This window comes from Brassica napus, chromosome A2 (genome assembly GCF_020379485.1).
Source record: "Brassica napus cultivar Da-Ae chromosome A2, Da-Ae, whole genome shotgun sequence".
Taxonomy (NCBI): domain Eukaryota; kingdom Viridiplantae; phylum Streptophyta; class Magnoliopsida; order Brassicales; family Brassicaceae; genus Brassica; species Brassica napus.
This window is the reverse complement of record NC_063435.1, coordinates 4,104,613-4,627,537: the sequence shown is the minus strand read 5'-3', so window position 1 is coordinate 4,627,537 and position 522,925 is coordinate 4,104,613. Positions and strand designations below refer to the sequence as shown.

The 522,925-nt window shown below is 35.5% G+C and overlaps 96 protein-coding genes, 6 long non-coding RNA genes, 4 other non-coding genes and 6 pseudogenes across 150 annotated transcripts; 51 read left to right on the top strand and 61 right to left on the bottom strand.

The window, feature by feature from the left end:
• Positions 1-9,735: 9,735 nt before the first annotated feature.
• On the bottom strand, positions 9,736-10,718 carry LOC106417587 (protein GLUTAMINE DUMPER 3-like). Its single transcript, XM_013858371.3, has one exon. It carries the CDS (start codon positions 10,574-10,576, stop codon positions 10,130-10,132), a length of 447 nt encoding a protein of 148 aa, XP_013713825.1. The 5' UTR covers positions 10,577-10,718; the 3' UTR covers positions 9,736-10,129.
• Positions 10,719-27,750: 17,032 nt separating this feature from the next.
• LOC106387936 lies at positions 27,751-30,132 on the bottom strand. Of its 3 annotated transcripts, none has more exons than XR_001277755.3 (4): positions 29,622-30,132; positions 29,340-29,462; positions 28,166-29,259; positions 27,751-28,101 (listed from the first exon to the last, which is right to left on the bottom strand). It is a non-coding gene; the product is annotated as an uncharacterized LOC106387936 (long non-coding RNA). The 3 variants fall into 3 exon arrangements; XR_007320602.1 differs by lacking the exon at positions 29,622-30,132 and having other exon boundaries at positions 28,166-28,328; positions 29,154-29,259; positions 29,340-29,583; XR_007320601.1 differs by lacking the exon at positions 29,622-30,132 and having other exon boundaries at positions 29,340-29,589.
• A 17,765-nt stretch (positions 30,133-47,897) lies between these two features.
• LOC106413410 lies at positions 47,898-50,169 on the bottom strand. The gene is made up of 4 exons (XM_022695629.2): positions 49,594-50,169; positions 49,324-49,518; positions 48,559-49,071; positions 47,898-48,305 (listed from the first exon to the last, which is right to left on the bottom strand). The coding sequence occupies exons 1-4, from the start codon at positions 50,167-50,169 to the stop codon at positions 47,898-47,900; spliced, it is 1,692 nt and encodes a 563-aa protein (XP_022551350.2).
• A 7,690-nt stretch (positions 50,170-57,859) lies between these two features.
• Positions 57,860-61,469, top strand: LOC106387926 (protein SUPPRESSOR OF MAX2 1-like). Its single transcript, XM_013827869.3, has 3 exons — positions 57,860-59,250; positions 59,324-59,528; positions 59,628-61,469. The coding sequence occupies exons 1-3, from the start codon at positions 58,169-58,171 to the stop codon at positions 61,194-61,196; spliced, it is 2,856 nt and encodes a 951-aa protein (XP_013683323.2). The 5' UTR covers positions 57,860-58,168; the 3' UTR covers positions 61,197-61,469.
• Positions 61,470-61,717: 248 nt separating this feature from the next.
• LOC106407812 (B3 domain-containing protein At5g57720-like) lies at positions 61,718-63,609 on the bottom strand. The gene is made up of 2 exons (XM_048750761.1): positions 62,757-63,609; positions 61,718-62,665 (listed from the first exon to the last, which is right to left on the bottom strand). The coding sequence occupies exons 1-2, from the start codon at positions 62,820-62,822 to the stop codon at positions 62,426-62,428; spliced, it is 306 nt and encodes a 101-aa protein (XP_048606718.1). The 5' UTR covers positions 62,823-63,609; the 3' UTR covers positions 61,718-62,425.
• A 1,525-nt stretch (positions 63,610-65,134) lies between these two features.
• On the bottom strand, positions 65,135-66,895 carry LOC106417578 (B3 domain-containing protein At5g57720). The gene is made up of 4 exons (XM_013858362.3): positions 66,722-66,895; positions 65,850-66,297; positions 65,657-65,769; positions 65,135-65,567 (listed from the first exon to the last, which is right to left on the bottom strand). Exons 1-4 carry the CDS (start codon positions 66,791-66,793, stop codon positions 65,328-65,330), a joined length of 873 nt encoding a protein of 290 aa, XP_013713816.2. The 5' UTR covers positions 66,794-66,895; the 3' UTR covers positions 65,135-65,327.
• Positions 66,896-75,936: 9,041 nt separating this feature from the next.
• On the bottom strand, positions 75,937-79,067 carry LOC106387892 (E3 ubiquitin-protein ligase XBAT32-like). Of its 3 annotated transcripts, none has more exons than XM_048750748.1 (9): positions 78,165-79,067; positions 77,932-77,991; positions 77,788-77,859; positions 77,542-77,708; positions 77,239-77,458; positions 77,126-77,172; positions 76,882-77,031; positions 76,707-76,798; positions 75,937-76,621 (listed from the first exon to the last, which is right to left on the bottom strand). In XM_048750748.1, the coding sequence occupies exons 1-9, from the start codon at positions 78,357-78,359 to the stop codon at positions 76,107-76,109; spliced, it is 1,518 nt and encodes a 505-aa protein (XP_048606705.1). In that variant the 5' UTR covers positions 78,360-79,067; the 3' UTR covers positions 75,937-76,106. The 3 variants fall into 3 exon arrangements, with proteins under 3 accessions (XP_048606705.1, XP_048606708.1, XP_048606711.1); XM_048750751.1 differs by having other exon boundaries at positions 77,932-77,987; XM_048750754.1 differs by lacking the exon at positions 77,932-77,991 and having other exon boundaries at positions 77,788-77,931.
• A 2,247-nt stretch (positions 79,068-81,314) lies between these two features.
• On the bottom strand, positions 81,315-84,017 carry LOC106417572 (VAN3-binding protein-like). Its single transcript, XM_013858356.3, has 8 exons — positions 83,218-84,017; positions 83,045-83,122; positions 82,692-82,760; positions 82,248-82,605; positions 81,992-82,162; positions 81,856-81,905; positions 81,731-81,779; positions 81,315-81,640 (listed from the first exon to the last, which is right to left on the bottom strand). The coding sequence occupies exons 1-8, from the start codon at positions 83,443-83,445 to the stop codon at positions 81,402-81,404; spliced, it is 1,242 nt and encodes a 413-aa protein (XP_013713810.3). The 5' UTR covers positions 83,446-84,017; the 3' UTR covers positions 81,315-81,401.
• An 8,397-nt stretch (positions 84,018-92,414) lies between these two features.
• LOC106387813 (very-long-chain aldehyde decarbonylase CER3) lies at positions 92,415-96,338 on the top strand. Its single transcript, XM_013827739.3, has 11 exons — positions 92,415-92,702; positions 92,819-93,042; positions 93,151-93,395; positions 93,487-93,706; positions 94,061-94,188; positions 94,634-94,890; positions 94,972-95,079; positions 95,164-95,370; positions 95,446-95,556; positions 95,644-95,817; positions 95,906-96,338. Exons 1-11 carry the CDS (start codon positions 92,655-92,657, stop codon positions 96,074-96,076), a joined length of 1,893 nt encoding a protein of 630 aa, XP_013683193.3. The 5' UTR covers positions 92,415-92,654; the 3' UTR covers positions 96,077-96,338.
• LOC125583572 (tetraspanin-15-like) lies at positions 96,100-99,300 on the bottom strand. The gene is made up of 2 exons (XM_048750731.1): positions 97,911-99,300; positions 96,100-97,373 (listed from the first exon to the last, which is right to left on the bottom strand). Exons 1-2 carry the CDS (start codon positions 98,523-98,525, stop codon positions 97,047-97,049), a joined length of 942 nt encoding a protein of 313 aa, XP_048606688.1. The 5' UTR covers positions 98,526-99,300; the 3' UTR covers positions 96,100-97,046.
• Positions 99,301-102,513: 3,213 nt separating this feature from the next.
• Positions 102,514-104,442, bottom strand: LOC106387851. 4 transcript variants are annotated; one of them, XM_048750727.1, is made up of 5 exons: positions 103,910-104,442; positions 103,512-103,846; positions 103,033-103,443; positions 102,746-102,967; positions 102,514-102,664 (listed from the first exon to the last, which is right to left on the bottom strand). In XM_048750727.1, exons 1-5 carry the CDS (start codon positions 103,965-103,967, stop codon positions 102,641-102,643), a joined length of 1,050 nt encoding a protein of 349 aa, XP_048606684.1. In that variant the 5' UTR covers positions 103,968-104,442; the 3' UTR covers positions 102,514-102,640. The 4 variants fall into 4 exon arrangements, with proteins under 4 accessions (XP_048606684.1, XP_048606677.1, XP_048606680.1 ...); XM_048750720.1 differs by having other exon boundaries at positions 103,512-104,442; XM_048750723.1 differs by having other exon boundaries at positions 102,746-102,964; positions 103,512-104,442.
• LOC125589658 lies at positions 104,249-104,443 on the bottom strand. The gene has a single exon (XR_007325827.1). It is a non-coding gene; the product is annotated as a U2 spliceosomal RNA (small nuclear RNA).
• Positions 104,444-104,516: 73 nt separating this feature from the next.
• LOC106417560 lies at positions 104,517-105,958 on the top strand. Of its 2 annotated transcripts, none has more exons than XM_013858351.3 (4): positions 104,517-104,645; positions 104,867-105,052; positions 105,224-105,263; positions 105,609-105,958. In XM_013858351.3, the coding sequence occupies exons 2-4, from the start codon at positions 104,870-104,872 to the stop codon at positions 105,665-105,667; spliced, it is 282 nt and encodes a 93-aa protein (XP_013713805.1). In that variant the 5' UTR covers positions 104,517-104,645; positions 104,867-104,869; the 3' UTR covers positions 105,668-105,958. The 2 variants fall into 2 exon arrangements, with proteins under 2 accessions (XP_013713805.1, XP_013713800.1); XM_013858346.3 differs by having other exon boundaries at positions 104,549-104,695.
• A 161-nt stretch (positions 105,959-106,119) lies between these two features.
• Positions 106,120-110,189, top strand: LOC106387752 (eukaryotic translation initiation factor). Its single transcript, XM_013827666.2, has 9 exons — positions 106,120-106,551; positions 107,109-107,180; positions 107,287-107,394; positions 107,484-107,681; positions 107,768-107,865; positions 107,951-108,038; positions 108,118-108,468; positions 108,557-108,799; positions 108,876-110,189. The coding sequence occupies exons 1-9, from the start codon at positions 106,378-106,380 to the stop codon at positions 109,857-109,859; spliced, it is 2,316 nt and encodes a 771-aa protein (XP_013683120.2). The 5' UTR covers positions 106,120-106,377; the 3' UTR covers positions 109,860-110,189.
• On the top strand, positions 106,861-106,966 carry LOC125589634. Its single transcript, XR_007325809.1, has one exon. It is a non-coding gene; the product is annotated as a small nucleolar RNA snoR103 (small nucleolar RNA).
• Positions 110,190-112,011: 1,822 nt separating the features above from the next.
• On the top strand, positions 112,012-115,235 carry LOC106387804 (protein MULTIPOLAR SPINDLE 1). The gene is made up of 11 exons (XM_048750717.1): positions 112,012-112,341; positions 112,465-112,522; positions 112,647-112,781; positions 112,863-112,919; positions 113,107-113,186; positions 113,277-113,325; positions 113,449-113,562; positions 113,661-113,853; positions 113,939-114,009; positions 114,247-114,451; positions 114,913-115,235. The coding sequence occupies exons 1-10, from the start codon at positions 112,207-112,209 to the stop codon at positions 114,438-114,440; spliced, it is 1,086 nt and encodes a 361-aa protein (XP_048606674.1). The 5' UTR covers positions 112,012-112,206; the 3' UTR covers positions 114,441-114,451; positions 114,913-115,235.
• A 593-nt stretch (positions 115,236-115,828) lies between these two features.
• LOC106387793 lies at positions 115,829-117,553 on the bottom strand. Its single transcript, XM_013827720.3, has 4 exons — positions 117,028-117,553; positions 116,556-116,626; positions 116,213-116,474; positions 115,829-116,119 (listed from the first exon to the last, which is right to left on the bottom strand). The coding sequence occupies exons 1-4, from the start codon at positions 117,136-117,138 to the stop codon at positions 115,949-115,951; spliced, it is 615 nt and encodes a 204-aa protein (XP_013683174.2). The 5' UTR covers positions 117,139-117,553; the 3' UTR covers positions 115,829-115,948.
• Positions 117,554-118,475: 922 nt separating this feature from the next.
• On the top strand, positions 118,476-120,363 carry LOC106387786 (APO protein 2, chloroplastic). The gene is made up of 4 exons (XM_013827707.3): positions 118,476-118,639; positions 118,730-118,854; positions 119,013-119,356; positions 119,452-120,363. Exons 1-4 carry the CDS (start codon positions 118,612-118,614, stop codon positions 120,281-120,283), a joined length of 1,329 nt encoding a protein of 442 aa, XP_013683161.2. The 5' UTR covers positions 118,476-118,611; the 3' UTR covers positions 120,284-120,363.
• A 316-nt stretch (positions 120,364-120,679) lies between these two features.
• LOC106387763 (probable cyclic nucleotide-gated ion channel 5) lies at positions 120,680-124,144 on the top strand. 2 transcript variants are annotated; one of them, XM_048750703.1, is made up of 8 exons: positions 120,680-120,844; positions 121,149-121,278; positions 121,366-121,951; positions 122,045-122,257; positions 122,343-122,659; positions 122,754-122,865; positions 122,951-123,187; positions 123,281-124,144. In XM_048750703.1, exons 2-8 carry the CDS (start codon positions 121,250-121,252, stop codon positions 123,950-123,952), a joined length of 2,166 nt encoding a protein of 721 aa, XP_048606660.1. In that variant the 5' UTR covers positions 120,680-120,844; positions 121,149-121,249; the 3' UTR covers positions 123,953-124,144. The 2 variants fall into 2 exon arrangements, with proteins under 2 accessions (XP_048606660.1, XP_048606658.1); XM_048750701.1 differs by having other exon boundaries at positions 120,681-120,844; positions 121,201-121,278.
• Positions 124,145-124,263: 119 nt separating this feature from the next.
• On the bottom strand, positions 124,264-127,897 carry LOC106387777 (GTPase HflX). Its single transcript, XM_048750709.1, has 13 exons — positions 127,522-127,897; positions 127,296-127,438; positions 127,078-127,194; positions 126,721-126,835; positions 126,491-126,628; positions 126,204-126,299; positions 126,003-126,116; positions 125,621-125,689; positions 125,366-125,436; positions 125,176-125,269; positions 124,952-125,080; positions 124,768-124,857; positions 124,264-124,672 (listed from the first exon to the last, which is right to left on the bottom strand). Exons 1-13 carry the CDS (start codon positions 127,855-127,857, stop codon positions 124,547-124,549), a joined length of 1,638 nt encoding a protein of 545 aa, XP_048606666.1. The 5' UTR covers positions 127,858-127,897; the 3' UTR covers positions 124,264-124,546.
• A 132-nt stretch (positions 127,898-128,029) lies between these two features.
• Positions 128,030-131,677, bottom strand: LOC106407782 (ubiquitin carboxyl-terminal hydrolase 23-like; the record flags this gene model as incomplete). Its single annotated transcript, XM_048750708.1, has 9 exons — positions 128,030-128,447; positions 128,531-128,615; positions 128,809-130,072; positions 130,160-130,285; positions 130,381-130,704; positions 130,785-130,957; positions 131,052-131,162; positions 131,232-131,346; positions 131,432-131,677. Coding segments are annotated over 9 exons (2,613 nt in total), but the record flags the coding sequence as incomplete, so codon positions are not given.
• A 4,415-nt stretch (positions 131,678-136,092) lies between these two features.
• On the bottom strand, positions 136,093-139,289 carry LOC111199239. The gene is made up of 10 exons (XM_048750700.1): positions 139,009-139,289; positions 138,564-138,799; positions 137,977-138,250; positions 137,708-137,822; positions 137,515-137,639; positions 137,211-137,292; positions 137,028-137,139; positions 136,795-136,952; positions 136,607-136,727; positions 136,093-136,515 (listed from the first exon to the last, which is right to left on the bottom strand). Exons 1-10 carry the CDS (start codon positions 139,247-139,249, stop codon positions 136,225-136,227), a joined length of 1,755 nt encoding a protein of 584 aa, XP_048606657.1. The 5' UTR covers positions 139,250-139,289; the 3' UTR covers positions 136,093-136,224.
• Positions 139,290-142,403: 3,114 nt separating this feature from the next.
• LOC106387728 (reticulon-like protein B21) lies at positions 142,404-145,125 on the top strand. The gene is made up of 8 exons (XM_013827655.3): positions 142,404-143,459; positions 143,540-143,599; positions 143,692-143,794; positions 143,881-143,955; positions 144,041-144,194; positions 144,270-144,339; positions 144,448-144,513; positions 144,590-145,125. Exons 1-8 carry the CDS (start codon positions 142,613-142,615, stop codon positions 144,904-144,906), a joined length of 1,692 nt encoding a protein of 563 aa, XP_013683109.2. The 5' UTR covers positions 142,404-142,612; the 3' UTR covers positions 144,907-145,125.
• Positions 145,126-145,426: 301 nt separating this feature from the next.
• On the bottom strand, positions 145,427-146,988 carry LOC106387713 (transcription factor LRL3-like). The gene is made up of 5 exons (XM_022700651.2): positions 146,712-146,988; positions 146,479-146,625; positions 146,339-146,404; positions 146,134-146,268; positions 145,427-145,866 (listed from the first exon to the last, which is right to left on the bottom strand). The coding sequence occupies exons 1-5, from the start codon at positions 146,901-146,903 to the stop codon at positions 145,525-145,527; spliced, it is 882 nt and encodes a 293-aa protein (XP_022556372.2). The 5' UTR covers positions 146,904-146,988; the 3' UTR covers positions 145,427-145,524.
• A 752-nt stretch (positions 146,989-147,740) lies between these two features.
• LOC125583563 lies at positions 147,741-148,628 on the top strand. Of its 2 annotated transcripts, none has more exons than XR_007320575.1 (2): positions 147,741-147,910; positions 148,424-148,628. It is a non-coding gene; the product is annotated as an uncharacterized LOC125583563 (long non-coding RNA). The 2 variants fall into 2 exon arrangements; XR_007320576.1 differs by having other exon boundaries at positions 147,741-147,965.
• Positions 148,629-150,392: 1,764 nt separating this feature from the next.
• On the top strand, positions 150,393-153,200 carry LOC125589084. Its single transcript, XM_048761317.1, has 9 exons — positions 150,393-150,734; positions 150,820-151,087; positions 151,204-151,294; positions 151,393-151,517; positions 152,039-152,120; positions 152,220-152,331; positions 152,410-152,573; positions 152,642-152,762; positions 152,892-153,200. Exons 1-9 carry the CDS (start codon positions 150,393-150,395, stop codon positions 153,198-153,200), a joined length of 1,614 nt encoding a protein of 537 aa, XP_048617274.1.
• A 5,256-nt stretch (positions 153,201-158,456) lies between these two features.
• On the top strand, positions 158,457-162,671 carry LOC125589083. The gene has a single exon (XM_048761313.1). It carries the CDS (start codon positions 158,457-158,459, stop codon positions 162,669-162,671), a length of 4,215 nt encoding a protein of 1,404 aa, XP_048617270.1.
• A 725-nt stretch (positions 162,672-163,396) lies between these two features.
• Positions 163,397-164,685, top strand: LOC106387695 (replication termination factor 2-like). Its single transcript, XM_048750690.1, has one exon. The coding sequence runs from the start codon at positions 163,491-163,493 to the stop codon at positions 164,544-164,546; it is 1,056 nt and encodes a 351-aa protein (XP_048606647.1). The 5' UTR covers positions 163,397-163,490; the 3' UTR covers positions 164,547-164,685.
• A 652-nt stretch (positions 164,686-165,337) lies between these two features.
• On the bottom strand, positions 165,338-166,983 carry LOC106387703 (trafficking protein particle complex subunit 5-like). The gene is made up of 8 exons (XM_013827616.3): positions 166,795-166,983; positions 166,549-166,637; positions 166,405-166,468; positions 166,184-166,261; positions 166,036-166,112; positions 165,886-165,952; positions 165,687-165,794; positions 165,338-165,587 (listed from the first exon to the last, which is right to left on the bottom strand). Exons 1-8 carry the CDS (start codon positions 166,864-166,866, stop codon positions 165,555-165,557), a joined length of 588 nt encoding a protein of 195 aa, XP_013683070.1. The 5' UTR covers positions 166,867-166,983; the 3' UTR covers positions 165,338-165,554.
• Positions 166,984-168,740: 1,757 nt separating this feature from the next.
• On the bottom strand, positions 168,741-170,286 carry LOC106361654. The gene is made up of 3 exons (XR_007320571.1): positions 169,841-170,286; positions 169,128-169,218; positions 168,741-169,033 (listed from the first exon to the last, which is right to left on the bottom strand). It is a non-coding gene; the product is annotated as an uncharacterized LOC106361654 (long non-coding RNA).
• A 148-nt stretch (positions 170,287-170,434) lies between these two features.
• On the bottom strand, positions 170,435-173,687 carry LOC106387686 (glycerophosphodiester phosphodiesterase GDPDL7). Its single transcript, XM_013827592.3, has 9 exons — positions 173,547-173,687; positions 173,341-173,466; positions 172,943-173,239; positions 172,749-172,858; positions 172,155-172,653; positions 171,743-172,063; positions 171,530-171,672; positions 170,983-171,466; positions 170,435-170,897 (listed from the first exon to the last, which is right to left on the bottom strand). Exons 2-9 carry the CDS (start codon positions 173,441-173,443, stop codon positions 170,599-170,601), a joined length of 2,256 nt encoding a protein of 751 aa, XP_013683046.3. The 5' UTR covers positions 173,444-173,466; positions 173,547-173,687; the 3' UTR covers positions 170,435-170,598.
• A 639-nt stretch (positions 173,688-174,326) lies between these two features.
• Positions 174,327-176,270, top strand: LOC106388409 (VAMP-like protein YKT61). The gene is made up of 6 exons (XM_048750668.1): positions 174,327-174,704; positions 174,910-175,007; positions 175,093-175,197; positions 175,426-175,491; positions 175,671-175,757; positions 175,973-176,270. Exons 1-6 carry the CDS (start codon positions 174,512-174,514, stop codon positions 176,021-176,023), a joined length of 600 nt encoding a protein of 199 aa, XP_048606625.1. The 5' UTR covers positions 174,327-174,511; the 3' UTR covers positions 176,024-176,270.
• Positions 176,258-183,348, bottom strand: LOC106388416 (temperature-induced lipocalin-1-like). 2 transcript variants are annotated; one of them, XM_048750664.1, is made up of 4 exons: positions 183,119-183,348; positions 182,609-183,006; positions 182,377-182,522; positions 176,258-176,443 (listed from the first exon to the last, which is right to left on the bottom strand). In XM_048750664.1, exons 1-4 carry the CDS (start codon positions 183,321-183,323, stop codon positions 176,404-176,406), a joined length of 789 nt encoding a protein of 262 aa, XP_048606621.1. In that variant the 5' UTR covers positions 183,324-183,348; the 3' UTR covers positions 176,258-176,403. The 2 variants fall into 2 exon arrangements, with proteins under 2 accessions (XP_048606621.1, XP_013683945.2); XM_013828491.3 differs by lacking the exons at positions 182,377-182,522; positions 182,609-183,006; positions 183,119-183,348 and adding an exon at positions 176,673-177,124 and having other exon boundaries at positions 176,258-176,589.
• Positions 183,349-186,832: 3,484 nt separating this feature from the next.
• On the bottom strand, positions 186,833-190,243 carry LOC106407774 (two-component response regulator ARR18). The gene is made up of 6 exons (XM_048750654.1): positions 189,483-190,243; positions 189,243-189,392; positions 188,774-189,160; positions 188,603-188,679; positions 187,202-188,281; positions 186,833-187,103 (listed from the first exon to the last, which is right to left on the bottom strand). Exons 1-6 carry the CDS (start codon positions 189,610-189,612, stop codon positions 187,056-187,058), a joined length of 1,872 nt encoding a protein of 623 aa, XP_048606611.1. The 5' UTR covers positions 189,613-190,243; the 3' UTR covers positions 186,833-187,055.
• Positions 190,244-191,196: 953 nt separating this feature from the next.
• On the bottom strand, positions 191,197-193,676 carry LOC125575046 (glucan endo-1,3-beta-glucosidase 6-like). 2 transcript variants are annotated; one of them, XM_048750658.1, is made up of 3 exons: positions 193,564-193,676; positions 193,125-193,473; positions 191,197-192,374 (listed from the first exon to the last, which is right to left on the bottom strand). In XM_048750658.1, exons 2-3 carry the CDS (start codon positions 193,451-193,453, stop codon positions 191,267-191,269), a joined length of 1,437 nt encoding a protein of 478 aa, XP_048606615.1. In that variant the 5' UTR covers positions 193,454-193,473; positions 193,564-193,676; the 3' UTR covers positions 191,197-191,266. The 2 variants fall into 2 exon arrangements, with proteins under 2 accessions (XP_048606615.1, XP_048606618.1); XM_048750661.1 differs by having other exon boundaries at positions 193,125-193,470; positions 193,564-193,609.
• Positions 193,677-196,209: 2,533 nt separating this feature from the next.
• Positions 196,210-201,819, top strand: LOC106387647 (phototropin-2-like). Of its 4 annotated transcripts, none has more exons than XM_013827556.3 (22): positions 196,684-196,846; positions 197,018-197,562; positions 197,643-197,825; positions 197,915-198,006; positions 198,105-198,306; positions 198,478-198,700; positions 198,779-198,849; positions 198,967-199,073; positions 199,148-199,197; positions 199,280-199,384; positions 199,472-199,531; positions 199,607-199,696; positions 199,779-199,855; positions 199,964-200,048; positions 200,123-200,203; positions 200,282-200,385; positions 200,500-200,549; positions 200,641-200,870; positions 200,952-201,003; positions 201,088-201,200; positions 201,294-201,434; positions 201,514-201,819. In XM_013827556.3, the coding sequence occupies exons 2-22, from the start codon at positions 197,066-197,068 to the stop codon at positions 201,634-201,636; spliced, it is 2,736 nt and encodes a 911-aa protein (XP_013683010.2). In that variant the 5' UTR covers positions 196,684-196,846; positions 197,018-197,065; the 3' UTR covers positions 201,637-201,819. The 4 variants fall into 4 exon arrangements, with proteins under 4 accessions (XP_048606603.1, XP_013683010.2, XP_013683015.2 ...); XM_013827561.3 differs by having other exon boundaries at positions 201,294-201,429; positions 201,514-201,590; XM_048750646.1 differs by lacking the exon at positions 196,684-196,846 and adding an exon at positions 196,210-196,433 and having other exon boundaries at positions 199,280-199,531.
• Positions 201,820-202,534: 715 nt separating this feature from the next.
• Positions 202,535-204,926, top strand: LOC106417533 (F-box/kelch-repeat protein At4g38940-like). Its single transcript, XM_022708038.2, has one exon. The coding sequence runs from the start codon at positions 203,176-203,178 to the stop codon at positions 204,280-204,282; it is 1,107 nt and encodes a 368-aa protein (XP_022563759.2). The 5' UTR covers positions 202,535-203,175; the 3' UTR covers positions 204,283-204,926.
• A 1,363-nt stretch (positions 204,927-206,289) lies between these two features.
• LOC106407750 (formin-like protein 13) lies at positions 206,290-209,137 on the top strand. The gene is made up of 4 exons (XM_013848622.3): positions 206,290-207,131; positions 207,298-208,025; positions 208,169-208,381; positions 208,467-209,137. Exons 1-4 carry the CDS (start codon positions 207,059-207,061, stop codon positions 208,965-208,967), a joined length of 1,515 nt encoding a protein of 504 aa, XP_013704076.1. The 5' UTR covers positions 206,290-207,058; the 3' UTR covers positions 208,968-209,137.
• Positions 209,138-210,980: 1,843 nt separating this feature from the next.
• On the top strand, positions 210,981-217,148 carry LOC106387637 (formin-like protein 13). 3 transcript variants are annotated; one of them, XM_048750626.1, is made up of 18 exons: positions 210,981-211,215; positions 211,438-212,138; positions 212,272-212,493; positions 212,577-214,147; positions 214,238-214,355; positions 214,463-214,534; positions 214,624-214,722; positions 214,821-214,862; positions 214,952-215,032; positions 215,117-215,167; positions 215,257-215,338; positions 215,415-215,509; positions 215,596-215,667; positions 215,756-215,872; positions 216,171-216,239; positions 216,327-216,393; positions 216,510-216,730; positions 216,762-217,148. In XM_048750626.1, the coding sequence occupies exons 1-18, from the start codon at positions 211,143-211,145 to the stop codon at positions 216,987-216,989; spliced, it is 3,981 nt and encodes a 1,326-aa protein (XP_048606583.1). In that variant the 5' UTR covers positions 210,981-211,142; the 3' UTR covers positions 216,990-217,148. The 3 variants fall into 3 exon arrangements, with proteins under 3 accessions (XP_048606583.1, XP_048606576.1, XP_048606578.1); XM_048750619.1 differs by having other exon boundaries at positions 210,982-211,215; positions 216,510-217,148; XM_048750621.1 differs by lacking the exon at positions 215,117-215,167 and having other exon boundaries at positions 210,982-211,215; positions 216,510-217,148.
• Positions 217,149-217,210: 62 nt separating this feature from the next.
• Positions 217,211-220,321, bottom strand: LOC106417524 (glycerophosphodiester phosphodiesterase GDPDL6-like). The gene is made up of 8 exons (XM_013858317.3): positions 220,208-220,321; positions 219,798-220,094; positions 219,602-219,711; positions 219,022-219,520; positions 218,615-218,935; positions 218,407-218,549; positions 217,851-218,322; positions 217,211-217,770 (listed from the first exon to the last, which is right to left on the bottom strand). The coding sequence occupies exons 1-8, from the start codon at positions 220,317-220,319 to the stop codon at positions 217,466-217,468; spliced, it is 2,259 nt and encodes a 752-aa protein (XP_013713771.1). The 5' UTR covers positions 220,320-220,321; the 3' UTR covers positions 217,211-217,465.
• Positions 220,322-220,960: 639 nt separating this feature from the next.
• LOC106417511 (VAMP-like protein YKT61) lies at positions 220,961-223,010 on the top strand. Of its 2 annotated transcripts, XM_013858309.3 has the most exons (7): positions 220,961-221,003; positions 221,132-221,343; positions 221,428-221,525; positions 221,624-221,728; positions 221,841-221,906; positions 222,055-222,141; positions 222,293-223,010. In XM_013858309.3, the coding sequence occupies exons 2-7, from the start codon at positions 221,151-221,153 to the stop codon at positions 222,341-222,343; spliced, it is 600 nt and encodes a 199-aa protein (XP_013713763.2). In that variant the 5' UTR covers positions 220,961-221,003; positions 221,132-221,150; the 3' UTR covers positions 222,344-223,010. The 2 variants fall into 2 exon arrangements, with proteins under 2 accessions (XP_013713763.2, XP_048606592.1); XM_048750635.1 differs by lacking the exon at positions 222,293-223,010 and having other exon boundaries at positions 222,055-222,267.
• A 1,134-nt stretch (positions 223,011-224,144) lies between these two features.
• On the top strand, positions 224,145-227,151 carry LOC106387623 (YTH domain-containing protein ECT1). Of its 2 annotated transcripts, none has more exons than XM_013827533.3 (8): positions 224,145-224,265; positions 224,407-224,456; positions 224,529-224,646; positions 224,722-224,807; positions 224,886-225,212; positions 225,490-225,987; positions 226,108-226,320; positions 226,716-227,151. In XM_013827533.3, exons 1-8 carry the CDS (start codon positions 224,217-224,219, stop codon positions 226,962-226,964), a joined length of 1,590 nt encoding a protein of 529 aa, XP_013682987.2. In that variant the 5' UTR covers positions 224,145-224,216; the 3' UTR covers positions 226,965-227,151. The 2 variants fall into 2 exon arrangements, with proteins under 2 accessions (XP_013682987.2, XP_013682979.2); XM_013827525.3 differs by having other exon boundaries at positions 224,526-224,646.
• A 1,824-nt stretch (positions 227,152-228,975) lies between these two features.
• Positions 228,976-231,187, top strand: LOC106387613. Of its 3 annotated transcripts, none has more exons than XM_013827514.3 (9): positions 228,976-229,115; positions 229,215-229,265; positions 229,352-229,373; positions 229,435-229,546; positions 229,631-229,663; positions 230,032-230,157; positions 230,403-230,509; positions 230,604-230,675; positions 230,753-231,187. In XM_013827514.3, exons 1-9 carry the CDS (start codon positions 229,071-229,073, stop codon positions 231,106-231,108), a joined length of 924 nt encoding a protein of 307 aa, XP_013682968.2. In that variant the 5' UTR covers positions 228,976-229,070; the 3' UTR covers positions 231,109-231,187. The 3 variants fall into 3 exon arrangements, with proteins under 3 accessions (XP_013682968.2, XP_048606566.1, XP_022556344.2); XM_022700623.2 differs by having other exon boundaries at positions 229,037-229,120; XM_048750609.1 differs by lacking the exon at positions 229,631-229,663.
• Positions 231,188-231,610: 423 nt separating this feature from the next.
• On the bottom strand, positions 231,611-233,395 carry LOC106387591 (uric acid degradation bifunctional protein TTL-like). 3 transcript variants are annotated; one of them, XM_013827487.3, is made up of 4 exons: positions 233,039-233,395; positions 232,857-232,958; positions 232,289-232,427; positions 231,611-232,179 (listed from the first exon to the last, which is right to left on the bottom strand). In XM_013827487.3, the coding sequence occupies exons 1-4, from the start codon at positions 233,330-233,332 to the stop codon at positions 231,752-231,754; spliced, it is 963 nt and encodes a 320-aa protein (XP_013682941.2). In that variant the 5' UTR covers positions 233,333-233,395; the 3' UTR covers positions 231,611-231,751. The 3 variants fall into 3 exon arrangements, with proteins under 3 accessions (XP_013682941.2, XP_013682950.2, XP_013682957.2); XM_013827496.3 differs by having other exon boundaries at positions 231,611-232,176; positions 233,039-233,394; XM_013827503.3 differs by having other exon boundaries at positions 231,611-232,137; positions 233,039-233,394.
• An 868-nt stretch (positions 233,396-234,263) lies between these two features.
• Positions 234,264-237,033, top strand: LOC106417501 (histone-binding protein MSI1-like). The gene is made up of 6 exons (XM_013858295.3): positions 234,264-234,981; positions 235,519-235,845; positions 235,925-236,077; positions 236,241-236,365; positions 236,458-236,553; positions 236,649-237,033. Exons 1-6 carry the CDS (start codon positions 234,661-234,663, stop codon positions 236,875-236,877), a joined length of 1,251 nt encoding a protein of 416 aa, XP_013713749.2. The 5' UTR covers positions 234,264-234,660; the 3' UTR covers positions 236,878-237,033.
• A 2,136-nt stretch (positions 237,034-239,169) lies between these two features.
• LOC106387585 (26S proteasome regulatory subunit 6B homolog) lies at positions 239,170-241,474 on the top strand. The gene is made up of 6 exons (XM_013827474.3): positions 239,170-239,718; positions 239,790-240,020; positions 240,091-240,249; positions 240,429-240,581; positions 240,748-240,831; positions 241,165-241,474. The coding sequence occupies exons 1-6, from the start codon at positions 239,266-239,268 to the stop codon at positions 241,297-241,299; spliced, it is 1,215 nt and encodes a 404-aa protein (XP_013682928.1). The 5' UTR covers positions 239,170-239,265; the 3' UTR covers positions 241,300-241,474.
• A 312-nt stretch (positions 241,475-241,786) lies between these two features.
• Positions 241,787-245,229, top strand: LOC106387560 (probable inactive receptor kinase At5g58300). 2 transcript variants are annotated; one of them, XM_013827443.3, is made up of 3 exons: positions 241,787-242,228; positions 242,803-244,135; positions 244,459-245,229. In XM_013827443.3, exons 2-3 carry the CDS (start codon positions 242,818-242,820, stop codon positions 245,094-245,096), a joined length of 1,956 nt encoding a protein of 651 aa, XP_013682897.2. In that variant the 5' UTR covers positions 241,787-242,228; positions 242,803-242,817; the 3' UTR covers positions 245,097-245,229. The 2 variants fall into 2 exon arrangements, with proteins under 2 accessions (XP_013682897.2, XP_048606546.1); XM_048750589.1 differs by lacking the exon at positions 241,787-242,228 and having other exon boundaries at positions 242,275-244,135.
• Positions 245,154-246,389, bottom strand: LOC106387575 (methylesterase 18-like). Its single transcript, XM_013827462.3, has 2 exons — positions 245,798-246,389; positions 245,154-245,589 (listed from the first exon to the last, which is right to left on the bottom strand). The coding sequence occupies exons 1-2, from the start codon at positions 246,308-246,310 to the stop codon at positions 245,308-245,310; spliced, it is 795 nt and encodes a 264-aa protein (XP_013682916.2). The 5' UTR covers positions 246,311-246,389; the 3' UTR covers positions 245,154-245,307.
• Positions 246,390-248,169: 1,780 nt separating this feature from the next.
• On the top strand, positions 248,170-250,085 carry LOC106387533 (protein NETWORKED 4A-like). The gene is made up of 3 exons (XM_013827424.3): positions 248,170-248,208; positions 248,283-248,337; positions 248,451-250,085. Exons 1-3 carry the CDS (start codon positions 248,194-248,196, stop codon positions 249,914-249,916), a joined length of 1,536 nt encoding a protein of 511 aa, XP_013682878.2. The 5' UTR covers positions 248,170-248,193; the 3' UTR covers positions 249,917-250,085.
• Positions 250,042-252,493, bottom strand: LOC106387550 (annotated as a pseudogene).
• A 101-nt stretch (positions 252,494-252,594) lies between these two features.
• Positions 252,595-254,406, top strand: LOC106387524 (annotated as a pseudogene).
• Positions 254,407-255,211: 805 nt separating this feature from the next.
• Positions 255,212-257,373, top strand: LOC106387499 (probable serine/threonine-protein kinase WNK4; the record flags this gene model as incomplete). The annotated part of the gene is given in 7 exon segments (NM_001315729.1): positions 255,212-255,268; positions 255,364-255,629; positions 255,708-255,931; positions 256,000-256,157; positions 256,237-256,549; positions 256,625-256,888; positions 256,976-257,373. Coding segments are annotated over 7 exon segments (1,680 nt in total), but the record flags the coding sequence as incomplete, so codon positions are not given.
• An 8-nt stretch (positions 257,374-257,381) lies between these two features.
• On the bottom strand, positions 257,382-258,968 carry LOC106407740 (transcription repressor OFP3-like). The gene has a single exon (XM_048750585.1). The coding sequence runs from the start codon at positions 258,453-258,455 to the stop codon at positions 257,529-257,531; it is 927 nt and encodes a 308-aa protein (XP_048606542.1). The 5' UTR covers positions 258,456-258,968; the 3' UTR covers positions 257,382-257,528.
• A 306-nt stretch (positions 258,969-259,274) lies between these two features.
• On the bottom strand, positions 259,275-261,368 carry LOC106417492 (CBL-interacting serine/threonine-protein kinase 10-like). The gene is made up of 2 exons (XM_048750563.1): positions 259,598-261,368; positions 259,275-259,506 (listed from the first exon to the last, which is right to left on the bottom strand). Exon 1 carries the CDS (start codon positions 260,936-260,938, stop codon positions 259,607-259,609), a length of 1,332 nt encoding a protein of 443 aa, XP_048606520.1. The 5' UTR covers positions 260,939-261,368; the 3' UTR covers positions 259,275-259,506; positions 259,598-259,606.
• A 2,816-nt stretch (positions 261,369-264,184) lies between these two features.
• Positions 264,185-266,280, top strand: LOC125583520. 2 transcript variants are annotated; one of them, XM_048750552.1, is made up of 8 exons: positions 264,185-264,404; positions 264,504-264,613; positions 264,905-264,985; positions 265,071-265,166; positions 265,253-265,381; positions 265,454-265,624; positions 265,729-265,857; positions 265,934-266,280. In XM_048750552.1, exons 2-8 carry the CDS (start codon positions 264,586-264,588, stop codon positions 266,053-266,055), a joined length of 756 nt encoding a protein of 251 aa, XP_048606509.1. In that variant the 5' UTR covers positions 264,185-264,404; positions 264,504-264,585; the 3' UTR covers positions 266,056-266,280. The 2 variants fall into 2 exon arrangements, with proteins under 2 accessions (XP_048606509.1, XP_048606512.1); XM_048750555.1 differs by having other exon boundaries at positions 264,189-264,404; positions 264,511-264,613.
• Positions 266,281-266,708: 428 nt separating this feature from the next.
• Positions 266,709-268,464, top strand: LOC125589080 (annotated as a pseudogene).
• Positions 268,465-273,708: 5,244 nt separating this feature from the next.
• LOC125575045 (pre-mRNA-splicing factor ATP-dependent RNA helicase DEAH10-like) lies at positions 273,709-276,896 on the bottom strand. Of its 2 annotated transcripts, XM_048750547.1 has the most exons (12): positions 276,712-276,896; positions 276,578-276,630; positions 276,429-276,491; positions 276,137-276,353; positions 275,677-276,052; positions 275,396-275,590; positions 275,157-275,317; positions 274,874-275,059; positions 274,554-274,788; positions 274,286-274,476; positions 274,066-274,200; positions 273,709-273,987 (listed from the first exon to the last, which is right to left on the bottom strand). In XM_048750547.1, the coding sequence occupies exons 1-12, from the start codon at positions 276,774-276,776 to the stop codon at positions 273,813-273,815; spliced, it is 2,052 nt and encodes a 683-aa protein (XP_048606504.1). In that variant the 5' UTR covers positions 276,777-276,896; the 3' UTR covers positions 273,709-273,812. The 2 variants fall into 2 exon arrangements, with proteins under 2 accessions (XP_048606504.1, XP_048606503.1); XM_048750546.1 differs by having other exon boundaries at positions 276,137-276,491.
• A 2,517-nt stretch (positions 276,897-279,413) lies between these two features.
• LOC106417473 (peroxidase 67-like) lies at positions 279,414-281,179 on the bottom strand. The gene is made up of 3 exons (XM_013858275.3): positions 280,889-281,179; positions 280,577-280,768; positions 279,414-280,144 (listed from the first exon to the last, which is right to left on the bottom strand). Exons 1-3 carry the CDS (start codon positions 281,114-281,116, stop codon positions 279,584-279,586), a joined length of 981 nt encoding a protein of 326 aa, XP_013713729.2. The 5' UTR covers positions 281,117-281,179; the 3' UTR covers positions 279,414-279,583.
• A 3,660-nt stretch (positions 281,180-284,839) lies between these two features.
• LOC106387488 (40S ribosomal protein S4-1-like) lies at positions 284,840-286,258 on the top strand. The gene is made up of 4 exons (XM_013827354.3): positions 284,840-284,983; positions 285,171-285,248; positions 285,336-285,614; positions 285,689-286,258. The coding sequence occupies exons 1-4, from the start codon at positions 284,981-284,983 to the stop codon at positions 286,106-286,108; spliced, it is 780 nt and encodes a 259-aa protein (XP_013682808.2). The 5' UTR covers positions 284,840-284,980; the 3' UTR covers positions 286,109-286,258.
• A 510-nt stretch (positions 286,259-286,768) lies between these two features.
• On the bottom strand, positions 286,769-289,018 carry LOC106387478 (exocyst complex component EXO70B1-like). Its single transcript, XM_013827344.3, has one exon. It carries the CDS (start codon positions 288,818-288,820, stop codon positions 286,964-286,966), a length of 1,857 nt encoding a protein of 618 aa, XP_013682798.2. The 5' UTR covers positions 288,821-289,018; the 3' UTR covers positions 286,769-286,963.
• Positions 289,019-290,595: 1,577 nt separating this feature from the next.
• LOC106417717 (cation/H(+) antiporter 24-like) lies at positions 290,596-294,486 on the bottom strand. The gene is made up of 2 exons (XM_013858493.3): positions 293,141-294,486; positions 290,596-292,851 (listed from the first exon to the last, which is right to left on the bottom strand). The coding sequence occupies exons 1-2, from the start codon at positions 293,438-293,440 to the stop codon at positions 290,596-290,598; spliced, it is 2,556 nt and encodes an 851-aa protein (XP_013713947.2). The 5' UTR covers positions 293,441-294,486.
• A 1,420-nt stretch (positions 294,487-295,906) lies between these two features.
• Positions 295,907-297,999, bottom strand: LOC106387469 (transcription initiation factor TFIID subunit 15b). Of its 2 annotated transcripts, XR_007320533.1 has the most exons (7): positions 297,743-297,999; positions 297,572-297,656; positions 296,903-297,434; positions 296,616-296,766; positions 296,461-296,539; positions 295,996-296,311; positions 295,907-295,962 (listed from the first exon to the last, which is right to left on the bottom strand). XR_007320533.1 is itself a non-coding variant. In XM_048750522.1 (6 exons), the coding sequence occupies exons 1-6, from the start codon at positions 297,879-297,881 to the stop codon at positions 296,197-296,199; spliced, it is 1,101 nt and encodes a 366-aa protein (XP_048606479.1). In that variant the 5' UTR covers positions 297,882-297,999; the 3' UTR covers positions 295,907-296,196. The 2 variants fall into 2 exon arrangements, 1 of the variants encoding a protein (XP_048606479.1); XM_048750522.1 differs by having other exon boundaries at positions 295,907-296,311.
• A 624-nt stretch (positions 298,000-298,623) lies between these two features.
• Positions 298,624-298,705, top strand: TRNAS-CGA. The gene has a single exon. It is a non-coding gene; the product is annotated as a tRNA-Ser (tRNA).
• Positions 298,706-299,729: 1,024 nt separating this feature from the next.
• On the bottom strand, positions 299,730-300,719 carry LOC106417463 (protein LIGHT-DEPENDENT SHORT HYPOCOTYLS 5). Its single transcript, XM_013858266.3, has one exon. It carries the CDS (start codon positions 300,478-300,480, stop codon positions 299,935-299,937), a length of 546 nt encoding a protein of 181 aa, XP_013713720.2. The 5' UTR covers positions 300,481-300,719; the 3' UTR covers positions 299,730-299,934.
• Positions 300,720-305,919: 5,200 nt separating this feature from the next.
• LOC106417455 (uncharacterized protein At5g39865-like) lies at positions 305,920-308,601 on the top strand. The gene has a single exon (XM_013858258.3). The coding sequence runs from the start codon at positions 307,589-307,591 to the stop codon at positions 308,354-308,356; it is 768 nt and encodes a 255-aa protein (XP_013713712.2). The 5' UTR covers positions 305,920-307,588; the 3' UTR covers positions 308,357-308,601.
• Positions 308,602-316,204: 7,603 nt separating this feature from the next.
• LOC106417445 lies at positions 316,205-317,086 on the bottom strand (annotated as a pseudogene).
• Positions 317,087-318,459: 1,373 nt separating this feature from the next.
• On the top strand, positions 318,460-321,236 carry LOC106387458 (gibberellin 2-beta-dioxygenase 8). The gene is made up of 3 exons (XM_013827324.3): positions 318,460-319,109; positions 320,397-320,727; positions 320,829-321,236. Exons 1-3 carry the CDS (start codon positions 318,634-318,636, stop codon positions 321,066-321,068), a joined length of 1,047 nt encoding a protein of 348 aa, XP_013682778.1. The 5' UTR covers positions 318,460-318,633; the 3' UTR covers positions 321,069-321,236.
• Positions 321,237-321,630: 394 nt separating this feature from the next.
• Positions 321,631-331,913, bottom strand: LOC106387427 (phosphoinositide phospholipase C 1). Of its 3 annotated transcripts, none has more exons than XM_048750474.1 (12): positions 331,792-331,913; positions 331,646-331,699; positions 326,778-326,785; positions 326,514-326,634; positions 324,948-325,264; positions 324,679-324,875; positions 324,471-324,606; positions 324,223-324,399; positions 323,660-323,986; positions 323,427-323,582; positions 323,236-323,322; positions 321,631-323,110 (listed from the first exon to the last, which is right to left on the bottom strand). In XM_048750474.1, exons 4-12 carry the CDS (start codon positions 326,587-326,589, stop codon positions 322,811-322,813), a joined length of 1,773 nt encoding a protein of 590 aa, XP_048606431.1. In that variant the 5' UTR covers positions 326,590-326,634; positions 326,778-326,785; positions 331,646-331,699; positions 331,792-331,913; the 3' UTR covers positions 321,631-322,810. The 3 variants fall into 3 exon arrangements, with proteins under 3 accessions (XP_048606431.1, XP_048606436.1, XP_048606440.1); XM_048750479.1 differs by having other exon boundaries at positions 324,948-325,212; XM_048750483.1 differs by lacking the exon at positions 331,792-331,913 and having other exon boundaries at positions 324,948-325,215.
• LOC125589075 (peptidyl-prolyl cis-trans isomerase-like 1) lies at positions 330,857-331,899 on the bottom strand. Its single transcript, XM_048761292.1, has 3 exons — positions 331,792-331,899; positions 331,614-331,699; positions 330,857-331,151 (listed from the first exon to the last, which is right to left on the bottom strand). Exons 1-3 carry the CDS (start codon positions 331,897-331,899, stop codon positions 330,857-330,859), a joined length of 489 nt encoding a protein of 162 aa, XP_048617249.1.
• On the bottom strand, positions 331,312-334,108 carry LOC106388084 (U-box domain-containing protein 4-like). The gene is made up of 2 exons (XM_048750505.1): positions 331,792-334,108; positions 331,312-331,699 (listed from the first exon to the last, which is right to left on the bottom strand). The coding sequence occupies exon 1, from the start codon at positions 333,802-333,804 to the stop codon at positions 332,743-332,745; it is 1,062 nt and encodes a 353-aa protein (XP_048606462.1). The 5' UTR covers positions 333,805-334,108; the 3' UTR covers positions 331,312-331,699; positions 331,792-332,742.
• A 1,227-nt stretch (positions 334,109-335,335) lies between these two features.
• LOC106387397 (phosphoinositide phospholipase C 4) lies at positions 335,336-338,573 on the bottom strand. Its single transcript, XM_013827248.3, has 9 exons — positions 338,213-338,573; positions 337,531-337,724; positions 337,313-337,448; positions 336,996-337,235; positions 336,679-336,917; positions 336,471-336,588; positions 336,090-336,242; positions 335,923-336,009; positions 335,336-335,842 (listed from the first exon to the last, which is right to left on the bottom strand). The coding sequence occupies exons 1-9, from the start codon at positions 338,534-338,536 to the stop codon at positions 335,549-335,551; spliced, it is 1,785 nt and encodes a 594-aa protein (XP_013682702.1). The 5' UTR covers positions 338,537-338,573; the 3' UTR covers positions 335,336-335,548.
• A 110-nt stretch (positions 338,574-338,683) lies between these two features.
• LOC106387420 lies at positions 338,684-341,988 on the top strand. 3 transcript variants are annotated; one of them, XR_002657573.2, is made up of 4 exons: positions 338,687-341,124; positions 341,323-341,506; positions 341,592-341,667; positions 341,763-341,988. It is a non-coding gene; the product is annotated as an uncharacterized LOC106387420 (long non-coding RNA). The 3 variants fall into 3 exon arrangements; XR_007320530.1 differs by having other exon boundaries at positions 338,684-341,124; positions 341,331-341,506; positions 341,592-341,988; XR_007320529.1 differs by having other exon boundaries at positions 338,686-341,124; positions 341,592-341,988.
• Positions 341,989-342,103: 115 nt separating this feature from the next.
• LOC106387406 (SMR domain-containing protein At5g58720-like) lies at positions 342,104-345,599 on the bottom strand. 6 transcript variants are annotated; one of them, XM_048750491.1, is made up of 12 exons: positions 344,567-345,599; positions 344,427-344,452; positions 344,225-344,311; positions 344,069-344,142; positions 343,762-343,793; positions 343,492-343,728; positions 343,161-343,237; positions 343,021-343,077; positions 342,867-342,934; positions 342,664-342,770; positions 342,511-342,581; positions 342,104-342,373 (listed from the first exon to the last, which is right to left on the bottom strand). In XM_048750491.1, the coding sequence occupies exons 1-12, from the start codon at positions 345,186-345,188 to the stop codon at positions 342,248-342,250; spliced, it is 1,584 nt and encodes a 527-aa protein (XP_048606448.1). In that variant the 5' UTR covers positions 345,189-345,599; the 3' UTR covers positions 342,104-342,247. The 6 variants fall into 6 exon arrangements, with proteins under 6 accessions (XP_048606448.1, XP_048606449.1, XP_048606452.1 ...); XM_048750492.1 differs by having other exon boundaries at positions 343,492-343,736; positions 343,770-343,793; XM_048750495.1 differs by having other exon boundaries at positions 344,069-344,139.
• An 11,396-nt stretch (positions 345,600-356,995) lies between these two features.
• On the bottom strand, positions 356,996-360,083 carry LOC106387387 (protein DAMAGED DNA-BINDING 2). Its single transcript, XM_013827237.3, has 11 exons — positions 359,827-360,083; positions 359,541-359,631; positions 359,318-359,445; positions 359,115-359,237; positions 358,944-359,032; positions 358,746-358,866; positions 358,573-358,664; positions 358,148-358,277; positions 357,822-358,070; positions 357,557-357,753; positions 356,996-357,482 (listed from the first exon to the last, which is right to left on the bottom strand). Exons 1-11 carry the CDS (start codon positions 360,037-360,039, stop codon positions 357,254-357,256), a joined length of 1,662 nt encoding a protein of 553 aa, XP_013682691.2. The 5' UTR covers positions 360,040-360,083; the 3' UTR covers positions 356,996-357,253.
• A 1,189-nt stretch (positions 360,084-361,272) lies between these two features.
• On the top strand, positions 361,273-363,173 carry LOC106387370 (dehydrodolichyl diphosphate synthase 2-like). The gene is made up of 3 exons (XM_048750462.1): positions 361,273-361,882; positions 361,979-362,046; positions 362,653-363,173. Exons 1-3 carry the CDS (start codon positions 361,478-361,480, stop codon positions 363,098-363,100), a joined length of 921 nt encoding a protein of 306 aa, XP_048606419.1. The 5' UTR covers positions 361,273-361,477; the 3' UTR covers positions 363,101-363,173.
• Positions 363,174-363,228: 55 nt separating this feature from the next.
• Positions 363,229-364,765, bottom strand: LOC106387377 (dehydrodolichyl diphosphate synthase 4-like). The gene is made up of 4 exons (XM_048750465.1): positions 364,644-364,765; positions 364,303-364,555; positions 364,150-364,217; positions 363,229-363,858 (listed from the first exon to the last, which is right to left on the bottom strand). Exons 1-4 carry the CDS (start codon positions 364,748-364,750, stop codon positions 363,414-363,416), a joined length of 873 nt encoding a protein of 290 aa, XP_048606422.1. The 5' UTR covers positions 364,751-364,765; the 3' UTR covers positions 363,229-363,413.
• A 387-nt stretch (positions 364,766-365,152) lies between these two features.
• Positions 365,153-367,665, bottom strand: LOC106417439 (dehydrodolichyl diphosphate synthase 5-like). The gene is made up of 4 exons (XM_013858249.3): positions 367,193-367,665; positions 366,176-366,398; positions 366,018-366,085; positions 365,153-365,771 (listed from the first exon to the last, which is right to left on the bottom strand). Exons 1-4 carry the CDS (start codon positions 367,366-367,368, stop codon positions 365,327-365,329), a joined length of 912 nt encoding a protein of 303 aa, XP_013713703.2. The 5' UTR covers positions 367,369-367,665; the 3' UTR covers positions 365,153-365,326.
• Positions 367,666-368,087: 422 nt separating this feature from the next.
• LOC111205150 lies at positions 368,088-369,086 on the top strand. The gene is made up of 3 exons (XR_002657563.2): positions 368,088-368,618; positions 368,788-368,869; positions 368,947-369,086. It is a non-coding gene; the product is annotated as an uncharacterized LOC111205150 (long non-coding RNA).
• Positions 369,081-370,611, bottom strand: LOC106387361 (probable NAD(P)H dehydrogenase (quinone) FQR1-like 3). Its single transcript, XM_013827206.3, has 4 exons — positions 370,451-370,611; positions 370,311-370,395; positions 369,859-370,218; positions 369,081-369,539 (listed from the first exon to the last, which is right to left on the bottom strand). The coding sequence occupies exons 2-4, from the start codon at positions 370,334-370,336 to the stop codon at positions 369,302-369,304; spliced, it is 624 nt and encodes a 207-aa protein (XP_013682660.2). The 5' UTR covers positions 370,337-370,395; positions 370,451-370,611; the 3' UTR covers positions 369,081-369,301.
• Positions 370,612-372,316: 1,705 nt separating this feature from the next.
• On the top strand, positions 372,317-375,695 carry LOC106359911 (subtilisin-like protease SBT4.8). Its single transcript, XM_048750451.1, has 9 exons — positions 372,317-372,858; positions 372,956-373,050; positions 373,157-373,248; positions 373,340-373,592; positions 373,676-374,162; positions 374,243-374,478; positions 374,571-374,682; positions 374,760-374,967; positions 375,060-375,695. The coding sequence occupies exons 1-9, from the start codon at positions 372,760-372,762 to the stop codon at positions 375,596-375,598; spliced, it is 2,121 nt and encodes a 706-aa protein (XP_048606408.1). The 5' UTR covers positions 372,317-372,759; the 3' UTR covers positions 375,599-375,695.
• Positions 375,696-375,866: 171 nt separating this feature from the next.
• LOC106387351 lies at positions 375,867-380,690 on the top strand (annotated as a pseudogene).
• Positions 380,691-380,818: 128 nt separating this feature from the next.
• LOC125583467 lies at positions 380,819-383,637 on the top strand. 2 transcript variants are annotated; one of them, XR_007320504.1, is made up of 5 exons: positions 380,820-381,259; positions 381,397-382,090; positions 382,177-382,333; positions 382,414-382,851; positions 382,994-383,637. It is a non-coding gene; the product is annotated as an uncharacterized LOC125583467 (long non-coding RNA). The 2 variants fall into 2 exon arrangements; XR_007320502.1 differs by having other exon boundaries at positions 380,819-381,259; positions 382,177-382,851.
• A 6,135-nt stretch (positions 383,638-389,772) lies between these two features.
• LOC106387306 lies at positions 389,773-392,702 on the top strand (annotated as a pseudogene).
• A 1,447-nt stretch (positions 392,703-394,149) lies between these two features.
• LOC106387315 (subtilisin-like protease SBT4.8) lies at positions 394,150-397,106 on the top strand. Its single transcript, XM_048750429.1, has 9 exons — positions 394,150-394,296; positions 394,391-394,485; positions 394,599-394,690; positions 394,774-395,026; positions 395,105-395,597; positions 395,678-395,919; positions 396,014-396,125; positions 396,208-396,415; positions 396,511-397,106. Exons 1-9 carry the CDS (start codon positions 394,195-394,197, stop codon positions 397,059-397,061), a joined length of 2,148 nt encoding a protein of 715 aa, XP_048606386.1. The 5' UTR covers positions 394,150-394,194; the 3' UTR covers positions 397,062-397,106.
• Positions 397,107-398,962: 1,856 nt separating this feature from the next.
• On the top strand, positions 398,963-402,997 carry LOC106417432 (subtilisin-like protease SBT4.8). Of its 2 annotated transcripts, XM_013858242.3 has the most exons (9): positions 398,965-399,371; positions 399,473-399,567; positions 399,672-399,763; positions 400,470-400,722; positions 400,809-401,295; positions 401,567-401,796; positions 401,879-401,990; positions 402,069-402,279; positions 402,384-402,997. In XM_013858242.3, the coding sequence occupies exons 1-9, from the start codon at positions 399,150-399,152 to the stop codon at positions 402,935-402,937; spliced, it is 2,256 nt and encodes a 751-aa protein (XP_013713696.2). In that variant the 5' UTR covers positions 398,965-399,149; the 3' UTR covers positions 402,938-402,997. The 2 variants fall into 2 exon arrangements, with proteins under 2 accessions (XP_022556278.2, XP_013713696.2); XM_022700557.2 differs by having other exon boundaries at positions 398,963-399,371; positions 401,879-402,279.
• A 205-nt stretch (positions 402,998-403,202) lies between these two features.
• Positions 403,203-406,012, top strand: LOC106417425 (transcription factor MYB119-like). The gene is made up of 3 exons (XM_013858236.2): positions 403,203-404,561; positions 404,689-404,815; positions 404,965-406,012. The coding sequence occupies exons 1-3, from the start codon at positions 404,221-404,223 to the stop codon at positions 405,766-405,768; spliced, it is 1,272 nt and encodes a 423-aa protein (XP_013713690.2). The 5' UTR covers positions 403,203-404,220; the 3' UTR covers positions 405,769-406,012.
• Positions 406,013-406,212: 200 nt separating this feature from the next.
• On the bottom strand, positions 406,213-410,231 carry LOC106417417 (cytochrome P450 86A1). The gene is made up of 2 exons (XM_013858228.3): positions 408,720-410,231; positions 406,213-406,818 (listed from the first exon to the last, which is right to left on the bottom strand). The coding sequence occupies exons 1-2, from the start codon at positions 409,857-409,859 to the stop codon at positions 406,417-406,419; spliced, it is 1,542 nt and encodes a 513-aa protein (XP_013713682.3). The 5' UTR covers positions 409,860-410,231; the 3' UTR covers positions 406,213-406,416.
• An 8,656-nt stretch (positions 410,232-418,887) lies between these two features.
• Positions 418,888-419,965, top strand: LOC111207136. Its single transcript, XM_022704829.2, has 2 exons — positions 418,888-419,118; positions 419,376-419,965. The coding sequence occupies exons 1-2, from the start codon at positions 419,085-419,087 to the stop codon at positions 419,828-419,830; spliced, it is 489 nt and encodes a 162-aa protein (XP_022560550.1). The 5' UTR covers positions 418,888-419,084; the 3' UTR covers positions 419,831-419,965.
• A 487-nt stretch (positions 419,966-420,452) lies between these two features.
• LOC111207148 (serine/threonine/tyrosine-protein kinase HT1-like) lies at positions 420,453-422,706 on the bottom strand. The gene is made up of 4 exons (XM_022704857.2): positions 422,472-422,706; positions 421,556-422,391; positions 421,034-421,489; positions 420,453-420,952 (listed from the first exon to the last, which is right to left on the bottom strand). Exons 2-4 carry the CDS (start codon positions 422,309-422,311, stop codon positions 420,632-420,634), a joined length of 1,533 nt encoding a protein of 510 aa, XP_022560578.2. The 5' UTR covers positions 422,312-422,391; positions 422,472-422,706; the 3' UTR covers positions 420,453-420,631.
• A 658-nt stretch (positions 422,707-423,364) lies between these two features.
• LOC111207158 (mitochondrial uncoupling protein 2-like) lies at positions 423,365-425,739 on the bottom strand. Its single transcript, XM_022704882.2, has 8 exons — positions 425,428-425,739; positions 424,894-425,112; positions 424,605-424,817; positions 424,408-424,506; positions 424,185-424,289; positions 423,918-423,992; positions 423,743-423,829; positions 423,365-423,624 (listed from the first exon to the last, which is right to left on the bottom strand). Exons 1-8 carry the CDS (start codon positions 425,497-425,499, stop codon positions 423,586-423,588), a joined length of 909 nt encoding a protein of 302 aa, XP_022560603.2. The 5' UTR covers positions 425,500-425,739; the 3' UTR covers positions 423,365-423,585.
• Positions 425,740-426,386: 647 nt separating this feature from the next.
• Positions 426,387-427,427, top strand: LOC111207195. Its single transcript, XM_022704986.2, has 3 exons — positions 426,387-426,755; positions 426,830-426,872; positions 427,113-427,427. The coding sequence occupies exons 1-3, from the start codon at positions 426,477-426,479 to the stop codon at positions 427,244-427,246; spliced, it is 456 nt and encodes a 151-aa protein (XP_022560707.2). The 5' UTR covers positions 426,387-426,476; the 3' UTR covers positions 427,247-427,427.
• A 307-nt stretch (positions 427,428-427,734) lies between these two features.
• Positions 427,735-430,373, bottom strand: LOC106387267 (serine/threonine-protein kinase BSK5). The gene is made up of 10 exons (XM_013827095.3): positions 430,085-430,373; positions 429,783-429,991; positions 429,557-429,692; positions 429,279-429,412; positions 429,100-429,205; positions 428,942-429,027; positions 428,678-428,866; positions 428,425-428,589; positions 428,237-428,350; positions 427,735-428,162 (listed from the first exon to the last, which is right to left on the bottom strand). The coding sequence occupies exons 1-10, from the start codon at positions 430,164-430,166 to the stop codon at positions 427,914-427,916; spliced, it is 1,470 nt and encodes a 489-aa protein (XP_013682549.1). The 5' UTR covers positions 430,167-430,373; the 3' UTR covers positions 427,735-427,913.
• Positions 430,374-433,947: 3,574 nt separating this feature from the next.
• Positions 433,948-436,708, bottom strand: LOC106387247. Of its 4 annotated transcripts, XM_048750410.1 has the most exons (5): positions 436,510-436,707; positions 435,570-436,046; positions 435,459-435,518; positions 434,577-435,392; positions 433,948-434,491 (listed from the first exon to the last, which is right to left on the bottom strand). In XM_048750410.1, the coding sequence occupies exons 2-5, from the start codon at positions 436,005-436,007 to the stop codon at positions 434,261-434,263; spliced, it is 1,545 nt and encodes a 514-aa protein (XP_048606367.1). In that variant the 5' UTR covers positions 436,008-436,046; positions 436,510-436,707; the 3' UTR covers positions 433,948-434,260. The 4 variants fall into 4 exon arrangements, with proteins under 4 accessions (XP_048606367.1, XP_048606365.1, XP_048606364.1 ...); XM_048750408.1 differs by having other exon boundaries at positions 435,459-436,046; positions 436,510-436,708; XM_048750407.1 differs by having other exon boundaries at positions 434,577-435,518; positions 436,510-436,708.
• A 14,055-nt stretch (positions 436,709-450,763) lies between these two features.
• LOC106373256 (putative L-type lectin-domain containing receptor kinase II.2) lies at positions 450,764-453,901 on the top strand. Its single transcript, XM_048750401.1, has 2 exons — positions 450,764-452,042; positions 452,249-453,901. Exons 1-2 carry the CDS (start codon positions 451,118-451,120, stop codon positions 453,430-453,432), a joined length of 2,109 nt encoding a protein of 702 aa, XP_048606358.1. The 5' UTR covers positions 450,764-451,117; the 3' UTR covers positions 453,433-453,901.
• A 2,311-nt stretch (positions 453,902-456,212) lies between these two features.
• On the bottom strand, positions 456,213-457,056 carry LOC106407694 (transcription initiation factor IIA subunit 1). Its single transcript, XM_048761291.1, has 5 exons — positions 456,889-457,056; positions 456,700-456,796; positions 456,584-456,618; positions 456,344-456,433; positions 456,213-456,236 (listed from the first exon to the last, which is right to left on the bottom strand). The coding sequence occupies exons 1-5, from the start codon at positions 457,054-457,056 to the stop codon at positions 456,213-456,215; spliced, it is 414 nt and encodes a 137-aa protein (XP_048617248.1).
• A 2,581-nt stretch (positions 457,057-459,637) lies between these two features.
• Positions 459,638-461,221, bottom strand: LOC106387236 (DNA-directed RNA polymerase II subunit 7). The gene is made up of 6 exons (XM_013827059.3): positions 460,983-461,221; positions 460,461-460,626; positions 460,340-460,390; positions 460,192-460,257; positions 460,057-460,125; positions 459,638-459,965 (listed from the first exon to the last, which is right to left on the bottom strand). The coding sequence occupies exons 1-6, from the start codon at positions 461,096-461,098 to the stop codon at positions 459,900-459,902; spliced, it is 534 nt and encodes a 177-aa protein (XP_013682513.2). The 5' UTR covers positions 461,099-461,221; the 3' UTR covers positions 459,638-459,899.
• Positions 461,222-462,073: 852 nt separating this feature from the next.
• Positions 462,074-464,630, bottom strand: LOC106387225 (serine/threonine-protein phosphatase PP1 isozyme 2). 2 transcript variants are annotated; one of them, XM_013827049.3, is made up of 4 exons: positions 464,172-464,630; positions 462,797-463,356; positions 462,541-462,715; positions 462,074-462,278 (listed from the first exon to the last, which is right to left on the bottom strand). In XM_013827049.3, the coding sequence occupies exons 1-3, from the start codon at positions 464,374-464,376 to the stop codon at positions 462,542-462,544; spliced, it is 939 nt and encodes a 312-aa protein (XP_013682503.1). In that variant the 5' UTR covers positions 464,377-464,630; the 3' UTR covers positions 462,074-462,278; position 462,541. The 2 variants fall into 2 exon arrangements, with proteins under 2 accessions (XP_013682503.1, XP_048606352.1); XM_048750395.1 differs by having other exon boundaries at positions 462,074-462,392; positions 464,172-464,604.
• Positions 464,631-466,021: 1,391 nt separating this feature from the next.
• On the bottom strand, positions 466,022-468,062 carry LOC106417391 (ras-related protein RABA2d-like). The gene is made up of 3 exons (XM_013858205.3): positions 467,856-468,062; positions 467,564-467,761; positions 466,022-466,688 (listed from the first exon to the last, which is right to left on the bottom strand). Exons 2-3 carry the CDS (start codon positions 467,726-467,728, stop codon positions 466,200-466,202), a joined length of 654 nt encoding a protein of 217 aa, XP_013713659.2. The 5' UTR covers positions 467,729-467,761; positions 467,856-468,062; the 3' UTR covers positions 466,022-466,199.
• A 4,752-nt stretch (positions 468,063-472,814) lies between these two features.
• LOC106417383 (subtilisin-like protease SBT4.12) lies at positions 472,815-476,796 on the top strand. Its single transcript, XM_013858197.3, has 10 exons — positions 472,815-473,158; positions 473,268-473,362; positions 473,463-473,554; positions 473,690-473,942; positions 474,041-474,527; positions 474,609-474,709; positions 474,915-475,127; positions 475,222-475,333; positions 475,416-475,629; positions 475,733-476,796. Exons 1-10 carry the CDS (start codon positions 473,060-473,062, stop codon positions 476,269-476,271), a joined length of 2,205 nt encoding a protein of 734 aa, XP_013713651.2. The 5' UTR covers positions 472,815-473,059; the 3' UTR covers positions 476,272-476,796.
• A 4,337-nt stretch (positions 476,797-481,133) lies between these two features.
• On the top strand, positions 481,134-482,571 carry BNAA02G07210D. The gene is made up of 4 exons (XM_013827037.2): positions 481,134-481,782; positions 481,870-481,912; positions 482,021-482,145; positions 482,242-482,571. The coding sequence occupies exons 1-4, from the start codon at positions 481,651-481,653 to the stop codon at positions 482,341-482,343; spliced, it is 402 nt and encodes a 133-aa protein (XP_013682491.1). The 5' UTR covers positions 481,134-481,650; the 3' UTR covers positions 482,344-482,571.
• Positions 482,572-482,592: 21 nt separating this feature from the next.
• On the bottom strand, positions 482,593-485,180 carry LOC106387207 (D-inositol 3-phosphate glycosyltransferase-like). The gene is made up of 2 exons (XM_013827025.3): positions 484,545-485,180; positions 482,593-483,788 (listed from the first exon to the last, which is right to left on the bottom strand). The coding sequence occupies exons 1-2, from the start codon at positions 485,034-485,036 to the stop codon at positions 482,766-482,768; spliced, it is 1,515 nt and encodes a 504-aa protein (XP_013682479.2). The 5' UTR covers positions 485,037-485,180; the 3' UTR covers positions 482,593-482,765.
• Positions 485,181-485,425: 245 nt separating this feature from the next.
• On the bottom strand, positions 485,426-485,497 carry TRNAD-GUC. The gene has a single exon. It is a non-coding gene; the product is annotated as a tRNA-Asp (tRNA).
• A 1,152-nt stretch (positions 485,498-486,649) lies between these two features.
• Positions 486,650-490,564, top strand: LOC106387186. 3 transcript variants are annotated; one of them, XM_048750366.1, is made up of 6 exons: positions 486,650-486,705; positions 486,837-487,072; positions 487,150-487,347; positions 487,492-487,699; positions 489,366-489,473; positions 490,053-490,564. In XM_048750366.1, exons 2-6 carry the CDS (start codon positions 486,851-486,853, stop codon positions 490,205-490,207), a joined length of 891 nt encoding a protein of 296 aa, XP_048606323.1. In that variant the 5' UTR covers positions 486,650-486,705; positions 486,837-486,850; the 3' UTR covers positions 490,208-490,564. The 3 variants fall into 3 exon arrangements, with proteins under 3 accessions (XP_048606323.1, XP_048606318.1, XP_013682459.1); XM_048750361.1 differs by lacking the exon at positions 486,650-486,705 and adding an exon at positions 486,722-486,744; XM_013827005.3 differs by lacking the exons at positions 486,650-486,705; positions 489,366-489,473 and having other exon boundaries at positions 486,759-487,072.
• Positions 490,565-494,156: 3,592 nt separating this feature from the next.
• Positions 494,157-496,780, bottom strand: LOC106360101 (copper transporter 3-like). Its single transcript, XM_048750375.1, has one exon. It carries the CDS (start codon positions 494,854-494,856, stop codon positions 494,275-494,277), a length of 582 nt encoding a protein of 193 aa, XP_048606332.1. The 5' UTR covers positions 494,857-496,780; the 3' UTR covers positions 494,157-494,274.
• A 229-nt stretch (positions 496,781-497,009) lies between these two features.
• On the top strand, positions 497,010-497,961 carry LOC106416458 (copper transporter 1-like). The gene has a single exon (XM_013857344.3). It carries the CDS (start codon positions 497,258-497,260, stop codon positions 497,750-497,752), a length of 495 nt encoding a protein of 164 aa, XP_013712798.2. The 5' UTR covers positions 497,010-497,257; the 3' UTR covers positions 497,753-497,961.
• A 2,888-nt stretch (positions 497,962-500,849) lies between these two features.
• On the bottom strand, positions 500,850-501,521 carry LOC125589071 (NAC domain-containing protein 96-like). The gene has a single exon (XM_048761289.1). The coding sequence runs from the start codon at positions 501,519-501,521 to the stop codon at positions 500,850-500,852; it is 672 nt and encodes a 223-aa protein (XP_048617246.1).
• A 1,724-nt stretch (positions 501,522-503,245) lies between these two features.
• On the bottom strand, positions 503,246-504,046 carry LOC125589070 (NAC domain-containing protein 6-like). Its single transcript, XM_048761284.1, has one exon. It carries the CDS (start codon positions 504,044-504,046, stop codon positions 503,246-503,248), a length of 801 nt encoding a protein of 266 aa, XP_048617241.1.
• Positions 504,047-505,461: 1,415 nt separating this feature from the next.
• LOC125583439 (NAC domain-containing protein 6-like) lies at positions 505,462-506,489 on the bottom strand. Its single transcript, XM_048750371.1, has one exon. The coding sequence runs from the start codon at positions 506,381-506,383 to the stop codon at positions 505,772-505,774; it is 612 nt and encodes a 203-aa protein (XP_048606328.1). The 5' UTR covers positions 506,384-506,489; the 3' UTR covers positions 505,462-505,771.
• Positions 506,490-506,613: 124 nt separating this feature from the next.
• Positions 506,614-507,054, top strand: LOC106442943. The gene has a single exon (XM_048761281.1). It carries the CDS (start codon positions 506,614-506,616, stop codon positions 507,052-507,054), a length of 441 nt encoding a protein of 146 aa, XP_048617238.1.
• A 2,645-nt stretch (positions 507,055-509,699) lies between these two features.
• LOC106361841 (UDP-glucuronic acid decarboxylase 3) lies at positions 509,700-512,060 on the bottom strand. The gene is made up of 9 exons (XM_013801649.2): positions 511,780-512,060; positions 511,351-511,525; positions 511,172-511,263; positions 510,978-511,042; positions 510,813-510,901; positions 510,650-510,727; positions 510,348-510,572; positions 510,228-510,268; positions 509,700-510,155 (listed from the first exon to the last, which is right to left on the bottom strand). Exons 1-9 carry the CDS (start codon positions 511,858-511,860, stop codon positions 509,973-509,975), a joined length of 1,029 nt encoding a protein of 342 aa, XP_013657103.1. The 5' UTR covers positions 511,861-512,060; the 3' UTR covers positions 509,700-509,972.
• A 1,486-nt stretch (positions 512,061-513,546) lies between these two features.
• LOC106361840 (ubiquitin-conjugating enzyme E2 7) lies at positions 513,547-519,705 on the bottom strand. The gene is made up of 6 exons (XM_048750350.1): positions 519,483-519,705; positions 519,299-519,401; positions 514,267-514,364; positions 514,075-514,175; positions 513,891-513,968; positions 513,547-513,811 (listed from the first exon to the last, which is right to left on the bottom strand). Exons 1-6 carry the CDS (start codon positions 519,523-519,525, stop codon positions 513,734-513,736), a joined length of 501 nt encoding a protein of 166 aa, XP_048606307.1. The 5' UTR covers positions 519,526-519,705; the 3' UTR covers positions 513,547-513,733.
• Positions 519,706-520,332: 627 nt separating this feature from the next.
• On the bottom strand, positions 520,333-521,139 carry LOC106361839 (non-specific lipid-transfer protein 4). Its single transcript, XM_013801647.3, has 2 exons — positions 520,697-521,139; positions 520,333-520,553 (listed from the first exon to the last, which is right to left on the bottom strand). The coding sequence occupies exons 1-2, from the start codon at positions 521,026-521,028 to the stop codon at positions 520,544-520,546; spliced, it is 342 nt and encodes a 113-aa protein (XP_013657101.1). The 5' UTR covers positions 521,029-521,139; the 3' UTR covers positions 520,333-520,543.
• Between the last annotated feature and the right edge of the window lie 1,786 nt (positions 521,140-522,925).

Sequence of the window (522,925 nt, the reverse complement as noted above, 5' to 3'; positions counted from 1 at the left end):
TACGTATGGTGATTTTCCCTCAATTAACCTTGGATTAAGCTCGTTAGGTAAACTCTACCAGACTCATCTATCTTATTAAAACTCAAGTACAAAATTGGAGTGTTTGGAGATTTGAATATGACTATTAAAAACATTTGGAGTGTTTGGAAACATAAATTGTAGTCTTTTAAAAAAAAAAATTTTTTGTTTGGAAACAAGGATAGTAGTATTAAGAAAAAAAAAGTAATGGGCTTATGTTTTTAAGAAAAATTAAAAGTCCATCATATTATAAAAAACTATCTATCTGGGCGAGATTTAAAATATACGAAAACGGGTCAATCTAATCGCCTAAAACTTTTTCTTTTCTAAACTAACCATAAAACAAAATTTAAACTTTATACACATATTTCAAATCAAAATAATAATTTAAAGTTGATTAAAAACTAATACATATATTCAAAAATAGATTTTTACTAAACTATTTTTCAATAACCATTATACAAAAATGTTGTCAATATATATAATAAAAATACAATACAAAGCCCAATTTGAAATACCAACTCAAATTATCGTTTTTATATTTCCTATTAAGTTTTATAAATATAATATATGTAATTATTTATATGATGGTACGTATAAAATACTATTAATTATATGATTACTTATATGATGGTACGTATAAAATACAATTAATTATATGATGACAGTATACGATATATAATAATGAATAGGGATGAGATTTCGGGCACCCATACGGGTTTGGTTCTGATCGGTTTGTGTTTCGGGTTTTCGGAGTCAAAGATTTAAACCCTGTTAGGATGTTTCTAAATTTTAGTTTGAGTTTGATTCGGATCTTTGCGGGTTTGGTTCGCGTTTGGATAACTCATTTAAATTATTTTTAAAGTTTTAAATCATTATCTATTTTAAATTTCTCAAAATCTATAAATAAAATAATATATTACCTATAAATTTGAATAACATATGTCAGAATACCTAAGCTTAACATATCAATTGGTTTGATTTAAAGTTCTGGATACGGAATCAATAATTATTTTAAGTATTTTTGGTGATTTGAGTATACTTTAACTATTGCAGATATTTACTTTTGACTATCTATATATATATTTTCAAGTATTTAAACCAATTTAAAAGTATCATTCTTAATGTTTTATATACGTTAAATCTAAAAATAATTAATATATATATAAGTATATAAATCTATTTTTAGATAAATTCGGGTACCCGAATACTTCGGTTCGGATCAGATTTGGTTCTCTAAATAACAAAATTTTGAATAATTCGAATATTTAATCAATTTATGTTCGGATTTGGTACTATATTTTCGGATCGGTATTGGTTCTGTTCTTTGGATTCATTTTGTAAAACCTTAATAATTACATGAAAAACAAATATCAATATATTTTTCAAAATGTACACCTGCGCGCCTGCGCGGGTCAAAATCTAGTCTATCTTATTAAAACTGAATTACAAAATGAGATTGTTTGGAAACATGTATATGAGTTTAAAAAATAAGAGTGTTTGGTAACATGGATTGTAGTCTCTTAAAAAAATATTACTTTTGTTTGGAAATAAAGATAGTAGTATTAAGCAAAAAAGTAATGGGCTTATGTTATTAAGAAAAATTAAAAGTTCATCATATTATAAGAAACTATCTATTTGGGTCAGTTTTAAAATGTGTCAAATCATTTAAATTTTTTTTTCAAAACTAACCATAAAACAAAATTTAAACCTTATATACATATTTCAAATTAAAATAATAATTCAAAATTGATTTATATCATAAATTAATTGAAAAATATATATATATTCAAAAATAATTTTTTACTAAACAATTTTTCAATAACCATTATTTTTGTTTGAAAACAAGGATAGTATTATTAAGCAAAAATGTAATGGGCTTATGTTATTAAGAAAAATTGAAATTCCATCATATTATAAGAAACTATCTATTTGAGCCAGTTTTAAAATGAGTCAATCTAATTGCCTAAAACTTTTTTTTCTAAACTAACCATAAAACAAAATTTAAACTTTATATACATATTTCAAATCAAAATAATAATTCAAAATTGATTTATATCATAAATTGATTGAAAAATATACATATATTCAAAAATGTATTTTTACTAAACTATTTTTCAATAACCATTATAAAAATGTTGTCAACATATATATATGAAAAATACAATACAAAGCCCAATTTGAAATACCAACTCAAATTATGGTTTTTTATATTTCATATTAAGTTTTAAAAATATAATATATGTAATTATTTATATGATGGTACATATAAATACGATTAATTATATGATGACAATATACGATACATAATAATGACTAGGGATGGGCTTTCGGTTACCCATACGAGTTTGGTTTTGATCGATTTGCGTTTCGGATTTCTGGGGTCAAAGATTTCAGTCCTATTAGGATGTTTCTAAATTTTGGTTTGAGTGTGATTCAGACCTTTGCGGGTTTGGTTCGAGTTTGGATCCATTTAAATTATTTTTAAAGTTTTAAATCATTATATATTTTAAATTTCTAAAAATCTATAAATAAAATAATATATTTCCTATAAATTTAAACTAGAGCTTGACCCGCGCGCCCGCGCAGGTATTAGTTTTTATGTATTTATACTTTGATATTTGTTTTTCATGATTAGTGCAATATATTTTAGATATGTCTACATATAACTAATTATATTCAAAAGATCCAGATCGAACCGGATAATATGATTATTTTTGGTTCAAATATCTAAATCATTTTCAAATACATTCGTTATTTGAATATTTTTACTTTTCTGTATATCAGAACCAAATTCATACAGATCCGGGAGATCCAACTTGAATCTCACACTTATATCCAACTATGGCCTAATTTCAAAACCCAAAAAATCTATACTCGAAAAACGATCCGTACCTAAATGGGTACCCGAATATCTATGCCTAACAGATTTCGTAAAAAAATAAATATATGTATAGATATATATTTATGTGTTTGGCTAAATTAAATGAAATAGAAAATTTTTTATTTAGTAATATTTTTACAATATTAATAATAATCAATATATGAATATCGATTTGTTTAGATAAGTTTTGGAATTGTAATTAGTTAATTTAAATTAAATTTAAAATGCAGTGGTAGAATCCGTAAATAAAAAGAAATACAAAAGGAAGTACCTAAAAAGATATTTCAAAACCCAAAAAATCTTTACCCGAAAGAAACAACCCGTACTTAAATGGGTACCCGAATGTCTATGCCTAACTGATTCCGTAAACAAATAAAAATTTTATTTTAATGTGTTTGGCTAAATTAAATGAAATAGAAATTTTTTTTTAGTAATATTTGTACAATATTAATAATGATCAATATATGAATATCGATTTGTTTAGATAAGTTTTGGAATTATAATTAATTAATTTAAATTAATTTTAAATGTAGTGGTAGAATCTCTAAATAAAAGAAATACAAAAATAAATACCTAATTTATTATAAATGCAATGACTAAATGTGTAAATAAAAGAAAATACATATACTGCTATCCAAGTTTCCAAACAATTCTTATATAACATTGTCATCCATGTTTCCAAACAAACCATCTTTTTAAACTGCAAGTCATGTTTCCAAACAAACCTAATTTGTACTTCAGTTTTAATAATATAGATAACATATGTCAGAATACCTAAGCTTAACATATCAATTGGCTTGATTTAAAATTTTTGGATACAAAATCAATAATTATTTTAAGTATTTTTGGTGATTTGAGTATACCTTAACTATTTCAGATATTTACTTTTGACTATCTATATATATTTTTAAGTATTTAAACCAATTTAAAAGTATCATTCTTGATGTTTTATATACGTTAAATCTAAATATAATTAATATATATAAGTATATAAATATATTTTTAGATAAATTCGGGTATCCGAATACTTCGGTTCGGATTAGATTTGGATCTCTAAATAACAAAACTTTGAATAATTTGAATATTTAATCAATTTATGTTCGGGTTTGGTACTATATTTTCGGATCGGTATCGGTTATGTTCTTCGGATTCATTTTGCCAAATCCTAATAATTACATGAAAAACAAATATCAACATATTTTTCAAAATATACATCCGCGCAGGCGCGCAGATTAAATATTAACATATTTTCAAAATATTTTGCTATCAATTTTGGTTCGGGTTTGGTATTATACTTTCAGATCAAGATCGGTTTCGTTCTTCAGATTTTGATTTTTTTCAAGCACTAATATTAACATAAAAAACAAGTAGCAAAATATTTTTAAAAAATACACCCGCGCGGGTGCGCGGGTCAAAATCTAGTTGTCTATTATATACTAGTCATATAGTTATCAGCTTGGTCTTATTAATTGCAGTTCAGTTTCAATATGATTTCGTTAAGTACACTTCTCTAAGTTTGCATGATAACGCGTGTAATCCTGTGTGAATGCACATGTCTTTGTAGTTATCTTAGATTGTCCATTTTTGTATAACTTTTTGAACTTATATTAATATTCAGATAAATGAAAAAAAATCAAATAAAAGCATGAATAATTTTTTTTGTCGGTTGTCCATCTAAATTAGATCAAGTCAGACGAACTGATTCTTCGAAAAGCACTTTCATATAAAAAAAATATAGCATCTCGTCCTGGCATGAATAAATATTAGATAGGTTGATACACTTAATATTTATATGTCTAACTATATATTAGTTGTTTAAAGGTTATATCATAGCTTCATTGCAATAGTTTTGTAGCCACACAGATCAAACTACACATCTATGGAAACAATCAATGTCGAACTATATGACCATTGTTGATATTATATATAAATGAACATCATATTCAGCTAAAGTCTCTTTCTCTGAAAACTTTGGATGGTTAGTCATTTTTGAAAATGCTATCTTAAATCTCAGTATCTAGAACGAGTTTTACATCTAAATCAAGACGTTCACAGTTTTTCGTATTCGTTATCTTGAAATGCTTATATATAACACTCGTGTATAGAAAATATTGAAATCGATCGTCAATAAGTAATCATAACTTTACGGTCATGACTCGCGAGTTTTGGAAACCTTTTCTTATGTAAACTACCACCAATGTTATAAAGAAGAGGTAATAAAGACACAGTGTCACATTTAGATGGAAATAAACTTGTTATACCAGTTGAATCAATAAACTGGGAGTAAAAAAGATAACTATCTGTCGGCTTCTTGAAAGTGAGACCTGCGTGGCCCAAAGGGGGTCCGACATGGACTTGGGTCGAAGAGGGGACAAGTGGAGGGTCCGACCACACCCCAACCACGTGAATCGCCGGCCCAAGGATTGTCTCGTGGTCCTCTTCTGCACCTTAATCCCTATCCTGACAGTTCCCATCTTCCACTAGATGAACATTGTGAATAGCAACAAAATAAATAAAGCTAACAAAAAGAAGTAACATACGATGGCATAATTGGATGTACATTGCCTAGCTAATTTGGTTAACAATTTACTTGATCACAAAATTTAGTACAAGAAAAAGAAAAATTGTTCTTTTGGCTTCAACGCCGAAGTATTTATATATAATCTCAACTGGTGTATCAAATTTTGTTATTAGATATCTTATTACAAATTCCAGCATTTATATCCATACTATTGCTTTTTTTCTCTCATTGAATTTAATGTTATTACAAATTCCACCTTTGAAAAATCTGTCTCTGTCTAGATACTATTGCTTTCTTTTCTTATTGGATTGAAGTGCCACTGCTTTTTTTTTTCTTTTATCAAATTACTTGTTTTCGATAACGACAAATTCATGTATCTTATTCTATACATACATAAGTCATATGTAATGCGGTTTTTATTATCATAAATAAAAAAAGTTGGGGTTCGTTTTGGCTGACTTTTCATTGATTTTATAGTACTCTCAACTCTTTTAATTTTGGAACCATAACAGCATCTCCAACTCAATTTTAAATCCTCAAATTTTGAGGTTTTTGTCATTCCAACCCAATTTCAAATGTTCAAATTTTGAGGTTTTAAATAGTGACATCTCAAATTTGAGATTTCACTATTAAAAACATAAAAACTACTATTCATTTCCTTTTTAGTCCTTACAATTATTTTTTAAACAAATATATAATAACTTTATTTAGCATAATTTAAATACATCAAAATAAAATAAAATAAAATAAATATTAGATAACATGAAAATAAAGTTCACACAATAGAAATATACAATAAATAAAGCTCACACAAAATAAAAATACATTTAACACAAATTAAAGAAAATTATATAAACACTTACATATCTTATGAAAATAAGGCTTAAGTAATTTGGCATGTTATATGAAACTTTCTAAAATTTGTGTATATGGGGTTATTTTATTATATATGTATTTTATATTATTTATATTATATAATATTGTAATATTGTGTGTTGTATAATATATTAAAATTATATTTATATGTATTTTTGAAGCTTTATCACTATTAATATATTTTGTTAATGTCAAAGACTATAATGTAAATAAATAAACTTTTAAATATTTTTTTGAGAATTTATGGTTTGAGTAATCAATTTTCAAATCTTCGTTTTGAGGTTTTTCTTTTTTTTAAATAAAGTTTTTGGTTGGAGATGCTCTAACAGTAAGATAAAGAATACGTATGTTTTGGCTCTGTATCAAAATTGTAAAAAGAAGAGGGTAATATATATTTTAGTTTTGTGTATAAATTATGTTTTTCATTTAATTAAATAGTGAATAAACGAAAACGGTACATATTTAGTTGTGAAACTTGATACCTACCTACCTACCTATGGGATGAATCCCTCAATTCTCATGAAGATTAAAAGGAATTAAAAGAACAAAAATCTATGAAAAAGTAGATATTAGATTAAAAAAAAAAACAAATTTTAAAAGGAAGTATCCAAAGGAACATCATATCCGAAAAACATAGAATAGTCATCCCATGCATCATTATCCTCACCGTCATTATCCTTAGGCATTCTCCAGCTCTTCGCAATCTTAGCCTCGTTCCCATTTGCGAGCAATTCCAATACCTTAATCACATGATATAAAGTCACAAAACCCTTGTAATTCATTTTTTTTGTTGGTTCTAATATGTTACGATCGATATCTAATGCAACCTAAGTCACGCTTGGTCGTAATATTGGTCATTGTTGGACACAATGTGAAGCAGTAAGAAAAAGCCTGTTGATCTGTTGATCGACGTACTTATACTACAATATCTGATCAACCAACTCTCTTCTGTTACCTGTCTCCAACACCGGCCCGTCTCAACAGAAAACCGGGCCTGAGCTGAAATATTTTTTTTGAAACACTTTTAAATAAAAGAAACAAAAATTGGGGATCTTTTCTTTAAATTTTTTTTTCTTTTAAATAATTTTAGGTTTTAATCTGGGCTAAAATTTCTTAAATGCTGTAATGGATCCTATGCAAATGCATTCTGAGCACATGCACAGGGTCGGACCTGCTCCAACACTAGTTTCGACTGTACATAAGGTATATGAGTTTAGCTAAATGATTAGTTATAAAAAGTCACGAGGATAGAGATGTCAATCTAAAACAATAATAGTTTTATTTTATTGTAATGGGAAATTATTATTTAATTTGAAATAATATATGGAGTTTAGCATACCTACCTGATCCAACTTAAATATTATATATGAAATCACATACCAAATTAATATGAGACTATAATGATACTTAATATGATATTTTATTTATTTTTCATAATATAAATAAAAAATGGCTTATAAATTATAAACAAATGTGTAAATATTTATATCTGTTCACAAAATTTAATCATGCTTAATGAAATTTTATTTATTTATCTTAAATAGAAATTATGAAATTACATAAAAATCATAAACAACAAAAACAAGCATTTAACGATTCTTATTATTTAATTATTTAAAACTATTTATATGTGCATGAGAATGAGAGAATCACCTAATTAAATTTTAATTATTATATATTAATATTAACTATTATATATTTAAATTAATAAAAATTCAATAAATTTAATCTTTCCATATTTACATTTATCATTATTGTATATAATAAAATGCGTACAAAATGCAAAAAATATGGTTTTTGAAACAAATATTTCTAAAAAACTGTATGGAGTGAGTATTTGTTCGAATCCGCTAAACAAATCTTAGTATCAAACGTAAACGGCATATTATTATGCTTTAGCCTCGTGAAATTGTGGAGTAACAATCTATATGCGGTCATCTTTGATTCCCAAACTAAAAGAGAGCAAGTAGATGGAGCAAAGGTTGAGACATAGCTTCTGATCTCATCCCATATCCTAGCAAAACACAAAATGAGTTATTACAATGATTCTGAATTGGATCGTGGTTCTCTAGACTGAACCGGACCTTTAGCTGAATGTTTGAGTGGTTGGTCAGGAAAGAACAAGATAGTGAGCAAAAATTGACTTTTTTTACCAAAAAAAAATTGACTTGACTTCATCGATTAGTCATCTTCCAATGTTTGAGTTAAACCCTACCTTGGCATCCAAATTTTCCAATTTATACGAAACGTTTTGTCTCATTAACGCTCCCTAGTTTCCGGTTTAGTACAGTTCAAAAATCCTCGTACGCCAAACTAGGAAACTTTTTTTTTTAATCATACTTGATTCTGGTAGCAAGTGTAAGCAAACTCTCCAAGCATGGAGACACATGAGCTTTTGCCTGGTGAATGTCAGTTATCTTCTTCTTCATTGGAATCTTTTTTTTTTTTTGAACTGGCTTTCATTAAACATTAAAATAAAGGAACAAAAGAGTTTACAACCCAATGGGTTTAGTAGTAACTATATGGCATAGCCTAGTAGAAACCCAATACAGACCCATTAGTAAAGAGTTCTTCATTGGAATCTTCTTTTGTTCTTTTTGACTCTTCACCAACTGCAACAACAATAGTTGAATTCCTAATTAGTCAAATAATCCTTTTAAGCGGACAAAAACATAGGAAATTAGGTATTAGACGTATAAAGCGCAATAAGCTCAATGATCATTGCATGAGATGGTCTCCTTTCGGCCTGATCGTTATTTGGCGTATGAAATTTTATTCAACGGTTGGTCCAATGTTGGCCCAAAATTATTGTTAAACAACAAAGTGAATACAACTAAACTAGCCCAAATTAGACCCACGGTGTATAGGGTTTTAAGCCGAATGCCAGAAGATAGCTTGTGAAGTGAGCCTTAATGTTTGAATTTAATAAAATATATCTGTTTCAATTAAGACAATTTAAAACTATGTAACAAAGATGATACAGCTTCTATTTTGAAACAAAAGTTTGACGGTTATTTATAAAAGACTTAAAAGTTAATTTATAAATTTAATTTATGAACATAAATGATCATTCGCCACTATAGTCTTGTAACCCATTTAAAGAAGGCATGCTTTAAAGCAATAAAAAGTAGAAACTTAGCCAGGGTTACAAGATTAGATGGCCCATGAAAAAAAAAAGAAACATAGGGACGTTAACGTCTTTTCAAAAAACCTACAAACATTCGTTGTCATTTTCATGTAGAAACTATGATAAAATGAGATAAATTACACACTAAGGCCATTGATTGAATGCCAACTACTACACCTCGCCGCATCAGAGAAGACACATACGAGTGTACAGTTCAGAAGACTATCTTCTGCATGTGCCTTTAGACGTGTCAAATTAATTCTACGTAAAACATGAACTGGTCCTGACTCTTGACCATCACAAATACAATTTTAATCATAGTCACATTTTTATTCAAATTTCAAAAATCACAAATATGTTCACATTTTTTCCAGGATATATCCATCAAAATTCGAAATGGAACAAAACTGATGAATTACAAACTTACAAATCTGAAAACGAAAAAGCCTAAACAACTTAATAAATCAAAAGCTGAGATTAAATAACATTGTCAAGCAGAACACTTTCCTAATGATCCAAACTCATTTCCTAATTGTTTTTTTTTTAATAATAGTTATCCGCCATAGTAAGAGTCAGACTATATTTAAGGCTCATCATGTAGAGCTCTGACCCAACCCAATATCCAGAAACAACCGGGTCAGATACAAACAGTAGTCTAAAGAACTGTTGATCCTCTGTTTCTTCTCTTCATGTACTCTGTTTCTCAACGTGCCGCACCGTTGCTTTGAGTACTCCGCCGCACCACCTGATCATTACCCTTCACGTCATCACCACCCTCCTCGTCTTCATCATCGTCACAAGTACAGCTTTTCTCCGCCGGCGTCGCCAAGTACGTGGGGTTCACATCTCCGGCCATTATCACCAAGAACTTCTCCGGCAAAGCTACAGCCTTCACAGCTGTATCAGGTTTCATATCTCCGGCTTCAAGATCGCTGTCTCTGCTCTGGTTTTCCTCACCGTCGAAGTAACCAGAGAGACGCCAATAAGAGCAACCGAGGATTAGAAGAGCAAAGGCGATGAGACCAAGCATCGCCGCTAAACCACCGAAAAGATAAGGAACCGGTGAATGCCACGGCGAGTGCGGTCCTCCCATGGTGGTTCTGTTTCCGTCGACGGTTTCTCTTGGAGGGTAGTATTGTCTTCCTTCCATTTTTGTAGACTGTGAAACAATGAAAGAAAGTAAGCGAAAAATAAAATTTGATGTTATGTTTTTTTTAATAAGAAAATGTTTTGGTGAGAGGAGGAGAAGTGTGACGGATGAATTTATAGAAAGAGAGCAAACGAATTAACGTCGTGGATTGTGTGTGACGCATATTTCATTTTATAATTTTGCGTATGAGATTCTTTTTTTCGTCCACTTTTTATTATTATTTTCTGTATTTTGTAAGAAGTAATTTAGAGGAAAACAACAACGAATTCTGTTGATGTTTATCAATTATCACTAATGATGATTGTGTGGAGTCATGGCGTGATTACTTAACTACGCTTTGTATTTTTGCACCGTTTGCTAAAGCAGTTGAGGTGATGTATAAGTACTATTTCTGTGAATTCCAAAAGTGTAGGGTAAAATAAGCTTTTTTTTTTTTGTTAAGTGGGTAAAATAAGCTTGCTATAGAAGGAAATTAACTTTGATGTATCAGCAAACACTCTTAATCAAATAGTTATTTTCTGCGGTTAGAGAGCTTTCAAATCATTTGCAGTTTCTAGTTTCTACAACCTGCATGCTATTTCTACAGTTTCTAAATTCACTACATGCCTACAATAACTCAAATGTCAATATTTTTTTTTCTAGAGTTATGATAAAGATTTTTTAGTTCCTTAATTAATAAATAAATATTACGGTCAAAATATGTACTTGCAATTTTACATCAGCCATATTTATATCTATATTTGTCACCAATTACAAAAAACATCTATGTGAGATAAATTATGCCAAGATTCTTAGTTGATGCGTATAGACAAGGTTACTTATGCATGTGTACTGATATATATATACATAGACGTCTACTTATGAGTTTGCGTTGGTTAGATGATCAGTTGGGATCCAAACTAAGGTGGTATGTTTCTTAATTAGTATTCCTTTATATATACTTTTAATCTTATTCATTCAAAAAAATACTTTTAAACTTAATCAGTGGAGTGTTTCGAAAAATATCTTAGATTCAATCATTCTTTGAAGATAAACAATGGAATTGTAATATAAATAATCACTAATTATAAGATACAAAAAAAAAAAAAAATAATCACTAATTATAACACTTAACTACTGTTTTAGATAATTAATAACCATTTAGAAAGTGTCGAATCCACTCAAAAAAACTTTGAAATAAAATATTGCATGACTTTATGGGATTATCTTCTTAGTATTTTATGTTTTATAGTCGTTAACCAGCTTATGATCAACATATACTCGATTAGTAACTTTTTTCTTTCAAAATTACAGAGAAGTAAAACGTTAGCACGTTACGAAGTTGATGAATTTTTGTTTGGACTTGAAGAAATAAAAAGAAACCCATTGATTCTTTTTTTTGTCACGAAGAAACCCATTGATTCATAATAGATATTTAGTAAAGAACCCTCTGAGAAAGGAGAGGGTTTCAGAGGCATATATGGTAATTAGATAAGGACAAGAGACTAACCCAAAACGGTTCCTTTAAAGCAGCTAAAATTAGGTGTGCGATGCAAACGTGAAGGGATGGCCGCAACGTTGTAAACGTTAACGCCAAACAAATAAAGCGAACGTTACCTAAAACAACTAAAAACACTATGTTTGTTTAAGTTTTTTTTACTTAGAGAGTATAGATATTAATAAAACATTATTGCAGTTTGAAGATACTGGTTTTAATCTATGACTTTTATGCGTAACATTGCATGATTCTAAAGAAACAGAAAAGAAACAATCAGACAAACGAATGAGACCTTGAAATATCGGAAGGCAAGGGTTTACTGACTAAATATATTAATAAATAGCAACATACCAAAAAGTATTCAATTTTTTTTTTCTTCAATTAGTATGATAACGATCCGAAAATTTTCATGGTATATGTTTATTATCATAAATCACGTGAAAACAAAATTCTTTCAAAAATTTAAAACAGAAGAAAAATCATTGTTAATGAAACAGAACGGAAGTAGACCACCCACCACCATAATATGCTTTAACAAACGATCACTATCGTTTTACCATTTTAAAAAAAAAATCCACTATGCAGCAAAATCACTAGCGTTGGCTTTGATTTGAGGGTCAACCCGGCCGGCTCCCGCTGATCGAATCATTTTTTCGATTCTATGTAAACAAAAAAAATTATCTATCCGCATCCGCCCGCCGGATCAGTGAGAAACATTATTTATATTAAAACTAATTATATTAATTATATTAATAATTTTAAATAACATTAAATATTTTTACGAAAATATTTTTTTTTTAAAAAATCTTATAAAATAAAAATAAATTTGCGGTTTGACAAGCACCTCGATTACGTCTTTAATACTATTTTAATGTAAATATTTGATGATACAAGATATATATATTTATATATATATACACTTCAACAAAAAAATGAAAAAGTGAAAAACCCTTATGAAAAAGCTGGAATGGAAACAACATACCAAACCATATATATCCATGAAACCTCAATTATCTCATCAATGCTAGAGATATAACTTGAAAATTATAAATGAGATAACTAAAAGGGTCCCCCACATTTTTGCACAGTGTATTTGGATCAAAGTGTATGTGGTCAAGTTCCTATCATTTGCTTTTTCCTGTTTAGTCAAACACATTGAGAAAATGATTAGAACAACTGAAAACATCACACTTCACTAGTTATGATGTTCATATTTTTTTTTTTTTTGTTTCAGTTGTTAAAAAGCTAGCGTTCAATTTTCACGCAACTCGTTTTGAGACACTAGATAGTATATTTTCAACTAATAATTGCTGAAATTTCTTCTTTGACTGTGAATTTAAGTGAAAACAACAAGCTATATTTGCGGGTATTCCTATTCTTTTGAGGTTATTTCACAGCGAGTTCACTCCCATTCCCACATATAACAGAAACCATGTGAACACCACGCTAAACATGTGATCACACAAACTCGATCAGTAACTATTAGCTTTATTTGCAATATATTTGTTTATCTCAAAAATATGGATTACCAAAAAATGTGTTAATAGGTGTTATTGTATTTGGTATACTGTATTAAAATCGTTTTTATTTTTTTGTTTAATGAAAGAATCTCTGTGGAATATTTGTTTTGTTTATTCTTGTCGTGGAACGAAATTTTGTACAATTGGTATGAATTAAGATGAAACTGAATAGTGATTAAAAACATATTTGAATAAATAATTGACAATAAGGGGTCCATTTCTCATTGTCAGCTTCCACTCAGAGGTACACGCCAAGTACAAACGATAAATCCATTATTTCCAATCACTTTGCTTCTTTTTTGGTCTTTTTGTCTATTCCGATCACTGACGCTAGTACGTCCTCACTTCCACACTATTATTCTTTTTTTTTGTCAATATTATTCCTTTTATTTTATTATATCATTAATGACACATATAATACTTATTTATTGAGTCCACATATTGTTAATGTAATTTATTTAATTTCTCTATTTCATAATGATACTTGGTTTTAGAAAAAAAATTATTTATAAAAATACATGTTTCACATTTTCAATATATTTTATTAAGAAATATGATAAAGTACTGTGTTTATTGAGTTTTAGTTGACTAACAACTTGGGTAATAGTTAATCACAAAATATTTTTCCCTTCTTTTTTGATATTTGAAGTTCTAGAGAATTTTTTTGTTCCAGATTAATTGATGTTTTCAAATTTCTATGTAATTTTATCAACAATGCTATATGGCCAGTTATATTATACATTCTATCATGTTGTGGATTAAATTGTGGTTAGGTAAAAAACTAATGATGTTTTTGTTTAGATAATATAATTTTTTTTTTAAAATTATGTACACAATTCTAAATCATCTATTAAAAAAGGAGAGAATAAATTTTTAATCAAAGCTTAATATGTGTGAAAACTAATATACATCATTTTGAAACAAAAATAGTATAATGTAAACTTAGTATTAATTACAAACACATTGAATTTATATATAATTTAGTTTATTTCAATCATTATTTGTTAAATAAATGTAACTGTTAAAAACATAAATACATTTTAATTATTTTTAATTTATGTGAAAAATGTGAAAATGACATTTATTTATAAAAAAAATCATAGAAGAAGGAAACATCTCTATAATAGTATTTGTAAAATCAGTTTTATACTTGTCTTGTTCACGTTAATTTTTATAATGGTCAATTAGAAAATTAACCTTATTGATTTATAAATTATACATAATTTCCATTAGTAAAATCGTTTTTATTTTCTTGCTTAATAGATATTTAACTGGGTTTTTAATTTTAATTTACTTTTCTTTTAAGTTTTTTTAAAACTCACATAAATAATAGAGAATTTGTATTCCCTGCACACTCAATATCCCATATTTGCACTCCATACACAATATCCCTCCAATTTTCTTCCCCCTATCATTACTATTTTCCCCCCATTCTATGATATCTCAGCCTTTTTAGTATATTCAGCAAATTAGCTCTAAATAATAAAAATGAAATATCTATATAATATATCTATATCACGAATTTGTGGACAAAAAATATCACAAATATAATTTAATATATTTTCATAAAAAAAATAAAAAATAAGGAAATATCTATAAGTTTTATATATATATACATATATATATATATGCATACATAAAACATAGGTTTACAAACAAAATTAATATATCCAAAACTTAAAACTATGTTTTATGTACAAAAAAATAATCAATGCTTAACCTAATTAGAAAAAAAATTGTATGGTTCATTTTAGACGAATATATACAACTTAATATACTCATATAAATCAATCATGATTTTATACTGAAAATGAGAGGTCTAATTAAGTCAGTGATATAATATTACTTAGAATACATATTTTTGTTTATTTTTTGTGCATGTAAATTCACTAGCGACTCAAAACTAACAAACACGTAAAAAAAAATATATTAGCAAACTATTATGATTTAGTCTGGTCAAAAATATTTATATCCATGCATAATTTACAATTATATTCACTTATAACATTTTCCCCTTTGTTTTCCAAAATAACATGTAACAAGTTATACATAATTTTAGAAAAATATATTATGAATCCAACACAATGAACCAAATTAAAGGAGAACAACAAAGTTAACTGATTTTATCCTATTTAAAATCAGTAATTTCATATACGTAAGAACTAATTGAATTGATCAAAATCATTGTCTGTTTAAAAAATATTATATTTATTTTACATACATATAAATTACAAACTTTTTACAATAAAATAAAATATTATTTAACTATTATAAATTATATATTTTGTAAATATTTATATGCATGTATAAACACCGAATAAATCACCTAGTTAATATATTAAAAGCTAAAGCAACAACGTTCTGACAAAGATTCCAACCAAATCCCACTCTTTCATTAATCTATTGCAGTTAAGTTAGCTCTCATTTTCATTACAATTTTATATAAGTGAATTCTATAAAGTAAGACGTATGGATTAGGATCCGATGGGAGTATTATTCCAAATCCCATTAACAATAATTATAAGCATCCTTAAGTATAACAATAGTTAAAACTGGATATAACTATGGAGAAGTATAAATACAATAAAGAATTATGTGGTGTCGTGGTCTTTATCTATTCCCTAACATGCACTTTTTTTTTTTGAACTTCCCTAACATGAATTTGGTAACTAAAAACATTTCCGATGTCACTATATAATTTTATTTTAAAATATAATAATTTTAATATAAAATAATTTTTGCTCCGATAGTATTACCAGGAACGAGCAAAGGATTTAGACCACAAATTTTTATTAGTTTTTAAGGACGACATCTCAAATCTTTTTAGTTAAGCTGGCTATATACGTTTTAATTTCTTAGCTATCTTAAATTCCGTTCTCTTAATTTCCATCATTTTCAGAAAAAAATCATTTGTTTTGGTAACCCTTTTTGCATTTTGTTATCGTGAGTTGAACACAATTTTTTTATTGAAATATATGTTTCTCGTTAAGATATTATGATAATTTAGATAAAAATGTTTTTGTTTTAGGCTACTAAAATTATTGGAACGACACTGAATATTTTATAATTGTGGAATATAGAGAAATGTCACAAATTTGTACTCTATTAAGTGTTCGCTTATTAATTGTGTTTATGCATGAATAATATAGAAGTTTCTAAATCAGTTTAAAGCTACTTATTGTACGAAAAATATATATTTGGGATAAAAAGAAGGTTTCCGGTATTTTATTTTTTGGGTGGATATATGCTTTGGCGCAGAGATTTGTAACTAATGAATTTTTTTTTTTTTGATATTCATGGAGGATTCTAATCGGTAAGTCCAGACTAATTCTCACGAGGCCTTCCATCCGGACACACATAGTTATAGACGGAAAGGTGGCCAAGGCGACTCAAACCCAAAACGGGCATTTCCATTACCACTAGACCAAGAGTTCTTGGTTAACTAATGAAATTACATAACAAAAAATAGGGAGCTCCTCGCAAGGAAAAAAGAAGGGAAGATGTGTAATATAATACTATATGGTTTATTAATAGAAAACAAAAAGATGAAAAAGCATGTTCTTCTTTTGAGAGATGGAAGTACAATTATTATCGAAGACATGAATAATTGGATATTTTCTTACAAGAAAGGTAGTCCCACGTCTTAATAATTTGATTTCAATCTTTTTGAAACAACATAATTTTGACACCCCCTCCCCCACATGTTATATATATAGTACTATTTTCATTATAATACTTTTTCATCTTTTTCATTTTTTCATTTTCATTATAACACTACTTCCAAATTTTTTTGCTAAATACTACTTCCAAAGTATCATTTTCCAATCTTTATATATATATATATATGTACAATACAGAAGTACTGTGTTTTTTTTAGTCAGAATTATCGCTGCTACAAGCAAATAGTATTTGAGAATAATTTTAAAGCTTCCGTTTTGTAAAGAAAAAAATATTCATTTTGTTTCAGTTTAAGTTTCATTGTAGAGTAAAATTTTTGTTTTAATAAACATTGTTTAAGAATTTTAATGACAAATTTATTAACAATATTTTCTATTTTATTTTTATTAGTTGAAATATGCTTAGGTTTATAAAAAATGATGTTTTTGTTTTGAAAATATACAAAATTAAATATTTTCTTAATCTATGTGTATAAACCTAAAACGATAATTAAAAATGAAATAAATGAAATATGAAAAAGAAGATAAAAAGATTAAAGAGAAAATAATTAAAGATCTTTTTCAAAAAAGAAAATAATTAAAGATAGGTAGTAAGATGATAAAAGCAAAGCCGATGGCCTTATGTTTCGTTTTTATTTTTTGCTTTTTAATTAGTAATCATTTTAATTTATCAATATATCTTTTTGGCAAAGGATTTAGTGTATTAATATATTTTGTCACTTTCTCTATACGAAAATTGTTTTGATTTAGTTAGCGTAAAGAAATCGAAAGCGTTAGCTGACAATTTCTGTGATTGAAACCTTACTTTCTCTTTTTTTTTTATAGCTTAGGTCCCATCAAAGCTAATTAAAGGTCTGACAGGTAACCATTCTGGAAACAAGAGAAATCAATAGAAAATGAATGTAGAGGAATAAAATAGCAGGAAAAAATGGGAGAGAGGAAAAAATTATTCCTTGTGAATGGTAATTTTTTGTAAGAACGTTAGGGAATGCATTGTTCCTCGTTCCTTGATCACCATTCATACCTTTAATATTCTCATTCCATAGTTTGTAACGATTTTGATAGGCCAATATAGAGAAAAAAGTTAAGGGAAAAAACATGTTTTGAGGGGTCGAAGTTACCGAAACTCATAAGGTTTGTTGACCATATTTCAATTTATGTTTTTAACAGTCGACTGCAAATGTTATTATATTATATGGTTTGTATCTAACTTGTAACAAAGTCTATGATCTTAAAACCATATTATTTATATTCAGTTTAGTAATTCATGATCAAATTCACAGAGAATTAGAGACATATTGATATTAAGAATACACAAACTTCTTTAGTCTCAACAAATAAATAAAATGTTTTTACACAAAACTAAAAAATGGAAAAGTCAATAAAATCACTTCAAGTCAAACCGACGACAATGAAAGAAGAAAAAATATTTTGGGTCAAGGTTATTGATTAAGACGATCAAATACTAATTTACCATGCTTAATTAATCAACAATTGTTAATCTTTAGGCCAAATATCAATAGTTTAAGCTAATTCACTCTTGTGATATTAATTCATATGATAAATCAAGTTTTTAACATCAATGGTCATTGCTTAATTACCATCACTCATGCATGAATTTCAAGTCCTAATAGCCACTAAACATCTCTAACATCAACTCCCATTCACTAAACAAGTAAAACACATTGATTGGTTCATTCAACTATTTCATCAAACATCTCATGGATATGAAACAACTTATGATCGTATTTAAATATACCAATCAATTAAAGATCGTATAGACTAAGCACATAGCATCATATAACAAGCACTACACCCTAATCTACCAAACTCAAAGCTAAAAAGGTTATACTCACTAATCTTTATGAAACCACTTAAATCATGATCGATTAATGGATAATCAAGAGATTAGAAAGAGAAAAACAAGATTAACAAAATAAATCCTTAAACATAATAAAGTTTCACAAACGTCCAAGTTTTTATACATAAGAAATCAAAAAAACTAAGATAAATTTATGCTTAGGTAGCTTCGAGTTTTCATTTCTCTAAAATGCTTTCTATAGGTCTTAAAACAAGATTTGGATCAACCCATATAAATATGAGTAAACTGGCCAAGTGCTGATTTGCAATATAGCAGCATGTGTATTGGTCGCTACAGCTTCCTTTTGTAGTTTCATGTGTATAGGCCGCTATGCCCCGTGTCTAATTTGGTCTTCACTTTTGAGTCGCCATAGAGGTTGGGCTTTGGCCGCTAGGTGTAGGATACTATTCCCCCTAATTTTTACGAGCATTTTGTATTTATGTAGCCGCCTGTGTATAGGCCGCTAGGCACACCACTACAACCCACATTCATGATGGCTTGTGTATAGGCCGCTAGTCATGGCCGATACGAGATTCCAGACTCCAAAATCTCTGTTTTGTTTGTTTTCCTTTTTAAATGCCTCCAGTCACCTAAGTACCTGTTTCAAAGGATCCACAATGAAAATGTACATGCAAGGACACTAAATACACCTAGATGTATGCTAAATGAAGGAAAAATATGAGAAATGAGGAAGCAAAAACCATGAAAATATCAATACATCAAATCGCTTGTCTGTGTGTTGGGATCATGATCGGAGTCTCTCCATTTCAGGCCTCCACAATACCTCCTGAACCCTGCAACTCTAAGGTTCAGTATCTCAGAGGCTTAAAAGCTATATAGCTTTGTTTGGCCTTCAATTGGTGAAGCTACTTTCAATGGTCAGAAACAAAAGAACGAGCAGATGATGCTTCTGAGAAAGTTATTCTGCATCTTCCGGTGGAGAATTTCCACCTTTGACTCTCAAAGCAGGTGGTCTTTGGTTTTGGTGGGAAGCTCGCATGAACCAAGCTACGGAAAAAATTTCCGGACTGCTGAATGGAATTACCGACTCGAGGGTACGCCGTAGGTGAAAATTTCATCTAAGATTCTTAAACTAGGCTCTAAGAGTAACTCGAGGGTACGCCGTAGGTGAAAAATCCATCTAAGATTCTTAGACTAGGCTCTAAGAGTAAGGAAGACTACATTTTGCCGATCCCGCCTGGATGACTCATTCATATTTTATTGAATAAGTTACAGGGTCAGTAATATAAGAAAAATTGTCTTAAGCTAAGTGACTCTTTCTTCTTGTTCCATATTCCTCATAAACACTCGCAAATAAGTTATTCAGTGGGGAGTGTGGTATATTGATGATTGTCTCCCTTTGGCCCCCCTTAAAGCTCTATAAAATCTTTCAAAATTTATGAGATTTCTACCTTACCAATGTGGATTAATCTTAAGAACATCCTATATCCATGTGTTCTCAAGATTATGCATTAGCCATATAACATCCGGGTTAGGAGAGCCAATGCTTACACATAAGCCTCTCTTAGATTCAACAAATATGAAAAAATCTAAAATATTAGTTGAAGCTGAGCTAGATAAACCCTTTTCTGAAACTAATTGCTCTTCATTACAAGCAAGACAATATCGGTTGGGTGGATGTCGAATATTCCTGAATCCCAAATGCTTGTGAAAGATGTGGAGCCTTTGGTTATAATGCAAGAAGGTGTTTCCTCCCTACTATTACGTCACAAGATTCGGTTCTGACATCAAAGTAAACCCATGTACCAAATGAACAAATCTCATTGGTGTACACCGTTTAATTGTTGCAAAATTTATGAGATTTTTAAATTATAAGATTTTTTAGAAAAATATAACATATCATTGTTGACAATAAAAATTTCAAAGATATTACCAATGATGATGATGGTTTTTTACATAATCATTAACAATGATGGTTTTGTTTTCATATCTCCAATAATAATTTCCGACATTATCGTTGAAAATGACCAAAAAAAAAATTTTTTTGAATCAATTTTCAATTTTTTTTTGAAATTTATGATTTTTTAGTTTTTCTGTATTTTAATTTGATCTTATTTATTTTTTAAACTTTTAGTTAATTTTTTGTTTTTATTTAATTTTCTAAATCTTTATTTAATTTTCTAATTTAAAAAAAAACTGATTTATTTTTATTTTTTGAGATTTAAATAAATTTTCTGATTTTTTAATTTATTGTTTATTTATTAATTAAATAATTTTTTTTTGAAAACAAAACTGATAAATCTTTTTTTTTACATGTTCAGCCGGTCAACTTTAAAGGTTAAAAGTTTCAAAGTTTAAAGTGTTAAGTAAGTGACACTTTCAAAAAAATTTATGCGATTTGGAGTCTCTCAAATAATATTTTTTTATTTAGAAAAAAAGGCTAAAATACAAGTGTAATTTGGGTATCTCAAATTTTCTTAGAAAATATTTTAAAGAATAGCTGCTCTTGAGTTTTTCTCTTACTTTACAAAATTTATCTTAAATTTAATTATAAGAAACTCACTTAGAACGTATCAATGTGGATGCTCTTATTCATGCAGTGCCGCCTCTAATGAGGGAACCATGGGTGTGATCGCCTCGGTTTAATCTATTTGCTCACTAATGTAATAGTAACTAAGGGCATGTATACACATATATATATATATATATATACATTTTTTTTTATAAAATATTTTTTTAACAAAACAAAAGCCCCCAGAAACTCTTATATTTTAATTATAAATATATAAAATACTACTTATAAAATTTATAAGGTAAAATTTCGTAAAAAGTGTATTATAACTTATTAATTTTTTTCGTTTTGCCGTTAAATTGTTTTAAGGACTAAAACAATTTGTCCTAGGGGCCACCAATACGTTGAGCAGGCCCTATCTTCGTTTGTAGTTTCTTTTTAGAGTCAATTAGCTAAATAACCACAAAGAAGTTAGAAATTAGGTGAATACACATGATGTGACAAGTTGTGTCTCTAACAACTAAGGTATGATGTTGTGGGATTTAGGGTATTTAGTTAATTAAGGGAAAAATTACGTATATGGGATGCAATTTCACTTCTTTTTATATTTTGTCTTCATGCTTACTTTTTCAAACTTACGGGTCCTTAGGGCATCCCTATTGAGAGTTCAATGGGGGAGTTCACACGGTTTTCGAAAAAAAAAATATTAAAATAAGTAAAAGAGGTGAACATGTCTCTTGCAAGTTCACTGCACTGAACCCGGGTCAACACTGTAACGCGGCTCCCACGGCGTGTGGCGATCCGCGATTGGTCCGATTAATTTTTTTTTTTTTTTTTTAACAAAATTCAAACAGAAAAAAAGAATAATAAAAAAATACTTTGTGAACCCCTTCCATGGGGTTCATTGATGTACATGGCTTTAGTTAAGTTGTGGCGACGAACCGATCATAGACTCATATTTTATATTATTTGTGCATTTAATATGAAAGTACACTGTTGAAAAACAACGTGGTAATATGAAGCATCAAAACAGGACTCATACAATCTTATATTGGTTTCTAAAAGTCTTTTGACAGTTATATAAGTTATCAAATTTGTTTTTATTGTAGTTTCTTTTGTAGTGGAAATGTATTTTCTTGCCCTATATTAGTTTGGTGTAAGTATCTTTTTTTATTCATTACATTTCATTTGTATATAAATGAATTTGTTATTGTTTAATTGGTTTAGAGGCAGTTTACCCCTTATATATAGTGGATTTGGTACTAAAAGACACTACTGAAAATTGCAAGTGGTTCGTACATACAAATGGCAATTAGTACTTTATGAAAGTTACAAGTCATATTGGTCCACTCCAATTATATATGTTCTTCAACGAGTGTCCGTCTACTCATCCTCCACTCCAAAATCTTAGTTGCTTCCTGTCTGAAACCAACCTTGCCAGTTTGGTCGTCTTTAAATATACCGTAAATAAGTATATACTTTTTCATATGTTCTTCGTGTGGAAGTGAAAGTGGTTATCCACAACTACAATCTTGACATAATATGATTAGAAGAGATTATAGGCCAATTAATCAAATATCCTTTGCGACCACAGACCGGTGAGGGACGCTCTTGATGTATTTGCATAAACGCATCTCTCCATTCTACTCCTCTTATATCTAGCCGTATCGCCGCCGGCCTGTCAGTAATAAACACGTTCTTGTGTTTTTCTTAGCAACTGAAATAAAAAAGGATACAACACGAGAAATTTCCGAGCGGTCATCCATCTTATTACTACTTTCGTTCAAAAACGCTTTAACTACAGAGTTCTGATGGAATATGGTGCATTAGTGCTGGTATAATCGCACCTCGTTCTTGTTCTTTTTAGCTACCGCATTTTGCGTGTATATAAATATTATATATATATATATATATATATAGTTAGAAATTAGATTTTGATCCGCACAGAATATTCTTCGTTAAAAAATCTATTAATCCATCTATTTGTTCACTAATATTTTTAGGCACGTGCTTTCAACTTTCAGTTCGACTGTAATTTGTTATTTTTTATGGTTTTCGGTTTCGGTTGTGATTTTGTTTTTTACGAATTAAAAAATATAGGGGCCGTTCGATTATTTGTAAATTTAGATTTGGTTTCGGATTAATTAGTTTAGCTCTCAGTTTGATTGTGATAAAATATTAAAAACTCGATAAAGTTTCGAGTTTAATTTGGTGCTGATACGGTACCTGTTTTTGGATAATACAGTTAAAAATCACATTTTTTGTATTTTTAGAAAAAAATCGGCTAAATTTAAATATTAACATATAATATTCTTGTGGTTTCGTTGTACTGAGAAATCAGTATCTTACATAGTAATATTTCTTATCTTTTATAAATCTATTTATATTGAAGTTGATTTTAATAATGAAAATAAATTATATTTAAACTCTTACAATATATAATAACTTCCTGAAAACTATCAAGATTGTTTATTTTGAAATTAACATTTATAATACAAAATAAGAACCATTTTAAAATTAATTCATAAAATAACCATTTTTAATAAGAACAAAAATTATCCATGTTTATGTTAACGAATATAAAAAAAAGTAAAAACTGAGGTTTAAAGCCTATAGGATCAATAATTACATGAAACTGGTAAGTTGGACTTACAAATCAACGACCAACTTTTGTTTTCTATAAATCAACCCAAAACATGTTTAAGTATCCTAAAACCGACAAAAGAGAATGCTTAGGTTTTAGGAGAAAGTTGGAGGATCTTCTCTTTATTATCGAATATCTCTATCTTTTAAGATTAGCATTCAGATAATTCAGTTACCATGTCAAACATAATATATTCTCTTCATGTTCATCAAGTTAATTTAGTTAAATCAGAAAATCTTGTTTCTATATATTATCTGTTTTCTATAAATCAACCCAAAACATGTTTAAGTATCCTAAAACCGACAAAAGAGAATGCTTAGGTTTTAGGAGAAAGTTGAGGAGAAAGTTGGGGGATCTTCTCTTTATTATCGAATATCTCTATCTTTTAAGATTAATATTCGGATAATTCAGTTACCATGTCAAACAAAATATATTTTCTGCATGTTCATCAAGTTAATTTAGTTAAATCAGAAAATCTTGTTTCTATATATTATCTTTTGAATTTATTGTATGCAGCAATTAAAAACGATGGATACATTGGCTTAAAAATACATGAAATGGACTTAAACACGATGGATAAATTGTTTAAATTATTGGATTGTTTTGTTTAGTTGGGCAGAAACATAACTTCTTTCTAATTTGTTGGTTTTTTAATTTCCGAAAACCATTAAAACCAATTGAAAAAAGTAATGGAAAATTTTGTAATTAATTGAAAAAGTGAGAGGCATAATCCGAAGAAGGATTCTGCTTTAATAGTATATATATATATATATATATAGATGTTATGATAATAGATGGACAAATGGGGGAAATTCGAAACATGATTTCATGTAAAGGGACAAATGATTTAGTGCTTTGCAAAAAAATTCCCCATTTCACTGTTGTTTGAAGAACGGGGTGAAATGGGAAAAAAGTGAAAGACATGATAAAAGTTTGAAGTCATTTTTAGAGCATCTCTGATGGTTAACTTTTTTTTTTCAAAATTTGAAATTTTTCAAAAAACAAAGCAGCATGCTCTCCAATGGTTTGCTTCATATTTTTCTTCAAAATAGAATATTCTAAGTATATTCTACCACAACTTTATAATTAATTATTAGTAACACTTTATACTTTTCCAAATTTACTAATTTTACCCATCTGTTTTGTTTTAACGTTAATTCGATCCAATTACTATTTATTATAAATTAATAATCATTATATAATACAATTATTACACTTAACATAAATAAATAAATAAAATATTTTATAAAAAGCACTGAATACATATATCTCTTAAGTGATTAAAAATATATTTTAAAACAAAAATAAACTTATTTTATTCTAAATTATTCTAAATCGAACATAAAATTCTTAGAAACCAAAAATTTCATTTTCTTCGTTATTAACATTCAGTTAGATAAAAGTAATGATGTAGAATTTAAAATTAATTGGATGACATTAACACTTTTAATTTGTTTAAGTAAAAAATAACAATAAATCAAGTTAAGGATTAGTTTAAAGAAGTACTGTTCAATTCTTCAAAATTTGAAAAAAATGAAAAAAAAAAAAAAGTACCAATGGAGTAAAAAATGAAGCAAAAAATGGAAAATGAAGCACCATTGGAGATGCTCTTAGTATGAGACATTTTTGTATGATTTGTAAAATATTCTACTATTAAAAGTAGTATTAATTTACAAGTAACATTTAACTTTCATAAATTTCTTCCAAACTATTAAAAATATTTTTTTTCGGTCTTGTTCAATTCCGTTTATATACAAGTTTTAAGACTTAGCCTTAGTTAAAAATGCTTAGCCTTAGTTAAAAATGCATACCTAACCTATATGAAAAGTAAAATCATATATTTGAGTATAAAATCAAAACGCAGATTGAGATATGGTCTATCCCTAGTTATGATGGCTATGAGGTCGGTATATATGGACCGTCTGGTGTAGGCAGGTTCGATAAATCCCTTATCATAAGGGCTAGTTCAATATAGGCTAATATTTTTAGACTTGAAGTCTAGACTTCAGATGTGAGAGCCAAGTCAACTGTCCTACTACTATTAAGTATTAACTGTTAACTACAAATAAAAAATAGCATGTTTGATTGATCCAATCTGTCTCGGTTATGGCAGGATTGGTATCACATATATGTTGGGAACCGTGCACGTGTTGGTCTTGGCCATATATTTCTTAACCTTAAATTTCTTCCGGTTCTGATAAACCGGGTTTGGTCTACAAAAAGAAGCAGATGTGCAATGTGTTTGGCAGAGATGAGGTTAACCATAACGAAAGAAGCATGCCATCCTTGTTTCAACCAAAAACCTCAAGAAGCCCATCGCTGGTTTATGAATAAGAAATGTGTTTGTTTTACCTTTTCAAGACAATCTTATTTGAGAATTCGCCCCAAGGGTTTCTTCCGCTTCCATAACTATGTAGAACAGCTCTTACACTACCCCAAGGGTGGTGGTGATGCTTGAGGACGGTGGTTGCGCTCCCTGGTCTTCGGAAACGGTTTGCTTTAGGGTTCTTTTTCCCGGAGTTTGGCCAATCTTCTGTGAGAGTGGAGTTGCGTGTAACGCCAAGAAGCTTGGCTGGTCTCTGTGTAGCTTTCCGGCATCGTCTCGAGTCGGTGGTGTGGGCATCGGCGGCTTGGTTTAGATCTGAGATTTTGCGAGTTAAAGATTTATCTCTTGAAGCTCTTCTGGTGGTCTCTAGAGGTGGCGCGTGGGTTCGTCGGTTGTCGGGTTGTGTCTCGATTTCCCGGCTCTCCCAGTAGCGGCGCATGGTGTCGGTGGCGGCGCGTGGTGGCAGCGCATGGTATAAACGGTGGCGCATGGTATAAACGGTGGCGCGTGATGGTGGCACGTGCTGCCGGAGGCGCTTATTTTTCTCTCTTTCGGGAGCAATTCCAGTGTTCCAGTGGTATTTCCTTGCCCCCTCCTTGGAGTTTTTGGCGGTATGGCCTTGCGCATTGCTCTCTCATCCCACTTAGTGTGCGGCTTTGTCTTGTTTTTCTATGTGGTGGCTGCTGTGTTTAGTCTCCCTGCGGCAGTAGATCACTCAGTATGCCACTTCTCTTGTAGGCGTATTCCCGGAAGGTGAGTTCTGTGCGATCCGCTCCTTCTATATGAGGGTTCGGTTCAATAGGTGTAGACGTTACGAAAGGTCGGATTGGAGATGGCATTCTCCAGATCTGCCTTTCAAACGACGGCATCGTGGAGACTTATTCTCGTGCCGTCGGGGGTGCATCTGTCTAGTGTTATTGGTAAGGTTCGTGCTTCGATTCTTTGAGCCAGTTTATGTTGGGTCGGGTTACAGAAGCTGCAGGACACATAACTTCTATGTTTGAGGGCGCCTATCTCTCGGTAGCTCGCGGCAACCATCTCCTCTTCTTCGACTTTTCCAGCTCGCTTTGGTCTTTGCCCGATCTGCTGCTTAGCTGGTTGTTAGTATAGCTTTCCCATTTTGGTTTCTTGTCAAAGTCGTTTTCGTTGTGTTCTGTAGTTAATTTTCGCATTCCGCTACTCGTTAATCATTGTAATCGCTGTCAAAAACTTAAAACTTGGTATAAAATTTAACATTTTACCAAAAAAAAAACATGTATAATTAGAATCCCAAGTTAAAAATGTATCACATGTGTGTTCTTGTTTCTATGCTGTAGATGTCTTTTGGGAACTGGTACCTTCTCCCACTCAGATAAGTCTAGGGTTTTAATATGCAATGTCATTATGTTCTTGAGACCCCTAAACCCCCAAAAATACAAATCGGTTTATATCACATTTTATGGTTGTAACATATGTTTTGTTGGTGTTTATAAAGACCTTGAACCAGGGTCGTTTGTGCAATGCACCATGAACTAGCCCTGGGACCAACCGTAGCCAGAATATATAATCTGCAACAACAAAAGGTTAGATTTCTTGTTTAATCATCAAACACTAAAGAAATTTGGTATTTACTTTATTGGCGATAGGGCCGGCCATTCGCAAGGTATGGCTTTTCATTGCGCAAATTGTGAAACCCGTAAACCACTTGAGCATCCATACCTATACTAAGTAAATGTAGAAAACTCCTTCATAGCCATTCGTGGATGGAGGCAGCTCTCCCTCCATAATCCAAAGACTAATAAACACAAAAAATCACACCTGGTCAATGGGACATTCTTGTGTGGTCCTCAATTTCATCAGAAGGCATTCAATCAAAATATTCTAACTGCATCAATGTTCCGTCAGAGCTTAAGGAAGCGTCTTTACGGAGAATGCAGTGGCGGATTGCGACTCGGAGGTATTTGGGAAGCTGCATAAGTCTTTGACGAAGCTCTGCTTGAGAGACCCTTATGCTTGCCAGATTTACCAGTTGATATACTTTCATCGCTCCGAACCAAGAATAGTGTGGAATCATCGTCGCCGTCAATGAGTCTTCAATGGACTTTTTAATCTTCTTGAAGACTATTTGAGGGACCAATCAGGGTTCTTGTGTGTGTTTGCAGACGACGAATCTTTGATCTTTATTTTGGTGTTTTTTTTTTAATCAAGGAGGAAGAGAGGACTGGCTTGCTCTGTCTTTGTGTTCGACCGTTGCATTCCCACCCACCAGTTTGTCGACAGTTCGTTGGAATTGTTTTAATGGGCCCATTATTTTGGGAAACAGATACTATTGTGCTTAGATTAAGGCCCATCTAAGAAGCATATCCAGGAACGGAGTTTTTGTTCCCGGCGGTTATACAAGCCGGTGACGAGAATGTCAACGTCACTTATAAAGTTACTAGTGTTACTCCCGTGCTAAAGCACGAAACAAATTTGTATTTTAAATTTAAAAAATGTGTGATCTCTTTATACTTTATCTTATTTAAATTATATTAGTAATTGCAATAATTTATATATAGGGGGATAAAATCAGATAATTTTACTTCTAGTGTTTCCAAGTACTCTATATTTTTCTCATTACCATTTTTTGTTGTGGCTGTTAATTTTCATCCAATCCAAAAGTTTTGAAATTTTTATCTGCTTCTTTCTCCCAAACATTATCAAAATCATCACTCATATACAATTTCCTATGAATATAGAGAAAAATTGAATGGATTAGTAAAAATCGACAATACGTTTATAATAGAATAAAAGTGCTTATTGTTACCTCATGTTTTGACGTAAATTGCTCAATAATATTCAAGATGCTTACTGAATTCTTTCTTTACATTTTCTTATTTGTTAGCAATGTCTTCTCTAGCTTCAAATTTTGTTGATGATTTTTGAAATCCTTTAAGAAGCAAGCATAATAACAATTTCTTGTCAATTGCTTTCAAATACGTTTTCTGCTTTGGTAGCAAATGGATAAAAAAAAATTCCTAAAGATAAGTCACAAAGCAGATATGAAAATCAGTTTATAGATAAAAGAAGTAGAAAAATAATTTGTCACTTTCATTACTGATAAACGGTGAGAAACTAGCGTTCCTGTTAATTAAAAGATTTCAAAAATCATCGTGAGAATGTAACAACTGTCACAAAAAGATGTTAGAAGCAATGGAAAAGTACAGTAGTAATTCAATCATTTCTAAAAAGATTATTTCAGAAAAGATAAGCAGAAAAACCGTGAGAATATAGACAAAAAGGAATATCAATAAGAAGATTGAGAAGTTCTTGTCTATTTTGGTCGTCTAAAAAGTTGCAGAGCCACCATATGTGAACCTATGAGAACATAAAGAAAAAGGAAGAGCAATCTGGTGGAGTTTGAGAATAACTTAGCCGATTGCTATATTTATTTTTCGACATCAGAGATTGTTGTTTATACAGAGAAAAAAAACAGTTTGATAATGAAGAAGAAAATTGAAACGTGGGATGAAAATCCCGAAAGAATTGAAATTTAAGTAGTTAGAGTTGCAGAAAAATAGGGAATGAAATAAAAGAATTTAATCGACTAATTTTTGTTAACCAATGCCATGTGTCAGAATTTTAGTGGTGAACTGACTTGTGTTTTAGTATATAAGGGATACATTACACAGATTAAAGTAAAATTCTTAAAACAATTAATGCTTTTTTAACAATTAATGCTATTGTATGAGTTTTGTTTCTTTTGGATTTTTTTAATTCAATCACTTTTGAGTGGGTCTCTACATGCAGCATGTCGTGGTCAAGACTGCGACAGGTATCGATACGAGGCCATACCGGAAACACGGTGAAGCATGAGGAGGATACGTGGACTTGTACGAACCAACTTAATCTAGTCAGTTACGAGTTTGTGTCTGAACCATTGATGTAGAATGTGACATTATTCTAGCGGAAGAACAAAGATTGTTCTCTCTTTTTTTTTGTCTTCTAAGTTATGGATTGATTGATTATTGAGTTTGTAAAGTTGCTACTAGTTGTCTAGTCGATGAATATTATTGTTTATTTTTCAAATCATATAAGTCAGAGATTTACTTTACGTATATATCATTTATGGATTTATGCAAGATTCATTTAAATATTTGTAGACTGGTCTAAAAATCATAATGTAAGGAAACACTTCAAACATTAGATTCGAAAACTTCTCTCTCTTGTTTTCTCCGATCTCTTTCTAAAAAGTTACAGATTTAAGATCTTTGTTCCGGTGGCCGGTGGCCTTCCGCCACCGGTCGCCTAACCTTTTGTTTTTTTTGTTTTCGTTGGGTTGTATTATACTCTCGTTTTCGCGTAGGCGACTCTCGTTTTCGCGTAGGCGACTCTTTGTTCGCATAGGCGATTTTGTTGTGTAGCTTCATCCAAATCGGAGTGTTTGTCATTCCTATCTTCTCCGATAAGGTTGAAGATGAATAAAGTTCTTGAAAGTTCTTTCCTTTCGCAGTTTCTTCGTGTTTAATTCCATCAATTATTTGATTGGATGCTTTGTTCTTTGTTTCAACTGAACATCCTTTTATAAGAGTCAGTAGCCATAAATAGGCGTTCAAGGTAAAGCTTCTTTGTCAAGGGATGATTGAGTTTTATTGGGTTTCTTTGGTCCTTTTGAAGAAGATTTAGCAGAGTTGGTGTTTTGATAACAGTCCAACAAAAAATCTATCTTCATCGGATTGTAGTCTCTCCTGATTAAATCAACGAAGAATAAAGAATTTTCAGTCAAGTAGTTGAGGTTTGAGCGAAAGGTTTTGTGGCATCAGAGTTTTAATGAAGATATGAGACAGAGAAGGTCCCCAGCTAAATCTCCAGCAGTTTTGTGATGCTTGGATGGAGCAAAGGCCATGATTGCCTTATTTGCTCTGTTCATATTTTAGAGAGAAACTCCGGCGGGAGCAGGAATACGAGTTGCGGTGTAGAGAGATTTCCGGCAGTGGAGCTCTGAAGCGGTGACTGTGTCAGGCGTTAAATCCGTGTCAGACACGTGTCCAAGAAGTCTTCCACCTTGCAAAGGAAAAGAGCACGTGGAGAGTTTGAAGCTTCTCGAGTTTCCTTTTTAAATGGGCTGTATTTTACTATTATTTCTCTGTTTAGGCTTTTAACTTGTAAAAACTTGATGCCATCTTGTAAAACAATGCCTTACGGCACGTTAATGAAAACTCAAAGTTGACAAAAAAAAAAAAGGAAACACTTCAATGTCGGTATAGTTGAGTTGTATGAGCTGTATCCCTTACTTATTAATAAAGAATTTGTAAGTTATTTACAAACATGTCACTTTAAAATCTAACCTTTAATTTGTAAGTTATTTACAAACATGTCATTTTACTTAGGTGTCACCACCATAGATTGTAAGGTACTTAACTATCAAACCATCAATCACTAGACTAATTACAAGAAATACCATTAGTCATACCAATTATTAACAATAACTATATGAATAATTTATTTTCATAAAAAGACTATAACTATACGCATAATTCATTTTTGTTTATAGTCATATGCTTGATATTTAACAATACGATATATATGAATAACAAAACATGTTTCATCCATTATTTGTATCTTATATACTATTATAATCCATATTAATATTTCTAAAAAACAATATTTTTAGTGTTACTATAACGTATTTATTCATAAACTTCATTTAGAAAAAATTATGTGCAGTATATGAAATGATTATATAGATTAAGTTTAAGAGATCAAATGAAGTGCGTATGAGGAGACCCACATGATTGTATGAAAATGTCATGTAAATTGACAGATTTACATGATCAATTTGAATACTTTACATGAAAAAAATTCAAAATGCCTACGGTTCATCTTATTTACTTGACCGTAATCAATATCCATTAGCGAGAGTGTACATTACAAACATGATTTGGAAGGACAAATTACAATCATTCTTAGATATGGAAATTTCTAATAAATTACAATTATTAGTAATTGGGATGTTAGTAACATTCCAAAATAGAAATGATACATTACTTTCATTTAGATCTATAAGATTATACAAGACCTTAATTGTTGGTCAAAATTTGATTGTTTATATAGTTTTACCCATATTTGGTAATAATAATATAATAGTTATCATGTTTCAAAGGATACGTGAATTTAGGATGAAAAATCATATGGAGAACTGATTTACAAAATATCCATAGTCTAATTAAGGTGATATATAAACTCTTAGTCACTCACACTGTATATTAGCTTATTTGTACTGCAAGAATACCAACCTAATAACACTAGATGAGATTATAAATACAGGTGTGAGTGCAGGTTTCGTTTATTGATAAAACTAATGATAATGAACTATTTTTTGTAGATAATATGAGTTTCGTTTAAGTTTTTTTTTTAATTTTGCGCAGGTCTCCACCTAGTTAACTAAATAAACAACATATCATATAGATCTCCAACTTCCAAATCCAGAAAGTATCATTAACTATCATTTGAGTCTCATCTGTAGCGTTCACATTATGTATCTATTTGTGGACAGAGGATTGACAACGTCATTAGAAAATGTGTAATCCTTCTTTTCCAGGGAATCGGTTACCCTAATTGATCAATAGTACAAGACTCTGTGGTACAAGTTTATCGTCTACCTAAGACATTATACTAACAAAACGAATGCAATCTTATTAGTATATTGATTTCTTTTATTATATATATGTTGAAGTGAGTTGTTAGGACATAATTAACGGGAGTTTTTAGTAGATTTCTTAGGTGGTGAATCCACTTTTCTTGATAAAACTCGATCTCAAAAGTCATAAATTAAGAAACGATTGTGGAAAGTTTTTTGCACTGTTCGCGGGCCCTACCGACATGTGACGGTCCGCGATTGATTCGCTTTTTAATATAAAAAAACAAAATTGCCTAAAAAACCGTAAACAGTTTTTAGCGATAATGATGGTCTTAGATGTTAAGTATACGTTCGGATATAATAAATCAATTTGTCTATATTTATGTAGAATTATGATATAATAAATCAATTTGTCTATGTTTATGTAGAATTATGATGACCACATTTATTTTGGAAACTCGATAATAACGTACATTTTGTCACAATTGTCCGACAAATTAAATTGTGTAGACCTGTCATAGATTTAAAGTATTAAACTACTTGGTGTTCAAAAAAAAGAAGTATCAAACTACTTAAAACCTTCAAAGAGAACTAACCCAATCAAATTCTTTGCTCACAGTATAACAAACGGTAAACGTGGGAGATTCAAGTGTTACCATTTTTTCACAGTTAGTAAAATGAAATCTTTTAATAACTTATCGTACTATAAACATTTGAGATTTGCATTGTTTTCACAGTATCAAGATTCAGAAAACCGCCTTACCCGCATATAGAATTAGAAAAATACCTTGGCTTGTGTATAATAATACGAGAACCCATAATTAATAGTTTAATACGTATGTGTCTAGACAAAATAAAAGTTATATGTCTAGGTTCGCTGCAGTCTGCAGATTATAACGGCAAACCTTTTTGTTCTTATATGTGATGTGTGTGTGTGTTTTTTTTAGCAACCTATGCGATGTGTGTTAGTGTTCGAGATAAGTGTGTATTTTCATATATTATATAGTGCATGTGCCGCGCTGGGAGTCAGGGATACTAGCAAAAATTCATATATATATATATTATTCATAAATAAAAATAACGACCGAATAATAATAATAAAATATGTAAAAATGATTTGAAAAAAATAATAATATATGTCATAATGTAATATAATAGGCAATACTTTTAGAGAAATTAAATAGATGAATCAATTGTGTTACATGCCCGGTCGGGAATTTCGGGAGGTGCATCTTTGGTCGATGATCGAAGCAAAACTTTTCTTTTTCTTCTTTCTACGGATACATTCAATGTTATTGCATTGCACCAAAGCTGAGCCCACATGTATTGATGACCAAAAGAACATAAAAGAAACTACTCTCTTTTTATTATTTGTGTATTCAACAAGTACAAACAAGTTCATTTGCTTACCGCGTACAAACAAGTTCGATTAGATATAAGAATAATCTATAGATTGCCAGACATGTCCCAACTCGATAGAAAGGGAAATAAGCAAGTGTGCAAAAGCCATGATGGGACCAATTATTTCTTAAAGTATTGGATCATTTTTGGATAAATCTTCGTTTGCTGATGAATTGCTGATATTTTATTCTGTATGATTCGACATTGGTCCATAAATACATACACAAATGTCTCAAACTGTATAGAAGAATTGTGATAAAGTTAACGTTACATACACAATTGTCTCAAACTGTATTGAAGAATTGTGCTAATGTTAATATTGAACAGTCAAATATAGATTATGCATATAAAAATTATCAATGGAAAAACAGTATAAATGTAAGAATTACGGGCTTTCAAAGACAAAGGTATTATATATAGTGTGTGAGAGAGATCTTACAGATGAATTTATTTTTGCAAAGGTATTTTATTAATTGAAAAAAGAAAAGGACATATTTTTTTGTGTGGTTGCGATGGTCCCTTGTCACTGAATAAATTATCACCTAAGTTTTTGTTTCATGTAATGAATGTGCCTAAAGATAAACATGAAGGAAGGCCATATGATCCAAAAAAAAATCAAACATGTACAGATTCAGCATTTATTTGTTTATCTGCAATATTATATATTCTTTGACATTAATTCTTTAACCGGATACCCAATCTATCATATTACTGCATGAAAGGCACCACTCATATTAAAATTTATATCAAAAGTTTATACATTAATGCATATGAAACTATACTTACTTTAAATAAACCATAAGGCAGTGGGGAAAAAACCTTGGTCATATGGGTATTTCAATTGCATTCCGACGCCATTAATTTTTATTAGTCTTTTTTTAATAAGTAACTTTTTATTAGTCTTCATCAATGAAATTAAACATGAGAACTACCAATTAATGGTCCATTAAAAACTACATATTAATGGTAATATCCATGCAACACTAGTGAGAAATTAAATAATTAATAAGTTATTCAATTCTTAATCTGTTTTTGACTAAAAATTCATTAATACTTATATTTGTTTAGGTTTTGAGCACCAGAAAACGTGGAACTATGCGAATTAATAAAGAAAAAAATTTACAAGAGATCTGCATCATGCCGCAAGGAGTACCGTCAAACTTGGATCTCATTGGATGACTTGGTGATGTAGTAAGGAGTGAATCCTCATAAGTCGGGTAGAAAAAAATCGTTGACTGTAAAATCGTCTTTGATGTTTCTCACAGTTTGTAATAAAATAATTATCCAGCATTAAAAAATATTCCACTTCATAAATATCAAAGAAAAACATAATATTATTATAAAAATAACAATAATAATAATAATAATAATAATAATATTTTTTAGTTAAAAAATATATAATAATATTTTTTAAGGTTGGTTCCTCTATTTTTTTCTTATTCCGCGTCAGTGATGACCACATAAAAGAATCGCCACTCTATAATGTATTTTTAAATTTATAGACATATCAATATAATCATTTTTTTAGACATCATTTGAGAATTGATTTGCTACATGTGTTTTTTACAATCATTTTCACACAAAATTGGCTACTAAAATTGATGACATGACTTATGACTAAATATAAAATGGACAATTACATTTAATGTTGATTTATATTTTGGTAAATTTTTAGAATATGGTAATAAGTCATGCATTGCATTTTTAATGTTGATTTATATTTTTGGTAAACTTATTAGAATATGATAATAACTCATATATCATCATTAAAATAATATGTTCAAATATGACATTAAAAATGTTGAAATATTATTTAATTCAATTTTTATAGTTATAAATTTTTATTACTAAATTTTCAAAAAATTACAATTTTTTAAAAAATATAAATTTTAATCGTAAATCATTATTTTCTGTTATATATCTAATTCTTTTTATAAATACTGTTTATTTTAGTTTTTGTTAATATTCAATTTTTATATGAAATTTGTATTAATTTTAAACAAGTTTATTTAATATATATTAACCAAAAAATAGGCAAAAATTTATCTTAGATTATAATTTTAAATATATACATATAAATTCTTAATAATTTAAAATAAACAAAATATTTTTATCTGAATTTTTGTTTAATTAAAACAAATTTATATTAAAATATTTATAAAAATAAGAAAATCTGCAATATTAATAAAATTTAATTTTTTTAATTATAATTTAATTTTTTAAGAAATTATTACTGTACATAGTACAAGAAAAGACCTGGTATACATTATTTGAAAAATGATTTGTCACATGTCATCACTACAATCACTTTCTCAAAAAATAATATGGGCTACTAAAATTGATAACATAGCTTATGACATGGACAATTATGTTAATGTTAATTTATATTTTTGGTAAATTTTATAGAGTATTGTAATAACTCATAAATTACATTTAGTGTTGATTTTTAATGTTAGTATTTTCTTCAGAATATGGTAATAACACATTCCTCATCATTAAAATAAATATATTCAAATATGACATTACAAATTTCAAAATATTATTAATTCTATTTTTTATAGTTATAAAAAAAATATTACCAAAATTTTAAAATTTTGTTTTTTAAAATTATAAAGTTTAAATCATAATATCATTAGTTTCTTTTATATATCTACAAGTTTTATAAAAATACTGTTTAGTTTTAGTTTTTGATAATTACAATATTTTATATCAATTCTTTTATTTATTTTATACAAGTTGATTTAATATATTCAACCAAAATGAATAGACAAAAAATCTATCTAAGATTATAATTATAAATATATACATATATTTTCTTAAATGTAATTTAAAATAAAAAATATTTTTTATCTTAATTTTATGTTTCATTAAATCAATTTATTTTATTATATTGGTAAGAAAATAATGAAATATACAATATTAATAAAATATAATTTAAATTAAAAAAATTATTCTGCACAACACCACCTAATTCCATTAGAACAAGTAGTGAAAAGTCAAAAACAAAACCAAACGATACGTACGAGTCGTCTTTCGGTGATATGCACATATATTACATTTCTAAGTTTCTATCCCCGTTACTATATAATTTGAAGCGTATGAAATTTAATGTTTAAAAAGATGGTTATTTCAAAAGGTGGTGAGGTCTAATAAATCCAAGAAGGGTTTACTGGTGAACAAAAGACAAGTAAGACTTCTCCACTACTTCCATGATGCGAACTTGCGAAGAACGTTGCCTCCTTTGATTCTGATTTTCTAATTTCGAACAATCCATCGACTAAAACAGAAAGACTAGTAGAAAGTTCTTAGACGTGTATATAGCTATCATAGTTTGACACTCCATCTAACCAATCTTTATATAGCGATTTATGATTTATAAGCAAACAATGCATGCTTTGTTTAATCAGTTAGATGAAAACGTTTCCGATCAATCCAAATTCCAAAAGATGTTAGGAATGGACACTATTTTATGATTGAGCATTTTTTTTGTTTCTATTGTAAACATATAAACATATACAAAAAAATATAGATATAGTGTTTTTTTTTTTGTTAAAGGATATAGATATAGATATAGTGTTAGAATTGGTTTTACCACAGCTAACCAATAAATGACATGAGGAGAAACAACACACACGATTAAGCTTTGTGAAACAGAAGTAGCCGCAAAGAGCAGTTGGCCTGTAGGCGAGAGTTCGCCTAACTCGGCCACAAAAAGAACCTTACCTATTTCGAATATTCTTACAAAGACGCCGGAAAGCACAAATGACAAAAATGTAAAGAAATCCCTTACATATTAGAAGAGAAGCATTGTAATAAATGCATTCATATTATAATAGATACGTGGCAGCTTCACAATGATTTGATAATAAATATGCTAACGCGTTCACACTATATTCATAAATATGTTCACACTACGTATTTTGCGTTTTTTAATATAAAACTCACATAATGGTTCCAATAAAACTCTTGATTTTTCGGTTCAAATAAAAATAGATAAAGAATCAAAAACCAAACTATATATATATTATTTTTATTGTTTACGGATAAAGTTGAGCACAAAATATTCATAAATTTTGATTTGATTCGTTATCCGTTTTGATTTGAACCAAAAAATCTGGATATCCGAAACTCTACGAAACAAATCAAATACTAAAATACAATATAAAAAAAAAGCAATTCACAAATACCAATATTTTTAGGAACATATATCTAACTCGATCTGTTATATGCATATACATACATATATGTAAAGAATTATATATATACATTATATATATTATACTTTATATCAGTTTTACAATATTTTTTTATGAATTAAATTTATTATATTAGGTACTAGAATTTAAAAAGTTAAATAATGTTTTATTTTTGTAATAAAATGTTATTATTAAAATTTTCAATTATTTTTAAAATTTTATTTTATTTACGGATCAAATCGGATATTCTTTAAAATTCTAAAACATTTCAGATATCCGAGTCACCGAATATCTAGGTGGCTAAAGATCGAATCGACATGAATGCTTCCAAATACCCAGATATTCGATCTGTGTCTACCCCTACTTAAAGATACAATTTTATTTTATTTATATGAAAAAGTTGACTAATGTCAAGGCCTTTTTTATTTTAAACTAATTTTAATTTTATCTTTCATGTATTATTCTGAACAAAAATGTTATTTAATATTAATTAACTATATCTTTATATATTTGTCAATTATTTTTATATACTTTTTACATACACATACATGTGCACCTTGATGTGAGCATATTGTAACTAAGTATTCACCGCAACTGAAATATCTAATTTTTTTGAAAGTTGAAATATTTTTTTAGTGCTTCTTTCAGTACCGACCAAATTGTAGTGAAATGATTTGTCTTAATAATTTTTTTTTTCAAACTATTTATCTTTTTAGAAACTATAATATGAAACTATTGGTTCGACATGACGACTGTTTAAAATTCATAACATGAAAATAAACCAATAATATTAATTTTTAGTTTTACCGGAAAAAACCAAAAAATCAAACATTTTAACCGAATAAACTAAAATAAATATTAATTTAAAATAATGGTTATATTTTAGAACATTAAACATCAAAAAAAAAACTTAAAACCAAACTAATATCCAGATAAAACAGATTTAATGTCTTTTTATTAAAAATAACGAAACTAATAATCACATTCCGCGCAAGGCGCGGGTTATTACCTAGTCAATCAGTATAGAACACACGATTTCTTTCTACAAATAGAGAGAAGTCATCAGAGAGGATGTAAGCAATAAAATTTAGAAAACAAGAGAGATAAAGAACATTAAATCTTCGATAAACACATCCAGAAACAATCAGTTTCATCTTCACTACTTTCGATTTTTTTTAGGAATGTGAAACATTTTTCGACAGAAAGAGTTTTGGTTATATGAACGAAGCTCGTGCCTTCTACATCACTCCTAACGGCATTTTCAACTTATGTAAATACATGACGATTGAGACCATTTCCAAGGAAACTCTATTTTTTCCTCTATAATTTACACTAAAATAAAGTAAATCTATTATAGAGTTGAATTTGCTCCAATGGTTCACTCTATAATAGAGTTACTCTATAATAGAGTGAAATATAGAGAAAATTATAGTGTAGCATTGGAGATGGTGACGAATACCATGGAGTCTGTATGCGGACTCACAAAAAAAAATCACTCTTCATCGCTTTTAATGGATAGATTTATATCCTCTTTTCATCTGTTATTCCACCCAAAAAACAACATCCCTAATTAACACATAAATTACACAAGATAAATTTCCTGACAAAATGTTCAGACAAAATCGTTCCAAACAGTTCCCGAAAAATAAAAATCGTTCCAAACACTTGACTTATTTTCTTGTCTGCGTTTGGTATGCTCCCTTTATTTATACACGCTGTTCTTGTATAATCAATTAGAGTTTTTTTTTTGTAAACTATAATCAATTAGAGTTATCACTTGTGTGTCACTTGCATAACTGACGGATTATCAACGCAAGTTACTTTTTACTAGTGGAGAACCACTGATGACATATATTATAAGCTTGACAAAAGCAAAATGACATATATATATATATATATATATATATATTATATATATATATTGGGAATAACGGTTACCGCGCTTAGTTCAATAAATAATTTTGTTCAAAAGTCAAATTACTAATTTCATATAACACACCAAAATCTCCGGCTTATTGTGATCGAACTAGGATGAGATCAATCATTTAGGAAGAGTATGTGTATATATTATGAACATATTATTCGCAGTTGTTTTGATGGAATGTGATGGTTTGAAAAATATTATATAGCTAAAGTGCATTAAAAAACAAAATAAAATAGGTCAATGTAAGACACGTTAATTAGTATAATGTGAAAGGAAATGAGCCAATATTTATCTTTTCTAGCTTGATTTAGTTTCGTTTTTGGAATACTTTCTTGGGCTTTTTGCAAAATTGACCTACAACTTAAAGTCAAACACAAAACTAACCTCCTTTTTTTTTGAAAATTGGTTTTGCCCTATTCACCCCACAAGTTCATATAATTTACGAAAATGCCATCAATTTTTTTTTTTTTTTTTTTTTTTCGAAAATGACATTTTTACTCTCTCACCCTCATCATCTTCAAGTAATTACAGGATTGCCATTGTCATCAATACCACAACCACCATGAACAACCAAATTGAAGCTCTTAATGCTCCCAAAATCGATTTACCCTTCTTCTTTTTCCATTTTTGTGAACTAAACACAACATATCTCTCACTTTCTCTCCACAATGAGCTAAAAAACCCAAGATTTTGATTCTAAAATTTTTATGGTTCATAAAGTCATAGAAGCTAACGATTATGGGTGGGTGACTTTCGTTTGTGATTATGTGTGCTTGGAGAAGCCTTATGTATGCTAAGGAACTTATCTCACCAATTTAAGGTATGAAATCGAGTTTTTTTCCAGATCTGTTCGTCAGACGACTTACTTGGGAAGTCGTCTCGCTGTAGACGACTTACCTTTCAGTCGTCTGGCTGTAGACGACTTACCTGGAAGTCGTCTGGTCAACGCAGAGGTTATTTTTGCAATTGACTTTGAAATCTGTAACCTGAGACGACTGAAAGTTAAGTCGTCTACTATTGTTTGGTTTCAAAAAAAATTCCAAAGAACCTAGACGACTTACATTTCAGTCGTCATAGGTTAGTTTTGCATTTGACTGGATAATTTCAGAAGTTTGACTTCCCCAGACGACTTACATTTCAGTCGTCTGGCGAAAATTAAAATAATAATATTTTTTTTAAAGTAAACGACTTACAATTAAGTAGTCATAGGTTAGTTTTGCAATTGAAAAAAAAAACTTCAAGATTTAATTATACACAGACGACTTATAATTCAGTCGTCCACCAGACGACTTAATTGTAAGTCGTCCAGGACTTTTTTTCCGAGATTCTGGTCAAACCTCGTAAATCCTGGACGACTTACATTTCAGTCGTCTCGTGGACGACTGAATTATAAGTCGTCTGTATATAATTAAATCTTGAAGTTTTTTTTTTCAATTGCAAAACTAACCTATGACGACTTAACTGTAAGTCGTCTACTTTTAAAAAAATATTATTATTTTAATTTTCACTAGAAGACTGAAATGTAAGTCGTCCAAAAAGTCAAACTTCTGAAATAATCCAGTCAAATGCAAAACTAACCTCTGACGACTGAAATGTAAGTCGTCTAGCTTTTTTGGAGTTTTTTTTTAACCAAACAATAGTAGACGACTTAACTTTCAGTCGTCCGAAATAACAGATTTCAAAGTCAATTGCAAAAATAACCTCTGCGTTGACCAGACGACATATAGTTTAGTCGTCTAGACAACTTAGATTGAAGTCGTCCGCGTCAGTCTTTAATAAACTTTCGTTTTCTTTGTTCTAAGTTTGCTAATGTGTTATATTTTGACTTTTTCAGATGATGCGTCAGTTACATGCAGTGTATGGAGAATGGTTGTTGAAAGATGGATGTTGGAATTTTGTGGTTGATCATTTCAAAGGAGCGAGAATGTTATTTTTGAATGAAAGTTCGACACATGCTGATCTTGTTGCAATGGCTCAAGAAGATTATAACCTGGACATGAACACAGAGTCTGTGGAGCTAACCTACTCATTACAACATATGGCTCCAGACCTTCCTCCTATTCATGTTACAAGTGATAGACAAGTTCGGAACTTGCTCGAGATAACTAAAACGCATGAAGTACGTCTTTGTATATCAAGCTTTAGCAAGATGAGAACGGTTTCAGAGGAAAGGGATGAAGATCATGTGGGGGATGAAGCTGAGGAGGGGGATGAAGCTGAGGAGGGGGATGAAGCTGATGTGAGCGATGAAGATGAAGAGGGGGATGAAGCTGAGGAGGGGGATGAAGCTGAGGATCATGATGGAGAGGAGGATGCTGACATCCCTGTTGTTGCTGATGCTGAGGATTATAGTGAGTATGGAAAGGTTAAAGATGAGGATGAGGAAGAAGATGATAAAATCTGTTTTGATGATTACAAAGGGGCATATGGTTGTGAAGGAGAAGGATCATCTGCAGACAGAATCTATGTCAACCAGAGTTTTGCTAGTAAGGATGCACTGCTTTCAGAGTTGCGGTTGACAGCGGTGAGGCGTAGGTTCTCCTTCAGAATATTCAAGTCAACGAAAACTCTGTTTGTGGCAACATGTCGTGTTAGTGGTTGTCAATGGAAGGTCCGAGCAAGTGTGAAACATGGGACTAAAACGTTTTGGGTAACCAAGTATTTGGCAACTCATACATGTTCCATCCCAGACAGAATCGCTCAGCGGAAACGTTGTACTCCGAAGTACATTGGTCGACTTTTCATAGATCGAGTTGGAATCATTGATGGGTTGAATCCGCAGCATATCAAAGATGCAATGAAGAACATGTTTGGCATGACACTTGATTACACCACTTCATACAGAGCATTGTTATATGCGCAAGAAATGGTGAGAGGATCAGCGGAAGACGGGTATGAGCGACTGCCTTCATATTTGGAGCAAATCAAGGCAGCAAATCCGGGTTCTATCACAGCTATAGAACTTGATTCTCTGAATAGATTTAAGTATCTATTTCTTGCTTTTGGAGCTTCAATCAGAGGATTTAAGTATCAGAGAAGGGTCATTGTGGTAGATGGGACTCACCTAAGTGGGAAGTATGGGGGTACTATGTTGGTTGCAGCCGCACAAGACGGTAATTTTCAGATATATCCATTGGCTTTTGGGATCGTAGATGGTGAGAATGATGAATCTTGGGAATGGTTTTTCACAAAATTGGCGAGCTGTGTATCTGATGAGTATCCTCTGGTGATAGTCTCCGACAGGCACGCCTCCATTATAAATGCGTGTGAAAAGGTGTTTCCTTGGGCAACCCGAGGAATATGTTATTATCACCTTCAAGAGAATATTGTCAAAAAGTATAAAGGGAAGCATCTCTTGTACTTGGTGAAAGGTGCTGCTTATGCTCGTACACTTTACGATTTTGATCGGTACATGGATGAGATACGGAGTGCAAATCCGGATCTTGCTGAGTATCTGGAGGAAGCCGATGTGACCCTATGGTCTAGGGTTCATTGTCAGGGAGACAGGTACAACTTAAAAACGAGCAATATCGCTGAATCAATTAACTCCGCACTGAAGCGAGCAAGAGGATTTCCTATTCAGTTCCTGCTGGAGTTCATAAGGGAGAAGCTAGGAAGGTGGTACTGGAAAAGGAGAGGAGATGCTTTGAGTCTTACAACTCAACATAGTCGGGGTGTTGAACACTTGCTTGCTGTCCGAGAGGAGAACGCGTATACTCTGAGAGTCCAACAAATTGATGGATGGAAGTTCTTTGTGAAAGGTGGCAATAGGGACTGTAATGTTGATCTGGAACTTCAAAAGTGTGATTGTGGTGTCTATCAAGTCGAGAAAATACCTTGCTCTCATGCTATAGCAGCTGGAACAGCAGCTGGTGTGCATATCTCCACACTTGTGTGGCCGGTCTACTCAAATGATACTTTGTTTGCAGGATACTCAGAGAATATATATCCTTGTGTTGGACAACTTGTTGAGGCACGCACATGCTTTCCTCCGGAAGTAAAGCGTGGTCCGGGGAGACAGAAGAAATCAAGATGGCAATCTTGGTTGGAGCTATCCAGGATGAGAGGACGCAAACCCCGGAAGCAACACAGGGTTTATAGGTGCTCAGTCTGCAAAGAAACTGGCCATAAGCGTCCACAATGTAAGAACTGACGTGGAAGACCTTTAAGTAAGTCGTCCAGAAGACCTTTAAGTAAGTCGTCCAACGTCTTAACTAGAATTTTCTTCTGGTAAGTCGTCCAGAAGACCTTCTGGTTAGTCGTCCAACGTCTTAATTAGAATTTTCTTCTGGTAAGTCGTCCAGAAGACCTTCTGGTTAGTCGTCCAATGATTTTCTATGTTTTATGAACTTCTCTGTAGTCGTCCAGAAGACCTTTAAGTAAGTCGTCCAATGATTTTCTATGTTTTATGAACTTCTCTGTAGTCGTCCAGAAGACCTTTAAGTAAGTCGTCCAATGATTTTCTATGTTTTATGAACTTCTCTGTAGTCGTCCAGAAGACCTTTAAGTAAGTCGTCCAATGATTTTCTATGTTTTATGAACTTCTCTGTAGACTCTATGTTATGAATTTATATGTTTTATGAACTTTTCTTTGTAGACCTTCTATGTTAAGCATTACATATTCCGAAACTAATTCCAACAGTGCAATTTAAAAAATACAAGTTAAACATTACATATTCCGAAAGGTTACTGCACTACCAAACTAATTTCCTACGGAATTCTAGTTTGGTGTGAGGATAGGTTACAAAAAACATCATCCTATCCTGACCCTGTTAACATCCCCTAATCTACCTAACAACAGTACACAAAAGCATCAAGTTCAAATACAATCGCAATAACACATCCAATATCTAATCATACGTTGCCAGGTTCTCATCATTGTCTTGGTTTTCCCATTCATGGCACTTAGGAAGCTCTCGAAATATATCCAGCGCCATCTTCTCCCTGATGGTCTTCCCGTGTTTTTTGTCAAACGCGGTGGGAAATTCTATCCCAAGAGCATGACATTCGATGTACTTCAGAGTGAAGGGGCCACAATCACCAGCTCGGCACTGAGGTACTCCAACGGTTTGTCTCGCATATGTGTATGGCTCCAATGTGTATTGAACCTTTTGTTCGTCAGAGAGCGCGCACTCAACAAGCAGATAAGGGACCATTGTGACAAAAGGCTCCATTACCTCATCGAGTTCTTCAGGGCTAATATGAGAGACAATGCTGTCCCAGACGACGATGTGCCTCTTAGGGATCGATATCCATATAGCAATCCAATGCTGGTTCTTGAAGTTCACAGGTGCATAGATATCATCCACATCCACCCCCCAAACCTTCTTAGATTGGCAAAAAGAAGGTATCAAGCCTGCATGATAATTCCACGCCCCACCAGGGAGTCTTCTTCCTAAACCGTTGGCATCAGGAGCGTCGCTCTTAAAATCAGGGTAGGAGGCCCTCCACTGCCGAGAAAAGACATGATCAAGAAAGCACATTCTGTCGCTCCTGAAATGTTCTGGATGGTTTTGGTACCGTTGCCTCAGTATATTAATAAAAGCATCCATTTGCTGCATATAAAACAATACAAGTCAAAAAAACTTACAGACGACCTACAGACGACTTAGAGACGACTTAGAGACGACATACAGACGACTTACGTAAGATAACTACCAGACGACTCACAGACGACTTAGAGATGACTTAGAGACGACTTAGAGACGACTTAGAGACGACTTACGTAAGATAACTACCAGACGACTCACAGACGACTTAGAGATGACTTAGAGACAACTAGGGATGTCAAACAGGTTTACCCATCCTGTTCCGTCCCATACCGCAGCGGGTTAGTCGTCGAGCGGGTTACAGCGGGCCTGTCCCGCGCGGGCTGCGGTCTTCAAAATGCCGGCCCAAACCCGTACCGCAAAATATATAGGCCTTCGCGGGCCGTCCCGCGGGACGCCTCCTTATCAAACCGCCTACTACAGTTTTTTTTCATGAATGCTCAAGTATAAGAGTTGTGTAAGAGAATTGAAGAGAGCTCATTTAGCTTCACTAAAGACTTATCAAAATCAATGCCACAAAGCTCCGTTTGTGCTTGCGTTCTTGAGTTAAAAGCCTTCTTTTGTTATCAGCATAAGCTTTTGTTGAGTTTGAATATGATTGAGTTATTATCTTTGTAATAAATTGGCTCAAGTGTTTTATGTCTTCATCAAACCATCACTCTTTTTAATTATTTGGATTGCAAAGAAAATCGTGAATCACTTTACCAAATTATACAAGTGAACGTTTAATATAACTAACTTTTCTCCTAAACAACACCACTGTAACCAAATTTAATTTAAGAAAAACACCACTTCACAATACTGAAAACAAAACCAATCAACTTAAACAAGAAATATCACATTGTAATAAAGCAATTCATAGTTGTGTGAAATAAAAAGAGAAAACCAAATCAAAACAACACCAGAGCTCGAATCGTCATCGCTGGAGCTGGAATCGTCATCGCCGGAGCTCGAACCATCATCACCGGAGCTCGAATCATGCATCATCGCCGGAACTCCTTATGTTTTATGGGAGAAAAGTCACAAGAATCATTTCTCTCTCTCTCTCTCTCTCTCTCTCTCTCTCTCTCTCTCTCAATGTTTTAGGCGAAAGCAGAAATGGGGACTTAGGGTTGCGGGTCTTCAAAATCCCGCGGGTTAAGCTCATCCCGTTTTCGACCCGTCCCGCTTTTGACCCGTCCCGCTTTTGACCCGTCCTGCTTTGAACCCGTCCCGCGAGGCCCGCAATTTTGCGGGCTATCCAAATGGAGGCCCAATCCCGCCCCGCAGCAAGCCTTTACGGGCCAGGCCCGCGGTCCAGGTCCTTAATTGCCATCCCTAGAGACGACTTAGAGACGACTTACAGACGACTTACGTAAGATAACTACCAGACGACTTATAGACGACTCATAGACGACTGACAGACAACTCACAGACGACTCACAGACGACTTATACAAATCAGAAAAGTACCAGATAACTACCAGACGACTTATATAAGAGTAAGAAAATAGCAGAAGACTTACATGGTCGGTTAGCCATTCTAAGGGGGTTCGGAGGACCTGATAGAATCGACTTCGACATCTACGTGGTTTTTTTTTCAGAGGCAGTTTATAAGAACTGCAAACACAAAATGTAAATAATCAAATGGAAGCTTTTTTTAATCAAATATAAGTAAGCATATTTTTAACAGCAACTTACGGATCTTTTTGCACCCATGCAGTGAGCTCCTTCGACTTCATCTTGTCAATGGGTGCAAAAGGATCATAGCCTCCGCCAACCTGTTTGTTTGGAATGATCTGTTTGGCAGTGCTGTTTCCCTTAAAAGGAGTTTGCTGTGTGGGAGCAAGCTTCCTTTCTCGCACACTTTTTTTACGGAGATTCACCAAAGCAGTCTCCTTGTTTGTCTGCCTTCTAGCTTCTTCAACGAGTAAATCTGAAGCGGTCGAAACTTGTTTGTCCAATATAAGAAGGCTAGGATCTTCTCTCGGTAAGTCGTCTGCAGGACTCACAAGACAGAGCTCTCTCGAGGAACTCGGTTCTGTAGTAAGACTCGGTTCTTTGGCTTCCTTCTGTCCTGCTTTCGCCCCATTCACACTTTCACTCTGCAATTTCGAGTTCACAGTGTGTTTAAAAACTATTAACAAAAGCCCTTACAGCAAAGATCAAATTCACACTAGAAACAAAGCACACATGTTCAGAATCAAGGCATACAGTGGTTCATCAAAGCACACTAGAAACAAAGCACACATGTTCATCAAAGCACACAAGAAACAAATCACATCAGTCCTGACTCTTCCTAACACATTGCCTAGTGACTCTCTTCTCTGCAATTTTGGGAGAGGTTTTGGTACTAACCCCTGGTTCGTCAACAGGTTTTGGTGGATTTGAAGTGGTTGTAAGTTGACGATCATCAGATGAACCCCCTCTGTTGGTGATTCCCACCTTCTTCTCCACAGCTTCAATCCTATCCGCCAGTAATTTGAGCTCCTTAAGACACGTCCCAAAGCCAAGATTAATGGCATCAGATATGTCCTTCAAGGTCTTTTCAATCTGCTGACCTTCACTACCCGCCGCAGGTTTCTCAGCAGAAACAGAAGACCCTTTACGAGCTTTCTTCCGAGGTCTGATACTTTCTTCCTTCACAACACTCTCTGACTTCACGGGACTCACTTCATTCTTCACTGGAATCACTTCCATCTTCACAACCTTGCGAGTACCGGTGACTGGCCAGCATTCCATGGTCCACTCCCATCCAGGATCATTAAACATGACTTTAATTATGTTATCCGCGGCAGGGTCATCTACGTCTCCGTCCCATTTTGGAAACATTTCATCAAAATCCTTCTGAACGAAGTTCTTCACGATAGTCTGCAATAAATAAAAGATATAAACTTAGTTAAGTCGTCTGAGAAGTATTTTGTTCACAGACGACTTAAAGTTAAGTCGTCTGAGAAGTATTTTGATCACAGACGACTTAAAGTTAAGTCGTCTGAAAGTCTTCCAACAAAAAGACCACTCAGACGACTTATAAGTAAGTCGTCTGAGTGGTCTTTTGTTGGATGACTTCCACACGACTTAACTTTAGGTCGTATGAGAAGTCTTAGGAGTGAAGTTAAGTACCTGTTTATTGATAGCAGCCTTAAAAAATTTGCGTTGTCTTTTGCCACCCTTGTAAGCCAGCAACAGTGGAGACGGTCTGTTTGGTACGGGAGACCCATAATTAGCACCCAATTCTGGTAGAGCATAGTACGCCCACACTTGGAGCACTTGTATGAACCCATCAACAGTGTAACCAGTTTGCGTCAAGTCTTTTGCCTTCAGAGAATCCATCAGCACCTTAAACGCCACTCTCCCCCATGGATAATTCTCAAATTTTTCTAAATCCATCACTAGCCTTGCAAGACTAGCTGATGTAGCGGATGAGAACTTTTTCCCTTCGATGTACCCTGCGTAGATGGCAAGGTATCCCAGCCGCATGCGATCATCCCGAGACCACTCGTCGCTGTTGTAAAATGCTTCTGTTATCTGATCAATACTTGGCCCAGTATCGATATCAACACGCATCTTCTCCCAGAAAGCAGCCATCTCCGTCGTAACCTCACACCTTGGATTTTCCAGGTCCTTGATGTAATCGCAGTTCAGCCCAGTGAGGTATTCAAACTCTATCAGTGAAAACCTCACAAGTTGTGAAACGACAAGACTCCAGAGCTCAAACTTCTTCTTGATGTCTAGCTGGAAAGAGAGCATAAAATGTACCAGCCTTGAAGTCCAACCAAAGTCAATCTCCTTGAATTTGATGAACACTCCTAACTTCGACGCCTTCAGATCCTCATATTCGTCAGCTGTGAGACAATCACATAGAGCTTTAAACAACTTCGTGTCATCAGAATGATACGAAATGCTCCTGATTGCATCAGGCTCTTCTCCTAATGTAAACATCCTCGGCGGGAATTCTGGTAAATCCATTTAAAGGCCTGCAAATAATCACAAACAACCATCTCAAACAACCATCTCAAACACATAGGTTGCGCACTATGCTAAATGCTATAGAAGACTTCCAGACGACTTCCAGGAAGTCGTCTGGGTAATCTTTCAGTAAAAGACTACAACAATCTCAAAATCTTTTAAACAAAAGACGAATGACTTACAGTTGGAGAATATATTGTCCGAGAAGATATGGTCGGAGAAGATGTGGCCCCAAGCCGTTACAGATCTGCAAATCGAAGGGAAAAGAAGAATCAATACTAAAATATTTAGGGTTTTTCCGGCGGCTAAACGCCTTAATACATGAGAAATAACATACCGGCGGCGGAGTTTGGCAAACGAGATTTCAGATCTGAAAAAAAGAAGCAGACGGTCAGTTTAAACTACGAAAATACTCTACGGCATGAAGGAGAAACGAGATTCGTCGTAATCGGAGAGATTACCGGCGAAGATAACGGCGGAACACGACCACGGTAGGGTTTTCGTCTTATCGCCTTCGAAATCGCCGTTGGAGAGAAACGGCGCTAGGGTTTCGTAAAATTGTGAAATAGTGAAAAAAATAGCTTTTATATGTCCGGTAAATGATCCGGTTAGGTTAAAACGTACATTGGTAAAATTAAAGGTTCGGTACGATGTGGACGACTGAAATATACGTCGTCCGTGTAAATTATTCAACAGACGACTGAAATATAAGTCGTCCACACCCTAAACATAACCCCTAAACTTATTTATCTAATTAAACACTTCATAAAATCAAATCAAACTTGAAAAGTGTTTACTATACACAGAAATAAACACATATTGGTGAAAACTAATTTTTGAAAAAAACATTTTAGTTTTCCAAGATCTAACCCTAACAATACATACAATACTACAACATATGTTTGCCAAACTCCTAAACCAAAGAATATAATGATACACTACTTCCACTCATCTATCTTCAAAACAAATCAATTTTATCATATCTTAATTTATATCACTTAAAACTGTTTATAATTACTTGATTTTTATTTTTCACGCATCAAAATATTTTTTACAAGATTTATAAATTATTTTTAAAATAAGCTGGTACCAGACGACTGAAACTTCAGTCGTCTAGACGATTTCCAACAATTCAGACGACTCAGACGATTTACTGGGGCTATATTCGTAAAAATAGCTTCTGTTTTTTTGTTTGGTCACAAGGGGCTGAGCTGTAATTTCACTAGGCTTTTAGGTTAGTTTTGCATTTGATTCAAGTTTGGGTATAAGTTTGGGATTAAATTCAAGTTGTGGGTTAGTTTTGGCAAAAACCCCTACTCTCTTTTCCCAAAATTTTCTAAGCGAAGAAAAATGAATCAAAAGAAAACTTGACCTTTCAAAACGTAAAGTATAATTCATTGTTTTCCTCCAACTATATCTGTCTTTGAACCTACAATACGCTAGATACGCATTAGCATCTAACATCAAGACTTAGCTACCCAATCCGAACGTTACAAATCGACCGTTTTATATATATTTTTTATTTTTTTGCCAAAAAATCGACCGTTTTATTTTATCATGACCTATATATTTCAGTTGATTTTCTCGAGTTAGGTCACTTGAAAAATTGTCTGGCGTAAAGAACTTTTTACATATATGACTGTATTTTTTTCTTATTCTTTTTTTATACGCTATAGAGTATTGTTTATAATCATTTAAGGTTCACTCAACTCAGTTACAAAAAAAAAAAGAAGCTCAACTTTGTATCTTCAAAAAACATGCATATGGATCAAGCAGAGAAGTACGTAACGTCACATATAAAGTAGTGAATTTGAATGTACTGAACATGACAATATATATAATATATATATATATATATATATATATATATATATATATATATATATATATATATATATATATATATATATATATATATATATATATATATATATTGGTCGCACGAGAGAATGGACATGAATTGGTTAAAATCTTTATTATTATAGACTCGAACTATAAGATAGCGAATGATAAATAAGAAATCTTGAGAAAAGAAGAATCGTTTAAACTCTTATAGCCTTTTTATTATTTTCAATGTCCGATGTAATACCAATTCAAAATTGTTTATTTATATTAATCGTTGTGAACAATGTTTGGAATATATAACGTCCGGATATTGACTTGCTTGATAAACTAGAATAATTAGCGAGAGGAAGAAATGAAAATATGGTGGATGTGAGAAATGAAAAGAATACTTTTGTTTTGAGTGATTTGGTTGTGTTGGGTAAAAGCTTGACCTAAAAGAGATGACACCATGGTGCTCAAAATGTTCAAACACATTACACAAGTGCATGTGTAAGTAAAGTTTATAGATAATCAAAATGATATTTTTATTTTACTTTTGTTTTCTTCCTCGTGAAATCATTCTTCTATTCATCTATCATTAGTCTTTGTGAGAAAGTCTTTAAAAGCAAAGTAGTTCTCATCTTTTGATAATCCATTTCCTCTATCTTCTCAGTGCGCACCGACAACGTTTTTGACTTCAAAAACAAAAGTAGAACTCGTGTGTGAAAAGCAAGATTCTTTTTTTTTCATTTTCTTTCTGGTATGGTGTTTATAATGTATTCCGTAATCATAACATCCAAATATTTTTCTTTTGAAAAAGAATTACATCCAAATATTGCTTCCAAAAGGATCATACATATATCTTTTACAGATCTATTATTCTAAAACGTGATTTTATTATATTCAAAGAAATTATAAAAAATTAATCCAAAGATTTCTCGATCTTAAAGTAACCTATGCAACTTAACTCGAAGTTACATGTTTCATGCAATAAAATATATGCACACGCATGGGACTATATATGTATAAAAATACAAACCTATTTTCAAAGTTTTTTCTTTTTTTGAAAAAGAACCTATTTTCAAAGTTGTAGCGTGCATAAAGGGTTTGTTTTACTTTTTCATGTTTAGAAAAATAAGAATGGAGATGAACCGAGAACGATGATGGTCGAAGAAGCAATATCATGCGTTGGCCTTTTTCACCCGCCAAAATCTCATCTCTGATCACTTTTTTAGAATTTAAAACCTAAAATACTTTGAAACACTCTGGTTTACAAAATAAGAATCACTAGATACACACATTTTATTAAACTCACTGAAGCTATTAACGGGGACGGCGCTTACCGTAATTCGTTCTCGGCATGAACATAATCATGTAAACATTCACATTAACAAATCCTACTTCTGATACCTATGCTGCATGAATGCTAATGAGGTCTAATTTTTGCTCTAGCTACTGCTACAACATGTTAAATTCTGTAGTTTTAATTTACTTATGAAAATAGATATATCGAGGAGAAGGGAATGCGTAAAGAGAAAGGGAATAGAGAGAGCATGCGTTACCAATAGGGGCATCATGATTTTTGTGACCTTTAAGGTATTCTATTAATTAATTCAAGTGTTTATCGATTAATTTATTAGCTTACTAAAACGTAGTTTTTTCAACAACTCTTACTAAAAAGTAGATATCCTGATATCCATCACTAATAATAAGTTAACAGTTGATACTGTAAGATTTGTTTCTGGTTAAAGTAACTAATATTGTAAGATATATCAAATATAATGATTTATTTTGAATGTTGTGAAAGTGAATATTGTGTATACTTAAATTGTTACAAATTTTTTGGATTTGTATATTATAGTATAATGTTAGATTTTATGAAAATATATACTTCTTTTGAATAACTTGTTGTATTTTAATATGTTTGAGTTTTTTTTTTTTGAGAAAGGGGTTTTTAATCTGTTTGAGTTCACTAATTGTTAACTAAGATTTTCATTTGAATTTAATAGTCATTGATTATACATATATTATTAAATCATGTAACTAAACAAAATCTTAATATTCTAATTATTATTCATCATACTATTAATCTCTTAATAGAAGTTATCTTTATACTTTATGATCAATATATTTATAATATAGTTGGAGTACAAATGTGTCCAATATTTTTTTTTTTTGAATTTTTTCTTTGTGTCCAATATTTTGGACTAGTATTTTTATGGTATTTCCATATATACACGTACGCGTTATTTTTAACAATGCATACCTGTGTCATCTTTGTGTTATCGTTCATCTTAAGAGCATCTCCAAGAGAACTCTATTTTTTTCTTCTATAATTTACACTAAAATAGAGTAAATCTATTATAGAGTTGAATTTGCTCCAATGGTTCACTCTATAATAGAGTTACTCTATAATAGAGTGAAATATAGAGTATTCTTATTTTTTCACTCTATATTTGAAGTAAAAAAATAAGATTACTCTATATTTCACTCTATTATAGAGTAACTCTATTATAGAGTGAACCATTGGAGCAAATCCAGCTTTATAATTGAGTTACTCTATCTATCTTATTAAAACTCAAGTACAAAATTGGAGTGTTTGGAGATTTGAATAGGACTTTTAAAAATTTGGAGTGTTTGGAAACATGGATTGCAGTCTTTTAAAAAAAAATATTTTTGTTTGAAAACAAGGATAATAGTATTATGAAAAAAAGTAATGGGCTTATGTTTTTTTAAAAAAATTGAAAGTTATCTAGGCCACTTTTAAAATATACCAAAATGGATCAATCTAATTCCCTAAAAATTTTTTTTCTAAACTAACCATAAAACAAAATTTAAACTTTATATACATATTTCAAATCAAAATAATAATTCAAATTTGATTTATATCAAAAATTGATTCAAAAATATACATATATTCAAAAATGGATTTTTACTAAACTATTTTTCAATAACCATTATAAGAAAATATTGTCAATATATATAAGAAAAATATAATACAAAGCCCAATTTGAAATACCAACTCAAATTATGGTTTTCATATTCCATATTAAGTTTTAAAAATATAATATATGTAATTATTTATATGATGGTATGTATAAAATACTATTAATTATATGATTATTTATATGATGGTACATATAAAATACGATTAATTATATGATGATAAAATACGATATATAATAATGACTAGGGATGGGCTTTTGGATACCCATACGGGTTTAGTTCTGATCGGTTTGTATTTTGGGTTTTCGGGGTCAAAGATTTCAGCCTTATTAGAATGTTTCTAAATTTTGGTTTGAGTTCGATTTGGATCTTTGCGGGTTTGGTTTGGGTTTGGATAACTAATTTAAATTATTTTTAAAGTCTTAAATCATTATATATTTTAAATTTCTCAAAATGTATAAATAAAATAATATATTACGTATAAATTTGAATAACATATGTCATAATACTTAAGCTTAACATATCAATTGGCTTGATTTAAAATTTTGGATACGAAATCAATAATTATTTTAAGTATTTTTGGTGATTTGAGTATACTTTAACTATTTCAGATTTTTACTTTTGACTATCTATATATATTTTCAAGTATTTAAACCAATTTAAAAGTATCATTTTTGATGTTTTATATACGTTAAATCTAAAAATAATTAATATATGTAAGTATATAAATCTATTTTTAGATAAATTCGGATACCCAAATACTTCGGTTCGGATCAGATTCGGTTCTCTAAATAACAAAATTTTGAATAATTAGAATATTTAATCAATTTATGTTTGGGTTTGGTACTATATCTTTGGATCGGTATCGGTTATGTTCCTCGGATTCATTTTTCCAAATCCTAATAATTACGTGAAAAACAAATATCAACATATTTTTCAAAATACACACCCGCGCGCCTGCGCGGGTCAAAATCTAGTTTTAGAGTTAAATATAGAGAAAATTATAGTGTACCATTGAAGAATACGTTACTTATATTTAAGTTAACGAATCATTTACATGATTTGCTAAAATGATATTTATTCCAACAAAAAGAAAAATGTTCAGTTGTATTTCAGTTACTGAGTCGGTTAATCACGTTTTAAATTCAGTTATACTTTTTAACACAAATTCAATTATTCTTTAAAATACTTTTCAGTAAAGTAAAGGTAGTCAACGTTGAATTATAAATGTGAGAGATAACCACTGAAAGTAAGCTCAAATTTTATTCAAATCGAGTAAACGCATATAACATCACGTCTACTTTAAAAACGCGTATTGACTTTGTTTCATACCTTGCACATTTGTATAACTGACTTTCCAGTAAAGATTCATACTAGAATCTAGCAACTGTTCACCTTTTGAAATGGAAAAATGGTAGTTATGTGAATCATGCAGTCTTTTGTTGTTTTCTTATCATCGCAAGATTTTTACACCACTAGATATTTTCCCATTTAAAATGTTTCTACCACCGCTAACATTTTTGTTTTGTGATAAATATTATTATCATCTTTTTCCATAACTGTTAAGTTTTAAATTAAAGGGTTTATTTGCTAAATAACCAAAAAAATAAGGGAAATTAGTTATTTAGAAAGAGAGTAGAGAGAGATAGGAAGAGAAAGTAGGAGAGAGAGGGTGTTTTTAGTTAGTTAATGAATTTTGGTTTTTATTGTGTATAGTGAATGCAATTTCCCTAAATTAAAAGGTGTAAGTATATGTAATTTTTTTTGTGTCTAAGTATATGATATATCACGTGAATTTGCCATGGACATCTCATGAACAAAGTTACCTGTTTTAGACCCATGCAAATTACATGTTTTCTGTTGTTTGTTTTATTATTTTTGTTTCTAACATATATACACGGGAAAATGTTGAATTCTGAAAAGTTAATAGTATGTGAAGAAATGTTGGATAAAGCCATGCCTTCTAGATACAACTTTACTTTTAGAATCACAAAAAGTTTATTAATTAATCTTTTGTCATCTATATGGTGGAATCAATTAAAAATGTTTGTAAAAGTAAGTCAATAATCGACACTAATTTAATAGGAATGAAAAAAACGTTTTTATTAAAAGAAAAAGAAACTAAAACTTAAACCGTTTTTCTTCACAAAGAAACAAAAATATGTTAGACTCAGATTTGCTCTTACGAATCTTCGGGTTATCTCCAACCAAACTGTAAAACATTATTTTAATGTAATTTTTTACATTAAAATTTTTTCAATTTAACTGCAAAAAAATCACACAATTTTAGTGACACACTATAATTTTATATCAAATTTGGTGTGATACTATTCACCACAATAAAATACTATTCACTCTCTTAAAATACTATTTATTTATTTTATTAATAAACTGTACAATTAAATAATGACAAATAAAAAATTAAATATATATAATATTATAAAATAACTTTTAGTGTGAAGTCTAATGTTGTGATTTTGACATTAAAATAGTGTTATAAGTTAGAGATGTTTTCAGCCTTATAAACTTAGGCATTATATCAATATGGAATTAACCAACAGAAAAAAATCAGTAGAGTAATAAACATTCACAACTATTATTCATTTAAGCAAATACAAGTTTAGTAATTAAAAGTGAAGTAAAAAAAATAAAAGTGAAGTAAGTATTACTACTATTCACTGTCTTCTATTCCCTTTCCTCTTTAATTTTGAGTTTAATTTGTCTTCACTCTCCCTCCCACTTTCCATATTTACCTTTTTATCTTCAATTTGTTGTATCCAAAAGTTCCTTATTTTATATTTTATTTTTATGATCCATTCAAAATTCCAAATTGTTTCTCCCAATAATTAATTCTTTTCAGATATTTTTTTCTCTCACATTTAAATCAGAAAACGACTACATTTTTCCTCCTTGACTTATAAAACCTATCAAAGGCCTTTTCATTTTTTCTGGCCGGTGGATGAGTTCAGGCAAATCTTATATATTTTCATTATCATTATCCCTTCTTCCCTTTTTTTCTTCCTGATCAAGAAATTGAGGAACCACAGTTCACAAAACCTGTCTGAATAATTAACAACCCAACTCAAAAGGATTCCATCTTTATTTCATTCTTTGCCTTAAAAAAATAATAAAGATTCGATCTTTCCACATTTTTTTCCCAATTTTTTAATTCCCACATATAATTGAAGAAAGAGAGACCAAGACAGAGTGGGGAAGTTAACAAGAAACGATGAGAGCTGGTTCAAGTACGATCCAACAGACTCTGACGCCGGAAGCCGCCACCGTCTTAAACCAATCAATCTCAGAGGCGGCGCGTCGCAACCACGGCCAAACCACACCCCTCCACGTCGCAGCCACTCTCCTCGCTTCTCCCTCTGGCTTTCTCCGGCGAGCTTGCATCCGATCCCACCCCAACTCTTCTCACCCTCTCCAGTGCCGAGCCCTCGAGCTCTGCTTCAGCGTGGCCCTCGAGCGTCTCCCCACCGTCACAGCGACTCCGGTAAACGACCCGCCGATCTCCAACGCGCTTATGGCGGCGCTGAAGCGAGCGCAAGCTCACCAGCGCCGCGGGTACCCGGAGCAGCAGCACCAGCCGCTGCTGGCGGTTAAGGTGGAGCTGGAGCAGCTCGTTATATCGATACTGGATGATCCGAGCGTGAGCCGGGTTATGCGGGAGGCTAGCTTCTCAAGTCCCGCGGTTAAAGCGACGATAGAGAAGTCGTTGAGTAACAACAATACGACGCCGAGTCCAAGCGTTTTGATGACTCGGAACACGTATCAGCAGAACTCCTCGGCGCAACCAGGGGTGAGTAAAAACGACGACGTTGAGCGTGTGATGGATATATTGAGCCGGGGGAAGAAGAAGAACCCGGTTTTAGTCGGTGATTCGGAGCCGGGTCGGGTCGTTCGCGAGGTCCTTAAGAGAATTGAGAGCGGTGAAGCAGCAGCGAAGAAGGTTGTTCATTTGGAGGAGATTGGTACGGACAAGGCGGTGAGGATCAGGGAGCTAGACGGGTTGCTGGAGACCCGGATAACGAACTCGGATCCTGGAGGAGGCTGTGGAGGTGTGATTCTCAATCTTGGAGACTTGAAGTGGCTCGTGGAGCAACCGAGCTCGACGGTAGGGGGGACGGCGGTGGCGGAGCTGCGGAGGCTTCTGGAGAAACACGTAGGAAGACTATGGTTTGTCGGAACCGCGACGTGCGAGACTTATCTAAGATGTCAAGTTTATCATCCATCGATGGAGAACGATTGGGATCTCCAAGCTGTGTCCGTGGCTGCTAAAGCTCCGGCCACCGGAGTTTTTCCCAGGTGAGTGATGCTAAAAAAAAGATCTCAGCTTTATGTTTAAATTCATATTTTGATTATAATTTATTCTCATTAGGCTTGGGAACAGTTTGGGATCATCGGCTCAATCATTCACGCCGTTGAAGAGCTTCGTGCCTCCGAACAGGACATTGAAGTGTTGTCCGGAGTGTTCACAGAGTTACGAACGAGAGCTTTCCGAAATTGATTCATTGTCTCAAGAGGTTAAAACGGAAGTAACTCAGCCCAAACAGTTGCCACAATGGCTATTGAGTGCTAAACCGGTAAGTTTTACGGTTTTGTAATATTATTACAGAGAATTGTATGAATGAAATCTATAATAAACTTATCAGTTCCTGTATTTTATTTTTTTAATTTAATAGAAGGCAAAGATTGAAGAAGTGCAGAAGAAATGGAACGAAGCGTGTTTGCGTCTTCATCCTAGCTTTCACAATAAGACCGAGAGGATCGTTCCGATTCCTATACCGTTGACAACAAGCTCCTACGGTTCCAACATGCTTCTACGTCAGCCGTGTCAGCCTAAGTTCCAACCCAACAGAGAGTTGCGTGAGAGGGTACCCTTGAAACCTATGAGCTCTTTGCTGCCAGAACAAGCCAAGAAGAAGATCAGTCCTCCAGGGAGCCCGGTTCAGACCGATCTTGTTCTTGGACGGACAGAGGCTTCGGAGAAGGAAGGGGAAGTGCAAGTAAGAGACTTCCTCGGCTGCATAACCTCCGAATCAGTCCCCAACAACGACAAGATCAGTGTGTCTAATCTCGAAAACTCTCTAGACATTGATTTGTTCAAGAAGCTTCTGAAAGGAATGACAGAGAAAGTCTGGTGGCAGCACGACGCCGCCTCCGCGGTGGCTGCCACCGTTAGTCAATGCAAGCTAGGGAACGGGAAACGACGCGGTGTTCTATCGAAAGGAGACGTGTGGTTACTCTTCTCAGGACCAGACAGAGTTGGTAAAAGAAAAATGGTCTCTGCTCTCTCTTCTCTCGTATACAGGACCAGTCCTATAACAATCCAGCTCGGTTCGAGGCAGGACGGTGGAGATGTGAGTCATCATCATAACAACCTCCGTGGTAAAACCGTGCTGGATAGGATCGCGGAAACGGTTAAGAGGAGTCCGTTCTCTGTTATCTTGCTTGAAGATATCGACGAAGCTGATATGTTGCTGCGCGGAAGCATCAGAAGGGCGATGGATAGAGGGAGGATAGCTGATTCTCACGGCCGTGAGATCAGTTTAGGTAACGTGATCTTCGTTATGACAGCCAGCTGGCATCTTTCTACGAAAACGTGTTTCCTTGATAGTGAAGCGAAGCTTCGAGACTTGGCGAGTGAAAGCTGGAGTTTGAGGTTGTCTATGCGGGGGAAACGTAGAGCTAGCTGGCTGTTTGGTAGCGAGGACGAGAGGGTGACGAGTAAACCGAAGAGAGAACACGGTTCCGGTTTATCATTTGATCTAAACCAAGCTGCTGATACAATTACAACGGATAATACTAGCGATCTAACAACGGATAACGATCAAGAAGAGCAAGGTTTTAGCGGGAAGCTGTCTCTACAATGCGTGCCGTTTGCGTTTCACGAGCTGGTGAGCCGCGTAGACGATGCGGTGGCGTTCAGGGCGGTTGATTTCGGAGCGGTGAGACGGAGGATATCGGATACGTTGTCGGAGAGGTTCGCGGCGGTGGTAGGCGAGTCTTTGTCGATGGAAGTGGAGGACGAGGCGCTTCAGAGAATCTTGAGCGGTGTGTGGTTAGGGAGGATGGAGTTAGAGGAGTGGATTGAGAAGGTGATTGTTCCGGTTTTGAGTCAGCTTAAGGCTCGAGTGTCGTCTTCTGGTAGTTATGGTGATCGTACGGTTGCTCGGCTCGAGCTTGATGATGGTTCCGGTGAACGGTGCGGCGGTGATATACTGCCGATGAGTGTTACGTTGGCAGTTTGAATGAGTAAGAGACAGAGTTGGAGTTTTGTTATGGGACTGTGGAAGGGTAGAGATGTAAATATGTCTCAACTGGTTTTGGCGGGTGGAAAGGGAAACAGTTAAACATGTTTATAGTTTTTTAGGGGTAAAAACAGTTAAACATGTTTATAGTTTTTTTGGTTCCACAGTCTAGTTTTTGTGTTGATGTAAGGAGGGGGTGATAGCAATTATATATATTTATTTGATAGATAAATAATGAATTATTAATAAAGTTGAATTATTTTTTGTAGTCGATTAAAAGAAAATCTTAATAAGTTTAGATGCGTGAAACAATTACTTTGCCTTTAGTCTGCATTCATACCCTTAAGTCTAGCCCAGGGGACCATTGATTCTCGAGTTAAGCAGGATCTAAAAATATTTTTGATTGCAAAAAAGTCTGCAATTTATTAAGGTTTCTTGTATTTTTCTGAACAAAATGAAAAGAATGTTTAGGAAAGAGACAAAAACGGAAAAGATATAACAAAAGTTTCCAGAAAAAAAGAAAGATGAACCACATTGCATGTGTTCCGTCGTTTAATTATGTATTTATATTCTTATTCCATTAATGTTTGCATTTTGACCTTTTCCTCATCATCTTTTTTCCTTTCATTTCTCCAGTTAAGATTATTACTTTATCTTTAGAGCTAACTAACCTGTTACAACTACAAAAAGGTATGACGCAGAGCAGAAGTCTCACAGATTCAATACTTCTTGATTAAATAAGTCTGAATATACGATCTAACGTATCAATGGTTAATTCTTAATTGTTTGTTTGCGTTGAGATAAGATGAGGTCAGAATGTTTAGTACCTTAATATATTAAATAAATAACATAGTAATAGTACTGAACATGACATTTTCCTTATTGTATCTTCCTTGATTTAAATAAGCAGAGAGATTAACTTGCCTAACTGCCGTTTTACGTTTTTTAGTACTTTCAAGTTTAAACCGATTGACACCGATCTGGTTAGATTAGATTAATAGATGTGTAATTTTACTAAAATGTAGAAGAGGCACACTCCATCATTTATAGTACACATGCCACACACAAGATTTAAATATCACAACTAAAATCCTAAAGCAAACACCAAGTTTCAACAAGATCCTGAGAAAACAAAGGATAACAGCCTAAATATTACATAAACGACGAAGGTCAACATTACATAAACACGAATTCTTAACTTAAAAGTCTTCAGACGCATAAATAAAACATTAGTTCTTAACGAAATGAGGCTTGATGGATCGAACAACATCTCCTTCACGTAGAATCTCACATATGATCACATCTCCTGGCTTTGCATCGTTTCTGTGATAGATTTCCTGCCACGGTTTAACGACAACACGATCTTTCCAGTTTCCAATCTTTCCATCTACTTCCCCAAACCCATCGATGAACTTGATCGTGCCATCAAACTTCAAGCCATATTCTTTTATTACTTGCTTAGCAATCACCTGCATGCAACAAATACAAAAAAAAAACATATTTAATACTAAAATGATAAGAATAAAAATATAAAGCTGATCAAGATGGAAGATCATTTACCAACATACTCCTACACGGCGACGACGTTGCAATAAAGCAAGGGTTCTTGGGATCATCAAGATACATTTCCGGATCATCAATAGATTGAGCACATATCCTTTGCGAAGAGCTTCCTGATAAAAGAATAATACTCAGTTCAATATTTTAGAATTAAATACGTTTTTTAAAACGTTAACAAAGATAGGCTGTGTTACCTTTCTCTAAAGTTCTATGAGCTTTGTTAACTTCACCGACCGTTTTATCAGCATCGTACTCTTCGTCGCTGCTTCCCAAAGAAAGAGAAATGATCATGTTCTGATCATAATCATCATCACCAGCTGGTTCATCATCATCATCATCATCATCATCTGATACGTCTTGTACTGTGACAGGAGCTTTTGGCTTCACAGAGAGTGAGACTTGACAATTACCAAAATGCCCTTAACCGATCAAGTAGTCATGGTCAGCTTAAGTGGTCATAGTCGTAAAGCATTTATTTTGTAACGTCATCTCTGAATAAGAGCGGATATATTTGCAGAGAGTTGTACCACCAGGGAATCCCATAATGTATGTACAAAATATAAAAGAACTCGAATTGTTGAAATAGACCATTCGAGTCTATTAATTATTCAAGAATTAATTGGAAGTTGGAACAGAGCCCAGCCAATATGGGCCCATAAGGCCTAAACAAACCCCTAAAGCCTTGATATTCCAGTCCTCGGGTCAGGTTTGGACTGGTTTCTTTCTGTTCCGGATCATCCGGTTCCTAAACATTTAAATCCAGGCTATGAATAGTGACCAAATAATTAGGAGGAATAATGGATTTTTAAAAATTATTTTTGGGTTCACCAATAAGATTTAGTTATTTTAAATCTGATATCTTTTAAAACAGAAAACAAAATATTGTCAAATTATATTACGTTTTTAAAATTAAAAAAAGTATAAATAAATAAAAATAATAGTAGTTACAAAAAAAAAAATAATACCATAAACAAAACACTAAACTCTAAATCTAAACCCTAAACCCTTTGGTAAACCTTAAACCCTTTCATAAATTTTAAATTCTCGAATTTAAAAAAAAATATTTTTAACACAATCAACAAAACACTAAACCCTAAATCCTAATCCTAAACCCTAAACCCTTGGGTAAACCCTAAACCCTTGGGTAAACTCTAAACCCTTGGATAAATCCGAAATTCTTGGATCAAATCTTAAACTTTAAGATTTATGATTTATCAAGAGTTTAGGGTTTACCTAAAGGTTTAGGGTTTAGGGTTTAAGGTTTAGGGTTTAATATTTGTTAGCAGCGTTAAAAATACTTTTGAAAAACAAATTCTTTTTTTTTGCGATTAAAAAATCTTCTTTTTGTGATTAATATAATTTTTATTTTAAAAATATAATATAATTCAATAATATTTTGTTTCTTTTTTTAAAAGATAATGAATCTAAAATGACACAATCCTATTGGTTGGTTCACCTAGGGGGTGAACCCAAGAATAAGTCATTTTTTTAATATTCTAATTTTCTTACCATTTATAAAGCATAATTTTTCTTTTTATTTCTCTTCATTCTTTTTATTGTAGAAAAATTAATAACAAATTTGTTCCTCACTAAATATGATGAAAGAATAATAATTCCCTTTCATTTTTTATAAATTTATTTATGTTCGTTCTTTTACAATCAGTTACCAATATTCTTGTGATGGTTACAAGTTTGAGCCTAGGTATTTGGAAATCTTTTTGGTTAGGGTCGATTCATTTTAGGTCTAAATCTATAACTAAAATACTTATAAAATACATATAATTTTCAGGTACATAGCAGATCCAAATAGATTCAGGTATTTGAGACCAAACAAATCAAAGTGCTCGAACCTCATCAAAATTTAGCCAAAATTCTTCATATTTATCTACAATTTTACAAAATAACCAAAACAAACTATTAATAATTGAAACTAAACATTTCAAAACTCTAAATTTGACATTTAAAATTCTATATTACTTGAAAATGTTAGAAAAATAATAATGAAGATTGCACAAAAAAAATACAACAACTATATCATAAATTAAAATAAATAAAATATAGCCATTAAGTTGTAGTTTTGGATATTCATGTTTTAAAGTCCGGTATAAATCAGTTTTCATTGGTCGGGTCTATTTTGATCTGGGTTTTTGGGGTCAGTATCTTAAATAAATAACATAGTAATAGTACTAAACATGACATTTTCCTTATTTTATCTTCCTTGATAATAGTAAGAGATTAACTTGCCTAATTGTTTTACCTTTTTAAGTACTTTCCAGTTTAAACCAAATCTAACCGATCTGGTTAGAATAGATTAATAGATGTGTGATTTTACTGAAATGTAATATTGAGGCACACTCCAGCATTTCTAATAACACATGCGACACCAAACATTTAAAACTTAAATCCAAAAGCAAACACCAAGTTAACAAAACGTTCAAAAAAAAAGCAAACACCAACTTTCAACAAGATCCTGAGAGAACAAAGGATAACACAACAGCCTAAAAGAGACGATGAATGTTAACATTACATAAACACCAATTCTTTGAAGTCTTGAGACGCATAAATAAAACATCATTTCTTAACGAAGTGAGCCTTGATGGATCGAACAACACCTCCTTCACGTAGAATCTCACATATGATCACATCTCCGGGCTTTGCATGGTTTCTGTTATAGATTTCTTGCCACGAGTAAACGACAACACGATCTTTCCAGTTTCCAATCTTTCCCTCTAATTCACCAAAACCATCGATGAACTTGATCGTGCCATCAAACTTCAAGTCATAGTCTTTTATTACTTGCATAGCAATCACCTGAAAGCAACAAATACAAAAAAAAAACATATTTAATACTAAAATGATAAATAATAAAAAATACAAAACTCAAGATGGAGATCATTTACCAACATACGCCTACACGACGACGACGTTGCAATAAAGCAAGGGTTCTTGGGATCATCAAGATACATTTCCGGATCACCAATGGATTGAGCACGTATCCTTTGCGAAGAACTTCCTGATAAAATAATGATACTATGTTCAATATTTTTATGATATTTCGATGAAAACATAAACAGATATAGGTTGTGTTGTTACCTCTCTTTAAAGTTCCATCAGCTTTGTTAACTTCACTGACCGTTTTATCAGCATCGTAGTCTTCGTCGCTACTTCCCAAAGAAAGAGAAATGATCATGTTCTGATCATAATCTTCTTCTTCTTTCTTCTCATCACCATCACCAGCTGTTTTATCCTCATCATCATCTGAAATGTCTTGTATTGTGACAGGAGCTGTTGGCTTCACAGGGAGCCCATTCCTGAAAATGCTAACCAAGAAGCTTCGGGAACCATCGTAAGAGAATTGCAGAAAGTCTCCGTCGATGGGATCATTCTCTGCGATAAACTTAGACCAGCCATCTCCGAAGCTAATCTCCTCCTCTTGACTTATTGCCCATTTGACGGTCCAGAAGTTTCCTTCTGGCTTCCTGAGAACCGCTGTCTGAGGGAGAGGCGTTGGGTAGTACTGTCTGTAATCACTTGGGAGTACCTAGCAAACAAAAAAAAAATCAAATGCTCCAGTTAATTAGTGACAAAAGAGGTATCAAGAACAGAGGAATCGTAATATCTACGGTGTCATGTTTCACCACATCCTAAAAGATCAGAAACATAACAAAAACCTAGAAAATCAGGAACAAAACCAAATCCTAAGAGATCAGTAAAAAGAACCGAACTTTAAGAGACCAGACACAAGATGACTTAAACCCTAAGAGAGCAGAAACAGAACCGACCACTGCAAAACCAGGAACAGAACCAAACCCTAAGCAGAAGAAGTGAGTCAGGTTAAGAGCTAAACAGAACACTAAAATCAAAAGTGTAAACAATATTCTACATTCTAGCAACAAACGCAATTTTGGAGAAAAAAGTTGAAATCTTTTTTTTTTAAGAAAACAAAAGAGAGAAAGATTACTTACCAAACGTTGAGAAAGAGAAACATCTTTGGAGTTGAAGATAATGAGGAAATCTGGGTAGGGAGTAAAAACCATCTTCTTTCTTCTTCTTCACTCTCTTGTTTTTGCGTCTTGGTTAGTTTGGAATCTTTAAGCTTTCCTTTTGGACAAGTGCATACAACAAAGAGAAAATGTGTTAGCGTGAGTTTGTGTATAAAGAGTGATACAACATTACCAAAATGGCCCTGACTACAAGTCGTCATAGTCGTAAAGCATGTGCTATGTAACCTCATTTCTGAATAAGAACGGACATTTTGCAGAGAGTGGAAAAGTCATGATATATAAACGTCACTTGTTTTGTACATAAAATTTTCAAATTCTTTAAGTGGACTACTCGAGTTATCCAATAATTATTTGGAAACAAAGCCCAACCGAATATGGACCTATAGAAACCCAATAAATAGAACAAGAAACTACTGTAAATGAAAGGTTGAAAACAATTCTTATAGAAGCATGCATAATTTACCTGACCAATATCCAAGATTAGACATTGTAATAGTACTAATATACAACATTTATTAATAGGCTTAAAACTTTAATCCCAGGTATCTAACTACTCTCTAATCAACTAGAGAAAGTTGTAAATGAATAACAAAAATCAGAGATCTAGAGTAGCAATTCAGGTCTCTTCCACAATAAAGAAAATGGTTGTTACTTGAATAACTACTTGCATGTGTGATAATAATTTGTTCTTCCAAATTGACAAAAAGTAAATATTTTTTGCGATTAAATAAACCAGACGATTAAATCGTCCTGTCCCACTTTCTATATTGGTATAAGAGATTCTCTGTCTTAGACATTCTGAACGTTGAAGAATAGGTAATAAGCATGCATGGCATGGCTACTACTTATTTTTTTTTTTCCCTCAATAATTTTATTTAGAATATGGGGCAAGCCCAACTATTACAAGACCCAACCAGAAAAAGGCAACCCTACTCCACACAAACATGGGTCCATAAGCCCAAAAAAAAACGGAAACCTTAGCAAAGAAAACGGAGGCGCCGCTCTCACGCACAACCGCTTCGCTCAACGACGGAATCCCGCACCAATCGAAACCCCGGTGCCATCTTCATCGATCAATCCACCGGAACCACCCAAGCTCAACAGCTCCACAACATCTTCACCGCTAACGCCCTCACGACGGAGTTTCTAAAATCGGAAAGCATCAATCGCAGAAGGAGAGCTAATCCGTAACTATTAAAACACCACCACCGACGAGAAAGCTTAGCGCAAACCATCACCCAGTTACCGCCGGGAAGCGTCAATCATCCTCCAACGAGAGCTCCTCCGGCCAAACCAACCCGCCATCGCTCGAAACTAAAATAGAAACCTAAAACCGGAAATAGAAGACCACTAGCCGGCGACGCAAGGCACAGAACAACCTTCACACCCCGGAGACAAGAGCCGGCGAAAGCGGAGCAGAGGAAGCCTCCGCCTCCCGGTAACAAGGCCGGCGTCGATGGAGCTCTAGAAGCCTCCACCTCCCGGAAAACTAAGACTACTCGAAACTACCGGCTTCACCACCCCCATCCTCCACCCGCTCGCGTCGTTACTCCAAACACAGCGCCTCCACTGGTGACGGGTCACCCCCGGAGGTGACGACGACGGCCAAGGCCCGGACCAGAGCTCCGACAATGCAATAGGGAGAGGACAAGTGTGAGAAGCCGTAGAAAATCACTCGGCGGAAGATCGAGGGACTCCGGTGCCGGCACGCGCGCTCACGCACCGTCCGGACGTCGGAGCCCTCAACCCGATCTGCTTTTCTCTCTCTAACTTTCTCTCTGGGGTTGTTCCCTTGCTACTACTTATTTACTTCTTCCTTTTTTTTTGTCAATATTTACTTCTTCTTTTTTGGTCAAGGCCTACTTCTTCCATTTTGAAAACTTACTTTTCTTTATATGTTTCTGAAAAAATCAAGATATAATGACAGCATTAAAAGCCCATCAGAGAGAAGAACAGAGAAAGAGACAGAAGGTTGATAATGTATTTGTATTGTCACATCCTAAAGCTTGTAATAATCAATTTATACCTACTCTTACATAAAACACCATTATTGACCACAAAAAAAAAATTAAAACACCATTATATACAATAAAAAATTGAATTACAGACTTACAGTAGTTTCTCGCCCGTCTCTCATATAGCCATTGGATGTAACTTTTCTTTTGTTTTCATCATCTTCCTTGTGAAGCAGATGTCTCTTTTTTAGCAACCTTTGTGAAGCAGACAAAATAGTTAAACCAGCATTCATATTTTAGAACATTTCTATTCATTTCCCTATATTTTTTAAAAAATAAGGAAACTCTATTATAAAAATAGATTGTCTTTAATGTATCCTTCCTTCTATAATAGAATTCATCTATATTTTATTTAGCAAAAATTTATTTTAGTAAAAATATAAGAGACCTTTTCTATCATTAAATATGGAAACAAAATAATGTTACATTATAACATTATAATCTTTTCTAAAAATATAAGATCTCTATTATAAAACATACATTAGAGAAAAACCACTTTGGTACAAAAGTTTAATTTAGAGAAAGTTATAGAGATAGATATGTTCCATATATAAAAAATATATGCAAGCAAAGAAACTAAATTCTCTAATATTTTTTATATGTTTTAAATGGTCAGCTGTATATTAGTAATCTTATTTATATTATACTCGGATTCTTTTTATATGATGTTTTATTATAATCACACATATTAAAAAAAATCATTTTTTATCAAAAATACTTGACTACTATAAAAAGTAGCTAAAAACAATTAATCCTTGCTATTTATAAAAAATAAGACAAGAAACTAAACATTAATTTTTAATAATTTAATTAATTATTTTAATAGTTTAATTCTCTAATATCTTAGATTAGCTTGTTCTGTGTGTATCGATTTACACGAGAAAATGTATCAAAGGACATAACAAAAAGCCAATGAATCTCTTGTATAAAAAAGCTTTATGAAAACATAAGTATTATAAAGAAGTATTCAGTATTAAAAAAAAAAGCTTTATGAAAACAGAAGTATTGATTATTGTTGAAAAGCCTTTTTTCAAAAAAAATATATTGATTATTGCTTGGCGGTTTCAGTATTATATTTTAGACTTGTGCCATTAATTATTTTTCTGAAAATGGGAAATCTTAATTATTTTATTGAAAATTTCCATTAATAGGGATTTTGACATGTATTAAGAAATTTAATCCTATTTTATTTATTGAAATTCTATGTGTATCGATTATCTCTCGCTTCCATTGTTTTATTTTTTTTCCATTGTTTTATTTTAAAAGGTCTAGCTTCTATTAATATATTAGTACTTCCTCCGTTTCATACTAAGTGTCGTTTTAGAAAATATTTTTTGTTACAAAATAAGTGTCGTTTTCGATTTTCAATGCAAAATTTATTAATTTTATTCTGTTATTTGTTTTTTATTGGTTGAAATATGGTTAGGTGTATAGGTAATTGTGTTTTTATATAAAAAACATGCAAAATTAATTGTTTCCTTAGTCCGTATACACAAATTTAAAACGACACTTAATATAAAACAGATGAAGTATTATATTAATTATAGAGGTATAGCTTTCCGTTAATTTCATCCTCCTATTTCCCTATATAAACCCAACTTAACTTGCCCCCTCACCTCACATCATCACTTCAGAGCAAAAGCACTATATCATTCCTCTTCTTTCTTTATCATGAGATGATCATCATTATCATAATTATCATGACATCATATCATTCTTCTTCTTTCTAAATCATAAGATGATCATCATTATCATAATTATCATGATATTTATGGTCATCACGATGATCATTTCTCTCTTTCAACTTCATTTTCTTTCTCCATTAGACAATAGATGTAATTTGGAACGCATAAGCATCTTACGGAGAAGAAAACCCATTCTTTGTTATTGATCTATTGGCATTATCCTTGCTGAGCTCTTTTTTTCTTCACTTAAGAAAAACAAAATTAATGTTTTTGAAGGTTTTTTCTTTTTTTTTTTTGAATGAATTTGAAGGTTTTTTCTTGACCTTGCAAGCCTCGTTAATGTTGCATTGTTCTATTGTTTTCTTTGATCTTTTATTTTTCTGTAACATTTTCTGTGTTAGTTTATTCTATCTATTCCTCCTGAGCTTTATGTAAATTTTATACAGTCCCATCATTTCTCGATTACTTGCGTTGCTCTCATAAGACTATCTAAACATCCCTAAATGTATGTACTATTTTAATCTGTAAGCCTCTGTTTAGTACAAGCATGAATGTATGATACTAACGACGTTAGAGCATCCGCAATGGGAATCCTTAAGAAGGAGTCCTTAGAAAAAAAAATTAAATAATCGATGGACTCCACTAAAAGTTAAGGATTCATTCCTTAAAATTCTTAGATAAAGACTCTTTCTTAGTGAATTCTTGCACTATTTGCGGATCCCGACAACATGTGGCGACCCGCGATTGGTTGATATTTATTTATTTTTTATCTAATAAAGAAAAAAAAATAATACTAAAAAAATCAAAATACACTTTTTCTAAGGACTCCCTTTGAATAACACTATTGCAGGTGCTCTTATATACACACACTCACAAAAAATATTTATATACACCATTTCAATGTAAATGGCAAACCCAAATTAATTATATTTGTTACATTTCCAATTATTACAAAATGAATAATCACCACACCATTCACAGAACCAATTAGCACATTTTCTTCTCCCAAAAAAATGGGAACAAAAATTAGAAAGGAGAAAGAAAGACCAAAAAGTGTTAGCAAGGACTTCCACCGGTTGCAACACAATGGTTAAGAGCACAAAATCAATAACGTTTTCCTTCAACCTCCGACGTGGATCTCCTGGACCCTAGACCGGATCTTGAATATGATCCATTCATTAACCGGCTTTGCGTTTCATCAACATCCGAGCCACCGAGGCAAAGACTCGGAGGAAACCGGCAGCTAAGCGACCGAAAGGATGATGATGACCCAACGGATTGTGAACCGGTTCTTGAAACAACCGGTTTACAGCTGTAGTGAGGGTCGGTGAGGAGAGCTCCTGTGTTAAAGACATCAGAGGAGGAGCAAGTGCAGAAGGACAAGCTTGTTCTTGACGATGTTGCTGTTGTTGTTGGTATCGTATGGGGAAGTTTGGTGAAAGAGACAATGCCGTAGCGACAGAGAGGACATGGGACTGAGCCTGGTGTGGCTTGTGATGTCTTTGATGATGTTCTGTTTGTGGTGCTTAGGTATAACGCACAGTTAGTGCAGAACTCATGACCACATCCTGTTATACCACACACACAATCAGTTGATGTTCTAATTAAGCAGATTAGATTTTGGTAGTGAAAAATGGATACATTACCATCTGCGGCTACGGTGCACTTTCTTTCCAAACAAACAGCGCAAGGGTCATGGCATGGAGTGAGACAGTCACCTCTTCGCCAGCCACATTCTCTGAAACCCAACTTACTGAGCAATCTTGACAATGCTCAAAAGAGGAAAGCAGAGGAAGTTCTATTTTATCATTTGATGGTGATCGTAGTTAATTGCCTTTATACATACAACTTTCAAATTTCTTTTAAAATGACACAAAGTGAAAGAGTGAACCTTAGGTTTCTTCAATACCGACAAACTAACCGTCTGGATTCGCTCGTTTCGTTTTAACTTTATATTGAGTAAATATCATCTCACAATGAACAAGTATGTAACTATCTAGTTTGTAATAGTTTGATTTTGGAAATTTTGTTCAAAACCATTTTGTAACCGGATCCGAATCCCCGATTTCGGGTAGAATTAATATATAATATATAATTAAAAAAAAAGTATGTAACTATCCAAAAGTAACACGAGCTTAATATGTAAAGATTTATTCTTGGGTTCACCCCCTAAGTGAACATGTAGGTTCACCAACCAATAGGATTGTGTCATTTTAGATTCAGTATCTTTTAAAAAAGAAAACAAAATATTATAGAATTACATTATATTTTTTAAATAAAAATTGTATTAATCACAAAAGAAGATTTTTTAATCGCAAAAAAAAAAAATTTGTTTTTCAAAAGTCTTTTTAACGCTGCCAACAATTATTAAACCCTAAACCCTAAACTTTTAGGTAAACTCTAAACTCTTGAATAAATCTTAAATCTTAAAGTTTAAGATTTGATCCAAGAGTTTCGGATTTATCCAAGGATTTAGGGTTTATCCAAGGGTTTAGGATTTACCCAAGGGTTTAGGATTAGGATTTAGGGTTTAGTGTTTTGTTGATTGTGTTAAAAATATTTTTTTTTTTAAATTCAAGAATTTAAAATTTATCAAAGGGTTTAGAGTTTACCAAAGGGTTTAGGGTTTAGATTTAGAGTTTCGTGTTTTGTTTATCGTATTAATTTTTTTTTTGAAAACTTTCTTTTTTTGTAACTATTATTATTTTTTATTTATACTTTTTTAATTTTAAAAACGTAATATAATTTGACATTATTTTGTTTTCTTTTTTAAAAAATATCGGATTTGAAATAACTAAATCTTATCGGTTGGTGAACCTATAGGTTCACCTAAGCGGTGAACCCGAGAATAACTCATATGTAAATAATGAAATGTTGGGGACCATGTGGGTGGAGTCACGGTATGTGTATAATTGCATTTTTTTTCTTTTTTGCATAATGCATTGCAATAATAGACTTCATATTTTAACGAATCAAAAAGTCCAACACTTGATAAGTTGTTGTTTTTACTCAATCTCTTATTCCCTTGTATTAATGTAGTAAATGAACAATATCTCTCTTTCTGGTTTCTACTCCACTGTTACATTGGAGTTTTATTTTTAGTGGTTGGATCTTTTAATGTATTTCTAAAATTGGAAAAGTCAATTTTATTCAATCAATTTTTAATTTTAAAATATTAAAACTTAAAAAAAATTCACAGTCAAAAACACTTTCGGCCTTATTTTATTTTAATCTTAAAATCACAATTCTTGGCTTTAACTGTTTTTAAAATTACAACTATTTTTAACAGCCAAATATTTGAATTGATGACTAAAGTCTTCTAAGTCTCAAACAGTATAACAGTAAAAATCTTCATTGTCACAAACACTTGGGGCCTAAGTTTATTTTCTTTATAAAATTATTGATGAAATAGTTCGATATAAAATTTTATGTCTAAAGCAATGAATCAATCTATTTTACTATAGTAATTCGATATACTATAACTACAAAGATAAAGTCATATTGATTATTTAAACAATTATTTTCGCGACCAAAACAAAGTTAATGTAACATTGGATCATAATGATCAAATATTATTTCAATACATGTCTAGTCACAAATATTAATAATAGTTTAAATTTCATCAATAAAATTCCTATATTGCAAATATGTAAATAATTTTTAGTATATATTAACTTGATAAATTATATGGAAATATTGACATGAAATCCAAATAAATTATAAAATCTCTAGAGACACAATATCTTGAATCGAAACCCAAAAGGTGGAACATACATTTACGAATTAGGACCAACTCTTGCCTAACTGAGAAATGGTGACATAGTGTCAGAATTAGTGCAAACTAGCTAGTTTTTGAAAAGATTATGCATTTTTCAAAGTCAGTAAACAAAAAAAAATTTGCGAGATAATGAAAGATAGTAGTATTCAAATAAACGCATTTCCTTTACATGTAGAATTCAAGAATTTAACTTGGGAAATTGATTGTATGATAATTTTCATATAAGCTGAAATAATTTTCAAAACCGCGAAACTAGTGTTTACACAAGTTGAATGATTTGACATCTCGGTCCACTTGGAAAAATTATAGAAATGTATTACTTCAAAGAGTCGGAACATTGATATTTTATGAGAGTGATATATCTAAACATATAGTTGATGCTAGAAATGGTTGAGGAGACCACCTCTGCTGCTCCTGAAGATAAAATAGACATCCAAGATAAGTTTGCAGATGACATGAGATTTGATCATGATCTTACAGAAAAAAATGAAATTGGGATTCAAAATCAAAACTCTTATACTAGAATCATATAATTGTCGGGTTTTGAAAATTTAGTTATGTTAATCATGCAACTTTTTGTTGCTTTCTTATAATCGAAAACAAAGGAAAACACAGACCATAAATGACTTTCTAACCCGTCAAAAACTAAGATTTCCCTCATTTAAAACGTCTCTGTCACCGCTAACATTTTGAGAGTATTATATTTAAAGGCTAACATTTTGAGAGTATTATATTTAAAGACATTTTTACAGTTTTCAATTTCATGATGAGTTACTCATGGCTGGTGACACTTTTAGCATGTAAAATAACTCATTTGTCCTCTAAATAAATCAACTAAGCACATGTTCTCTTTCTATTGTTCTTTTTCCTGTTTTCAATAAAAACTTTTTTTCTTCTTATTTTCAAACTTTTGTTTCTTTATCTTTATATCTTCCACTGTTTAAAAACTTTTATCTTAACAATTTTGTACTCAGCTTCGACCACCAATTATTTTCTCCATTTGAATTTAATGACAACTATTTAGGACCAGATCTCCACCTTTCTTACATGTTGATTGCCACTGACCGTTTAACCTCGGATGAATCCATAAATTAGGAAAAAAACTTAAGGTAATGTAAATTCATTTCCTCCAACCTATTCTAATTACACTCTTAACACAGGCATCAGGCATGCTTCCTCACTCTTTCTTTTTTATGGATTGATAGGTCGCAGACATTGGGGACTTTCCTGTTGTTCTAACCCATCCTCCATATCCTTTCTATTATCCTCCTTGTTTCTTGCCTGATTTCAGAATCAATAGGATTGCTTTTACTACATCTGGAGAGGCACTCATGGTCAGATTATACGATATCGACATATCCTCCCGTAGCTTCTACGTCCACAAGAAGAACCATGCCACCAACAAATGGGATGAAATGACTTCTTTGGGTGACCAGGCTTTGATCTTCGGCCTTGGAATCACTGTGTCTGCCAAAATTGTTCAAGGACTCAAGTCAAACTCTATCTATTTTAGCGGTCTGGTTTTGGCACTAATCATATGAGTATTTATCTACAGTCTTGCTACTCGCAAGGTAGAACCATTTATGTCTTCAACTAGCAAGTTCTTTGATGCTCGGTGGTTCATCCCGAATGTGTGATGTAACAAGTGTCTTTTTTAAGTATGAATGTACGTTAATGCTCATTAGACTCGGCAAGAAGTTCACACTCAAATAATATTATATACACACAATTTCAATGCCAAATCAATTATATTTGTGGCAATTTCAGTTATTACAAAATGAATAATCACACAACCAATTAGCAGATTTTTTTTTCTCCCAAAAAAATGGGAACAAAAATTAGAAAAGAGAAAGAAAAACCAAAAAGTGTTAGCAAGGACTTCCACCGGTTGTAACACAATGGTTAAGAGCACAAAACCAAGAACGTTTTCCTTCAACCTCCGACGTGGATCTCCTGGACCCTAGACCGGATCTTGAATATGATCCATTCATTAACCGGCTTTGGGGTTCGTCAACATCCGAGCCACCGAGGCAGAGACTTGGAGGAAACCGGCAGCTAAGAGACCGAAAGGACGATGACCCAACGGATTGTGAACCGGTTCTTGAAACAACCGGTTTACAGCTGTAGTGAGGGTCGGTGAGGAGAGCTCCTGTATCCAAGACATCAGAGGAGGAGCAAGTGCAGAAGGACAAGGAGATGCTTGTTCTTGATGATGTTGCTGTTGTTGTTGGTATCGTATGGGGGAGTTTGGTGAAAGAGACAATGCCGTAGCGACAGAGAGGACATGGGACTGAGCCTGGTGTGGCTTGTGATGTCTTTGAGGATGTTATGTTTGTGGTGCTTAGGTATAACGCACAGTTAGTGCAGAACTCATGACCACATCCTGTTATGCCACACACACACACATACACAATCAGTTCAATGTTCTAGTTAAGCAGATTGGACTTAGTGAAAGTTGGATACATTACCATCTGCTGCTACGGTGCACTTTCTTTCCAGACAAACAGCACAAGGGTCACGGCATGGAGTGAGACAGTCATCTCCTCGCCAGCCACATTCTCTGAAACCCACAAACATAATCAAAATCCCAGAGACTCTTTGATCACATTGAGTGTTTCAGTTAGGTTTAAGATGTTTACTTACTGAGCAATCTTGACAATGCTCATTAGAGGAAGGCAGAGGAAAGGAGAAGGGACTTTTGGCAGTTGGCTTAGTGGCTGCTCTGTGGTTGGGTTCAGGACTTCTTCAAGACAGTTCCGGTGCCATGAGCGAGCAACCATCAATGGCGTCCATCTAAAACCAAGAAACACCAAACGGATAAAGACACTGCGGTTTATATCTAATTGGATTAGGTTTTGCAGGCAGAGAAACAAAGAGAACATCTAACCCGTTAGAGTTAATGGCAGCTAAAGAGGCACCCTTATCGATCAAAACCTGAGAAAAACAAATGCCATACGTATTCATGCTGGTCTGGTTAAGCAAGTATATATGAATATGTACCTGGCAACACTGGGTGTTTCCGCCACATGAAGCATAATGGAGAGGAGTACTCCCAGCTCCTATGAGATCTATTGTGGTTCCATCTTCCACAGTAACCTGAGTAAGTGAAGCTCCCAAATCCAAGAGTAACTGCACCGTCTCTACGTGTCCGTTCAGAGCCGCTACATGAAGAGGTGTGATTCCTCCATCTGCTGCTCTGTTTATCACTTCTTGAATACCACTGCACACATTCCAAAAAAAACACTAATGATCACGTCACTGAAGCCATTTGAGGTAATTAAACTCTTTAAAACACTTTATAACCTTGGATCAAATCCAGAAACAGAGGATTTACTATTCTTCAAGAGGCTCCAGCAGTTAGGGACACTTGGTATATACTCGGAAAGCAAGATCCTGATACACCGAGGGTGACCATTTAGAGCCGCGAGATGCAGAGCAGTACCACCGTTAAGGTAGTCTGATCTATGAATCTAAAACCCAAAATACAATCATCATCTTAATCCTTCCATTGAAAAGTCTCGCACATAAGAGTTGGATACAAGTCCTTACATTAGCACCAAAGAGGATGAGAATCAAGACAACCTCCCAATGACCATGTTGACAAGCTTGCATCAAAGCCGTCTGTTTCAAACATTCTTGTACTCAGCTAACTTTGATGGTCGATAAAGACAATGTAAAGGAGACAGCTGTTACCTGTCCACGATAGTTCCGGAGATTGATATCAACTCCTGACTCCACCAACAAAGAAACTATCTAAAACATAACAATAATAAACAAAACCAAATCATCATCACCATCACCATAAAGGTCACACCTTTTTGGAATATCGGAGACCTTACAACATCAGAGAAACTATCTAAGACAAAACCCAGATCAGGATCATCATCATTCACCATAAAGGTTGCAACTTTTTTCCGGTGGGTTACCTCGTGGTGGCCTTGAGCGGCGGAGTAATGGAGAGGAGAGTTACGAACGCCGAAAGTGGAATAGCGAGCGAGTCTCGGGTTGTAATCAAGGAGGGCTTTGGCCTCTTGTAGATCGCCGTCTCTGGCGGCTGATACTAATCGCTCGCCGGACGCGGAGCAACCGAATGAGTTTCCGACGAGGCTCAGAAACCTCATCGTTTTACTATACAAAGCTGAAATTTTTGATCCCTACCCGATCATCACCACTTCACCTAAATGATTACAACGAAACGAATTGGATCCTCAAATTTGAAGATTGTAAGAATTTGAGAGAAACCCAATTCGAAAGTTTCAATATTTCCAAAAGGAATTTTTTTTTTTTTTTGGTTTGTTATGAACAGATCACCATCATCATCATCATCCTAGTTTTAGAAAGAAGTTACCCTTTAAAAAACTCAAAGATCATCTAAGAAAACTTATCTTAAAATGGTGATCCAAGACGAAGATTAAAGAAAAGGAGCAATTAGTTGAAAATATTGATTTTTCTTGTTTTTTTGAGAAAAAAAAACAACAAATTGGCGATTAATATTTCAAACCAAAAATGGAAAAGAATGAATCTTTCGTACTTTTTATTTTATTTTAGTGTGTGGAGACAGTTCTAATTATCATTTGATGATGGTCATAGTAGTTCATTGACTTTATACCACTTTCAAATTTCTTTTAAAACCTTGTGGCAATAGGTGTCTTCAATACCTACAAACTAAACGGCTGGATTCGCTCGTTTCATCTCATCTCACGATGAACAAGTATGTAACTCTCCAAAAGTAACATGAGCTTAATATGTAAATAATGAAATGCTGGGGACCATGTGGGTCGAGTCACGTTATGTATATAATTGCATTTTTTTGCAATAATCCATTGCAATTGACTTCATATTTTACCTAATCAAGAAGTCCAACCTCATGATGAGTTGGTGTTTATCCTCAATCCCTTGTATGTATGGATATTAAATGTAGCAAATGAATGATCTCTCCCTTACTAGTTTCTACTCCACTGTATCATTGGAGCTTTATTTTTAATAGTTTTGGATCTTTTAATGTATTCTGACATTGGAAAAGTTAATTTTATTCTAATCAAGTTTTAAATTGAAATCTATAATGATCAGTATTGTTTCAATACATGTCTAGAAATATTAATGATTGTTTAAATTTCATCAATAAATTAAATTTCCTATATCGCAAATATGTAAATATTTTTTAAAATATATATATTAGCTTGTCCAGCCCAATCGATCGGATTGAAAAACACGCAAGTAAGTCATGCTGAATTCGGTAGCTTAATTTTATCAATCCGAGTTTTGAAATAACGTATCTTTATTGGTCGTTGTAATAATCACTCGGATCGTTATAACTTATAAATTCAGAGATTTCTCCTTACCTCCTTACCTCAAATTTGAAATTAGAAATTATCTTTTCTTGCATCTCAATTTCAATTTCAAAATGGCAGGAAATCAAAAGTATAGTGCTAATATTGACATGAAATCCAAAAGAAATTAGAAAATTTGCAAACATATTAATATTTTGAAATGAAGGCCATAAGGTGAAAACACACACATATACTAATTAGGACCAACTCTTACCCTCGTTGAGAATTCATATGGTGACATATGTAATTTCAAAATTAGTGCAAACTATATAGTTTTTGAAAAGATTATGGTTTTTTCAAGTTAGTAAACAAAAGGAATTTGACGAGATATGAATATATGATGGAGATATAGCTACCTTTGATGTATGAGTTTGTAAAACAAAGTAACATGATGTTTTAGCTGTCGACTTCCTTGATGACAAAAAGAGTTAAAGACAAGATTTGCTGCTTGTAACTTTTCTGAAGATGACATTCTGATCTCCACAATAATATCTCAAGGAGTTAGAACACTGCTCCTTTCAGCACCTCCTAAGTTGTTTAGGCTCCATGCATTTTTTATTCAACATAATGTGGAAGCTGAAAGTTTTCCACACACTGTTACTATAACCTCTTCTGATCTAGCTTCAGAGATTTTCAAGGTGAGGATGTGGGATAGACGAAGTTAAAACAAAACCGTTGAAAGCTTTTTTTCATCATTGGCAAGTCTAGTGGTAGTGGAGCTAGTGACATGACTCTTGTCAGCTTTAATAACCAGTCGGTTATTCTTGTCGCATGTTGAATCCTGCCGAGAGAGGTTTGGTTTACAAAAGTCGAAACCTGAGTGTGGAGAATTCACACAGAGTCGGTGTATTGCCACTTGTGGAAGATGTATCCTTATGTTGGGATTAATGGATTAAGGGACTTTGTATGCCAAGCCCTCATGCTCTACATGTATACTAGGCTTTCTTTCATTGAGATCTATGACTTCTCAGGGGACTCTCATGTTGTTTTAACCCATCCTCCATATCCCTTCTACTATCCTCCTCGTTTCTTGTCCCCTTTCATAATCAATAGGCTTGTTGTTACTACATCTGGCGAGGCTCTGATGGTCAGAATATACAATATCCACAAAACCTCTTGCACCTTCTATGTCTTCAAGAAGAACCATGCCACCAACAAATGGGATGAAATGGCTTCTTTGGCGACCAGGCTTTGATCTTCTACCTTGGAATCACCGTCTCTGCCAACGATGTTCAAGGATTCAAATCAAACTCTATCTATTTTAGTGGTGTCGGTTTGGCACTAATCATATATTTATCTACAGTCTTGCTACTCGCAAGGTAGAACCATTTATGGCTTCAACTAACAAGTTCATTGATGCTAGGTGGTTCATCCCGAATGTGTGATGTAACAAGTGTATATTTCTTCTTGTTCTTGCTTTTTGGTTTCATTGTTGCAACTTTATGAGAATCTGATTACAAGGTCCAGTGTTGTGTTATTTGATAATGTAGCAGATATGTTGTATCCTAGAGAGAAAATTTTAAATACCCACTTTCCACTTTATCTTCATTACATGTTGCCTTTGAAATATTAGAATAAAGGACTCACTACTTTTCTAACTTGATCCTCAAGGCAATTGAGCATTTTATGCCTAAAATCTCAGGTTATACTTTACTTAGAACGTTACTGATGTCTGTGGAGTATAAGAAACGTAAGTTCTCAAGTTGTTATGCATTATTATAAAATCAAAACGAGAGAAAAAAAGTTGAAGTAGAGGAGGATATAAAATAAAAACATGCAAATTAAAGTAAAATACATAGAGAAACTGAAGAACAATGACAAGTAAAAGAAAATTCAGTTTTTGTTGTAGAAAGTGAGATCGTAATTTGTATGGAATGAAGAAGAACAAGAAAGAGCGAGCATGTGTTGAACCGTTGTGACCCATGTCTTATAACGAGCGTAATCATCCGCCATGTCTATTTTGATAGCTCCTATGTTCGTCTTCAGGACAATGAGATAACAAGTGTCCTCCATGTTGTTCTCTTCAGTCTCCGAATCTTTATAAAGCTCCACGTGAACATTCGTCACAATACCTAATTAGCACACAAAACAAACAAAACACTCAATGTTTTGAAATCTTATCTTGAAGGTTAAGTTAAGGTATAAAGAAGCTAAACTCATACATTCTTTCTTAGTCCTGAGTAGGTTATGTTTCTTCATTTTGAGTATCACCTAAAAATAAACCCAAGAACATTGATAGGTAAACATGATTGGTTAAGAGTAATGAGGATTAGTGCAAGATTCAGACCTTTGCATCCTTGTTTAAGATCATAGACACTGTCCTAACCTTGAAATCACCTGCTCAAGTCCAAAGATAGCCATATATCTTTAGCTTATCAACAAAACAAAGGATTTAAGAGAAGAAAAACAGAGGATTTGTATACCATCTGGTGTCTCAACGAAGAGATCGGTTCCTTGAGCAAGAAGGGACGTGTTCTTGTCAAATTCAGGAGGCAGATCAGAGGAGTCTTCAATAGGTAACACAGGCGCAGAGCCGTTCAATCTATTGATCTTGCAACTTCTTCTTGCTTTCAACGTCGCAGCACCTCTCAAGGCTTATACACCAAACACCAATGACTCACAAACAGAGTATGCTTATAGAAAAACACACAAGGAAATAAACTTAAATCTTATTCTTACAAGTTGTAGCTGAGGCAGTGAGAGTGAGTATCTCACTAACACTTGTCCCAGTCATAGCGGAACCAATCATTGTGCTGAGCTGGTCTCTGTTTGCTCCCATTGTCTCTGCCATCTCAGCACACTGTGCCGCCACCACAGCGGCTGCAGAAGCCACGGCTGTCACTTTAGTTGTTGGTCGACCATTTCCACCGTCTTTTCCTGCGTTCTCTGAAGCTATCGCGGCGAGGGCGGCGGCCAGACCGGCTAATGAAACGGCGGCGTGGACTTCAGCTCTCTGTAGCCTCACTTCTTCCTTTCGTTTGGCCTTAATCTCTTTCCACCATTTCTTTATCGATGGTGTAATCTTCCAAGGAAGTTTCTACAGTCCCATTATTGTTTCGATTTAGAAAACCAATATGATTATCTAAAAGTTAAATGAAACGAAATAGCAAAATAGGATTTTACAAGTTTCTTGCGGAAGAAGCCATCGTAGCTCAATTCCGGATGCATTGCTTGTTGCATCCATATCCATGACTGTTCACATGATTCAACAAAAATGTGTCAATATAAGATGTTCGGTTTCTATATGTCAGTGCCAGCAATCAAATTAAACATTAACCAAATATCCATCACTTATCGTATGTGCATTAAAAAAAAAAACTTAACAAAAGATGTACACATTTTTAAAAATAATTTTATATTGAAAATTATGAAAACCCATACAACAAACAAATCATATTAGAGAAGAAGATGTATTTTCCTGATTGTTATTATGAATTTTCTAGAAATAAATTAAAAGTTCAACATAATATGGTTACCTTGACATCATTGGTTTTCCATGAAGGCATCGAGGGCTTAAAATCTGGATCGTCCATCTTCATACTCTTATCCATCGTCTATTTTCACAATCTTCATTAATTAAAAAGACTAACCAAAGCAACTTGAAGAAATAATCAGGAATAAACAAAAACAATCTCTGGTTACTACTTACACCACAAGGAACAAGACTTAAGTCCCCTTGAAACCTGGCGATTGATGTCCCTACGGGGACAATGGAACGGTCGTAGATAATATGGTCGGGCTGAAGCGACTGAACAGCAAAATTACACCATTCTCGAGATAGAAAGTCCATAGTGTCTGGATGTGCTTCTGAAGGTGATGGATTATTGTTAACCTGATGATGATGATCTGTTGATGTTAATGCTAGAGATAGTTCCATAGTGTTTATTTTTGTATACAAAGATTTTGGCTCTGAGGATTTGCAGGCTGAGGATTTGTTGATTGATCAAATATTTATGTTATTGGTTTGAAAGAAGAAAATGGTTGATTTCTTTAATTTTTTAGTTTGATGTGGGTTCTAACCTTTATTTATTTTTTGAAAAAAAGGTTTGATGGCATGATCATCTTTTCCATGGGTGGGAATGATTTGGGCCATGATCAAAGTAATTATCCTTGGAACAGATTTTCTTTTTATAATATCAAAATGATATGGATGGGTAGTCTCAACTTTCTGTCATGTATATGTAATAATGTCGTTTTATCATTAGTAATAATAACTTTCATTTTGATTGGCAAGTACTCGTTTAATCGTGTTAATCCACTACTCTATTAGTGTTTAAAAAAAATCCACTACTCTAAAATTGTATATGATACTTTTTTACTGTTTTAATAACAAAAAAATAATACATTGGATTCTATTATATCGAATCAAAGCATGAAATCCGAACATTGGATTTGTGTTTTATTAGTTTTTTGTTTTCCGATTTAAAGTAGCACTAAAAACATGGATAAGTTAGACGCAATTGCTTTGGTTTATTATGCTTACTTGAAAATACTGTGTAGTCAGAGCATTTCCAATGGAACACTATTTTTTTTTTTTTACATTAAAATAGAGTAACCCTTTTATAGAGTTGGATTTGCTCTAATGGTTCATTCTATAATAGAGTTATACTATAATATAGTAAGAAGAATGTTGTTTTTTTACTCCAAATAGTGTTAATCTATTTTAGTGTAAAATATAGAAAAAAAAATAGTGTTCTATTGGAAATGTTCTTAGTTGGAAAAAAAAGAGTAAAAATTGCATTTAGTATGACTTAAAGACTAAAAGTTAACATAGTTGCATTTATAAGGAAAGCTTTCGCGGACAGAGAACGACTAATTCTCTCTTGCTATTATATACCAAAAAGTTAATGTTAATGAAAGTAAATTGTGTTCCAAAAGAATACTAATTGAATTTATCTGAGAGGAAATGCATATACAAAAATATATGCTAACTTGTTAACCATTGTGAAACAAAATTATTGACAACAATGGATTGGACCCTCTTGCATCTCTTTTTCATATATCTTTAAATTGAAACCATAGGTTCAAGCTAAGCACTCAACAACGAGAACATATTTTTATATAAAAATATCTGGACCTCCTTTCCACTTCTCACTCAATACATAAGTGATATATAGCTGGATTTATGTATTATAATTAACATGATGCAGAAACTGAAAATATAGCCTTGAACTAACTTAACATATTTTAGAAAATGTGAAACGAGGCTATAATTTCTATATAAAATTTACTAAATAGTAGAAGAATAAAGTTGATATATGAAAGTTGAAAGGTAAGTGATTTAAACAAGTTCAATTGGGACATTGGTTATTTCGGTATGAATTATAGGGCATGCCCGGGCCGAGAAGGATAGTGAAACTTCCTGGAAGAGAAAAAGAAAGAAATGATCAATAGATCTAAAAGTGAAAATATACTTATTAATAAAGAAACGGCATTGTGTAGAATAGATAGATAAGAGGCATGAATCATACACAAGCATGCAATGGGTCTTAGGCTCTTAGTATTACAAACAAGGAAAAGTCTCAAAGGACAATTTATGTAAAATAATTATATTACTTGTTATCAATGAGTATATTTTTAACACTAATTAATCAGTTTTCAGTAAGGGTTTACTAATTAATAATCAAATAGCGTGTTTTTCGAATCGAAAGTCGTTTTAGTTAAAGATGTTATCATTTGACCATGTGAATCTTACTTTAAGTGCCAACTGCCAAGAGGTTTGTGTGTGTGTATGTACCGACAGAGAGAGAATATAGCTTATAAACTAATTTTAACAATCATATTAAAGGTTAGACAATTAGTACAAACTAAGCATAGCAAGATGTCGTCAATTTGTTTTATAGTAATTTGTTTAGAGTGTGTGAATCTAAGTGGCCGATCCGAACCCACTTGAGTTCACACTTGTGCCAGCCTGAACTGAAATTTTCTTCCCAATACTAAAAACATCATAACTCAACTCAATAGTAGTCTTTGATCGAGTATGATAGAAATGTATAAACCAATAAATTTGTTACATCTCAATCGCTTGGGCTTCACATTTAGGCCCATGTTTAAGTTTGAAATTTTATAAGGAAAGCAGCAACTTATATATGCCCAACATAACCCTTAATTCAATTATAAGCCTAATTATCAGGAATCACAACAAAATGTCGACCTTTGAACGCTTCCCTTACAGTTACAGTTAGGTTAAAGAGAATGAAGTGAGGCATATAAATTTCACATCATTAGTATATTGCTTTTTCATAGTACCATACCATAATTATTACCATAATTTTCACATCATCAGTTTTGAACAAAATAAAGTTGGATGTTTGATATGCGAGTTTGTTAGTTTAAAAACTAGAAGTACTAGTAAAAAATAAAAGTAAATTTATTATAAATATCAATTTAAAAAAAATAAATGCAATTTTTTCTATTAACCAAAATAGCATGCAACAAGCAAAAGCTGGTAGGCAATTGGACAAAGGGAGAGTGCATGTTGGATTGTTGTCGTTGGGTCCAAGGACAAACGATTTAAAAAGACCAATTCATCTAATGTGTACTTGCAACCCTTCAACATATCTCCTCTCGATTTGTATAATTATGTATTACACACGCACATATGTTTACTCTCTAGATTTACGGCATGACTCCCTATATTTTACGCAACCAAAATAGTTTCACATCGTTAAAATAATTAATCATTTGGTTAGAAGTATTGGTATTATACTTTTTGTTGTCAATATTGGTATTATACTATTATATATAATGTTTAGGGTACAAAATCTCCGGAGGCATACATGCACCCATGCTAACATGAATATTTCATATTTGTAATATAAATCGACGTGGGATATCTAGGCGATCACGTTTTTCAACAACAAGGACCGATGTGACTTTGTAAAATTGTAAATCAATCTCCATCGAATCATGACGGCAGATAGTAGTTGCTAGTTGGGGAGCTCGAAACTCATAGGCTCCACTCGTTTTCTCCTAACTCTTTCGTTGAACGGATTATTTTTATTTTTCTTTTTCTTTATTTTGTTTACGATATACTCCGTAAGTAGTTTTCAAAGCTCAAGGCTAGCGCGTATGCCAACGCAGTCTCAATGGTCTTCTCCTCTCTTTTAACTGCTTTCGTATCATGCTTCCTTTGCATGTACCATGCAAACATTTAATGGTTTTATAAGTAACATAAAATTTATAAACAAAATTTCACCAGTATTCGTTTATAAATATCTCGGACCTATATATTACAATTAATATTGGACTACAAGTAAAAGTCATTTACTTAGCATTTCAGCTTAATTGAAACGTTTATCTAGCCGGCTAATTAAACAAATTGATTTAAATATAATCGATATCTAGTTCTGAAAAGTAAATAAGAGAAAAAAGCGATGGGGAGGCACCATTCTTTTCGTGCCAATCAGAAACAGGTTATAAATTCAATGTGTGTGGGGGACAAAATGTTGAGATATAAACTGTTCCCGATTTTGTTAAGCGTCAATTTAAACATACATATAAGGAAACAAAGCCCATAAATACTCCTCTAACGTGTGATTTCAGTATTATCAAAATATGTAGGATAAGAAAAATTAGCACTAATCCATTGACACAATGATGACTTTTGTAGTTAAAATTAACTATTTTCGATCTGGTTAAGTGCATGCCAATGTAAACATATATATGAGGAAACCAAGTACTCGCTGACATATCAACTAGTAACCTAAAGGATGAGAGTATTTGACACTAATCACTGATATTACATAACCATGTTCGTCTTTACAAATTTAAACAACAACGACTGTTGATAACAACGTTAACAAAATGATTGATGTATTATAAGGATAATCAATTTTTTTTGTCACGAAAAAAGGATAATCAACTAATGTTCTGAAAATAGTTGAGACTTTTTTTCTGGTAAGAAAATAGTCGAGACTTCGTTATATATGGAGCGTTTTGTCAATTTGATAAATTTTGAGATGGATTAGTAATGCATAGAAGAAAATAATTGACGTCAATCGTTGATGTTAGATGACGATGCTATTTCACATTTAAGGCATGACTGGTTTCTCCGCTACCACCCGCAAACGCAGCTTTTGCGGTTGCTAGCGGTTGACAGCATTTCGAAACAATCATACAAACCGCTACAAATCGTTTCAAACCGCTTCGGACCTCTTAAAATCAAAAGCTGATTTCAGCTAGCGTTTGCGGTTACGGGAGAATAAATTTTTTTTTTTTCAAAAACCATATAAATACAAAAATAAAAATATTCAATACAAATTTTAAATTGGAATTATAAAAATGCCAAAATATATATATTATATTTTAATATTTATTATAAATTTAAAATAAAAATATTTTCTATAATATTAAAAATTTAAAACTATAACTTTCTAATATAACCTTCATATTTATTATAATATTATGATTTTTGATATTTTATAATTATATAAAATGTAAATATTGTTAATTTATTATTTAACCGTTGTTGTATTTGGTAGTTAACCAGTCATAAGTATCCCGCAAACGCATTAATTTCTAACCGCAGAACCAGTTGTACAAATCTTTTAAAACCGCTAGAAACTGCAATCACCCGCATCCGCAAACTCCTGCAACCGCAACCGTAACCGATGCGTTTGAACCAGTCATGCCCTTAAAGAGAAATGACTAGCGACTCAACATGGGCGTCATTAGTCAATATGTTAAATGCGTCGTATAAAACAATAAACCAATTAGTGGGAATGGAAAAAGGGCCTTCTTATCTCTTATAGGCTATGTACATAAGAATATGGGCGTTGGGTGGTGATTTTGCAAACGACTCCAGCCGACTAATTAATCAATGTGATTTATATTATAATCAAGAAAAATACTTTCGTTTTATATAGTTTTTTAATTGAAAAATAATAATTCAAATTATATAGCTATAGATGAAATGTTAAAATGATTAAACTGAAATTATATTAAAATTTTCAGTTTATCAGTTATTGAAAAATAGATTATTCACCCTTTAATAATTTTATAGATTTTTTGGGGCGTTTTTAATTAAAAATAATACTTCAAATCATATAGTTATAGAAGATATTTTAAATCATTTACCTAAAAACATATTAATTTTTTTTGAATTTACCTATAATGATTCTGAATACACTCTAGTAGTATATGATCTGGCGTGTAAACTCCTTAGCATATGATCTGGCGTGTAAACTCCTCACCGACTAAATAAAAGTCGCATAAATCAAGAACTTGGCTGGCTAACCTATGTATTGATTACAACTGTGTCGACCCCATCTTCTCTTTAATTTGGCTTTTAAATTTGTAATATATACTATATGTATATGACCACGGTGGACACTGGAGAACCACATATGGCTCAGCGCATAAACTCAGACCATGCTTAATCCAACTCGCAATACATGTACACAGGGTAGCTCAACATGCATTAGTGAAACCTATAATAATATGCAGATGTCTTGTAACCGGATTAATAAAGTAAGTTAATATATATATTCCATATAGTACCATCTATAGTTTTCAAGTATGCCAATTTTGTATACTTATCATTGTTATCAACTTATCTGTCTAATCATTTATAGGTTTTTAAGAACATAAATTTATATTTATGTGTGATAACAATTTTGTAAAATGTTTTTCCATTTTTCTTATAAACATTCATTTTATCAAGTGGTTTCCTTTTCAGAGTCAGTTGGAGTTTCGTTGTGAATCTTGTGATACAAGATCAATAAAGAGACATCCAAAATATTTTTGACGACCACAAAATGAAGATCAACAATATGCTCCGTATCTTTTGTTACTTTCATCTATATTTTCAGTTTGAACAAATGCAGTTTCCTATTATGGGGGTTCTACACTTTTTGGATGGTTTAAATAGTAACCTAAACTTACAAAACGATAAATCTAAACCCCTTCTTTCGATATTCCACCTTCCTGTCTATCCTATAAGAAGAAGGACACACATCTGTGTGTATATCAGTGTTTAAGGGACTTATTTCAACACATTCATATAATTTGTTAATATATTATGTATAGGCCTAATTATGTATCATAAATAAACCAATGACCACTACGTACAAAATGATTACTTATATTTTTTTATGAATTTTTAATTTAAAACTAATCACACATAGCAATGATTTTTATTCAATTGTTTACTGCAAAATATATGATGTTTTGCATGGAGTGAGCTAATAGTAATAGCTTATGTTTTTACCTTATTGATACTCAGTTTCGCTAACTACCATTATTTCTAACACCGACATAATTAATTCTCTAATTCATGATTTTACAAATTTTAAACGGAAATAATTGTATAATTAAAAATTATTAATATTAATTGTATAATTTAGGATCACTATATCCAGTTCGATTGCTTGGACCGTATTGATCCATACAATCATGCATAAGCTTGGCCAGTCCAATATGTGACTCCATTTCGAAGATACTGCAAATGAATTGGCAGTAATGTTCCTATTATCATGGTAACCACAATCGAGTCGGTGTGTTTTAGACTATTCTTTTTGTAGTATAGTTTTCAAGTCTGAACATGCTTTTAGGGTGTTTAATGTGTTATACGCATTAATTAGTTGTTAAAATTAACTTCCAACTAGATATGAGAACATCAAAACATGGAAATTAGCAACTGCATACAAACATGATTTTTCTTGCCAAGGCATTAAATGGCTGACATTATATAGCTTATGATTTATTTTTTTACTAGTCTTTCGATTTGAATCATTTGATTCTTTTACTCATGGCATTTATATGAATCTTAAATCCTGACCCCTATTAACATTTTTATAGTACCACTATTGTACGCACCCTATAGTAAATGTTGTCCAAAGCAAAATTGGTTCTTTCTTTTTTTTTCGGTTTAGTTTTTGTTGTAGATAAAATTGATGTTTCAAAATAAGTATCATTTATTGATTTTTTATTCCAATTTATCTTTTTATTAATGATGTTTTTATTTAGTAAATATACAAAATTAGAAATTTTTATAATTTGTATGTTCAAATCTAAAATGATAATTAAGTAATGCTTTTATACACGTGATATATTTTAGGCGCTTAAAACTTTTGTTGCTAAGCTTTAGGGGATGATTGGTTGGGGCTGTAGATGCTCTGGACAGCTAAAATTTAGTGTACAGCTATATATGTCAACCAATCGAGCTTTGCTTTCCTTAAAAAACTCACAGCAAAAAAATCTCTGAAAAATTAAAATATGGCTGTAGAGAGCTTTATTTACAGAGTAAAAAATTAGTGCTTTAGAAATCTACAGCAAGGAAAGCTACAGCAAATAAATTTACAGATTAAATTCTACAGCAAAAAATATAAAGCTACAGCACTTACCAATCATCCCCTTAGTGTACGTGACATAAACGCGGATTAATTTGTGGTTTGAAAAACCATAAAAAGTTTAAGTAAATGTTAGAAAAGTAGAAGAAGAGGACAAGTTGAATACAAATTTGAGTATACGAAGAAGCCACCGAGGGCAAGATCTGTAACCATCGCCGCTTCAACCGTAAACCGAAAATTAAATGCGTGTGAGATAGTTATAATCCAGCTGTGAAGCTATGCCATTGTATCAATTGGTTATACTTCTATGTCGTTAAGTATTAAAAAAAGATATTCAAACAAATCACTAAAATAGTTACAAGACTGTTCAACATTTTTAATTACAAAAAATCTATATTATACTAATATTTATTATGATTATGTCCATAATGATATACTAGCTCGAAGAATAAGCTTTCTACAACAACATTTACTTTTATCAAACGTAATGGAAATCAAGCCGCCCATGAAATTGTTCGCCATGGTCCAGCAAATTCTATTTTTGAAAATTGTAAAGTTTATCCACCTAAATAGTTAACTCCAACTTTGTATTCAGATATTATACTTTCATATTAATAAAATTTAAATTCGTCGAAAAAAAAAGATTATGTCCATAATGATATACACAAACCTATAGGCTATAGTTATCTGTTTGGTTTGCATGTATGATTGTTTTTGCGGCCATTTACATTAGGAAAACAATGCAAACATTTCTGATTTACATTGGTTCCGATATAAAATTAGATATTTGTACATAAATTTTGGTAAAATATATTAGTTTTATATATACTATACAAAATTTATTAGGTATTTATATAATTTCAGTTAAAATAGTTACATTTATTTTATATTACAACATAGTTATTTCTCATTTTCTCTATTAATTTGTTGAATTAAAGTTTATTAAATTGTAAATTTACTTTTATAAATTATTTAAAAAACTGTTAACATTCCTTTTCACGCTAATAATGACTATTATAAATTGTAAGTAGTCATTATCAAAAAGATATTTTAAATTTTGGCTTTTTGTTTCAATGGATGTGGAATTTTCGTTTCTCCATTGTATTGATATTGTTGTTTATTGGCCTCAAAATTCCTTTGTGACATTTTACGGGTTGTTATATATATTTTTAAGATTTTGTAAGTTTTAATAAAATGAAAAGATTGAATTATTTCTCCGGTTCTTTTGGTTGGAGCAAAACTAAATAACTCCTAAACTCCAAATTATACTCGAAATAAAAACATCAACTGTTCATCAAAGTAAAAATGTTGATACCAAAACTGCACTAGCATGTGAATGTTGTACGATTGAGCAGAGTTAAAAGTAATTATCACTGAATACTGATTGCTGTAAGAGTTTTATTTTCAGGTGAAAACTATTTTCTTCACAATATTGATTTAAAAATTACTACTGTATTTAAAATTCATTAGAGAGAGGGATAAAAAGAACAAATGTTGGGGTCTAGTTGGCCCTCCTAGTTTCAATGCTTATATAAGTAAACAAAGCTCGAGGCTCTCACTAATGTCACACAACTAGGCTTTGGTTAAATCTTTCAACGAACTTAAAAACCTCAACTAAAAATCTCCATCTCTTTTCTTGAGATTAGAGAGAACCCCATCAGTTTCTCTCTCTTTCTCTCACTTCCACAAACAGAGCAACATCTTTTTCTCAGGATTGCTTGAAACCTGGAGAAATCTTTAAGGTTATAGACCAATAAGAGAGAGAGAGAGATCTTAGAGTACAAGAAGCCCAAGAATGGTTACTTTATCAGTCTGGCCTTGGGAAAGCTATGGCAATCTTAAGGTTTGTTTTTCTTTTTCTTACAGAGATAAAATTTGATCAGTTTCTTTTCTAAAATTTGGTTTCATCTTCTAAAACTCATATTGTTTTTGTGTTTATTTTTCTCTATATCTATGAAGTATCTTCTATACGCTCCTCTAGCAGCACAAGTAGTGTACTCATGGACATACGAACAAGACTACTCGAGGGCTCTATGGTGTCTTCATATCCTCATCATCTGTGGACTCAAAGGACTCGTTCATGTCCTTTGGAGTGTTTACAACAACATGCTTTGGGTGACTCGCACTCTAAGGATTAACCCTAATGGTGTTGACTCTAAACAGATTGATCACGAATGGCACTGGTACAGAACCACTTTTTTACTTTTGTTTCTCTGTTCTTGGTATATGGTCTTAAACACTCTCAAAACCACCGAAAGTTATCGTTTTGATATGTGGGGTTTTTATTACAGGGACAATTATATACTTCTGCAAGCAATAATAGCGAGCATGATCTGTTACATGTCTCCTTCATTGATGATGATGAACAGTATACCTCTCTGGAACACCAAAGGACTAATCGCATTAATTGTGATACATGTGACTTTCTCAGAGCCTTTATACTATTATCTTCATAGATCTTTTCATCGCAACAACTACTTCTTCACGCATTTCCACTCTTTCCACCACTCATCTCCTGTTCCACATCCCATGACTGGTAAAAAAAAATTCACTAGTAACTAGTAATAAAAAGGAATGTTTCTTTGGTTTTTATGTAATAGTAACAATCTTTGTTCTGTTGGGTGCAGCTGGAAATGCGACGTTATTGGAAAACCTTATCCTATGTGTCGTAGCTGGAGTTCCTTTGATTGGTTCTTGCTTGTTAGGTGTTGGATCAATAAGCTTGATCTACGGATACGCTATCATGTTTGATTTCCTAAGATGTTTAGGACATTGCAACGTTGAAATCTTCTCTCACAAGTTATTCGTGACTCTACCAATCCTACGTTATCTCATCTACACTCCAACGTATGTTGTTAACGTGTATCTTATTACCCTTTCTGAAAAGTACTTCACATGTTAACTTTTTTTTGTGGATTTGGTTAGATGAGATCTATTGGCTCCACACACCATAAGTTTTCCAATAAAGGCTCTCTAACTTATTCATTGAATTAGGGATCCTATGCTTTTTTTTTTGAGCAACCGGGGATCCTATGCTTAAGGACCCAACTTAAGGCACACACGAACGTGACTTTGTCATATTTTCACTCTAAGAAGCAAAGATTTCTATAGTTTCTAGTTGTATATATAATATGATTTTTACTTGCGATGAATTTAAAAAAAATGTTTAAAAGTTTGATTTAATTGGTGGGGATCATGCAGGTACCATACTCTGCATCATCAAGAAATGGGGACCAACTTCTGTCTGTTTATGCCTCTCTTTGATGTTTTGGGCAACACACTTAACTCAAACTCATGGGAACTCCAAAAGAAGATTCGTTTGGCTTCAGGTAATAATATACAGAAACTATTACTCCTTCCGTTTGCAAAAGTGTCACATTGACGAAAATTGCAAAATATACAATTATATATATATATTTTTAGTATAGAATTAATTAAATGAAAATAATTTAAATATAAATTTATTGATTATTTAAAAGGTTAAAAGTAAATAAATACTTAAAATAATATTGGAAATATAGAATGTTACCTTTTTTGAAACGAAAAAAAATCTTAGAATAAATACTTTTTTGAAACAAAGTGAGTCTAGACAGAGAGTACTAGACTAGTTGAATAAATTTGGCTGCAATACCAAACAGGTTAAGCCAATTTATGAGTGGTCAGAGTCAAGGATGTAAAGCCAAAGACTTGAAAAGACAATAGTACCCCTTCCTTGACCACAAAGTTACCGTTTTTTTTTTTTTTTTGAAAAACTGAATTGATCTTTGTGTGCAGGGGAACGGAAGAGAGTGCCGGAGTTTGTGTTCTTGGCTCATGGGGTAGATGTGATGTCGGCGATGCACGCACCGTTTGTGTTCAGATCGTTCGCTTCGATGCCATACACGACGAGGCTCTTCTTGCTTCCCATGTGGCCGTTCACTTTCATGGTGATGTTAGGCATGTGGGTTTGGTCAAAGGCTTTTCTTTTCAGCTTCTACACCCTTAGAAACAATCTTTGCCAGACTTGGGGAGTTCCCAGATTCGGATTCCAAGTAATATCTCTGTTTCTTTCTACTCCCCTTGAAAACAGAGAGAACAGAGTGTTTTACAGAGCATTTTCCTCTGTTTTGCAGTACTTCTTACCGTTTGCTACACAAGGGATTAATGATCAGATCGAGGCTGCGATTCTGAGAGCTGATAAGATTGGTGTTAAAGTCATAAGCTTGGCTGCTCTGAACAAGGTTTAAATCTCTAAAAGATCTGAAACTTGTGAGTCAAGTCACTTAAAAGGGTTCCATATTTATGTTATGTTTGTTTGTTCGCAGAACGAAGCTCTGAATGGTGGTGGGACGTTGTTTGTGAACAAGCATCCTGACCTTAGAGTTCGTGTGGTTCATGGGAACACCTTAACCGCAGCAGTGATTCTCAATGAAATTCCAAAAGATGTGAAAGAAGTGTTCTTGACAGGAGCCACTTCTAAGCTGGGAAGAGCCATCGCTCTTTACCTCTGTCGTCGTAGAGTGAGAGTTCTCGTAAGTTTTCTTACTAATCCTTAACGAACTAATAACATTGTCTCAGAGTCTAACAGATGTTAAAACAATTTACAGATGTTGACTATGTCGATAGAGAGATTCCAAAAGATTCAGAAAGAAGCTCCTGCTGAGTTCCAAAACTACCTCGTACAAGTGACCAAATACAACGCTGCTCAAAACTGCAAGGTAGCGTACTGAGTTCTAACTGTTTTTCATTTGGTGTGTTAACGTAAATGTATTGACTTTGGGGGTGTTTGAACTATGTATATGCAGACTTGGATCGTTGGGAAATGGTTAACACCAAGGGAACAGAGCTGGGCTCCTGCAGGAACTCATTTCCACCAGTTTGTAGTGCCACCAATCCTCAAATTTAGAAGGAACTGCACTTATGGTGATCTAGCAGCTATGAGGCTCCCTAAAGATGTTCAAGGACTTGGAACCTGTGAGGTATAAAGAACCTTTTGTATCTTTTATTCTTTTAGTCCACTAAGCTAAACTCTTAAGCATGTATGTGTGTGTGTTGTGTTTGTGGCAGTACACAATGGAGAGAGGAGTGGTGCATGCATGCCATGCAGGAGGAGTGGTTCATATGCTGGAGGGTTGGAAGCATCATGAGGTTGGAGCCATTGACGTTGACCGTATTGATCTGGTGTGGGAAGCAGCCATGAGACACGGCCTTAGCTCTGTGTCTTCACTCACTAATTGAGTGCGAAGAGACTCTTTTGTTTGTTGTCTATGACTCCCCCCAAGATTGGCTATTCTTTGTACAGATGAAGGATGCAAGCAGGGAAACAAAATGTAGAATTTCACCTTTTTATTAAAGCAGTCCTTTTTATTAAAGATGTATTCCACTTTTTCTATCTCCCTAATAGTATTTATATGTGCACCTAATTTCCAAGAAGCTTAAATAATCCAGCTTGATCACTCCTCTGTTGGTAGTTTAGGACAATAAAAGAACAAAGTATCTTTATTGTGGCTCTCCTTTGTTACATTTTATTTCGTTTCTTGCTCCATTTCCCTTTTATTAGATGTCGTTTTAAAATTAAGCACATATATTATATGTTAACAAAATATTTAATTTTTTTATATTTTCTAAGCAAAAACATCATTAATTATTTTTCTAAATATAATTTAACTAATAATAAATTAGACTGCAAATTACAATAGTCATATAATATAAAAAGTTTATAAATTTTACATTGAAAAACTAAAATGTTATCTAATTTAGAATAAAAAATTTATACTAAAATGTCATCTATTAAAAACGGAAGAAGTACAAAGAATGGGAGAAAATTGTGCGGAAACATATGAATAAATGCAAAACAACACAGAAATTTAACATGGTTTACCACATTTGCTGCATTCACATGCACATGCAAAATATTAGACCTTCTCATCCGTGTTATATACGACCAATGACGCTTTTAAGTTCTAACCTTCAAGTCCCGTGCTTCAAAGATTCAGCAATGGACTCAAGAACTTCTTTTTGAGTTCTGAATCAAACCAATTGTTTGTACTTTATTTTAAACACGTTCTTTACACTAAACCAAACAAAGAGACAGAGAGAAAGGATGAAGAGCTAAAGATCTGCTTGAAGGAACACCTGCTTGAGTACTAAAATGAATACAGAACAAATGAATTATTTTACCACATAGAAATCTCCACCTCCATGATGATTATTGACCCTTGAATCTTTCCCAAAAGGTGGCCAAGAAGATCAAGAGGTGAGAGATAAGAAGAAGAATAGAGATGACAACCAAAAAGACACCAAGCTGCCACCATTTCCTTCTTAGAGATCTAATGAATCCAAACTTGCAAGATCTACAATCATAGCACATTATGCTCCAATCGTTCCTCCATAACTCACAGTCGCTTAGTATTCCGCCCATCCCACCATACAGCACCTCCGTCTCCAATGGTGGGCCCTCGTCTTTTCTTCTATACCAAAACGTCGCATTTAAAGCATCCATGTTACATGTCTCCGGCGGCATACAACATCCATTCTGCAACAACAACAAAAATCAAAACAGCTTTTGTAAACTAATATATATGCTTAAAGATGGAAAATGGTCGTCTCCAACTATATGAAAATCTTGGACAAATGTTTCACAAAACGTCATGTTCATATGTAACGTTTTCATGTTCGGTTTAGCCTCAATTTGCCGAATTAGCACGGTTTGGTTGGTATTTGGTTATATCAGTTTTTAATTTTTTTTATCAAACTTAACTGAAGTTTTTTATTTCAGTTATATTCGGTTACTTCAGTTAGTTTGGTTAGGATTCTTGGTTATACTTAATATGGTTTGGTTGTATTTTTTTGTGAAAAAATGAAAAATCAAAGTAACCCATTGCCAAACCAAACCAATAACCATTTTTTAATCTACCAAACTGAATCAAAATCCTAACCAAAACTGAATCGAAAACCGAAATTTTCTGTTTGGTTCGACTAGAAAAAGAATTCCCAGGCCTAGGTATCATGTTAGAATGAACCAGTTGCACTTTATGAGATCAAAGTATGTATATATCTATCATGAACAAACCTTTATTGGTGGCATTTTTCTTCTATTGTAAGGTTTCTCTTTAGGATATTGGTAAAAAAGCTCGTTGCAAGCTCCTTTATCGTAGACACACGATTTGATATTGTTCCAGTTCACATCGTCCATCACTTTGAGCTTAAACCACCTCGCAGTAGCCGGAAACCGCCTGCTCTGCATCTCATTGACTCCTGCGTACGCCAAACCCATGAACATCATCAGCAAAAGAATCACCACCATCACCACGAGTGCGGGCATAGGAAACTTCCTTCGGAGAAAGAGAGCCGCGTTGCTGATGACGAACACGGCAAGGAGGCCGACGCTAGCGAGCGTCTGGACACGTGGGAGACCGAGGATGTCTTCGCATTCGTAGCTGCGCATGTAGAGGAGCCACACAGCGTAGCCAAGGAGTGTTAGAGAAAGAAAGAAGGTGAAGATGGGAAGAACACCGATGGCGCAAAGGTTTACGATTGTGACCAACATTCCAACGGGTGGCTTGTCGCTTTGTGACTCCATTTGATCGGAGCTTTTGGTTTCTGGCTCATTGGTTGTTGAGGTGGCTGTGGCGGTTGCGGTCGAGGCTGGTTCCTCAATGGGTACTACTTGGACATTATCAGCCATGAAGAGAGTTATAAAAAAGGTCTCTATGGAGGTGTTAAGTTTGATATGAGGAATGCATATATGGAAAGGAGGAAGATTATAAAGTATAGGTGTGTAAGTGAGTGAGTGAATGTGTGGTGGGTTTTACAGTCAAATGTAAGTTGGAGATAATTAAGGATACTTTGATTAAGTACAACAGCTGATCCTGTCCGAGAATTTTATTATTTTTGGTCATTAAGTTCTCAATTATCCAAAAGTCTAGTCTTTTGTTTGTGTGTGTGTGTGTGAATTATTAGAATAGAAGGTAATAGAACCCTTTATATTCACGGAGGTTATTAACCCAAAAATGCGGAATATTACAAGATCGAGTTTGATGATATTTGTAGTAAATCACAAAATCCAAAAAACAAATACTTTTAATTATAACCTACAAAATAGGAGGAAAACATATTTGTTACTATTTTAGGACAGCCGAACCAGTCGTCCATAAACATTAGTTTAAAAAAAATTGTCTGTCTATGTTTGTGTGAAGTTTGATTAGATTTTTCAACCTGGTTAAACCAATTAGTTAAAAATAAAACATAGTTAACTGAAATTCTGGGGCTCATGAAAAGCCCAATAAAGTGCATATAAAATGGGATAAGTCGGTTCTCGCAATCACCGGCCGAACCGGAGAGACGTAAGACTTGATATCAAAATTTGGGTTCTATGTTTTGGTTGTTTGAAATGTTTTCAATTTTTGTACTCTTTGAACCCGGCTGATTCAATCTTGATAAAGATGCAGTTCAAGCTTGTATGTCTGTGTTTTGACTCCATTTTCTTTTTAGCACTAGTCAAAGTTGCTTTCTTTGTTTAATGTACATTAGGAAGGTTGATCAAGTAAATAATATTCCCTTTGATTGGTGAGAACCAAAACAAACTACTCTTTTTTTTTTTTTTGAAACACTGATTAAATTAATAAGGAGTAAAGTTAGCTGAGGGCATTAACAACACCATCAACTACAAACTGTCCTGGTGCATTCAAAGCACTTTTAGCTAGCAAATCTGCATCGGTGTTCCTCTCACGAGGGATCCACACAAAGCAAACAGAAACAAAAGCAGGGATACAAGATATAATATCAGAAGCAACGCCATGAAGATCCAACGCACCCGAGCCCGAGTTAACAATCTTGATCAGTTGAGCAGAATCCGACTCAAAACACACCCTCTTCATCTTCAATCTTCGGCAGGTAAGGACTGCAATTCGCAAGGCTAGCGCTTCCGCCATCAGAGGTGATGACACAAACTCCACACGCTCCTTGTAGGTCTTGTTTTGAGAGTTGGACTGCAGAAACCATCCCAGGCCTGCTGCTTGTCGAAGGGCGTCCCAAGCCGCATCAGTCTTCACCACTATCGTGTTAAAGGGTCTTTGCTGGTCCAGCCTTATTCTTCCTTTGGTCGAAACTTTCTCTTGCTTCCGCTCTGTACTCCATTCCCTTGCCACAACAATCGCAGCCGTCAAGACATCTTCCGGGGAGGAGTAGAAACCTTCAAACACAAACCGGTTTCGGGATTTCCACAAATTCCAAATGATCCAAAGGAACAGAGGGCCTGTTGTTATTCCTGACGGAGGCAGACACCTGTTTGCACACATGTCTTTCCAGGAAGCCACTAAATCTATCATTCCACTACACTCCACTTCGTTGACAAGAGGAGCTAATCTCCAGACTTTACGGGCGAAAGGACAGTGAAATAAAAGGTGAGTGATAGATTCAGTACATCCACATCGCTTACACTGTGGGTCAACAGGAACATGCCTCTCTACCAGCCTTTCTCCAACCGGTAAGGCACCCTTTAACACTTTCCAAGCGAAGAGTTTGACTTTTGGGGCACAGTCCAAGTTCCACACCTCTCTTGTCCAATTAAAATTTGGATCCATGAACGCCTCAGCGCCGAAAGCATCGTCCTCGACGGCAGTATAGTAACCAGACTTCACAGAATACTCCCCTGTTTTTGTTCCCAGCCACATCAATCTATCCGGAGCCCCGGTTACACTCTGTTTTATGCTGAGGATACGATCCTCATAGAATGGCAGGATGAGTTGGATTCTCTCTCTGTTCCATTGGAGCCCTCCTGAACACATAAGGTCTGCGACCGTTAAGTCAAGTGTCTGCTCTGTTGGAGGTCCCATCGGCCTTTCCTGCCTGTTTGTTGAGAGCCAAGGGTCTCGCCAAATATTAATGCTCAATACCGATATTTCTAGACAAATCCAACGACCTTTGCAGTCCTCGTAACATTTTTTAAGACTACTTCATTGTACGGAAATCTAATCAACATTATAGTGAGAATAACAAGTTCAATAATAAGAATGAATGATTATTTTATATTCAATTATAAATTGTAATCATGAGTGGAATTAATGAAATAAAAATGGATGAAATTAGCTTAAAAGGTATATTTATTTCATTAATTCATAATCAAAATTATAGAAAAATATTTTGAAACGTTTTTCTTTGTAATTTTTTTTTTGAATAGTTGTGAAACTGATAGAATGAATTTTCCTTTTCGTTCAAGTTAATGGTAAATATGAAATTAATGAAAAAAATAATAGAATAAAATCATTTCACAGCGTTCAATTCCACTATGCAAATTCTTAAGCTCGTATTAACTCAAAATTCCAAAATTTAGACTATTTTAATTAATCTTTCATAAGAAAACACCATGGTCGTATTAACATTTTATTTTCCGTCCATAAAAGTAATGTAACTTTGGGAAGTTTCGATGAAAACCAATGTTCTAAAAATCGGCGAAAGTGACACGCAGGCAGGCATTCATCTAATCGACAAATCAAATAAAAATGAAACAATTTTATTTTAAAAAATCGGTTTAGACATCCACCTAATTAATAATCTCATATAAAGTTACTAAGAGGTTCTTAACGATTGAACATTGATGAAAACTGCTCTTAATCCTGTTTTTCTGGTAATCCCTTAATCACTTAATTTGAAAAAAAAAATCTTAGTTATCTGCAGATACATAGATACGATTTGGTGATTATAGCTTGTTTAAATATATATTTCACTCCAAAGCAGCAGCAGCATAATCCCTCCCTTTTCAACACTGTTCGTTGATACACACACACCACAGGTTCTTCGATTTCTCTCGTCCAACTCTTTCCTTCTCTTTTTTTTTTCGATTTTGATTTCTGATAAACATCGCTTGATTGATTTCTTCATTGCGATCCGTAAAGTTTCGATTTTGCTTTGAGGATTCTAATGGTAGACGCTTTGGGTTCCTTGGTTTGGACCCTAATTGTAATTTTGCTTCGTAAACGTAATGTCTTGTTACACAAGTTTCAACCAAATAGCGCCTTCTCGCATTATACAAGTCAACCAAGATTTGACTTTGTTTTTTTCTTTTTAATTGTTTGCTTGACTGTCTTCGATTACAGAAGTTCCGTCGACTTGTGCGTGCGAAACATGGATTCAAAAGGAGACGATGGAAGTAGAGAGATGCTCCTGAAGCTTCAAGAGAAGATTGAGAAAGCCACTTCTGAGCTCAAAGCGTCAGGATCATATCATCTGCTTCCACTTCATCTCATCATCTTCAAAAGCTCTCTAAAGAGGTCCAACTTCTCGACAAGACTGTGAATGCTCAGGTTCCGAGTAAACCGCAGATTCGCGATGGTAATATATAATTTATTCAATACTTGAGTGAGAGCTATATGCTTTTTTCTTATGTTTGATATTTTTTGGGGGCTTTTTAAGCAGAGCTTGACAAGGTGTTTGATGCTGAGGAAGTTGGACACGTATGCGATTTATGCGACAGAGATCTAGCCTCTGATCCAGAACGACCTAATGCTTCTTTGCGGAGCTTGCAAGAAGCCTGCGTGCTGGCTTGTGGTCATGTCTACCACTTCAAGTGTTTGAGAGGCACTACTCTTGATCTCGATAACCCTTCCTGCATTTTGTGTATCCGCTAACTAACATGACATCCTAACCTTTGTGGACCAACTTTAGATACTTTCATGAGAGATTTAAAGATTTTGTTTTCACAATGCCAGTGCAGTTACATATCAGTTTCTTTTTACATCCCTTAAGTAACATACAAATGGTCTGTATATGGGAAACTAGAACCACTCCCAGGCATTATAGCTTCTAAAGCCAGAAGTGAATCATAGCCTGTTTCAAGAAACAACACAAAATGTTTAGTTCTGAATATTATTTAGACATCTCTCACCAAGTAGAAAGAGAAGTGATTACCTCTTGAATTGAGTTAAGGGCTGGATCCTCCTCCAGATGAGACACATGTTGAGTTTGATGCAGTTCTGATCTTAAGCTTCTCATCTCAGACTGCATTGCATTGAGCTGTTCTCTAATCTCCTTTAACAAACTCATATGTTCTTCCTTGATGCTTGGCGGCGGCTTACTCAATTCCCTTTCGTAATTACTACTCTCCATGTTCCCTCTAACCTGTGACTCCTTCTACACATTATCAGCACTTTGACCAAATTTGTTTTTATCAAAAGACTAGTTCACTCAATACTTACATTTCTTTCTTCGACTTCCTCTTCTTCTTCGATGATTGTAAGGCTTTCCTTTGTCCTCGGAATCTTGAAGATGTCCTGGAGATTTGGAGACAAAGCATCTTTGGCGGCAGACAATCTATCAGGGTTCTTCATCCTCTCCATTATCGAACTGACATCACTCTTGGCTGACTTGAGTATAGTATTGCTGACCTGTGAAACCAACGCATGTGACATAGACTTGCGCCTAAGCAAAGGCCATTTAGACTCCTTGGGAGAATCTCTCGTGTCTGAAATCTCTCGAACATGGTCGTCTATTCTCCTCATCTCTTCCCAATAAGCACTCAAGTCTTCACCAAGAGATAAAGAACTGTCACCGTTACCATCAGACAGAAGCAGGCTCCTTCTCTCAATGCTCATACCATCGAAAGGACTCTGCAACAGACAAGATATTAAACTTTGTCTCATCTTCTCTCAAAACATGAAAACATAAAAGCTTTTACCGATAGATTACGCTTCATCTTCCTCACACCACAAGAGGTATCACCAAAGAAGACAAGATTTTGCGGGAACTTGTTCTCCACGACAGCTGGATCAGAGACCCCAACGCTGAGCAGCTTGCATCTGTAAGCCTGAACCTGAAACTCAAGAGACGCGATCTCCATCTCCTTATTGTAAATCAGATCCTCGAAGAGCGTCAGAGAAGTCTCCGCGTGGCACATCTTCTCCTCCGCCATCCTCTTGTACTGACTAGTCTCCATCTCCAGCGCTGCTTTCTCCCCCTGTAGGCGTAGGATCATCGACAAGGCTTCCGAAGCAGCCGATGACGAGGCTTCTCGCTCATCGTCAAGCTCCTGACTGATCTTCTGAAGAAGCTCTTGCTGCGCCCACATTGTTTCTCTAACCCCTGAGGTTCCTCCGTTGGCTCCGAACCCTAGACTCATCGTTCTCTCCACCATCTTCGCTCTCTCTCCCGATGAACCTACGAGATCAGAAAACAAGAGACGACGAGATCGAGGATGATTCGAAATTTAACGCGGTTTAGGACAACAACTGTAAGCAAAGCTAAAGTAGTTTAGTTTTGTCCACTTTCATCACTTAAATATAGTCACGTAGGCCCATTAGCCCATTTAGAATATTAATCACTTGAATGGGGTCAAAAGTACAATTCCGATTAATTAGAGATAATACGTTTAAAATCTTATAAGCTGAGGGACCAAAAATTAAACTGTTAAAATTGGCGGGTTGAGCCAGCCCGTGCAGTAGTGCAACGCATGGGCGACTCTTGAAAGCCCAGATAGCAAGCTATCTTAACGGGCCTTCTCTCTCAAAAAATAAAGTTAATATCGTGTGACCCAATGGGCCACATATCAGATATTAAACTGATAAGAACAGATACTACACTTGATCTTAGCCAAAAGGCCGAGAAAGGTATGAGTTGTTACGTTGCTTGGCATCTCCCTTTATACTGCTTCTCGTCCCTTAAATGTTTGTTTGGTTACCGATGTGGGACTTTTAGAGAGTTAGATAAAACAAACACTCTGTCTCTTTTAGCGGGTTTGTAACCGACAATAGTCTTAGACCTAAAAGTCAAACAAGCCACCAATAGTTCTTTCTTCCTTTTACCTTATACAGAGGTGAGCTTAACATTGATAGTCGAAATAAAAGAAGCCAGATTCTTGCCATGGTATTACATATATCTTTCTACTTGCTTGGTTTCATTCTTTGTTTATTTAACTGGGAAAGTTATGAGCTTTTGTTCTACCAATTTCACTGTTCATTCTGGAGTTTGTTTTTGATCTAATGAAGAATTTGGATCTGGCAATGTTGATTAGTGTGCATTGATCTTGTTTTGCAGGCAATGTATATTCGTGTGAAGCGCATGAAAGCCACTTACTTTATCCAATGCGATCCGACAGAGACTGTTTTGGATGTGAAGGAGAAACTGTTCACCCTCATTGAGCAACCAGTTAGTAACCAGCGTCTGGTCTTATTGTCTACTGAAAAAGTATTAGAGGATTCGAAATCTCTAGCTGAGCAGAAGGTATCAAACGTTTGACTGTTGTCTCCTCATACATGTCAGTGTTGGAGACTGAATAACCATTGTTCAGTTCTAAGGAAGAGCTATCTTAATCATATAGACACTGCTTCCGATTGCATATTTTAAGAGTTGTGGTTGTGACTTGTTTGCTATATTCATTGTTTTGTTGTTCAGGTTGAGAACGATGCAGTCGTGGCTCTGACTTTGAGAAAAGGTTATCCCTCATTTTGTTTCTATGCTCCTTTTAGTAACTATGTGAAATTCAGCAACTTAGTGGCATATAGGTAACACGGACCACTCGTAATTGAATATACATTTTGGTTAACTAGTAACCACAAATATTTTATATGTTTGTGAACCAATGCTTCAAACTCTAGTGATTTGTATGGAGAGTTGCAGTCTCTCTCTAAACCCTTTTGTGGCTGGATGCTGAATCTGATTCCTGTTTGTATCCCATCAGTCTTATATTTAGCCTAACATTGATTACAGACAACTGTTTTAGGATGCGGTAGTGCATTACGTTGAAGCTACTAATTGCATCTCATTCTTTCTTGTGCAGATGACAACGAGTTTGAGGATGTCGACATTCCACAGCCCGCCGACTTCTCAATCTCATGAAGATTTTAAACTCAGGAGAACATTTGCATCAACAGGAGAAGAGTGTATTATTCAAAACGCAAAGGAGGAGCCTATAAACCGCTTTCAAGTTGTTCCATTCTCTCTTGCTTGTGTCAACAAATGCCCTCTTTAGTTTGTTACAGACAGTTGGTTGTAATTAAAGATATTGAGATGTGGAACTGCAACTTGCAAGATTACTAGTTGTCGGTGAAGTCTTTCATGATTAGAAGAACAAAGTGTACTTGTTGACTTGCTGGTGGTGTACACGAGCCAAGGCAGCTCCATTCACCTTTTCACATTGTGCTAAAGGTTGAACTAGAAAAGGTTAGAAGTGCATAATGACGGAAAAACCATTGTGTATGACGGAACAAATAAACAAAAGCTAAGGACATAATGGTAATTTAACAGTCAAAAACAAAAAGGGTATATGGTTCGGTAAGGAGAAAAAAAAAGGAATAAGACGGTAATAAAGAGAAGGGATTGTGTCTCCTTCTCGACTTCTTCTTCTTCTTCTTCTCATCTCAATCTCTTCTTCGACAAGGAGAGAAAGAGAGACAACGCACACAAAAGCCGATCTCTTTCCGTTGATTCTCTTTGAATCTCGGATTCATCGTCGCTGAGAAGAGCTTCTTCTTCTTCTATCGTTTCGTTGTTCTCGTTTTTGGTTGTTGGAGATTTTCGATCCGATCTCAGGTGATTTAGATCTCGGTATGCAGCAGGGAGATAAATCGGTTTTGAGCTTGAGACCTGGTGGCGGTAGAGGAAACAGAATCTTTGGTTCCTCATCCTCTTCTTCGTCCATCTCCTTTGGATCTCTTTCCTCTTCCGATCTACCTCTCCTTCGTCCTCATGGCGGTGCTCCTCCTTCCTCTTTCCCCTTCAAGGTTTCTTCCTTTTTTTTAGCTTCCCCTCTTGATTCTGGATCTAGGGTCTCCTTTTATTTTTTTTGCTGAGCTTGTGTTGGATATTGGATGAGTCCCGACCACATAGAATCACGTGTCTGAAGCATACATAATTAGCTTAGAGCTTTTTGATTTTGCGAGTTTCAGTGCCTTGTGTTTTAAAATTACTACTGAAGCTCATGTTGGATATTGGATGCTTTCCGACCACATTAGAATCATGTCTCTGAAACATGATGTGTAATTAAACTTCATAAGTAAGCAATTTGTGTTGTCCTGATTCTTAGCGGCGCACGCAAGTATGTGTAGCTGCTGTAAATATGGACGTAAAATGATATGTAGGCTTTTAGGTGGGCGTTATGTTAGCTGCTATTTGCTCATAAAGGACCTACTGACATCTCTTGCACTTTTTGTTTAGTTCATCAGTCATCCTACCCTAATGATTCACCAATACTGTATCTCTTAGTATTGTTGGTTCTTGTCTTCTGTGTATTGAGTGTCATTTAGTGAAGATTTATACTCCGTTATGTTTTTGGTTTCAGGGTGGAGACTCGAGGTTCGATGGCCGTGAACGTGTGAAATACACCCGTGAACAGCTTCTGGAACTTAAAGAGGTGATTATCTTATTTTTTTTTTTTTAAACTGTAGAGCACGACTGGTCTAGTTTGTTTTGTTTCGTTTTGTTTATTTGTGGTGACTAACGTCTCTGTATATTCACAGACCGCTCAACTCTCTGATGAAATTCTGAAAGTCAAACGGGAAACTGAACTAGAACTGTTCGGGGAGGAACAGACTTGGGCACGTGGAGAAACTGTCGTAAGCAATGTGGTATGTTTTCTGTTGGAACATTATTTTTCTATTTTTTCCTCCAGTAGTATCATGAGCTCTAACACAGATCTGGTATCTTCATGCTCCAGGCTCCAGTTCAATCCGCAAGTCGGTTCTCTGAACCAGACACTCGCAATTGGCGCAGCCGTTCTACTGCTCAACCACCACCCTCTGGGGAAGAAAGGTCGTGGGAGAATCTCCGTGAAGCTAGAGATTCCAGGTATGTTGAAGCAAACCAATACAATCGTCAAGGCCAACCTAGGGGGCAAACATCATCCAACCAAGGGGTAATTGTTTAATAAATTAATGTGTTTTTTTCCTCTCCTATGTCCTTTTCATTTTACTTTCTTACATGTATGTCGTGTGGAAGCAGGGTGGACCAGCTCCTGTCCTCGTCAAAGCTGAAGTACCTTGGTCAGCTAGAAGAGGAAACCTTTCTGAAAATGACCGTGTCCTGAAGACTGTCAAAGGGTATTGCCTGGTCTAGACTTTATAGTCGACATGGAATCATTATATCGTGCTTGCACACTGACAAACAAATCCTTTTCTTGTCTAGGATACTGAACAAGCTTACCCCTGAGAAGTATGATCTTCTCAAGGGCCAACTCATTGACGCTGGCATCACATCTGCTGATATCCTAAAGGTGAGTATAAGTAAAGTCTTGTTTAAATCATCCAGGCTCTTCGCGTAGCTAACGAGTGTTATTCTCTTTTCATTTGCAGGGTGTGATAACTCTTATCTTTGACAAAGCTGTCCTTGAGCCAACGTTCTGCCCAATGTACGCTGAGTTGTGCTCTGACATCAACGACAAGCTACCCACCTTCCCACCTGAAGAGCCTGGGGGTAAAGAGATCACATTCAAGAGGGTTCTGCTGAACATCTGCCAAGAGGCCTTTGAAGGCGCTTCCAATCTGAGGGAGGAGCTTAAACAGATGAGTGCTCCAGATCAGGAGGCTGAGCGTAGCGACAAAGAGAAGTTGCTGAAGCTCAAGACTCTAGGAAACATTCGTCTGATTGGTGAGCTTCTCAAGCAGAAGATGGTTCCAGAAAAGATTGTTCATCACATCGTTCAGGTTGACTCCCACACATTTTCTTAAAACATTTTTTTGTTTGCTTTGGTAGTATCTGTGTTAACCTTTTATTATTTTGTTCTGAGCATAGGAGCTTCTGGGGGCTGATGAGAAAGCGTGTCCAGCAGAGGAGAATGTTGAAGCTATTTGCCATTTCTTCAAAACCATTGGGAAACAGCTTGACGGAAACATGAAGTCAAAACGTATCAATGATGCATACTTCAAACGCCTGCAGGATCTGTCAAAGAATCCTCATCTGGAACTGCGTCTGAGATTCATGGTTCAGAATATCATCGATCTGCGCTCTAATGGATGGGTTCCAAGGCGTGAAGAGGTATCTCTAGCCTTCAAACTCTCAAGATTCATTAAAAGTTACGTCATTGTTTAACCGTTCTAATGTTCTTGTGCAGATGAAAGCAAAGACTATAACAGAAATCCATTCTGACGCTGAGAAGAATATGGGTCTCCGACCAGGCGCCACCGCAAACATGAGAAAGGGCATGGCTTCTAGTAGCGGGCCTCTGAGTCCTGGCCCTATCTACCCTGGAGGACGACCTGGTGCAGGTGGCTTGATGCCTGGTATGCCTGGGACGCGAAGGATGCCAGGAGCGCCTGTGGGGGACAATGATAACTGGGAGGTTCCCAGGACAAGGTCAATGTCTAGACGCGACGGGCCTGGGCCTCTGCATTCTCCAGCAATGGGCAAGTCCACCTCAATGAACACGAGGCTCTTGCCTCAAGGAAGCAGCGGGTTCATGAGTGGTAAGACAAGCGCCCTGTTACAGGGCAGCAGCTCACGCCCAGCAGAACAACCGGTTCAGCGAGCTGCACCTGTGGCTGTACCGGCTCCGGTAGAGAAACCACAGGCTAGTGCTGCTCCAAAGTTGAGCGAGGAAGTTCTCAAGAGCAAAACAAAGTCGCTTCTCGAGGAATACTTCAATGTCCGACTTCTTGATGAAGCTATGCAGTGTTTGGTGGACCTTGCGTCGCCTTCATACCACGCAGAGTTTGTGAATGAAGCAATTACTCTAGCCCTTGAGAAAAGCCCACCTGTTGTTGAGCCCATCGCTAGTCTCTTGGTGTATTTGCTATCAAAGAAGGTGGTCACACCCAAGGATCTTGAAACTGGTTGCTTGATGTTCGGTGCTATGCTGGACGACGTTGGAATCGATCTCCCCAAGGCACCAAACAACTTTGGTGAGATTGTAGGGAAGCTGATTGTTGCTGGTGGTGTGGATTTCAAATTTGTTAGAGAGGTCCTTGGAAAGATGGAGGATGATAGGTTCCAGAAGGCGGTGATTGATGCAGCTGTGCGCATTGTGGAATCTAGCGAGCAGGGGAAGTCCCTGTTGGCCTCACAGGCTGCAGACGTCGAGGCTTGTCGGAATCTGTAAAGGAACCAAGGCTTTTGTGCGATGAATGTTGTGTTGTAAGGTTGGAGGACAGAACTCAAAGATAGTTTCCAACAAGAAAACTTGTGGGAGTTTTGGTCTTCTTTATTAAGCTCTTTTATTATGACATTATTCTCACTTCTTCTTTGTGTTGTTGATGTGGGAATGTGTTCATTTCCTTTTTTTGTATTCTTCTGCCACTCCTATTATTACTTTTTTGACCTTTTGCATTTTTGTTTTACGGTCTCAGATACTGTTCAGTTGATTGTTGTTCAGACCTGAGACCCTTATAGACTGGTTGCTTCAGATATTTACATTGGAAATGTTTGATCATGCGTCTTTCTGTTAGCTGAGGAGCCCAGAATAATTGAATCGCCCGAGTATTCGTCAATCTGAATCTCCAGACAATTTTTTTTTTAGAAATATGATATTTTGGATTTTGGAAATTATTGGAATCCAACCAAATACAAAGAGAGACTTACATAAAAAGACACTTTATGAGTTATCTTTGCACTAAGAGACACAATGTTGTTTTGACACACTTTACTGTGACAGCTGTTTTATTCATGACGAAAATAACCTTGCTTTTAGTTTAGGAAAATAATGTTTTTAAAGAGGCAACCGTAATGAAATTTAGTTGGTGTCTGGTTGAATTTAATAATAAAGTTATAAACCAGAAAGTAGGTATATAGGTTTATGTGAATGGTTTGTGGGCGTTGGATCAATTTAAAGACATGAGATCTAACGGTTACAAAGAAGCATGCCTTTAAAGTGTAATTAATGGGTTTCAAAAGTTGAGAAAGTAGGTGAGTCGTGCTCAGAAGAGATATGGTCAGACGAAGTTTGGTTAGCAGATATATGATCAGACGCTGGTTAGACGGGAGTATTGTGGTCAGGTGATGAGTGGATGGGAGGTGTGTGGTCACTCGATATGTGGATGGGTGTTGTGTGGTTGGGCGATAAGATGTGGCCAGACGAGTTGTGAAGTGGTGGTGGAGAGATGTAGGGGTTCCAGAGTGGGCACCGTCACTCGATGTGTGGACGGGTGTTGTGTGGTTAGGCGATGAGATGTGGTCAGACGAGTTGTGAAGTGGCGTTGGAGAGATGTAAGGGGGTTCCAGAGTGGGGTGTGGTCACTCGATGTGTGGACGGGTGTTATGTGGTTGGGCGATGAGATGTGGTCAGACGAGTTGCGAAGTGGTGGTGGAGAGATGCAAGGGGGGTTTTGGAGTGGGGAATCGAGAATGGGTGTAGCAGGCGTTTTGTTCTTATGGTGGTATTTTTTTGTTCTTTGCAAATCGTATAAACAAAAGACAGAGAATTGTCGTTAAGGTGGAGAACACAAACGAGAAGAATGTAGTTGCTTTCCAATAAAAAAACGAAAGAGTTTCAGTAGATAGAAAATCTAGTGGCAGAAGCTTTTCTGTAGACAGAAAATCCAGCGGCGGAAGAGTCTCGATTATGAAAGTTTGCAGATTTAGAGATTTAGCTTTTTGTCAAATTGAAATAAAGAAAAGGAATATTCCTTTTTTCATATTCTTTTTTTCAATCAGTTTTGTCTAGTTCTAAAAATCCAACAACGACATACGGTTAGTTACTATTCAGTTTGGTGTAATTGCAAATTGTCTCTTTACATAAAATACACTTGCTAAAGTTGAGGGGTAGATATGTCAATTTAACAGGGGAAAGTGTTCTCAAAGTCCAAAGTGTCTTATTGGGTAATTGAAAACATGAAATGTGTCTTTGAAGGTAAATATTTCAAATACAAACTTGTTATCTGAAAACCCAAATAAATTAGTATCAGAAATAAACACATATTTGTTTGCATATTGATGAACAACTCCACATATTCTACAATGAAGAAGATCTTCCCGAAACATTTGGATAACGGTTCCGCATGTACGACATCTTCGATAAACATGTTTTCTCCAGTGTAGACGAACGGTTCTGCCTACAAAGCTGTAAAACTTCCAATAAGCTTTGATCATAAAATGATGCAAGAAATTGCATAGTTTGAGAATCGAACTAAAGACTTGAATGTAGAAGTTTTTAAACTTTAAATACAAAACATATAAATAATTAAAAAAAATGTTTATTTTGGTATTTTCGTAAAGATATTTGGATCTCAAATATTATTAATCAAATTTTGAGGAGTATCTCCAAACGTCCACCCCACTATTAATTTCCATGATTGAGCTAGAAGCCTAAAAGAGACAGCCGCTTGAATTTATGGGCCCTATTATATGTAGTAATGGGCCATATTGGGCCCCCGTATAGAGTCCAGAAAAGCTCTCCCGCGCAAGGTTAGCATCCCGAGAATTAAAACATATCTTTTTTATTATTTGAACGAATGAGTTCGAGCTTCGCTGAAGCAAATCAGATGGAGAAGGAAGAGTCGCTGAAACTGGCGATCGCTGTTTCTCTGATTCAATCGAAGATCCAGAACCGTAGATCTTCTTCTGATGCTCTTCGCTGGAAGCACAAGGTTTTCTTTCCTACTTGGGTTTATTATAGTGCGACTATCTAAATTTCCTCTTGGGTCAATTTTGTTCTCTTGGGTATCGCGGAAGCTTATATGATTTGTGTGGGTTTTGATTTTTGAAATTAGGCTAAAGAGAGGAAGAAAGAGATAATGAGACTCCAGGAAGATCTCAAGCATGCTGAAAGTAATGTTTCTGTCTCTCTGAACTTCTTTAGCAACTCGTTTATTTATATGTATTTAATTATTCCCAAAAATAGAAAGGCATCAGTTTCTGGAGCTGAATAATTTTTTGTTAATTGCATCTTTAGGTGGTTCACATTGTTATTTATTCCCAGAGAATGCTTCTTGCAAGTGTTATTTCTTTGATAACTTGGGAGAGTTCAGCGGCAGGCGGTCTCAAACAAGATTCAGTGATGTTCTTCGTCGTAGATTTATCAGATTAGGTCTCTACCTATGCACAGATTTGGATCCTTTGTGTTTCTGGAATTGACTTATCAGCTTGTGTTGTCATTTTTGATCCATAGCAAGGACAAGGGGGAGAAGGAAATCAACTCGACCATCTCAAAGATTGCGGCTCTCAGGTTTTTGTTTAACGGTCTTCCTTGGGCTTGGTTCATGGTTTATTATCTCTCACTTCCTATACAACACCATACCATAATATTGCTATTTGAGAGGAGGAAGTGAACAATAGAATGTTATGTAAGCAAGCACCACCTGTTCATCCTCTAGGATTCTTTTTTTATTTTGTGTTGAAACTTTTGACTGCAGAACCGGGATATGTAGAGGAAGCAGAGCATCTAAAGATTTCTATTGATTTTCTACTGGAACTTGCTGAAGCAGACTCCAATGTTAGGCTTTGTTTCTTAAGATTTTTCTTTTCTTAATGTGCACTTTTTACATGCTTTCTAACATTGGAATCTCTTCTTATATATCCGCAGTCCTCTAATTTCAGCAATTGGTCACATGAGGTTGTAGATTTCATATTAGGTAATATTATAATCTATATCCTGGGCTGCCATTCCTTTTATTGGGAGGCGGCTTTGCACTTATGAAACAAATGTGTGCTATTGTTTCTCCTCTTACTAATATGCTCTTTTTGACATGTTCAAGCTTCACTGAGGAAGCTTATATCGATGGGGAGAAACTTGGAAGCTGTTGAAGAATCTGTTAGTTACATGATTACACAGTTGATCAAAAGAATGTGCACTCCCTTTATAGGAAATGGTAACTCTAGCAGCTTGCTTCTGATTCCAACTATGTTTTACTTTCTGGTTATCATTTCTAATACTTGTTTTTGTGTGTGTGTGTTTAATCTGTTGTAGAGGTTAAGCAACTAGAAACAAGTGCCGGGCTTTATGTTCAACATCTGATCCGTAAACTGGGAAGTGATCCATACATTGGACAGCGTGCAATATTTGCTGTCTCTCAGAGACTATCCATTCTAGCCGAAAACTTACTGGTCATGGACCCATTTGATGAATCATTCCCAGAGATGGATGAGTGCATGTTTATATTGTAAGTATTTAAAATTCTAATGAGAATGTGTTTTTATGATACATGGACTGCTGAGATTGATTACGTTTGTCTTATGAATCTGTAGGATACAGCTTATTGAGTTCCTGATATGTGACTATCTGCTACCTTGGGCTGAGAGTGAAGCATTTGAAACTGGTAAACTAAACTATATGTAGTTTTTATGATAATTAAACATCAAATCAGAGTGGCGCAGCGGAAGCGTGGTGGGCCCATAACCCACAGGTCCCAGGATCGAAACCTGGCTCTGATAAATTTTCTCTTTTTATTTCGTGTGCCGTTTTCTATTTTGTTTCCATTTCTGATACATATACAATTAATGATTATAGAAATAATCACAAATGATGCTGATATTTGGTTGTGTCTAACCTGTAGTTGTGTTTGAGGAGTGGATAGCATCAGTAATCCATGCGAGGAAAGCAGTAGCAGCTTTGGACGAAAGAAACGGATTGTATCTTCTTTACATGGACCGAGTCACAGGGGAACTAGCTAAACGAGTTGGTCAAGTCACATCTTTCCCGGAGGTGGAGCCATCCATTTTGGACAAAATCTTAGCCTACCCAGAATGATTACCTTTCAGGTTAGTAGCATCTCGACCCAATAAAACCCATTTTACCCATAGTTCAGCAAAGAATAGTGTCTGGAAAGCAAGTTACTTCACTTTGGGATTAACGTATAGTTGAATCGGTAATTATATATATCGTGGTCGGCTTTGACCTTTGATTGATGATTGCTTTGTGATATTGGACACTTAGCTTTCCAGCGAGTCAAAATCTTTGAATTATGACCGCGTTAGGCTCCACATGACACTATGACATTTATCTTATCATTTCATGTCTCAATCATCACACCAAATGCTATTAAATTATATACAGCTGACAAAACGTATCTTCTTCAACTATTCCCTTTTTCTTTATAATCACGGCAGATGTTCAAAACCTTCTCTTATCTTTAGAGCAGAGATGGCTGACGTCAAACGCTTACTCATCCTATCAATCATCTTGCTCCTGTTCTTGTCTCAGTCCTTTCTTCTGTGTTCAGGTCATGACGACGACCAAGCTGGTCAAACGAGGAAGCTTGGAGTTTTCATAAGGAAAAGAGGAGGAGGAGGATACAGAAGGGCTCGCACCACCACATCAGCTTCTGCAACGCTTTTGTCAGGCTCCTTCCATATGACTGCTTGCCTTGTCTCCTCGTTCCTGCTCTCTCTTATTTTCTAGGTTTTTCTACTGTCAAAAGTGGTCTCTTTTTTTTTTTTTTAATTTCTTTACAAGAATTGTAGTGGTCGATAGTAGTTAATGTCAACATGAATCTGTATTCTCTATATTGTACACAAGTGGGTACAACATGAAGATTGTGAGCTCTATGGTTTTGTCTTTTCCAAGTTTGTGAAACCAAAATAGATGCTTAGATCAGTTTCCTTCTGCACAGACAACTTTTAACACATAACAGAACCGGTTAGGTTGTTATAAAATATAACACAAGTAAAAACCTAACTGTTTTAGTGCATAACACAAGTGTGTGAAAATCAGATCCTCATGGCTTGTATATCAAATCTCTCGTCATAGAGTCTTCATTGTCCATACCTCTCCATCTGAGCCACCACATCTCCTAACCTTGGCACACACACATATCAGGCTTCTTCTCCTGACCTTGGCACGAACATGGGTCCGTCCATCGTTGTTGAATCGTAAAGCCTTGAGATGATGCTGGTGAGTATCTCTGGAGCCAACACGTCTTCGTCCATAAAGGTTCTTGCGTTTTTTTTCCCTTTTCTTGTTACGTTTCAGACAAGAAGAAGATCATCATGTCTTTGGCGTCCGGTAATGAATTTAAAGTTTACACGAAACGTTCTCTGTTTATACACGTGTGAACACATCCTGACCGTTGATCTTGTTCCTGGGGTTTTGGATCACTTCCCTAGATTTTGTTTACTCGTGTAAGAACGACACATGTCTAGTATACAAATGTCACTTGTATAAGTGGCCACATCAAGAATGGACAAGGATATGTTTTCAACGGAGAAGATAAGCTAAATTGATGTGCGAGCTATGTTACAACATGACTTTGATGTCTTTTAAACTCTAAGAGCTGCAACAGGATCTTGCCATGAGCTTTTCCTCTTATGTGAACCGTCTCCACCGTTCCTGCAAGACAGCATCTCTATGCTGCTCATTCTCTTACACGAATGGCTTTCTTCTACTCTCATTCTCTCTTCGCTATTGTTCATCTCTTCCTCTTCTTCTCCCTATAATCAATTTAAGAGGTGTTTAAATGGGGTTTGCAATGAGTAGTAAAGACATGTTTGGTTTCTTTTGTAAGCTACTGTAAGAGTGCTTACAGATATCTGGTTTAGATCGAACAATGGAACTTTTTTGGTTTTGGTTTCGTCATGATGAGCCTCTCCTGAATGGTTTAAGTCAGGAAGTGAAACATGCTTCGTTTCTGCTTCACTTGTCTTATCAGGAGACACTTCCACTTGGATTAACTGCCTCTTACTCTTCTTCCCACCATTTGATCTTCCTCTGCCCTTATTAACATCCGGTGGATGCATAACAGGCTGGGACACTTGTCTCAAATGTCTGTACCTCCGCCGCAGAAACCTGATAAAACAGACAAACACTTGAAACACAAAACATCAAGGACTTCATGATATATTGTCAAGGAATTGTAAGTACAAGTACCTGACTTCGGCCATTAGTGTTGCCTTTCTCTCTTGCATAGTCTCCAACCTTTTTCTCATTGCTTCAGTATCCTTTGTGTAATCCAACAAAACAGCAATACACGTTACAAAAAATAATACAGAGAACCAAAGTGATCTTAAAAAGAGATAAACACTCTTCTGATCATTTTAAGGCTCAAGAAAACAGTCTTTGATCTGTTTTAAGACTACACAATAAAAAAAAAAGTGAAGAGGCTTTATATTTGCTAAGGAAACAACTAAGCTCAAAGTTCAATCTTTTTATTTAAATCAAGGGACAAGTTAACTATTTTTCAGGTCTTTTGAGTTGTGAGAACAGATCAGGGTGAGAACAACAAGAAAAATCCTGAGTGATTCCCTTAGATCCAGTCTTCCAGAAACAAGTAGAGCAGATGAATAAACTAAATCTTGTTTTTTATAAACTCAAGAAAAGAAAAGAAAAGAGTTGGGCATACCATATGAAGTTCTTGATAGTCTTGGAAAAGGCTATGGTGCCTAAATCTGATTTTTGGATCCTCAAAAGGATTAGAGTTGGAAGGAGTGAAGTCTCCATGAGCTCGCTTCATCAGATGAACACACAAGATGTAGTAGTAGTACTTACAGAAGGGGGAGCTCTTGAAAGAAGGAATGGTAAGAGATAGAGAGAGAGAGAGAGAGAGGAGGGAGGCTACAATGGGTTTCGTGTAGTATTCTAATAGCAAGATGAGAAGAAGAAGTCAGAGAAAGACAAAGAAGCAGAAAGGAAGGACACATCATGTTGCTGTTTTTGCTCTGACTGTGAGGAAGAAAAAAAGAGAAAAGGAAATAAAATAAAAGCAAAACTGCTTTTTTAAATGGGTTGAGACAGCAGTGATAGTGATGAAGATGGAAGCAGAGAGACTTGTGCAGTGTTTGGAAATGACTTCTGCACTAAATTGTGGTGTTGGGTCAAGTGAAAAGCAACTTGCTTTTTTAAAAAAATTATCAACAGTAGCACCCTTTTTTTAGTTGGTGAAGTCTTGAAGAAACCTCTTTTATCTCTCTTTGTTTCTTTTGTTCCATTGTCGTCTGTAACATATATAAAACTATAAAAGTAAATTCCTAAAAGTAAAACCATTCAAACTAGGTCCATTGAAAAAAGACAGATGAGAATGGAGGTTGAAATATAAATAGTATTCAAGAAATGTCAGGAGAGAAACCAAACATATTACCTTTTCAGTTAATATTAAAATATATACAGATCGTGTAGAAACTCTGCCTTGATTTCTGGACATTGGTGCTGGACTTCTGGGTTTTAGAGTTTTTTCTTCTCCAAGTTTATTTACTTGGATGGTTATAAAATCCATATTAAATACGCAATCCCCTCGTCTCGTCACATGCAAACCACTTCCTCTGCTTTAAATATCACCCCAAAAAAAAAACTTTATAAATATGGATGATTCTCCTGTATTTAACTTTTTGGCGTTTACAAATTGACATGGATGATCCTCGTGTGTTTAATGCATCAATGACTCATCAGCTGAAGGAGGAGCGGTAAAAACGTAAAAGCAATAGTGATGTGAAAGTGTTGGTTTTGGTCACAATTAACACACAGCTTAGCTTCGTTTTTGTTGTTTTAATGGTCACCGGTCACGTGCTGGTTGATGGAAGGGATATGTCTCTCAATGTCTGGTTCCAATAAGCCAGAGACCTTCATTTGCCAAATTTGGTTCGGTATTTTCCTGTTTCTTATTTTTGGCTCATATCAGCAAAATTGTATTCAAAATCTACAGCTATGTAATCCGGTTAACTCAAACAAAATTAGAAAGAAAAAAGAAGATGAGAAAAGGTTGAATACTTGAAAGGTTTTTTTTAATCCCGGTTCCATTACACACACCTCTAGTTGTAAAACAGATGTTAATCTACGTGGGCTTAAAGAGACTACAATGCAGCCCATTAAGAGCCCATTAGTTTAGGCTTACGTTCGTCCAAATTAGCCATCTTCTTCGTCTCCAGAGACTGAAACCACTCTCGTCTTATCCTCCATCTTCCCGATGCTTTAATCCATCAAGTCGTCGACGATGTCGATTACGTACTCCACCCTCTCCTGTAAGTTTCTCGAACTGTCCTCCATGCTCAATATCATCGTTTCACTGTCAAAGACTGTAATTGAATTTGGTTTCTGTATGTTGTTCCCAGGGTCAGATGCTGGTTCCCTTTCGGCTTTTTCGCCCAAAATTGTACCTTTTGGCATACCCATGAATCAGTTTCTCAATCCCAGCTCCTCCTCGTCTTCTTGTTTCGGATTCTCAGCTTCTCTTCAGGTCAGTATCAATCCAATTCACTTCACTCTGCTTCTTGTTTCGTTATAGTGTTTGGTTGTTAGAACAAGACTATACTTTTGTTTCTCGTGTAGTAATGATTGTAATGTGTAGGGTTCAGTTTCAAGTACTTAAGTAAGTACTGTTGTGTATTGATGCAGGGAAGTATCAGACTTCATTTAGATTCTAGACTTGTGCTTAGTAAAAGGAGTAAAGCTCTTCCTTTTGTTGTGAGAAGTGATCATCCTCAGAACGCAGACGCACCTAAGCAGTACTCAAAGAGAGAGAAGAAGCCCTTCCCGGTTCCCATTGTGGACCTTAGACGAGCAGCTAGGGAGAGAGTCAAGAACAACAAAGACAAACCTAAGAGACCTCTCCCTCCTCCTAAAAACGGCATGGTCGTCAAGAGCCTCGTCCCTCTTGCTTACAAAGTGTACAACGCGAGAATCAGACTGATCAACAATCTCCACCGCCTCATGAAAGTTGTTCGTGTTAACGCTTGTGGGTAATAATAAATTAATAACTCCCTCTTCTTCTTCTTCCTCTTCTTGTTATGTGTTGTTCTGTTTGGTTATGTGTTGTTCTTGTTTTGTCTCTTAGGTGGTGTAATGAGATCCACGTTGGACCTTACGGTCATCCGTTTAAGTCGTGTAAAGGTCCTAGTGCTTCTCAAAGAAAAGGTCATCATGAATGGACAAACTCCGTCCTCGAAGACGTGATTGTCCCTCTCGAATCTTACCACCTCTACGACCGCCTCGGCAAGCGTATCCGTCACGATGAGAGATTCACCATCCCTCGAGTCCCCGCCGTAGTCGAGCTCTGCATCCAAGGAGGCGTTGAGATCCCTGAGTTTCCAGCAAAAAGGAGAAGAAAACCGATAATCCGCATCGGCAAAAGCGAGTTCGTAGACGCAGATGAAACCGAGTTGCCTGATCCAGAGCCTCACATTCCTCCAGAGCCGTTGCTAACCGAGCTACCTCCCTCAGAGATCACTCCACCTTCCAGCGAAGAAGAAACGGTCTCCCTAGCGGAAGAGACTCTACAAGCGTGGGAAGAGATGAGAGCGGGAGCCAAGAAGCTGATGAGGATGTACAGGGTCAGAGTCTGCGGGTACTGCCCCGAGGTCCACGTGGGCCCGACGGGACACAAGGCGCAGAACTGCGGCGCGTTCAAGCACCAGCAGAGGAATGGTCAGCACGGTTGGCAGTCTGCGGTGCTTGATGACTTGATACCGCCGAGATACGTTTGGCATGTTCCTGATGTGAATGGGCCGCCGATGCAGAGGGAGCTGAGAAGCTTCTACGGGCAAGCGCCTGCTGTTGTGGAGATATGTGCGCAGGCTGGTGCGGAAGTGCCTGAACAGTATAGGGCTACTATGAGACTGGAGGTTGGGATACCTTCGAGTGTTCAAGAAGCTGAAATGGTCGTTTGATTTGATGTTATAGCATCACTGCTTGTCTATTACCACAATCTAACTTAAGAACCATTGAATGACATCTTTGCAGTAGATAATATGCACCTAGGTACATGTGGCATAAGTATAGACTTAAATACTTGGTAGATAATATAAGTAGGACAAACACATCCAACACAATTGTTCAGTTTCAGCTTCAGACATAGTATAATTATTTAATTAAAAATTACATTATTTTAAGTTCCAACCAGTTGACTAGTGACGGTGTCTCATCTTGTGTTTGAAACATCACTTTTGAGACTTTTTAAAAAGAACAAATCTACTTTTTGAAATAATCAAGGGTACAAACGTCATTTACGAGATTCCCTTTCTTCTTCATTGCTTTAGTTTTATTTATCTTTGGTTCTTTTTTTTTCTTTGGTAAAGGCAAGATACCACTTGTCTGGTCTGCTCGCTTTCACATTCACACCCACTTTCGTGTCTTCTTCCTCTTACTTTTTTTCTCAAACTGCAAAGCGTTATCCCTCATCATCATCGTCACGTTTGAAATCAGTCTAAAGCCATGGATTAGCTTTTTAAGTAAGTAACTGTCTTCTCCTTCTTCTTCTTTTAGCAAGTTCACTTCTGTTCTGTTCCTATAACTATTCTTATCAGGCTCATGTCTCTTCTCTGCTCGTGTCGGACTTATGTTTCTTAATTTGTCTCTCTACTTTATACCGTTTTGAATTATATTAATTCATCAAGATGACTTGTGCTTCACTAGCTTACCATTTCTGGTGAGAGAGAGTAAGGAATCTTGAAAAATATATCAAAACTGAAACTTGGAATGTTGTATCTATTGAAAAAGAATAATAATACTTGTTCTTATGTCTGGATGATGTAGCTTGCTATCGTGAGTATTGTACAACTAAGCTGTGTTCTCTCTTTATCAATAGAGCTAGTGATCAAGGACTTAGTCGTTCAAGCGTTATAGAGTTAGCAATCATGGCAGGCAAACCACAAACTTTTGTGAGGTTAGTTCATCCTTTTGGTTTATTAGATGACTCCTTGTTGGTTGTTGCTTAGTAATCTGAAAGCTCTTTGTTGATCATACATAATAGCGTGGATGATCTGGACTTTAAGCTACCATCATCATCATCTCTAACCCGCCAACACAACTACTCCTCAAGTATCAGTGGACCACTCCACCCCATTCAAGGAAGCCACAACACATCTGGATCCTTCAAGAAACGTTTCCAAAAAGGTTCCAAAGGACTTAAATCCATAGGCCGTTCGCTTGGTTTCGGTGTTTATAGAGCTGTCTTCCCTGAAGACCTCAAAGTATCTGAGAAGAAGATATTTGATCCTCAGGACAAAACTCTCTTGTTCTGCAATAAGCTGTTTGTTATCTCGTGTATTCTCTCGGTGTTCGTGGACCCTTTCTTCTTCTACCTTCCTGTGATCGATGGTGAGTCCAAGTGCCTCGGTATTGACCGGAAGCTTGCTATCACGGCGACTACGTTTAGGACTTTCATCGATGTGTTTTATCTCGCTCACATGGCTCTCCAGCTTAGGACTGCTTATATTGCACCATCCTCCAGGGTCTTTGGGCGTGGTGAGCTTGTGATAGATCCTGCGCAGATAGCAAAGAGATATTTGCAGCGGTGGTTTATCATTGATTTCCTCTCTGTACTTCCTGTCCCTCAGGTTGGTTACACAACTTTAGATCCTTTAAGTAGTTGGTTTTGAGATTTACTTTATTCACTGTGTGTGTGTGTGTGCGTGTGTGTGTGTGTGCAGATTGTAGTGTGGAGGTTCTTGCAAAGCTCAAGGGGATCAGATGTATTGGCTACAAAGCAGGCCTTGCTTTTCATTGTTTTGGTTCAGTATATACCGCGGTTTCTTCGTGTCTTACCCTTGACATCAGAACTGAAAAGAACAGCAGGTGTCTTTGCAGAGACTGCTTGGGCTGGTGCTGCTTATTATCTGATGTTATATATGCTTGCAAGTCATGTAAGTGCCTACCTTTTTTTTTCTCTTTACAAATTACATTTGTTTGAATTATATATTGATTCAACCATTGTTGCTTTTGTTGCAGATAGTTGGAGCGTTTTGGTACCTTTTAGCGTTAGAACGCAACGACGCATGTTGGCAGGAGGCCTGTAATGACGCAGGGAAGAAAATTTGCACAACAGGTTTCTTGTACTGTGGGAATCAAAACATGGACGGCTATGACGTTTGGAACAAGACCAAAGAATCTGTTCTTCAGTCCAAGTGCCGCGCTGACCTCGACGATCCTAATCCTCCGTTTGACTTTGGGATTTATACACAGGCTTTATCATCTGGCATTGTCTCATCTCAGAAGTTCATCACAAAGTATTGTTATTGTTTGTGGTGGGGCCTTCAGAACTTGAGGTAAACTTTTGTTAACTCCTATAACAGATCTTTGAGTTTCTATATATATTTTCATAATACATTCTTTATTTTCTTTCATTGGTTGCACACACAGTACACTTGGACAAGGGCTTGAGACGAGTACATACCCATTGGAGATTATGTTCTCCATCTCTCTGGCCATCTCCGGGTTGATTCTCTTTGCTCTCCTCATCGGAAACATGCAGGTGACTTTAGCTACCCATCATGATCCGAGTTTTTGTTCCTGCGAATTTAAAGACCGTCTAACAACATATGAAATTTTTGTGACAGACATATCTCCAATCTCTTACCATCCGGCTGGAAGAAATGAGAGTGAAGAGGCGTGATTCAGAGCAATGGATGCATCATCGGATGTTACCGCAAGATCTTAGGCAGCGTGTGAGACGCTATGACCAGTACAAATGGCTGGAGACACGTGGCGTAGATGAAGAGTATCTCGTTCAGAATCTCCCCAAGGATCTCAGGAGAGACATCAAGCGCCACCTTTGTCTGGCTTTAGTGCGCAGGGTAAGGCACACTAAAACACTTAACTAGGTTCATGATACTGTTGGTACTGAACCTGCTAACAATTTATTAATGGCATTTTCATCATAATATAAGGTTCCATTGTTTGAGAGCATGGATGATAAGCTTCTTGATGCGATCTGCATGCGGCTAAAACCATGCTTGTTCACAGAGAGCACCTACTTAGTCCGAGAAGGAGACCCTGTAGACGAGATGCTATTCATCATACGTGGCCGCCTCGAGAGTGTGACCACTGATGGAGGCAGGAGCGGTTTCTTCAACTACAGTCTCCTCAAAGAAGGAGAGTTCTGCGGTGAGGAGCTTCTGACATGGGCACTGGATCCAAAATCAGGTGTGAACCTCCCGTCTTCCACCAGAACCGTGAAGGCTCTGACAGAGGTAGAGGCCTTTGCGCTGGCCTCAGAGGAGCTGAAGTTTGTAGCGAGCCAGTTCAGGCGTTTACATAGCAGGCAAGTGCAGCACACGTTCAGGTTTTACTCTCACCAGTGGAGGACTTGGGCTGCTTGCTTTATCCAAGCTGCGTGGCGGAGATACTGCAAGAGGAAGAAGATGGAAGAGGCTGAGGCCGAGGCCGTGCCCATGTCAACCACTGGAAGTTCATCCTCCATGGGGGCTGCGTTTCTTGTCACGAAGTTTGCGGCTAGTGCGCTGCGCACCATACACAGGAACCGGAACACAAGGATTAGGGAGTTGGTAAAGCTGCAGAAGCCTCCTGAGCCTGATTTCACTGCGGAAGATGCTGATTGATTGAGCAGCTTGTAGACCTGCTTGTTTATAATTATAGGTAGAAGTGTGCTCATTACAAATACTGCATGGCTTAACAGCTGCTTTGTGCTGTTCTGTAAAATGTATTCTTGTGGGAAATGTAGCTAGAAACCAAGCTGGCAGCATAGCCATTGGATGGAATAAAAGGAGAGGCTAAAAATCTTACTTCGATTATATCACTGAACATAACAAATTCTTAACCATTGAGATCATATTTTTTCCAGTCAATGGAAGTATTGATATGTTAGCTTTGGTACTATAATAAGTAAATCATGTATCGAGCAAGCTGCCCATTTTGGTTAACTGAAATAGTTATTATATGACACCCAATGTTCCAACAGGATGCTCTACTCTGTACAAAAAGGGTGTTGCCAGTACACAATGTCAAATAGGGAGGGTTTCAAGCTTATATTTCTTGTGTATATCCACATTTTTTTGATTGACGAATATTCCTTACAGTCATTCATTCTGGTTTATGTTCACGATGTTGTTAGAACTTCTTGTCCTTTTGGGTGCTTCTCGCCAACCACATGTGGTCTAACAATTCCGAGGAAAAGACAGGCCTTCAGGTTGTTTCTATGATTCTATTTCACCCTTCTTTGCATAAGACGCTTCTTTGACCAAGTGTCTCATAGGTTTAAGCAGCTGTGCAAACCGAAGCGGAACGTGTGCCCTAACAAGCGTGCCGTTCTCTGTGTACTCCTATATATGCAACAAACACAAGACATGAGAATCATTCTGAGTTATCTATATCAATAAATAAAGAAACTAAGCAAGATGGTCGGTCATCTACTCACAGTTTCTTTCACCATTCCAACCTTGTGTATGGTGCTTAGAAGGTCCCCTTTATCAAATGGCAAAAGGGCTTCAACCCAAACCATTGAATCCTGTAACATATTTTTTCAAGAACTAAATTTCCAATGTGGCACAATCATAAAACCAGAGTTCAAAACATTTTGATGAAACACAAACCACACAAACCTTAAGCTTCTCATGAACAGCATTGCAGAATTTGTCTAGTCCTTCTCCAGTCAGAGCAGATATACAAATTACATCCCCATGTTCCTCTGCTTCCAGCCTAATCTTGTGAGGATCATCCACTCTATCAACCTAACCAAGGCGAAAAGAGAATTATAGTTGTTACAACGTTATTTTGCACATCAAGCAAGAGACTAAAAAATACAATCATATTTGTCTTACATTACCTTATTCCACACAACCAATTTTGGGATTGATGAAACATCGAGTTCAGACATGACCTTTTCTACAGCTTCTATTTGTTGATTTGCCAGTGGGTGGCTAAACATTTAACAAGCATATTATCATTAGGAGGGGAAAATAAGTTGTCTTGTGAATGATTGGCCCAATATAAACCAGGATATGAAGATACCAAACCTGATGTCAACAACATGAACCAAAAGGGACGACTCTGATATCTCTTCGAGTGTTGCTCTGAAAGCAGCAACCTACAAGAAACACTTTCCAGCTGAGTTACACACCCATTGATACAACGTAGCAGACCCAAAAAAAAACTTTTTCAATTTAATTCTAAGAGACACTTATGGGAATGTTAACAGAAACAAATAGATGCAAGAACATGCTGAGATATCCAGGTACGAGCTAGTTGAATAATAGCCATTAGGACCTTACCAAGGTGGTTGGTAACTTTTGAATAAAACCAACAGTATCTGTGAGAAGAAACTCCTTCCCGTTGTGCATCTGACGAACAAGGACACAAAAAAGAAATCTCAAGTCAAAACTCAATGCCACATTAAGTGCCAGTTCTCATGCTATCGCAAGTCAACAACTTTATGGACATAAAAATTAGTTGAAAGAAAAGTCAAGATAAGCATTGGGCAGTGCAGATTGTGCAGTATATTTACATTAAACACGTTAGGGAATAACCATCATCTGCTATAGAATTTGACTATTTGGAACATATGAATTATGTAGTAGCATAAATAAGAGAAACAGTTGTTTACTAAAGAAGGGACTGCAGATCGGATCTGCTCCTCTAACAAAATTCACTGACCTGAACCCTTCTGGTAGTTGGATCAAGGGTCGCAAACAAACGATTTTCAGCGAGTACATTAGCACCAGTCAATTGGTTCAAAAGTGTACTCTTTCCAGCGTTTGTGTAACCAACCTAAAACACAATCGGTATAAAACATTCACATATGAAATGAAATGTTGATCAATTCCTACGAGTTTAAAAATACTGTCCTGAACTTACCAAAGATACAACAGGAACAGGTATAGCAACACGCCTGCTTCTATACTGCTTCCGATGCTTTCTAACAGATTCCAACTCTTTTTTGAGAACTCCAATCTAGAATCAAAACATTTACAATATAATTCCATCTTAATGAACCTATACAGTAAAACATAAACAAAGACACAGAGCCTAAGAAACTGCTCATCACAAATATAATAACAAACGGTGTCATACACCATCCCTTGAAAATCAAGCAGAAGCAAAAGAGGCTAAAAACTGCAGAAATATATACACATTTTACTTACTTGAGTACGCAAGATACGCTTATCAACTTCAATTTGTTTTTCTCCCATACCCTTAACTTGACCACCTGATTGACGCTCAAGATGAGTCCACATTCTAGTTAATCGTGGTAATTGGTACTCCATCTGTGCTAGAGCAACCTGTAAACCATTCCATACTGAGCACACGGTTCCAGAAAAAGCATAACTAAAAGTCTTCACAACGGTCACTCTATTGACAAGCTTTATCTTACCTGCAAGGCTGCTTCATGAGTAGCGGCCCTTTGGTTGAAAATATCCAAGATAAGGGCGGTGCGGTCACAAACTCGAACATCCCCACCAAAGGCCTTTTCCAAATTACGCAATTGCCTGAAATTAAAAATATGAAGTAATAGATAACGAAACACACACACATTGAAACAAACAAGAGTATGAAACTCCAACGTACGACACAATCCAGTGACCACTTTAGTAACTATTAATCAGCTGAATGACAGACAAACAACAGTTTTGCGAAAGAAGAAACAGAGTTTACAATAAAAGAAACTTATAACTTAAGGAAACTTCAGCTAAAACGGTATGCAAGAGGCATTGGTGGTAAGAAACGTTACCCTGGTGAAAGCTCATCGTCAAAGATCACAGTCTCAACGTCGAGTGCATTAATAGCGCTTTTGATCTCAGAGACCTTTCCGGATCCAATGTAAGTTCTAGGATTTGGGGAAGCTAGCCTGTGGTATACCATCATCAACATTAGCATCACAGAGGACCTAGAATCCATTTCTAACACATAGCAATCAATAATACATAACAGAACTAAAAAGCAACTAACTTTTGGTAGGTAGAACCAACGACCATAAGGCCAGCAGTATCCGCAAGCTGTTCCAGCTCCTCAAGAGACTCCTCTATATCAAACAAACACTCTCCGTCACCCTTTCTTTCAACTCCCACTAGATACGCCTTCTCCTCAAACACCTGCAAAAATTCACAAAAATGATTTTATGCTTCTTTTAACACTAAAACCATAACAAAAGAAGAAGGGGATTGCAATTTGCAACCTCTTTTCCATTTCTGAGCTTGAATCTATCTTCTAAGCTCTCTTCATCTCCTTTCTTCTTCTTCCTCTGCATCAGCGTCGTAGTTGGAGCAGAAACCGTTTCCTTCTCCAAACTAGGCTCCTCCTCCTCCTCGGCAGAGAAGTCGAGAAACTGAGGGATTTCATCTTCCTCCACGCTTTCCTCGAAATCGAGACTGAGTTTACAAGATAACCTCCACGAATAGGAGTTTCCGTGAAGAAGAGAGAGTGTAATCGGGCGATTAGGTCTAGGGATGGAGTTCGCGCGCCAGTGAGATTTGGGAATCGGAGAAGAAGAAGGAAACAAAAACGAGCTCATGATTGGATAATATTATGAAGTGACTCGAGAAGATTGTATTTGTGGTGGAGGGAGGAGTTAGTTTTTATACCCCCACCTCTTCAACTACGTGACGTTTTCTGATTCCTTGAATAAACTGCTTTCCGTTTTTTATTCTTTTTTTTTTTGCTTTATGTTTTTGTTACACTGTGAATGAACAAGCGTATTATTATTGGTGGAGCAAAAAGAGAGAATACAAGGCAAGAGATTAATGAGGAGGAGGATGTGTGATTCTTTGTTTATCACAGAGAACAAAACTGAGAGGAGAAGAGATGAAAACAACGTCTAGTGGTCTCTCTTTACCTCTCTTGTTAACATTACTACTACTCTCAAGGCAAATACAGCAGCAACATGTGGATTACAATTTTTTTTTAAATAGATTATGGATGGTCTCACTTATTCATCATATCCGGAAGCCTGTCTTTGCAGTGTTCATGCGTTTTGTCCATTTCTTCTTTGTATCTGTTTGTTGTTTCTTCGGTGCAAACAACTGGAACGGGTTCGGCACTGCATACATCTCCTCCTCTTTCGTCCTTATCTTCTTTTTCTTCCCTTTATCATATTCTTCATCCCTGCCACAGTCCAATACCATTTGTCTGTAAACCAACTGCCTAATAATAATATAACCAGACAACCAGAAAATAATAAAGCTTACCATTCATCTGCTACATATCCAATTCTAGTGCTTTCACTCTTTCCCATCTTCCTAGAAGCTGAAACTTCCTCATCCCGTTTGGCAACTGCAACAGTTATAAGACTTAATCCCATCAAACACAATCACATATTGCTCAGGTCAACTGCTTGATTGATGCCAGTTCTTTTAAAAAATCAGAGTCGGAGAATGATAGTGCTATCTCCTAACTGGATAAAGTTCGTTATAGCAATGATTACTAAATTTCTAAACGTCTACAGTTGAGAAGAGGGAAAGCTTACCCACTGTCTCTGGCAAACCACGTGTGAGAATGGTCACCTGTTCTTTCTGTGAAGAGTTTTGTTCTTCTTTTGCGCTCTCTCTCTTTCTTTTGGCGTTTTGGCTTGCTTCAGACATGTCAGAGCTCTTCCACGTTTGCTCTTGGTCTGACGCAAGAACGGCACCATTTTGATTACTTCTCTCCTTGAGCTCTACGGCTGGAGATCCAAGCAACATATTCCCATTACGACTCCTTATCTTTTCATCATGGAGATTGACACTGTTATCCTTCCCATGCAAGCAACCCGAGCCAGAAGAAGCAACATCGCTAGTTATCTGTGGAGTGGAACGCTCTTGATCTGTAGCTCTTTTACTGGATAAGACCTCCGAATCAACCTTAACAGCACTTGGTCTTCTCTTTTTCTGTTTCTTCTTTTTGCGTACGCCCAAGGTCAGCTTAAAAGATTTGAATCCCACCTTCAGGGTTTTCATGCTACCCTTGCGAGTTTTTCTTGGTGTGGTGAGAGTCCCCTCATCAGAACTTGCTTTCACTGACTTAATGGAAGTGGCAGACTCCTCCAACTGATGTCCCAAGGTCTGATTAACATCAACAGCTTCTTTAATAGGTGAATCCTTCCCTAGTAATATTGCACATGCAGCCCTGGAACTCTCCTTTACCAAAGATACATCTCCATTAGCCTGTGGAAGTGGCGCTTCCTTCTGAAGGGTCTCTTTGGTATTTAAATCTTTCTGAGTTAAGAGAGAAGGAGCAAGTAGATCACATGGTTTCAAGGGTGCTGAACCATTTTCCCTCTTAGGGATCTCTTTCACCTCCGCACTGCTCGGAAGTTCTTTATTTAAATCTTTTTGGGCCAAGACAGCAGGAGCACCTTTAGCACATGGTTCTAATGGTTCTGTACCATTTTCCCTCTTTAGTATCTCTTTCGCCTCTACAATGCTTGGGGCATCGTTCTGAGTCTCTTTAGCATTCAAATCTTTCTGGGTCAAGACAGTAGGAGCACCTTTCTCACATGATCTCAAGGGTGATATACCATTGGCAACAGGAGCCTTTAAACTACATGGTTTCATGGCTGCTGAGCTATTCACTTGATCATTTCTGCTAGAAAATATATTCAAAGAAGCTCTGTTTGTGGCAAGGCTCTCTCTGGGAGTCTCTTTATTAACCACGGCAACCGTGTTCTTTGGGGCTGGGTTTTGTCTATCACGGACATAGAATAGCATATACGCCTTCTGATTGAACACAGTCTTCTCACTAACTTTGGAAACCTACACCAACAATGTAAAGAGGAACTTACTACAAGGAACCTATGTACAATTTGCCACCCAAAAGAACGAAGAAACATCGCTGCTTACCCTGTTGTCATCAAGGGAATACCACATGCCACTTGAAGTGCGAACAAAGCAGGCGTAGTGACCAGAATGGCTACTTCGACCATAATGAACCAAAACACCATATAGAGTGTACTTCAAATTGCCTGCCTGTTCAACACAAGTACATGAACCAGATTATCTAAACAACTCCAAGAACATGTCAAAATCTTAGAAAATAGAGCACAAGACGGAAGTCTACTTACATAGGGACCACTGACAAAAGGTTTCATGTCAACTGCAGAGGCAAACTGGACTTTCTTGTCGATTTTTTCGGATCTATGCGCTTCGAACCGTTTGAGATGTACAGTTAGGACATAAGGTGCTTTAGAAACAGTCATCTGTTTCTCAGCCCTAACCTTCTGCTTGCATCTTTCACACTGGTAAATCTTCGCACCATCATCTAAGAGCTCAACAGCGGTGAAGCGTGAAAGCGCTCTCTGCAGTGAATCTGCCTTCGAAATGTCTAGACTAAGGTCAAGAAACGGATCAAACTTGTCCGAGCAATGTGAACATTGAGCGCATTTCACCTGAAAAAAATAAAATAAAAAATGTTGCAGAGGTCTTCTAATCATAGGTAAAATAAATGCTCCAAAGGATGCAACTTTACCCGACTACGGAGGCTACCACCGAATATTTTGTGAACCAAGCTGCTCCTGTAAGCATCAGAGGATTCACTTGGTACACCAGAAGGCAGACAACACCTGTGCATGCACTCCAGCAAGTTGATCATGTATTCATGTGCATCTTCCTGCCGACAGTTTCTGAAGTTTCGTGATACGCCTAATCAACCAGATGAGAATCATTCCTCATTAGTCTCTGATTAGTAATTGGCACACTAATAGTACAAGCAGACAAGGTCTGAGAGAAGCATTACATCGCAAGTTCGAGACCAAATATTTAGGTGCTACTATTTTGCCACTAGCTTGAAGAGCAAGCCTGACATGCTTCTGCATTGCACATAAAGCACAGAACCCAGCCATATGACCTACAACAAACGTTTTGACAATGGTATAAGATTTAACCAAACCAGCAAAGCATCTTAAAAGCAACTTACATCGTCTCCCATGGCCAACATCTTGCAGGTAAGCAGCTAAAGGCTCGGTGTAAGTCAAACACTGCACTACCGAATTGAGAAAACATGTATTCCCGAGATTCTCCAGACCCGCACCCTACAAAATCAACCGACACCGACTCCAGATATTATCAACAAAAGTTCAGAAAGGAAGTATCTTTAGAAAGGACGAAGCAACTTACGATTTTGCGGATGGTTCTGTTAAAAGTAAGCTCCCGATCCAACCCATGTTCCAACGGATCAGACCCATCAGACCTTTTAGATGAGGGAGAGGAGAAGGCTCGCTTGTTAGCAGAGGAGGGATTCAAAGTCTCCATCTTGAAATCGGAGCCCTTGTTAGAGAAGCCGTTGAAGGGTTTCCTAGCGGAAGACGGTTGAAGCGGCGAAAGATCAGTTACTCGGCGGATCCCGATCCGTCTTGGATCATTTACGAATCAAAAGGAATCAACAACCTCGCGTTAAGGAAAAAAAACACGGTTTTGCGATTTGTCGGGAGCAAAAGTTGTGTGAAGAGAGAAAGGAAGAAGAAAGAGAGCTTTTTTACGGCTATCTTCTGAAAGAGAAAGAGAGTGGCAGCTGCAAACGCACTATTAAACCCTAGCAAGTACCCATCCCGACATTACTCGACCACTTGTTTTTTTTTTTTTAATTTTTTGGTTTAATCTGACTCATCATTACAAGAACAAGAGTTCGTGTTTCGGTTAAGGTGGTCTTGACCGCGCCGGATTATTACCCGGGAAACAAACAGTATTTAAAAGCCCATTTATATGAAATTTGGCATTTGCTTTGAATATTGGGCCTTCTAGTGAGTAAGCCCAATTTCCTTTTTTTCTTGCTAAATACTTCAGAAACTAAGAATATATTATACCACAAGACACAAGTTGTGAGCATTGATAAACTAACAATAAAGAAGTATATTTTCTGTAGAAATCTGAAAACTTTGCTTTGTTTGTTGTAGAAATCTGAAAGCTTTTAAAAATATATTATTAAACTAAGCTTAAAAGCTGAAATGAAATAAAGGTAAAGAGAGGAGGATTTGCATGGGAAAGAGATAAACTACAAAAGTTATATAATAGTATCAGACACCGTTGATAATGGTAAAACAAGTGCAAGGATCCCGAGTAGGTGAAGACTCCAAAGTACGTTTGTATTTGTAGTATATTTTAAGATGGATTGTGTGAATTGGGAGGAATTCAATATCTAATCCCCATAAGATATGCGCAATATTGGGAACGGAGCATCTATCTATCTTATTAAAACTCAAGTACAAATTTGGAGTGTTTGGAGACTTGAATAGGACTATTAAAAAATTTGGAGTGTTTGGAAATATGGATTGCAGTCTTTTAAAAAAAAATATTTTTGTTTGAAAACAATGATAGTAATATTAAGAAAAAAAATAATGGGCTTATGTTTTTTAAAAAAAATTGAAAGTTATCTAGGCCACTTTTAAAATATACCAAAATGGGTCAATTTAATTGCCTAAATTTTTTTTTCTAAACTAACCATAAAACAAAATTTAAACTTTATATACATATTTCAAATCAAAATAATAATTCAAATTTGATTTATATCAAAAATTGATTCAAATATATATATATATATATATATATATATATATATTCAAAAATGGATTTTTACTAAACTATTTTTCAATAACCATTATAAAAAAATATTGTCAATATATATAATAAAAATATAATACAAAGCCCAATTTGAAATACCAACTCAAATTATGGTTTTTATATTTCATATTAAGTTTTAAAAGTATAATCTATGTAATTATTTATATGATGGTATGTATAAAATACTATTAATTATATGATTACTTATATGATGGTACATATAAAATACGATTAATTATATGATGATAAAATACGATATATAATAATGACTAGGGATGTGCTTTTGGGTACCCATACGGGTTTGGTTCTGATCGGTTTGTATTTCGGGTTTTCGGGGTCAAAGATTTCAGCCTTATTAGAATGTTTCTAAATTTTGGTTTGAGTTCGATTTGGATCTTTACGGGTTTGGTTTGGGTTTGGATAACTAATTTAAATTATTTTTAAAGTCTTAAATCATTATATATTTTAAATTTCTCAAAATGTATAAATAAAATAATATATTATGTATAAATTTGAATAACATATGTCATAATACTTAAGCTTAACATATCAATTGGCTTGATTTAAAATTTTGGATACGGAATCAATAATTATTTTAAGTATTTTTGGTGATTTGAGTATACTTTAACTATTTCAGATATTTACTTTTGACTATCTATATATATTTTCAAGTATTTAAACCAATTTAAAAGTATCATTTTGATGTTTTATATACGTTAAATCTATCTTATTAAAACTCAAGTACAAAATTGGAGTGTTTGGAGACTTGAATAGGACTATTAAAAAATTTGGAGTGTTTGGAAATATGGATTGCAGTCTTTTAAAAAAAATTATTTTTGTTTGAAAACAATGATAGTAATATTAAGAAAAAAAATAATGGGCTTATGTTTTTAAAAAAAATTGAAAGTTATCTAGGCCACTTTTAAAATATACCAAAATGGGTCAATCTAATTGCCTAAATTTTTTTTTCTAAACTAACCATAAAACAAAATTTAAACTTTATATACATATTTCAAATCAAAATAATAATTCAAATTTGATTTATATCAAAAATTGATTCAAAAAAAAAATATATATATATATATATATATTCAAAAATGGATTTTTACTAAACTATTTTTCAATAACCATTATAAAAAAATATTGTCAATATATATAATAAAAATATAATACAAAGCCCAATTTGAAATACCAACTCAAATTATGGTTTTTATATTTCATATTAAGTTTTAAAAGTATAATCTATGTAATTATTTATATGATGGTATGTATAAAATACTATTAATTATATGATTACTTATATGATGGTACATATAAAATACGATTAATTATATGATGATAAAATACGATATATAATAATGACTAGGGATGTGCTTTTGGGTACCCATACGGGTTTGGTTCTGATCGGTTTGTATTTCGGGTTTTCGGGGTCAAAGATTTCAGCCTTATTAGAATGTTTCTAAATTTTGGTTTGAGTTCGATTTGGATCTTTGCGGGTTTGGTTTGGGTTTGGATAACTAATTTAAATTATTTTTAAAGTCTTAAATCATTATATATTTTAAATGTCTCAAAATGTATAAATAAAATAATATATTATGTATAAATTTGAATAACATATGTCATAATACTTAAGCTTAACATATCAATTGGCTTGATTTAAAATTTTGGATACGGAATCAATAATTATTTTAAGTATTTTTGGTGATTTGAGTATACTTTAACTATTTCAGATATTTACTTTTGACTATCTATATATATTTTCAAGTATTTAAACCAATTTAAAAGTATCATTTTGATGTTTTATATACGTTAAATCTTAAAATAATTAATATATATAAGTATATAAATCTATTTTTAGATAAATTCAGATACTCAAATACTTCGGTTCGGATCAGATTCGGTTCTCTAAATAACAAAATTTTGAATAATTAGAATATTTAATCAATTTATGTTCGGGTTTGGTACTATATTTTTGGATCGATATCGGTTATGTTTCTCGAATTCATTTTTCCAAATCCTAATAATTACATGAAAAACAAATATCAACATATTTTTCAAAATATACATCCGCGCGCCTGCGCGGATCAAAATCTAGTATTTCGTTATCCCTCGCTCACTTGTTTCATTTTAAAAAATTAGTCAATGATAAATTAAGACTATGTGTGTATGTTGGGGGTTTTAGGTAAACTAGATCTTTTATCCGCGCTACGCGCGGATTATTTGGGTATAATTAAGTTTTTATTTAATTAATTAATTTATATTTATTTTAATAATTTATATTGTAATTTGTAAAGTGATTTTTTACCTCTGAACTCTCATACTTAAATTTAAATCAGCTTAAAGATTTATTATCCTTAATAAATAAATAGATCTGTTAGTATATAATTAACAATTAATTAAAAAGAAATTTTATTGATTTGAGAATTATCATTGTCTTAAAATAATTTATATTTTGTTATAAAATATTCATATCTTAAATAAATAATTAGGTTTGTTATTATACTATCGTAATTTATAATGAATTGTTATTTGGTAATCATCATTATATAAAAATAATTTATATTGTGTTGTCCAAAATAATAGTTTACATCATAATTTTTAAAAACAAAAGAGATATATCTCCTTATATATATTGTATATAATTGTATATATACATAAGTGTTTTTAATATTCTTACACAATAAAAGTATAATTTTATTATAATAAATATTTTTGTGATATGTAAAAAATTGATATAATTTCATTTTTTTACTAAATATTTCAAATGCATGAGTATTTTTAAATTGTTTTTATGTGATAAAATATTTTTTCTTTGATAAAAAACCCTATATGTTTGATTTAATATTAAATATTCTGAACATATGTAAATAATTTATTCTAGTGATATTTGAATTGATAATATATTTATTTATATGCAATTATTGTGTTTACAATCAGTGTACCATTGCAACCAAACTCTTTCTTGAGGTCCTTAAGTATCTTGCTGTAAAAAAAATATGAACCTAATAATGGAATCAGTTGAACCTCCTAGACCAACAGTCTAAGCCATGTTAAATTTGCATGATGCTACGTGGTTGCTCAAAACCAAAACCTTTAATGATTAGAACACAATTTTTTCTTAAAAAATCTATTCGTGAATGCATTTGTAAATGTAAACTGCAAGACTTAAAACAACCAAATTCGTAAAAGCTTCAAATCCAACAAAACTAAGATACTCAAACATCAAACTTAAGGTAAAAACATTATGCAGAGACAATAAGAAAGATAGTTCAATGTTGCAAACACAAAGTCTGAGATTAAAAAAAAACAAAGCATAGAGTCTTAGTAATCATAAAACCACGATTCAACACATCCTAGCCACATCTGGCTCGCTTGGGGTCTTCTGCCTCGACCTTATCAGCAGCCCTCTTCACAATCCCAACGCATGTGGAAGGTTCACCATCAGCAACTCCATTCTGCAGAGTTCCTTGGGCTTCAGCTTCTTGATCTTCTGGGGTGAGAACCTTTGTCACAGTCAAAGCTTGGGTCTTGCCTGTCAAATTGTGATCTGATACTTTCACAATGAATTTTCGAGTCTGTCCAATGGTATCGATAAGAGCCTGAGGTACCGGAACCAAGTGGTCATCTCCTACATTCTCATTAGCCTAATATACATTAAACAACTGTCACTATATATATCTAGCTATCTTGGAGAATATAGATTCAAATAACATAAGCACACAGGGTTGTAATTACCTCGAAATAACTTGCAACCAACTCTGAAGCTTTTCTTCCGGATAACTCATGTCCAGCATCACCGAGGAGCACAAAAGACGCCTGATCCTCATTATCATACACAGAGATCTTGGCCAGGTACCTGTGTCATGTGCAGAGTTATAATGAGTGCATTAAAGTATAAGAATAAGTACAGCTGAGTCACTTACTGTGGAACACCAACAATGTCGGGTTTCCCACATTTTTTACACATAAGGGTGGTAGGCCCTTTGGTTGCCTTAGTGTGGCACACACCACATCCTATGTAATACCAGGATGAACCGTGCACCACATCAGCAACAGTTGCTATGCACTCAAACCAAGCAACCTGCAAGATGCGAAACAATTAATTAAGAGATTAAGACTATCATATTGAAGGCGTTAATCATTGATATTGTATAACCTTGGCATCTTCCTGCTGAATATAGAATAAGAGCTCGCCTATGGTCATTGTCTCAGTCTTAGTGACAACGTCTGCGTTAACTCTGTTGGCAACAGATAAGTTCGCGTTCATCCTGAAGCCAACACCCAAACATCAAATACAATGTGGAATACAACGGCCAAAATTTAAATATAGAATGCTTACCAAGTGAGATACTCTTCGGTTATTTGAACATCTTTGTCCAAGAAAACACGTGATGGCGTCATAGAAGAGAGAGCGAGGGTACCTATAACAGATCCATTGTTATAATACATATGCAAAGTTATAATGTAAATGAGATGTATAAATATATATATGTCTAATATTTGCTATCTCGGAACCTAGCGGTTACTCATATGTATATGTATATGTCCAAAAGCAGCTCTACTACCAAAGCTAACCTAACCAGATAAGGCTTCTTGACCCTCTTGTGTCCTGCTTAAAAATTAAAAAGGTTGATAATACGGACCTCCAAATCGTTTCGGGTTTAAAGTAGTGACCAAAACAACACGTGCGGTTCCTCCAGATGCTTTAAATTTCTCACTAAAATCCGAGGCAGCCTTGTCCCATAGGTATAACTTCATCACCGGACCACTATAACATACAAAACACATGTGTTAAGAGAGACAACATATGAATATGAAAAAAATAGATTAGCTTACTCATGTGTTTGAACATGGAGCAAGACGCGGCGAGATGAAGCTATCTCGGCATCATCTAGCATGAGACTATCACTTAGAACCTGTCCATTCACAAGCTTGATGTGGCCAACATAATCTGCAAGATAAAATAAACAAACTCAATGCTTTATATATCATAAACCCAAAAATGTAGCCTAGAATTGTAAGTGTTGATCAAAACATTATCCTAGACAAAGAATGCTGAACATACTTGATCGATTTAAACACATTATATAACATGGGGAGCTTACCATAAAGATCCCCTCTCAAGTCGCAGGCAGCATCGAACTCCTCATATCCATGGATCCGGAACCGGTCCTCAAGGAAACAAACCGGACTGTCCGTTAGATCAGAGAGGACAGAAGTCGATGAGAATGTGATGGTGAAACTTGGTTCCGCAACACGATACAAATTCTTGTTGTGAGAACCGAAAAAACTGTTGAGTCTGTAAAGGCCACCAGCTCTCATGTGTGGCAAATAAGTGTCTATCCTCCCAGCTGGGATGAAACCCTGGATGACAGTCTCCTGTTATCATCAGTAAAGAAATTAAATCAGAAATGCTAGACAGGAAATCATAGAAACGCATCAACAACAAAGTTATAGTTACTGTACTATCAATAAAAGCAAACACTTGCTGTAAATTATCTAAAATGTTCATCAGTCAAAGTTTTAATGGAATATGTTCTCTTTTTTTATTAGCAAAACTAAACTGCCAAAGTGAGACCAAGAAACCAAAATCATAAATTATTTTCTAATCATAAAGTCTCTGCCAAAGTAAAGTCTAGAACGATAAGTTTCAATTTCTAAACTAAACTGTAATCAAGATTTTGGGTTATACCTCTTGGTCGATGAGAAGCATCTCGAGACCGATAAGCACCTTTGACACAACATTTCGAGCTTCCCAAAAATGGATCAACCGGAACCTCAACTCGCCGTCATGAGGTCCGTATTTCACATCTTTGAAAGCCACCACTTCGGCCGAGACAATAGCTTTTCCCTTAACGCGGGAAGAGACAGCAGATTTGCCTCTAACACCTGAGGAGACACCAGCCTTCGTGCTGTGAATGATCGCACCTGCATAGGAATACGAACGTTACCATCATCAAAAAAGGGAACTAAAAATCCACAATTTCACATGCGTTTCTATTTACCCTTATCTACTAAAAACAATTATTTTGCTCATCTCATTGTTTTAAACCTCATAGCTTCAGATTCTCTATTTTTTTTATACTGGTAATCAGACGGACATTATAATCTCATAATGAAACGATAAGGGTTCTTACCATTGGGGTTCTTCGACATAGGTACGCCGATCAAGACGCCGGAAGAGACAGCAGTTTTGCCGCTGAGTTTGGTCAGACCGGAAGTGACCGACGCTTCGCCTTTGTCTCGCTTCGAGTGGAGATCGCCTATTGAGTGGTTGGATGAGACATGGGGTGTTCCGATGGGTTTGATCGGTCCGGGAGAGGAGTCAGACTCGACGCCTTTTGGTTTCTCGGAGATGGAACTTCCGTTGGAACTCATTGCAACTAAGCTTAATCGGAATAAGACTCGTATCAAGAGTTGTATAAACAAAAGAAGGAGAAAATGCGGATTAAGAGTTATATAAACAAAATCTGAAGGAGAAAAGCAAAACGAATCCATAAATGAGAGTAAAGAGAGAACGAAGTGGAGTTGTATTGATTGTTTAGGGTCAGATCGTGAAACGGATCAAAGAAGAAGAAGAGGAAAAGCAAAAGGGATTAGGAATCGACAAAGGAGATGAAGAATCGACAAAGGGACGAAGATTCGATTTAGGTTAATAGGATTTGAGAGACGCGTAAGGGAGAGGTCGAAATGGTTTGGTCGCTGGCTGGGTCTGTCTATGGTCTAATGGGCTAGGTTCGAATGTTTTAAAAATCACGGTAAGTCGAAGCCCAAGAAAATCAACACATATTTGACATAGTCGAAGCCCAAGAAAATCAACACATATTTGACATGGCAAAAACACCCTCTCTAATTGGTTGATTAAAATTGCCTACGTGGACAGCTTGGTTGAGGAGGATATCTCCCTTTTATTACTTATCTGATGTCAATCGCAACTACACAATTTTTAATTGAAATATTTATATGTTCGCTTGCCACAACCAATCGTTGCCGCGGTAGTTGGGCTAACAACAAATTTAAAAACGTATAATGTATTTGCCATGAAGAGGGAAAACAAATTGTATTTTATCATATACAGAAAGAAGAAAATGTAAGGGTCGGTTTTTAGGGTTTATTGAAGGGCTCAAGTTTTCACCTTTTGGGTCCTTCGTCGACGAGTTGATGGCGCGTGTGGAGGTTACGGCGGCTCCTTCTCCAGATCCGGTGTCGATTCTTCTAGATCGGCCTTGTCGTGGTCTGTTCCAAGGAGTGGTGTCAGGTATTAGAATGGTGGCTCCCCTCGGCGTCTTGGTGAGTCGCTCTCTTCTGTCCAACGTTGTGTGTGCTCCGGAGGTTGCTTTACTCGGAGGCGCATCTCAAGCCGGGGGTTTGTCTAGTGTGTGCTAGTGCTTCCGGCAAAGGCGTGTGGAGGTTCAAAGGGTTGCGTCGCGTTTCTAGTCGTCTATGGCCGGTTCGTTGCAACTCCGCCGACTTCCTTCTCATTCGCAGTTCCTCTGCCCGGTCTCGTGTTCCGGTTCGTCTTTGAAGCTGCCGGCAAGTTTCTTAGGTGTCTTGCTCTTGTTTCTCCTTTGCAGTTGAACGTCCCTTAGCCACGGGTGCGTCTGTTGACGATTTGAAGTTATCCTTATTCCGGTTCTCGGAACGGCAGGTAGCGAGGTGAATATTAACTCGGGTGGTCGCCGGGTTGGTGTCCTCTCTCGGTGGTTCTTCTTGTAGAATCAGCTCATCCCAGTGCCGATGTTAGTCTGCGGATTCATCGGCAGGGTTGATTCTTATAGCTTCTTCAGGTCTTTAAGAGCGTCATCGGTCCCCGTTTCAGCTGTGTTCTCGGACCCGTCTTCTTGCTTCTCTGGTTGAGGAGTTTTTTTCTTTCTGCTCGGAGCGTCATTATGTACAGGTCGTTTTCGGGCCTAATAAATGCTCGGTTTCGGTTGCTGTGGGTGTGCTAGACCTCTGCTGTTGCTGTCTGTTCCTGTGGCTTGTGCTATAAAGCCTCGAAGCGAGCTGTTCTAGGATGGACCATTATCTTTAAGAGCGGATCACCGGGGAGGCCAAAATTACTGGGGTCCCGACTCTCGGTTGAACTTGGCTTATTCTTTTGCGGCAAGCTGTTGTTGCGGACTTGGTCGAACCTCGGGTTTAGCGGTTTTGGTTGTTGTGTCTGTCTGTCCCGCCTTGACTAGACTGAGTTTCTGTTTAGATTTTCATTTTCGTTTTTCTGTTTCTTGTTAATCTCTGTAACTTCTGTCAAAAACGAAAAAAATTTGGTAATAATATCTTTACATTTTTACCGAAAAAAAAAAAAAAAAAAAAAAAAAAAAAATGTAAAAAGGGATAAAGAAGGTGCATGCAGATACAAAAGAGAGGCAAAAAACAATGAGGGCAGGTGTATAGGGAAACGTGACACGAGTCACGTGCTCTCCCACTCGACCACGTGCCGTCTAAGCAATCCCACCAATCCATCTGCCGATTCGATTCTTTACATATATTTGTTAACTTTGATTAATACTCTATAGTTAGTTAAATTGAATAATTTAATTAGTGTGATTAGAGGCATTAGACACATGCGCACGCACGCAGTTGCTACTTTGCACTTGTATGTATTACGGAGATCGAGTTTTGTAAATTTTAGGAAGACAGTAGGAGTTAGTTTTTTACTCATTAGGTAGAGTAGTTTATCCAACATACCTAAAGCCTTGAATGTAACGGTAGTTCAGTGCTTAATAAAAACGTACTATATATTTATTTATTATTATGTCTTGAAATTTACATTTGGATGCTTGTAAATCTACATGTCTATATAATTACATACCGGTTGTGTTTTATGATCTCTTTCGTCACGGAAAAGTTGTCGGTGGTACTCATTTTTCACCGATCCGGTTACAGTGTTTCGTGCTTTTATAAGAAAGGAACTATAAAATAAATAAATAAAACGTTAAATTGGATTTATTTGTTCATTCTCATCCCAAACACTCAACCTTTCGTAAAAAGAAAATGATTTAATTTGACTTGTCTTCAACTCAGTGAACTCCTTTCTTGAATCCAAGCTCATTTACACTGGGTCTACCCTATAGCCATCTGTATTTAATCGAAACGTGAGTACTTTCATGATGAATGTGAATATGGAGAGAAGCTTTTTCACTTTGATCTCGTGAGTTAACAAAAAAAAAAAAGAGGAAGGGGAAGCAATTCAATTATTTTTTTCCTTTATAATTAGTTTTCTTGTACATCTAACATTCCAAATTAACTAAACCGCTAGTATTTTTCATGAAGATGAATACATAGAGAACATCTGATTTGAAGCCATTCATTTGTCTACACGGGACATGTTGATAACGTAAAACTTTTATGATAAGGAAGTGAAAGACAGAACGCAAAAGAAAAAATGTTAAAAAAGTTAAGGTGGAAAAAAGAAAAGAAGAAAAAGTAGGGATTGTGATCATAAACCTTAATGATTGTGTTTAAGCAAGCATCTTACCACATGCAATGGCTTTTAGGGGGTTAGTTAAAAGCAGTAGCCAACACCATATTTGGTGATCCATAGTCTCATGAGACAATGACATGTCCCCCTCCTCTATCTAACAACATCTACTCTCTCTCTACACACACATCAGTAGATGAAATTCAATTATCTGACTTTGGTGTCCACTAACCTTCCTTCAGCTTCAAGGCTCATTATCATTACCACCCCTCAAATTTATTTCAATTACCAGTAGAGACAGTGACATAACGAGACATAGTATGGACCCAAGCATCAGTAGAAGAAGAAGGATTGGCGTTGGAGGAGCCGTTATTGCTGTAACGAGAATGCAGAGCGACGATGAGAAAGTTGTTAGTAATAACTCTATCGTCAAGACCATTCATCTCCATGCTGCCGACGAAGACAAGACTCCTAACAAGCAGATGAGCTTAAAGGAAGCTACTTTGGTGGGCGTTAACGGGAAGAGACGGCCTCTGAAGCTCACGAGGCCGAGATCGATCGGTTCTACTCCTCCGATGACGCCGAGGAGATCGATCTCTAGTGACGTAAATGACAAGGCTTTGACTGTGTCTGTGGCGGCGAAGAAGAAGGTGAGATCTGATTCGGTAGAAGGGGTTGAGAAGAAGACTCCGGGTCGGGTTAGGAAGACCCGATCGGAGCTTTGCACGGCCGTCGTCAACTCCGGTGAATTTGATTCAGTTCCCCTGAGGAAGGTGAGCTCATTGCCAGCTCACAGTTCCGAGAAAGCTAATGAGAAAACAGAGGATGTACATGTAAAAACAGAGGAGACCGTAGACGAGAAGCCACAGATCACAGAGGAAGTCAAGGAGTTCGATGTCTGTCAGGAGATAGTCGTCGATCACGAGGAGGAAGAAGAAGAAGAAGATGATGAAGAGGAGAAGGAGGAGGATAAAGAAGTGGAAAAGCAGAGTATTGATGTAAAAGAGATGAACTTTGCGAAGGAGAGTAGCGAAAACAGAGATGAGAGTAAACAGTACCGTCAATTTCACAACGGAACCGTTACATCGCCGTCAGCCGTCCGTAAAGTTCCGCCGCCGGCGGTGATCAAAAGGGCAACTTCGGTTTACTCGGTCCCACCAAGCAAAGGTTTTCGATCCTGAATCTCAGTGCTCTGTTTCATCATCGGTCATTTTCATACTCAACTCTGTTTTCACAACTGTGTCCAGATACGTATGCAGAGGAAGAAGATAACTTTACTCATCCACACAGCAAACTACAGAGCCTGGGTGAGATTCTCGATGGTGTTCAGTGAAAACACTCAGTTTTTTTTTTTTTAAATTTCAATATATATATAACTGATGTAAATGAAATGAAACAGAGGATCTTGTGATGTGGAGAGATGCATCAAGGTCGACGCTTGTGTTCGGCTTCGGAACATTCCTCATCATCTCTTCTTCATACGCCAATGATCTCAACTTCAGGTTCTTTCTTCCTCATTGGATTGAGGAAAATACAAAAGTGACCGTTAAGTAGCAAGAAGAATAATGTGAATAGATGATATATGCAGCTTCATATCAGTGGTAGCGTATATGGGACTCATCTATCTCGGCGTCACGTTCGTATTCCACTCTCTGATGCGCAGGTAAATGATACATAGATACTTTGCATGTTCGGTTTTGAAACTCTTAAGAGTCTTAGAGAGAATATATATATATGAATGGGCGCAGGGGAGTAGTGGAGGAGGAGGAGGAGATGCATAAAGGGGTTGGAGTGAGAGAGGAAGATGTAAAGAGGATACTCAGGTTCATAATGCCTTACCTCAACGAGTCCCTGTTTCAACTCAGATCCCTTTTCTCCGGCGACCCCTCCACCACCCTTAAGGTTAGTCTTCTTCTTCTTCTCCTCTCTTTCCTTCACTCTATTGAGCTTACCAAAGATGATGATGATCATGTTCAGATGGGAGTGGTGCTGTTCATTTTGGCCAGATGGGGCCCTTCTATCACTCTTTGGAACCTTGCCAAATTTGGTAACTTTGCTTCTACCATTTTCTAACATTGCACTGCAAGGTTTCTTGTATTAGAAAGTGTAGTTGCTTAGATTCTGAGCTGTGAGTGTTTTGATTGTCTGAGCACAGGCTTTCTGGGAGCATTTACAGTGCCTAAAATCTTCATCTCCTACTCAACCCACTTCTCTGCTTACGGTAATCAACAACACCTTTTATGTTACATCTTGGTTGAGACAGTTAATCAACACAGGTGTTGTGTTCATATTTTCAGGTATATTTTGGCTGAGGAGATTCAGGGACGCATGGGAAACGTGCAACCACAAAAAGGCTGTGGCTTTGGCACTCTTCACCGTCGTCTGGAACCTCTCATCCGTCGTTGCTCGTGTCTGGGCAGCATTCATGTTATTCGTTGCCTTTAGATATTATCAGCAAAAGATGATTTGGACCACTGACCAAGATGATGATGAAGATGAAGAAGAAGATGTAGTAGACAACGAAGAAGAAGAAGAAGAAGAAGAAGAAGTACTTAAACTTAAAAGAGATTCTTATATGATGATGATGCCGAATAAACTAAAGAAAATTTCTTAAATTTCCTCCTGCCCATTTGTAAACATAATGTAATAATCTCTTTAGTTTTTAGTTAGGGATCATCTGTTACTTCACTACACAGCTTCTATACATATTAGAATGTGAATATGATGTCCTCTCTTATTCATCATTAGGATGAGTTACTGAAACGTGAGTTATATAGACTTGGTTTGTCTATCACTGTTATTCAAACTTAAGGAAATTAGGAATGTGTGTATATGTCTTCCTCTGCTTCTAACGGATAAGTCTTATTCTTAGTTATCCAATAGCCGGGGCGGTTCATGAACTGGGCACTACCTAGATATATAATATAATTTATAGAAAATGTCACGCTTTAACGTGTTTCAATATTATACTGGTTCCACTTACATTCGGTTGAACAAACGATAGCAACGTTGACACAACGCGAATTGGGAAAGACGTGGAACGCACGTCTCTTATATTCCTGTCCCACCACCTCTGTTCTGTATCTACAACCAGACACGTATATGTATACGACTACAAGTGTTTCTGTCTTGTCTGTGTTGTAAATTTATTTAATCCAACAGTTAAAATAGTAAATAGATAACGGTTGACTTGAGACAGGAAAAATGAAACACATGATGAGAGATCCTATGGTTAGCCCTTGGAGGCAGATACATCATCCATAGGAGAGGAGTCTTCAGGTGCAGCTGCTGCTGCTACATTTGCCTCCTCTGCTGCTAAGACATTGGATTTGTGGTTAAAGAGAGCTCCACGAGAGTGATTAGATGTAGATGACATTGCAGTTGCGAGAGAGATGGGCATTAAGCAAAGCCCTTTCCCTTGAAGGTACTGCATTGCAGATCCCATGTCTTCTTCCATCAGTTTTGCCACCCTATTTTCTGTGGACCTTAGGCTCTCGTTGGAAGATCCTGTTGCGTTTCCTTTCCCGTTTAAGCCATTGCACGGTCCAGAGAGGGCGTTGAGCCGTCCTCCCACCTACATTACCCAAAAACCATGATGGTTGGTAATATAAAAAGCCATAAAGACAGGCCGGTTCTGGTAACATCCGAATAATACATTTGCTTATCTCCATATTAAAAAGACTTGTTATTTTGTTTCATAACAATTTAAAGAGGTATTATGTATAGGGCGTATGACCTCAATTTTTAAAAAAATTAAAATTAAGGTAAAAATGTTTTTACTGTAGTTTCCTAAATGGCTAAATCTCAGATCTAACCCTGAATGAGAGACTAAGAAACTGACCTCGGAAGTGAGACCGTTGAGGCGTGGACCAACTGCACCTGCACCTCCCAATCTGCTCATGCTTAGTACCTTGACTTGCAGCTGAAGGAATCTTACATACTCGATGATCTCGTCCAGCATCGATGCCTTGTCCGTCTGCATCAACCAATACAGTAATTATGTAGATACAGACAAGATTTATATAAATCAGGAAAGTGTTGAGTACCTTGTTGGTATTGGGAACCAGTTCTTGAAGAGACTTCATACGCTCTGCAATACGTTCTCTTCTCAACTAGTCAAAACAATACAATCAGAAAACACATAATAATAGAGGAGATGGAAGAAGTGAACAATGAAGATATATACCCGCTCAGCGATGCTGTGAGGATCGGTGGCTTGACCTCTCCTAGCTCGCACCCTTGGCTTTTGACGAGCCACAGGTGCACTCGTGGTCGAGACTGTCCCTTGTCCCTGCAACCCATCTTGGCTGCCTATTGTTGGACCACCTGACTCCTGCATTGACAAACAATAACACAAGAAGATGTGATGCAAGGAATCAAAAATATTCTTGATCATGATGTAATGTGATAGTTTAGTGCCTGAGGTTGATGGAACTGGTCGGGGAAAGAGGCGTCGACGGTGAGAGCGTGCGGAGGAGGAGGATGAGGAGGGGGAAGAGAAGAGTCCCAGCAAGGAGGGAGAGAGGAGAGCATTGACATTGAATCAAGGAAGAAGTCATTGTTGTTTTGGTTTATGAACTCTCCCTTTCTTTCTACATTCTCATTTCCCATCTCTTCTGTCTTCTATCTTCTTCCTTTGCTTCCTCCAGCATTTTTATCAGCATTTTGCTATTGTTTAAAATTTTGATTTAATATTTTTTTTTTTACAAAAGTCGTACGAGGCCGGCCTCTTTGTATATTTGTTTTTGTTGTCAATAATGTTATAATCCAATTCTTAGATTTATTCGAATATGTACCAGCTAATATTTGTGTGTTGATCTATTGGTTTCACTAAGAGACCGAGTTTTGAATTCTATAAAATAATTTATTAACAATTATATAGATTAAATATTTTTTCTTATAAAATCTTTACAAGCTGTAAATAAAACCGCATATAAAACCACATATAAATTACCGATTGAAAAGGCGTCAATGTAATAATGTTATAATTTTTTTTTTTTCAAACAACTGAAAAAATTATTTATTATTTAGATTGTAACAAAATTACATAAATACTTATAAAACAATAAGAAACAACAAAGAAATAACTAAAATGATGAGAAAACTTCCAGCGAAATTGAAATCTTTGTCGAAGTATCAAATCTCTTTGTTGTATCACATTGGTTAATGTAATAGTTTTCTATTAGAACAATAATAAATAGAATCAATCTACAATATGTTTTAAACTTTTAAATTGTCATGTTAGGTTAACTCAGGGGTAAACTATTATACTTTTTTGGGAAAATTGTTTTTTTAGAGCAAAAAAATAGGGACATTGTCCCATTAGACTAATCCCAAAGTATAATTGTCTCATTAGGTTAATATTTTCGTAATTGCCTATTATAACCTTAAATTAACTTAACTAAAGGTAACAAATTAATTTAATTTATTATTTATTATACGTTACAAAAAATAGAAAAGGGGAAAATTCCCAAATCATCAAAACCTAATTCCTCTTCTTCTCGATGGCGTCGTCTCCTCCGTATCACCTTCGCATCTCCTTTGTCTCGTCGTGCTCGGAGCCATCCAACACCGCCTCCTCCGTCGGTCGGAATCTACATCCACATCCTTCTTCTCCGGTTTATATCCTTGATAAGTCAAAAGCTTTGTTTTATATGAAATTTTGTTTTCATGGTATGAAATTTTGTTTTTATTCTTCTTTGCATGTGTTTTGATTGTGGTTAGTCTCTGTAAAAAGCATATAGATTAGTGTTTATGTATATGTTCTTGTGTTCTTGTGAATCGATTTAAGAATGTAGGTGTTTTTTTTTATGTGTTTGTGTTCTTGTTTTGTCTCTGTTAGCTTTGTTGTGTCTTGTTTCTTGATTATTATGTATGTGTTGTTGTTACCTTTCGGGATTGTTTAAAGATTAGATTTTTTCACAACGTTGTGTCTTCTTTTTATGTTGTTGAACCGTGTTTGATCTCTGTTAATCCCACCTTCTATAGCTTAGGACAGTTTCTTAACTCGTTTACACTCATGCCCCTTCATGTTTATCCCAAAATGTTTCTTAACTCGTTTACACCAAAGCATCCCTCTAGGCATGTGATTATTGCAATGTTCAAATGATTTGGTGATGGTTTTGATGCAGGAGGAAGATCTGAACATGGAGAATGTCTACTATTCAGAGATGAAGGATGCTGGATTCTTTGACCCCGATTGGGAATAATAAGAACCTGTATATACAATGTGAAAAGGATTGTTTACAAATTGTCATCTTAGGGCCTACTCTTTCACTTATGTATGTATTAATACAAGACTCCCTATACATGAGTGATATAAGTAACTTCTATCTCTCTCTCTCTTGCACGCATTTTGCCTAATCTCGCATTTGGCATTTCGATTTAAGAAATGAAAAGAACAAGGCTTCATGTGTAACCAAAAGTTTCAGTCGACAAATAGAGAGATCTATGGCATACAGTACTAGCAAAGAGTCGCTTGACTTGACATATTAAAAGAAAATGACAGAAAGATTATGAAAACAACAGACAGAAAGATTATGAAAACAACAGACAGAAAGCCTCAGATAGTCGGATCTCTTATACTAAATTACTTCTTGGCTTGCACGAGCTCATCAATGAGCTCAGCAGCTTCTTCCACTGAATCTTCTGTGATTTTTCTTCAGCCATTTCGATGTGAAACTCTTCCTCTAAGCCCATCACTATCTAAACCTGCAAAAAAAAAAACACTCAATTAATCAGTATTTAAAAAAAACTCAACAAGTTATGTATTCACATAAGAGAATGTTCGATGAATTGCCGTGTCAATAGAATCAGCTCCAAGATCGGTGAATTTGGTTTCTGCAACGACCCTTTGATCGTCTTTGAGTGATAGCTGCTTCTTGACGATCTTAGACAGTTTCTCAACTGTCTCTTGTATGGCCTAATAAAACCAAATAGACAAAACCAATTCCCATACCCCATGCATAGATATGAATCATGGAAGACACTTTGAGAATTCTTTGTGAAATGTCAAGGGGTTATTGAAGGGGCAAATACGTGTTTGAAGAAGACCTAGCCAGGTTTTTTTTGTGCAAAAAATCGATTTTTTAAAAAATGGAAACAAAATATTTTCAAATATTTTCAAAAATCTACTTCCCATATTTTCGGAATTGTTCAAACTTATCCATAGAATCTGCATTCTACTATTTGTAGAATATAGTTAACCTTTAGAAATCGATTTCTACGGCTTTTAGATTTTATGTAATGTGTAGATTGTAGCTTCTACATATTTTAGAATTGCACGCTAAGCGCGGAATGTGTATTCTAAATATTTTTAGATTACTGTTATTTCCGTAGATTATGTATTCTAACTTTAGTAGATTTATTGAAAAACGTGGAAGACATATTCTAACCATTGTAGATCTAATGAAAAATGTAGATTTCATTTTCTACTTTGTAGAATGTACATTCTACAGTCCGTAGAACAAAATTTGAAATTTTTATTTAAACATTTTTAGAACAAAAAAAAACACCTCTAGATTGGTATAGTTATTTACAATGCAATTCTTATTTTTCCTAATTTTTTTGGTTTGTAAAACTATTTATTTGGTTTATTTTTATAAATAAAAAGGGCATTATAGGAAAAAATGGACCAAATTTGAAATCAAAACTATACTAAAAGGCAAATACTAAGCCTCCTTAGATGGTCCACGTAGGACTGGAAAATTAGCCACTCATGGAGCAGCGTTTGTCCACGTCAGTTAACTTTATATTGGTTTGGGCTTTCGACGTTTTGGCCCGTTAGTTCTGTGCGAATATTGGTTGGACCCATTTGTTCTTTACTTTCACGTTGAGAGACGACCATCGTAGACGTAAACCTAATTTTACTCTTCTCTTCTCTTTCGACTTCCACATCTTCCATTATTCTTCTCAGCAAATCGGTTTCGAAGATTAACTTCATCACTTATATCCTCACAATAACTACTGTAATCAAATCTTCGCTTGAACTGATCCAATGAAACCCTTTCGCTTTCCTCTCCATTTTTTATTTATAACCCTCTTCTCCTCTTACCAAATTCTTCCATCACAACTAAGAATATTCTCTCAAATCTCATTCCGATGGAACTCAGCGGCAAATCCCCAGCTTCCAGCGACCACAACACCAGCAAGAAGACTCTCGCCTCCTCTGCGACTGCGAAATCAACCGGGAAGTCCACTGCTTCCTCTGCGATTGTGGTGAAACCTAACGGAAAGGCTGTTGCTTCATCTGCCAATCCGATGGAACCAAACGCTGCTACCGATCTCTCCTCTCTGCCTAGCGAGCAAGTGATGTTCTTCAGAGAGGTTTCTCTCGGCCCACGCGAAGCCGAGTTGATGTTCCGTATCATTCATTTCTGGGATGCGCGCAATCCAAACACGAAGACTCTCATTGGACGAGAGATGCTCCTAATCGACGAAGAGGTTTGTCTACTTTTACTCTCTGATTTGGTATTTCTCGATTGGGATGATATTTCTATTAATCTATGTTTTTAAATGATATATACAGGGAACTGTTATTCAAGGTTTTATTCCAGCGAGTCGAGTTGAGAGATATGAGCTGATAGCAGGTTCTGTCTATAAGCTGATCAATTTTTTTGGATCCAGAAGCAAAGATCAGTTTCGCGTTGCTGATCATAGTGCCACCGTCTCATTCAGCTGGAATTCCTCTTTGTCTGTTCTTGAGAATCCTCCGGTTCAAATACCAGAAGATAGGTTCAGGTTCCACACCTATGAGGAGTTTAAGGCCAATTGTGACTCCAGAGCTGATCTCTATGGTAAGTGAAGCTGAGCTTTTTAGAGTACATACTGTGTGTGAACAACAACTGAACATCTTATAGACATTTTTGATATATTTGTTTGATGTCTGCGGATCGTACTGGTTTTGTCACAGATTATGTTGGTCATATGAAGCTGGTGAATGGGCAGACTTTGACTGACCATATTGTTCTCGACGAAGCTGACATAGCAGAGAAGCGGCATCTGTGTGTTCATATACAGACACATGAGTAAGTTTTTCTTTTTGTTACTCGCTTTCATTGTTTGTGTGTTGTTTTTAACACATGATTTGTGCCCTGTGTAGTGGACCAGTGATGAAGATGTATCTATGGGACAAGGCTGCTTCCGATTTTTGCCAGAAATTCAAATCATATGGAGGCATTCCAAGCGTTCTTTTGGTCACTACAGTGAACCCTAAACATATTGGAGGTCAGCATCAAAACTATAAAAACATCATTCACATATTCAGAACTTAGCTGTGACATATTCATTCACATCATTCGCATCATTCCAAGCGTTCTTTTGTTTATATTTTAACACGTAAGGACTCTTATGAGTCAACGGTTAGGTTTTGAGATGAGATCTTGCGTAAGGGCTCATATTGGGTTCGTTTTTTTTTTTTTCCTTCAGTAGCATTAGATGATCAGCTCATGTCCTTTTAGAGGAAAGTTATGCCTTTGATTTAACGTGAAGACTGTTATTTTAGTTATTAATGAATATTTGTGTTAACATTGTTACAAGGATAATTTGATTGTCCTTTCAATTGTTTATTATTATCCTAAAATATTTTAGTTGTTTATTGAACTGTGACTTTTGTTTATATTCCTGCAACTTTCCTGCAACTTTTGTTTATTTAACTGCATAGGTCATAGTGTATTGTTAAGAAACCGTGATAAGGCATTGACAAATCATGTACCTGATAATCACATCTTTCTATTTGTTATTAACAGGGACCCTTGCTCTCACTTCGATGTCATCATCCCGAGTGTTTATGGATGCCGATGTTCAGCCAAGCAAGGATTATCTCGAATGGTATGTATTTATGTATTCAAATACTTTTTTCTACAACTTTTGTATATATTTTAACTCTGTATTATTCCTATAATATCTGGGCTTTTGTCTTTGGTTCAGGTTGGTCTCAAACTCAGAAATTGCTAATAGAGTTTCAGCTGAGGTTGTCACTAAACCTGAGCCAGTGACTCTTGAGGAACTATTCTCTTACATCAAGAATGAAACTTCTAAGGTGCAATAATTGTCCTGTTCATATATTATTTCTATGTACTTGGGTGTTTATGAATTCTATTTGTTTTCCACGATGAAGGTTGCTTGGTTCGAATGCACTGCAACTATAGATGATGTTATCCAAGGTTCTGCTTGGTACTACATTTCCTGTGGTGGCTGCAATAGTAAGGCAGTGAAAGGGCCTACTTCTCTGGTTTGCAACAATAAGAAGTGTGATAAAAGAGAAGTCACAGGCGTACCTCAGTGAGTGTTGTACTCTTAGATTTGTATTTGTTTTTTCATCTCTCATAACTAATATTTTCTCATTGTAGGTACCTGACAAAGATTTCTGTTTATGATAAGAGTGAGCAAGCAGTTTTTGTCATCCTTGGTGATGCTGGAAAGGAGTTAACTGGCAAGCATGCAGCAGAATTAGTTGCAAATTACTTTGAGGTACTTCTACACCTGTTTATACATATATAATAACTTTCTGTAATATCGAATTAGTTAGGACATCATTGATTTGAGAATTCTGAGAAGGCAGCATCAGATGAACTCACGTATATTGTGCTTTTATGTCAGTCTAATGCTGGAGTTGGGGTTGACCATTGCGTGCCTGTTCCGGATGCTTTGCTTGAGACAATCGGGCAGACACGCAAGTTCATCGTGAAGGTCTCGGATCATAACTTGACAGGCAAGACTCAGACCATAACTGTCACAAAGATTATCCCAGCAGGTGCTCCTCTTCCATCAGTGTCTGATGGTATCTCAAAGACTGCTGGTGATGACTCTGGACCTTCCGGAGGGGTTGGAGGTGATGCAAGTGATAGGGCTAGAAAAGCAGCTGAGTATCTTGAGTCGGATGAGGCGAAGCGTTCGAAGAGTGGCTAATATAGCTTGAGCTCTTCCTTCTACGCAGTAAACGTGTTTGCTGCGGTTTATGTGTGCTTTTATTTTCCCTAATAATTTTGCGTTCTTGACATTTGCATTTTCAGATTTTTATCCTTTCATGTTTAAGTTTTTGTTGAATACAATTTTCGTTATATGGGTTTTACTTATCCCTTTGAGCAATTTACTTATCCTGTTATGATCTTTTTATTTGTTCAGTGTGAAGATTATCTTAGTTTACTTTATACTATGATTATATAAGTGCTGAATTATCTTCCGATTAGTTACTTAATGGTACCAGCTTTTCCTACGTTAATATGTAACTCCGATTCTTTCTTCACGTAACCTTCTTGCATGAGGTTATACGAGCTTTGGACCATTTTTTTAACAATTGATTTCCACTACTAGACGATAAACCTACGTAAGCATTCACATATATATACATATATTTTTTAATGTGCGTTTACAACAATTACGTTTTTGGTTTACAGCAAGAATGTTAGAACATTCTAATTCTTCATATATATAGTTTCTATGAAAAAATTGTTTCACCTAACAACCAAAAATACATGATATCATACAGACATATAATAAATAAATATATTTTAAATGTTAACACTATCAAAATTCAGTCAAATAATTCCCAGTACTTTTAACAAATTCAAATCAATAAAACATTTTTTCTCCAAGGTCCCGACCCGGCAACTTTCTCAGCTATAACTTGGCACAGGAAAAATGGGTCGGGTCATTTTTAAAACTGATAAAATATTAACTTCACTATTATAAAAACGAATCTCTTATTGCGACAATGGATGACATTAAAAATATGATTGTGGGACACTTCGAACCCAGGTCCAAGATAATATACGAGGGCTGCTCTACCACTAGATTAAAGACACACTTTGGAAGCTTTATGGCAAACATATTACATATAATCTACATAACGTCAATTCAGAAAGTTTGGGTTCAATTTTATGTTAATCGCGGATAACATATTTAGTATTGTATATTAATTATTTTCTATTTATATGAAAACTTTCACATTTATAATTTTATTTAACTAATATTTGAAATTTAAAATATTTTTTCTGTGTTACCAGTTTGAAGTGAATATTTTTATTATTTCAAATATAAGCCATTGGTATTTTCGGATAGTTTTAGTTTACAATTTTCATCATTATATGATGAAAATAATATTATTGTCAAATATGTTTCTATTATAACTAACAAAAAGAGTAACACAATTAAGTAATAAAATACTTTTTAACATAACTGAATACTATAAATTATATAAATTAAATTAAGAATGAATTTTGCTAAGTCTTGCTTTATGTGTATATTTTTTTTGGAACAAACTTTTAGAAAATTCTATTATGAACGTATATTACTAAGTCTTGCTATGTGTGCATATACTTTGTTTCACTTTGCATTGTTTTTTTTCCTTATTCTTTAATTGAACAGAATTGGAATTTCCAATTTTTCTATCATCATTCTATCTTTTGAAAATTCTATGGTCAACATGTTACATATTAGTCGACATGCGGAAGCTACTGCAAATACCAAAAAAAAACTTATTTCCAAATCCACTTATGATACTTGATTACAAATTTTATACGTTACCTTTATGAATTACCATATCTACAAAAATCCTACATCATAAAAGGAAACAAATCTTATACGTTACCTTTATGAATTACCATATCTACGAAGATCCTACATCATAAAAGGAAATTAAAATAATTCTGAAAATCAGCCCTATCAATCTACGAGTATATGCTTTCAAAGGGGTAAAGAAAAAAATCAACTCTCACCAAAACTCATCCTTATCTTACATAAGCTGAAGAAACATTATATGCCATCTTTGCAATACTAGACGCCCAAACTGTGTAAGTCTAACGCATTCGTATGATCGTATCTCGACATTTATAAAAGCTAATGTGTTTACCAAAGTGATAATAGATTGTGTCTAACCTTCAGCGTACTGCCGGAATGGATGCACCGCCCTCTGATCAACCACAAGAAAACACAGGTAAATACGTAATCTCTTGCTTCTATCCCCTGAACAAGTAGAACATATTTTGATGCGTCTAAATTTTAAAAAAAATTTAAGATGGGTTTCCGATTCTTTTTGGCTAAGTTATTTCAATATGCAATCAATCAATATGCAATCATATAGTCTACTCTGCACCACGTCAACGGTAAGAGAGAGAACCAACCGAGAGAATCAAAATAGACTCATTATCTATTGTGTATGAAGCTACGAACCGTAGGCATGAAGTTGGTCAACCACAAAAAATAAATAATGTTTTTAGATATTTGTGACCCATCATACTATTAGAAACAAAAAAAAACTGTTTTATTTTATAAGACTAACAAAATTTTGGAATAAAAAAATAAGATACAAAATTCCGGTATGCATTATTGAATATATATCGAAATTTCATATACCTATACTACTATATTTGGAATGATCTGCTTATTAGTAATAATTTTAATTGATAAGAATGATAAATATTAGTAATCCATAATACAATGAATAGGTAATCAAATTATCTATTTTCAAACAAGTTACCTATTTATATATACATATATTAATTAGATATTTTTTTAAAAAAAAAATCAAAACCAATCTTATTTATTTATATATACACTTGAAACATATGTAAGATTTTATACAGCGATTGTGTATAATCAAATAATAATAACCATTCAAATTGCTATATCAGTTTTACCAAAAGTATCTTAAGTATAACAGTATAAACGAAGCCCATTAAGAAGAGTAGACGGAGAATAAACATTGTTGCTGGTCAAAACGTTGTCTTTCAAAACAGATACCTTCGTTTTTCCGCAACGGTTAAGTTATTATTTAAGATTTTAAATAGTTAAATCAAACATCAAATTATTTATACATATAAAAAAATGTTCATCAAACTATGTACTTATTTTTGTGTTGAAAGTTTTAAAACACTCATATATTAGCAATAGTTTAGAAAATATCTTTATATAAATATTTTTGTATGACTAATATTTAATTATAAACTATTTTATATCTTAGTTTTTTAACCTTATAATAAAAAAATATTGTTTACAGGTAGGAACACAATATATATAATAATTCTCTTACTTTTTAAATATATTTTCACAATTTTATTATATTAGTTTGTAATTAGTTATTTAATATAACATATATAAATTTAATATTATTAAAATAAAATACGTTTTCTATTATATATAAAATTCATTACATTTTTTTTTTGAATTAATAAATACCTAGCTACAAACTAATAATAAGTCAATGACCTATATAAAATCTTAAAACCTAATAAAATATGACAAATAAGAAAATACGAATTTTAATATAACATATAGATTTAAATATTATTAAATCAAAATTCGTTTTTAGTTATATATAAAATTAATTACGGATATTTTTTAGATTAATAAATTAGTGATTCAGCATAAAATTATTAATAAATCAATGACGTAAAAAACCTAATAAAAACATGACAAATAAGCAAAATTGACTAAAATCATGGAAAACATGACAAATAAGCAGAATCAAAATAATTATAAATCTAATTACATATTTTATAGTTATATTATTTAAATTAATAAATTATGGACTCAACTAAAAACTATTAATAAATTAATGACCCAATTTAAACATAATCAAAACATGATAAATATGCAAAATTACCTAAAATCATGAAAATCATGACAGGTAAGCTAAATCACTTCATAAATAATAGTATAGATTATTAGTAGCAAATATTTGCGTCACCCAAAACATTGATCGAAAACGTAGTAGGCAAGCCATTATTACAGGGAATTCGTCTCCTTTTTCAATCAATAGTTTGCTATGAACTATTTCTAAAATAAATAGCATGGTTGAAACCAGATAAAACCTCATATTTAAATCAGACATATTTTAGTAAGCACATGAATAATCATAACCATATTCCAACTAATTGTTACTATATATTAAAAAATCATGCATTATTTACATTCATAAAAATCTATACAAAAATACATATATTTACATGTGTATATAAATACATGTTTAAAATGACTATAAAAATATCAAATACAATTAATACTATACATCAGATCACAAATAACATTAAAGTATCAGTGTAAGTTAATTATTAGACATTTTTGCTAATTTAGGATAAACAGCTAATTGGTTTTACTATGCAAATAATTCAGGTGGACACCCGCAAAAAAGGAAACGAGGTCGTCCCCGTGGATCACGTACAAAACCAAAAGGTGCGTCGATATTCTCAAAAATAATTGTAAAAATAAAATCAACATTTTCTCATCATAATCCTAAAATTATGTATATTTTCAGTTCATATGATTAATGATCGACCAACATTCAAACCAAGATATTATGACTGTAAGTTTGTATGAACTCTGATATTATATTTATACAATACTATTCATCAAACAAACTGACTTTACGCATTTAATCAATTAGGTGGATGCGATGACTGTGACTCTTACAGTAAGATAGCAGCCTATAATGTGTATCTCCTACTTGATTTCCTTTAAAACTAACATTTTTTCTCTTAATAGTCAAGCAAAAAAATGCACGCAATATGAGAAAGGCTATCTTGATGTCAAAACGATACTCAATACGATCTCAAGGTAAGCATTATAACTAAAAAAATCCCCCAAAGATTTAGTACATTTATTCTAATATGCAGTGTTTATGCATAAATGCAGATTCTCCACAACAACCCCGTGTAATACGTCACACTCGAGCAAAAAAGAAAGGTGCATATTTTAAACCCTATAATTCCGAAATTTCTAATAACATTGGGGGTGATTGGTCAGGCTATAACTGTAGAAAATTTACTTTAGAATTTAGTCTGTAGAATTTTTTGATTTGGCTTTAAGTGATGTAGCTTTAAAATTTCCTACGGCTAAAAAGATGGGGCTTTAAAAAATAAGATTTTTGCAACCATTTTTTGTATGTTTTTGCTGTAGCTTTAGTTTTTTTGCTGTAACTTTGAAAACTAAGATAAAGCATGATTGATAGTATTTAATGTTGTAGAAAAAAATTAAAGCTAAAATCACTTCCTACAACCCAACCAATCACTCCCAATATAGGTTATCAACTTTAGAACTCTGGCAAATTTTTATAATATTAAAAAACTTAGGATTTAATAATTCTTAACAAAAATTTACTCAGATAAAGGTTCGACATCTCAAACCGAAGAAAACCCAATCGTAGCATGCTCGAAATGTAATGCTCTTATGTGGACTTCGGAGAGCACTGGTACAGACTCCAAAACAGGAGAACCGACGTTCACTATTTGCTGTAACCATGGCCAAATCAGACTTCCGCCTATCAAGCAACCCCCAGCTCTATTAGAAGAACTTCTCCAGCTTAGGTGGTTTCGAGATACTATCAGAGTCTATAATTCCGTACTGGCTTTTACATCGGTTGGAATGAAAATGGATCATAGTGTGGTTCATACACCTGGTCCTTACACCATACGGATACAGGGTCAAACTCACCACAAGATTGGTTCCCTTATACCCCAACAAGGTCGTCTCCCAGAGTATCTCCAACTCTACATTTTTGATACGGGAAATGAAGTCAGAAACAGACTAAATGCAATGGGGCAATCCTCAACAGATGGTAATCTTGATGAAGCAACCCTAGAGCGCCTCATCAGGATGATTGACGAGAATAATTGCTTAGCCAAGATTTTCCGACGGGCACGAGACTATTACGAAAGTGTTGGGAAGGAGTTTAAAATCAGATTGCTCCCAGATAAGGGGAAAGGGAAAGAGTACGATCTTCCGAGTACAGACGAGGTCGCAGGTCTTATTGTAGGGGATATGTCATCAACAATTGGAGAACGAGATATAGTGGTCCAATTTCAATCTGACACTTTGCAGCAGATACGTGATGATCACCCTTTGTACATGACCCTACAATATCCTCTTTTGTTTCCCTATGGAGAGTACGGTTTTCATCCAGAGATCCCATTACATCTTGAGACAGGCACTTCAAGAACAAGGCAATTCCTGACTATCCGCCAGTTCTATGCCGCTCAGATCCAGACCCGTCTTAACCAAGGGCTGACCTTGATTATAGGCGGACGTCTACTCCATCAGTATATTATTGACATATATACAGCGATTGAAGAAGATCGACTAAGGTGGGCAAGGAATAATCAAGATATTCTGAGAGCCGAGCTCTACAATAATGTACTCGACGCTGTCAGCAAGGGTGATACTAATGCTAAAATTATTGGACAGAGGTTCATACTGCCTCCAAGTTTCACCGGTGGGCCCCGATACTTAGTTGAAAAATATCATGATGCGATGGCTATTTGTAGAGAATATGGGAATCCAGATTTGTTTATCACAATGACGGCCAATCCCAACTGGAGAGAGATTAAAGAGCATCTTATGAAGTACGGTGGAGACTCTCCCAATGATAGACCAGACATTGAGTGTCGAGTCTTTAAGATGAAGTTAGACCAGCTCCTCAAGGATTTCAAAAAAGGAACTTACTTCAAGCCATACACGGCTGCTCTCCACAGGATAGAGTTTCAGAAAAGAGGACTCCCTCATGCACATATACTATTGTGGTTTGGAAACTCTTCCAGAACACCAAGTGCAGAGGAAGTAGATGAGATTATTTCAGCTGAGCTTCCAAACAAGGAAGAAGATCCTGAAGGTTACAATTTAGTAACAAAACACATGATTCATGGTCCATGTGGTGTTACTAATCCGAAGTCACCATGTATGGATAATAATGTGTGCACAAAAAAGTTTCCTCGACCGTATAATGACAATACTTCAATTGATAAATCAGGGTATGTATTGTATCGTCGGCGGCAGAACGAGAATGCGTTTGTACTGAAGGATGGAAAAATCTTAAACAACAATTTTGTTGTACCTCATAACTTGAAGCTCTTGAAGAAGTACGAAGCTCATATTAATGTTGAATGGTGTAATCGAACAAGTGCTGTGAAGTACTTATTCAAGTACATAACCAAAGGTGTTGACAGAGCTTCCGCAGTTATTGAGCATGGGAATACGGGATCTACATCTAGCTTAGCATCCTCTAGCGAGCCAAAAGAGAGAGTAATCAAGCAACGGAATGAGATCCAAGAGTTTATTGATGCGCGGTACTTATCAGCTTGTGAGGGTATGTGGCGGACGTTTGCATTCCACATACACAAAAGAAAGCCATCAGTTGAGAAGCTTATCATTCACTTAGAAGGTGAACATAACATCACTATTAAGGATACTGATAACCTCGGGCGTGTAGTCCGCAAGCCAGGTATTGAGAAGACAATGTTCACTGAGTGGATGGTCTTATGCAGAAGATCAGCTTTTGCACGGACATTAACTTACGTGCAAATTCCGGAATATTTTGTATGGAACAACAATACCAAAGTCTGGTCTGAACGTAAAAAAGGAAAAGCCATTGGGAGAATCGTAGCTGTTCACCCATCGGCAGGTGATCGTTACTACTTAAGGATTCTCATAAATAAGATCAAGGGTCCTCGAAGTTATGATGAGCTCAAAACGTTTAACGATGTTAAATACCCTGATTTCAAATCGGTTTGCTACGCACGAGGCTATTTGGACAACGATGTCGAGTGGATCGAGAGTATGATAGAGGCTTCTAGAACGGCTACCCCATTCCAAATCCGTGATATGTTTGTTACATTCTTGAACCATTGCTTTGTTGCGAGCCCTAAAATATTATGGGAACAATCATGGAAATCAATGAGTGATGACATACTCCGCAAGAGACAAAGATTTTTAGGTCACTCAAATCTAGAACTGGATGATGAGACCCTTGAGCAATACACTTTAATCGAAGTGGAAAAGTTGATGCGGATGCATGACCGCTCGATAAGTGATATTAAAGGTATGCCTAAGATCCAACCTGTTTTGCTAAAAGAATTAGGGAACAGTTTGTGGACCCAAGAAATGGATTATGATGTTGCAGAGGAAACTTTGAGACATGACACACAGTACACCCTTCTTAATGCTGATCAGCGTGCGATTTACAAATCAGTCTTAGACTCCGTTGAGAAAAAGGACGGAAAATTATTCTTCGTTTATGGCGCAGGGGGCACGGGAAAAACATTCCTATACCAAACCATTATATCCAGACTTCGCTCTAGAAAACAAATCGTTCTACCGGTTGCGTCTTCAGGGATAGCCGCATTGCTCCTACCTAACGGAAGAACAGCTCATTCCCGCTTTAATATTCCTTTGAAGCTTTCTGAAGACAAGCTATGCAACATCAAACCAGGTACAATGCTGGCTGAACTAATCGAGAAAACGGATCTCATAATTTGGGATGAGGCACCTATGACTCATAAGCATGCTTTTGAAGCATTAGACAAGACGTTGAAGGATATAATGTCTAAGAAAAATCCTCCTGCAAAGGATATGACTTTTGGTGGAAAAACAGTTTTGTTGGGTGGTGATTTCAGACAGATTTTACCAGTAATTCCACAAGGAAGTAGGGCTGATACTGTCTTAGCTTCAATAAGTCATTCCTATCTATGGGATAGCTGCCACAAGTTCTCTTTAAAAATAAATATGCGAGTCAATCAGGACGAGAAGGAGTTCTCAGAGTGGCTTCTTAAAGTCGGGGAAGGTCAACCACAATCATCAGCAGAAGATGAAGATGATGGTTACCATGAGCAAATGATAACTGTCGACGACTCATTGGTTCAACAGACGATAGATGACCCTTTAAAACAAGTTGTTGAGGCCGCATATGGAGACATCGACAAAATAAAGATCTCTCAAAGCTCTTACACCGATAGAGCTATCCTCACTCCCCGCAATGAAACAGTTGATGAAATCAATGCATACACAATCTCTAACACAGACGGAGAATCAAGAGATTACTTCAGCTGCGATAGCTTTGAGATTTCAGATACTCAATCTGATCAAAATGATGCCTTATATGCGATTGAGTATCTCAATTCTCTGGAATACTCAGGATTGCCTTCTCATAAACTCACTCTAAAAGTTGGGGCCCCAGTTATGCTTCTGCGAAACATAAATCAGAAAAAAGGATTATGCAACGGTACCCGAATGATCCTAACCTACGTAGGCGAACGAGTGCTTAAGGCAGACATAGTCACTGGCTCACACGTTGGTCACGAAGTCTTGATCCCAAAGATTGTTCTCCTGCATGAGGAAACAAAGTTACCGTTCACCTTACGTCGTAGGCAATTTCCTATCAGATTGTGTTACGCAATGACAATCAACAAAAGTCAAGGACAAAGTTTAAAGGAGGTTCTCTTATATCTGCCTAAACCAGTGTTCGCACATGGGCAACTTTATGTGGCTCTCTCACGTGTAACAAGCAAATCAGGGCTAAAAATCATTAAAGCGAGAGATCAGCATCCACAAAAAGTGAAGAACATAGTCTACAAGGAGATCTTTAACCGTCTTCGTTCCCATGAAAGTAAGTAAAATTTCAACTTTAAGACCTCAATCCATATATTTTACGTGACTACTTATCTAAAAGTTCATTTTTATCTGCTATTCAGCGTTATAGCGATCAACAGTGATAAATGAGAGGTAGACTTTCACCTGGTGATTGTTATATAACTACTTCAAGGTACGTCTTATTATACTATAAATAATATAAAGACTCATTTTACTAGGTTTGGATTTCTTATTTACTTTACAAAATTTCCAGGCCCCCATTCAAGAAAACCATCACATCTACAGGGCCGCTTCTTCAAAAGTCCACCACATCGTCTATGATTTATATTTTTCTTTTTAAGACCTTAGTATCTGCTTTTGATAACAATAATAATAACTTCTGCTTCTAGACATGATTTACAAAGAAGCTCTCAACTCAAACGCATTCAAACTAAAACATTTTCCGCGCGTAGCGCGGACATACCATCTAGTTAGTCTAATGGGACAATGTCCATATTTTTTTGGTCTAAAAAAACAATTTTCCCTACTTTTTTTTACCAAAAAAAAAAAAACTCAGGGGTAAACTCTTTGCCGCTTGGAATAATTAAACGGTTCCTTGTGTTGCAAGTAATCATGTTATAAAAGTTAATTCACGCAAATCCAAAGGCTCGAGCCCGCACAGAGAAACTATTTAAGCGCTTTGTACTTCTATAGTACGTCAGGCCCAAAGCCCAAGCTAAAAGTGGTCCAATTATTATTACACAACACAACCGTCTTGTGTTCCTGTTTCGCATCTTTCTCTCTCTCTTCGATCTCAAAACTGAAACACCAACCAAATTGATCGGAAAACCTAAGTCCGCCACAATGCACTTCCGGCGACAGATCATCGTCAAATCTCCTTACTCTCAACAAACCGTCGCACTGCAATTAGACCCTTCGCAATCTGTGTTAACTCTCTCAGCTCTCACTTCCTTACTCGAATCATCGCAGCGTCAATCGTTATCAGACTTCTCCGTCGCTCTAAATGAGAAGCCTCTGAACGCCTCTACACGGATCAAAGCATCTAACCTCCCTCCCGTCTCCATGCTCGCTGTTTACCCTCGCCTCCTTGGAGGTGGAGGAGATGGCGGTGCGACGGGAGCAGAGTCTCGTGATTGCTACCTCAACATGTACGCTGAGAAGAAACCAGACAAGGTTGATCCTAACGAGCAGAGGCTCTCTAAATGGCTTAACTGCGCCTTGTCTAACGAGCCTCTGGCTGAGCCTTGCGTGATTGATCTCCTCGGGAATCTCTTCAACAAAGAAGCTTTGGTGAACGCTCTGTTGTTGAAGAGGTTGCCTAAGCAGTTCTCTTACATTAAGGGTCTGAAGGATATGGTGAATATCAAGCTCGCGGATGTGGCTGGTTTCGATGGGGATACGACCAGTGCTAAGTTTCAGTGTCCGGTCTCAGGGCTTGGATTTAATGGAAAGTACAAGTTTTTCGCTCTGAGGGGATGTGGGCATGTGATGAGTGCGAAGGCGTTGAAGGAAGTGAAGTCTTGTTCGTGTTTGGTGTGTCACTCGGATGTTAAAGATTCTGATAAGATTGTGGTAAACGGTACGGAGGAGGAGGTGGGTTTGTTGAGGGAGAGGATGGAGGAGGAGAAGGCTAAGCTGAGAGAGAAGAAAGGTGCTTCAAAGAAGAGCAAGAACGGTGTTGCTGTGGTGGTTGATGCAGGTGTGAAGGTGGGAAAAAGACAGATGGATGATGGGAATGTGAATGGGAATTGCGTTACTGTGAAGAAGTTCAAGGCGGGGGATGCAGTGCCGGTTAATGCTACAAAGGAAGTCTATGCTTCTCTGTTTACTTCCTCCAAGAAGAAGTCTGATTTCAGGGAGACTTACTCTTGCAGGTCACTTCCTCTCGGCAGGAACTGATTTGTTTGGACCGAACCATGTTCTAATTATCTTCTTTGCTCTGTGATTTGCTCTTATTATAGTGATATGTCTATTTGCTTTTTGTAATCTAGCTACTGGATATGTATCAAGGAACTAGGCTTGGACGTTTTTACCTCAATCCAAAGTACCTACCTAAACCCGAACCAGAATAACCAAAACCGAATTTGAACTGTTATACAAAAATATCCGAACATGAGTTATGAGTTTAGTACTTTGGTGTTTGGTTATATATGTTATCCAAAATTAGTTAAATATGTTAACGGTTCTATATATTTTAAGATGATTTAGATATTTTAGAGTATTCAAAATATTTTTTAAGTTTGTTAAAACAGTTATTTTGAATACTTTTTGGTTAATATAGCTAGTTTAACTAAATTTTAATTAGATTTGTAAACAGTTTATATATTTTGAACAAAAATATCAATTTTTGAGGTTTAAAAAATAGATTTTTGGAAGATTTTAAATATTGGTTACATCCTATCCGAACCGAACCCGGAAGGAACCGAACTGAACCCGATCCGATAATTAGTAAAACCCGAATGGTACTTTTGAATATAACACCGAAAATCCGAATCACCCGGATCGAAACCAAACGATCCACCGAACACCCAGGCTTACAAGGAACCAAGTCTAAGAAGAGATGTTCTTAGCTTTTGTATGATAACAGATACTCAATTGCTGAAGATAGAAATGAAATTATGAGAGTAATCTCTCATTTACTTAACCAAGCTAGGTTTCATGATGATGTGTATTTTTGACTGGTAATCAAATGAAGTTAAATAGAAACCTTGAAACAAAAAGATATCGGCTAAGAAGTGCTGCAACTATAACAGGAAGGTACGTATATGTAGTTTACATCAATGCATCGACAGGGCTTTGAAGCTCATTTCAAAAGCTTTTATAAATCATCCGAAAACAGACCAGTAGATTTGCACAAGCAGTTCACATAAAGACAACATAGTCCCCAGATCGTGGCAGAATGTGCTCTCATTGGCTTAGCCGTGCCTCTCTTTTAAGCACCTGTGCAGGCATTATGGAACATGTGTCAATGTTAAGTCATTTCCCGAAAGCTTAGTTGAGGAGAAGATAATGAAATAGAGGAGATAGGCATGCATTAACCTCATCAGCAAACTTGATCAAGATGGTAGTCCGAGGGCGTTGTTGTCCTTCAATGGGCACAAAATGAGCCGTTACCACAGCAGGAAACCCTGCGTTATCCAGAACTCCCTGCATACAGGAAACGTTGGTGGCTGCCTCAATCTTCTCCTCTTCTTAAACCACTTTAATATCTAAACCGTTATCATGAATATGCACTCACCTTCACAATGCCGGCCACAAACGCCCCGCAGTTGAATGTTCCCATGTCTTTTGGAATCGATATGAACCTACACGTTTTACAATTTATTCCATCACTTGTCTTTTAATATCGAGTGTTAACGGGAAGAGCTAGAGAGAGAGCAATCTAAACCTGTTGACGAGAAGCTCCTTCTCACTGATCATGTACTCATCTTCATGTTCAGTTCCTTTCTCAAGTGAATCAGCAACCTATTGGTTAAAGAGGGCAAGTCAGGATCATGACTCTTAGCAACTAATTCAATTCAAAGATCATGACTCACCTTTCCAAACAAGACCTTCCACACGGTGCTGTGGACAAACGACAAGATTCCTAGTAACCGTGTCTCTCTTCGGTTTCCCTGATACAATGAACAACGAAAGACTCATGACTGAACTCTGCATTGCTTTCCATGAACAAAACTTATAAGAAAGGAAACTTTGTGTCTTTCAGGCAACCACATATTACAAAGTTGTCTTTTTTTTTGGTAAAACGAAAAGGTACCTTCTCTCGGTTGCAAAGAAGCTCCAAGACTCGAGCTCCAACTGCATACCCAGCATCCTCTAGTCTGAGAGTCATGGCCACAATGTAAGAATGAGAATGATTCAGACTAAAAAAAATCATATCTTGGAAACGAAAAGAGGTAACCTTCTTTCAAGCTCAGCAATGTTGTCAACCTGGGTTTGATTGTACTGAACGAGCTCCGAGAACAAGAAGGCAAATGCGCTCAAGCTCACCTGCACCAATACACAGTACAATTAGATTGAACACCGTAAACGAGATCATCAAACCCTCGATCCAGATCCGGATCCGGATCCGGATCCGAGATTTTTATGAGAAAATGGTTCCGAAATGAAACAGAGAAGTGGATCTAAGGGGGAGGTAGAGAAGTACCTCTTGTTTGCCTTTGCTGAGTGGCTTGTCGAGTACGTTTGAGTACAGTTTCATCTTCCCCACTCCGATCATCTTCTTCCTTTTTCAGCTACTTGAACCCTCAACACAGAACTTTTGTTGATTTCCGGGAAAATAAACTGGAGATGCTGCTTGTTGCTGGTTATTTTAACCCGGTTTGGTTTTTGGTTCGATGATGGTTAGCAAAAAGATAATTTTTAATTGTAATTGTTCAGTTATAAACCGCTTGTATAATTATTATTAATTTTAATTCTATTTATCCTAATTTGTTTTGGTGGGCTAGCGATGATGTAAATGGGCCGATATTTGAGAGAAAAGCCTTTTTACTTCACTGTCTCTCTCTCTCTCTATCTCTCGTGCTTCATCCAAACCGGCTCTTCTTCCTCCGGAGATCTCTATTCCGACGTTTTCTAACCTCCTACACTGTTCTTCCGCCTCGGCCTCCGATCCCATGATCAAGATGTGGCAGAAGCTTATTCAGCTTCAGTCTCTAGGGTTTCCGACGCCAAAATTATCCACAGCTCCTAGTATGTTCGTGTCTGCTTCTGAAGCTGGAGCGCTCTCTGGTTTGGCAACAGATCGAGGCGTTACTCAAACGAAGGTAATTGAGCAGGTTGGCGATGGAGGATACAGGGGACAAGGAGATGATTGGGATAGCTACAGTGAACACAATTTTCAGATAGTGGTGAATCACAACTTCATGATCGGAGCTGATAGAAGATCAAGGATGGGAGTTAACAACGAAGATGATGAAGAACCACTTGTTACAGTGGCTGATACGGATCCAAATCAACCTTTGGAGGAGCAGCAGCTCTGGGGAGAAGATGGTCTTCAAGCGGTGGACGGAGATGGTAAATACGGTGGAGAAGCTGGGATGGGGGAGTGCCGTTATAGATTCTCAGTTTAAGGTCAGTTTCAGTGCAACAATGTTTTGTCCCTTGTTAGATTACTTAATGGCCGAGTTTATTGTCGTTTCTGTGTGCGTATCTTTTTTGTACTTGTACCTGAAACTAAATGCAAATGCAGAAGTATGTTGATCAGAGAAAATCGGAAGTCTGAGTATCTTCTTTACATAGCTGCTTCTGTTCTCTTAACCAAACTCTGGAGTGTTTGGTCATTAATTTAAGAACTTGAAAGTGGATTAAGAACCTAATCGATTTCCTCTCTTCGTATATATACGCAATCCTATGCCACTACCAATCACGCTGTGCATGAGTTGCTGTAAAATGTAAGCTTAGCCATTGAAGAAGAGGACTATAAAAAGAATAACCAACTTTATGAAGCAAAGATTTCGTATTTTGTATAAGAATAGGGAGGAGGGAATACTAATAAGGATGACTCTGAGAGAATACTATTTTGTAGTAATTAATGTCACTTTTCTCAAAGATTATTGGTGTTTTAGTTTTGTTCTTATACTAAGCCCCTCGAGAGAGAGCGAAAATATTATAAAATTACTTAACAGCACTGTATTACAATGTAGTAATTTTGTTACTGTAGTGCTATTGGCCCTGTTCGTTTCGTGGTCGCCAGCGTCAGCGACCAGAGTCAGCGACCAGCGACTGCGATATAGTGTCGCTGATAGTTGTTCGTTTGAAGGTCGCGCGATTGATCGCAGCGGTTGTCGCTGAGTTGTTCGTTTCGGTATCGCTGGCGACCAAATATTTATTTGATATCATTTTTAAAATTCATTTATTTTTTCAATTATTTTCATAAATATTTTAAGTTTATGATAAAAAAAAAATTAAACTAATTCTCATAAATATTAAACTCTAAACAATAATTATTTTCAATTGACTAGGAGTACTTAAAATTCGAAAACCAAAACTTATTTCTTTTTAAATAATCCGAAAGTGTAATGATGGGAAGAACACCCCACGAGCCATTCACACATCAACTTTATCATTCCCCTAGAAGAAAAAAACTGTAGCTTATTATAAGAGCTTCCTTATTAAGAAAATCCCATCATTTTGGTCTAAATCATAAACTCTCACACAATTGTTACAAAGATTTCGATTTAAACAATAGGGAAAGTGGTCATACGAGTAACTAATAATAAAAATCAGTACAAACTCAAATCAAATAAATTAGTAAGGTGCATAAGCTGCTGAACATGATGCCATCCAGCACTTCGATCTGTTCTTTGAAGTAATCTCTCTGGCTTAAGCAGATCGTCCTCATATTCGTCCTCATCATCATCATCATCCAAGTACCACCTAACCATCTGCAAATCATTCATTGGCTTAACAATTACTGCAATCTAAGTCGCAAAAGAAAACAAAAACATCTAAGAAACAAGAGCTGTATTAGAATCTTACATCATTAGCCATTTTTTCTGTTTAGTTGTGATTTATGTCCAAATCTGAAAAGATAGTATCAAGATCTCGGAGAACCAAGTAGAACACACACCTACAACAACAACAACAAAAAAAGAAAGGCACATGTATATATTGATTGCAATGTGAAGGAAGCAATAAATGGTAATAACCAATGTATAAACGAAATTTTAAAGACAACAGGTTCAAGCTGACACAAGCAGGCTGTAATCCGACAAACCCAAGTTAAAGCAATCTGCAGAACTAAGTGAAACACAAACTCTAAACATATAATCCCCACAAAGATACATTTAATGTCACTGATTCTAAATAATAATAATAAACTATTATATAACCCCACATCTACGAATGTAAGTTCAGATATTTAGATTCCTTCACAAATGCCAATAACACACATGTATTGGTTTCTGAGATAGAGATCAAAGGAACGTACAGAGTTGCAAGGTCTGGTACCCATGTATTACTTACAAAACAGAGATTTGATAATCAAAATCTTAAATCTAAAAGCAACCCATATCAAGAATCAAAAAACCCAACATCCAACTTAATTAATCTAAAGGTTCCATTATCCTAACACGAAACGCTAAGAGAGATGGAGAGAGAGAGAGAGAGAGAGAGAGAGAGAGAGAGAGAGAGAGAGAGAGAGAGAGAGAGAGAGAGAGAGAGAGAGAGAGAGAGAGAGAGAGAGAACTGACCTTTGAGAGAGCTGAGGCGTGAGAGATGGTGAAGAGAGGTGTGAGAGATGGAGATGAGAGATCGTGAGAGATGGTGAAGAGAGGTGTGAGAGAGATCGTGAAGAGAGGCATGAGAGATGGTGAAGGGAGAGAGAGAGAGAGAGATGCTGAAGAGAGGCGTGAGAGATGGTGGAGAGAGAGAGAGAGAGCTGAGGCGTGAGAAAGTTTTACGTTATGGGTATTGTTTTGTAATTTTGAAGATAGATTGAGGGTGTTTTTGTATTTTGAATTTTTTTTTTTTGATCGCAGGTTTTTGGTCGCAAACGCTGAATTTTTCGGCGATCAAAATTTTTAATCGCGGGTCGCTAGCGTCTGGTCGCTGCGATCAGTCGCTGAGCCTGCGACCGGTAAACGAACAACGTTTAGTCGCTGAAGTTGGTCGCTGACGCTAGCGACTTCCAAACGAACAGGGCCATTGTACCTTTAAATAATTGATCATTGGTTTTTTACTTTTTTGCAGGTTTACTATGTCGAGAAGGCGACAACTATGCAAGTAGAGACTGCTTGTTGGAGAAGGTTCGCAAACAGATTATGAGCGATTATCAAGATTCAAAATCTCTACTGAAATTAAACATTCCCATGACCACAATACACAAAGATTCTTTTTGATCTATTTTCGTTAACGTGAGTAAAACATAAATAGCTCAAATTGTGTCAGTATGGAATACGCTGCAGGATAACATGTTCAACATTTGGAGTTATATTGTCTGATCAATCTTTTATTCAACAGCAAAAAGGACTCCCAAGGCCAGTATTGCCAGCAAAGAAAGGCCAAGATTAGCAGATGTGGCAATGGTGCCTGAATGAGGAGGGGCATGTGGCGGAGCTTCTCCATCAGAGGAACCAATGTTTGCAACAGGAGGTAGAGGCGGATCAATCACGTCCTTAGCGTCAAGAGGCGGGCTTGGGGCAATAGCTGGTGGCTGTGCTTCCTTGGCTGCCACGGAGAGTAGAGCTCCAGCCTCTGCAGGTAAGATGGCGTAGGGCTGGTCTTTGTTCAAATCTGAGCAAGGGCTCCCTGCATTTGCATCAAATATATATATATATTACCAGCCTTGTCTTGATTGTTGTTTCATGATCTTTGTAGAGGTTTAGAAACTTACTCAAGTATCTGGTGGCGGTGGCAGGGAACTCCGTGATGACTCCATCAACGCCATTGCCTGCAATGAACGTGGCAAGCTCTACCGTAGGATCAGAGAAGTAGTCGAACGCTATGGAGATGTACTCGTTTCTCAGCACAGAGACGTACACAGAGATATTCCCCTTGTGCATTTCCTCCACTACGTTAGTCTTCCCTGTGGCAAAGCTTTCGGAGATGGTGTCGAGAGAACTTCTCTTGAGATTGACTGCTTCTGCGTGCTTCTTGATTTCATCAACGGATGGCTTTGGAGCATCTCCGATCTCCTTGTCGATGCTCAAGACTCGAGTGTACGGAGGGACGGCCTCAAAACTGGACAGAACCGAACTGTCATCTGACTGAATCAAAACCTTTTGGGTTGATTGCTTGTCTAGTGTGGAATTGGTCAGACCGGACTTGACTGCGTCTACGATTCCAAGGCCTTTCTTTGAGGCTAAATAAGCAGCATTCTGTTAACAAATAAAACGTTAGTGGAGATGCCACTGAGTAAGTTAATAGTGAAAAAGACTTGCCTGGATGTTGATGAGAACTCCAGTGACTGCCTTTGCTTTGCCAAACTCCAGGAAGTCAACGAGAGTCATGAACTTCCCTGCATTCTTGTTTGCTGGGTTTCTCTGGAATCCCCCAGAAGTTGAAAAGGGGCTTTGTATTTGAGCTGGAGACAAAAGACATTCAAATCTTAGCAATTTAGCTGAGAATCAGATAGTTTCAGAGGAGTTTCTTACGCTTCAAAGACTGGATCTCCGCCCAAGTGAGATCAAAAGAGAAAATGCCATTGGTGGGCTGGATCTCAGGAACACTGGTGGCTCGGGACATGAAAGTGGTCATGGCATTGGTGGTTGCTGTGATGTCCGCAGAATCATGGCAGAAAGCTATTCCGTCTTTGGACATCTGGACAGAACAGTCGATCACATCTGCTCCATCGTCTACCGCCTTTTGATAAGCCAAATCGGTGCAGCCTGGATATTCTCCACTTGCTCCATTGTGAGTAATGACCAACGCATTGCCTATTTTGGGGAGATTGCCCTTTTGGTGAGATAAGCAAGCTGCAAGAACACATAAACGTGGGGGAGTGTTAGCTTCTCCTATTAATCTAGTTTTTGAGGAGACATAAAAACATGAGGATGGTCATCTCACAGATGGCTTGTGATGCTGTTGGCGGGAAGTCGGTGATGAAGCCATCTACAGAGAACTGGCCATTATCCACAAACTGGAGATACTCAGCGGAGGGATCATAGCTGTAGTTGTAACTGGTGCGATAATCATTGGCGAAACCTGAAGCGTAGACCTCTAGACCGGCCTTGTGGGCATCAGCCACAAAGGTGGATGCGGGCTTAAGGTAGTTAGCCGAGTCAAGGGCCCAAATGTAGTCCTTGGGGACAAGAACGCCTGAAGCAAAGGCCTTGATGGCTGCAAGGTTCTTCTGAATCTCGCTGTACTTCTTACCGGTGGTGGGCTCAATTGCCTCGGGGTCTTTGAATTCGAATATGAGCTTTGTCTTGGCCCTGAGTGCATCCATCCCAATGCTCTTCAAGAAACCGATCTCCGGAGATGAGATGAAAGTAATGCCACGGAAACGCAAGCTTCTAAGGTATGCGGCTGCGCTCAGCTTGTGCTCCATGTAGAATGCGTCGTACTGCACATTTGTATGGTTTGTGTGTTTTGATGAGTCAAAAAAGAACCCTCCAGAGTTTGTTAATCATATTGTGAAAGACATGTAGAATAAAATACCTGAACGCTCAACCAGAACTTGGGAGGCTTGATTCCTAGGACGTCCTCCACCGCTGAAACGGGCATCTGGCCATCGAAGATGCTTGGCCGAGAGAAGATGTTCTGCACCACTGCTCAACAATACAAAACATGAAAAGGTGTGGTGGTGTGGGGAGAAGTGATTAATAGAGGAAAATGATAAGAAGAAGACGTACATGAGACATTGGAGAAAATGGTGTCGGCAGAGTAGTCAAGGACAAACCAGCCTTTAAGGTCCTGACCATAGACCTTGTAGGTCTTCTGGGCTTTGGGGAAGAGGGTGGAGATGGTGGTTGCATTGTCAAGCCTGATATCAGACAAACAAAGGCCAACACCGTCCTTTGTCATCTGAAGGTTGCACAACATTGTGAGGCCAGGAGAGCTGGTGCTAATAGCCAAGTCATTTGCAGATGCGCTTGACTCAGGGAAAAGACCGGAGAAGCCGCCTCTCGCCACAACCGCAGGCTCTTGTCCTAAAAGACAGAAAAAAAAGAGGTATATTTTTCAAAAAACAAAACAACATGTTATGTAATATTAGATTTCGCCACCAAGAAACAATAAAAGGATAACATACCATTAAGGGTGAGCCATTTCGTGGCAGGAACAGCAGCAGGAATCTTGGGAGCCGCAACACAAGAATGAATGAAAAGGAAGAAAAAGATGAAAAATCTGAGCATCTTTGCGTGTTGTTTGATTGATCCTGCATGCATGTACGTAAAGCAGAGTCAAATACATAAACAATAAAGCATACATTTTCAGAAAAGGTGACAGAGATCTCACAGCGAAAAAGGAAGAAGAACATTAATCAATCTCTTTCTTCTTCCCCTTGTTTTCCTCCTTGTGTTTCTTCACAAGGGAAAAGAAACGAAGAAGAAGAGGTCGTCAAACACAAAGAGGTTAATTAACGTGTTAAAGAAAAAAGTTAACTCTCTAATCCCATTTTATGGCCATTTACTTACTATTTTTATCTCGTTTTCCCCGCCATTCCTTTCTTAACCGCTTTTCTTGTTTTTTCCTATATTTTTAATTTCTTACATAATTATTGTTTCATAAATTTTTGAATGTTTTAGCGGAGATTTTTGGTATGTGTAATAGATTTGTAAATCCAAATTACATTTGGTGTTTTTCATTTTATAAATTTATATTGAAATCATGTGTAAATAGTTTTATGATTTTTAAGTTTAGTTCAAATGATGTATTGTTCAATGGTATGAATTTACTAATAGATTTAAGTTAACTTGTTCCAAATTGTAAAATATTATATATATATATATATATGTATATTTAAAGTAATCAGGTTCTATAAATAGTGACTAAAGTCTGTATGTTGTATCTGAAAATTAATATAAATTTTAGTTAAAATTATAAATTATATATGAATTTTTAAGTCTATTAAAAACGAATAGTACCCCTTTGGAATTTATGTCATCTTCAATCCGAAATTTATAAAATAGAAGAAAAAATTAGAAATGGGATTTCTGCTCTAATGTGTTTTTTCTATAATTGAAGAATGATTTTCTTTTTGTTTTATAAATGGAGGAATGTTATTATAATTTATAGAATATAATTCTTATGAAATAAGAAATAGATAGCGAGGGTGGGTATATAATGAATGTCATCGATAACTAAAGCTCTTTTTCACCACCGGACAAAAAGTTTTCATTTTCCCAGGTGCCGACGCCTCTCCTCCCCCTTCCGTTTAATCGCTTCGTTGTCACGCAACCTCCGATCCACCGCAGGCAGCTATGAAGATCACCGCCTTGCTCGTCCTCAAGGCCGCTCCCGAAACCACGGATCCCGTCATCCTCGCCAACGCCTCCGACGTCTCTCACTTCGGCTATTTCCAGCGATCTAGCGTCAAGGAGTTCGTCGTCTTCGTCGGTCGCACTGTCGCCAGCCGCACCCCTCCTTCCCAGCGCCAATCCGTCCAGCACGAAGGTTCTTCCCTACCTTTAGATCTCCTCCTTTCCCTCGGATCTAATTTTATACCCTTTAGATTTCGAAAATTTTATGATTAGGTTTTGCAATTGATTCCTCACCTCTTCTGATTCAGGAATCAGAATCTTTATGTGATTAAAGGTTTGGTTGTTCTCGTCGATTTTGGTGGTAATTAGGGATTGTATCCTTTGAATTTGATGTGCAGAGTACAAGGTTCACGCTTACAATAGAAATGGCCTTTGCGCTGTTGGATTCATGGACGATCATTACCCTGTTCGTAGTGCCTTTTCTCTTCTCAATCAGGTCTTCAAAAAATCACTCCTTGTGTAATTCCATGTCTAGGTTGTCGTGAATAGGAAATGATTTGACAATCAATTTGTTTTCTCAGGTCATAGATGAGTATCAGAAGAGTTTTGGGGAGACATGGAGGTCTGCTAAAGAAGACTCCGCTCAGCCCTGGCCTTACTTGGCCGATGCTCTTACCAAATTTCAGGTTTCTCTTCACTTGTGCAACTCTGTTTTTCTCATTTCCCCCCTTTGAAGCTTGTTGAACAAAACTTTTTAGGTATATGCTAATTTGGGTGGACATAAAGGATCCACCTTTAATGATGATTCCTCATGAACTAGTTTTATTGGCCCCATTATTTTATGATCAAGTTGGTTTTGTTGAGTGGTTTGGTCTAAAGTGTTTCTGGTGTTGCACTTTATTTGTAATCTTCAGGATCCAGCAGAGGCTGATAAGCTGTTGAAAATCCAGAGGGAGTTGGATGAGACCAAGATTATCATTGTAAGTTGTGCGGTCTCTTTATCCTCTCTTTTTTCCTATGTTTCTGCCAACAGCGATTAAATTTGCATAAATGATGTTCTGTCAGTGAGTCTCATTTCTTCTGTAATTTCAAAACAAGAAAGTCGTGCAGATCCAATACAATAGATTTTTATGGACTGAATCTATGTTCTGTATTACAGCATAAAACCATTGATAGCGTTCTAGCCCGTGGTGAGAAGCTGGACAGCCTAGTGGAGAAGAGCTCAGATTTGAGCATGGCGTCGCAGGTAACCTTCTACAGTCCCATACTAGCTAGCTTTTCTCAGCTTATATTGCTTTCTTTTTCAACAGTCTGGGTCCTCTGAGTATAGTTAGTAAACACGGTAGAAAGGGCATCACATGCTGGTAACCGTAACATGCTATTATCGGGTTAGATGGATAGAGGAGTTGTGGACGATTTCTAGATGGGAACCTGATTTTTTTCATGTATTGGTTGAAACAGATGTTCTACAAGCAAGCGAAGAAAACGAATTCATGCTGCACTATTCTTTGAGCTTCAACTGTGGATGTCCTAAGGTATATATAGTCAACCAAACTTCTGCTCGGGGCGACTCTGTTTTTCTTTTTTATGCATTTGATCCCGTGTCTCTACACTTTAATATTCCACCAGACTCGTGTTGTGCGGTGTGCTATCCATATACATTTCAGTTACAATTGTCTGCCAATTTTTATATGATTGCTTGTGTTCATCTTCTCACTTTGTTACCATTTATGTATAAAAGACAACTTTGTTACGCAAATAGATTTACTTTAGATGTTCAATATACACGAAAGCTTTACGATGATTACTAGAGTAAACATAAGGGGTAGTAATATTATTACACAAGCAATGGAAGTAACAGGAGGTGAAACGAAGGTCTTGTGTTTCTGTAACTATTTGCCGAACATAGATTTGAACCACCAAACACCCTTGGTGTCGTCAGGAGCAGCGTTGGACTCAGGTGGTGTGTCACCCTGAGGGGTCTTGTGAAGCTTGCTGACATCGTACCCTTCCTCCACCGCCTTCTGCAGCAGCTGCTTGTATGTCTCTTCTTCCACATGCGCCGTCCTGCTCAGTATCTACACCACATATCCCACATACTCAATATCAATCCTTAGCTTTTTCTATCATTCATCATAAAGACAAAGGCAAAAAGACATACCCAGAGATAACTCCTCGAAGGCTGGCCGATGACGGCATGCTGGTACTCAGGATCAATATACAACACCCAGTAATCTCCAGTGACAGGAATGATAGGGAGGAAAGGAGGGACGTAGAACTTAACTTTGAACTTAGCCTCGTCGCTCTTAGGATCAGTCTTGTAGGCTGAGCCTTGGATGAAAGCTCTCTTGCCACCGTTCCACGTCTCGTTCAAGACGTGCACCGTGCCGTCAGGGTTGAGGGTGTAGGTGGCGCGAGTGTCAACACCGTTCTTGGGCTGAAAAATGGAAGGGAAAGAAGCAATCTCGTACCAACGGCCCATGTATCTCTCCAAGTCAAGATCCTTCACCACTTCCATCTCTTTCTTCTGCGTCGTCATCTTTTCTTCTTCCTTCTTCTCTAAGGTTCAGATATTTTATTGAGTAGGATAAGAAAGAGGGATTCTGTTTATTTTTTATAAAAGAAAACAGAAAAAGACCACAAAGTGGATTTCTGTGGGAAGAGAGACTGACACGTGGGAAGCGTGTAGGGCAAATGGTTCTAGTAGCATCTATGAGATGTAATCTGAAACAAGGAGGAGGACACAAATGTCTTGTCTCTTTTCTTTGTTCTATGGGCGGGACCGCGGGAGGTAGAACCGTAGAAGAATACAATACAATGGGCCAAGCCTAACATGCACACTTTGATTTGACTTTCTTTTGCCATTTTTAGGCCCACCCAAGAACATTTTTCATAATTGTGCGATTAACTAGATTGTAACACTCAACTTTTTTCGTGGTGACCACTGAGCGTCCGAGATTTCCAAGATCGCAATGATGAGAAGAAGAGAAAATATCAAAAACCAAAAAAAAGATGAGAGATGAGAGCAAGGAGACATGACATATTTGAACACACTAACCTATCGACTTCAAACTCTTCACTTACCCATTTCAGTCTTTATCTTTATTTTGATTCTCAGTTTGAGGCTCACCTTAAGGAGACATGACATGACATGTTTGAACACACCTCTGAGCCTTGTTTAGATTACCATTTCCATATCTTGTAAAATGTTGGCATTGTGAAATCCCATGTCCAACTCTATATTATCCGATTAGTACGAAATTGTCCACTATGGGCCTTAAAGACTGGCCCGCATGGATTTGCTTTTGGTTTCCATCCCAAAAGGCCTTGTACTATTAGAGTTGGACATCTCTTTATATATTAGACACTCATTGTCTAATTCTCCAATGTAGGACTTAGTTTGTTATCTCACATTCTCCCTCTCAAACTAAGGATCACATTCATCTCGTGTCCCACAACTGACTTCCAAGATCTTCTGACTTGATTTCTGCCACACACCTTTCATTCATAACTCATAGGATACCCATTCATCACTCATTCATCATTCAAAGGGTATTTCGGTCTTTCTTACAGATTTCTCGTCAACTGCGCTCTGATACCAAATATAGAATCCGTATAGAACTCGTATAGCTCGATATCAAACCTCACAAACACAAGAATAATATATCTCAAAAGAAACTCTTCTTATTGAAACCTCAATGTCTTAGAAAATCACTCAAAACTAAGACTCATAAAACTCACACACTATGCAACACTCTTGCATAACCTTTATATAACCCTCTAATTATCCTAATCTCATTAGGATTAACACAACTAGATATTTCCTATTCTTTATAGATAAACATAACTCAAATAGAATAGGAAACTTGTATCTCAAGTTATTCAAGCTTATCAACATTCTCCCCCTTAAGCTTGATCTCTTCATTCTTCAAGTCTTCAACTCCAATAAGGCTTCTCATTTCCTTGAACCTGATTCTTCCAAGTGCTTTCGTTAGAATGTCAGCTCTTTGTTCATCTCCAGGAACATGCTCAACTTCAATAAGATCATTCTCAACGCATTCTCTTATGAAATGGTATCGCCTATGTATGTGTTTGCTTCGTCCATGGAACACAGGGTTTCTTGTAAGAGCAATGGCCGATTTGTTGTCTATCCGAACCATTACTCTTTCACGCGATCTCCCAATGATCTCACCATAAAGGTCTTGAAGCCAAATTGCTTGCTTAGCTGCCTCTGTTGCCGCCATAAACTCGGCTTCACAAGATGATAGAGCCACAGTCTCCTGCTTTTGGGAGCACCAAGTTATCGGACTGTTTTCAATGTAGAAAACATGTCCTGCAGTGCTGCGACCATCATCTTCATCAACGGCATGCGAGCTATCGCTGTAACCTATAAGCTTAGTCACCTTTGTCTTCTCTGCTCTGGCAAAAGTGAGACCATATGTTAACGTTCCCTGTAAGTACCGGAGGACTTGCTTTAAAGCCGCTCCATGCGATTCCTTTGGAGAGTGCATGTATCGACTTAAAACCCCAACGCAATACGAAAGATCTGGTCGAGTGTGGAGAAGGTATCTTAGGCAACCAATGTTTCTTCTATACTCTGTTTCATCGATACCTTTCTCTTCTTCCCCTTTAGATAGCCTTAGACCTGGATCCATTGGTGCGTGAATGGCGTTGCAATCCTCCATCTTGGCTTCACTCAAAATCTTTCTTGCATATCTTTCTTGTTTCAAAGTGATTCCATTCTCAGTTTGACACACCTCGATCCCAAGGTAATAGGTCAATCTTCCCAAGTCACTCATCTCAAATTTTGTTGACATTCTTGCTTTGAACTCTCGTATTGATGCACAACTTGTTCCGGTAACGAGTAAATCATCAACATAGACGGCAATAAGAAGAACATGATCCTTTTCCCGGCTTCTATACACCGCAGGTTCTTTCGAGCATCTACTAAAACAGAGTTGTTCTAGTACCTTATTCAACTTCTCGTTCCATGCTCGTGGTGCCTGCTTCAAGCCGTAAAGTGCCTTTCTCAACTTGTATACTTTAGTCTCTTGGCCTTTGATCACATATCCTTCGGGTTGTGAAACATAAACCTCTTCCTTTAAGTCACCGTGTAGAAAGGCTGTCTTGACGTCTAAGTGATGAACTTCCCACCCACTTGATGCTGCCAAAGCAAGAATGAAACGGACAGTCTCGATGCGTGCTACTGGTGCAAACACTTCCTCATAGTCGACACCATGCCTCTGAATGTAGCCCTTTGCCACAAGCCTTGCCTTAAACTTGTTGATACTTCCATTCGAGATCTATATTCATAAAGTCCATTTTCGTCAACTTTGTTTTGGTTTGAGGATATTGTTTTACACAAAATTCTTCTTCTTTAATCTTATTACAAACACTAACAAATTTCTAATGTGGATTTTAGGATCACACTCACCTCCTTGCAGATTAGAAAAAAACTTTCTTAAAGAGCAAAGGGATAAGCTTAACATACACATGTTATTTGTTTGTATATTACCGCCCGCCTGGAAGTGAGATAGCAAGAGAGAAACGATTCGGAATGAGATGGTGAAGAACATGACGGTTGGCTTCAGTTTCCGATCCGGTTTAGCTTTGTTTTTGTATCGGTTCATGGGATCGACAAAATTTCTGACACAAACCGGTTTAATCATCACATACCAAAAAAAAACACCAACACACGTTCTGTTTCTTACATTACAGCATCAACATCGTAAAATTCAAACCGGGATTAACCCTACTTCCGAAAGTCGCAAGATACTACATAAACATACCAAAATGTCCGGTTCGACTCAGATGAAAATCTACATTTCTGAGCTCTTCCTTTTATTAGTCTTAGGAGTTGATTTGCGTTGGGCCTTACATGGAACTACAGAAGGTGGAGGCGGTGGTGGCGAGGAATGACTGGGGGAAACAATCTCGGAACTCCGGAAGCTTCCGGCCAAGCTGATAACTCCGGAACAGGAGAAAAGTGGCAGCATAAGTTTTGTAATACCGTTCACAAGTGTAACAGTCGTCTACATACTGCAATGGGTTGATTTTCAGTTTCTTGCAGACGGCAAAGGGTATGTATTCAAAAAGTTTTTCTTAATTTATTTTAAGTTTTGGAAAAATAAAATAAAAATTATTACACTGTTTCAAAAATTTACATGATGTACCTTATACTTTTAAGGTTTGTTAACTTGTTTGTCCAAATAATTTTTGGAAAACATACATGAAATGTATTTTTACAAAATTGATGATTTCATTGTAACCGGACAAAGACATGAAAACATAAATAAGTGGTACAACTGAGGTAAATATATTTATTATGTGGAAAAACTAATATTTTGGTTTTTATTGCCAAAGTACAACTATGCACAAAATAGTACAACTCAAAAACTAATACAACTATGCACAGCCGATACAACTAGAAAACTGGTATAACTATTTGTTATTTAATTTAGTATTGTTTTAAATATGCATCACGTTTTGAATGTGTATCTTATTTTAAATATTTTGATTGAAACACTAATGTCGAGTAGTTGTACTATTCTTATATATTACAGTGTAGTTGAACTTGTTGCATTAGTTATACCAAAATACATCTAAATTTTTGGGTTGACTTCATGATTTATGGGGCTTACTAGTGGGCTGAAATGGAGAAGCCATTGATGGTTCCGGAAAAAGATCGCATTGAGGATCCGGTGGAGATGTGGTTTCTCTCTTGCAGTTCCGAGCCGTTTGTTTGGATTTGATGAAGACCCACCACGGACACCACCGTCGAGCTTCCTATTTTTGGCCACGACTACACTCTTTTTTGTCGCATCTCTCTTTTTCTTCACTGCGTCTTTTTTATTTTTCGATGCGGCATCTCTCTTTTTCACAATAGAGGCCATCTTTTTCTCCATCGATGATGGTCACTCTTACTCATCGCCGACGTTCCCTTCTTTTTATTTTTCCAGTGACTTGTGTTTTTTGGAACCATGGTTGAAGACTTTTTTGGATCCACATCTACTTTTTTGGCTTTGAGAATAAAAAGATGATGATGTTTTTTTTCCGGAAATAGTACAACCAATATAACTTGTACAACTTGTAAATAAATCATTATTCAATTCAAATATTATTAAAAATATACAATTCATGTGTTTGATACATGCAGGCGGGGAAAGATTGGACCAACATGTCTTATTGGTTCTAAATTATCTTTTTTCTATCATATAAAATTTTTATATGTTGATAACAAAAAAATAAAAATCACCAAATTATTGTAAAGTTGTATTAGTTATACAAGTTTTTCTTGTATCAGCTATATTGGCTGTACTCAATATATTTATACTAGTTATATTTGTTTTAATTGTACTAGCTGTACCAATTTTATTTGTACTAGTTGTATGAGTTGGAGTTGTACTAGCCGTACCAGTTGTAGTTGTACTAGTTGTATTAGTTACACTTCGTGTTCTTCTTTATTTTAAACATCGTTCATAAAAGATGAAATTTGATTCTAAATAAGATATAATTAATTAAATATGAGTATGGATTGTTCGATTTGGATTAAGAAAGAGAAAATGGAGGATGGTTAAAAAAAAATTTTGATTTTTTTTTAAAAGTGAAAGAACATTAATGGAGAAGAAAAAAGGAGGAAGAAGAAGACTAGGGTTAGAGTTGGATCAGGTTTGTGTATGGATCCGGGTTAGAATCTGGATCATAATCTGAGTAGAATTGCAATGGCATAGGTTAGTAAATATGTTTAAGTTATTAGGTCTCATGGTTTTTTCTCCCTAATTTTTATTTATTTTTAAAATAAAGAAACAATAGGTCTATATAAAATTTTTTTGACCCTTGTGGTCTATTTTAGCATTTGATCATTGGTGTCGTCAGGAGCAGCGTTGGACTCAGGTGGTGTGTCACTCTGAGGGGTCTTGTGAAGCTTGCTGACGTCGTACCCTTCCTCCACCGCCTTCTGCAGCAGCTGCTTGTATGTCTCTTCTTCCACATGCACCGTCCTGCTCAGTATCTACACCACATATCCCACATACTCAATATCAATCCTTAGCTTTTTCTATCATTCATCATAAAGAGACAAAACACAACAAGACATACCCAGAGATAACTCCTTGAAGGCTGGCCGATGACGGCGTGCTGGTACTCAGGATCAATATACAACACCCAGTAATCTCCAGTGACAGGAATGATAGGGAGGAAAGGAGGGACGTAGAACTTAACTTTGAACTTAGCCTCGTCGCTCTTAGGATCAGTCTTGTATGCTGAGCCTTGGATGAAAACTCTCTTGCCACTGTTCCACGTCTCGTTCAAGACATCAACCGTGCCGTCAGGGTTGAGGGTGTAGGTGGCGCGAGTGTCAATACCGTTCTTGGGCTGAAAAATGGAAGGGAAAGAAGCAATCTCGTACCAACGGCCCATGTATCTCTCCAAGTCGAGATCCTTCACCACTTCCATCTCTTTATTCTGCGTCGTCATCTTTTCTTCTTCCTTCTTCTCTACGTTTCAGATATTTTATTGAGTAGGATAAGAAAGAGGGATTCTGTTTATTTTTTATAAAAGAAAACAGAAACAGACCACAAAGTGGATTTCTGTGGGATGAAAACTTACTTAGAGTGTCTCCACCATGGATGTCACCGTAAAATGTGGATCGTGCGTCATACCAATCATTGTTGAATGCGTCGGCTCCGGGTGCCTCGGCTACATCACCAGCGGGTGCTTCGGCTCCATTACTGTAGGTCATGGGTACGAACCATATCGCTATTACCATCATCAGAACTTTTACATACATCATTTTTTTGAAGTTGAGTTTCATGCTTCTATCTCTTTTTAACTTAAACTTGATTGATAACTAATATTAATGGGAACTTGTGTGCTATACATATATATATAGTCCACTCCACACTTTTCATGATGATGTCACTATAGGAGATAAATATGAATATACTGTAAATATATACTTCCTTATTGTAGAGATACGTTCTGATACCATATGCTCTGATACCATATAGAATAGAAAGAAAAGTATATATTTACAGTATACTCATATCTATCTCTACAATAAGGAAATAATATATTTACATTATATTCATATATATCTCATATAGTTACCATCATGTAACGTTTACTGAACGATGAAGATTTACTAGAAACACTAGGTAGTAGTATACATGCAATACCTTGTGCGGAGTAAAATGTAAAAATAAATAATTTAGTTTTATTTACATTTTACATCATTTTTTCAATTACACATGCAATGACGTTTTGTATCTTACGTTTTATATGATTTGATTGTGAATTTTGTTAGGTATATACAGTGACCGTAAAACGAAGTTACACAAGCATAAGCATTAAACTAGTATATACACTATACTTCTAATATACATATTATCCTAATTAAATTATATTATAAAGTTATTTTAACATATATCTATGAATCATAATATTTAAGATAACTAATTAATAAAAAATATTGACAAATTCTACTGATCTATATATATATATATATTTATATATATATACTATTATTAAAAATATAATTTAAGTATAAATACATATTTAACATGATATTTGGGGTTATTAATTAAATAAATAAACTAACAATAGGTATTAATGAAATTTACTGATAATATCATAATTAAGTTTAACTTATATTTAGTTTATGATTTTAATGGTTAATATTATAATCATGTTTTATTATCATAATATTTGAGGTTATTAATTAATAAATATATACTAACAAAATATATTATCAAATTTGACTGATAATGTTATAATTATATTTATCTTATATTTAGTTTATGATTTTAATGGCTAATATTATAGCCACATTTTGTATTTCTTATTGGAAATATTGATCTAAATTCAGATTATTATCATATTAATATTATAATTAGGCTTATCTTATATTTAATTTATGATTTTAATGGTTAATATTATAGTCAGATTTTCTGATTCTTATTAGAAATATTGATCTAAATACAGATTATTTCAATATTGAATTTAATATTAAATTTAAAGCATCATTGAAATATATGTTGTAGAATATTAATTTAATACATATGCTAAATAATTTATATATTTTGAATATAAATAATCATATTATTATAAATTAATTTATATTTAAACATGACAAACATCAAATTAGTTTTTAATCCAAAATATCAGAAATATTCAAAGTAATATACATTAAACCAAAATAGTAAAGAATATATATTAAAATTAATTTAAAATATTAAAATATGGAAGCATGAAAAACTAGGATAAAATATTAAATAACATAAAAATAAAAGTCAATTGGACCAAAATACAAAAAGAATGTACAAATTAGATATATGTCATGAACAAAATTAATTAGGCCTAATAGTGAATCGTGGTGAAGTAAATATACATATCTACCCTTTTGCAAATGTCAGAGATAAATATCGTTATAGTCCTCTAGGATCTCTAGGGTGTATTTCGTAGATTTTGTATCGATAAGAATACGCAAATCTTAAAATATCTTCACCTACGGATTGCATAATCTTTTAGAGCATAATTGATTTGATTGGTGCATAATTGTTTTTATAATTTGCAGAATAGTTCTCAACAGTCTATAATGGTATTTACTTAATTACGTCTAATGCTTAGTGTAGAGAGTGCAATTTCACTAAAAATAAATCGACAAATAACAAAACATAATATATGTATAATCTAAGAAAATACAAAGGTAATGTTTTCCAATTTATTGTTTTTGTTTTTTTTTCACGGTTTTAAAATTTTAAATTTTTGATACTATATGATGTTTATTCACTTTTGTTATTTGTTGATAATTTATGAATTACAACTGTTTATAATGATTTTAGTATCACTGGAATTCTTTTCAGTCCAAAAGTATAATAAGGGCTTTATTAAAAATTCAAGTTTTCTAATTTGATTATTAGTATAAAAAGATTTTAATCTAAAATAAACATCCCAAAAATAAAAATATATTAAAAAGTATATATTTAATACATTGATGACCCATATGGATATTGAAGTTATATAATTTATAATTTAAAGTATATATAATTTAATAAATGGAAATTTTTCAAAAAATAAAGAATAAAACTAAAATTTGTTAGGTATATATATTTGTCCGCATAAAGTGCGGGTCTATCATCAAGTACCAAAATATTCAAATATCCGAAATACCCGATCCAAATCCCAACGCCCGCTCCTTGTTGGTTTTATTTTCATAATAATGCAATTAATTTAATTGTCAAATCTTTAAATGAAATTTAGGATTATTCTTGGAGAAAAATCAGGGTATTAATCATCTTGATTGTCAATAATTACACTAAAATTTCTTATCCCATATATATTAAAAGAGAAGCATTACAACATATTTTTGTAGCCACATGTCATCACCACAATCGTCTGAATGGGCTCCGTAATATTAATAATCTCATTTCGTGACTTATTGAAGTGTAGCCGTTTTAATCTAAAATAAACATCCCCAAAAAAAATAATATTAAAAAGTATATATTTAATACATTGATGACCAATATGGATATTGAAGTTATATAATTTATAATTTAAAGTATATCTAATTTAATAAATGTAATTTTTTCAAAAAATAAATAATAGAACTAAAATTTGTTTGGTATATATATATTAGTCCGCACAGGGTGCAGATCTATCATCTAGTACCAAAATATTCAAATATCCGAAATACCCGATCCAAATCTCAACGCCCGCTCCTTGTTGGTTTAATTTTCATAATACTGCAATTAATTAAATTTTCAAATCTTTAAATGAAATTTAGGATTATTCTTGGAGAAAAATCAGGGCATTAATCATCTTGATTGTCAATAATTACACTAAAATTTCTTATACATAAGTATATACTTTATCCTTTTTAATAAACAATTGATTTTGTGTTGAAATATATATTAAAGGCAATAAATATGATTTTGTTATTTTAAATTAATTAAATGTTAATTTTTTTCTTGTATTTATATTTTGACATTGTAAATTATTCTTTACTTTAAAATGAAATGCAATAACTAAAATCTAAAACAGTCTTAACCAACTTAGAAAAAAAAATTATTTACAAAAAAAAAAACTTAGAAAAAATTTTGAAAACAGAAAAAGTAAAAAAATTAATAGGTTTATAAATAATAAGTGTCACTAAAGCGAAATTAATTAGGTCCAAATTTTGTAAATGAGCTACGATACCAATAATCTAGAGTGGGTAAATTTTATTCCAACAGTTTCTCAAATTTTAAATAAGGGTGTTCGTATAATACGGTTTAATGGCTTTCAAGATCAACCGCTATTTTCGTCTATAGAAGCAAGTTTCAATGTGTTAAAAAAAACAAGTTTTAAATATTTTACTTGTTACGTTTCTAGGAATAAAACTCCAATAGACAAAAGAGAGTATGAAACTGTTTGGTGCAGTGTGGTTTAATTAGAGGAAACAATGTGGGGGAAAAGAAACCATAACAACAATGATTGGTATCCAACAATAGAAGAAAAAATGATGCAACCCATAGAACAGACCAGGAACCAAGGCGGAGGAAACGAATCAAAGCCCAAACCTAGCAGCCACTGACACCATTCCATTATTCTCATCCTGCAACAAACAAACACAACATCACTTTCATTCTCTACTATTAACAAAAAAAAAACTTCAGTCCAATCACACCAATCACAAGTCACTTTTTACTTTACCTGTTTCAACATCTCATTCATTATATCATCGAACACATCGTTCTGGTTGTCAACAAGATCATTCTCTAGCTTCGTCGACGACCTCATCTCTGGATCCATCATCGTAACGTTTCCCACACACTCTCTACTGTTGAGAGTTGTTGCACTGTCCTCTATTGGACTCATCATCAGTGAATCATCCACACCTTTGCTTCTGGTCGCGTTGTTATCTCTAAAAACCATATTATTATCCACTTGTAAGGGATAGTCAACATTACCGAATGTGTTGTTCATCATGGTGCAGTTCTGTTCCTCCCATTTATGTGTATTCATGTTCTGCATGAAGTCACCTAGAAACGGAGGCTCACACTGCAATACTCCAACATGGCTATCAGCAGAAACCAATGAGGTGTTATAATCTCCTAGACCGGTCCCTCCACATGTCATTTGATCTTGACCAAAGGCATGATTCAGCGGTAAAGAGTGTGATGGGAATCTAGTTGTTGTTTTCAGATTCCCTTGCCAGCTATGATGACTAGGGAAACTAGATAAGCCATTGAGGCAAGACTGGTTTCCATCAGAGACCCCAAAGTTCTCTTGCAGCATCAGATTGTTGCTTGTAGCACAAGGCAAAGAGGTGCTAGAGCTGCCAAATGACATCCGAGAATCAAGGAAGCTGCTGCCGATTCCTCGGTCCGCTATGCCTTTAAAGTCCCCCATGTATGGAGAACACTTGCTTCTAGGAAACTGGAGTGGCTCTAGCGGAGAGAGATTCACGTTCTGAGATCTTGCCAAGAGAGGACTGTGATATGTTCCGAATGGATTAGCTGAGCTGCTTGAGCTCTGATGATGCCCCGGTGGGATGAAGCTAGAGGAGTTAGATCCTTGAAGGTTTACCGATGAATACACGGAGGGATGGAACTTGGTGAGACTGGAGCGGGTTAAGAGGGATGAGCTTGAGAGTTGTCTTGTGGAAGAATAGTCTCTTAGTCCTTCAAGCTGAGCCATGTGAAAGTAAGATGAGTCTCTTGACCCAAATGCATCTTGAGACATGTTATGCTGCTGACCTTCGTCTAGCTTTTTCAAGTAGAGTCTGTACTTCTGCAGACAGAACCAGAGACAAAAGGAACACTATTAGGTATGGTCTCATCATCGTTAAAACTATATTAAAAAAAAACCCATAAATCAACCATATGAACATAAAAACTATTATATATATAATGTTTTCTGTTTGAAATTTATTTTTATTTTAGTTATGTATCATATTTACGAACATTACTTTAAAATTTATATACTAATAATATATTAAACCTAAATTATTGAACTATGTCTGAACCATGACCCAAATAATTATCCCGTTCAGTTTCCTATCCGGTTTTTAAAATATTGGTCAAAATGCAAGAGTAGATGAAAAATTAGCACCTGTAAATGGCTGGCTACGTTTTCCCTCGTGAGACCTTCTATGTTCATGTAATCAAGTATCTTTTTGGGAACAGCTTCTGTAAAATGGAGAGACAACGCTTGACATCAACATCACATACTCACACACACACAAGTAAACGTGATAAGAGGTTTAAGGGGAAACAAACTCACTGTCAAGGCCCAATTGCTGAACGGCATGGACAAACTTCTGGTGAAGCTCCTGTGACCAAACAACACGACGCTTCTTCCTGCTGGATGACTCATCTCCATCTTGCTCACTCCCATCTTCTTCATCGTCTCTGTCACTGTCATCATCTCCATCACCGCTGTCATCAGCCTTCTCTTTCCGTTTCCCGCTGCCGCTTGGGGCGTATTCAGAAGTAGGGAGTAGGTGGCGAGAGGGGGCGATGATTTTTTTATATGAGCCAATGTTCTTCTTCACAACATGCTGCCATATGTTCCGAAGCTCCTTGAGGCTAACGGGTTTGACAAGATAATCACACGCGCCGTGGATTATCCCTTTCATAACGCTGTCGTAGTCACTATGCGCTGACAACACTGAGAACACATAAAACACAAAAGGATTTAGACAAAAGGCTAAATAAAAATGACATGAAAAGGGAGTAAAGGGAGACGTAACTGATGACAGGAAGGTCCATTTCAAGACCAATCTCAAGCAACTTAAAGCCATCTGTGTCAGGCATCTCCACATCGCTTATCACCAAATCAAACATGTTGCTCTTCTCTCTCAGCATTTCCAAAGCTTTCTTTGACTCCATCGTCTTTGTCACTGACCAAATCAATCAAACTATGATGCGGCGATCCAGTACACAAACAAAACAAAACAAAACAAAACAGACAGAAGCAAAGAGTTATGTACCATGATACTTGCATCGAAGCAGTAACTCTTCAAGTTTCCGGAGGCAGGTTGGATTGTCATCCACAGCAAGGACCCTCATCCCCACCGGAAACTGATCACTCCTTCCCTCTTCATTGCTCACCGACTCCATATTCTCTATTCTGAATTAAGTTTGCTCTTAGATAGACTTTGAATCTGGTTTTTTTATCTTGTGTGTCTCTGACAACCTGTAAATTAGATTGTACTAGGAGGAGACCAAAGTCCAAGGAGGCCAAAAAAAGAGAGTGATTGTGCCTTTAATCCGGCCCTTTAATTTTCTAACATAAATTTACATATTCCCTTCTATTTTGCGCTCTTTCTTTCCATTAACAGGGACATGGAGAGTCACATGGTTCTCTTTCTTTCCTTATTGTCTGTTGAATCTTCCCTTAGCTGTACACATAAGACAACTTTTTTTTCTGTAAGGTCCCCATTTCTTTTCTTTCCTTTTTTCAAATATCCATTCTCTCATAACGTTCAAAGCCAGCGTTTCTCATCTTTTCCTGGCTTTCCTTAAATGATTCTATTTCCTATTCTGATAGACGCGCTTTCCGTTTGTGATTTTCAAAGTTATCATATGCATATGGTATCAGTTCCAAAAAATGAGAATTTGACTAAGGCAGAAAGAAAGACTGACATGATTCATATCACATCCAGACACACTTTGACTTTTCCTCCACATTCTTAGCCATTCTGCTGACAATTTTTTATCGGCTATACTCGATTTGTGATGATGAGTATTTGAAAAATCAAGACGGATACAGAACAAGCAACAAGTATTAGACGAGTAAGGAGTATTTGTTCCCAACCTTAATTGCAAGTAAAAGAAAGGAAAAAAAAAACAAGTATTATTAGCAAGTAGTACTCGTTCTGTTTTATTTTATTTGTCGTTTTAAACTTGAGTACATAGATTTAAAATTTAGATATTTATTAAATAAAAACATCATTACCAATACACATAATCACATTTCAACCAATAGTAAAATAGATTGTCAATAAATTTTGCATTAAAGTTATAAAACGATATTTATTTTGAAACGAAAATTTTACTCTACAACTACAACGACAACTAAACTAAAACGGATGGAATAATAAGTATTTAATAGAACATGTAACAAATAGCAACTAACGGGACAAGTAACAAGTCAAGTATTAAAAATACAATAATACGTACTTGATATTTGACTTGATCTTGTAACTAAAAAAATTCATCGATTTATTACTTGTCTTTGATAACACCGAGTACTTGAAATTGATTTTTCAAGTTGAGTACAAGTCAAATAGCGAGTTTAAGGCGAGCAACGACTAACGATGCCCGACCATATCACAGATTGTTGCATTTCATGTTTTGATGATGGCTGCTTCAGCTAAACCCTTCATCATCTTCTCTTTGTTCCTTTAGTGGTACGATCACTGTTCAAAGAAATATTGTGTATAAGCATACCACTACAGAGACCATGGTCTCTCTCTTCCACTAGCGCTTTTGCTTGCTTGAGATCTGAAACATTAAATCAAATCTCTAAAAGATTCTAAAGATCCTATCACGTTCTTCGCATCTGTGTCACTCAGCCACAACCAGTACTCAGAGATCATATACCTAAGACCCTAAACAAAACCCAAGCCACAACCAGTACTCATAGTTTTAAACTTTAGCATTTTGCAACGAACTCCCACTTTGCTGCTTTAAAAGAGACAATTTAGCAAGCTCTGAACAACTTTCTTTTAATAATAGATCACACATAGAGTTACATATTGACAAGAAACCATCACAAAATAGAGATCATGGTGACGGCTGCAGCCATCACCAATGACAAGAAGAACACTTGTACATGTGCAGCACCACCGTAATAAGGCTCTATCATAATCGGAAACCTGCAGGTTCCCGTTGATGGATCCGTCTTAGTCACCTCCGATATGTTTGGAAACTTACACGCTGTATCAAGCTGGTCGTTAATCTGATAGTAACTGTTGAACGCATAAGATATGTTCTCCTTCCCATCAAGATCCCCACAAGACGTCCCAACCCCAAGACTAGTGCAATCCCCTAAGCTACACGCGTAGCTCACACTCGGCCCCACCTGAGGGTTGTCCAACCTCACGTTTGGCTTCATCACACACCACTTCCTCTGCAGATACCTCACACCTTTGGCCTGGATCAAAGCTCCCGTGTTGGTTGTCCCCAGGTTCAATGCGTAGTTAGGCAACCCGTCGAAAGTGAATATCCCCCAGTGCCGCTCAAAGTAACCAGGCTGAACGCTTTTAGCGTCCTCGTCTATCAAGCTGAAGAGATACGCGTCTATTGGACCAGGCCTTCTCGGCGTCCCTCTCCCTCCTGCAATATGAGCCATGAAGCCCTGGTTGAACTTCCTAGCGTACTCCACGTTAGCATTCCTGTCCCCATCCGTAGGCCATCCGATCTCACCGACTATAATAGGCATGTTTCCAAACCCATTCTTCTCTAGGGCGTGCACAAGAGTGTCGTAGTTCGCGTCGAACACGTTGTAGTAGAATGTTCCACCGTCGTTCACGGGCTGTGAGACGCCGTCAAAGAAGGCGTAGTCGACAGGAAAATTGGCGTCGTTGTAGAGGCTGATGAATGGATAGATGTTGACAGTGAAAGGGCCGCCGTTCTCGACAAGGAACTTGACGATAGTGATCATGAGATCACGGATGTCGGCTCTGAAGTCGCCTCCTGAAGGTAAGGTGGTGGAGGTGTCGTAGACATCAGCGTTTAAAGGACAAGTGACCTTCACTTGGTTCTGAAGACCGGCTTTTATAAGAGCGATTTGGATGTTCCTCATCGCAGGGAAAGTTGTGTTGAGATAGCTCCCGTTATAAGTTGACAAGAACGGTTCATTGCCCACAGCTACGTATCTGTGAAACAATCCAAACTTTAGTTTGTCTGATACAGTAAATATATGAGCTTTATGTAGATTTTATCTCTGACAAAGACAGGTAACTTACAAATTCTGTACAATTCATTACAGATTTAAAAAATCGGTTTAGAAAGCACGTAGGCGGTAAATACTCTCCTATAAAGCGCCTAATTACAGCCTTAAAAAAATAGTCAAGACGTTCACAAAAATGACACTTTCCTAATCAATAATCTCCTACAAGGCGTCTAATTACCAATTTAAAAAATCAGTCAAGACGTTCACAAAAATCGGTTTACACGCTTCCCTAATCAATAATCTCCTATAAATCATCTAATTCCACCTTAAAAGATCAGTCAGACATTCAAAAATTTGGTTTAGACCTTTTCTAATCAATAATCTCCTATAAATTGTCTAATTACCACCTTAAAAATTCAGTCTAGACATTAAAAAATCGGTTTAGACACTTTACTAATCAATAATCTTCTATAACACGCCTAATTACCACTTTAATAAATTAGTCCATTGACAAAATCGGTTAAAACACTTTCCTAATCAATAATCTCCTATAAAGCACCTACATACACCACTTTAAAAAAATCAGACAAAACGTTCAAAAAATCTGTTTACACGTTTTCCTAATTGATAATCTCCTATATAGCGTGCTATTTCTTGAACATTGTTATGTTACAAACCACCTATTTTACTGTCTACTCAAGTTGGATAAGGAGTAGAAAAATAAGAAAGGAACCTGATGTTGACGTTATCGGTATTGATGTGAGTAGAAACATTTTTAGAAACCCATTTCTCAGCGGCTTTGAGGCTGGAGGCTAGAGTGGATAGCATCTCGTTGGGGATACCAACCATAACCTCGATTCTGGATTTGCCTAGAGCCCTGAGAGTATCGTACTCGGCGTCGAAGAGCTTCACTTTCTGAATACCATTCTCTCTCAGCATACGCACCACTATGTCCGGCGGAAGAGGGTGCGACGCCTGTGTGCCCCAGTTCGCTCCGATCGAACTTGCCCTCGGACAAACAAGCGCCACAGCTAGTATCACCGCCACGAAACTCCACTCCATCTCTCTCCAATTTGACCCTTCTTTCCACCAAAAAAGATAGATAACTAAGCGTGTTACAAAAAAAAAAAAAAATAGATAAATACGCTGTGTGCAATGAGCTTTGAGCTTACTGTCTCTCCTCCAGTGCTTTTCAAAGCGACCATGCAGCTGCAGGAGCGAGCGACTCCTGTTTTTGGCAACCCCACAGCCACAAAACGACACGTAAGCATCGTTATCTTTCTTGGTCCTCCTTGCTCTTATTGGATATGTGGGCTTCTATGTCAAGGCCCATCAATTTCATAATGTGATTTTTTTTCTTCTTGATTATTTCTTTGATATCAAGCAAAAGTTTTACAAATCTGATGTACTAGTCTGAGGAACATGGTAGAGAGACTTATAATCTCCACAAAATGTTGCATGAGTAAAAATCCAAGCCTACAGCCAGACAAAATGCCACTGCTTTTTGACTTTGGAGGATTCAAGACTGGATATATAGATGATGATCATTTAACTATGTTAATCCCTTAACTCCACCATATATGTTAACTCTGCATAAGAAGATGAATGTGGCTAATAATACATCATGAGCGTGTGTTAGATTTAGTTTGATGATTAGTGTGACCATCTTTATGTTTGAACTAGTTGAACATCTTTGTTCTAACCTTTTTCATGGACTAGGGAGATTATCTATCTTTCAATATTTAAAATTAGGATACGACCGCATGATTATATATGTTTTTTATTGCATTTTACAAACTAATTAGAATTTGATCCATGCATACACACAGATATTTGTTTTAATAAAATAGATATATAAAATTCTTCACAACATAAGAATATATTTGCATGTGTATTTGTTCGATTTGCAGTAAATACCATCCATGATAGATTGGCGGTTTTTTAATGTGTGTTCATGTTTTGGTTGGATATTAAACCAATCAAAATAATTAATAAAATAGATATATAAAATTCTTCACAACATAAGAATATATTTGCATGTGTATTTGTTCGATTTGCAGTAAATACAATCCATGATAGATTGACGGTTTTTTAATGAGTGTTCATGTTTTGGTTGGATATTAAACCAATCAAAATAATAAAGGCATTGCCTGCTTGCACAATAAATGGACGAGAGTATTGTGAGAAAGGGTAGAACCCAACAAACAAACTGTAAAAACTGATTACATAATCGGACCAAACAGAAATGTGGAAAACAAATAGAATCTATTACATAATCGGACCATATAGAAAAGGAGGGGAAAACACACATATCTCGAGGAATGTGTGAAAACATGTGTAGGAGAAACCGGTCGCCAAAGCCTATTAAGCTGTAGCGGAGGTTGGGGAAAGGAAGGAATCAATATTGACATGTTAAGGTTTAAGCTGAGATTTTGGAAACTTACATGTAGTAAAGAACAATGAGAAAAAAAGAAAAAAAAAGTGAAGTTAAAATTAGAATTGCGAAATGTAAATTAAAGGAAACAAAACAACTTAGGATTTTCTTTCTTACATCCAGATTCAAAGCGGTTGTATTATTAAGACCAACTTATACTTGTATGTTAGATCTGGCTGCTAAAAGCTTGAGACAATATATAATTCCCAATGATTTCGAAAATTAAAATCGCATATTAAGAAGCATATAATTTTGTCATATATTGAAATGTAAATCTCTCTTATTAAAATAAAATCTTTCCAATGGACTCAACATTTCTTTTGGTAAATTTATAAATTTAATACATTCCTTTACTAAATAGTTAAACCCACCCAAATTAATTTATACTACATCTCTTGTACTACTACTAAATGTGTGTATTTCCGAAGAACATAATAATTAATCTTGTATCTAAAAAATATAAAACATTAGCTTCTACATTTTCATAATTTTATTTATTTATCTTCTTTTCAATGATTTTTTTTACTACAACACTCAATTAATTTATGAAAAAAATTAAAAAAATAACTATAACTATTTTTTGCAGGTTTAGATACTGCAAACTAACTTTATTTAAATATATTTTCATAAAAAAAAATTACAATCATTTAAACTTAATAAAGCTTTCTTATTAGATTTTTTTCTTAGATTTTTTTTATTAAGAGCACATACTTATTAATTGAAGATTATGCATCGAATAAGTTTTATACAAATAAAATGTAGGAGACAATAAATTGACATAAAATTTATCACACAACTAATGAAAACAATCACAGTTGGTATCAAAAACTTGGTTAAACATAATATTGCATCTTAACAGTGTTCTTTGTAATCATGCTACATCTGTTTACCACATCCTCAGTTCATCAATCGGCTTTTAGTATTTTACCTAATGGTGTAATAACTTGAATTAGGAAGTACAAAAGGGTTCTATCCACATGGACTGCCGCAGCCTCAGAACCACTGCGCTACACGAGTGATCCCTTTGTTTCATTCCACCATCGTTCTGGTTAGAGTTGGAGAACTCGCCATCTCCATTGCTGTTGACTCTAGGTTCTTCTCTACTCTCATAAGCTAAATCTGGGAAGAGTTGATGAGTTATACTGAATGAAGTATTCTTGTCGCTAACCAGCTGAGTCCATGATGCCCTCTGAAGCCATGACGAACCTTCTGTTGACTTGCTACAAGCTTCAACAGAACTCATGGAAGAGAAGATCTTGAGAAGATCGTCTCTCCCGACGCTTTCTCCTAATCCTCCGACGTGAAGCCTAACCCCTCCATGTTTTTTCAGTTTCTTTCTTCCAACGTCTCCCTTAACAAGGCCCATTATTAGCCGTTTTCGGCGGGAAAATTAAGGCCCAGGCCCATTAATATCCGGATAAGGTGTTTTGCTCTTGTGGGTCCCCTGTATTAATTTCTTGAGCATTATTTTTGAAAGAGATAGGTGAAGAGACTAAAGACAAAGTCTTGTTTCGTCGTCTGTTTATATGGGAGAGAAGAGAAGAAGACATAGTCGCTTTCTCAGACGTGTTCCTCTTCCATAGCGCGTGTGCTACTACTCCAACACTCGTAAGTTACTGACTTTTCGATATTACATTTACCGAACTGAGAACAATGTGTCTTTGTTTTCAATCAATTATTATTGCTAATGGAACAAAATGTGAAAGACTGTGTGTAATAAATTCATGATGATGATGATGAAATTAAGAGGGAATGATGAAGTATATGTGGTGAAACAGAGTTAGGGTGTGTGGTCCTTTTATAGCTGAGAGATGGGTCCATCCGAGCTTTGAATAGAGATAGCGATGTCTATCCTTCTCTCATTTGCAGCCTCAGAAACATGATTGTCTCAAACTAAAACAATATAATTGAGTTCAGTACAGTTTTGTTGTTTAACTCTCAGAGTTTTCTCATAGTCTTTGCTCTTTTTAAAGCCATTATATACACATGAGTTGCAGCTGTTAAAGAAAGCTACACGTCTGGTATATATATTTTTTGTTTATTGTATTAATTTCAGCTTCTTTAATATGTTTCTGGATTGCTTCCTGACTCTTTAATGTAATTTATTAGCTGTTCCCGGAAACTACAGGTGTAATAGCCTCAATCCTTCTGTCTAACTCTTTGGTAAACTTGTCTGGTGTTTTAATTTGCAGCCAGTTCATTACTCTGTTTCGCCAAAAGAAAGTGAATAAAGAAACTACATGGAGAGGCCAAGAGCTTCTCCGTCTCCCTTGACTGATTTGGAGCCATTAAGTGAACGCACATCCCTTGAGATATTCAACCCTTCAAGTGGTAAAGAGGCATCTTCTTCTTCATCATCAAAGCCTCAAGATGGCAACCGCAAAGGCAGCAGCAGTAAGTGGATGGAGTTTCATGATTCAGCAAAGATAGTAGAGAGAACTGCTGAGTGGGGATTATCATCCGTTAAACCGGACACAGGAGAAGATGGTATTAGTTTCAAGGTGTCCAGTGAAGTGGAACGAAGCAAGATGTCTAGGAGGTCATCTGAAGAATCATCAGCTTCTGAATCTGGAGCCTTCCCTAGAGTATCTCAGGAGCTCAAAACCGCTCTCTCCACGTTGCAGCAGACCTTTGTTGTCTCTGACGCTACACAGCCAGACTGTCCCATAGTCTATGCCAGCAGTGGGTTCTTCACCATGACTGGTTATTCCTCCAAAGAAATCGTTGGAAGAAACTGGTACGTCTCCTCTTATATACATCTTCTTCTAGTTTCAATCCACAACTGCTACTAATATTGCATTTGAAAACCCATGGCAGCCGTTTTCTGCAAGGGCCTGACACAGACAAGAAAGAGGTTGTTAAAATCAGAGATTGTGTCAAGAATGGAAAAAGCTACTGTGGAAGGCTCTTAAACTACAAAAAGGATGGAACACCCTTTTGGAATCTCCTCACAGTCACTCCTATCAAGGACGACCAAGGCAACACCATTAAGTTCATTGGGTACCTTCCTTACTTCCTCCATGTGCACGGTCTCCTCTATGAATCATTTTCACACTTCTATATGATTGTGGATTGTTTTTTTTATGCAGGATGCAGGTTGAAGTAAGCAAATATACAGAAGGTGTAAACGATAAAGAACTGAGGCCTAATGGACTCTCCAAATCCCTGATCCGATATGATGGTTTCTGCTCTTTTCTTTTATGTCACTTCACAACAATGATAAACTTTAGCCAAAAAAAAGAAGAAGTTAATATGTCATACTATTGATGTTGTTATCAGCTCGCCAGAAGGAGTTAGCCTTGGATTCTATTACTGAGGTCGTGCAAACAATAAAACATCGCAAGTCTCAAGTGCGGAACTCTGTGAGTAATGATATTCTGGTGAAGCCTGATAGTACTACTACACCTGGTGGACAAGTTGTGCGATCAGATGAGGCTTCAAAGTCAGCCAGAACACCTGGACGTGTTGCTACTCCAGCGAGGTGAGTCTTTTTCACCACTAGATTCATGATAATCTGGTAAACATAAAATCCTTAAAGGCATGATCCTTGCTCACTGACCACTGACATTGATTGATTGGTTAGTTAATTCTGAGGCTGTATATAAAATAAAACCCTGAATGATTTTGTGATGGATCCTCATGCAATGTGCAGGCCAAAGAGCAAATCACTTAGCTGGAATAAAAAGCATGAAGATGTTCCTAGTGTGGAACCTGAAGAACTAATGTTGAGCACAGAAGTTGTAGAGCCTAGGGAGAGTTGGGAGCGTTTAGAAAGAGAAAGGGATATACGTCAAGGGATTGATCTAGCTACCACTCTTGAGCGTATAGAGAAGAACTTCGTCATCAGTGATCCTCGTCTTCCTGATAATCCCATTGTATGTTTCTTAGTCTAGTGTGTGCTACTATGTTTGGTATGGAACCTTGAATGATAATGCAAATCGTTTTCTTTGCAGATATTTGCATCAGACAGCTTTCTTGAATTAACTGAGTATACACGTGAGGAAATATTGGGAAGAAACTGTCGGTATGTGACTATTATTATCCTGAGTATCTTTTACTCATGCTTGGTAACTATGCAGTCTTCTTGGCTGTGCTTTTCTTGTTTTTGTGATATGAATCTGTGCAAAGTGGTTGGCCTCAGGTTTCTTCAGGGTCCAGAGACAGACCAAGCGACTGTCCAGAAGATAAGAGACGCAATTAGAGATCAAAGGGAGATAACTGTCCAGTTGATAAACTACACTAAGAGCGGTAGTTATCTGCTAATGAGCATTCTTACAAGTTTTCTGATAATAGATGCTCATCAAACTATTAAATCATTGCAGGAAAGAAGTTCTGGAACTTATTCCACTTGCAACCTATGCGTGATCAGAAGGTCGCCATTGTTGCATCTAGAATCAGAAGCAAAACCGTGCATTGTTGCTGACTGCATTGAGTTTTTTTCTTTCTATCATTAGGGAGAGCTTCAATACTTCATAGGTGTGCAGCTTGATGGAAGTGATCATGTTGAGCCCCTCAGAAACCGTTTGTCTGAGAGAACAGAGATGCAGAGTTCTAAACTGGTACGTTCTTTCATTTTCTTTAGTGCTTTTAAAAAAAAAAAATATTTTCCATCAAAGGAGACTTATCACATTAATTATTCTTTTCAGGTGAAAGCTACAGCAACAAATGTAGATGAAGCTGTCAGAGAACTTCCAGATGCTAATATGGTACGGCATAATAACTTCTGGTTGCTTATCAAAGATGTAAAGGTATAAATGCATTTGATCTTTATTGTGTTTTAGCGGCCAGAAGACTTGTGGGCTGCATACTCAAAGCCAGTATATCCTCTGCCTCACAAAAAGGAGAGTACATCCTGGAAGGCAATACAAAAGGCATGCATCAAACCACATTACTTTTTTACTTTGTTTTGTTCTCAGTCATGCTGTTTTTGACTGTGATATGTCTTCTTAGTAGATCCAAGCGAGTGGAGAAACAATAGGACTTCATCATTTCAAGCCAATAAAACCGTTAGGCTCTGGTGATACTGGCAGGTACCATTTCAATTGTGTCCATAACAGTAAACTTGAAGTCAAAACTGTCGTTATCTACTCTAAGTTTGTATATACTTATATTATTTACTCTCTTTTTTGGCTTCAAAGTGTCCATTTGGTTGAGCTTAAAGGAACAGGTGAGTTATACGCCATGAAGGCAATGGAGAAAACCATGATGTTGAATCGTAACAAGGTATATGATGGAGAATGAGTTGCCTGTTCATATGATTTTGTATCTCTCATTGACAATGTGCAGCTTTTATATAGGCTCACCGAGCATGCATCGAAAGGGAAATCATTTCTCTTTTGGATCATCCTTTCCTTCCCACTCTCTACACTTCCTTTCAGGTATAGATTTTTCTGTTTTTGTTTTTATCATTATCAGTACTTGCGTCTCATTGCTAAAGCGTTGTTTTCTGTCCCCAGACATCTACGCATGTTTGTTTGATCACAGACTTCTGCCCTGGTGGAGAGTTGTTTGCACTACTTGACATCCAACCAATGAAGTTTTTGTCAGAAGAATCAGCAAGGTACTTTGTAACACAAGATCCACTGGTCAGAAGAAAATATCAGTGTGGTGTAATAACTAAATAAAGGAACTATACCCTTATGAGTTACTCTAATCAGTCTCTTTTTGTCATCAGATTCTATGCAGCAGAGGTCGTTATTGGCTTAGAATATCTTCACTGCTTAGGTAAATAAATAACAGAGCAAATTATTGTTCCTTGCTTAACAAGTTTAGTTGGTGTTTCGTTTAAGATTTGTATGTATGTTCCATAACATAGGAATAGTATACCGAGACCTGAAGCCTGAAAACATACTGCTCAAGAAGGATGGGCACATTGTATTAGCCGACTTTGATCTATCTTTCTTGACGTCCTGCACACCCCAGCTTATTGTTCCACCTGCACCTAACAAACGGAGGAGATCCAAGAGCCAACCATTACCCACTTTTGTTGCAGAACCAGCCACTCAGTCAAACTCGTTTGTAGGGACTGAAGAATACATTGCTCCTGTACGGTGATGCACTTAATGTTTTACCTCTTCAAATCTTTGTTTGCAGCTGTATCTTATGTTCATGGTTTTATCATTTCAGGAGATAATCACTGGTTCTGGTCACACGAGTGCTATTGATTGGTGGGCACTAGGTATAATCTTCCCCTACCTCATTATGGTAACAACTTAGGTTACAGTCTGTTTTTAATATGCTGATGTATGTATGTTTGTTTTAGGCATCTTGTTGTATGAGATGCTTTATGGGCGCACACCTTTCAGGGGTAAGAATAGGCAGAAGACATTTGCCAACATCTTGCACAAAGATCTCACCTTCCCCAGCAGTATCCCTGTGAGCTATCTATCTTGTAACAACCTGTTGTATCTTCCAAAGCGTCCAAATGAAAAAACGAATATATACTAATTTAACCATGTACTGGTGCAGGTAAGTCTTGTATGTAGACAGTTGATTAACATGTTGTTAAATAGAGATCCAAGCAGCCGGTTAGGATCCAAAGGTGGGGCTACTGAGATAAAGCAGCATGCATTCTTCTGTGGGATCAATTGGCCTCTCATACGGGGCACGGTAGGACTATAACTAATATATATCTTTTTATGTATCACCTTTGTGTTTTGTTGGGCTAACTTATGTTGAGTGATTGCAGGAGCCTCCACCATTGGATGCACCATTGCGTATAACAGAGAAAGATCCGAATGCAAAAGATATAAAGTGGGAAGATGATGGAGTGCTTGTGAATTCGATGGACATTGACATTGATCTATTCTAAACACTCACTCTTTTACCTTACTCTGTCTGAGTCTCATTTTAATGCAAAACTCTTCTCAATAAAGAAAAAGGTGGTGTATTCTAGTTGACATTGTTAGACCATTTGTATATGTAGCAGAGATTGCAACATTTGGTGTGGATTGATGACTGAAATAGTAGGAATGGTCACATGTTCTCTGATGAACCAAGTGATAGTAAGTTAGCCTCTAAGGCCTACACAAGAAGATTTTTCGACCAGTTGTAGTATATAAACCACTAGGGTTTTGGCCTGCCCGTAGGGCGGGGTGAATAAATAATAAAAATATCTTTATATAAAATATATGTTATGGTGTAAAGCTGAAACCAATTTTTTTTTTTTTAAATTACATTGTAAGTTTTGAAAGCATTGTAAATAATAGGTTAGTTTGAGTTAAAACTAACATTAATATTCATTATTATATTTTTAGAAAGTAGAAAATTATATGTCCATTTAAAATTCTAAAATATGCAATGCTTATAATTTTTTTATTGAGGTAATTCTTTTGTTGCAAACAATAATATACACTGAAAATAATGTACATCATAAATTATTATAATGTTTTTTTATTTAACATAGTTAAAAAACATTAATCTAAAATTAAGATAACTAATATTCTATTTGTTTGGAGGAGTTTTAAGTTTAAATATTTTGTATGCTAATTGTTTTTTCACCACAACGTACTAAAATTTGATAAAATTTTTAAATTTTAAATACCATATAAATAGAGTTTCATTATATAATTTTATTAAACAGAAAAGGATGTTTATTTCAATTCATATTAAAGTTTCAATTTTAATGGAATTTGATTAATTTTAATGTTTCTACTATTTATGTTTTGAAATTATTTTAGCATCGGTTGAACTTCGATTTATACCAAAACTATCTGTTAAAAATTTATCTGATGCTACTATAAAATATTCTTACAAATTAATAATTTAGAAAAATAGATAAAATTGAAACTAGTAGTTTTGGTATAAAGCGAAAACTCCAACGTCCATTCGTTTGTCTTAGACTCTTAGTTGAGTATTTTCCTTTTCCTTCATAAAATATTATTCATATTTTAAAATAACAAAGTCTCTTAATCTCTTTTAAAATAACAAATCTCTTTATTAAAATTTCATACTCGTGTAGTTGTGAAGGCCAACTACCTAGTATATCTTAAATTACCAATCAATTGCTCGCTTGTTATATTAAAGAAAAAAAGTAATCTCTAAAATAATCTCAAAGAAAATATAGAGAACATCCGTTGTTGATTTTCATTTTTCCATTTCAACGTGTTTAAGGAATTATATATCTCTCTTCCCTATTCCTCTCATTCAATTCGTGGAGGGTTATTGGTTCAGCATGAACACATTAGTTAACGATTCCAAGGGATTCCTTAGCCATAAAGGTCAATTTGGTTCTGCTCTTCGTTTATTTTTTTTTTGAACTGCCTGCTCTTTTAGGCTAACCAGTAACATATTTCCTTTTTTTTTTTTGTTCAGGTTGATTTACTGATTCACTCAACCACAGCTGTTTCAGATGTCTGAATTAATGGAGCAATTCTTGGCGCTGTCAGTGTCTCCTCCTCTGATTCCGTCACTTCCAGACGACATTACCGTTGATATCGTAGCTGCTCGTGTACCCCTAAACCATTACCCGACTCTCTCCCACGTTTCCAAGAGTTTCAGGAAACTCATTGCCTCTCCTAAGCTCTACAAGAGGCGATCCCAGCTAGGCATCACCCAACACCGTGTCTATGCTGTCCTCCAGAGCCGCAAAACTCGTGCTTCCAGTTTCTACATCCTTCACCGGAAAGTCGACGACTGCAGTAACCGCTTGGTGGTTGTCCGGTCAATTACTCTCAAGTCTTCCTGCGGAAAATATGTCCCGGTGGGTTCGAAGGTGTATGTGTTTAACGATGTAGATGCGCTCAGCATTGACTGCACCTCTCACACGTCTCAGTCCATCCCTGACATTCCTCAGCGCATGGCTTTTAAAGTGGTTAACGTGGTTGGCGAGAAGAAGATTTATGTAATCGGTGATTCGGTTTGTCATGTTGAGGAGGAGGGTGGTATGTTGCGGGAAACGTGGAAGAAGGCAGTCACGGTGTTTGATACAGAAACCCAGTTGTGGGAGCCTAAGTTGGTAAAGGAAGACATGTTTTTAGGTGTCCTTTGGTCTGATTCTGTGGTGATGGATGGTAAGATTTACATGAAAGATTACAGCAAGGGCAACTCTTTTGTTTATGAACCAGATGAAAGGAAATGGGAATTTATGGACGAGGTGTTGAATTCTAAGGCCTGGAAGGGTGCATGTGTGGTTGACAACGTCTTGTACTATCACGATTTGAGGGTGTTGAGGGCATATGATCCAAAGCAGAGCTGTTGGAGTGTTGTCAACGGTTTGGGAGATTTTTTGGTGGCTAAGACTGCTCGTTCAAGGTGGTGCCATGCGGTGAACTATGGCGAGAAGAAGCTGGCTCTCTTCTTTCATAAAAACCATGACGGCAAAGAGGTCATTTTCTGTGCAGTGATTGCTTTGGAAAGACGCCAAGGAGGAGAGATTTGGGGTCAGATGGAGTCGTGTGATGTTGTGAATGAGGATGGGCTGTTTGACATGGTCAAATTTGTTACGGTTTCCCTTTGATGCAGCATAATAATAAGAATATCTCTATTTAGATCCCTTCGTATTTTAAATTATCCTAAATGCCATCTCTTGTGGTCGTAAGTTTGCTAACATCGTTTATGTTAGACAAAACCTTGAGTGTGTTGTTTTATGTTGTCGTTTAAAACTTTGGGCTATGGTCTGTTAAATTTGCTATGTTTTATTCTTGAATAATTACCTTAGACTTGAAGTTTTTCTCATCACAGCCTCTTCACAGGTTAAATTTTACGAGACATTTATGTTTGGTTCCCATGTTCAACTATGATGCAAGCAGTTAATAGAGATGAATTAAAGAAAGGGAAACATAAGAGTTTGAGATGAAATAGAAACCTTAAACAAACATACACTTACCATGTGACTAATGAGAACTCCATGTCGAAGAGATTCTTCAAACGGCTGTTTCCTCCTCCTCCTCTGGCTCGACGCATCATCATGAGGCGGCATGGCTCCAGGAAGCGGAAGAGGGCGGCGTGGGTTTGGATAAGATCCGGCGATTCTCCAAGAGTTGCTCTAGAAAGTACGAGCTTGGTTATGAAGTTTGTCGTGGCCATTAACCAGCTGCTAATGTTATTCACAAAGCAAATGTTACTGCTTTTTGATTTGATGTCTTCTGGTTCTGTATTAGTTATGAGATCTGTTAGATTGATCAAAAATTACAAAAGCTATTGATACTATCTATCAAAATTACACCATCTATCAATAAAAAATCTTGTTATCCTAATTTCTAAATCACAATCCAAAATCTACAAAAAATTTTAGAAAAATGATAATTTTCCCAAAATAATAGGTTTTAAAAAATTTATTTAAACATTATATTTTATTGATAAAAAATAATAAACCACACCTATCTATGAACAAAACATCTTGTTATCCTAATTTCTAAATCACAATCCAAAATCTACATTTTTTCTCTACAAAAATGATATATTTCCCAAAATAGTAAGTTTTGAAAATTTTATTTAAACATTACATCTTATTAATAAAAAACTTATATAAAACCATATCCATCTATCAACAAAAACTCTTGTTATCCTAATTTCTAAATCACAATCCAAAATCTACAATATTTCTATAAAAAAATGATAAATTTCCCAAAATAGTAGGTTTTGGAAAATTTATTTAAACATTACAACTTATTGATCAAAAACTCTAAAAGCATACCACTCTATCAACAAAAACTCTTGTTATCCTAATTTCTAAATCATAATCTCAAATCTACAATATTTCTCTACGAAAATGATAACTTTCTAAAAATAGCAGTTCTTACCAATTTTATTTATAAAATATAACCTATTGATCAAAAATTACAAAGGCATACCCATCTATCAATAAAAAAAATCTTGTTATCCTAATTTCTAAATCACAATCCCAAATCTATAATATTTCTCTTCAAAAATGATAATTTTCCAAAAATAGTAGGTTTTCAAAAATTTAATTAAAAATGATAACCTATTGATAAAAAAATTATAAAATCATACCCATCTACCAACAAAAACTCTTGTTATCATAATTTATAAATAACAATCCAAAATCCTCAATATTTCTCTAGAAAAATGATAACTTTCCCAAAATAATAGGTTTTGGAAAATTTATTTAAACATTATAACTTATTGATCAAAAATTCTAAAAGCATACCTATCTATCAACAAAAACTCTTTTTATCCTAATTTCTAAATCATAATCTCAAATCTAAAATATTTATCAACAAAATGACAACTTTATAAAAATAGTAGGTTTAGGAAAGTTTAATTTAAAATGATAACCTGTTGATAAAAAGTTATAAAACCATATCCAGCTATCAAAAAACTCTTGTTATACTAATTTCTAAATCTACAATATTTTTATTTTAAAATGATATATTTCTAAAAATAGCAGTTCTTAGAAATTTTATTTATGAATATATATTAAAAATTATATTAGTATTACTGATTTTTTAGTTTATAAATTATAAATATATTATATGTATCCCGTAGTTACACTGTTTATTATACTTGTTACCATTTACATTTTGTTTTTAACCGCTTCTTTTAGATGAACTGTACTTGTCTCGCAGTATTCGTTTTTCTATCATAAACCGCACCGCACCACACCACCCAATCCGCTTGTTCCGCACCACTCAATCCGCTGTTACCATTCGGAATCATAGATTGGAGACTCATTATTTGGATCTTGAGATTGCTTTGTTGTTGGTTTTGAGTTTAGTATATAAACCATTGGAGACTCTTTTTTTTTTTGAAATTAGTCTCCGTTTGAATATTATAAATTTAGGTGTGAGTTTTGAGTTGAGTTATTCTGGATCTGAATAAGTTCGGTTCTGATGTATAGGAACCTAAAAATATCTAAATAACAAATGTATCTAAAAAGTGGATCTAAAAAGTGTTCGGATATTTGTACCAAAAATAACCATATTACCCGATTCGGTTTAAATCTTTTGAATACAACACAAATTATGAAAACCAAATATCAATGTATAAAAATATGACAACCATAACCCGCACGACATGGAAAGGAAAGAGACACACCTTCTCTTCGTCCCTAAAGTTTCCATTATTTAGTTTGACCACAATTGAATATTTTAGCTTCCCATATTAGCTTTGACCTTTTCCCTCTTCCAGGAAACCTACAACACACGACATGGAACACCATTTCACATCATTATTAACACATTCAAAAAGTCAACTTTCCGCTTCAGATCTGGAATCCTAACAAAGTGGTAAACGAGAAGGAGAAGGGGTTTAGGAGTTTGATAATAAAAAAAATGGACTTGCTTCGCAAATTGTTCAACCGCAAAACTCCAGATGGTTTACACGAGATATGCGACCAAGTGTTCGGTCTGTTTGTTTCTCTCAGTTCCTATGCTTTTATTCTCTCTGTTTTTGGCGCAAAGTTGTATCTACTTCCCTTGTCTTCTGAACCTGACTGTCTGAAAAAATCTTATTTTTCATTTTTTATGATATGATTGGCTTAAGAGACAAATGGTTCTGTCTTTGTTTGTAGTCTTCGGCAGCTGCCTCTCCACCGATTCTTTGGAAGAAGAGAAGTACAAAACTTATCTGACGGGAGCTGTCAACCAGCTACAAGAGCACTTCCCTGATGCATCCTCTCTTGTCTTTAACTTCCGTGATGTGGTGGACACTCGGAGTGTGATGGCTGATGTCTTGTCAGAACACGGCTTGACCGTAATGGATTATCCTCGCCACTACCAAGGCTGCTCATTATTGCCTGTGAAAGTTTTGAAAAAATTTCTTTGTTACTGTGACAGCTGGCTCTCACTCGGCCCAAGTGAATTGATACTATTGCATTGTGAACGAGGGGCGTGGCCAGTTCTAGCTTTCATGCTAGCTGCACTCCTTATTTACCGGAAGCAATACAGTGATGAGTACAAGACCTTGGATATGATCTGCAAGAAGGCTCCCGTTGAGCTTATGCATTTGTTCTCGCCCTTGAACCCTATTCCTTCTCAGCTTCGGTATCTACAGTATGTGTCGAGAAGGACTATGGTCTCTGAATGGCCTCCAACGGAAAGGGCTCTCACCGTGGATTGTGTTATGTTGAGATGTGTTCCTGATGTTAGTGGACAAGGAAGCTTTCTTCGCCCAGTCTTTAGAGTATACGGTCAGGATCCCCTTTTTGTAGATGATGATAAAAAGAAGCCTGAGCTCTTGTACTCAAGTGCCAAGAAAGGGAAACATCTTAAAATCTACAAGCAGCTCTTTTCAAACAAGGTTCCATAATTGCATCTTTCATCTTAAGGTCTTAGATGATAAAATTAGCCTTATTCTTGTGCTTTTTTTAGCTTTTTATTTGTGCTTGTTTGGAACATGATTCGGTAGCTTTTTTTTATTCTGATTGTTCTTTTGTTTTGTAGGTAGAGCTAGTCAAGATTGACGACATCAACTGCCATGTGCAAGGTGATATAGTGATTGAATGCCTCAGTAATGACATGGAGAGAGAGGTAATGATGTTTCGAGCGGTTTTCAACACAGCTTTCATCAGATCAAATATTTTGACGTTCAACTGTGATGAGGTTGACACATTATGGGATATAAAAGAAAAGTTTCCAAAGGGGTTCAGTGTTGAGGTATGTACACTATTCGTCTTTAAATTGTATATCATGGCTACACCTTTGTGGCCTTTTACTCACAAAGAGCACTTTCTTTGTGAAGATTCTCTTCTCGGATATGGATGATGACTCGTCTGTTGATTTGAGGGAGAAAGATGGTCTTCCAGTAGAAGCTTTTTCCAACGTTCGTGAGTTCTTCAGTCAAGCTGACTGGGATGATGCTACTCGCAATACGCGTCAGCATTTAGCTACTGCTGCAAATGGTGTCCAGGAAAGACCAGATGGCAATTCAAGCCCAAAACCACAAGGGTTAAGAAGCCCTCCAATAGGAGCTCCAAATGATGTGGCTTCCCCTCTTGGACAACCGGTGAGGTCACCTCCTCCAGTGTCTAAATCAGACAAAACAACTGCATTACCTCCACCACCACCACCTCCTCCTCCTCCAGTGCAGCATTCAGACCACAAGACAGTTTCTAGAGTTTTCCCACCTATACCACCCCCAGCACTAGCTACTGCTGCCTCTCCTTCCCCTCCCCCTCCTCCTCCCCCTCCCCCTCAAACAACTCCACGGATTCCTACCTCTTCTTCCCAGTTCCGGCTCTAGCGGTGGTAAATATGGCATATGCCATAGGTTCATCTTAAAATTAATTAAATTTAATAATAAAATGGGTCTATATTTATGTTTGTTTTTCACAACAAAAGTCCATATATTAATGCTTAACTAAATTATAATACATAAAAAAATTTGTCCAAGGGTCCAATCTACTTTATTAAAACAGAAGTACAAAATAGAAATACCCATTAGTTTTACTACTTATTTACATTAAAATGCCATTGAGGTATTTATTGAACCTATATTTAAGCATGCTTGTCTTTTCCTAATTTAAATCATAGATATAAGCATTTAATTTCTTTCCAAAATTTAAATAATAGATTTTCTTTATCAAATCATAACCAAAATAAATTTCCTAATATATTTCGTATTAACATACTCAATATTTTTAATATTTATAAGTAATAAATAATAAAATAAAAAATCACACATCATAATCAATTTATATAACATATAAATAAAATATAAAATAGTTTATTCATATATTAGTATAATGCTTTCATAATATAAGTCCAATTAGTTATAAATATTGGATTTGTTTATATGATACATTGTGATATAATAGACGATTAAAATCACAAAATATAATTATTCAAAGTAATAAATAAAATTGTTATGTTTAAAAATGTTATATTAACAGTTATGTAATATATTTTAATTTACATATATATATTATACCATTAGTACAAAGAAAAAAATTAAAGTGAAATCAAATATTTATACGGTCACGGGTCAAGCTCTAGAAATAAATAACAACAGTAAGATTATTTTTCTTTAACAAATTTCTTCTAATTGAAATTATAGTTCCAAATAAGTTTATATATTTTATGTATTTATAAATTTATTTTCTTTGTCTTCAAGGAAGCTTAGATTTTGAAATTGAAAAAAATATGACCGCCTCTATATTATTTTAATTACGAAATTTAAAATTTATATCAGAATATTTTATTAAACTTTTAATTTTTATTTTTATTATAACTATAAAGATTAATTTTCAATATAAATTTATTTTTTAATATTACAAATACGTCATTTAATATAAAAAAAAAAAAACTAAAAACATAAAATAAATACCCGCCCGGTCGGGCGGGTCAAGGTCTAGTATAGTTTTAAGCGGCACTGTTTCTTCCCCTCCCTTCCAACACCTCCACGGCTTCATACTTCTTCTACCACTTAATGTTTATCTCTTGAGATCTTTATTTTCAGCTTTATCTTCATTGTGTGTCAGATTTTGTGTATTTTATTCATGCTTTCTTCCGTGGGATCAATTGGCCTCTCATACGGTATGACTAAACCAACGTAGCCTCCATCATTGGATGCACCGTTGCGTATATAAAAGAGAAATATACGAATGCCAAATATATAAAGTGGGAAGGTGATGAAGTGCTTGTGAACTCTATCAACTTTTACATTGATCTCTTCTGGACACCCACTCTTTTACGTTCTTCTACCTTTGTATCTCTTACATATATTAATATAATGCATGAAACATAAAAAAAGAAGAAGTTATACTATGTTATTAGAGGGTATCAAACAATCTTCCAAACCATGTTTATTGGGAGCTTCTTTGGATGAGGTTCTTAACGTAATATAAAAACTGTTTCTTAGCTTTAATTAAAAAAAACTAATAACTGTCTTTTAAAACTTTTATTTAAGAATCGGTTCTTACTTTTTTTTAATTAAAAATTAAAAGACGGTTTTTATATTATGCTAATAACCTCGTACCGAGAACCTTCCGATAAACATGTAAGAACTTGAAGGAAGAAACTGTACAACCTGAACGAAACAGAGCAGTTTGACTCCTCTGCATAAGCGGGCTTTAATCACAGGCCTAACTAAAAAGGCCCATTAACAGCAGGAAGGGCTTGAGAGATGAATGCCGGTTCCTCCGTGACTGAGAAGACACATGTCAGGTCGATGGAGAGATGGCGGCTGATCATTGGATCCACGTCATCAAACTCTCCAGCTTGACCTTTTCCTCCTCCCAAGAAACATACAACACACGACATCCAACTCCTCCTTTTTCCTACGTTAAGTAAAAGCGAACAGAACACCTTTTAACAGATTAAAAATAGGCAGCTTCCAGCTTCAGATTCTGGAATCCAAACGTTAACAAAAGGGTTTTCGATTTCGAAACGAGAAGAAAGGGTTTAGGAGTTTGATGAAATGGCCTTGTTCCGCAAATTGTTCTACCGCAAACCTCCAGACGGTTTGCTCGAGATATGCGACAGAGTTTTCGGTCTGTTCCTCCCTTTCCTCTGCTTCATGTCTCTGTCTGAATTTGAGTGTCTGAAAAAAAAAAATCGAGCCTTTCTACGTTCTGCGTTTGGCCCATCTCGTGAATCTGCGATTTGTTTGAGAAAGTTGATAGCTTTTGTGAGATTTTTCATTTTTTTAATGATATGATTGGCTTTAAGACATTGAACTGAAAGACAAAAGGTTCTGTCTTTTTGTTTTGTAGTGTTCGACTGCTGCTTCTCCGACGACTCTTGGGAAGAAGACAACTACAAAACTTACATGTCCGGAGTAGTCAATCAGCTACAGGAGCATTTCCCCGAGGCATCCTCTCTTGTGTTTAACTTCCGTGAAGTGGGTACTCGGAGTGTGATGGCTGACGTCTTATCAGAACACGGCTTGACCATTATGGACTATCCTCGCCACTACGAAGGCTGCTCGTTGCTGCCTGTGGAAGTCATGCACCATTTTCTTAGGTCCAGTGAAAGCTGGCTCTCGCTTGGTCCAAATAACTTGTTGTTAATGCATTGCGAGCGAGGGGCTTGGCCGGTTCTAGCTTTCATGCTAGCTGCACTTCTTATTTACCGGAAGCAGTACAGTGGTGAGTACAAGACCTTGGACATGATCTGCAAGCAGGCTCCGCGCGAGCTTATGCATTTGTTCTCGCCGTTGAACCCGATTCCTTCTCAGCTTCGGTATTTACAGTATGTGTCGAGAAGGAATGTGGTCTCTGAATGGCCTCCATTGGATAGGGCTCTTACCATGGATTGTGTTATTTTGAGATGTGTTCCTGATGTTAGTGGGCAAGGAGGGTGTCGCCCAATCTTTAGAGTATATGGTCAGGATCCTTTTTTTGTTGATGATAAAAAGCCCAAGCTTCTGTACTCAACTCCAAAGAAAGGGAAACACCTTAGGATCTACAAGCAGGTATTTAGATTGCATCTTCATCTTAAGGTCATGGCAAGAGAGATAGTTTTGATCTCTAATTAGCCTTTTGTTACATTTTGGCTTTCTTTGTTCGGAATATGATTTTCTCTGTTTGTTTTCTTGACCCTTGCAGGCAGAATGTGAACTAGTCAAGATTGACATCAACTGTCATGTGCAAGGTGATATAGTGATTGAATGCCTCAGTTTGAACGATGACATGGAGAGAGAGGTAATGATGTTTCGAGCGGTTTTCAACACAGCTTTTATCAGATCAAATATTTTGATGCTCAACCGTGATGAGGTTGACACATTATGGGATATAAAAGAACAGTTTCCAAAGGGGTTCAGAGTTGAGGTATGTAATGTACTCATGGTGCTCAGTTTCTCTTCATATTCCTTTGTAGCTTATTACTCAAAGAGAGTACTTTCTTTGTGAAGCTTCTCTTCTCGGATATGGATGCTGCCTCGTCTGTTGATTCGATGAGCTTTTCATGTTTGGAAGAGAAAGATGGTCTTCCAATAGAAGTTTTTTCCAAAGTTCATGATTTCTTCAATCAAGTTGACTGGGATGATCAGACGGATGCCACTCGTAATATACTTCAGCATTTAGCTATTGCAAATGCTGCCCAGGATAGACCAGATGGGAATTCAAGTCCAAGACCACAAGGGCTTAGCCCCAAAAGTATCCATGATATAGTGAAACAGGCAGCAATTGAGAATAATGCAAAACTAAAATTGTCTTCAATGTCCGAGGTTGAAACGGTCGACACGCCTGAAAAGCGAGCTTCCGGTCCAGTCAAGAAGCTTATAGCAGAAGATATGCATTCTGTCCTTCAGATAAGTAGCCAGGCAAACACCACCAGTCATGAGTCCCCTTCTCTCAAGCTTGTGCATCATTCTGCAACAGTTAAACCTTTTGTGGACGGTTCTGACTTTTCTGAAAATCCTGAGGAGAAAATCCTGAGGGCTCCTGGGGAAAACAGGAGCATACTGTCACCACCTCACCCTGAAAGAACGTCGTTGGCTCCAACAGGAGCACTTCCCCAACCTCCTCCATTTCCAATTGTTGCTTCTCAACCTTCAGAGAAATGTCAGCATTCTATTGTCCAACCGGCAGAGACACTTTCACAGAGAAATGCATGGGTGTCATTAGCTGGCTCTACATTTCATCAAACAACTCCAAACGCAGAGCATCCTATGACACTGCCTTCAACATCTCTTCCCCTTTCTCCTGCGTCCGATGTTAATACTCAGGAGTCTTCTAAAATAACGAAATCATCTTCAGTTATGCCATCTCCTACATTATCAGCTACTCCAGCCAAAGAATCCCAAACTGAGACATCAGGTTCTTTCTGTCCTCCTGCTTCACCTCCGGTAGGAGCTCCCAATGATGTGGCTCCAGTGTCTAAATCAGACAAAACACCTGTGATATCTCGACCACCACCTCCTCCCCCTCCTCCGATGCAGCATTCAGACCAGAACACAGTCGCTAGAGTTTCCTCTCCTATACCACCCCCAGCGCTAGCTACAGCTGCCTCCCCTCGCCCTCGCCCTCCCCCTCCCCCAGCTCCTCCAACACCTCCACCGCTTCCTACCTCTTCTGCTCCTCCTCCCCCACCTCCTCCAACACCTCCACGGCTTCCTACCTCTTCTGCCCCTCCTCCCCCTCCCCCTCCAAACGCACCACCTCCACCACCAATAGGTCAGATGAAGGCACCGTCAGCACCACCTCCACCACCACCGTTGGGTCAGATGAGGCCACCATCAGCACCACCTCCTCCTCCTCCTCCAAAGTTAGGAACAAAGTCATCCCCATCTACTGGTTCTAGAGTGCCTCCAACACCTGCCTTACCAGCTGGACCTCTTTCATCAGGAAAACGGAGAATGTTACCCGTAAATTCAAAGAATAACACGGCCAAAAAGCTGAAGCCATACCACTGGTTGAAACTGACGAGAGCTGTCAATGGGAGCTTATGGGCTGAAACGCAAATGTCTAGCGAAGCTTCTAAGTATGCATTGTTCATCTTGTCGTTAGTTATTTCTCTGATGCCTCCGGTTCTTGTGTAATACTAAACTATAATTCTTACCTGTTGCGTTAGGGCTCCTGAGATTGATATAACAGAGCTTGAAAGTCTTTTCTCCGCATCAGCTCCAGAAGAGGCAGGAAAGTCAAAACTAAATAGCTGTCGTGGACCTAAACCTGAGAAAGTCCAACTGGTAAATCATGTGTTTAATAGTTAACATGCGTGTACTTGTTTGTGTGTAAAGTGACTGTTTTGTCTATGGTTAAAATACTGAATACTATGGGAAACTCTATCTTACAGATTGAACACAGGCGAGCATACAACTGTGAGATTATGCTTTCAAAAGTGAAAGTACCTCTACAGGATTTGATGGTAATATCAAGCTCTTTAACCGTGTCAATTTTTTCTGGTAAAATGTCAATGAAAGTTAAAAGCCAAATTCTCTCTCAAAATATTGGCAGTACTCAGTGCTTAACCTGGAGGAATCTGCTCTTGATGCTGACCAGGTTGAGAACCTAATTAAGTTTTGTCCAACAAGAGAAGAAATGGAATTACTAAAGGTATAATAAGTGCACTTCTTAAACTAAAATTTCATCGAATAATTTGGGTATTATGTGATCCACCTTTTCCTTTGATCTATCTTCATTTTATGTTGCAGGGTTACAATGGTGACAAGGACAAGCTTGGAAAGTGCGAACTGGTACAAAACTTAGAAAAACTTTTAGTTTTATTGGAGTACACCATTAGAGCTGATAACAACAAATATGCTTCTTGAAATGGTTTGAACAGTTCTTCTTAGAGATGATGAAAGTCCCACGAGTGGAAACAAAGCTAAGGGTGTTCTCTTTCAAAATTCAGTTTCGTTCTCAGGTCTGAAAACTGATATCCTGCTACTTACCGATTATGCAGAGCTTTTATTTTGGTACTTATGGTCACTAGTGAACACCTTTTTAGATTTCTGAACTCAGGAATAGTCTAAATGTTGTCAACTCCGCAGCAGAGCAGGTAAGTCAGACTCAACTTGTCTTCTAGGTGACCTCCTAATATGATTAAAACACACCTCACCAATGCTATTTTCGCTCTCTTCTCATCAGGTTAAGAATTCAGAAAAATTCAAAAGAATAATGCAGACAGTTTTGTCCCTCGGAAACGCACTAAACCAAGGGACTGCTAGGGGTGAGTTTGAAAATGGAACGGATAAGCTCTGGGTTTTATCTTCTATCCTGCTCTGACAATAGTTTTTTTTGTGTAGGTGCTGCGGTTGGGTTTAAACTGGATAGTCTGCCAAAACTCAGTGAAACACGGGCGCGTAATAACCGTATGACTCTGATGCATTATCTATGCAAGGTAAACTGCTATTATCTGCGCTTCTGTAGCTTTCTGGATGTACTACTAGATGAAGAGAAAGATATAGTCTGATGGATCCTCTGCAGATTCTTGCTGAGAAAATGCCAGAAGTCTTAGATTTCGCAAAAGATTTTTCCTCACTGGAGCCTGCAACAAAGGTACTTAGCTTTCACATCTCATGTACAGTTTATGCTTGCATCAGTAAGAAAAAAATAATTTGTTCTTATTTTCTCGAGTTTGTTACAGATTCAACTGAAGTTTTTGGCTGAGGAGATGCAAGCTATAAACAAGGGACTAGAGAAAATCGTACAGGAACTCTCCTTGTCCGAAAGTGATGGCCCAATTTCACACAACTTTAACAAGGTATCTATGTTTGATCACTAGTTCTCTATTCAAGGTTTTCTTAAAGGAAACCGAAAAAATGTATAGATGTAGATCATATAAAGTGCGGACCGTTTACTGGGAGAACAATCAAGTCCCATAAGAAATAAAAGTAGGCCAAGTATGAGATGTGATCCTAGTAAATTTTGAATGGAATGTGTATAACACTGACTAACAAACAATGCAACAAATGTGTTGACAGTGCAGCTGCATGGACGCCGCTCATTGATTTATTGTTGGATTATATATATCAGTGTCTATTTTCTGTTTTTGTTTGCAGATATTGAAGGAGTTCCTTCATTATGCGGAAGCAGAAGTAAGGTCCTTGGCTTCACTCTATTCGGGAGTGGTATGTCCCCAATAGTCCAATGTGCAAGACATAAGTGTATATTACCTGATCTTATCTATTCTCAGAATGATTAAGTTATGTATGCAGGGAAGAAACGTTGATGGCTTAATTTTCTACTTTGGTGAAGACCCTACTAAGTGCCCTTTTGAACAAGGTACGCATATACAAGATCGTTTATATATATATATATATATATATATATATATAGCGTTTATGTGAAACATGGTGTTTCGAAGTTGTCTGAATCTAGCTAGTGGTTACAAATTGCAGGGGTGTCGACTCTTCTAAACTTTGTAAGACTGTTCAATCGTGCTCATGAAGAAAACGTAAAACAAGTTGAAGCTGAAGCTAAGAAGAAGGCTGAGGAGGAGAAATTAAAAATAGGTCGGTTAGATAAAGAAAGCAGCAAGCCCTTATCCTTGGAGAAGGAGAAAGCAAAAATAAGTGGACTAGATAAAGAAAGCAGCAACCCCTTGTCGTTGGAGGAACAAGTTAAGAAGGAGAGAAGAAAGATAATTGGAGGAACAAGTTAAGAAGGAGAGAAGAAAGATAAGTGGATTAGACCAAGAAAGCAGAAAGCCCTTGTCCTTGGATGAACACAATAAGAAGGAGAAAGCAAAGATAAGTGGATTAGATCAAGAAAGCAGGAAGCCCTTGTCCTTGGATGAACAAGTTAAACAGGAGAAAGCAAAAATAAATGGATTAGATCAAGAAACGAAGGAGCCACTGAATGAAAGAACAGCTGCATGAATAGCCAGTTCTTCATATTTCTTAGATAACAAAGGAGAGTAAGAGCAGCAATAGTTTATCTTCTTTTAACTTGTCACCTAACGGCAAATTAACTTGTAAAGTAGGGAGGGGAACATTGTAATTATAAAGCAATAAAACACAAATACAGCATACATGTGAGTTGTAACATGTGATTTGATAATTAATGATGTCTTTTGCAGCTGCATGAAGTGTGGTAGACAAGGTAAGTCGGGAAAACAAAAAGGAGAAAATTCTATTGATAGATTATTACAATCTATGATCTAATCAATAGTCCTACACAATTAAAAAGGCTTGTTCAGACCTTTAATCGCAGTGTGCATGTGTGTGTGGTCTATACATATGTTTGTATATTGTGGTAAAATATGATACAGACATGGCATTAGTGTGTTAACGAGAAGGGTGTGGACTACTGCTACGCTGAGAGGAAGATATTACAAAATGTGCTTCTATCTTTATCAGGCACCAGCGCAGAGGAGTAGTCCCAAGGCCAGCATCGCCATCAAGGAAAGGCTGAGATTAGCAGTGGTGGTTATGGTGCCTGAACGAAGAGAAGCTGGCGGAGCTCCTCCACTGGCATTGTTGGTGGCCAAGTTTGCAACGGGGGGCAGAGGCGGATCAATCACGTCTTTAGCGTCAAGAGGTGGGTTTGGGGCACTAGCTGGTGGCTGTGCTTCCTTGGATGCCACGGATACTAGAGTCCCTGCCTTTGCAGGTAATATCGCAAAGGACAGCTCTCTGTATAAATCTGAGCATGGACTCCCTGCGTTTGCATCAAGTATATATATTACCAGCCTTGTCTTGATTGTTGTTTCATGATCTTTGTACAGGTTTAGAACTTACTCAAGTATCTGGTGGCTGTAGCAGGGAACTCCGTGATGACTCCATCAACGCCATTCCCTGCAATGAACGTGGCAAGCTCTACCGTAGGATCAGAGAAGTAATCGAACGTTATGGAGAGGTACTCGTTTCTCAGCACCGAGACGTAAACAGAGATATTCCCCTTGTGCATTGCCTCCACTACTTTAGTCTTCCCTGTGGCGAAGCTTTGGGAGATGGTGACAAGAGAACTTCTCAAGACATTGACTGCATCTGCATGCTTCTTGATTTCTTCAATGGTTGGCTTGGGAGCATCGCCTATTTCCTTGTCAATGCTCAATACTCTAGTGTATTGAGGGACAGCCTTAAAACTGTCAAGAACAGAACTGTCATCTGACTGAATCAAAACCTTCTTGTCAAGTTTGGAACTGGTCAGAGCGGACTTGACTGCGTCTACGATTCCTAGTCCTTTCTTTGATGCTAAATAAGCAGCATTCTGTCAACAAACCAAGGCGTTAGTGAGTGGAGATGCCTTGAGCCCTTGAGTAAGTTAAAGAGTTAATAGTGAAAAAAGACTTACCTGGACGTTGATGAGAACTCCAGTGACTGCCTTTGCTTTACTGAACTTGAGGAAGTCAGCGAGAGTCATGAACTTCCCTGCATTCTTGTTTTTTGGGTTTCTCGGGAATCCATCAGCAGCTAAGAAGGGGCTCTGAATTTGAGCTGGAGAAGTAACTTATTAGCTGATAGTTTCAGAATAGTTGTTAAAATAGAAACCAGTTTCTTACGCTTTAGAGACTGGATCTCCGCCCAAGTGAGATCAAAAGAGAAAATGCCACTTTTGGACTGGATCTCAGGAACGCTGGTGGCTCGGGTCATGAGAGTGGTCGCTGCAGTTGTGGTTGGTATCAGGTCTGTAGAATCAAGGCAGAAAGCCATTCCATCTTTGGTCATCTGGACAGAACAGTCTATCACATCTGCTCCATCGTCCACCGCCTTCTGATAAGCCAGATCAGTGCAGCCTGGATAATCTCCACTTGCACCATTGTGAGTTATGACCAACGTTTTGCCTATTTTGGGAGTATCTCTCTTTTGGTGAGCAAAGCAAGCTGCAAGAGAACAGAATCGTATGCCGTTAGCTTCAAGTTTTTTGAGGAGACATATATATATATATGTGAGGAAATCATCATCTCACAGATGGCTTGTGATGCTGTTGGCGGAAAATCAGAGATGAAGCCATCAACAGAGAACTGGCCATTGTCCACAAACTGGAGATACTCAGCGGAAGGATCAAAGCTGTAGTTATAACTGGTGAGCATATCATTGACAAAACCTGAAGCGTAGACCTCTAGACCAGCTTTGTGGGCATCAGTTACAACGGTGGTTGGCGGCTTAAGGTACTTAGCCGAGTCAATGGGCCAAATGTAGTCTTTGGGAACAATAATGCCTGTGGCAAAGGCCTTGATGGCTGCGAGGTTCAGCAGGATCTCGCTGTACTTTTTGTTGGTGGTAGGCTCGTTTGTCTCGGGGTCTTTGAACTCGAATATGAGCTTTGTCTTGGCCCTGCGTGCATCTTTCCCAATGCTCTTCAAGAAACCGATCTCAGGAGAGGAGATGACGTTAATGCCACTGAAACGCAAGCTTCTAATGTACTCGGCTGGGCTTAACTTGTGTTCCATGTAGAATGCATCATACTGCACAATTTTTATTATTTTGTTTATTAGATTCAACAAGAAGGTTTGTTACTCATTATCAAAGAGAGGCGGGATAAAAACCTGAACGCTCAACCAGAACTTGGGAGGCTTGGCGTCGAGGACGTCCTCCACGGCTGCAATTGACATCTGGCCGTCGAAAATGCTGGGCCGAGAGAAGATGTTTTGAACAACTGCTTAATAGCACAGAACATGTAAAGGCATGGTGGTGGTGGGGGAGCAGTTGAAGAGAGAAAAAGAGAGAGAGAGAGAGACATACGGGAGACGTTGGAGAAGATGGTGTCAGCAGAGTAGTCAAGAGCAAACCAGCCTTTGAGGTTTTGACCATAGACCTTGTAGGTCTTCTGGCCTTTGGGTAAGAAGGTGGAGATGGTGGTTGAATTGTCAAGCCTGATATCAGACAAGCAAAAGCCCGCACCGTCTTTTGTCAACTGAAGGTTGCACAACATTGTGAGATCAGGGGAGCTGGAACTAATAGCCAAGTCGTTTGCAGTGGCGCTTGACTCTGGGAAAAGTCCTGAGAAGCCGCCTCTCGCTACAACCGCAGGCTCTTTTCCTAAAAAAGTACATGTATGGGTTCTTAAACACAAACAAACAAATAACATGTTATGTAACATGAGCATCATGTGCTAGCAGCTAAAAATAGAGACAGGTTACGGAAAAGTATACCGCTAAGGGTGAGCCATTTCTTGGCAGGAAGAGCTCCAGCAGCAGCCTTAGTTTTGGGGGGCGCAACACAAGAGTGTATGAGAAGAGAGAAAAGGATGAGAAACCTCAGCATGATTGATCCTGCATGTGTGTAGCTATTATGAGATGCATAATATTTTTTTTGAGATACATAATGTTACATTTAAGAAAATGTTAAAGAGATGAGGACATGTAAAGAGATACGTACAACGTGAAATCAAGAACATGTGCCTTTCCTTCCTATTGTGCTTCCTTGTGGGTTCTTTCCCCTGTTTCCGTTTTTAGATTGTGAAAGAAAAGATGAAGAAAATATGATAGCTTGGGGCCGAAGAAAGAAAAAATGTTTTAAAATTGGAATAGGGAAAAAAAATAAGTTTAATTAGTGGTTAAAGCCATGTATGGCTCAGAACTTTTTTTACATTCTATTTTTGTAATTTAACTTGTTTCTCACTCAAAGAAAAGAAAGAAACTTAATAAAAATTAAAAATTAAATTAGTCCCCTCCATTCTTCAAATGTTTTGCACTGATTTTCAATTTTTTAATCTTTAAAACTATCAGATAAATATTCATTGAGCGTATTTACTATTTTAAAGATTATCCCTTAGAAAAAGATTAGTTTTTTCGACTTGATTTCCTTTTTACTAATAGATTATCTCCTCTTCTCTCTGCTTATATAATTTGTACCCTCTCTAACTTGCTTCTTCTCTGTCTCCTTCAACCTCTCTGCTCCAACACTCTGTCTCTCTCTCTCTCTCTCTCTCTCTCTCTTGATTAAAAGGTTGTGTGTTCATTCTAGTTTCTATATATGTTTGTGTTGTGACAAAATCTGTCTCTTGCCAACTATGACCTAGTTTATGTCTCACCATGATTCTCTAGCTCTTACCAATAGAACTTCATTGTTTTCAGTGATCCACCAGAGTTAATTATGAGTATCACGGCCTTGCTTGTTCTCAAGTGCACTCCCGATACTCCAAACCCAGTTATCCTCGCTCACGCATTCGACTTCTCTGGATTCAACTATTTCTACCACCCTAACATCTCAGAGTTCGTTCGCTTCTTCGGCAGTACTGTCGCTGGCAGAACCCTTCCTTCTCAGCGCCAATCTGTTAAACACAAAGGTTCTTGTTCTTATTATTTGCCTCTTGCAATCTCTGCCTTACTTTTTGAGTTTTGTAACTGAACTTGATGTGCTTGAGATATAGACGAAGTAGTGCATGCTTACAACAGAAACGGCCTCTGCGCCGTGGGATTCATGGACGACTGTTATCCTGTTCGAAGTGCTTTTTCTCTTCTCGATCAGGTACTGCGAAAATCCTACGTACATCTGGTTGATGCATGTAGCTTCTTGTTTGCTTAAGGAATGTATATGGTTTGTGTTGACATTGTTCTTTTTGGCAGGTTCTTGATGAGTACCAGAAGATATTTGGTGAGACATGGAGGTCAGCAAAAGAAGTCTCTAACCAGAAGTGGCCATACTTAGTAGAAGCTTTAGAAAAATTTAAGGTACTCCTGCCACTATTTGAGCCTTTGTAGTTTCTATAAAACTTGTTAGAAACTTTAGGATGTGAGGTTCTTCAATTATTCTTACTTATTATGGAATAAATATCCTATTCAGGACCCGGCGGAAGCTGATAAGCTGTTGAAAATACAGATTGAGCTGGATGAGACCAGTATTATCATTGTAAGTGCAGTATCGACCATTCCATAAACACTTTGTCTGCTTTGCGTTTTTTTTTTTTTCAGTGAACCATACGTACATATATGGTCCCTTTGTTTCCAAGATTTCTTAAAAACATTTCAGTGAGTAGAGCTTTGGATTTGTGTAACAGCATAAAACCATTGATGGTCTCCTAGCCCGAGGTGAAAAGCTGGACAATTTAGTGGAGAAGAGTTCAGATTTAAACAAGGCATCAAAGGTAACATTCCACGCTAATATACTTGCTAGTGTTTCTTTAGAAGAGTCCGAGGTTTTGGAGATAGTTTTTTCTTTTTGCTAACAGTTGGAGATAGTTTTTGACATGAGAAAATTGGTTTTATGGTTTTTTTTTTTTTTGGATGATGAAACAGATGTTTTACAAGCGAGCGAGGAAAACAAACTCATGTTGTACAATTCTCTGAAGCTGCAATGCAACTCTTGCATCTCCCTCTGCTATATAGAATTAGGGAAATGTGCATTTACATAATAACTTATACGACAAGGAAGAAGCTGTTCCTTGTCGGTTATGAGAATTTCATAAGACAAGGATAACGTGTTATGGAAGTTATGAACAATTTATGATTTACTGTTCTCAGTGTTAATTTAGTTTATGTTTTCTTTTGTTATGTGGCTAATCTCTATGAATGCATATGTATAATGGAATATTCAGACATACACAGCACATAAAGAGACGCTAATTATATAGAAGAATAAATCTGAAGCACATTATTAAATTGGTGGTTTAATGGAAGTAAAGAGAGTACTACCTCCTATCATAATTGTCACCCCATACTTAAAAACTGCTCGTCCCTTCAAATCAACCAACGTGCCATTGTTGTGAATGCGACGTTTTGACTTTTAACTTTGTGTCAGAGGAGGTACGAGTTGTGAGCAAAGCCGATAACGACGCTAGTAGTTCGTATTTGCAGTTAATTTTTCTTTTTTGGGGGTGGGGTGGGGGGATGCGCATTGAATCATGTAATGCGGGTTAGGAAACCAATACAAACCAGCCCCAACCAAACATAAGTATATTTCTAAATCATTTGGTTGATGATCTTGAACAAATAGACTAATGTGTTTATTTAATTAACTTAATCCAAACTAGAGGTGTCAAAATGAGCTAGCTCGTTCAACTCAGCTCAGCTTATAGTGAGCTCGGCTTTTTCACAAGGTAGCTCAGTTCAGCTCATTTATTATACGAGCTTCAATATGTAAATTCGAATTCAGACCATCTAGATCATGAGTTAAATTAGCTAAATCGTGATCTAAATAAAAATAATAATTATAAAATAAATAGTGATAGAATAACTTCTATAATATTGTTCAAAAATTAAATATTAAAAAATCCAAAACATAAATATTAAATACTAAATAAAAACCAACACATGACAAAAAAAACAATACCTAATATAAATTAAATTAAAGCAAAACTAATGATCCAAAACCCTATTCTTCGTGAGAGTCTTGAGTCAATTCATCTTCAATGTCTTATATTTATATTTTACATTTTAATTTTAGAAGATAAATATGATTAATATAGATATTATCTTTAAAGAAGATTTGGTTTGACATTTTAATTTTAGAAGATAAATATGATAAATATAGAAATTATCCAAATATATTATATATTATTGTAAGTAAAAAATAAACAAGCTCATGAATCAGTTCATATTCATTAAAAATCGTTCATATAACTCGTGATCTAATTAAATTTGATCATTAAACTCATTTATTAAATGAACTTAAAATATAGAGATTGTGCTCATAAAAAAACGAGTTGAGCTGTGCCAGATCATGAGCTATAGATCATTTTGACATCCCTAATCCAAACCCATGTTTTTTTAGTGTTAATTTCCCTATACATAAATCAAACTAAAAACCAATCGAAAATGAACCAAACTCAACATAAAACTAACCGAACCTAAACCAAAGCGAATTATCTCCAGCCGGTTCAGTTCAAAACCGAGCTAATCAAACCGAGCCTTTTAGTATAGGTGGTTTAGATTGGTTAAGGGCTCTGGAATGTCCGGTTTATTTGAGGTTCTATTTAACAATAACCAACTGGTTTACATCTTAAATAGAACCTCAAATAAACCGGACATTCCAGAGCCCTTAACCAATCTAAACCACTTATACTAAAAGAGCCCAAACCAAAATGTCCACAGGGAAAAGAATCCATAAATTTGGTAATAAATAAAAGGGACCCACAACAGTGCGAAGAAAGTCTTTTAAAATTCTCAGAAACCTTCCGATCTCGCTCCCTCTCTTCTCTCTCACAGATCTCTCTTCCTTCGCATGGATCCCGCTTCTTCCAGAACTCAGCCCAACCAAATCGTCTCTCCTGGTAACACTCTCCTCTCCGTTTCCTTTTCCTCTAATCCGCATCTCAATCAACAAAATCCCCAATTCCAAACCCTAGAGCATTTCTATAGAGCCGTTGATTGCTCCAAAATGTTCGTTAACGAGATGTGTTGACTTTTCGCAGGTGAAAGACCCGTCATGGCGGATAATGTCGGCGGCGACCACCACCACCAGGTACTCTCCTTTTTCGATTTTGATTTCCGTAAAGCCAAATCTCATCTTAGGTTTAATCCATTTCGCCAGCAGGTTTCTCCCGGAGAAAGGATCGTTTCTTCTTCTTCTTCCTCCTCCTCCGTTGCTCCTCCTGATCCCTACTCTTATTACAACCTCTATCATCCTTACGATTGGGATGTTGCACATTCTGGTAAATAAGCTCTCTTCTCTCTTCATATGTGTAATGAAACCCCTTTTTGACTGTGAGTGTTGACTTGCATTGTAGGTTATGCTCAAGGATTCAATAGTTGGGATGGGTATCCACAGTATGCTGCTGCTACTTCTACCCCTGAAGGCATGCATGTCCCACAGGTTAGGAGTTAACTTATCCCTATCATACTGTTATCTCTCTTGCTCTTGCTACTTACTTCCTTTTTGGTTGTTTCTCAGGTTGTCTACGATGGGAATTCATCTTTTATGTACCACCAACCTGGTTTTGCTTTCAACCCTTACCAATCTATGATGATGGAGGGCCAAGTGCCATTCTCCCCTGCGTATTACCCGCAGTATGGTGCACCTTCACCTATGCATTTTGCTCAGGCAGAGATTGGTGGTGAGAATTCCCGTTATGACCCAACGTCTGCTTATATGGTTCCTTTTGCGGGATATGGTGGAGGGAATTTATCTGGTAATCAAGGGGGTAACGCTTTAGCATCACATATACCTTATCCTCAGACGATGGGTATACTTGGGCCTTACGACCATAATGCTTCTCAGGTTAAAACTCTTTTCTTTTTGCCTCTTGTGTTATTGATGTGCAAATCTTTTGTTTGAGTTGGTTTGCCTCTGTATCAACTAGCGCTTTTTGTGAGTTCACACACAAACACAATCTAGAAGAACCAATGATTTTTTTTCATATATAATTAAGTGGTCATACTCTGTTTTGGCGTTGAATCTTTAGTTTCTTTCTTCCATTTAGTGGTTTCGGAGAATGAAAGTCTCCGTAAATTAGTTCTATGGCCTTCTAACTTTTCTTTTGGCACTTTTCTATCAGCTACCGGTGCATGGGAGTGGGGTTGCTTCAAGTTCTTCTGTGGGAGGATATTATCATGTAGGATCTTACCAGACTCCAAATGCTGTTGGGTCATATTATGGAGCTGATAATTCTGGCAGGTCAGCCCCTGACATAGGTAAACGGCGAGAGTACAGTTCTGTACCTACCACCAATGATCTGTATGGTAATCGAGGCCCAAGAGCATCCAGCAGGGTAGAGAGCAAGAACAGCTCCAGATTTTCCTCTTCTGCTGGTAATTCAGCAAATGGTTCAAGTACAGCTGGACCCAATCCCAGTTTGTACAACAATCCAGAATTTGTGACGGATTACAAGAATGCCAAATTCTTTATCGTCAAGTCGTTTAGTGAAGACAATGTTCACAGAAGCATCAAGTATAATGTATGGGCCAGCACGCCGCATGGCAACAAAAAACTTGATACTGCTTATAGAGATGCTGAGAAGATGGGTGGAAAATGTCCAATCTTTCTGTTCTTTTCGGTATGGCTCTTTCTCTCGATGTAACAGTGCAATTGATAAGTTTCTTTTTAGAGCAATGATAAGACAACTCTTTGTTGCGTCAAGGATACATAGAGCTTAACCAGACTTTGAATGTTACAGGTAAATGCAAGTGGACAATTCTGTGGGGTGTCGGAAATGGTCGGACCTGTAGATTTTGAAAAGGACGCTGGTTACTGGCAGCAAGACAGGTGGAGTGGGCAGTTCCCAGTGAAGTGGCATATTTTGAAAGATGTACCGAATAACCGGTTTTCTCATATTCTTTTACAAAACAATGACAACAAGCCGGTAACGCACAGCCGAGACTCTCAGGAGGTGGGTACTTATGTCGTAACCTTGCATGTGTTGCTTTATGATCATTCATTTACCTACTGTGTGCCATTTATGATCTGCGTATGTTTGCAATTGCAATATTTTGTCTCGATAAGTCGTGTGTACTTTTGGGTATGATTGTGTTTCAATACTCTCTTGGTAACTAGACTGATTGGCATGTAAGGTTTGGTAGAAGAAACCTTTCACTTGTTATTAATATAGGTATCTAGAATGGGACATTACGCAAAACATTAACATAAAGGAATAGGGTTATAGTGATAGGAAGAAGGATTTTGAGTGGGGTTAACACATGAACTGGGCATATTGCATTGCATTTGTACTAACAGAAACTTAAAGTTTGTGGTGAAGTTAACTAATTGATTGATGAACTGTAACAGGTTAAGCTGCGTCAGGGGATTGAGATGCTGAGAATATTCAAAGAATACGAGGCACACACCTCCATCCTGGATGATTACAGCTACTATGATGAGAGAGAGAGGCAAAAGGTGGGAGAGGATGGTGGGAGGAAAGAAGAGGGGGAAGAAGAGACCTCTTCTTCTGTGGAACAGTTATCAGAGCGTCTTCAAGCAGTCACAGTAGAAGATGGAAAGGAAGGGGAAAAGGAAGACTTGAAAGAGAAGACTTGATATAACTGATTGATGCAGTAATAGTAAGTAGAAGCATTCTTTTTGGTAAACAAGTTGGAAGGGGTTCTCTGTTTCTTTTCTTTTCTTTTTTTTTTGGGTGGGGGTGTATACTGAAATGTCAAAAAAATCTCAAATCCAATTCCTTGTAACTTTTGTAGCATTATGCTTTTTTTTCTATCATTGAACAGATCAGGTGTCTAGACTTCTGAATCCTGGCAGGTAACAAACCAATTCAAAGGACGACGTAACGTAGTGTAACAAACTGATTGTATCATGTCATTTTCGGGTCAAATCCTGATATACTTTGAGGTGGTAACAGGCCCGGCTTAAATACAAAGTGGGCCTTGTGCTGAGTTTAAAAAGCTGAGTTGTCAAGCCCTCAAAAAAACTTGTAACATTATTGTGTTGATTATTGTAACTTCCACAACTAATACCCTAATATTTATTTTACTTTTTAAAACCGAACCGGACATTGACTTGGCATTGTAATTTGGTCAATGGTTGGACTGGTTCAACCGAGTTTTAACCGGACATTGACTTGGCATTGTAATTTGGTCAATGGTTGGACTGGTCCAACCGAGTTTTAAATTTTAATTAAATTTTATATTAAGTAACTATATATGTATGCGTATAGCTAAAAAATTATTTTATATCATTGTTATAAACTAAAAATAATATACAATAAAATGAAATTTTTTTTAAAAAATATAAAAAAATAATATATTTAGATAGATATTTAGAAAACATTATGTTTTTTTATGAAATCTTTTTAAAATTCGCAATTTTAAAAAACATTTACTTTAATTTGAGAAAATCGGGTTTTAATATCGAACCGGATCACTGGTTTTAACGAGTTTCACCAGTTTTTATCGGGTTTACCGATTTAATTCAAATCTAATTTTTAGTATAATCTAGAACTAGTGACCGAGTCACGGTCCGACCGGCCTGTCCGGTTTTCAAAACATAGCAAAACAGGATCCTGCTTTCTTAAAGAAAAATGAAAAAAGGAAGACCTAATGCAAATGCACTGTGAACTGGCTCTAAGCCGACACTCTGGTATTGGTCAGAAGAATTTAACTAAGTTTGTAAGAATCTATTTCAAAACATAAGTAATAGATTCTGAAAATTTCACAAGATTCGATGAGGATTTTAATGCATCTATCTAATTTTTATATTTTAGATCTAAAATGAATGTAAATAAATTTAATAAAATTAATTCTCTTAAATTTCATTAACCCTTTTTAATAAGAGTTGAACCTAGAACCGAGTATGAGCTAACGCTAATGTAGAGGAGGGTTCTTTCTACGAGATATTTTGAAAGTTTTTATGAACTTTAATCATTCTACATAAAGAAAAAATCTAATAAAATTTGACATCTCTATATCATATAAATAAAGTTATTCACGGAATCACTATAACTCACTTCGTTGAGTTTATGACCATAAAACTAGACAGTTACATCTACTTGTTAAATTATGCATTTCTAAACAGGAGATCCTACTTCTGAAAAAAAAGTCTAACAAAAAACTTGACTAATACATTCAAATTTTTTTTTTGAGAACTAATTTTCTCATTATGTAAGGAATTACTATACCTAAATACACTAAAAAAAGTATTATCATGACTCAATTCTGAATAAATTTGTTCTTGCAAAATAGATTACAACAAATAATATTCTTTCAAATCTCAGCTTTAAAGCATATAATTTGTTCTTTACATTTTATAGTAAAATATACATTAAATTATTTTCAAATATAATTATCACAGAATTCACCAAAAATAAATAACATATATACTGATAGAATTATAAAATCAAATAACACATGAATTTTTTTTTAAAATAAAACAAAAAGATGTACAAATATGTAATCTAATAACAGAGGGATTGTCAAGAACTGATGAATTAGAAAATTGAATAGCACTGAAAACTTAAATTTCTTTCATTCCAAATAATCACAGTTTATAGATACTTTATCAATTTTTGAATTTAGGCTTAAAGCAAATTAAAAAAAAAAAGAGGAATTGTTAGTGGAGTATATAAGAAAAATATTTCTGTCTTTTTCCTTTGCACACGAAACGACGAGCCAAGCCAATTCTTCTTCTCCAATGGCGTCCTCTTCTCTTGTTCGAATCGCCGTTGTGGGAGACGTCGTACTGTGACTTCCTCTCTTTATCTCTCTCTCTCTCTCACCTTCCTTCTTATCGTGTGGATTTACTTAGCTTCTTTTCTTCTTCTTCTTCTGTTAAAAGCATGGCTTCTGGAATCTAGGTGAAGATCAGAAAGCTCTTCAGCTACTACAGGTTATTATCTCAATTCCTTCATCTTCACAAATGCCTTTCCTTCTTTACTCACACAATCCCCTGTGGCTCCTGAATCTGATTTGCAGCCGCAATTGGTGCTCTTCACAGGTACCAAGAATTGATTTTTAATTCAAAGTTATCTACTTTCTCTTTAATATCCAACTGTCAGGTGATTTTGGTGAGGAGGATGTGCCACTTGTGCAGAGCGTTGCTGCTCTTCCTTTCCCTAAAGCTGTTATTTTGGGCAACCATGATGCTTGGCACACCAAAAAATTCTCAACGTGTGTCTTACTCTTAACCCACCTTCTTCTTGAATTGTGTTAGTCTTGTTCTTTGATTATTAACCGTGCGTTTTCTATTTTCAGGAAACAAAACGGTGTCCAAATGCAGCTTGATGTGTGAGTTTTTTACCACTGTGTCATTGTGCTTTTTTTTTACTCTCATGCCTTTGAGTCACCTGCGGAATCTGCTTGCTTGCTCCTCCAGTTTCTTGGGATAATACATACACTGCGGCTCCTCTTTTCTTTGTTATTGTTTAGCAGGTTTGGTATTTAATGAGAGCATCCTGTCCAAACGCAAAGTCGATGTTATGCTTTCTCGTGATAACTGTCTAGTAGTTCGAATATGTTTAACTCATTGGTTTAATATATGGTGGAGACAGTACTCGTTGTGAGACCCATCGCTAGTTATAGATAAATGGTTTATTTATAGGATTTTCTTTAAAAGAGCTTATCGTTTTTCTGTTTCCCGCTGCAACCAACAACAGCCTTGGTGATGAGCACGTAGGATATCAACGCATGGACTTCCCCTCACTTAAGCTCAGTGTTGTTGGTGGTCGCCCCTTTTCACATGGCGGAAATAAACTGCATCGTGATAAACTGCTTTTAAAGAGGTTAGCATTTATCTTCCATTGCGAAAATGCATCTTCATGTATGTTTTCTATATACATTATTTATTTGTCCAAACACTTTTTTTTTTCTTGGAATCAAATCTTTGCATTTACATGTCTCGGTAATGGTGAAGAAACGATTCATAGTTTATATAGAAAGAACTGCAGTTTCGTTGGATTTTGTGTTTGTGGTGGTGATAACTGTGAAGGTATAGTCTTATCTCTTTGACACTTTGATCTCTTTCTAGGTATGGAGTTCGGGATATGAATGCTAGTGCTGGGAGTATTTGTCGAGCTGCACTTGGAACACCGGAAGATCATGTGGTTGTAATTCTTGCGCACAACGGTCCAACAGGTGCATCAACCTTTGAAGCTTTCTGAGTAGTCTAGTCTTTAGCCGGTCAGATTGAACATATAAGGATTAACTAGTCTTTTTTTATGTCTTGCAGGTCTTGGTTCTCAGGCAGAGGATATATGTGGAAGAGACTGGTTTGACGAAGGCGGTGACCATGGTGATCCAGGTAGTGTAAGCTGCCACCTTTTTCGATTCTTCAGACTCCCTACCGTAGAGTGCTGATTATAGTTGGTTTGGTGACAGATCTGGAGCAGGCATTACGCCAGTTGAAGGAGACAACGGAACTGTCTGTTCCTTTAGTTGTGTTTGGACACATGCATAAGGAGCTTGAAGGTGGGAAAGGAAACCGAAAAATGGTTGTGGAAGATAGTGACAACAAGGTTCTTTATGTGAACGGTGCAATAGTCCCGAGGGTTATAGAGATAAATGAAACACCGGTTGGAGCCGCGGAGCCCGAGAGTGGTGGCACAGTAAGAGCTTTTACGTTGGTGGAGATTTTAGATGGAAAGATCAAGAAAGTAGTAGAAAGTTGGGTACAAGTAACCGGAAGTGTGGCTAAGATTGTGGAGGACATGACATTGTTTGAGGATGTAACTTGATTTATCAAAGGGAACTTGTGTTGTTGGATCAACAATTATGCGACCTTCAATTCATTAATGATCAGTTTATATTTAACTACTATGTAAATACTCGTGATATTTGAGGTTTTATGTCTATGTAGAATCGGTTCTATAAGTTGTTTTCTTCCATTTAAGTAACCAATGAAAACAGCAAAGGAATGTTTAAGAAACTAATAGATCCGTCTCTTAAATTTTAAGAACCCTCCATTAAATATGCTCTAAGGAAGAAAAAAAATTGGCGCATTTAGTAGTCAAGAGCCAAAGGCTGACGTATCTTGAAGGAGCTGCTGTTCCACTCAATGTTTTGCTTCCTCGCTGGTTGGATACTTAAATTAGTTCATTGATCATTATCTTGTTTGTAATGAGTAATGGAAACAAACCATTTCAAGCCGATTATATTGGCACAGGGTCAGTTTGAATTCTTTGCAGACATGTTTGAGAGAAAGGGGATGGTGAGGTCAAAAAAAGAAGAGAATGCAAGTGCTTGGAGGTGCAAATGCTGCATTAGTTCATGATTCTACAAGTTCACAAACCCATATAAATACACAAATACAGATTTTTATTATAGTAAATTATTGATAACAGTACCACCAAATGTATTGAAGACTGTGCAGCAGCAGCTCTAGCTCCCACGGTATGTGGTGAAAGAAAATGGTGAAAGTAACAGGGGGACGTGGAAATGCTCCCATTTCTGAGACTCTGTGACCTCAAATGCAATTGAAACATATGGGAAGAAGCCTCCTGGGCAATACTTTCCAGTGTTGAAGCTTATTCTATACGTCCCTGGCTTCAAAGCCTCGACCAAATCCATCAGTGGCCCGCTACGCCCATCTTTATCAGTAGCTGAAGTTCCCACCATGGACCAGTCCCCACGAGCTCCATGACCAAAGGAAGGACTCGTAGTACCATTCCACACCTCCAAGTGCACTTCAACACCTGCGGCTGGAGCACCACGTGAGACGTCTAAGACGTGAGTGGTGATGGGTGGCCTACTTCTCTTGGGAGCTTCTGCAACATTCAAATGCCCTCCTAAGATTCTCAGACGATCTTCTAAAGCAAGCAAGAAAGTAGACTAAGATCACAGATAACACGAGTATATATCAAACAGACTCCAACTAGATCCAAGCCTTACACATAACATTGACAAGGAAACAAATACCTTGAGGTTTTGTGGACTCAGTTTGTGAAACAGCTTTAGCCTTCTCGGAGAAGAGCTTTGCCATCCGGAGCTCAGTTATTTTCATTTGCTCCTTAGCAGCAATCTCGAGCTCCACTATCGGTCTGTTTGCATATCTTCCCTGTAAAAAGAAGCGATTTAGAGAACATGGAACTCTGTAGAGTGCATTTCAGAATTAAAAGAAGAAGAAGACAGACAATACACAACTACACAAGTAGAGACCAAAGATACCAAAACTTGCAATATAAGTGGCGGTAAAGTTACATAGCCAAGAGATCTTGAAGATCACTGTATTTTATACACTAAAATTCTTCTCCTTTACATTGAGCTACGAGATCTCTTGACTAGTTAGCAGATTCATCAATCATCTTTTAAAGATGATCTCAGATATTTGTTTGATCTTCTTCACATAAATGTTAACATCAAGTCTCAAACAACCACATCATAATGTAAACAACTAGTGTCAAACAACGATAACAGCTCCACGAATCTGAATGTCTAAACATCCTTAATTATTTAGTCTAATAACTAAAAAAAAACTGAAGCTGACCTTTAACTCAGCGAGCATCTCGGCGTGAGTTCTGCCGGAGGCGCAAATAATGAAGATAAAGCCAAATCTTTCTCTGTAGAGTGCATTCCACTCTGCAAGCTCCTAAGAAAACGAAGACAGTTCATCATCAGAAAGAAGTAAACTTTTACGAGATATGTGGAGATCCGATCCGATCCGATTACCTCCAAGGCAGAAGCAGAGGTTGTGGCAAAGGCCCTGGACTGCTCCGTCACGCTGCGGCGAGCGAAATCGGAGTTGCTAGAAGGAGAAGGAGACTTGCCAATCTGAGGATGAGCAGCGAAGGCTTCAAGCCAGGCCGCGACGTTGACTTGGTTGAACCAGATGTCTCTTGCGGACTCGATCGCTGCATCTAAAGAGTTAAAGGGAGAAGCTTTCACCATCAGCTTCGCGAAATCAGAGCTTCCGCAGCAAACCTTCCAGTCCTCTTCCCTGATCTCCATCGTCGTCATCGCCATTTTTTTTCTTTCACTGATCGTTGTTCTTGTTGGCTACCTCTGTAAGACGAAAGTCTGTTAACTGGGTCTAGTTCTGTCGGGTAATGAAATTCTGCTAAACTGGGCCTAGTTCTGTAATAAAAGTCTAATGAGCGGGCTTTAGTTCTGTTGACTAATGTAATGTAAGATGTTAAAAGGTTAATTCCAATTTTGACAATTTCCGGGGAGTTTTTTCCTATATAAACTTTGATATCGTGCTGATTTCACCCATAACTAACATTTATTTTAAATAAATTATTTGAACTATTAAATTAAAATTAAAACCAACTTTTACCAAAATAATATTGGCAAACCATCAATATATATATATATATATTATTTGAGTACTCAATAACACTATAAAAAAATTAATACCAAAAATACGCTACTAACTATAAAAACTATGAAATATTAAAAAAAAGTATACATAAAAGCATCTAATATATATAACTTTTTATTATTATTTGGATATACGATAAATTTTGGTAAGGAATCAAAACAATAACGATACACAAAATAAACAAATTACATGGCCTAGGTTCACATATAGCTATTTTACTTGACGAATACATGAAAAATCTAATGTATTACTTATTTTGGTATCATATTATATTTTAAAATATTTGGGTTTGTTGCCCAAAAAAAAAAAATTGGGTTTTTGTTTTCTTGAATTTTCTTGTATATTTGAGATCTGCGTATGTTTATCATTTAATAAATTCATTTTTTGGTTATTTGAAAAAAAAATTGGGTATTTATAGATTTCACGGAGTTTTGAGTATATATTTTAATTTTAATTATTTTAGGTATTTTTTATTTTAAATTTCTTTGTACATTTTTTGACTTTCTGGTAAAATATAGAAAAATACATATGGCATTTGACTCACGAAAAATTAAGCACATAATATAAAAATAGTCTCAAATATTTTCAAAACATATTTTTGTTTCCAAACTGGCAAACAAGGATCAAAATGATCAAATTAGAAATGAATATATAGTTGTCATTCATCCTACTAATAAAGTATATTTTGGTCAACCTGATCTTTTAAATCTATTTAGAGGGAAAGAGTTTAAAATGAACTATCTAAGAGATTTGTTTCCCTCTAAAATGAAACATGACCCGGAGACACGTACGTACATGAATGTCTTTTTACTGGGCCTTTTTAATAAAACCGGCCCATTATATCACTCCTTAGTCCTCTCCTATTACTTCATCTTCTTCCCGTTGTCAATTTACTATTTATACAGAGGACTCTTCGTTTAGGTTTTTTGTCTTCTGCTTGTGGCGGGAAAAAAACAAAGCATCGGCGGAAATGGCGAGAGACGACGAGGAGACGCAAGAAGAGATCAAGGAGCGACTGATCAACGAAGAGTACAAGACCTGGAAGAGGAACACTCCTTTCCTCTACGATCTCGTCATCAGCCACCTCCTTGAGTGGCCTTCCCTTACTGTCGAGTGGCTCCCCGACCGCGAGGAGCCTTCCGGGAAAAACTACTCCGTTCAGAAGATGATTCTCGGCACCCACACCCACGTGAACGAGGCTAATTACCTCATGCTGGCTCAGGTTCAGCTTCCCCTTGCCGACGCCGAGTACAACGATGAGAGGGCCAAGTTTGGTTCCGCCACCGGCAAGGTACAATTTTCATTTTTCTCATGTCCAAAAATTTAGGGTTTCAGTGAATTGAGTGAACATAACGTTTGAATTTAGGGTTTCAGTGAATTGAATGAGCAAAAGGTTTGAATTTAAGGTTTCAGTTAATTGAATGAACAAAAGTTTTGAGTTTATGAAATTGAATGAACTTTTTTTTTTTTTTTGTCAACGTAATATATTAAAATTTAAAAGTTAAGTGGTTACAACCGGAGCTATGCTCGACCGTAAGACGATAAAACCGGAGTTAATCTCAACGGTCAGATGAACAACAAAGAGTACACTAAAACATAAGATAGAAATGTTGGTGGGAGAGACTAGCTCAATGTGAATAAATCCTTGGATGATCTTCACTTGTATCCCTGAAATGAAGCTCCAACAAGCTTGCCATAGTCGTAAACGACGTTTGTGCTTGCAACCCTGATCTGAGGCTCAGAGGGTTTACGTGAGTTGCATGAAAAAAAAAATAGAATTTAGGGTTTCATTGAGTTGAATCATGAAAAAGTTGACTACTTTGCGCAGGTGCAAGTTATTAAGAAAATAAATCACGAAGGGGAGATGAACCGAGCTCGCTACATGCCTCAGAACCCTTTCATGATTGCTACCAAGACGGTTCGTGGGGAGGTGTATGTGTTTGATTACAGCAAGCACCCTTCTAAGCCAGCGCTTGATGGTGCTTGCAACCCTGATCTGAGGCTCAGAGGTCACAGCTCTGAAGGGTATGGCCTGTCTTGGAGTACGCTCAAGCAGGGTCATTTGCTCAGCGGCGCTAATGACGCTCAGATCTGCTTGTGGGATATTAACGCCTCTCCTAAGAACAAGACTCTTGACGCTCACCAGATCTTTAAGGTACGCTTTGGTTCGTGTCTCCCTCTTGACTATTGCTTTGCATAATGTGATTGATATGTTTCCTTGTTGATTATTTAAGGCTCATGAAGGCGCTGTGGAAGATGTTGCATGGCATCTGAGGCATGAATACCTGTTTGGATCCGTTGGAGAGGATCAGTATTTTTTTATATGGGATCTGCGTTCTCCGTCTGCCAGTAAACCAGTACAGTCTGTGGCTGCTCACTCCAGGGAGGTGCGTTTTGTTTTTATAGACAGATTAAACTCTGAGCCTAAGGCTATAGTCTGCTTGGTCCATCTTAGTGATCTCTTTCTTACGTAAACACAAAATGAACCATAGAATCATATTGCCTCGTTTTGTGTTTGCTGATTCTTGCGTTGTTTGAAATGCCTCTCAGGTTAACTGCTTAGCCTTCAATCCACTTAATGAGTGGATTGTGGCAACAGGGTCAACTGATAAGACTGTTAAAGTATTCGATCTACGGAGGCTAAGCAGTGCTCTTCACTCACTTGATGGCCATATGTGAGAACATTTTACTTTTTGAGACATATTATATGTTACTAAGAAGCATTTTAGCGCACCATTGCTAACCTAATATTTGTTTAAATCTCCAGAGAGGAGGTTTTCCAAGTTGGTTGGAGCCCGAAGAACGAGTCTATCGTAGCCTCAAGTTGCCTCGGTAGAAGAATTATGGTTTGGGATATTAACAAGTTTGTGCACTAGACTTTGTTGTTTGGTTACTGAATGTTCTTGTTTACTCATGGAGAAACAATATTTGATGTGTGTGAGGGTGTCTTTATGACAGGATTGATGAGGAGCAGACAGCAGAGGCTGCGGAGGACGGCCCACCAGAGCTGCTGTTTACACATGGTGGTCACACCGCCAGAATTTCAGATTTCTCATGGAACCCTTGTGACGATTGGGTAATTTCCAGTGTATGTGAGGACAACATACTCCAAATATGGCAAATGGCTGAGACCATATATCATGGTGAGGATGATGCTCCAGGGGAAGAACCATTAAGAGGTTCCTAGCTTTATGGTTAGGTTCCTGTCTTGTTTTATACATCTCTTCTTTTGATCTGCTCCCGTATTTATTGTAATACATCTCTTTCTTTGATCTGCTCCCGTATTTAGTGTAAGTTATGTAAAATTAGACATGAGATTCCTTGTGACATGTTGGTTAAAAGAGTTGTTTGTTGTGAACTTGCGATATCATTAAGAACTGGCAACCAAAACGAAAACGCTCAAGTTAGTTCCTAGATTTGGCGGGATAAGAAAGATATTACAAGTTTGGATTGAAGTCTCCAACATCAGCCTCAACAGAGGTAGGCCTAAACAGAGGGATGCTTGTCACAATGGTCTTATTATTAAAGGCTTCAACGCCACTGGATAATTATAACTAGCCATGAAAAAATCTGAATTACTAGCAGAAAAAATATTCAAAACTTTAATAAATATAGTAATGAATAACTTTACTGATTATGTTTTTTTTGCATGAATGTAAAATTATTGTTCAATCAAACTGCACTACGTTTAATGCTTCTGTTTTCTTTAACTATAAAGAATCAAAGAATTATAGACTAAATGATCTTTGTCACTTTTCTTGTGCTGCAAACCAAGCCATCAAACCCCCTTCAAGATGCTTGTGCCCTTTTCCTTTGACTGAGAGTAGTTTCAGCCTAATGGTTTTGTCAATGAACTTAATCAAATACGCCACATCACGTGGTTGTTCACCATGCCTACGCGAATTTCTCTCCCTCCATATTGTGTGCACTGTTAGGCCTCTCTCACAACTCTGGTGTTTTTAAGATTGTACTACTTGATCTCGTGCAGCTGCAAGAGAGGTTTGGATCCAAAATTGAGGTTAGCCTTCCCGTGGATATTTTGGCATATTTGGAAACATGAAATCATCTCCAAAGCTTTTGAAGAAGCATCAGTTTGGCTGACTTTAGATTCTCATGAGGCCATCAAACCAACATGTTCGAATGTGAATGTTCTTAAGCTAGATGGACTTCCAACTTAAAATCAATGGTATAAGAGCCCGATCCAAATAGTCTAACCCGATCCACATCGATATGGTTGGTCCATCAATTTTTGTCCGAACATTCCGAGATTAAAAAAGCTATCATCTCGAAGGAGCGTATTAGACACAAAGTCACATCGGTAGTTGAAAGAATCCTAAGCAATATATAAGATAGATGTGCACTTCTCTTATCACCAATTATTTTAAGTTGAAACTATTTAGCTTAACAAATATTGCTCCTCCCAAGATATGGAGAGAGAGCCTCTAGTGGGCTTTGTGAAATGCAATGTTGGTTTCTCGTGGTCTTCTATCTCGTAGTCCTTTTTGTGAACCAATAAATTCCAAATCTGCAATTTGGCAACTTCCATGGACTAGTCATGTTGTAAAATTATACTTGATGTATCTATCGTCTTCCGGATTATTTATTTCACTATTTATTTCAGATGCAAAACCTTATGTTGATTTTAAAGGGTGATGATCCTTTTTGGATTATAAGTGATGTTGATGCTTATGGGTTTTCCGCTAATATTAAGGGATTCATGGCATGAGGGCATATCAGAACATATGAAATTTCCACCATTGTTGCATCAATTTGGAAATGTTGGCATTTTTATTGCAGAGTTTAGGTTGGAATTTGAGAATATTGAGAATTTAAGAGAAGTAGAAAAAGATATAGTAGTTGCACTGGAGTTAGGTTGTACGGTCTGGTATCGCTATAAAATCTTAAGATATGGTAAATACTCTTGTAAATCAGTTACGGAAACAATGGAGTTTTGGTGATGATGTCGCATCACTCTTTGTAGTGGCATCACGATGCTTTGGTTATGCACTTATCCGAAGTGTTAACAATAGTCCTTAGTGTTATTTTAGGAAGATTACAATGCGACAATATCTTAAAAGAATCTTGGTACAGAATGTTTGGCAGAAAAGTGTCTATTCCCTTTTTGGAATTGCATTTGGAAATATATACGTTGAAGATTGGTTTGTCAAAATAAAGTTCGGCTTGATGTTGCATACAAATCAGTTAATCAGATTAGAAAAAGATGAAATATGAAGTTAGACGATAACATATCATATGTTGCACACAAAAAAAAATAACATATCATACATGTTTAGCATAGAAGACTATTCTTCGCTGTATTTTCTTCATTTAAATTATACATCTGTGAGACTGTGTAGTGTGTACTAATTTGTTTTTCAGTAGTTTTTTTTTTGTAGTTACGAGTTGAAATTAATGAAGATTTGTTTGTTTGCCGTAAATGATATATTGGGCTTCAACTAGTAACCAAAGGCCCATACCTTCTTAAATAATTTTGGATGAGTTTCTAACACAACCGTCTTCTCAATCGAACGTTTCTTCCTCTCCACTCCAGAAACTCCCTTAGATCTCTCAGACAATGGCCGCGGCGATGGTTCTCGACCCCAAACCATCTCCGTCCCTAATGGATCTCTCCACGCCCGACGAGGAAGATCCCTACTCCCGTCTCAAATCCCTCGAACGCCAGCTCGAATTCACCGACATCCAAGAGGAGTACGTCAAAGACGAGCAGAAGAATCTCAAACGCGAGCTCCTACGCGCCCAAGAAGAGGTCAAACGAATCCAATCCGTGCCCCTCGTGATCGGCCAGTTCATGGAGATGGTCGATCAGAACAACGGCATCGTCGGGTCCACCACCGGGTCCAATTACTACGTCAGGATTCTCAGCACCATCAACAGAGAGGACCTGAAGCCTTCTGCCTCCGTGGCGCTTCACCGCCACTCGAACGCACTCGTTGATGTGTTGCCGCCTGAGGCTGATTCGAGTATCTCGCTTCTTAGCCAATCTGAGAAGCCTGACGTGTCCTATAATGTAAAGTTTCCTCTTTTAAGGATTTTTAGGGTTTTGGGTTGTTGAAAGGTGTTTGCTTTTTTTGTTTGTAGGATATTGGAGGATGTGATATTCAGAAGCAGGAGATTCGTGAGGCTGTTGAGTTGCCGTTGACGCATCACGAGCTTTATAAGCAGATTGGTATTGACCCTCCACGTGGTGTGTTGCTCTATGGACCTCCTGGTACTGGGAAGACTATGTTGGCTAAGGCTGTTGCCAACCACACAACCGCTGCTTTCATTAGGGTTGTTGGGTCCGAGTTTGTGCAGAAGTACCTCGGTGAGGTAAGATTTCTAAATTGTTTTAGTGGGTGTGTTCTGTTTGATGTCTGACTTGCTTGCCCTTTGGTTGCAGGGACCTCGTATGGTTCGTGATGTCTTCCGTCTTGCTAAAGAAAATGCTCCAGCTATTATCTTTATTGATGAGGTAGATGCAATTGCTACTGCTAGGTTCGATGCTCAAACTGGAGCTGATAGGGAAGTTCAGCGTATTCTCATGGAACTACTTAATCAGGTGTGAACAGTGAACAAATAAGCGTATCTTGGTATTCATTTAGAGTTTATTTTAAGATTTTATGCTGTAGACTGATGGAGTCTAGAAAAGAACTGTCTTGTCGTATTCTTATAAGTGGCATGATGCCTGACTTTTAGATTGAGTTGTGTTCTAAACATGTCTTGTTAAATTCGATGTAGATGGATGGGTTTGACCAGACCGTGAATGTCAAGGTCATAATGGCGACCAACAGGGCAGACACTCTTGATCCTGCTCTCTTACGTCCTGGAAGGCTTGATCGTAAGATTGAGTTCCCCCTTCCTGATAGACGTCAAAAGAGGCTTGTTTTCCAGGTTAGTTAACCACTACAAGTAATGCTTGAATGTTGACTTAATTTGTGAAAGAAATATTAAACCAAATGTTTCCTTAAAAGAATGTGTTTGCTGCTCTCTCTCTCATTAAATACAACGCAATGTGTTTGTCACAGTTTTGTCTTATTGACTGTTTTTCCTTGTGTAGGTATGCACCGCCAAAATGAACCTCAGCGATGAGGTTGACTTGGAAGACTATGTTTCACGGCCTGATAAAATTAGCGCTGCTGAGGTTAGTTTGCTAATTTATATTCTATGCTTCCCACTAGAGTTACTTTTCAGATGTATATGTAGCCTCCATAGTTTCTAGATCATCACCTAATAAGGGCTGTTTTCAGCATTATGTATGGATGTTAGCTGAGTTATCTAGTCTTTGTACATTATTGCCCTGAATTGGATTATTTAGAATCTAACTTTGAAAGTAAGATAGTTTGGTTTACCTAATATGGCGGTAATGTACATGGGAACTGACCCTAGAAGGATTGAATGAAAGATGAGTATTGTGCAGCCAAAGGTGATAGATATTAGATAGCACATTAATTCGATATTGTGTTGAACAATGCAGATAGCAGCAATCTGTCAGGAAGCTGGAATGCATGCAGTGCGTAAGAACAGATACGTGATATTGCCTAAGGATTTCGAGAAGGGTTACCGCTCGAACGTGAAGAAGCCAGACACGGACTTTGAGTTCTACAAGTGAGGGAGAAAGCTGAGAATGGGAATCAGAGTATGCGTGTTGTTAAAATTCCTTTGTTTATTTAATAGACATGGATACGCAGTTTAATGTATGAACTTCGTTGGATCTCTAGTGTACTTTGTGTTTAGCCTCTCAGCTTTTACAGTTCAATTTATAAGAAAACAGTGGCAGTCTAATATATGAACTAAGTTGCGTCTCTAATTCGTTGAGCTCGTCTCAGCTTCTTACAGTTCCATATATAAGAAAAACAGTGGATGATGTCTGAGAACTAGCAAAAGCATAGTACCAGAGGAAGCACCAGGTAATAATAATTTGTTTTTTTCTGTTTAAAAGAGAGCACCTGGGTTTATCTTGTGTTGGGATCTGGTAGATGATGACATGAGTAGTTTCACTTTGACATGGTATCCACTCTCCACAAAATCAAGAATGATGCAAATCGAGAGAAAGTAGTAACAAGAGTAGTTGGACAGGTCAGGACTATTATTACAATACCAAATCATTACTTTAGGAATATAAAAATCTAGGCTCTCTTATAATTGGTAACAAGATTTTGCATTTGGCGGAGTGTATTTGTCATTTTGTTATATCTTAAGAATCTTAGACTTGGTCAGTCTCTGGGTCACTCTCTCTACTCTTAGCGTTTGTTGCGGTCTTAACACATTAACATGATTTAATCTAACGACTCGCTGTCTTATCCTTAATAAATACGTCTCTTTTTGTTTAACTTCACTATACTTTTCTTCCATCTCTTTCAGTTTTCCTTTTATGTTTCTTCTTCTTCTCTCCGTCTCTCCCACTAGCCCCCACACGCATTGCCTTTGTCTTCTCTCTTTTCTTTCACCATTTCAAGATTGAGCTATAGTATCCACAAGATTTCACCATTGCCTCCTCTTCTGGTTTCCTGACTTCCTCATTGCCCACTACTCTCTCAGGTTCATCTTTCTCTCTCTTCTTTTTTTTATGTAAGTTTCTGTAATTGTTAGTTGTGGAATTATACTTAAAATCGCCATTTTCTCCGGCTAGGTGGGTAGGAAAAGTTTCAAGACTTTACAGTCTTAGTGACGTGGTTTTGTTTAGTTCCCTGTTTTTGCTCTTAATACAGGTTGTTTGTTTAACAACTCCGGTAAAACTGAACACTCAAACTCATCTTTTATTTACTTAGCGACGTTGTACACATGATGGACACACCACTTCTTCTTTCTCTATATCTTTGACAAAAAGGAGTTGCTTTTTTAATGCACATCAAAGTTTTGTGTTAAAGTTTGTTCTTTAGCTTTATTCCTTTTGCTTTGCTTTTTTTATTTTAGTTGGATGCTTCAGTCTGTTATCTTAGCCTCTTGCATTGTTTAATCTCCCAATGATAAAAGATAAAGATAGACAATGACATACTTTTTCTTGAAGATCTAATTTAGCATCTTTATTTGTTTCTAGCATTAGTTTTCAACTTACTTTTTTGAAGATCAGAGTGGGAATTGCTCATTATCTTCTCATTTTCTTTAATACCAGGAGGGACAGGAAGTTATGCTGATGATGCAGCTCCATTCCATGTTTGATGTTGGTCAAGTCTTGTCTACTTGTCTTGTCTCTTTCTTGTTTGTCACAACCACTTTCTACTCTTCTGCTATTGCGGATTTGAACTCGGACAGGCAAGCTCTTCTTTCCTTTGCTGCTTCTGTTCCTCATCTTAGGAAGCTCAACTGGAACTCCACTAACCACATCTGCAAATCATGGGTTGGTGTGACTTGCACTTCTGATGGTACTGGTGTTCTCACTCTCCGCCTTCCAGGAATAGGACTCGTGGGAACCATCCCTCCAAACACACTTGGTAAACTAGAGTCACTCGAGACTCTCAGTTTGAGATCAAACCTCATTGGTGGTAACCTTCCTCCTGATATTCCAACTCTCCCTTCACTACGCTACCTCTATCTCCAACATAACAACTTCTCCGGTGAGCTTCCTCCTACCTTTTTGTCCCAAAACCTCAGTATACTGGATCTCTCATTCAACTCTTTCACCGGGAAGATACCAACAACCTTACAAAACCAGAAGCAACTGACAAAGTTGAGTCTCCAGAACAACAAGCTTTCTGGACCAATACCTATTCTTGATACAACAACCCTGAGACTTTTAAACTTGAGCAACAACCATCTTAATGGTTCAATACCCTCTGAACTTGGTAAGTTTCCAAGTTCATCTTTTGCTGGAAACACAATGTTATGTGGACTTCCTCTGAAACCATGTGCCACTCCCTCTAGCCCCTCTCCTCTTATCCCACCCGTCTCCTCACCTCCTACATTGCCGCCGTTTCCTCACAAAGAAGGTCCCAAAAAGAAATTACATGTAAGCACTTTCATTCTCATTACAGCTGGAGGGGCTGCTCTGCTGCTCTTAGTCAGCGCTGTTATCTTATTCTGTTGTGTCAAGAAAAAAGACAAGAGGGAAGACAGCATCGCAAATGCAAAGACGTTGACTGAGAAAGCAAAGCAAGAATTTGGAAGCGGTGTACAAGAGCCTGAGAAGAACAAGCTGGTGTTCTTTGAAGGATGCTCATATAACTTTGATCTTGAGGATTTGTTAAGGGCATCAGCGGAAGTACTAGGAAAGGGTAGTTATGGGACAGCATACAAGGCTGTCTTAGAGGAATCCACTACCGTTGTGGTTAAAAGGTTGAAGGAAGTTGCAGTTGGAAAGAAGGAGTTTGAACAGCAGATGGAGATTATCAGTGGGGTTGGGGAACACCCTAACGTTGCTCCCCTTCGTGCTTATTATTACAACAAGGATGAGAAGCTCATGGTTTGTGATTATTACCCTGGTGGTAACTTATCATCACTCCTTCACGGTTAGTCTTCTTCCCCATCTTTGTTTAATGGTTTATGTTTACATGTTGGGTTACTTGCTGTCGTGAACAAACACGAATCAATTTGAAGAAATCAAAGAACTCAAAGAGCAAAAAATGATTCAGAAAAAAATACCCGTTTAGAATTTGTATATTGTTATATGAATTAATAACATTTTTTTTCTTTTAGAAATACACACTTCTCATAGAAAAAGTAATTTCTTAATATTTAAAAGCCTATTGTACCGTTTTTTTACTGGTGCACAGAGATTAAGACACTTCCAGAATTAACACTTACCAGTAGCTTGGTTTTGATGTCATGATAGGTAACCTGGGAGGTGAGAGAAGGTTTCTTGACTGGGACTCAAGACTGAGAATCATTCTAGCTGCTGCAAAAGGTGTAGCTCACCTCCATCAAGTTGGAGGTCCAAAGTTCAGTCATGGAAACATAAAGTCCTCAAACATGATTATGAAGCAGGAGAATGATGTGTGCGTTTCCGATTATGGGTTGACCTCTCTGATGGTTGTGCCAGTAACCCCAATGAGAGGTGCAGGCTACCGCGCACCAGAAGTGATAGAAACAAGGAAACACACGCATAAATCCGATGTTTACAGTTTCGGTGTACTTATACTGGAGATGTTGACTGGGAAGTCTCCAGTGCAGTCGCCGAGTAGGGAGGACATGGTCGATCTCCCGAGGTGGGTGCAGTCAGTGGTGAGGGAGGAATGGACTAGCGAGGTGTTTGATGTTGAGCTAATGAAGGTTCAGAACATTGAAGAAGAAATGGTGCAGATGCTGCAGATTGCAATGGCCTGTGTGGCTCAAGTGGCTGAGGTACGACCAAGTATGGATGATGTGGTTAGGATGATTGAAGAGATACGAGTTTCTGACTCTTCTGAGACAAGGCCATCTTCAGATGACAATAGCAAAGCCAAAGACTCTATTGTTCAAACCACCCCTTGATTGTTATTATTCCCCATTCTCTTATATGCTTTTGAGTTTGTAAGTCTTTTCTGTTGATTGTTTGAAGATAAGTCCCTTAAGTAGTAAGACGCGGTTACATAGCAATTATTGTAGGATCCTTTCTTGTGTCTCATGATATATATGAATATGATCCAATTAGCTATTAAAAAAATAGATTTGGAGGAGTTCCAAATAGATGTGTAAAGAGTAATCATGGAGAGATAGAGGAGGCTGCTTCAGTGAGGATCTTATAGAGAGCTTCAGGTTGGGAGAAAAATGCAGAGTGATCACTCTCTTCAAGAAGGAAGTATTGAGCAGGAGGCCACAGGGTAACCATTAAGTCTTGACGACTTGACTGGAACATATTGTCTTTGCCTGTCTTCACATAGACCCTTGGGATTTTGTCAGCCTCTGGTGCTGCAGGGATATCCACTATGCCTGCAAATGCCATGACAGGGGCTGGACGCAGAAGTGTGGTAGCCAGTGTGTAATCCTGATTATACATGAATAGATGAATGTGTAAATGTTATTGAGGCAAATGTTAATGCATAAATGAATTCCCACATTGGTAGTTGAAGAAATAATTAACTAATACATAAAGTGAGAGAACCAAAATCCTGTCAATTAGTTTTAAGTTGGAAGCTCGCACAATTTAACAGCAAAGTTCATAATAAAGAGTTTGGTAATAAAAGATAATTAACCTCCATGGGGCTCTCGTTGTAATACTTGTCCCGGACATACTCAGGTTTCATCATCATACTTGTGGGGAGATTCTCGGGTCCATTTCCAAAAGTGAAGTCCCATATCTTCTCAGCTTCCGTCTCTATCATCCCTGAACATATCTTTAGTACTTCCTTGAGAATTGGGGGAATTATGGTACCAGGTTTGACCATGGCTGCTGCGACGTAAACAGCCATGGAGACTTTGGAAGGATACTGGCACATGGCAGCCGTCATGCTCCCTCCTCCAACGCTGTGGCTCACCAGAATGACCTTTTGGTCGAGGGGAAGTTGGGAGAGGAAGTCATAGAGAGGCTGGTTGTAGTCATCAAGAGAGGAGACAGTGTTTGGATCAGTTAGGTTGATCCCAGCGCCCTTGAGGTCGATGCAGGTGGCCTTATGTCCATTCTCTCTCAGTGAATTGGCGAGCTTGTACCAACACCATCCTCCATGCCCTGCACCGTGCACAAACGCAAAATGATGATGCTCACTCATGTTCAAATCTTTTTCTAATACAATTAGTATTTCTTCCTACGAGTATCTTTTGTAGAGCTAGGTAATATCTGTTTATATGGCTGTGATGTGTTTGTCATCATGTCAATTTGTCTTTATCCTTTAGAAGAACAACTTTGAAATGCGGCTTTGTTCAAACTCACAACGTTTATCACGTTCGTCATTATCCTTACCAGTATCTTCTTGAACTCTTGTGGAGCAACTTTGGAGGTCCATATACACATATTCGAAACCAAAGCACAAGTGGACCAACACAAGACATGCAACGTTTACAGTTTTAGTATTTTTTTTTTTGTTCTTTTTTTTTCGATTTTTTACATCTTCCAACTTTTTTTTATTTTTTGAAAAATATCTATGCTTTCTGTTTGAATATGGGTGTTCTCCTTTTTTTTTCTTTTTTTTTAAGGCGGGATGAGCCGGGCGTTCTCCTTTATCTCCACATCACTATTGACTCTTCTCTTCTTCTTTTTTTGTACGCTATAAGTTTTTAAATAAGAGAGAGTTTTCAAAACTAAATAAAATGGATAGTTGAACTGAAATAAATAAACTAAACTAAAGTTACTAAAAGAGTATTTGCATGCTTCACACTTATCAAAGAAGTTTGGTGAAGTAAAATAGGTATAGTTTATATTTATCAAAGGATAATCTAGAACCAGGTTTTCTAAAATATATGTAAAACATTTTACCGGTTGATACCAAAACCATGCACTAGAGTGATAACAATAACATTATATATATATATATATATATATTATGAAACAAAATAGTCATGGTAAATTTACTATATATGTTTCAATCTTTTTTATATGATTTTATTATATAATTCTTCCTACAATTAACACAATAAGATTTGCAAGATTTGAGTAAAAGAAAAATCTGCCCGATTATATTTTATATTTGCACTGACTAATCAAAAAGACTATCTTAAATCTAGAAGTTATCACAAAAAAATATTACGTTTATTTAAAAGAAAACATAAAAAGCATTTGTAGAAAATTTATATAGGGTAATGAGTTGTGCATGTCAGCAGTTGAAAATATATAGTTTTTTTAAAATAATACGTAATGTTTAATGCATTAAATCTGAAGTGCAATGAAAAGGTAAGGAAGTGGAGCGCCACAAAACAAAGTTTGAGTTGGCCTTTTGAGGCTTAAGACACACAGATAACGCGATTACTCCCGTAAACCCTGAAAAAGTCTTCCCATTTAAATACATTTCTAAAAAGACGTGGTTTTAAGACTAAAAACGATTAGAAAAAGGTATTTTATAAGTATTCAAGGTCTGCATAAATTGATATTTTGAGTGGATGATGATCCACCTTCAAGTATGCGTGAATAGCAACATCATAAATACGTGTTCAAAGAAAAAAAGCAACATCATAAATATTACTAAAACGTGAGGAAATAGTCTTGGATGATCACTATTACTTTAATGAATAGTCGGTTGGATTAATGGGAGAGAGGTCAAATTACAACCCCTATAAGTATACTCCTCTTCTTTCACCATATGGACACTGTGTAATTAAGTCTCAAATTACATACACTTAATACATAAATCACTTGGCCACGTTACAACTTACAAGTTAAGACCTGTCCGCATTATCTTTGTAAGTGTATACATTCTTTTGACTTTAAAACCCTCCTTGCATTGCATCATCTCCCTCTGTGCAAGCATCTGCATCTTCTTCTTAGTCTCAGGTTCTCTTTTTTGTCATTTTTGTGTCTACGTGTTTGCGAATTCTCATGATTTTTTCTAAACAGTTACACTATCCTTTTTTGTATTGTTTGTCTTCTTTTCCCATTGTCTCATATTGACTGTTTCTTGTGTGTTTCCAGCTTTGCTTAGGGTCCATCGATTTTGCAGCAATGGATTATGAACTGGTAACATCCAAAAAACCTTCTTTCATACGAATGATCAACCATAGATTCTCATTCTTGATTCTTGAACTTGTCAGGTTCGTTCCAAGAAGAGTATGAAAAACAACAAGTGGCTCGAGCATAATCTCGAAGGTGAGTAGTCAGTCCATCTCATTGGTTACATTGTCCTATTAAATCATGTGTTCATTTTCATAAAAGAAAATATAAACGTTTAGAATGTTATTTTGTGTGTGTGTGGTGATCAGATATGGACAGGAGCGTGAAAAAGATGGTTAAGTTGATAGAAGAGGATGCAGATTCGCTTGCCAAGAAGGCAGAGATGTATTACCAAAAGAGACCAGAACTCATCAGCCTGGTCGATGAGTTTCACCGTATGTACCGTTCTCTAGCCGAGCGTTACGATGACCTCTCCTCCTCTGACCTCACTACTGAGCTCAATAACAATAGGTTAGGCCGTCCTCCTTCCCGTCGCGCTCCTGGTTTTGACTACTTCCTTGGCAATAACGGAGGAGGAGGCCTTCCCTCTGATCTTTACCACAAAGATGTAGATGATGCTGCTTCCGTTACCGACTCCGAACAGGAATGGGATGACTCCTCTTCCCTGGCTAGTTACCCCGGTTACGTGAGCGTTGGTTCAGACTTTCAGTCCCTGACCAAGAGGGTCGCTGATCTCGAGATCGATCTGCGTGAAGCCAAAGAGAGACTCAGGATGCAACTCGAAGGAAACACTGAGAGCTTGGCCTTGACAAGGGTGAAGAGTGAGAGTAAGTTTGTTGATTATCCAGCGAAACTCGCTGCTTGTGAGCAAGAGCTGAGAGATGCAAACGAGAAGATACTCAACTCAGAAGACCAAATCTTCATGTTAAAGAACCAGCTCGCTAGATACTTGCCACATGAGTTGGATGATGAGAATGGCGAAGAAGGAGCAGATTCAACACAAGAGATGGACGTTGAGAGTTTGTCTGAAGAGCTGAGAATCGCAAGCCTGAGGCTTAGGGAGGCGGAGAGAGAGAACGGCATGATGAGAAGAGAAGTTGAGAAGAGCAAGTCTGATGAGTTAAGGCTCAAGAGCCTCCAGAACATGCTCGAGTCGGCGCAGAAAGAAGCTGCAGCGTGGAAGAGCAAGTCTACTGCGGATAGAAGAGAGGTGGCGAAGCTGCACGACAGAGTCTCCATGTTGAAACATAGTTTAGCAGGTAGAGATCATGAGATCAGGGATCTGAAGACAGCTCTGTCTGATGCAGAAGAGAAGATATTCCCTGAGAAGGCGCAGTTCAAAGAAGAGATAACCAGCCTCTTGGAGGAGAAAGCAAACCGAGACGAGCAGTTCAGTGAGCTGGAAGCGCAAGTGCGTTATCTCGAAGAGGAGATAAGAAGAGTGACTAATGAGAAAACGGAAGAGGAGGAGAGGCTCAAGGGAGAAATCGAGGTGCTGACGGTGGAAAAGGCAGTGAAAGAGATATGCATAGAGACGGTAAGCAACAAGGTGAGTAAGCTAGAATCAGAGATGCTTCTGCTTGAATATGAAATGAAAGCAAAAGACAGTAAGACAATGGAGATGGAGGAGGAGGTGGAGAAGCTGAGGAGTAAGCTAGAAGAAGTAGCAGAAGAGAAGAGGGAAGTGATAAGACAGCTTTGTTTCTCACTGGACTACTCCAAAGACGAGTGCAAGAGACTACACACTACGCCTATTCAGGGCATCGACCATTAAGATCTTCCTACATTTTCACTTTTCTGATTCTGATGTATATCAATACTATTTTTGTAACTTTGTTTTTGTCACTCTTTCACATATAGAAAGAGCTGTTTTTGGTTTTGTTTGTTTGATAAAAAGAATAATAAAAATCAAAAGATTTAGTAACAGTTTGTGTTTGACATTAGATATGGCATTATCTAGTTTACAAACACTACTGTATATGACTTCTGGCGCATTATATAAATAAGAAGAGTTTCTTTCACTTATTTCAAACAATCAACATGAGTAATGTGGTGGGTGTGCTATGTACAGCTAACAACCCAGAAGAGAGTGCTTACTTGAGATGCTCACCACCCTCCAAAAAATCAAACTTCACCAGGAAGCATGGTATCTACCGGACCAAGATCACAGAAGGCAATGCCCTGAAACATACATCCATGAAGCAACTAAGGTTAGCTTCTATCAAAATGGTTTCATTTGAATAAACAAAATAGATACTTACATCTCCAGTGAGGTGTGCAACACATTTCTTCTCAGCCAACAGTTCAGCTTCAGACTGCACAACATTGTCATGTCTCAGTTTAGCTTCCTAGCATTTAGAGTCAAAACCTTCAAAAGACTGATATCTAAGAAGGCTATACCTTGGCGATTCGGTTGCGAAGGTAGTCATCAAATTCTACATCCTTAACAAGCTCATAATCTCCATCTCCCTGGAAACAAACCCCATTTTGAGAGTTCACCACTAGAGAAAAAAAATTAAGTAAACAAGCATAGAACATACCGTTGATCGGCATGGCATGCTGAAGACAAGGTCCTTTGCAATACCATAAGGATTCCCATTTGTGTACACCTAAAATTTACATTAACACAACCCTATCAAAGTCTGAACCAATCTATCCTTTTGTTATCAAATTGGGTATACAAGAAGATGTACCCCAGTTGAAAACCAATCACCCTCAGGAGTAGGAGTCACAAGAGACTTTATAGCATCAACAATGGAAACAGCAGTAGAAGCAGCAGACGACCGACCCCATTTCTGAATTAGTAAGCCACCTCTCTGCAAACACAAACGCAGAAGCAACTCACTCAGCCAATAGTGTTATCTCCTATTGCAGAAAATCATCACAATATCAGCGGAAACGCCATCTTACCTTCTGCACACTCTCAGTGAATCCCTCTTCTAACCATTTGTGATCTGTAATAACCTCCTTCACCGGCCGGCCATTAATTCTTGCATTTAAGAAGTCTGGCACCTGAATCACCTCTCAAAGATAAGATAAACCAACAACAAAGGACACTAGAGCAAGTTAAGACACACCTGAGTCGTGGAGTGATTTCCCCATATGGTCATATTAGACACTTTATCATAGAAGACCCCGGCTTTAAGAGCAAGCTGCAAAATGGACTTTTCAATCATATAAATGAAAAAATGCATGTAACCACATATATGTGTGAGTGATATGTGGTAACCTGACACTTGGCACGATTCTCATCCAACCTCGTGAGGGCATGGAAGTTCTTTGCAGGAATGTTGGGAGCATTTTTAAGACAAATCAAGGCGCTGCAGACAAAGCATACTTAAGACGATGGTTAAGATACCAAGAGTAGTGAATTAAGGAATGTAAGCTTACTTGGTGTTGCAAGGATTCCCCACTACAAGGACCTTAACATTAGGAGAGGCAACAGCATTAAGAGCTTTGCCTTGCTCAGCAAAGATCTGGCCATTAATGTCCAACAAGGCGGCACGTTCCATTCCAGGGCCTCGAGGTTTTGCGCCAATGAGAAGAGCCCACTCCACATCTTGGAACACTTCATATGGATCAGTTCCTATATCAACTTCTCTCAACAAGGGGAACAAGGAATCCTCGAGCTCCATCGCAACCCCTTCGAGGGCTTGGATTGATCTCTCTGATCCAAGAAGTTTCAAAGCAATGGGTTGGTCTGGTCCAAACACTGAACCTGAAGCAAGCTACACAAGATAAAAGACAAATGATTGGTAAGTAACCTTATCTTATGGAATAGTAATTAAAGTAAACAACTTACTTTGAAGAGAAGGTGGTTTGAGATCATGCCTGCAGCACCTGAAACTGCAATATTGATCATCTTCTTCCATGACTTCGTCTCCTCTTCCTGCAAACACACATATAAGATACTACTATCTCCATGTGAAGCAGAGGATTATCTCTACCCTTAAGACATGATTGAGAAAGAGGGAGAAAGATTACAGCTTTAAGGTCATAGGTGAGACAGAACACTCCATAACACTCTTTCTTCGTCTTCACCGATCCATTGTCTTGAACCGCAACAGGTGCTTGGTTACTTTTACCATAGATTCAAAAACAAGCATCTGAATCAGATATAAAGGTTGAAACTTTTAATAATTAGGAGCGTAAAGAGGCTTACTTCTGAGAAACAGAGCAAGAGATTTTGGAGTTGGGAGCTGTGTGTAGCGGTGGGAGAAGAAGAAGATGACGAAACTGGTTTGAAAGATGCAGTTTTGAGGAGAGGCTTAGCCGAGACGAAGAGTTGAGAAAAGGCGACGTCATTTTTGGGGGTTGAAAGCTCTGTCATGGCCATTATCGCACAGACACAAACTGTGAAAGTGAGTAGTCAGAAAACGGAACTATGGGAGAAGAAGACAGAGAGCGCGCCAAGCTAGAGAAAGAGGATTGGGGGAATATAAGGCTCAGATCATGACACGTGTTAATTACTGATTCCAGGCCCAACTTATGAGGCCCATTATAGAACGCGACAAGCCAGAAAGAGGATTGGGTAATGTAAGGCTCATATCACGACACGTGTCAATTATTTGTCATCCACACCGAATATCTTCTTTGACTTCAGGCCCAACTTAAGGCCCAGTAAAGAATACCTGTAACCGCTGATCGGAGCTATTCGTCTTCTCCGGCGAAATCGCGAAACTGCTTCAACGGAAACTAAACGAAAGGTACGAATTTTGATCGCGGAAGTTTAGAAATGGAGGTTATCGACAAATGGGTTACTGAATTTTTCATCCGTTGTCAACACAATCCTAGGGTTTCCCCTACTAAACTACTTTCGGCGTTGAAATTTGGAGATTCCCCCGACTGCCTGAAGCTCAAGATATCATCAGTTTTGCGGGGACATCTCCAATTCTTTGATCCGAGGCACGGTCGAGGAGAGAACGCTTGACCTCCTCGAGATTCTTGAGAAGCTTCTGATGCAGCAACGTTCACGGAGTCTCACAAGCAGCTTATTGCTGGACGGCGGCTGAGTGCACGCTTAGATTCATGTGGCCATCGTCTGGTTCGGATGGTGTATTCACTGACGCCGTTGCGAGACGGATTGGGATTCTGAAGGAGAGTGGGAGCGGTTTAGTGACTGAGGAGTTGTTGGAATGGCACTTAAGTATCCTGATGTTTATCAGCGGATTCGCGAGACTAACATTAGGTTCACTGCCGTCTCCTTTCTCACTCAGCTTGTGAAAGAGCAGTGGGCATTACTTGGGAGCTCCACTCTTGAGTCAGTAGCTCAAAGGAGGGTTCTTAAGCGCAAGGCTGAGAACAACGTTGAGAGCGATAGCCCAATTGATGTTGATGAAAGCACTGTGCGTTTGGAGAGTGACACCGTTGATGATGCCAACGAGCAACGTGGAAGTGGAATGGGAACAGTAGGGATGTTGAAGGAGTGGGATGTCTGGAGAATGGTGGGATTGATAAGGTGAATGAACAACATGGAGCAGACGAGGAGCGGACAATGGGTGCACAAGAACAGGAACATGAGTCCAGTCTTGATAAGGGGGACAAAACGGCTGCTCGGGAGCTGAAGGAGTGTTTGTTAGAGATTCAACGACAAATCGATCCTTCTACTAGGCATGTTCAAGATTCTTCGACAGATCAGTATGTTTGCCAAGTCCTGTACTCTACTATCAAAAACGCAATGCTGATACATCTAGGACCTAATCAAGTTTCAAAATAGTGAACTTGGCTCACTTATATGTTTATGGCATTGTCATTTTGTTGTTGTTGTTGTTGTGCAGGTATGGTAAATCATGGAAAGATATAAAAAATGCAAACCCTGCAGTATTCGCAGAGAGGACTGAGGTAAGTATGTCCTTGTTTGTACATTCATACTCATCAGTTGTCTGAATAAAGTTATATGTGAAATGTGAGTGATATCAAGGTTGTAACTTGGTAGGTGGAAAATGGAGGAGCTTAGTTCGGTAGAAGTAACATCTTTTCAAGGGTAAATGGGGTTTTGCCTGCCAGACATATTAAATAACTGTGGAGAAAGGGTCTTTCACATTTTGTATGGTGAATGGTAATGATGAAAGAGCACCTCGTGGGACAATTCTGGCTGCAACCTTTGTTGTGGTCAGTGTCAAACTTATACGGCTGTTCTTGTTGGCGATCTATTCTATCCTTATCTTCCTTTTCCTACCAATTTTTTTCTCTATGTCTCTCCTTTTCCACGTGTTAAGTAACATTTAAACCCAACGACATAGTAGTCAAATATGCATTTAGATCTATGATTGCCTGTTAGCATTCGGACCATCCGTAGAGACAAAGCTAAGTACGTATGATGAACGTATGTATTGGTTACTGCATATTTGTTATGTGTTGCCAGTTTATTGCAGAATCCTGAACTCCGTGAGGGCTGAAGGAATTCGCCGCCAACAAGAAAGATATGTTCAACGGTAATGTCACTATCACTCTGCTCTCTTCTATTCTCGTCATGTTCCCCACTTCTGTTCTGACTTTTAGTCTTTTTTTTGTTTTATTTTTATTAATTACATTATTTTGAATTTCTGGTGTCCACCAAACTTATTGGTTCGATTGAATCGTGCAGTTTTCTCAAGCAAGGAAACTCTTTTTTTTTTTTACTATTATCCTCTTTGCTATAGTGTTTGTGGTTCACAAAACTATTCATGGCATATTCCTTTTCCCTTTTTAGCTTGTTTAGCCATGTGTTTTTCAAAGTAGTGCACGTTTGGTTATTTCAATTATTTTCAATGCTGTGTCTCGAGTATATTTTATTGGCAACTAAGATTTGTCAAAGTTGTATCTATATATTTTACAACTGGGTCATTAAAAATGAAAAAAAAATGATTTTCTATAATATATGTGATGCAAGCAAGGTTGAGGCTCTTGTCTTTATTCATTGTATTACCAATGGGTGACTCAGGCCAAATACTGTTTCAGCATATTATCTGCTGACGCTTCTTTGATGAAGCAGAATAAGAAGAAGTAATAGGACGACTTTTGGCACCCAGAGATATCTCGTCGTCTCAAACATTCCTGGGAGCATCAATCTGAGTTTTGGTCAACCATGAACATGAATCAGCTTTCTGAGTATGTAGAAACAGATCCTACTGGTCGATATGGACGTGTAAGTAGAGGAACAGACTCTATGCTGGAACATTTTTTATCTGGAACAGTTAACAATTCAGACCTTTTCTGTAACACTTTTTTGTTCTGGAACAGTTTGAAGAAGTTCTTGGAAGGGGAGCGATGAAGACGGTGTTCAAAGCAATCGACGAGAAGCTTGGAATAGAAGTAGCGTGGAGCCAGGTGAAGCTAAAAGAGGTTCTCCGTTCCTCTGTTGATCTACAGAGGCTCTACTCTGAGGTTCATCTTCTCAGCACTCTCAACCACAAATCCATTATTCGTTTCTACACTTCCTGGATCGATGTTGATTCCCATACTCTCAACTTCATCACCGAGTTGTTCACTTCTGGGACCCTCCGACAGTAATTCTCTTTCACCTTTTCTTCTGAATAGTTACTCAGTTTTTTTGCTTTGTATGATGCTGTCCCGTTCTTGTGCAGATACAAAAATAAGTACATGCGGATAGATATCCGAGCAATCAAGTCTTGGGCTCGGCAGATCTTGGAAGGGCTTGTTTATCTCCACGAGCATGACCCTCCTGTTATCCATAGAGACCTAAAGTGTGATAATATCTTTGTTAATGGGCATCTTGGACAAGTCAAGATCGGCGATCTTGGTCTTGCAAGAATGCTCCGGGACTGCCGCTCTGCTCATAGTGTCCTCGGTAATCGTTTGTTCTCACTTTTCGTTCTAATCATTTGCTTAGACTTAGTTAGTGCTTCTTTTGCGTAGGCACTCCCGAGTTCATGGCTCCAGAATTATTTGAGGGAAACTACAACGAGCTCATTGACGTTTATTCCTTTGGTATGTGTTTTTTGGAGATGATCACCTCTGAGTTCCCGTATAGTGAGTGTAACAGTCCGGTGCACATTTACAAGAAAGTTTCTTCGGTATGTCATTCGATCTGTTAGCATATGGATGAAGCTATCATTTGAACCGGGAATGAGACTTGTAATGTTTTCTTTCCAGGGAAAGCTACCAAGCGCCTTTTATAGAGTTGAAGACATTGAGGCACAGATTTTCATCAGGAAATGCCTCGTGCCTGCCTCACAGAGAGTGTCAGCAAGAGAACTATTGCAAGATCCATTTCTCTCCTCTGACGAGTCATGGATGGTGTACGCGAGAGGGGCTGGGAATCTGAAGCCCTTCTTGAATGAGAATGAAATGGACAGACTTAAGTTGGAAGATGATGAGTTAGGAAGGACCCAGATGACCATCACTGGGAGGCTGAAGGCTGAAGATAACACAATCTTACTGGAAGTAATAATCGCAGATGAAAATGGTAAAAGGGACCTAGTTTATTTAGCTGATGATTTTCTTATCTCTCGGTCACATGATTGTTTCTTTTTAGTTCCAGGTATGGCAAAGAAAGTGGCTTTCCCCTTTGGCATCATGAATGATACTTCCGTTGATGTTGCAATGGAGATGGTAAAAGAACTTGAGATCACAGATTGGGATCCAGTAGAGATTGCTGAAATGATTGATGGAGAGATCTCTTCTTTGGTGCCTGGTTGGAGGTACGAGGAAGGTGATGAAACCCCTCATGTTTATCATTCTTCGTCATCCTCCCAAGCTTCATTCTCTAACTACATGACACGAGGCCGTCAAGATTGGCAACAAGGTATGGAAAGTAACTACCAGATTTAACGTGTGTAGTGTGATTCAGATGTTTACACAAAAGTTTTTTGATAGAAGATTAATACTGCAGATGATCTTCACGATGAGACGCATTCTCAGAGTTCTTACAGTTCAGGGTCTTTGTCCAACCTCAACTACACATATGTTGATGAGAACAGCTCCCAACCTCCTGCTGTGAATAGAACTCACAACGTAACGAGGTTTCGCCCCGAAGAAAGCTATCATGTACGTTCTGGGAAAGCCAACATGCATGCAGCTTCTAGTTCGAGTAACTTGAGACAGGCTTCAGACAACCGCACACTTCCAAGGAACCGCTCGCTTGCAGACGTGCAGGGCCAGTTACTGCAGCGGTCGCTGACGGAAGAGGCTAGAATAAGAAGGTTGATCAGAACTGTTGGAGACGTGGAAGCAGTTGGGTTTCAGCCACCTTACGCGGTTTCCCGGAAGCCACCGAGTTCAAGGCGGTAGCTTCTCCCTTAGTTTGAAAATATACTCTAAATCTGTATTCATGTAATATCTATAGTGTAGTGTGTAAAAAACAAACTTGCTGCTTCAATAATATAAAAGGTTACACGTGTGTTTGATCAAGTTGCATGCGCTTGGCCTCGGAGAGAAGGGAGTTCTCAGGTGACGTGAGTCAAATGAAACCATGTCTTCTCGAAAGCCTTGATGATGATGTCATGATACTCACTCGAGTTCAGCGAAAGATAACACGCAAGAAGATCCTCCAGGTCTGTCTGTTCCTTCATCTTGTTCTCAACAATCATCTCAACCATGGATTCTCTGAAATCTCTCTCTGGATCCACCGAAGTCAACACTATCGCGAAACTCTCCGAGTTTCCCTTCCTCTTTGATGTGTAGGATGTACTTGCCTTTGTCTTCCTTCTAGCTTTCTTCGGTGAATTCACCCGAATCCTTGTCCCTGAAGAACCAGCTTTCGGTTTCTTCAGTTTCTGCTGTGTCCTCGTATCACATGTTTTTTGCTTTACAGTCTCAACCAAGACAGTACTCGAGTTGTCTGAGATTGAAGGATCTTCAGAATCAACACTGTTCAAAGCCTTGATGTCAACTGACTTTGATTCAGGTTCATGGGAAAAGCCATAGTTTTGGTCAGAAGGAGATGATGACACAGGCTTAGACGAGCTTCCAACGGTGGACTTAGAGCGGTGACTCCAGGAAGAAGTGAGAGAAACATGAGAACTGAGAGGAGGGTCCAGAATGATTGCATTTACAGAGGTTAATACAGAGCGATGATTCCGATAAGTCGTGAGAGTAACATGAGAGTTTAGAGAGGAGGAAGAGAGCTTGAGCCTTGAGGAAGGCTTGTAAATGGGAGGTGGAGAAGAACTTTGAGGGTGATGAACAGATGAAGAAAAAAGAAGAGTTTCACGGAGCTTTCTTGAGGAAGAAGCATCAGTGGAGGAGAGGTGTTTGGGAGAAGAAGGAAGGCGTTTTCTGCTACTTCTGCTGATTCCTTTGAGCTTGTAGAGCCATGAGTGAGGCATAATGGCTGAAAATCTGAACTTGTGTGTCCCCATTTTCTGATCCATTTCTGACAGGATTTTGAAAAAAAAAGAAGTAAAACAGAAGCTAAAGAGGATTCTGGTTGGGGACCACTCGCTCTCTCTCTCTCTCTCTCTCTCTCTCTCTTATGTTCCTCTGTTTTGTCTCTTTTAAATGGGAAATCATTGTCTCTTTGTCCCCCAAATGTCACATTGATTCACAACCAAGAATCTGTAAAGATCAAACAAAAAGATCTTAAAGTTAACTTAAGACTGGTCGGATCGGGCAATCATGGATCCCACAGTTACATGACGTGAACTCCACACTTTCTTCACTAATGACGTTAACTTAACATCAACATGATGAGTTTATCAATAATCACTCTCCTTCAACAGCCCATAAGGTCAAGCAAAAGCCCAGTAACAGACATTTAACTCCAAAACCATCAGAGAGAGAGAAACAGAACATCAACAGCTAGCTAAACCCTGAATCTCATTTCTTCCAAACTATCAAAAGCTTTTCTCTGATGGGAATCGCCTCCCCTGCAAAGGTTTCACCCAAGGTTCTAAAAATCGGTCTAGGCGGCCTCAGCATCAACTTGGTACTATCCGAAACGATTTTTTTAAAAATCTGATTTATATTTGTATTGATTTATACGATTCAAATTAGTTTAAATTGTTCTAAGTCGGTTAAAATCGGTTTACATCGATCTAAATTAGTCTGAATATGTTAAATTAAGAAATAATGGTATTACAAATCTACAAATTTGTCTAATTTCTTTTGTTTTGTAATTTGTATAACTTAATTTTGATTAATTCATCATAATTAGATTTAAAAACTAAAACATGTCATATAAATATATAATATATATAAAATAAATAAATAATTTGCTAAAGCCTAGACCTCGTCTATGCCCCCAAATAATCCGTTTAGTCTCTAGTACTCTATAAAGCACCTAGTTACCGGCTAGAGATTTTTTAAACAGAAGGAAGTGGGTTAATGTTTAATGATTACAGATGATGGTGAGTTCAAGATCAGGAGCTGGCATCAAAAGCTTTTCCTATCTTCAGAACTGCACTTTCTCCAAATTATCAAAAGCTTTTCCTATCTTTATCACAAACGGAAATGGTAAGAAACTCATATACGTTTTAACATCAGAGCTAAGAAAATCCAAAAACTCGAACAAAACTTCTCAAAACTACAACGATTCCTCCTCCTGTTGCTGTTCTGTCTCTTGCTGTGAACCAGACACCAACCCCTCATCTTTGTCGCTCTGCCATACCCAAACAATATCAGCAAGAGCAGGCCTAAGATCCTCTTTCACCAACTTCTGATACTCCAAAGTATCTCCATTACATTTCTTCACTTCCACCATATGAAACGTCGGCGTCACTTGAAATATCTCCGCATCCATCGAAACTACTCCTTTCTTTCCCTCCTTCAAACGTTCCATTTGTAACAAACCTGCTTCTCTCTTTCTTATCCTCAGCTTCAATCGTTGCGCCGCTTCCTCCATCTTAGATATGATCTCTGAAGCAGGCTTCTTAGATGTGAATCTAGACTCTCGCTTGTCACACACGTCACCAAAAAGTCCTGACAAATCAAACCTAGAAGACAATGCAATTACATCAAACGCGTTTATGCTTCTAGGCTGGTCTGTATTGCTCTCCTCTGAACTCATCTCTTTGACTCGTTTCTCCATATTTTTCTTTTTCATGTGTAAACCTTTTCTAAACCAAGAACTCTCCCTAATCTTTGCAATAGTGATTCTTGTTTCAGGGTTAGGGTCAAGCATCTTACACAAGAGTCTCTTTACTTCGGGTGCAAACCAGCTTGGTGCCTTGAACTCTCCTCTTCCTATCTTCCTATACACCTCCATCAAGTTAGAGTCATGGAAAGGGAGGTAGCCAGCCAACAGAACAAACAAAACCACCCCACAAGACCAAACATCTGCCTTGGTCCCATCATATCCCTTTCTATTAATCACTTCAGGAGCAACATAAGCAGGAGTGCCACAAGTAGTGTGAAGGAGACCATCTTGGCGTTTGCAGTCAGCAAGGGCGCTTAAACCAAAATCAGACACCTTGAGATTGTCGTCCTCATCAAGCAATATATTCTCTGGCTTGATGTCACGGTGATACACTCCCCTGCTGTGGCAAAAGTCAACCGCGTTGATGAGCTGGTAAAAGTAGTTCCAAGCAACGTCATCTCTCAGTTTTCCTTTGGTGAGTTTGTTGAAAAGCTCTCCGCCTTTGCAGTACTCCATGACGAAGTAGATTCTTGTTTTTGTTGCCATGACCTCGTATAGTTCCACGATGTTAGGGTGTTTAGCAATACGCATTACGGATATCTCTCGCTTGATCTGGTCCGTAAGGCCAAGTTTTATAACTTTTTCCTTGTCGATCATTTTTATGGCAACGCTTTGGTTAGTACGAATACTTCTTCCGTAGTAGACTTTGGCGAAAGTGCCTTGGCCTAGTAACCTTCCGACTTCGTATTTATCGGTCAAGACACTTGGTTTGTTTTCCATCTAATCTACAAAAACTTAACCAGGCAGAGACAGAACACTACTTGAGAGTTGGTGGTGGTAAGACAACATTTTGAGTCTCTAGTGGATTGGTTGAGCGGTATGAATACACCTCTCAGAGCCTGTGGAGCAAAAATAAACAAAGCAATGCGATCGCAGTTACAAACACACAAACTCTCAAACACTTGAGCCCTAAACCAGAACTAATCATTCCGGTTTACTTTCCTCCCACGTTACCTCATATATTGACTATCGGGAGAACATCTCTTCGAGAAAAGATACAAGAAGTCAAAATGAATATGGTTTAAGACAACCACAGCTGTTTCTAGAAACGAAGACGTGCAGATCTCCAAGGATCTTCTTTGTTTCTTTATGCTTATTTTTTTAAGACAGAACAAAAAGGAAGAAAGAAGAAGATGAAAAAGAAGTTGAACGTCATTGGCCGTCCACGCACATTAATAAAAATAATAATATCAATCTAATAGTTAAATAAGGCAGAGAAGGCCACTTGTTCCTCTCTCTCCCTTCTCCATTATGTGCCTTTACACTTGTCTACTAACTGGTTAACTTACTTTTCACCCAACGGCTCTCCTTTCGCCACCATATTTTAAAATGAAATTCATCAAATCTCCTTTTTCTTTTAACTTTATCAGATCTCATGTTAAAAAAAAGGTTTGACAACAATGACTTCTTGTTAACAACGGTCTGATGCATGATGGATTTGTGGAATAGAAATTTAAAAAGTGTTTTTAGAGAAAAAAAGTGTTTTTTTATTGGGTATGTTGCACTCAAGCTAAACTTCAAAGATTATGAATCTTTCTTTTTATTTGATATTGTACTTTTTTGTCTCTTACCGGGTTTTCTTGGGATACAAGCAATACTTTGTTTCTTCGGATGTTGGTGTTGATGCTCCCAATGGTATATAACCTCTGCATTAATTTGATTTGTTTGCATTTTAGTAGCAAGATCACATAACTTTTGGGGGTTTTCCAGGTTTGAAGAAAAGATTGTTTGAAATATTCAAAGTCTGATGCGACAGTGTACTGGACTTATTGGATGCAACAGAGGAGGACGCGATTCTGAGAAGAGATATGTATGATAGAACTCCTAGTTTCACTTGGAGTAAAGGCCGTGTTACGCTGCTTGGGGATTCTATTCATGCAATGCAGCCAAATACGGGGCAAGGTGGATGTATGGCCATTGAGGATAGTTATCAATTAGCATTGGAGCTTGAAGAAGCTTGGAAACAGAGTGTTACAACTAATAGGCATGTTGATATTGTTTCCTCTTTGAAAAGGTATAAACTAAGACACAAATTTTTTAAGTTTAGGGGGTGTTAGTGGGGATGAGATTTATAATGAGTCTAAATCTAGTGTTATTGGTTTATAGATTCTCATATTCTCATTAAAATCTATTGTTATTGGTTTGATGATTCTATAATTCTATACAAAATCATTTGTTATTCAAAAAATTTAGATTTTAATGATTCTACAAATCTATTAAAGTAAGTGTTATTGGGAGTTAAATTCTTATCATTTTAACTTACAAATTAAGATTTTGAGAATACTACATGTTTACCTTGAATTCTTAGAATCATTACATTACTTTATTTTCATAGATTTTCATAATATACAAAATTCTCTACATCTTTTTCCAAATTTAACAAATCTTTCAACTTTTAAAATCAACAAACTCTATAAAAATCTAAGTCCCACTAACACCCCCTAAAGTTAAGTACTAAACAACATGATCTTTGAATTGGTTTCTAAAGATAGGAAGAATCTAGAAGACTGAGAATGGCTATTATCCATGAAATGGCGAGAATTGCTGCAATAACGGCTTCAACTTACAAAGCATACTTAGGTGTTGGGCTTGGGCCTCTCTCTGTGAGTAAATTTTTTGATGATAGATATGCAAAATAAAGAAAGAAGCATTAGGTTGTGTACGCCAATTTTCATATCTGTCTTTTTAGTTCTTGGCCAAGTTTAGAGTACCACATCCCGAAATAGTTGGTGGAATATTCTTCATGGACATTACTATCTCCTAACAGGGGGATTTATATGGCAATTTCTGGCCCATCCCATTCTTTTAAATCTTATATATATATATATATATATATATATATATCTATAAAATGGACATTTTCATATTTTCAAATCTCAATTTATATATATAATATATATACAACTAATGCTTAAGTTCTTGGACACTTTCGAAATGAAACTAAGATGATTTTATACTAAATAAGCTATTAATTTTTTTGCTCGTCTACAAAAATCTCCTATACATTATTTACAAAGTGATTTTGACACATGTTATTATCACATTAATTTTAAAAATAAAATGATGACATGATACTAATAAAGATTACATGGTTTGAACTAATTGTGACATGAACATTTACATTTTATGTTGTTTTATAATTTTGGTAAGTTTTTAAAATAAGGTAATAACTTATAAATCATTCTTAATATAACAATAAATAGTAAAGTTAGAAATCTAGTAATATATAATAATTTTCAAAAATATTATTTAATTTTATTTAAATAATTTTATAATTTTTATTATTAAAACAAATCTTAAAACATTTATGCATTTTCAAAAAAAAAAAAATTCTAATCATGGTATGGCTAAGCTCTCTCAATTCTTTTCACGCTTTCATCGTTAAGATGGTACAAGCTAGGTTAAGTCCTTTAGGACAAGTGCCCTTACGAAACTTCCTAGCCCAAAATCGAAATAAACCCTTCCAATCCGGTTAGCAAATAACTGTTGCTGGTTTAGCGATGAATAAAGTTTATTTCGGTTAAAGAAGAAATAATCTTGAACGCATCTCATGAATGGGTGGTGTATAGATCACAGTTTGGAAAATTTGGTGGAATCTTGGATGTGATTGCAACGGAAAAATGAAGAATGAAGTTTAATTGCTTGATTTCTGTTACTGATTCTCGACCGGACTGGACCGGGATAGGAATTTTCGTAACAAGTGTCCAAAGAGTGTTTAGTGCAATCAGTAACTGCATTAATTTCAGACACACTTTATATAATAAGAGGATAATACGATTTAACTATATTATTAGGCCGGTACAAAATAATGGGCCTGACTTAAAAGAACAAAACAGTTGGTTCTAATAGCTGGGCTGGTCTACAAATAAAAACATGAGCTGGTCTGGACATTATTACGGCCCATATAAAGCGCACATGACAACCCAGAGTCAGAGCTAGGGTTTCTCTATAAATAGCTTTATCTGTTCCCGACCAAAGACAAGGGTTGGCTTACAACTAAACTAGTTTGATAAAGATCCATATTTTTCACTTTCGTTTTTTTTTTGGAAAAGGTCTAAACATTATGCTCAGATCTGAAGGAAGATTTGTTAAAACTCAAGATTTTGCTCTGCTCAAAAACCAGGCGGATGTCTTTGTCCCGGATGAAGGTTCATAACTCCGACGATGATCTGTTATATCTATGAAGGTACTTACGCTATTTTTCTTAATCTAGTGCTCAGATCTAAACAAACAAAGTGTCAGACTTTAACAAAGATTCATATATTTCTCTTCGTTTTTGTTAAAGGTCACAGGTCAATATCGTGTATGTTCAGATCTGATGGAGGATTTGTTAAAAGTCAAGTTCTTGATGCTGGAAATGCCGGCGGATGTATATGACCCGATTTAACTCTGAAGGTAACGGTCCAGTTTACTTTTTATTGCTTATAGTAAACATCTTTAGGGTCTGGGCTTTTGTGAAAGCCCAATGGCATTGGCCTAATCGGCCTAATCATTCTAGCTCTCCCGCTTATAGGTTTCCAAAATTTTCGCTTCTAGGCTTCCCGCTCTTAATTTCCCCCGCTCCTAATTTTCCCCGCTCTTAATTTCCCCCGCTCTAGTGTTCCCCACTCATCCTTTATAAATAAGAGATAGCTTTTTTATTATTAACTGATCAAATAATCAAAATGCGCAAACGTGTTTATCCAGGTTTACCCAGTGAAAGTGACAGCGAGAGTTCCGAATCAGATGGTAACGCTGGCAGTGGCACTGACGACCTCGACTCGGATGGTAATTATTTTTCTTTCTAGTTCTACCTCTTTTCTTATTTTTTTTTGGCGATCTGAATCATCCCGTTTTTGTTTAACCGCTTCAGATGCAGCGGAGCTCGGAATCTTCCGCGGATCCAGGTTCATTGAATCCGGACTCCCTCCAGGTAGCGTCGGAAGGATCGAGTTTGCCCCTGCCCGAGGTTGTTTGATTTTATTCAGTTCTCGCAGATCGTTTCTAGTTTTTTTTAGGGATCTGACATTATTTTTTATTTGCGATCTGCTTCAGTTGATTATCGGACCTGGTTTAGGCTCGGTATGATCCGCCGTATTGTTTTCGGACCTGGTGGGAAGACTACTCATGTTGCTATAAGGGGTGATTGTGATCTTGAGAATCGCCCTTTATCAGATTCCGATGGTATTGGCCTCTCTATTCAGTTTGTTTTTTTCACTATTGTCATTGTCTTACACTTTTCACTTATTTGATCAGATGATCCGAAGATCAAGAAGCCTACTTGGGGTGCTGGTGTTGATGCCATCACTCAAACACATACCCATCCCATTGCTGGTTTGCTGTTCACTCAAACAACACCGAGACCCTATGAAGATGGCGCTATTGATGCTTATGAAGATGAGGAGATCGAGTGTGCCCCTGCCCCAGGTTGTTTGGTTTTATCCAGTTCTCGCCGATCGTTTCCAGTTTTATTTGTTTTTCCTTTTTTATTTGTGATCTGACTTTTTTTTTTTTTTTTTGATCTGCTTCAGTTGATTATCGAGGCTGGAGGAGGCCCGGTATGCGCCACCGTATTATTGCCCGACCTGATGGGAAGCTGTTTTCTGTTGGTGAAAGGGGTGATCGTGATCTTGAGAATCGCTCTTTATCAGATTCCGATGGTATTGATCTGTCTCTTGTCAACTTGTTTCTTCCACCATTGTTATTGTCTTTTACATTTGTCACTTATTTGATCAGATAATCCGAAGGTCAAGAAGCCTACTTGGGGTGCTGGTAGTGATGGCATCACTCTAATCTATATCCATCCCACTTTTGGTTTGCTGTTCACTCAAACAACACCGAGACCCGATGAAGATTAGGTGGTGGCCGATGAAGATGAGGTGGTGGCCGGTGAAGATGAAGAGGTGGCGAGTTTTAAAAAATCTGTTTCCATGTTTTTTTTTTCGGTCTTTCAATGCGTTTTTTCTTTACCTAAAACTAAAATCATCTTGAAATGTGGACACGAGCATCTTATTGATGGCAATATTGCAAATTCCGGTTTATTTGAAACCAATACTTTAAATATGGTTAATCGTTTATCTTTATTTAATAATGAGTCAATTCAAATAAGCGCCGTTATTATTGTATTTCTGAAACATAACGTGAGAGGTTGACAAAAACGCTTCATGCTTTTAATTTTTTTCTGGTCCTGTGTCGAGTGAAGATACGGAAAGTAAAAACGAAAGAGCCCCCGCAAAGAAATGAATCTAGAACCCCTATGGGGCCACACACAGATTCTTTTTAGGCCTTTTTAATGCGTTAAGGTCCATTAAGCCATGTTTTAATGATCCTAAATGGGCCATATAACTCAGCTCCGTTCACCTAATCCCTACCAATCACGGAAGTGCGTTTTGTAACCAACACCACCCACTAAGGGCCTGACTGGTTCAAACGCAGCGGTTGCGGTTGCAGAAGTTTGTGGATGCGGACGATTGCGGTTTCTAGCGGTTTTAAGATATTTGTACGATTGGTAATGCGGTTAAAAATTGGTGCGTTTGCGGGTGACTTATGACTGATTAACTACCAAATGCGGTAATAGTCAAATAATAAATTAACAATATTTACATTTAATATAATTATAAAAATATCAAAAACTATAAAATTATAATAAATATAAATATAAGAAAGTTATAATTTTAATTTTTGAAAATTTATTGAAATTGATTTTATTATAAAATTTTATAATATGAATTAAAATATAATAGATATATTTTAATATTTTCATAATTTCAATTTTAAATTTAAAATTTTTATTAAATATTTTTACTTTTGTATATATATTGTTTTAAAAAAAAGAAAAATATTTTACCCTCCCGCAACCGCCCGCAACCGCAAACGCTAGCTGGAGCCAGCTTTTGAATTTATGAGATTTAGAGCGGTTTGAAACGGTTTAGAGCGGTTTGAGTGATTGTTGCAAACCGCCGACAACCGCTACTAACCGCAAAAGCTGCGTTTGCGGGTGGTAGCGGGAAAACCAGTCGCCTCCTAACACTAAAAAACCCAAAATTCATCAAGTAACTAAAATCATCATCATCTCTCTCTTCTTTTCTCTTCCTATCTCTCTCTGCTCTCTTTCCTAAAAACTAATTTTGCTTTTTCTCTTGGTTACTTGACAAAGAAACCCATCATTTAAACCATGCAAGAAAGTACTCTCCAGATGGCGGTCCAGAAAAAAAGTACTCAAATCGCCGCAAGGAAAATGAAATCTTGATTACGGACAAGAAAGTCATGAGGAACGTTTGTAACGCGATGACTGACGGATTTTCACGTGATGGATTAGGATTCGAACTTACGGACAAGGGTCCCGCTATCCATTACAAAGACGTGTCGGTTCATCTACCTCCTCTACCCGCAGGTTCACAAGTTCAAAGCATGGCCATGTCCTGTTTACTTAACCGCGAGAAAGATTGGGTAGTGGGTGTCACGTTATCGGGATCTCGGTTGAGTGTATGTAGGCCTTTCGGGAGCTGTAAATGGATAGACATAAAAACGCTCCTGCCTTTATCAACCCTATGTCGAGGAGGCAACAACTTGTGCTATTTGGAAGAGGAGCAAAGACGAACTCGAGTTCATGGACTTGAAGTTTGACGATCTTCCAGCCTCTCGGTGTGTGAGGAGGTTGCGAACTTGAGTTCATTTTCAAGAATAGACCACCTTGTGGAGTCGCCGGCCGTCCAACTTTTCCTTGTCAAGTGGTATAGCATATAATTAATTTACTAAATCGATTTTATTTCTATAACACATATACAAAGATTTTATTCAAAAGTTCGTTTGGTGGGTTCTAAGTGGATGAGTGTAGTATTGGCTTTATCATTTCTTAGCAGGTATGGTGAGGACTCATTGTTGTGGGTGGAATCAGACTCAGACTCAGACTCCGACAAGGACGATGATAACGAGGTAACAACATTGAAGCACGTAACGAAAAAATTCATGGTGTATAGGGAGGGGGAGCAATCGTGTAAATATGGTAAGACAATGATCTGCACAGAAGACATTGGAGATCTTTTGCAATCGACTATTCAAGCCCTCAGTCTCCGGAAAATTCCTCGTAAGCATTAACTATGCAAATAATAATAATAATTAAGTTTTTCTTTCAACTTTTTGATATTATTGTTTCTGGCTACTTCGACATCCCCTATATATTAATCTCGGAGCATTACAACATATTTCGTAGCCAAGTGTCATCACGACAATGATTTGTAGAATGGTTAGAAAAATAAGTTGGTCCATATAAACATATACTATGTTTTTTATTAACCTAACTATCAAATTAATTAGTAGTGTACAAAAGAATATTTTTCTTTTTCTCAAATAAAAGCTACGGAATTACCTAATATGGTTAACATATACTCTCTCTGTTTTTTGTTGTAAGTAGTTTAAGTAAAATTTGTTTGTTTCAAAATATAATTAGTTTTCATAATTTTAAGTAACTTTTATTTTATTGGGTATAGTGTGACCAATCAAATAATATATATTTGTTTATGATTGGTTTAACTACACCTAATTTATATATCAAATGCTAATTTTGGAGAAATTAATAACTTTCTTAATGATTGTGCATTCACCTAAAACTACCTACATAAAAAAAACAGAGGGAGTATATGACAATTAATGATTATAAATAATACATATTTGATAACAATTTTTCTAATTTCTCTCTTTTTTTGTTTAATTTTATACTATTAAAAAAATTCAATAATCACATTAAGCACACAATAAAAAAATTAAATTTTTTCTTATATGTTATATTTTAATTTTTAAAAACAACTATAAATTACTAAAAATGGTAAAAATCACACATTGAAAATTTTGTGATCAATGGATTAATTTTTTTTTGTTTAAGAAAGATACAAATGATCATATATCGTAGGATGGACGTTCGGATACACGTTTGAGTTTGTATCGAATATTTCAGTATGAAGGTATAGAACCCATTCGGGTAATTCTATATTTCGAGTCGGGTTTGGGTATTTTATGTACGGATTCAGATATTTTGGGTAGGGTTTGGATATTTAAATTTTGAGGAAAAAATAAATAAATTATTCATTGTTTAAGTTTTTTTTTTCTATTTAAAATATATTTTAACTTAACTGGTTTTCTAATTTTTAAAAGAGTAAACCATTAATAGGTTAGAAAGAAACTAATTTAGTAGTTGTTTTGAAATTTTATATGCAACTTTTGTTAATGCAAGAAACAAGCAAATGATTTTGTCCATAAATATATGTATATTATCTAATTTTGAGCATTAAACACCATTAATACAAATATTTTGAATAAAATGAGAGAAATAAACTAGAAATACAGGGTTAAATATACTTATATTTGGTTATCTTTGGATATCCATTCGGGTTCGGATATTACCCGTTCGGATTCATATATTATCCGAACTGGTGAAATAAGTAATTTGTTTTGTTGTTCTTAAATTAGATGATTTTTAGACCGAGCTGTTGCATATATACTAGACAAACATTTATATTTCGAATCTGCCCTTATATTCTATAACAACTTGATATATTAGATTTGAACACTAACTTGTTAATATAGTTTGCAGGTAATTTTTTCAAAATTTTGATTCTTAGATATGTATCTGAAGTGAAATTATTTTTAAAAATGTCTATTTTTTAAAATTGACACTTGTGTAATTCACTGAATTCATAGAAGAAGTAAAAAAAAAAAAAAAACTTAACTCATATCGATGAAACAAAGACGGGAACGAAATCACAATTTTATAGAGGTAGAAAATGATATCACTTATGGAAATTAAATAGTAAAGAAATCGAGAGCATAAAACCTTATCCCTATTCGTCATTATACAATCGATATTGCCTATTTGGTTTTGGTGATTTGTGTCAGCCGCAAACTTTAATTTTCTTTTGTGTATATAAAATTTCAAAAATAATTAAAATGAGATTTAATACGTTAATATATTTAAGAGTCCAACATTTGTATTCATCATTTTATATTCGATAAAAATTGTAGTGTTGTAAAATGTCAAAATAATTTAATAAATAAGCATTATTATAAAAACTCACTTTGCGATGTGCGCAGAATGTTATCATCTAGTTATATATTACTAGAGATTTTTTCCGCGCTTCGCGCGGATTGTGTCTTATAAATTTATTTTATTTATAATATTATTTGTCGGTTTTTTTTTTACATTAACTTCTTGTTTTTCCAATGTTAGTTTTTCTTAATTTAAATTTATATGTTTATAATTTTTCATTTTTCTTGTTGTAGATGGAGAACTATATTTTTTATTGATGGTTTTTTGTATGTGACATAAACTTTTCGAAATTTTAAAATAATGTTATATATAGTACGATTAACACATTAAAAAAGATAAACATATTCAGGCACATTTTACACAGGTTTTATATGCATAATTTTAAACATTATATATGTATATATTTTAAGTTTGAAACATGTAAATGCTTTTTAAAGCTAAATACTTGTTCTGAGTTTACATAATTTATCGAAAGTTTTATCTCTTTTTAAATTCAAATCACAGAAAAAATATATCAAAAAGTCAGTATAGATGGGTTTTTTGGGCTTTTAAATCAACACTGAAAAATTACATGAATCAGATAACAACAGTTTTATAAACAACTGGATAAAATTTGACCGAGCCAAAGATTTTCACACAATATGTTCTTTCTTCTTCAAATTGCGAAGAGTCTATAGGCACAAGAAAAAAAAAGTTTTGTTTCACTTATATAACATTTTTTTTCTTTTACACATGGAGTTTATTACACTGTTATAAGCAATGGAAAACTCTATTCATATAAAATTCACTTCTATGCATTTTGACAAAGAAGAATTTTAGCTATCTTTATTTTCTCTATGATTCAAATCTTACGATTTTAATATATGTGCAGATTTCCATGTGAAAAAACACGCACGCCATCTATCATTCAACCTATTACTTTTTCCAAAGTAAACACTATAATCCTTGTTTGGTTAGCTCCACAAATTAATCTCTTTGGATCAGTTTACTAAAAAATATAGATACTAATGTCAGAAAAGAATATAAACACTATCAACAACAAATATTGGCACAAGACTATTTGGTTCAAGGAACATATTCTACGTAATACGTTTATATCATGGCTGGCTTTGCGGAGAAGACTGCCAACCAAGGATCGCTTGAGGCGTTGGGGGTTAAATGTCTCAGGAACATGCGTTCTTTGTAATCTGGAAATAGAGACTCACCATCATCTCTTCTTTGAGTGCTCTTTCACTCGCTTGATATGGGAGCCTTTTGCTGCTGAAGTTTGGATTTCTCCTCCGGCTGATCTACACTCTGTTGCAGCCTGGATCAATCAACCTCACGTCAACGCAGATACGCATGCTACTCCAGTCATCAAGCTCTACTTTCAGTCAGCCATCTACCTGCTGTGGAAATAGCGTAATGCTCGTGTGTTCACAGCTGTCTCCTCACCTTCATCAGTCATCCTTGCCTCTCTCGACCGTATGATGCGTGACCGTCTCCTCTCTTACCCGACAAGTTCTTCTTTCTCCTCTTCTCTACTTCTTTTTATCTTTCTTGTATAAAACTTCCTTAAGACTTTTTTTACCTTGAGTTGTTGTTGGTTGTTTTTGTTTCTTTGCTGTAATAAGTTGTTTAAAAACAACAGTGTAACCTTTCAAAAAATGATAATCTTAACATCTTACAAAAAAACAACAAATATTGACTTATTTATGTGAATATATATATTTTATTTTAAATCATTATAGTGGACGAAAAAAGCATCATAATTTGTATAACAAATTTTCTTAGATTAACGTCATCATACTCACTATTTTACCATTTTAATTACATAATTTTACATGAGCTTCTTCACCCTACTCGGTTATTTTCTCTTTAATTATAACTACAATATAAAGTTATAAACTATATATATTATAAATTAATAATTTATTTACCCTTGAAGTCTAACGATTAAAAATAGAACATAATTCAATATAGATATGATTCTATTAATAAATTAGTAGTTACAAATTTGAAATTTTTAGAAATATCAAAAGTTGTATGTTAATTAATTATCTTCTAAATGACATTTATTTCTAATTCTTTTTGGATGAGAATATTTTGGCTGAGGTGGATAGTCCCAAAAGCCTTGAATTTAGTCCCTTTTATATAGCCTGGATCAATCAACCTCGCGTCAACGCAGATACGCATGCTACTCTAGTCATCAAGCTCTACTTTCGGTCAGCCATCTACCTGCTGTGGAAAGAGCGTAATGCTCGTGTGTTCATAGTTGTCTCCTCACATTCATTAGTCATCCTTGCCTCTCTCGACCGTATGATGCGTGACCGTCTCCTCTCTTACCCGGCAAGTTCTTCTTTCTCCTCTTCTCTACTTCTTTTTATCTTTCTTGTATAAAACTTCCTTAAGGTTTTTTTTTTACCTTGAGTTGTTGTTGGTTGTTTTTGTTTCCTTGCTGTAATAAGTTGTTTAAAAACAACAGTGTAACCTTTCAAAAAATGATAATCTTAACATCTTACAAAAAAAAACAACAAATATTGACTTATTTATGTGAATATATATTTTATTTTAAATCATTATAGTGGACGAAGAAATCACCTTAATTTTTATAACAAATTTTCTTAGATTCACGTCATCATACTCACCATTTTACCATTTTAATTACATAATTTTACATGAGCTTCTTCACCTTCCCCGGTTATTTTCTCTTTATTTATAACTACAATATAAAGTTATAAACTATATATATTATAAATTAATAATTTATTTACTCTTGAAGTCTAACGATTAAAAATAGAACATAATTCAATATAGATATATGATTCTATTAATAAATTAGTAGTTACAAATTTGATTATTAATTTACCCTTGAAGTCTAACGATTAAAAATAGAACATAATTCAATATAGATATATGATTCTATTAATAAATTAGTAGTTACAAATTTGAAATTTTTAGAAATATCAAAAGTTGTATGTTAGTTAATTATCTTCTAAATGACATTTATTTTTAATTCTTTTTGGATGAGAATATTTTGGCTGAGGTGGATAGTCCCAAAAGCTTTGAATTTAGTCCCTTTTATATAGTAGGATAATAAGGTAAATACATTGGTGTATTGATTGTTATTCACCTTCGTCAACTCATGACCTGGCCTTATATCTTCAGCATTTCTAAAGTTGTTTTTAGTTTCAGAGAAGAGTTTTTGTTTCATCGCAGTCACTAACATAGACTCTTTTCGAACTGTACACCTTATTTTTCTCTTTTCTAATAGAACCAACATCAGTAGTGGTTGTCCCAACGACAACACCATTACCTGCAGGGCTGCAGGCAATAAGACTCACTCTTATATTGGACAATGGACAGATACAGTCATGCAAACACATTGTATGGTTGGAGACGAGTATAACAAGAGGTACTCTCTGCTTCCTTGTTTTCAGAGTGGTCTTCTTTTCGCTTTTACACAAAAAGAGAGTAAATGGGTTTCCAGTTCTGTAAATTTTCAATCATTCACTTTGATTAAGCACAAGGGAATATAGCCCTTTTGAGTTTTGAAGGTTATAAACTACAAAAACAACAATAACTCGAGTTAAGTCACTCTTCTGTGTTGTAATGATGAGGAGCCAACCATAAGGGATCAATTCTTGTCAGGTTCTTGATGTACTTTTTGCTGGTTTGCATAAGCTCGTTGAAGATAACACACTCTGGTTTGGAACGGAACAAAACAGAAGTTGGGTGGATGTGCACAATCTCACCACTTTCCAAAGCCCTGTCAAAGACATTACATGATTACAAAAGTTTTGTTCTTACATATTTAAACAACAAATGAACCATTAACTATATATACCTGTATGTACCATCCATTTGTCTCTGAGCTGCTTTAAGGAAAAACGATGCAGCAAGACATCTACGGTACTCAAGCATGTCATTGCCGGATGAAGACACATTAAAACCCATCTGTTCAACGCTCCCACGAATTTGTCTGCACAACAAGCATATATGTATAACTTTCAAAACTGATCACAAGACGGAATCAAAATCATGTGCCAAAAGAAGACATGACATACCTATAAATGTCACGAGCATGTTTCAAGGAACGGCTATTCACGAAGTTGTCCTTACACCATTTTCTCAAAATTTCATCAACTTCGGCTTCACTGTTTTCCGCCTCCAAGAACTCATTCGACTCTCGATAAACACCAAGATAAGTTAAATGATCCCCTTCAACGCTAGCAAAGTGGTTTCTTGAAGTTCTTGCCTGGCGAAACAAAGATACAGCTGCTTTCATGAACTTGTATATATAAAGAAAAAATGAGATAATCTCTACTCACTCACCTCTTCTCTCTTCTCACGAGGAGGATCACAAAATATGGATTCCACAGAGAGCATTGCAACAGTGATTAACATTTCCTCAAGACAGTAGGACTGATTCGCCAAAATTAGAGCTCTTGAGTAAACTGGATCTACTGGGAGCCGTGCCATTTGATCACCAGCCGGTTCTTCTAGTTTGCAATCATCCGTCAAGGCACCAAGCAAGCGCAACTCCGCCAATGCTTTTACAATGGCGCTCCTGTTAAACATCAGATGACAATCTCTTTTTTTAAACAAAGCAATTAAGAGAATAGATACTTCAGCCATGTGCCAAAAGGAAGTACCTTGATGGTTTATCTATAAAATCAAATCCAAAAATATCATCATATCCCAGAGCCTTGAGCTGCAAAATGACATTAGAGAGATTGCATCTCTTGATCTCTGGTTTGGTTGAATCCTCCATCTTCTCAAATTCCCTCTCACGATAAAGACGAAAACATTTGCCAGGACCCTCACGTCCTGCACGCCCACTAAAGTAAAAAAAAAAGCATATAAAATTGAATGAAAACTTCAAAACTCTAGCTAACCATCAAAAGTGGAAACATAAGCGAATACAGAACATGGTACCTTCTTTGAAGAGCCTGTGTTTTTGATGCTGGAACAACATCAAGCGTCTCCATTCCTTTGCTAGGATCATAGGTTCGTGCCTTAACACACCCAGGGTCTACCACATATCTTATTCCAGGAATTGTAATCGATGTCTCCGCTATACTTGTGGCCAAAACCACCTAAGATATGAAAAATACCGATTAGTTATCAACGTCTCAACCATAAACCACAATGTTGCTGAACTGAACATTTCTAACCTTACGGAAACCAATAGGCGCAGGAGCTGAAACTGTCATCAGCTGATCTGATGAAAAGATAGGCAGTGGAAGTAGCTTCCTCTTGTCTTCAGGTAAATGCTCAAGTCTTTCTTTGACAAGTCTTTCAACAGATTCAATCTCATCTTGTCCAGTGAGGAAAACAAGTATATCACCTGGCTTCTCCTCCAAATGAATCTTTAAAACAAAAAAAAAAAACAAATGTAAAAAAAATTAGATTTAAGCTTTTAAATGCTGGATAGAGGGTAACAAGATCAATTAACCTGAAATATAGTGATGACCAAAGCTGCATCAACATAATAATCTGTTTCAGGATGAACAGTGTAAAGAATGTCCACAGTAAACTGTCTCCTCCCTTGCACATGAAGAGCTTTGGCACCACCGTAATACTCAGAGAATACACGTGCATCATCCAAACTTGCAGACATGATTATCAGCTTTAACGGAGATACATTTGTTTTTGCTTGTACTTCTAACCCTTTATTGCCAATCTCACTTGTCTCGTTAGCAGCCTTTGACCGATCCAGCTGCACCTTTTTAAGCAAGGCCAGTAGAACATCAGTATGAACAGTCCTCTCGTGGGCTTCATCGACAATAATGACTGAATATCTAGAAAGAAGCGGATCCACCAAGGCTTCTCTGCAAAAAAAAAAAAACAGTGATGAGAAGAACAATCAGAGGATTATCTATCATCAAAGAGCAGCATAAAGTTTCTGAATTTACCTCAACAATAAAGCATCAGTCATGTATTTTAAGCTCGTGGAGCTACAAGTAGTATCATCAAACATAATAGAGTAACCAACCCTTTGGCCTAATTGAACATCACACTCCTCAGCTACCCTTTTAGCAACAGTCACAGCAGCGATACAACTCGGCTGTGATATCCCTACCATCTTTCCTCCCCGACAGAATCCAGCATTGAACAGAAACTGAGGCAACTCTGTCAAAAGCAAGAAAAAACATATGATGCAACTTGGTCCAGAAACTAGTTGAGAATTGATAATAAGGTAACTACCGGTTTCACCAACAATAATCAGAATATCATTCTTTTGAACCTCCTCAATAAGACTTTTCTCCACTGTTATTACAAAAAAAAACAATCATAGTTAGTCTCCACGGACATCGAGACGCAAGTATGAATAGGGTAAGTGCAATAACTCGCACCTGAAGCAATAGGAAGAGACTTTCTATGTTCTGCTATCTTCTGCCTCCTCATGCTGTGATACGCCCACATTAAAAAATCGTTACTTTTTGCCCTGGGAATCATGTAAATTGCTCTAGAAAGTAGAGAGACTAACCTGAAGCCAGAATCAACTGGAGATTTAGGGTTCTGTTTGAGTTCTCCTTGCGCCGTTGATGTCATCTCCCAATATTTTCACCGAGATTAGAGCACAGCAGCGTGAGAATTTGCGAATCAGGCAAGAGTTCGTTTAGTTCGAGTTTTGATTTGGGACAGAACAGGAAACGGTGAGGCCTGTGTTTGTGTTCTTCTCTTCTTATACGGTAAACGGAAATTAAGTTTTGCAACTCCCTAGGTTAGTGGAAAATACCGGACGGTTGAACCGGCTGAACCGCTAACTAACTTTTATTTTCTTTTCTCTGTTTGATAGTTGACATCAATTTTGTACCGTAAAGAAGAAAAGTCAAAACCAATTAAACTCCGGTTTACAGTTAATAGTCAGTACTCGTGATTTAGAATTATAATTTATTATTTTTCAAAATGTTAATATTTCCAAGAAAACTAAAAGCAAAACGAAACTAGTGTTATTATATATGTAAAGTATTAACATTTGGCAAGTTACTTAAATACTAACTTTTATAATATACAGAAAATCAAAAGCAAAATAGTAATATTAACAAAAATATTTGGGCAATTGTCAATAATAGCACCTTTTGAAGTTTATGTCTCAAAAATAGCACTAGAAGGATAAAGTCACAAAAATGACATTCATTAAAGTGTAAAATATCCCTAATACCCTTGGTTTAAAATTAAATAAACAAACAAAATAAAATAAAATAAAAATAAAAAAATGAAAAAAAAAATTTTTTTATAGTTTCAGATTATATGATTTCAGATTCAAAATTTTTCTTTTTTTTTTATGAAATTTTTTTTTTGAATTTTTTTTATTTTTTTTTCAAATTTTCTTTTTATAATTTAAAAATACTTTTTGAAACTGTTTTTTAAATTTTTATTTTTTATTTTAATATTTATTTTTTATAAAATTTTAAACCCTAATTCCAAAACCTCACCCCTTAACTCTAAACACTAAGATTTGGATTAATTAACCCAAGGGGTATAAATGTATATTTACCTCTTTAATGAAACCTATTTTTGTGACTTTGAGCATTGAGTGCTATTTTGGGAACAGAAACTTGATTTGGTGCTATCCTTATCTTTTTCTCAAAATATTACGTTAACTATTTGGTATAATAATTCCAAAGTACATTTTATGCCAAAATAAAATAGTAAATCAATGTTAAAATAGTTAAAGTAACAAAAACATCTAAAACATTTAAATTACATAAGTTATTAGTGTGGTTATAAGTAATTGTCAAAATTTTATAATATCATTAAATCTATACTATATAAAAGTTGAGGCTATAAGCCATTAAGAACGTCCACATATGATTTAAAACAATCAAGTGTATTATGACAAATCATCATTCTAATTTATTATTTTCGAAAATATCAATATTTCCAAAAAAAAAACTATTTATTTCATAATAAAAAAAAATCAATATCGAATAAGGCAAACTAACCAACTATACTATATACTATATAAAAGTTGAGGCTATAAGCCATTAAGAGCGTCCACATATGATTTAAAATAACCAATTGTATTATGACAAATTATCATTCTAATTTATTATTTATGAAAATGTCAATATTTCCAAAAAAACTATTTATTTCATAATAAAAAGAAATCAATATCGAATAAGGCAAACTAACCAACTATACTATATATAAAAGTTGAGTCTATAAGCCATTAAGAGCGTCCACATATGATTTAAAACAACCAATTGTATTATGACAAATCATCATTCTAATTTATTATTTTTGAAAATATCAATATTTCCAAAAAAACTATTTATTTCATAATAAAAAGAAATCAATATCGAATAAGGCAAACTAACCAACTATATTATATAAAAGTTGAGGCTATAAGCCATTAAGAATGTCCACATATGATTTAAAACAACTAATTGTATTATGACAAATCATCATTCTAATTTATTATTTTCGAAAATGTCAATATTTCCAAAAAAAACTATTTATTTCATAATAAAAAGAAATCAATATCGAATAAGGCAAAGTTAAAAATTAAAAACATTATACATATAAACAGTTGAGGCTATACTATATAAAAGTTGAGGTTATAAGCCATTGAGAGCGTCCACACAAAATTTAAAACAACCAATTGTATTATGACAAATCATCATTCTAATTTATTATTTTTGAAAATATCAATATTTCCAAAAAAAACTGTTTAGTTCATAATAAAAACAAATCAATATCGAAAGGCAAACTCACAAAAGTAAAAACATTATACATATATTAACTTAATATATATGATAATAATTTCGAAATTTAACATAAATTAGCTAAAAATAATAATTAATTTTAAAATACAATAATTGAAACAATTCTATACTAAAATTTTGATCGATAAAATTTTGAATATAGTATTTTTGATCAAACAAAGATTTAGTATATAGTATTTTTGATCGATAAAATTTTGAATATTTATGTTCTTAATGTTGGTAGGATATATTTATTAACAATAAGTAGGTATATTAGGAAAGTTGCTAGACAGAATAATAAATGGTAAATGTCGACTAAATTTTAAAATGTTTTGCGTGAACCGTATCAACATGATACCATTTTTAAGTTTATAGATAAATTGGAAAAGGATATTTAGGTTATTACCCATTTGTTGAATTCCAAATATCAATCATTTAAATCATTCTTATAGAGCCAAAGTGAGAGAAGATGGGAAAGTAAATGAAAACTGCATAGCCACAAACTTGTATTCAGCAATCTATTGGATTATATTTAAACAGTTGACGAAGAAAAAAACACATACGGAATATAAAAATAAACACAATTTGATGAAATAATTGGAGAAACATAAGAATTATTCGGCCTGATGGTCTTTTATAGCAAGAAATTTAATTAGGCCTGCGACAGTTTCTGCGGATCTGACCATGGGATCCAGTAAGGGGCTTGATATCGCCCATCTTAATCATAGCCCTCACGAAGTCACGGTAGAAGGTGTTCAGACTGCGGCTGTACGTTCCGACCAAGGAGTCGGTGGAACCGCCGTTGAAAAGGACCTGGTCTGATGTCAGGAGTCCCTTTTTATCGAGAAGCTGATTATAGTAGCTATGGTCAAATCTTGTGGGAGAGCCGATGTCGAGAGGGGCTTTCTTGTTGTCGCCAGAGCCAGAGGTAGCAGGACAGTTCTTACGTCTAGATAAGGCGAAAGAGAGGTCGATGTTGCTTTCATTGTAGATACGGTTCCTGAAAGTGAGACAGTTGGCTTGTCCAATGGTGTGAGCACCAGAGAGTGCGACCATGTCACGTACGGACAAGCCTTGGGCTTTGAATCGGTTGATGAGGTTCTTAAGTGTACTGAATGGAGAAGGGATGACGCCTGAATTGGCAGCTGAGAAGCCTGCCTTCTTGGAGTCTCTTCTTCCAAGCTTCACGCTCCATCTAGGCCCACCCAACTACGCAATCAAATCAAGATATGTACACGTTAACATTGATGAGGATTAATGTTTTCTAAAATATTAATTGAGGTTATAGCTAAAGTTTGAAACGGATCCATATCTTTAAACCAAAATAGTAAATAGAAATTTTATTACGAGAAACAATTCTATCCGACCATGATTTACATGAGAAATTATTATGTCTTTAGTTCTAACCTACTTTGATATATAATGAATCATACGTACACGTACTACATTTTTATGGGAAAATTTTTCTATGAATTGTTTAATTTTATATTATTGTAAAACTAAGTTATCCTTGTCACATTAAAATAAATATTACTGTTTAGCTATCGAAAATGTATTCACAAAATTTTCACTGAACGATCAGTAAATACATATATATATATATATGTGTGACATAAAGTAAATGCATGCAGATGTGCTAACCAGAAGGACGGAGTCACGAGCACTGATGGCGACAATGTCTGCACATGAGACGACGCCTGGACAGAGTTTCTCAACCCTCGACTTGATTTTGTCTATCACTTCGAATCCTCTGACAGAGTTATTGTTGGGTCCTGCAGTTTTCTCCCCCCTAAAAGAGGATGTATCGTCCAACAATATGGATCCGTCACAGCCCTATAAAACCAACATTTCCCTAGCATTTTGTAAGTTGACATTATTGGAGTAATTCATAGAAAAATGGTAAAGCATAAAGCATTTTTCCTTTTTCATTATCAAAAAGAAGAGGAGACGTACATTGACGAAACAATCATGGAAGAACAAACGGAGGAGAGAAGCAGCCATGCGGCGCTCTTTGGCCACCGCCCGTTGCATCACCCGTCTCACGGCAGGGAATAGTGAAGGACAGCTCTCAGCGTAGAAGTCACTGCTCAGCTGAGCTTGAGTTTGTGTCCCCATTATCATCAGAATCATCATAAACAACACCTTTAGCATACTAATGATCTGCTTATTATGGTACTCCATTCTATTTTGCGTTCTATTTTTCTTTGTTTTAGAAGTTGTGGGTCAAGAAAGCATGCAAGAGACTGGGGTTTTATAGAGGTTACACCTAGGTGTTGTTTATCTACGGAGAAAAGTTTCTTCTCAAATACTTTCACTCTTTTCATTTTCTAATCATCAAAAATACATCTGTAATCTACTTGGTCTTTTTTAATTTCTCAAAAAAAAAAAAGATCATCTACTTGGTCCTTTACGCCACCCTCTACCAACTCCTTGTTTTCATTTCCCTTTTTCAACACATTCACCGTTATCTTTCTTTTACCAATCATATACTCTCTATTAGCTGGCTAGGTTTATTATTTGGGGGAGTAAAAACACATTATTTTAACTTGAGCATATTAAATTTATTTTAAATATTACTAGCCGCCATATCCACATCATGGTTAAATTGGGTTGTTTTTATAAACCTTTCATCGAAAATAAAATGACACATGTAATATGAGACATAGATTCAATCTAATTAATCACTACTAACAATTATGAATCGGAATCTCATTAATCTTCCCATGATATTAGAACCAGAACGGATAACCTGGTTCGAGATCCAACAACCCCAATTAAACATATTAAATTTGACGGCATTTCAAATTACAAAGTAATATTACTAATCCATGTATATTAATCAAGTTTTTTTAAACTGTATATTAATCAAGTTTATTCTTGATTTTCAATGTCACATTCCTATCACATTTTTAAAAGTGATTGTCTGGTCGGATCGATTTCAGATCAGATGAGTCATGCACAATTTTGGGTTATTGATTTCCGTTGGGTTGGCTAGTGGAATTGATGTCTTGATCTGATACGTGATGCGATGGTAACAAAAAAATTTGTAATATCTTAAAAAGAACTGATTTGGTTATTTATATTATCAAATGCATTTATTTTTCTAAGTATATATCGAAAGGAAAATTCAAGATTTAAATGTGTCTAAGCAAGAGTAGTAAACTGATCGATGATATATTAGAAAATGATTCGTAATATCGTGCGAGTAAGGTCAAAACTGCAGGCAGTCACACTTACAAAAATGTTATAAGACAATTGTATTAAACTTGTGAAGATAAAGATACAAAAATATGTTCACTTATGTGTTCAAATAAACTGAAGTTTTCTAAAATTAAATAGACATAAATGTAAACTACAAATGCATAAATGTTTTATGATCTTTCCACAATGTTGATTGATATCGGTTTGTGATTCTAGTCTATCTTAATCCATGTTGGGACCGAGATCATATAATTAACTGAGGGAAGAATATAAATTTGGATTTGTTCAAAAAAAAGAAAAAAATATATAAGTTTGGCAAAAGTAGCTGATCTTCCATGCATGCAACCACGACTTTCTCAGCCTTTCACCTTTCATTTTTTTCATGTAGATTTGTATTTTATAAAGGAAAATTCTCGAAGTTTAATTTATTGGAACATATATCCGGTTCACAACTACAATACTTCCACAAAATATTTTTATTATACTTTATACATACCAAACCTAGAAAACAAAAGATGGCCAACGCCGCCTAAAAATTAACCGTTAATAGATATATAGAATGGGAAGACTATAACTAAGCGACTATATAACTGCTCTGACTTGAAATTTAATTAGTATACTTTGTAAGTTTTATCGTTAGAGGTTGCCACACCCACCAGAGAAGAAAGAAATAGTGATTATGACATGTTGTTTGAAAAGTAACAAAAAATCATCATTGATATTACCGTGATCCAATATCAACGATCAACATAACACAACTCAAATCCAATAAAACTTCTCAAATTCAGACGACGTTGAATTTTCAAAGATAGGTGAGAAAAATATATATTGTTATAAGAAAGAGGGAAGTGATAGCGAGGGGTTAACGAACAAAGAATCATTAGGTGAAGTGATCTATCAGTAGTCTATCAGTTACTGTGCCATTCCTCAACATTTTCATCCTCTCTCAAATGCCTAATTCAAATATATAGGAAAAGCATATCTAATTTTCTCACGTGGATTGTTGAAAGTTGAACCACAAATAGTTTGTATCTTTCGCAGATGATTTTTTTTTTTTGAGTTTAAGCGAGGCCCACTTTTAGGTTTTGAGTGTTTGCTTTTATTATGTTGGCAAGTAATGGTAGATCGATTGATGTTAATTCTCAAAAAAAAAGGTGGGTTGAGTTCGTAAAAAAAATTAATTCGCCTGAAGAGTGTCCACCGATAGTTTTTCTAATAAGGCTCTTTGCCATATATTTAGCCTGAAGATATATACATATTATGGTTTTCGAAACCAATAAGTAGGATGCATATATACTCGTTCAGTAGGTATGTAATAATTAATTAGTGACATGTTTAAATCTCAACAACGTTCTAGGGAGATGACGAAAAGTTCTAGATACATGAAAAAAAAATGATCCTTGTGACGGGAATATATGTCTCCTTACTGAAGTTCTCTTAAGTGAGCGCACCACTAAAATAATTAAGGTAATCTTATATCGGCATAATAGAACAATTTAGATAAGGTGGGATGTATCTAAATAAAACACGACAAGTTATCATATCACGACTTATCAACACAAACCTTTAAAGGCTGCTCTACCTCTTCAATCATTTTAAAGACATATATAACAAATAATTCCGAATTTCCCATCATCTAGTAAAACCATCATTCAATATTGATTATCAAACAGTTCATATATATAGTTAATATAATAATTCACCGATCGAACTATATGACAATAATGCTACTTGTAACAAAAACTTCTGTATAGCAATATATAGTAAAAGGCTGCTAAAAACTTAAAAAGGTGCCAATAATGCATGAAGCTGGTTATAAATCTTATCAACCAAGAAGAAGATCATCGAGACCTCTCCTATCTTTTATTTGACCTCAGATACTGAATCAAAATATGTAGTATCACACTTTTCTTTTGCTATTTCTATTTAGATGTTGTTAATGTGCGTATGAATATCGGTTTGCATAGTGGAGTATATACTAGTATCCACACCAATAGTACACATAACTACTGATACACCATTCATTCCAACACGATCAATCCCATAATGATTTTGAAAGTTAAAATGTTTTTTTCCACTATAGATTTGTCGCAGCAATTAGTTTATAAATATATTTTTTCAAATAAAGTTTACATATTAATCTATAATTCACAATTTTCATGAAACGCACTTGAAACCTGGGAATAGTTAGGTGTATATTAAAGCTTCTATGTAATTATGTAAATCATTCGTCATCGTATTGTATGTGTTCTTGAAAATTAGGTAATTCATCTATGAACATATACCCGTCGTGAAAGATAAATCGTTACTTTCAGTAAATAACAGTTTTTGTACATGATATAATCTCAGTAATATCATGACAAAAATAGCACATCAGAATAAATAACTCCGGTGGACATATAGAATACGAAGATAAAGATTTTAAGTCTAACGATTTTGGTTATATCGTCTTGTGAACACGTTCACATCTAACAAGTATACTTATACTATACTGAATATATCATGAAATTCTTCCAATAATTACATCATCAAAAATAAATAGTGTTTTCAGTCTTTTAAATGTGTGATATACAGTTGAGAAATTGTGTGTGTTTCTGTGAAATAGGTATAAATGGATCGTTCACTTAAGTCTCTCAATCGGAAAAAAACATAAGGCTTAAGCAAATGGATATATATAATGGGCCGACGCCAGGAGCCCAATATACCCTAACATTGAGAAGAGGCTATTTAAATACAATTAGGGTTTAACTTGTCTTCTTCTATCACAGCTTAACCAGTCGGTCGGAGCTAAAACGAGATAAGTCGTCGTCTGGATCATCGGAGCTACGCTTTCAAACTCCAACCATGGTTCCTCATCCTCTCTCTCTCACACACTTAATCTCTATTGTCATCATAATTATTGTTTACACCTAGGTGATTTCGCAATTCGAGTCTGGTAGGTTTGTGTTAGTGAGTTAGATATGATTATCATTTCGAGTCCTTAGATCTCAACTGCATCGCTCTAACATCTATGTTATGTTCGGTTCTTAAACAGGCGAGAGGTTTAAAGAAGCATTTGAAGAGGCTCAATGCCCCTACCATTTGGGGTCTTGACAAACTTGGCGGTGCTTTTGTATGTCTTCTTGTCTCACTCTACACACATGCTTTCCCTTTGTTTATAGTCTGAATGACAATGCTTGCTCGTATTGGTTCCAAACAGGCCCCCAAGCCATCTTCCGGACCACATAAGTCGAGGGAGTGTCTTCCCCTCGTTCTTATCATCAGGAACAAGTTGAAGTACGCTCTCACTTACCGTGAAGTGATCGCCATCTTGATGCAAAGGCATATCCAGGTCGATGGGAAAGTCAGGACCGACAAGACCTACCCTGCTGGTTTCATGGACGTTGTCTCCATCCCTAAGACCAACGAGTGCTTCCGTCTTCTCTATGATACCAAGGGTCGTTTCCGTCTTCACTCCATCAAGGATGAGGAAGCCAAGGTTCGGTGTTTGATCTCCTCTTTGTCATTATTTGATGTGTGTACCAATACGATTTGTTTATGCTCTTTCTACAGTTTAAGCTTTGCAAGGTTAGGACTATCTCCTTCGGACAGAAGGGAATCCCTTACCTGAACACATACGATGGTCGCACCATTCGTTACCCTGACCCGCTCATCAAGCCTAACGACACCATCAAGCTCGATCTTGAGGAGAACAAGGTTGTCGAGTTCATCAAGTTCGATGTCGGCAATGTTGTGATGGTGACTGGAGGAAGAAACAGAGGGCGTGTGGGTGTGATTAAGAACCGTGAGAAGCATAAGGGAAGCTTTGAGACGATCCACATCCAGGACGCGACAGGGCATGAGTTTGCGACAAGGTTGGGGAATGTCTTCACTCTAGGGAAAGGGACAAAGCCGTGGGTGTCTCTTCCTAAGGGTAAGGGTATTAAGCTTACCATCATTGAGGAAGCCAGGAAGAGGCTTGCTGCACAATAAGCTGCTTGATTTTGTGATTTCCAGCTACTTATTATGCCTTTATAGACCTAATTGTTTCTTAGACTTCGTTTACATTTTTTTTGTTCACTCCCGGTTTTGATACATGTGTTATTTTATCTATTTCAAGAGTTAAACAATGAAATTTGCGGATTCTATATGAGCCACTTCTTGTCCTGAAATAACTAAATCTAAAGACCTTATTGCTTAGACCTTATCTAATTGAGTCTCTCACATCACTTGTCAAAGTGTCTCAAATATATAATTTGTGAGAAAATTATGTTGAAAGCGATCAAAACCTTAGATACATGTCATTCTTCTTATTACAGAACAAAACAAAACCTCTAATTTAGTACAATATAACATCATAACTGGCCAACAAGCTGCTTACTTTTGCTCTTTGTTATGCCTTTTTCAGACATCTTTTGTTTCTTAGACTATGTTTACATTGTTTGGTTCACTCTCTGTTTTGAAACTTGTGTTACTTTTATCTATTTAAGAGCTAAAAATGAAACTTGCGGATCCTAAATGAGTACTAAACTTGTCTACCTAAAAGATTCGAATACGTAATTACTTAGACCTAATCTAGATGAGTCTCTCACATCACATGTCAAAGTCCTATCAAATACTATAATTTGTGAGAAATTTGTGATAAAACCGGTCAATCCTAAGATACATGTCATTCTTGTTTTTCTTTTTACAATAACAAAACCTCTGATTAAGTACAATACAACATCATTACACACAACACAATAGAACTGAGCTAATCGTCTAAAAACAATACATTATACAAATCCACCATGCAAGGCTTCGCAATTGGTCATTAGCAGATGGTTCGTTTACAAACATTTCACAAGTTTATTTTCTTGCAGTCGTTGAGCCTTTAAACAGCTCGTTGATATGCGCCTCAATGTCCTCAACTCCATACTTGATATACTTGTCTGCGTTTTTCCCTTTCCCTAAATCTCCAAGGTTCTGAAACCTCCCTATGAAGTTCCCGTACGCCGGCAACAGCAGCCTAGCCAGCGAGATTCTCAGCTCCTCCCTGAGCTGCTCGTCAAACACAACCCAAGTCGAATGCACTTTACACGTCTCATCAAACTGAACATTGAACTGCTTCAGCTTCTCCTTCATGGTTTTCCCTAACCCGTTCATCCCCGCCGCCGTGTTGTCCACCTTCAGCAGCCCCAGCATCTTATTCCACGCGCTTCTCTGATAGCTAGAATGATACTGTCTCACTTTAGCATTGTGTTTCCGGATCCAGTCCTCTCCCAAGAGCAACCCAAGGTCACCGTCCTTCACCTTCTGAACAATGTACCTCCCGTTGTTCATCAGAAACAAATAGCACAAAGCTGGATCTTTGTACACTTTCGATTTCACCTCCAGGTTACTCTCTAAAAGCTCCATGATCCAAGACATCTGCACAGTCAACAGAGTCGAATCTTTCGACGGCACACCATTGCTCTCCTCAAACACTTGCTCCAGCGTCTGCCGTGACCTACACGCAGCGCGGAGATAGTTCATCACATAACGAGTTATCGGATGCAAACCACCCCCCGGAACAGCAGCTTTAGCCGGATCACGCCTGATCAAATTCTCAAGCTCCATAAAAATCCCTCTAACCGCCTCCCCCAAACGCTTCCAAATAGCCACAGCTTCGTTCTTAAGAACCAAACAGAACTGATCCGAGAACACAGACTCAAACTCACCCATCAAATCCCTCATCGTCTCAAACACGTCAAGCACCTTAAACAGCCTCTCAGGCGACCGGGAGCCTATAGCAATGGCGTCCGCGAAGTTCAGAATCTGAACCGCGGAGCCGCGGCACACCTCCATGAAGGAAAGATCAGCAGCTGAGGAGAAGCCGAAGAAGACACGGTCGCATAAACGCCGCTCGCTAGGGAAGAGGATGCGGAGAGCGACGTTAGCGGATTTAATCCAACGCTCGATCTCATCCTCGAGATCCTGCCACGTCATCTTATGAACCTCTTCGATGCTAAGCTTCTTTAACCCTAACCTCGACAAGCTCTCTTCCAGAAACTCTCTCCTGCACGTGCTGTACACGTGCGAGCACGACTTACCAAACCCGGCGGCGAGCATACGCTTCGCCATCTCGTGGAGGTCGTTGATCGTCGCGGAGGGGAGGGCGTCGATGATGAGGTCGTAGTCAGTAAGCGGCTTCGCCACCGGGATCTGGTCACCGTTGTAGTCATCGTCGCCCTCCACCTCCTCCTCCTCCTCGTCGGAGTCCAAGCGGTGATTACTCACCGCGAAGGACTCCGCGCCGCGCTCCATGAGCGACCTGAACTCTTCCTCTACACGGAACATTGCTTGCTGTAGCAACTCGTCGGCGCGTGCGAGACACGCGCCGACGGGCTTCTCGTTGGCCAAGTGGCTCCACTCTCTAGTGATGTTCACTAGCTCGTCGATGGCGTCGAGGAAGGAAGCTGAGTCGGCGGGATCGGACCAGATTGGCTGATCGGCGGCGACGAAGCGGGAGATCTGAGAGTCTAGGGAGTTGAGAGCTCGTTCGAGTGCGGAGACGGTGGATCCGTCTTCTCCGGGCTGTCCCTCGGAGAGCTTCTCGCGGGAGAATCTACCGTCGAAGGTTGAGAAGATCTGTAAGATGTCATCGGCCATGGATTCGTTGTGGCCGAGGGTCTTGGCTATGTGACGCGCGACGGCGAGTAGCTTTTCTTCACCGTTCTCTGCCATGAGGGGTTATGATTTTGAGTAGAGAGAGGTTTTTGTTGTGTTATATAAAAAAAAAGAAGGTCAGAGGGAGATCGAATGGGGAAAGTAAGTAAGAAAAGGAATCGAAGACGAAGAAAGTTCCAAGCAAAAGGAAGATGACTGGATGGAGATTGGAGAAAGATATGGAAATGACGAAAGCACCCCCTTGTTTAAGAGAGGACGCTATCTTTGACTTGGCCGCGTTGTCTGAAAAAAGAAAAGCTACGGTCGTGTCTTTTTGTGGACTCTTCGCTTTTCGCGTTTTTTTTTTCTTTTTTGAACATCTTCGCTTTTCGCTAATGTTGACGTCTCCGCTACTGTTGCAGTCATTGGTAGCTCGAAGCTTCTATTCTTTCAAAACAGGACATGGTTTAAGATTGTTGGTTCAATTTCTCACGGAGATGCTTATGAATTATGGAGAACCAATTTACAGTAACTATGAAAAGGCAAAAAAACAAGAAACTACACTGTTTTGACATTCGTTATTAGTTTATCACGTATTGTGATTTTGTGACATACATGGAATCGGCATGGTTAATTGGTTATGCCCAAATGAACATGTAGGTTTGACAACGACGTCTTTGAGCAAGTCACTATGGCTTTTACACAAGATTAAGGAAAAGAAAAAGATTGGGCTTTAGGTTATTAAAGCTCAAACCTCTAAAATAGTTACCTATATAAGAGGATTTTTATTATTTAAGGTTAGGTCCTAACTATATGAAACCCATCACCCATGGACCACATTTTTATTATTTATTTTGTCAACTTGTCTACTTTTGAAAGCTCATTAAGAATGGAATTTACTCTAACCGATAAGGAAAGGCTTAGGCCTTTATTTCTCTAATTCTAATGTGCTGTACTATAGTAAGGTGCGTGGTTCACAACAAAACTCTTATGGTGCTCATGAAGACTGCACACGCCTTTCTCCATCCAACCTCTCCACCTCAGATCAGTTGTTATCCTGCAATGATACAAATTTGCACAGAGCACAACCAAAAACTTCAGATCATGTTGGTACATCCGCAGAAAGCTGTGATATGCAATTGTTATTACTAAAATACCTTGATCCGCTCATACTCTCTGATGGCACATTTTTGCGTCCTCAGTGACTTTGATGGTTTCTTTTAACTCTTCTATTTTCAGGATCCCTGATTTGTTACCACCAAATACCTTTGAATCTAGCTTCTTGGCTCTTCCCTGCAGCGAAAAAACCTCTTATAGAAACGTCTGCACTATCTGTAAATCACTTGACCTATCTGCAAATGCACCTTAGACAGCCATCATCATGCCAAAGTACTCATGTCGTGTGTCTTAATGAACAATTAAGATAGATTAAAGAACAGCTCTTAGCGAAGCTAGTAACTAGTCAAGATAGTCCACTTGTTAAAATACACCCCAGTAGCTAAAGTGCGCAGGTTGGTGTCTATGGGACAGAAGACTAACGTGCACACCGCAGCGGATCAGGGATGGCACGTGAAGTGGCTTAAAGTCTCGTCATTTGACGTAACATGTGGTGTAAAGAATCTGTCTTGTCTGAAAACCCTCAAACAACAGATGTCCCATGCTTTCCTGACACTTAGAGAATGGTTCCTGGCTATTTCATTTCAGAAACACACATTCACGAGAAAGGAAAACAAAATAAGAAAGAAATAAAGAGAGATTGATGTTTCAGTACATTTTTATAAATGTTTTACGATTCATTTTTTAAAACAGATTGTATAACATGACCTAATCAGATAATCAACCGTTCTAATTACTCAATTATGACATGACCAAGGAGACACTAATTTTTTATAATCAAACTTGCCGTTCAAGAAAAAATCACCACCCTTTTGATTCCGCACTTGTTGCTGCACCACCAACACCGAACCTTCTGATGCAAATATACTCCCAGCCACAGTTTCTCCAATGACTCCAAGCTGGTGGTCCTCGCTCCACGCATCAAGCCCTTCTAGAATCTTTGTGTTGATCCCTTCTCCCCTCCCTGTTATCCATAGATCATAGTCATTGACATTCATCGCTTGGATCGCAGCTAGCGTCTCCGCACCATTCTTGACCACAACCTCCTTATAACTAACCCTATCATTGCTTTCGTTTTTAACCCAAAACCATGTAACCACTCCATCGTCTAGCTTCTTCTCCCTCGCGTCTTCTCCTTCGTGGTTGAACGACAAGAACCTAACTATTGTCAACGTTATGTCCGGATTTGCTGTCATCCTGTCTGCCAGATGCAAAGCTTCTCTGTTATCAGCTCCTCCTAAGAACAAAACCACGAAACGGTATGTTTCTTGCCTCACACGGCTCGGTTGAATTGAATGCTGCTGGTCAACCGAGGACCGAACCTTGGCCTTTCTAAGCCGCCCTTTACCATAATAGATACATACAGAGCAAGGTGTGTACGCCAAGACATCAGCGTTCACGGACAGCATGCCGGGGTCAAGTAGCTCGGTAGGTGCATTGTCCTCAAGACGCTCTCGTTGATAAGGTAAGAGAATGAAAGCGGTTTTCTTGGCCAAGGCCAGCTCGCAAATATCTTGGTACATTAGACGCTTTGGAGCATGAGCAGTGTAGGCACGCAGCGTCACACACTCCTCTCTCTTCTTTTGGTACAGCTTAAAGGCGCTTTGCATTTGGTCTACTCGCCCTTTTTCTTCCTCCCCCTCTTTTCCTTCCTCCTCTTTTTGTAGCTTGTGGTCTACAAAAACTGGTGAAGCTCGCCCCATCAACTCCATTAGCTGGATTGCGTATATAGCAAATGGACTACTTGTAGTGGGATAGGCAAAGTCAAGGAACGTGATCAAGCCAGACAAGGCTTCTTGGTTGGAGACGGCAAGAACAAGACCCATCTCGGTGGATGGTGGAGTGTGCTGGATGGTCCGGTGCTTGCTGATCCTGTAAGGACGATTTGGATCATAGAGGAAGCTGATGATCGGTGTTGATACTCCTGTTATGACAACCGTATGCAAAACCAAGAGAGTAAAACCGGGTAGACTGACAACATGTTTCCTGAAGCAAAGCAAGTAGAGCATGATATCGAGTTGGCCTCTCAAGTTCATTATGAGGCCAAGAGTGAGACTGTCTCTAGTAGGGACTTTAAAGAAAGCAGCAGCCGCAGCCACAGAGATAAACTTGGTGATGAAGCTAACGGTGGTCATGTATACAAGAGGAGCTAGCTGGTTGTCCCAAGCGTCAGCGCTAAGGAAGTGAACATCTGTGTAGAGTCCCACCAAACCAAACGAGAAAGGCATTAAAAATTCATGTATAAAAGTCTCGCTCCGAATAGCCAACGTGGAACCCAACGGTGGACCGTGAGGGATTATTAACCCTAACCAAATAGGTCCGGTGCCTATCAATAAACCAAGCATGTCCGTTAAGAAACAAGCAACAAGAACACCCATGAGAATCATGACAATGTAGTTTTGGTCCACGAGTTTTCCCTGAGGTGTTTGGTCGACCACCCACTCAAATGCTCGTTTCACGACCAAAATCATAAAAGCGCTGAATATAACAACTGATACAATGTAGAAGACTGCTGCTTTGGCTCCTGCTACGTTTGCTTGAACGACAGCCTCGAAAAAGACAAGCACGAGGATCGCTCCCATATCCCCAAGGAGAGCCACCGACATGGCGAACTTCCCCACCTCAGAGTTGAGAAGGTTCATGTCTCTTAAGATGGTGTAGATGACAGGGAAAGAACTAAAAGCCAAGGCAAACGCAATTCCTCCAACGGAAGAAGGCTTCCCCATGGTTTTATCCATTTGGTGACGCATGGCCATCCCCGTGGCCCCAACGCAGACCATTGGGACGAGAACGCTGATGGCAGCAATGTACTTGTGCTTTTTTGGAGACTTTGCAATGGCTGCAACGTCGGTTTTGGCCGCAGTGAGAAAGAAGAAGTAGAAGAATCCCATTAGTCCCAAGTTTGTGAATATGTAGTTTGAAATAGGTGGGAACACGTAGTAACTAAAATTACGGCTTCCTCCAAGCATGGACGGTCCTATCATCATACCACCCTTCAAAACACACACAAACCATTCTCTTATTATATTAAATAAACATTTTATTAAGAAATATAAGGACATCCGCATTGAAAATCTTTTAAAGAGAGTATTTATCAAAAATAAAAATATTTGAGTAAATTAGGTTTTAAAATTTTTGAGAGAACCATTCTAAAGTTTTTAAGTAAGAAAATTTTACATGAGTTTTTCAAATTTTGAAAAACATTTTTTTATTGAAAAATTATTATTATTGATGAATTTTTTTTCTTTGAGAGATTCTTGATCTAAGATATGAGTGACGAACAATGATTTCACAGACGATACGAGGTTGACGTAAAGGTCGGAGGATGAAGCAAGTGGCTTTGATGAAGAAAATAACAATAACTGCCTCGAGCAAGAATGTTGAAAATGCATAGTTCATCGCATTTTCGCCTCTGAACAATCCAAATGGTTGTTTACTGTGAACATGTCGGCAAACCACCGGAAGCTTGGCGGAGAAAGCTTTAGTAATAATAAGATCACCGGGGGAGGACGGGTTGTCCGGCCAGAACCCAAGATGGATTGGCAGGACGGTCTGGCCATTGCTGGGAAAATACCTAACCATGCAAACTATTTTTCAGACCACGGTTTGTTTCACGATGGGAGAATGCCTAACCATGCAAACTATTCTTTCAGACCACGTTTGGTTTCACCCAAAGCGTAATGATACTGATCATCAGTGGAGAGAAAGAATACTATAGATCCAAAACTGGTGTTCTTTTTTTTTAAACAGATGTGGATGTGCGTTATTTTGGGAACACTTCTAGTTAGTTTTTGATTAGTCTTCATGTTTTTTTCTTTCTCAATATGATTTTTCACTTGTTAAAGCATATTTTTAGCAGAATTAAATAGAAAATGCACCTTTTGGAATTGTTTTTCACACATATTTTTAAGAACCACTTAATATTTTCTGTTAACAGTATAGTTTGAATACACTAGTCTGTATATATTTATTTATTTTCTAAAATATATATGAAATGCAGGGAAGTAATCAGAAAATAAACTGTGATGTGGGAAGAGAATATGTATACCACCGATTTTTTTTTTTGAAATACAATATACCACCGAATTATCCTATATTTGTTACTCTTTTTACAAATTGCAGTGTTCAGAATCACATGTAATGTTAAATATGTTGGAGAGTTATAATGTCACCTCACTCTATAAATGTGATGGGTGAATTTTAGATGCAAATAAAATTAAGGGCCCGGAACATGAGGTACGGGCCGTGGTAGCTGGCTAACACAAACTCCCATGCGTCTATTTCCTCATTCTTTTTTTCCTGAGATTTTTATTTTCATCATACATTCCCCACATAATACTTGTTGTTTTAAACATTATAATCATGCATGTATCTTTCCACATTAACACACTTGACAGTAAAGAACCAACAGTAATACAATTTTCAATATCCTCTTTTCAATTCTCATTTCATTGAACGTAATTCAGCTAAAAAACATAAAACAATATAGGTGAAAACAGTATTAACACACTTGACAACCAACAGTAATACAATTTTCAACTCATTTCACTGACCGTAATTATTTAACAGTAATATAGGCGAAAACAGTATTATTTAAATTAGTAGAAAGTATGAAACGGGTCGTATAATAAAATGGAGAGATAATTATTTTTCCTTCTGGACATATCAATATTACTTGTACGTAAGGTGTAAATTATAAGTTTATAACAGTACTCAATTGTCATAAAAATAAATATTCTGAAATGAAAGAGAATTAGGTGGAACCTTACGTCCAATATTGAATGCATCACTCACTTTAATCTTTAGCATTTTACTATGGGTTTTGCATTTACTTTAGTCTCATGTCTAACCGTAGGAGACTCGTGCCCATGCTGAGTAAAGTTTGCGCCATGGAGAAATTAAAATTTTTACTACCCAAAACCCGGTAATATAATACTAGTCGGTTACACTGCATTTATATATCTAGGCATATTTCATTTATAAATAACATTTCATAAATATAGTCCGACAAAGTGTAGTGAGGTCCAACACTAATCTATAAATCAACATTTATTATATCTAGTTTCAAAAAAAAACATTTATTATATGTAATTTTAACAAAATGGAGACAAATCTTATACTATAATATATATATATATATATAGGTTAACCAGTGCCCAGTGGTACGCTCTCCACCATTCGTAATTCGTCCTATAAATAATGCATATATCAATTATATATTCTCTTATAGCTTCCTATTTTTTACTAGTAAAACAAACAAAAAAGCATTTATGTGGGTATGGGAATGCATTCAAAGTGCTGATATTATATAATTGTTGTTGTATTACTGGGGACCTTCAGACTATAAATACAGCAATGTGATACAAGCTCCTCTCTCAAATTACTTATCTATGAATATGTGTATGTACATATAACATCAAAACACATGTAGAGGAAGATACATATGCATATAAATCTCAGCTGGAATAGTAGAGAAGTAGCTCTAAAGCTCAGGAGGGATAGCGCCATAACTCAGTCAATTAGTATACATACGTTTGTATATAAATGGCGCCATCCATCCTGAGTTCCATGGCTTCTTCTTGCTTTTATGTGTATCTCCCCCTTCATTCCCGGATTCGTTGAGCTTGTGTAAACGAGATGGAAACTAACGGTAAAGGTAAGGTTTACTATTTGGTTAAAGGGATGGATAGATCATTTTTTTGTCTGCAGATAGATTATATTTATTGAAATTTTTTTTTCTTTTCGAAATGTGATGTAAACGATAGTAAAAATGACTAACAGTTCAAAATGTGTGGAATTCAAGTAGAAAGTGAGAAAGAAAATCGGTAGAAAAAGAGAAATGGCTTGTAAAGACAGTTTGATGTCAAGAACACATGATTGGTGAAATAATGTCGTTCGAAAATTGAATTTTACACATTTAAAACCGTCCGAATCTCTCAACTCTTTAACTTTCAGTTCAAGGCTCTTGCTTACCAGATTGAACAGGTAAAGAGAACCGAGATCTTTGTCTAATTGAGAAGGATTCCAAGATAGCTGAGAAGGAGCCCCTTTACTTCAAATAGAATGTTTATGTAGACGGTAAACATCCGAAACTGGTTTGATATTTTTGTATCTCTTACATATTCACACAATAATATTCTCCAACAAATGATAGATATTTTCGAGTGAACCCTACCTAAGAAAAAAATAGAGGAGGTATCAGACATGTCCAGTTCAGACCGCAATCGTGAACAAAAAAAACCTACATTTTTGTTTGGTATCTCCAATATATTGATAATTCATAGAACACACAACTCTTAGAACAAATAACATCTGCTTCATTGATTCTTCTCTTCCTCTCAATATGGACGAGACCTGTTTCCCCCATGGTGGTTTCTGTCTGGTCCTGACCCATAGTTATCCCTTCTTCTGTCTCCCCCACCATAGCCACATCCTCCTCCTCTACCACCGCCTCTGCACCATTTACAAGTTTTGCAATGAACACATCATTACCAACTAATTAAAAAACAGGTTACTGCTGAACATAAAAGTGACAACAACCTACAAGATGTAGTAGTGGTGACTAAAGATGTGAAGTACTAATAAAGAATCAAGAACGCTACCTCTGGTCAAAAGCAGGAGCTTTGGGCGCAGACTTCTCTGCCATCGTTACACCAATCTTGTTCCCCCTCATTTCATAATCTACAAAACAATCCACCATCGTAATGGAACTATTTAAATAATTCAATAAACAAGACTGCAATTCCATGGTACATACTGTTGAAAAAGCCGCCTGCAGAGTGTGCGGCGCAAGGATCTTCATACGCTAAGCAGGCGTCACCTTTATTCTTTCCCTTGTCATCAGTGTAAATCTTGATATTATAGGGCCACTGATCTTTGTAACCCCGCTTCTGCTTGATTCTTCCAACCTATCCAACAGGAAGTGCACTCCAAATCAGGACACTAATAAACAAATACAGAAACAAGAATCCATGGCAAGGGAGAAAGCTCATTCCAACAAGTAAAAAACACAACAGAAGTAAAAAAAAAGACCAGTGTTATTACTTGGCCAATGCCACCAAAGAGATCCTTGAGTTCATCAACAGTCACATCCGGAGGTAAATTAGAGATGTATATTCTCGCATTATCACAAGTCTCATCACAATTTTCATCACACTGCTTGACTTTTTCAGCAGGTGCATCTCCTCCATCACTAGGAGCGCTACCACCATATCCCCTTGTGGGACCACCATATGATGGGGGTCCACCAGAATAGCTTGAAGGAGGGGGAACTGCTTCCATACCATACCCGGAAGGTGGTGGAGGGTAGCTCCCAGAACCATCATAAGATGGAATAGCAGCCAAGGGAGGAGGTGTAGGACCCTGACCATAAGAACCATTATCCCTATCTCTATGTTGATTGTTACTACCATAAGAGCCACCACCACCACCACTGCTCCTACTGCCACCATCATATCTACTACTCTCATAGCTCCTACCACTACCATGACCACCTCCCCGGTCACCAGTACCAGATGGAGTAGGTGCACCACACTTGTTACACTCAACTCTCCTTGCAAAGTTCACGTTCCCACAGCTATATATACAAACAGTTCCGAGGGTAAACAACTTCAAAACATACTTCCAGTAAGGAAGCCAGCAGACAATCTAATTTGATTACACAATGGGATCCTAAATAAACTAAAAGATTTAAGAGATTAGTGCAATCATTACCTAGGGTTAGGGCAACGCCAATCACCGTCTCTGCCGCCACCATCTCTTCCACCGCGATCACCTCCTTGATATCCACCGCCGCCGCCTGAATCCAATCAAAACATTCAAGGACAAATCTAAAGATAGTAAAATAAAATAAAATTCAGATCTGGAGCAATCGGAATCACAAACCTCGATTGCCTCTTCCGCCTCCGCCGCTGTAACCACCGCGTCCGCCGGAGGAACCGCGTCCTCCATATCCAGCATCACGGCCGCCATAACCTCCACCTCCTCCGTAGGACGGGGGGATAGACGCCCCTCCACCAGACATGACCTAGGGTTTGCGATAAACGACAGACCAAAACTCTTTGCTAACTGTCGGCTTCTTTAGAAACAGTAGTTGTCTCTGTTAATTGTCTTAAAATCTCATCTTTGCCGACCGGTTTGTAAAACCAACTGAACTTATTTTCCCATCACTCAAAACGACACCGTCTGGAAAGGCCCATAGGCATGTAACCTTATTGGCCCAGCCCAATATCAAATTTTTAGTTTTAATATGAATATGAATACTCCAAAGTCAGAACCAGTCTTTTTTTGTAAGCGACTTATTAGTCCTTTCAAGAACGCTTCCGCGGTCGTAATTAAGCTTAGAAAACGAAAGATTGAAACAAGGAAATGAGAGTGATGCCTTGTGAGAAAGGAGAGGAGTTGGATCATTGTCTTGTTGAGGTAAGGTCGACCAGATTCAGAAAGAAAGGAGTTAAAGCTAAAGAGGACTGCGAACTTCCCTCCACTTGCCAAGCTCGCCTTAGCTAAAGCCTTTAATTTGGATGTTCATCGCTGCTCCATTGACAAAAGGGCTGTACTGTTTGCCATAGCTCTAGAGAAATAGCTCATCTACAACTGCTACGCACCTGCAAACCAAACCAAGTGTGGAATACTCGATAATTGATGATTATAAAGAATTCTTCGAAGATAAGTGGCACTGAACAATTTGCACTGGATTTTTTTTTACTATAGGGAAGTGATTTATTGTGTGTTATATTAGTTTTATGTTTAACTTTACACAAATTGTCGATATGTCCGAGTGGTTAAGGAGATTGACTCGAAATCAATTGGGCTTTGCCCGCGCAGGTTCGAATCCTGCTGTCGACGTCTGATTTTTTATTCAGTTTTCTTCTATTTCTTAAGGACACACGTTTTTGTCCCTGCTCTACTGACAAATGGAATGTGAAAATACCCTACGATTTCTTTTTTTCTCGCACAGACACAGTTGGTCAGTCTATTCATACTCGTTTCAATTTAATTGAAGTCTACTCCTTTCATATTCAGATTTCAGCACATCACTTATTTTATTTATTTTTACTTTTTGGTCCGAACATAACAATAGTTTTTTAATCTATTAAATAGTTGTTATATTTTTTTCATATTTTCCATCCTGATTTTAAACACCTAGTAACTATAATCATTTTCAAAATATACTACGCTCTTTTGGCAAATAAATTAATGGCAAAATATGAACATGTAGGATTTCAATCTGCCATCTTACTAATTTGCACGTTCCAAAGTACTATCCCATCTTGAAGACCATGTAATCATCTCTAATTATTATATCCAAATTAGCTAACTGTTTTTTTTTTCCTTGTGCTAAGAAAGTGCTTTGAGTTTGAGATATATGCAAGTGTGTAACGTTTGAAATAAAACTTAAAAATGTGTTAGGTTTGGAAAAAAAAATTCAAAAGAATGAGAATGTAGAGTTTCTCTATATTAAGATAAAGATTTGTATATTGGTTACCAAGAGAATTAATGCTAGGTTGGCCACTAGTCCTTTCCAAATTTTAACTTATTTATTTAAGACCACCCACTATTATTTAATATTTTAGTTTTGCTATTTCTAAGAAAAATGGATCTTGAGTTTGTACTATTATCCCTCTTCTCTTATCATGTTTCTAGAGAAAATTACATAACGTGTGATAGCGGGAACATGATCATCACCATCATCATCAAAGCTCACCATCATCATTAAAGATTTAAAAGAAAGCACCTGAAGATTCGTGACTTGTGAGAAAAATCACAACTGACGTGAGCTTCAAGAGTTCGCACGTACAAACATCACAACTATATACACTTTCGTACTGATCAATCAGTCACGGTGGAAAAAAAATAAGCGATCACTGTATATAACTAAACATAATAAATTTTTAATTAATAATGGGTCATCCTCTTTTCCATGTATACAATTGCAGTATACATAATACATCTCAATACTTAATACACAAAACATTTGATTATTTAGAATGTAAAGAACATAATAATTACTAAACCATTTATAAATACTTTATTAAGATTTAGCATCAGGTATTTGGATTCCGTCGGTGGCGTGACTATACCATAGTTGAAGAAACGACCAAAGCAGCACCACCACTTCCTCCACTGCTTTCTCCATCATCGACGTTGGGAGTTGCCTTGGCTGTAAGAGGCCGTTTTCGTTTTTTCTTATCGTAGGGAATCCCTCGAGCCTTAGCCTGAGTTTCACGGACTTCCTTAAGATAGATCCTAACAGCTTTGGCGGCGAAAGGGTTTGACTCAGGAAGACCACCGCCTATTTCCTCAAACGCAGCCCTTAGACGGCCGATGAGAGCGTCGAGGCTTCCCCAAGCTTGCCGGAGAGGGCAAGTGCACTGAGCCGGTGGGTTCGGCTCTCCAAAGAAGGGACAAGCAAGGACGTGGACTTTGGTCTTACCAAACTGGTCGAGGTACTTAAGGAACTCGATGACGTGTGCGCCACTGCAACGAGACAGGCTCAGAGGTGGCTTGTGGTTCTTTAAATACTGAAGGACAGTGTTCCAGTCTCGTCTTTTCTGTGACTCATAGCGGCTTGGTGATGAGGAGGAACTCCCTGCTGCCTTCGCAGCGGTTTCTCCCTCCATCTATGTAATTATATCAGGATGTAGTTTAGGTATTGGGTTCTTGATTTTGTTTGCGAGTCAAGTGTATGTGTGTGTGTGATTGTGAGAAAGAGAGGATGACTTTTATTTTTGCTCAGTCACAAGTCACAAGCAAACAAGTTGGACTTGATTATTCATATTGTAGTTGCTCACCTTTATTTACGTCCCATCATCATATTTCTTTCTGTGAGGAAAAATAAATATGGAAATTGAGATGCATCTAATTTCTATTGCCCATCATGTTTTAGCTTTCATTTTTTTTTTTTGGTTTGATAAATTCATTTTGATTTCTTGGTATGCTTTTTTTATAGATCTTCTTGTTGATTTAAGATTCACACCTATATTATATTGGATTAAGAAAACAAATGAATACAAATGTCGGCAAACCTTAAGGATTTAAGCTTATAAGTATAGTAATAAAAATTTACAAGATAATAATATAACTATTTTTATTGGATACCCGTTCACATTTGGTCAAAATAATGTTGCGTGTTCATCTAAAATGTAAAAAAAGAGTAATTAAAATTTTACATATATATGGCCCTAAATCTTGGTTATATTTCACATAGATACTTTCACATTTCTGATACTTTCTTAAAAAAATAGTAGAGTAATTATCCATATATCATTTTTTTGAATGAATGTAAATTATATTCAACCAAAAAACCTGTTTATAATCAGAAGCAACTTCAATCTAATGTGGAATCAAAAAATTATATCATATATTTTCATCACTTACATTCAACAAAGTTATGTACCAAATGATTTTCGAAATTGACATCTCTGATGTGCACATCTAAAGGTTGCTATTTTTAGGGAGGTTAAGCTAGCGACGTTGAGACTACCATTCCAATCTAATGCTTTGTAGTCGATTGATGCCTCCCGTGATTCATTTTTGATTTAATCATTTATATATCTTGTTGATACATCAAATCATATCAATAGATAGTCGGTCCAATATTTGTTCCATTAAAGCATCTCCAACCCTTCCCTATATTTGCCTCTAAATGCTATAATAGAGTAAAATCAGCTCCAACCCATCCTTATTTCTTCCCCTAAAATAGAGATTGCTATTTTTTCCTCTATATTTAGGGGAAAAAATAGCATTCCTCTATAATAGAGACAAACTTTTTTATTTACAAAGTAGTCCTCAAACTTTTTATGATTGTAACTAAAATACTTGTGTATGAAGAAATACAATTCTTACAATATAAAATCACACCTTTTTGTTTACATACTAATTATTAATTTTTATAACTATAGTTATAAATAAAATAAAAATATTATTATTTATTTAAAAGTCAATTATAATTAAAATAAAATAAAAAAGTTATCAATACTATTAAAAGGGAAGGAGTCTAAAAAAATCTACCTATAAAAGTTGTTTGGACCATTTCATATAACTCATTATTTTTTTGTCTTACCTTAAATTTATACTAACTATGTTGCCATATATTTCTCTAACAATAATTTAGTCAATTCTTTTATTTATTTAAATCGCTCCTAAATCCTAATCATTACTATTATTATATTTATCATTTTGATTTTTAATCGTAAAAGCATTGAAACTAATGTTTTATATTATCACTTTTATCATATAATATATGATTTAAAACAAGATAAATTACAAAACATATATGTGTACATTCTAACTTTCTCTTTCGTTTATAATAAAGTAATCATATCATATATAAATTTTCCCACTAAAATCTCATATCATATACTAAACTTTCAACCGTCTATAGTTTGATAATATTTTCATATTTAAAAATGATTTTTCTGAATATTCATGTTACCTTCACAAAAATGAAGAAATTTATTGGTTCTATTAAAGCTAACCCGACTTCACGATATCAGTATTGATTATTCAAGATTTTGAAAATTATTCGTTTAGATATTATACTTTTATATACTTTCACTTAAAACGAATTAATACTATTAAAAGGAAAAGAGTTTTAAAAAATCTAATATAAAATGTTGTTGGAGTTATGTATAACTATTTATTATTTTCTGATAATATATTAATCATTCTAATCATACAATATTTTAAATATTTTTAGCAGATCTTAATATTATTTCTTATGATACTTTTACTCAGAAAAATATTTCTTCAACCATGTTTTTGTACAATAACGTTAAAAATCTATATCAAAAGGTTATTGGACCTGATATGGACGTAATGAGTCCACATCTGTTCAGGTATTTAAGATCCTAAAAGAATTCAAAATATATAAAAAATCTGAAAATATCTGAAACACGAAAAGTATTTAAAACTCCAAACAAATACCAAAAAAATTCAAATACCTAAAATTTTAAAATCTCATTCAAAATCTAACACGATGAACTGAAAAATACCCAAAATTTTATCCAAATACCTTTTTTTTTTTAATTTGAAAAATTTACCTGAAATCAAAACTCTAATCATAAACCAAAAACTTAAAAAAATATCCATAATACCGGAAACATATTCGTAATATCCAAATATACCTAATAAACACATATTTATGATCGGGTCTAGGGTAGGACCCGAACTCAAACAAAGACCTGCGGATAAAAAAAACACAATAGGTTATCTTTTCTGGACCTGAACTAACCTATAATTTTGAGTCGGTTTGGTTTATTTTTTTGATCCGGATATAATTCTCATGTCGAAAAAAAACTTACGTAAAAGTGTACAAATAAAATCTCAAATAAACTAATTTGTAGATTATATAGCTGTTAAAAATTATGTTTTTCGATATAATAAAACTTTGTATTATAATATAATCCAACAACCCCGCGCTTGGAAAACGCGGGTCAAAATCTAGTTATTTTATTTAAAAGTCAAAGACTTTTTATTTAAATATTAATCAATACAACATATTAAAACAACTTAATACTCCAAAAAAAATATATTTTGCAGCACAACAAGAAGCATGTAGAAAAGATGTAGAACATGCATTCGGAGTTTTACAATCACGTTTTGCGATTGTGAAAGATGTACGTTTTTGGAAAAAAAAGTACTACATGTATAATTTTACATAATATTATTATTGAGGACGAGCGTGATCTCGATGCACCGATTGGAATTGGAAGAGAAGCTCCACCTCTGGAAGTCCAAAGATAACCGATTCCAAGAGTTTTTAAGTCGATTCAGAAAAATCAAAGATAAAGAAACTTATTTCTCACTTCGAAATGCATTAATTGATCATTTATGAGAAACATTTTGTAATAATGATTGTTAGATAATGGTACTTTGTTTTATTTTTTGTCTAATGTCTTTTTTAATAAAATGTTTAATTTAAATAATATTGCAATTTTATGAAAAAAATTCAAAAAATATAATGAATGGGTTAATTTTCAACATTTACAAGTTAGAGGTGTAAAATGTAAAATAAAAAAAGAATCTTCCAAGAATATTCCTTTTTAGAGGAAAAAATAGAGGAATACATTGGAGAGAAATTCACCTCTATTATAGAGTTCCTCTATTATAGAGAAAAAAATAGAGAAATATATTGGAGATGGTCTTATAGGAAACGCAACTTTTTCCCTTTCAAGTTTCAACAGATAGTTAATTTCTTTACCATGTTCTCTCATTGAAATTAATTGTTCGCTGATTAGTAGCTGTAAGCATGATAGCCTCAAAGGTTGTTACTAACTGTGCATCCTGCTTAATTAGTACGTTATTGACGTCATATATTATCAAATAAACCCATGGTAGATAGACCAACAACTAGTCAACTGCCATGAAGACTGCTTGCTAAATTCTCAGTATTTCAACTTGACATTGTTATAAATCATGGAATCGCAGTAAGACTTCTTTTGTAAAATACTAATATAAACATGCAATGGCATTGGATCTGATAAAATACGAAAATGAGAAAGAGAAAAGAAATGGTGAGGAGTTGGTAGTGGGTCAAGAGAATGAAGAAAAATATTGGCCAGTAAAGTTCTAATTGTCTAATCCACGCAATTTGATTTCATCACTCACTCGCCATTTACTTAACATTTTGTGTTTAGTGCTTAGTTCCATACCTATGCGGTCACGCCTTTTCACTTTTGAGTAGATCATCCATCGTATACGTATAGCATGTTTTTGTTTTCTTCTAAATCTCATATAAACCTACAACATAATCATAAATTCATTATGGCATAACATAATCATAAGATCTCATCTGCTGTCAAACAAACAAAATGATTGATCTCATTTTGTGCTATAAAATAACATAAACATAACTCAATTTATTTGTATACATTAGCAAATCATTTTAAAGACCACTCAATCTAATTCATCAAAGATGGCATAGCATGATTACACAAAGGTAACATAACTTATCTTTTCTTGTCTTTATAAATTGTTTGTTGGGTGTATTTTTTTCTGAATGATAACACTGGAAATGAGAGATCTCGAATAGCATTTACGCCATCTCGACTCATTTTGAGTCCATTATGTTTTAAACTTCAGATGATGACACAAAATAGTATTAAAATTAACAAAAGATTCAAATACTAGTAACAATTAACAAATGGCACATTCTTTGAAACTTTGTTCTAAGAAAAAAAAACACACGCAGGGAATTTAAGTTATATGCAAATCAAGCGTCTATGATATATCAACGACAATCAAATCAGGTCGATTAATGGAGAAAGATTACCCATTCCTTAATATTACAAAAGACTTAAATACACACACATATTCACTAATGTCTAGTCTTATTTTATTTTTAATTGATTTTATTTTTAGAATTTTATCCTTCATCTGTTTCTTTTTGCAACATATTTTAGCATAAACACATAAATTAAAATTTTACTTTTAATAAAACCACTTGGTTAAAAAAAGTAACTAAAAATAATTAATCATTGTTATGCTGAACAAACAGGACAAAAACTACACATTAACTTTTAATATTTTAATCAATTGTTTAAATAGTTTTGCATAGAAAGTTTTAAGACAGCATACAAATTGAACAAAACTATATTCAAGACATCATACAAAAAAACGGAGGGAGTATCATTTAATATTGATTAACAGTATCTTTATATATTTACCAACCGATTTTATATACTTTACATACACATACATGTAGACATTGACGTGAGCACCTATATAACTAAATATTCACCACAACTGAAGTATCTAATTTTTTTAGAAGTTGAAATATTTTTTAATGCTTCTCTCACTATCGACCAAATTCTAATAAAATAATTTTTCTTAATAACTTTATTTTTCTTTTTTTTTAACTACTATATGTTTAAAAACTATAATATGAAATCATTTGTTTGACATTAGGACTATCTAAAATTCATGAAATCTGAAACTAAACAAATAATAATAATTTTTGGTTATCACCGGAAAACCAAAAACATAACAATTTGAACCAAACAAACCAAAATAAATATTGATTTAGAATTATAGTTATATTTTAAGAGATTAAAAATCAAAAAACTAATTTAATTAAAACTAAACTGATATCCAGATTAAACATATTTAATGTTTTCTTATTAAAAATAACAAAACTAATAATTACATTCTTGCACGGATTATTACCTAGTATATATATGTGAGTATATATATGTGAGTCTGAATTAGTACACATCAAACAGAAAATTACGCTTAATTAGAAATTTGTTCATTTTGCTAGATTTGTATTCAAGAACAGATGCATTAATTAATATCGTACGGTTAAATCAGCCCTGTAACAACAAAGAAATATCGTACGGTTTGTGAAAGAAATCAATCGCTGGAACAGAAGGTACAACTCGGAGATCGTTAGATGTTCCAGCAACGTACATTCCGTATGTCTCGATTTCTTCCCCTCTCCGGTCACTTGTGTTAAACGGATATAGACATAGAGTGAAGGAGTTTGTGTAGGTTTGGTTAATACCAAGCCTTTTTTCGAAATAGAGAAAATATCATTTCGATCATCATTATTACATTGTCTAGTATACGAATTACTAGACTTTGTCTAGTTTGTGTAGTGAACTTTAAAAAAAAAAAAAATTTGAAACACGATAGGAACAAGTGAACAACATATGGAATAGTAACAAAGAGTGAAAATGTTTTTTCAAAATTAAAGGCAAGCCCAAAAATGCGAATCTGGAATAGAGAGGGAAAATAAGACATGGATTTCACAAGTTTATGCTAAACTATACGAATTGGGTTGTTTCAGAGGCCGTCATATAGGAGAATCCATAGGCCCGACGCTACCATACGGTGTACATTGTACTAAACGCATACACGCACATAATAATGTGAAAAAGATGCGGGAAGGAGACATTGTCATCTTTAGCTTTCGTCAAAGTGGTGACACGTGAAGCTTGTCAGAATCCACTACTCCACGTGCCCTTTTAGTTGTACCCGTCTTCCGCTATCCATAATCACTAAATTGTTAATATTGACATCAAAACCTGATTATCAACTTTTGTTGTTGTGTGCGTCATAATATTGACATCAAAACCTGATTAAACAACAAAATTGACCTTTGAAAATTAAATTATCGTAGGGCTTCTGCATCAATCAATAAATCTTTCGTAGAATAACTTGTGAATAAAGAGTAAGAAAAGAGAATGAAAATAGTATCATTTCACTTGTTAAATTGTTAAAACCAATCTGGATGGCATTGGTATTATCAAATTGTCTGGTCATCGTCGACCAAGAAAATATGGTCATCACAAGCTGTCAAAGACGGTTTTCCCGAGCAGTTAGCACTGCACTGTCTATTTAAGATTCGATTTAAATGTCTAATAAAATACGAATAAGGAGTAGTATATAACTTTGGCTGTACTTTTTGTTAGTATGTTACAGTAATCATTTTGTTGGCTGGTCGCTCATCACGTTATTATTCCTCTTTACTCTTACTTCATTTGTTTTTTTCCACATCAACATGAATGAAGAAACGCATTAGACAGAATACAAACTATAATTAATAACACTAAATTCACCTGTTTTGTCATAACCAGTGTTGTTTTAACTCACACAAGCAAAATGCTAGAAAAAATAACTATATACCAATCTTACAACCATTTTTAACCAGCAGTCTCCTCTCTCTCTCTCTCCAAATCCAAATTCACACAAGCCTTAAGTTATTTTCTCCGCCGTTCTACACCGTCAATGTGGCGGCCGTGGCGCAAATCGTCGGTTAAGACGCACAAAACATACTCTCCCACCGCCTCTTTCTCCTTCAAAGACGTCCACCAGGACCACCACCTCTGCACAGACGACTCCTCTTCTCTCCCTTCTTCTCCCTCTCTTTCCAGAGTTCTTCACCGAGTCTGCACTGCCAACTTGATCCTCCGCTCCTGGCCAACTCCTCCCTCTAACCACCTCCTCCGCGCAGACTCCGAGCCTGTCACTCTACGGCGGAATCACGAACCAGATGTTATACGGATCTCCATCCCCGGCGCGGAGAGCAGCATCGTCGTCTACTTCACCAGCCTCCGCGTCGTTCGTCCCACGTTCGAGGACTGCCGAGCAGTCACGACGATCCTCCGCACCTTCCCGGTGCGAATCGACGAGAGAGATCTCTCAATGGACGCGTCTTACGCGGCGGAGCTGGAGCGGATCTTCCTCGGCGGGAGGAAAGATATTCCGAAGCTGCCGCGCGTGTTTATCGGCGGACGTTACGTAGGTGGAGCGGAGGAGGTGATACAGCTTCACGAGACCGGGGAGCTGAAGAAGCTCGTACGAGAGTTGCCGAGGGTTGAGCGAGGGGTTTGTGAGATGTGCGGCGGTTATAGGTTCGTACCGTGCAACGACTGTCACGGTAGTCATAAGGTGTATACGGAGAAGTTAGGGTTTAGAACATGCTCGACGTGCAACGAGAATGGTCTCGTCAGGTGTTCGTCTTGTTCGTATTCGCGTCACAGGCCTAGTTCCTAGATTTTTTTTTTTGTTATAATTCTATAGGGAAATTGGAATATTTAAAAATATTTGTTTTATCTGTTTTGGAAGTTTCCATATTTGTAAAGTTCGAAATGGGAAGTGGTAGCTTTCGGCTTGTCTTTAGATAGTTAGATTCGTGTTATAAGGGCCTGACTGGTTCAAACGCAGCGGTTGCGGTTGCGGTTGCGGCTGCGGGCGTTTGCAGATGCGGGTGGTTGCGGGTTTTAGCTGTTTTAAGAGATTTGTACGACTGGTTCTGGGGTTAGAAATTGGTGCGTTTGCGGGATACTTATGACTGGTTAGCTACCAAATACAACAGCGGTTAAATAATAAATTAACAATATTTACATTTTATATAATTATAAAAATATCAAAAATCATAATATTATAATAAATATGTAAATTATATTTTCAAAGTTATAGTTTTAAAATTTTAAAATTATAGAAAATATTTTTATTTTAAAATTTTATAATATTAATTAAAATATAATAGATATATTTTAGTATTTTTATAATTCCATTTTAAAAAATTTATTGAATATTTTTATTTTTGTATTTATATGGTTTTTAAAAAAAGAAAAAAAAATTATCTTCCCGCAACCGCCCGCAACCGCAAACGCTAGCTGGAACCAGCTTTTGAATTTAAGAGGTTCGGAGCGGTTTGAAGCGATTTGTAGCGGTTTATATGATTGTTTCGAAACGCTGTCAACCGCTACCAACCGCAAAAGCTGCGTTTGCGGGTGGTAGCGGAGAAACCAATCAAGCTCATGTGAACGTGATTAGCAGCTAACTTTTGTTTTTCTTTGAATATGATTATTTGCTGTCAAAGAGTAATGTAAGTGTTGTTTCTTTAAAAAATGTAAACTATATAGTAGATCCTAAAAAATGCGGTAAGGAAGAATAGTAAATGTCTAAATAGCTTAGATTTGTGTATTGTTGGTCAACAATAGTAGATGCTAATAGCACAAATAGCAACAACAAAGAAGAGAGAAAAAAAATCTTGCAAATGTAGGAACGATAAATAATTGTTAACAAAACACTCATTTCTGCAAAAATAGAAAAGAAAACATATAATTAGCTAAAATACAAAATTGCACTATTATTTTACAAAATAGCAGTTTCTTATTTACAACTAGACCTAATGACTGAATGATTCTGAAAGAGATAATATTCAAGAAAGAAAAAAAAAATGCAGAATGTGTGCCAGACCAAGAAGATTAAGAAAAGCCGATCAAGATTTAAATAGGCCTTAAGAAGAGCTTTTAGCCTAAATTACGGGCCGATACCAAAACTTTGGTCTAAAAAGAGTTTGATCAGGTCTTTGTTCTCTCAGTCTCATAAGAAAACAAATTCTTCTGCTATTAATGGACATCTCTGATGGTGCACAGAGTTTCAAGAATACAGCCAAAAATCTTTTTAGACCAAACATTCTCATTCGGTATGTTGTTGATATATTTGGTCAGACACACCCTCCCATAGCTATCTTGATATATCTAGTTTAAGCACTTGCATCAAAGCATCTCTATCAACACCCATAAACTCCTTATCTTCAGCTCTACTTCTTGAACATTTCCCTTCAATGCAACTACCTAGACACATACTTTCAAATAACACCAAAATGGGTTAATAGTTTCAGTGACACCTTCTTGAAGCATAGTGTTAGTCACAGGGCCCAATCATTCATTTTCATTATATACGCATAGGAAGTTAAAATGTGTAAGACTTACAGGTTAAGACAGTTGGTTCAGGTTAATACGCTTAGCAACGTAATCACTAATTCTATCCATTTATTGCCTCTTCTTGGTTTTCCATTGCGTGACCACACTTTGTCTATATGCACATTATCTTTTACTGAGAGTGAATAGTTTAGCTTTAGGGGATGATTGGATTGAAGTAATGTGAGAAGTTTCAGGGTCATGTCTGAGAAATACAAAGAATGATACAGAGTAAGCAATCAAAAAGTAGAGTTTCAGAAACAACCTCTCATCTCATTTGATGTGCAAATTTTACTTTGATTGAACTCTAAAATATTATTCATATTCCATTTCCAAAACTGTGACAAGATTTATAAAAAAAAAATAGTAGTATATCTAATGAATACGAATCTTCCAACACCTTGCTACATTCCGATCTACTTCTACATCCTCTTCAACGAACTAGATGTTGATGACTGTTGAGTTTCTTTACCCTAAAGGCGTCGACTTTCCTTAGGAGAAGACTCAACAAACACGTGAACAGAAGACAAGAACAGAGGAAACAGAGTTGTTGTTCGAACCAGAGAGAGAGAAGGTTGAAGAGACAAAGCAGAAGATAAAGAAAGGGAGCACACACAAGACTTTATCCAGTTCACTCCCGTTAACTAGGGTAGCTACGTCTGGCCGAGTCTTTAACTCGGAATCCACAAGATTCAGATAGTGTTACAAAAGGAGCTACAAGTGACCCATCTCAATGCCCTTCACTAGCACTCAAGATTCACTCTGTCAACTCCTAAAGCTAGAGAAAACTAAACACAAAGCTTAGACCTTTACAAGTTTTCTCTCTTCACACTATCTCTGTATCTTGTTTCTCTCTCTTGTAACCTCTCAATACAACAAGACCTTCTATTTATATAAAAGTCTTGAACCTTGTGTGTTTAACCTAACGCAAACGCTTCTTCCAAACTTGAACGCTGTCTTGCATCATCAAGTCACGCTTATCACAACATTCCAAATGTGCTTTTGAACTCTTGGAGACACAAAGGACAACGGTACGATCATGAAGAGGCGGTGTAGCCGTTTCCCAAGAAGTGGTCCCAAAAGCATGTCTAACTCGGGTTTGATATACACCATCCGTAGTTAGAACTTGAGTTAAGTCTGAGTACACTTTGAAGTTGGTAGTTGCTTGGTCATCAAGGTTTCATCTTCACAAATCTCCACCTGAAATCGTGATGACAGAACCAAACTTCCACACACACATTGAGAGAGAGAGAAACAATACCTTTGAATCTAGTTGCAGGATTCCAAGACTCGGATCCCCTGAGTTTTACTACTCAGGCCTGACATGTAGCAAGTTCAAAGCGGTTTGAAACTTGCTAACTGCCAGAGTCTTCGTGAAGATATCAGCCGGATTCTTCTCAGTTGAAATCTTCACAACATCAATGTCACCACTAGCAATGATCTCCCGTATGTAGTGACACTTGACATCGATGTGCTTCGTTCGTTCATGATGCACATTGTTCTTGGAGAGTGCGATAGCACTTTGAGAATCACAGAAAATCTCCACACTTTTCTGATCATAACCAAACTCCTTCAGTAACCCTTTAAGCCATACGGCTTCCTTCACAGCTTCAGTCAACGACATATACTCAGACTCTGTCGTAGACAAGGCAACAACTCGCTGCAATCCTGATTTCCAGCTTATAGTGTTTCCTCCAAGAGTGAACACCAAACCAGTGATTGATCTTCTTCGATCAGGGTCTGCAGCAAAGTCAGCATCGCAGTAACCAGTGATCTTGAACTCAGAACTCCTTTTGAACAACATCTTTGTGGTCAGAGTACCCTTGATATATCTCATGACCCACTTTACTCCATTCCAGTGATCTTTGATAGGGTTGCTCATGTACCGGCTGATGATCCCTACTGGATAGGCTAGATCAGGACGGGTTCCTGTCATTGCGTACATGATACTGCCAACAGCATTTGAATAAGGAACTGACTTCATAAACTCTTCATCTTGCGCTATCTGCTCTTCAGTTGCAGAGCTCAGCTTCAGATGGGCTCCCAGAGGTGTTGAGACTGGCTTGGCTTCAAGCATTCCATAGGTGTCTAAGATCTTGTTCAGGTAACTTTCTTGTGACAACCATAGTTCACCAGCGGCTCTGTCTCTAACAATCTCCATACCCAGTATCCTTTTAGCAGCACCCAAGTCTTTCATTTCAAACTTCAAACTAAGCTCCTTCTTGAGATGTTGAATAGCTTCTAGATCCTTGGCTGCTACTAGCATATCATCTACATAGATGAGAAGATACATCTTTGACCCGTCTGCTAGCTCCTTGATGTAAGCACAACTGTCATACTCACTTCTTACAAACCCAATCTCTGTGATATAAGCATCAAACTTCTCATTCCATTGTCTTGGTGCTTGTTTAAGACCGTACAGAGACTTGTTGAGTAGACACACTTCATCCTCTTGAAATAATGATTCAAAACCTTCTGGTGGAGCCATGTAAATCTTCTCATTTAGCTCACCATGTAGGAAGGCGGTTTTGACATCCAGTTGCTCTAGTTCCATATCTTCTTGAACAACCATCGACAACAAGATCCTTATAGATACATGTTTGACAACAGGGGCAAAGATCTCGTGGTAGTCGATTCCTTCTCTCTGGGCATAGCCCTTGGCTACTAATCTTGCTTTGAATCTAGACTGCTCCACTCCTGGTATACCAAGTTTATACTTGTAAATCCAACGGCTCCCAATGACTCTCTGATTCTCAGGCCTCTTTACCACTGTCCAGGTATGATTTTTGGCTTGAGATCTCATTTCATCATCCATGGCAGCTTTCCATTCTTCCCAGTTTACACTCCTTGTAGCTTCCCTGTAGTCTTCAGGCTCCACTTCTCCACCATCTTCAGAGGTATATAAAGCCTCAGCAAAATAATCCTCATCATCGAAACGCCTAGGAGGTCTTACGTCTCTCCTGTCTCGATCCCTTGCTAGGTGATAGCTCAGAGGCGTTTGGCGTGTAGCATCATGACTGCTGCCACTTGTACCAACTGACGATGATGGAGATCCCGGCACAGATCTAACACTTGAACTTGATAGCTGATCATTGTTACCTTCTCCACCTGAGGTGATACTATCTTCAGCTTCTAAGTCTAGATCGAGGTATGAGCCTGAAGAAGCATCTTCTTCCTCATACGAGTCAGGTTGTTTTGTCATCACATCTTTGTAAGATGCATTCTCCTGAAACAAAACGTTCCTGCTCACTACACATTTTTTCTCTTCGAGTAACCAGACCTTGTACCCTTTCACGCCTGGAGGATATCCAACCAGAACACCTTTCTTAGCTCTCGGATTGAGCTTACCATCATCCGTGTGCACAAATGCCACACATCCAAACCTTCTCAGATAGCTGTAAGCAGGAGTTCTTCCAAACCACTTCTTGTCAGGTATATCAAAGTTCAGAGCTGATGAGGGTGTTTTGTTGATGAGAGTAGCTGCTGTCTGTGTTGCCTCTGCCCAAAATCTCTTTGGGAGACCAGAGTCACTAAGTATGCTTCTCACCTTCTCCATGAGTGTTCTGTTCATGCGCTCTGCAACTCCATTTTGTTGTGGAGTGTAAGCGCATGTTCTGTGACGTTGAATTCCCTTAGCTTCACAGAACTCATTAAACTGCCTGTTGCAGAATTCTAGACCGTTGTCTGTTCTCAATGTCTTTAGCCTCCTCTCACTTTGATTTTCCACCAGACTGAGCCACTCTACAAACTTCTCAAAGGCTTCATCTTTCGTTTTCAGAAAGTAAACCCATACTTTTCGGGTATAATCATCTACAAAGGAGATGAAGTACTGGTTTCTGCCTAAAGACTGTGGTACTGATGGTGCTCCCCATAGGTCAGAGTGGACATACTCCAGCTTTTCTCTAGTATCGTGCTGAGCCAAGTTGAAACCCACTCTTTTAGCTCGCCCATAGATACAGTCTTCACACGGTTCCATGTTAGAGACCTTCTTCCTGTCCAGAAAACCCTTCTTGAGCAGAATGTTCATGTTCTTCATGCTCATATGTCCCAGCCTTCTGTGCCACAGGACCGTGTCATCTTGTCTTGCAATGAGAGCTGCGTTCGTAACTGGTCTCCACTGTAATAGATACAGAGTATCATATCTTCTTCCAGTGAGCAATATCTGATCTCCAGCTTTGACGCTAAGAATACCATTCTCAGACTCAAACTTGTAGCCTGCTTTCTCCAGAGTTCCCAAAGATAGAAGATTTCTATCCATGTCAGGAATGTACCTGACGTTTGTCAAGAGAACACTCAGACCTGCTTCATTCTTGACTCTCACGGTACCAACTCCTCTTACTCTTGAGACAGTTTGATTTCCCATCCTCACTGAGCCTCCAGCCTCTTCATTTAAATCTTCAAACCAGTCTCTCTTGTGAGTCATGTGATAGCTACAGCCGGTGTCCATTACCCACTCATCTTCAAGATGTACATCAGTTGAAGATAGTGCTTCTGACACATAGAGGCCTGTAGCTTCTGCAAGGTTTCCATCACCACCAGATGACTCTCCTCTTCCATGGTTATAGTCTTTTGGTCGAGTTTGGCCTTTGCTCTTGTTAGGACAAGACGCCTTAAAGTGCCCATCTTCACCACAGTTCCAGCATCCTTTCTTGGATCTAGACTTAGATCTAGTCCTTGAGGACTTGTTGTTTCTATCTCGACCTTCAGACCTTCCTCTTGAGTCACCTTTACCCTTTGCAAACAGACCTTCAGCTTGGCCCTTAATACTTTTCTTGTTAGATCCAAACTCAAGTTCCTTTGAGTAGATAGCAGCAATCACTTCATCTAACGTTAGTATGGATCTTCCAGTGCCATACTTTAAAGTATCTCTTAACTGATCAAAGGGTTTTGGCAGAGACATGAGGAGCAAGATAGCTTGGTCCTCATCAGAGATTGCAACATTTGTGTTCTCCAGATCTGTTATAATCTGAAGAAACTCATCAATGTTGCCTTCTATGGACAGATTCTCAGACATCTTGAATCCATAGAGCTTCTGTTTAAGATAGATTCTATTAGGAAGAGCTTTTGACATGTACAGTTTGTCAAGAGCACTTATCATAGCAGCTGCAGTCTGCTCCTTCTTGATCTTCCTGAGAACTCTATCTGTTACGCTTAAGACGATGGTGCTTCTAGCCTTTCTTCTCTTCTCGTCTAAAGCTTCCATCTTTTCAGCTTTTTCTTTCGCTTCTTCTTCTGTCTGCTTAGATCCATCAGGTTGAACCTCCACAGCTTCGGTTTCCTTGAGAGCAGCACTCAGACCCAGAATATCCAGATGAGCCATGAGTTTCTCTTTCCACATCGTATAGTCACCACGACCATCAAACTTCTCAACTTCTATTCGAGCCGAAGACATCGTCCAGATGTTGTAAGATCTTTACAGACCCGTAAACACTGAGCCTAAGCTCTGATACCACTCTGTTGAGTTTCTTTACCCTAAAGGCGTCGACTTTCCTTAGGAGAAGACTCAACAAACACGTGAACAGAAGACAAGAACAGAGGAAACAGAGTTGTTGTTCGAACCAGAGAGAGAGAAGGTTGAAGAGACAAAGCAGAAGATAAAGAAAGGGAGCACACACAAGACTTTATCCAGTTCACTCCCGTTAACTAGGGTAGCTACGTCTGGCCGAGTCTTTAACTCGGAATCCACTAGATTCAGATAGTGTTACAAAAGGAGCTACAAGTGACCCATCTCAATGCCCTTCACTAGCACTCAAGATTCACTCTGTCAACTCCTAAAGCTAGAGAAAACTAAACACAAAGCTTAGACCTTTACAAGTTTTCTCTCTTCACACTATCTCTGTATCTTGTTTCTCTCTCTTGTAACCTCTCAATACAACAAGACCTTCTATTTATATAAAAGTCTTGAACCTTGTGTGTTTAACCTAACGCAAACGCTTCTTCCAAACTTGAACGCTGTCTTGCATCATCAAGTCACGCTTATCACAACATTCCAAATGTGCTTTTGAACTCTTGGAGACACAAAGGACAACGGTACGATCATGAAGAGGCGGTGTAGCCGTTTCCCAAGAAGTGGTCCCAAAAGCATGTCTAACTCGGGTTTGATATACACCATCCGTAGTTAGAACTTGAGTTAAGTCTGAGTACACTTTGAAGTTGGTAGTTGCTTGGTCATCAAGGTTTCATCTTCACAATGACGTTGATCTCTGATCCCTCCCACGTTGATTTCCTCATCTAACACTTCAATTATAACCTCTCCTTCTCCGACTACGTCGTCAACTCCTTTCTTGAGATCATCGACGGAGACATTCTCTTCTCCGCCAGCTTGAAACAGTTGCAATCTGACCTCTACTTCTTCTGCTTCCACGCCATTAGCGGCCGGCTTGAGGTTGTCTTGATCTGAGACGGGGAGAACAGGGGATCGACAGAGAGGGCATGTAGAATGAGAAGACAACCACATATCTATACACTCAACGTGAAACCCATGTCCGCAGATTCTCAACTTTCTTCCAAAATCTCTCACTTCCCACAAACCAAGACATATCACACACTCCTCTGTCTTTCTCTTCTTTCTCGTCATCATCTTTGTAAACGAACAGAGGAATGGACGAAATCACTGAAGCATCCAAACCTTTGTCATCGCTTCTTGCAGCAGCAGAAACTCCACCGTAGAAACCTCCTAGTGGAATAGGAGTAATGATTGTTGTCCTTGTAACGGTTCTTCTTCTTCTACGACGGCGTTGAGCGGCGGAGAACTCTTGGGCGGAGTGTGAACAGGAAGAGCAGGAGTAGAAATGGAGAAGAAAGACGAAGAGGGCGAGTAAGAGAAGGAAGAGGAGAGCAGCTAAGATGACACTAGAGTTGTCCGAAGATACGATTTTCAGAATGTTCGAGAGACTGCTTCCTACAGTCATTAAGATCGTGATTTCTTTATTGGTTGGACTGTTTATATATATGTCTGTGTAGATTGAAGTGTATAGGGAAAATCAAAACAACATTAAAATGCCATAAAAGATGCGATTTATGTATTGACAATTAAAAAAAAGAAATATCATTTGTTTGCATATACAACCCATATAATCAGAAAATTTGTTCAAGAATATACAAAACCCACACCTATTATCATTAATACAAAATATTCTCAATACATTTAAAAAAGAAATCTTACAAAGGGGACACGAAATACTAATAGAAGCAAAGTTGGTGATGGAGTTCACATGAAAGTTAGCGTAGAAAAGAAAGTAAGTAGGGAGCAATGGGGAAGATTTTACGTGAACATAAAGCAAGAGAACAAGACGAGGAACGCTATGCAACTTAAAGATCTTTGTTTTTTTTCAAAAAAAAAAACTTAAAGATCTTTACACATTTCTCTATTAACCAATCTTATACTACTATTTTATTGTTGAATAAAAGAAAATCATAGACATATAATATCAAGACTTTTTGTTTTTGCAGTATTTCACATGTACAGTGGATGTATAATGTACTTGAAACGCATAATAATTCTTTGTTAATAGTTGGAAGAAAATGACAAGACTTGAAAACGGCTGTCATGACAATTCTTTGTTAAGTGCCCATCACTCACGAAAAAGATAGTGAACTGAAAAATGCACAACAAGCTTGCGACTGTTTATGAATATAAGCGAAAAAAAAACACACAGTTTACGAGTTCAAGAATCATCAAGAAAGTGACCGCGCTTACATTTGGCCGAGACCGAATCTAGGAATCCACCAAGGCCAATTAAAGTTTTGACAGAAAACTCCAACTCATATAGGCACACTCAAAATCTTATATATAGAGAGTCAGAGAGAAGTTACCACATATTATACTACCCCAAAAAAGTCACATATTATCGCACACTACAATCGACTAGCCCTGAACAATTCTCTATATATATTCGTTATTTCGTTTATGATGATTTATTTGTAACATCCACAACAGAATCGTATCTCATATTACAACGACTTTTCAACGGTATTCTTCAGCAACTCGACTGGAGATTCTTTGAAGATAAGCTAAAGCACCAGTTTTATTATTTGGTTCATTGATCAGCTCCTTAACCGAGTTCCTGGCTAAACCGATAGAAAATAAAAAGAGTAAATTCAACCCAAAACAACTGCTGTATTGGGGCATTTTACCAACAAAAAAAAAACTGTTGTATTAGTGTAATAACTTCTTCTAGATTTCGCTATAAAACACAAAACACAGTTTTGACGAATTTAGAAAGAAAATGTAAGTTTATGAAAGATGGACCGACAGCTATGAATATACGGTACACGTATCAATCTAGCATGCAACTTGGTTTTTTGTTTAGATAGAATCTATGCCTTATTTGGTCGCAAAAATATCAATCCGTGACAAGTAACAATGTCCACATTTCAGCAAGATATATTATACCATAAGGAAAGTTCATATTATATTACAAAATAACCGATACTTAACAAAAGTAAATGCACCCAATATATACACAAATACTTTAATTGTTTCCAAGTAATTTTATTGGAACTTTTGAAGGATAAATAAAGAAGAGAGATAGAGATCTTGAGAGAGAGAGAGGAGAGATGAGTATCACTGAGTCATATCCGCCGGCTTTCCGCCGTGTAATCAACGACGGAGCTCGATCAGCTACGGCGGAGATCGAACCGGTTTGTGTCCACGACAAGGATATCGACATCCCGGTTATCGATTTTGAGTGTTTGGACAAGGAGATACTAACAGAGGCATGCAGAGACTGGGGAATATTCCGTCTAAAGAATCACGGAGTACCGTTGCCGTTGATGTCACAGCTTCAAGAGATCTCGGAATCGTTGCTGAGTCTACCGTTTGAGAACAAACAGAAATTATTCGCCGCCGTTAACTCTCCGATGTCGTATTTCTGGGGAACACCTGCTTTGAATCGTTCAGGAGATGCACTGAAGAGGGGAGCTCAGGCTTCGAACGCAAGTATGGTCGAAGGTTTCAACGTTCCTCTCTCGAAGCTTCCAGCTTCTACTTTCTGTGACGATGATGCTCAACGTTCAGAGTTAGAACTTTTCAGGTAACGTACGACCTTGTTTTGTTCTTTCCTAGGTACTGATTAAATTATTAATGCTTTTTTATTAATTTAATCAATCAATCAAACACTTGATAGTGCTCAATAATTAAAATATAGCTAGCTAGCTAGCTAACAAACGATAAAAAACTTCTATGAACGTGGTTATTTAGTTATGTATATTAATAAATTTCGAGATGTATGTATGATGATATCAATGTTATAGAATAAGATATTCTAATATGAGTTGTAGACTTGTAGTATGAGTGGTGCTGTGGATAAACAGTGTGACATAGTGAGTCGTGCATGGGGATTGATTGACGAGATGTTTACTTTTTCGTATGCAGACAATGAAATCTTTTTTATATCTTGGTGAGTGCATGATCTAATGAGATGTTTTGTGAAATTTAACAACTTGATTAAATTTTTTGGCGACTAAATTTTTTATTTTGGTCAAAATTTCCACTAATTTTTTTTATAAGGTTTTAAATCAAACATAAAAATGAAAAAAATACTAAAGAATTAAAAGTATTAACTGTGATGGGAGGGAGCAAACTGGGTGGCATTCTTTCTTACTCGTTTGGTAGTAGGGAGTAAATATACTTTTCTGTTGCAATCTCTAAAAACATGATGCGGCACTCGATATAAAGCAGTTTTTTGGTATATACAAATTTTACATTTATTCAAAAAAGTATTAAAATATAAAATGACATATTTTAAAACAGTACTACTAAAAAGCTTTTCTTTAACTAAAAAACTTATATTATGAAACAAAAGAAGTTATAAGAAGTAATGGGTTAGCCGTTGCAGCATTTTAACATTAATAAAAATATACATGATCAAACACAATAACATTGTTTGAATGTAAATAAAATTAGAAGTATATAAACCGGAATATAGTATAAGTATACCATGCTGTACATGCCACCTGCGCGTTCACACATGCACGTAACGCATGTTCAGCATGTCAATTTTGCTGACTTATTGTAACGCATGTTCAGCACTTTAATGCGTTACTTAATGCACCTTGTAATTTTACTAAATAGACTTTTTTTGTAGTATGCAGTTGGGGATATTTTGTTCGTATATATCTTCTCAAATTAAAAACCAAGCAAAAAAATTTGACACATACATTCTTCAAACATGTCGTATATCCACATAAAAATTTATTTCAACAATTGTAGAAGCTTAAGACTTGAGATTTTCTTGTCCAGTATTCACTGTGGATCCACCATTATTTTAAATTCATTGGTAGTATTTCTAACTTCTTTTGAGTCTATTACGAGCGTGCAGAGTGTTGATAGAGGAATATGGAAGGCACATAACTAGAATTGCTGTATCCTTGTTTGAAGCTATAGCACAAACACTGAACCTAGAATTATCCAGTCACCAGAAGTCAGACTACTTATTGGAGTCAACAGGGCTTATACGAGTTTACCGCTATCCGCCTAGCGACAAGACAGCTGGAGAAGCTCTGGGAATGGAAGTCCACACAGATAGTTCGGTGATCTCAATACTCAAAGAAGACGAAACTGGAGGGCTTGAGATCATGAAAGATGAAGAATGGTTCCGTGTAAAACCTGTAGCTGATACTCTCATCGTCAATCTAGGAGATATGATGCAGGTAAACTAATCGTATTTATGAGTTTGGTCAATTATATAATCATTTGATCAATGTATATATATATATATATATCACGGTTTACAAATTTAATAAATATTCAGGCGATAAGCGACAACGAGTACAAGAGTGTCGAGCATAGAGTGAAGAAAAAGGATATGACGACAAAGAGACACTCGGTGTGTTATTTTGTGTTCCCACAAAGAGATTGTGTGATAAAGTCATCAAACTATAAGCCATTCACGTACTCAGAGTTTGAAGCTCAAGTTCAGGCCGATGTTCAGTCACTTGGGACCAAGATCGGCCTTCTTAGATTCACCCCTGAATCTCCACTCTTTCTCTAGTCTTGTCGGAAAATTTTAGCATCTAAGAGCATGTCCAGCGCTTAGACTCAATTTGGTGTCTGATTTATATATTATTATATCATTTTGTTATAACTTTTTCAGATAAGATTTAAAACCAAAAAATAAAACCAATGAGAAAAGGACAATAATCAATTGAAGTTCTAGACTCTTGCTTTGTATCTCATTTACTTAAAAAATAATATTATATATATATAATAATAATGGTTGAACAAATCTTAGATACTTGTCCTGTCTCATCTTATTATCATTATATCATGTAATAGAGAAAACTAAAATTTATTGATATAATTATATGGATAATCTGTTATTAATTTATATATTTTGTTTAAGTAAGATTTAAAATAATCACTATTTACTTATTTATTGTCTTAATTTTTAGCTAAAGTTCTATTTTGATATTAAAAATAATCAAATAATTTATTTTTCATTGGCGAGTAAAAATTAAAACTAATTAAAATAAAATTTTGAAAAGTTTATTTATAATTTATAAATAAAACATGAACTTTTGATATTATTTATATTTTAATGGTTAATAATATTATACTCCCTCTATTTTTAAATGTAGGTAGTTTTAGCAAAAAGAGTTTGTTTCACAATATAAGTAGTTTACATATTTCAATGCACCTTTTTCATTTATTGGATATTGTGTGACCAATAAAATAATATTAAGCTTTTTATAATTGGTTGAATTAATTGATTAAATGATATATTTTTTTAGATAACAACTTTCTAAATATTTGTGCTTTTAAGTAAAATTACTTATAATTAAAAACAGAGGGAGTATATAACTATATATTATAATTTATTGATCCGCAATTTAACTACATCGATCAAATAACTAATGACCCATAAAGTATATTGCTTTGTGGTTCAATTATGATCTACCTAGCGATCCGGTGATCCATAAAATAATCTGATCCAATGTTCGGATCGAATTTAAAAACATTCATTTATAGAAATTGAGATATCATTATTTTTAGATGCATTTTTGGGATTTGTTCTGCTTAGTTTTTTTTTGGCATGGTCAGTTTTTGTTTCTATTTGGATTGGGTTTGATTTATATATCGATTTTTGATTAAAATATAAAATGAATCGTTTTTGTTTTAGTTCGATTTAGGCATCCGAGCCAGACCTGCAGGAAATATCCACATGAATATATCGTCAATAAAACATAGAAAGGAAAAAAAGACTCAAAACAAAAGAAAAGCTAACATACAAAAAGCCGAATATTCTTTTTGATAGTCTCAAATAATTTTGAGCTGGCATGATGAATTTAGAGAATTTATTAGTAATTCTTTGTGTCACTTTACATTTTACAACCATTCAACGATGAACCTACTGGTTTTTCTATTGGGAAAAATGTAATTTTTAAACTAGTCTTTTAAAAATTGTTTTATAACATAACAAAAGCAATTGCTTTAGGACTTAGTGATAGTTGTCATAATTAAGCAATCTGCTTTACTATGAATCTTCAATATTATTGTCATAATACAACTTTGCTTTAGTGAGTTGCCACAATGAAATCAATTGGTATTAGTGGTTAGTGGACCACATCGACTGCTTAAAACAAATTTTATTATCAACTTGAACAGATTTTTAAAACAATAATCACACATTTTACAAATTTACTGATCTTTAATCAATTGTTTTTTTTTTTCATTTCTACTTATCCTGTGGCTTAGTAGGACACTTCATTTATTGACGTAACATCAACAAAACGTCTAACGAGGCTCCAAGACAAACCGCACGAGCAGTCTCGCGTGCTTCAAGACCTCTCCGGCACGATCATGGAGCCGGACGGCACGAATTCCGGGCCTGATCTCCGACAACGGAAGACATGTCTGTCCGGCAAAATCGTTCTGAGTGTTACTGTCGTAGTCTTTGACTGTGATATACAAAAGCGCTAACTCGGGAACACGCAATGGGAACTCGAACTCTTTGTCCCAAACTGGAAACCATTCGTCTGTGTCTGTTTCTGTTCTGTAACTCGTTGTGTCTAAAGGTATCCCTGCGATTCCGATCTGAAACAAAACCATGAGCACGTAAGACGGGTGACTTGAAAGACAAGAAACCTGTTAGGGCTCTTAAAAACTGAACTTCTTTAGTTATTTTATTAGCTGCATGCTTCTTATGAGTGAACACTTGCCTTTGCGTAGAAATCAGGAGGAGAGTATCTATCAAAATAATCTTGAGGAAAATCCAGATTCCATCCTTCTCCATTGTAGATCTTTACCTAATCATACATCACATTCACATTACACAAAGCTAAGATGCTTTCTTGTAGACCAAGGAAGATATGAAAAGGAGACAGATCAGAAACAGAGAGAAAGACAAAACCTTAAGTACTGTCTTGATCTGGAGACTTTTACTGGAAGGGTCAAAACTTTCACCTCCAAGACCATTGGAGAGCAAAACATCAGGCTTTTTAACATAGCCACAACCACCATTGGCTTTAAACATTCCTTGCATCATCCACAAGAACCTCCCATGACTCTGCATTTACACAAACACCAAGTATAATAACCATTTATACTAATCTTTCCTTTCTATTGGACATCTAGTCATCTTACTTGCATATTGAAGGCAACCATTTGGGCACCATGAATCCATCCAACGAGTGGATCATAGTTTGATGAGTCAAAACGTGTAGTCTTGGGAAATATCCTTAGAATATTCCTTTGCGTGAACTTCACTAAATCGGATCCACGGTTTTTAGCCAGAGTTTCTAGCCACTGCTCGCTCATGCTTAACCGTATGACTCGGTTAGGATCCCCGTTCAAGCAGTTCTTTAACCCTCCTTTGCGGTTCCCAGCGTGAATTGAGATCAAGTCTCTGTATTCTATCGCTACAGTCTCCTCATCTTCTTCTTGAATCAGTTCTTCTGCATCTGCAACTTTCTGTCACAACACAAAAAGAAACCTAAGAAACTCATTTAATAAAATACTAATGGTTACTTTAGCTCTATTTTGTTATGGACCGGATATGAGATTTAGAAGAACCATAACATTTTTACGTTAATTTTAATAAAAATACTTTTTCGACAATTTGGGGACCATGCAACCTATGTATAATATATTTTTAAAATTTGGAGGTCAAGACGAATGTTTCACCAGGCTATGCCCAAAGTTCTTACTTTAGCTTTTACGGATTCATCTGTTGTTGCACTTTGAGAGACTTGGGTCTGAAGATACTCTTTTGGTGGCTTTGTTGAGATCAAGATCTTGTTCTTGAGTGCTTCTGGTGAAGGAAAACGCTCTTTATATTCATCCGTACATCGAAACAATGTTCCTCCAAAAGTCTTACTCACCATCTACAAACATTTCCACCATCAACAAAGCTCAACGTTCTAACACAAAATTGCATGATTTATCAGAATCTTACCTTAGCGACTTTCTTCTGAAGATCTGGAGGCAAATGATCTTCTAAGGTAAGTACAACAGGATACTCAGATACCGCAAAGGCGTTCTCCTTTACAGCGTTAAGACATTTCTGCAGATCTTCTGTACTTGTTAACGTCCTGAGATCAACCAAAAAAAAAATCAAGAACTATTTATTCAAGAAGGGTTTTGATTGATGGTAAGATTCAGACCCGCCATGACGAACTTCCGCTTCGGTTCCAGAAGAGTTAGGCCATAAATCAAGCTCGATGACACGAACTCCACTTCTAAGTGCTTTCACAATCGGTCCTGTGCTGCTTCTACTGTTGAGTTGATTCCCAGTCAAGTAAGAGTTATGTCCCGTGTACAAGAAGTAATGAGACAAAGGCTGATTCATATCTTGCCAAACCTAAAAACCATAGACACACAAGTAAACCAAAACCTCTCTCAAACCAAACAGATCTTATCTTTTGAACCTTACCTCGCCTGAAGGAGGCAACGGAGAGTTGAAATCGCTTAGGAGATAACGGTAGAATCCTTCAAGATGGATCCCACGAGGGTGGAAAACGCCGTGATGTTTGAGCCTGTGGAAAATATCCTTCACGTAGTTTGAATCAGCGTGTTTTTCTCCTTGAACTTGGATGACGAACCTGAGCATCTCATCTACAGACATCCTGCCGTCTCCGGAGTAATCCTCGAAGAGTGTCTTGATTTCCTGAGGTGGCTCGCTTGTTTTCACTTTGAAGCTTCTTACACAACAGAAACACACTTTGAATGATTCCTTCATTCTTTTGTTTTCTTGTGGAAGTCTAACCAGATAGAAAATAAACACAGAGAGAGAGAGATGATGTTCCAAGAAGGAAAAAGTAAGGTAGAGACTTTATGTGTTTGTAAAACACATGTGTTCCTCAAAGAATTACTACTGGTCTGAGAAAAGAACTAGTCATCATAATATATAATTCTATACTATTAAAATATAGTACTACAAAACTTAATAAGAGATGATTATGTGTCGGCTGTCCGAAATGAAGTTAGTATTTAAAGCAAAACTCAGCCGTTTACATAAAACAGACCGTTGACCAAAAGTTTTTTAAAATTACGGTAAGAGTGTAGAGCCAATGGTTGAGAAACTGGTGTTATGCTCGTCAGTCGTCACCATATATAGAAAGATGGAAGACTTAAAATAAAACAGGAATGATTTACATAATAAGACATTTTTGCGGCGGTTGTTCCCGGATTTCATGGCTTGATTATCTCTAGCGGCGCATGAAGCGGTGCGACGGTGGCATCATTTCTTCCTTCAATGCTTTCAATCACACGTCACGTGTATAGCTAGCTACGTTTACGCCTTTATTTTATCTTCTCAGCAATACTTTTTCGTTTATTAGGCCTATTGTAATCAGAATAGTTGGATATGAATCCATATATCTTTGCTCATTATACCTAAACTATAAAGCTTTTAAGTTATTGCTATCATACCTAAATTATAAAGCTTTAAAGTTGTTAAAAAAGGAAATAATAAAAATTCTCTCTTGAAATAAGAAATTTTAAAAGATGACTCTGAGTTTGGAGGAGATTATCAAGTCATACAATTAAGAGTAGTTATGTATATTGCCAGTTAAAAGGATTGGATATTATCCTAATCTCCTAGTACTGCTTCCTAAAAGATGTCCATTGGTTAGAACACTTGATGGGTTCTAACCATTAGTTTAATTGTTAAATATGTACTTTATGAAGCTAAGAATCTTTGCAAATATAATTAATTTTGTGATGGTCCAATGGGAGAACCCCATTGAGGTTCTTAATTTTTTTTAATACATAAAATTATTTTTACTTTTAAAAAAGATATCAAATATAATCATGGCATAATTTTAATCTATAATTACATATTTAAATGAGATGATATATTTAAGTTACAACATGATGCAGCTAGAAAGAGCGATCACATTGCAGTCTACCATAAAAAGAAGAACAGAACATGTATATCATTAGAAAGAGCGATCACATTGCAGTCTAGCATAACTAAATTAAACGGGATGACTCTTACCACCACAAAGCAACGTTCTGATCTGAGTAGTAGCCTCGATCAACAGGTCATTTTTGTCAGACCAGAACAAAGCCATTCTTCTTGGTGTTGTGAAACTTCCAATTACTTCAGCTAGCTTCACCTGCACACAATACACACAATATTGTAAACTCGACATACATAATAAAGAGAAACAAACTAACTTGCATATTATACATGGCATACGTTATAAAGAGACAGAAAAAGAAAAAGCATTAAGCATTAAGATCCAAAGAGAGAATATACCCATAAATGTGAAAGTAGACAGAGATATGAAAGAAAGGTGAGTCTTTTGCTCTTTGTTATTGCTTTCTTAGATTGTTATTACAACTTGATAACATATTTATAGATAGAAAAGTCTAGGGTTTTCTTCATTGGTCTTCATTGTCTTGGAGTGCTTCAAATCGATTCTTGTTAGAGACAGGCTGTGGTTTGCCAGCTGTGCTGTGCTTTTCCTTTTGCTTTAGCTGAGATGCCTGTGTACAATTGATTTTGTCTTGTTTGCAGGTTGAAGAAGAAGACCGTTGAGAAGCTTTTGTCTCTGACTGACTTATGGGCTTCAAATTGGGCTTAACTGATGGGCTTGAAGCTGAGTGACTGATAGGCCCCCTCAAACTAGGTGTGGCGATCGAGTCGACACCGAGTTTGCCACGAGGAGTCGAGAAAGCTTCAAGCGGTAGTGATTTGGTGAAGATGTCAGCAATCTGTTGATGATTCGGAATGTGTTTCACCTCCAAGGCTCCCAAGGCAACTCGTTCTCTGACATAGTGATAGTCAAGAGCAAAGTGCTTGGTGCGTGAGTGAAATGAAGGATTCGCAGAGAGCAAGACTGCTGGCAGATTATCACACAGCAGCAGAGGAGTTGTAAGAAGCGGAATTCCCAACTCACGGAAGATCGAGCATAACCAGGTAATCTCTGAAGCTGTTTCTGATAAGGTGCGATACTCTGCTTCAGTTGAACTCTTAGATACCGTAGGTTGTTTGCGAGAGGACCAGGAGATTAGATTTTTACCGAGAAATGTGCTGAACCCACCAGTGGATCGACGAGTGATGTTGCATCCTGCCCAGTCACTGTCGCTATAAGCGGTGAGAGTGAAATCAGTATCCTTGTGAAGTGAAATTCCCATCGTCAGTGTGCCTTTGACATATCTGAGTATTCTTTTCAGGAGAGTGAAATCAGATACTGTCGGAGCATGCATCTTCTGACATACATAGTTGACAGCGAATTGAATGTCTGGTCGCATCAAGGTAAGATACTGTAACTTCCCTGTGAGACTCCTGAAGTAGGTAGGATTAGAGAACGGCACACCTTGATCCTGTACCTTGTTGAGCTGCAGGGGAAGAGGAGTTGGCATGGAAGAGCAATCAGACATCGAAGCAACAGCAAGTAAGTCCTCAGCATACTTCTGTTGACATAGGAACAAGCCTTTATCATGACTCTGAACCTGAATGCCGAGAAAATAGTGAATCATTCCCAGGTCCTTCATACGAAACTCCTTGTTAAGTTGTTGAAGTAGCTTCGAGAGTACTTCAGAACTATTCCCTGTCACCACCATGTCATCTACATACAACATTAAGATGATGATGTCTTTTTCTGTGGTGTAGACAAACAGGGAGGGATCAGACTTGGAGCAGCGGAATCCAAAATCGATAAGGAAGGTGCTGAACTTGTCGAACCAGGCTCGGGGAGCCTGTTTCAATCCGTAGATAGCCTTGTTGAGACTCCATACATGATCAGGTTTCTGCTTATCAACGAACCCGGAAGGCTGCCTCATGAAAACTTTCTCATGGAGATCTCCATGTAAGAACGCATTCTTAACATCCATTTGTTTAATTTCCCAATTCAGCACCGTAGCCATGTGTAGAATAGTCCTTACTGATGCCATTATAACAACTGGACTGTAGGTCTCTAAGTAATCAACACCTTCTTCCTGCTCGTTACCTCTTGCCACCACGCGAGACTTGAGCTTGTTCAAAGTGCCATCAGCATTAAGCTTCACACGATGAACCCATCCTGAGCCAAGAACATGCATATCAGGAGTGCGAGGCACAAGAGTGAACGTGTTCGTCTCTTCACAGGTATCATACTCTTCTTGCATTGCATTGTGCCAACCAGGATGATTAAGTGCTGCAGCAATAGAACGTGGTTCAGGGATAACCACTTTCTGCATGAGCAACACATATCGTGGGTTTGGTTTGACAATGCCAGCTTTTGCTCTAGTGATCATTGAGTGTCCTTGATGTGGAACAGGTATCTCTTGAGGTGAAGGAGCAGAAGCTGAGGAAGGAGTAGGACTTGGTGAAGCTGATTCTAATGGAACAGGCGCTGCAGCTGCGACCAATGGAGGAAAGTCTGCAGCCGTAAACAGAGATGTATCAGACTGAAGAACCACAGACTCAACTGGTGTAGGCTGAGGAGCTTGAGAAGACGGTGCAGTAGGGATGAAGCTCTTTTGCCAAGCTTTGAGCAATGGAGTTAGAACTGAAGGATGGCTTTGCTTGTAGACATTGGCAAAAGGAAATTCTTTTTCATCAAACAACGCATTGCGTGTAATATAAACACGTCCAGTTGGGGGATAGAGACAGCGATACCCTTTGTATCTATCATTGTAGCCAAGAAACACACACTTCAGAGACCGAGGATCGAACTTGTTGTGAGCATAATCACGCATAGAAGGATAGCAAGCACAACCAAAGGTACGAAGAAATGTGTAGTCAGCACGTTTACCAAATAATTTCTGATAAGGAGTTTGATGATTTGGCAGGGTTGATGTAGGAAGAAGATTAGCGAGAAAGACCGCAGTGAAGAAGGCTTCAACCCAAAACTTCAAAGGTGTCTTACTGTCAAACATCATAGAGAGACCAAGCTCCGTGATGTGACGATGCTTCCGTTCAGCCAAGCCGTTCTGCTCAGGTGTGTAGGGACAGGACATCTGCTGCTTGATTCCATCTTTTTGCAAGTGTTCGAGAAAGGTAGAACTGATAAATTCACCGCCACCGTCGCACTGAAAGGTACCAATTCTACACCTCAGTTGGTTTTCAACTAGAGCTTGGAACTTGCAAAAGATCGAATAAAATTCTGACTTGTATTTCATAGGGTAGATCCAACAGTATCTTGACCAATGGTCGACAAAGATTACATAGAATCTAAAGCCTTGAACTGACATAGTTGGTGCAGGTCCCCACAAATCACGATGAACCTTTTCCAAAGGCCTTTTTGCTACAAAACTAGAAGACTGAAAAGGTAATCTACTACTCTTCCCAAGCTGACATGATGCACACATCTTCTTGGTCACGGAGCTTATTGAAATGCGCTTATTTGCTGACAGATGTTGGAGAAGCTGCTGGTGAGGATGACCCAATCTCCTATGCCAAACTTCATCCGAAGCCGAACGTTGTCTAGAGGAGTAGAGAGCCTTTATTGACTGCTTGGTCTCCAACCGATACAACCCATTAAGCTTTTTTCCCGTGGTAAGTACCGTCTTTGTGTTCTTGTCCTTAACACGAACCCCAATATTTTCAAATTTCACAGAACAAGGATAATCAGCTGTAACTTTTGATACAGATAGCAGGGATTTGGCAATCTGAGGGCAAACAACAACATCATTGAGAGGAAGTTTACCTGAAGAGGAACCAATAACGGTAGATCCCGTGTGCATGATAGGTAAGTAACTGCCATCACCAATCATCACAGTATCACCTCCGTGGTAGGGTTGTGACTGCTGCAGATGACGTGTAGAGTTGGTAACATGACTGGTAGCACCGGAGTCTGGGTACCACTCAGAACCAGCATCGTCTGACACATCAGTGATACGCATTGCTGCCAGGGCCTGGGGCAGTTCTTCCTCATGATAGCTGTTGTTGAACCTGTGGTAGCACTTGAGAGCAGAGTGACCTGTCTTGCCGCAGATCTGACATGACTAACGCGTGTCTCCATCAGAAGAGGAGATCTGTTGAGTAAAGCCTCTGCCTCTGGTGGAGTAACCACGACCTCTACCACCACGGCCTCTGTATCCACGTCCACGAGAGTAGTTTGTACGCATGGACGCAAATGCCATGTGAGATGAGACCTCTTGGCTCGTGGTGTAGCTTAGAAGTCTATCATCAAAGGCCACCAGTCGAGGAACAATAGAGTCAAACGTTGGAGGAGGATGAGTATCAATGGCCCCCTCAATCGAAGTCTTGATAGGCTCATAGTCACGACCAAGGCCTCGGAGAGCAGAAAAAATCTTCATCGCTTCTGTCATCGGAGAGCCAATGGAAGAGAGTTGATCACTGATGGTCTTGACCTCCTGAAGATAGAGAGCCATGGTTTTATTTGCCTTTTAGACCGTCTGCATCTTGTGTTGAAGCTCAAACAACCTGGAGTTTGTGGGTTTGTTGAAGTGCTCTTCGATGGTGCTCCAGATCTCCTTGGCTGTTGAGCAGTGCATAACCAAGTGTTGAATGGAGTCGGAGAGGGAACCAAGAAGCCACGCTTGGACAACTTGGTCTTTTTGGAACCAAAGCGGATGGTCGGGGTTTGGAATGGGGGTAGAAACGTCAGAGATTGTTGGAGCCATGAGAGTCTCAGAGGGCTGAATCTCGGAACCAGTGACAAAGCCATAGAGCCTCTGTCCACTGAGAAAGGACTGGAACTGACGCTTCCAAAAGAAAAAATTCTCCTCTGTGAGCTTTGACAGTCACACAGTGGATTATGTTGAGAGAGGGAGGGCGATAAGGTTCTAAATCCATGATCGAGCTACCAAGAGCTCTGATACCATGAAAGTAGACAGAGATATGAAAGAAAGGTGAGTCTTTTGCTCTTTGTTATTGCTTTCTTAGATTGTTATTACAACTTGATAACATATTTATAGATAGAAAAGTCTAGGGTTTTCTTCATTGGTCTTCATTGTCTTGGAGTGCTTCAAATCAATTCTTGTTAGAGACAGGCTGTGGTTTGCCAGCTGTGCTGTGCTTTTCTTTTTGCTTTAGCTGAGCTGCCTGTGTACAATTGATTTTGTCTTGTTTGCAGGTTGAAGAAGAAGACCGTTGAGAAGCTTTTGTCTCTGACTGACTTATGGACTTCAAGTTGGGCTTAACTGATGGGCTTGAAGCTGAGTGACTGATAAAATGGATTGGCCACCTCTTCCAGTTCCAGTAGGATCTCCACCTTGCACAATGAAATCCTGAGACAAAATCAATACCAAAGGAACAAACTTTCATCATCACCGTGATCTCAGTACAACTAAAAATTCAGATTAGAAAATAAAGAACAGACCTTGATGATTCTGTGACAGAGAACGTTGTCGTAGTAACCTCTCCGTGATAGCTCGACGAAGTTCCGGCAAGTTTTCGGTGAGTGTTTGTCACAGTCTCCTCTGTCCATGGAGTCTCTCAAATCTCATCATCAAAACAAAATTTTCGAGTCAAATCTAATATAAATTCTCATCAACAAAACAAAATTTTCAATTATAATCACCAGAATGCAATTCACGAGCATCAAATCAATACAAAAAAAAAATAATCCGAACCTTCTCAGTGATTTCATGATGGCCGGATTTGGAAGAGAACGAAGCACCCATCAAGCAACATCAACAAGACGATTTCTCGAACCAAAAAGGAGAGACATGCCCTAATTAATTTTGTTGAGAAAATCAACACAAAAAATCCAGAGGGATTGAAGTTTTGGACTCGTGAAAGAGAGAGACGCCTTAATTTTTTCCCCTTTTGCCTGAAACGATTAACCTATACTAAACTGCCACGTTTGGGGTTTTTAACAGCTCCACAACTCCTCTTTTAGACAGCGGTTCTGTCTACTTTTCCCTTTTTTCATTTATTTTTTTTGCTTTTTTTTTTTAGAACCCATGTTTACATACTCCGATGGAGGTGGTCTTATAATAGACATGTCCAAAGTTATTACATGTTAACCGGTTTAAACTTAGTAAATCAGTATTTTATTATATTCACGTGGATTTATTTGTACTAAAGTTGAGTTAACAAAGCTGAACATGGTTGATCTCCATACCTACGTACATAATCAGGGGTTAGACAATGGACATGATCAATTGAGCCCGTCCATAGGCACGTTAGATGGGTTTATAAAGTCCTATTAATAAAAGCCCAAATCAAGCATCTGTATTATATACACACCGCTCAGTCTCCCACACTATTCACAAAATTTAGATTTAACAATAACAAAGATGATCATCACTCATCAGTCACATACTCTCTAGATTCTGTTACAATCTAACTGTTGTTGTTGTTGTTGTTGTCTGGGTCGTCTTAGAATCTCAATCAACGCCTCCGCCTTTAGCTTAGCTCGACTCTTACTACTCTGCGACAATGCCACCACAGGAGCAATCGCACCTTCTCGCGCCACCATGGTTCGATACACCACACTCTCCTCACAAAGCTGCAGCAATATCGACACGCCCATCTCCTTCTGCCTCTGCGTTCCCACCTCCACTATCTCCACAAGCACCGGAACTCCTCCTTCCTCCACCACCGCCGGCTTCGCCTCCGCCGCCGACATCAGCAGATTCATCACGTACGCCGCTTTATCCACCATGTTCGAATCGAAATCCGCCATCAGCTCCACGAGCGGCTTCATAACGCCCGTTTCCACGGCCCTGGTCTTGTTCTCCTTCGCCGAGCAGAGCGAGTAAAGAGCCGTCGCCGCGTCCTTCTTCCCTCTGAATCCTCCGGTTTCAAGAAGGCTCACCAAGTGAGGAATCGCTCCGGATCTCCCGATCGCGATCTTGTTGTCTTCGATCTGCGAGAGGCGGAGGAGAGCGCACGCGGCGTTCTCTTTCGCCGTCGGCGTTCCCGATTTTAACGCCCTGACGAGCGGTTTGATCGCGCCGGAGGAAGCGATCAGCTCCTTGTTCTCGTCGCATAGGGAGAGGTTCAGCACGGCGGTGACGCCGTGCTCCTGAAGCTGAGCGTCGGAGGAAGAGACGAGAGAGATCAACGGTTTGATCGCGCCGGCTCTAGCGAGTTTGATCCGGTTCTCCGGTTTGTCTTTGGTTAAGAGCCTGATCTCCATGGCGGCTTGCTTCTGCTCGTCGACGGAGGAGGAGGAAGAGTCGAGATGCGATACGAGGTAACGGATCAAATCGTCGGGATTCTCAGCTGCGCGGGAGAGGAAGAGACGGCGGTTCTCGGAGGAAGAGGGTGGAAACTCGCCGGATCTGTCGCTGTTACAGTCGCTGAAGGCGGAAGAGGAATCGTCGGTTACGGTTAAACCGCTTGATTTCCGGTTCATGTAGGTTAAACCGGTACGATTCTCCATCGCCGTGTGATCGAATTTTGATTTGGCTGAAGTGTTTGATTCTCTCACAGCATCAAACAGGGTTGTGTTTTACAGTGTGGAGAATATTTGTTTGTTAAGAGATTTAATTCAATTAAGTAAACTAAATCCCACCAATAAGATTATCGTATTTAGTATAAAGTCAGATTATTTGGACTTTAAAATTATAACTCGGTTGTCAGAAGAAGACCAAATCAAACCAACTTTTTTTATTATTAAACCAAGTTTGACCATTTCTTTTACTAGAAGGTTTCATCAGCCTCTAATATTAAGCTCTTTTGATGGATTCTAAAGATTAGTATACTGATTAAAGTGTAATTAGCAGAACCACTGTAGGTTTCATCTCTTGCGTATTACATTTTTCCAACTTCATTATCATGACAACATATTATTAATCATCCATGCATGCATGCATCGAGTAAAATCTCTTTTTATTATATAGATTAGTCAAGTTACCCCACATCAAACGTATGAATGTTTGTTTGCGTTGACATTTACATTTTCATTTTTCTGTTATAATAACATGGAAACATCGCAGAAGTCTTTTATTAGGCAGTCAAAATATGCAAAATTCAACATAACTAATAAAAGCTCATATATCAACTGCATGCTACTCCGTATTTAAGAAAGCATTATCCAACTATAGCTATTTAACCTGTTTTGTCTTCTTATATGTACGGATATCGTGTTGCTTCATCCACAAGTTATTACTGAGAATTGATTTTTTTTATCAACAGTGAAAGCTTCTCTGCTCCAACTCTGTCAAGGATGACAATAAGAAAAAAAAAGAAACTCTCTTTTTTAAGCAAACTGAAACCGCATGAGAAGTGTAACCGCAACGAGTCTATCGCCTTTGCAATCATACAAAATGTTGAAACCAGAGTCCCATCCTTTTCCCGTGCATCCAACCGCTGAGTGGCATGTAGTTGGAGGAGGTTACTCAAGTGGCCTTTTGGATATTACGATTACTCAAGTATAGAACGAGCTCAAAACCAATAGTCTCTTTTGAATTTGCATGTATGACTTAAGGTTCCATACATTTCAATGGCTTTCTTGAACTTGTGCTCCATCTAACTCCACCATCATCGACCCTAAGTGCTTTCTTCAATCCATTTAAAGGTTTTCCAGAAGGAATCAAATATCAGGCGACTCTAGTTGCTGGATTCTTGATCAAAAATCCATTCTCTTCATTTTTAGCTTGGTTCTTCCTCTGAGTCTACACAAGTCATTACAAGCAAAGAGATAAAATTAACAATAGACACTGAGCAAAATAAAACTCCTAAGTACCTTCTCATCGTCTGTCGCGCAGTTGAAACATCTGATGATGCCATTCCTGATACATCTGACGCAGATCTTCACACAACCCCATCTCTCATCTTGTGAGTTAATTTATATCACATTAATAAGCATCTCTCATCTCTCATCTTAGAGGTAGAGTTTCTTGGGATATGAAGTTTTATTATAACTATTGGTATCACCTTTGCTTCCATACTTTTATTATACGATTGTATGCTAAGATCTAAGATGAGAGATGCTTATTAATGTGATATAAACTCACAAGAAGTTATTAGTCTTTGGTTCTTATTGGTTTAACACTTCATATCCCAAGAAACTGGTAAGATATTTAAAAGAATGCAAAAAGATCTATATATTTCTCAGAACATATCAAATAAACAAGAGAAGATACACGAATCTAGAAGGATACAAGAACCAAAAATGGTCGTCTTCAGACAAAGTCGAAGCGCATAAGAAGCCGTGTGCAGCTGTATTTCACTCCCTTTCGGTTGAAGAGTGGAACAGCTCGTATGCCTTGTCTTAACTCGGACACTGGTAAACAAGTCTGACCTCCAAAATCGTCTTTTTCATTTGCATCATACTCATGCACTTCAACACGGAGCAGTGCAAGTTCAGGAACAGTTAGCTTGAATGTGAACTCCTGGTTCCAAATGGGTGTCCACGTATCATACTTTACTTCTGTTTTCTCCATCGTCTCATCAGCAGGCGCTCCAGCAATACCCACCTGTATATTCATCAAAAGATTCAAATTCGAATTCAAGAATAAAGATAAAAGAGGAGAAACCAAGATTGAAGTAGACATACTCTAACGTAGAAGTCTGGAGGAGAGTAGAGATCAAAGTGAGTTTTTTTAAAGTCAAGGTGCCATCCATCTCCCATAAGGACTTTCACCTGCCATTGTTAGATGCTAAGCACATGATAGTACGGAGGAGGGCATAGGAGAAAGAACCAACAGTAAACCACTAACCAACCTTTAAAGTTTTCTTTGGAGAAGAGTTCTCGTTGGGATCAAAAACTTGTCCATTAGGACCTACATTCATTAGAAAATCTGGTTTCTTGACATAACCGCAACCTCCATTCGCTCGAAACATTCCTTGCATCAGCCACAATGCTCTTCCATACCCCTGCATTCACAAGTATTATTTAGCTTCACAATGGTCAAAAGAAACACATACGATTTTGGTGCTACAAACAATTTAGTAAGAGTCATTTAAAAAAAAAAACAAAAACAAATTTAAAGGTCCGTTTATATGTAAAATTTTTGGGGGCTATAGGCCAATGCTTCACCAGCATATGCTCAGGACCGGCCTTGAATATGACAGATACAAGAAAATGAAGATATTGAGACAAACCTGCATGTTGAAAGCAATCATTTGAGCTCCACTCATCCAACCAACCTGTGGTTTATAGTTTGAAGAGTTAAACCTTGTGCCTTTTGGGTATATCCTCAGAAAATTCTTCTGTGTGAATCTGCTCATATTGTGACATTTCTATTATTACATTAACTTCATATGCTACAAACAAACAAACACTAGTTAATACAATTATATATTTATATACCTTATTACATCAGCACCATATGATGCAACAGCTTTCTCAAGTAATTGCTCACTCAAGCTTAGCCTCCTGATTTTGTTTGGATCAACCTTCAAAGCCATCCTTAAACCGCCCTTTGGCTTCCCGGCATGGATGGCAATAAGGCGTTTGTATTCTGGTGCTTGTAGTGGGCATGACACATCAAAATCACGAGAACCTCTATCCTCATCATCTTGACTGATATAACTTATATTAGTTGCGACCTGAAACCATTTAGAGTCGAACCTAAGCATTTGAATGCTAAGAGTATGGTGTTTGGTGGTAGTGAGAAAGTTACAAACCTTCTCGAGTTCAGATCGAGTAGAAATAAGTTCTTCTGGCTCCTTGCCCCATACATCCTCATCTGAATCTTTGCCTTTCTCTCCATTATCTTTCTCCTTGGCATCGTTAGCTTCTAAGTACTCCTTTGGTGGTTTTGTTGATATTAGAATCTTTCCCTTCAACTCTTCTGGTGATGGAAACTCTTTGCTACTTTCAGAGTCATGGTAATACAACAAATCTCCAAATGTTTGAGTTATCATCTGCAAACAATTTGAAAATTCATATACACAGATGTTATCATTAAGAACTATATAGGAAGAGAAGAATGAAATTCTACCTTGGCTACTTTAGATTGAAGCTTAGGAGTGAGATGATCTTCAAGAGTAATAATGACAGGATACTTTGAAGTAGCAAATGCATTAGCTTTAATAGATTCCAAACATTTCCCTAGTTTCACTGGTTTGGTCAAGGTCCTACATTTTTTTATCTCAACATGATCAATAAGGTCCAAGGAAGAAAACACATCCATATTATTGACTAAAGTGAAAGTTATACCTTCCATGATTAACACAGACATCATCATTACCACGTGGCCATAGATCCAGCTCAACCACCCTCACACCTCGTCTCAATGCATCTGCAATGGGAAGATCACTGCAGTTGCTACTGAGCTGGTTTCCGGTTAAGTAGGAGTTGTGGCCTGTGAATATAAAGTAATGAGACAAAGGTGCATCCATGTTCTGATGGACCTGAAAGAAAGTTAAAAAAAAACACCTAATAGTTGATTATACTTAAACCACAATATCAAATATCACTAAAGAATAATTCTAAAAATCCTTTTAGGCATCCGCGCCTAGTCGGTAATTCACACCCAATACCGTCTCCATCCCTACTCCATTTCCTACTCCATTTTTAGAGTAAATTATGGAGTGGAGATGGAGATGCTCTAAACATGGCTTGAAAAATCGATATATAAAACACCTAACTAGAGCCGCCTAGCTATTTCAAACATTGAGAATAACAGATCTTCAGAAGTAAACAGCTCCTAGAATAGAAAGTTTCTAAATGTAGAAATGTGAATCAAAAACAAACAGATGTTCCTGAATCTTGTAATAAGCTTTCTTTGACAATCTGGTAAAAGAAACAAACGCAAATTCAATCGAAAAAATCAAGACTTTCTGCCCATTTTCTCAGGAATAAAAAAACATGAGTTGACTTGAGAAACAAAGCTTCTAACCTTGTCGCCGATGGGAGGATTGAGTTCAGTGGAGAAGAGGAGATAGTTGAAATCCTCGATGGTGAGGTTACGTCTGGTGAACTTTGCAATGTGGTGCTTACGTCGAAGCACCTCGTCAACGATCCTCTCCGCTTCCTCGAGACTCGATCCTCCTCCTCCTCCTGTTCCTGTTTCATCCGCCATGAGTTTCTGGAGCTGCTCCGGCGTCATGTGAGCCTCGCCTTCCGCGTATTTCTGGAAGACGTGTCTGACGTCATCGACAGGATCTGGCTCGGTGACTCTGAACTTCCTCGTGAAGACGAGACACATTTTGTAACTACCCATGAAGATTGTTGTTTTTTTGTATCGGAGAAAGTGGAAAGGTTATGCCTTTACTGGTTCTACTTAAATAGGCAGATCATTCCTTGCATTTAATGTTTTCTTTTTTAATTCATTGAAAATATTTCGGAATATTTCTTCGTCAAACCTCAACACGCTCGCATCTGAACACAAGAAAACAAAAACTATGTAGTGAATCTAGTTTTGTTTGTAATAATTTTATAATCCTCGTTAATTATTTTTCTATCCTAAAGTTAAAAAAATGAGTAATTTAGAGGAGTAAAAGTGTAAATCATCGCCAGGTGTTAATTCCCCGATATAAACACATAAAGAAGAAGAAATTAAAGAAGATTACTTTTGTTTGGTTTCAGATTCTGTCAAGTGTGAAAAAACAGATTTCAGATATGTTGAAACAACAAGGCAACAACAAAAAATAAGGTAGTGGCTATACTTACTGGTGGTGGGGGAGAGACAGATCTAAAGTGTTTTTGTTTTCTTCTGTTTTGTTTTCATATCCACTCTACTTTTAGGCACCAAAGAAAAAAGTATAAGGTTTTATCTCGATTTGTTAATAATAGGCATGTAAAATAACATATGCTATCAGACTTTTATCAGTTGGAATTTTTATAAAAGATCTTGTATTATGATCTTACTACAGAAAATATACGGGAAGATTGTGCCAGATAAAGTTGACAATATTCAAGTATATTTATATATCAAATATTTAATGTGAATATAAACGTGCTTAGCTAAATGAGATTGACATTTTACGTTTATTAATACCACTTGGAAACCAGAATAATGTTAGCTGGACAGGAGTAATGTGACATGCTTATGTGTTTGTTTTGAGGTTTGACTAAAGATAAAGAAAAGACTGTATGTGTAAAAACAAGCATTATTATTCGACCGGGCCTTCTCATGCCAACTCAAAAAATTTCGTGACAATTTTGTTTTTAGAATGTTAGTATAATTATTCTTCAACGAAATATATACAAAGAAAAGAAGAATTATAGTTTTAAATATTTAACAGTGCAAAAATGAAAACAAACATTTTTTTTGTGGACAACTGATAAAAAAGAAACATTATGATGTTCAAAGTACCACGTACAATTACCTTTCTCTCTCACCTCCATCTCTCTCTCTAAAAACCTCCACAAGCGTTTTGACCTCCGTTCTCCGGGCCGGCTCTCACCGGTGCCGGAGCCACCCCTCTCCTCCCTTCCTGTTTTTCTCTTTGCCTTTCTCCTCACCTCCTTCATCCTTTTCGATATGCAAGCTGTTACTGAACTGTTTGGTGTTTTCACCGGAAACCTTCAAGGCGAAGGTGAGTTCTACCGGCAGTTTGGAGGAGCGGCGAGTCTAGGATCTAGTGGTGGCGGAAAAGGTCGGCTTTTAGGGTGAAGTGTGATGCCAGATCTGATTTTCTCGTTTTGTAGATCTCCGGCGATCCTTTCACGGCGGCGGCGCGTTGCTCAGTGGGAACCCTTCTCCGGCTTGGTCTCTACCCTCTGGTGAGACGGTGTCCCAAACGGAGGAGCGGTGACTTGGCGGTGGAAAATGCTCTTGACCTCTGGTTCTCGGAGTACGGCGCGTCGCAGAGGCCTCATTCCGCCGGACTTGTCAACCGTTGGGATGATCTCTGTTGCAGGTACGTGGTGATGCTCTACTTCCCAGCACTGAAGATGGCTCTCCAGCATCTACAGTGGTAGAGCCCACGGCATTGGAAGCCCTGATTGCTGTTCCAGCTACGTTGCTTGCCGCCGAGCCCGCCTTTATCAGTACGGACGTGTTTCCGTCTTTCAGGCTGTATGAAGTGAGGCGTTTGAGCACGACAACGACAACCATGGCTAGACTTGCACCGTATGGTGAAGATGTTTTAGTCCAAGAGCTGAACTCGTACATGTTGGTGACTAAAGCTGGAGCTTTAAACGTATAATCTTGATTTGGTTCAGTTAGTTGTGTCTTAACGCTTTCACTTAGTGTGGTCAAATTTAGGTGTGGTTTAAGAGGCAACTTTTCCCGAGTCGTGGGGAGAGTTTGCATTCACCGGGTAGAATTACAACAAAGTAAATGATTGGGTAGCTTAGGATCCATCTATGTGTTCCTAGGTGATACTAGATCACTTTGTTTGTAAGTGTGGTTGAAATCCTTGTGGTTACAATTCATGTACTACCTTTTGGTTAATGATAAGTTGAAGTTGAGCCAAAAAAAAAAAAAAAAAAAGTACCACGTACAATTTTACCAAAAAAAGTACCACGTACAAAAGTTTATAGCGAGAAGTCGGCAACTGACAAGCCAGGTGAGTTGAGTAATCGATTAATAGGCCGTATAATAATTAGAAAGCCCATTACTTTTGTAGATAGTCCTAAGGCCCAAACTATGATATCAAGGTCAAGGATCAAGTACTGTACACTTGTACACCGACAAGCCAGGTGACGAAATACGATTGGATACTGACGTGTTCTTGTTATGCGCAGGTGGAATTAGAGATGCGGTACCCTGGAGTGAAACACTTTGCATGGTGCAAGGTGGCTAGCTCAGTGCCGCTGCTTATATGGAGTCTTCTTCTTCTGAGAACCCTAAGCTCTATTCAGGTACACTTTGTGTCTGTACGTCTATCTGAGCCTTTTTTTCTTCTCATGCTAATTGATCGATTGCAGTAAATATATTTCTGTTGAGTTCTTTAGACTAGATGCTTGGGAATTGGAATGATGTAAATAGTATGAAACGCCTGATAGTGTTTGTATTGATTTCTAGATCTTAGATAAACCGTATTCTCATTTATTTTCAAGGGCGAAAGGTATAGGAAAGAAAGGTAAGGCTCTACATTACAAGGGGAGCTCCTTCCATAGGATCATCCCAAGCTTAATGCTCCAGGGATGTGATTTCACCCATGGCAATATGGAATGGGAGGAGAATCTATTTATGGTGAGACCTTTGCTGATGAGAACATTAAACGCAAGCATACTGGTCCAGGTGAGGCCTTCCTCCTCTGTATTCTGTACTCTTTGCCTAAGTGAGGTTTTGAATAACCTGATCAATTTGTTTTCCTTTTACACAGGGTTTCTGTCAACGGCAAACGCCGGCCAAGACACCAACGGTTCACAGTTTTTCATCACAACATTAACAACAAGCTGGTGAGTACAGAATCAGCGGCTAGTATGTTTCCTCACAACATTAACACACAAGTATGTTTCCTCCTTTTGATTAGAGAGCTTGGGACTTTATACAGGTTGGACGGCATGTAGTGTCCGGAAATGGATGTGGTGTACAAAAAATGGAAGCCGATGGGAATCAGAGTGGAACTCCTAAGAGTAAAGTAGTGAGCTTTCTCTGTAACTCAACTCGTGGAGCATTCTCCATCGATCATGCGACCTTTAGTGCTTGATGACTTTTGTGTTTAAACACCTATATTAGCCACTTATTAATGATTCTACCAATCTGGTTTTTATTTCTCCTGTTTGCTTATAACTCAATCAACATTAAACCCAGAGATCTTTGTCAGTCAGATGCACAAATGTCAGAAGTTGTGTCCTTCATACATACTGTCTCTGTTAGCCAAAGTGTCTCATAAATCTTAAATAACTTGAAAATAGAAGGATCAAGCGAGGTTTTGGTCAACATTTACTTAACACACAGAGCTAGCATGGGATATAGACAGAGAGACATAGTTTTGTGATCTAAAGCTAAAACATTGAGTTTAATTTTAGTTTTAACTTACTCAGAGTCACTCTCTGTGTCTAAGAAACTGAACTCTCTACTACATCCCTCAAGCTTGATCAGCAATGTCCCTTTGTTCTCTTCACAATACCTAACTCCTTCCCTTTCTAGCAGGTTTGTCACCTGATCATCAATAATCACTATACTGTAACTGCAATACTAGATTCTTGGTTTTGTGTACACAATCAATCGGGTCTGATATCATTTTAGAGTTTGCATACCATTTAGTTCAAATGTGACAGGGTGTTGAATAAACTTACCGATTGTTTCACTTTTGACTTCCCAAACCCATGAGACCCACATCCTGTGATCACTCGTAGTGTCTGGATGGCTGGTTCATTTCACAATTGTTAGAAGGGAAAGGAATATCTCAGGTTTTATAACTTGTATTTTATTTTACCCAGTACACTTACAAGGGACATATGATCCGAGTAAGAGATGCATCTTCAATAGCTTCATTGCTTGTTTAACGTGCTGACCATGCAGATCAATGGTTATCACATTCTCTATGCCCTTGTTTCTGCATTTATATAGATGCAACGATGGCTTAGTCCACAACAAGATGAAAGGTGAAAGCGTATCAGCATTACTCCTATAATGCCTTCAAACAGCTAACCTGGCAACGAATATATCTTTGCTTGCCCTCTCATCTGCCCGTTGAGCTAGTTTAGATGCTGTTCTCCCCTATAAGAATAAGGACACAAGTTTATATCTCACTTCCAAAAAACGTTTCCCTACTAGTACGAAACATAATAAACCATGAGGTGCACCTTCTCAGAAAGGTAAGCCGCATGGGCCCTCCCTCCTTTCGAATATGCTTCTGCAGCCTTCGACAAGTTACAAATTCATTAGATGGTGTTTTGTTAAGGAGTCCACCATTGCTAGAGATATGGAAACAAGTAAAACTAACTTTTTGATAGTAGGACTTCGTCACATTCCACTGGTCATTTGCACCTTTTCTAAGTTCATGATATCCATCATCCTTCACTGCAATACATGTAGGAGTTCATTGGTACAACAATTTGCTAGTAAGAAAGATTAATTCTAGAGTTGCGAGCGACACAAACAAGTCAAGACCTCAGATGTTTTTCCCAATGACACCATAGCAAAATAGCTAAGTGTTTCATCGGGTAAAACAACATACACCAGAATCTCGGAGCCTGCAAACTCATAGCAAAATCAGCCTGTGATTTGCAGCCAAATACGCAGGATACAAAAATCAAGAAACCATAGTAAGATACCTAACGTATTAGGCTGATACCCTTCTCCACTAGAAGAAGAACCATCAATGCCACCAAGTGATTGCATTTTCTTTGCGACATTTCTCCAATTCATCGCCTTTGGTTCGTGTTTAGGACTCCGGGGAATGTTGAACAGAGACTCTAGCACCTTTTGAGGATCACAAGGCTCAGAATCAGAACTTCCGTAGCTAGTTGCAAAAGGATCTGCAGAACTTCCTTGGCTAGTTGCAAAAGGATCTGCAGAACTTCCTTGGCTAGTTGCAAAAGGATCTGCAGAACTCATGAGAGCTTTCGAATAATCCCTACCATGAGCAAAAACAAGCCATATTCTAAGTTACCACTTCTTCCAAAAATGTTGAACAAAAGCAATTATATTGAATATTTTAGCTGTCTCAGAATTAATTTTAAACATGGTATGTTTCATGAACTGAGCCCTCCACCGTGAAATAGTTCCTCTCTTGTGCTTTTGTAGAAGATGAAAAGACAAAATATAGGATGACAAAAGAAAAATTGCGAGGAACTAGTTATGCTGTAACAATGTGTGAATAAACTCCAAAACTAGTGAGAAGCAATAAACCTTGGATTATAGCCTCCCCAGAAACTTGGTTCACTTTCGGAAGTATCAATATCAAATGATGACTCGGCCGGCTGCTAAATATATCAGAAGATTGCACTTTATTCTATCGTGTAGACATATATAATAAACAGATCTGAATAAATCACAATCACTTACACTATCGCTGAGTCCTATGCCGGAACATCTACCACTTAGAGAACCATCAGTTGATGAAGAAGACATGTCAAGCAAGACATTCAAGGCCTAAGAAGAAAAGAATATTAAGCTTTAAACTAAACCGTCAGGCCAATATCAGCATATATCAGGGGCATGTCCAATACTGCCCCATGTAAGTTTAAAGACCTGAAAGGAGACTTACCATGTCAACATCGTAGCCACATTGACCTGCAATAAAAAAAAGGAGACTTTCATGTCAATTTTGTCTCTCTTCATAAACAATTTCTCAGCTATTTCCATATCATAGCACTGTTGGACAAAGATAAAGATATAAATACTCACAGAGGACATCTCTAACAACAGCCATGCTAAGCTCACAATCATCACCAAGCATTGAACTCAGAAACTGTTCAGCTTTCTCTCTATCCCCAGCTTTCTTCCCATTCCCACAAACCTCATAAGACGACCTTTCAGCCAAAGGAAACTCTTTCTTCCTCACAGGGTTAGGCTTCAAGTAATCCTTTGCAATCACAGAAGACACCATCCCCGTAGCAGCAACAACTCTATTCTGCTTCCCTCCCTTAAACCACCTCTCTCTCGTCAAATCCTCCCCGCAGCTCGAGCTTGACCCAGCCCCGTACTCGGACGTCGACCCGGTCTCCTGACCCGAGGACCCGCTCGCGACCGAGATCGTGGACGGATCATCATCCACCAGATTCGACAAAACGTCCGCCGCTCTGTTCAGATCTCCGCCCGCTTCTCTATAAGCAGCCGTCGCTTCCTCCACCGAAACGGAGCAGAAGGCTTCCATCAACGATTCGATATTTTGCTTTTCGACTTTTTCTGATTCTCTCTCCACGTCTTTTTTGTTCCCGTCCGACGCCGCCGCCGCCGCTCCACCGCCGGAAGGTGCGGCGGAAGACCTCTTCTTCTTCCTCTTCTGCTGCTGGCTCTTGTGCTTCATTGTCGCACGCAAATCGAATCAACGCCGTCCGCGAAATCGATCTGGAGAATAAAGTGAATCCCTAGTTTCCGACGAGAAGCGTCGGAGAGAGAGAGAGAGATGAATGGAGCCGAGAATCACGATTCGTATGCCAAAATCAGAGGAACTTCTTCTTCGTCTTCCCGATTTGATTGGGAATTGGAATCGCCATATCTACTACCACGCGCTTTTGTGTGACCACGCTTGCCTTTCACGGGCGAGTAGCTGACACGTTGACCGGTTTAATTAATGATTGTGTACATGCTAACCGGTTTTCTTTTCCCGGTTTAGTCGTGAACCAATTGACTTTTCCGAAAGTTTGATTTTTTTTTCTGCTGCTTTATTGAAAAAAGTTTTGACCAATCAAAAACGGAAAAATACAAAAACACAAAAGTTTATGTTTTATACACCAACTATCTTAAGACCCACGCAATTGCACAGATAAATGTTATATAAAAATCATTCCTTTATATATTATTATTTATTTGTATTCATTTAATTAGAGTAAGGAAATATATCAAAATAATACATCTTGTTTATTTACGATATTTTTTGGAGAAATAAATCAAAAAAATCATTTTGTTTATTTTATATGGTATATAACTAAATTTCAATGACATAGACATAGGTATATAGTATATTTTAATCAATAAATTTCTAATCTACGATTTTTTGATTGCAAATTTCAAAATTAAAATAATAACGCTTCAATACTTTTTCAATACAAATTTGGAAATTATCATATTTAAATATTTTTCTATGCTATATAGTTTAATCGTATGAATGAGACTTCATATTCATATGACTTATGATCATTTGTATCTTGTTATTACCAGAAAGTTAAACCATTGATTACAATTTTAGTGTGGGATATTTAATTTTTGTAGTAATTTATAGTCGGTATAAAAATTCAAAATATAACATATATTTTTTTTTTAATTTTTATTATTATATGGTTAATGTGATTGTTTGATATTTTTTAATCATATAAAACTAAATAAAAAAGAGCTAAGATACAAAAAATGTTATCAAATATTTATTATTCATAATCATTAATTGTCATATATATGTTAATCATATTAGGTAATTTTGTAGCTTTTATTTAAGGAAAGTGCGAGAATATTCTTTTGTACACTATTTATCAATTTAATAGTTAGTTTAATAAAAAATATAATATAAATTAAGATGAACCAACATATTTCTGTAAAAATTCTTAGTTTTATCCTCACTGTGACACGTGACTACAAAACAATGTTGTAATGTTTCTCAATTAATATATAAGAGATTTAATTCAACTTTCTTTCGTTTTATTTAAAGATAATTTTGCAAAAATGACTCATGAATTAAAGTTAAACTAGCTTCTGACCCGCGCTTGGAAAACGCAAGATTATTTTAAAAATTATATAAATTCCTTTGAATAGATTTTTATATAAAATAATGTATAGGCCTGGACACATTTACCCAGGTGAACCGAACTTTACCAAACTAAAAAAAAATTAAACTGAATTTCATAAATAACCAAACATATCATATTTCTCTGGAACTGAAGAGTAGAAACCGAACAGAGAATATTATCCTATATTTTTATCCAAGCAACCCAAATTATCTGATAATTAAAGCGCGGGATATTTTACATTTGTGAAAATTCAATAAAAACGTATCATATGCATTGTTAGAATTTGTAAAATAAAGAAACATGGCATATTTAAACATGTCTTTTTTACTAATTTCATTTAAATTTTCTAACCCGTTTAGGCCCATTTGATTTTTTTATAATAAGAGTAATCATTTAATTCATGTATAAGAATATAAAATCAAATCTTAATAATTGATTGCAAGTAATTAATTAAATCAATGTTTCATAGTTGAATAGTTGACGTTAAGACTTTTAACTTCCAATTCACGTAAAGATGTTATACATGTCAAACATGTTAGAGTCATATGTCCTATATTTATGAGGATTTTGAGTAATTATATAATATATTATGGAGAGTAATAAATGAGTTCATTTAAATTATGTAAAGTATTTATATAGTTAGAGGAAATAAAGATAGAATCAAAATATAATAAATAGTTAATAAGTAGGTCCAACAACCTTTTGTAAGTAAATTTTTTTAATACTTTTTCCCTTTTAATAGTATAGATGCAAAACTAAGTTGTTTGATGTTTGTTTTATCAACAATACTTTGCCATAATCTTCTCATAGATATTTTTATTATTTACAAAAATGTCATTATAATTTAATGTCTTTTGTTTGAAAACTGACAAAAAATTAAAAAAAAAATGCCTTAACACATTTTTTCTTATTTATAACAATGTCATTATCAATTTATCTAACCAACATGAACAACTATTTTGGGGCTTAAGAAGCATTCTAATTTCCATCTTACACCAACAAATCTTCATTTCCTCTCCTCTTTCATCTAAAAAACCCTCATAACTTTCATTTTTGTAAACACAAAGTTTCATATTTTCATGATTTTTTCACTAATAATCGTCACAAGAACTTCCTTTTGCTCATATCTGAAGTTTAACAGGTAGAAAAGGTTGGAAACGTGCCTACACCAGGAAAAATCATGTTTACATGGTTTCCTCACTATTCAAAAAGTAGATTTTTTTATTAGACTCCATATTCTATTTTTTTCACTATTAAAAAAAATCTATTAAAAGTGAATTTTTGTATTACTTATTAAGATTTTACACGATTTTATTGTTTCCCAGTATGTGTTAGTTAATGGTCATGAATGAATTTCAAATATAATATGTTATAATTATGGAACTATCAACTATGTTGTTAGCTAATAAATGTAGACATCTTTAAAAATTTACTTCTATAATTTTATCAAACATGAAATACTACTTATGTACTTATTTTGCAGCAATTAATAAATGTATATATCTCAAGAACTACACCAACAGTTCAACAAACAAACAAAAACACTTCTCATAACATATTACCTATATATTAATTGAGAAATATTACTTATTTTTGTAGCCACGTGACATTACTATGATAATTCTTAGAATCATTAGAGAAATAATTTGGTCCATCTAATTATATAATAAGTTTTTTTTATTAAAGTAACCATAAATACATTATTATTGTTCTTTATTATTTTCTTAAATAAAAATTATAGAATTGCCTAATGCGACTAAAGTATATATGACAATTACTAATTTTGAACAATAAAAATTTGATAAAAAAATAGTGTATCTTCTATCATATTTGTTTAATTTTAAATTATTAAAATAAATTAAACAACCACATTAACCATATAATAAAATTTAGATTTTTCCGTATATATTATATTTTTAATTTTTAAAAATAACTCTAAATTACTAAAACTGTTAAAAGTCTCACATTAAAATTTTGTGATCCATGGTTTAAAATTTTTATTCTGACAAAATAAAAATGATTACTTTTTTGTCATAAAAATGATTACAAAATCATATAAAAAGTATAATTTAATTAATTATTAATATTAAAAATATATATATATATATATATCTCATTTTAAATTAAACTATATACCATATAAGATACATAAATATTTAATTTCAGAATTTACTTTGAAATGTTTTTGATAAAAAAATTGAACAATCATTGACAACTTAATTTTAAAAAAATTATAAATTACTAAAAATATTAATCCTACAATAAAATTTTGTTATTATTAATGTTAAGTTTTTTTCTATAAAATATACAAATGATCCAAAAATCATATGAGTAGAAAGCATCATTTAATATACATTAATATTAAAAATATATTATGTATGTTAATATCATTTAAATGTAATTATATATCCTATCAAATAGAACAATATTGTTTGGATTAATAAAATTAATTTATATGTTTGCACCAATTTAATTATATATGTAATAGTTACTGACTTTTAATTATTCAATATATATATTTGTTATTTTATAATCTGTAAAGACTTTTAATTATTCAATATATATATTTGTTATTTTATAATCTGTAAAAACATATAATACATAAAATAATATATATATATATATATATATATATATATATATATATATATATATATATATATATATCTAATGCTCATTCCGCGCAATGCGTGGATCTTAATCTAGTATCTTATTAAACAGTATACTACTTTCAAGTTTCATTGACCAGTATGACATTGAGCATCAGGTTACCGACCATCATGTTGCAACTTACAATAGAAGGGTGCTTTGCCAAGCCCATATGAACAAATCTTGCAACCAATTACTCTATACTTACATTACAAGGCAAACACAATGTTAGCACATGCCTTTTCCTTTCTTTGATATTTACCATGCTATGCTATTCCCTTTTAAAAAAAAAATTCTGATATTTTATTCTTTGTTTTTAATTTTAGAAAGAGTTAAACCTGTGGTCTTTCACTCATCGTTTATAAACCAGAACTAGAGATTGATCAGCACGTCTGTGCATATATAAATTTTTACCTTTTTATAAATTGATATTTTGTGTTGACAAAATAAAATAAAATAAAAATTGATATTTTGTTTTTCATGATTAGTGTTATATATTTTATATGTGTCATCATATAATTAATTGTATCAGTTTTTATTCTTTTCAAAAGAACCAATACATGGGGTTCTTTATGGAAATATATTTTAGATCTAAATTTGAAGTTGGCCAATCTTATACAACAAAAAGATTTGGTATTTATAATGATTATGTTACAATATAAAGTTTGGATTTTCATCTTATGAATGATAGTCGGACATGGAAATTGTATAGGATCAAAAGTGAAGATGAAGAAACAAGCTGACAAGATTTGAAGCTTGATAGCAAGGCCTTTTCAAGAGAAGTACCATCGGTTTTTACTTTCTATGTATTTTTGTTCTTTCAGATTAATTATGTTTTTCAATTTATTTCTGGTTATTGTTAGTATTTTTATGAATGATAATAATAGTTGTTAAAAAATGTTTATAAGGAATCTTCTATTGATGGAATATAAACAAGTGGAAATATTGCTTCTTCAATGTTGATTTCCGTGTGAAAAATGTGTGGATGTATAACTTTAGTGGAATGGATGAGGATGAATTTGCGTTAGCTGCAGGTTTTGTGATACATGAGAAGATTATGGAGAAGTTGATGATCAAAACGTCGTCGGTTCCTGCAAACAAAAAGTTGTAAATTGTTACTGCGGTAGATAAACTGATGAAACTTCGAAAAGGTAAAAGAAAATTTTTTATTGCATACTTTTGATTGATTTTGGTTCCGTATAATCATTGGTTACATAAACTAATACAAACTATCATTTTTATTTGTGAATAACAATCAAGTAATGATTTTGGTGTTTCTATGTTTTAATATTTTGAACTAGGTGATTCATAAAAAATAATTATATTAATTATTTTATTAATAAATATAGATTGATGTAAAAAAAATTATTTATGTGGACAAAGATAAGAGTACGAAGCAACTGAAGATCTAATGTTTAACCTAATAACTAGTGAGGAGACATCTCAATAAATCTTCTCAATTAACAGACTTCTTAAGAAATATTATTGGTGTTACTTTTGTATTTGGATTTTTTTTTTCGCTTTTTCGAGAGAAGAATTCTCTAGGAGATAATCATGTTATATATCTTTGTAATTAACCAATTTTTTGTTAAAAATTGACTTTTCATAGAAGACTTCTAGAAAAGTCTTCCAAAAGAAAGTTTTTAAAGAATTCTTCTTACTGTTATAATGTCGCAAGAAGCCTGTATATGTTAGTTTTGCAATTGACCATATTTGACTTTATAAGAGAAGACTTCAAAAGAAGTCCGTTTTCAAAACAAAAAGTTTGACTAGAATCTCGGAATAAAATTAATGAAAACATCTCAAGAACTCTTCTATTTGTTTAATTTTAATATTAAATATTTTATTACTATTATCAATTGCAAAATTAACATATACACAGATTACTTGCAAGACTTTGGAGACTTAGTATAACTGTAAGAAAACATCTCAAAAAGTCTTTATGGTAGAAGACTTATCCAGAAATCGTTTTTTGGAAAAGCCAAAATTTTAAAAAGCTTTGGCAATTATAAAACCAACATATTTACTAGAGAAGATTTTTAGAAAAGTCTACACGATTTTTAATACAAAGAAAAGGTATAAGACTTTTAGAGAATGAACAAATTGATTATTAAGATCGTACTTGTTGAAAGATTGGAGCTAGGGATGCAACAATGGGTAATTATCCGCAGGGTACCCTAACCCCTTCCAAAATTTCAAAATCCACCCTATCCTATTTGACTAAATAGATTACGGTAAAAAACAGCCGGATAGCCTTATATCCGAGCTTAAATAGGGTTTGCCATATAGGGTTTAAGGCACTTGTAATGTTTTCTTCAGATAAACAAATATTTTCAATAACTTAAAATATAACTATTCATTTTCTACCATAAACGCAAAATCTTATTTTCCGGAAAAAAATGCAAAATTTTACTTTTCCGCCAAAACCAAAAATCTTGCTTTATCACTAAAAAAATATGTTTTCCCGCAAAAAAGTAAAATTTCATTTTCTACAAAAATGCAATTTTACGCCAACAATTCAATACTACATTTTCCCGCAAAAAAAAAACAAAATCTCGTTTTTCGCCAAAATGAAAAATCCCATTTTCGCACAAAAACACAATCCTAATTTTCCGCAAAAAACACAAATTCATTTTTCTGCCAAAAATACAAAATTATGTTTTCCGCCAAAATGCAAAATTCCATTTTCCCTCCTAATGAAAATTATGGTTTTCCGCTAAAAATGCAAAATTTTGTTTTTACGCCAAAATACAAACGGTTGAACTTTAGGATTTCAATAATAATTTCATCACATAAATATTTGTCAAAAGTGTTTGCCTATATTAGTATCATATTTTTATTCTTTTTAATATATTTGGAATTTTCTTATGGATATGAAGATGATAAACAATGTAAAAGTAGTAAATTTCCATAAATATCAAAAGTTAGTTTTATGGAAAATATACAATATATCAGATTAGTTGCCCTTTATAACAAAATTCCCAACAAGAAGTATATGTGTTGATAATGTGTCCAATCAACCAAGTGATTCAAATATCAAATGAAAATAACAATAGCTCCAAGTAATATGGCGAGTGTTTTATAAGTGGGTTATAAAATTCATAAAGTAATGTATAAGAGTTTATAAATTATTTTAAAGGATTATAAATGGATTGTAAGAGATTTAAATAATGCATAAGTGATAATAAAAATTTTTAAAAATTTAATTGCATTTAGTAATTAAATCTATCAACTAAAGATGAATCACAAAATAACCCCTAAACTAAAAAATCGACGAAAGAAACCCTCAAATTTAATTCCAATAATGTATGTCACCCTCCATTTAAAATACGGTGACACAGTGTAACAGACGTTAACAAAGTTAAAGTTGAGGTTTCTTTCGTGAAATATTAGTTGAAAGGTTTTATTACTAAAACCCCTTAATTTTATAGATTAGATTATGAAAGCAGTTAATGAGACTGTCTACAACCTTTTATCTGGCAGAGATGGAAACTTTCTTTGAAAATGTATATATAGTTATGATTGAGTATAGTAAATTCTACCCATTCTCTACTATTTTAAATGATGTTTAATATATATTTTTGATTAAATATTGTTTCAACTTTTAATTCAAAAATAATTATATGTAATTTTAAATATAAGCGTTTAAACAATACTTTTTAAGACGATGAATAATGTTTTAATATCTAATAAAATTCAATGTTAAAAACTATTTCATGCAAATTTTCTGAAATGGTTAATTTTTATTTATTGATACTATTAGTTTAGAATTTGTTAATATAAATAATATATTTTCACATATTTTAAAAGTAAATAATTCAAAATGCTATAAATATTATGGTGGTGGACAGTGTGAATTCAAAATTTTATTTCAACTATTAAAGACTGAAAACATAAATCTAATTTGAATAAATACAATGTGTATTGTTTTTAGTTCTTTTTAGCTTTTTTGTGGTCAGCAAAAATTTGCATGTTTAATTTATTTAGTCTAATCTTATTTGATTCACCTTATTTCTCGAGCTCAAATGAGTTTTTGACCACAACTTTTCTTGGTTAATATATATGTTTAATTTTGGCCATTACTTTTTAAACTTTTTAAAAATAGTAAAACATTTTTACCAAAAAAATGTAAATATATTCCACTCTAATGTCTATAAAATCATATCTCTTTAACAGATATTTTAGATAAAAGAAGATGAACTACCTCATATTTATGCTAGTTATTGCTATGTGTTCTGGTTTGAATGAAGGATGTGTTTGGTGTAATAAGAACACTTTAGAAGTTCAAAATCAACTCACTCCAGGTAGTATTCTCAAAGTTAATTGCTCATCCAACAGAAAGCATGTTGAGGGTCTCCGCGAGCTAAAATTCAACGAGAAATATAATATTGCAGTTAGTGAGTTAGGAATAGGGAGAAGAATTGTATGGCGTTGCACCTTACGACATGGGGATAAAGTGAAAAGTTCTCAAACTATATGGCGTGCATACAGAGGAGCCAGTCAAGCGCGAAGTGGTGAAAAACGTTCATGGATTGCTAGAGTTGATGGAATTTACTTAGAGAAAAATGGTAAAGCAAAGGGGCTCGAACATCATTGGATCGTTGCTAAACAATGAGTTTTATCTTCTTAAAATCTATTTACATATAATTCTAAGATTATTTTTCTGTCATATGAAATAAATCATCAACAAGATTGACGTATATACGTGAACGTGATCAAAGGTTTTAACTTATATTAGAGAATCTCTAATGTATTATTCTATTTCTTACTCCAAAATAAAGTAACTTCAAAATAGAGTTATGTTTTACTCCTATGTATTATTCTATTTTTATTCTAAACAAATATTCCAAATGATTTCTTTTTTATTTGGTTAAAAATTGTAAGTAATACCTTCAACTTATAAAAATTTACCATTAACCCTAATTATTTTATGTTTCTACTTCCATAAATATATTGTATTTAAATCAAACATTTATTATTAAAAATACAATAAATCATAAAAATATATAATATACCATATTTTGGCTTAATAATGAGACGATCACCATTGGAGACCTCTCGGTGCAAGAGCAATGTCGCAAACTCAAATCTCTATTGGATCTCCTTGATAACGTTGAATTATAATATTCATTCCACAAGTGATCAACTAATGTATTTAGTATGAGTCTTTATTTTTTTATTTTCCTAAATCGAGCAAGAAAATTTTGAAATCATATATTTTTATCATCGGCAATTTCAGTATTTAATACCGCATGTAAAGCTTCTCTTCCAACTTCAACTGGTGAAATTTCCTTCTTATGCAATTTAAATTCAAAAAAAATTATGGCTAAAAGAACACAAAGAAGATAATAAAGTTTTGTTTTGTAATTTAAATTTCATACAAGACCAAATGTTCGTGCATTATCGATCTCAACACGTACAAATGTTATCAAATGAAATGTTGACCTACAAGATAAACAAACTCCTTCTCAATCTATTCCGAGCAATACTTCGCTGATCCTGGTAGTTTCGAAAACAATTTAGTGATATACTAGGTGTCTTCCTGCACCATGTGCAGTAAAAAAATTTAAAATATTTTTAACAGATAAATATAAATTATATTTTTAAATAAAATTTTATTAATATTTGTAAATTTTCTTTTTCGTATCAATATTTTAATATAAATTTGATTTAATTAAACATAAAAATTATATTTAAGAATATGCATGTATATATTTGAAATTATAATCTTAGATAGATTTTTCTATCTATTTATATTAATTAAATATATTACATAAATTTGTAAAAGTTGCATGATTACCAAAAAAATAAAATTAAACAATATTTATAAAATTTGTAGATATATAAGAAAATAATGATTTTATGATTAATTTTTTAAAAATTTTCTAAAGAAATTGTATACATTTTTAAAAATTTTAGTAATAAAATTGTATAATTTAAAAATATGTAATTAAATTATATTTCAAAATTTATAATGCCACATTTAAATATATTTATTTAATGATGATTTATGCGTTATTCCCATATTCTAAAAAAAATTTCAAAAATATAAATTGACATTAAATGTAATATATGAGTTATTACCATATTTTAAAAGGTTTATTAAAAATATAAATTAACATTAAATGCAATTGTTCATCTCATATTAAACTATACGACATGTCATCAATTTCAGTAGCCATGTCATATTTGTTTTGTGAAATTTATTGTATAAATGACAGGTGGCAAAATCAATTCGTAAATATAGTCTAGGGGATGTGACCAGATCTATAATTGTTTTATAAATTATTTTTAAACACTAAATATGATTTAGAAAAATTAATGTTAACTTAATCTTTTTAATCACAAATTTAAAGTATTTATGTAAATAGTTATATTTTAAGGGTAAATTTAAATAGTGGTATCAACTTGGGATAAAACTGAAATCCCCAATAAAAACAATGTAACATGAAACTATTAACAACACTGTTGATTTGCAATTTTTTTTATATTCAACATATTGTGCTTTATAAAATGCTAAATCATAGTTGTGTCTCATTAAGGTTTCTATGGAGCTAAGTTACTTCCGTTAAATCTCTGGCTCCTAGTGACCGCCGGATCTATTGTGCAAGAGTGTTGTTTCGCCAGATTTGTTTACGTCTTTTTCACCGCTGCGTCTCTATCATACTATGCCGTCTCAAGCATCGACGGTTCTTCACAAAGCCGGATTTGTGGCCTTCCCGATCTCCTCGTCACTGGAACGATTGTGCAAGAGTGTAGACTCGCCAGATCTACTAACTACATCACCGCTGCCTCCGTCACATTACGCCGTCTCAAGCATCGACGGTTCTTCACAGAGTCAACTATGCGACCTTCAAACCGGAGTTGTTGCACGTAGACCTATCGCCATATCAAATCAGATAGGACTTCAAACTTTCAATGTTGCCTACGATTCTAGAGCTTCTCACCTAAAGTTCTTGCCATTCAACATTCCAACTTCTTCTTATAGGTATATCAACGTCGTTTTCGACTATCATTCTTTCCAATAAACCGCCATGGGATCAAAAGTGAAGTTTTTTTTTTGAGTTTATTCATTTTGCTGAGCATGACTTGCCCCTCAATGGTTCTATCTTTAGTTGTTTTGTACTGTTTTCTAGTTTTTTTCTACCGTCGAGCATGTTTCCGGGATCTTCTGATTCAGTTGTAAACTCTCATGCTCTTTTAGCTTTTAATATAAGTTTGGTGTTACAAAAAAAAACACACACACACAAGTAGAGGTAGGCATCGAGTCTTGAAACTCTACGTTGAATCGTCAATCGATCCCACAACTTCTTCTCTTTTAAGCTCTAGTAAATCTCTAGTGGGATATAAATTATATAGCATTCATCAAAGGTTGATCTTATTCAAACTCCAACACCCTCTAATAAACACAATGGTGTCTGAAAATGGCAGCTTGAAGAGAAAAATCACGGAGAAAAACGATGACGAGAACGTGGCGTTAATATTGGGCGTCACACTAACAATGTTGAAAACCAGGTGGAGAGAACCTACGCCGTTGCACGAAACTCCGAAACCAACTCCATGACGAAGATGTACAGTTTCATCTCCTGCGATCTGCTTAACGCATCTGAGACCAAACAGAAACTGTCACCATTACAGGACATCGTGAGTCACGTGGTCCGGCGAGTATCCACTGGACAGCGACGAGTGCACTACGTGTCTGAGCAAAAATACAGGTTAGTTTTGACTGTTTACACTCCCAACAAGAAAAAGACAACATGGCTGAGCAAAAATAGAAGAGAAGATTCAAGATTCGATCTGTTCTCATTCTATAGATACACCAAGCAGCAGTTCAAAAGAAGACCGCACACAAAAGCCGATCATGCCCTTAAGCAAAAAAAAAACAAAGCAAATTCGCCGGCCAAAGGCAAAACAAGGCATACTACTAAAACATAGTAAGTTACCAAGAAAACCTACAAAACAAAAGTGAGTTAATACATATAGAACACCTTGTTTCTTCATCTTAAGCCTTTGTCTTGCGAGTAGATTTGGTTGTTTTGGCTTTAGCCTTAATGTTTTTGCCTTTAGAGCTAAACATATCGTCATCCTCATCTTCATCATCGCTGCCACGCTTTTGCTTTTTGCCTTTCTTATTGCTGTCACCATAACATATAACAATCTTCTTCTCCTTCTCCTTCTCCTTCTCCTCAACCATCTCTCTCTTCTCCTCTGGCCGCCAAATGAACAGCGACCTGCAAAACTAGATTTTAAAACCACCACTCACTCAATCAAAACAGTTTCCACTAATTGTTGTTACAAGAGCAACCTTGAGCTTCCAGAGGCTAAAACATCGTCGCGCGGATGCAACTTGTTGACTGGAGTAATAGTCGTAATGTTCGGATCCATGACCTCTGCAACCAACTGTCCATTGCTTGAATCAATGAAGTCTATTGGGTGGAGAGCAGCTCCGTTGTAGTTTTCACTTATGTAACGACCGACCACAATGAGTGACTCCGAGGCATCCTGCAGATGAATAAAATGACAAAGTGCTATAAAAGGTAACTGAAAATAAAAAGAAAAAGTATCAAAACCTTAGGATCCCATTCAGCTTTGAACGGTGTCAAATGCCTATTGAAATCATGGCTATGAACAATCTCTCGGCTTGGCGAATCCAAGTCCCCAAAGATAGAGTCCCACACTCGAATACGGTTGTCCTGAGAGGTTGTGAGAATCTTTGTTCCTGACGATGGAGAGAAATAAGCAGAGTTGACTACTCGTTTGTGCGCAAGATCATTAAGGGATTCTCCAGGTTGTAGTTTACGCATGTCCCAGATTCTTGCCTGAAAAAAACATAACCAAACAAATCTATTATTAATGAACAAAGTTCAGACAGAACTCAGATAGATGATAGACTTACAAAATGATCGTTTCCACAGCTAAGGAGAAGCTCAGGGTGAACCGGGTTGCAGTCAAGGCCAACAACTTTGCTGCCTTTCTTGTGTATCAAAATGGGCTCTCCCGTTACGTTATTTGACCGGTGGTCGATCCTTTTTTGAAAAAGAAAAAACACACAAGAGACTAAGCAGCTAGCACTACAAAACAAATACTCCCTCCGTTCAACAAATATAGTAGTTAAAACATTTTTATTTGTTTTACAAAATAACAGTTTTGTGTTTTCGATGTAATTTTTGCTCATCTTAATTAAAACAATTACGAGTAGTATCATGTAATATTTTTTTATTTGTAAATTGTGTATTAAAGTATGGTTATTCTCTATATTGTAACTGAATAAAGTGTGTGAAAACTCCAAAACTACTAGTTAACGAGGATGAAAGCACTTACATGTGAAGCAAGCCGAAATTATCAGCAGCTAGCACCAAACCTTTATCCGAGTTTATATCCAAACCGTACAGCATGTTCCAAGTAGTTGGGCCCTATAAACCGATGATGCTTCATATCAGCAGAATGGTGCAAGAGAGGAAAAAAATCAAAGAAGAGAGGCGATGGTGTTTGACCTGCCATCCATTGGGGTTGAGATTCAGCAAAGTTGATGAAGTTCCAGTTTCCAGGTCAGTATAACCAACTTTTCCATCAGAGGATGCAGAATAAACCATGTCATCATTTGTGGGACTAAACCTGAAGTAAGGGAACATAGACACCTGAATGCAAAAGTAAAATCACAAGAGATTCAGGACCATAGATATGGACTTTACCGCATATTATTAACTTGTACAGAGTGTATGTCTCCGTACACGCTCTTCTCATACACTTTAGCAAAATCCCAGACTCCAATTTGCCCTTTCTATGACCACCAGAAACCAAAAAAATGAGAAAACCGATGCAGAAAGCTCCTAGTATAGGTATGTTGTTCGTTTTGTAAGAACCTTATCTCCAGAGAGAAGAATGTTGTTTCTTGTTGGATGGAACTCCAAACATGTAACACGTCTGCTATGGTATCGAATAACTGCACAATGCACTTGATCCGGGATCACATACGGTGGTTTAATCTGTACCAACATAAAAGAAAATTAGAATTAGTCCAGTCAATAGATCTCACTCATCAGGTATCATAACAAGGAGTCTTTACCGGTGGAATTCTCGGCTGGAGTTGACGCATGAACACAAAGTCTATAGGGTTCTTTGTATTCCTATGAGAAGTTGGGAGTATCCCATGGTCAGTAACCACTCTATGTGAACATGACATTGTGGTGTGGCCTGAAGGTTCAGTATCAGAACAAAAAAATAGTAAATAAACATTATGTCCAGTCACTACCATATAAGCTTGAGCAAGTAAGATTGTTTTTTGTTACCAGGCATTTTGCATAAGAAGCAAGGTTTCATAGGACAATCGATATATGTTGCTCCTTTAAACCCAGCTTCATGACCAGGCTGTTTACAGACCTATACAAACCAAAAAAAAAGAACAATAAAAGTAAGACCAAACACCAACTGTTTTGCATCCAAGTGAATAATCAAAGTCCAAAGTCATTATCTTTACTAGCGTGAAGCCTAACCAAAACTATATATGCAATCATAAGAACTCAAAAGTGGCTATTTTTTTTTTTTTAAGTTAGGGGTTTCTAGAAAGAGAGTTACTTTGCAAACTTTCTTGAGCTTAACGGTAATGGGTGCTTTCCCTTTTGCTTTACTCTTCTCCAATTCGATTTTGACCGCTTCATCTTCTTTCTCAGACTCTGACAAAGGATAATCATCTTCTTCTTCCTCTTCAGACGCACTTGACTCGGAATCTGTGTCTCTAGCGATGACGATTTCTGGTTCCCTTTTTCTTCTGTTCCTTGTTAAACCCATTCTCGACAAAAGGAAGAGAATATACGAATCAAACTGTTTTGTTTCTTTTTGGGTTCGAGATGACGACGTTGCCGGCGAAAACTAAAGCCGGTTAAAATTAAATTTAACGCTGAAAAGTGAAAAGACACTTACTTCGTCACCCTTTTTAATTAACCTTTATACCCCTTCATTTCGGAAATAATTATCCTCTCGGTTAAGGGTACTATTGGTATTGTCAGTAAATGTATAGTGGCGGGAGAAGTTATGTCGTGGCGAATCACAGGCCGGAAGCGATAAAAAACTCACGTGCCTCGCGTGTGATTTTGGAGATGGGCCCTTTCCCCCTTTCATCCTGATAAAACTAATGGGTTCTGGACCCAACTTTAATTTTCTCTTAAATCGAACTTTAATGCAAAATTGCTCTAATTGTATTTGTATGGATATAATTTTTTTTAACATCTTCACTTTATTGATAGATAACTGATTACATGAAAAATAATTTACAACAAATATATTTTCAAAGAGAAAATTAAATAGAGTCATCATTAATACCATGTTTTCTAATTCATTCGTTAGATAAGCTCATTCGCTAGCTTTTTTTCATATTCGTTTTTGCTCTTGTTAATCTATCTTGTGTGGCTCTTGACTATTATGAATAAATGCCTTTTATTTTTAAATGGATCAGTGGATATGATTCATCGGTTACATCATCCGCCCCAACCGTTTCCACATCAAAAGACAACATCACAAATTTGTGGTAACTGTTCACGACATTGAAACTCTTTTGCTTTGATCTGATAAAGCCATGTCTTCATTTTATTTTGTTGTAGAAGCATTTTGTTTTGGGTGTAAATGTTAATGTAGAAACATTTTTGTACTCTTTATTGCTTTAAAACCTTCGCTCCCCTATATTATTCCTTTAAATTTTGGATCCAACAATACCATAACCCCATTCATCCATCATCATAATATCCTCTTTTTGTCTAAATATGTGAGCGACAAATAATCAAATCCAATTGCACATAAGGGTTTTAAATTTTCCCTATTATTTTAAAGTTTAAAAATTCAATGAAATTTAGTTGGAGCATTCTATAGAATTTTCCCTATTATTTATTTTGTCTTTTTGGACTTCTGTTAAGAGTTTTAAATGTATTTTTAATTTTAAAAAGTAATAAAACTTGGGAAATTAGGAGACGTGGACGAATAGGAACTCATATAAACCACATAAAAAGGGAACAAAAGATAGAAAACAAAAGCGTCCAATCTCCTAACATGATAATTAATATTGTTTGTGGCGCTCAATTTCGAAACCAGCATCGACACAGACAAAACACGGCGTCGTTTTCATTCCCTCACCAGAACCATCTATGGAGGCTGTTTCATCTTCTCCGCTTTTATACTTCCATGCCTTCTCTTTACACAACCAGAACAAGCCTTGACCAATCGTTTCAATAAAAAAATGTTATCCCTCCGCGTTCCTTCTACATCCTTCCATCCCCGGCGATTTCACGCCGGAGCTCTAGAGCGGCGATGGAGGCTAGGTAGAGACTGCTTCCTCTCTTTCTCGCATCCTAGAGGAACCAGATCACTCGGAGTCAAATCTACCAAGTCGGAGATGGCGCCGTTTACAGCGGCGGAGGAAGAAACTCTGCCGGAGGGACTCCATCCGGAGCTCATGCCAAAGCACGTGGCGGTTATAATGGACGGGAACGGGAGATGGGCGAAGAACAAAGGTCTTCAACCTTGGGACGGTCACAGAGCGGGCGTTGAAGCTTTGAGAGAGATCGTTGAGCTTTGCGGCAAATGGGGAATTCAAGTCCTCACGGTCTTCGCCTTCTCTACTGATAACTGGATTAGACCAAAGGTAAGGGCCTAATTTGAATCTTCCCTAAGTTTCTTTTATTTGCTTTGTACACGAATCTTAAATCAAGACTCAATATGGTTTCTAATATCTCTGCAGATCGAGATTGATTTCTTGTTGAATTTGTTCGAGAGAACGCTCAAATCAGAGCTTGAGACCTTAGCCAAGTAAGTATATGTTGAGTAAATTAGTAAACTAAACACGAAGAAGCTAAAAGAATCAGATAGCAAAGCTTGATTGAAACAAATACTAGTGTTAGAATTTGTTAATTAATAAATTGCAATTTAAAAATGAACAATTCTCTTAAATAACATTTTTAAAATTTTTGTCACAAAAATAGCCATAAAAAAAAATTGATCAAAATAGTCTATTTTTATTTTGAAAATTTTAATATTTATTTTTTACTTTTAAAAATTTGAAACTCTATCTTCAAAACTTCATCCATTAACTCTAAACTCTAAGTCTAGATTAGTTAATCCTATGATATAAATATATTTAAACTCTTTATTAAAATTTATTTTGGTCATTTAAACTCTCGAAAAAAAATAAAAGAACTAGAGTGCAAAATTTGATTGAAACAAATACTAGTGTTAGAGTTTGTTAATTAATAAATTACAATTTTAAAATCGTATTTATAATTTTATACTCACAAAAGAATTTTTTTTTCTCTTATTGAAAGTTCATTATTACTAATAGTTTTCAATAGTATTGTAACATGAATCCATCTTTTTTTTTTTGTGATATTTTCTCAAAGCTAATATTCTTGATTGTAGGAACAATGTTCGGATATCGATCATTGGAGATTCATCGAAACTTCCAAAATCTCTTCTAAAAGTGATAAACGAAGTTGAGGAAGTTACAAAGAACAACACGAGGCTTCAGCTAATCGTAGCCGTTGGTTACAGCGGGAAATACGATGTTCTACAAGCGTGTAGAGGCATTGCGCAGAGGGTGAAAGATGGCGAGATAGAAGTTGAGGAGATAGACGAAAAACTCATCGAGCAAGAACTGGAGACTAACTGTACTGAGTTTCCTTATCCAGATTTGCTGATAAGAACGAGTGGTGAGCTAAGAGTGAGTAACTTCTTGTTGTGGCAATTGGCTTATACTGAGCTCTTCTTTGCTCAAGAACTCTGGCCTGATTTTGGGAGGAGCGGTTTTATCGAAGCCTTGATGTCGTTTCAGCAGAGACAGCGACGCTTTGGTGGTCGAAAATCTTGAGTTTATATTTGTAACGAACAAATTAGTATAACAAGAACTGTATATGATGTATAATAAACGGACATATTATACCCTAAGAGCTAGGTTTTTTTTGAGATATTACAGTTTCTTGTGTAACAAGCCATCGATGTAACTAACAAATAACAATAGACTTTGCGAACCAACGTCACTGGTTTTTTGTTTTACAAGATATCATTTTCAATAACAACTGATGCTAAAAGAGAGTAATTTGCTAGGAAAAATCAGATGAACATAACATAGTACACAAAGAGAAACAGACCAGATGGACATAACGTAGCATCATCACATGTGATCAAATCCGACAGCCAAACCGTCTTTCCCTGCTTTGATACGAAACCAAGGCCTCTATAACCCTATCCTTGTCAAAGTCAGGCCAAAGGACCGGTGAGAAGAAGAGTTCGGTATAAGCGAGCTGCCACAATAAGAAGTTACTAATCCTCTGCTCCCCACTTGTCCTAATCAAGAGATCTGGACTTGGGAACTCAGTACACTTTGTCAGAAGCTCTCTCTCGAATAACGTCTGGTCCACGTCTTCCTCTCGGATCAAACCTTGTTGTGATTTCTTCACAATGCTCTTGCAAGCGTGCAAGATGTCAAATCTCCCGCTGTAATCTATGGCCAAGATGAGATGCTTCTTCTTGTACCTCTTCGTAGCTTCCTCTGTCTCTTTGATTGTTCCGAGGAGAGATTCCGGGATCTTTTCAAGATTCCCAATAACAGAAACTCTTATTTCCTCACTATAACAATCAAGATTCTTGGTAAGAAAATGAGCTGATGGGAAGCTTTACTGTTTAAGAATATTTGCCAACTAAACTAGAAGAAAACAAAAAAAAAATTATAGAACAAAACTTGATTGATGCAAATAATGGTTTTAGAGTTTATTTATTGATTGTGTGAATAAATAATTTACAAACAATGTTCATATTTATATTTCTAAAATACCCAATTTTATTTATTTATTAGTGCACCGAGATTTAAGTGACTTTTATCATCAAATATGTAATATGCTTAGTCATTGTATAACATACCTTTGGAAAAAATGGATCTTTGACTTGAGGTATCGTTGGAACAAAGACATCAAGCAGTTAACTTCGATCTGAGTGGTTAAAAGTTTAAGAGAGAATGAAGTTGAAGTACTTTAGGACAAACCAAAACAATCTGTATGTATGAAATCATCTCACCTTGTGTCTTCCCCAATTCTCAGTGGAGAAAGCAAACGCTGACACTGTTTCTATCCCTAGTTTGAAGCAGAGCTCAGCGAACTCTATCAGCCGTTCGGCTCCGGCTTCATGGCCTTGTGACGTCAGCAATCCAGCCCGTTCGGCCCATCTCCGGTTCCCATCCATTATCACTGCTACGTGCCTCGGCATTTGCTCTCTCAGAAGCCCTTTAGGTGTCTCCTCCTCTCCAGCCACATAAGAAGTTCCCTCGTCACTACAAGAAAACAAAAAGAACAAAGATAGGTTAGATGAAAATATTAGTGGGAAATGTCGGCACGTTTTATCGAAAAACAATATTTTACATTTCCTTTTCATCTTTCAGAGATATTTTAGCTTGAGTCCATGGTCGGATACAAGAATGTACAAGAAATGAGAGGAGAGACAGAAAGCAAGAGAGCAGAGACAACATCTTAGTGTGTGTGAAGAGTAAGTGTAGCAAATACTAGTTGTTTCTAGACTATATAATATGTGAATATCATCTTAAGATTAAGTTCTAAATGACTGGCTCTGGTTGTTTCTCTCACATGTTTATAAACCTTTTCGAAAAGTGATTTAATTTACTATTCAACTAAACGAATACTAAAGCATTGATAGACTACGTTCTTTTTTCGATTAGGTGAAACCAAGTAAAATGATTAGTTTTGTCTCTTTGAATTAAGTATTGCTCAATCAATTAAAATGTCACTTTCTTAATAAATTGTGTTATCTACCATTCAAAACTATACTGCCCCCCATCTAGTAAAACGGGCCGCATGCTTAAATCATGATAGTTCAAAATAGTATTTTTAAAATAGCATATAAATTGTCGGTTGTAAAATTATATATTTAATGTTTTTCGTAAATTTTAAATAAAAATAATAAATCACTGTGAAATGGTAGGTTATAATTAGTAAACGTACAAAAACAAACGCAAAGTATAGGTTTGAAACAACCAGACCACTACTATACTTGAAACAATTTATTTGTAAGACTTGAAATTGAAACTCTAAACTCGTAGACCGAACCGCCTCTGCCTTTGCTGATACCAAGTCAAGGCCTCAAGATACTCAGCCTCGCCGAAGTCAGGCCATAGAACGTTTGGAAAGTAGAGCTCAGTGTAAGCAGATTGCCATAAGAAGAAGTTACTAATCCTTTGCTCTCCGCTCGTTCTAATCAATAGGTCAGGGTTAGGGAACTCACTACAGTTTGTCATCAACTCTTTCTCCATTACATCCTCGTCAATGTCCTCTATTTGAATCAGCCCGTTTTTCGCCTTTTCTGCAAGACTTTTGCAAGCTTGTAAGATATCAAATCTTCCACTATAGTCTATTGCTATAATGAGATGCTTCTCTTCGTAGTTCTTTGTAGCTTCCTCTGCTTCTGTTATCAAACCTAGAAGCGATTGGGAGATTTTCGTCCGGTTTCCAATCACCGAGATCTTGATTTTATCACTGAATATATAAGAGAATGACAACAGTTTCTGTTAGGGTTTTTGAAAAATAAAATTTTCATAGTCTCATTCTTTTTCTTGTTTGTTTGTTGAAGGATGTGTTTTCTTATAAAGAAACTAGTTTCCTTCTTTAACCTTTTTATAGTATGTTTTAGAAAACTATTTTAGTTTCGAGTTTCCTTATATAATAGAAAACAAAAACTATACAACTTGCTTTTAGAGAGGGTTAAAACAAGATGTTGTGTACCTTCGGAAGAAAGCCATCTCAGACCTCAAATGTTTCTCAAACAGGGCCATCAGCCCGTTAACTTCATCCTGGTCAAAGAAAAAAAAACGAGTTAAAACGAAATGTAAGAAAAGCTCTTGTAATTTTTTCACAAAGTTATATTTCATTATCATCATCACCTCAGGTCTTGCCCAATTTTCGGTGGAGAAAGCAAAGAGTGAGACAGTGTTTATCCCCATAGCGAAACAGTCCTTAGCATTCTCGATAAGCCTCCTCGCTCCGGCCTGGTGACCTTCCGATGTACCGAGACCTCGTTTCTCCGCCCAGCGTCTGTTCCCGTCCAATATAATCGCCACGTGCTTTGGCAGTCTCCGGCGTTTATCTTCCTCTCCTATTGTACCACTACAAAATAATTAAAGAACAAGCAAAATTCTGAGGCCTTCGTATAACAAACATGCAGTCCTGGTAGAATATTCGAGATCCAACTTGAGACCCGCTTATCCATAAAAAATTTCTCCGTTTATTAGGGTTCTTTAAAATTGCATGTTTTAGGTTTTTGTTTTGTTTCACAAAGATATACTATTTATTTATTTCAGTTTTCTATGTAGAGTCAATGTTTGTGTTTTTTTTTTCATTTATATCAACTCAATAAAATGTAAACTTCAATTATGTTTGATGAATCAATTAATATAGAGTGGTTAAATATGATATTAAAAAAAGTGTACTAAGACGTTCAATTTTGTTGTTGCTAAACTAAAAGTAAAACATACAACTTCAGTTACGTTTGATGAATTCACATAATAGAGAGAGGTTAGATATGATATTTTCAGAATGTGTGGACTGGGAAATGTTAAAAATGCAACTTGAAATGTGAGGGATTATATTAGAGCAAGATGTGTCGGCATTGATTTGAAAGACAAATAACCACGAATATGGTTCTATCAATATGGACTCACGCACTACAGTAAGACGAAAACTCGAAGTATATTGGATAAATCAAATAGTTTTCTTAATTAGGTTGGTTGAGAACATATATATAATTTGCTACTCTAAATTACAGGCGTGGTTGTGGAATCCATGGTTAGTTAAATATTTCAGGTCAGATTTAAGGAGACTGTTTAATTTACCTTATAATAAACTGGATAAGGAGCTCTTAACACGTACGTACAAACTATGTTTAACAAATGGAGACGTACCTTTTCTCGTTATTCTCTTCCTCATCATCGAGTTGAGAAGCTACGAGTTTAATGAATCTGAGGATGTTTTTGAAGGAGAGATGAACACTAAGACGCCGAGTTATGATGATAACTGGGATGATAAGAAGAGCAAGACAAGTGAAAACAACAGAGACTATGTACACCATTTGTTCCATTTTTTTTCCTTCTTTTGGAATTGAAGCACTCGATTATGTACTTAAAGAGCTTCGCGTTCAAAGACGCTCATGATCAATGTAACCCTTTCTCTCTCTCGCTCTCTGGCTCTTCTACCCAAAGACAGGTCATACGTATTTAAGGTTAATAAGATCCTACGGCACTTGAAAATTGCTAAATGGTTTCTCACGTGATTACTAAAAGGATTGGCATCCCAATCGTATCTACAAACTAGGGAAAGTAAGATGTTTTATAAAAAGTATGATGTTAACATTTTACATTCGTCAGGAAAAATAAAAGGTATGATTCGTACAGATATAGCCATGCTCTCACATTTTGTTTGCATGTTTACAGAGCCGTGCCAACATTTGTGATTACGAAAAAGGTTGGCAATAAAGTTTTCAACATTTTTAAAAAGAATTACAATAATAAATACTTTGTCGCAAAGAAAACCATTAAAAATAGTAACAAACTAAATATACATTCTAAAACATTTTTTCTTTTTATATATATACAAAATTTGTAGTAGAGGAGTTTTTTTCTTCCCAACTTAATAAACATTAAATATAAAACTAATCAACGAGTACCCTTGTTTTTAGACTTTTAATAGAGGGGATGTTTAGGCAAGCACTCAAGGTTAGTTGAAAATTGAAACGCACACCAGCATGATGTTCCAATAATACGGCCCAAAAACCGTAAGGCTGTTGACGATTATTTTTGCACTTGCTTTTTATTGAAAAAACTCGTGTTTGGAGTTCTCATATAGAAAAACACATGTAATAGTCAGTACTGATAAAGATATAATCAGTACGTATAAGGACGGCAAAACAATTAATTCAATCAGTGTAACTATATATTGCTTTAAAATGTTGATATTTTAAAAAGTATAGTTATTACTTCTTGCTTGCACCTCTAGAATTCGAAGACATTTTTTTTGTTTCTTTATAAAGATGTCATTCAACAGCAACGACAATGGTGTGTGTATTAAATATAACTGAATTTATCAAAATAGAAGTAACACTGAACATGGAACCGAAACTAAAAGGTTGTTTTTCTTCATTTTATAACAGAAAAAAATATATTTCAATTGTTTTAAAGATGATTCTTTGTCGGTGAAAACCCCCTCTTATTCTCCCCTTTTTGGTCTGCATGTAAGAGTATATACTTGAAGGTTCCGTCTTGTTTGAAGTGAAATCTCTGAAAATCACTTTCAGATTCTGTAGCTTGATTCTCTTTGGTCATCACACTAGTGGTTAGTTCTTATGGTGTAAGAATTAGGCTTTGTGTTTTTTTTTTTTGGTATTCAGATGATCACTGAGTTAGGGTTCATCTCCACTTGAACTGTTTTAGCTCATAATGACTTCACTTGTTTCTTGAGATTCTTCTTCTTAACTAAGTTGACTTGAAGCTGAACATCTCAGGTATTTTTTAGCTGACATCTGTGAAGCAGAAGATAGAGAGCATTAACTCCATATAATCAGAGAAGTACCACTCTTGCTGTTGGTTAGTCTAGAGACCCTTTCTAAGTTTTGTTCTTACACATTCATTAGTTCATCATTTTTCTTTCTCATAAGTTGCAGATAATCTGAATGAAGCTGAGGTGTTGCGGGTGGGGTCACAAAAGTGGAACACTGTGGTTAATACGTAAAGAGAGAGAAGAGGAAGATGATGAAACAAAGCAGAATTGATATCAAGGCAAGATCACAACGACGTATAGGAGAAATATGTATGATGTATATTGATATCAAAGTGGTAATGCTTTACATGATCAATAGTTTCTCAGTAGACAACTATAAGCTATGGGAGATAAGATTTGTTGATCATTAGCTTACAGACACATGTTTTCTCCGTACTGTCTATGTCGATCTTATTTCACAGTCTCCTCCTTTGCATTTACAGATTGATTAGTACAGGAAAACACAGAGGAATACCGTTCTAGACAGGAGACCGCTTCTTGAGTTTCTTGGCTATTCCTGCAAAGTACTTACCATGGTAATTTGCCTGCTCAATCTCCAGCTCTGTCGGCTCGCGCGACCCATCAGCTGCATAAGTCCCTGATCCATACGGCGAACCACCTTTCACCTCTCCCATCTCATACATACCTTTACCAAATGTATACCCTAACGGTACAAATATCATCCCATGATGAGCCAGTTTCGTCACTGCCGTCAATCTAAACACAACAAAACCAATCACTTAAGCTCAAAGCTGTTTTAGCACGTGCAAGTGAAGCGGTTGAACAAAATTCGAATATAAAATTATAATTGTTTAAAAATAAATGTAAAAATTAAAATCTAAATTTTTAACTTTTTAGATATATACTTCTAAATTTAATTAATGATTATAACTTCAAAAGATACAAAGCTACATCATTATTTTGTAAAATATACCATTAATATTTTTCTGAGCCTAAAAATAATTTGAGACGGCATTGGCTATGCTACTATGTTCTTCTAATATTGCTTATGTGCTACTCATGACTATGTTCTTACGCAGTGAGCTCTTGGCCTCCACCGTGGAACCCCGTGCTCCAGAAGATCCCTGCGGGTTTCCCAGCGAGTGCCTGTGAAGTCCAGAGATCACTTGTGTTGTCAAAGAACGTCATGACCTGTGACGCCATCACTCCAAACCTGGAAGGGAAACCGAACATGAACCCATCAGCTTCACCTAGCTGCTCCCCTTGAATCTCCGGCACATCGTCCGGTCTTGGTACGGCCTTTACTTTCTCAAGTATCTTCTCAGGTAACGTCTCTGGTATTTGCCAGAGAGTTGCCTCCACGTCTGGAACTTCGTTCGCTCCTCTGAGTACCTCTCTTGCCATTGTCTCCACGTGGCCGTGCAACGAGTAGTACCTACGAGGAAAACAGAGAACCGGATCGTTAAAACCAAACCGGTATGATAACCGGAACAGAACCTTGACCGAACAAATTAAATCAAGACTCACACTATATAAATCTTGGTGACAGCCATAGCTTGAAGCTTCGGGCACAAACTAAGATTCTTGTCCCTCAGACGAAGACTTCCACGATCTGTTACAAATTAGAATCAGACTCGAATATAAAATGTTCTAAGAAAATAACTAACCTTTCTGGAAGAGCCAAGCCAAGGAGTAGAGGAAACAGATTGAGGTTCGGAGTTAGCTTCGGGAATGATCAGGAACATATGAAGTTATGAATGTGTTCAGGTTTGGTAAAGATGATGATGATAACATGGCTAGAGTTTCGACCGACCATTTTTAGTCGATCACATGGGCTGATCTTCAAGCCCAATTAAATAAGAAATGAGTCCAGACAAACGCTGAACCTACCTCGTGATTAATAAAATTAATCATATATTTAAGAACAGTTGTCAAGTAAATGAATAATTCAAGAAGAGGGTAATTACATAATCATTTTATAATAAGTTAATAACACTAAAGCATTTAATAAATTTGCACAAATTTAATAAAATATATAAATGAAAGGAAAATCTCTTAAGTAGTTCTTAAATAATTTCTTTCAAAATTTTGTTTCTTCGATAGCTTCTAAAGACAAAAATCACAAATTAGCTTTTATTAATGGTAAAAAGACAATAATATTTTATTTTTAGATTTTGACATGCACATCCGTACAATTATTTTTCTTAAGTTAAAAAAACATACTGCATATGTTTATTGTACATAATTATTTTGATATCAACATTAGATTATATATTATTTGTGTTGAATATTATTATTTTTTATTATATACTAATTATTTACAGTATTGAATGTTGTTTTGTATATATCTTCAAACTTTTAGGGCATATGAAATTATTAGTAATACAATAAGTAAGTAATTATTTAAATTGTCATTTATTTTATGTCAGTTTTATATTATATATGTACATAAGTATTTAAATTGTTAAGATATATTGTCGTTTGAAATAATTATTAAGATTGACCATACATAAAATTAATTGATTGTATTTTAAAAAATATTTTGTTAAAACTAGTTAATGGTACAAATTAAGATTAGTTAGTTTTTAATGGCATTAGATGTAATTAAGATATAATATAAGCGCTAATTCATATTGGTACTTCAATTTTAATAATATAAACTAGAGCTTGACCCGCGCACCCGCGCGGGTGTTAGTTTTTTATAAATGAATATTTATTTGTATAAGTGATAATATATATTTTAAAATTTACCCGTTTAACTTTTTTTTAATATGACATTTCTAAACACAATAGTTTTATAGTTTGTATTGAGTAGTTTTATTTTATCATGTAAATCCTAAATTATATCATCTATTTATTTAGAATATGACGTGTAAAGTCACACAAATGTATTTTTATTTTTTATGGATCAAAATTTTATGATTATATATAATAAAACTATTGTATAAACTGTTTTTATGGATCACAATTTTATGACTATATATAATAAAATTGTTGTATACTATTTATTATGTATATGTGGAATTAGTAAAATAATTACCGTATAATGTATGTAATTACGAAATGTATATATGAAATTAATTATTTTCAAACACACATATGTATAATAAAAAAGGAAAAGACAAAGAATATTAAAAGTTAGGTTTATTAATTATTGTTGCCATGATTTTTTAGTTAGAATTTGATTTTGGAAATACATTAATTGAAGAAAAAAAGACAAAAATCCTAAAAGGTAGGTTAATTAATAACTTCAGTGGCATGCCATTGTAAATATAGTGGAAAACTAAGGGATAATCTAATTTTGTACTCCTCTTTTAATAGATTAGATATATAGATAAATACTAAAAGTATATATTTCATTTTATAGATTTTGTTGTAACAAAATTACAAATACGTCTATAGTTAGTAATATATATGTTCTCTTACCTGCTTAATAAAATTATTTTAAAATCTTGAATATAACTAAAATTTTGAAACTAATTAAAATGAACACATTATAATCTAAGTATTTACTAAATTAATAATGTAACTTATACTGACAAGTTAGATATTCATGGATTGTTTGAAACAATGTAAAACATATGGATTATTAAGTTGATTTAACCCGCGCTTTAACTATAATATACCTGTATTCTTAATTATTCAGGAAAATTCTACAAAAAGTTCAAACATCAAACTAGATGCAACAAAATATAATAATAAAAGTTTGAAAATAATAATAATATAATAATAGATATGTTTCCTTAAATTAACGATCGAGAATCATTTTGGTCAACATACAATGATGCCATTTGGAAAAAAATATCATAAAATACGTTCATTATAGCAAGTAAAGAAACAGAATCAACGGGATTTAATTAGGATTTGTTTCATTGCACGGTTTAAGTATAAATTCTACTACTCATTCATCATTTTATGTTAATCTCCATTGAAATTGAAAAACTAGAGTAACATATAATTCATTGCATAAGAAAAGATGGCGAAACGAGCATCTTCATTTTGTCTCGTCTTATATGTCGTCGTCTTGTTACTCGGTTTAGTGTCAGCAGTCACAGATGATCGTCAAGATAAACAGGTAAATTAGTTTTTATAACAGTTAATAATAAATTATGTTTCTACCAATCACGTTTTATTATACATGTCGAAGATAATGATGATAATATTCGATGAAGGTGTACGTTGTTTACATGGGTTCACTTCCGTCTCGACCGGGCTACACACCAATGTCGAATCACTTAAATATTCTTCAAGAAGTCACTGGAGAAAGGTGCGATTAAATTAAATCATTCTCTATTCGTAAATTAGTTATAACTAGCCCACATTAATTAAGAGGATTCTAACAAGTAATACACACACATATATATATACTCTAGTTCTACCACAGGTCGTTTGGTGAGAAGTTATAAGAGGAGTTTTAATGGGTTCGCTGCCCGACTCACTGAGTCAGAACGAGAACAAGTAGCCGGTGAGTGATCTTCGATCAAGACACACTTATCCTGAAATGGTAATATTAAAGGTTAGATAATTACTTACAACCATTTTTATGTTTTGCATAGAAATGGAGGGAGTTGTGTCTGTGTTCCCGAACAAGAAGTTACAACTCCAAACGACTGCGTCTTGGGACTTCATGGGGTTAAAGGAAGGAAATAATACAAAGCGGAACTTGGCCATAGAGAGTGATACTATCATCGGAGTCATCGACACTGGTGTTTGGCCAGAATCAGAGAGCTTCTCGGGCAAAGGCTTTGGTCCTCCTCCAAAGAAATGGAAAGGTGTTTGTTCCGGCGGCAAAAACTTCACTTGCAACAAGTAACTAATTCTCCAAAATGTCTCTCTTATAAGATTACTATTGTTTTTAAGAAGAGGCTGACGTTGTTTTTAATGTTTTTCAGCAAGTTGATAGGAGCAAGAGACTACACAGGCGAAGGCACTAGGGACAACCAGGGCCACGGTTCACACACAGCATCGACAGCTGCTGGAAACGCAGTTGCGGGAGAAAGCTTCTTCGGAATAGGTAATGGAACGGCGAGAGGCGGCGTTCCAGCTGCAAGAGTCGCTGCTTACAAAGTTTGCATCCCGACAGGGTGTACCACAGAATCTATACTGTCTGCATTCGATGACGCGATAGCAGATGGTGTAGATTTCATTAGCATATCCATTGGGGATGACAGTGCCATCCCGTATGAAAAGGACCCCATTGCAATCGGGGCTTTTCACGCTATGGCCAAAGGGATCCTCACTGTGAACTCAGCCGGCAACAGCGGTCCAACTCCGAACTCGGTTGCGAGTGTCGCACCGTGGATATTAACAGTTGCAGCCAGCACAACCAACCGTGAGTTTCTCACCAAAGTTGTTCTCGAAAACGGCAGGACACTTTCCGTAAGTATCAAGTAACATTCCTATGATAATAATATCTTCTCTGTCCCTTCTAATGACTCTTTTGTTTTTGTCTTGAAAAGGGGAGATCAGTGAATGCTTTTGATCTCAAAGGAAAGAATTATCCTCTTGTGGAGGGAACTCTTGGATCTCAGGCCAAGGGACAAATATTGGTGAGCAGATATCCAACTATTTCAGGAACAGCTGTTGCAACCATAAATGTAGACTACAAGAACTACTCCTCCATTAGCCCTCGTCCTCTATCTTCTCTATCACAAGATGACTTTGATTCTCTCCTCTCTTACCTTAACTCCACAAAGTAACAAAATATCTTTTCTCTGTTTCATACGTTTTACATTTTCTTAAGAGTCTGCTTCTTTGTCCTGATATGTATGTGTTTGTTTTCCGTAGGTCCCCACGAGGCACTGTTCTAAAAACTGAGGCAGTCTTTAATCAGAAAGGTCCTAAAGTTGCTTCCTTCTCTTCTCGTGGTCCAAACACCCTTGCTGTTGATCTTCTAAAGGTTACATATCTTTTTTTTTTTAATATTTATTGGATTTTTAAAATCGGTTTGACAGAAAATGTTTGATTGAAATGTAGCCGGATATAACTGCACCGGGAGTGGAGATTCTCGCTGCGTATTCACCTTTGAGTTCCCCATCTTTAGGAGACCAGAGACAAGTGAAGTACTCTGTTGATTCTGGAACTTCAATGTCTTGTCCACATGTTGCTGGCGTGGCTGCGTACATCAAGACTTTTCATCCTGACTGGTCTCCATCCGTGATCCATTCTGCCATCATGACAACCGGTAAACCAAAATTGTTATCCACCTTGTACCACAAGTAACCTTTTTGCCGATATCTCTGTTCTTATATAGTGTCTCTTAATTAACATTTGCAGCTTGGTCAATGAATGCTTCTGACACTGGGGTTGCATCAACCGAGTTTGCTTATGGAGCTGGCCATGTCGACCCAATAGCCGCTCTAAATCCTGGACTTGTCTACGAACTGAACAAAGCAGACCACATCACCTTTCTCTGCGGCTTAAACTACACTTCCAAAACCCTTAAACTCATTACCGGTGAAGCAGTCACTTGCACTGGAAATACCTTACCAAGAAACCTCAACTATCCTTCAATGTCGGCTAAACTTTCGGAAACTAATAGCCCCTTCACCGTCACTTTCAACAGAACCGTCACCAACGTCGGTATCCCCAACTCTACCTACAAATCGCAGATTGTCTTAAATCACGGGACTAAGCTCAGTGTCAAGGTTTCACCTAATGTCCTGTCTATGAAGTCGGTGAATGAAAAACAGGCTTTCACAGTGACTGTTACAGGCAGTGGTCTCGACCCAAAACTGCCTTCGTCTGCTAATCTAGTCTGGTCTGATGGCACACACAACGTGAGAAGCCCCATTGTTATTTATACTAGTGGCTGATGAGGGCCATGAGGCCACATGCATTTAACATATTTGATCTTTCTATCATCATGATTATCACTACCGTTGCAATAAAACCACCATGCTGTTGTTATGTGTTTTTTTTCTGTTAAAAAATGTTCCATGTCTAGCCGTGTTGTCTCGGGATCTTAGCTTTATTAACCTGATACTGAAGTGGTTAATATTTCAAAATTATGTTATATCCCTTTTAAGTTTTAGGAGTGGAAATTCCCTTAGATGGACTGTATGGCCTTTTATGTGTTAAAAAAGAGACGACTATATGGCCTTTTAAATTTAGATTGATATGTAGTGAAGTAGCATGAAGAGAGATTAAAAGATTTAAAAAACAAAACTGACGGGAATCAACTTATTGACAAAGCAATGGGCAGTAGCTCTTTGCTCTTTGCTAAGAAGAGTAATTTAGCTTATATCCCTACATAGAAACAGTATTAAGTAAATACACATGATTTGATGTATAGGTAAATTACTATAGATTTTTAACTTGAATTTCCAAAATTATCTCTATTTCGCTCTTTTTTTTCTTATGTTTTTTTTTGTCCTTGCAATCTGTGCTTTTTTTTCTTTCACACTTTCCTTTCCCTAAATTTTTCAGTAAGATAACATTTTATCCTCTTTCACTTTTTTTTCTTCTTCATAATCAAGTATTTAAGTTCATCTAATTTGATGGAGAAAACCAATTCTCCATAGAAACATATTACTCTCATCTCCTTTGCACTCACCAGTCTCCATTCTAAATTTTCAACCGCCATCGATTCTGTTTTTCAATCGCCATCGATTCTGTTTTTCAATCCCAAACCTCTGTTGATATCTTCTCTTCTTTATCTCATCTTGACCATCGTTTCTCAATTTTTGAATCTTTTCCTCTACTCATTTTTTGGTATCAAACTATGAATCAGTTAACGAAACATATATCATATAACAATTCATGTATCATATAACATATTAACTCACAAACCATGTATCAACCCATTTCTCTGCTAACATACCAAATATTAAATAATGTACAAGTTGACAGATCATTTATCAATGCTTTGGTATTAAACTATGTATTGGTTAACAAAATATGTACCAAGTAACAAATTATTATCGGATAATAAACCATTATCAAACATTTTAATGAATAAATTATTTAAATATATCTGTATATACATATATTTCTTAATTATTCAGGAAAATTCTACAAAAAAAAATGAGCTCAAACATCAAACTAGATGTACAGAGAAGTCCATTTCAGTTTGAATGATCCATGGATACATGCATCTTGTTAAGGCCAGCAATACAGAAAAATCAATCTCAATTCTTAAATCATTCACTAAAGGTGAAACGTCTTATTAATCAGTGGGATCTCTCTTGAAATATGGATTTGCTTAACACATATATCCGAACTGTCCTATGAAAATTCTCTGACCAGATTTACTTGCACCATGTTGAAGATCTCTTGTACGCTTTTCTTCTGTAATCTATATTAATAAATAGTTCTCTCATGGACTTTAAATCTGAATTTCCTGTAATCTGTAAAAAATTGCAACTCCAGACCTGGGTGTAGAAGTCTTTAAACCTTAACCAGTAGACTACGGTGTTTCCTAGTTATTATTGTAAAATAACATCAAACTAGATGTAACAAAATATAATAATAGATATGTTTCCTTAAATTAACGATCGTGGATCATTTTGGTCAACATACAATGATGCCATTTGGGAAAGATATCATAAAATATATGGTAATATGTTCATTACAATTAGCAAGTAAGGAGACCGAATCAATGGAGTTTTATTAGGATTTGTCTCTTTGCACGGTTAAAGTATAAATTCTACTAATACTCATCATCATTTTATGTAATCTCCATTGAAATTGAAAAAATAGAGTAACATATAATTCAGAAAAAGATGGCGAAACGAGCATCTTCCTTTTGTCTTCTCTCATGTATCGTTGTCTTCTTACTCGGTTTAGTCTCAGCAGCCACAGATAATCGTCAAGATAAACAGGTATATTAGTTTTTATAACAGTTAATAATAAATTTTGTTTCTACCAATCTCGTTTTATTATACATGTCGAAGATAATGATGATAATATTCGATGAAGGTGTACGTTGTTTACATGGGTTCACTTCCGTCTCGACCGGATTACACACCAATGTCGAATCACATAAGTATTCTTCAAGAAGTCACTGGAGAAAGGTGCGATTAAATTAAATCATTCTCTATTCGTAAATCAGTTATAACTAGCCCACATTAATTAAGAGGATTCTAACAAGTAATACACACACACATATATATACTCTAGTTCGATGGAAGGTCGTTTGGTGCGAAGTTATAAGAGGAGTTTTAACGGGTTCGCTGCCCGGCTCACCGAGTCAGAACGAGAACAACTAGCCGGTGAGTGATCTTCAATCGAGACACACTTATGCTGAAATGGTTTATAAGGATTCACTTAGGTAGTTAATTAAAACCATTTTATGTTTTGATAGAAATGGAGGGAGTTGTGTCTGTGTTCCCGAACAAGAAGTTACAACTCCAAACGACTGCGTCGTGGGACTTCATGGGGTTAAAGGAAGGAAAGAATACAAAGCGAAACTTGGCAGTAGAGAGTGATACTATTGTCGGAGTCATTGACTGTGGTGTTTGGCCAGAATCGGAGAGCTTCTCGGGCAAAGGATTTGGTCCGCCTCCGAAGAAATGGAAAGGTGTTTGCTCAGGCGGCAAAAACTTCACTTGCAACAAGTAATTCTCTTAATGTCTATCTTATAAGATTACTATTGTTTTTAAGGAGAGGATGACTTTGTTTTCAATGTTTCAGCAAGTTGATCGGAGCAAGAGACTACACAGGCGAAGGCACCAGGGACCTCGACGGCCACGGTACACACACAGCGTCTACAGCTGCTGGAAACGCAGTTACGGGCGCAAGCTTCTTTGGAATAGGTAACGGAACAGCGAGAGGCGGCGTTCCAGCTGCTAGGATCGCTGCTTACAATGTTTGCACCGACACAGGGTGTAAAACAGATGCTATACTGTCTGCATTCGATGACGCAATAGCCGATGGTGTCGATGTCATTAGCGTATCCCTTGGGGATGACAATGCCATCCCGTACGAAAAGGACCCCATTGCAATCGGGGCTTTTCACGCTATGGCCAAAGGGATTATCACTGTGAATGCAGCCGGCAACAGCGGTCCAACTCCGAACTCGGTTGCGAGTGTCGCACCGTGGATATTAACAGTTGCAGCCAGCACAACCAACCGTGAGTTTCTCACCAAAGTTGTTATCCAAAACGGCAAGACACTTGTGGTAAGTATCAAGTAATACTAACATTCCTATCATAATAGTATCCTCTTTGTCCTACAAATTTTTTTGCTTTTTTTTTGTCTTAACAGGGAAGATCGGTGAATGCTTTTGATCTGCAAGGAAAGAACTATCCTCTTGTCTTCCAAGAATCTCAGGCCAAGGGAAAAATATTGGTGAGCGAATATTCAGTTAGTTCAAAAACAGCTGTTGCAACCATAATTGAAGGCTACAACAACTACGCCACCATTAGCCCTCGTCCCCTCTCTGCTCTATCAACAGATGACTATGACTTTCTTCTCTCTTACAATAAGTCCACAAAGTAACAAACGAGCTTTTATCTGTGTCGTACGTTTTACATTTTCTTAAGAGTCTCCTTCTTTGTCCTGATATGTATGTGTTTGTTTTCTTCAGGTCGCTACAAGGCACTGTTCTAAAAACTGAAGCATTCTTTAATCAGAGAGCTCCTAAAGTTGCTTCCTTCTCTTCTCGTGGTCCAAACACCCTTGCGGTTGACCTTCTAAAGGTGACACATCTTTTTTTTTTTAAATATTTATTGGATTTTTAAAAGAAAAATTCTCTAAGATAACGTTTTAGAGTTTTATCACAAAAGAGCATTTAATACAAAAGAGCATCTAATGAAAAAAATGACCAAAAAAGTTTTATTAAAAGGTAAAAAAACATTTATATTTTAGGGTTAACTAATTTAAACTTAAGCTTAGAGTTAAGGGTGAGATTATGAAGATAGAATTTCAAATTTTAAAAAATTAAAAATAAATATTAAAATTTTTCGAAATTAAAAGAGTTATTTTGGTCATTTTTCTCTTTGAAAACTATTTTTGCGACAAAAAATTACAAAATAATTATTTGAGAAAATTGTCTTTTTTAAAACCAGTTTGACAAAAAATGTTTGATTGAAATGTAGCCGGATATAACTGCACCAGGAGTGGAGATTCTTGCTGCATATTCACCTTTAAGTCCACCATCTTTAGAAGACCAGAGACGTGTGAAGTACTCTGTTCTATCTGGAACTTCAATGTCTTGTCCACACGTTGCTGGCGTGGCTGCGTACATCAAGACTTTTCATCCTGACTGGTCTCCATCCATGATCCAATCTGCCATCATGACAACCGGTAACCAAAATTGAGATCCATCTTGTAACACAAGTAATCTTTTGGCTGATAACTCTATTCTTGTATGGTGTCTTTTAATTAACGCTTACAGCATGGTCGATGAATGCTTCTGAAACTGGGGTTGCATCAACCGAGTTCGCTTATGGAGCGGGCCATGTGACCCAATAGCTGCTCTAAATCCTGGACTTGTCTACGAACTGGACAAAGCAGACCACATCACCTTTCTCTGCGGCTTGAAATACACTTCCAAAACCCTTAGACTCATTACCGGTGAAGCCATCACTTGCACTGGAAAGACCTTACCAAGAAACCTCAATTATCCTTCAATGACGGCTAAACGTGCTAGATCAAATAGCCCCTTCACCGTCACTTTCAACAGAACCGTCACCAACGTTGGTACTCCCAACTCTCAATACATATCGCAGATTGTCTTAAGTCAGGGTTCTAAGCTCAATGTCAAGGTTACGCCTAATGTCTTGTCTATGAAGTCGGTGAAGGAGAAGCAGTTTTTCACCGTGACTGTTTCAGGCAGCAATATCGACCCAAAGCTGCCTTCTTCTGCAAGTTTAATATGGTCTGATGGCACCCATAAAGTTAGAAGCCCCATTGTTGTTTATACTGATATTCCTGATTCAATCTGATAATATTAATTAATATAATCTTAATCTTATTATATAAAGTATAGCTTTACTCTCTCCTTAGAGAGACACGTCATCAATTCGTGCAAGGAGAACGCGACACCTGTCTCATCTTTCTATACGCTGCGTTTAATTTTTTGGGGCCACGGTTATCAGTTTTTGGGCTTTGCGTTTTGCTTCTGAAACCAAGCGCGAGATGATTAGGGTTCATGTTCATCTTCCTTCTCTGAAGCTAACAATAGAAATTCTAGGTACCAACAATGGAGTTTCGGGATGTTTAATCAATGTTAGACATCGCTATTTGAATCTTCAATCCCGACGTTAGGGTTCATGTTCTTCTTCTATTTCTGAAACCAAAAGTGTTGTTCTTCGTTCTCTGATACCAACTACGGAGTTTCGAGCTGTTCAATTGACGTGAACCATCTCTGTGTAAATCTTCAATTCTGATGTTTTGCCTTCCGTTCTAATCAATCGAGACGGTATTTCATCGCCTTTATCATACTTCTTAACTTCATCAACCCAAGTCGACAACGATCTGACACTGAATGCGGCTTATCCCTTTGCAAGGCGGTGTCTCTACTCCTATAAAAGGTAAGCCTTCTTCCTCTCACCTCAGAAAACTTTTTTTTTTTTTTTTTTTTTGTAACTATCGATCAACTCAGAAAACTTACTTTCTTTAAAATGGCCAACTTCTTTTTGATTTAAATGGGGCCGATGTTCTTCCACAGAATTCTGGGAAGCCAGGAACTTCAAACACGGTGGTGAGCTTACGATGGTGAATATATATATATATGCTCTTACTGGATTCAAAGGTGATTATGTTCTTAAACATCATGTTCATATCAACATATAAAAGTATTCTAGCGTGTATTCTCAACATTGTCAAGCTGTTTTACTCAGATCCTTATTAAGGTAAGACTCATGTTCATAGTTTTCTTAAAATCATGTTCATAGTAATCCTAAACTTCATACCTTTTTTTTACTTGAATAAGTGTTATTAAATTCATGTTCATATGACTATTAAACTAATGTTCATAGTGTTCTTAAACTCATATCTTAATAATTTTGTAATTTGGTTGAGGTCATGTTACGCTGGAGCAGGAATCTGTTCTTTTCTAATATTAATCCCTTCGAAGAGAAAGGTCTTGCTGATGAGTGGGACAAAGTTGGGATGTATCTCTCAGGGTTCAATAAGCTCGATGATAATTGATTTTCTATGGAAATTTTATTTGAGATTAGGACAAAGATATAGTGAAGCTCGAGATTGAGATGATTTGTTCTTTTAATTTATTTCTTGAATATACGGCTATATTCTTCCTTGAAGTAATTATGTTGTTTGTATGTTTATTTCAGAAATGTCAAAAAGGTTTATGAAGATCTTTACAAAGAGATGACTCAGCTTCTGACTCGAGATCATTTTAGGTAAATTTAGCTTTAGCCTTAATATAACTGAACTTTCTAAAATGCATACACTTAAGTTTTAAAGTGTGTGTTTGATATCTCCACAGGGAATAGAGTAATTGTCAACTAGAGTGATACAAAATCAGCCAGAAATATAATGTAAACTCAGTTGAAGAAACTGATAGAGGAATATGCTTTGTTTGATGAGAAGCTTGCCTTCCCCAGTTTCCAGCCTCCTTGCCCGTGAACTTTGATCAATCAAAGGTAAACGTCCTGTATCTTTCTTGAACAGAAAGGTCAAGTGATCAATCAAGAACATCTCTCTGATCACCAATGAGAGCCAGGATTTGTAGAAGAGCGTTAGCTCGGATCGTGATCGTGACTATGAGCGAGACAGGGAACGGGATCGCGATCGTCGGGATTATGAGCATGATCATTACTATGGCAAGGATTGGGACCGTGATAGGAGTAGAGATCGTGACAGGGATCATGATAGGGAAAGGGCTCATGAGAGAGAGAGAGAGAAAGACTGAAGTAGCCGTGACTATTATCATGAAGGGAAACAAAGTAAAAGTGACGGGGAAAGGAATAATGATCGTGATGCGTCGCGTCTAGATAATCAAAGTGATCGGTATAGACAGAGAAGAGAAGGGAGGAAGTCTCCAGATTATCAGGACATACATGGACACTAGAAGTAGCCGAGCAGGGCCTGATGGTGATGTGATCAAATGATTCAAATCAGAGCGTTAACCTTCCAGTTCTGTGGCGCAAGAAGAGAATGGGTATGTGCTTTTTATTTTTGTGTACTTGGAAACGTTTGGTGTGCTGTCTTTGTAAGTTGATGTTTTTGACTCTAATGTTGATTTGCGCTTTTGAAGAAGCTTTAAAGTTGCTATTGATCATAATTTTGTTATGGTGAAACAGGAACGTCTCAGGTCAGACTGCAAAATGGGTCTCTGCCAGGGAGGCGGCTGAGCTGTCTGGAGGATCGGACAGGGGTACAAGACAGAAAGCGTCTGAGAAAACTGTAAAGACGGAAGATGGTGTTTTGGGCGAGTTTCATGGTTCCACAAAAGCTTTTCGCCGGCCCATGCTTGAAAGATCTCCTTCCTCGACAAGTCTTGACCGGAGATTCAATAATAATCAGAGTAGTGCAAGATGGAGCAGTGAGGTTGAAGAAACATGCCTTAGGAACAACGCGAAAGATTTTTCAGCACCTGAGGATGAAAGGCTTCGGGTGGATGACATATCACAGGGAAATATATCCTTTAACAACAAAGCCTACCTGAGAAAGTGCCATTGAAGATAGGAAGGAGTTTGGTAGATCTACAAGCCTATACTTCTGAGTTGTTGATGCTGTTGGGAGCTGTAATAAAATTACGTTCTTCGGCGGGATGACATTGTTTCTGCATATTTTATATTTTGAGTTGTGAAGTTCAGGTACTCTCCTTCACGAGTATTTGCTGTGTTTTTGTGCTTTATACGTTGGGTTTTAAATTTTAGTACATAAAAGAATATTATGTTTGATTTACCTTTTTTCACGTAATCTAATCCTAAAAATTTATAGACTTCAAGAATAAGCAACAAAACTTATATGTATTGTTTTGTTTGGTATTGGAGTTGCCTTCAAGCCAAATTTAGCTTGAAAATAACGTGATTATTCGAATTATCTGTATATACAATTGATAGTTAATATTGTATTTATATATTACGTTTGTTAAATATATACATATAAAATATAAAAAAAGAATATATTTTGTTAATTAAATCCGGTTTAGCATGAAATAAAATAATAAGTTTTGTAGAATAAACTACAATATTAGATGCTAAGTCTACAATAACATTAACCTACACCCACTAATGATCAACTTACACACGTATAACTATCTACACGATTTCTTGCTAGCTGCAGTTTGGAGGTTCATAACATTCGAGAAATACAAAGTATTTTATAACAACACCGAAGATGGCATAACACATACATTGCAGCCAAATATTATTTAACTAATGTTATATACTTCTTAAGTTAAAAGTTGCATCCTACGGCATCAAAATATGTTTTTATGGTTTGTATTTTCAGAGAGATTCTTTCGAGATTTAATGGTTTTTCGTTTTTCTAAAAAAAACTAAAGTTGGATAGAAACAAAATAAAACAAGAACAAACGACTGCTAGAATTAGAGTTGCATCCATACATCATTTCATGGAGTTAGAATAACCAAACTTCAATGTTTTTTGACAAATTATAAGAATATAATAACCAAATTGAAATGTTATTTGACAAATTATAAAAGTATAAGAGAAACATATATATGCCATTGGTGCAAACTTGAAAACCCGTATACACATGTTAATAATACAGATCAAAGATGAAGTTTTTTTCATAATTTAAGCAAAAATGGTATGGCAAATGTTACTACTAGAAGTAAATGATATGGTTTATTTTCATAACTACAGCAAACTATGTTAGCTCAGTGTGGGAGTACAATTTTAAAATCAAAATTAACTGAATTTAACAAATACTAAAGTCGGATTACAAATTAAGCACTAAAAGTTAATAGTTGTATGGTTTGGAAGTATGCAATATGCAATTACGCCAATCGTGCAAGAATCATGCAAAAACTGTTCCGAACCAAAGAAAATAACATAATCCAATAAATTTAGAAACAAACTTCAAAAATATATTTGACAAACTATCAAGATTCCGCGCGAAGCGCGGACTTCCCCTATTCGCGCGGACTTCCCCTAGTAAATCAATATAATCCTTATGTTTTAGTAATCTCGTTGATTCAGTGTCTGATCTCTTGACTTCCGATATATGCTAATGTCTTAACTCTTTTTTTCTTTTGGTCAAAGCAAATGTCTTAACTCTTAAGCACAGTTATATAGCTGAAATTCACGGTCTAAAATCAACCAGTGTGGAATCATCGTAGCCTACTGGTTAAGCTTTAAAAAGTTTCTACACCCAGGTATGGGATTTGAATCTCAGACTATGTAATTTCTTGCAGATTACAGGAAATCCAAGTTTCAAATCCCGGAAAGAGCGATTTATTAAACAATTATGCAGAGTACAAAGAAAGGCTTATAAGAGATATTCAATATGGTGCAAGTAAATCTGCTATGGCGTGGATCTTTGTAGGACGGCTTAGGTGATGCAGTTAAGCATAAGTCTTTATAGGGCAGATAATATTGTCAGTTGTCGAATCGTCTTATGTAATTTTTCTCATATCATAATTGTAATATCCTAATAAATCAGCGTTAAAAAAAATCAACAAGAATAGCCTCAACGGGTAGAAACCCAAAACAACCATCTCAGTTGTTAATTATTATTATTTTAATAGATTTTTAATAGATAGTTAAATTTTAGTAATTTGTAAAAAGTAAAACCATTCACATCTCGACAGCTGGAAGATTAAGTTTGATACCGGTCCTTACTTCCTTTTTCTTTGCCTCTCTCTTACTTTTTTTTTTTTTTAATTTTATTTTCTTAAATTATTTTAGAATTCCTCTAAAACTTAACGAATATAATGCAATCTTCCATGGTTTTTCAACATACGCGACGACAAGGAAATACAGTTGCTGATATATTAGCGAAAACAGTTATCTTACAAAATCAAGATTGGAGTTTGTTCCATTCTTGTCCGTCTTTCATAAAACAATTTGTAATTTGTGATCAATAAAATCATTGAGATGGCAAAAAAAAAACAAGAATATAATGCAATCTCGAAGGATTGCAGTCGGTGAAAGTAAAACTTACACCCACATAAAACCCATTTTTATAAGATTTTAGGACCCAACAAAATGAGAAAATAGTAATTATAAGGTATATTATTTTCGAATAAAAAAGGGCCAAGAAAGATTTTCGAATAAAAAAGGGCCAAGAAATCACTGCCAGAAAGATTATTGGAATCTTCTCTATTAAAAGAGAAGTACCATTTTTATCTACTATTTAGAAGTCTACTAGGACCATTTCATTAATCACATAATATGACATAATAGTTAATAAGAATATTAATAATAAATTAATTTTAACTCTAGATTTGAATTTTATTTTTAGTTATAACAAAATCTGTTGAGAAAAATCTAACAAAATCCTACTAAATTCTTAAATATTTTTTATTAAATATTGCATTAACTAATTTCGTAATTAAGTAATATAATGTTTTCATTTAAATAAATTATCATCTACCACTAAAACGGGTTCAAATTTGTTAATCATGTCATATTTTTTTATATAAATGAAGTTATTAACATATGTTAAAATTTTATTTTTACAGCTATATATTTTCAAAAATCATATGTTGAAGAATATTTTTTTTGATTATTTCAAATTATGAAAACTCGAAAACGTAATAAAAAAGGTAAAATGTATAAAACGAACCCTTATATTAATAAAGTAATAAAAAACCTAAACAATAAAATTAAAGAGTTATTAAATACATAAGACTAAGATATAGATTGTATATTTAAATTTATATAATAATATCAAAATTAAATATTTATAAAATAAAAATATATCCGCACGATGTGCGGGGTAAACTCTAGTTTTTCTTTAGAACACGTTACTCCTGACTCAAAACAATTAAATGTGGCTGACTTATTTAAAATTCAACAGAATTAAAATTGTATTATATACAAATAATATAATTTATATTATATTTTGTTTGATGATTAATGATTGTAAATGTTTCTTTTTTACTGATTTTAAACGTCTTTATCCTCTAGTTTAAGTATGCATAAATTTAAATATATAAAATCTAATAAATTTTGGTTTTTTTTTGTTTTAGTTAAAATATGCTAAAATTGAAAAAAAATATATTTTTTAATTAAACTAATAAACAAGAAATTTTAATAAAATTTCAATCATTTAATTATCAACAAAACAATTTGACTAGTACGGCTTTAATTTGGTATTGGTACATATTTACAATTAATTTTGATAAAATATAAACATTTATACAAAAATACAATATATAAGTTGATGTGATTTTTATATTTGTAATTATATCTAATTTAATTCTTACTAATGTGATATATATATATATCACATTACCATATTTTAAAAATTACATCAAAAATGAATATTTACAAGGAAAATTTATTATAGGACTTATTAGTTATTATCATTTTTTTTGGCAAAAACATAAATCATTACTAAATAAAATTTGTATACCTCACCATTAGATTGAATGACATATCACTTTTCTAAAAGGGCAATTAGACTGGATAGCTAAGAAATCAAGTATTTTTAAGAATCTAACTAAAAAAGAGAGTCATCATTATTACTATATTATATACTATACTATCTATAGTATCCGGTCACTAAAATCTCAAATACCTTCTTCTTTAATTATTAACTAGATTTTGACCCGCGCTTTCAAAGCGCGGATTTATTTTTGTTTTTTTTTCTCAATTGACAAATATTTAGTAAATGTCATGAATGCTTAATTTTTATTAAGAAAAGAAAAATAATAATAAATAAGAATAGTTGAAAAAAAAATTATTTGAACTTGGACTCAATGGCCCAAAGAAAAAAATGTGATATTAATTCTGATTAATTAATCGGCCCAAATAGCCCAAAAGAGATCTGATGTGAGCTGGATCCGAAAAAAGACCCAATATAGATGTTTTATTAATATTACTTGATTGCCCTTAATGAAACATGCAATATTAGTAAAGAAAATGGTAGGCTAAGAATCCTGCTTTAATAGTATAATTACCAATCACCACCGCTGCTGCTTCATTCATAATCACAACCGCCTCTGTTATTGTCGCTACTTCCACTACAATCACCACATTCTGTAATCTTTGTTCAGTATTTTGTATTTTTCTTTGCCAAAATCCAATTAACCATCATATTTTCAACCACCATCTCTTCCTCCATAACCACAAACCGCCTCCTTTGTAATCAGCATCAACTCTGATATTCCATCACTCTTCCACCATCACCATGAGCAGTTGAGCACCATCAAACCGTAACCATATCTTTCCACCACCGTTTTTTCTCAACCACTGTCACATCCAAGTGTTTTAACTATAAAATTTATTTTATACTATTTTTAAAATTGAGATGTACATGATATAGTATTCTAAATCATTTTTTGTAATTTCATTACTATGTAGTATACAATTTAATTTGTTCGTTTCTATATATACCTTCATATTTCATAAGATGAAAAGTAATTTTCACATAAGCGTTTATACTTTTTTTCATGTTGTATAATTTAATAAGATACATATGATCAATGAAATCAGCCATAGATGTAGAGAAAGTGAAAACAATTCATTTTCGAATATACCATTCTATTTAATAATTTTACTAATACTTGTTATACCATCTAGTTTGTTCAATATTATTTCTAATCTATGTTATAAAAGACCATTAGTTCCTACATATCCATGTCCGCCACTTTCTCTGTAACCATCACCATCATAGTCACTACCACCATAACTACCACCAATTCCAATATTGTCTCTTTTACATATTTCAAATCTAACACAGCTTCACCAACACCACCATAATCACCCCCATCGCTACTACAACAATCATCACCGTCACAATCCATAACCGCCCCTACCCTAATCACCACCTCCGTCGATGTGACAATCACCACCACCGCGATAATCGCCACTACTCACCATTTTTCCTCCATCACACCGTCATCAACCATGTCTCGTAACCTCCTCCCTCATAACCTCCTCCCGTTCTTTTTTTCTAAGTTTTAAATGTCTGAGTAATAGAAATAATGAATCGTCAACTATACTATATTCAGCGAGAGTATGTTTTGGTATAGTACAATCAATCCTTTTTCCAGGACACATGTGGAAAATTCGTCAATGTCATCAATTATCTTCTTTCACATGAACTATGCGTCAGTGGTCAGATGGCACAAATCGTTCCTCTAAAAAACCCAAGCTCGAATCCGCTGCTAATACATATTATTTTTTGATGATTTATGCTTTATTAATTATTATCCATTTTTTTATCAAAATGAATGTATTTATACCGGAAATTTACTTTAATGATGATATTTGAGTTACTAGTTATTAATATATTTAAAATATTGCTAAAACATAAAATATTTATAAATAAAATTAATTATGCATGTCACAGTTAATTTGATGCTATGTCATATTTACAAAAGTCATGTCATTTTATTAGAATGAATGTAGTGATGAAAAATAAGCAAATAAGGAAAACACTTCCTAAATAAGTTAAGTAGATTTTAGTTTTGAGCAAGAAGTTGAAAAAGACTTTGACTTCAAAGTAGAAGTAGCAAATTAGTTATGTAAATATACAATGTTGACTAAAACAGGTCAATATTCAATGATATGATTAATGTAAGAGTATATCCAATGTATATTTTTATATTTTCCTCTAAAATAGAGATCTCTATTATAGAGGTGGATTTGCTCCAATGTATGCCTCTATAATAGAATTCCTCTATTTTAGAGGAAAATATAGAGGAATCTTACTTTTTACCTCTATATTTAAAGATAAAAATAGCAAATCTCTATATTTTTCTCTATAAATAGAGGAACTCTATTATAGAGGTAATTTACCTCTATAGTAGAGTTTATCTATTTTAGAGGAAAATATAGAGATAAAAATAGAGGTGGGTTGGAGATGGTCTAAGTCATTCCAAATTATGGTAATATAATTGCAATAAGAGAAACAGAACCAGAGGATTTTTCTACTATATATATGCATCTTATCATGCATGTCCATCCCATAAAAATGTACAGATTGCTTCATCTTATAAAAAATGGAGAAATTACCAGCAAACTCATTTTGTCTTCTCTCATGTGTACTCGTCTTGTTCTTGAGTTCAGTCTCAGCAGTTACAGATGATCCTCAAGATAAACAGGTATGGCCTCATAATTAACGATTATCAAGTATTTTGTGTATCTATTATTTGAATCTAATCCATCATTAATGATGATATAATATAATTCATGAAGGTGTATATTGTCTACATGGGATCACTTCCGTCGGGGAAAGAATACACACCAATGTCTCATCACATGAGCATCCTTCAAGAGATCACCGGGGAAAGGTGCTAATTAACAGATTCATTCTCTACCCATTAATAAGTTATAATTAGCTTACGTTATGATGAGGATTCTAACAAGTGATACATGCATCATACACAAATATTTATATATATATATATACAGTTCGATCGAAGATCGTCTGGTAAGAAGTTACAAGAGGAGTTTCAATGGGTTCGCTGCGCGGCTCTCTCAGCCAGAACGAGAAAGAATGGCCGGTGTGTGATTTTTGACCGACACACACTTATCTATCTTATAACCCACACAAACTTATAAATGTATCATTTTTGTCTTAGAAATGGAAGGAGTTGTGTCCGTGTTCCGGAGCAAGAAGTTACAACTCCAAACGACAGCGTCTTGGGATTTCATGGGGTTAAAGGAAGGAAATAAGACAAAGCGAAACCCAGCCGTAGAGAGTGACACTATCATTGGTGTCCTTGACATTGGGATTTGGCCAGAGTCCGAGAGCTTCTCCGACAAAGGCTTTGGTCCTCCTCCGAAAAAATGGAAAGGTGTTTGTTCCGGCGGCAATAACTTCACTTGCAACAAGTAATAAATTCTCCAAAATGTCTCTCTTATAAGATTAGTATTGTTTCAAAGAAGAGGCTGACGTTTGTTTTCAATGTCTTTCAGCAAGTTGATCGGAGCAAGAGACTACACAGGCGAAGGCACCAGGGACCTCGACGGCCACGGTTCACACACAGCGTCTACAGCTGCTGGAAACGCAGTTGCGGGGGCAAGCTTCTTTGGAATCGGCAATGGAACCGCTAGAGGCGGCGTTCCAGCTGCTAGGATCGCTGCTTACAAAGTCTGCAACAGCACAGACTGCACCGATGATGCTGTACTGTCTGCGTTTGATGATGCAATAGCAGATGGTGTGGACTTCATCAGCATCTCCCTCGGAGGAGAGGCCCTTAAATACGAAGAGGACACAACCGCCATTGGGGCTTTCCACGCTATGGCCAAAGGGATCCTCACTGTTAACTCAGCCGGTAACAGCGGTCCGAGTCCAACCACAGTCAGTAGCGTCGCGCCTTGGATATTAACCGTTGCAGCCAGCACAACAAACCGTGAGTTTCTGACCAAAGTTGTTATCCAAAACGGCAAGACACTTGCGGTAAGTATCAAGCAACATTCTCATTGTATCTTCTTTCTCCATTTCATACATTTGTTTTTTTATTGTCTTAACAGGGGAGATCAGTGAATGCTTTTGATCTGCAAGAAAAGAACTATCCTCTTGTCTTTTCATTACCTGAGGTCAAGGGAAATGATATATTTGTGAGCAGATATTCATATGGTTCAGATGTAGCTGTTGCAACCATAATTAATGACTACACACACTTTGCCACCATTAACCCTCGTCCCCTCTCTGCTCTATCACCAGATGACTATAACTTTCTTCTCTCTTACGTTAAGTCCACAAAGTAAATCTCTCTGTTTCATGCACTTCAAATATTCTCCAGATTTTTCTTTTGTCCTGATATATCTATGTTTGTTTTCCTCAGGTCCCCACAAGGCACTGTTCTAAAAACTGAGGCAGTCTTTAATCAGAAAGCGCCGAAAGTTGCTTCCTTCTCTTCTCGTGGTCCAAACCCTATCGCTGTGGACCTTCTAAAGGTAACATATACTGTTTTTATCTTTGTTCGATTTTGTTTACAAATATGGTTTTGACCGAAAATGTTTGATTGAAATGCAGCCGGATATAACAGCACCAGGAGTGGAGATTCTGGCCGCTTTTTCACCTTTGGGTTCACCTTCAGAAGACAGGCAAAGAGACCAAAGACATGTGAAGTACTCTGTTATAACTGGAACTTCAATGGCTTGTCCACACGTTACAGGCGTGGCTGCATACATCAAGACTTTTCATCCTGACTGGTCTCCAGCCGTGATCCAATCTGCCATCATGACAACCGGTAACGCAAAAATCATATACATCTTTTAGTTTCTTGTAACACAAGTAACCTTTTGGCTGATTATTCTTATATGGTGTCTCTTAATTAACATTTGCAGCTTGGTCAATGAATGCTTCTGACACTGGGTTTACCTCAACCGAATTCGCTTATGGAGCTGGCCATGTGGACCCAATAGCTGCTTTAAATCCTGGACTTGTCTATGAACTGGACAAAGCAGACCACATCACCTTTCTCTGCGGCTTGAACTACACTTCCAAAATCCTTAGACTCATTACCGGTGAAGCTGTCACTTGCACTGGAAATACCTTACCAAGAAACCTTAACTATCCTTCAATGTCGGCTAAACTTTCGGGAACTAATAGCTCCTTCACCGTCACTTTCAACAGAACCGTCACCAACGTTGGTATCCCCAACTCTACCTACAAATCGATGATTGTCTTAAATCAGGGTTCTAAGCTCAATGTCGAGGTTACGCCTAATGTCCTGTCTATGAAGTCGGTGAAGGAGAAGCAGTCTTTCACCGTGACAGTTTCAGGCAGCAACATCGACCCAAAGCTGCCTTCTTCTGCAAGTTTAATATGGTCTGATGGCATCCATAAAGTTAGAAGCCCCATTGTTGTTTATACTTATATTCCTGATTCAATCTGATAATATTAATTAATATAATAAATCAATATAATCCTTATGTTTGAGTAATCTCGTTGATTCTAGGCTATCATTCTCTTTAATCTGGAAACCTTAATCTCTACATTGTTAGTTTGCAGTAGTAAAGACACAATTTTAGTGTATCAGGTTTATCGTGAAAAATATATATAAACTAGGTTAAGACCCGCGCCTTGCACGGAATGAACTTATATATAAAAGTAACTTTTATATATTATATGTTTATAACATATTATGAAATAATAAATATATATTGAATAATTAAAAAATCATTATCTACTACTTATATAATTAAATTGGTGCGAACATATAAATAAATTTTATAAATCAAAAAACTATTTTCTCTATTTGAAATGATATATAATTAAATTTAAATGATAGTAACATATATATATATATATATATAGTATATTTTAATATTAATATTTATTAGATGATGCTTTTTACTCATATTTTTTTTATCATTTGTATCTGTTATAGCAAAAAGTCTAAATTATTGATAACAAAATTTTCACTGTGGAATTAATGGTTTAAATAATTTATAATATTTTAAAAAATTAAATTGTCAAAAAAATTTCAAATTTTTTATCAAAAAAATGTTCAAAGTAAATTTCAAAACTAAGATATTTATGTATTTTTATATGGCATATAGTTTAATTTAAAATGATACACATATTTATGTATATTTTATTTTTGATACTTATTAAATGAGACTTTTAACTTATATTATTTTTTAATTATTTGTATCATGTCATAACAAAAGTTTTAAATCATAGATCACAAAATTTGAATGTGAAACTTTTAACAGTTTTAGTAATTTATACTCGTTTTTAAAAATTTAAAATATAATATATAAATAATTTTTTAATTTTTATTATATGGTTACTATGATTGTTTAATTTATTTTAGTAGCTTAAAATTAAACAAATATAATTATAATACACATTTATTTTTATCAAATCTTTGTTATTCAAAATTATTAATTGTCATATATACTTTAGCCACATTAGGCAATTCCATAATCTCATTTAAGGAAATAATGAAACACATTAATAATGTATTTATTGTCTAATAAAAAGTTTATTATATATTTAGATGGACCAATCTATTTCTCTAAGGATTCTAAGAATCATTCTAGTGATGACACGTGACTACAAAAAAATGTTGCAATGCTTTTCAAATTATATATAGGGGATAAAATCATAAGGATTTAAATAAACCAGTGGCTGGAATGTAAATATTTGCAAAATGGAAAGGTATCTCAAAAAGCTTTATGTTCTAATAGTATAGATATATACAATGCAATGTTGACTAAAACAAGTCAATGTTCAATGATATCATTGATATAAATGTCCTTCATATTATGGTAATATATAATAGCAATAATAATAAATAGACCCAGAGGAGTTTAGGAATGATTCTACTATTTATGCATATTATCATGTCGATCCCATAGATATTTACATATTACAGAAACCTTTAGTTTCATATTATAAGAAATGGAGAAACCACCAGCAAACTCATTTTGTCTCCTCTTATGTGTCCTCGTCTTGTTCTTGAGTTTAGTCTCAGCAGTTGCAGATGATCCTCAAGATAAACAGGTATCGTCTCATAATTAACGAAATTATTTTGTTTATTTTTATTATTATTTGAATCCAATCCAGCATACATGATAATATAATATAATTCATGAAGGTGTATATTGTCTACATGGGATCACTTCCGTCTGGGCTAGAATACTCACCAATGTCTCATCACATGAGCATCCTTCAAGAGATCACTGGAGAAAGGTGCTAATTAACAGATTCATTTTCTAATCATTAATAAGTTATAATTAGTTTATGTTATGATGAGGATTCTAACAAGTGATACATGCATCATACACAAATATTTATATCTACAGTTCGATCGACGGTCGTTTGATGAGAAGTTACAAGAGGAGTTTCAATGGGTTCGCTGCCCGGCTCTCTGAGTCAGAACGAGAAAGAATAGCCGGTGAGTAATATTTGACAGAGACACACTTATCTTTTTAACGTACACACACTTATGTTGTTCGATAACTGAAACCAATGTCTTAGAAATGGAAGGAGTTGTGTCTGTGTTCCGGAGCAAGAAGTTACAAATCCAAACGACAGCGTCTTGGGACTTCATGGGGTTAAAGGAAGGAAATAATACAAAGCGAAACTTGGCAGTAGAGAGTGATACTATCATCGGTCTCATTGACACAGGGATTTGGCCAGAGTCCGAGAGCTTCTCCGACAAAGGCTTTGGTCCTCCTCCGAAAAAATGGAAAGGTGTTTGTTCTGGCGGCAAAAACTTCACTTGCAACAAGTAATTCTCCAAAATGTCTATCTTATAATATTAGTATTGTTTATAAATAAGAGACTGATGTTGTTTACAATGTTTCAGCAAGTTGATCGGAGCAAGAGACTACACAGGCGAAGGCACCAGGGACAACCAAGGCCACGGTACACACACATCATCCACTGCGGCTGGTAACGCAGTTGCGGGGGCAAGCTTCTTTGGAATTGGCAATGGAACCGCCAGAGGCGGTGTTCCAGCTGCTAGAATCGCTGCTTACAAAGTCTGCACCAGCACTGAGTGTGGCTCAGAAGCTGTACTGTCTGCATTCGATGACGCGATAGCAGATGGTGTCGACCTCATCAGCGTCTCCTTAGGGGGAGACGACGGTGAGGTCCTTAGGTACGAAGAAGACACGATTGCGATCGGGGCTTTCCATGCTATGGTCAAAGGTATCCTCACTGTGAATTCAGCCGGTAACAGCGGTCCAGATCCAAACACAGTCGGAAGCGTAGCGCCGTGGATATTAACCGTTGCAGCCAGTACAACCAACCGTGAGTTTCTCACCAAAGTTGTTCTCCAAAACGGCAAGACACTTTCCGTAAGTATCAAGTAACATTCCTATGATAATAGTATTTTCTCTGTCCCTTCAAATGACTCTTTTGTTTTTGTCTTGAAAAGGGGAGATCAGTGAATGCTTTTGATCTGAAGGGAAAAAACTATCCTCTTATCTACGGAGATTATATCGAAGGATCTCAGGTCGAGGGAAAAATATTGGTGAGCGGATACTCAGTTAGTTCAGATGTAGCTGTTGCAACCATAATTAGAGACTACAAAGACTATGCATCCATTAGCTCTCGTCCTCTCTCTGCTCTATCACCAGATGACTTTGAGTTTCTTGTCTCTTACGTTAACTCAACAAAGTAGCTCTCTCTCTCTCTCTCTCTCTATTTCATGCACTTAAATATTCTCCAGATTTTTCCTTTGTCTTGATATTTCTATGTTTCTTATTCTCAGGTCGAGTCAAGGCACTGTTCTAAAAACTGAGGCAGACTTTAATCAGAAAGCGCCTAAAGTTGCTTCCTTCTCTTCTCGTGGTCCAAACCCTATCGCTGTAGACCTTCTTAAGGTAACATATAATACTGTTTTTATCTTTGTTCCGTCTTGTTTACAAATATGGGTTTGAGAGACAAAGGTTGAGTGAAATGCAGCCGGATATAACTGCACCAGGAGTGGAGATTCTTGCTGCATATTCACCTTTAAGTCCACCATCTTTAGAAGACCAGAGACGTGTGAAGTACTCTGTTCTATCTGGAACTTCAATGTCTTGTCCACACGTTGCTGGCGTGGCTGCGTACATCAAGACTTTTCATCCTGACTGGTCTCCATCCATGATCCAATCTGCCATCATGACAACTGGTAACACGCAAAAATCATATGCCTCTTCTAGTTTCTTGTAACACAAGTAACCTTTTTGGCTGATAACTCTGTTCTTATATAATTAATATTTGCAGCTTGGTCGATGAATGCTTCTGAAACTGGGGTTGCATCAACCGAGTTCGCTTATGGAGCGGGCCATGTTGACCCAATAGCTGCTCTAAATCCTGGACTTGTCTACGAACTGGACAAAGCAGACCACATCACCTTTCTCTGCGACTTGAAATACACTTCCAAAACCCTTAGACTCATTACCGGTGAAGCCATCACTTGCACTGGAAAGACCTTACCAAGAAACCTCAACTATCCTTCAATGACGGTTAAACGTGCTAGATCAAATAGCCCCTTCACCGTCACTTTCAACAGAACCGTCACCAACGTCGGTACCCCCAACTCTACATACATATCGCAGATTGTCTTAAATCAGGGTTCTAAGCTCAATGTCGAGGTTACGCCTAATGTCCTGTCTATGAAGTCGGTGAAGGAGAAGCAGTCTTTCACCGTGACTATTTCAGGCAGCAACATCGACCCAAAGCTGCCTTCTTCTGCAAGTTTAATATGGTCTGATGGCATCCATAAAGTTAGAAGCCCCATTGTTGTTTATACTGATATCCCTGATACAATCTGATAATATTTAATATAATAAATCAATATAATCCTTATGTTTGAGTAATCTCGTTGATTCTATGTCTGATCTATATAGTTTTAAAGTTATAATTTCTTTTAGTCCATCATTCCGCCCAGGACGCGGATTACCACCTAGTTATCTATACTATACTAAAAAGGGAATATAAGCTCCTCTTAGAGTGTCCACGTAGGCACAAAAAATCGTCCAATCAGAGAGTCCGAAGTTGCCACGTCATCTCATTTATTTTTTCGTAAAAAATGAAAAAAACAATGCAAAGACAAGGATCGAACTCGGGTTAGTATGACATAAATATAGTGCAGATACCACTAAGCCATTGAAACTTTCTTGAACACATATACAAGAATCACTAAATATATAATCACAAACTTTATGTATATTTACAATAATATGGATTCAACTTTCAAGACTCCGATACTTTGTTTTGTAAAAAGAAATAATGATCTAAAAAAGCATAGACAAATATGAAAAAGCATAGATTTTTGTTTTCGTGACAAAGTTAAGAATTTTGTAAAAGTAAGTTTAACATATAAATTTTCGTGACAAATATGAAAAAGCATAGATTTTTGTACAATTTTGACAAAACAACTCAAAACATAGTTCTCTAATGTCTTAATAAAATATTATTTAAGGGTGCAATAATTAAATATATAAATTCAATAAATTTTGTAATTTATAGACAAAACAATAACACAACAAATTTTGAAACATTTGTTTAACCTATCGATTTCTTTTCATGAGAATCCAACTAAACAAGATAAAAAACAATTAGATTTATTTAATTACCATTTTATTCAATTTTGAATAATTTCAAATTGTAATAATGTATCTTTTTGAAGTTACAAAAAAATAATGTTCTTTCTTTATTACACTAGCATTATATATAGATTCCATATACACAAATAAATATAATATAACAACATAAGCTTGCTTTCCCCGATTCATATGAAAACTTTTTAAGTTATCCACCAAAGCAAATTAATTAAATCAATCAAATTGTTAGAATACAATAAATTAATATATAATTTTATTTTAAATTAAATGATTTAAAAGTGTATTTTCATTAAAAACAAAATAATAAATAAGTAAAACTGATTTGATGGTAATTTTTATGACATATATATATTATGTGAAAGAAATATAAGCTTAATATGAAAAAAAATCTTAAATACAAAAAACTCTAAAATTAACAAAAAATTAAACTATGATATCAATTGAAAGCTTCTTAGACAATATTAATAAAATATTTAAGCGATAATTAGAAAATTTTGATTTTTTTTTTTGCCAGCCAAAAGTTTATTATTAATTAGCATATGTTATTTCAAAATGTTTAAGAAATGATGGACTTAAATGATTTATGAACTATGAATAGTAGTACTTTGTAAAGTTGACTTAGATAACATACCTGCACAGCATTTTCAGTCCTTTTTGATGTATAAATTCAATTTTTTCAGAGCAGTTATTCCACAAAGAGATCGTATGAGATATTGTTTTGATATTCAAATTTGTTTCTTGATTGTTAAGAAGATTGATAACTGTAAAAATGTCTCTTTCGAATATTATATGTCTATAACTGAATCCCCAACATGAGACAACTTTGTTTAAAAAGTAAATAATTTCATTTTTCTTATATTATATGATAAATATATATTATTTACTGATAATAAAAATATAGTTGTTCATCTATCACAAATAACTATGCAAATATGTGAATCAAGTACAACAATCAAACAATATAATGATTTCCAGAAAGAAAATTTAAAAAATATATTTATGTTATGTAGTCTTATTTTATATTCTATAAATAATGTAATATAATATTATACATTATTTTTTAGAATTGAGAAATACATATAATATCTTATCCGCGCGTAGCGCGGTTAAAAAATATAGTGTTAATATAATTGCAATAAGAGAAACAGAATCAGATGATTTTTTCTACTATATATTTATGCATCTTATCATGTCCACAATGAATGTGATGATGAGAAATGATGAAATCACTTCAACAGAAAATTAAATAAGTTAAGATATTTTAGTTTTCAACAAGAAATTAATTATGTAAATAGAATGTTGACTAAAAGTCAATTGCAAAAAGAGAAACAGAATCAGAGGAGTTTTCTACTATACATGCATCTTATCATATGTACATCCCATAGAAATTTACAGATTACTTCATTTTATAAGAAAATGGAAAAATTACCAGCGAACTCATTTTGTCTCCTCGCATGTGTCCTCGTCTTGTTCTTGAGTTCAGTCTTAGCAGTTACAGATGATCCTCAAGATAAACAGGTATCAAGTATTTAACGGTTATCAAGTATTTCGTTTATCTGTATTATTATTTGAATCCAATACATCATACATGATAATATAATATAATATAATTCATGAAGGTGTATATTGTCTACATGGGATCACTTCCGTCTGTGCTAGAATACTCACCAATGTCTCATCACATGAGCATCCTTCAAGAGATCACTGGAGAAAGGTGCTAATACACAGATTCATTTTTTAAGTTATAATTAGTTTACGCTATTATGAGTATTCGACCAAGTGATACATGTATTATACACATATATTATATATACACAGTTCGATCGACGGTCGTTTGGTGAGAAGTTACAAGAGGAGTTTCAATGGGTTTGCGGCCCGGCTCTCTGAGCCAGAACGAGAAAAAATAGCCGGTGAGTAATATATGACAGAGACACACTTATCTTTTTAACCTGCACACACTTATGTTTAGGCATGGGCGTTCAGGTACCCGTTCGGATTGAGGCTTTCGGATTTCGGTTCTATCTTATAACACTTCTTAGATCTCATTATAGTAAATTTGAAAGTATGGCCCAGGTTCAGATATAACACATCGATTTTGGGTCGGTTTTATATTATATCCTATAACCCATAAAGTAAATCATATATCGTTCAAATTTCATATTATATTGGATCAGTTTGGATATACCTGAAGCAAAATCTAAAATTTAAAAGCAAAACATAATAAATATATAATTATTTATATAAATTGAGTAATTAAGGTACTCGTTTAAATTTTAAATACTTATTGGTAGTTATTATATAAAATAAATATGAAGTTAAATGTTTGAAGTACATATTTTATGTTTTGAATATTTATATTGTATATTAATTTAGACATTTGAATCAGTTTCTTCAGATATTTTTTTTGGATTTTTTTGTTTTTCGGGTTTGGTTAATAATACCTTGGACTCAGATATGTTTCGTAATACTTACAAGACCATTCGGCTATTTTTTACATTTTAAACCAGGTAAAAATCAGATTTTTTGGTTCGGGTTCGGATTTTGAATTATGGATTTCAAGCTGAGTCCTACTTATATTTTTAGATAACTGAAACCAATGTCTCATTTTTGTCTTAGAAATGGAAGGAGTTGTGTCTGTGTTCCGGAGCGAGAAGTTACATATCCAAACGACGGCGTCCTGGGACTTCATGGGGTTAAAGGAAGGAAATAATACAAAGCGAAACCCAGCCGTAGAAAGTGATACTATCATCGGTCTTATTGACACTGGGATTTGGCCAGAATCTGAGAGCTTCTCGGACAAAGGCTTTGGTCCTCCTCCAAAGAAATGGAAAGGTGTTTGTTCCGGCGGCAAAAACTTCACATGCAACAAGTAAATCTCCAAAATGTCTCTCTTATAAGATTACTATTGTTTGTAAAGAAAGACTGGTGTTTAAAATATTGCTTACAATGTTGCAGCAAGTTGATCGGAGCAAGAGACTACACAAGAGAAGGCACCAGGGACCTCGACGGCCACGGTTCACACACATCATCCATCGCAGCTGGAAACGCAGTTGCGGGGACAAGCTTCTTTGGAATCGGCAATGGAACCGCTAGAGGCGGTGTTCCAGCTGCTAGAATCGCTGCTTACAAAGTCTGCACCAGCACAGAGTGTGGCTCAGAAGCTGTACTGTCTGCGTTTGATGATGCAATAGCAGATGGTGTGGACTTCATCAGCATCTCCATCGGGGGAGGGGCGGCCCGTAGGTACGAAGAGGACACAACCGCCATTGGGGCTTTCCACGCTATGGCCAAAGGGATCCTCACTGTGAACTCAGCCGGTAACAGCGGTCCGAAACCAACCTCAGTCGGTAGCGTTGCGCCGTGGATATTAACCGTTGGAGCCAGCACAACAAACCGTGAGTTTCTGACCAAAGTTGTTATCCAAAACGGCAAGACACTTTCCGTAAGTATCAAGTAACATTCTCATTCATATCATAATACAAAGAAACCTCTATAAATTAATAATGTTGGAACTACACCAAAACTATAATTTTTTATTAATTTATAAAAATATTAATTTATTGATATACGAACTGAATCAGAAATTCAATTTAAGACTATAAATATTTTATAGAAATTTTTAATGTATATTAATTTATAAAGTATTAATTTAAAGAAGTTATATTGTATCTTCTTTCTTTATCCCTTTTATACATTTTTTTTTGTCTTAACAGGGGAGATCAGTGAATGCTTTTGATCTGCAAGGAAAGAACTATCCTCTTGTCTTCCAAGGATCTGAGGCAAAGGGAAAAATATTGGTGAGCGTATATTCATTTAGTTCAGATGTAGCTGTTGCAACCATAACTAAAGACTACAAAAACTATGCCACCATTAGCTCTCGTCCTCTCTCTGCTCTATCACCAGATGACTTTGACTTTCTTGTCTCTTACGTTAACTCCACAAAGTAACTCTCTCTCTGTTTCATGCACTTAAATATTCTCCAGATTTTTCCTTTGTCTTGATATTTCTATGTTTGTTATTCTCAGGTCGATTCAAGGCACTGTTCTAAAAACTGAGGCAGAATTTAATCAGAAAGCGCCTAAAGTTGCTTCCTTCTCTTCTCGCGGTCCAAACCCTATCGCTGTAGACCTTCTTAAGGTGACATATACTGTTTTATCTTTGTTCGATTTTGTTTACAAATATTATTTTAAGAGACAAAGGTTGATTGAAATGCAGCCGGATATAACAGCACCAGGAGTGGAGATTCTCGCTGCCTATTCACCTTTGGGTTCACCTACAGAATATATCGACCAGAGACATGTTAACTACTCTGTTCTCTCTGGAACTTCAATGTCTTGTCCACATGTTACAGGCGTGGCTGCATACATCAAGACTTTTCATCCTGACTGGTCTCCATCCATGATCCAATCTGCCATCATGACAACCGGTAACACGCAATAATCATATACATCATTTAGTTTCTTGTCGCACAAGTAACCTTTTGGCTGATAACTCTGTTCTTATATGGTGTCTCTTAATTAACATTTGCAGCTTGGTCGATGAATGCTTCTGACACTGGGGTTGCATCAACCGAGTTTGCTTATGGAGCTGGCCATGTCGACCCAATAGCTGCTCTAAATCCTGGACTTGTCTATGAACTGGACAAAGCAGACCACATCACCTTTCTCTGCGGCTTGAACTACACTTCCAAAACCCTTAAACTCATTACCGGTGAAGCTGTCACTTGCACTGGAAACACCTTACCAAGAAACCTCAACTATCCTTCAATGTCGGCTAAAGTTTCGGAACCTAATAGCTCCTTCACCGTCACTTTCAACAGAACTGTCACCAACCTCGGTACCCCCAACTCTACATACAAATCGCAGATTGTCTTAAATCACGGGACAAAGCTCAGTGTCAAGGTTTCACCTGATGTCCTGTTTATGAAGTCGGTGAACGAGAAGCAGTCTTTCACCGTGACTGTTTCAGGAGACAATATCGACCCAAAGCTGCCTTCTTCTGCAAGTTTAATATGGTCTGATGGCACCCATAATGTTAGAAGCCCCATTGTTCTTTATACCGATGTTCCTAATGATTCAATCTAATAATCACCATATTTAATATTTAAAATAAATCAATGTAATCCTTATGTTTTATTAATTTCATTGATCTATGCAATAATCTCTAGGCTTCGATATCTGCTAATGTCTTAACTCTTAAGCACAGTTATATAGCTGAAGTTCACGGACTAAGATCAATAAGATAATGCAATCCGAAGGTTTGGAGCAGGTGAAAGTGAAACTTACGCACACATAAGCCCAATTTAATATGATTTATGGACCCAACAAACTGAGAAAATATTAACTATAAGATATGTTTCTTTTCGAATAAAAAAGGGACAAGAGATTAAAGAAATCAAATCACTGTCAAAAAGATTATTGAAATGTTTATTCAGAATACGTTAGACTCGAAACAATTAAATGTGGCTGGATGGCTTAGTCTTCTTCTTAATCTGTCCTTCGAAAATAATTAGTGGTAGTCAACTAATCATTAATTCGTAGCATAACTATTTTTCCATATTTCATTTGGCGCCAAATAAATTACCATTGATGGTCTCTCCGTTTACCACTTGGTCAGTTACAAATTTACAAGCAAAATTAACTTCGACTATTCCTAGTTCCTACACTACCCTTTATTCACATTATAGGTCTAATTTCTCTCACGAGGATGTGATCGTCTTTACGAAATATAATTAAATTATTCACAATTACCATTAGCTAAGACAAACCAACTAAGTCCAGTCGCCATTTGGCATATTGCACGGTCTTGATTGCCTTTCCTATTTAAGTATTATCTTTTAGTAAATATTTTACTTATATCGCAAAATGAAAATACTCAAAGACGATAAAGTTCATGAGTTTTGCTGCCAAACAAACGAGTAGTCATTAGAAAATTATTTGATATTGTTCTACAATCAACTTATGTTCGCTGGTAAATACTGTCTAATAAGCAACAATGGCGTCGTATAACGTATATATAATAGGAAATGAAATGAAAGGATTTTGGAGAAATATCGATCTGAAATTTACTGACTAATAGGCTATATGTGCATATAGTATTCAATTAAAATATCGATACGTTTTAGTTATCAGATTTTGTAGTCTTCTTAATCAGCTTCCTTTTATTATTTTCTTTTAACTTTAAATGCATATAATTTTTTATTTCGTTTAATTTTTTTAATAAAATATAAGAATTAGTATAATTTAATGGGTAATTAATTCATTAGCCTATATAGCAACTGATTAAGCTCTGTCATATTCCTTGTTACTAGCTAAACTCTCTCCTTTGTGCTCTCCTCTCCATTCTATTAATCTTTTATTTTTCCTCTATGGAGCACCGACGCCTTGTCCACGGAGCTGCGCCTCCGTTGACCGCCGTGGAGAGATTCTTATATGGCCAAAAGAATGATACCTTGTGTCCCAAGAAACAAGATTGTTCTAGAGACCGACACCCACCGATCATGAAGAAGACAAAGGCGACTGAGACCAAAAACGACAACAAAGAGAACCTCACATTTGGTCCGAGGAAGGATAAATATTTGGTCGCTAATGGCAGAATCTCTATTGGAGACATGGTCGTTAAAGATGCAACCAGAGATTATCAAAACCCTACGAAGAAGCGACCATGCAAGAATATTATCAAAGGGCAATGGACGGCTGAAGAAGACAGGTATATATTTACAGATATATGTTTATGTAGATATATATTGACTTCGCTTGATTCATAACTCTATATGAAAATCTAAATTAATAGTTATGACTTTGTAAATATACGAACGTATTACGTATATGTATAGGAAGTTGATAAGGTTAGTGAGGCAACTTGGGGAGAGGAAATGGGCAATGATCTCGGAAAAACTTGAGGGAAGAGCAGGCAAACAATGTCGTGAGAGATGGCATAATCATCTCCGTCCTGATATCAAGGTTTTTTCCTAATAATACTTCTTTTGTGATTTTGTTTATACGTTATAGCATATGTTTTGTGTAGATCTAAAAATTTTAACATAAGTCTCTAGCTAGGGTTATAACTTTGAACATAATTCTCTATCTACGTTTTTCTCATGTGTTATCAGAAAGATGGATGGAGTGAAGAAGAAGAAAGGGTTCTCGTAGAAGCACACAAAAGAATTGGGAACAAGTGGGCAGAGATCGCTAAACTCATACCAGGACGCACCGAGAACTCTATCAAGAATCACTGGAACGCGACTAAACGACGCCAAAACTCAAAACGCAAACAAAAACGTCGTCAAGAAAACGCGGACAACGATGATAGCGCTCTCTCTCCAGCAGCTAAAAGGCCATGCATTCTCCAAGACTACATCAAAAGCGTCTACAATAATGTCGAGAACAAGGCCAGTGACGATAATAAGGATGAGAACTCCATCAGTGTACTTTCTACACCGAATCTTGATCAGACCTATTCGGATGGAGATTCTACATCGTCGGTCCTTGGCGATCCATATGACGAGGAGCTAGTTTACCTACAAAACATCTTTGCAAACCACCCCGTTTCTCTTGACAACATTGGTTTAAACCAAACTTCTGACGAGGTAAACATGATCAAGAACCCTAGCTCGCAGAAAAGTGTATGGACTCATCATCAGGATCAGGCAATGGTTGCCGTTCCTGAGAATAAACCGCACCTTGCGTCTGATATCTACTTGTCGTACTTGTTGAATGGTACGGCGTCGTCCTACTCCAACCCGCATTTTCCGTCTTCTTCATCTTCCACGTCCTCCACTACCGTAGAGCAGGGAGGCCATAGCGAGTTGCTTGTGCCTCATGCTAACTCTACGGGCGAAAAAAGAGAGATGGATCTGATGGAGATGCTCTCTGGTTCTATTCAAGGTGGCAATAAATGTTTCCCATTGTTCTAGCTGCCAACATGATCATGGTGATATTATGCGATCATTGTTACCATGTTTATGGTCATTCTCTATCTTTCTCTTCAGTTACTTTAATAATTTATGTTCTTAAAACTTTCTATAAAACATAAAATTCAAGTTTCTTCTCGTATCAAAATAATTATTAGGGTTTATGTGCTTCTTTAATCTGTAGCTGAATGTTTTCTTCAATTTATAGTTTTATCCTTTATCATTCTTATTTGTTCATTTCACATTTTGTTCAAAAAATTAAAGTGGTTTGTTTAAGCTAGTGGTTAGTGCGAGACTACTTCCCACATACGTTATAAAATTGGTTAAATCAAAATATAAGTCGTCCATTAATGCAGTTGTTTTAGCTAGAGGTTAGTGTGAATTTGATTCCCACACTTACGTTATGAAATTGGTCAATCTAAAGATAAATCCATTAATTCAATTAAACTTATACTTAGTATAACTACCAGACTTTTATTCGAGAGAGTTGAACAAACTTAAACAACCAATGTCACAAAAATGCATATATCATAATACATAATTTGTAGGTGGAGAAAATACAGGAAAGTAAAATAGATTGCTTATAAAATATAATGTCAAATGACAAAACATATCCTCCAAAATATTTACCATAGTGCTCTTACTTATAAATCACGCAACCACCTCACCTCGAGGTTGCAAGTAGACATGTAGCCCGTTCTTCATGAAGAGCGTCAGCGACATCTTCTGCTCGACGCGGTGACCGGGAACTGGAGACAGCCGGTAACGAAGGAGAACGGCTGAGGCAACCGACTTCATTTGGAGATAAGCCAAGTCTTTGCCCAAGCAAGTCCTTGGTCCGGCGTTAAAAGCTACGAACTTAAAACTATCCTTAGGAGTCTCGAACCGGTCACCTTCAGCTGTGAGCCACCGCTCTGGACGGAACTCGAGACAATCTTGGCCCCAAATCGTTTTCATTCGTCCGATAGAGTAAATTGAGTATGTCACAGTCGAGCCTCTTGGCACGAAAGTCCCATCGGGCAAAACGTCGTCGTCTATGACGTACTTGAAATCCTGGTCATTTGGAAAATTATCAAACGTCACAGTTACACAGATTGAGTATTGCGATTTGCGAATCATGAGGAGTGACAACAATGACTAAAAATAAAATAAAATGATTATTTTTGCCGTTTTGCGTTAATTTTGCCATGTTCTTTTTGGTAAACAATAACTCAAATTAAATTAAATGTTATTGTAAGTTTGTAACAGTCATTTGATAATTGCTAGCAACCTAGTGATTTGGATTTTGGAAAAACAAAATCTGTGATAGTCAGCTTAGAAGAAAACATTATGCATTTAATCAGTCAACTAGCTAGTTATGTAGATCTCTTTCGGAAACTTTTATGAAACCTGATAAATATATTTAGACATCCCTTATATATTAAAGGAGAAACATTGTAATAAATGCATTCACACTATAATAGACACGTGGCAGCCTCACAATGATTTGATAATAAATATGGTAACGCGTTCACACTATATTCATAAATGTGCTCACACTATATACTTTGTATTTTTTTAATATAAAACTCATATGCAAGGTTCCAATAAAACTTTAGATTTTTCGGTTCGAATCAAAACAAATAACGAATCAAAAGCTAAACTATATATATTTTATTTTTATTGTTTACCGATAAAATTGGGCAAAATATTTATAAGTTTTGATTCAATTCGTTAACCGTTTTGAATTGAACCAAAAAATATGGATATCCGTAACTCTACGAAGCAAATAAATTACTAAAATACAATTAAAAAAGCAAATCACAAATACCAATATTTTTAGGAGCAATTGTCAAATTTGATCTATTATTTCATTTGCATATATATACATATAGGTACATAATTATATATATATATATATATGTTATATATATTATATATAAGTTTTACAATATTTTTATGAATTCAATTTATTATATTAGGTATTAAAATTTAAAAAGTAAATAATATTTTATTTTGTAATAAAACATTATTATTAATTTTTCAATTATTTTTTAAATTTTATTTACGGATCAAATCGGATATTCTTTAAAATTCTAAATCATTTCGGATATCATAGTCACCGACTATCCAAGTGACTAAAGATCGAATCGACATGAATGCCTCCAAATACTCGGATATTCGATCTGTGTTCACCTCTATTTACGGATACAATTGATTTTTTTATATGAAAAAAATTTACTAATGTCAAGGCCTTTTTAATTTTTAATTAGTTTTAATTTTATCTGTCATGTATTATTTAGAACAAAAATGTTATTAATATTAATTAACAATATCTTTATATATTTGTCATTTATTTTTATATACTTTTATATACACATACATGTGCACCTTGATGTGAGCACTTTATAAGTATTTACCACTACTGAAATATCTATATTTTTTTTGAAGTTGAAATATTTTTTTCTTAATGCTTCTTTCACTACCGACCAAATTGTAGTGAAATGATTAGTCTTAATAATTTTCTTTTATTTTTCTTGAACTATTATCCGTTTACAAACTATAATATGAAACCATTGGTTCGACATGACAATTATCTAAAATTTATAACATAAAAATTAACAAATAATAATAATTTTTGGTTTTTACCGAAAAACTAACAAATCAAACATTCTAACAGAAAAAAACCAAAAAATAATTTAAAACCGAACCAATATCTAGATTAAACAGATTTAATGTGTTTTTATTAAAAATAACGAAACTAATAATCACATCCCGCGCAAGGCGCGGGTTATTACCTAGTAGATCAATATTTATGAAGCAATTAAGTATGTCAATGCTAATTTAACGTGTTTATGCATATCTCTCCCTGGTCATATGCGTTATGCATGATATTCCATGAACGAAACAATAAAAAAGATTTGGCAAAAAAATAATAATACAAAAAAAAAACAAAGTTAAATTGTTATTTTCACCTGAGGCACAGAAGGGTATAAACGCAGCGTTTCAGCCAAAGCAGCCTTGAGGTAGACGAGCCTATCTGCCTCGTCGAACTCCAAGGGCTCCTCCGTCCACTTTCCCTGATCATTCCCACGTGTCTCCTTCAGAACCGTTGATAACTCCACAATGATCTTCTTCTCCACCTCAGGGTTATTCATGACGAGCCAAAAGAACCAGCTCAAGGCCACAGAAGAAGTGTCACGACCCGCAAGGACGAAGTTCAGCGCGATACGCTGAAGAACATCGGTCGGAATAACGTTACCGTTGACGTCACGTTTCTTCAAGAAACGCGATAAAAGATCATCAGACGGGGAGTTTTTTCGAGCGTCTATTGCATCGTTCATGTAAGTCTCAACGATTTCAAGGCTCTTCTTGAGCTTATCCTCCGAACCAATCCCCATAGCTTTCTGAATCCTCCACAAGAAACCGGTATAGAGAAGCCTCTTCAGAGTAGCCTCGGTCGCTGTGTCAAACGCGACTGAGAAAGGGTTCTCTGGAAGATCCGGAGATAATGTCTCCGGGTCTTTCCCAAAAGTCAGACCACAAATGTTGTCAAAAGTTAACCTCAAAAACAAATCTTGAAGATCAACTGGTTTGCTGTCCTTAACCGCCCTGTCTAATATAAACCATAACCGGTTCTTGATAGTCCCGTTGACCCATCGAGCCATGGCTTGTCTAAGAGTCCTTGTAGTGAACTCGAGCGCTGCGGTCTTACGTTGCATAAGCCATGTGTCACCATCGCTGTTGAAGATTCCTTGTCCTAACAGATCGTGGAAAGCAGCTCGCCACATCGGACCTTTCGGGTAGTTATCAAACCTTGTCTTAAGAATATGCTCGACGTTTTTTGGGTGACACGTTACGGTGTAAAACCCTTGCGTCTTTGCCACGAAAGGTATCACCATGGTGCTTGTTTGGTACGTGCCGCCAGTGGCTCGGAGGTTATCAGCGATCCAGTCATGGACTCGGTTGCGATTCGCGATTAGAAACGGTAGGCTTCCCACAATAGGTAAGACTTTGGGACCGGTTAGTCTCCGGGAGAGGAAGTAGAACCAAAGAGCGTAAAGCGATAGAGCGGCCACTGCGTAGCCGGTTAAGATAGGATTTAAGGCTTCCATTTCTGGTTTAGGCTTTTTGTTTTTGTTGTATGAAAATATTGGTCAGAGACATGTATGGTGAAGAAGATGAATGTGTTTATATAATGTGTAGAAATGAGAAACACTTGTAAAATAGGCAATAAAAAAGAAAGGATTGGTACTTTTTCAATTAGGAGAGAGCAGTTGGGAAAATTTTAATTTGGGTCGATAAGAATATTATGTGTATGCAACACGAAAACAAATTAATTATCGAGTTACAGTTTAGTAAGGTTTTTATATATATGCTATGAGTTTTGTATTTTTATACTTCTCTATTAATCGACATGCACCTAATATTGAGTATATATACAAAAACTTGAAACTAAATATTTCGTGAACATAAGTGGCTATGTTAAATAAAACTCAATTTGGTGGAAAAAAACTCAATTATAGTTAGACACTACTAAAGAACTCAACTATTGAGGTCAGAACTTCCACATAACTTATCCAATGTGTAATCAAAATGAAATAAGCATTTCAATCTCTTTATTCTTAATTTAATAGCAAGACTTTAGTTATTGATAAAAGACTTTATTCAAATGAAATAAGCCGAATGAAAAGATCTGTTTTTGGAGAATAAATATTTGGTCAATGGCAGTTAGCCAGCCCATTCTAAGAAAGGGGAAATGCTGAAGGTTGAACACTTTACACACAAGTTGTTAAAAAAAAAAAGGGAACACTTTACACACATTTCCGAAGGTTCTGAGATATTAAGTAAATTAAATAAATGTACAAAAATAAAATAGTAAAATATGTCATATGAAAAAAATTCTAAGAAAACGCAACGGAAATATTAAAAATGGTATCATATCTGGTTGAATTCGGACGTTACAAACTTACTATAGTCTATATATGTTTCATATTTCATTGGCCTTTATGTATTTTGTGGTCAGTAAATTAGTAAGAACTTTTCGTCACAAAAAATCAAATTATTTAGGGAATAACTGATATTAAATATTCGCTTATAAACAGTATCATACACTGATACACATATGAAACAAAGTATATAGCAAAAGTAACTAATTATTTTCATTGGAATTAAATTAATTATATATGTGTGTGTAACAAGTAACAACTAACAAGCAATTCAATCAGTTGATTTTATATTCGCGCTTTGCTTTTTGATACCTTTGGTTTTGTTGGGTGATAAAGTCAATGAGCTTAGTCTCTGAACAAGCAATTCAATCAGTTGAAATATTTTGCTTAAAATGAGCTTAGTCTCTGAGAAATATTTTCAGTCAAAATTTCAGATCACCAATCGATCCTCAAAGTACTCCTTCAAAATTAAACATTCGATATAATATCACACAAACTTTCTTGTTACAAATTGTTTCTTCTTTTATATATACTTGTTTATCCCAGTTTCTCTCAATATATAAGAACTAGGTGATTTTCCCGTGCTCATGCACGGGTATAAATGTTTTTGAAGTAAATATACTATAATAATTGATTGATATTTACTTTTAATTTTAAATTAATTTATAATTTGTAAGCATCATTTATATTTATAATATTATATTACTTTAATAATACACTAGATTCTGACCCGCCCTTTCAAAAGGCAGGAAAAATCTTTTGTTTTAAACTTTTGTTTAGAAAATTAATTTTCATATTTGTGTTTTCATTGTTAAAAAGAAGTTAAACATTGTTCGTAGTGCTGAATTTTGAACCTGTGCAAGATTTTATATTTAGAAAATTAAATATGTTAAAATTATTAGTTTGTGTGTCCATAAATTTTGTATAAACATATAAAGTGGACAGTTAAATACAAACAATGCATCAGTTATATGTTCTCTACAATGCATCCGTCTTAATTTATTTTAGTGGCCATTCAGTTTAGTTTATTTTTATTGTGAATTCAATAGAAGTGGAAGTTTTAATATTCTCAATATATAACCATCCACTAATATATGCATTAGAGTGAAATGGTTCCCGAGATTTTTGGGATTAAAGTGGAGGGTTAATAAAAAGTAGTTACAGTTATTTTTAAGTAGATCACGTGGAAAAAATGTTAGACAAAACTTATATCAATAGGTCATGTTTCTAATTTAATAGAATATATATGATTTTATATATGTTATATTTAATCGGTTTTGTTGTTTTTACAGTCAATTTAGTCATCATTTGCATAATTTGGAATGCATCTATGAATTCAACTATAATATTTTTTATTCTAAATATATTAAAATTTTGATTAATTTCTTATTTGCATTTAGGTGGTTATTGTCTTAAATATATAAATATATTTTATGAATATTATGTATAACTTCAACTATTTTGTGCTTAGACTAAAATAAAATAAAATAAACTAAAGTGTCTGATTCTAATTTACATAAATTAATATAATGATAATATTCTGAAGTCTCATGCATATATATATAAATTTTAGAAAATAACTAAATTGTAACAGTTGTTTAATATTTTATTTTCATTTTAATATGTTTTGAGTTGTTCTATGATTTATATTTATAAAATAAATTACTATTCTTATAAAATTATATATTTTTATTTTAGTTAAATCTATGATTTTATATATAAGTTAGATTAGTCGAATCACTCATGTTGTGAGTATATTGAGTTATTGTTATTCTTTCAAATTCAAATGATATATTTTTATTTTTATTATAATCAAGTCAAATCAAATCAATTTTATTTATCGTTTAAACGTGCATGTATTTTCATAATATTTATCAAATTATATATTGATGTTTTTAAAAATAAATTATAAAAGAAAGTGATGCTCAATAGGAAGTTACATACATAAGTAGGTGATACATTTCTGGAAGCTCATGAACACATATTAATATTTATAATAATTAAAATATTCTATAAATTCTAAATAACTTTATGCCTTTGATTTATTGAATGGAAACTAAAATTTATTTAAATTAATATTAAAAATGAGAATTCAGATTTGCTATGGTATTTTGATTATAGTTATATTAAGTTCCACAAACATAAAATTTAAAAGAAAATTTAATATTTAAAAACAAATAACTTTAATAATGATAAAATATAATATATCTATTTTGCAACTATTTGATTTTTTTTTTTGTTTTCAATATCTCTTAAAAATAAGCAGTACACAAAATTGTAATTTTATTTGAAAATAATATTATATAAGTAAAATATAATTTATCGATATTATTTCTGATGTAATTGGAAGCTATTATAGTCAACAAAATATATGAAAAATAAACAAATCACTTCAATAATACTAATTATAAACTATTTTTAGTCAATTAAACATATATCAATTTATGTTTCTCAATTATTTTGTGTAATCTTCTAAGAAAATAGTTAGATATATAAAAATACTTCTATTAGTTTGAATTTTTTTTTTGTATTGTTTAAAATTATGTTTTGAAAGAAATGTTATTTCTTTTTCTAATATCAAGATTGTCCGTGTAAATTTTTTTAATAAAATCACATTATATACAAATTTATGTTTTTCATCTACAAAAATATAAATATAAATAAAGTATTTTATTACTTCAAAACTATATTTTGTTTTATTTAAAAATATTTTTTAAATGTAATATTACTACTTTGTGAACTTTCTTTTTTTTTGAAATCATATTATATATACATATATTTTCGTTTTCAATTTTTTTTTAACTTTATAAAAAATTTCCTTTTTTATTATATGTATATGTTTTTGGAAATTTTTTAAAAGGAAACTAAATAAAAAATAATAATGTTTAATATTTTTAATTCATTAAGGGTATCAGTGTAATCAACTATCGTGAGAGTTAATATGAGAGCGACACATAGGAAACTGACTTCTCAAATAATATTGGGACATTTGCTAAAACCAACCCAAATATTCAAGTCAAATGTAAAAGTGTACCCCACTTTCAGTCAAATGCAAAACCAACCTAAAGGAGTAGTGAAAGTACTATTTCACCCTTATGACCAAACAAAAAACATAAATATATTTTACGTTTCTATCCTTTGGAAGTCTACACGTAATAAAAGAAGTCTACATATATATAGACTTCCTACGAAGTCTACTTTATAGACTTGTTTTGTAGTCTACACTCTAATTTGGTCTACTAATTTAATTTTGAAAATGTATAAAAATAATTATTGTGATATTTTTAATTAATCATCAATATAATGGATAATATGAAGTAAATAAATTAAAATTTCATATAATCGAACAATTTTGAAGAATATATACTAATTTGGTTATCATGTGCTAGACTATGTTCATAGTTTAGAAACAAAAGGTTCTAACATGTTATGTCTTTTAGTAGTTGATTTCATAGGGTTAGATTTTAGATTTTGTTTTTTTTTTGTTTTATTAACTTAAATCTGCATATTAATGTTTAGTAGTTTATATTTTGTATAAATGAGACTTTTTGATTATCAAGCAAAACATTTAGGGTTTGATATTTGTGGTTTAGGGTTTCGTAGACCTACAATAAAGTCTATTTATCTGAAGACGTCTTTTTCAGTCTATATTTTTCAATTTGTTTTACAAAAAATCATTATATTTAAACTAAGTTAAGTTCCTTAAGAATAAAAAAGTGAAATCATATACTATAACTATTAAAAAATAAAGAAATAAATTTAATAAATCATATATTAAAATTATTAAAATAATAAAGAATAAACAACAATAATTAAATTATTATAGTAGACTTCCAAAAAGGTCTACTATGTTATAGTAAGATCTACTCCAAAATTTTAATTTTAGTAGACTTCAAACGAAGTCTACAGTATCGTAAATTTTAACCTAGTTACATTTTTGTCTCCCTATATAAACAAAATTTATTCAATCTCTCTCTAAAGTGGCTGCACAAGTTCTTAAAACTCTCTCCCTTCTCTCTAAAACTTTCTCTCTTCTCTCTAAAATTCTCTCAATTGTTTCTAAATCTCTCTCATTATCTTCTTTCTCTCTAAAATTTTCTCAAGTCTTTCTCACAATATTATCTTGTCATTTTAGATATTATGATTCATGGTTTTCATCTTCTCCTTTAAAAAATGTAAGTTTTAGATCTATAGATTTTAAATGTGTATTTTATGTTTATTTCTCACAATATTATCTTTTTTTGGTAGGTATTATCACTCATGGATTTCATCATCTCCTCTAAAAATGTAAGTTTTAGATTAATAGATTTTAAATATGTATTTACATGTTTATATTCAAATAAATTTATAGATCAAGCTCTCTACATTAATTTGCTACTAGTTTACCTTATAAATTATATTATGTAAAGTATTTTCAGATTTAAAATTATTTTCACATTTCAAAATATATAGATTTTTTCAGATCTGAAAATTATCAGACAGTGTAGACTTCTAAAGAAGTTTACTAAAGCTTGCAGACTTCATATGAAGTTTACTAAACCATAAAGTTTAAGCAGACTTCATTGGAAGTCTACAAAAATATGACTTTAATTTTTTTTCTATGTTTTTTAATAATTTTATCTTATTTTGCAGGTATTTTCTTCCATAGTTGTTCTCTTCTCCTCCTAGAAATGTAAGGTTTACATCTATAGATTTAAAATATGTGTTCTAGTATTTATATTCAAATAAAGTTACATATTAAAATTCATATTAATATGTCTTTAATTTATAACTATTTTGTCTATTAAATCATATTTTTAAAAGTTTTTTAGATTTAAACTTATTTCATATTTTTAATGTATTATTTTTCAGATCTATTTTTTTTGATAGAGTAGACTTCATTTGAAATCTACTTAAAACTTACGGCTGGTAGACTTCAAATGAAGTCTACTAGCCTTGAATTTTAAGCAAATTTCATTAGAAGTTTACTCAAATATGATTTTAATTTTTATCTTATTTTTTAAAATTTTATTTTATTTTGCAGGTATTCTCTTCCAATATTTTCAAATCATCTTCCCAAAAATGTAAGCTTTCCATATATTCATTATAAGATATTTTGTGTTTATAATGAACTAAATTTATAGATTCATACATTATCTTTTTGCTTTGTTACAAGGATGACAAAAAACCATTTTTGAAATATTTTCCAGAACAAAGTATTTTCAAATTTTCTAAATGCACACTTTTAAATATGAAAATTTTCCATTAGTGTAGACTTCAACTAAAGTCTACTAAACAATAACTTTACGTAGACTTAATAAAAAGTCTACTAAAATATGATTTTATTTTTTATCTTATGTTTTTCTCATAACTCTATCTTATTTGGCAGGTACTTTTCCAAGACTTTATTTGAAGCATCAAGATTATGAAAAATCAAACATACTCAAGAATACTTTTTAATATATTGCTCTGTAATAACTTTCATAATAAAATATTAATTTTTAAATAATTTTTTAATGCATAATCTATAAACATTGTATTCATTTTTAGTTGTTTTCACTTGTATGATATTATTAATTTTTTGTTAGATATCAATTTTTTCACAAGATCTAACCAACCAAACAAGTAAAACCACCATAAGCTAAAATAATAACTAACACACATGTGAGAAGAAGAAAATCTATACAAAATTTTCCCAAAAATTTTCAAGAATAATACTAATCAAAACAATTTGCAATAAGTATCAAGTGTATAATTATAACACATTAAATTGTGAAATTCATCCAAGACCATTAAAATTTTACTAACATACACTGTAAAATAATTAAATCATGAAAAAATATGATGAATAATACACAAATACACTTTTAATAGAATTTACGACGTAGACTTCAACTGCAGTCTACATTTGTAGATTTACAAAAACGTCTACACTTATTATTTAACATATAGTCAATCCAAATTTTTTTAGTGTATTGGCGCAGGCTTGATACACAAAGGCGTACAAAGTGTGTCTTAGATAACTCGATCAAGTTCCGTACTTGTCGATTATTCGTGACAGGCATAAGAGGAGTATATTCCTATTCGGAGTCATTTGTTTTAAATGATGTTTGGTAAGGAATAGGTTAGCACCATCTTCTCAATTTTGTTGTCCAGATCATAATCTTCTTGTGTCATTTCAAGAAGTTTACCATGTGTACAGCCATCATGCACAAGGAACATTCTTCAACCTTTCCGATTCTTCATCTTTTTCGAATATTTTGTCACCCAAAATGTCTTTGGCCCATACTTCACACTCGCTCTAAGTTTCCAACCACATCCTTGAACACGACACTTAGCCACATACAGAGTTTTTGTTGTCTTATATGCTGAAAATGTAAAATTATATTCCACAGTCACCGACTTCAGCTTTGAAACAAGCTCAGCCTTACTAGCAAAACTATAAACGAAGACTTAGAAATACGTCTACAATTATTAGCTAACAACATTGTCAAATCAAATGAATTATACCTTCATAATTATAAAAAAAAAATTATTTTCAAAATCACTCAAACCCATTAGGATTAACTAACACACACTGTCAAACAAAAAAACTAGAAAAAATTTAATGAATAATACACAAATTCACATTTTTATAGATTTTTCTATGAAGACTTAATATTTAGTCTCTGAAGATGTTGACGTTCTTTTCAGTTTACAGACGTAGACTGTCAAATAGGTCTACTCTTTGGGTTGGTTTTTGCAATTGACCATTTTACGGGTTGCTTTCTATAGTTGAATAAAAGTTGTAATTTTGTACATGTAGACTTTCATTTCAGTCTACAATTTAAAAAGGTTACTTTTTGCAATTGACCAGAATTCATCCAAGATTTGACTTTCAGAACTAGACTTCATATGCAGTCTACATGTTTGAATTTTTTTGAAAGAGGTTAGTTTTGCAATTGACCAAGTTTGACTTCAAATCAGTAGATTAAAATGAACGTCTACGGGTGTGTAGACTTCTTGTGAAGTCTACTCTCAAATCCGACGGGTTGGTTTTGCATTTGACCAAAATAAAAAAGTAGACTTTATACGCAGTCTACATTTTTTTTTTAAGATAAGAAGACTGCATATGAAGTCTACAATTTAATAAATTTTTGATTGCTTTTTAAACTTTTTGGTCAAACACAAAACTAACCTATTCCACGAAGTCAAAGTTTTGGTCAAATGCAAAACTGACCTTTTATAGACTTTGTTGGCAGTCTACATTTTGTAGACTTCCGTTGAAGTCTATTTTGAAAAGTCAAAAGTTCGGTCAAATGAAAAACTAACCTCTTTTAGGTAGACGTCTTAGTAAGTCTACCGAAAGTTTTATTTTTGTTGTCAAAGGTAAAGACGGAGACTACTGGGGAAGTCTGCGTTAGAAAAAAAATTTGTCTGCTCAATTGCAAAACTAACCCGTGCGTTGACAAATAGACTGCATCGTAAGTCTCCACGGAGGCGTAGACATACAAAACAGTCTACCGTCGCGACACAGATCTGAAAAAGAACGAAAACCATGTAAATAGTTACATTTTTCATGTGTAAAGCTTGTTTCCAACCTTTTCAACCGTCCAAACTCCAAATATGAGCAAAAAGAAGCATCTTTAACGATTCACTAATGAAGAAACTCGAAAATATGAAGTTTGTGATTATGAAAATGATAGTTATGAGAGTTTTTTAGATGGAAATGTAGAGGAGATGAGAGAAAATGAAGTTTTTTGGGTTATAATGAGAAAAAAAGTGGTTGAAAATTGAATTCTAGAGCTTTAGAGCTCAAAAATGGTGGTTCATGGTGGTTGGAAAAATTGATGATGATGGCATTTTTGTAAATAAGAAGAAATGGTTAGGGTGTATTTGATTTTTTGTTAATTTCGAAATTAATAAAAAAATAAATAAAAATGGCAATTTTGTGAATAATTCAAAAACATAAGGATAGTATGGAAATTTTATTGATGAATAGTATGGACAAAAAAAAAAGGTTGGTTTTGGATTTGACTTGAAAATATGGGTTGGTTTTGAAAAACACCCAATAATATTATAGAGATATAGCAACATTATGAATAAATAGTTGCACTTTGGAAATTTTTATGAGTATTGGTTAAAGGTTAATAATTTTTGGAGTTTGTAGTCAGAAAATACGGAAAGTTGGATTTGGAAATTTGAAGCTTATGACAAACTCAAGCCCACAATGTCCAAAGTCCAAACCATCAGTAAACGTTTTTGGTTCAACAAAGTTGTCATGGTCAATATCAAAACGGCGGCGTTTAATAGATCGACTTCGCTTCGTTTCGGTTTTAATTTCTGCAAGTGACAATGACGCTGGGCTAACTAAGATCGTTGATCATCATACAGAAGCTTTGTCGTAGCTCTTACCTCTCCGTGAGAAGAAGCATGGTGCGAAAACAGTTTCAACAGGCTAAAACAGGTGAGAATTTTCCTACCATCCCTTGACTTATCATCCGATCTAAATCTGCCTCTGTCATGTGTCTTTATTCATTATTATATACGTCGATGAGATTAATGAGGAAACAGTGTTGTGGGTTGTGTTTGTTTTTGTCAAAGGTTTCTGCTTTTACTTGTTGCTGTGTTCTAAGTTAGTAATGTCACGCAAGGTGTTCGATGAAATGCCTGAACGAAATCATTTTAAGCTCATTTTTGATTCGGATGTTTTTTTGTTGATAGGAATAGAGGCGTTGAAGTCAATGGATGCAAACAAGTACCTGAAGAAGGTCGGACTAGGGCGTGACGATATGTTCTTTTGGAAACAAGTGGGCAAAGCGTTGCTATGCACCTACACAATCTTCGGCATGGCTTGGTTATACAATGAAACATCTCCTCTAGGGTGGTGGACGCTGAAGCCGAGACCAAAGGAGGAGAGAGAGTTGGCTCATTTGTATGAGCGGCGTGAGTTTCCTTATCCTGGTGATACAGAGGCCATGGAGGATTTTGTTGCAAAGGGAGGGATGATCGGGACAGCGATTGGGCCTAAAGGGGTTGTTGAGTCCGAAGGTGAAGCTGATAATTACCAGAAAGAAATGGAGAAGAAGAAGTTTGATAAAGAGGCTCAGAAACTGTGGTTGAGGATGAGGAATGAGGTTATGACTGAACTTCATGACAAAGGGTATGAGCTTGAGTAACGTACAAAAGACTTGTATACATTAGGCTGTGTCGGTTAGATTGAAGTTTCAAGTATTGGAACACGTGTTTCTACAGACATATCCTTTAGATTGTAATGGAAAGTACAAAACTCAATATGACTGATTTTTATTCTATGGTTGGTGCCATTGATGTTATTGCTCTTGGGAAGTTGCTCTCGTGTTTTATTGTTGGCTGTCTTAAACCCTTTGGAATATTACTTGATGCCAATATCTAAATAAGTTCTATGTTTCAACAAAATCATGGTTGTATCAAACTCTTGAGAGCGTTGATACACTTACAAAGCAGAAAGAAAATGGAGAGAACAAGTTGATGAGCATATGATCTTACTTCATATATCTATAGATCAATGTGTATTGGGATTATAAGTAACTCGTCAGCCTACTTTTCCCAGACTTGCTTGTCGTATGGCTCTTAAATGGTGTCAAGTAGAATTTAACCATACCGTTTCTTCTTCTATGAGACTCTCTTCTTGATGAGAACCAACTTGTGAAAACATATCAAATTTGGATGTTACACACATGAACACTAAAAAATATAAAAGGCTTATCCACGGTGAGGAGAGATGGATAGAGTCTTAACAGTATTTGTGCACTAGTAGAGAAACGATAATGAATCCCATAAACATCGAATCACAAACCATTCCCCAGTTTGATTGTCATTACACAACAAATCTAGAGAAGAAGATGAAAAGATCACATCACAACCCACAAACAGGACACAACACAGAACCCTTTTTGGTATCTTTATATATAATATACAGAAGAGAGACTTCAAATCTCTCAAGCGAATTTAGGGTTAGGCATGGCAGAGCGACCAAGGCCGCCGCTGCTGCTGCTGCCTCCTGCACCTCCTCCTGCTGTTCCTCCTCCTTGCGGTCCAAGCTTCTTAATCCAATGTTTCAGACTCTTTCTTGGATCCTTGCAGATCTTGTTTGACGTCAGATTCAAGCTCCCTTCACGTTCCAGTGAAACCCTAAACTGTTCAAGTACTTTCACTATCTGCCAGAACTCCGGTCTCTTGTCCGGTGCAACCGACCAACACTGCTCAATCAGAGCTTTCATAACTGCTGGACAATCTTCAGGGATAGCCGGCCTAATGTTCTGCACCAAAGATCAACATTTTTCAGGTCTCAAATGGTTAAAAAAATCACGAAATAGTCAGTAGACAGCTTAACATTTTACCTTGTGTACCACTGCGAAAGCAGCTTGAATAGGATTCATATCCTCATAAGGTATAGCTCCAGCTACCATTTCCCAAAGAACTAATCCAAAGCTGTAAACATCAGCCTTTCTCCCATGAGGTTTCCTTTTAATCATTTCAGGAGCCATCCACCTATAAGTCCCTGGATCATCAGCCAACATGTCACAGTACTCCTCCTCACACGCTATCCCAAAGTCAGCAATCTTCAGCTGGAAGTCTTCATCTATCAACACATTTTCCGGCTTAAGATCTCGATGAATAATGCGCCGTGAGTGAATATACTCCATTCCTTTCGCAATATCCAAAGCAAACTCGATCAGCTTTTTCAAAGAAAGAGTCCTATTCTCAGGCTTGTGCAAATACGATCTTAGAGACCCTTCAGGTAAATACTCCGTGAGGACACAGTACGAAGGCGGATCTTTATACGCTCCCACAAACTGTTAAGAGAAGACAATTTAGCACAAACAATCATTCAACAAAAAAAAAAGAGAGAGTCTAATCACCTTAATAACATTTGGATGCGACAAGCGTGACAAAAGTGTGACTTCCTTAGTAAACTGTTTCTCCAAACGAGCACCCAAGCATCCATTCTCGTCATCCTCAGGGACAGTGATAAGCTTCACAGCAACAGCTTTATCTTCATACTTCCCATGGTACAGTTTGCTATACAGCCCATGAGCAAACCTAAGCCCCAAGAAAAGCTTGGACGTGTCAATACGGAACTCTTCAGCAGCATCGTCAGCACTCACTTTACGACCAGTGTTATCAAAAATCTTGGACCATCCCGTGTCCTTCATGCTCTTCACCCTCTCCTGAATCCTCAGAGTGCTTAAATCTCTAATGGGAACCGACGGAGACCGCAAGTTGAACGATCTCCTCTTGTCAAAGGAGTTTTTATGAGACAGCTTGGGCTTCATACCCTTTTCAGAGTCCATTCTTCTCGGATGAGGAGTGGAGAACCTCTGACGCTCGGACCTAGCTTCCTTAAACACATCAGGAAGTGCCATCTGAGGGGAAGGGGAAACAGATCTCTGCTTGTTGGTTACAGGGTTTCTCTGTACTTCTGAATCAACAACATACACATCAGCTTGCGTAGTGGATGATGATGATGACGTGTCAGGTCTTGGTTTGAGTGCGGGGAGCTTCTTCTCTTGGTTGAGTTTAACAGGGAAAGACGCTAACTTTGAGGAGTTGAGACGGTAAGAAACAGTTTGAGAGAACTTAGCCCTCCTAATCCAAGAAGAAGCCTCTTCATCCATCTTCTTAAACTATAATAATAACTACTACCCTCAGATTGAAGCTAAACAAAGTCTCCATCTTTCGTCTTCAACCATTAACCCTAAATCAGAAGAAGCAGCGATAAGCTTTTGCGGGAGAATAATGATGGGATCTGGAAACTCGGGAAGCTGAAAATGTTACCTTTGGAACACGGAATCACGAAGCCATGAGGAGAAGGAAGTGGATCGGAGTGAGGAAGATCCGGCGAGTTGAAGACGGAGGAAGGAGGGAGTCGTGTGGATTCTGGGAAGACTTTTCTTTGACGAATCCAGACCTCTTATTACGCCTCTCTTTTTTTTATTTTGGATTTTTTGAGGAAAATACGTCAAAACGACAGTCGATTAGTGTGTCTGTCACTGTCTCTGAGATGCTCTTATTATTCTATCTGATTGAGAAGCTTAAATTATTAAGTTTTTTTTTTCTCTTTCAGATATTTCAAATAGAATCTAGAGGTTTGGTTTTTGGCCCAGTACTATTATGGTCGGCCTACTTACAGTCCATAACAAAACTGAAAATGAGTTTACCAATCCTGCTTCTATTTCTGGTTGACACTTTGATTAACCAACAAAAAAGTGTACTGAACCTATTTATTAGTTAGGAAATTCACATTGAAGGATTTGTATTTCTTAAATTTCTGTCCTTTTTGTTAATAAAAAAGAACTTGAGATAGAATAATATTGAGCGAATAAGATCTTCAATTAATGCTCACGCTTCGTTGTGTTTATGAAAATTTAAAAACTCTGGTGGAGCAGAGAGGAAATTCATCAAGCGCTTGGTTCATCTTCTTCTACACATATCTATTGTTAGAGATTTTTTTTTCGCAAGGCGAGCTGGAGGAGTACTATCTAGTCTCAGAAAAAAAATATAGCACAACAAGGATTTAAGCTTAGCCATCAAGGGAAAGGATCAATCATCAAATCCAGCGTTTACTTGGTTCCAAGGGCTTAAAACGGTTTCATTGAGTTCACTCTTTGTAAGTAGTAATGTGATGTTGTGTGTTGTTTAAGACAAATCTAGTTTTGTAATAAAACAAGTTCAACGAAAAGAGTTTTCTTGCAAAAGGAAAATAAAAGCTGAATAGAAATGATTCAATATTTCACATCATACACCTCACTCACATCTAGGCGTTGTGGAACATGTAACCCGCCTGCTGTTTCATTCAGTATGTATAATATATGTCCTAACAATTCGAGGTTTTTTAGAATCAATTTATATGTAACAATGTATGGTTTTTTTTAAACGAGGAATTACGGAATCAATCGTACAAGACTTCTCTTAGAAACACTTTCTTCACCTGTCATACAGTAAAGATGAGAGAACAAGATTAAAAAAGAAGAAGATGAGCCTTGAATTGATCATGATCACTCAAAAATAAAATAAAAAGAGAATTAGGAGTAAGAATTGTTAATTACTTGTTCTAGTGTGAGGAACATAACAACATTCCAAGTTCCTAGTCGTGTAAAATTTGGTAGGAATCCTTTGTAGAATGCCATGATTCCCTGTAAACAGAGCACATATTGATTGGTATCAAAAGAGGAAAAAAAGTGTATAAGCGTGAACTCCAAAAAAATATGATTGGGAATCAACCTCAGTCTTCATGGTTTTGATGAAGCAATCGATTGTGCTTCGGTAAGTAGAGTCTCCCATCATTCTAGATTTCACCTGTGAAGTGTGAACAACACCATACCAAATACACCAATAAAGTAGCTATAAGAGCTCTGTGAATGATAAGGTTCTATAGATCTAATTCAAATCATTACTTGTCTCTTGTGTTTTGTCTTTCAAAGAAAATAACTCAAAATGGTACTGTAACCTTGTTGTTGTTCTATGTAAAGGAAGAAAAATGAACTTTACCACATCAATTGGAGAACCGATACAGACAGCAAAGAATCCTGCAGCTAAACCAGCTAACATATGAGTTAGAAAACTGTCTCCAAATCCCGGAATTTTCATAATTATCTGCATGTGTATAAAAGTATTAAAAACAAACTGGTACTACTAACCAAACACAAAAGTAGAAGCCAACAAACATTATCAGAAACAACTAATGAGTTAAAGAAAGAAAACATCAACCCACCTCCTTGATTTGATCATAACTAGCTAGCTCTGCAGCGTTTACAATAGCGTTCCTTGCTATATTAGGACCAAGCCCTGTCCACAGCGCACCAACTCCTTCCTGTTTTTTTATAAATTCAAAAAGTCTATATTATTAACTCTCTGATATATAACAAAGTATATTATTGACATGTTTATTCGAAAGATTAGCTTACTAACAAGCTTCACAATGGTATAATAAGCGTCTACAGCTCCTGCATAACGCCTAGGAACCCCAGCCGGTAACTTTCCTTCCGACTGTAGCCGAACTTTCACAAGATCAGTTGGATTAGCCACTATAATAGCTATAGCTCCTGTTAACAAAGCTGCAAGAATCTTTTGGTAAAGTGGAATATCCCCAATAAAGTCACTTCCAACCAAAAACGTCTTGACCTGGCCAGAGATATCGCAACATAAGTGAGTATACAAAAGAGAGAAGAACATAGAAGTAGAAGTGAGACTCACTCACAGGCTCATATAAACCAATCCTTAAACCACCGTAGATACACTGACGATGAAGACCTGCAATAACACCTTTCCAAAGCCCTGAGATACCTTCTTCTCTAGCAATGGTGGATAGAGTACCGAAAGAGCCTCTGTACTTGGGCAAACTATCACCGTCACCAGTGGGGATCTTTCTTTGGAGCTGAAGCCTTACTTTGGCTGTGTCCAAAGGTACAGTAAATAGCTGCAACATCACTCATCAGGGTTTTTGACTCAAAAGGCATACAAAAAGTCACATCTTTGAAACAAAACACTAAACCATTAGCTCATTTATTATTATTGTATAAGCCTCAAGAAATGGACTTTAAGAGTCGTAGGCTAGACTAATCAAAGTCGATTCCTTTTTTCTTGGTCTAGTCTACGACTCTAAAGACCATCATCATCAATGCTAAATCTAAAGGAAACTTCTTCATCATCATCATCATCAGTGACATAACTGAAGAACTAACTAACCAACGATAATCGAATCCAAAAGATTTGACCAACTCAAAATAGATACCTCTGCGAAACAAGCAGCGAAAGCGCTGCAAATGAAAGTTTCAAGGAACGAGATCTCGATCCGATCAGCCATTGTTGTTAGCTCTTATAGATAAAGCGAGATCTCAGAAGCACCGACTGGGGCAAATGAGGATTAAAAATCTCAACTTTCTCCTCTGATGATTGATGATTGATGCTGATTCTTAAAAATGGGGTTGAATCAAGAGTAGTGATGAAGGAAAGTGAGATCTTCAATGGCATAAACGGATTTGAGGAAACAAGTAGAGAGTCTCAATCCTATCGTGTGTGATTACTATTTCCCCTACTGAGTACGATCGAAGGTTTCTTTTTTTATTATTTTTAGAAAGTTTTTTTTATTTTGTGTCTTCTAATTAAAGTTCAACACGTCACTAGGCTAGAGAGTAGAGAGACCCTCCTTGTCCGCTAGAAGGTTACTACTACTCAATAGTCAACGTACAGCGAGAAGTAACTCATCACTATACTCATTTGATTCAGGAAGTAGATAGAAGTAGAACACATATCCAACATCCATTATGGTCAAAAATAAAATTTATTGCACAAAGTTAGATTTTATGGATTCTAAGAATATTTCTGGATTCATGTGTTCCTGATTTAAGCTTTGATTGTCTAGAAAGTTGAAGATTATGAGCTCACAAAGTGTTACATCTAGATATATACAAGAATGAAAGTAGTGGTCGACATCATTTAAGAAGAGGTTGGAGCTTACAAAACTACATTTCTTCAAATCGAAGGGATTAAAGCTTCGAATGGTATGTATAATTGCATATAAAAAAAAATGCAAGTAGATACAACAGAACAAATGCAACTCAGATCTAATTGGTTAGACTAATTTAACAAGTTTGACCGAATGTTAAAAAATATAGGCGAAGATAGTCAAAATACAGAAGTAACTGGGTTAGACTGTAATTTATGGGATATTTTTGGTTTTGTTTGTAAATAAACCAAAACTTGTGGTTCTTTCTCTCTCTTCTCCTAAACCTCAGTCGCCGATCGATCAGAACTCAACAGTGACGTCACGAGAGAAAGACAATGGCGGCGACTCTTATGAACAGAGCGATCTCCAGAACCGAACCCGTCGGTGCTTTCAGGCTCTCGCTCAACCTCCTGAGAAACTTCTCAGCCCCGGCGGCGGCGGCATCTCCGTCGACTGAAAACCCTAGCTCCGATCCGATTAAACCGAAACGAAGGAAGAAGAAGAACCTAATCGAGGTGGCTCAGTTCTTACCGAACTGGGGAGTCGGATACCATATGGCCAAAGCTCACTGGAACGGAGTCTCTTATGAGATCACTAAGATCAATCTCTACAAGGTTTGATCTTTTTCTTCTGTTGTCAACAAAAGCTTTGTGGGTTTGTTGTGTTTGATGGTTCGATTCAAATGCAGGATGGTAGGCATGGTAAAGCTTGGGGAATTGTTCACAAAGATGGTGAGTTTTTGTTCTATCATTTGCTCAAAGTCTAAACCTTTTTGTCATATGTATGAAGTAATGCTAAGTTCCCACTCGCTATTGATCATAAAGTCTAAACATTTTCTTTAAATATATGAATTACTGCTAAGTTCCTAGTCGCTATTGATCAGAAAGTCTAAACCTTTTCGTGGTCTTCTTAATTGCACTGATGTTAAGATTATGCAGCTTCAGTGAGACTTAACATATTCGTAAATGCAGGCTTGCGAGCTGCGGAAGCTCCTAAGAAGATAAGCGGAGTTCACAAACGATGCTGGAAGTATATCCCTAACCTGTCCAAGACCACACCTGCAACAACAAGCTCTACATCCGCCGCTGAAGTACAAGCTGCTTGATCTGTTTGCTTCCACTGTTTGTGGTATCTGTTTGCAGTTTATTATTACCTTTGGAAGATAGAACTCTTGTTACTTGATAAGTCACTGTTGAATCTGTCGGTAGCTTTGTAGGAAAAAAGATCTATGATCCTCGGATGATGTTTGGTTTTAGGTTCATCTTATAAAGACTACTTGTACGCTTCTTGAGATGGATTTTGATGTGCCTGCATCGCTGAGCCTAGAGCTTAGCTACTATTTTATGAACTTGTTTTGTAGGAGATCTTCTGGTTTAAACATCTAATAAAGACCTCAGTTATCGACAAAGTTTTGTTTTTTTTAATTGAGAACCGACCAGAGGTGGTCTTGGCTCTTTTGGCTCCAGGCACAAACATCTTTGGCTTTGAAAGACTAGTAATAGAATAGGTAGCTGTGTTTAAATCTGTTCATCTTTTACTGCTCGTTAAATTATCTTCAAAGAAGAAGTCACTAGCAGATAAGGATCTTGGAAATCAATGAGAAAGATCCTTCTTTTCTTGATTCAAATCACATTTGAATTTTGAATCATCTCTTCAAATTGGAACTCACAATTTAAGCACGAGCTAGCTCAAATGCTTGATAAAAACAAAAGACAATGAGGCTTTTCTTCAGAAAACGAAAGAGAGAGAAGAAACCTATACACTTAAAGCTTTCAGTTTCTGTTATTCTGTTTCTTTGCTTCCAAGGAAGTTCCATCTTTTAAGGTTTCACAAGCGTCTTTATCCATTCCAAGGCTGAAGAGAGCAGCAGCCTGGAGATAGAAAGCCGTTGGCCACTCAGGAGACACTACTTGCGCCTGCATTGCATCACCAAGAGCCTCTTGAGGCTTGTTGCTCATCAGATAACACAAACACCTCCTTGCAAAAACAGTTGGCGATACCATTGTCCCATCTTCTATGAACTGCAGATACAATTAACAAACAGGGATTAAGTGGAAAATATGTTTCTCTTAGTAACCAGCTTTTTGTTCCTTACCTGCGTGTAACATTCAATGGTAGTGACAAAGTCTTTGCCTTTGAACGCAGCATCTCCTTGTTTCTTGGCATTTAGAGTCTCCTGAAGCTGGTCGGTCCACACTTGGAACGAGAGCTGTGTAATTGCAAATGAAAATGAACATAAGGAAGATGATCTCAATGGAAGACTACACAAGATTTTGTACTTACCTCATTTGCTATGCCCTCATCGTCTTTGTAACCCACTTTCTCAAGAATCTCATGAATCGCGGTGAGATCAAGTCTTGAACAAGCATCTCCCAAAGGTGTCAGCGAAGTTGCTTCCTTTGGAGAAGCAGCTCCATGTGGAATCCCTAGTAAGACATAGGACGGAACCTGAAGAAAAAACATTAAAGATAACATAATAAGAAGATGAGAGTCGCAATATATGAAGAAAGGACATTGACTTAGTGTGAGCGCATACATCAGTTTCCTTCTGAAGAGGAGCGAGTGAAGTCACTAGAGATTTCACATTTGGCCTTTCACGAGCTTCATACTGCAAACAACGGGAAGCTAAGCGAACCAAATCGGCTCCATCATCATTAGAGAAATGACCTTCAAGAGCCGAGTCCATTAGCATCATGAAGTTCTTCCCACGAATCAGATCAAGCGCCTGTACAACAACAATGATAAGCATAGATCAAGAAAAGCTGAGAGGTGTTTAGTGTGCTTATAAATGTGCGCTTACATGGCTTGGTGGTATGTGTTTGCCACTGAGAAGATCTAGCAACAGCGTTCCAAAGCTGTAGACCACGCTCTCAGGAATCACTCTCCCTGTATGATATTGATAAAACACACATCAGATACATAAGCTGACGCCATTGCATCACATATCAGTTAACCGACCTGTTTTTAGATACTCAGGAGGTGTGAAAGCCAGATTAGTGCTGTAACTCTTCCCATCCCTACTATTCTTCATAAGACCGAAGCAAGATAGTCTCGGATCACCATCCTGTAATTCAGATTATAGAACATGATTAAAGATTAAGCACAATAAGAAAGAGAGGGTCAAAGATGATAGTGACCTGGTCAAACAAGATCCTGTAAGCGTTGAGATCATGGTACAAGGCGCGACCTTTGGTGCTGCAATACTCGAGTGCTTGTGCAAGATACAAAGCCACTCTCACCCTCATTGCCCACTTCATTGGCTCGCTATCCCCTGCATACATCATCATCACCCATTATCAACCAATAGCATTTAACACATCTTCTACTAATAAAGATGGAACCACAAATAGAAACTTCCAAACTAAATCTCCTAAAGAATTGATCAGACCAAACAAGTAGACTGTTGTTCCCTTACAGTGGAAGAGATGCTTAGAGAGAGTTTCAAAAGGCATAAACTCAGCAACGAGCAGTCTCTCATCTCCTTCACAACAGAACCCAATCAAGTTCGCCAGCCTCTCACTCCTCAACTGCCCCACAGCTTTTGCTTCCTCCTATCAAATGGAACAGTAAGCAACAACGAAAATGACAAGACCCATCAACTGAAAATGAGCAAAAGGAAGAGACTTTAAGAGAGTTCGTACAAGAAACTGACGAGTGTCGGGCCAAGCGGATCTGTTGAAGCGCTTAACAGCGATCCACCGGCCATCTTCGAGTCTGCCTTTGTACACGACGTTGGGAGCTTTAACGCCGTGTTCGGACACGATGCTGTCCGTGGAGAAACCTGAAGTGGCAGCTCGTAGTTGGTCGAAGCTGAACTCACTAAACGACGGCAAATCCTCTGTTCCGTTTTCTGTCGGAAAAATTAAAAAAAAAAGAGAACTCAACTTTTTAGAGAAATGTAAATGCGGTAAAGGTAGAGACTTTCTACTTTACAAGGTTCTACCTAGATCAGAAGCGTCGTTGAGAGTTGATTTCTGATGTGTTGGCCACCAGCAGAGAGACAGCTTAGAGCAGCGAAGTCCCATTGAAAGCTTTGATCAAAGGTCTAAGAAGAAGCTTTAGAGATTCTTTTTCTGTGTCTTGAGTCACTTACTGAGATGTGAAGAGAAAGAGAAAAAAAGGTTTCTTTTTTTTTTCTCGAGGAGAAAGGAAAGGAATCTGCGAGAAAATTTATATAGCGCACGTACTGGAGAAGACACTGGTGAAAGAAAACAGTATAATACTTGTGGATCCAATGTTTCTCTCTCTCTCTCGCTCTCTCTCTTCTCCTCTTTTTACTTTGGTTTTTCAGAAAATATCTAACATTTTCTTTTATTTTTCTAAATGTAGAATATTTATTTCAAACTAGATTTTGAACTGAATAAAACAGTATATTAGTTCACTGGTTTATATATTACTAATATTTAAGTACACATCATCTCACTTTTCAAAAATATATGATAGTAGAAATTTAAATATATTTTACAAATTTAACTAAAGCTATAATCATATAAAATAAATTTATTTTTGCCATAATTATCAATCATATAAAAATTTCGCTCTAAAAACTAACTACTTTCTTCAACAAATTTATTTTTGCCATCTAATCTCTAGATACTCAAAATAATGTATCACTCCCTCTAAATAATATGAACCAATTAATCTGTTAACGTGATTTTTTTAGTAACACTTTTAAAGGAGGTGCAACATGAGTACTGTCAATGTGATCTTGTTTCTAAAAATGGATCCCAAACACCATTTTGTAATTTTTTTTCTCATCAAGACACCATCAAACTAAAAACAATAAAAATATCACAAACTCGTGCAGATAACATTTTAGAAATCTTGGAAAATGAATGATATGAAAGTTTTAGAATGTTTAAGAATGCTTTATAAAATGGATGTTTAAATTGTTTTGCACTTCTGAAAATGATTTTTTTAAATGCGTTTTAGCAACTCTGAAACGTCGGGTTTATAATTTATAAAAGTAGTATGGAATCTGTAAGAAAAAATAAATCAGGGACAAAACTGTAAACTGAATGGTCAAAGTCAAAACCATGTGTGCATGCGTGTGGGTGTGAATATTATTAGGGTTCATCTATGTAATAACCAGAAAGGATAGATAAACAAGAATATAGAATCTTAACGTAGTAACTATTTTGTACTATATCCAGAATGTTAATTGTATCCAATTTACACACAAAAAAAAATTGTGTTTAACTAATAATGTGTTCGCCACACTAAACAGTTTTTTTAAAGGCTGGTTTTCACCTTTTAATTAAATTATACTATATGTGCAGTTGAACCCATAAGCTAAAAACTTTCCAGCTAAAATGACGCAGACGGTGACTCAACAAAACGAAAGAGGTCCATGAAGCATTTTATATGCAAGTCAAAAGCTTCTGTAACGACATATACTATCAATATGCATGTATTTTTTCATAAGAAAAACTAATGTTGGTTGGTGGTGACAAATAGGATTTTGATGATAAATATGGTAAAGGAAAGTAGTGATAGAAGATGACTTCACGCCTGTGCCAAGGAGATGTTTGTTGTCCTTTGGGGGACACATTTTAGCCTAAATTAAGATGCTCTTAAGTGACCACAAGTCAGGACCACAATAAGCAAAATAAGTGAAGATAATAATAATATTTCTTCTTAACAATGGAGTGTGATTCATTTCGGAGACTTAAATTGCATATATGTGTCAAAGACGTGCTTGGACTCATGGCTCAAGAAATATAGAAACCAGTAACAAAATCATATTTTGGCACCTAATCTATCTTATTAAAACTCAAGTACAAAATTGGAGTGTTTGAAGACTTGAATAGGACTTTTAAAAATTTGGAGTGTTTGGAAACATGGATTGCAGTCTTTTAAAAAAAATATTTTTGTTTGAAAACAAAGATAGTAGTATTAAGAAAAAAAGTAATGGGCTTATGTTTTTTAAAAAAATTGAAAATTATCTAGGCCACTTTTAAAATATACCAAAATGGGTCAATCTAAAATTTTTTTTTTCTAAACTAACCATAAAACAAAATTTAAACTTTATATACATATTTCAAATCAAAATAATAATTCAAATTTGATTTATATCAAAAATTGATTCAAAAATATACATATATTCAAAAATGAATTTTTACTAAACTATTTTTCAATAACCATTATAAAAAAATATTGTCAATATATATAAGAAAAATATAATACAAAGCCCAATTTGAAATACCAACTCAAATTATGGTTTTCATATTTCATATTAAGTTTTAAAAATATAATATATGTAATTATTTATATGATGGTATGTATAAAATACTATTAATTATATGATTACTTATATGATGGTACATATAAAATACGATTAATTATATGATGATAAAATACAATATATAATAATGACTAGGGATGGGCTTTTGGATACCCATACAGGTTTAGTTCTGATCGGTTTGTATTTTGGGTTTTCGGAATCAAAGATTTCAGCCTTATTAGAATGTTTCTAAATTTTGGTTTGAGTTCGATTTGGATCTTTGCGGGTTTGGTTTGGGTTTGGATAACTAATTTAAATTATTTTTAAAGTCTTAAATTATTATATATTTTAAATTTCTCAAAATGTATAAATAAAATAATATATTACGTATAAATTTGAATAACATATGTCATAATACTTAAGCTTAACATATTAATTGGCTTGATTTAAAATTTTGGATACGAAATCAATAATTATTTTAAGTATTTTTGGTGATTTGAGTATACTTTAACTATTTCAGATATTTACTTTTGACTATCTATATATATTTTCAAGTACTTAAACCAATTTAAAAGTATCATTTTTGATGTTTTATATACGTTAAATCTACAAATAATTAATATATATAAGTATATAAATCTATTTTTAGATAAATTCGGATATCCAAATACTTCGGTTCGGATCAGATTCGGTTCTCTAAATAACAAAATTTTGAATAATTAGAATATTTAATCAATTTATGTTTGGGTTTGGTACTATATCTTTGGATCGGTATTGGTTATGTTCCTCGGATTCATTTTTCTAAATCCTAATAATTACATGAAAAACAAATATCAATATATTTTTCAAAATATACACCCGCGCGCCTGCGCGGGTCAAAATCTAGTATATATTATATGCGCAAGAAAACCTAAAATTGAGAAAGGGCCTTTCAGTCAAATGTTATTTTTTGTATTCTGAATACTGAATACCTTGTCTAACTTGTATATATTCTTCCAAGGATAGATTCATTTTTAAAATGCCTTGTCCAATCTGCAATTGTTAAATTTATGGAGATGTCTAGTTTTGGCTATATTTATTAAAAGTTAGACAAAGAACAGAACATCCAGATAATCATTTAGACAAAGAAAATGTCTTCTTGTGAAATCTCGGATAATCTTCTAAATGATGTGAAGAATTATAGTCTTTTTCTGGGCATATGTCAAATTGGATATTGATGGGTCTACCATGTTGCTTGTTGTGTGTTCTAAGTTGATAAAGCTATAAAATCCACTCTGTTTCTCACTGTCTTTGTGACAACATAAACAACAACACCACGTGAACGATGGGAACATTTTTATTGTTTTCTTACAAATAAGAAGAATCTTTTTGACTTTAAAAGACTAAAGTTAAAAATATGAACTGATATAAAAAAAATCATATTTATGAAAAACTGAGAGTTAGCTATTTGTCTATATTTTTTTACGTGAAAGGAGTGTTTTTAAGATCATCGAACTTGTCTGATCAGCTGAGGCAGGCTCAAAAACATGCATGGTTCTTGTGAATCCAAATCCGATTTTGCTGCCTCAAAAGAGAGATTCAAATGACAATGAATCACATGGCAACACCAAAAAAGCCCCTTTAAACTTCCAGAGACCAAAGATTTTCACAGCTTAAAAGTAGACCAACATTATACATACAATAAGATATAAAATATTCACACTTAAAAAGAGTTGGGACGATCATTTATCTTTTGGTTGGATACACATTAACCTAGCTAGCTACTTTAAAAGATCTTGATGCTTTCTTATTTCCCGCAACTGACTTACACTAGGCTTAACACTAACCTGTAAGTAAAAATTTGGGTTTGAAGTAATAATATAAACTTCAGACCCGCCCAACAGGTGATAGTTGCCATTAGTCTTTGAACATTTGGTCCGGGACTAACACACTTTCCACTCTAGCTTTATGTTCATCACGAGAGGTTTTGTGACCAAGGGTGAAGTCTGACATTTTCCTACTCTCAGCAAGTGCCATACATATAGAGAAAGCTTGTAGTTGTGAAAGGGATGAATCATACACAACTGAATATATCCCTTCCTTGATTGGTTTATAGCACAAAAATGGATTCTCTGCTGCTTGTTCTCCCTGAAAAAAAAAAAAAACAAATGTAGGAAAGTGATGATGAAGCCTAAGAGAGATTGGATATGGGACTAAAGTAGAGAATCTGTACCAAAAAGAAAAGCTCGAATGAGTTTGAAGTTGTAAGAATCCTGAGGTTGCAGCCCATATCCCAACCTCCACAATCACAAGACCCACCTGTTCTCCATCTCTGTATCAAAGACGAAGGCCCTCCTCCTTTATGAGGCATACTATGAACACCGCTTTGAAGTATGACCGTAGCACTAATGTCTTTATTTACTGCATTGTGATTTAGTGATGCCCTCCTCTTCACAATGATAGCGGCTAGCTCGTTTTTCAGCTGCAGATGATCAGACTTTCCCACGCTCTCTTGATCAAGCTCTACAGAGAAGAGAACAAACTCTCTGATGGAACCAGAGGATGGCAAAGAAGAGCTCGAGGAGACCCGCATCTGAGCAACAACGTTAGAGATGATAACACCATGCGTTTGGCCTCTGCCTCTTTGGTTTAACCATGAGCTGTTTCTGTCTTTAATAGAGAAGAAAGTGTAAACACTAATGCATTCACCCTCGTCGTCCGAGCTTCCCATTTTCTTTTGTGTGGCCGCAAGAATGTTGGTTTCTTTGTTCACTGTAAATGTAAAGAGTGGCTGGTTGTTCTTAACTGTTGCATGCAGAACGGCTCGAACCTTCTTCTCGTGAGCTGAATCGTTCACATTTACTGTTTTGCAACCGGTGATAGCCAGTTTTTTTCTTTGAACGCCAGAAGAGTGAGTTGCTCTTGGCTTCAGTAGAGGTTCTATAAACCTTCTTAAATGGCTTGTTTCTTTTTCATCAGCTAATTTACATGGCAAGGGGCAAGAATGTTGAGTAGAGTAATCGACTTCAACAACAACCTGGACTTTCTTAGTTGAACTCTTCTTGGAGGTCTTAGCCTCTTTTAGAGATAGCTTCTTAGTTGAGTGATAGAGTTTGGTTTCCTCTTGCTTCTTTTCACTCTTCTTGTTTCTACTAATATTAGCCATAGAGATTACCTCCTTGTGCACGCCAACCTCTTGACTCATTAGTCCTTTTGATAAAGTTCCAGTTCTGGGGCAGATCTTCCCTTTCAGAACCTTCTTCTCAACTCCATCTTGTGCATTAGTGTTTAGAACCAGCTGCTGCTCATCTGGTACGCTGAGACCTCCTCTATGGTCTTTAGGTTTCTTTGTCTGCCGTGAGCTACGGTTTCTCCTTTGATGCACAATCCTAGGCGGCGGAACCAATGAAGAAGGAAACCTATTCTTGACTGGCATCATCATCACCATCCGGTTATTATGACTATGGTGCCAATTCTCCAAGCGGCTCCAGGGAAGAACACCAACGCTCAAGAGATTCTCCTGAGTGGTGGTATCAGCTCTCTCCAAGAAAACAGGCAGCTTAGACATATACTTGACAAGCTCTGGCTCAACACCACCAGGACGAGTCTCCATGCATTGTTTCAGTTGAGTACGCAATGGTTGAGACGAAGTAGCACATTCCATTTGATAGTTCAATCCCGCTTAAGGACCGACATAGACTTCCTGGATCATGAAAAAATGAACACAAAGAAAAAACAAAATAAATCACATTAAATATCATTAAAATATTTCAAGTGGTCCTCACGGATCGGACTCAGAAAAAAATGGTAATGGGAGATAACAACGATGGACCCCGAAGAAACAGCTAAATAATGTATCCTCGCATTTATGAGGAACTCTACCGAATCAAAGCCAAATAGTTGTTTCTTAGCTCACCAAAAGAAAAATAGTTAACGTCGGTTTTTTTTTTTTTTTTTTTGATAACAATAACTAAACTATAATAAGAAACTTACGGTTTCAGAAAACCAAATCAGTAAGATAGAATCAACATAAAACACAGTTAAAGGAGAATTCCGAGCACCTCGTGCAAACTTGTCCGCCACTAAATTAGTTAACTTCTGTCTCTACCGAATCAAAAGCCAAGAAACTTCCTCAGATTAAAAAAAAGGAAACACAGAGAAATTACCTCAAACAGGGTAAGAGAGAAGAATGCAGAACCGGTGAAGGAGAAGAAGATGCCACTTGAGAGTGAATCAGCAAAGCGAAGATCAGAAAATATTAAAGCTAGAGAGAGAGGAAAGGAGAGTGAGTGTGACTGGGAACGAACATGATCCAACGGTTAGATAATTAAGTAAAGCGTAAATCATGCGGTTGAGATTGTTTTTTTTTTTTTTTTTTGAGATTGTATATAAATTAATATATATGCACGTTTACGTGTGCTTGTTAACAAAAGATTACAAAATAGTGAAATACTGAAAAAAAACTTTAAAATGTTAATGACTGTTGACCAAAAAATATATGTAATGAATTTTCTTAAAGATTAGCAATTATAGGATGCATCGTATATTATAATGTTTCTTTTGAAGAAAACGTATAATATAACGTTAATTAGAACAAATCTTACAACTACTAATAGTTGTCTCTTTTGTAATCTTTATATACTTTTTAAATGATTGCATCACATGATTCGCGTCGGAGAAGAATAAAAAATCACATGATTCACATCATCTTTTTTTTACGGCTTTTACGTCATCTACTCTTTTTTTTTTTTGAGAACTTCATCTACTCATTTTATTTCTCAATAATTCGAACACTTTGAAAAAATAATAATAATAATAATTCAAACAGTTTGAAGAAGAAAAACTCAACAAAATTGTTCAGGTTTCAAAAAAATAATGTCAAGACTATTTAGGACAACTAAAACATAGTTTTATAATTTTCAAAAAAAAAATATGCATTCTTAATATATCTTTATACACGAGCTGCACCAAAAATCAATAAATGCAACCGTGTGGTCAATTTTCTTTTACCCTGATGTTGTTTGGTAAGAAAACTATATAATATTTTGTGTGTATAGATTAATATAAAGTCATGTGTTGGTGGGACGATAGTGGGATTGATTTCACAGATTTAAATGGATTCACTGAGGCTGCTCAATATCAGATGCTGTAGTTTCCAAGAAAACTTTATAATGATCGTTTTTGTAATGTTAAATGTACTAGTATTAGTTAAGTTATAATATGTCTACTGTATATTCTAACTACACTACGTGGAAATTAAAGTATTCTAACTACCAGGAACGGAAATAGTAAAGGGAAAGTGGGGTTAACTGACTCCACTATCTTTTTAAAAAAATTTGTTTTTGTTTAAAAAAAAATTATTGACGCTATTAAAATATAAAATTTGATCCCACAAAAACATTAATCCCACTAAAATAATTACAAAACTTTAAAAATTGAAGCTATAATTTATATTTTTAGTGGTTTATAAATAATGTTTTTGAAATAAATAATTCTAACTCCGTATAAAAAAATTTGGCTCCGCAACTGCTAACTACACTACGTGGAAAGCAGGTCATACTCATGAGTATATATAGTATGGATATAGTACAGCGTATCATACATAAGTGGGGCTTTCATACATGCATTTACTTCTCTTGTTTTACAAATTTCTTACGAAAACTTCTACTTTACGTGTTACAACATTAAAACATTATCTTAGTAGACTAATTTTAATAAATTATATTCATTTTTAATCTGTCCGTTGTAAATTGATAGCCATTAACCATTTATTCCTGGTAAAAAGTAAAATTCAGGAACAAGAATAATTCAATTCCTTAGACCACCTCCAAGATGATTTTTAACAAAATCCTTAGCATTAAATTTATTATAATAATCTGTGGAATCCTTTATATTTAAAAATATATGTCAAATTAATCCTTAGCTAAGGATTAATTTTCCACAGATTCTTTATTGTGCGTGGGTCTCATCGCCACGTAGGAATCCGCGATTGACTCTTTTTTTTTTTTTTTAACTGAATAAAAAATAAAAATAATAAAATAATAAAAAAACTTACCTTGGTTATGGAGAGAGAGACTATCAGCATTGCTGATGATATTATGAGCAAGTTGATAACTTGAAATCACCATTCATGGGGATAACATAAAGGAATAAGAAAGTACTTTATTATTAGTGGATATTCACCATAAGCAAACCAAAGCAACTAACAAATGAAAGTAAGAAGGAGAAAACAAAATTAAAGGACAAAAGAGGATCAATTGAGCAAAGGAGATTGAACTTAATATTTTGGAAAAAGAAAAGTTTTGGGTAATTGTAGGGGTTTATGAGTTATTACCACATTTGAACACCGAGAATCTAAATTGTACGGGTTTGAAACTGTAAAATTATCGACTTTCCCGTGACTTACACAAGTTTTGTTTGCTAAGCTCCCTGTAAGCTGTAACACGTACGTTATCGACGTATGCATGGGAGTAGTTTTCTTAGTTCGATTGGCCTAGTGAGGTTCTTGAGACTGCTTTTCTGGATGTGCGATTTTCACACGTCTTGTTACCACATAGCTTACACACATGAGGGCATGTGGTATGAGTGATTATATATGCATGAAATTAATACGCTTATTTGGTGGTAGCATACGTCTGATAATTGAGAGTCTTCTTTTATTATTTGGTGTAAGGAGTCTTCTTTTATTGTTGATGCAAGAGATCCATTTATTCATAATAATTAAAAATAGTAGCAGAATCCACGACTAAATCTAAAGAGGGAACAACAACAGCAAAAGTTCAAAGAAAAATCATCATATCTCTTGTGATAAGAAGTTTTTCACTATAGAAATTATAAGAAAAATAAATATAGGTAAACTGTTTACTAGCAACTCAACCCAACCCACTGATTAAAATGAAAGTTCGAAAACATCTCATGAACTGAAAAATAAATATCTCATTTAAATCCAACTCACCAACCACAGAAAAAGGTGATAAATTGTTTTTTTTTTTTGCTTAAAAATAAATTGTTTCCTTACACGAGAGATTTATTCTCATCTTAAAGAACTTCACATAAAAACTGAGATATAATTTCTAAGATCGTGTACTGTTCAGTAGTATTAGTACATATTAGCATTCAGTAGAAATTTCAAAGATAAGCATGCAACCTTTTTTATCCCACTCAACATTTAAAGTGAGATCGATGAGTAAGAAAGTGCATTAAAAAGGAGAAGATACCCATATCTTTTAAATGTTCAATGGGTCACTTAAGCTTGTCGCAAAGTCCGTTCGACAAATATAATAAATATCAGTATATAATTTTCTTATAACAAAAAAGAAGAAGAGTATTTGACATTAATTATTGTATGAAGTAAAAATGTTATGCCAGATAATTAAGTCTAAAACTAATCATAAGTTAGTATTTAGATGTGCGGACCGTGCTCGTAGTTTATTGTCTTGGCCACTTCCAGTCACGACGATTTCTACTTAAAATAATATATTTTTGTTAGATTTTTTTTGTGCGTGTACGACTCACAGAAATATTAATACAATCTGTAAACTCGATTATGAAACTTTAATAAAAGAGATATACATATTTGGACTTGTTCTTTTTCGAATCTATAAGACCAAAACAATCAGGTGCTGCAAAACAAAAAAGGCCAGCAACAACGAAAAATCATTGGAAATATGTTATCCAACACGTTTTTGTATGACAAATTAACCACAATATGGCAGGTAAATGCGTTATTAGAGAAGTTATTTGGCTAAACGGTTTGTGCGAATAAATTTGATACAAGCCGAATGTGGTTGAGATATGTTGTGACTTCCATAGTGCACTATGTCTATCGAAGAACCTCGCGCAAGTTATGTATTAATCGAACTTAAACAATCAAGTAGCCACCAAATATTACGAACAATGACTTAAAGATGAACTTCCACTATGATATGTCCCTGAAAAAGACACGGACGTAAGATACCGCCATACAAAGATGAGACGGCTATGTTACACAGTTGCGAGTCCATGCTAAGTTTTCAACAACGTCCGCACCGAATGATTTAGTCTTGCTTTCCTAACCCCGGAAATTTGAACCCATTTAACGGTGAGGGTAAAAGACGGCAACACTATGAAACGTTTTATTTGGGCTTACTGCTTAGTAATAATATAATAATGGTTAACCTAGGGCATAATACCCAAAATCCGAACCAAACAAATCTGAATACATATTCTATATGAGCTGTAAAATACCAAATGGATCATGTAGGGTGGTATAAAATATATATATATATATATATATATATGAATCCAAAAATCTGAATTATATCCAAAATAAGTATTTAAATTTTAAATAAATATCTTAAATACTTCATTCTATGTTTATTTTGATATAATATCTAAACTATCCGAATCTAAATCAAAATTAACATACATGAAATAAATTTGAATTCAAAATGAGTCTTACATAAAGTTAAAAAATATATCTGAATCCAAAATATTATTAACCAACCCAACCCGATATTTATAAAATTCAAATAAGACCTATTAGATTAAAACCAAATATCCAAAAACTCAAAATACCCATACCGAACTTAAAAGAAGACCCAAATGCTCACTCCTAGCCTAACGGAATCTACATACATACAATTAACAACACATGATTTATCATAACATTATCCTACTATATAAAAGGAACTAATTTGAAGGCTAAAGAGGGATGCCACATGGGCAAATTAATCCTCACCTATCATACTGCCATGTCACTGGGATTGGGCTTCTAATTGAAATTGCAATAAAACTTTCGGGCTTCGTTTGCAATAAAACATTTGGGCTTTGTACACAGCGGCTTATGTGGGGTCCAGAAGCATACGATTGAAGCAATATATCATGGTTAGATTCAAGGTCTTGGATTACACGCCTGTGTTCTGTAGTGAAGAATTTAATTACTAAATATTTATTCGATTTGTAGCTAAACGACGACAACAGTAAAACAGTACAAAATAATTAGATAAATGTTTAATTTAATAAACTAGATGTTTTGTCCGCAACGCGGACTTAAATATTTTCATAAATTTTTGAAAAGTTCTTTGTACACTATATTCATTACTAAAATAAATTTTAAAATAACTCAATATTATATTTTTAATTATATAATTAAAAACTTTTATTTAATTAATATTTAGTTGTATAATTTATGTTTTTAACTTCTTACTAAAAGACTTTTTCAGATAACAATACAATATGTATATATAAATTATCTTCCTTTTAAATTATATTTTCAGATTTTGGATAATTCTTACTATTATTAATATTAATCAATTATCTAATCAAATCAACTTAAATTTTGTTTTTATTATTTTTAATTTATTTATATATTTTATTCATTAAAGGTATAAACAATATTAACCACTCTAACTTTGAACGTGAGAGCTCGATTCTAAAAATTTACTTTATTTGATTAATATTTAATTATATAATTTATGTTTTTAACGTTTTACTAAAATACTTTTTCAGATAAAAATACAATATATATATAGAAATTATCTTTTTAATTATATTTTTAGATTTTGGATAATTCAATATTCTATTTTTAATTATATAATTAATAATTTTATTTGATTAATATGTAGTTATGTAATTTATGTTTTTACTTTTTTACTAAAAGACTTTTTCAGGTAACAATATAATATATACAGAAATTATCACTTTCTTAAATTATATTTTCAGATTTTGGATAATTCTTACTATTAATATTATTAATCAATAATCTAATCAAATCAATTAAAATTTCGTTTTTATTTTTTAATTTATTTATACATTTTATTCATTAAGGGTATAAATGATATTAACCACTCTAACTTTTAACGTGAGACCTCGATTCCAAAAATTTACTTCGCAAATAATAGTATAGATGTGCACAACACTTGCCGGTGGGCCAGGTAAATAACTTTCTCGCAGCCCAGCCCATTAACCCTAATCGCCTTATTGGTAAAACTAAAGCTAAGGCTTTCTCATCCTCTCAGTAACCCTAATTGCCGTCTCCCCCATTTCTTTTTCCGCATGGCGATTTTCTTTGTCTCTTAAAATCTTCCCGCAAAACGTCTCTGATGAAAGGACTGGAACTTCAATGTTCTCCCTTAAAGCCTCCATTCAAGATCCTTACCGACCTTCCATATCTCCCCTCCGCCTTATATCTAGATCCATATTTATACCCTTATCTCTCTTACCTCAGATCATACCCTTATTTCTCTTACCTCAAATCGTTAGCTCTATATCCTAATCATGGCGAAAGAAAGTGTCCGCTCTACAAGACTATTCACAATATACCTCGCAGACGTCTACGTCTTATCTTATTTTAATTCTTTTTCGTTATCTACCAGATTCTATTTCCTTTGGATAATTATTTATTTCTACTGTCAAACTATTTTGTTCCTACGTCTTCACATCCAAAAAAAAACAAAACTTAACTCACACTTTCAGAAACTAAAACTCCAAATTTAAATAAAACATTACATTAATTATACATGTAATCCGCGCGAAGCGCGGACATCGGCTCTAGTCTTTATAAAAAGAGCATTTATATACGATCTATTAACAAAATATGATTTGTCATAGCATCTATACCATTAAAATAGAATCTCTACTAGGATTCTGCCCTTATCTTTTAGAGTTATTTGCATTTCTGTGCAATTCTTTTATTTTTTAAAAAAATAATTTTTGTCACATATTATTCAACCAATCAGTTACTCCCCTTTTAAACCATTATTTTTTTTCTAAATTTAAATTGTTTAATAAAGAGTCAAAAAATTGCTTATGGTTGCAAATAAAACGTAACGTACGTGGGCCTTGGCTATCTTTTTACTAACATAAATATGAACATAAATTCCACCATTAAACACATTTTTCTCAAATAATTGTGTAGGGAACGAATGTGTAATGCAAAAAAATAGTTAGGTGAAAAAATATATATGTGAGTATGTTTTTTTGTCAAACAATAGGTATTCATTTCTTTGTATTTAGAGTGGCCATTGTATTTATATATATTTAAATTGTATAGCTATCGTCGTTTCCAATATATAAATACATGTAGCTATATAGTGACTTCTTATTTATATTATTTCATATACAATTTTGTTTTTAATTAAATTTTTAATGTTCCTTATCAAATTTTATCAAAACATATTAAGATATATTGCTAGAAGACATGTGTAAGTGTGATAAAAAAGATCATAAATTACTAAGAATTAAAAAATATATTAATACTTATTATGAAATTGATATTTGTAATGAAAATAATTAAATACATTATTTTTATAAATTTAAAACATAATTCCCAAACCATAAAATATATAATTTGATTAATATAGACGGAAAAATCAATCTTTGAAATCTAAATGTTTTGTCGCACATTAAATTGAAATAAAATAAACTAGACTAATAATTAAATGAAAATTATATTAGGCGCTTTGAAAGCGTGCGTCAAAATTTAGTTATCTGTTTGATCCAAAAATGGTGTTTATGCTGGTGATTTTTGTTGAATCAATACAATAAAAGAATCTAAAAATAAGAATTAGATTCTTGAGGTTTAGGAGAAATCTTTAGATGAAATCAAATGAGAAAAAGAATATAAAGAGATTTATTGTTATAAGGTTCATTACAAAGATGATTACAAGAGTAAAGTGAACCTTAGAATACAAAAATCTCTTACGAAAATATGTTGTGAATCTCTAAGAAGAGGAGAAGATCCTTTCTCATAAGGAGGTAGCTCCTTATTTATAGAAGGATGAAACCTAGGGCTTTCTAGCAATATGAGTCTAATTCTTTGTCTAATGGACCTTGAAGGAGGATGTAAATCCACCCCCAACAGTAAGCCCCCCCAAGTTCGTTGAGAGAGATGAAATCGATCTCTGCGAAGTTTACAAATAGGGTTTATTAGACAATGAACTAGACACATTCATGCATATGACAGTTTAGGCGAGTTTATTTCGAACTTGTGCCTAGTAATAAGCGAGTTTGCTTTAAACTCGTGCTTAGCGAAAGACGAGTTTACTTAACTCATGCTAAGACAGAGGCGAGTTTACTGAGAGCTCGAGCCTAGTAGAAGGAGAGCTTCTGTAAACTCATGCCTAGCCAAAGACGAGTTTTTGTAAACTCGTGTCTAACAATAAGCGAGTCGCCAGCAAACTCGTGCCTAATAAAAAGCAAGTTCAATTTAAACTTGTGCCTAAAATACATGTTTACCGAACTATTGCCGACCCGAAATCTCGTGTTGAGATCGTGTGTGCCGAACAAGTAGTTGGTGTGTATGCTCGTCAGGCTATGATGATGCTGAGAAATGTGCCGGCTTATGCTGCTTGTACTGATTTCAACAAACTCGAAGCTGAGAACCGTCGTTCGAAGCATGAGGACATATGGTGGCGGCAACAGCTTGTTGGCTCTGTTTTTCTCTTTGGCTCTGGTTCACAAAATGCGTGATCATGATTAGACCAATATGAACCAAAAAAATAAAAAATAGAAAATCAACTGTTGCATAATAATAAGCAAGCTATTGAACTTGTTTTTGCTTAGTGCTCGCAAGTGCATATGATGATATAATAATTGTCCACCAACAGCAAAGCAATTATACACTTATGAGTGAGCAGCTTTTGTTTAATAATTAACAAAGCTATAATATCTATTATGACACATGCGTGATTTAAAAGAAAAGCATGTGATGACAAAAGAACTTATCTTTGCGGTGGAGCTTTGACCGGCAAGTGGTTTTGTCGGTAGATGATTAATTTGTAAAGTTGTTCGGAGAGTTGACATTCAAAGCGGAGGTGGAGGTCAGGCATGAAGCGTCGCGAGAGCACCACGGACTTAGTGAAGGAGATAACTTAGGAGTGTGCATGAGGTTGGGCCTCTTGATCTTCGATCTCGAACTCGAGCTTTTTGATGGCTGACGTACGTGCATGACCTTTAGCCTCGTGACCGTCGAGCAAGTGTTGGAGCTTTAAGCCCGCAAGAGCTTTCGTTGATGGAGCTCGTTGGTGGTGGTCTCGTCATGACAGAGAACAGAGCTCAACTCTGCTTTCAGCCGCCGTTGATGGAGCTCGGAGTTGACAAAATCTGATTTTTCTGAGCAGAGTTTAAGGCGGTAACAAGCTGCCATTGTTAAAGCTTGCTGGGAACGTTGGAGGGCTGGTAGCAATAGCATCTACATATCGTCAAAGATAGTTCTCTTCCATAGCTGTGGGTGCACAGACCTTAGTGTGGCGGACCTGCTCAAGTCTGACGGCTCAAAAGCAGCGGTGAAGAGGCTTTCAGGTGACTATGAGGGTCACATGTCTGCTTTGCAACTTTGAAACGGATGATCATGAGTTGAGCATAAAGAGAGACCGAGCTTGTCGTGGTCTATCACACGTTCCTATATTTTCTTCAATTCCTTTCAGAGCTTGAAGCACACAGAGATGCAGGTAAAACCATGTCTCATACGCCTCTCGTGGTGGGACTTTAAGACGTGGAGCCTTCTTTACATCTTGGTGTAGGAGTTAAACCTCAAGCTCGTCAGCGGAGAACATTAAAGCTTGAGCTTTCCGCCAGACATTTCACGCAAAGGCTCGAACATGTGCAGCTCAGCAAAAACAACAGCCACATGTTCTGCTCAGTACCATCCAACTCGCCTCTTTCTCTCTAGTCATGGCATGACCCGGACAACAACAGGCACAGTTTCTGTAGCTCCTCTCAACTTTCTCTCGCTCTGTCTCGATGTATCGACTGAGAAGATGAAAGTACCAGAAGATGAAAGTACCGCCAAGGATCATTCCGCCATTGATCCATAACCCGTGAAGAGATCATGCTATATGAACCTTGTTTCTGTCCAACTCGTAACAGCATCTTGGTGCCTCCTCATGTGATCAATATGAACAAGCTTGTGAAGCTGAGTGGAGTCATAACAGCAGCAGTAACAAGCTGGAGCATGCCTTGCGAGATGTCGCAACCTCCACTTCTCAAATCAGTTATGATGAGGATGAAACACAAACTGTTTCCATTGACGTTGGAGCTGATGTTGTCAAACACAGATTGTGGTGGTTACCATGAGCAGCAACGCCCTGTCTTTGGCGTGAAGAAGAAACTAGACTCCCCTGATCTCACTGGTGTGCTGAGCCCACCAACCGTAACGTACGCCTCGTGCCGTTTGAAAGACTGCAAGTTCGTCTTTCAAAGCGAGAAGACATGTGCCGAAGATGACTAAAACTCCATAGAGATTACTGTATCTGAAGCAACGTGAAGCTCAACGTTTCGTCTCATTGTTTCTTTCCTCATGACTCCCATCATCCCCTGAGCTTATTCTTGTGTTTGAATAGAAGGCCTTTGTATCAGTTGAGATACTGATGGTATGATCTGAGCAGAGTAGAAACTTTGAGAGAAAAGCAAGAGCCCGAGTGTAAACAAAAAGCTCAAACGCTCGTCTCCTCGTTGATGGAGACGTGATGACGCTCTACCATTGATCCTGAACTGAGAACGACGACGTCTCCATTCGAGTATACAACCACGAGCCTGGAGCATGGAGAGAGACATGAACAGAGCTCGAAGAAGCATCTTTTGTCTGGTTCAGAGACTGTTTTCACGCATCACCGAGAGGATCCGTTCAGAGCCATATGCTTGTATCCCAAAAAGCCTGATCAGTCCCATCGTTCTTCGAGGCAGAGCAAGTGAGATCCAAGTACGATGCTTGTTCGTCGTTGCTAACCGCTGCAAGTGAGATCTAAGTACTATACTCTTCGATCGATCAGAACAGGCAAGAGAGAAGGTGGTGACCGTCGTTGCCGACTGCGAGACCTTGGTTCTCCGTTGCGAGCTTCAGAGGTGATTGGCCATCAAAAACTCCAAATTCCAAAGCTTTCCAAGATAAAGCTGAGAACTTTCGAGTTCACAAGGCTGGCTCGTTGTTGGCGGTGATGGAATGAGAGTCAACGGACATGAGGAAAGAGCCCCGACGGCGTGTCGTTCCTTTCTCCAGGAGTCGCCGGTCAAAGATCAATCCTAAGGTCAAAAATATATATATTTTTTATTATTCTCATTCCTCTCCTAGATTAAGCATGTGTATATTATTGCTATAATCATGAATCGAAATTAATAATGAGATAAGGTCGTGAAACTTATCTTTTTCAGAGTTTCAATACTCGGTCCAAACTGCCCACCAACTGCTCGACGAAAGTCTCACCCGAAGAAAGTTTCATTTTTTTCGCTTGAGGCTAGGATTTTCCCAAGTTTGATATACTCTCAAGATAGTTCTCCTTGGCCCCCTCCTTCTAGCGCCAACTGTTTGATTCAAAAATGGTGTTTATGCTGGTGATTTTTGTTGAATCAATACAATAAAAGAATCTAAAAATAAGAATTAGATTCTTGAGGTTTAGGAGAAATCTTTAGATGAAATCAAATGAGAAAAAGAATATAAAGAGATTTATTGTTTTAAGGTTCATTACAAAGATGATTACAAGAGTAAAGTGAACCTTAGAATACAAAAATCTCTTATGAAAATATGTTGTGAATCTCTAAGAAGAGGAGAAGATCCTTTCTCATAAGGAGGTAGCTCCTTATTTATAGAAGGATGAAACCTAGGGCTTTCTAGCAATATGGATCTAATTCTTTGTCTAATAGGCCTTGAAGGAGGATGTAAATCCACCCCCAACATTATCCATAAAAACAAATCTATCAATATGATTTATCATAACGTTATCTTTATAATTTATATAAAAAACATTATCTTCCATAAAACAAATCTATCAATATGATCTATCATAACATTATCTTCTTGATTCTCTTAACAAGCCATTTTTTGTAATAGGAAACTGCATCGATGATAGGATTATCCTCTGAATTTTTCTTTAGAAAATTAAAATAGTAGTAGTATATATACGTACAACTCAATAGGTTATAACCTCACTTAATATGATTTATTATAACATTATCTTCATAAATATATATAAAGAGCATTATCTTCATAAAACAAATCTATCAATATGATTTATTATAACATTATCTTCAGAAATATATATAAAGAGCATTATCTTCATAAAACAAATCTATCAGTATGATTTATCATAACATTTTCTTCTTGATTCTCTTAACAAACCGTTTTTGTAATAGGAAACTGCAACGATGATATATAGGATAATCCTCTGATTTTTTTTTTAGAAAATTAAAATAGCCCTATATATATATACTACTCAATAGGTTATAGCCTCACTTCTGTAGAATCAAACTTGAGAGCTAAACCCTTAAAACGATGTCAAATAACTATGAAGATGGAGGAGTATACTATGATCCAGACGAAACCATGTTCAATAACGATGAAGATGGAGGAATTTACTTTGATCCTGAAGACCACGAACTCATCAAATATCATCTACTACCCAAGTTAGAAACGTATCTACAACCCAAGTCGAAAGATGAAGAGTGTGAAGACTTCATCGTGATGAAGAACGTTTACGATAAGGAGCCATGGTTGCTGGACCATACCAATCATCCGTTGTTCAAGAAGAACGAGTGGTTTTATTTCGTGACAAGGACTCAAGTGTCAGTGAAGAACATTGGTCGTGGTAGGAACTCAAAGCGGAGGATCGCCGGGGACAACGATGGTGGGAGTTGGAAGCCTAACGCTAAAAAATATATTGAGGACGAAGAGAGAAAGAATACCATAATAGGGAAAAAGCAAACTCTAAAGTTCACTAAAAGCGACAACAATAAGAGGCAGAAGAGAGGAGACGGTACTTCTGCTGCCGTTCCTGGGAGCACTAGTAGCTGGATTATGTACGAGTATTCGCTACCGGACGAAAATACGTTTCAAGAACTGGTCCTGTGCAAGATTCGCAAGATAAGTATTTCTAAGGATGAAGAAGTTGAAGCCGTGGATGTGACACATGACGCAGAAGAAGATGGGGCTGGAGAGCTCGTTGACAGATTCGCAAGAATGGGATTGGATGATCAACAGACAACGGAGAAAGATGATCAACAAGAGCCACCAATGTACGCTCAAACTCAATCTAGTGATCCTCCAGCTAGGCTTGGCGATAAATCTCTACCAATAGAAGTGGATGATGATGAAGATGAAGAACAAGTGATGAACCAAGAGCTTCAAAAACATCTTTTCGAGTCCACCGAGAGCTTTTAGTTTTCATGTACAAACACAAGAAGTGTAAACACTTATTGAAAATATTCTTAATGTTGCTCAAAGTTATTCTTTATTGTTTGTAAAATAGTTTCAATTATGTGATTATCTTTTACATCAAACAAAGATAAACAATTCATACGTTTTGTGAATATTTGGGTAATAAGTTAGATACAATACAGCTGCATGAATTACTCGTAGGTCAATGATATGACCTTTACAATGCCACGTACTCTTACTATTCTGCATGTTTACAATTGAATTCATAATGCAGTACTGGTGTAAGAGAGTGTTTTCCCTAGAAACAATTGGTCTATTTCTTCTCCTTTGATATTTTTGTATTCACTTGAGTAATTAGGTTGTTGTAATTTGTAAATTACGGTGTAGTAAATTGTTTATAGCATTGTAAAATTTAGAAAATTATATGATTTTAAGAAATAAAAATTTGGTGGTCTGGACCGCTGGGTGGGTCTAAACCTCAGCTGCCCACAAATACAAATCAGTAAGCAGAGATATAAATTACTCATTAAAATATTGGTCAAGGAAACAAAGTAGAAAATCTTGACCAAGCTATACCAAATGGTTCTTAAACTTTGAGTTGCTTGAAAGAGAAGTTAACGGTGCAGTCTATACAGAAAAGCTCACAAGCTGGTTAGACCCAGAATAGTTATCACAAAAGCCATGGAGGTGAGACAGTAAGTGGAAGTCTCATTGATAAATACACAAGAATGGATTAGAAGCTGTTATCGTGACCAAACTTCTACCAGAAGAATTGGATGACTACTCTGACGAATATGAAGAGTGGAAGCTACAGTTTGTGGTCTTCTTGTCAATTTTTTTTATCACTTGAAAAGAACTTAAAGACGTTTCTTCTGGTTGCTTGCATTGCAATTATACGCCTTTTTTTCTTTCTGGCGAGTCAAAATATCTTATCTGATGTGTCAAAGAGAGGTAATTTCCAAGCAAAGTAGGTCAGAAGAGCTCTATTGTCATCTGTGGAGACTTCTTCGACTCAAACAAAGAATAAAGAGAAGCAAGCTGATTCTAAATTACTCATACATAAACCTATTTTAAAACAGTGTCAGCATCATTGACCTTGAGCTCGTCAAAGAACTTAAACTACATACAACTAGCATTTATTGATTTTTAATATGTTTCGTATGATTTAAACCATTCTTAGGATAAGAGATATGTGCACATATGTAGCATAACCATGTTCACATAAAATATATATCCAAACTGAACACATATGGCCATGTAACCACGCTTATCATATAATATGGAACACAACCTGTACATATTTAATCACCTTATCTTGCCACATACATGGTAAGTACTCATTATATGTAGGAAAATAAAAGTACATACCATTGTACCTAAAACTTGTCATGAGGATAGGACTACCAAAGTAGTTAAGCCACACAACTGTAAGAACCGTCTAAATGATGACATAGGAATTGTGGTATATCTACTAATTCAAAAAGGAAAAAATAACATTTCTAGCTTTTCTTTGATAGTGTCTTCCATGTAAAGGTCAACTCTGACTTTTCTGCAGTTTTAAAAACACAATTCTCATGGAAAAGAAAGTGCAGGAGAATTTGAGATTTACAAACTAAGGTGTGAGAGAAGATCATCTGTGGATCAAGATGGCTGGAGTTGTGGGATCACATGGTATCTGGATGATAATTAGTGTCCATGCGATGCTTTTGGTGTTGGCACAAGAGGGGTATCAATTTTTGGAGTACGACTTCAGAGAAGCAAACCTTTATCTTGATGGGATGGCAAATACCAACGGTGGTCCATTGCATCTTACAAATGATACAAAGGCCAGCACTGGTCATGCTATGCTCAAAACTCCCATGAATTTCACAGCCTCGTCTCCCAGTTCATTTTCCTTTTCAACACAATTTGTCTTTGTAATCTTTCCACTGGCAAAACCTCCTTCATACGGTCAAGGTATGGCTTTTGTGGTAGCTCCTAAGATAGACCTCATGGCTAACGGCACTGCAACTTCAGGTTTAGGGCTTTTTAACTCAGCAAATAACAATAAAACTGAAACCCGGATCCTGGCTATAGAGCTTGATACTAATGAAAGCTCTGAACCACTGGACAAAAGCGATAACCATGTAGGGATTGATGTTAATAGTATATTCTCGGTCGAATATGCCAATGCTAGTTACTTTGATGCTACAGAGGGAAAGACTAAGCCCCTGCTGCTTGCAAGTGAAAAACCTATTCTGATATGGATAGATTATGATGGAACAGAGAAGCTACTAAATGTAACGTTGGCCCCAGTACCAACTCCAAAGCCAGTTTCACCTCTCTTGTCAAGTTCCATCAAACCAAGTGTGCCTCTCTTGTCAAGACGCATCAATCTTTCAGAGATTTTCAATGAAACAATGTTTGTAGGTTTCTCTGGATCCACAGGCACAGTCAAAAGTGACCAATACATTCTTGCATGGAGTTTCAAGAAAGGTGGCAAATCAGAAAGCATTGACCTCTCAAAGGTTATGGATCCCCCTACTCGACCGCCACCACCCTCAGCACCACCACCACCACCACTACCCCCCAGTGGCGGACCTAGGACCTAATTTTAGGTGGGTCAAACCATGAAAAAAAATATAAAAGTGTAAATAGTGGGGTTTGAACCTAGGTTTAGGGGTGTCACTAAGGGTATTTTACCAGCAGAGCTAGATGAATTCCTTTGTTAATTTATACAAAACACATATTTATTCAGATTTAAGGGGTGTCATGTGACACCCCATCTCTTAACGTAGGTCCGCCACTGCTACCCCCTCCACCAGCGTCAGAGTCTAAAGGCTCAAAAACACTAATTCTAGTTGCTACTGTACCTTCAATTGCTATTATTTTGTTGCTTGGAGGAATCTTGTATCTTTACCAGAGAAGGAAGTACGCAGAGGTACTTGAACAATGGGAACAAGAGTACATCCCCCAAAGGTATTCCTTTAAGAACCTCTACAAAGCAACCAAAGGTTTCAAGGAGAGTCAGCTACTTGGAGCTGGAGGTTTCGGAAAAGTATACAAAGGAGAACTTCTTTCCGGTACTCAAATCGCGGTCAAAAGAGTCTCCCATGATGCAGAACAAGGAATGCAACAATACGTGGCAGAGATCGCTAGCATGGGAAGGCTAAGGCACAAGAACTTGGTGCAGCTCCTTGGCTACTGCAGACGCAAAGGTGAATTGCTTTTGGTTTATGACTACATGCCAAATGGAAGCCTAGATAACTACTTGTTCAATAAAGAAAAAGTGAAAGACCTCACTTGGTCTCAGAGATTGAATATAATCAAGGGAGTAGCATCTGCCCTTTTGTATCTTCATGAAGAGTGGGAGCAAGTTGTGTTACACAGAGATATTAAATCTAGCAATATTCTTTTGGACGCTGAACTAAATGGTAGGTTGGGAGATTTTGGGCTTGCAAGGTTCCATGACCGCGGCCAGAATCTTGAAGCCACGCGTGTGGTAGGAACCATTGGCTACATGGCACCTGAGCTAACTGCAATGGGAGTGGCTACCACGAAAACCGATGTCTATGCTTTTGGATCTTTTATCCTTGAGGTGGTTTGTGGGAGGAGGCCAGTAGACCCTGAGAGACCGGTTGAGCAAATGATTTTGATGAAGTGGGTTGCTACTTGCGGAAGCAGAGATAATTTAATGATTACTGTTGACAGTAAACTTGAAGGAAACTTCAAAGCTGAAGAGGTGAAGATGCTTTTGAAGCTAGGCATGCTTTGTTCTCAGAGCAACCCTGAGAACAGGCCTAGTATGAGACATATAGTACAATATCTCGAAGGGAATGTTCCTGTTCCTAGCATATCATTTGATACAGCTGGTTTTGGTATGCCTAATATAAGCAATGAAACGGTAACGCAAATGACAACCACTTCCACATCAGCTAATTTCTGTTTTGAAGATGTTACAATCCTATTTGGTGGTCGTTGAAGCCTGCTTCACAGGCTGCTAAACTTACAAGTAAGCTTCTTTGTTTTGCTACAATGCTGTCTTTTAAGCGCATGTAATATATTTGACAGATTTTTTTCCTTTTGCTACAATGTTGTTCAGTGAATGATTGTGTATTTGAAATTTTCTTTTATTTTGCTACAATGTTGTTTACTCTTGATATAAATGGTTGCACTGTGATGTGTTGTTGTTCCAAACTGTGGAAGCACACTGACATGTCAGGTTTAAAGCCAAGCCTTGTCAGCGGGTTTGAGCATCACATGGCTCTTATAATAGAGTACTAGAATCAAAAGTAATTGTGTCTTGATTCGAAGAAATATGTGTATCTCAATATAACCCACAAAATGAGTAGCTTGAATAATCTAAATTTGCATGTCCAAAATCAAAACTCTAAATGCAAAAAAAAAAATATATGAACATTTTGATTTATTTCAGCTAAAAAATATTATAGTTAAACTTAGAGAAGTAAATTTAATTCGATATACCCAAATAATAACCAAATCAACTAGATACTATATATTCAAATTGCAAATTTAAATTAAAATAAATATAATATTATTTAAAATAAATCATACATACAAATAATCAAAACTAAAATTAGAATATTAATATTTTATAAAGAGATGAATATTAATATTTTATACATACATACAAATAATCAAAATTAAAATTAAAATTAGAATATTAATATTTTATAATGACACCATATACAAAGATTTTAATAATTATGTATTTTTGAATAACATTGAGTTTTAATGAATTGTTTGAAATCTTAACTGAAAAACACTATAAATTAGAAATCTGTGATACCTGATTTACAGCTATAAAATCTAATAACATTTAGTTTTAAGAGATAATTTAAAATCATTAAATGAATAATAACAAATTAGAGCTAAATTTATTAAAATTCATAATTGGATAACACCACTTTAGTTTTAAATAACCTTAAATTCGATTTTAGTCACACTAAATTCTAAAACAAAATTCAAAATCATTAAATGAAGAAATCCATATAATGGTTAAATTAAACTTTTTAAGAAGTTCATCAATGAATAAGACCTCATTAATCTTAAATAATATTAAATTAGCTTAAGTAACACTAAAATTTAAAATTTATTAAATATAAACAAATATAATATCCAATAATATTAAATTTTAAACAATTTCATAAACTGAAAAAGCAACATTTAGTCGTTGGATTTTGATTGTATTGAATTCCTTTCTCCTTTTCTTTAAACAAAGAACATTTATTCTTAATACATCACTTAGAGCTCTCCACCTTCTGACTGCTATATATTATCCATTGTCGGGTTTAATTCTTGTAACAATCAAACGCAGAGAACAAAAATCTCAACCAATATGATCACTCTAAACCACACTGAGCCTCTGTTGCATAGTTGAAGATGCTTTTCCATTCTTTTTCTTTTGAGTGATCTTGCTTACACTGCTAGCAAATTAAACAGCACGTCGACTTTGAAGTTTGCACCCAGCGACGTGATTAGGATATTAGATCGTGGATGGGACGTTTTGGGAACATACTGCAAGGTTGGGCCGATCCTTTCGGCTTGTCTAAAGAGATGCTCACAGTCATGGCTGATGATGTTGACCTGATTCCTGATGTGAAAATTTTCACTTCAGGGACACACTATGTGTGTTTCAGATGGAATTGGCAAGATTTCATCTGAGTTCGCTGAACTGGTGGCTAGGGAATGCGACAACAAAGGGGTTTCTCCATCTGCTTTTCAGATTGGGTCTTGATCGACTACCCCTTTGTACCATACGCATGTAATCTGAAAAGCAGATGGAGAAACTCCTTTGATGTCACATTTCCTAGCCACCAAAATTCAGCAAACTCAGAAGAAATTTTTCCAATTCCATCTGAAAAGACATAGCGTGTCCCCAAAGAGAAGATCTCCGCATCAGAAATCAGCTCAACATCATAAGCTATGACTGTGAGCGTCTCTTTAGACGAGCCCAAAGATTGTCTTAGTCGCGAGGTTTCTAGATGGATCAAAAAATTGCAGGCGCTATTACAGGTTTAATATTTCATTTATGTTATACATCAAATTTGCATGTTTGAATATTATATATCCTCGGGACCAATTCATACATTATTATACGGAGATGGTTATGTAATTATTAACATCATCTCACTTCTACAACTATTTCTTTTTTTGTAAACGATATATATGTAACAAACAAAATTTACAAGAACAATATTGGATTAATACATATTTGTTTTGGAAAATATATATACACTTTTGTAATAAAAAGTTGGGTTAAATCATAATAATAAAGCCATGGAACTGATCAAGCATCGCCATCTTTCCATGTTCACAGTTGCACTTGCAGTTGCGCTGAGTTCTCGGTCCGTGCTTGTCCACCATCGTCATATAGACAACCACAGAAACTTGATTTTCCTCGCACCTTGAAGAACAGTTTAGCAGTAGAAGGTTGCTTGCTTGTAGTTGTATCGCATAAAGAGCTGAACAATGTGGTCGTGCTGATGGGTACGTAAAAACTAAAAAGCAAAAAGATTTTGGATTGAAATCATCACATCTTAATCAGTTGGCTTGAAGCTCATCTTTGTGATTTGGTGTTTTTTTTTTATATATATACACTTTTGTGATTTGGTGTTATATGAAACATGTACATATTAGAAAGAGAAGAGCTCGAGTTCTACATGGTGAAACTTCAAAAGAAGAAGGGCCAAGAGTGCATTATGTACATTAATAGAGAGAGAGTTTCATATAAGGCTTCTGTTAGAAGTTGAAATCTCCTTTAGCCTGCACAAAATGAGATGATGATTTATAAGAATTTTGTATAAAAACTGACATGTGACTATTTTTTGTTGAACAAAAAGAATGGAAAAAAATACAAGTTGGTCCCAAACCTCAGAGAAAAAAAAATCTTTGTCGTTGATCTGCATAACTCCAGCTTTGAATTTGCAGTCCCATTTGTTCGTACCCTTCTTCTTCTTCACCTGCAGAAGTTTCACTTTATAAGAAATCCATCATTGTTAGGAATGTATATGCAGTAATGAAAAAAAACTAAACAACAAAATTACATTATCAAACTGACAGATGATCAAATACGGAATGTTATCATCATCGATATCACACTCTTCCTAAACATCATCATTCTCGTTCAGATCCTCATCATCTTCATCTACACCATCCCCTCACACATGTTAGAAACCAGAAGTTATCTATGACTGACTAGAACTCATGCATAAATTTTAAACAATACCATAAGGAGCATTAGTGTTTGGCTTTATGTCAGCATCATCTCCATCACCAGATCCATCTTTCTGAGGAATATCGTTCTTTGCGGACATCACAAGGTCCTAAAAACGTACTCAACATCAGTAATACATCTGTGTGACTCCAAAGTGAGCCGTCAAACAAGAAGACTCAACAGCCAAAAAAGGAACCTTACCGTGGATGGAAGCTGAGCATCAATGTCAACTCCAGTTGCAGCACCTCCAGGTAAAGGGTTTGTATCCTGAGTTTGACGAGGAGCATGCACAATCACAGCATGTGAGGGGAAGGGGAAGGAAGCAGAAGATGGTAGGATCGCTTCGCTTATGACTCCGGCTTCTATCATCTTCCTTAGCCAATTCTATAGACAAGAGTCCATTGTAAGCGGCCTTTATGAAAATCCTCCAAAAACCCTAACTTGCACCTCAAGAAAAATAAAAAACAGCTCAAATGTTTCAAGATCGAGTTAAAAATGAATTTGGATTTCTCAAGAGCTGCAGCGTCCATCGATCACAATTCACAAGGTATCGTATCATCTTCGTTTTCCAAAATCCTCCTAAAAACCCTAACTTGCTACTCAAGAAAACTGAAACAGCTTAAATATATCAAGATCGAGTTAAAATCTGAATTCAGATTTCTCAAGAGCTGAAGCGGCGATCGAGCACAAGGTATCTTATCATCTTAGTTTTCCAGAATGCTCCAGAAAACCCTAACTTGCAGCTCAAAAATATTGAAACAAGATTCGATGGAAAGAAAGACTAAATCCAGTTCTCAGTTATGAAACTAACCCCATGAATGTTGCTAAGAAGACTCTGATGCAGGCCATGGTAGTCTCGCTCGTATCCATCCCGAAATGGTCGACTCTGAATGTTTCGTTTACGAAGGTCCTCTCAGGAGGAAGAAGATTGAAAGAACGTAAAGTCCAAAAAAGGAGATGTGTTAGTCGTGTATGGTTACTCGAGCGAGGCAGAAAATAAAATAATAGCTACTCATGAGATTTACTGAAAATCAGGAACTAGTACAGAAGATTTCAGTTTTGTCTACCGGTGCTTCAGGTAATATGTGACTTTATGCAAGTAGCTTTGTTTCAAAACTAGTCCTTATACAGATGTCACAATCGTCTGGTTTTTGGATCCATTAGCTGATGCTGATGGGTAAATGTTTTCTGAGTCATTCGGAAATTGTGAATGTCCACTGTTGGATGTGTATCAATAACTCTGTTCCCGTGCTCTTTGTTATGCAAACGTATCGGAATCAAATCAAAAAGGACTTCCAGTCGTAAGAAAATTTTACTAACCCATTATTGCCACTTGCCAGCATATATGCCTTAGTTTTGAGTTTGATGGTTTCATGTAGGAAGATAAAGAAACCCTCGAGAAGCAGTTGCACTTAAAAGATTGGAGAGTAGTAGGCAAAAGCTTCTAATGGAGGTAATGTCTTGGTTTTTGCTAGAGTATGTACAATAGTCAAGGGGAATGATTGGAGAATTCAATTTCCATGTATTTTTTTTTGTAGATTGACAACCAATCATCTTTAATAGAGAAGCTTTTTGAAGAGAACTCAAACCTCTCAGCTTCTTATCAAGAATCGATCAACATATCAAAGCAATGGGAGAGTCAAGTAAGGGTCTGACTGGTTCAAACGCAGCGGTTGCGGTTGCGGCTGCGGGCGTTTACGGATGCGGGTGGTTGCGGTTTCTAGCGGTTTTAAGAGATTTGTACGACTGGTTCTGCGGTTAGAAATTGGTGCGTTTGCGGGATACTTATGACTGGTTAACTACCAAATACAGCAGCAGTTAAATAATAAATTAACAATATTTACATTTTATATAATTATAAAAATATCAAAAATCATAATATTATAATAAATATGTAAATTATATTTTCAAAGTTATAGTTTTAAATTTTTAAAATTATAGAAAATATTTTTATTTTAAAATTTTATAATATTAATTAAAATATATTAGATATCTTTTAGTATTTTTATAATTCCATTTTAAAATTTTTATTTTTATTTTTATTTTTGTATTTATATGGTTTTTTAAAAAAAAAGAAAAAAAAATTATCCTCCCGCAACCGCCCGCAACCGCAAACGCTAGATGGAACCAGCTTTTGATTTTAAGAGGTTCGGAGCGGTTTGAAACGATTTGTAGCGGTTTGTATGATTGTTTCGAAACGCTGTCAACCGCTACCAATCGCAAAAGCTGCGTTTGCGGGTGATAGCGAGAAAACCAATCAAGCTCTAAGTCTCGCAGTTACTATTGCGTGAGAAACATTTTCTTTTAACTTTATGTTGATTTGTAACACTGTGTATGTGAAATAATGTCTAAAGCAAAATGTAGAACTCCGTGAAGCTCTGGACAAGTTAAGAACAGAACAAGCTGGTACTCTATCACGAGTGTCTTCAGAAGTTCAACCAAAGGGTCACATCACATGGAACCGAAACTCTGTCCCTCAAGGTTTTGGTCTTTAAGCAGCTCTAAGTATTAAGAATATACAGCTAAACTAGTGTGATTAAAATTCCGCATTGCCTTTTTTAGGGTAAGCTTGTGAAAGAATAGAGCAGAGCTGAGTCGTTATCTGCGCAAGTCCTCCAACTCTCAGCTCAACTCCAGCAAACAACACAAGCATACAACGGGCTTATGCGCTTGTAAGTTTCATTCACATTGGATATTTATTCAAACCTTTTGAGATTCTATTGTTCCGTTGATTATTCTCGTATTCGATTTGTTACAGCTATAAACCGGTGGTTAGAAACATTGAGAGCAGCTTAATAAAGCTGAAGCAAGATGGATCAGTTACAGTGGCACAATGAATCAAAGGGCACACTTCTGAGTTTTGAATATAATTGTATACAACAAACGCCTATTTGGAAACAAGGTGACCGTACAGTCAGATGTAGAGACTATAGTTCTCATAAAAATTAAGGATACAAGAGGAAAATATTATATTTTTGTTATGTTCAGACAGATTCTTAAGTCGATTGTTTGTTCGCGATTAATTCTGCTTAAGAATAATAGGATACATTCTTACAAAATAGAGAGGAACAAAACCCACTAAACTCGAATGAAAATTAAACATTATTCCGAACAAAAATATCCATAGACTTCAACTTGTAAATGGTCTATGATACATCTTTTATCACATGCCATCTTCCGGACCAAAACCGAACTAGGCCAGAAACTTTTGCTCATGCAGCGGCTGCAGGGTCGTTGATGACTCCCAAAAAATCGTCTTTGATGGTACCAACACAAAACTGCAGAATCAAAAGACAAATTTTCAACATTTATAAAGATTCAAGCCAAAAAAATGAACTGTAAGTTGCAATGTGGATAGAGTGTGCATACGATTTCAGTGGCATCGACTCTAGTTCCAATAATCTTTAGTCTCACTTCACATTCTTTCTGGATCTTGACCTGCAGAAATCATTGGTAAGATAAGGTCTTCTTGAAAAATATATGAAGTAGAGAAAAGGAACAGACCGATCCATCAGATGTCGTGTAATTAGGCATGTCTCCAGCCTGAAACTCCATATCATCTGGAATCAACTGTAATGATTGACAAAGAGTAAACATCAAACACATACAACCAAAAAAAGAAAAGCTAGTAGATCAAAAGCATGATGCTTACATGCTTGGACACAAAGATCTGAACAGGTCCAGCTTCAGCGAAGAACCCCATCTGAGATTTCATTACACAATTTTCCATAACTTTACTAAAGAGACAATAAAACTATATAATAACACATTACCTTATTCACCAAAGTCACAACAGCTTCCAGAATCTCTCCCTTGAAAGGCCTGAAGACAACACACTGGTATTTAACAGGAAAGGTAACGAAGGCAGTCCCGTCTCGGATCAACCCTTTCCCTACGCTTTCTATCCCCGTTATCGCCACTACGAACCCATGTCGACCACTGTCACCAAAACCAAACACAAAGCAAAAGAGTTCCAATTTAGCTAGAATGCTTTAAAAGACAAATCTTTCTAGATAAAGAGATAAAACTAACTGCTAAACACACACAATCTTAGCGACAAGGCAATAGACTAACTCGAGATCTCAATAAAAATCAATCCTTTACACAAAAACTCCACTGAGTTTCTCTACTTTATGCTTAAAGTAACGATCTTTAGCCCAATTGAAAAAAGATTCAGCAGTCAATCAGTAATCCCAAAAACAAAACCAATTGAAGGAGACAGGAGTTAGGGTTTAGGAGTTTCAAAATATGCAATTGAATCTGAAGCCGAGCCAAAGAAACAAGATTGAAGAAACCTGCAAGTGCCCTCGACATCTTTCATGAGCTTAGAGACGAGATTCTCACGGAGGTTGCGACCGAAGAAACGTGGGTGTAATTGCATGTTTCGCTCCAAAACTATGTGGAAGAACATCTTGGTCTGCACTTTTTCTCTCTCTCTCTCTCGCTCTGGGACTCTCCGACCCTAGTTTAATGTCTTTATGAGAGCAATTTAGTTTCCACAAGTGCAGATCTCTCCTTTTAACCGTCTGTAAAGGGATGATTATTTCCTTTTTTTTTTCCTTTTGTTGGTTTGCTTAAAATATTAAGAAATTAGCATGAATAACCGAGAAATAATAATTAATTAATTGGTTAAATTAGATTTAGGGCTGCTGTGTCTTGGTTTCTTGTGGTTTAGTGACTGTTTTGGTGTGCAACCAAGGTCTTAAACGTAATTAACCACCCTTAAAAAAAGTTAAATGTTTCTGAAAAATGAAACGGACAAATGCTTCCTTGCGTTTACTAACAACACCAGAGAGCTAAAGACTCCATCTGTTGTGAATAGCAAGAAGAAGAAACGGTGGCTTTTAAATTGAATGGATGACTCAAGATTCTACTACACATTGCAGTGAAGTTGCCACATTGCATTGTAACCTCACAGATGGTTTTAAAACCAGGAAGAATAGTGATAGAGAAGCTCTTTATATCGACTCACGTTCAGAATTAGACCGTTTCAAATGTAACCAAAAACCTCTTTGGCTAGGCACAGTAGAGTTTTAAGTCAATGCTGACAGAAAAACTTAAAAAAGTTTTAAGTCCAGCAATTAACCTGTATTCACTCATATCATTGTTTAAGTCACGACCAAAAGATTCATTGAACTTCTAGATTACCAAAAATAGAAAGACCTTGAAAATGATGTCTGGTTCACGTTTAAAAGGATTTACTCTCTCAAAGAAACTTATATTACATGGTCGAAAACCTCTTTGATCATTTAAAAAAAAGTTCCAATAGTGTATGTGTTCAAGGAATATAGTGTATATACCACTGAGGAGTGAGGACTTTGGGTTGATGAAAGAATAAAACTTTGCAGACTTTTGTTTACTTTCTAATATGAGTCAGAGAATAAGAAGAAGACCATAAGAACATAAAGTCTTGAGAAAAGAAATTACAAGAGTTCAAATAAGATTATATGATATAACATGTAACAATGTGTTTTTTTTTCCTGCCTTCTTGCAAAGGCCTCAGGACAAAGTCTCCGGGAGTTTCAAATGTCTCTCTCTCTCTCTCCCGTTTTCATCTCGCCAATTTCGTCTTCTTTCCAGCGAGGCTCTAACTGAAAAATGCAACATGAAAGAACCCTTCTGTAAGTGAATGAATCTGACATAGAAGCTCAAATCTCAGATTCATAAAGTTCAAAACTTCGCAAAATCTGAGCAAGTGTCATAATCTACAGTAATTTGAAAAGAAACGCACATCAGATCAGCTAGTATATGAGATGTCAGAGCTTTACTTACTACGCTTAATGAAACAATTTTGCAATCTAAAAGGACAGAAACAAGAAGTAAAACAGTTATAAAAAGGTACTTGAACACTACCTCATAAGAACCGAGGCCTCCGATCCGCAGGCTTAAGAATTTGAAAAGAGCACATTAAACTCTCATCAACACTCATCATAGCACCAGCATTATCGAATTCACCACAGTAATTAGGAGCTGAAAATATAGTAACAAGCTGTCTATCCGCAAAGAACTCATAACCATCCTCTACAACCTGCAATTTAAAACAGGTTTTTGATTAGAAACTCTTGTAGTGACAAGAGCAACATAAAACATAGTGTAGTAGTAGACCAACCTGGTGAGCACGACAGATGAGATCCATATCATTCTTTATCAAAAACTCAGCAACTTTATCAGGTCCAAACGTGTAAGAAACCCCACGGTCATTCATCCCCCAGCCTTTCACATCTTTACTCGGATCAGACCAAAGCAGATCACATAGCAAACCGGAGTCCGGAACATCAGTAGGTCGCTTAATGTTCTTAATCTGTTCCACGCTGGTCAAATCGGGAGAAAGGCCACCGTGCATACACAATATCTTATCGTCTATAACAGCAGCTACAGGGAGGCAGTTGAAAGAATCTGTAAACACTTTCCAGAGTCTGACACTGAACCTGCGTTTACATTCATCGTAGAATCCGTAGATTCGGTTGATGGAAGCGCATTCGTGGTTGCCTCTTAGGAGGAAGAAGTTCTCAGGGTATTTGATCTTGTAGGCAAGGAGAAGACAGATTGTTTCTAGGCTCTGCTTCCCGCGGTCCACGTAATCTCCTAGGAATAGATAGTTAGCTGCAGGAGGTAAGCCTCCGTACTCAAATAGCCTCAGTAGATCTGAGTACTGTCCATGAATATCACCTGAATAAACAGAACAAAACCACATCAACATACAAGTTCCAGTGTCGGATTTGGGCCAAGATCGATGAAACATTAGCTTTGGTCCCCATAGTTACCCAAATTATGAAGAAGAAAAATTATAAAAGTTCTTAAAAAATGTATGGCTCCCAAATTTTCAGATCAGGCCATGATAAGCAAGACCGATCCTAGTCAAAGCCAAATGAAACATTCGCCTCAAGTTTCCAAATTTTTTCAAGAAATTTAAATAGAGATAATCCCCCAAATTTGTAAAAAAAAAATGAAATCTTTACGTCTATAGCCTCCAAAATCTCAGGACCGGCCCTGCTGATAAGTTTACATAAACCGAACCTCCGAGAACAGTTTTCAACCAGACAAACAAATACATCCTAGGTTGCATCAAGATACTTATCTAATCTTATGTAACACACAAGGTTGAGCTCATTTAACTTCAACGACAAAAAGTTTTCAATGAATGTAACCATGGACGAGGTCTCTAACTCAATGTTTTAGAGCAATCCAATGATCTTTATGTGACCTTTTAACTTGTCTTTATCGACATCAGCTGTAATCAATCAGATGTTTGATTTAAACATCTCTCTATCTCTCTTAGCTACTCCACAAACCTTTTATGTGCTTCCTTATCTATAACTTAGACCAAACAGAACATCTGTCTAAAACCAATTCACGTTACACAAAACCTACTCAATACAAAGAAAAATAAAAAACTTTTTTATGGAGAGCTGATCTAAGAACACAAGGCAATCATGAAGACATCAGATCCCAAAAAGAACATGAAAAGGAGATTGATTGATTACCACAGATCTTAATTGGAGCCTCGAGCTCAAGGAGGTTAGGCTGTTGGAGAAAAATCTCTCTAGACACGCTGCAAAGCTGTCGGATCTCAGACTCGTTGAGCATGACCTGTTTGGTTCCAGGCTTAGGGTTTCTGTAATCCAACAAACGACGAATGATGTCGTCGAGAACGGCAGGGTCCATGCTTCCCTGCCCTTGCTGCGTCATTACAAAGACCCCACGCGATCGAAACTTAACAACACCAATCGATCTTTTTATCTTACAAAAGTTTCAATCTTTCGGACATAAATCGATAGCCCAGAAAACCAAATTTGATTTCGAAATCTTTTCTCGATCTTCAGACCAAAAAGTTTTCGCCTTTGTTTTGTTTTGTTTCCCCAAATATTTTTTTTTTTTTAGTTTCTAACGAGTTTCTGTGATGGGTGAGTTTATCGAAGGTTAGTGGTTGTTTATTTATTTTATATTTATTTCCGAAATAAAGTAATTGTCCAATAATAATAGCTTAATGCAACTCTCTGCATAATGTTATAATCATCTCTCCGTGGATGGATTTGCTGGTCCCCACTATGCACATCACTTCTGATTTTTTTGTTTCCTTTGTAAATAATTAATTTTTTCATAAAAATAGTACTGTTCCTTTTGATTAAATATGATCAAATTGTATTTGTCAATTCATCCTCATTTTCCTAATGATATATTGGGCAAAGAGAATTTAGGAGTTTTTTGGATTGAATTTCGGATTAATATTATCAATGTTATTAGTGAAATTTCAAAATAGTGGGTTTAGAAGATATAATTTTACTATAGATTTGAAAATTTATTTAAATTATATTGACTTTTAATTAAAATAGAAGTTAATAAATACTTATAAGAATCTAACGTTACATCTTAAATAAAAAAGAATCTAACGTTACACATAAGTTTAGATTCTGTACTTTTTTATTCAAATATTTTCTTTTGTTTTCCGTTTTTCTACAAAGCTAGTATTCTACTCCAAAAGTGTCATGCAGAAGTGTAATCCATAAGAGAATTAGAACAAAGAAATAAACAAATGTGCAGAGAAGAGGCAGGCACTAAAGAGAAATGCAGAAGCTTAAATCTTCATTTTGACTCGAACAGACTACATCACTTGTGAACCAGCCACAATCATCTATTTTTGGTCCAAACTCCACTAGCTCTTTTAAAAACATTTTGAATTCATCTTGCTGATCCTTCAACCGGACAGCAACAGGTGTACCTATAAGCGTGATCGGTCTATATATTGTATTAAAAGTATTATATAAGATATCATTGTCTTCAAATCTAATAAGTTGAATCAGCGCCAGAGAAAAAATAAAGAAAGAGGATTATAGCTTTCCAAGTTCGAATGGATATTATATCCAACCTTAGATCCAAGCCTTCTATAAGAAATGTCTTTGGTTCCTCATGAAACATTGTCTTTGTATTATATTTTCACAAAACTGTTATTATTCATGAAGACATGCACATCAATCAACCAGAACTATCCGGAACATACCAAAGAAACACAGAGAATATAATAGTGTACTAAGACCATCTCCAATGCTACACTATAATTTTCTCTATATTTCACTCTAAAATAGAGTAACTCTATTATAGAGTTGAATTTGCTCCAATGGTTCACTCTATAATAGAGTTACTAATAGAGTGAAATATAGAGCAATCTTATTTTTTACTCCAAATATAGAGTGAACAAGAATACTCTATATTTCACTATATTATAGAGTAACTCTATTATAGAGTGAACCATTGGAGCAAATTCAATTCTATAATAGAGTTACTCTATTTTAGTGTAAATTATAGAGGAAAAAATAGAGTCCCCTTGAAGATGCTCTAACGAAGTTTTTTCTTCCTTTTTATTATAACTTTTTTTTTTCTGAACACAAACCATCAGAGATTGCAAGACAAGAGTGTGATTGAAGAGAAGCATTCTACATACCCTTGCATTGTTACACTCATCAGCCAAAAAAACAAAATAAAAGAGAGAGAAGAGGAGAAGCTTTCATGAGATACTAAGTAGAGCAGCAACCCCTTTTGGCAGCTCCAGACGTATCCTCAACGTTAATCGTTGTTCCTTGCCCTGGAATCGCGGAATTAGCACCCGCTGCCTCTTGAGCAGCCAAAGCTTTCTTGCTAATGATCTTGTAAATCTCTGTCAACACGGTTTGAAATGATTTCTCGACATTTGTCGATTCAAGAGCAGATGTCTCCAAGAAAGATAGACCTTCTGTCTCAGCTAGACTCCGACCATCTTCCTCAGCAACCGACCTCAAGTGGTTTAGATCGGATTTGTTCCCAGCCATCATGATCACAATGTTGGAATCCGCATGGTCTCTCAGTTCGCGTAGCCACCTTAGGACATTGTCAAATGTCTGACGTTTGGTGATGTCATAGACAAGAAATGCACCTACTGCGCCTCTGTAATAAGCGCTTGTGATGGCTCTGTACCGCTCTTGACCGGCAGTGTCCCATATTTGGGCCTTTACAGTCTTTCCTTCAACCTGTATAACCGTAAGACAATCACAAAAAAAAACCGCACAAATAGTTAACAACTGGTAGGTCTCATAATTGTCTTGCTTCAAGCTTTCACAGACACTATTTGCAGATGGTAGGAAACTGTCACATGGTTTAACTATTAAAAAGCGAGAACCTGGTATAGGCAGTTACAAATCATATTGCTTAAACACAGAGCATCAACATTTGTGATATACATCAGCCACATAAATGTTTATGTAGGTCACTATCACGTAACTCTTTCTTGAAATTATTATCTGATGAGTCAGGGATGAAAAGTTGACTTTGATGATCAGTTAAAAAAACATTATTGGGGAACAAGTTGGGGGCTCTCTCCACAAGTCAGTCATACACATAAAATATAAACAAAAGCATTGTTCATGACTCATAGCCAGCACATCTAAGATGCTCTCTTGATATAAAAATTCTCAGATAACAAAAATAAAATTCAAAAAACAGGTGAGAGGAACAATGCACCGAATAGTTTCAGACATTAGATTATTCGAATCTTAAGAAACCACAGGACCTTTCACTAGTTATATGCTACCCAAGCATGTTTTTAAGACTGGCTCAAAAAATAGATGTAACTTCAAAAGAACAAAACTAAAACACGACCGCATCAGATGAACTAACATTGACCTAATGATGAGATCATGAAGTTGAGACCAAACCAAAAAGGCAAAACTGAAGAGGAAGTAAAAGACTTCACGGTTTAGGGCTAAACCTAGTTCAAAACAAAGACAGAGAATACAAATCCCACCACACCTAGCAGATCCTAACATAAAAAAAAATTCATAGAGATCACGTGACAAAATGAAAGTAGAGTTTGAATGGTGGCGAGAAAGAGAAAACTTTGAATCACCTGGAGAGTTCTTGTGGCGAATTCAACACCAATGGTGGACTTTGATTCCAAGCAAAACTCATTCCTGGTGAATCTAGACAAGATGTTTGATTTCCCGACACCAGAATCACCAATCAACACGATCTTGAACAAATAATCGTAATCCTGTTCTACTCTATGCGTCATTATTCCTCTTCTATCTCACCAAAAGAAACAAGCCTACACATAAACAAACATCCCTGAATCTCAACAAACAACCGATGCCAAATTAACTCTAGCCAGAGCATATCGGAAACGAAAGAACATTACATACCCTTCTTATATTCCACAGAAAAAAAATGGCGGATTAATCGTGAAAAGCGAGTTTCACCCTCTTTAGATCTGCTTAAGGATGAAACTTCTCTTGAAGGAAACACTCTCCTATTACTGTTTTTAATCCTCTTTGTGGTTCGTAGTATAAATGTTTTCCTTTATTACAGTATATGATGTTTTCGTATATTATATAGTGTGTTGATACGATAAAACGAACGACGATGTATTAAAGCAAATGACAAGAGGGCTGAGGTGGGCCAGGCGGCAGCTTACCAGGTCAGAGCCGTCAGGCTGACAAAAAGTAAGAGGAATGTTTCATACTTTCAGGGGCACTATAGGAATTACTTTTATGTTAGACTGTTAACAGCCAATTGCTAAGAAACACGTATGCATAAATATTTTAAACAGAAGTAATATAATGATTTTTTTTTTTTTTTTTTTTAATATAATGATTTTTCTATAATTTACGTTCTGTCTTGTGGTGAAGATGCGCTGTTGATTGATCATTCGCAGTAGACAAATGATTACATCAATTTTATTAGCTCATAATTAACGATAATCTAATTGAAGTTATAATGACGAAACCGCGCAACCGAGATTAAGGATTTAAAAACAAAATTTCTTGTGTAATGGTTGAACTGATCAAAGCAATCATATAATGAACAAGTTGGAAATTGATTTGATTGGTTTGGCTGGAACTAGGAACAAAGAACATTGCGTTTCTATGATTTAGTATGTGGTTATTAATCAGAAGATAATGATAACGGATAATGTCTAAGAGGCTACTGATCTTATTTATTTAACATTAAACAACCATTATAAGAGGGTTGGTCTTTTATACAAGCTAATCAAAGAAGTGTGAGACTGATTAGCAATTTTCACAAACAAGAAATAGACATAACTCGTAAGGACAAAATGCCTTCAGAGATTAGTCATTTAATTTGTTAGACACTGGTTAGCCATCTTAATTGACACTTAGAGCAGCCTCATCGATGAAGTTCTCAAAAATAGGTTCTTAAAAGAGAAAATATATTATTTTAATTAAGTAATTAAATAATTAAAAATTAAATAATCAAACTAGTTCTATAGTGACAAGTAGAGAGGGAGGTTCTAATGGGTTTCTTGGAATTTCTTTGATGAGAACCTATTTTCATGTTTTCTTTTACTTTTTCATTTTCTCTTTATTCTTAATTAGGAGATACTCTTTCAGAAGCTTTTGTTTGAGAATCTCTTATGTTAAAAATAACAAAGTAATGGCTTTAGTGCTCAAATATTAGCTATAAATATTTTTTCGGGTTAATATATTCTATGAAAATTTTGGCATTGGAGGTGCTAAAAGTTTAGTCTTCAGCTGTTGAATAAGAGGCTTTGACTTCAGCGGTTGGAGCAAGAGACGACTCACCCGGAGACTCTAGGGACTCTAGTGAGGTTGAGGCTGACGACGTCAACTGGAATGTGCCTCTTATTCATGATTCTTCACCTTTTTTCTCATAATTAGTTAAAAAGTTGTAATTTGAGGCTAATTTAAGAAGGTCTTAGAACCAGTGCCATACCTAGGTGTTTGGGGGCCTAAGGCTAGAGTAAAAACGCTTCTCAGTTACTGTTATTAGTTTAAGTAACTCATAAACATCAAATGAATTTCTTTTCAAAATTAACATTCAACTTATACACTAACAATACTACACAGTGGGTATGAGTTGGAATGCAAAGCTTCAGGACAGTTTCTGACAAGTAAACTACATTGAGCAAAGTGAAACTTTAAATCATTTAAATATTACTGATATCTATTTAAAGTAATTTTTATTTTTTTGTTGACCATTTAACATAGTCTTTAAAAGATTTACATTGTTGTCAATGTTCAGGAAAAGTCATGATCACAAACGGAAAACAATGTACTAAATTTGAATTTGATCCAACATGTATTCAGTAGTTATGTTATGATTTATTACATACCGTTTGTATATATGTTAGGTACTTAATTTTTTGGAAGTGGTTATCCTTTTTAAACTCTCTTATTATAGACTAACTTATAATATAACATATCTACAAAATTTGAGTACATGATTTTGCTATTTAACATATGTAAATTGAAATCTAATCATTTTTTACCTTTATAATATTGATAGTAATGACATAGTTATTTGCGTGATAAGATTGGCTCATGGCGGTATCACTCTAGACTATTTAACAAATTAAATCACTCGAACTTTGATATACCATATTAATTAACTTTATACTAATACACATACTTGATATAAACATAATATGACTCTCCTTGATTTGTAATATCATATTCTACGTGATATACTGGTTGTCATATGATATGTATAACAAAACACGTAATATACGAATAATAGAAACATCTCTTTATGAGGAAGCAAAGAAATGTAAACATCAAACTAATTGAATATTAAATTTCATACAAACATTTGAATACTACATATCAACATGACAACATGCATGCATTATTTATTGCATATATATGATCTAACTTTAAACATCAATGTAGAATGAAAAGTACATAATATTTAAACGGCTACAAATGTTGAATAAAAACTGTATTTTATGAAACTACAAATCATATTTAATCTCGCACAAGCGTGCAAACCGTCCACCTAGTATATATTTATTACATAAACAAAATTATGTATTTAATATTTATAAATTCATTTGAAAAACTGAACATATTATTTCTTAAGGGAATACAAACTACATATTTTATCAAATAAAAATACAAGATTTGAAATTATCTATGAAGATTTTTTAATTATTTAATTAAATATGTGCTGATTTAGATATGTTAAATGGTAAATTTATAAATGTATTGCTACAATAATAAAAGTAAAATTATACAAGCTAGAAAAAATTATAATACAAAGTCTACAAAATGAGAATAAATAAAATAGTAGATTTAAGAAAATAAATGACAAATTAAATATAAAATTCTACAATAGCATGAAATATATCTAAAGAGCATAAATAAATTATTGCTTAGATCCGAAACTAAGAGAAATTTATATATACAGTATAACCAGTTGAAAGATGGATTAAACTGGAACGCTTAAAATGTGTTATACAAGTTGGGGTCCAAAGCAGTTTGCCTTTCTCATAACAAGGTGAGCACGGCTCTGCTTAGAATTCTTATACGGTTCTATATTGGAAGTTAAAGTTATCATTCCATTAATTAAAAATGTATCTGTTGAGAACAGTAGAACCCCTTGTTTCGAAAAAGAAAGAAAAAGAAAAAGAAGAAGAGAATCTACACTTACACATATAAAGATTAGGAAGTCTAAACTTGGTTGAATTCTATCAATAGATGTCTAGTTTTAAAAAAAAAGTAAATCGTTCTCCGGCGAGGAAATGTTAAATCACCGGTGACTATGTGTTAGGGATATCTGACTGTAGTCGGATTCGAACTCAGCTCGCTTAGCGACACTAGAACGTCATGCTACCACCCGACCACTAGCACGTGTCTAGTATAAAATAAGCTATATCTTAACATAAGGAGATATATAACGATAAAGAGTGTGCATTGGAACAACAGGTCACAGATAAGATTTGACTTTGAAAACCTATTCTTTAGCACCACTACAAAATTGAACTCACTATAAAAAAAAACAAGTCAACCAGATTCACAAAATAAATCTGCATAACTGGATGCACGAGACTCTAAACCCTTTTCTTGATTTTATACTAAAATTTTGTTTATGCATTCAAGATCCCTTAAATCAAGGCATTGATTGAACTCTCACGATACTTCTGCAACTTACTTATCTGGCAAGCACATGATTATTCTTCATTAGGCTGCACGCTACAAGAGATCCGCCAGAAGACGTATTTTTTAAGGTCGTTACATAAATCGATTTGGAAATAAGTAAGAAGTGGCTTGGGATCTGGACCATCTGGTAGTTTACGTCTCCCAATAATAAGTCAGTTATCAAACTGACGCCAACTTGCTAGGGTCTGTTTGTTAATGACGTTAACCCATAAAAATTTGACGTTAAAAGCTCGTTTTTGTAGTGTACAAGAGATAGGTCTTTAATAACTTGTTTCTTTTCTCACTTAGGTTCTTATTAACATATACATGCTTGAACAATCGTATTATATGGTTTTGTGTGTAGGATTCAAGCTTCATTTGGCACATAATGTTATTCTTTAAATTTTAATTCTGGATCCTTAAGAAAATAAGGGTCAAAGATACCAAACTTTTGCATGCTTCCAAAATTCAAAATATTTTTTCTCATATATGTATATAACGCAATCTGATACTGTTAAGGTTTATATTTTCAAATGTTTGGGAGTAGAAAATTGGTCTACCGCTACAGACGTAATTCACAAGAAATTTTTTTTCTTATGTCGTTAAAATCTCTTTAAGCATGTTTATGTTAGCATGTTTTTTAACTAATTGATGCATTAATAAATAAATTTAAGTAATACGACTTTAAAGCTATATATAAAGAGTCTTACAAGTTTGATGGAAGGACCATATATGATTACAAAACCTTGCAGCATTTAGATAATCATAATATGACATTAAGCTAGCTATAAATGAAAACGAAGTAAACAAAGTTTTCAAAGTTAAAAAAAAAAAAAAAAAAAAGTTTTCAAAGTTGCGGTTACAACGTCTTTTCAAGACATGGTATCCCCTCTTTTTAACTGTTTCTCACTTTATTTCTTGAACATTTTTGGTCGGTTTAACTGACCTTCCACCTCTCGTCATCATGTGAGCCGTTTGGTTCACAATTATGAGGATTGTTGGTGGTGTTTATGTTAGCAACTTAGCATGTATGTTAATATGTTTAGTTATATATAATCTCAATTAGCATGCTAATTCAATATATATATATATATAGTAATCATAATTCTGTTCCATATAAACTAATGGAATTTACACTAACCATAGAAGAAATAATTTTATTTCTATTCTTGCCTCATCGTGTGGGGTAGTGTGGCAAATATGTTTTTGAAGTGATGTAACGTGATATCAATGATATATTTTTTATTTATCTTTGCCAGAAAGAGGATATGAAGAAGAAATCTTTATAACATTTGTTAAATGGTCAAATCGTTAAGTTTGTTCCCAGTTTTGATTGCTGACCAAATATTTTGTTTTGAATACTTTACTATAAATATATATACATTTTCGTGTTGAAACAACACAGAAATATTAAGTCTCACATCGACCTTTAATTGTTTTTCTAGAAAATGGCGAAACTACTAGCTTTGTTTTGCCTCTTCTCCTACATCATTGTCTTGTCCTTGTGTTCAGTCTCAGCAGCCATAGATGATAACCAAGACCAACAGGTACTATTATATTTCTTTTAATCATGATACATGGAGTTTCAAAAAAAAAAAATATGATACATGATTACAACGATGATGATGATGATGAATAATGTCGTAATCCATGAAGGTCTACGTCGTCTACATGGGTGCACTTCCGTCTAGCGAGGTCTACACACCAATGTCCGATCACATGAATATTCTTCAAGGAATCACCGGAGAGAGGTGTGAATTAGTTACACCATTCTCTAGCGATTATAGCTAATATTATATAAACAAAGTTATAGTATGAACACTCTCTAACAAATGATATATTAATCTCTAGTTCTAACGAAGGTCGTTTGGTGAGAAGTTACAAGAGGAGTTTCAACGGGTTCGCCGCTCGACTCACTCAGTCAGAACGAGAAAGAATAGCCAGTAAGTGTTCTTCGAAATAGACTAAACTCTGAAAACCAAGTATATAACTAAAATCCATTGATCCTAATTAGTAAAATTAAAATATGTAATGATCCATGTTTTAAGGTGAGTTAAAACCCTCTATCTTCTTCTTAGATAAGGAAGGAGTTGTGTCTGTATTCCCTAATAAGAATCTACAGCTCCAAACGACTACCTCTTGGGACTTCATGGGGTTAAAGAAAGGAAAGGCCACGAACCGGAACCTGGCCGTGGAGAGTAACACCATTATTGGAGTCATCGATGCTGGGATCACGCCGGAATCTGAAAGCTTTTCTGACAAAGGCTTTGGTCCTCCTCCTCAAAAATGGAAAGGTGTTTGCTCCGGAGGCAAGAACTTCACGTGCAACAAGTAAACTTTTACATATTATATTATATGAACAAAATGATTGATTGCTGACTTGTAAGTCACATAAACTATCGTAAATAATATATTTTATTATACTGCAGCAAGCTGATTGGTGCAAGGGACTACACAAGCGAAGGATCTAGGGACACTGTTGGACATGGTACACATACAGCGTCCACAATTGCTGGAAACGCTATTCAAGACGCAAGCTTTTATGGACTTGGAAATGGAACCATGAGAGGAGGCGTTCCGGCCTCAAGAATTGTCAGTTACAAAGTTTGCACCTGGTTAGGGTGTAGCTCCGATAGTATATTGGCTGCCTTTGATGATGCGATTGCAGATGGTGTAGACATCATTAGCATCTCCGTTAATATGGGATACCCCTCACCTTTTGAAGAGGACCCGGTCGCTATAGGATCTTTCCACGCTATAGCCAAAGGGATTCTCACTGTGAATTCAGCCGGTAACAACGGTCCAGAACCGAAAACGCTAGAGAGCGTAGCTCCGTGGATCCTTACGGTTGCTGCCAGTAACACCAACCGTGCGTTTTTAACGAAAGTTGTTCTCGGTAACGGTAAAACACTTGTTGTACGTCTCAAGAAACCTGTTTTTGATGATCTCTATTATCTTGTCTTTGTGTCTTTAAATCCTTTTCTTAATATGAAACAGGGGAAGTCAGTGAACACGCTTGGTTTGAATGGAACAATGTATCCTCTTGTGTATGGAAAATCTGCTGTTAATTCGTCTGCATGCAGCGTGGAATCGGCAGAGTAACTTCCTCATGTTCATAATTATGAACTAGAAATAGTTTCATATGTCTAACTTGAAACATTTGGTTTGGCCCTAAATTTTTAAAAAACTATACATAGATCGTATAGTTCCCAATCTCTAGAATTTTTAAAAATAATATTAACTTAAGATGTTTATGACTTCATAAATTTCAGGTGATTAAGATTTTGACTTTATGTTTTACAGGAAATGTGAAGAAGGGTGTCTTCAAGAATCCCTAGTGAAAGGCAAAGTTGTGGTTTGCAATTCCACGGATTCGTACGAAGCTCTTGCAAATGGAGCTGTTGCAGGCATTTCTCTCAACCGTACACCAAACGTTGCCTTTGTCACTTCTTTTCCCCTCTCTGCTTTATCACAAGAAGACTTAAACTCTCTTGTTTCTTACATTAAGTCCGAAAGGTAACATTCTTCTCTCGCATATATATATTAAGCTCAGAGAGAAAAAAAAAACTATATAAAGTCTTACAAAATAAGTCTACCTCTATTTCCTTAGTTCTCCAGTGGCTACTGTTCTAAGAACTGAGGAAAGTTTTAGTCAGATAGCTCCAGTCGTTGCTGCTTTCTCTTCTCGTGGTCCAAACACCATAGCAACTGATATTCTCAAGGTCTATGTTCACAATCTTGTTTCTGCTTATTACTCTCTTTTATTTTTTTCTGGTCTGAGAGAAAATGGTGGATGACTTGCAGCCGGATATATCAGCACCAGGAGTGGAGATCCTCGCTGCATTTTCACCTGAGGTTTCACCATCCTCAAGTGTATATGACACAAGACGTGTGAAGTACTCTGTTCTCTCCGGCACTTCAATGTCTTGTCCACATGTTACAGGCGTGGCCGCGTACATCAGGACGTTTCATCCTCAATGGTCTCCTTCCATGATCAAATCCGCCATTATGACAACCGGTAAGCTAAAATTATAACATGGATCTAGCATGCATACTTTTCTTGCGCGCCAAGAAACCTGTAAATTTTTGTTTACACTCTGTCTACTTTGGTCTCCTAATAGCTTGGCCGATGAATGCTTCTGAAACTGGCTTTGTATCAACCGAGTTTGCTTATGGAGCTGGCCATGTGGACCCAATATCTGCTACTAATCCTGGACTCGTATACGATTTGACTAAAGCAGACTACACTGCCTTCCTCTGCGGCATGAAGTACAATGCAACTACCGTGAAACTCATATCCGGTGAAGCCGTCACTTGCACTGGAGAAACCTCACCAAGAAACCTTAACTATCCTTCAATGTCGGCAAAGTTGTCGGGATCTAAAAGTTTCTTCACCGTGATTTTCAAAAGAACCGTCACTAACGTGGGTACCCAAAACTCTATATACAATTCAAAAATTGTTTTAAATCACGGATCTAAGCTCAACGTCAAGGTCTTCCCTAGCGCCTTGGTTTTTAAGAAGGTGAACGAGAAGCAGTCATTCACGGTAATTGTTACAGGCAGCGCTCTCGAGTCAAAACTGCTTTTGTCTGCAAACCTTATCTGGTCTGATGGCACTCATAATGTGAGAAGCCCCATTGTTGTTTATAAAAGTGAGTGAGAATATAAATTATGTATAAACATCAACATAGTTTAGTTTCAAAACAAATTTAGTTTACCTAGTATGTTCTGTAATTTCTTCAACATACAAAACACAGTTTTCAAGCAATGACAAATAGTAATATTTTTAGGAAAAAGAACAAAACACAATTTTCAAGCAATATGACCAAAACGACTATTTTCTAATGGTTTTGCAGCTATATGCATCTAAATTTTCAACTAGATCCTTAAAGAAAACTGTAGTGTTTTTTTTTGTCCTTGTTTTGCAATAACTCCTTGATGTCTTTAAGAGATTAAGAAGTGCATTTAAACCAAAATATAATCTGTTGATTAAAGTAAAAGAATATTTCCAGTCTATTCATTAGGATATCATTCGTGTTTACCAAAACAATATGCTATCAATCATATCTTCTTCAAAATAAGATTTAAAATATTTTAAAATTCTATTTAAACAACAAAATATCACAAAATAAACAACTATTTTTATAAAAAATACATAAATACATAATTATTACGAAAACTTAAATACTACAACAACACTATAGTTTGGTAAATTTGATCTGGAATTTCCAAAAACTCCAAAGTATTATCTAAACAAATTTTGTATAACCAGATTTTGTGTAACCAGAAAAAGAGGATAAAAATCAGTGGTAGAATCAACAACTGAAATGACAAAAAAAATGAAGATATCCGATTTTATCAAGTTTTAACTCGTAAGATACAAATTAAAAATAAAGAGTGACACTTTTACTACAAGATGCACTAGTTGATCATATATTTTAGTATTATAGAAATAGTTTTATAGATCTAATATAGTATTTTGGTTGTAGTTTAATATTTAACTATATATTTCTACCTAAAATTTTATATTTTAGTGTAACCTTTTATTAGTTAATATTATTGTAATATTTTTATACTTGTGCAAGTTATTTTTAAAGGTTATGATTTAAATTAATTATGACAATAAAATACAAATAATTTTGAAGTTAAATTTAGAATTTTGATTTCGGAAAAGAAATTTTTTAAGCTTCAAATATGAAGTTTTGCAAAATTAAAAAAATGATATTTTTTTAGAGATGCTCTAAAGGTAGTATACACTAGCTAACTTATCCCTAAAGCTTTATGTGTAATCAATCCCCAATCAAGTATATTTTCAGTTTTTTTTTTTAACGTTTTGGAACACGATGTAAGACCATTAACATAAATTACTTGATATAAGACTATACAAAAATCTCTTTTGAAATCTTATTACAGACATTGCACTCACTAACAAAAAAAAAAACTAAAGTTCACCAACTAACCAAAATCATATTCTTTCTCCTCTTTTTTTCTTTCTATCACTCTGTTTTCTCTCTAAAATTTTAATTTTGGGTTTTTGGCTATTTCATAAATAACCGATCATTTTTATTAACACATCCCTTTACATATACATATACCTCAACAAAGCATACATATACATATACTCATAACACATGAGCTCATGCTTGCATATACATAGCCACATACACACACATAATTTTATACTATATATTGTGTCTGTATATTATCGACTTCCGTCCGGCAGTAAGATAGGGACCAGTGAGAAGAATCTCTTACACGAGAATCTATCTCTTATCCAAATGGACAACCGTTCTCAGTCTTTAGATGCTTTTAACTGTTGATAAAAAAAAAGATGCTTTTAACTATCATTCCGTATATGTTGTCCAAAAAAAAAGCTACACTCCGTATATATAAATTTACATATGACAATACTTGTTTGTGTAATGCATACACTAATCTTTGAGTAAATATGTATGTATATCCACAACATATGTATTTTTTATGACGCTTTTAAAAATATACACAAAATACCATTAATGTTACAAATTTTCAAGGCAGCTAGAATTTTTGTCCAATTTGAGATATCTAAAGTATTATTATCAGCTATATCTTTGGATATAATTCCCCGGAACCGAATCTCTGTTCCCAACTACGCGTCAACGACGTGTATCATATCACGTGATACTTTGCGAGTAAGATTCTTTTTTTTGTCAGTATAAAAAAAACTATGTAAAATATCGGTTTATATCAATAAAAGGGCAACTATGTAAAATAATAATGTTGTTACTATAATATTTTATTAATTTATAGAATTATTAGTTTACAAAAATTCTTTTACATTTCTATATTTTAAAATAACTTTCTTGTAAACTAAAAATTTTGATTTCATTTTTTATATATTCATTAAATTTTGTAAATTTAACTTTTATATTATTTTTATTATATTATTTGATGTATATGAAATATGCATCATATAATTTAAATTTTTTTTTTACATATAATTTTATGAAATATCGTCAAAATATTATAAAATCTTACAAAAATAGAAATAAACTTTATTGTGGGTACTAAAACTGTATTATTTTTAAATATATAAATTATATATATAAATGATTAATTAATCATTTTATGGGACCAAATATTTGCATCGAATCTTCTAAATTTATTATTTTATCGACTTGTATCATATTTTGAATTAGCCGAATTTGAGATTGATAAATTTATAAATTTAATATATATTAATTTATCAAATACTTATATATAGAGTTTCAACTGTATTGAAAGATTACATATTTTCGAAAATAATCAGATACTTGTTCATTCTTTTTGTTATTCTCTCGAAATTTGAGATCTAAATTTTAATTCCCATAGATAGAAATCAGTTTCAGTTTTTTACTAAACCACCATACTTTTATTAACAAAATTATCTTAAAACAGTTTGGATAAATTTTAGATTATCTGAATTCTAAAATCTAATGCTTTGTTGTAGGCTTTTTTTAGGTTTGACCTACCAAGGACGGCACTAAAGTTTATATCATGAAACTAAAACAAATTTACATTAAAACTATTTTATTGTTAAAAAAAATTGATACATCTTTTCATAACAATTTCATGAAAGAATTTTTTTTGCATATCTTGATTTTGACTAAATTTATTAATTTCCGAAAATATATTTTTTCATAACTCTTTGCTTTTTTGAAATTTTTTGATATTTTCCAAATGCTTGATTTGTGAGCATCCTTTATATACTAAAGCGCAAGTCGCCTGGCGAATTAGAATTTGACATGTGGCAAAATTTTGCAAAACAAAAATAAAAATAAAAATGTCGACAAAAAATTAGTTTTGATCTTAATTTCTGAAATTCTAAAAATATACTAAAAGTCCCTAAATTTCCTCAGATATCACTCCCACGTTCAAAACTTGAAATCACGATTAAAAACTGATTAAAAACTGTTTTATTATTTATATAGTTTTGATCTATTAGTTTTACTCTCTGTTAATCTCTTTTTCTCACGCTTTCATCTCTCTTTTTGTGTTTCCATGTTTTCATATTCTTTAGATCTTTGATGAAAGCAAAAAATCCATATAAGTTTATGATTAAAAGCTCCATCACTGGTTGTGGTTCGTTTGAATTTAGTTTGTTCTTATTCTAAATTATTAATCTTTTATTTTTTTGTTTCACATCTTTTAAGTTGTATGCTTTAAAGCTTAACTCTTCAATAAAGAATGGGAGATGAAAGCTTTGTCAGAAACAAAGGTATCAATAAGACAATACGCATCTTCAGCTAGCTCTGTTATATACAAAATGGGTATGTTTTACTTTTGAAAGTAAGTACCTAGCTTTTTCATCAATTTTAGCATTTCAAATAAAAATGTCACTGATACTATATATTTCTTTCCTTTTGTTATTTTAGATATTGGACTTAACTTATTCTCAATTTGCAGGTGATATAATTCAGAGGAGGGTAAGAGGCTTACTTTAAACCACACTTACAGAGCCCTAAAAACTTGAGAAGTACTATGAAGAAAAAATAATGTCAGGGATAACGAGGAAGCATCAAATAGGTCTAAGAGATTCGGGTGATAAAGGAAACGAGAAGAACCATGTCTATTATTTAGGTGAAGACCTAAAACTCAGCAGGTTAGTCTTCCATATTTTTTTTTGTGTAATTAAAATCTTATAAGAACGTGGTGAAATTTTTTTCTTTACTTTTGATTCAGCAAAGACTTTTGATTTTGTTATTTTTATATAGTGTTGTCAAATTTGTACTTTCTCTCATAAAAAGTGCAGAAGCAAATAGAACATCACTGAAAAATAGAAAATGTAGAATAATGACCAAAAAATAGACGTGAGAAAATAATTCTATATAAATTGCAAAAATAGACTTGACATAAAATATAATAAAATGCAAAAATAGATTTGATATAAAATACTTACAAATATATATCAGCACATCTATTTTAAAAACATCAGTAATTCTGTAAAACAGTTTCCAGACGATTTGTTTCAATATTATCCATGTTTATAAAATGTGTAAAAAAACACTAATTTATTTTAATTCAAAATTATGATAAAAATAATTAAAATAAATTTGATCCGTGCATTAGCACCGGAGTAACACTAGTTCAAGATAAAGAAGAAGAAAACGAATAGACTTCATCAAGTGGAAAATTTCTGTGGACCTAATCTTCTTGTCTTTGATCATATGTTCTTTTATTAATGCTAAAATAATTTTATAGATAAAAAGTTAAAACCAATATAATAGTATTGTTTTGGGCATAATGCTTTTCGTATTATTTAAAAAGTTAAAAGGCAGCTATTTCATATCTAAAAAAACGGATCATGCGTGCGAGTTAAAGAAGCTCAAGTTCTTCTGTTTTCTTTTCCACTTTGGCCCTATGTGATAAAGAAGGGTCGGCAACTTATCCTCGGAATAACACGTGGCGACAGATCATTGGTCCGACATGAGAATCCGACGCCGGACTTATCCTCTTTAAGATATCTCTTTATGTTATTACAAGAGAAACACTGAACATTGAAGAAGTCTGAGAAGAATCTCACTGTTTGTGTCTCTATCCAGAAGAAATAAAGAATCCAAAATTTTCAGTACGTTTTCAACAACAAAATATATAGAAAATTTTGAAATAAATCGTTACAATTGAAAACAAAAGTTAAGCACTAACTATAAAGAACGGCAAAGAAGAAAGATAGCGAAGCTTCTAAGTTTCTCAAGCAAGAAAAATAAAATTGAAATAATTTATAAATAGAAATGAAAAAGAAGCAATAGTCCTTTCGACATCAAGAAGAGAGAACATACACATAATAAGGGGATTCTTTTTCTTGATGGATGATGATGATGAGGATCATGATCACAATGGCTCCACTATCACCATAAACTAATTCCTTGTAGCACTATGTATATATACCCCCATTGTGATCATGTCATTATACAAACATTACAGAACTGTCCTCTTCTTCATTCTAGTTCTCTTAACATAAAAAGAATCACAAAGAGAATCTGTTTCAAAGTGATAAGAGTATAAGCTTTGACAGTTATTAATGGAAGGTAAAGGACGAGTAGGATCATCAAGTTCTTCTTCTTTCACCGCCGAAGTCTTTGGCTTCAAAGATCCTTCGCCGCCATCTTCTTCCTCTGGAATCTTCTCTTCCATTTTCCCTCATCCCTCCAAGGTTATATTTATTACCTTCCTTTTCTTCTAATTTTATTTTTTGAGTGATCAGAGACTTAAACTTCAGTTTCTTGATTTGATTTCTCAGGACGTTGCAAGAGATGGTCCAAGCTTCAAACATGGCCCACAAGGTTAGAGAGGAAGAAAACCTCTTCTTTGTCTACTTAGTCTCAAACTACTATGTTTTTCTTGAATAAGGAATAGCTCTGTTTTTCTAACGAATATGTTTTCTCACACAGCTCAACGTAGAGAATCTTCAACTACGCAAGGAGACAGAGTTGAGCCATGTCATCTAAGCTCTTCTCTTTACTACGGTGGTCAAGACGTATACTCTCGATCCACCACCAACCAAACTTACCCTTCAGTGAGTCTACTTAATTTATGTATATTTTGGTAATCACTGTTTTTAAAATAAAAAAAAACAAATAGGACTTGACTGATCAGAGTAACCATTTTCCAGGTAAAAAACGAGCGTCTTAGAAGCGGAGAAGGCGATGCTAATGGACAGAACTCGCAAGATGTTTCAAGAGGAAACTGGTGGCAAGGTTCTCTTTATTACTGAAGAACCAGTTCCTTTAGTTTCCTTGTAAATATCTCCACAAACCCCATGAAGCTCAAGCCAAGTACTATTATCTACCGAACCAAGACTTTGTATAAATAACTTTATGCAGAAAAAATATTAGGCGATTTCTAATATTAAAAATAATATAAAGAGATCTCCTAGTAAAAGTGTCTTGAATAGATTTGTCTAGTACTTGTTCTAATCAACTGTGTCAGTGTTTTCTCTGCTTTTCTATGTCTCACGTTCAACAAAAATATGAAAAATTTAGAATTTTACCAACTCAAACAAGTGACCAAACCAGACATCTTTATGTAGGAACCAACGCATGTAAAATTAATCTTCTTCTTACAGAACATCACATCTTTCATGTTTTACCAAATGATTAGTAATAACTCTACCAGTATAACTATAGCTCAAATGTATCAAGCTTGTATTGTACAGTAACTCTTATCCGAAATGCAAAGAAACAACCTCTCATACGCATCAGCCATTTTAGACGCAGTGAAAAGCCTCAACGATCGTTTACGTGCCTCCTTGCCTTTCCTCTCCAGCTCCTCTCTTCCATCACTAACAACTCGTGAAATCGCCTCCGCGAGAGACTCCACGTTGGGCGAGAAAGTGTATCCCAAATGCGGACCAACGACCACGGACCCAGTGATACTCGCTAGCCTCGTGGCTAAGACTGGTTTGCCTGAAACCATAGCTTCCAAAAGAGTGTGATCAAGCCCCTGAGCTCGAAGCGTCGGGTTCACAAACACATCGATGGCATTGTAGAACTCCGCTAGCTTTTCTTGATCCAACGGTCCAAGAACGATCACGTTACTAGACCCGAGTTCTTTATATCTGTTCCCCCATGGACCATCTCCCGCCACTAAAACGACGACGTTTTCTCGCGCTTTCTTGTTTTCTTCAAACACACGTTTCAAAGCTGATAACATCAAAGGATGGCCTTTGTCTTTAACCAACCTCCCCGCGATTCCAAGAACCAGAGGAGGCTCTCTGTTCTTGGCGACGCTTCTAACGCCGAATCTCTCTCTGAAACTCTCGCGTTTCGAAACGTCAGGTTTGAAAACGCTCTCGTCGACGCCGTTTAGTACGATGTGGACGCGTTCCTCGGGAATCATGTAGATCCTCTTGAGCACGTCGCCGCAGTGATCGCTAGTTGCCACGTGGTGAGCGTAACGTTGGAAGAACTTGACTTCCTCCACGACACGCTTCGCTCGCTCCGTAAGAGCTGGAGCGGAAGGCGGTGGCTGTTCTGCTTCTGCTCCGGCGGCGACGTCCGCTTGACGGAGGAGTTCTTGGATTATGTCGGAATGAAACGTCTCGTAAGCGATACCATGCCACGACGCGACCACGTTTGGGAGGTTCTTGGCTCGTGTGTGGAGAAGCCCGACGCTCTCTGTGTGAACCACATCAAATGGTCTTCCACTAGCGTTCTGCGTCTGTGATTTTCGGAAAAAAAAATTCACCAATTATGAGCTTTCGCTTTACTACAAGTCGACAGTCATATGTTTTTAATTACATAAAGCTTTCTATTTATACAAAGCTTTTTATGTAAATATACAGAAATAAATATAAAAAAACGATTTGAATGTCCAAATTAGTACATTTTAACAAAAAAATAAAATAAATATAAGCTGTTTACATAATTCAAAATGCAGATGCCTAGTCAAAAAATTTGCCACTAGATACTCGGGGCAAGAATAAAGTGACGATTAAAACCAAATAGAATCAATTTACTGAAAATTAGTTAAGTAATTACAGAAAATAAAATATTGTAGTTGTTTCTGGAAGAATTCTAATTTTACCACAAATTTGATAGACTTTCCAAATTTACTTTTAAATTTTCATAAATATCATAAATTTATGATAAAAAAAAAACTAAATTAACTCTCTTAAATCATTCATAAATGTTTAACAATAATTTATGAAAGTTTAAAAACCAAACCCACTCCTTAATACTGAACTTGAATAATCACTAAATCCTTAAAATGTTAGAGTATTTTTTATTGTTATTTTTGAAAAATAATAGCTAACTTATGGTATTTTAATATATATTTTTTTGTTTTTTTTTACCAAAAAGGGGTTGAAAATTAAATATTGGATGAAAACGCAAAAAGGGGGGAAACGCAAAGCATTGGTGTCCAAACCACCGACGCGGTACAAACGCAGAAGCAATTTTAAAATTCTATGTCTACCTGAAGCTCTTGCGAGAGGGAAGCTTGATCGAGATATCCACCGGAGGTTGGCTCAGAGAGATGAAACCGAAGATTTTTCAGTCCATACTCAGGGAAGGACGGAGACGCTGCGGTGAAAACATGAACCTCATGGCCACGATTAGCTAGAGCGAGGTGCAGCGTAAGCGCGTGCCTCTCGAGCCCACCAGCTTGTGATTTCTGCGGCCATTTTTTAACCACTACAGCGATCTTGAGAATCTTGTTCGGTTTGGACGGGGAGAAAGTGAGATGGTTCCAAGCGGAAGAGAAGGTAAGAAGATCGATGGTTTCGTTGTCGTGGGTGTGGTCGAATGTGTGATCAGTGTTGGGATTGTGGTCGTAAGGAAAAGAACAGAGTGTGGTGTTGTGTCTGAAGAGGAAAGAGACGAAAGAGAGGACAGAGATGAGGAGAGTGAAGTGACAGAGGTATCTGAGACTGAAGGAGAAACTCATCAGTGGGTTTTCTCTAGCCATGGAAAGTGACAGTGACAGATCGAATCTGGAAACTCGAGTTGCATCGTTTAAGACAGAGAAAATAAGTGGTTAGTTTGTCAGTGGATTGAATCGGGAACAACGTTTGACTTTAAGAGACTTCGTTTAGATTAAAACTAAATTCCGTATTCTTTAAGTCATGTGCACATGCTCTCTCCAAAATTCAATGAATCATCGCAGTAACGTCACGCACATGTGACCCACGCGCCTTCGTAATGCGGCGGTGGACGAAGTTGAGAAGGTGGTGTGAGCAATTGGTTGCTAGACTGCGTCCCGTCTCAAGCGAAGAAAAACGTCGAGTCGTTTTGATATTGTGAGGTTGTGGTAAAGGACGACGTGTATGTAGAAAGGAACAAAAAGGAAAAAGAATACGCCGTTGCCGGGGATCGAACCCGGGTCACCCGCGTGACAGGCGGGAATACTTACCACTATACTACAACGACATTGTTGACAGTGGTGATCCATGATATTATAAATACAATGATATATATGGTGAATTTTTAATACCAAGTCTTGAATATCTACGTTCAATTGTAAATTTGTACATATGTACAATTTAACATTTTTATGTTTTCCACAGATGTGCCTGAAAGCAATTCTAATAAATAAAAGTATTTATTAATCAATAAAAATATATCAGCATTAGTAGTTTGATTATCCCACACTCAAAAGTCCAATAGATGTATGGTTAATGGTTGTTAGCTAAAGGCTTTGCCATAAAGTGATATTAGACCAACTTTATTTAATAAAAAAACAATTAATATCGAGTAAAACGTTGCAGATTCGGAAAATAAACCAATATTTCTCATATAGAATGTGAATTGAATTCTATAAGCAATCATAAGCTGGTGGTAGTAGGAATTATTTTAGTGTAGTTATACCAAGAAAAGGTGTGCATACTTACGTTTGGTCAGATTTTTTTTTGTTGGGTCTAAATGTTAAAAACGTTTGGTCAGATCATAAAGCGTGAACTAACCTTACTTAACATCAAATCCTTAAACCAATATATGATGTTGCATGGTATCTTGTAATGGTTAGCAGATCTTCATTAATTTGAAGTGATAAGAAGAACCATATTGTATGTCCTAGCTAACATAATTTGAGGTATGGCATACACGACACATAACTTGTATTATAAGTTAAACTTATTTAATATCATTGGAAGCAGTGATCTTAATATATTTCCAGTCTATCTGATCATGTTAAACTTATTTCAGAGTCTCACAATGAGGACTTACTTACCATGGTAGATTGGTAGTTGAGAGATTATGGAGGTCATTAGTTAGGCTGTTGGAAGTTTCTTTAGTTTGATTTTTTATCTACAGTTAGAAAAATTGTCATGCTTTATTTAGATTTTAAAACTAAAGCTGAAAATAAAAAATGGTTGTAATTAAGCTTTAAATGGTAGGGAAATCAATTTTGGTTGAATACATTGTTTTAAGAGAATTTTTAATGAACATTCACCTAAAAAGGTTCGTTATGAAAAAAATGCATTCATATTTCAACCAATAAAAAAAAGGAAAAAATAAATACATATTTATATTTATTTGTTCTTCTTTTGTTTTTTTAAACTGATTATTTGTTCTTCTTTTTAAATAGCTTTCCTTAATCCTTAATCCCTGGTGGGTCGCAAACTCGCAACAATTGACAGGTGAAATTGTCGTAACGCCTTCTGATAAAGCTGTCATCTGTACGGTCTTCTTCTTCCTTCTTTTTTATATCTCTTAAACTCATAACTTCTCTGTCTCTTCTCTCTCTTCTTGCTTTCCTCTGTTTCTCTAGACAACAAGCATCAAATGGAATCTACGGAACTACAAGACATAGATTTCTTTAGCTCCTTTTACGATCACACAAACTCAACTTTCTTCACTCCAACCACAAACTCGCTCTTATCCGACTCCGTATCAGAAGACCCGGTTCCACCAAAGCCACCAAACGATGAAGAAGACGAGTACGTTGCAGAGTTGACTCGCCAGATGACTAACTACATGCTTCAAGACGATGAAAAGCATCAAAAGGTACACACCTTTTAAGAACACAACAGGTTCGAGTTCGACTCTTCTCTCTTTACTAATCTTTCTTCTTCTTGACTCAGTCTTGTAGTGGTGGCTCTGGCTCACCGCAATCGACTCTTTGGTCACCGTTCGCATCCGGTAATAGCAGCCCGATCGGTCCTTCACGTGAACCAACGCCGCCGTTAACTCCGGTGACCGTTGAGACTAAGCCTGTTATGATTCCTTCCCAATCAAAACAAGCTTTGATCGATGACCAGATCCGATCTATTCAAGCTAACGTGAGCTCATGTTTTATCATTGATTAATTATTCAGAATTTTTTTTTTAAAAGAATCCTTCGATTATAAATGGGTTTTATTACCACCGTTTGATGCATTTATGTTTTTAAAAGTTTAAAAGTTCGTTCACTTTCTATATATATAGTTCCATAAGATCAAAAAGGAGAAAGATAAGCAAAGAAACGATGACGTAGTAGGACACAAAGCAAGGAACTGCCAATACCAACAGAGACCAAGGTCGGGCGTGAAGGCGGTGTTCGTTGACGGGTCCGGTTCGAGAACCGGGTCGGGTGGAACTGGAGTGTTCTTACCACGTTGTCATGGTACTGTTGTGGAGTCACGCAAGAAATCAGGTTAGAAACACTAATAGTAGTAATTTTACCATTATTACTCTCTCTCTGTAAAATTGTCAATCAAATAGAATTATTATTTTCAGTTACTGTTTTAATTGAAAAAACATATATTCATTGTTTTATTATTACTCTAGGTTTGATGAAAATAACTCTATTATTCCTCTCTCTCTCTTTTTTTTTTTAATTTTCACTTCTTATATTTCTATCTTTTATTTCAGAACTTAGTTTTTTTTTTGCAACACTTCAGAACTTAGTTAAATAACCAATCCTATTGTTTGTGTAAAAAAAACAGAGTTAGTGGTTTAAAAGAAGGTTACGTACAATAAACGACAAAAAAATAAAGCTGGAATGACGTCGTCGTCTAGATACTTCGAGATTCCTACTTTGTTTTTTGGGGTTGACAAAGTGAGAATCTTGTGTATATATTAGATTTTAGCAATTTTATAATTATGTACATAATATAATAAATATAACACTATTAACTTTAGAGATAGATTAAAGAGAACTCTTGTTTAAATTCTATCTTAGAGTGTAATTCTTTTATGTGGTCGACGAGATTGATAAAATTACATATCCCTTGACAATTGACATGCACTTGCAGAATCGACTTTCGGTGTTCAACAAATTCCCCTGTTCTCCTTTACTCACAACTGTTTGTTTTTTTATTCATTTAGTTATAGCTAAGCTGAAAGTGTTAGAAGGATTCATAAATTGTGACATAAATAAATTTTATTTGAAAGATTAATAGTTGGATTAAGATTAGGTTGAGTTAATTTAGCTGGTTGAGTACAATCATTACAAGCTCAAAACTCAATTATTTTAGGACAATTTTTATAATAAGAATCTTTCACTTACATTATTACACCGTTTGACTGAGGAGTAGATACCAAAGATTCCTTCGCACCTATTAATCTCTCTTTTTTTCTTTTAAGATTTTATGTGGCTGACTGGCTGGTGATGGGACAGATTTGCCCTACCTGATTAGAATATTGCCACAACTTGCTGGTTTCCCTTTCAACAAAATAGACCCTTTAAGTTCAAAAATCATTATCATTATCTTTTCGTAAGACCTTACTAAGTTCACTCGACCAGTGGATTCTAGTCTAAGATAACCTATCCGTCTTGTGATTCTTCCTCATGTCACCGTTCGATCATTGACGATACCCAATGTATATCCTAACCACATAGTATAAACTTTTCTTTCTGTCTAAGTATAGTATTATAAACCCACACATGTAACACTAATTTACCAAGGCTTTCTCATATTCTTTTTTTTTCTTTTTGTAACACTTTCTCGTATTCGTTAAACACAAAGAATTATACATAATATTCAACATTAAGATTCTTTGATTATTTCATTTTCAATTCCTAAACGTTATCCAATCTAGGAGTCGGTGGGTTAAACGAATATCTTCTACCTTCTGATAAATTTATTCTTTCTTTTGGCATAATTTTGATTTGATGTGGCTTAGATATTGGTGTGAGGTGGTGACAATTTACTATATATTGTACTATTAGTATTGTCGTTCTATGAAACTGATGTCTCAACCAAACAATTTCCTGAAGTTATTACTTTGAGAATTAAGTACCAGACCGGTTTAGTTTGGTTTAGACGTGGATTTGGTTTGGTTTTGACTTTTTGTTTGAAAAAAATAAAATTTTGCAGGATGTTCAACAGTAATTATACCAGCAAGAGTAGTTGAAGCCTTGAAAGTTCACTTTGACAAATTGGGTGTTCCTTCTACATTCTCATCTGATATCCCTCCTTTTCATGGTACCAACCCCACATATCGTTTTCCTTATTCAATTTTCTGTTTGTATTCTTTTGAGTAAAGTTATGATTTACAAGAATTACTTATACCTTATATCCCTGTATATATTTATAAACAGTACAAAACCTCTCAAAATGTTCTCTGAAATTGAATTTTCATTGCTATATATTTTCTTTATATTGAAACTTCTTTATAAATCCTAAAACAACAAAGATAATTATCTAAATTTAATATAATTAATAAAATAAATAAGAAGATATTTGAAAATGTTCCAAATATTTATTTGCATCAGGACTTCCAGCTAATTAGATTTTGGACTTTAGTAGCCATGTGATAGATCAAGGTGTCGATTTGTAAGAAAGTTTATTACCGAAGGATCTGCTCGCCGCGAAATTAATTAGTTAGCATTAACTTACATCATATTAGACACATGTAAACTAATATAGTTTGAAGTATGTTTTTGTTTGTTTGTAATGTTAGGTTTTTAGTATCATCTGATATAATTCTTGATACGTTTTTTTTTTTACACCGGCCAGTTAAAGGTCTTCAATTGATAATTATTGAAACTATTTACTATACAGATGCTTTGTTGGTGTCCATGAAGAACAAAAACAGCAGAAGTACCAAAGGCAGTTCATTAACTCAGGCACAAAGTGGACCACCATACACGGCAGAAACGTCGGCCCAGAGTCACCAAGAACCACCGGCGGATTTGCCACATGAATGGACGTACTGATCAAACATCGGCACACATGCTCGTGATCGCTGAAATTGTAGGTTTTCGAAAGGTAGTATCTTTTCGGATTGAATATTTTATAGTGGGGTCAAAAAATAAATAAATAAAAAGCGTTATAATCATTATTTTAGCTGGAAATATATAAATTTTAAAAGGGGTGAATTTGTTATTTTATTATATTGGTAGTTCCATATGCAAGCTGGTTAAGTAAAATCAATAATTCTTATGATAAAAGAACAATAAAATATGCATATATATGCATGTATTTTGTAATAAAGGGATGGGTTGTTTTTATGTAGAATTCCTTGTAATAAAATCATCGCCAATGTAAAAAATAAAATAAAAGACTTTATTTGATTGGTTAGCCTTGGTTCTTACGTCTGCTTTATATGCTTAAAGTCTCTTGTTCGCATATTACGCCTATAGAGTTACAGTCATTATTTTGCCCTTTTGGAATAACTATTAGTTTAGTATTGTTAGTATTATATCTTCAGAACGCAGTTAAATGTATTGAAATGTGGAAATATATGCTTTCCCGTTTTGCATTACTCATATTAGTTGTGTCCGGTGATGGTTACATAGTGCATTTCTCCACCCCTCATGTGACTTCTCTTTCTTCAATTGTTTACTTACACCGACAAGTTAAATATGGTTAGGTTAAGAGATAACTTCGTGCTACTTAGTTAATTATGGGTTTTGCAGTCTAATCTTCTGATATAAAGCTTCTAAATATGATGATAATATCCCAGCAAGTATGTTTTATACCGAGGCTAGTTAAGTATGTTAAAGGAAGTTAAATTAGAGGTTGGTTAAGTTACGGTTTCGTCTGCTTTGTAAACAGAGTTAGTTGCTGTTTGTTTCACCATTTGTCATCTCCGTCCAAATGATTCATTTTTATGATCTATTCAGATGATCCATTCACATTTTTTGTGATTGTTTGTTTGTCTATCCACATGGCTCATCTAGATGAATTATCTAAATGGATCTTATGTTTGTTTCTTTATTTTCATTTCCATTCAAATAAGTTTAGTAAACAAATTACCAAAATACCCTTGTGTTGGTTTAATCATATGTTTGATATTAAATTTAACTATATTACATTTAATAATTTAGTTGAATATATTTACATTAGAATTATTTTAAAATTAACGATTTTTTTGCGGTTTGGGCAGAAAAAAAAAAGATTTTTCGGTTTTAGCGAGAAAACACATTTTTCGGTTTTGGCGGAAAAACAAGATTTTTCGGTTCTGGCGGGAAAACGAGATTTTTTGGTTTTGGCGGGAAAATACAATTTTTTTGGTTTTGGCGAGAAAACATGTTTTTGTAGTTTTGGCGGAAAAATACATTTTAAGCGGAAAAACGCGTTTTTGCGGTTTTGGAAGAAAACACGTTAAACGAATTTTTTCGGTTTTTGGCGAGAAAACACGTTTTTGCAGTTTTGGCGGAAAAAGACGTTTTTGGCGGAAAAACACGTTTTTTGCGGTTTGGAGGGAAACACGTTAAAACGAAATTTTTCGGTTTTGGCGAGAAAACGAGATTTTTCGTTATTGGCAAGAAAACGCTTTTTTCAGTTTTGGCGGGTAAACACGTTTTTAGCGGGAAAATGTGTTTTTACTGTTTTGGCGGAAAAAACGTGTTTTGCGGTTTTGGCGGGAAAACACGCTTTTGGCGGAAAAATGTGTTTTTGCTGTTTTGGCGGGAAAACGCGTTTTTGCAGTTTTGGCGGGAAAACACGTTTTTGCGGTTTTGACGGAAAAACGCATTTTTGCGGTTTTGGCGGGAAAACACGTTTTAGCGGGAAAACGTGTTTTGCAGTTTTGGAAGGGAAACATGTTTTTCTCGGGAAATCGTGTTTTTGCATTTTTGCGGTTTTTGCGGAAAATGAGATTTTTTCGGTTTTGGCGGGAAAACGAGATTTTTCAGTTTTGGCGGGAAAACGAGATTTTCGGTTTTAGCGGGAAAACACGTTTTTTTTTTGTTTTTTTGGCAGAAAAATACTTTTTTACAATTTTGGCGGGAAAATGTATTTTTTTGTTTTGGCGGAAAATGTGTTTTGGGGTGTTAGCGTGAAAACATGTTTTTGTGATTTTGGCATGAAAACACGTTTTTTGGTTTTAGCGAAAAAACACGTTTTTGCAATTTGACGGAAAATTGCGTTTTTGGGGTTTTAGCGTGAAAAAATAGTTTTTAGTTTTTCGCGGGAAAACATGTTTTTGTAGTTTTGTCAGTTTTTGTATGTGACAAAAATGATATTATTTTTTGATTTGTAATTTGTGAATTACAATATTATGGGCATAATAGACACTATACCATTTTGAATGAATCATTTTCATTCAAATGATCCAAATTGGTTCAGCTGAATGAACTTTATAATTAAACCTAAATTTCCAAAAATCATCCGGATGATCCATCTGAATGAGTTGCACTTTTAGTACCTAAACAAACAAAACTCTCATTTTCATCCAAATGACTCATCGAGATGGAGAAACAAACAGGCCCTAACATACTTGTTCCTCTTGGTCATTATAACCATATCTTGTGTTATTTTCTTCTTCATATCGGTGATCCAGGTTTGGTCCGACTAATTCAATAAATGAGCAAGTCCCTTTGCTTTACTAGCCTTCATGTTAAAGTGACCTACACGCAACTCGTTGTTCAACTGAGGAAGCGTATCCAGAGTCTCCACGAAATCATCAGTGACAACGACCACACCTGACACCACACAAGGGGTTTTTATTAGCATCTCAACGTAGTGTATATGCAACGGATTTGGAAACGGCATGGAACATATTATGGACATACGAACAGATTGTATGGTATGTGCCAACAACCCAAAGAAGCAAACAGTAAAATTGAGAATGTGTGCAACCAATAAAAAATAACTTATTAGTAATATAGATATTAGTATTATGGCCCCTGCTATGCAGGAGCACAAATATTTACCAATATAAAATATTAATACAAAAAGTGAATGGTATAAATATACATAAAGCATACACATTTTTACAAAATCGTATATGTTAGAAATTTATAGCAAATAAATACATTATTTTTTAAAATTAAACACATTAACCAAAAAAAAATCACAATAAAATTAAGAAAAACTAAGTAAGGTTAAAAAGAAACAAAACGTTCCTATAATACTAACAGTTCTTCTTATTTTGATTTTCATTGTTTTACTTGACTTGATATTATTTACCTTATGGAATTCTTTAACAAATATCATTGTTGAAATTAAATTAACCAAATCGATGGTTTAATTTCATCATAATATTTAAAATACAAATGGTTGATGCAAGATCCAGTAAATAAACAAAATGGTAATAATGATTAAGGGATTTGAAAAGTAAAAAAACAAAACTCACCCAGTTGTTAAAAACAACCATTAGCGTTCATGAATTCAGATGTTTAGATGTTAATTATCTTTTCAAGTCATCTTTCGTTGATGAATTTCCAATCTTTAGATGGCTCTTATGCTGGTTTTGATCATCACGGAAAATTCTGTTTATTTACATGTCATAACAACTCGTAAACTTAGAATTGATTTTTAAGTGGTCATAAAACTCTGCCAAAATGAATAGAAAATAAAGAACTGATAAAAAGTAAATATGAATAGGGTCATTCATTCCATCCTCATGTTCTTCTTGTCGTCATACTTGTCAAAGATGCGGCGTCAATCATACATAAAAATCACAACAAAACTCTAGAATAACCAAAAGTTATCATTGGTAGGTGAAACAAAAGTGCTAAATAAATCACTCGTCTTTTACAAAACTACAAAAAAACTAACTCACTCTTGGAAATACATTAGCTGACCCAAAAAAATTGTAAAAATAAATCGTAAATAAATACGGAAATAATAGGAATTGGATCAGCGTTTGTTTCGTAATTTATTAAATTAACCCGGTAAAACATTATACTTTAGACCAAAACAAGAAAGAAAAAAAGAAGAGAATATAGCAAAATTTAAGTTCATAAACTAAATCTAAAAATCTTGAAAGATTTTATTTTCATTGTAAAATGATAAAGCCCACAAACAGCATAGTTGATATGAAAACAAATAAGAATCAACAATGTGATTGAACCTCGGTGTGATTGTTATTAATGCCAGTGTCCTTAAAAGACCTACTTCCAAAAATCAAAAACCCTACTCCAAACCCGGCCATTGCAGCCAAGAAGACTCCTCCATTGAAGGACATCACAGCCAACATGATCAGATAAGACAAACCAGCCCTCACAGTGTAAATCACTGTCTGGGCTAGCCCGCCGCCTAAGCTAGCCGGACCGGCTTTCATGATCCCGCATCGAGACAACCACTCCGACAATGCGGAAAAGACGAAAACGGTGGCAACGCAGACCCAATACATTTTCAGGCTAGTCCCTGGCCAGCCGTCGAATAGAACCTCTGTGTTTTTCCCCCAAAAGAACGTCATGTGCATCATGCCACCGTGATGACGGCGGCGATGTTGGAATAAGGCCGACGGTGAAGGTGCGGGAGCCGCCGTAGAAGATCCACTCGTGCCGTTCATATTATTTAGAGATATTCTTAACTTGAGATGTGAGGGTTTACTTATTGTATGTGTGCGTGTGGGGTAATTATAAGGGTTTTGTTTTTTTGGTTGGAGATTGGTGTGTAGTACAATGTACATTTTTGCAACAACAATGCGATTTTTTTGTTATATTCGAGTATAGATTAACGTTAAAGAGACTTTTTTTTTGTGCACAATCCTTAAAGAGACTTAGTTGAGATAAAGTTAAACAAAAGCATATTTAGTTGAGCATATTCTGCTGACAAAAAAAAAGTTGAGCATATACTTCTTTTTTTTCAAGTCTTGAGACAACTTTTGAAGAAGTAAAACGCTAAGATATGGGGAAATCTAGAATCTTTGATTATATCTTTCAGACTTGAGGCATTTCGTCTTGTTTCTAGCTTTCCCGTTGTAAATATATATAGGAGTATATTTTTTTTATTTTTTACTGAACTTTCCCGTTATATTTGTTCACTTTATTAAAAGTGTGTGGAATTTTTAAATAAAATATGATATTGAAACCTTTTTCATGGTATCTATACACCATGGTATAAATTCGTTTCTTTGAGATTATAAACTATTAGTTGTATGGTATACCTATATGTAACTAACAAAATATCTCTGTTCGGCTTAGTCATATTTTAAAAATAATCTGATAGTCTTGAGAATGGTAATATTCGAAACAACGTTAAAATTGCCTAAGTATTATTTGGGAAATGATTTCTAAAACTTATGTATGCATGTGTCATCATCACATTAAATACATTATAATTGTATTGTTATAAAAGAAAAAAACGATGAAATGGTTTAATAAAAAATATGATACGACTTTTATTTTATGCGTCATGTACAATTTTATAATAAAATAATATCTTAATTTAGTTGCATACATAATCATACTTCATAAAATTAAATTTTACAAGATTTCTAAAATAAAATAATATTTAACTTGTTTACATATTTTTATCATGATTAATATTTAAGTTCTAAAAAGAAATAATTTAGGGAAAGTTATATATTTTAAGTATTACTTGAAATATATACTAACAGATACAAAATAATAATTTTATAAAAATCAAAATTCAAACTTTTATGACTAGTTAATATTATTAAAATTAATTTCTTTAATCAGTGATTCTTATTTTCAAATTGTTATATTTTTTAGTTAGACACGATACAATACGTGTTGTACTTTTGACAATTAATATACAAGAATAAGTATATCAATTCCATTTAATTAATATATTAACCAAAAAAAGATATAACAACGGGTATTTAACAAACTATATTCAAAAATATAGTTTTACATATATACATATTTGTTATACATATAAAAAATAAAAAAAATTGTTGCATTGCGTTGGAATCCACCTAATATATTTATAATCGTGTAAATACTTAAATATTTTGACAATAAAATATTATATTGTTTAAATATATTTTTGAAATTCATTTAGAAAATATAACTGACCATCCAAAAGTTGACATTTGTTTCCAAGAGATTTTTGTATAAAAAATCTCATGTTTTTAAAACATTTGTTTTTTTTTTTTTTGACAACGTTTTAAAAACATTTGTTAATTTATTAGCTTAGATATTTTGTATAGAAACTGGCCATGAACATGGGTAGATACTTGATCCTTAATAATTCAACATCCGCCTGATTGCCTCGATGAGTTTAGCCAGTGCATCTTTTGCGGGGACTTTCAGTGAGTCTATCACCAATTAACAAACTAGAGAACTGGAAAAACGGTTTCTCAAGGGACAAAACTATTACTATAGATTATAGCTGAAAAACATGTGACAAATGACAAATAATGAATAGTTTAGGCTATTTTATAATTAAATTATTAAATAATTAATTTTTGAGGATGGTTTGCATGTAAGCTATATTATCTGAATCATAGAACTGATTTAGCAGATACTAGAAATCCAAAATGGTCAAATATTATGATACAATATTTAGAGTCCGAGAACTAAATATACTCTCTCAATCTTAGGAAAATGTCAAATCTTCACATAAACTAAAAATGATTACAATCTATTTATGTTTTTATTAATTAATTACCCATATTTAATCAACATTATTTAAGATAAATAAAAAATATTTATAAAATGATGTACTTTGTAATTCATATTAAGTTTAAAAAATTACAAATTGCATTATAATTCTAAAATTTGATTTTTTGTATAACAGAAAATTGTCAAAATTAAACTCTTTATAAAACAGAGGAAGTATTACTTAATTAAATTATAAATGTTAGAAGTACATAAATGCACTCTTTTTGTATTTTTAAAATATTACCGTTTTTGTACGACAGAAAGTTTGACAAACCGAAAAACAAGTTGTACTATACTACAATAATATCACTACTCTTATGTCCACACAAATCCAAAAAAAAAAGAGAACTGAAAAGATGAATTTCAATAAATGTCAATACCAACAAAATATCAAACAACTTTCTTCTTAACAATTTTATTCTCCTCCTCCCAACACACAAGAGACCCAAGAACAAAAAAAGCATGGATCATGATAACATGCATAACATGCCTCCACCATCATCATCCATGATGAACAACGGATCCATGAACGGAGGAGGAGGAGATCATCACAAGATGATGTTGATGCACATGACTTTCTTCTGGGGCAAGAACACGGAGGTTCTCTTCTCCGGTTGGCCAGGAACAAGCTCCGGCATGTATGCTCTCTGTATCATATTTGTCTTTTTCCTCGCCGTCCTCACCGAATGGCTTGCTCACTCCTCTCTCCTCCGTGGCACCAGCGGAGATACGGCTAATGCCGCCTCCGGACTCGTCCAAACCGCCGTGTACACCCTCCGTACCGGCCTCTCTTATCTAGTCATGCTAGCCGTTATGTCATTCAACGCCGGCGTGTTTATCGCCGCCCTCGCCGGTCATGCCATCGGTTTCATGTTGTTTGGAAGCCGAACTTTCCGGAATCCCTCCGGTGACCGGGAAACGAAAGATCTGCTTCCTGCCTCAGGTTGTGCTTGTTGATTATTATAAATGTATTATTTTATTCACACTTGTGTTTCTAATAAATATCTAGGATTTGTACTTTTCTTGATTGTGTTTTGGATTGTTCTTGAGGTTCACGGGTGTTAGTGTGAGGAGGAGGAATATTTTCTATTTGTTTTGATTTATGATTTTTGTATTTTCTGGTTAATATGATTAAATGGTGAAAGCTGAAGATATCAATTTACTAATGTAGGACACCAATTTGTTTTCTCTCAGTGTTCATATACACCTTTCTTATCTTATTAAAATATACTATTGTGAACAATAATATCTAGGGTTGTATACTTTTCTTGATTGTTTTCTGGATTCTTCTTGAGGTTCACGGGTGTTAGTGGTAGGAGGAGGAATATACTAGGTTTATGATTTATGTATTTTTCACGAGTGTTAGTGTTAGGACATCAGTTTTGTTTTCTCTCACAGTTCATATACAGCTTTCTTATCTATTAAACCATACTATTGTGAACAATGTAGTAGATTGCTTCATATAATTATTTTCTTACAAAAAATAGTTTTATTTAGAGGTGGTAATTCAGTTTAGTTGAAAATTTTACGTACTTGTGTTTGATTTCATTTTTTACAATATTGATTTGTCAGTATATCGTCTCATATTAAACTCTTTTAATCCTTTTCACTAATGATCTCTCTTGTGTGTGTCTGAATTCTGATAATCAACGTTGATCTATTTTTGGTAGCTATTATGTTTTCCTTTCTGTTCCCATAGTTATGTATTTATTGGTGGTTGTGACACCGTAACCTAGCGAAATTAATTTAGGATGGTTGTTAGTTGGGAAGAAAACAAAGACATGATTCCAGTCGACCGCCAAAATTTATGTTGGCGTCATATATTAAGGGTGGGTGTTAGCTTTTTATGTCGTCTTCGTAGTAAGATAACTTTAGATACTTCCATATTATTCATGTTATAGCACACAACAATCGCTATTAACAAAATTATGATCTAAGTTGATGACAGACCAAGTAGTCAATATATAGTGGCGGAGCCGGAAATATTTGGTATTGGGATCAAAAAAAAATTAATAGAAGTAAATTTAATATTTTCTCCGTTTTTAATATAAGTCGTTTTAGAATTGTGCACACAAACTAAAAAAATCATTAATTTTTTATATTTTTTAAACAAAAATATCATTAATTATTTACCTAACTACAAATCAATTAATAATAAAATAAAATGTATATTATCATTGGTCATATAAACTGTTAATAAATTTTACATAAAAAATCGAAAAAATCATATAATTTAGAAAAAAATTTTAAAACGACTTATATTAAAAAACGGAGGATCCACTCCTTCCCATTTACCTCCTCCCCTGTCAATATATCTACGTACGGTTGTGTGTTTAAGAGACTTGGTTGGGAATGTATTAAATTCCTTTACTCCAAGTCGAGAAGAATACCACATGCGCATGTACCATCAGATCAAAACTTGGAACAAACGGAGGAGGTTTTTAAGAAGCAAAAAAAAATATGGGTCTAAAAGTTTTAATAAGATGTGTTCATGTAAATGAGAGACCAAAGTATACATCTTCCTGTCGACATATGTCTCTCTATTTCATTACACCCAAATTCAAGATGATCTAATTAAAAAAGGTGGTACAGTTGTAATTGTCCTTTTCTCACACAGTTAACCTCGATCGGCTAAGCCAATTTCATTAATTGCTAAGCAAAATATTAAAATGCTGGCCTCCATAAATATATTTTGCAAAAGAAAACCACATGTATTTAAAACTTTAATAACTATTTGTCTCTCAATATGTTTTTATTTTGATCTCTGTTTTTGGAACTGGTGTCTGGTGGGGGCTTATTTCCTTTCGAACAATAAAATCCATCGTTAAAAAAAAGTTTGTTGACAAGCACTACGTATACTCCCAAAATTTTATTTGAGAAATGCTGAAATAGAGTTTCAAATCTCTTACTCTCACTATGGTGGAACGAGGTGGAGAATGGGACACAAAGGATAGTGACTTAAAACGTGAATTATGCATGGATGCAGCTAAACATTTTTTTTTGTGAAAAAAGTTAAGAATGAAATGTTAAGAATGCAGCTAAACATGTTGTGTGAGTTTTAATATTTCACAAAAAAGGATCCAGTCTTATAATGTGGTAGTTTTAGTTTTAAACTAATTAAATTCTCTGTATAGACTGGACCGCTAGCTTCCGTTCCAAGCAACTCAGTCAGTTTATGAACCCTTTGGTATAGCTTGGTCTAGATTGTCTACACAGTTTCCTTGACCAATATTGTTATGACTAATTTATATCACTGTTTAGTAATTTGTGTTTGTGGGCAGATGAGGTCTAGACCACTTTCTTTCAGGACCAGACCACCACATCAACTATTCTTTTACGGGCAAAGTACTTCTTATAGCACTGCATTATGTATTTAATAATATTTTGGATATTAAATTACATAGCAAAAGGTGCTTTTCACTAATGACTAAACTAAACTCAAGCGAATATATATATGCTATTAAGGCAACCTAATACAATGAAAAAATAGAAGTCAAACAACTAAGGAGAAAAAGTAGACCAATTGCTTCTTCTTTTAAGGGCAAACACTCTCTTACACCACTGCATTAGGATTTCAATTATAAAAACATGCAGAATAATAAAAGTACGTAGCATTGTAAAGGTCATATCATTGACCTACTAGTAATTCATGCAGTGTATTGTATCATCTAACTTATTACCCAAATATTCACAAAACGTATGAATTGATTATCTTTGTTTGATGGAAAAAATTTAATCACATAATTGAAACTATTTTACAAACAATAAAGAATAACTTTGAACAACATTAAGAAGATTTTCAATAAGAGTGTTTACACTTCTTGTGTTTGTACATGAAAACTAAGCTCTCGGTGGACTTGAAAATATGTTTTTCAAGCTCTTGGTTCATCACTTGTTCTTCATCTTCATCATCATCCACTTCTATTGGTATAGAGATTTATTGCCAAGCCTAGCTGGAGGATCACTAGATTGAGAAGGAGCGTACATTGGTGGCTCTTGTTGATCATATTTCTCCGTTGTTTGTTGATCATCCAATCCCGTTCTTGCGAATCTTTCAACAAGCTCTCCAGTCCCATCTTAATTCTGCGTCATGTGTCACATCCACGGCTTCAACTTCTTCATCCTTAGAATTACTTATCTTGCGAATCTTGCACAGGACCAGTTCTTGAAACGTATTTTCGTCCGGTAGCGAATACTCGTACATAATCCAGCTACTAGTGCTCCCAGGAACGGCAGCAGAAGTACCGTCTCCTCTCTTCTGCCTCTTATTGTTGTCGCTTTTAGTGAACTTTAGAGTTTGCTTTTTCCCTATTATGGTCTTCTTTCTCTCTTCGTCCTCAATATATTTTTTAGCGTTAGGCTTCCAACTCCCACCATCGTTGTCCCCGGCGATCCTCCGCTTTGAGTTCCTACCACGACCAATGTTCTTCACTGACACTTGAGTCCTTGTCACGAAATAAAACCACTCGTTCTTCTTGAACAACGGATGATTGGTATGGTCCAGCAACCATGGCTCCTTATCGTAAACGTTCTTCATCACGATGAAGTCTTCACACTCTTCATCTTTCGACTTGGGTTGTAGATACGTTTCTAACTTGGGTAGTAGATGATATTTGATGAGTTCGTGGTCTTCAGGATCAAAGTAAATTCCTCCATCTTCATCGTTATTGAACATGGTTTCGTCTGGATCATAGTAAACTCCCCCATCTTCATAGTTATTTGACATCGTTTTAAGGGTTTAGCTCTCAAGTTTGATTCTACAGAAGTGAGGCTATAACCTATTGAGTTGTATATATATATATATACTACTAGGGCTATTTTAATTTTCAAAAAAAAATCAGAGGATTATCCTATATATCATCGTTGCAGTTTCCTATTACAAAAACGGTTTGTTAAGAGAATCAAGAAGATAATGTTACGATAAATCATATTGATAGATTTGTTTTATGAAGATAATGCTCTTTATATATATTTCTGAAGATAATGTTATAATAAATCATATTGATAGATTTGTTTTATGAAGATAATGCTCTTTATATATATTTATGAAGATAATGTTATAATAAATCATATTGATAGTTTTTTTTTAATGAATAATGCTATAATAAATCATATTTTGTTAATAGATCGTATAAAAATGTTCTTTATGAGGATAATGTTATAAATCATATATTGTTAATCGTATGTAGATTCCTTAGGCTAGGAGTGAGTGTTCGGGTCTATGTTCGAGTTAAGTTTTGGTATTTTGAGTTTTGATATTTTGGTTTGATCTCATAGGTCTTATTTGAATTTTATAACAAGGAAGTGAGAGTGTTGATCTGTTACTGTTCGAACCACATAAACTAACAAGGAAGAGAGAGTATTGACATGTTAGTATATTTTATACGAAGCTGATCCGAACAACCATGATACACACATAATAAGGGTGGTGTGGAGCAAATACCATTCAGTATTTGTGATTTGTTTGTTTAATATTTTTATTTGGTTTGCTCTTAAAGAATATTGATATCCAATATATATATATACATTTATAACTAAAAATCAGATATTTAGAAAATCATTTACTGCAGCTAAACATGTTGTGTGAGTTTTAATATTTCACAAAAAAAGGATCCAGTCTTATAATGTGGTAGTTTTAGTTTTAAACTAATTAAATTCTCTGTATAGACTGGACCGCTAGCTTCCGTTCCAAGCAACTCAGTCAGTTTATGAACCCTTTGGTATAGCTTGGTCTAGATTGTCTACACAGTTTCCTTGACCAATATTGTTATGACTAATTTATATCTCTGTTTAGTAATTTGTGTTTGTGGGCAGATGAGGTCTAGACCACTTTCTTTCAGGACCAGACCACCACATCAACTATTCTTTTACGGGCAAAGTACTTCTTATAGCACTGCATTATGTATTTAAAAATATTTTGGATATTAAATTACATAGCAAAATGTGCTTTTCTCTAATGACTAAACTAAACTCAAGCGAATATATGCTATTAAGGCAACCTAATACAATGAAAAAATAGAAGTCAAACAACTAAGGAGAAGATGTAGACCAATTGCTTCTTCTTTTAAGGGCAAACACTCTCTTACACCACTGCATTAGGAATTCAATTATAAAAACATGCAGAATAATAAAAGTACGTAGCATTGTAAAGGTCATATCATTGACCTACTAGTAATTCATGCAGTGTATTGTATCATCTAACTTATTACCCAAATATTCACAAAACGTATGAATTGATTATCTTTGTTTGATGGAAAAAATTTAATCACATAATTGAAACTATTTTACAAACAATAAAGAATAACTTTGAACAACATTAAGAAGATTTTCAATAAGAGTGTTTACACTTCTTGTGTTTGTACATGAAAACTAAGCTCTCGGTGGACTTGAAAAGATGTTTTTCAAGCTCTTGGTTCATCACTTGTTCTTCATCTTCATCATCATCCACTTCTATTGGTATAGAGATTTATTGCCAAGCCTAGCTGGAGGATCACTAGATTGAGAAGGAGCGTACATTGGTGGCTCTTGTTGATCATATTTCTCCGTTGTTTGTTGATCATACAATCCCGTTCTTGCGAATCTTTCAACGAGCTCTCCAGTCCCATCTTCTGCGTCATGTGTCACATCCACGGCTTCAACTTCTTCATCCTTAGAATTACTTATCTTGCGAATCTTGCACAGGACCAGTTCTTGAAACGTATTTTCGTCCGGTAGCGAATACTCGTACATAATCCAGCTACTAGTGCTCCCTGGAACGGCAGCAGAAGTACCGTCTCCTCTCTTCTGCCTCTTATTGTTGTCGCTTTTAGTGAACTTTAGAGTTTGCTTTTTCCCTATTATGGTCTTCTTTCTCTCTTCGTCCTCAATATATTTTTTAGCGTTAGGCTTCCAACTCCCACCATCGTTGTCCCCGGCGATCCTCCGCTTTGAGTTCCTACCACGACCAATGTTCTTCACTGACACTTGAGTCCTTGTCACGAAATAAAACCACTCGTTCTTCTTGAACAACGGATGATTGGTATGGTCCAGCAACCATGGCTCCTTATCGTAAACGTTCTTCATCACGATGAAGTCTTCACACTCTTCATCTTTCGACTTGGGTTGTAGATACGTTTCTAACTTGGGTAGTAGATGATATTTGATGAGTTCGTGGTCTTCAGGATCAAAGTAAATTCCTCCATCTTCATCGTTATTGAACATGGTTTCGTCTGGATCATAGTAAACTCCCCCATCTTCATAGTTATTTGACATCGTTTTAAGGGTTTAGCTCTCAAGTTTGATTCTACAGAAGTGAGGCTATAACCTATTGAGTTGTATATATATATATATATACTACTAGGGCTATTTTAATTTTCTAAAAAAAATCAGAGGATTATCCTATATATCATCGTTGCAGTTTCCTATTACAAAAACGGTTTGTTAAGAGAATCAAGAAGATAATGTTACGATAAATCATATTGATAGATTTGTTTTATGAAGATAATGTTCTTTATATATATTTCTGAAGATAATGTTATAATAAATCATATTGATAGATTTGTTTTATGAAGATAATGCTCTTTATATATATTTATGAAGATAATGTTATAATAAATCATATTGATAGTTTTTTTTTAATGAATAATGCTATAATAAATCATATTTTGTTAATAGATCGTATAAAAATGTTCTTTATGAGGATAATGTTATAAATCATATATTGTTAATCGTATGTAGATTCCTTAGGCTAGGAGTGAGTGTTCGGGTCTATGTTCGAGTTAAGTTTTGGTATTTTGAGTTTTGATATTTTGGTTTGATCTCATAGGTCTTATTTGAATTTTATAACAAGGAAGAGAGAGTGTTGATCTGTTACTGTTCGAACCACATAAACTAACAAGGAAGAGAGAGTATTGACATGTTAGTATATTTTATACGAAGCTGATCCGAACAACCATGATACACACATAATAAGGGTGGTGTGGAGCAAATACCATTCAGTATTTGTGATTTGTTTGTTTAATATTTTTATTTGGTTTGCTCTTAAAGAATATTGATATCCAATATATATATATACATTTATAACTAAAAATCAGATATTTAGAAAATCATTTACTGCAGCTAAACATGTTGTGTGAGTTTTAATATTTCACAAAAAAAGGATCCAGTCTTATAATGTGGTAGTTTTAGTTTTAAACTAATTAAATTCTCTGTATAGACTGGACCGCTAGCTTCCGTTCCAAGCAACTCAGTCAGTTTATGAACCCTTTGGTATAGCTTGGTCTAGATTGTCTACACAGTTTCCTTGACCAATATTGTTATGACTAATTTATATCTTTGTTTAGTAATTTGTGTTTGTGGGCAGATGAGGTCTAGACCACTTTCTTTCAGGACCAGACCACCACATCAACTATTCTTTTACGGGCAAAGTACTTCTTATAGCACTGCATTATGTATTTAATAATATTTTGGATATTAAATTACATAGCAAAATGTGCTTTTCTCTAATGACTAAACTAAACTCAAGCGAATATATGCTATTAAGGCAACCTAATACAATGAAAAAATAGAAGTCAACAACTAAGGAGAAGAAGTAGACCAATTGCTTCTTCTTTTAAGGGCAAACACTCTCTTACACCACTGCATTAGGAATTCAATTATAAAAACATGCAGAATAATAAAAGTACGTAGCATTGTAAAGGTCATATCATTGACCTACTAGTAATTCATGCAGTGTATTGTATCATCTAACTTATTACCCAAATATTCACAAAACGTATTAATTGATTATCTTTGTTTGATGGAAAAAATTTAATCGCATAATTGAAACTATTTTACAAACAATAAAGAATAACCTTGAACAACATTAAGAAGATTTTTAATAAGAGTGTTTACACTTCTTGTGTTTGTACATGAAAACTAAGCTCTCGGTGGACTTGAAAAGATGTTTTTCAAGCTCTTGGTTCATCACTTGTTCTTCATCTTCATCATCATCCACTTCTATTGGTATAGAGATTTATTGCCAAGCCTAGCTGGAGGATCACTAGATTGAGAAGGAGCGTACATTGGTGGCTCTTGTTGATCATATTTCTCCGTTGTTTGTTGATCATACAATCCCGTTCTTGCGAATCTTTCAACGAGCTCTCCAGTCCCATCTTCTGCGTCATGTGTCACATCCACGGCTTCAACTTCTTCATCCTTAGAATTACTTATCTTGCGAATCTTGCACAGGACCAGTTCTTGAAACGTATTTTCGTCCGGTAGCGAATACTCGTACATAATCCAGCTACTAGTGCTCCCTGGAACGGCAGCAGAAGTACCGTCTCCTCTCTTCTGCCTCTTATTGTTGTCGCTTTTAGTGAACTTTAGAGTTTGCTTTTTCCCTATTATGGTCTTCTTTCTCTCTTCGTCCTCAATATATTTTTTAGCGTTAGGCTTCCAACTCCCACCATCGTTGTCCCCGGCGATCCTCCGCTTTGAGTTCCTACCACGACCAATGTTCTTCACTGACACTTGAGTCCTTGTCACGAAATAAAACCACTCGTTCTTCTTGAACAACGGATGATTGGTATGGTCCAGCAACCATGGCTCCTTATCGTAAACGTTCTTCATCACGATGAAGTCTTCACACTCTTCATCTTTCGACTTGGGTTGTAGATACGTTTCTAACTTGGGTAGTAGATGATATTTGATGAGTTCGTGGTCTTCAGGATCAAAGTAAATTCCTAGATCACATCAGGAAGTCGTCCACTACGTGGGAGGTGCTGAGACCACGACAGGAGAAAAAGGATTGGGTGGACGCTGTCTGGTTCAAGGGTGCGGTTCCTAATCACTGCTTCACGATGTGGGTGGCGAACTACGACAGACTACCTACGAGATCAAGGCTTGCTGGCTGGGGAATGCTTCTTTCTGCGGAATGCGCTTTCTGCTCCAGGTTCGATGAAACAAGAGACCATCTCATGCTCACCTGCGAGTATAGTAACCAAGTCTGGAAGGCGGTGCTTCTCAAATGCAAATCGCCTTCAACTCAGCTCACCAACTGGTCTGAACTTCTGTCTTGGATCAGAGCATCACCATCAAAGAAGCTAACCTTACTGAGAAAGTTAGCCACTCAAGCCACTATTTTTCATCTTTGGAAACAAAGAAACAACCTAATGCATAACCAGACTTCAATCCCACCTGAGTCTGTCTTCTATGGCATTGACAAAAACATGAGAAATATTATTTCAGCTAGGAGACTCAGTAAGCATTTTCACTCGCTTATGGCGATGTGGTTGAGCTAAGGAGCTTAGATTCCTTGTAGTTTGTATTCTCTAAGTTCCATCTTGTTTTTCTCTTTTTTGCCAAGATGGCTCTAGACTAAGATCTTCTTTGTAACATCTTCCTTTCATTATATGATATTTACATTTTAGCAAAAAAAAAAAGTAAATTCCTCCATCTTCATCGTTATTGAACATGGTTTCGTCTGGATCATAGTAAACTCCCCCATCTTCATAGTTATTTGACATCGTTTTAAGGGTTTAGCTCTCAAGTTTGATTCTACAGAAGTGAGGCTATAACCTATTGAGTTGTAGTATATATATATATACTAGGGCTATTTTAATTTTCTAAAAAAAAATCAGAGGATTATCCTATATATCATCGTTGCAGTTTCCTATTACAAAAACGGTGTGTTAAGAGAATCAAGAAGATAATGTTATGATAAATCATATTGATAGATTTGTTTTATGAAGATAATGCTCTTTATATATATTTATGAAGATAATGTTATAATAAATCATATTGATAGATTTGTTTTATGAAGATAATGCTCTTTATATATATTTATGAAGATAATGTTATAATAAATCATATTGATAGTTTTTTTTAATGAATAATGCTATAATAAATCATATTTTGTTAATAGATCGTATAAAAATGTTCTTTATGAGGATAATGTTATAAATCATATATTGTTAATCGTATGTAGATTCCTTAGGCTAGGAGTGAGTGTTCGGGTCTTTGTTCGAGTTAAGTTTTGGTATTTTGAGTTTTGATATTTTGGTTTGATCTCATAGGTCTTATTTGAATTTTATAACAAGGAAGAGAGAGTGTTGATATGTTACTGTTCGAAGAGTATTGACCTGTTAGTATATTTTATACGAAGCTGATCCGAACAACCATGATACACACATAATAAGGGTGGTGTGGAGCAAATACCATTCAGTATTTGTGATTTGTTTGTTTAATATTTTTATTTGGTTTGCTCTTAAAGAATATTGATATCCAATATATATATATATATATATATATACATTTATAACTAAAAACCAGATATTTAGAAAATCAGATAAAATTATACATTTAAAATTCTATATTTAATTGTATATATATATATATGTATTTATATATCTGTCGATATTTAGAAAATCAGATAAAAATTTTAGTATTTGTATTATTATTCATTTTAAATAGATATTGATTTTTCGTATTTTTTTGCTCCACTAGTATACTGATATCCAATTTTTTTTTTAATTGAAATGAATAATGAATCAAATTAAATTTAAAATATAAAATGCCTAACCCTAAGACATACTTAGTATTATACAGTAGATTTATCCTCAATATTCAGTGATACAGAGCAGATTTATTCTAAAAAGATCACCATACAACTTCACTCAAGTTTGAAATGCTTTTCGAATAATGTTAGTAGTAACCATATCGCATGTTACCAAATTACATTGTAAATCACTTAAAACTTAAATCCACTAAGGATCATCCTATTGGTTGATCCAAGCTTGAAATGTTTTTTAATCAATGTTAATGATAATCAAATCGCTTATTATTAGATTACCTTGTGAACCATTTGAATCAAAGTTCAAGGTCAAACTTCCACATAACTTTGACCTGTTACTAGTTATGGCAGCTGTATTGTCTCTAACTAATTAATTTCTCGTACTTTATCGCCTAACTGGACGTAAATTTTGATTCATAATTACAAAAGATCCCCACAAGCATCAATAACATATTTACATCTGAATTAGGGGTGGGCGTTCGCGTACCCGTTCGGGTTCGGGTCGGGTATTTCGGATTTTCGGGTATTTCGGTATAGAGGTCTAGAACCCGTTCGGGTATTTCTGTACTTCGGGTCGGGTTCGGGTATTTTTAGTTCGGATTCGGTTATTTCGGATCGGGTTCGGATATTTAGATTTTGAAAAAATATATTAAAATTTTCATTTCTCAAGTTTATTGTATTTAAAAATATAACTTTTAGTTAACTAATTTTTTATTTTTAATAGATTGAATGGTTAATAGATTTGGACATAACATTTTAAAACTAAAAAGGCACTAATTTAGTTATTTTTTTTTAATTTTGGATATAACTTTTTGTTAATTTTTGAAATAAAAAACTTGACATGCATTTTAAGTGAGTAGCAAATCATTTTTTCCGGAATTGTATGTATATCATATGAACTTAAATTATGTGTAGTATCAATATAAATATTTTATATAAAATGAGAGATATAAACTAGAAACATAAGGTTAATTATACATATGTTCGGTTATCTTCGGATATCCATTCGGGTTCGGGTATTATCCGTTCGGGTTCAGGTATCCAATCTCTCCTTATTCAATACCTGTTCGGGTATTTTGCTACTTCGGTTCGGATTTCGGTTCGGTTTTTTCGGATCGGGTTCGGGTGCCACTTCGGATATCGGGTAAAGTGCCCACCCCTAATCTGAATCATCATCTTCATTAATTTTGTTATATCATTCAAAAGCATACAATAACAATATTGTCTGCCATAATGTACCAGTTCAGACTATTTAATAGCAATCAAAATCGTAAATGCAGAATCCTATGCATGATGAACTAACATCTTATATAGAAAAATAAAATGCTTTGATTTCTTCAAAAACGAAAAAAAAGATTAATAACAACACAGAAATTAAACCAAAAGAGTATATTATACATTTCTTTTATTATATTTAATAATATTGAAATCAAAAACAGAAAAGAGTCGTTCCTCAATTAAACAAAAAAAAAAAAAAACATATCCCAACTTATTTCTCTACGAACAGAAGCAAAGATCAATAAAAAACACATGAAACCAAAACCAAAACACCACTTTGTAGAATATTGTAAAGCATCATATCACTCAAAAACTGACAAACTCCTCAAATCAAAGAACGCGTCTGCGTTCTCCAGTGCGTTTGCGTTTTCAGTTTTTTGGAACGTTAAGCCTTAGACGGAAATCTTCTTCCATGAGAGGAAGTCCTTCTCTGAGCTTCACCTTTGGCTCCCAACCCAACACTTCTTTAGCCTTACTTATGTCCGGCTTCCTCTGTCTTGGATCGTCCGGCGTGTTCTCCACCATCTTTATCTCTATGCTCGGATTGATAAGCTGCGCAAAACATTCATTAAGACCAAAACAACACTAACTAAAACTCGAGATTCATGTTAAACAGATTCTAACCTCCTTAACCGTTTCAGCCAGTTCCACCATTGTGAATTCACCTGAGAAACAGAGAGATTCAGACATAAGCAGATAGATACAATATCTTCAAGTTTAAATGTTGGAATGAAGAAGACGGACCTGGGTTACCGATGTTGATAGGGCCAGTATCATTCCCTTCCATGAGACGGATAAGTCCATCAACCATGTCGGAGACATAGCAGAAACTGCGGGTCTGTGTCCCCGGTTTCTGAACCGTCAATGCCTCACCTCGGAGTGCTTGAGCAATGAAGTTGCTCACCACACGCCCGTCATCGATGTTCATCCGAGGACCATACGTGTTGAAGATTCTAGCAATGCGGATTTCTACAAAATACCAAATGGGGCTCCCAATAAGAATCTCATTCGAAAAACTGATGGTGTGTGAGGATTAAGAAACTGACCAATGCCGTGTTGCCTGTGGTAGTCAAACATCAAAGTCTCAGCTACACGCTTGCCTTCGTCATAACAACTCCGAACCCCTTTCATAATAATCAAACGAGGCTAAGTTAAACAAATCTGTAACAGCTGATGAGAGAGATTTCATAATAAGATGAAGAAAGTCACCAATGGGGTTGACGTTTCCCCAGTAGCTCTCTGGTTGAGGGTGGATGAGAGGATCTCCATACACTTCCGAGGTTGAGGTGAGCAGAATCCTATTACAAGAGAATAAAAAATGTTAGACGAGAAACCAGAAGAAGATTTTGATTTTTTAAGTAGTAAGTGATGAACCTTGCTCCAACACGCTTGGCAAGACCGAGCATGTTCATTGTACCCATCACATTGGTCTTGATTGTCTGCAGAAACATATCAGATTTAAAGAAAAAATTTTAGTTCAAAATTTTTAATAAATCGTGCCCCCAAAATCTCAGGGCCGGTCCTGCTTCTAATAATGATACAATAATGTATATCCTCCGCGCACAAACCTTGACGGGGTTGTACTTGTAGAAGATAGGAGAGGCAGGACAAGCAAGATGGTAGATCCTATCAACCTCAAGCAACAAAGGCTCCGTAACATCTAATATTTCAAAAAAAATGACTGATGATAATAATATAAAACAACAAAAACATATATAACTGAAGAGTCTAGAGAGGGAGAGCATACCGTGACGAATAAGCTCAAACCTGGGGTGACCAATCCACTTCTTGAGGTTCTCTTTAGAGCCAGTGAAATAGTTATCAGCCACAACAACCTCATTCTTCTCGTTCTCCATGAGCTTATCAACCAAATGAGAACCGATGAAGCCAGCTCCTCCCGAGATCAAGATCCTCATATTCGACTTCACAAACAAACAAAACAAAACAATCAGCTCAAACAAACATCTGATTAGATCAAATCTACGATGTCTCACAATGTAACAAGGGTCTCAGATCTACGTGGCGTAACTAAGATTCTGTTTCATTACAATGACTAACATAAGATCCTCTTGTAAACATTAACCCATTCGGATTCGGACAGAACTAAACAATGCGTTAGGATTCGAGGTGAAGTGACGATCGAATATTAAATCTAGAACGGGTCGAATCGGATCACCTGGAGAAACTTGGAGTTGCGGAGAGGAGAAGGCAAAGGAGGAGCCTTTGATCCGTTCTGTTTCTCACTTGTCGCCGCCATTTTGCTTTGCCTGAGATCGAAACGAGTTTTGAATGAGAGACCTAAACTCGATTGTTTCTGTGATCTGATGAAAGAATAAGAGAAGAGAGATCGGATTCTTTATATAGTCAGTTTTAATTAAATTCTAAGATATAATTGATTATTTGGTGATTATTAATATAATAAAGTTTCGAATGAAAAGAGAGACTTCAAAAACACGAAATGCGGAATTAACGAATTAGAAAATTACCTCAACTAATCACGATAATGTCTGACCTAACATGAATCTGACTTTCCATTTTTTCTTTTGCGTTTTTTTGAACATTTTTTTTTGTTTTGTTTTTTTTTAAATGACTTTTGCAGCTTTTATTTCTCAGTTTCAGTCTTTTAAACAGTGTGTACATTCTAGCTAATTTTTTTTTGAACCAGGACGAATTACTCTGGTAGTGAACGGTTTGCGGCTGCAAGTATAGCTTCTGGATTCGATTAGTACTGACCACCAAAGAATTTTCATGCAGACTTTCTGGCGTCCGAGATCGAAGACCGTTGCCTGACCATGACACATTTTTGGATGTGCGTTCGCGCCGCTAAAAAGTTTGGTCTCTAGTCTGGACCACCATGGTAGAACCAGGACACCAGTTATAAAAAAAAAAATTACTTTTTGTCCCACATTCTCAAAAGATTACAAGAGATTATTACATGACGTCGACGCACCTTGACGTATATGTTACGTCTAGAATTCTTCTTTCGTGTGTATTCATTTCATCTACGGCTAATAATGGTCTCACCTTTGCGTTTTAACTTGTAAGATTTTTTTGGTAAAATTAATTTCTATATTTAAAATGTAATATGTAGTTGAAACAATTGACATCTATTATCATATACTGATAGAAACAATGTACACATGCAAATGTGTGTTTTTTTGTATTAACGATACATGCAAATGTGCAAAACTAAAGTTTATACTCCTTGATTGTGTTCCGTTTGCCTTTACTCTTTTCATATATCTGCATGCGTCTATATGTTGATATAGTTTAGCCGGAAATATACTAACATAATTATTTAATTTGAAACAAAGAAAACACAAATATCTTATGGAAATTAATATGTAATAATTAGAAAGTTTTTTTTTTTTTAGAAAGTTTTTAACTTGTATTCCTCTACATTGTCTACGAGAAAGCTCATATCAATGCAAATGGATTACTTAAAATTACTTATAACTGTTAACTCGGTAATTACATGAAGAATGTTTGAAATCAATAATAGAGATCTTGGGGAAAAACATACTAACTATCTAATAAATGGAAATTGTAATACAATTAATAAAAAGTATAAGGCATCAAATAATATTTAGAGATATCTTCAACAAACTCGTTGTCCAATTGAGTAAGAATTACTTTTGGTGTAACACCAACCAAACTTGAGTCTGACTTCCGTTTTATCAACAAAGCAGCACGCGGTTTCAGTTTTATAACCACAACAAATCGGTTAATTATCTACAACTTTGGCTAATATTGACTGCACTTTTTTGATTAAATAGCATATCTTATCAATGAGAAAACTATTGTCTCGTAGCGGCTCGGAACTGCACGCCGGTTTTATTTGATAAACCGGCAAGGCGTGTGAAGACTACAGGCGCTACAAAAACAAACTGTGAACTGCCAACAGGGCAAAATAAGAGAGCAAATCATTCCTCACACTAAAGCATTCTCTTAAAGAGTACTAAAATTTATCATTATGATTGCCAGTTTCTCAAGAACAACACTTTTCAGAACGCTCTGGTTCTCAAACGCAAGATGTAGACCGGGTTATAACAAGTTGTGTCTGGACAATTTTGAAAAGTTTCAGATAGGGAATTTGAAGAACTTCGATGAAACTTGAAGTCTGAAGTTGATCACAACATTTCTTGAGACTTTCTGACACACCGGCTCACTTTCTTCTTGAACTCGTCTCTCTTCTCTCGCCACTCTTTCTACAAACACACAAAAACACTCATGAGCAAGACCGCATCTTCATTTGCAAACGAATCTGACGAGGGTTGGAATACTCACAGCAGCTTCAACGTTTGCAGGAGACTCATCGTTGGGACCAGAGAGCATAGATATAATACTCAACATAATACTTTCAACCTGAAACAAATCACTTAAAATATCTAACCGGAGTAACTGATGTATGGTGTAATACTAAGAGCTTAGAGTCTAATCTACTACGCAGACAAAGTCATGTTTAACATACAGTATGAACAGGCATCCAGCGCTCGCTAGCAAGCTCATAACCACTTGGATCATCACCAGGAGGGTGAAGAATAGATATGCAAACACGACCATCAGAATAAACTACATGGCATAAAGGAACACCTTTTGTTATTTGATTCACATTCCTTTTGAATCCTCTGTTTCAGTCAGAAGGTTAAAGAGACAGACTAACCATTAGGATGCCACATGTCTGAAATAAACCGCACGCTTGGTGGGCTATTAGGATAATTCTGCGGGAAGGTCATGATAGCGTTAAAGAATCCTCCTTCACTGCAAAGTCACCAACTTTATTTAAAAAAAAAACATAAGAGCATTGAGACAAAAAGGACAGAGCAATCTTCACTCTCTCTGTAATCAACTGAAAGTAATACCATTTCAAACAAAACCTAAACTAAGGAGACAGAGAGTATCTGGAGCGTACTATTACGTACAAGCTTACTTGGAGAGGAAGAAGAAGATAATATCAAAACTCTTTTCTTCTTAAGTAAAATGAGACATTTACATGTATATATAGTGAGCTTTACAGTTGAGAATAAACCAACTAATCTAACCAAACCACTAAACCGAGTTAACCGGTATCAATCACACCAATAGGCCCCCTCAAGATGAGCTTCCAAAGATGTTGTGAAGACTCATCTTGGACATAAGATGATAGAACTGCTGTGGAAACAGAGGTTTGGTCATTATATCGGCCACTTGATCAACAGTACGCACATGGAGACTTTTAAGAACCTTCCTATCAAGCCATTGCCGGACAAAGTGACAGTCATTTTCAATATGTTTGGTTCGCTCGTGGAAGACAGGATTGGTGGCTATGTAAATAGCGGCAGTGCTGTCTGAGAAGAGGATAGGAGTCTGAATGCGCGGAACTCTCAGATCATTCATCAACTTAATGAGCCATATCATCTCCTTAGACGCACTGTTCAATGCTCTGTACTCTGCCTCTGCAGAAGAACAAGAGACCGTGTCCTGCTTCTTAGAGCGCCAAGAAATAAGAGAGTCACCAAGAAACATGGAGAGGCCTGTAGTAGAACGGCGACTGTCACGACAAGTGTTCCAATCAGCATCAGCAAAACCTTTGAGTGTCAAGTCAGGAGAAGCGGAATAGAAAAGACCTTGTCCCACAGTTCCTTTGATGTATTGTAGAACACGGTAAGCAGCTGTGAGATGAGTGGAACGTGGAGCAGAAGAGAACTGACAAAGCTTGTTGACCGCAAATGTGATATCTGGACGTGTGATAGTCAGATACATCAACCGGCCAACCAGACTACGATAACGCTCCGGTTCATCAATCAATTCACCATCCTTGAGTGCCAAATGTAAGTTCGGAACCATAGGTGTAGAGGTAGGTTTACATCCTAGCATTCCAGTAGATGTCAGTATCTCAAGAGCATATTTCCTTTGACATAAAGAAATACCCTTACTTGTACGAGCTATCTCTAAACCCAGAAAATACTTAAGAACACCAAGATCTCTGAGCTTGAACTGTTGTGAAAGATCATGTATTAACTGTTTGGACTTCTCTTCACTTGTACCAGCCACAATTATATCATCCACATATACCAATACTGCCAAGAAATGACCATCTGAAAACGTTTTCAAGAACAGTGTGTGATCACTAGTACCAGTAGTGAATCCCAGACGTGTTAGAGCCGCAGAAAATTTAAGAAACCATTGTCTAGAAGCTTGTTTCAAACCATAGATTGATTTCTTCAAGCGGAACACATCATTCTTAGACAATGTAATCCCTTTTCTCTCTGCATAACCATCCGGTATCTTCATATATATTTCTTCATCAAGATCACCATTCAAAAACGCATTTGATATGTCAAGTTGATGAAGAAACCAATTGCGAGACGCGGCAACTTTCAAAAGAAACCGAACTGTTGTGAGTTTTGCAACCGGTGAAAAAGTTTCAGTATAATCCAAACCTTCCTTTTGTGTAAATCCTTTTGCAACCACACGAACCTTGTGTCTCTCAAGTGTCCCATCCGCATTAAACTTCAAAGAGTATAAGACCTTACAACCAACTGCTTTCTTCCCAGCCGGTAAGGTAGTTAACTCCCAAGTGTTTGTTGCTTCCATTGCTCCAAACTCTTTATCCGCTGCTTCACACCATTCTTTAGAGTCCTTTGCCTCAGAATAAGATTGAGGGATTGGGATTTTGGTGATACAGTTGATAAAAGATAAGTGAGAAGGAGATATTTTGGAATAAGAAAGATAAGAGGAAATGGGATGAGTGATATTCGAATTGAGAGAATAACAGTGATAATCCTGCAAGTGAGCAGGTTGTTTGCGTGGGCGAGAAGAAATTTGTGGGGGAATGGTAGAAGATGAAGAAATTTCTGGTGAGGTATGTGTTTGATGGTTACCTGAGGACAAAGGTGAAGTAGGTGTGAAGAGCTTCAAGCTATCATCAGAAGATTGAGAAGAAGCCAGCGGAAAAGTATCTTCATGAAAAATGACATTTCTGGAAACTGTGATCTTGTTGGTGTCCAAATCAAGCAGCTTATACCCTTTAACACCTGATGGATACCCAAGAAAAACACAAGCCTTCGACCGTGGTTGAAACTTATGTCGTTGCTTTGGTGAAGTGGAACCATAGCATAAGCATCCAAATGTCCGTAGCTGATCATAGACCGGTACTTTCCCAGTTAGTATCTCAAACGGTGTTTTGTTACCAAGCAGAGGAGAAGGGGTTCTGTTGATAACAAACGCAGCAGTCAAGACACTATCTCCCCAATACTCAAGAGGAAGCTGAGACTGAAACATGAAGGCTCGAGCTACGTTTAGTAGATGTTGGTGCTTGCGTTCGACCACTGAATTCTGCTCAGGCGTCTCCGGGCAAGAATGATACGACACAATGCCTTTCTCTTGATAGAACAAAGAGAACTTGAGCTCTGGAGCATTGTCTGATCGAACACCTTTAACACGCACATTGTACTGATTCTCAACCTGATTAACAAAAGCCGGAAACACCTTTATGACTTCATCCTTTGTACGCAGTAAATAAATCCAAGTGGCTCGAGAGTGATCATCCACTATGGTTAAAAAATACTTGTAACCTTCCACTGTCTCAACCGAAAATGGTCCCCAAACATCAATATGTAAAAGTTCAAATGTTGAGTTACATATGTTGTTTGGAGAAGGAAAAGAAAGTTTCTTCTGTTTTGCCAAATGACAAACATGGCAAAAAGAGTTTCCTTTATTCTTCAGTCTTGTAGTTCCCAAAGCTTCAGATATCAGGTCAAGTCTTGAGTAAGAAGCATGACCCATCCTGTTGTGCCAAGTACCAATGTCGACTACTGCATTCACACGAACAGAAGCGGCTTTGATGTTCAGCACATACAGGTTCCCAATCCTTTTACCCAGACCAATCGTCGAGCCCTTGATACGATCCTGTATTTCACAAGAAGAAGGGTCAAACATCACTCTGGAGCCAAGATCAGTCGTCAACGAGCTTATACTGATGAGGTTCAGACGGAACTCCGGTATGAACAGAACATTCTTAAGAAGAATGTGTTCATTTAACTTGATACTGCCAACTCCACTGATCTTGATCAAAGAACCATTAGGAAGATGTACAGAACTCGTTATATTTGTGTCAAGAGACACAAAAATAGCTTTATCATGAGTAACATGATGTGTAGCTCCGGAATCAAGAACCCAAGAATCAGTGCAAAGAGTATTCTGTGAAACATTTAGAATACCAATAAAGCAAAACGTAGACTGAGAGAAGTTGATACCAGATATCTCATTAGTGTTGTGAGACGTAGAGGCATCGCCTTGACCAGACGTGATGTTGTTGCTTTGAAGCTGAGAACTGAACATAGCAATGAATTGCTGTATCTGATCTTTGGAGAGATTTCCAATCAGATTGTCAAGAGAAGCAGACTTCACATCAGGCTTAGAGGACAGAGTAGCTGGAGGAGTAACAGAGGTTGACTTCTGAAACTTCTCAGGTGTTTTGCCTCTTGGAGTATAGCCTGGAGGGAAGCCATGTTTCTTGTAACAACGCTCCGCAATGTGCCCAACTTTGTTACAGAATGAACAGATCGGCTTTCCTTTGTGAGCACCCGACTGAACATAACAAATGCTGGACGGAGGAGACGGTAAAACTGGAGCCTCAGACACCTGGAAAGCAGCAGGAGAGATAGCAGTAGTGAAACTCTTCTGACTGTCATCTTGATCCAGGATGTTATAGACTTCAGTGAGAGAAGGCAAAGTCTTCTTCATGATGATTTGGCGGCGTATAACTGCATAAGATTCATTGAGACCAGCCAAGAACTTAACAATCTTAGCACGCTCAGCCTTTTGATGAAGCCGAGCTGCCTTCCCACACGTACACGGATCATCTGCTTCTTCACAGTTCTCTAAGCTGCTCCATAACGTCTTCAGTTTGGTGAAGTAGTCAGAGAGAGACAAAGAGCCTTGACGAAGATCCTGGATCTCTTGTGTGAGGTTGTAAGTTCGTGGTAGATTAGTCATATGGAATCTACTATGCAAATCATTCCACACATCAGTAGCATCGTTTAAGCGAAGGATACTACGATAGATCTGAGTCGATACCGAGTTAAGAATCCATGACTTAACCAGGCTGTTGCATCGAGACCATATGCGAAAGTTCAGATCTGATTCGAGAGGGCGAGGGATCGAGCCATCAACGAAACCGATCTTGTTCTTCGCGTCAAGAGCAATCTTCATCGCAGCTTCCCAATCATCAAAGTTTGAACCATCAAGCTTGATAGAGATGAGAATCAAACCAGGATGATCAGAAGTATGCATAAAGTAAGGAGAGTGGATCGAATCAGTGAGATCAACACCGACAAGAGCTCGCGAGGCTTGGAGATCCGGACCTGTATCCGCCGGAGAGGCCATCGGAGCTGCGCGGGTTGCAAGGCGAGTCGATCGACGAGGAAACTTCTTCACAGACACCATCGTAGCTTGGGAAAACGTAATCGGAGCTCAAGCAAGAGAAAACGTGAAGAAATCACGAAGAAATCGAGCTCAAAAATGCTCTGATACCATATTACGTACAAGCTTACTTGGAGAGGAAGAAGAAGATAATATCAAAACTCTTTTCTTCTTAAGTAAAATGAGACATTTACATGTATATATAGTGAGCTTTACAGTTGAGAATAAACCAACTAATCTAACCAAACCACTAAACCGAGTTAACCGGTATCAATCACACCAATACGTACTAGAGAGTATCTGGAGGTCCGATAATGGTAACGCTCCACTCGAATATATTCTTCTCGTCGACGAGTCCGGCGGAGAATCCATCAACAGGGTGCTTACAGAGATCTGAACCAATAGATCAAAATGAGAAGATGAGCAATCAAGAAGAGAAGACTGATGATACCATATTGAATTTTTGCGGCGTGCCTTTGAGTTGTTTCTGGAGGAGAAGGCTAGCTTGCGATGCCATTGGCTGATGATAGAGAGGATCGAGGTGAGGGAAAGCTCAAGACTCAAGAGAGAGAAGCTGAGGATCGAAATTGAGATTTTATAATCGGTTACGAGAAGGTTCTGGTTCTGAAGATGGAACTTGGGGCTTGTCTTGTCGGGGAATCGATGTTTCTACTATGACAACATAAGCTAGGATCAGCTACGGACAGTTGCATTCTAACTAAGGCTGGTATTTCAAACCGAAACCGAATATACCCCCGAAATGGACCGGCTCAGATCAGTTTTGGTCATACGGGCATACCGTATTGTTACGAAGAAATTAGTTACACGTATAAATGTATATTTACCTTTTAAAGAAATTGTTTTGGATCATTTTCTTTTTTTTTTGGACTGCTCTTTGGTGAAAATAAAAATAAAAATGATTATCATAGTAAATTTCTAATTCGGTTTTTATTCTTACCCAAAACTGATCCAAATACTCGAGATCTCATTCCTAATCCATTCTAACCAATAGGATTTTGAGGTTTTCTTCTACGTTCTGTCAAGTTTCTCAATTCTCGTTCAACCAGTTTCGACTTTCGATCAATCTTTGTTTGATAGGAAATTGATGTTTGTGACTGGAAAATTCCATTTCACCTTTTGTGTAATGTAATTTTCATTTCATTTAAACATAAAAATACACGTAATATTTAGAATTGTAATTGTGAGTTTGTAATATAGAAAACAATGTTAATTATTTGGACTCACTGGTTATAAAATTAGCATGCATTCGGTGCATATATAATTAGAATGCATTTGATGATTTTACTCCGTGCACAGTAATAGATGATTCATAAGTTACTATTGTCATATCTTAAACATAATTAAGATACAATATCTAGACCAAAAGATTACAAAGTAACATGACAAACTTTCAACAACAACAAAAGAAATCAAACAAGACAACCTAGAGCATGGTGAGGTCAGCGTACATAGACCCTTTTATTTTACTTATGGTAAACCATACTCATCATCCACACAATGATATGCGTCCCACTTCATTTGACACTGCAGCAATACAAACGACCAATGTCCAAGGGTTTAAGTTTGGTTCATTAATCATGGTCTTCAGATTAAGTAATCACATATATATATAAGAAAACAAAAGAGAATGTGAACTTGCACTTAGCCAAAGAGAACGAAAAGCTTACTTGTCGCAGTTGGTGCTCATGGAGATAGGATAGGGAATGCTAACACTGCACTTTCCAGGAAGGCCGGAGGCTAGACTTGGATTGATGCTTTTTGCAGCGGCCTTTAGGCATTTGCATGCTTGTTGGCGGTCCGGTGTGGTTTGAGCCATATCATTCAATTTTTTTACTCCCGCACAACATGGACCCGGCACCACCGCCCCACCTTTCGATAGGTAGGTGGCACATGGAGCCAAGCTACTTGTCACTGTACCACATGTGAGTGCTGCATCTACTGATGCGGCAATGCAGACCGTCAAAACAAGGCATGTAAAGAACTTCAGACCCATAGTCATGTGTTTTGATTTTCTCTTTTTTTTTTGTGATAAGGCGATTTTGTTGAGTTGTGTTTACTAAGATTTTGTTTCGCTGTTGGATGTGAGAAAAGCCTTAGGTAGTGATGGGTTTATATAGGGACTTCAGATGGGAAAAATGATGATTAAGTAGATCGTTGGTTAGTAGTTGGATTGCATTTGGGTTTTGGCTTTAAAAATCGAATAAACTATCAGAAATTATAAGTACCGTTCAATTAAACGCGATATGCAACCGAGTGACACGCGTACACAACACCAAACATCACAACGCTCCCAACTATATAGCCCCCATCTACATTAATTAATTTATGGATTTGTATGAAGTATATATTGTCATTTGATTTAGCAAATTTCGAGCAAGCTTAGAGTCTCATCACTAGTAATTTATAAATTTGTAGTTTTTAATCATTTGTTAAATTATATATTTAAATTTCAACAATAATATTGTTTATAAGGAAATAAATTGGCAGAACTCACATTTTGTAAACATTCACGAATGATGTGATGCAAATGATTTCAAGATCGATGGAATGGCCAGCTTTACTACATATCTGAAAGACATAAAGGCTTTTCTCTTATATAGCATTGTTGCTTGAAAGTACATAATAGCAAAATGCATGGAGGTTTACTAGATTTTTCTCTTATAAAGTATTGTTTCTTAAACGTACATAATAGCTAACGCTGTTACAAAAAAAGAAACATAATAGATAATGCATGGAGGTTTACTTGTACATTTAAATTATGCACACAATTAAAAAAAAATCTGTAAATAAAATATTATATAATTCATCATAAACTCCTAATCACAGTCTAATGCTTTATTTTAATTTGGTTAATAGCCAATTCAGGTCTAAATCTACTAATCTAATCCTACTAATCTAGAAGTCGGTAAATTTTTCAGATTCAAACATATAGATATCATGTGTAAAAATTCATACAAAATCCGTGAACAGCTGACCAAACAACATCAAAGTTCTTTTTCAAACGGGAATCAGATTAATATTTATTTTCATTTCGGGATGTCTAATAAGATCACTCTAATGGACAATTTAAAAAAAAAAAAATTTTCTTTTTATGCGCATGTGGTAATGCTTTGGGTGTGAAGGGTTGATGTATGGTGTTGATACTAGAGACTATCGGACAAGAACCGTCAAGGACATCGTACAAGATTTCGATAAATCTGCCCATGTGTATAGTACGCAATTGAATATCACAATTTCACTACACTAACCTCTGCCGACACAGTGTAAAAATAATTTTATTGATATATATATTTTGATTTTTAAAATAATTATGCATTGCTATAATAAAATGTTAAATTAAAATGTTATTACTTGTTAGAGACAGAAAAAGAAAAGTATTTCACCGACGAACAACTTCCACATTTAAATTGAATCAATCAACTAATTAATCAACTTCTTTATGTATATGCTCGTTTTTATATACGATGCCAAAACAAGGACTTAACCAAATTCACACAAACACCGTTAATCTACGTTATTGTTGATAACGCATTTTTTACTGTTCTTACTTTAAGAAAGTCTATATTGTGGAAATAAGACTATTCATAGACTACGACAATCTAACTATCGGATCACAATACGATCTATACATCGATAGTGATATAGAAGTAAAACGTGGACATTGTATGCATTAATAGAAATATAAAATATGGTCTACGTGAAATCGGAGAATGTGAATAAGCTAGTAGGGTATTTGTGATGTTTTGTTAACGTGTCCCTTAATTACGCATTGCATTAATTGACGGTAATGCAATTTAATCATCTTTTCATTGTTAACAACCCTCTCTCATCTTTTGGAAATAACTTTTTTTTTTAATCTTGATTATCCGGCGGGGTGAAAAACCGACTAATCTCCT

Coding starts and splice junctions, on each gene's coding strand:
- LOC106387225 (XM_013827049.3), bottom strand. CDS start 464,376: ATGACGCAGCAAGGGCAGGGAAGCATGGACCCTGCCGTTCTCGACGAC. Junction 463,357..464,171: donor GGCTCCAATTAAGATCTGTG/GTAATCAATCAA, acceptor CTGTTTATTCAG/GTGATATTCATGGACAGTAC. Junction 462,716..462,796: donor TCATCTGTCGTGCTCACCAG/GTTGGTCTACTA, acceptor TTTAAATTGCAG/GTTGTAGAGGATGGTTATGA.
- LOC106413410 (XM_022695629.2), bottom strand. CDS start 50,169: ATGGATTTACCAGAATTCCCGCCGAGGATGTTTACATTAGGAGAAGAG. Junction 49,519..49,593: donor CAGCTAGTCTTGCAAGGCTA/GTGATGGATTTA, acceptor GATTCTCTGAAG/GCAAAAGACTTGACGCAAAC. Junction 49,072..49,323: donor AGGCTGCTATCAATAAACAG/GTACTTAACTTC, acceptor TATTTATTGCAG/ACTATCGTGAAGAACTTCGT.
- LOC106387703 (XM_013827616.3), bottom strand. CDS start 166,866: ATGATCGGAGTGGGGAAGATGAAACTGTACTCAAACGTACTCGACAAG. Junction 165,795..165,885: donor TTGTGGCCGGCATTGTGAAG/GTGAGTGCATAT, acceptor TCCTGTATGCAG/GGAGTTCTGGATAACGCAGG. Junction 165,588..165,686: donor TGATCAAGTTTGCTGATGAG/GTTAATGCATGC, acceptor ATGCCTGCACAG/GTGCTTAAAAGAGAGGCACG.
- LOC106387236 (XM_013827059.3), bottom strand. CDS start 461,098: ATGTTCTTCCACATAGTTTTGGAGCGAAACATGCAATTACACCCACGT. Junction 460,391..460,460: donor TTGTGACTTTGGTGAATAAG/GTAATGTGTTAT, acceptor ATGAAATCTCAG/ATGGGGTTCTTCGCTGAAGC. Junction 460,258..460,339: donor AGATCTTTGTGTCCAAGCAT/GTAAGCATCATG, acceptor CAATCATTACAG/TTGATTCCAGATGATATGGA.
- LOC125589083 (XM_048761313.1), top strand. CDS start 158,457: ATGTGGACTTCGGAGAGCACTGGTACAGACTCCAAAACAGGAGAACCG.
- LOC106417578 (XM_013858362.3), bottom strand. CDS start 66,793: ATGGTTTTTACTCCCTACCCAGATTTCCTCATTATCTTCAACTCCAAA. Junction 66,298..66,721: donor TTTCTCTTTCTCAACGTTTG/GTAAGTAATCTT, acceptor TTTGTTTGCTAG/GTACTCCCAAGTGATTACAG. Junction 65,770..65,849: donor TGATGGAACTTTAAAGAGAG/GTAACAACACAA, acceptor TTATTTTATCAG/GAAGTTCTTCGCAAAGGATA.
- LOC106387247 (XM_013827069.3), bottom strand. CDS start 436,007: ATGGAATGTGCTACTTCGTCTCAACCATTGCGTACTCAACTGAAACAA. Junction 434,492..434,576: donor CATTCGAGCTTTTCTTTTTG/GTACAGATTCTC, acceptor TTTTTTTTTCAG/GGAGAACAAGCAGCAGAGAA.
- LOC106387851 (XM_048750720.1), bottom strand. CDS start 103,967: ATGGTGGAGAGAACGATGAGTCTAGGGTTCGGAGCCAACGGAGGAACC. Junction 103,444..103,511: donor AGATGAAGCGTAATCTATCG/GTAAAAGCTTTT, acceptor TGTCTGTTGCAG/AGTCCTTTCGATGGTATGAG. Junction 102,665..102,745: donor CCCTTAACTCAATTCAAGAG/GTAATCACTTCT, acceptor TTCTTGAAACAG/GCTATGATTCACTTCTGGCT.
- LOC106417425 (XM_013858236.2), top strand. CDS start 404,221: ATGGAGCACCGACGCCTTGTCCACGGAGCTGCGCCTCCGTTGACCGCC. Junction 404,562..404,688: donor TGGACGGCTGAAGAAGACAG/GTATATATTTAC, acceptor GTATATGTATAG/GAAGTTGATAAGGTTAGTGA. Junction 404,816..404,964: donor ATCTCCGTCCTGATATCAAG/GTTTTTTCCTAA, acceptor ATGTGTTATCAG/AAAGATGGATGGAGTGAAGA.
- LOC106387728 (XM_013827655.3), top strand. CDS start 142,613: ATGGACCCAAGCATCAGTAGAAGAAGAAGGATTGGCGTTGGAGGAGCC. Junction 143,460..143,539: donor CTCGGTCCCACCAAGCAAAG/GTTTTCGATCCT, acceptor AACTGTGTCCAG/ATACGTATGCAGAGGAAGAA. Junction 144,514..144,589: donor AACCCACTTCTCTGCTTACG/GTAATCAACAAC, acceptor TCATATTTTCAG/GTATATTTTGGCTGAGGAGA.
- LOC106387695 (XM_048750690.1), top strand. CDS start 163,491: ATGCACTTCCGGCGACAGATCATCGTCAAATCTCCTTACTCTCAACAA.
- LOC106387623 (XM_013827525.3), top strand. CDS start 224,217: ATGGATCCCGCTTCTTCCAGAACTCAGCCCAACCAAATCGTCTCTCCT. Junction 224,647..224,721: donor TTGGGATGTTGCACATTCTG/GTAAATAAGCTC, acceptor CTTGCATTGTAG/GTTATGCTCAAGGATTCAAT. Junction 225,213..225,489: donor ACGACCATAATGCTTCTCAG/GTTAAAACTCTT, acceptor CTTTTCTATCAG/CTACCGGTGCATGGGAGTGG.
- LOC106387370 (XM_048750462.1), top strand. CDS start 361,478: ATGTTATCCCTCCGCGTTCCTTCTACATCCTTCCATCCCCGGCGATTT. Junction 361,883..361,978: donor ATAACTGGATTAGACCAAAG/GTAAGGGCCTAA, acceptor ATATCTCTGCAG/ATCGAGATTGATTTCTTGTT. Junction 362,047..362,652: donor GAGCTTGAGACCTTAGCCAA/GTAAGTATATGT, acceptor TCTTGATTGTAG/GAACAATGTTCGGATATCGA.
- BNAA02G07210D (XM_013827037.2), top strand. CDS start 481,651: ATGGAAGGTAAAGGACGAGTAGGATCATCAAGTTCTTCTTCTTTCACC. Junction 481,783..481,869: donor TTTTCCCTCATCCCTCCAAG/GTTATATTTATT, acceptor TTGATTTCTCAG/GACGTTGCAAGAGATGGTCC. Junction 482,146..482,241: donor CCAACCAAACTTACCCTTCA/GTGAGTCTACTT, acceptor ACCATTTTCCAG/GTAAAAAACGAGCGTCTTAG.
- LOC106387186 (XM_048750366.1), top strand. CDS start 486,851: ATGGAATCTACGGAACTACAAGACATAGATTTCTTTAGCTCCTTTTAC. Junction 487,348..487,491: donor TCCGATCTATTCAAGCTAAC/GTGAGCTCATGT, acceptor CTATATATATAG/TTCCATAAGATCAAAAAGGA. Junction 489,474..490,052: donor TGATATCCCTCCTTTTCATG/GTACCAACCCCA, acceptor TTTACTATACAG/ATGCTTTGTTGGTGTCCATG.
- LOC106387613 (XM_013827514.3), top strand. CDS start 229,071: ATGGCGTCCTCTTCTCTTGTTCGAATCGCCGTTGTGGGAGACGTC. Junction 229,116..229,214: donor TCGCCGTTGTGGGAGACGTC/GTACTGTGACTT, acceptor TTCTGTTAAAAG/CATGGCTTCTGGAATCTAGG. Junction 230,676..230,752: donor CGGTGACCATGGTGATCCAG/GTAGTGTAAGCT, acceptor GTTTGGTGACAG/ATCTGGAGCAGGCATTACGC.
- LOC111207136 (XM_022704829.2), top strand. CDS start 419,085: ATGGTGCGAAAACAGTTTCAACAGGCTAAAACAG. Junction 419,119..419,375: donor GTTTCAACAGGCTAAAACAG/GTGAGAATTTTC, acceptor TTTTGTTGATAG/GAATAGAGGCGTTGAAGTCA.
- LOC106387585 (XM_013827474.3), top strand. CDS start 239,266: ATGGCCGCGGCGATGGTTCTCGACCCCAAACCATCTCCGTCCCTAATG. Junction 240,021..240,090: donor TGCAGAAGTACCTCGGTGAG/GTAAGATTTCTA, acceptor CTTTGGTTGCAG/GGACCTCGTATGGTTCGTGA. Junction 240,250..240,428: donor TCATGGAACTACTTAATCAG/GTGTGAACAGTG, acceptor AATTCGATGTAG/ATGGATGGGTTTGACCAGAC.
- LOC106387591 (XM_013827487.3), bottom strand. CDS start 233,332: ATGGCGATGACGACGATGGAGATCAGGGAAGAGGACTGGAAGGTTTGC. Junction 232,428..232,856: donor AGATGCTCGCTGAGTTAAAG/GTCAGCTTCAGT, acceptor TTCTTTTTACAG/GGAAGATATGCAAACAGACC. Junction 232,180..232,288: donor TGAGTCCACAAAACCTCAAG/GTATTTGTTTCC, acceptor TGCTTGCTTTAG/AAGATCGTCTGAGAATCTTA.
- LOC106417511 (XM_048750635.1), top strand. CDS start 221,151: ATGAGTATCACGGCCTTGCTTGTTCTCAAGTGCACTCCCGATACTCCA. Junction 221,344..221,427: donor CCAATCTGTTAAACACAAAG/GTTCTTGTTCTT, acceptor CTTGAGATATAG/ACGAAGTAGTGCATGCTTAC. Junction 221,729..221,840: donor AAGCTTTAGAAAAATTTAAG/GTACTCCTGCCA, acceptor TATCCTATTCAG/GACCCGGCGGAAGCTGATAA.
- LOC106417439 (XM_013858249.3), bottom strand. CDS start 367,368: ATGGAACAAATGGTGTACATAGTCTCTGTTGTTTTCACTTGTCTTGCT. Junction 366,086..366,175: donor AAAATTGGGCAAGACCTGAG/GTGATGATGATA, acceptor TTCTTTGACCAG/GATGAAGTTAACGGGCTGAT. Junction 365,772..366,017: donor GAGATGGCTTTCTTCCGAAG/GTACACAACATC, acceptor TTATATATTCAG/TGATAAAATCAAGATCTCGG.
- LOC106359911 (XM_048750451.1), top strand. CDS start 372,760: ATGGCGAAACGAGCATCTTCATTTTGTCTCGTCTTATATGTCGTCGTC. Junction 374,163..374,242: donor AAAACGGCAGGACACTTTCC/GTAAGTATCAAG, acceptor TGTCTTGAAAAG/GGGAGATCAGTGAATGCTTT. Junction 374,968..375,059: donor TTCTGCCATCATGACAACCG/GTAAACCAAAAT, acceptor TAACATTTGCAG/CTTGGTCAATGAATGCTTCT.
- LOC106417501 (XM_013858295.3), top strand. CDS start 234,661: ATGGCGAGAGACGACGAGGAGACGCAAGAAGAGATCAAGGAGCGACTG. Junction 236,366..236,457: donor CACTCACTTGATGGCCATAT/GTGAGAACATTT, acceptor TTAAATCTCCAG/AGAGGAGGTTTTCCAAGTTG. Junction 236,554..236,648: donor ATGGTTTGGGATATTAACAA/GTTTGTGCACTA, acceptor TCTTTATGACAG/GATTGATGAGGAGCAGACAG.
- LOC106387777 (XM_048750709.1), bottom strand. CDS start 127,857: ATGAGCTCGTTTTTGTTTCCTTCTTCTTCTCCGATTCCCAAATCTCAC. Junction 127,439..127,521: donor AGCTCAGAAATGGAAAAGAG/GTTGCAAATTGC, acceptor GAATTTTTGCAG/GTGTTTGAGGAGAAGGCGTA. Junction 126,300..126,490: donor AGCGTATCTTGCGTACTCAA/GTAAGTAAAATG, acceptor TTTTGATTCTAG/ATTGGAGTTCTCAAAAAAGA.
- LOC106361839 (XM_013801647.3), bottom strand. CDS start 521,028: ATGACTATGGGTCTGAAGTTCTTTACATGCCTTGTTTTGACGGTCTGC.
- LOC111207195 (XM_022704986.2), top strand. CDS start 426,477: ATGGCGGCGACTCTTATGAACAGAGCGATCTCCAGAACCGAACCCGTC. Junction 426,756..426,829: donor CTAAGATCAATCTCTACAAG/GTTTGATCTTTT, acceptor ATTCAAATGCAG/GATGGTAGGCATGGTAAAGC. Junction 426,873..427,112: donor GGGAATTGTTCACAAAGATG/GTGAGTTTTTGT, acceptor TCGTAAATGCAG/GCTTGCGAGCTGCGGAAGCT.
- LOC106417391 (XM_013858205.3), bottom strand. CDS start 467,728: ATGACGCATAGAGTAGAACAGGATTACGATTATTTGTTCAAGATCGTG. Junction 466,689..467,563: donor TCGCCACAAGAACTCTCCAG/GTGATTCAAAGT, acceptor ACGGTTATACAG/GTTGAAGGAAAGACTGTAAA.
- LOC106407694 (XM_048761291.1), bottom strand. CDS start 457,056: ATGATAGAAGCCGGAGTCATAAGCGAAGCGATCCTACCATCTTCTGCT. Junction 456,797..456,888: donor ATGCTCAGCTTCCATCCACG/GTAAGGTTCCTT, acceptor GTACGTTTTTAG/GACCTTGTGATGTCCGCAAA. Junction 456,434..456,583: donor ATCTGAACGAGAATGATGAT/GTTTAGGAAGAG, acceptor AAACTTCTGCAG/GTGAAGAAGAAGAAGGGTAC.
- LOC106387892 (XM_048750748.1), bottom strand. CDS start 78,359: ATGAGGTTTCTGAGCCTCGTCGGAAACTCATTCGGTTGCTCCGCGTCC. Junction 77,992..78,164: donor CCGCTCAAGGCCACCACGAG/GTAACCCACCGG, acceptor GTTATGTTTTAG/ATAGTTTCTTTGTTGGTGGA. Junction 77,860..77,931: donor TCCGGAACTATCGTGGACAG/GTAACAGCTGTC, acceptor TGTTTGAAACAG/ACGGCTTTGATGCAAGCTTG.
- LOC106387926 (XM_013827869.3), top strand. CDS start 58,169: ATGAGAGCTGGTTCAAGTACGATCCAACAGACTCTGACGCCGGAAGCC. Junction 59,251..59,323: donor GCCACCGGAGTTTTTCCCAG/GTGAGTGATGCT, acceptor TATTCTCATTAG/GCTTGGGAACAGTTTGGGAT. Junction 59,529..59,627: donor GGCTATTGAGTGCTAAACCG/GTAAGTTTTACG, acceptor TTAATTTAATAG/AAGGCAAAGATTGAAGAAGT.
- LOC106417533 (XM_022708038.2), top strand. CDS start 203,176: ATGTCTGAATTAATGGAGCAATTCTTGGCGCTGTCAGTGTCTCCTCCT.
- LOC106387377 (XM_048750465.1), bottom strand. CDS start 364,750: ATGTTGTCTCTGCTCTCTTGCTTTCTGTCTCTCCTCTCATTTCTTGTA. Junction 364,218..364,302: donor AGAATTGGGGAAGACACAAG/GTGAGATGATTT, acceptor TTAACCACTCAG/ATCGAAGTTAACTGCTTGAT. Junction 363,859..364,149: donor AAGATCCATTTTTTCCAAAG/GTATGTTATACA, acceptor TGATTGTTATAG/TGAGGAAATAAGAGTTTCTG.
- LOC106387361 (XM_013827206.3), bottom strand. CDS start 370,336: ATGGCTGTCACCAAGATTTATATAGT. Junction 370,219..370,310: donor GTCACCAAGATTTATATAGT/GTGAGTCTTGAT, acceptor TTTTCCTCGTAG/GTACTACTCGTTGCACGGCC. Junction 369,540..369,858: donor GGAGGCCAAGAGCTCACTGC/GTAAGAACATAG, acceptor TGTTGTGTTTAG/ATTGACGGCAGTGACGAAAC.
- LOC106416458 (XM_013857344.3), top strand. CDS start 497,258: ATGGATCATGATAACATGCATAACATGCCTCCACCATCATCATCCATG.
- LOC106387488 (XM_013827354.3), top strand. Junction 285,249..285,335: donor ACAAACTTGGCGGTGCTTTT/GTATGTCTTCTT, acceptor GGTTCCAAACAG/GCCCCCAAGCCATCTTCCGG. Junction 285,615..285,688: donor TCAAGGATGAGGAAGCCAAG/GTTCGGTGTTTG, acceptor CTCTTTCTACAG/TTTAAGCTTTGCAAGGTTAG.
- LOC106387793 (XM_013827720.3), bottom strand. CDS start 117,138: ATGAAGCGAGCTCATGGAGACTTCACTCCTTCCAACTCTAATCCTTTT. Junction 116,627..117,027: donor ACTATCAAGAACTTCATATG/GTATGCCCAACT, acceptor GATTACACAAAG/GATACTGAAGCAATGAGAAA. Junction 116,120..116,212: donor TCGATCTAAACCAGATATCT/GTAAGCACTCTT, acceptor AATTGATTATAG/GGAGAAGAAGAGGAAGAGAT.
- LOC106417383 (XM_013858197.3), top strand. CDS start 473,060: ATGGCGAAACTACTAGCTTTGTTTTGCCTCTTCTCCTACATCATTGTC. Junction 473,555..473,689: donor AGAACGAGAAAGAATAGCCA/GTAAGTGTTCTT, acceptor TCTTCTTCTTAG/ATAAGGAAGGAGTTGTGTCT. Junction 474,528..474,608: donor GTAACGGTAAAACACTTGTT/GTACGTCTCAAG, acceptor AATATGAAACAG/GGGAAGTCAGTGAACACGCT.
- LOC111199239 (XM_048750700.1), bottom strand. CDS start 139,249: ATGAGTTCCAACGGAAGTTCCATCTCCGAGAAACCAAAAGGCGTCGAG. Junction 137,823..137,976: donor CTTGAGAGGGGATCTTTATG/GTAAGCTCCCCA, acceptor TTTATCTTGCAG/ATTATGTTGGCCACATCAAG. Junction 136,728..136,794: donor GACATTGTTGGTGTTCCACA/GTAAGTGACTCA, acceptor CACATGACACAG/GTACCTGGCCAAGATCTCTG.
- LOC125589084 (XM_048761317.1), top strand. CDS start 150,393: ATGGAACTCAGCGGCAAATCCCCAGCTTCCAGCGACCACAACACCAGC. Junction 151,088..151,203: donor CTCCAGAGCTGATCTCTATG/GTAAGTGAAGCT, acceptor GTTTTGTCACAG/ATTATGTTGGTCATATGAAG. Junction 152,332..152,409: donor TCAAGAATGAAACTTCTAAG/GTGCAATAATTG, acceptor TCCACGATGAAG/GTTGCTTGGTTCGAATGCAC.
- LOC106361840 (XM_048750350.1), bottom strand. CDS start 519,525: ATGGCATCGCAAGCTAGCCTTCTCCTCCAGAAACAACTCAAAG. Junction 519,402..519,482: donor CCTCCAGAAACAACTCAAAG/GCACGCCGCAAA, acceptor CTATTGGTTCAG/ATCTCTGTAAGCACCCTGTT. Junction 513,969..514,074: donor GCTGGATGCCTGTTCATACT/GTATGTTAAACA, acceptor GATTTGTTTCAG/GTTGAAAGTATTATGTTGAG.
- LOC125575045 (XM_048750546.1), bottom strand. CDS start 276,776: ATGACATCAACGGCGCAAGGAGAACTCAAACAGAACCCTAAATCTCCA. Junction 275,318..275,395: donor CGCCTATTGGTTTCCGTAAG/GTTAGAAATGTT, acceptor TTCATATCTTAG/GTGGTTTTGGCCACAAGTAT. Junction 274,201..274,285: donor CATGCTCGTGACATTTATAG/GTATGTCATGTC, acceptor CTTGTTGTGCAG/ACAAATTCGTGGGAGCGTTG.
- LOC125589075 (XM_048761292.1), bottom strand. CDS start 331,899: ATGGACAGAGGAGACTGTGACAAACACTCACCGAAAACTTGCCGGAAC. Junction 331,700..331,791: donor TCTGTCACAGAATCATCAAG/GTCTGTTCTTTA, acceptor ATTTTGTCTCAG/GATTTCATTGTGCAAGGTGG. Junction 331,152..331,613: donor ACTCAGCTTCAAGCCCATCA/GTTAAGCCCAAC, acceptor GTCCTTTCTCAG/TGGACAGAGGCTCTATGGCT.
- LOC106387533 (XM_013827424.3), top strand. Junction 248,338..248,450: donor GCTCGAGCATAATCTCGAAG/GTGAGTAGTCAG, acceptor TGTGGTGATCAG/ATATGGACAGGAGCGTGAAA.
- LOC106387713 (XM_022700651.2), bottom strand. CDS start 146,903: ATGGGAAATGAGAATGTAGAAAGAAAGGGAGAGTTCATAAACCAAAAC. Junction 146,626..146,711: donor ACCAGTTCCATCAACCTCAG/GCACTAAACTAT, acceptor TTGTCAATGCAG/GAGTCAGGTGGTCCAACAAT. Junction 146,405..146,478: donor CTCACAGCATCGCTGAGCGG/GTATATATCTTC, acceptor TGTTTTGACTAG/TTGAGAAGAGAACGTATTGC.
- LOC106417587 (XM_013858371.3), bottom strand. CDS start 10,576: ATGGAAGGAAGACAATACTACCCTCCAAGAGAAACCGTCGACGGAAAC.
- LOC125583572 (XM_048750731.1), bottom strand. CDS start 98,525: ATGGCTGATAATGTCCAAGTAGTACCCATTGAGGAACCAGCCTCGACC. Junction 97,374..97,910: donor GAAAAATGCCACCAATAAAG/GTTTGTTCATGA, acceptor TTGTTGTTGCAG/AATGGATGTTGTATGCCGCC.
- LOC106417455 (XM_013858258.3), top strand. CDS start 307,589: ATGTGGCGGCCGTGGCGCAAATCGTCGGTTAAGACGCACAAAACATAC.
- LOC106387315 (XM_048750429.1), top strand. CDS start 394,195: ATGGAGAAACCACCAGCAAACTCATTTTGTCTCCTCTTATGTGTCCTC. Junction 394,297..394,390: donor ATGATCCTCAAGATAAACAG/GTATCGTCTCAT, acceptor TAATTCATGAAG/GTGTATATTGTCTACATGGG. Junction 394,691..394,773: donor AGAACGAGAAAGAATAGCCG/GTGAGTAATATT, acceptor CCAATGTCTTAG/AAATGGAAGGAGTTGTGTCT.
- LOC106387686 (XM_013827592.3), bottom strand. CDS start 173,443: ATGCTCAGATTTTTCATCTTTTTCTTCCTTTTCATTCATTCTTGTGTT. Junction 172,859..172,942: donor CATTTTCTCCAATGTCTCAT/GTACGTCTTCTT, acceptor ATTGTTGAGCAG/TGGTGCAGAACATCTTCTCT. Junction 171,467..171,529: donor GAGTTCTCATCAACATCCAG/GCAAGTCTTTTT, acceptor ATTTGTTAACAG/AATGCTGCTTATTTAGCCTC.
- LOC106387647 (XM_048750646.1), top strand. CDS start 197,066: ATGGAGAGGCCAAGAGCTTCTCCGTCTCCCTTGACTGATTTGGAGCCA. Junction 200,204..200,281: donor CTCTCTACACTTCCTTTCAG/GTATAGATTTTT, acceptor TTCTGTCCCCAG/ACATCTACGCATGTTTGTTT. Junction 201,201..201,293: donor CCTTCCCCAGCAGTATCCCT/GTGAGCTATCTA, acceptor GTACTGGTGCAG/GTAAGTCTTGTATGTAGACA.
- LOC106387575 (XM_013827462.3), bottom strand. CDS start 246,310: ATGAGTGAGCATCATCATTTTGCGTTTGTGCACGGTGCAGGGCATGGA. Junction 245,590..245,797: donor ACAACGAGAGCCCCATGGAG/GTTAATTATCTT, acceptor ATGTATAATCAG/GATTACACACTGGCTACCAC.
- LOC106387478 (XM_013827344.3), bottom strand. CDS start 288,820: ATGGCAGAGAACGGTGAAGAAAAGCTACTCGCCGTCGCGCGTCACATA.
- LOC106417717 (XM_013858493.3), bottom strand. CDS start 293,440: ATGGTTAGGTATTTTCCCAGCAATGGCCAGACCGTCCTGCCAATCCAT. Junction 292,852..293,140: donor GTATCGTCTGTGAAATCATT/GTTCGTCACTCA, acceptor TGTGTTTTGAAG/GGTGGTATGATGATAGGACC.
- LOC111207158 (XM_022704882.2), bottom strand. CDS start 425,499: ATGGCTGATCGGATCGAGATCTCGTTCCTTGAAACTTTCATTTGCAGC. Junction 425,113..425,427: donor TCGCTGCTTGTTTCGCAGAG/GTATCTATTTTG, acceptor GTGATGTTGCAG/CTATTTACTGTACCTTTGGA. Junction 423,993..424,184: donor TCGGTTCTCCAATTGATGTG/GTAAAGTTCATT, acceptor CACACTTCACAG/GTGAAATCTAGAATGATGGG.
- LOC106387387 (XM_013827237.3), bottom strand. CDS start 360,039: ATGGGTTTAACAAGGAACAGAAGAAAAAGGGAACCAGAAATCGTCATC. Junction 358,867..358,943: donor GTACAAGTTAATAATATGCG/GTAAAGTCCATA, acceptor CCCTTACTTCAG/GTTTAGTCCCACAAATGATG. Junction 357,754..357,821: donor AAGCTGAATGGGATCCTAAG/GTTTTGATACTT, acceptor ATTCATCTGCAG/GATGCCTCGGAGTCACTCAT.
- LOC106387786 (XM_013827707.3), top strand. CDS start 118,612: ATGTCGATTACGTACTCCACCCTCTCCT. Junction 118,640..118,729: donor TACGTACTCCACCCTCTCCT/GTAAGTTTCTCG, acceptor TGTTGTTCCCAG/GGTCAGATGCTGGTTCCCTT. Junction 119,357..119,451: donor GTTCGTGTTAACGCTTGTGG/GTAATAATAAAT, acceptor TTTGTCTCTTAG/GTGGTGTAATGAGATCCACG.
- LOC106387406 (XM_013827260.3), bottom strand. CDS start 345,188: ATGAAGCACAAGAGCCAGCAGCAGAAGAGGAAGAAGAAGAGGTCTTCC. Junction 343,078..343,160: donor CGAAGTCCTACTATCAAAAA/GTTAGTTTTACT, acceptor AACTTGTCGAAG/GCTGCAGAAGCATATTCGAA. Junction 342,582..342,663: donor ACTCGGATCATATGTCCCTT/GTAAGTGTACTG, acceptor GAAATGAACCAG/CCATCCAGACACTACGAGTG.
- LOC106387207 (XM_013827025.3), bottom strand. CDS start 485,036: ATGGCTAGAGAAAACCCACTGATGAGTTTCTCCTTCAGTCTCAGATAC. Junction 483,789..484,544: donor CCCTCTCGCAAGAGCTTCAG/GTAGACATAGAA, acceptor CGAAAATCACAG/ACGCAGAACGCTAGTGGAAG.
- LOC106387752 (XM_013827666.2), top strand. CDS start 106,378: ATGCAGCAGGGAGATAAATCGGTTTTGAGCTTGAGACCTGGTGGCGGT. Junction 106,552..107,108: donor CTTCCTCTTTCCCCTTCAAG/GTTTCTTCCTTT, acceptor TTTTGGTTTCAG/GGTGGAGACTCGAGGTTCGA. Junction 107,395..107,483: donor AAACTGTCGTAAGCAATGTG/GTATGTTTTCTG, acceptor TTCATGCTCCAG/GCTCCAGTTCAATCCGCAAG.
- LOC106407774 (XM_048750654.1), bottom strand. CDS start 189,612: ATGGAGTCGGTGAGCAATGAAGAGGGAAGGAGTGATCAGTTTCCGGTG. Junction 189,393..189,482: donor GCTTCGATGCAAGTATCATG/GTACATAACTCT, acceptor TGATTTGGTCAG/TGACAAAGACGATGGAGTCA. Junction 187,104..187,201: donor TGAATGAGATGTTGAAACAG/GTAAAGTAAAAA, acceptor TGTTTGTTGCAG/GATGAGAATAATGGAATGGT.
- LOC125583439 (XM_048750371.1), bottom strand. CDS start 506,383: ATGAAGAACGTTTACGATAAGGAGCCATGGTTGCTGGACCATACCAAT.
- LOC106387458 (XM_013827324.3), top strand. CDS start 318,634: ATGAGTATCACTGAGTCATATCCGCCGGCTTTCCGCCGTGTAATCAAC. Junction 319,110..320,396: donor TCAGAGTTAGAACTTTTCAG/GTAACGTACGAC, acceptor ACGAGCGTGCAG/AGTGTTGATAGAGGAATATG. Junction 320,728..320,828: donor ATCTAGGAGATATGATGCAG/GTAAACTAATCG, acceptor ATAAATATTCAG/GCGATAAGCGACAACGAGTA.
- LOC106407812 (XM_048750761.1), bottom strand. CDS start 62,822: ATGTATCTTGATGATCCCAAGAACCCTTGCTTTATTGCAACGTCGTCG. Junction 62,666..62,756: donor CGCCGTGTAGGAGTATGTTG/GTAAATGATCTT, acceptor TGTTGCATGCAG/GTGATTGCTAAGCAAGTAAT.
- LOC106388409 (XM_048750668.1), top strand. CDS start 174,512: ATGAAGATCACCGCCTTGCTCGTCCTCAAGGCCGCTCCCGAAACCACG. Junction 174,705..174,909: donor CCAATCCGTCCAGCACGAAG/GTTCTTCCCTAC, acceptor TTTGATGTGCAG/AGTACAAGGTTCACGCTTAC. Junction 175,198..175,425: donor ATGCTCTTACCAAATTTCAG/GTTTCTCTTCAC, acceptor TGTAATCTTCAG/GATCCAGCAGAGGCTGATAA.
- LOC106387813 (XM_013827739.3), top strand. CDS start 92,655: ATGGTTACTTTATCAGTCTGGCCTTGGGAAAGCTATGGCAATCTTAAG. Junction 94,891..94,971: donor TTCCCAGATTCGGATTCCAA/GTAATATCTCTG, acceptor TCTGTTTTGCAG/TACTTCTTACCGTTTGCTAC. Junction 95,371..95,445: donor GTCGTAGAGTGAGAGTTCTC/GTAAGTTTTCTT, acceptor AACAATTTACAG/ATGTTGACTATGTCGATAGA.
- LOC106387469 (XM_048750522.1), bottom strand. CDS start 297,881: ATGTCTGGTGGAGGGGCGTCTATCCCCCCGTCCTACGGAGGAGGTGGA. Junction 297,657..297,742: donor AGGCGGAAGAGGCAATCGAG/GTTTGTGATTCC, acceptor GATTGGATTCAG/GCGGCGGCGGTGGATATCAA. Junction 296,767..296,902: donor TCTTTGGTGGCATTGGCCAA/GTAATAACACTG, acceptor CCTGTTGGATAG/GTTGGAAGAATCAAGCAGAA.
- LOC106387427 (XM_048750474.1), bottom strand. CDS start 326,589: ATGGCTTTGTTCTGGTCTGACAAAAATGACCTGTTGATCGAGGCTACT. Junction 323,583..323,659: donor TGGTTGCCTTCAATATGCAA/GTAAGATGACTA, acceptor GTGTAAATGCAG/AGTCATGGGAGGTTCTTGTG. Junction 323,323..323,426: donor AGATCAAGACAGTACTTAAG/GTTTTGTCTTTC, acceptor ATGTATGATTAG/GTAAAGATCTACAATGGAGA.
- LOC125575046 (XM_048750658.1), bottom strand. CDS start 193,453: ATGGAGTGGAGTTTCGTGGCGGTGATACTAGCTGTGGCGCTTGTTTGT. Junction 192,375..193,124: donor ACCGATAACGTCAACATCAG/GTTCCTTTCTTA, acceptor ATTGTTTCACAG/ATACGTAGCTGTGGGCAATG.
- LOC106360101 (XM_048750375.1), bottom strand. CDS start 494,856: ATGTACATTGTACTACACACCAATCTCCAACCAAAAAAACAAAACCCT.
- LOC106417432 (XM_022700557.2), top strand. CDS start 399,150: ATGTTGACTAAAAGTCAATTGCAAAAAGAGAAACAGAATCAGAGGAGT. Junction 399,372..399,472: donor ATGATCCTCAAGATAAACAG/GTATCAAGTATT, acceptor TAATTCATGAAG/GTGTATATTGTCTACATGGG. Junction 400,723..400,808: donor AAAAACTTCACATGCAACAA/GTAAATCTCCAA, acceptor ACAATGTTGCAG/CAAGTTGATCGGAGCAAGAG.
- LOC106407750 (XM_013848622.3), top strand. CDS start 207,059: ATGGACTTGCTTCGCAAATTGTTCAACCGCAAAACTCCAGATGGTTTA. Junction 207,132..207,297: donor GATATGCGACCAAGTGTTCG/GTCTGTTTGTTT, acceptor CTTTGTTTGTAG/TCTTCGGCAGCTGCCTCTCC. Junction 208,382..208,466: donor CAAAGGGGTTCAGTGTTGAG/GTATGTACACTA, acceptor TTCTTTGTGAAG/ATTCTCTTCTCGGATATGGA.
- LOC106388416 (XM_048750664.1), bottom strand. CDS start 183,323: ATGAAACTCAACTTCAAAAAAATGATGTATGTAAAAGTTCTGATGATG. Junction 182,523..182,608: donor CTTCAAGGAGTTATCTCTGG/GTATGTCTTGTT, acceptor TATGTGGTGTAG/ATACTGAGCAGGACGGTGCA. Junction 176,444..182,376: donor AACGCTGCTCCTGACGACAC/CAATGATCAAAT, acceptor TCCTGACGACAC/CAAGGGTGTTTGGTGGTTCA.
- LOC106387763 (XM_048750703.1), top strand. CDS start 121,250: ATGGCAGGCAAACCACAAACTTTTGTGAG. Junction 121,952..122,044: donor CTGTACTTCCTGTCCCTCAG/GTTGGTTACACA, acceptor GTGTGTGTGCAG/ATTGTAGTGTGGAGGTTCTT. Junction 122,258..122,342: donor TATATATGCTTGCAAGTCAT/GTAAGTGCCTAC, acceptor CTTTTGTTGCAG/ATAGTTGGAGCGTTTTGGTA.
- LOC106417560 (XM_013858346.3), top strand. Junction 105,053..105,223: donor AATCTCTAGCTGAGCAGAAG/GTATCAAACGTT, acceptor TTTGTTGTTCAG/GTTGAGAACGATGCAGTCGT. Junction 105,264..105,608: donor GGCTCTGACTTTGAGAAAAG/GTTATCCCTCAT, acceptor TTTCTTGTGCAG/ATGACAACGAGTTTGAGGAT.
- LOC106407740 (XM_048750585.1), bottom strand. CDS start 258,455: ATGGATCAGAAAATGGGGACACACAAGTTCAGATTTTCAGCCATTATG.
- LOC106387637 (XM_048750626.1), top strand. CDS start 211,143: ATGGCCTTGTTCCGCAAATTGTTCTACCGCAAACCTCCAGACGGTTTG. Junction 214,535..214,623: donor TACCTCTACAGGATTTGATG/GTAATATCAAGC, acceptor AAATATTGGCAG/TACTCAGTGCTTAACCTGGA. Junction 215,168..215,256: donor TCAACTCCGCAGCAGAGCAG/GTAAGTCAGACT, acceptor TCTTCTCATCAG/GTTAAGAATTCAGAAAAATT.
- LOC106417524 (XM_013858317.3), bottom strand. CDS start 220,319: ATGCTGAGGTTTCTCATCCTTTTCTCTCTTCTCATACACTCTTGTGTT. Junction 218,936..219,021: donor AACAGCATCACAAGCCATCT/GTGAGATGATGA, acceptor GTTCTCTTGCAG/CTTGCTTTGCTCACCAAAAG. Junction 217,771..217,850: donor TACAGCCACCAGATACTTGA/GTAAGTTCTAAA, acceptor ATGCAAACGCAG/GGAGTCCATGCTCAGATTTA.
- LOC106442943 (XM_048761281.1), top strand. CDS start 506,614: ATGTGGGTGGCGAACTACGACAGACTACCTACGAGATCAAGGCTTGCT.
- LOC106373256 (XM_048750401.1), top strand. CDS start 451,118: ATGGCTGGAGTTGTGGGATCACATGGTATCTGGATGATAATTAGTGTC. Junction 452,043..452,248: donor ACCACCACCACTACCCCCCA/GTGGCGGACCTA, acceptor CTCTTAACGTAG/GTCCGCCACTGCTACCCCCT.
- LOC106388084 (XM_048750505.1), bottom strand. CDS start 333,804: ATGGAGAATCGTACCGGTTTAACCTACATGAACCGGAAATCAAGCGGT.
- LOC125589070 (XM_048761284.1), bottom strand. CDS start 504,046: ATGTCAAATAACTATGAAGATGGGGGAGTTTACTATGATCCAGACGAA.
- LOC106417417 (XM_013858228.3), bottom strand. CDS start 409,859: ATGGAAGCCTTAAATCCTATCTTAACCGGCTACGCAGTGGCCGCTCTA. Junction 406,819..408,719: donor TATACCCTTCTGTGCCTCAG/GTGAAAATAACA, acceptor CCAAATGACCAG/GATTTCAAGTACGTCATAGA.
- LOC106387397 (XM_013827248.3), bottom strand. CDS start 338,536: ATGGGTAGTTACAAAATGTGTCTCGTCTTCACGAGGAAGTTCAGAGTC. Junction 337,725..338,212: donor ATCCTCCCATCGGCGACAAG/GTTAGAAGCTTT, acceptor ACTTTCTTTCAG/GTCCATCAGAACATGGATGC. Junction 336,589..336,678: donor TATGGTGCTGATGTAATAAG/GTATATAAATAT, acceptor CAATATGAGCAG/ATTCACACAGAAGAATTTTC.
- LOC125589071 (XM_048761289.1), bottom strand. CDS start 501,521: ATGTCAAATAACTATGAAGATGGGGGAGTTTACTATGATCCAGACGAA.
- LOC106387267 (XM_013827095.3), bottom strand. CDS start 430,166: ATGGGACTTCGCTGCTCTAAGCTGTCTCTCTGCTGGTGGCCAACACAT. Junction 429,413..429,556: donor CTCTAAGCATCTCTTCCACT/GTAAGGGAACAA, acceptor TGATGTATGCAG/GGGATAGCGAGCCAATGAAG. Junction 428,867..428,941: donor AACACATACCACCAAGCCAT/GTAAGCGCACAT, acceptor GTTGTTGTACAG/GCGCTTGATCTGATTCGTGG.
- LOC106361841 (XM_013801649.2), bottom strand. CDS start 511,860: ATGGCGGCGACAAGTGAGAAACAGAACGGATCAAAGGCTCCTCCTTTG. Junction 510,573..510,649: donor CCACAGGCAACACGGCATTG/GTCAGTTTCTTA, acceptor GGTATTTTGTAG/AAATCCGCATTGCTAGAATC. Junction 510,156..510,227: donor TGGCTGAAACGGTTAAGGAG/GTTAGAATCTGT, acceptor TGTTTTGCGCAG/CTTATCAATCCGAGCATAGA.
- LOC106387560 (XM_013827443.3), top strand. CDS start 242,818: ATGCTGATGATGCAGCTCCATTCCATGTTTGATGTTGGTCAAGTCTTG. Junction 244,136..244,458: donor CTTATCATCACTCCTTCACG/GTTAGTCTTCTT, acceptor ATGTCATGATAG/GTAACCTGGGAGGTGAGAGA.
- LOC106387804 (XM_048750717.1), top strand. CDS start 112,207: ATGAGTTCGAGCTTCGCTGAAGCAAATCAGATGGAGAAGGAAGAGTCG. Junction 112,920..113,106: donor TCAAAGATTGCGGCTCTCAG/GTTTTTGTTTAA, acceptor TTTTGACTGCAG/AACCGGGATATGTAGAGGAA. Junction 113,563..113,660: donor CACTCCCTTTATAGGAAATG/GTAACTCTAGCA, acceptor AATCTGTTGTAG/AGGTTAAGCAACTAGAAACA.
- LOC106417463 (XM_013858266.3), bottom strand. CDS start 300,480: ATGGAGGGAGAAACCGCTGCGAAGGCAGCAGGGAGTTCCTCCTCATCA.
- LOC106417572 (XM_013858356.3), bottom strand. CDS start 83,445: ATGGAACTATCTCTAGCATTAACATCAACAGATCATCATCATCAGGTT. Junction 82,761..83,044: donor GGAAAACCAATGATGTCAAG/GTAACCATATTA, acceptor TCATGTGAACAG/TCATGGATATGGATGCAACA. Junction 82,163..82,247: donor CACTGCCTCAGCTACAACTT/GTAAGAATAAGA, acceptor TTGGTGTATAAG/CCTTGAGAGGTGCTGCGACG.
- LOC106417473 (XM_013858275.3), bottom strand. CDS start 281,116: ATGGAGTACCATAATAAGCAGATCATTAGTATGCTAAAGGTGTTGTTT. Junction 280,769..280,888: donor TCCATGATTGTTTCGTCAAT/GTACGTCTCCTC, acceptor TTGGTTTTATAG/GGCTGTGACGGATCCATATT. Junction 280,145..280,576: donor CTCGTGACTCCGTCCTTCTG/GTTAGCACATCT, acceptor TTGATTGCGTAG/TTGGGTGGGCCTAGATGGAG.
- LOC125583520 (XM_048750552.1), top strand. CDS start 264,586: ATGTATATGACCCGATTTAACTCTGAAG. Junction 264,614..264,904: donor GACCCGATTTAACTCTGAAG/GTAACGGTCCAG, acceptor GTGTTTATCCAG/GTTTACCCAGTGAAAGTGAC. Junction 265,625..265,728: donor CGAGTGTGCCCCTGCCCCAG/GTTGTTTGGTTT, acceptor GATCTGCTTCAG/TTGATTATCGAGGCTGGAGG.
- LOC106417492 (XM_048750563.1), bottom strand. CDS start 260,938: ATGGAAAACAAACCAAGTGTCTTGACCGATAAATACGAAGTCGGAAGG.
- LOC111207148 (XM_022704857.2), bottom strand. CDS start 422,311: ATGGATGAAGAGGCTTCTTCTTGGATTAGGAGGGCTAAGTTCTCTCAA. Junction 421,490..421,555: donor CGCATCCAAATGTTATTAAG/GTGATTAGACTC, acceptor TTCTCTTAACAG/TTTGTGGGAGCGTATAAAGA. Junction 420,953..421,033: donor CTTTCGCAGTGGTACACAAG/GTAAAATGTTAA, acceptor TCTTTGGTGCAG/AACATTAGGCCGGCTATCCC.